General features: G+C 40.5%; 13 protein-coding genes and 1 long non-coding RNA gene across 41 annotated transcripts; 5 read left to right on the top strand and 9 right to left on the bottom strand.

Annotated features, from left to right (window-relative positions):
* Positions 1-9658: 9658 nt before the first annotated feature.
* On the bottom strand, positions 9659-19838 carry zc3h12b (zinc finger CCCH-type containing 12B). Of its 4 annotated transcripts, none has more exons than XM_082548071.1 (7): positions 19470-19838; positions 17952-18041; positions 13872-14669; positions 13592-13731; positions 13230-13464; positions 12858-12964; positions 9659-12768 (listed from the first exon to the last, which is right to left on the bottom strand). In XM_082548071.1, exons 3-7 carry the CDS (start codon positions 14504-14506, stop codon positions 11345-11347), a joined length of 2541 nt encoding a protein of 846 aa, XP_082404197.1. In that variant the 5' UTR covers positions 14507-14669; positions 17952-18041; positions 19470-19838; the 3' UTR covers positions 9659-11344. The 4 variants fall into 4 exon arrangements, with proteins under 4 accessions (XP_082404197.1, XP_082404198.1, XP_082404195.1 ...); XM_082548072.1 differs by lacking the exon at positions 19470-19838 and adding an exon at positions 19416-19453; XM_082548069.1 differs by lacking the exon at positions 17952-18041.
* An 853-nt stretch (positions 19839-20691) lies between these two features.
* On the bottom strand, positions 20692-28600 carry LOC309715680 (APC membrane recruitment protein 1-like). The gene is made up of 2 exons (XM_082548987.1): positions 28049-28600; positions 20692-25447 (listed from the first exon to the last, which is right to left on the bottom strand). The coding sequence occupies exon 2, from the start codon at positions 25340-25342 to the stop codon at positions 22289-22291; it is 3054 nt and encodes a 1017-aa protein (XP_082405113.1). The 5' UTR covers positions 25343-25447; positions 28049-28600; the 3' UTR covers positions 20692-22288.
* Positions 28601-29086: 486 nt separating this feature from the next.
* gab3 (GRB2 associated binding protein 3) lies at positions 29087-48245 on the bottom strand. 2 transcript variants are annotated; one of them, XM_082548992.1, is made up of 11 exons: positions 48165-48245; positions 38025-38252; positions 35046-35346; positions 33265-33421; positions 32720-33165; positions 32492-32541; positions 31496-31748; positions 31141-31231; positions 30844-30928; positions 30197-30307; positions 29087-30008 (listed from the first exon to the last, which is right to left on the bottom strand). In XM_082548992.1, exons 2-11 carry the CDS (start codon positions 38094-38096, stop codon positions 29889-29891), a joined length of 1686 nt encoding a protein of 561 aa, XP_082405118.1. In that variant the 5' UTR covers positions 38097-38252; positions 48165-48245; the 3' UTR covers positions 29087-29888. The 2 variants fall into 2 exon arrangements, with proteins under 2 accessions (XP_082405118.1, XP_082405119.1); XM_082548993.1 differs by having other exon boundaries at positions 29087-30005; positions 48165-48244.
* Positions 48246-57290: 9045 nt separating this feature from the next.
* aifm1 (apoptosis inducing factor mitochondrion associated 1) lies at positions 57291-70814 on the top strand. The gene is made up of 18 exons (XM_082550187.1): positions 57291-57674; positions 58498-58628; positions 60343-60463; positions 60571-60594; positions 61007-61114; positions 61609-61730; positions 61834-61964; positions 63212-63302; positions 63492-63576; positions 63651-63727; positions 63999-64107; positions 64215-64322; positions 64411-64499; positions 64590-64730; positions 65239-65381; positions 69882-70006; positions 70106-70293; positions 70377-70814. The coding sequence occupies exons 1-18, from the start codon at positions 57587-57589 to the stop codon at positions 70446-70448; spliced, it is 1953 nt and encodes a 650-aa protein (XP_082406313.1). The 5' UTR covers positions 57291-57586; the 3' UTR covers positions 70449-70814.
* A 1099-nt stretch (positions 70815-71913) lies between these two features.
* On the top strand, positions 71914-80889 carry LOC309716401 (glycine receptor subunit alpha-2-like). Its single transcript, XM_082550189.1, has 10 exons — positions 71914-72430; positions 72875-73002; positions 73779-73846; positions 76637-76860; positions 77941-78023; positions 78125-78262; positions 78367-78581; positions 79225-79386; positions 79918-80010; positions 80126-80889. The coding sequence occupies exons 1-10, from the start codon at positions 72372-72374 to the stop codon at positions 80387-80389; spliced, it is 1434 nt and encodes a 477-aa protein (XP_082406315.1). The 5' UTR covers positions 71914-72371; the 3' UTR covers positions 80390-80889.
* LOC309716402 lies at positions 73448-86941 on the bottom strand. The gene is made up of 3 exons (XR_014279423.1): positions 85598-86941; positions 78442-78572; positions 73448-73841 (listed from the first exon to the last, which is right to left on the bottom strand). It is a non-coding gene; the product is annotated as an uncharacterized lncRNA (long non-coding RNA).
* nufip2 (nuclear FMR1 interacting protein 2) lies at positions 84905-97083 on the top strand. Its single transcript, XM_082550188.1, has 4 exons — positions 84905-85370; positions 86957-88639; positions 92597-92629; positions 93177-97083. Exons 1-4 carry the CDS (start codon positions 85223-85225, stop codon positions 93227-93229), a joined length of 1917 nt encoding a protein of 638 aa, XP_082406314.1. The 5' UTR covers positions 84905-85222; the 3' UTR covers positions 93230-97083.
* A 21062-nt stretch (positions 97084-118145) lies between these two features.
* LOC309715687 (RNA-binding protein Musashi homolog 2) lies at positions 118146-388884 on the bottom strand. Of its 12 annotated transcripts, none has more exons than XM_082549000.1 (15): positions 388638-388884; positions 388248-388288; positions 387840-387921; positions 387127-387211; positions 377866-377907; positions 304546-304638; positions 232349-232397; positions 182006-182088; positions 169940-170054; positions 160257-160331; positions 137059-137178; positions 127738-127917; positions 123474-123628; positions 120178-120248; positions 118146-118680 (listed from the first exon to the last, which is right to left on the bottom strand). In XM_082549000.1, exons 1-14 carry the CDS (start codon positions 388697-388699, stop codon positions 120207-120209), a joined length of 1224 nt encoding a protein of 407 aa, XP_082405126.1. In that variant the 5' UTR covers positions 388700-388884; the 3' UTR covers positions 118146-118680; positions 120178-120206. The 12 variants fall into 12 exon arrangements, with proteins under 12 accessions (XP_082405126.1, XP_082405125.1, XP_082405128.1 ...); XM_082548999.1 differs by having other exon boundaries at positions 118146-118677; XM_082549002.1 differs by having other exon boundaries at positions 118146-118677; positions 137116-137178.
* Positions 267881-272184, top strand: LOC309715856 (uncharacterized protein). Its single transcript, XM_082549293.1, has 2 exons — positions 267881-269032; positions 271828-272184. The coding sequence occupies exon 1, from the start codon at positions 268051-268053 to the stop codon at positions 268840-268842; it is 792 nt and encodes a 263-aa protein (XP_082405419.1). The 5' UTR covers positions 267881-268050; the 3' UTR covers positions 268843-269032; positions 271828-272184.
* Positions 388885-398107: 9223 nt separating the features above from the next.
* Positions 398108-400195, bottom strand: LOC309715862 (oligodendrocyte-myelin glycoprotein-like; the record flags this gene model as incomplete). The annotated part of the gene is made up of 2 exons (XM_082549299.1): positions 398108-399461; positions 400188-400195. 2 exons carry the CDS (start codon positions 400193-400195, stop codon positions 398108-398110), a joined length of 1362 nt encoding a protein of 453 aa, XP_082405425.1.
* Positions 400196-402060: 1865 nt separating this feature from the next.
* Positions 402061-404840, bottom strand: LOC309716064 (uncharacterized protein). Its single transcript, XM_082549642.1, has 2 exons — positions 404614-404840; positions 402061-403220 (listed from the first exon to the last, which is right to left on the bottom strand). Exon 2 carries the CDS (start codon positions 403210-403212, stop codon positions 402454-402456), a length of 759 nt encoding a protein of 252 aa, XP_082405768.1. The 5' UTR covers positions 403213-403220; positions 404614-404840; the 3' UTR covers positions 402061-402453.
* Positions 404841-409018: 4178 nt separating this feature from the next.
* ksr1a (kinase suppressor of ras 1a) lies at positions 409019-443724 on the bottom strand (the record flags this gene model as incomplete). Of its 8 annotated transcripts, none has more annotated exons than XM_082549836.1 (22): positions 443550-443723; positions 440025-440600; positions 431111-431251; positions 426280-426427; positions 425705-426179; positions 424300-424481; positions 423668-423737; positions 423167-423250; positions 422897-422958; positions 422694-422803; positions 422248-422419; positions 421911-421952; positions 421584-421632; positions 420889-420952; positions 420206-420496; positions 419924-420120; positions 419732-419828; positions 419442-419575; positions 418481-418612; positions 418234-418369; positions 417898-418031; positions 409019-410787 (listed from the first exon to the last, which is right to left on the bottom strand). In XM_082549836.1, exons 2-22 carry the CDS (start codon positions 440232-440234, stop codon positions 410781-410783), a joined length of 2937 nt encoding a protein of 978 aa, XP_082405962.1. In that variant the 5' UTR covers positions 440235-440600; positions 443550-443723. The 8 variants fall into 8 exon arrangements, with proteins under 8 accessions (XP_082405962.1, XP_082405964.1, XP_082405963.1 ...); XM_082549838.1 differs by having other exon boundaries at positions 420889-420949; XM_082549837.1 differs by having other exon boundaries at positions 422248-422416; positions 443550-443722.
* A 3993-nt stretch (positions 443725-447717) lies between these two features.
* On the bottom strand, positions 447718-461475 carry vezf1a (vascular endothelial zinc finger 1a). The gene is made up of 5 exons (XM_082548994.1): positions 461358-461475; positions 455119-455870; positions 451268-451337; positions 451000-451162; positions 447718-450486 (listed from the first exon to the last, which is right to left on the bottom strand). The coding sequence occupies exons 1-5, from the start codon at positions 461388-461390 to the stop codon at positions 450119-450121; spliced, it is 1386 nt and encodes a 461-aa protein (XP_082405120.1). The 5' UTR covers positions 461391-461475; the 3' UTR covers positions 447718-450118.
* Positions 461476-464483: 3008 nt separating this feature from the next.
* LOC309715677 (unconventional myosin-XVIIIa-like) lies at positions 464484-526607 on the top strand. Of its 6 annotated transcripts, XM_082548978.1 has the most exons (46): positions 464521-464593; positions 465761-465809; positions 466282-467383; positions 478403-478486; positions 479089-479115; positions 481574-481633; positions 482394-482481; positions 482913-483019; positions 483098-483274; positions 483404-483614; positions 483737-483879; positions 484492-484592; positions 484771-484834; positions 484961-485105; positions 487776-487946; positions 488808-488898; positions 489185-489377; positions 491118-491204; positions 492950-493088; positions 494163-494322; positions 494414-494600; positions 495160-495385; positions 495478-495587; positions 496599-496664; positions 498160-498288; positions 503052-503195; positions 503358-503447; positions 503618-503737; positions 503861-503978; positions 505201-505328; positions 505483-505637; positions 506274-506397; positions 506537-506737; positions 506854-506964; positions 509233-509337; positions 509504-509650; positions 509853-509966; positions 510928-511044; positions 511453-511536; positions 514729-514866; positions 515309-515494; positions 515580-515719; positions 516303-516347; positions 520632-520754; positions 521362-522751; positions 524687-524797. In XM_082548978.1, exons 3-45 carry the CDS (start codon positions 466409-466411, stop codon positions 522737-522739), a joined length of 7509 nt encoding a protein of 2502 aa, XP_082405104.1. In that variant the 5' UTR covers positions 464521-464593; positions 465761-465809; positions 466282-466408; the 3' UTR covers positions 522740-522751; positions 524687-524797. The 6 variants fall into 6 exon arrangements, with proteins under 6 accessions (XP_082405105.1, XP_082405106.1, XP_082405109.1 ...); XM_082548982.1 differs by lacking the exons at positions 465761-465809; positions 524687-524797 and having other exon boundaries at positions 464485-464593; positions 521362-521399; positions 521501-521541; XM_082548981.1 differs by lacking the exons at positions 465761-465809; positions 521362-522751 and having other exon boundaries at positions 464485-464593; positions 524687-526607.
* The last annotated feature ends 1740 nt before the right edge of the window (positions 526608-528347 follow it).

Here is a 528347-nt window from a genome sequence, read left to right as displayed (position 1 = left end):
CGCCTCTATTGGCTACATTTTAAGCATTTCAAATAATTTCCCAGAAAATCATCATCGTTAATGGCAAAATTGCAGGCTGATATGCTACATCGTTCACAGACTTAACAAATAAAAAGGCTGCTTTTGAATTACTGTTTAATTCAACTGTTGTGGTTGTTTTACTAATGTAGTTTTGTAGAATTGGGTTACTATAGGATAAATAATGCATACGGTGCTGTGCAAAAGTCTTGAACCACCCCCCCATTTTTTAAAAATATTTTGCTTCCAAGGAGTTAGGCTTTCTTGTAATTTTTAACTTGGTCTCGAGGCATAGTGATTAGCAACACAGGGGCACCACAGGGGACTGTCCTCTCCCCCTTCCTCTTCACCCTCTACACCACAGACTTCAGCCACTGCACAGAGACCTGCCATCTTCAGAAGTTTTCTGATGACTCTGCGGTGGTTGGATGCATCAGCAGGGATGATGAGACAGAGTACCGGGCTGTGGTCGACTCCTTTGTCACGTGGTGTGAGCAGAATCATCTGCAGCTCAACGTGGCAAAGACCAAGGAACTGATCGTGGACTTCAGGAAGACCAGGAAACACTTGACCCCTGTTTCAATCCAGGGGGTCAGTGTTGACATTGTGGAGGACTATAAATACCTTGGAGTACACATTGACAATAAACTGGACTGGGCTAAAAACACCACAGCACTTTACAGGAAGGGCCAGAGTCGTCTCTATTTTTTGAGGCGACTGAGGTCCTTCAACATCTGCCAGAAAATGCTGAGGATTTTCTATGAGTCTGTGGTGGCCAGTGCGATCCTCTATGCTGTTGCATGCTGGGGGAGCAGGCTGAGGGTCGCAGATGCCAACAGACTTAATAAACTGATCCGTAAGGCCAGCAATGTTGTGGGGATGGAGCTGGACTCCCTCAAGGTGGTGTCGGAGAGGCGGATGCTGTCCAAGATAAAGACAATGTTGGATAACTCCTCCCACCCACTCTTGGTCAGTCACAGGAGCTCGTTCAGTGAGAGACTGAGATTACCGAAAAGCACCACTGAACGACACAGGAAATCATTCCTGCCTGTGGCCATCTCCCTGTACAACGCATCCACTTAACACACTGTTTGCTGCTACAACTACACATGTTTCTTTTCCAAATATTTATTTATAAGTGACTTATGTATGTATGTATGTATATATATGTATATATTGTACTATTCTTAGTTAGCGTATTGTCTGTCTTGTCTTAATGTTGGTTTAAAATGGAGCACTGTAACAAAAAATAATTTCCCCCAGGGATCAATAAAGTATTCTGATTCTGATTCTGATTCTGATTAGTTCTCCAGGCTTTCTGATGGTCATTCAAAGCCTTTCTTTGGACATTGGCTCCATTTCCATTCATTTTCAGTGCAGTCCTTGTACCTGACCATTTTCAGAGGAATGATTTTTTATTGTCAAGGTACTTAACACCAATCTATAAATTGTTCAAACTCTGTGTTCTCTGGAATTTATCTAGCTCTGTCAGGGGATAAAACTGTAATACTTAGTGACATACTTACAAGTGCAGCATGCAATATGATGAAATGCAAACTCTAAGGCCTCCTCTTTCAGTATGCATCACATAAAGCGCCTAAATCATGAAACTGCACACTGTCTCAGTGCAGTAAACCAACATCGTGAACCTTAAAAGAGGTTTCTACACTGCTTTGTACATGCTCTGGATGAAAGTTCTCAGCCCAGATTGAAAATTTGTGGTCAACAACATCTAGAGGTGGTTGCAGGGTTGCAGGTTTTTTCTCATCCTTCGTCCCCCACCCTCGCCCCCCTCATCTTTGCAAGCCATTAAAGTACAGATTCCCGCTTCAAGATACCTCCTATTTGATTTAAGTCAAGATGTGCTTAACCGTTGTTCGGGCCTATGCTGTAAAAGTAAAAAGTTGCATATGCGTATGGTATGTAGCGATAACAGCATTCAAATTTTACACATGCCATAAAAGGAAAAAGGAAAATATAAATAACTAGACATAGGAATCTTTGAAAAAGGCTGGTGTTTGAATATTCTCAGTGAGAGCGCAGCATGGAGATGTCACTGAGTTTGTATGTTGACTCATCTCTGATGATGGTGGATGACCACCCACAGTCTCACTGAATGAGCTGCATGCTGCTTTCAAATCAGAGGCAAGACGGCTCCAAGACCACACGTGTACAGCTGTCACAATCTAGCAGATGAGAGCAGACTGTTTCTTGGACATGTCCACTCTTCTTGTTGAAAAGTGGTTTTTGAACATTAACATTGTGCAAGGAATGCTCTTTTTGTCATAAACGAACCCTATTGAGTTTCCAATGATCTAAAAGTAAAAAAACAGATTATCATATTCTTGGGCATAAAATACACTGTATTTGTTGCAGCATAGAAATGTTGTCAGAATGAATCCATAACTTTTGTCTGCAACTTGTAGTTTCTTTCATAGCTGATATTAATCCCAAGAAGTCTACCTAAATATCCATTTATCATTTCGTGTACACTCAGCACAGTATCCATCAGCAGACCTGACAGCAGTTGGAAAAGGTCTCACAGGAGCAGTGGAGTAAGTGCTTTATTAGAAGTTAGGAGCCAGAGACAGGAGTTCTCAGACAGACAGATTATAGTATTTGACAGTTTTAATTGAAGAGGCCTTTTAGGTTTCTATAATTGTTTCATATAAAATAATAAAAGTCTGCACTTGTGTCAGTGGCGCATGGCTCTAGCTATTGCACCGCTCCACCAGCAGAGAGTGTGCATGTGCCATGTAACCTGTTGCACATGCACAGCTGCAGTATATAAGCAGAGTGGTTTATAGCATCAGCCTGTGGGATCATTTTACGGAAGTACAAATTGATTTTTTAAAAGATAATCTCAAAGTATATTTAGGCTATAATTACTTTAAAATAAATGGTAAAGGGGAAAAGTAATTTTGACAAATATCTTCCAGTGATGACGTAGGACGGTTTTGCTACTTTCAGAATACATTTTAAATCAACACGTGTTTGCCATAACACATTCAAAACAAATGATGTAACATTACATTCTTCGCCTCAGCTGATGGTTTTGCCTGATTCTAAGTCTATATTAAATGAAATATTATGTATTATAGGTTGCTGAGGAGGTACAGCAGCTCATCTACTAATCGGAGGTTGATGGTTTAATCCCTATCTAGGTACTGAACCTCAAGTTGCTCTCTGATGCATTCATCTATTTGTGAATGTTAGCTATAGAAAAAGCATTTGTGTGAAGCATGAGGCATGTTTTATGAAGCCCTTTTGCGTGCTCGAGTAGAAAAGGGCTATATAAGAACCTGTCCATTTATCATATATAAAGCAGTGTCTACAATCAATCCATCCACCTCTATCCAGTATCCCGTCCTTCTAGAGGGTGAGAATGGGTAATATGTCTGTCTCCACGTTGGTTGAGTGTGGAGTAAGTGCATATGAGAGCATGAGGGTGGGAATGGATGTTTGTATCTGTGTGTGCCTGTATGTCTGTGTCTATATGTCAGGTTGGGTATCAGACGCCACCTCTCTGGGGACATCTCAGGCCCTCCAAGGTTTGGAGGCCTATCTCCCCCCACCACCACTTCCCCTGCCGGTGGCGGACTCCCTCAGACATCGGTGCGTTGGTGGTTCTTTGTGTCTGGGGATGGGCGTCCAGGTACACACCGGCTCACTCCTTGGCGGCCGCTTATTGGGGCCTGGAGCCTGGGGCTCGCTCGGGCCACTTCGGAGGTGGGGTGCCCCCGGCCTCTCAGCCTGGGGCTTGGTCACTCAGTAGTATTTACTGTCATATTCCCATATATCATTGTGATGTTGTTTATTCTATTACTCTTGTTCTCTTCTGCTTGTTTTCTTTCTCAGCAGGTGATCCAGGTGATCGATATATGCATTTTCTTTTTTTCTGCCCATTCTGTTGGTTTTTGTTTTTTGCCCTTCTCCCCCGTCCCTCTTCTCAGCTGTTTCTCTTTCCCTCTTTCTTTCTCCCCTTCTTTCCCCCAGTCAAGTCTGTCCCGTATTCAGCAAGTGAAAATAAAATAAACAATAAAAGGTGAATCAAATGGACCATTACGGCAAGGCTGGATGGTCAATTTGGTAAAGTAAATCCATTGGGCATCTTTCTTTGCCTTTAGACAATAATTCTGATGGCAAAAGAGCCAAACGGGACAGGAAATAAATAAATAACACGGTTGTTTCTATAATCAACCACCTCATTAAAAAGAGATAAAACACAGTTGGAACAGAATTCTGCTTTATTTATGGAGAGAAACACAGTTTGTCATTAAGACTTACATTTTGTTTGAGCCCACAGACCCAAAGAGTCTATTTTCGTATATATTAGTCTATAAAAGCAATGCTTTCTAATCAGTGTGAATTACAATACTGCAGATCATCACAACACAAAAAACTTGTTTTATATTTCCCTTTTTCACATGGCAGACACAACGGTCTATTCAAAGGTGAGACCTACACATACTTCAGAAAGGTGACCACTGCATTTCTCAGTATTAGAAAACAACCAAGTCTGCGATTTAAAATGTTTGTGTGTTTAACCTGAGTATTACACTGTATACTGTATATGTACAGTCCTGTTTATATGCGTGTACCTGTTGTCGTGACATTTCGTACGCCAGCATTCCATATGGTCGCACAAACTGCAAGACATCAAGGGCCGAAAACTATTTGAATCAATAATCATGACAGTTATGAGAAGTGTACACATCAAAAATCACTTTGGTCTTGATTTCAGCCAACAACAGATTCTGATATAATACTGACAATATCCGTGTTAACACATTGAAAACGGTGCTAATCAAATGCAAACTGGCCTCGGATAACAACATTAATAAATTACAATTGGTGAAGAATTCAGTACTGAAAGAATCCACTATTCAACACACCTCTGCTTTGTTAACATAGAGGGTTAGTCATTAAATCAACAGCCAAGCATTCTAAGAAAATTCCAGTTTCAAAAGCATCTTTCAAGACCGATAAAGATCAAACACAAATCAGAGCGAAAACTCGCACTTTATTACAGTCACTAATGATACTGCAGTCTCATTCTTGCCAATGGTGTGGATGGTATGTGGTGACATCAGTTGGCATCCAGACATCAGCCAATGATAGACTGCAGATTTTGTATCGTGCTTTTAACCATTTTTAAACTGCCAGGCTATGCACTGATTTGCGTTTGTTGTCTAGTTACCCTTTGCTTACAGTGTGTGAAAAAGAAAACCTTTGTCTTCGAAAATATAGAATACATTGCATGACAACCCGTGTGCTGAATCACAAGATTTTTTTTTTCTATTTGTTTTTTTTAAACAAAGCCACCCAAGAATAACTTTGGCATATTTTATTCAGCAAAATATATCCAAAAATATTTAAATTCCCATTTAAATAGCATAAAGACATATCAGATCAGATGAAATAGATGCACACGTTTACAACACAAAATTATTTTACTTAAAACAAGTTAAATACCTGTTACATTTACAGATTGCGCTGTAAAAGTGCTGTTAAAGTATTTGCCCCTTCTTGATTTTTTTTTTATATTTGTCACAGGTACATGATCAAACTAGTTTTAATATTACACAAAGATAACCCAAGTAAATACAAAATGCAGTTTTTTAAATGACTATTTAATGTACTAAGCCAAAGGCAGGTTTGGCTAGCTTTTTAAATTGAATAAACAAAATCGTCATTTAAAAACTACATTAAATCACATTTGTTTGATCTGAAATGTTTAAATATGACAAATATCCAAAATCAAAAAAAGAATTAAGAAGAGGGCAAATACTTTTTCACAGCAGTGTACATTTAATGTAATTTTTTATTTATGTTATATATATATATATATATATATATATATATATATATATAAAACACTATGTACAGAGAGGACACGATGCTTACTGCTGTACACAGGGTATCTGTGCACGTTTATGTAGCACATAAATGTCCCTGTAATTTAACTACTGTACCCAGTATAAGAATAAGTACATACCAGTGGGCTACTCCCAGTGACACACAGTGTCACAAACATTATGGCATTGTTTTTTTTTCCCCTTTATTTAAACAAAACTATTTTCATATTATACATTTCATAATTTGTTACATTCAAGGTATAGATACAATTTGTATCAACAAGCAAAAGTCAATTCTAGACATTTGTAACTTAGCTGTTTGCGGCACTTAGAAAGGAAGGGAGAGGATTAAAAACCACCATTATGGTCTGTAACATTTATCCAAAGCAACAACAACAACAACAACAACAAAAAAGAAGAAAGATTGGTACATTGAAAGTATTTAGCAAAAATAATGAGGTTTTTATTTTTATCCTGGAAGTAGTCCATTGCCAAACAAGTTTCCAGATTTAACACAAAACATAACAACAAACCCAGACCATTTGCTTTTTGGTGGATTTATGCTGTGGCCTACATCCTACATTACAGTTACTGAGTACACGCACAATTTAGCTCATGGCCAATGGACTATTCCAGTGTTCATGTTGAATATGGACCTCAATAAGGTTAAATATTTCTAAGTGAAAAAGGCAAATGACTGATCTTAATTTGGTGCTACAATTAGCAATAAAGCCAATTTTTGTTGTTGTTGTTGTTTTATTTAGAGCAGTTTCTTGTAGCATACAGCGCTTCAGTGTTTTTGCAAAGTTTTCCAAAGTTTTTGGAGCATAGATCAATTCAATTATTTCAAAGGGAAAGGATGGCACGCAAACTTTTAGCCAAATGCCAGAAACAACCTTGACAGCAGCCTTGCAATCTGATTGTTTCACATGAAGAAACATTTAGGCAGTTTGTTTCACCTTCTCATGAACAGACAGCTGGCCTAACGTAGCCTCGTCTTTTTTCATGAAAAACAAAGTCAGCAAAGCCCAAAAATAATTTTGGGCAAAACACATTCAACAGTTTTTTTTTCTTTATGTCTACATATTACGGTTCTAGCTAAACATTACAAAGAAATATATATATATGCATCTTTAAAAGCACCACCAAGGAGACAAGGTCAGGCTCACATAATTAGCCTTGTTAAAGAGTAATACCACTCAGTTTAAAAATTCATGAACACGTTCAGAGAATAAATGACAAATAGACAGCTTTGTGATAGTCTGGTGTAGCTTCGTTTTCTAAAATACAAGCTAAACATTAATTTATAGCGTTTTTAATCATTTATTAACATAATGAAGGACACAAACTATAAACTGACACCAAATGTATTTATGTTGTTTGTTGAAACTCAATTGAATCTGTTACAAATGAGCCTTTAACCACTGTGCACTTTAATAGCAGGTCTAGGGGTTACCATTCCTGAACCCTGAAAATAAGTGGCATTTCCCTTTAAACGCGCTAGGAGGATGGTTGTGCTATATGGGCTGGCTTTACATAGTACAACTTCTGCAAGTGTATTGTTTGAAGCAGAATAATACCAGGCCTCACCGCCTAGTATAAGAAGTCAGATACCAAACTTAGTACCCAACATCATCATTTTTAGGCTTGATAAAGGCAGAAATTTTTCAAGGCCTGGTTCAACACTTTCCAATCAACATTACTGTTACAAAAACCACGAGCAAATCAAGAAAACAACTTCGTTGAGTACTTTTTAATATTGCGACATTTGTCTTTGGCTACAGAGACACCCTTATGGAAAACAAATACCTTCTGAAGTTGCACCACATGAATCCAGCCTGTTAGCTCGCTGTTCGAACACTCAAGGTGCATAAAGAGGATATTCACAAAAAGTACAAAGTTTTGCAATGCCATCTTCATGTCTCAACCATAAATAACTAACTTTAAGGTACTACATGTTACATGTAGGAATTTCACAAATATATCTATATATAACTACTAGATCAGAGTACACTTTTGCCAGTAACCGCTGGTTTTGGCAGGAAAGACTTAAAATTAGAAAAGTGAAAGCATCCTGAGAGCAGTGTGCTGCAAGGCACAGCCAAATCTTTCTACAATCCTTAGAGACCAGCTGCACGTATGTGTATTGTACATCTGTATATTAGCAGTCCAGCCTCCTATAAAAAGCCATACAGAAACTTTCATCTCCAACATGCTTTCAAGCATTCACAGAAATGTATTTAATATGTGTTCATTCAATTTTTTGTTATTTAAACCTAATACTTTACAAAATATCAGAATATTTATTTTACTACCAGGCCTAACTATTTAAGCCAGATCCTCAGAGTTATCTGATAAATAACTTCAGTTCAGTCGGTATCAGAATTCCGTGTGCAAACATTTAACTGTGATAGTAAACACTGTTTCCATCTCAAAGAATATACTTCTACAACTTCCAATGTCCCTACTAAAGTCACATCATAGCCAGGAGCAATGAATTCTCAGTTTACCACATTTACATGCACATGAGAGGAAGCTGGAAGTCAGGTAACAGCATAAGATTGGATGACTTATTTAGGTGCACAGGAATATTGACGGAGTAAAAAGTCTCCTTTCTGCAGTTTCAATCAACTTTGCCATATTTTAAGTGCATGTACATTATATAAGAAATTACTTTCTACAAGAAAATATTTCTTACAGGCGCAACTGAACTAAATGTAATGTGAGGAGATGTGCTCTATTATAGGGGAGCATGTTTTACTGCATGCATATTTCCATCTAAAAACCTTCTTAATGTTAGAAATGCACTTGTTCAATTTAATACACTAAACCACTTCATTTAATATTAAAATCCATAGATTTGTTCACCACACACTGGACTAGACTTTGGATATAATAACTTTAGATGCAGTAATCTTGGATTTTTGCTAGATAACTGCCACAGTGATACCACCTTCCCTGGCTTAGGTGTGTCATGGACATTAGCACTTGATGACTTAAAGTGAAGACAACAATTTTCTTTTTTTTATTAATCATAATTAGGTAACTGACTAAAGCTCAAATGATCACACTATCAAGGTGCATGTAAAAGTAGTTAGAAAATAAATTGACTTGCACCTGAAAACAAACTGCTCCAGCGGCAACTTGAACAAGTCCAATAGAACTACTGCGTGAAACAAAGATACTTTGAATACTTCACACTGAAAAGGATTAGCACAACAGATATGACAATTTTATAAAGAGGAAAATCCTGGATGTAGCATCCAATAAAATCAGACAGCTAACTATACAGTACACTATATAAACTATCCAAACACATATGCTCTTTTTATACTATAATCAAATTGATCCTGTGAACTAAAATTATTTTGAATACTGACAATATATAAATTTATAAATTATTTTTTTTGGCATTATTTAGCAGCTTATAAATGACTTTGAAATAATGGCTTTTCTGTGATCATATGTACATGCGCACATATATACAAGTCAAATAATTTTTTTGGCTTGCTTTGTGCACTGTCAAATTCTACCAAAATAGTAGCTTTGTTAAGTGAGGCTGAGAAAATATATCTCTTTAGATACTGAGATAGTGCTTTACATTTGAAATTATGAGGCTTCAATGACAAAGACGTTCACCGAAACCAATTGGACAATGAATAAGTGTGAGGTCACTCAGATATAAGGCCATAAAATGTCATAGTTCATGCTGTGAGGTATATACCTACCTCCCTCTTACTCATCTTCAAAATAAATCCCCCCCCCCAAAACCCCCCCAAACAAACAAACAAACAAACAAAAGAAAACTAATCATAAATATTATTTACAGCAGAGGCAGACTGCATGGTTACTAATAGTTCCACTGCATCAGAAACACTTTAAATGCCTTTCATAACGCATTCAAAGCACCTGAACAGGATCTTCATAAAAATGTGGGAGATAGGACCATGTAATTATTTCCCGTGCTGATATTTACCTAACTCGTTTACTCATTCAATTGTTCACACTGATACGCGCATTCAATATTACAGAAATTAATTACAATTACATTAGGGTTCACTTTAGTCTTAAATTATGATTGTAAGCTGTCTACAAACAGAACCCAGCAATACAATTCTAAATGAAATAAACATGTTCACTTCTGTAAAATACAGTAACTTCTGGAACTGTTTGATGGTTAAAATCAAGTTTAAAGTAATATTTCAAATGTCCAATTAGTATTTTTATGACTTCATCTCAATACAGATACATATTTTAAATACCTCTTGCTAGCGATATCAAATAAAGAAGTAAATGACTGAATTCATTTTATTAAGTCATTTTATTTTAAATCTAAACTACGAATCCTTGAGGCCAAGTCCATAACATGTAACTGTTTCAATTAGATTGATTGTCATTTTAACTGACTTTTTAATTTTTTTTTTATTTGTATTCTTTCACTTATTGTTGCATGTGTGTTGTTGCTGCCTGTGTTTGAGTAATTTCTGTAACTGTGAGACATCTGCTGCTGCCTATCTTGGCCAGGTCTCCCTTGAAAAAGAGGTTTTTAATCTCAATGGGATCTTCCTGGTTAAATAAAGGTTAATAAATAAATAAACTTCCTTAGTTTTGTTACTGTGTTTGCCAACTAATGCTAACTAGCTAGCAAGCTTGTCGATTAGCTCACAAGTGCCAATATCAAGCTGTTGATTTGAAATGAAGAAATAAATGATGGCTTTTAGTGTTTTTTGGTCTTTAAAAGATTGCTCTCTGAATTAATCAGCCAATTTTAATTCCTATAATAAACTGTCTTCTGTGCTTACAACCTACCTAGAATGTTAGCTTGTTAGCTAAGTGGCCTTTGCAGCCTTATAATAAAAGGAAATCTAAAAGTTTACTTTATCTGTGTTGTGTGTTTCACGGAGTTCATTTTTAATGACTTTTACAGCTAACAAGAGCAAAAAATGTTAATTCTGTTAACAGCTTTTTACCTTGAAAGCTGAACACTGATTAAAAGGTGACAGGTGGTGTCATCTGTATATATAAATACATATGAGTTTAGATTTCATTATTTTACTTTATTTCACACATTACTTTATTTATATATTTTACAAAATGGATTGAATATTTCATATTGTTTTCAGCCTCTACAACTTTGTACAACATGTAACATCATTTAAATTCAGTACTGCCAAAGGTTAACGACAATACAGGAATTACCTTTCATGTTAAACTGACACTGCTTCCCTGTTCCTGCTCAGGTAGTATGAATACGTTATGAACCAGATTTCTAATAAGGTGTTGGCTTGTATCAGCTACACCCCACTTCATACAAAAATGTCCTCTATCCTACCAGAAACATTTAAAAACAACTAACTCCTGAGGGCAGACATTGCACATGGAGCAACATTTAACATGTGCCTATCTTTGCAAAGAAATCCTCATTTCTCTTATTAAATCCATTTTGAAGGTTTCATACAATTAACTGTTCAGTGGCATGACCTCAGTTTTGTAACAATGACAGCGGCAAGTTGCTGCGGGTCTGTCAAATGAGGGTTCTTCTCCATTACAGCGTGGACTATGTAGGCAGGAAAGATGTTACAAAGGTTCCTGTATGTTTGATACTGGTGGTCTGGGATAGCATACCGCTCTTGGTGTTCAGCTCCAGATGGGGCCTCCCATGGCGAGTTCCAGATTTGTTCCATTTTGTCTGGCATGCTGCGGACCATCACCCGCTCACAACATGGCATCAAGCTGTTACTCAGTGGATATGAATGATATTCATAGGACTCATTACCACAAGGGAGAGGGTCCCAGCTTGCATGCTGCTCACGGCACAGTGGAGGTCGCCTCTGTCTCATTGGGTTGCTATCATATAGCCTTGAATCCGATATGCTGTCCATACGAGTCATACCTAGCGAGCGTGTGGGTTGTGAGGACAAAGGTGGGAGAACATTCTGAGTTAGGGGATAATCTCCAGGACAGCTGGACCTGGCTCCCACTGCAGCATGCTGGATATGTGGTGCTAGATGAGACCCAGCCTGCTTACGTAGGCCTTGCTTGGGCTCCTCTGGTCCGTAACTCTGTACCCTAGTCAGCGCTTCATGACGAAACCCGTGGGAGAACGCTTGCATCCTAGTCTGTGCGGGAGACTGCTGCTGCCCCTTCATACTCTCCTCTAAGCTACTGTCCACAGAGCTTGGGTACAGGTCCCCATAAGACGAGAACGAGTCACTGTTTGAATGGCTGAGGCAGGATTCAGGGCAGTGGCTGGGGTTTCTCTGATACACATGCTCGTGCTCCATGCTACAGAAACTGTCAACATTATGCATGCTGCTCATGCTCATATTTGAAAAATCACTGTGCAGTGAATAATAGCCATGGTCACTAACTGAGTCATACTTTGGGAACTGTTCACTATATGTTACAGAGGCGCCATGACTATTAGTAACTAAAATAGGAGGGTACTGTACACTAGACATGTGCTCCAGAGAACTGTGAGAAAACTGCAAAGAACCTGGCACTGGGCTGCTGGCTGATCGTGTGTTCAAGGCACCAGCTGCGTGGCTCTTGGCTGGCTGCATTGTGGGCACACTGAGAGCAGACACGAGGGAAGGCACTGAATTTGTCTCAGACTTCCTAATGGCGGACAGTGCCTCTGGAGGTTCGCAGGCCACTGAACGAATGCTCGGGTCAGACTGACGTTTGGGTGCCACGCGTTTGGCCTCAGAGCTGCTGTCCCCCTTTACTGTTGCTGGACCAATCCCACATTTAGCTAAAGCCCCTTCACTCATTGTTTTCACTGCAGACAATTTGGCAAAAGCCCGTAGTTCATCAGCCACGGAGCGCTGTGGCTGGTTGACACGCTCTGGGTGATAGTACTTGCACTTGTGTCCATATGTGCATTTTTTCCCTTGTACAAAGAAACGGAAGATTAAGTTAAGAAAATCAAACACATTGAATACCCAGACAGAATAGCAGTATTTTGAAGAAAGAACCTACCATAAGGGCAAGGTTGTTTTTTGTGCTCTGGAACAACGGGGCGTTTGCGCAGGAAATTTTCTAAGCTTGGTCCATGTCTTCCCAATGGATCATCAGGTGGCATAAACCTAATAGCAAAAATATTTATTATTAAATGCAAAACTGTCTACCACAGAATAGAATTCAAAAACTCCTATTGTCTATTATAGATCACAATATAAAAATGCAACAGTTCATGCAACATATATAGTCTTTATTTTGTTGATTTATTTACATAAAACAACCCCGACACGTTTCTAAAAAGACACTTTATTTGTACAGTCTAAAGTGGTATTCATGAAAGCATTTTACATAGTATAGCTATGCCATAAAATTACAGTAACAGTTTCTTACTTGTCATTGACAAATGAGTACATTAGGAGTCGCTCTTCTATAAATTTCTTCCATTCTGGCTTCTCATTTTGCAAGTCTCTGTAGTTGTCATTTGACACAATAATTCCATCAGAATCATAAGCCAGCTTCACTATGAAGCGATCATCATAGCACACCACTCTCCTGCCTTGAACTCTCCGAGACGGGGTGAAAACCAAGATCTTCTCTTTCTCCAGCTTGCGTAAGATTTCTTGATCTGAAAGAGGAATACTGAGTGAGTTTATGTGCATCAGTTTGGTAACGGTGCAAGTTAAAAGGTGCAAGTTAAAAGGCTGCTCTTTAAATAGCACCAGTGTTATGATGTAAGGTGAATGCACAGTCACCTGCGATGAGGGCATCAGGTCTTGACTGCTCCTTTCTCCAGGCTGGAACAAACACAGTGATGTCTTTGTGTCCTTTCTCCAGAAACCATTCAACAGCAAGCTGGATGCCACGACAAGAGAACACCTCTTTGTTTCCGTGGCTATCAAAACATAACAGTATTAGGTTTAGTTAACTTCATGGAACAGCTGACTATTAAAGGAAAATACTTCAGGACAATAAGTTTATTCTGCACAGAGCACAGACCAGTTCAATGTGAGTCTAAGTCTCTGTGTCCCTCACCTCATTGCCACATTTGAGCCATCGATGACGATAGGCCTGAGGTTATCAAAACTATCCACAGATTCCTCTTCCACTGACACTTCGGGACTAACAGTCTCTTTAACACAGGGGGAGCGTGATATTGACGTGGCTGTACTGCTGCTGCAAGACTGGTTTTCAGGCTCTGCTTTGTTTCCGAGCCGTACTAACTCGGCAAGAACATCGTTAATAAGCGCAGCAGACCCTAACTTGTGGAGCACAGTTTCAACCTGCTCTCCTGAATAGCCCAACTTCAAAGCAAATTCCATCTTAGTCTGGTACTCTCGCTCACTGGCGGGCTTAGCCCCTGGTGCTGCATTGGTCTCATCCTCACGAAAGTCTTGCGCAGTGCTACTCTGGGAAAAACTGGGCCGATCAAGGCATGGGGAGCGACAGAGCTGTCGGTGGGGTTTTGTTACAGCCAGTGGCTCCCTTCTCTTACAGCTATTGCTGTTCACCTGAACCCTCCGATGTTGCTGCTCTTCCGATTCGCTATCTGAGCTGCTTCCATCCTCAGACTCGTCAGTGGCATGCTGCGCCTCGCTTGAGTCAATGTTCTCCTCCCTGCACGGGCGTTTTTCCATTTTGAGCTTCTCCACCATGGACCATGCTGTCATCACGTTTGTCTTGACACCCCAAATTTCCACTCCATGCTTCCTCACCTCCACCACAACCAGCTAATCATGCTAAGGGATGGACTTTTAGCACTGCAGGCTTCTCCTCCAGGCCAAAGGGTTACGGCCTCTACTGTGTGAGCAGGTAAAATCAAATTATGTAATCCTGCAAGAAAGCAACAAAAATAAGGGTCAATATGTCTCTTTCATCAATCATTTTTTTTCCTGAGCACCTAATCTGAAGTTGGACCAAAAAAAGACACTGGGGGAAGATACCAGAATGAATCTAACAACGATATAGTAAGTTTGGCCCCTCCTTTCCTAAAATGGGGGTTTTTGTGTGGCAACTATGGCTGGTCCACATTTGAAGACAAATGTTATTTTATCTTATTTGACGAATATATATATGCATTCCTGTTGTTTGTGACAACTTATAAATAGAAATCATGAGTTGTTAAAAGGGAGTTTTCCTTCCCGCTGTTGCCAAGTGCTTGGTCAAAGAGGGTTGTTTGATTGTTGGGTTTTATCTTTATTATTGTAAGGTCTTTACCTTACACTATAAGTGCCTCAAAGCGACTGTGCTCATATGAAAATGCCCATTTCAGGGCTTTAGAACAGGAGTTTGTAAACCAATGAGTGATGTCAATCTTTAGTACAATCTGTGGTATGGAAACAGAACCACTGGATTGCAAGGCAGATTAGGAGGGTCCCATATCAGAGATTTGCTTTTGGTTCCAGGATGGTCCAGCGTAATACTAACTTAGAAGGTATGGCAGATTTTCAGTTGTAAGTACAGTAGGTGCTCCCAGCTTTCTTTTATACATAATAAAGGTAATGTTGAAAGGTAAAGTAAGTACTTGAGATTATTTAATAGAAAACACTAAGAATACTAAACTCAGAAATATATATCAAATTAGTCTATAATTATGTCTTCTAACAAATTCCAATAAAACCTGGGAAAACGCTTTTGAGCCCCAGTCTTCTGCCCCTACTTGTGGTAGACCAGTAAGTTCTCCACCAGCAAGAAACAATACCATCTGCAGTAAGTGACTGAATTATTCAGGCAAATGAAGCACAATAATCACACATGCTGACTGGTCTGCCTGACACTGCTATATGAGACACTGGATTCCTAATTAGCAAATAACTGCCATGGGTGGGTTTTCCCCTTAATTATGATGCTGGGGGCCACAACTGCAATGTTTTTACTCTTTACCCTTTCAAAGCCTACTAGGAGTAACCGTTGAAGCCCTTTTCTGTCACATTTCAGGCCTGCTTATAGAACAAAATCTGACCACCAATTATGTATCTTAAGCAGTAATTACAAACTACAGCAAAGCACCTGACAAGGTGTTGCATTTATAAACTAAAATTACCAATAAACCTAAACAGATTTGTGTATATTTCTTTGCTTATTTTCATGTAGCATACAGATACAACAATCTCAATTTTTGGACAAACAAAAGCCAAAGATATAAACATTAAAGTGTCACTGATCTCTTGCCTAGTGCAAAGTCCTTCTATTTTTCTGGTTTTAAAATGAAAATCACAACATTCTGGTTAAAAAAACCCCAAAAATATCCCCCCCCCCCCCCCCCCCAAAAAAAAAAAAAACCATACAAATCACACAGGTATTTAAAATAAACACCATATTTTAACTTCATAGCAACATTGAAGCCAGACATACATGGGGTGTAAGTACACGAGTTAACATAACCTAAGAGAAGTGTGGGCTGAACAGTGTAAGCCTGCACCACTAATCCCCTGACAATCAATCTGAATTGAGGAGAATTCCACAGGGAGCAAAGCTGTTTTATGGTAAAGCACTGCGGGGATTTTGGGGTGCTCGGAGTCTAAACCACAACACGCTGCCAACGGCTCAGAGTGCACATTGTTTTTACACATGGATATTGATAATCAAATAAAATCCATGGTAAGCACTCTACTGAACACACACACACACACACACGCACACGCACACACACACTATACTACACTTTCCCCCCAGTCTTGCAGAGACAGTACAGCCAGCTTCGAGCTTCAAGAGGCACAGCCCATGATGTGAGTTGCTTAGCAACACAGCCTTGTCATCAGCTAACTCTTTTTTACCAGTCACGACTAACACAAACACAGCTCATCATCTCTCTTCACGCAGCCAGTAAATGCAGAACACCACAGCTGCGATACAACTCTACATCAAAACTCATGAAGCGGTGATTTAAAAAATTTTAAAACTCACATTTAGACCTTTGTTTGGGGTGAGCATTATAAAAAGAAAAGCCAGTCTTGGCATTGTGAAAATTGACTGAATCATTTGTCTGACTCTAAGCACTGGCTCATGTAATAACACTTCGTCACTGTATTGGCAAAACACTGCACAGGCACCGACATTCATGGGAGCTACTTTGAAGGTCAATCTATGGCTAAACAAGCATACCTTGTGATGTCAGTGTTTTGTGTAGGCTTACTGCATCAATAGAGCCTAGTCTCATTCCTCATCACTACTTGTGTAAGGACAGAGAACAAACCATGGTTTGAATATCTAAGCACGCAGCTGTAAGAAGGACGAAGGAGAGGGCGATGAGGCACTGTTGTGGAACTTCTAGGATTAGTGGCAGACACAGTACAAAAGCTCACACAACCCACTGTCATTTACAACATTTTATGAGCACATGAATACGTGTTTAAAAAGAGCTAGAGCTCTTTCAATCCTTTCCCTTCCACCTCCAGATTCACAGGCTTAGTCTCAGCAAGACCTCCAGACTATCCCTGCACACACACAGGCTCATGCAGATCTGTTTCATAGCAACAAGTGAGGCAGGCCCGTGAAGCCATCTTTCGTGAAGCTGACCCAACATTAGTATCCAGAACAAACCAGGAATAAACTGCAGTACACAGCAAGCTGGTGTTACATTTAATGCTTGTGTTGTTATACATCTTGAAATCAAGGCTGACGCCTTAAACCACCAGCTAAATCACCAGTGTGATAAAGAAAATAAATTTAAAATTGTTACTTTGGTACACTTTTCCATTACTTTACATAGAACTAAGAAAACATTACATCTTTCGATCCTTGTTCTCATATTTTGTGGTTTTGCTAAACACAAAATGTAAATACATAATCAGCACGGCCAGTTTCCAGAACTCTGTGTAAATATACGTCCTACATACTCCTTCAACATACTCCACCACCCCAAAACTGCAATAGGAAGATGCTCTACATCTGTGGCTCACCAATTAAAGTATCAAAAATCAATAGAAGACAAGAAGACAACATGTGCATATTATTTGTACTAGCATAAGGGTGCGTAACAATGATCTGGAACTGTATTGGAAATAACTTCATTTAGATTTTTTTTTTACTTGGATATGATTCAATATAAGAAGGAAATAAAATGTCATCCAGGGAAACCAGTGAAGAAAGATAAAATGTCATTTCCTCACTAACCCTGATCAGTGTTTCAGACATCTGATGTATAGCAGGAAGAATTAATGCTGGTTGGCACTACATTTCCACAAGCTCTAACAGCAGTTTTCACTGCAAAAAAAGAAGAAAAAAAACAACAAAACAAACTTCAATTTAAATTTTAAAATGTTAATTTCTTCATCATATGGCCTAATCATCAACTTTCATCAAGTTTTCAGCAGTTATCTTAGTGGATTCCTGTCACTTACAGTTACAGTTATAATCCATGGCAAGCAGGAAGGAAGGTGTTTCTTCCAAGTATCATCATTATTTATAGATTGCTGTGCTTAAAGACACAAGGGTGTTTCTGCTTCATGCAATCATTAAACAAAACTGAATTATAACAAATTATAGTGATACAAACAAAAGTATAAATCATGAAAATATGTTCAGGTCTTTAAAGCATGATCCCTCTTCCCAGCAAGTTAAATTTTGTATATTATTAACCACTTAAGGTCCAACCAACTTTGGTCTGCTGACAGAATTTTTTCTTAACCTGTTTTTTAAAATGCATTTTTACAATTCAATTCAATTTTATTTATATAGCGCCAAATCAGACTTTTACAGAATTTTACAGACTCCTCTATTTAATCCTGTGTTTCATGAACGCATCCCAACACAAACACACACTAAGCTGGACAGTGACAGCAGACAAAATTACATGTGACGACTGAAGTCCATTTTCAGATTGATCAAGTTTTTGCCTCTACAGGAAACAAACTACATGACTTGTAACTAAGGTTAAAATGGAACATGAATCCTAGTGACCCTCCTGAACTGCTGAATGAACTTTGGTGGGCTGTGTGTGTGCAATGATTCTGCTAACAAGCTGACACGTCAATACAAAAACCTCAAGTGCTTGATATCTTTAGCAACAGCATCATGAGTTCAGAGGGATGAAAGGAAGGTTAAACAACATGTCATTATAAGACAGTTTGTACTTACAACGCATTCTTTACAATAGCGCTGTAACATGACCACTGCACAAGACGTCGTCTTTGAAAGTCAGTTTGATTCAAGAGAACTGCTTTGACACCCTTAGGCCCCGGGCTGTGGTTAGCATACGCTAGCAAGCCAGTCTACTCAGACAACTGGAGTCAACATTTTCGCTACATAAAAACAACAGCTTGACAGGGGTTGTCCTATTCGTCAATGGCTTGAGAACGGCCGAAAACGCCTATTGCAAGCTACAAGTTAACCAACAACCTTGTCAATGAAGCCAGGTCTCTTATTTGGTTAACGGTAGCAACGCTAGGTAACGCGACTGAGCTAACATAAAGCCATCTCAGAGGCATCACAGGGTAATATGCTAACGTGAGTTAGCTTCAGTTGCTGAGCGTGTGCTAACATTTTTGCCGGAATACTATAGTAACTTAAGGTAAAGTTGACGCTCATTTAACATTTCAGATGTAACTAAAACAAAACCAATACGTTACGATGCCTTACATATTCTGCACGTATATCACCGCCATCGCTGAATTCAAACGATGCTCATCTCACCTTGTTGCTGTCATCCTCCTCGCCTGTAACAGTTATGTTTTGCTGCCATTGGCGCTGTCGCAGTTTGGTCAGGGTTGCCAGATAAGGCGAAGGAAACAAGTAACCTTAACTGTGAAAAGCCACCAGGGTCAAAATAGCCAATTTCTTCCTCCTGCTCTCTCAGCATGCGGTTTTATCAAACATTCACGATGCTTTTTTTCCTGGTTGCGTGTAGTGATAGTTTGAGAACTGTCGTTTTTCCAAAGCAAAAACACAAAAGCACACTTGTTTTCGTTGCCTTCTGAAAAACATTCTATGACGAGAAGCTCTTTATTATAAACACCGATCAAGGTGTTATTTCTTATAAGAAGTGCAATGTAGCCCAACTGCCCTGTTTTTGTTGCATTGAGTGACTTACTATTGTCATGTACTTTCAATATATACAGTAGCGTGTCAAGACTCTTAAGTCACCCTTTTCTTTATTTGTTGCTAGGATAATGGAAATTGAGTGTAGAAATGTACTTAAACATGTGCAAACATAATTGGAAATATACAACAGGGCAAATACTGAGTTTGTTCATTTCTAACAAGCTTGAATGTCAATATTTATTTTTCAACACAACCTGAACACTATTAGGCAGTTTTCCTGTAACTTTATAAGTAGTCTTCAGAAATAGTTCTCCAGGCTTTTCGAAAGGAATTCTGTTCTCTGTCAAGATGATCACACACTGCTTTAGTAATTTTGAGGTTCCAGTTTTGGGAAGGCCAATCAATGAGCTATATAGTCGTTTTGTTTTGAATCATCCAGGTACGCTTTTACTGTATTGGAAGTGTGCTTGGGATCATTGTCATGCTAAAAATGAATCTCTTGCCAATTAGTCACTTTCCAGATGGAATTGCAGGTGGATCAAAATCTGACTGTACTTCTCTTTGTTCTTAATTTGACAATACCTCCAACACCACTATTTGAAATGCAGTTCCAATCCACAACACAGCCTCCAGAGTGTTTTACAGATTGCTGTAGATACCCACGGTTGTACCCCTCTTCTGACCAGATGCATCAGTCAGGTTCTATGTCGGGTTCCATGCTGGACGTTTTCCCTACTTCTTAAGGACATGATATTCAGGCACTGTCCATCTGCAGTAGATCATGTTTAAGGCCTACCACTTATTCTTTTGTCCTCCACCTGTTCTGTTTTAAAATCTTGTAAGGAAACATAAGAGTGCAAGAAAACAAGAGGAGTGAAAATGGAAAACGTTTTGGCTTCTTTATTTTTACCTAAGGCAGTGTTTCCATTTCAATAAGTAACAGATTTTCAAGAGAAATTTCCCACTGTAACATGAATTGAATATAACTGTAAAACTATTACAAAAGAAAAACAAAAAAGGAATTTGCAATAATCCGGAATACATGTTACAGTGTACAAATAGCTTAGGATATAAATACAAATTCTCTGACATTTCTTTTAATATTACTGTTAAAAAAAAATCTATGACAATCATCTGACAATTTAACCTCTGACTGAACAAACAGTAATGCACAAGAAACTGATACATGGACAAAATAGCAGTTTATATTAAAAAGAAAAATAAAAAACAAAAACTAGGCCATTTGTTCATTCTGCAAGCTTACAGTAGCACAAATATGGAGTGCAACATTTTAGTAAGAATTCTGCACTTCACAGGTGGTCAAGCTGTTGTAAAATAAGCCAAAAACAAAACAGCACACACACACAAACACAAAAAAAACTAAACAGAAAAAAAGGCCAGATTGGATTGTCAGTCTACAAACATTAAGCTTGTGGCTGATAGTAGCTTTTTCCCTTTAATTTTGTTGCCTCTAACCATTTTTTTAACATATTTAACTTCTTAGCTGTTTCTACACGCACTACTGCAGAACATTTTCACAAACAGGGTATCTGCATGTAAAATGTGCTATACAAATAATGTAGCTTTGCTCTGCAAAGCTATCTACAGTATGTAAAGCAAATAGCAGCTGAAGCATGAACTATGACTGTCTGTACATTTCTAATACCTGCTCATCTTGTTCTGGATCTGGTAAGAATTACCTGCATTTTGAGATTAAGATAAAAATAGAAACAGCTTAATGTGATTCATATATACCCCATGGAGGTGCTTCTCTCTAACACTTCTTTTTGGCCTTTCCTTAAACCAGTATGGCAAAAAAAATAGCATAGAGGGACTAACATAACTCTCATGAGAGCAATAGACTGTGGAAAAGCAAGAAAAGGAAATACAAACATAAGCCGGCATTAAAAGCATAAGCATTCATGTGTTTAGAGGCAACTGGCAAAGTAAGCAGGACTTGGTCAGCCTGGACACCAGGCTAATGAATACCCACTAAAACGAAGTATGACATTATTGTTGAGGCCTGGATGCCGAGGCTACACGTGGGCATGAACATTCTAGTGAAATTCAATAGCTTAATGAGATGATTCGATACAAATGCAAATGAAACAACTACTCCCTTAAATGCCTTTGATGGACTACCATATATGTAACCAGTTTGACATAACCTACTGTTCACTGTGCAAATGCAGAAAATTCAGAAAAATCTGAATAAAGTCAGAAAAATCTGACTTCCAAGCACTGTGCTAATGATGTCACACACTCCCAAACTTCATTCCACTTCCATTCTATCACAGTGTCAACAACCTTTCAATGGAAGCAGTTGTGCAAATAAAAATTGAACCATTCCTCCATTGGTTGACCATAAAAACACTCGCTGGCAAATATACATGTTATAATAACTGTATGACTGAAAAATTGAGAGCCTTCCACTTCAAGGTTGCCTCAGGAAGATTGTTGCAGGCTACAGGTCACACCACATCCCTCGGTGTTCTTGTTTCACTGATGGTGGACATTTCATCCTTAGACACACATGTGCTCAGAGGACTCTCAGTATGAGACATTGCAACCTGGTGACTTTTACCACACTGATTATAGGATTGCAAATTAGTGGCAGTCTGACAAAAAACGTTGTCATCAATATCATCGGCTACGTCCTCCATCATTCCAGAATAAACAAAAGTGCTATGAGGTAAACAGGACTCTAACTGCAAAGGAGGGTGGCACTGTCTATTGTAAAGCTCAGTGTTTGGTGAAAGTAAATCACAGGAGATGCTGTCCGACATATTAGAGCAAAGACGCTGGGATTCACTGCTGGATGTGACAGAGAATATCTTGTGTTTATGTACTTGGGTTTGACTGAGACTCTGCATCTTTTCACTGATTTCCCCATCTGTCAGAGGAAGGCTTAAAGCCATTTCTGACCTCGTTTGCCATGATAAGGCCATAGTGTTGCTGCTGTGTCGAACTTCTGATGCAGACACGACTACATTCTTCTTGTAATATGGTGAGGCATCTCTCTCCAAGTCCTCTTCTGTCTGAGGACAGGAAATGATAGCATCTCTGTTCTCTCTGTACGAGTCAGGCATCTTCAACTCAAGGCTTTCTGTGTCCAGAGACCTACTTCTCCTCTCTAGAGACAATGGGTTAGGCATGGACTGACTGACTCTTGTAAGGCCGAGGTGCCGTGGGAGACTGGCAACCGCCCATGTATTACTGATCATGTTCTGTTCATATAGGTCTAACATCTGATAGTCACATTCAGCAAATGCATCCTTTTGTAGGTAGCTTTCCTCAAATTCCTGATAGGGCGATGAAATGTCCTCCTCCAGTTCCATGTGAATCTGCTCATCATATTCACCTTCATTATGCATATCCACTACATCAAACGTGACTATGGTAGGCAAGGCCTCCACATTTGGAGTGATGGCAGAATTTGTCTCCAAGTCATCCACATTGTCGTGCAAGTTGCTCAACATTTGAGTGTGTTTTGTGAAGTCCACGAGTGCCTGTGAAAAACACACAGTTTGCCCATCGTCCATGTCGTTGTTAGAATCTTCAGACGGAGAAGTGATATTTCGGTACGGTAAAGCCACAGGCTTGTTTTCCTCGAGATGTTCCTCTTTGGGTTCACAAAACGTTTCAAAGTCTGGGTCAGACATGCTTTGGAATGATAAGCTGCTATGCCTTTTCTCAGTGTCAGCATTTATGGATTTGGCTCTTTTTTCGCTGGAAGCAAGCACATCTTCTTTTTGATCATATATATGCAGCTCTATATGATCTACTCTGACTGAAGCTTGGGCTTTTGTGTTCAAGTTACAGTTTTTATTCATAGCGATTTCTGGCCGACAAACCACACTGTGTGCCAACTCCAAGGAGTTACTGCATGTGCTGGGCATCTCCAGAAAATCATGAACTTTATATAATTCTGCACTTATTTGTAATTTGTTCATTTCTGGGACAAAGGCTGAATCTGTAACATCAGCTGGTTGACTTGAATAGTCACCCAGTTTTGAAATGGGAAGTTTGGATTTGCTTTCATAACGTGGGCTCACGAGACTTTCGTCAGGCGCAAAAAGTTCATAAAGGGCATCGCCGCTGTAACTGTCTCTGGGTAGCCTTTCTGTTTGAAATCTGTCCGTTTTTTCTCGTCCTTCCTCTGGCCCTGGTGTAGTTGAATCGTAGTAGCCCTCATCACTATTTGGAACTGACTCCTGATGCTCACTTTGAGGAGTTAATACATCAGCAATTGAGGAGGAGTCCATGCCACCGGCTTGCTGTCCGCTGCTACTATTCAGCAAGTCCATATTGTGGGATGTCGTCAGCTCAGCAGTCACGTCTGTGTGGTCTTGATTGCAACTGTAGCAGACCTCCTTTGAACTATTGTTCCCCCAGAAATCCTGAAGACAAGTTTCATCCAAATCCTCAGGCGAGGCCATTTCTTCGCCGCCTCCCTGATAAGTAAGATAACAAGAAGCCCTCTTTCCTCCATTTCTGCTCCTCTCTCCAGAGACTGTACTCTCTGTGATGCTGTCGTCTTCTTGATCTGCAATGATGTCCCCGCAGCCGGTGAGGGAGTCGAAGCTTTTCAATGACGCGACATCCCCAAAAATCATGTCCAGTTGATCTGTTGAGCCAGCCGGTGTTTCGGACGCCTCCGACATCATCTGAAGTTTCAGACGGGGCTCGCTATGTCCTCTAGCTGGCTCCTCATACTCACTGGAGACTACGGCTATCAAATTCATTTCCTCCAGCTGATCATCACTCACCTGCTCGTCAACCTCTGACTTTGGGCTTTCTTTCTCCAGACTCCTCTCTAACACTGTCTGCACATTGGCCTCATTACGTTCAGGACCAATGGAAATATCACTTGTGACGTCTACAAAATCAGGCACGTTGGGTTCAGATCCCAGGCACTCTGTGACAAACTGGCTGATGTCCCGGACAACAGGCACCTCTTTCTTGCAGTGAGGAGAGGACATTGCAATCACTTCAGTTTTAGCCAATCCATCATTTCTGTGATTTCTGTGATGCTTAAAACTGTGAAAAAGACTCCTCAAACCCTTTTTTTGCCGACCAAGAGTCAGTGATTTCTGCTCAGCAGCAGGATGACTACATTCATTGCTACAACTACTGTGGAGCTCTCCCACAGTGTCCCTCTGGCTGTGGTACTCAAAATCTCCAGCTGAGGCATACCCGCTTCTTAGACCATCATCCTGACTGACTTTGCACAGCCCGTCATGGGTTTTGCTTTTGCTGATTCCTTTCTTAGTGGACCACTTGTTCTGATTTTTGCTCCTTCCTCCAAAAAAGCTTGGTAGAATACAGATACTTTTACGAACTCCAAAAAATGTCAAGGCAGTCCTCCTGAATTTTCCAGATTTTTGAGATTTCACTGTTGCATTCATGGTGTCTGGCTGAAGCTCTCCCACGACGTCATCTGGGTAACATCTTGAAGGCTCTTCGGAGACTGATGGTAAATTCCTGGTATCACTTGGTGGCTCATCAACACTGCGAGAAGCCATGGCTAGCACAGTTACAGGAGCACAAGTTTGATAAAAGGCACAATAGCTGAAGTTTAGAAAGCAGCAGATGGGATGACTGCTGTGAACTCCTCCATCTGATGAGTCCTGTATTGCAAAAATTAAGACAACAATCAATACCCCAACACTGACATTTAAACATTTATCAAGGTTTCTACTGCCTAAAACTGTATGCCTATCCTGATTGCAAATTTTTTTTCTTTCTCTATTTTTTTTTTTTAATTCTTTTACATTTTTGCATTTGCAGTGCATTCCCCTTACCATTTAATTGCAACTAACTCTGTAAACAGTGTTCAGGTAGGACAAAGGGGAGGTGGGTAGGGTTGGGATGTGTGCAAGAGCTGCAGAGAAAACCACATAAAAATGCAATGCATCTATGCCCCAGAGGGCTTTCTTTTTGAGATTGTGAACATTTCCTTCCTCTGAAGCAGACAGTTTGGTAGAGAGCTACAGTGGACCCATTGTATCAATTCAAGTCACTTGGAATCCTCATCACTAAACTGTTCTCTACACACTTTAACTATCAAGGGAACATCCTCCCATCTTCAACCACTGCTGAGCTACATGAAAATGGAAAGAAAATGCACTTCCACTCCCACCAAAAAGTACTAAGTGGAGGGTTAGCAAATAGAGTAAAATAAATCTTAAACACATAGAGCCATGTTGAATTTAACAGTAGCATTTATGGGTTTTATTACAGTACAGGGGCAGTCCTTTACAGTTCAAGGAATGCATTACCTCTTTGCAGTTTGTGATTTTAGTCTTTTACACTTAATTCTGTTTCGTTAATGTTAAATAGCTGTGCTGTTATTTGCTAACTGATTTATTTTTCTCAATTTAATCTTGAGTGCAGGGCAAGCTAGCAAGTTAAGCTCTCCTTGCAACATGGCAAATTGAACCTCCCCCACCCTCATTCAGATGTGGCGTTTGGAACTATTTTGGTTTTCATGTGACGTATGACCCTGAAGGTAAGCGCGTCATGGACAAAAGTAAAACAGTATGTTGGATGTGCCAGGAAATGCTCAATTACATTGGTGGGAACTAGTGTGTTATCGCAGTTAGCTCGTTAACGTGTTGGCCATCCAGCCCCAGGCACGGGGCGATCCGCGGTAGCTCGTTAACTTGCCGTGTTGTGGCGTTAACGTAATTTCAACGAGATTAACGCTGACAGCACTAGTGGGAACGCAACGAATATGACTGCACATTTACTCCGACATCATCCTAGTGCAAAGACAAGTGGAAGCAGACAAAAACAACAAGCACGCATGCTACAAACTTTACCTGAGTCATATAGACAGCCGTTAGCACATGATTCTCCTTATGGGGACCTGATATGTTTAATATGCTGCTGAGAATATAGCCCAGAAGAAGCGTATAGTATAGCTTTTATTTCTCTGTAATAAACTCTCTTTTCCAAAGATGAGTGATTTCTCGATCAGATATATATATATATTTTTTTTATTACTTTGTTGTTTCAGCAACATTAAATTTAAAAACTGTACTTTTGAGTTAAAATATATATTTATAATTTTAATAAATGACAAATTAAAAAGCATGAACATTTTTTTTGTATCGAAAAAATATCGAACCGTGAATTTTGTGTATCGTTGCACCCCTAATATATACATGCATACATACATACATACATACATACATGCACACACGTATATATCACCACAAACATCTCATAGTAACGTGTTAGAGTGGTGATCATTTGGTCTTGTTTGCAGCCACAGGACCTAAACTCTGTTTACCAAAGTATTCTAGAGATTAAGATCTAAAGCTTGGTTGGGGCTGGTCGTGCAAAAAAATTAAATAAATACATTAAAAAAAAAAATCACAAGCAAGGCAATGCATCTACAACTCAAAGACTGTGGAAGAAAAACAAAAAAATATCTACATGTTACAATAGTCCAGTCTAGACCTTAATTTGACTCAAATGCTGTAAAGCTCAAGAGAGTAGCAAAATGAAAGAAGGCAAAAAGAAGAGTGGAACAACATTTCTTGTGTTTCAATGATATGAGACATCGATGAAGTCATACAGAAAACCATTACTTAGTTACTCTTGCTAAAGCTCCCTCTATGTCTCTTACAGACTTCAGGTGCTCAATAAATAAATAAATACACACATATGTATTTATTGTGGCGGGCCTTCGACCAGGGTTGCATTTAAGATGTATCCCACCAAGAAAATTGTTTCTTTCTACTTATGTTAAAAATAACATTTCTGTTTGAGGGGGAAAAAACAACTGATGAATTCAGCCTTCTATTAATTATATATGAACTTTCGTGACTGAAAAAGACAGATATAATTTAAAAGAAAACTGAGCTGAGCTAAAACTATGCCAGCTTACTCTGAGTCAGAGTTGGCGTAAGAAAAAAAGCTAAACGCTACAGATGTGACTTTTCTGCAGCTGTGCGGTTGCCATGCCACAATAAACACTAGCGGCGAACGTTGGATCAAAGACGGCGATTTAACCTTTTTTTTTTTTTTTTTTTTTAAAGAAAGGTTAAAAAACACTTCAAATGGTAGCATTTGCAATGGAAAACGCCAGCGACTACACATAGCCTAAACCTATTTGTAGCTGCTGCAAATATAGACCTTGGCTTCCATATCAACTAAACTAACGACAACGTTAGCCAAGTAACATAATAGTGGTTGGTGAGTCATGAAGTAAACAAACTTACCAGCTAAAGCCACATTCTGCCGTTGTTGGCTCTTCGACCAAGAGACGAAGTTAGCTCTCAGTGCATCGTTTGTGCTAACGCTAAGTTGGCTTGAACTTTGAGAAACAGCAGCCTGCTTGTGGTCGACGGTGGCCCCAGAGTAGCTTTAACCAGACATAGTTTCATTTATTTCCAGGTACCGTTAGCTAGTTGGGGGTGCTCTGCTAGCAGCGTTAACCGCACTCACCAGTGTGTCCTCACCAGTTTGTGATAATATGACTCACTAGTTGCTAGCGGTAGTAACGTTAAACCACACGGCAGCAGCAGTGTACTGGAAATACACGCAGAGCAGCCGACCCGGGATGAGATTACCGTGTCTAGTTTAGCCGCATGCTGCATTAAGGTGTTCGCCCCTTCAAAGAAAACAAACTGCATTTAAATCCTGGATGATGACTTCCTCTCTCGACTTGTTGGGTAATTTTCCCAAATCTCCTTTTCACAAGTCTCTTCGGCGCATATTAGTGACGACACACGTGTGTATCGCAGGGCGTAGTAAAATCGATGAGTAAAATCTACACGTATTTCTCAAATGATATCGTTGCACATTTCATTAAAAATAAATTCCACATTTTTATTTTTGTAATGAAATATACGATAGCAAAGCTGTGATTCGATATTTGCATCTTCAAAATACACATTTGTTTATAATTGTATTTATATTATAATATGTGTCTCTATCTGTAAATCTATATCTAACTTTGCATACAGTTTGGTTATAATGTATTTTTTGAAAGAGCGTGAAAGAGCAGCTGAATTAGAACAGTGGTCTCATTTATCTGCTTGCATGTGGTTAAAACATTCGCTGACTGATGTGTAAAGTGAGGTGATTGGACATATGTTCAGTAAATAAGATGGTTCACCTGTATAACCAAATGTGTTATGGCAATAATGTTTAAAGTTTCAAGTTAGTTTTGGTTCTTTAAGATGTGGGTAATATTCAGGCAGAATCTCAGAATGGATCATTTTCATTCACGTTATATATTGACACAGAGAGAAATCTTAAAAACAACATTTTATCATTAAAAAAATTCTTCAGTAACATCTCTATACATATATTTACAGCATTTTTTTAATACAGTAAAACAATATGATGCCCTTTTGCAAATCAGGTGAAACTTAATGCTACAGAAAAATCACTGAATAGTGCATGATTAGGCAGTATTTACAGTTCAGTTCTATGGAGACTTAACTTAGTTTTAACAGTGCAATTTTGCATATCCTCTATGCAAAAGAAGGTCTTACTGCTTAATTACTATTGTAATTTTATTTCAATACTGTTTCCCAAAGTGCTTATACAATCTTTTTATTCTTCTTTATCTACACACATCCAAGAGTGACCAGATGTCAACAAATTAAAAGTGAGGTATAATTGTTAAGTTAATGCTGAGGGGTAGCATGTGATTTTAATATATGTGGCTTTAAAAATGCAGGTTAAAGGTTTTTTTGGGGTTTTTTTATACATTTGAAGATTTGAAGATAAGATTTTCCTTGTGTCTTATAAATTGATGATAAAGTTTGTTTTTAATTTTTTTTCTGCTCTTACCGTTACATTTTTCATTCCCAGTGACAATTGAGGCTGTTGTTACCTGTCATTGTTAGTCTGTATCTGTTCGATACTCATCTTTGGTTTTCTTGTGAGACTCATGTGTAGGTTGTGAGACATTAGCTTAATATGTGCAGCGTGGGAGGGGGGGTAAAAACTGCTATGGACATAAAATGGTACACCTGGTCACCCCCAATATGTACTCCTTGCTGTTGTTGGCCTTCTTGAAACTGTGTGTTCGTAATTCGTTTCATAGTGTCAGGTCTTCGACTGGCGAACGTCTGTCCACTCCATTTTGGTGTTTTGAAGCGCCTGCGTCTTCTTCTCATCCACCTGCACGTAATCCACTCTGTACTCATCGGACAGGAATGGCTTCTGCTAGACATCGAGAGGGAGAGATAATCAGACAGTGACGTCACATTTTTAACAGTGATACAATTCTGCTTCACCTGCACAAACATTTAAACTATCAATGCTCCACAGGGTACAGTAGAAGTCTTGCTGTGCAGTTGTTGTCATTTGTCAAATAAAAATAAAGATAAAAATAAAGCCAAATAAAAGCATACCTTCAGCACAGGAGAGGGGGTTGCTGAATTGAAATCCAGTGACAAATAGTCAAGATTTGAACTTCTCGCCCTGGGCTGAACTGGCCCATCAAAGAACTGCTGCCTTGATTCCTGTGAGAAAAAACAAATCATAAAGGCTTCGTAAAAACGTCCCTGTTCTCAGGAAAATGTTTCTGACATATTTACAATCCTAAAGGAACATCAGTCAACAGCAGGTAAGCTTCACTAGTGTCTTATTTTCATTAAATATGTCACTAAACAAAAGCAAAGTGACCTCTGTTCATTTTCAGATTGAGTTTAAGAACACGTCGGAAGCTATATGTGTCTAGAGACACTATGGATGACTAATGTGACTTTTTCAAGGCTTTATTCAGGGAAAATAAAATAAATATGCACATTTTCCAGACCATGAACAATTACAAGTAGCTGAGAAGAATATTTTGGAAATTGGTAGTCACTTTCCACTCCCACATTCTTCAGCTATGTGAGTTCTGAGCATATTTTCCCACTCACAAATGGTTCTATAATAAGATAGTGACAGATTGAGTCATTTTTGTAGTCTTCTTTAAGCATTCTCTAAACCATAGATAGAAAAATAATATTTAAAAAATAATTCTACATATGTTTCCACTGAATAGAAATCCTACCATTGCAGAGGAGCTTGTGACTTCATCTCTTAATTTCTCCCCATTCTCAAGTCGTCTTTCAAGAGGTGAAGGGTTCACTGAAAAGCTGTGAAGAAAGGAACGGAAACAGTTATTTACTTTCAAATTAAAAGGAGAAAATACAGAGAATCCTGAGGTTTAAAAAACATCCATAGCCAAATGTATTCTTAAAAAACAAGGCTCAAACCCTAACTGCAATTTTATTAACCCAATCGTGTGCTTGTTCTTGTTTCTTTAACTCAACACAAAAGTTTGTAGACAAAGACACTTTCTGCTCACCATGAGTCGATCAGCGCTCTGCTCAAAGGGAGATGCGTGGGACATTCTGTGATTGTAGAAAGGCCACTCAGATCAAGAGGTGGGGGTCGAGCTGTGGAGCGAGAAAAGGTCAGCGTTATCAGATTGGCTGCAATTCTCTAACACGGCACAGAAAGGCCATGTCGGAGATCAGTGTTTCTGATACAGGTGCTGTATATCTGTCAGACATGTTCGTTGCATAGATCTGTGACTATGAGAGCGCACAAAGCATAATTTTTAATTAAGCTGTACACATTAAAGTTTACAGAAACAAAACATCTAGCCAAAGATGAAACAAACATTTAGTACTTTCCAAACATTCAGGCTGGACTCTCACCTTTCCTTATGCGAGGTTTTAGATGCCGGTGAATCGGAGGTGGTGCAATAGCACTAAGTTGACTCATTAGTGGGCTGAAAGATGCAGACGGTTCAATACTGTAGGTTGTATTGAGGAAGCTTAATGTCCTTGGGCTCATGGGGATGTAACCATCAGACTCCACGGTCGCAAGAGAAGGAGAAGGCGAAGGGGAAGCCATAGGAACATATGACTCATCCTGGTAGTTTTGAAGTTTTGTGCTATTTAAACAAGGCTGCAAAAACATAAAGCATCATATGATCAGGCACGTGCACTACATCAAATATATTATTATATTACAGCTGGAACATTTGTTAATTCCAGACTTGTTACATACTTGGGGCATTTTTCAAACTATTTTCATTACATGTATTTATTAATAGAGAAATGATACTACAGGGGGGAGTTGCCATTAGTTGAATCCTACAGAGGGATTGTCATTTTAGCAAATGTAATCACTGTATTGTTAGAAGAGAAACATGTCATAAATATGAAGCTAACTTAGCTTAGCCAGGTTGGTTTGTTTAGTAACAACTTGTAGTGAGACTACTATACTCGTGCAGCCAATCTAATGGTAGCTGATGTCATTGACTTCATATAGGCAGAAGTGGCTAAAAGTAAACTGATTGTAAAAAACAAACAAACAGATAATAGTGGAAAATTAATTCACAATAATGTGATTTGTAGGTAGCTTTGAATGTGTAATACGGGCCATAACTGTAAGTTGCTGCTGACATACGATGACCGAGATAATTTTTTTCTTAGTAAGCCTGATAACAAATCAGACGCTACATGATTGTGCTAATTTTGACTTGAAAGAAAGACTATGTCACACTCATGCTAACCTGAGTTAACTTAAAGCTTGCTGAGGCTTCCTGTTTATCATATGGACATGAAATAGGTGTAAATTTTCTTATCTAACACTTTCTTGAAAAACAAAAAGTGTGCATAAAAATAAAAGTGTGTCACTGTTCTTACCAAATTAATACTTTGTCTCCTTATCTGCATAAATTTGCTCTCGGCATTTCCTAAAAAACAAACAAATAAACCAAAGAATTATGTCTTTTAACTTCTTTAAAAAACTCTTTTAAAATCAGCTGATATGAGTATGAATCAAAAAGCATCCTGATCATATTTCCACCAGGTTTATGTTTCACTGAGCAAGGATCATCTTCATCAGCTTCTATACTGTGCATTAGGATTTACCCAATTTGAAATGGTCCAGGCTCGACAAAGAGGTCCTCCGGGGGAAAAATCCAGCATTGCTCGAGAAATGGTGCGCACTCATTGCCCTCGTCCTTTGAAGGCCTTCGTCGCTTGCGTACTCTGACAGGTGATTAGGCTTGGGTGGCAGTGGAGGGGGTGTTAGTTTATCACCCGTCGCCTCAAACATCGCGGGAGAATGTGGTTTGTCGAACTGGAAGACACTTGTGGCGCAGTGATGTAGTGGAGAGGAAGACGATGAAGGCAAAGCTATGGAGGTGCATGGAGCGCTGAATGGAGGGTTGCTTAGCCTCCCATGGGGGAAAAGAGATGGACTGGGACTAGTGTGGGAGATTGAGGATAAAGAAGATTCGGTGCAGATGTCCTTGACGGCATCGTCTGATGACTTCTGCTCCAGAGAGATCTCGGAGTTTGAAAAGCTGTTGTGTCTGCAGATAAGGACAAAAAAATGCAAATATCACATTTGTTACACACACCACACAGCTATGATTTCAGCTTGTGGGACATGTTGCACACACTGTACATACCGACTAGTGATCACACTCCCCGTCTCACACTGGGAGAGAAAGAGGTAGTCCGGTGGATAGCTGGAATCTTGTTGGCTTTCTACAGATGCTATATCAGAGCTGTCAGGTGACAGCTGAAGGGAGGTGGGAGTGTGAGGAAAGCTTTCCTCTGAGCTCTCTGTTGACAACAAGAAGAAAGAAACACAGAGAATGTAAGTGAGCAAGTGCAAAGCCAGAAGATGCAATCGTTCCCTGCCTGCACTCACTCTTCATATTCTGCATTTACATATGAAGTGGTATTTATATTGCAAGAAACTTGAAAGCAGATATGTCTTCTGTTTATATATCCCCTCATTCTTTCAGGCAGGTTGGCCCTTGTTCAGAAATTTGTTTCATTCCATTTCACTCAAGGCCCCCCCTCAAGTCAAGGCCGTTCCCGCAGCACTAATCCAAAAGTCTTTGGATGTTCTCATGAAATATTTGCTATTAGATATTTGTGTCCTACTGTGGGCACAGAGCAACCTTTTAAAAGCCTTTGCAAAACTTATGAGTTGCTGCAAAGAGCTCTCGAGATCTAAGGTCTACTGCTGCCGTCCAGAATTCTCAGTAAAAATCTTTGTGCAACAGTAATTGTGCGCCACAACTCACGACTCCATTTTTTGATTTACAAGCTTGTGGCATATCGGCAAAAGTTGTGCCGTTGCTCTATCTCCTTCATGCAGATGACAGCTTTTTAACAGACGCACGCTGAAGTCTCCTCCACAAAAATGACACTTGAAGCAAAGGCCGAATCAGCAGCGTGATGATGGTAAAGTGTCGATGTGTTAGATTCAAAAAATCTAATTACACCCCGAAGCATGGAGGTGATACAAAAGTGCCATGTGCTCATTTGAATGTAATGTTGAGCTGTTCTTATCCCCTCAGATCCAGAAGCGACGTTAGGCTGCGTGACAGGGAGTATGCAGAACTGCAACACTTATGACCGCTGGAAACACACATGCAGACAACAGCCAGGCTCCTGATAAAACGTGAGGTCAGGCTTTATCTAAACTGTGTACACTGCTTCACCAGAACTTTTATTTGAATTTATTTCCATTGCGCGCGTGTGTGTGTAGACAAACTGTAGTCAAAATATTTACATATTTCAAATGATAAAAGGGGAAAAATACAGCAATGTTTCCTTGTTGTTGTTGCTGCTGCTGCTGAAGTGGAAAAAAGTCCAGGTATGAAATGGTGCTAATCACATGTAGTGACACGATTGTGAAAATGTTTCTGAAGTTCAGACTTGTAAGGTCATACAACCAACCTGTGACAACCACAGTATTGTGGTACCCTTGCTGTGTTCCAAAGTTTCTAATTTTGAAGACTTTCAAGCTCATCCAATGCTTTCAAAGCCACCAATCCAACCTTAATGGTACTTCAGAAGTACAATTCACTTAAAATCTAGATCTAAAATCTGCCTTCCTTGGGTATATTTAAAATGGGTTTGTTTTTTTAAATCTTAAAGGGAACAGGGAAATAAATCTTGTACAAACAGCATGGTTGAGAGTAACCTGATTGTAAACCTGAAGAATTTATTGCAGATTTGCAGTTGTTTTTTTTTACAGTTGTCAGTAAGGTGCAGTCTTACACTTGATGCCTCAGTTAGCATGGGAAACGAAAATCATGAAGCTCCAAACAAACAGTTTGTTCTGACCTCATAAAACTCCCCACTTCCTGATAGGTGACACCAATTTGTTTTGGACCAGCAGAGGGAGTCTACACGATTACTTCAGTGCAGCAGCGTCTTTCGACATGTTTACCTGCATCCTCCAGGCTCCCAAACTGGCAAATCTGACTAATGCTGCTGATCCAGCTGTTCATCTCCTCCTCGGTTTTGGCCACCAGGTAGAAAACACGAGATGAGGTTTTTACCACGAAGAGGTGCTTTCCGTGAAAGTCCCTCTTTATCCGCAGTTGCCCTTCCAGCATTTCCACCACGCACTCTTTCAGGTCAATGGTGCGGATTGGCTTTTTGGAGTTATTGCTCTGATAGTATTCCAGCACATCTGGATCACCGCTCATGCGACCTCTTCGAAGCACAAACCAACGTTTCCTCCATGCCTGCAGGTGCAAGAAGTAAAGAAGGTTTAATGGCCTTGCTCTTGAATTTAAATTTCACTCAATATTATGACTCACTTTAAATACAGTGCTTCATAATTCAAACTGTAGCATCAGCCTTTCCCGCCAATTTTGCTAATCACGAGAATTTGATCATGGCCCCGCTAACAGCAACGAGCTAACTAAGTTTCTTTGCCTTTGTTATGGTCAGTAAGCGGAACCTCAACTCAAATTTCCCAGAAGTGCAGAGAAGAGGAAGTTCACTGTATTTAGCAGAAAATGTCTAACAGAATGAAAGAGGTATTTATAAAGAGCCTGGTCACTTCTTTGAGCTGAAAACTAACTGAAAACCTAACACTGAAACTGCACTAAAAGGTATTTATAGCTACTCACAATGAGCACCGCCTAAGCCCTCTATTCCAACCGAGTTTCATCCTAGCCATGGAGCTGTTACAGTTCAATAATAATAATTAATAAGAATCACGTTAAGAATAATAAAGGTGTGTGTGATGTTATCGTTTCACTCTTGGTTTTTGTGGCTTCGTTGTTGTGGCTGAGTCTCTTCTGATTCTCTTCAAGGCTTGAAATTGTGTAACATTTCTTTCTGTGTGTAACAAATGCTCTCCTGCAACAAGTCAGTTGGTGATTTATGTGTTCATTCCAGGAAATGGTTAGACACACACAGACTTATTGCCTAAAAAAACACTACTAAGCTTAAGAGGAAACCGTAACTAGACAGATGGCAATTTTGATCCTGTAGATGTTCTGAAAATGACAAGTTTCGCACTCCTAAAAAGGAGTTGGTTTGTGTACCCAGGTTCATCTAATGGAAGCAGATGGTGAGTGTAGAAGCCAATCAATAGATTCTGTATATTCTGATGAAATCAGGTTTCACCCCCTAATTAAACATGGACCTCCTTGCTTTTCTTTATATTACCGTAGGCTAAGGCCTATAGTTTATCTCCAGATTGTAGATACTGTATGTCTGTTTAACCCCTGGAGGATCTTAGAAAAATGCATACACTATCGGTCTTAGAGCCACAAATCGACCCAAGACCCTCCAGGGGTTAATTTGGAAAAAAAAAAAAAACATCGCAAGTCCGACACTGATCTGAAACTCACAAACAAGCTTGTTTTCTGTGTTTTTAAAGTTTCAACCACATCAGATGCAGCTTCCTTATCTTCTGTCACGTGAGGTTAGTTCGAAACTCTGGTCACATGGGTAACGGTTGGTCAGCAGTGGTGACAAATGAGTAACTTGTCCTTGTTGAGATTATTTGTCGCGATTATTTTGTGACTCCCACAACAGAAAGCCCCAAACCATAATTAATAATTAGTGGTTCTGGCTCTGGCTGTTCTACCAAAGCCAGAACTCAAAGACTGGAGGAGCTAAATGGAATTCAGCCATTTTTAATTACATTCTTTACACCCCTGTATCTGTTTGTGACAGGTCAAAGTGTATTCAGCCAAGAAGTGGCTTAATATGAAGACAAGTGAGATTTATGGTATTTTTTACTTTGTAGTATATCAATATTTTAAGTTTAATTGGTGTTTAGATGATGTCTCCCCACCTTTTCTTTATTTAAAGGAAAACAAGGTGTGAAATCCTGGAATCAGACACTGTGATAGCAGCAATGTGACAAACATCTGATAGCGCTGCATGTGTATATCTGAGTAAACAAAATACAGACTCCTGCTCCACTTCATCACGCACACTGATGGACTGCAAACTGCATTTCCAGAAAGTGGAAACACAATGTTGACAGAGCTCCTTCCAGCGAAGTGTATCTCTAGCAACACAATCAAACCAACACCTTAGTTAACTACCACAGCCCCTTGCTCCTTCAGTCTTGTCGGCATGTTACTTACAAAGATAAATTTGACCCAGATAATTACTAATTTTCATACAGGCAAGACCAGAGCCTGATATTTTGAATAAGGCAAACAGTGAGTGTACCAGTCTATACAACTGTGGATTTGCATGTCATGCTAAAATAAGTTTCTATTTCCCATCCCAACACTGTCAACACACATACACGCATGTAAACCCCCCCTCCCGCACCGCAAAAAACCCAATACACACACACCCTTTCCTTACACCGCTGTTGACAAATGGCCCTCCACCTCCTCTATTCGTACAGAGGAAGTACATACAGCCATCATCGAGCTGGACTATTTCTGCTTGTCGCTTAAGTGTCTGACTGCCCCTGACATTACTTCCCATGTTTCACAACACACAGACGCACAGAGCGCAGAGCAAGTGGCCAGCCTGACACTATCACATGACCCCCCACAACCACAAAACAGTCAAGGCTGGATGCTGTTTATGTAAGCTATTACATATACTCGCTGCAAGGACTCACGTCCAAATGTGTCTGAAGCACATCTGCAGTGAGTGGGGTATTGTTGCTAAAGCACATGACTGCTATAACTACGCCAACACGCAAAAGTAAAGTGACCTGTACCAGAGATGAGGTAGGTGATATAAAGGAGACCGAGACAAGGCAAACATACAAGTCAGTGTATCTCTTAATCTTCATTCTACATCGCAGCATACACACATAAACACACATACACGCACACACACACACACGCATAAACACAAGGCTCAGCACCACAGCCTGGCATTCGTCCTCCTGGCAGAGGACATAGACAAGTGTCCGATGTGTGCTCCTACTCACAAATCTCTTCAGTTTCTTCTCCGGAGGGGATTTAATGAGCCAGCCTTTACAGACCACATCCCCAGCACTCATCTTGGCTGCAGTGTGTCGTCCTCACGGCTGCTCCTGCCGCTGCTGCTGCTGCTGCTGTTGCTGCTGCCGTGAAACTGAGAGTAAAGCATATCCTGTTCTGGTATTCAGCTCAGCCACTCCAAAAAGGAGGAAGTAAAGAAATTGATCACACTGACGCTGAGAGAGAGAGAGAGAGAAAGAGCGCACAGAGAGAGAGAGAGAGAGAGTTATGCATGTACTGGATGTAGCTCTTGGCCTGAGGGGGAGTTAATAAAGAGAAAAACACTGTCAGACAAGATCTGACAGATATGAGGATTTAGGCTCACTGACTGGTGACATACAATATGTCGCCTTGTCACATTCTATTATAAGACCTGCAGTACAAACATCAGTGATTTGTTTTTTGTCTGTTGATTTGTCAGTTTCCTCATGTGGCTGAGGTTTCTGAGCTCCACTGAAATACATAGTGGTTTTCAGTGAACCAATGAAAACACCAAACTCCCGCCCTTATAGGGCTTAACGATATATTAAAAAAAACCTCATTTACATGCGAGCTTCAAGAAAAATCTTGGTGGTGATTACTAGTAGAACGGCTATAACAGCTATTATTTCTCTGTTTGCTTTTCTATCCAGGCCTAGGAAGCTGTTTACATTTAGTTCTGAACAGGTTTTAAATGCAAACCATCTTGGGTCTTAGGTTGCTCATGGTAGGAAAGGTCACGAAAGATAATTCACACACTCGTAAGAGCACTGAAAATTGGGTGTAGCAATGTTTTCAAGCATTTATGAAAGTTGTGCATGTTTGCTATTCAGTTTGCTATAGTTGACAAGACCAATAAAGTTCTAATATTAATAAATAATAACATCTATGAATGTCTAAATAACCTGACACACTCCTTAAAGGTGCTCAGTGGCATGGTGGTAAATTCCAAGTGTCTCAGAGCACATCGAAACAAGATTCTGCTTGCCCATTCCTCTGAACCTAAATGGAATATCAAACTGCATATAGAAAGGGATCTGTTATATAGTCATATCCGTAGTTCTTGTCTTTAATTTTAATGCTGTGATTATTGCTTTAAAAAAAAAACTTTTTATATTCAGGGTGTTGTTGTTGTTGTTGTAAAACATGCAGTTACCGTTTCCTGTTACTTGTGTGGTAATTTCCTTTGGTTCATTACAAAATTCCTCTGAATTCAGGCCATCATTTTCCTTACTGCTTCTTCATAATACTTAAAATACATAGGGGAGACCGGGGATAGTTGTAACGTGGGTCAGTTGTAACACTTCCAATTTCTCCAATCAGGGCTAAGTTTCAAATGATGTGACTCATCCTGTGCATGCCCAACTCAGTTCTGCTATCACATGTGAAAAATCAGCACATTTTGTCAAACACAGACAATTTAACACGAAAAAAAGTAATTTGTATGCCAAAAAGTAAGTTTTTCTACTTTATTTCAATTTCTAATAGCATTATCTGCTTTGCAGTTAAACTCATCAAACTTGAATTATGTTATTTGTATGTCTATGGGGATATATTCTGTGTAGGTCTTTAGTGCTAATGTTTTAGCCGTTGGCTGTAATGTAAGCTAGTTCATGGCTATAGGAGTCTGGGTCAGTTGTAACAGCAACAGTCTGGGTCAGTTGTAACAATAATGCAGATGTTACAACTTACCACACTATTACTTTAACTTATATTAAACAAGTTGGGGCAACAACATCAGCAGAGATTCACTGGTCACATTTGTATATGCGGTTAATGCCATTGGCAACACAATTCCTCCACTGTTTGTGTTCCCACACATACATTATGCAGACCTCTGTGTCAGAGATGGACCAGTAGGAAGCACTGGTAGTGGAAATAAGTCAGGATGGGTGCAAGAAACAGATTTCCTCATCTTTCTGAAGCACTTTGCAAACCACACCAAGGTAAACCCTGAAAAAAATAATGGAATTGCGATGCTGGTGAACAACTACATTTTTTCAGCTTCATTGTTATGTTTAAAATTGGTGCAAGAGCTGTAGGTTATAATGCCCACTGAGCCAATGAGGCCAAACTCAAGGAAGACCAACCAAAATTAATGAAATATTCATTTGCAGAAAATTCCATAATTTGTCTTTTTTGGGGGGTTGGAATATGCTCAAAAGCTAGATTTCTGCATTCTGTCACACACACACAGAGCTACATAAATGGCTCTAAGTGCATTCATGTGTTGAATAAACAAAGATTACATGTTAATGTTTTGTTAGTACCCTTATTTCATTGTGTTACATTTTACCCCAGGATATGTTACAACTAACCCAGACTATGGGGTTAATTGTAACATTTCACTCTTTGTGTTTGAGACCATACCATGCAATGGGTAACTGTGCTGCAGAGAAAATAGTTGCACTATTTAATAGCAGAGACATGTAAATACTTTGCATTACATTTTGAATCCACTACCTTAAAAGAGCTCCAATTTACAGACAGAAATGTCAAAAATGTTACAACTATCCCCGGTCTCCCCTACTTAATATATTGTAAGTGCAAAGTGTCATGGTCCTGGGTCGTTGACCCAGCGTTTTGTGTTTTGTGATTATTTCCCTCTGTTCTAGTTATTCTGTGTCCTCCCCCCTTGTGTCCGGTTCGGGTTCTAGATTTCCTGTTTTGTTCTGAAAGTCTGTGTCTGTTGTCATTGTGTTCAGCTTGTGTCCTCCAGTCATCATGTGTATTCAGATCAGCTGTTCTTCCCTCCTGTGTGCGATTACCCGATTACCTTGTGTGTGTGTGTGTGTGTGTGTGTATATATAGTGGGTGTCGGTCTGTGTTCGTTGTCGGCTCGTCTGTGTTTCTTGGTATCCTGGTCCTTGGTCTGCGTCTCTCTGCGCCGCTCTCCGTTTTGTAAGATTTCAGGTTTGCTCTTTAGTTTCTCCCAGTTTAGGTTTCCGTTTGTAATTACTCGTGCTTCATTGCCTGTTTTTGCCACTACCACCCTGTAAATAAAACGTCACTCGTATCATCAGTTTGCTGCATTTTGGGTCCTCCTTTTCCTCCACACCACACGGCTCCCTCCCCCAGCCGTGACAGTACGAGCCGACCATACATGGACCCAGCGGCATCCGCACCTCCCGAGGAGCTTCGGGAGGAACTAATTGACTCTGTTTCCAGGTTGGTTAACCTATGGCTCGAGCATGAGGGGGAAGAGTGTCTCCGCGCTGTAGAAGCCAGGCTACAGCAGCTCATCTCTGCTCACTCCTGGCTGCTGGACTCTCTTCACCCGCTCGCACAGGACTTCATACTCAACGAACTGCACCTTCACCCACCAGCCGCTACCGCTTCCCAACTCAGCCCGGCGGCGAAGATTTTGCCCGGCCCGCCGGAGGTTTTGCCCGGCCCGCCGGAGGTTTTGCCCGGCCCGCCGGAGGTTTTGCCCGGGAGGAAGCGACGATCGCGCCGTCGGCGCATCACCCCACAGCCGAAGACTAGGACTTTGGAACTGCCAGCTGTGGTGAGTGAAAAGGACCCTTTTTCTGTTTTGGACTGTGTGTCTGTTTATTCCGGGGCTGTGTTTTTTGAGTCGGCTGCCCTGCCGGTAGCTCAGTTAGCTGCCCAGCAGCCACTAGCTCAGTTAGCCACTCAACCGTCACCCCCATTACAGTCACAGCCAGACCTATTAGACACTTGGTTACAATCCATAGCTCAGTCAATAGCTCAGTTGACAAGAGACTCATCCGCCTTATTATCACCTATTCAGCCATCGTTGTCACCAACTCCTCCTGCACAACAAGTTAAGTCCATCCAACCCGGAAAGAACTATTTTTCACCTGTTCATGTCAAGCAGAGAGACACACCACATAATATTGTAATCAGTCCTCAAAAGCTGGCCAGCCCAGAGACTGTGACACACTCCAGGGCCTCCCCAGAGGCTGGGTCCCAGCCCCCGGCCGACTCTGGACCCCTGGAGATTAAGAAGCCAGCTGAGGACTGTATCCGGCTGTCGCTGCCCGAGCTGGGTCAATGCTCTGTGCAGCTGCAGTCTGCCTTGTGTTTTCCAGAGGCCCGTGTGCCTGCTGGTTCTGAACTGTGCCTGCCAGAGGCCCGTGCGCCTGCTGGTTCTGAACTGTGCCTGCCAGAGGCCCGTGCGTCTGCTGGTTCTGAACTGTGCCTGCCAGAGGCCCGTGCGCCTGCTGGTTCTGAACTGTGCCTGCCAGAGGCCCGTGCGTCTGCTGGTTCTGAACTGTGCCTGCCAGAGGCCCGTGCGCCTGCTGGTTCTGACCTGTGTGTTCCAGGGGCCCCGGTGCCCACTGGTCCAGAGACTGTTTTCGCTGGGGGGCCCGAGGAGCCCGTCCAGCCTCCTGCTTCGCCTGCTGGGGGGCCCGAGGAGCCCGCCCAGCCTCCTGCTTCGCCTGCTGGGGGGCCCGAGGAGCCCGCCCAGCCTCCTGCCTCGTCAGCTGGATGGCCCGAGGAGCCCGCCCAGCTTCCTGTCTCGCCAGCTGGATGGCCCGAGGAGCCCGTCCAGCCTCAAGACTCATCGGCTGGAGGTTCAGGAGAACCTAGCCAGCCTCAAGACTCGTCAGCTGGGGGGCCCGAGGAGCCCGTCCAGCCTCAAGACTCGTCAGCTGGGGGGCCCGAGGAGCCCGTCCAGCCTCAAGACTCGTCAGCTGGAGGTTCAGGAGAACCTAGCCAGCCTCCTCCCTCGTCAGCTGGAGGGCCCGAGGAGCCCGTCCAGCTGCCAACTGCAGCCTCATCATCCTCGCCAGCTGCAGCTTCATCCACGCCACGGGCAACAGCAGCTTCTTCCACGCCTGCAGCGCTACAGTCTCCGGCTTCCACGCCGTCGCCTGCTGCAGCCTCATCATCCTCGCCAGCTGCAGCCTCCGAGCCTTCATCCTCGCCCGGTGCAGCATCGTCATCTGCCTCGCCTGGTCCGGCCTCCGCTTCGGCCGCGCCTGGTCCGGCCTCCGCTTTGGCCGCGCCTGGTGCTGCGACGGCCACGCCACCTTCGGGTCCCGAACTGCCGCCTCGACATCGGCGGTCATCTACCAGGCCGCTGGTGGAGCGTCATCGTCAATATGGACGACCTCCTAGACGCCGCCGCTGCCTTCCGCGCGGTCGGCCTCCAGACTTGTGTCATCGTCGCCATTGCTGTCCGCACGGTCGGCCGCCTGAACGGTTTCCTCGTCGCCGCCGTTGCTGTCCGCACGGTCGGCCGCCTGAACGGTTTCCCCGTCGCCGCCGCTGCCGTGTGCACGGTCGGCCCCCTGAACTGCCTCCACTCCGCCACCGCTGCCTTCCGCTCGGTTGGCTTATGGATCTACGTCGCCGACGTGGCCGGCCTCAGAAGATGAACCGTCCTGGACTTCTGAGTTGTCAGCCTCCGGGCCGGCCTCCTGAACTGTGTTTTGTTCTCGTGCTCCAGCATGTGTGTTTTTTGTTTTGGACAATTCTCTCGGTTCGCTGGAGCTTGTGTTGGTCCCTCCGTCCTGGGCCCCCGCCGCCCGCCCTGGGTTGGTCGTCTGTTTTTGTTTTGGGCTGTCTGGAGCCAGCCCTTGGAGGGGGGGTACTGTCATGGTCCTGGGTCGTTGACCCAGCGTTTTGTGATTATTTCCCTCTGTTCTAGTTATTCTGTGTCCTCCCCCCTTGTGTCCGGTTCGGGTTCTAGATTTCCTGTTTTGTTCTGAAAGTCTGTGTCTGTTGTCATTGTGTTCAGCTTGTGTCCTCCAGTCATCATGTGTATTCACATCAGCTGTTCTTCCCTCCTGTGTGCGATTACCCGATTACCGTGTGTGTGTGTGTGTGTGTATATATAGTGGGTGTCGGTCTGTGTTCGTTGTCGGCTCGTCTGTGTTTCTTGGTATCCTGGTCCTTGGTCTGCGTCTCTCTGCTCCGCTCTCCGTTTTGTAAGATTTCAGGTTTGCTCTTTAGTTTCTCCCAGTTTAGGTTTCCGTTTGTAATTACTCGTGCTTCATTGCCTGTTTTTGCCACTACCACCCTGTAAATAAAACGTCATTCGTATCATCAGTTTGCTGCATTTTGGGTCCTCCTTTTCCTCCACACCACACGGCTCCCTCCCCCAGCCGTGACACAAAGTATATTGTCCTTTCTTTTAAAATACTCCATATAGCTCATCACCTTAAATACTTACATCATAATTTGTTTCTTCCTTTCTTAACTGCGTCTCCTTTTTGGTGAGTAATTTTATGTAGGCAAACCTGTATTCAGTAAAATAACATGCTAAATATTAGGAAACTGCAAATTAAGTTGCAGGCTGGCAAGTGCCAGCATATCTTCTAATTTAGTTTTTGTGTATTTGCATATAAATACATAAATGTCATTACACACTAGCTTAGGCTTTAAATTTGTGTGGTAGTGTCACGTACTTCTGCACATAAAAACCGTGAAGAAGAACTGGTAGTGGTGAAAATACTGCTGATAGGCATGGTAGTGTAAAAGTAAGACACATACAGCTGCTGCTGCTGGTGGTAGGAACAGTATATATTCAGAAGGCCTCTATTTTGAATGAAATGCCCTAACTTAAAAGTCATTATCAGTGACTTCATCATATAAATGCCAAACACATCAGATAGAGATGCTTCTGAAGTACAGTTGTGCAACTCACCACGAAATTATCTTTTATCATACTAGGGAAGTTGTTTTTTTTTTTGTTTTGTTTTTTTTTCTTTAAACTTCTCTTGCCAGTAAAAAGAACAACCCACCACGACCTCACCCTTTATCTTTCTTTCTCTAAAAGGAAATACATTAATCCTCATTATCCGACTAAAAGTTACTTCTTATCACAAATTTTGAATATAAATTTTCTAAATCACTATTATGCAGATGATGGCTGACAATAGCATTCCTACAAACACAACATACAGAATAACTGTCTTTTCAGCCACCAGAGGGTGACAAAACAATAAAAAAAATACAGACATTGCTTGTTTGTTTGTTGTTGTTTTTGTTTTTTTTAAAAAAGAAACAACATAGAATAAAATATTACTTTCTGTCAAAATATTAAAGAAAACAAAAATAAAAACCAGCATCTTACCTGTTAAACTACTTAAAATAATACCAATATATAAATATAATATAATATCTGTCTGATCGTTTCCTGATAACATTTACAATAATTGATTACACAGCAGTGGAGAGTAGACTTCATCACAGTAGATGTCTTTCTGAAAGCGCTAAGTTTAAGAATATAATCCACCCACTGTTAGCATCTTCGATGCCCTGTACCAACACAGAGCAGAGCAGCTATCTGAATGCTACTCCAACAGAGGTCGATTATCTTGTTAATAATTTTACCTCCTCACTACATACGACTCTGGATACTGTAGCTCCATTGAAAACTAAGGTCTCTAATCATAAGTACCTGACTCCGTGGTATAATTCTCAAACATGTAGCCTAAAGCAGATGACTCGTAAGCTGGAGAGGAAATGGCGTGTCACAAATTTAGAAGATCATCATTTAGCCTGGAGAAATAGTTTTTTGCTTTATAAGAAAGCCCTCCACAAAAGCCAGAACATCTTACTATTCATCACTGATCGAAGAAAATAAGAACAACCCCAGGTTTCTCTTCAGCACTGTAGCCAGGCTGACAAAAAGTCAGAGCTCTACTGAGCCAACTATCCCTTTAACGTTAACTAGTAATGACTTCATGAAATTCTTCACAATTAAAATTTTAATTATTAGAGAAAAATTACCAATAATCATCCCACAGATGTAATATTATCTACAGCTACTCTTAGTACCATTGATGTTAAGTTAGACTCTTTTTCTCCAATTGATCTTTCTGAGTTAACTTCAATAATTACTTCCTCCAAGCCATCAACGTGTCTTTTAGACCCCATTCCTACAAAACTGCTCAAAGAAGTCCTGCCATTAATTAATGCTTCAATCTTAAATATGATCAACCTATCTCTAATAATCGGCTATGTACCACAGGCCTTCAAGCTGGTTGTAGTTAAACCTTTACTTAAAAAGCCATCTCTAGACCCAGCAGTCTTAGCTAATTATAGGCCAATCTCCAACCTTCCTTTCATATCAAAAATCCTTGAAAGAGTAGTTGTCAAACAGCTAACAGGTCATCGGCAGAGGAATGGCTTATTTGAAGAGTTTCAGTCAGGTTTCAGAGCTCATCACAGCACAGAAACAGCTTTAGTGAAGGTTACAAATGATCTTCTTATGGCCTCTGACAGTGGACTCATCTCTGTGCTTGTCCTGCTTGACCTTAGTGCAGCGTTCGATACTGTTGACCATAATATCCTATTAGCGCAATTAGAGCACGCTGTAGGTATTTCAGGTACTGCGCTGCAGTGGTTTGTATCATAATTTGTGCACGTAAATGGAGAGTCCTCTTCACACACTAAGGTCAATTATGGTGTTCCACAGGGTTCAGTGCTAGGAACAATTCTGTTTACATTATACATGCTTCCCTTAGGCAGTATCATTTGAAGACATAGTATACATTTTCACTGCTATGCAGATGACACCTAACTCTATCTGTCCATGAAGCCAGATAACACACACCAATTAGTTAAACTGCAGGAATGTCTTAAAGACATAAAGACCTGGGCCCGTATCCCTAAAGAATCTTTGTGCAAAAAGTGGCTCCTAGCGGCCAAATTCTAAGAAAATTCTCAGAGTCATGACGTTTTCTTAGAATTTCCCCTAAAAGTGACATGACAATCCCAGTTAATGTAAAAGCTATTCCTCAAGATTCCTAGCGCTTAAAAGGGCTCCTAAGGCGAGATCTGCTAAGAGCAGGGAAGAGGACTTTTAGTGGCTTAGGAGTTCCCCTAAGCAGCTGCACAAAATGGCCAACAGAAGAGGCAGGAGAGATGTCCTGCAAACACTGGATGACAGGGAATTATTGAGATGCTACAGATTGGATCGTGCAGGAATCATGTTTGTGGTGGATCTCCTTAGAGATGCAATTACTTCACCAACTCGACGCCACAACGCTATTACACCGGAGACGAAAGTAATCACAACCCCGAGGTATTTGGCAACCGGGAAAATGCAACAATGCAGCAGTGATGACTTGGGTCTGCAATCACAGACATTGCTAAAAGCTGAGCCGTGTTACCCTCGTTAAGACCACACTGGACTTGTAACGTTGTGATTTCTACTTCATTAAGGACAGCCTCTTGAGATAGGCCATCTTGTTTTCAACGGGGTCCATATGGGAGTGAAAGTACAAAATATGCCAGCTAGGATATTAATATGAGCAAATAAGACACGAATCATTATTTGAACAGGGTGTAATGAGTTTAAGTTTTCACATATTTTAGATTCTAATGGCTATAACCCCTACAGCTTACTATTCATTTTCCAGATATTTTCTTGAATGTGAAATATTATTTACAATTACAGTCAGCATAAGATTAGAGTATATAATATGTTTATTGATTTGAGGGTACATCCTTTGCTCATTATCACCAAAAGCTCATTTCCATCAAACTTGTAGGATCAACCAATCACGGCTTTTGAAATGATGACTCATACCTAGCAACGGGGTCAACCACACCTCCTCACTAAGATAGGATTTTCCATCCATTCCTTGCTCAGAGTTCACTGAAAATGTTCTGGAATCACTTCTAAGCTAAAACTCCTGGCAAGGAATTTTTAGGTTAAGTTAGGAGCTCTCTGAGAGGATTCTCAGAATCTTTAGGGATACGGGCCCTGGAGTCCATCTGTTAAAAATCACATTCGGTTAGAACGAATGGTGATGGTTGGGGATAACTGCAGTGAGGCGGCAGGTTAAAAGAAGGTTTAGGCTCCTGTATGGTAAGAGTAACTGCGTTTTGCTAGTGAGCGGGCTAGCTAACCTTGTAGCCGTAGTGTAGCCCTCAGGCAGTAAACCAAATTTCTGGTTAGTGTCCCTTAAAAATTATTATTATTTATTTTTTATTTAATGCCACAAGACACATTACTGTTGTGTCAAATGAAGAGGAGACGAAGAGAGTTTGACAGTTGACCTGCAGGGTGCTATCAGGAGCTGCAAATGCTAATGCTAATATCGGGGTTTTTACGTGTTAAAGTTGAAATAAATATATTTTCTAAATATATATACATATAGACCTGCAGGGAGCCACATGCTCACCGTCTGATGATGAAATTTACTCAGTCCCTTGCAGGTTCCTTGATGTGGAAAACATAATCCCAGACAAAATAGTGCTTGCCTTAGGGCAATATTATGCAGTTAGACTACTCTTCTTAGGGTATTAATCCTAAATTATGGTCTTTGGGGCTGCTTGTTTCAGGTTTTTAGGTGCTTCCCTACTCCAACACACTTAATTCAAATGATTATCTTCGAATAACTAGTTGTGTTTGAGCAGAGACTGTTAAGAGGATAACCTCTGTTAATGTTCTGAGAGCACTGACTCAGTGGTGGAATGTATATATGTAGTCTAGTTTAGTAGTCTAGTTTTGTTTGGATGCAAATTTATTACACGCATGCACCAAACGTGCTGTGTTTCTGCAGAAAATTTGTCCTCAAAAACTTACTGTGAAAAAAATGAAGTTGACATCAAGTGCTGATGAGCTGGTCCAGATGTTTCTAAACAAGAAAAGAAAGAAACTGAGATTCTGGGTCCATCCAGTTCTCAAAGAAGGCAGCAGCAGAGAGAATTTCATGGTTTGATCCAGGAGTTGAAGCTGTATCACTGACAGCTTCAACTCCTGACATAAGCTTGAGCTTTTGCTGGCAGAGTGGGCAACACATCTGAGGAGGCAGAGAAATCATTGCATAGAGCCAAATGACCCATAGCAGTGTCTAAGGTAAAAATAGTATTATTTTAATGCTGCAGATTTGTCCAGTGAAAATGACTTGTTCCGGATGAATGGCTGCATTAAGAATACATGAGAATATATGCGAATACATGAGTCCAAGACATATTTTTAACACATGAAATTTTTGCACAGATTTTACACTTGCAGTGTGTAAAGGCCTTTACAGTCAGAATTCAAAAGCTGATCAAAAATGATACAGAAATTACTTGAAGGTGATTTGATATTGCTGGGAAGAGGCTGATGTATTTTTTTTTTTGCTCTTTATCAGGGCCCAACATGAAAAACTCAGTTTTAAGATTTGCTTGGTGGTATTTACAGCATATGAGCAAAGGTAGTCCACATGTCATGTACGTGACTTTGTTATATGAGATCTCAACCTGCATAGCACATAGGAACACACATCCACTTTGTTTACTTTCACTGGCAGTCATCCACGAATCCACAGAGCTACAGTTACCTCATTAACTTCACTTTTCCCCTGTATCCACTATTCCAACAGTCTTATGTTTTTCTCTTGTGTCTGCTTATTATGCTTCTATTTTTGTCCAGGACTGTTTTTAATCATCCCAGAGAGAGGAGGTATCAGCATCTCAACAGAGACCAAAACCAGCAACCCCATCTGCTGCTCTGAACCTCTCTAGATAGCGTGCAAAAAGAGCAGCACAGACCATTAAAGTCTGCAGGCCAAAACACCAACCAGTAATCTGGAGGAGAACAAGGTGACAAACTCAGCAAATTCACAGCATCCTACAAAGAGGAGTTGGATAAGCTGAGGATTAAGAACAAAGTTGAAAATCACTGAAAGAGGAGAAAAGCAAAAATACACAAAACAGAGAAGAAACTTGAAAACATAAAGACTTGTTGGAAGTCCAGAGAGTGCTAAAGAAAGAGAAAAGGGCAACGCAGAAGGCAAAAAAAGAAATTCACGATGCAAAGAAGGAATTGTTGGAAGTCCAGAAAGCACTGGAAGAGAAGACAAGGGGACTGCAAAATTAATTGTTATAAAGATAGATGGTAGACACTGAACTGTCACAGAAGGATGGGGAAAGAAGAAGAAGAAGAAGCAGGCGAAAAAGAAGACAAACGAACAGGAGAAGACAGTCAAGAACAAGAGCTGCTTCCAAAAGAAAAAAACATCTACTAGTTACACAAACTTTGAGGAAACTGGTGGTTCAACTCAGGGAGAGCGATAGCTTCCTCTTCCTCTCCCGTTTTTCCACTTTCCCTTTATCTTCTCTACCTTCACCACTCCACCTTTAATCCACTTCCTGTTTCTCCCTCCTTTCATCCTCCTGTCTCCATCGTCCCTCTACCACCTTCTCTCCCCTGGCCCTCCACTTCACCTTCTCTCTACTCTACCTTCATTCTCCCTCTGTCTCTTCTTCTTCATCCTTTCCTTACCTTTCCTTACCTTTGAAATGAAGATTCAAAGGTAAGATATATAATAATCTTCACCATCATCAGTGAATAAAAATCAGTCAATAAATAATCCTGTGTGTGTCTGCTTCTACTCCTGCTGGTATGATCTAAAAAGGAATAAAGCTTTGAAGTCTATCAGTGTTTTTACAAGAATACATTTAAATTTAAAACTCCTCTGTGGCTGTGATTGTCACATGAGCCTGAGATGAAGTGTTTCCTCCCTGTGTTTTCATAGATTTATTTCGATCTGATATTCACTCACTGAGTGCCTCTCCTGTTAGATTACGTGGGCAAAGCTTGTTGGGATTTACACCTAGAATCATTATCTGGGGCTTGAAGAAGAGGATATAAGAAAATGCAACAATAATATTCACACCTAGGACCAGAGTGTTAAGCAGGAGGAGTTTAAAAGAGAACCAGACACTCTGAGCACATGAAGCCAAAGGGAACTTTCAATTCACTATCAAATCTATTGATATCATATTGAAATATATCCTAAATTAAAATGACACAAATAAGGCTATCACAAAGCTTCACAAACAGCTGTGAACTCCTCAAAAAAGTGTCCATCATATTAAACTGATGCAGGAAAATGCATCTGGGACTTTTAAGAGTTTCCTTTTCAGTCAGGTAAGCCAGAGTCAAGTTAGGTTCATTTTCAAAGTGTTCCTGAATTTCCGGGTCCGGGATGGGCGTGAGGTTTTGGGGGCGCTCCGTCTCTGGGCTGGGGCCCGGGCCGGGCCTCGGGGGCTCGGGTCCTGGTTGGTGTGTTGCCGGGGTTGTGGGCGGGTGGGTGCATGGGGGCCCGGCCCTGGAGCAGGGTGCCGCCGGTGCATCGAGCCGCCTGGGGGGCTCTTCAACTGGTGGGGGGGATGGTCACATCTTGCAGGAGCTTTCTTCTCTCAGGAACTCTCTGCAGGAGGGGGAGATACAGGAGAGGTGGAGGAAGATCTCAGCCTGGGCGTTTACCGTCTTATGTAGTCTGGAAGATGTGTGGTTGGTGGGGTGGGTGCAGTTTTCTCTGTGGTGGGGTTGGGTGGACTGTCCAGGGCTCTGTGGAGCCGGGGGGCGCTACTGCACTGGGCCCCGGTCTGATGGGCCTGGGCCCCCCTTCCCTGGCGGGTCGCGGAGGGTGGGAGTGCCTACTGGGGTCAGCGGGGGAGCTGGCCCCAGGGAGGGGTTACCTGCCCCTCCCTTCCTTCCCTCCCCATCTCCAGCTGCCTCCCTCTTCCCGCTCCTCCACAACCACCCACACATGCAGGGCCTTGGAGTGGGGGTATGTCACCAGGGTGCAGAGGAGGCTACCCCCCCCCCCCCCCCCCCCCCCCCCCGTCCCCTTCTGGCTGCCTCTGCCTCAATTTTATCCCACAACTTAGACATTCACATTATTCACACTCTCATTACACATACATATAGGATCTTGGGGGTGGGCACAATCACGGAGTCCAAATCACCATCAGGGTGTATACCTCACCCCTGGCGTCGTTGCCCACCTCTCAATTTTAAATACACTTAGTCATTGAGGGTTAGCAGGAGGGACTATGCGCTTACCTGCTGCTCCTTGGCAGGTAGCTCCATGCCCTCCTGGGTTTTAATTGCACCTTAGAACACATATGCATCAACACTACAATGAGCGGGTGGAGGGAGGTTTGGAGTCTTCTCCCACCCCCATTCTCTGCGGCCTGCTGGAGCGGGAGGGCTAGTAGGAGGAGTTGGCCGTCCGACTGCGGTCTGGGGTGTGGGGCCTCCCTGCTGCTGCGGAGTCGGGGTGGTCTGCCTCTCCCCACCGCAGGGAAAAGGGTAACACCACCTGGGTCTGGGTGCAATTCCCCCCTCCAGGGGCAAGGGTACCTAGACCCGGTTTGTAGAGTACGCTTGGGGAGTGTGATTGTGTGTACAGCGTCTCTTTATGTCTGTCTCCACGTTGGTTGAGTGTGGAGTGAGTGCATATGAGAGCATGAGGGTGGGAATGGATGTTTGTGTCTGTGTGTGCCTGTATGTCTGTGTCTATATGTCAGGTTGGGTATCAGACGCCACCTCTCTGGGGACACCTCAGGCCCTCCAAGGTTTGGAGGCCTATCTCCACCCACCACCACTTCCCCTGCCGGTGGCGGACTCCCTCAGGTGTCGGTGTGTTGGTGGTTCTTTGTGTCTGGGGGTGGGCGTCCGGGTGCACACCGGCTCACTCCTTGGCGGCCGCTTGTCGGGGCCTGGGGCCTGGGGCTCGCTCGGGCCCCTTTGGAGGTGGGGTGCCCCCGGCCTCTCGGCCTAGGGCTCGGTCACTCAGGCGCAGCTGGGGGCCGGCGGAGCTCACGGGCGCGTCACTGCAACTCCCCCTGACTTCTGCTCCGCGGCTGCTGGGCGAGCCCTCATCTGGGACTCTCCTCAGCTCTTACTGGGACAGTGGCGCGGCTGCCCCTCTGTTGGTCTTCCTTGGTCTCTTGTGTTCTGGGGGCCTCTGGATGTCTGGAGTTTTGATCTCCTCCATACCCGCTTCACACCCTGGAGGACGGGGCTGTGGCCCCCCCACACTCCCTAGCAGATCATTACATGGAGAAACCTTTGGAATGCAAGCATGCTGATCCACACAGGTATGCACACATGGGTATTCACAGACGCGGACTAAAGCTTTCTTGGCTGCTGCCTCAAAGCACACTGTGCGCTGTCTATCTTGCGTGCTGCACAATATCGTTTATTACTTAGTAAATACTGATATCTATGACTAGCTAGTTTATTGTGATGGTGCTTTGTTTTCTCTATTATTATGTTGCTCTTTGTTGTTTGCTGTCTCCTCTGTTTGTTTTTGTTTGTTTGTTTTTTTTTTTTTTCTCCATACAGGTGACCCAGGAGTTTTTTTTTTTTTCTCTCTCTTCCCCCCCCTTCTCACCGTCTCTTCTCCCCTTTGGTTTTCTTTCTTTCTCTCCCCCTCTCTCTCTCATTCATTCCCCCTGTCCTATTTATTAAAAAAAAAAAAAAAAAAAAAATGACAAAGGATGAACTGAAGCTCTGCCATCACGTAATGTCGCATACTGCTGTTTCTGATGTCATTTAGAAAAATAAATAAATAAATAAATAAATAAATAAATAATCCTGTGTGTGTCTGCTTCTACTCCTGCTGGTATGATCTAAAAAGGAATAAAGCTTTGAAGTCTATCAGTGTTTTTACAAGAATACATTTAAATTTAAAACTCCTCTGTGGCTGTGATTGTCACATGAGCCTGAGATGAAGTGTTTCCTCCCTGTGTTTTCATAGATTTATTTCGATCTGATATTCACTCACTGAGTGCCTCTCCTGTTAGATTACGTGGGCAAAGCTTGTTGGGATTTACACCTAGAATCATTATCTGGGGCTTGAAGAAGAGGATATAAGAAAATGCAACAATAATATTTACACCTAGGACCAGAGTGTTAAGCAGGAGGAGTTTAAAAGAGAACCAGACACTCTGAGCACATGAAGCCAAAGGGAACTTTCAATTCACTATCAAATCTATTGATATCATATTGAAATATATCCTAAATTAAAATGACACAAATAAGGCTATCACAAAGCTTCACAAACAGCTGTGAACTCCTCAAAAAAGTGTCCATCATATTAAACTGATGCAGGAAAATGCATCTGGGACTTTTAAGAGTTTCCTTTTCAGTCAGGTAAGCCAGAGTCAAGTTAGGTTCATTTTCAAAGTGTTCCTGAATTTAAACAGGTGAAATGACAGAAAAGGGGATCATCTCCTCCTCTAATGAAGTCTCAGAGCAGCTTCTGGGGGTAAGGAAGATCAGGGCTGAAGAGAATCCCACTCAATGTGCACTTCCATGGCATCACCAAATCACAACCTGTGTAAAACTAGCAAAACAACCTAGCTAAACTGGTCATTGTAAGTGGGGAAAATTGCAATCTCAAATCAAAAAACATGCTACACATTAGGAAATTACACTTTATGTTGCAAGCTAAGTTATACCAGCATATCTTTTTTTTTTTTCTTTTTTTTTTTGGCATTTGTGTATTGGTATTTGTGGTAGCAGAGTTATATTTAGAAGGCCTGTAATTTGCGTGAAATGTTCTGACTTTATTATGTTACATACACACACATACATACAAACAAAGCAACTCAGAGGCTTTTTTTTACTAAATGATCTTTTATTATATCAGGGAAGTAGTAACTTCTCCTGCCAGTAAAAAGAGCTACCCACCATTGCTTATTTAGCTTTTCTTCTCAAAAAAAGGAAGTACATTAATCCTCATTATCCAACACAAAGTTATTTCCTTGCCTTATAATTTACCAGCAAGCTTTGAAATGTGCAAATGACAAGTCTTTCAAAATCACCATTATGCAGCTGATGGCTGACTATAGCGTTCCTATAAACAGAATGAATCCCTTTTACTCACCTGGACCCACAACACCAACACCCTGGTAAAGAAGGCCCAGCAGCAGCTGCACTTCCTCCATGTCCTGAGGAAGAACAACCTTGGCCAGAAGCTGCTGCTGGCCGTCCACTGCTCCTCAGCATGCTCTCCTACTGCCTGGGTGTTTGGTACATATGGGCCACAACTGAGAACAGGAAGGCCAGAACCGTAATTAACACTGCCCAGAAATGGAGGCCATTGCCAGATCCTCCTGTCTCAGGAAACCAGGGCTATCACACATCAACCCTTGCACCCCACCCACAACCTGTTTGATCCGCTGCACTCTGGTCAATCAGGTCCCAAACCTCCAGACTCACAAACAGCTTCTTGCCCTGGGCCATTCGGACTGTAAACAAACACTATCTCCTCACACCCACCCCTGCCCCTGCCTACTCACCCACCGATCTGAGTAACAGTCTTTGCTCAGGCCACTCATACACAGACAGTATTCAGACCTCAGTCTTTTTCTTTGCACTACTTCCACATCGCAACTCGTTCTCTAATGTGTACCTTACTCTTGTTTTTGTACATATTTCTCCTGTTTGTTATTCATTCCTGCTGTCTTACTATTTATATGTTATTTTGGCACAGTTGGCGTGGAGCACCCACAATTTCGTTGAACAGTGACAATAAAGGGCTATTCTATTCTATTCAACCACCAGATGGTGGCAACACTACAGGGAGTGCAGAATTATTAGGCAAATGAGTATTTTGTCCACATCATCCTCTTCATGCATGTTGTCTTACTCCAAGCTGTATAGGCTCAAAAGCCTACTACCAATTAAGCATATTAGGTGATGTGCATCTCTGTAATGAGAAGGGGTGTGGTCTAATGACATCAACATCCTATATCAGGTGTGCATAATTATTAGGCAACGTCCTTTCCTTTGGCAAAATGGGTCAAAAGAAGGACTTGACAGGCTCAGAGAAGTCAAAAATAGTGAGATATCTTGCAGAGGGATGCAGCAGTCTCAAAATTGCAAAGCTTCTGAAGCGTGATCATCGAACAATCAAGCGTTTCATTCAAAATAGTCAACAGGGTCGCAAGAAGCGTGTGGAAAAACCAAGGCGCCAAATAACTGCCCATGAACTGAGAAACGTCAAGCGTGCAGCTGCCAAGATGCCACTTGCCACCAGTTTGGCCATATTTCAGAGCTGCAACATCACTGGAGTGCCCAAAAGCACAAGGTGTGCAATACTCAGAGACATGGCCAAGGTAAGAAAGGCTGAAAGACGACCACCACTGAACAAGACACACAAGCTGAAACGTCAAGACTGGGCCGAGAAATATCTCAAGACTGATTTTTCTAAGGTTTTATGGACTGATGAAATGAGAGTGAGTCTTGATGGGCCAGATGGATGGGCCCGTGGCTGGATTGGTAAAGGGCAGAGAGCTCCAGTCCGACTCAGACGCCAGCAAGGTGGAGTACTGGTTTGGGCTGGTATCATCAAAGATGAGCTTGTGGGGCCTTTTCGGGTTGAGGATGGAGTCAAGCTCAACTCCCAGTCCTACTGCCAGTTTCTGGAAGACACCTTCTTCAAGCAGTGGTACAGGAAGAAGTCTGCATCCTTCAAGAAAAACATGATTTTCATGCAGGACAATGCTCCATCACACGCGTCCAAGTACTCCACAGCGTGGCTGGCAAGAAAGGGTATAAAAGAAGAAAAACTAATGACATGGCCACCTTGTTCACCTGATCTGAACCCCATTGAGAACCTGTGGTCCATCATCAAATGTGAGATTTACAAGGAGGGAAAACTGTACACCTCTCTGAACAGTGTCTGGGAGGCTGTGGTTGCTGCTGCACGCAATGTTGATGGTGAACAGATCAAAACACTGACAGAATCTATGGATGGCAGGCTTTTGAGTGTCCTTGCAAAGAAAGGTGGCTATATTGGTCGCTGATTTGTTTTTGTTTTGTTTTTGAATGTCAGAAATGTATATTTGTGAATGTGGAGATGTTATATTGGTTTCACTGGTAAAAAATAAATAATTGAAATGGGTATATATTTGTTTTTTGTTAAGTTGCCTAATAATTATGCACAGTAATAGTCACCTGCACACACAGATATCCCCCTAAAATAGCTAAAACTAAAAACTACTTCCAAAAACATTCAGCTTTGATATTAATGAGTGTTTTGGGTTCATTGAGAACATGGTTGTTGTTCAATAATAAAATTATTCCTCAAAAATACAACTTGCCTAATAATTCTGCACTCCCTGTAGATTATTAGAAATCTAGCCTACCACTCATAAATTATGACAGTAAAAACCCAATAAAGATTTGTTTATATAACTTACAATAAACCTTCATACATGGACTATATTTAAATTCATTAAAGCACATTATTTTAAAAAGATTTTTATTTCTTGAAATTCTTTAAGTCATTAGCTGCGTTAATAATATATAAATAATATTCATTATTATGTTTAAATGTGTTTTGCATGAATACACAACCTCATTTTTTGTTTTCATAACTTTTTTCATAACAGTTTTTTAACAATTTACTGTAGTATTACTTTAAATGACATGCAGGGGGCAGCAGTAGACTCTGACTACAGTTGTTTTAAGAAAGGAACAAGAAGGGGGTTCGCGCAATTACCAAAGAGCCTTGAATGAAAGAGTTCAGTATAGCTGCTACTTGCGATAACAGAGTTGCTGTCATTCATGTCAGGAGCGACGCCATCTTTCTTTTTCTTCTTCTTTTTTAGGGGCGACCAATCTTAGGTGTCTTTACCGTCTTTACAATTACCCATCATTCCCCAGAAACGTATGACCTGTCCCTGGCCTTGGTGTGTGGTGCTGTGCAGCTAGTTGTCAGTGTCTGCAGGCTGTTGGAATTAAATTAAGGGTAAACCGGCTTGTGTTTTTATCCGACAAGTCTGCGAGTAAACCGGGAGCTGAGCCACAATGCTGAAATGTAGGACTGTGTGGAAAAAGCTCGCTCCTTTGGCTAGAACTTCATCAACTCTGTGCCGGCAGAATGTGAGAAAAGCAGGTAAGTATCTAGTTACAGTAACTTGTCTTCCTTTTAGCTGACCTCGGTTTGATCATGCACTGCCTGTAGCATGATAATACACAGCAGCAAAACATGAACCCACAAGGGAGGTAGCCCTGTTAGCTTAGCGCACGTAAATTTCAGTGACCTTTGGATGGTTATTAGAATGCTAACTCAGCTAATTAGCAAACGTTAACGACGCAAGATGGAATTTCAGTAACGACCTAACTTAAACTGCACCTCATTTCATTGATTGAAGCGCCAACGTTAACTGATAACGTCAGCAAGCATGTTTTTCACGTGTCTAGTGCTGGTACAGGTGTTACACCATGTTCAGTGCCCGTTTACGCTTTGTAGCGTATGCAAGGGCCCAGTGTTGGATTTGAATCATGGGGTCTTGCAGTCTCTGATGACCCAGAAATGATAAGCCCAGTCCTGTGCAGTATGTAGATTGCTAGAATGTACATTAATCTTCATAATAATATGTCACGTTATACCTATTACTCTTAGAGTGGAATAACACCTGCAACGCAAGTCAGATAGGTTTGCCATTGTCTCTGTTTTATAGAAAAGTAATTTAAGGCGCTTTCTTAAACCCTAAAGGTGTGATGAGGGCAAGCACAGGAGCATATATTTACTCAGTCCTTTTTCACTGTCAGCATCCACAGATGTATTAAGCGTGTATTAAACGGGTAGCTACTTGGCAATTTCTTTTTATTAGAAGCAGGACTGAACCCTGATTTAGTAACGTTTGTGAACATAATTAAGAGTGCTGTAGCTTTAATCAGTGTTTAATCATGTGTGTGCTGGTTTACTGTTTCAGGTTTGAACAATGGCAGAATACCAACACATGTACCCACAGCTCACATGTCCAGTGGGCTGCCAGGGGGTGGTGGGGATAATCTAAAGTATGCCCTCCTGGTTGGAGCAGCCTCCATTGGTGGCGTGGCATATGTGAGTAAGCTTGGTTTATCATCATAGAGAGAGTGTGCAAATTTATTAATTGGAGCAATGATTTTCCACCCCTTTTCTTGGGCTTTATTTCTGTAAATTGAACATTAAGGGCTGAGCAATATGGACAAAAGAAAAACAAATCTATATTTTTATGCTTAATGCCAATACAAGATATTTAGAAGGCCTGCATATCTCTGTATTTTATATGGTAAATGGACTGATTATTATATAGCGGTTTTCTACTCTCCCGGAACACTCAAACATACAACATACAACATGCCACATTCACCCATTAACATCCATTCACACCCATTCACACAAGCACTTTCTTCTATGCTTTAAGTGCTTTCTAGCTAACATTCACACACACTCATACTCTGATCCATATTCAGATGGATGCATTGGAGAGCAACTTGGGGTTAGTATATTGCCCAAGGTCTTTTGGCATGCAGACTGGGGGAGCCAGGGATCGAACCACCAGCCTTCCACAGGGTGGCTGTAGCTCAGTAGATGACCTGCTCTCCTGAGCTACAGCCACCCCCATATAAAAGCAACATTATTTAATAGGCAGTGTTAAAAGCAGCTGGTTTATGTTCTGTTAAGTAGGGATGGTTCAGTTTCTTTGAAGTGAGCCTGTATGAGGTTCAGATCCACAGTCACCGTGTTACTCGGAGTAAAAACTAAAATCCATGTACTGCTGTAGACACAGTCAACAGCGACGTGGATTTTAGCCACCTGAAAGTACAGCTTTCACTGGAAAAGAAATCAAGTTGTTACTCTCCACCAGATTCCATTAACAAAATTAGTAATTTTACTTCACGCAACACAGGAGTTGTTTGACCACTGCTGCAATGGCTGCTTTGTTAGTTTGTGTTATTCTGAGACTTTGAATTTTTAGTCGATGAGTTTTGATCCCACATAACACATTACAACACTTAAGTCACGCAGTGTGACCTCCAACTTTTGTTTTCTGTAAATAAAAGTTACTGTTTTTGTCAACAGTCTGGTGTTTTTTAAAAGAACATGTTTTTGTAGCGTGTCATCTTAGAAAATCAGACCTTTTGATTGTTTTCACAGATGCATGAAGTTAATGTTTACTTTCAGAGTATGAATTATTAGTTGTTGGCTTTACTTAAGCTTGTTTGAATAGCAGAGCAGTTATATGGATAGATTAAAAAAAAAATCTGTATAACAACCGTGATGGGAGTGATCTGCTGTCACCTCCAGCAGATTCTGACAGCCAGCTGGGCCCTTCCTCTGTGGAGTTTGCGTTTTTTCTACCAGTGTCGGTTCTGTGGGTACTCTGGCTTCCTCCCACAGTCCAAAGACATGCATGTTGGGTTATTTAGTGATTTTTAATTTGGCTGTAGGTGTCGATATGAGTGTATGCGCGTGTGTGTGCAGTTGTCTGTCTCTGTGCTAGCTCTGCGATAGACTGGTGACCTGTTTGGGTTGTAACTCGCCTGATCCCCTCTGTGAGCTGGGATATACTCCACTGCCTCAGCATATCCCAGATTGCGCAAGTAATTAAGAAAATGGTTGAATGGCTATATCACCCAGTCCTAGTTTAAAGGCCTCCACTGCCTGTTTGCTCATGACCGAAAGATAACCGTTGACACCAGATCTGACTGGAAAAATTGGACAGCTTGACAAAATGAAGCAATCATTGAAGTTGTCAGTGACTAAACTTAGTCAATTTATCTGTTTTTTACAGGCGTACCATACTATGAAAGGAGACCAGCAAAGATATCAGGCACGTATCACTGAACTTTCGTCCAGATCACAAAAAGCAGCTGCAAAAGAATCAGTCACACCCATCCAGCCCCAGCCTCCCGGTGAGCAGCTTTTAGGAACTATTGGTTAATAAGACAACTTTCACCTTTACTGTTAACCTCTGAGAAATTTCTGAATTTCACTTTTTGATTTTTTTTTTGTCCTTTAGCTGTAGAAACCACTGAGACAAAAGGTGAGTGATTTCTTTGCCATGTCTGTGTAGTCGGTTACTGATCAAACTCCACTTATGTTAATAACTAATAGGAAGTAAATCTTTGTAACCTTGACACATTTAAACAGATCTCCTCCAGGCCTCTTAAGTGCAGCGCTTAAATGCTGTTCGCAGTGACACCTTTTTAAAGGAATTTGTTTTTAAAGGTGTTAGAAGAGCCTTTTAATCAGCTGACTCCATAGCGCATGGTTTAGCTTTGACTTTATTTTCCATGTAAGTAGCAGATTTTGAGGCTTTAAAGCAAACTGCGTTACAGACTGTACTTGAATTGGAGACTGTTTTAAATCTCTCGCTGAACCACAAACCAGATTGTCTCTTGCTCTATATGCTGAATGTTACTCAAAGTTATTTTTAACTGTGTGTTCGCTCTCAGCCACCACTGAGCCAAAACCTGAAACAGCTCCTTCATCCCAGGAGCCAAGCCCTCCAGCATCAGGCACTGAAGCAGTAGCCACCAGTGAAACAACCGAACTGCCTCCAGGTTGTCTGCATACTTTTTTTTGTCCCCTCTTCATCTACCATGCATGTTAAGCAATATAAAAAATATCTAGAGCATGCAAGGCTTTATATGCTTGGGTATTAGAAATGATGACATCAACTGGCAAAAGCAGGTCAGTGCAAGCAGGCAGGCGGCAAAGCAAATTTCCACGTGTTAAAAATATGTTGTTGGATTTGTTAAATTGAGATGATGTGTTTTACAACAGATTCTTTGCGTGTGTCATACTTTCATCATCTCTCTTTTTTTTGTGCGTACTGTCTATATTGAAAAGCTGAGAATTTTGCAAATGATACCTCATTTGCTGCCATGTAAGTAAGATTAAAAACAGCCCCAGATAAAATAGCCACAAAGATAGCATTCAGAGATGCACTGACGAAACCAGTGAGGGAGTGGAATCGACAGAGTTACTCTGAGCCTCTTTTGTCTTACTTTCACTCTGAATTGTGCTTGCTGTTCCTCTTCCATCTGAAAATCAGCCGTGGGCTTCACACCTGCCTCTCTCAAGCTGCCCTCACATGCCCCCTATCTCCTCATTGGTGGAGGTACTGCCTCTTTTGCTGCTGCTCGGTCTATTCGAGCCAGAGACCCCGGTGCCAAGGTCAGTAAAGCCCCCATGTTCACTTTGAATTCTCTTTGTTACTTGTTTAGTTGTACCTGAATTTGGTAAATATGAGTCTTTTTGTTTGTTTTTTTACTGCCAGGTACTAATTGTGACTGATGAGCCAGACCTTCCATATATGAGACCTCCTCTTTCTAAAGAGCTGTGGTTCTCTGATGATCCCAGTGTGACAGAAACTCTGCGCTTCAAACAATGGAACGGAAAAGAAAGGAGGTGTGTTTGGTCTATTTAACCTTAGTGCTCTCAGTTCTTTTGTCTCAGCATCTGTCTGTCCTTGGCCGTGTCTTGCTACATTATTGAAAAATTCAAGCTTCCTCTGGCACTATTGTGCCTTCTTCAGACTTAAACACAGGGCTTCCATTGTTCTTTAAAAAGGGAAAAAATAAAGCAAAATTAAGTCTTAAAATATCTTGTTTCCTTAAAAATAGGTGTTAATTTTGCAGATTGTATTAGGCAGTTTATGTCTAACATCCAGCGCAGAGAGAATTGAATGTAGGCTGTACCAGTGAAAGAACTTGGTTAACCTCATTCACATTTTACAATGAATTATTTAACCCACAGTAATGAGTTGCTGATATTAGATGGAAATAGATGGATGCATGTATTGCAAATAAATAAGAGAGTTATGATAACGTACAGTAGACCTTTACCAAATGTAACATTGCCGACATATCATCCATCCATTTTATTAGCCACTTGGGGCTGGAGTCTATCCTAGCTGACTTCAGGCGAGAAGCAGGGTTAACCCCAGACAGGTTGCCAGTCTATCACAGCGCTAACACAGAGAACCAGTCAAGGTTTCATTCACACGTACTTCAGACTGAATTCACCAGTGAACCTAACAGGCCTGTATTTGGACTGGGGGGAAGCTGGAGTACCCCGAGAGAACTCACACAGCAGAGAACATGCAAACTCCACACAGACAGGCCCTGCCAAGCTTAGATGTTCAATCCCAGAACCTTCTGGCTGTGAGGCGACATTACTAAGCACTGCACTGTCACCCAAATTTAGCCTAAAGAGACTTCTTTAGGCTCAGTGTGCAGCAAAATGTTTGGAACAGTTATAATGTTATAATAATGTGCTATTGTGCTATTGTATACCAAACTTGTATCCATGGCTTGTTTATAAATGTCTGCTTATAATTTATTATTTCAACATTGCTCGGTCTGAAATGCAGTCATTCTGATCTTTAAAATTTGCAGGAACACTGAGACATCCCTGATGATCTTACTTATAACATTTGGTTGTTACTAACGTCTCTATTTTACTGCTGTTTCCCTTTAATAAATGTTAATACCAAACAAATCTTGCAGTTTCTCTACAAAGAGGTGATAGACTTTTTTTTTTAAACACCTGGTATTGTCGTAAAAAACGGAATGTGTACTCTATAAACATTTCTGAGAAGCTTTTTTCTTTTTCAGTGGTTTAGTCATTTTAATACTTTTGTATTTATTTGCTAGCATCTACTTCCAGCCGTCATCATTCTACATTAACCCAGAAGAGCTGGATAGTGTAGAAAATGGAGGAGTGGCTGTTCTCACTGGGAAAAAGGTAGATTTATGGTTTTCTTTCCTCAGTCTCCATAATTTTATTCAGTATATGAATAAAATTATACTGAATAAAAGTGAAGTATTCAGACCAGAAGTAATTATATTGACCGATTTGCAAGCATTATGTGTTATGATGTCTAAACCTGGAAAGCAGAAGTTATTCATGAGGTATACTTATTTTTTTTTATAGGTGGTTCACATGGATGTGAGAGGAAACAAAGTAAAACTGGACGATGACACTGAGATTTCATATGACAAGTGTTTGATTGCTACAGGTAAACTCCCTTGTTTTATTTCTTGTCTGTTTTTATCACTTAAACCTGGTAGAAGCTAATTTTATCTTTCTCAGGTGGTGTGCCAAGAAATCTCCAAGTCATTGAAAGAGCAGGAGAGGAAGTGATGAGGAGAACCACTTTGTTCCGCAAGGTCAGTGTGTAGCCACAAGGGGGTGGTAGAGATGTTTCACTCTAACCATCTGTGGCTGATAGTATGTATATACAGCTTGTTGGAGTGAGTGTTAAGGCATACCACGAAGGAAATATTAACTATTTTAAAATGAAAATAAAAAAGTTTTGTCTTTTTTGATTTAGATCATTACAAGCATTGAGATTTTCCAGACAGAAGTCTTACTGTGTGTTACATAAAAAAATCTGACTGTTGCTCTAAATTCAGTTTTTGTTTTTTGTTTTTCCCACAGATTGAGGACTTCAGATCTCTGGATAAGGTCTCGAGGAATGTAAAATCCATCACTATCATTGGAGGTGGCTTCTTGGGCAGCGAGCTGGCTTGTGCCCTTGGCAGGAGATGTAAGAACAGATGACGAGCTGAGAAACTAGCAGAGTAGATAAGAACACTGATGTCCAGCATAAGTAACTCTTTTCTTAGTTGTTGTTCTTCCTCTTTCTCTTTTTAGCTACTGAGTCAGATCTGGAGGTGATACAGATGTTCCCTGAGAAGGGTAACATGGGAAAAGTGCTACCCGAGTATCTGAGCAACTGGACAACAGAAAAAGTCAAGAAAGGTCCAACTTTATTTCATATAAGTCTCCAAAGACAAAAAATGTTCTTTATGTGTCTCATTATATTATGATGTCTTGCCTGTTTTCATAGAGGGTGTAAAGATTATTTCAGAAGCTTTGGTGAAGTCTGTGACCTGCAAAGATGACAAATTAGAAATCCATCTAAAGGATGGTAGATTGGTAGGTTCAGATTTCTACACAAACTCTGACAGAATCAGGACATTGAATTTATTTATAAGCTGCTTATTATCTATCGTTTTATTTTTGTAGGTGAAAACTGATCACATTGTTACAGCTGTTGGCCTAGAGCCAAATGTTGACCTTGCTAATTCAGGAGGTCTGGAGGTGGACTCTGACTTTGGTGGCTACCGGGTAAACGCAGAGCTGCAAGCGAGGTCCAATATTTGGGTGGTAAGTTAATGTTCATACGATGTTTTCTGCTAACAAGATCCTGAAGAGCTGTGATTAAAAATCCCTCTTTAAAAGTTCCTGTGCTGTGCTTTGCTGGTTTGCCTATAAAATCCTAGAAAATGCTGAGTACTTTTGTAGAAATTTCAAACCTGTGGGAAAGTCTTAACTTAATTATTATCCCATTGTGCTCATACCTCTAGTTTCACTGATCATTTTGGACACAGGAATAATTGTTATCGCTTGTTTTAACCAAAACCACCACATTTTGACCAACCGATGCACAATGATGATTGTGCGCTTCTTTTTGATTAAAGCGCCCTCTTCAGGCTCAATCAAGTCTTAGTCCTAATATAAAACAGTGTAATTAAAATTGTAGTGTAATGCCAATGTCCTATTTTGAATGTAATGTTGTGTTTTAGGAAAATATTGTCATTTCCTGTTAACATGAAATAAAAACTGCATAATCTAAGCCATACTGCATGTTCCCAATCGATTCTTGTTGATGTAGGCAGGAGATGCTGCGTGTTTCTATGACATCAGACTGGGTCGCAGACGTGTGGAGCACCACGATCACGCTGTTGTGAGTGGTAGACTAGCTGGAGAGAACATGACGGGAGCCAGCAAACCTTACTGGCATCAGTCCATGTTCTGGTAGGTATCATACTTTTTACTACTTCTACTTACTATGGGCTATAAAGTCTTTTTTTTTCTCACCCCTCCCCAAATGAGACCTGTGGATGCAAACCATGAAAACTTCTTTTAAATGGAAATGAAGGAAAGAGTTTGTGAAGGCGAGAACAGTCTTAATTTTTGATTGCACTGAATGCATTTAAATCAGAGAGCATGTGCAGTGGTGCAAGGGACTCCGTTGTAATCCTTTTAGAGGTCAGATCAACATACATGATTCCTTTGAAGTTGAAAACCATTAACCATTAAAATGTCTTTGGGGGACATTAAATCCATCCCGAGAGAGACTTTAAACCCCTGAAGAGTCATCTCTGTTCATCAGAATTCGATAAAAAATAAATAATACCATCTTGCAATAAAATGCTTTATACTTGCCTCACTAACTATGCATGCATATATGTGTGTGTATATATGTGTGCTGATGCACCCCACTGAACTCTCTTACACAGATGAGAAAAAACCAGTGCTTAAATTATAAATCAGGAGGTCTTGATCAAAACAGGGTACTGTTCCAGCAGGTCAAGGGAGACAAGGTCACAGAGCGCATAAGAAACAACATCAACAGTTTCTGGAGCACTTTGGGCAATGGCTCCCTGTTTAAAACTGAAACTGTCACCACAAACAGCATTTTGACAGATTTAGACGTGGTGCTTTTATTATACTTACAGAATATAATGAAGGCAACATTGTCTTCACTTAACTTTTCTCTCCTATGCTTCATTGTCTGTTTTACTGTGACACACGTGGTAAAACAACGAGCAGAAAATCCTTAAACTGAGCTAAAATGAAACGATGAAAGGCACAATGGGGGGAAAAAAAACATTCAGCTTGCCCACGTCATCAGGCAGCTTCCAGTATGTTGCTAATGGTGATGGCATTGATTCCTTTGGTTACCTGTGGACAACAACGATTGTTCACTAAGATCACTGCTGATGTCTCTTCTCCTTGCCATCGTGTAACGCTAAAACCTGTGCCTTTACAGAGGGGCTCACACTTTCTGATTAATCAAGCGCGTTAAGCTTGTTTAGCTTTTTACACGGTGCTTTTGGCAGATTTCTTTGCTAATCAATCACATGGTGTAACATGTGATTGATTCATTTTCATCGGAGGTTGTATTTAAATCATTTTAGAACCTCGTAAGTAAGACTTGTAATTGCTTTATTATTTCCTAATAGGTAAAACTTTCGACTCGATGACTGTGTACTTTTTCTCATGTATGAAAAAGCACACGGACTGGTTAACAAGGTTAAATATTTGACTTAAAGCTTAAAAACAATAAAACTTTATGACCTTGGACATGCATATGTTAGACATTATAAATAAGATCACAGTAGGACTCCAGATATTAAGGGAGTTACCAAAAATGTAAGTACAGTGTGGAATGCAACTCTCAGGACCCAAATGAATGTTGTGAATACATGTTGCTAGCAGCTGGTGAAATGTGACACACTGTTGAAACATGGGTTCACTGCAGTCCAAGAAAAAGTACACAGGAACATTTGTCCAACTACCACAGCTCCATTAACTAGTCCTTCATATTTATATAATTATAAAGTATAGTCAGTAACTTTTGAAAAGTTCATCTGTTTATGCTCAAATGCTGCATGTAAAATATAAAGAGATGTACCAACAGATTCCCTATAAATATCCACGAAGCATAGTTCTGGCCGGCTCTGCAGTTTTGTACAAGCTCTCTGTGCAACCTTTCAATTTGTCAAGGTCAGGTGACTCTGACATCACTTCAGGTCTTAAAACTCATAAGGCAGCAGCGGTGAGGGTTTGTCACTGAAGATTACAGCCCTCAGCAGTGCTTGTGTTTCACATGGGAGCTGTCTGAGGTATATAAGCATACACACAGTGTTCAGGAAGCTGTTTTGACAGTAAAGTTTTAAAAAGCTGGCATTTGTTTCACTTCAGCAGAACTACTTCCAACAGAGATGTGAGGAAAATGTTCTTGGCATAGAAATCCTAGGTGACACTTCTTGGCACAAAATGACTGTCTAGTTTAATTATACAGTGGTGCTCCAAAGTTTGTCTACCCTTTAGTTTTCTACATATATTCTCTAAAACTTGACCAGATTTTAGCACAAATTTTAAAAGTAGATTTTAAAAAAAGGAAAAAGAAAAAGCTGAATTAACAAATCAGACAATGACAATTAATTATTGAGAGAAATTGTCTATTGTAGCATATCTGAGGAGGGAGGGGCGATGTGAACTTTAAGGAACATCGGTTAATGTGAGTGTTAAATTACAGTTAAGCGTTGCCAGACAGTGAGATAGCAGTCAGATGTGAGAGGGCTTCTTCTTTTATATTTGTAAATAATTATTTTCCTTGAATATCTGTGGGAGTGAGGCAATAGCATAAGCATTGCTTAAAGATCACAAGGACAAGTCAGAAGGCTGTTCGAAATGCTTGTATCAGACCAAAATAAAGCTTGGAGGTTTAAACAAGCTTGCTTCTGGAGGAAGGGAAACGCTGCTTTGCACCATAATGCCCATCATGGCTTGGGACTGTGCCAGAACGGCTTTCCATCAGAGCAATGAATTCTGTATTCTTCTGGGAAATTCTGAAGGCAAAGGGTCAGGAGATCTGCCTGTGAACCGAATCTCAGCTGAAAGTGGGTCACGCATCCAAATGACGACACGGAGCACACAAGTTATTGTACCAAGAATAGTTGGAGAGTAATAAAGCTTTGTATGGCTGAGTTACAGTTCTGACCTTAATCCACCAGAAATGATGGAGGAAGGCAGCAGTTCGTGTAAGGAAATCTACCGACATCCCAGAATAGAAGCTGTTCTTTACGGAAGAATGGGCGAAAATTCCTCCAAGCCGATGTCATGGACCAATCAACAATTTTTGTAAACATTTTGTTGCTGTTATTTCTTCACAAGAGAGTCATACCAGATACTGCAGGCAGGCAGGCAGGGCTACACTTTTACACATACTAATATTGAATCATTCCCCCCCCAGACGTGGGAAGTTAAATCCATTTAAGTTAAATACTTGAATACAATTTTCAGGTATCTACTTTAGGTTTCTCCCTACATTTCTAAATGAAAATCTGTAATTTCTACTCTTTACATTTCAAAAGAGACGTGTTACTTTTGGTTTAATGCATTTGGGGGTAAGTTACTATTTTGGTACTGCCAGCGTCCAAACATCAAACTGATTTGAGCCTAAACAGAATCACATGAAAGGCAGTCCTGTTTGTTGATTAATCACCAGAGGATGTTGCATAAAAAGAGATGGCGTGTGCCAAGGTCAGGGGTTGAAAGTGGAACGGTGGCTTTTGTTTTTGCCACAACACCAATGACTGCACATGTCCATGTGTTGCGGTACTTCAGCATCTAGCTAGCCCTGTAGAAGAGGAGCGAGCATAAAGGGAGTGACATTTTTTTAAGTGTCAGGTCATTTCAAATGCAGTTCAACAAAAATCAGTAAAAACACAAACTATTTGTGTGCAGTTTGTCGCACAGTGTGTTGCTAGCTAAAGGTTCAGCTGCTGTATTTCACAGGGAGAGAAAAGAAAGGTCTAACTTCACTCAGGGATGGTGAAAGATAAGAAAGACAGGACAGGAGAGGAAGAAGAGAGGTTAGATTTAAAGGAAAGTACTGCTCAGTAGGTTTTAAGAAGATACTGGGTCTCTACATGTGACAATATGTATTTTCATATTGTGAAACATGCTGAAAATTAAACTGATTTAGACTTGCTGCTAGTTTAAGGACTGGAGTTCTCAGTAGAAATTATATTAGAGTTATGATGATGAGTTATGATTCTTTTCCCCACAAAATTGGCCACTACAGCCAATTTTAGTGTTCCCCCACCTGCTGATTCCCACTTTAACTCATGACTGTACACATATTCCTATTTACAGACAGTCACCCTCTACAATGAAGGCAACAGAAAATAGATGTATATTTTTTTTTTTCCTTCTTTTTCTTCAGATTCAAGCTGAGCACAATTAGAAGAAAATAGACTAAAGGTTTTTATTTCCATCTACTGATATTATTTTATCATTTTGTTAATATAGCACAAGGTTCAATCAGCTTTGCACAAAAATAGAAACATCCTCCAAAGAGCTACCTTTTACTTTCTTACTTTGAGCCTGTACTTTTTTACTTTTACTTGAGTAAAAAAGTCAAACTTTCTTACAGTACTAGAGTATTTTCTAACAGTAATATTTGTACTTCTACTTAAGTACAGAGTGTCTGTACTTTTGCCAACACTGCCCCTCTCACTTCCAAACATGACCTGGTTTAACATTTTGTATTTAATTATGTATTTAATCTACATGCTTGTAGAATCGGATATCAGATCAGTTTTAAACTTGAAATCTTTCAAGCCCCACTTTGAAAACACATGAGACATTTTGTGCAAAGAATTACTAAATGTTATGCATGATTCCTGACTTTGTTCTCAACTACATGTGGTACTGCAGTAAATCACGTGTACCTTCTTACAGGAGTGATCTGGGTCCTGATGTAGGCTACGAGGCTATCGGGATTGTTGACAGCAGCCTACCAACAGTAGGCGTGTTTGCTAAAGCCACTGCCAAGGATACGCCTAAAGCTGCTACAGAAGAGTCAGGTAGGAGCAGTCAACCTTTTCCTTCAAGCAAAGAGAGAAAAAAAAAAAGATTTTTGAGGACAAAGGGTCAGACAGTCTGTGTTCTCAAATCTGCGGCAGGAACTGGGATCCGCTCAGAAAGTGAAACGGAGGACACAGCCACCAGCGCGGTGGCCTCTGTGACACCTGCTCCTGTCGTGGAGAACAAAGACGACTATGGCAAAGGAGTCATCTTCTACCTAAGAGACAAAGTGGTGGTGGGAATTATCCTGTGGAACGTGTTTAACAGAATGCCCGTTGCAAGGAAGGTAAGTGCTGCCGTTTTGCTTTGTGTCATCAAGAGCAAAATATCAGTTCGGTTGTTGTAATTGCTTATTTCTGTTATTCGTAGATCATCAAGGATGGAGAAGAGCATGCAGATCTGAACGAAGTGGCCAAGCTGTTCAACATCCACGAGGATTAAGACTGTGGGGACGACAAACGTGCACGGGAGGGAGTGGGGCTTCATGTGACAGCTGAACTCTGGGACTCATTGCCACATTCTCTAAGACACAACTGGTCACACTTACCAAATGAGGATCAATGTAAATTATGTTGGTGAAATATTTTCATATTTGGAATTTATATCTGTTGCGCTTGTTTTTCCTCCTTTTAGGAGAAGTCTCTGTGTTATCTTTCTGCTGTCACCAAACTCGCGTGATTGCTTATCTGCATTCCCCCCCACCAGGCTGCAAATGTTGCACATGGGTCATCGTTTCCGTCGGTGTGATCAAAGCAGCTTGTTCAGAGGAGAAAAAAAAAAGCTGCAATAAAAGCTATTTTTAAATCACTCATCTCTGTATTTTCAGTTGTGCTTTTAGAAAAATGACACTGACAACCGAGAAGTTTACCTCCATTCGGAGCTTTGATTGTTTTGACGGTAGTTTAAGTCTGCGTGCTTCATCGTAATCTGAACCACTGGAGCATCAATTTGTGCTGCTTGCTACATTTGCTATGGTTATGCATGTGGGCTATAGTGATTTGACCACAGATCAAAAGCACGTATTTATCGTTTCAAATGGGGAAAAGCCAGCCTGTATAAAAAGCACCTGACTACTCCATTTAACAGTGCGTCGGTAATATGATCTGATGAAGTAAATCCAGTTCGCAATCCAGCAAAATATCACTAAAATGAAGCTTGGCCTACTTTTCTTGTCCAGAGGTAAAAATGTGCACGCATACAGAATTTATTTTATTTTTTTCTTTACTCAGGACTTCTTGTTATTAGGAAGGCATTCATGTTTTATATTCCAACACATTTCTTATCCAATTTGACACTGTGGGCTCCAGAGCGGAGTGGAGAATGGCCTTTTCAAGTGTGAGGCAAACACGTGCAGCCGTTACGTCCCATCGCTTTCTCTGACATTAATTTTACATGAGGAAATGGCTGAGCTTGCCCCCTCTCTATGTGGAGGAACAAATATGAGTTTCCGCATTTATATGTGAATTTGTGTGGCAGTTTGTAGATGAAATAATTAGACCAGAAACTTTTAACAGCAGTGCTAAAGATAAATCCCCTCTGGATGTGTTCTGACACAGAGATGTGTTGCATTGGAATTAATAGGAACATTATGCCTTTATCTTATTTCCCTTCTGCATGGAACAACAATCTTGCCAACTTGGCAGTTACCTCTCTGTTCTCCTGCCCAATTTGAGGCCCATTCAGTGCTGATGTTATGTGGTTTTGTAAATTGATGGCAATATAAATAGTTTCACCAAAAATATCTTTGAACAACCTGATTTTAAAAGGAGGTGGAAGGGTCATTTTAATGTAAAGGTTCTCCTCCCTTGTTATTAAAATACAGTTTTCAGGCTTATTTACATGCCTCTTTAAAGTTTTTTAAAATGTGGATTAAGCACCTGCAGAGCTGTGTTCATCCAGAAATTAAAGAGGAAAAAAAAAAGCATAGCTATATGTGTTTAACTTTCATAATTAGATCTGTTTAATAGAAGTGCTTATAAGCAGTACAGTTTGAATCCCAAATATTTGAAAGTGCAGATCTGAGGCTGCGTCGAAGACCATCGTTGGGGGCAACTCTGCCGTAAAAATGCTGCTGTCCCTTTAAAAATTCTTGCAGTAATTCCTTCAGCATGCATATGGCCATAAAAAAGAGATAAAGCTTGAAGTGATCCACACAAACAGGCAGGGGAAGGAGGAAAAAAAAGTTCCCTTGGATTTTGAATTATAGAGCAGCAGCTTCCTGTATTTTACACCTGCAGAGAGGGAGGGAGGCTCATCTGACTCCAGGAGCCAGCGCCTGAAAGTTCTCCGCATCTCCGCATCCTTTTTTTTTTCCTTCCAAATTTTGGCTGTTTTTCTCTCATCTGTTGGGTCCACCAACTCAGAATGCTACTGCACATCCTGTGTCCACTGTGGGCTTCGTTTGTCATTTTTCAACAAGGCAGGTAAGATAGTTTTGAAAGTCTTTCCTTTCAAAAATGCAAGCGCCAGCCTGCACGCTTATTTGAAGGGGCAGTTACTGTACCTTACATGCTCCGATACTTCTTTAACAAAGAAGCTGCCGGCACAGCTTTTTCTCTTTAAGTGGAAAGAAACATGCATTAAATATTTTGTAATCTATAATTAAAAGCAACAGTTCCATTAGGTAAAAATACCCAATTAAATTTGCAAGATTTGAGAAACAGATCTTAAAAAAAAGAAAAAAGTAATTTCATGGATATTGTTCTTTTATTCAGAAAGCCTGCAATTTTATTCACAGCAGGACACCTTTAATCACAAAATGCATGTAATGTCCAAACTTAAATTTTAGCTTCTTAATACAAATTAGGAAGCTAGACATTAAGTTCATATTTATGTCAGTGAATCATCACTGCCCCATCACCCTGTAGGTCTGTGCAATGTAAGGAGCTGAAGTTCCCCAGCAGGGCAGTCAAGCCGCCCTCTCCCTCTGACTTTTTGGACAAACTGATGGGACGCACATCTGGCTATGATGCTCGCATCAGACCAAATTTCAAAGGTAACTGCACTCCCAGATGCAAATACTGCTCTATTTGAAAAGGTGTGAGAAAGAGTGCCGCTCAATTTGCACAACAATCTGTGCAGTGATGTGGCACAAATCCTTCACAGATGGGTCAGAGGCAAGAGATGCTGCAAGCTACGATGTCTCCATGCGAAAGTCTTTCTCCTTTTTTTCCTCCTCGTGTGTTGTTACAGTTTCTGTGTTGTCCCACACCCTAAGGTGATGGTGTCTTTTCACAGACGTCTCTTTCACATCGTTTTTATTTGACAGAAATGTGCGGTCATCCTTGCATGTTACCCCAAAGGCCCTTTCCAGTCCAATCTTGTGAAACTGGCAGAGTCTCTCTCACATAGTTCCTGCACCGCCTCTAGGGTCAAATTTCATATATATTTCATATTTGCTCCACATCCTTGTCGGTGCATTGTGGATAAATCTCTGCTGATTATCTATAAACACACCAATGTAAGTAAAACTGAATCAATAAATAATTGCCTCTTCGGAAATGACTCACTGAAATATTTAAAGTTCCAATGGTCGACAGATGGGCTACGCTAATGGGAGCGTACTGGAAATGACAACACAATTTCAGGCTTGTTATCGTGGATAAATCTTTATCAGGACACGGCATGGCATATTATGAAGGGAAAAAACAGATGTTGTGGTACAGGAATCCCCTGCTCTTCATCAGCTTTAATATTTGATGTGTTCCTTTTAGAAAACATCATCAGTGGTATTTAAGGAAGCAGTGTTACTAAGATGTGTCCTCCCGTCAGGTTCTCCTGTCAACGTGACCTGTAACATCTTCATCAACAGCTTTGGATCCATCACTGAAACAACTATGGTGAGAAAACATCTGTTTTAAATTTATCTGCTCTTTTTCGAAGGTGCCATTGTACAACATACATTTTAATGACTTAAAAAAAAAACGGGTGTGTAACTTCAAATTTCTCGAATCCACATGAGTTCAAGAGTATACATACAGGCTCACATATATACTCACTTAAATCTTTTAAAAAGTGGTGCTGAAGGTTCTAAAACGTGTTATAACTTGACAAGGCCAAGGCCTATTAACTTTTTATTAGTGAAGTTAATAGACAGTTAATTAACAGTGCTCATTAGACTGACCAGTACTCAGAACAATAGAAATGTCCAAGAAACCCAATGAAGATCAGACAAGGAGAACTGTAGATTCTCCTTTTTGAACTTATTTATTTTTATTCATTGAACTGATGATTGTTTGATCATCAGAGGGTGCAGTCCAGGAAAGAAGGGAATGCTCCACAATCAGTGCTTTCATGCTCGAGTGAAATTTGCAGTTCCTCTGATGGACAAGCCAAATGTTTTTATGGTCAGGCAAAGACTGAGTTGTTTGGCCACAATGACAGGAGGAGTAAAGGTGAGGCCTTTAAGTCTGAGAGCGCTGTACCAGCTAAGAAGTATGGTGGTGGTAGCATCATGCTCTGGGGCTGTTTTACCGTCAGTGGTACTGATAGATTGCACAGTGGCTGGATTAACGAAGGAGGAGGACTACCTCTAAATTCTTTAACTTCGCCTCAACTAAACAGACAAAAGTTGGACATAACTTAATGTTCCAATACAACAATCCAAAACATGCATCAAAACTGGTTTTGTAATGAATAACGTAGGATGAAACTTCTGGAATGGCCTTCCCAAAACCCTGAACTACATTTAAATCTGGGTCTGTGACAGACAATTTAAATGAACATTAATAATTCTGCCAATAAGAGGGCTTAAATATTCAAAATTATGCAAATGAAAGCTTGTCATTTGTATGACTGTGACTGAACTCCTTTGGGCTTTACCTCCATTATCTCTTTATTTTTGTCACATATACTGTTACAGTGGTGGATGTTCATAATAAATACAGCCAAAGTTTCTAATATTGACATCGTATGTGCTGATAATCCCAGTGAGGTAAAAGCTAAGGCTTCAGACTGCTCTAAACAGGCGATGGACCGAGGGTCTCCACCAAGGAGCACATAAGACAAATAAGGATTATTTTTGATTTATGATTCATGCAAAGCTACGGTAGTAAAATCCAAGAATATAAATATATAGTTGGAGGTGAGCATAATAGGTCCTCTTTAAAAATGTCACTTTGACTAAAGACTCAAGGAGTGCCTATAAATAGCTGAGCTTTTATGGGAGTGTCTGTAGCTAACATTTGTAGCCACTTTCACTGTAATAATGTTCAATATAAATTTGCATCATTGCCTCTAAGTTAGAAGTCGTAGCTCATATTAATCCCTTATACTCACAGAACATGTGAATAATGTACTGGAAACTATATTCACATCCTTTAATTCAGTCAAAGCAGTTATACTACAGCTTAGAGATACAATAGTACAACTTTAAGGTCCCGTATTCGGTATTTTACTTAGTAAACATGTGCACGAATTAGCATAAAATAAGTCAGTCAGTATCACAATCAATCTGCATAACATTTTGTAATATGATAACTGGCACTAATCTTACTCTGACTGATGACTGAAGCTGCCAGTTAAAGCCAGTACCAAAAACAAATGGAAAACCAATAGCACAGACCAATAGTTCCTGTGTCAAAATTTATAGGGGGGCAATTGTGCTTCTTTCCAGCTCCAACTTAGTAACTTAATTAAGTAAGTCTGCATGACTCAGAGTTGAAAATAATCCTTGTTAATTTACACTGGACCTTGGTGTCAGCCCCTCGGTTTATCTTCGGTCTGAAACAAGCAGTTTTAGCTCCCCTGTGTCAGGTCAGTTTGGTTGCCTCTCGCAAACCAAACAGCAGGCGGGTGGGGTTTCTGTGCTCACTGCCTGAGATGTGAGCCTGGGATGACTTCGTACAGAGCCAAGAGTAGAAAATCTGTCTGAAAACGAGTGTTTAAAACTGCCCGAAGCCCCGGGCTCACTGGTGAGCCAAAAAGCACTGACCTCATTATTTGAAACTCTGGCCGCATTTAATATGAGCATCCACGACTTTAATAGCAGTTGGAGAGCAGAGCTGGTTAAAGCTCATTTATGAGATGCATCAGACACTTTACTGTTTATTCATCTGAAGCTTCTTTTTTTTGTTTGGCTCCTCTCCGACTCTTGGTGGAGGCCAAGTTTCATGATGCCCAAACATACTATCATTAGATTATGACTGTTTAGTTGCTTCACCTTGTAAATGCATAACATAGTGTCAGCAAAGATCTTCTCATGTGTCTTTCTGTCTAAATAAGCAGCCATCCTTAATTTACAAGGCCTCTGGAAAATGTCTGGGGTTGGTCATGTTTGTTGATTTATTCACGTTTAGAGCCTGGAGAATTTGTGCATTTTGTAAAATACTAAAGGAGAGAGACATCAAATTTTAATTGATGAAATTGTAAGTGGAGTTTGCTGTTGTTCAGGTTATGGGAGCACTCAGGCCTGTTTGTCACCATTTGTCCCCTACCCAAACACACACAGACACACAGTCACGCCTGCCTGCTTAGAGGATGGTTCTTCTCTTTACTTTTGCCCTCTCGCTAAAATTAGATGCTTGAACATATGCAGCATACTTGCATGCATATGCAATATGCATATATCCATTTTTTCATCATTTATAAGTTTACACAGTTTTTAATTACGTGTTGCCTCCATAATTTAGGACTATCGGCTCAATGTATTTCTACGGCAGCAGTGGAATGACCCTCGACTAGCATATAAGGAGTACCCTGATGACTCTCTGGACTTGGACCCCTCAATGTTGGACTCCATTTGGAAACCTGACTTATTCTTTGCAAATGAAAAGGGAGCAAACTTTCACGAGGTTACAACAGACAACAAACTGCTGCGGATCTTCCAGAACGGAAATGTCCTCTACAGCATCAGGTGAGCCATTTTATGTGTGTTTATTAAATACGTGGGGTTAAGTTTTAATAGTACTTCAACTATCAAACACATTTCCAAAAATGCTTTGATGGGTAGCTCAGTGAATATAAAGTCTATTGAGAAGTACTGTAAACATCCAAGTGTATGGACTGCTACATATTTGTTTCACTCCAGTTCAGTTCAGTTGTAATTGCACTGTCCAGCATGCACTGTGAGCAAGTTCTTGTTAAGCAGCTACTGCAGGCTAAAGAGGAATCAGGTCAGTAATGTGCTGCTAAAGCGCTGGTAAATCGTAGCATAATGGTAAAGAGTTATAAATAGAAAGAAAAAAAGAAGCATTAGTTCTAGTAATTAAGATAAACAGGAATAAAATCCTTTTTTTTAAGGTTGGTTATATTATTTATGGCCCCACTTGGGGAAAACCACAGTGTCTGTGGACGACATTAAACCAGGATCATTTATGTTCCTCCTTTCTGCAATATTGCTCATTTATGTGAGAGGCTTTGCTTTGTGAGTGCAGGAGGGGAAAAATAGAGAAATAGGTCAGTGAAACGAACAGCATAATACAGCATAATACAACAAAGAACGCTGTGACAGCTAAAGAACATCTGTGTGTTATCTATAAAGCCAACACCTGTACTAAATAACGGAATGCTTTCTAATCTCGGTCTTTATGTTCTGTAACCGGGGTACATCCCTATTTTTTTTTTTTTTTAAACTGATGGTGGTGATGTGTGTGTCTCAGCCGATTTTTATATCAAGCCCACCATAAAGGCTGACATGATGTCTGTCAGCACCTGTCAGTGCTTTCTGCAGCCTGTAAAGGGGGCAGTGAAATAGAAAAATGGAAGGGAGGACAGGTGTCGGAGAGGTTTGAGCTGCTTGATGGTGACCACTGATGTAAGGTGAGTGTTCAAAAAAAAGGTTTGAGTGACACATGAGTAAGAAATAGCCAGTACTGTGGAGTTCACAGGTGGTCGTTAGCCAAGTCCCCCATTCGCCTTTTTGCCTATGGGATAAGGTTCGAGGGTATCACCTTTTCATGTCATAGACTATTATGCTGCTGCTTCTGTTTTCCAGACTGACACTCACGCTTTCCTGTCCCATGGATTTGAAAAACTTCCCCATGGACAGCCAGACGTGCACCATGCAGCTTGAAAGCTGTGAGTTCATCTTCTTAGGCAGGCTAAGAAAACATTACATACAGGTTTTGACATAAAACTACTGCGTACTGCGTACTGTACACTTTCTCTTTCGCCTCTAGTTGGTTACACCATGAATGACCTGATTTTTGAATGGCTGGATGTGGGAGCAGTGCAAGTTGCTGATGATCTAATGCTCCCTCAGTTTGTGCTAAAAGAGGAGAAAGGTCTTGGTTACTGCACCAAGCACTACAACACAGGTACAGGACATATGACAACCCACTGTCCTACATTCTCAGTACACACTGTCCATCACCTTCTAATAAGACTTTCAGTTTGCACCTCTGCCTCCTCCTGTCGTCAGGTAAATTCACCTGCATTGAAGTCAAATTCTACCTAGAGCGCCAAATGGGCTACTACCTGATCCAGATGTACATACCGAGCCTGCTGACTGTCATCCTGTCTTGGGTGTCGTTCTGGATTAACATGGATGCAGCTCCCGCAAGGGTGGGATTGGGAATCACTACTGTGCTCACCATGACAACACAGAGCTCTGGCTCCAGGGCCTCCCTGCCAAAGGTCAGAAGCAAATTTCAGCGAGTTATCTGCTGTTTACTAAAAAGATAAAGTCAGAATGGAAATACAGAGGGGTTGTATGATTCCAAGAAAGTCAAATGAGATAAAATAGATTTAACAAGAGAATTTTTTAGCACCCAAATTTCAGTTTCTAATTGGACTACTCAACCTCACATTCATATTTAGCATCACCAGTCAGCTTAGCATGCATTTCATCGGGCTGTGGGATAATTTAGTTTTAACTTTTTTTCTAAGTGAATGGTATAATCAGTTTAATAAAAAAAATTTTTAATGTATTTAACATAAATATTATAAATGGAAATAATTAAATAATATAAAAATACAATAATATATCATCTTTCTTCACTCAGTCCAAAAGGAACCCCTTGCTGACCACATCCCAATGCTGAAGAACTACCTTAATAATGCACATTAACGCAACTGAGTAATAGTAATATTCCAGTTGTATTTTTAAAAAAGAAATCAGTGGCTTATACTTGATGCAAACTATTTTTGCTATGTTGACAGGTTTTATTAGTATTTTCTTTTGTGTATATGTACTGGAGGCTTCATTCAGCTGAGCTGGTGTTAAACTTCTTTCTGATTCTGATATTAATTGAGACAGTTGATTGTTATGGTTACGCAGGTATCCTATGTCAAAGCCATAGACATCTGGATGGCGGTGTGTCTTCTGTTTGTGTTTGCTGCACTACTGGAGTATGCAGCCGTCAACTTTGTTTCACGCCAGCACAAGGAGTTCTTCAGAATGAAAAAGAAACTCAAAGAGCAGCGGCAGCAGCAGAGAACTGTAAGTGCAGCCCACCCACTCAGGCCCTCAGGCAGCTGTCACCTGCTATTCCCTGTGCCCAGCTCTGCACGAGCTGCTACTCACCTGCATGCTACACTCCAGTCAGGAAAAGCACACAGCACTGACCTGTGATTAATTCAAGCCATCACCTTATTCTACTGCTGGCTGAATGTTCTCAACATCATGGATATCATGAGAAAGGGAAGAATAAGGAAGACAAATTAGGATAAATTACCCTTAAACTAGATGAGGCTCTTCTTTTGGCCAGTTCTTCACAATTTTGAGAAATTTGGCCTTCATTAAGGCAAGTTAAAGCAATGTGACAGCAGCTGAAGAGCTCTTTATACCTTTTATAATATTTATGCCTCAGTACACCTGACATCTGCTTTGATCTGCAGTGCAATACAATGCATGTGGCCTGACATCTATGCAGTAGAGCAAAGTTGTGCCAGTTTTGCAAACTGTTCAGTCAGTGCAGTCTGTTTGACGATTAAATAATTGTGCCGGCTTTCCTCCCACACTCACCCGCAGGGGACCGGTGACAGTAAGGTGAAAGGAAACAACATGTCAGGGAACAATGCTCCTCATGGGAATGCATCCCAGCAGTGCAGTGCCTGTGCCAGGGTATGTACTGTTGCCTTGCTCACCAGCCAATTGCTGGCTCCAAAGAAAGAAAAAACAAACAAACAGTTTAGCTTAGTGATTTGCAGTGAGTCTGTGCTGTGTCTTTGTCTTCCAGGAGGAGGAACTGGCACAGCAGGGTTTTCTGCTCCAGAGTATTGGACTTGCACTGTCCTCTCAGGAAATGGATGCAACACCCATTTTTGCTGATCTACCTCCTGGTTTGGGTTTCTATGAGATACGGAGGCGTTTTGTGGATCGGGCCAAAAGGATTGATACCATCTCCCGAGCTGTTTTTCCCATGAGCTTCCTGATGTTTAACGTCCTTTATTGGGTTACCTATAAAGTTCTGCGACATGAAGACGTCCAAGGAATACTGTGACAGACTGAGGACCATGAACAAGTTGGCTACTTCCTTCACTGAGTCCTCAGTTGAGTCATGCAAGATGTGTTTTGACTGCATGTTCAGTGCCACTGAGCAATTCTGTGACCTGGAAGAGTCCAGCGGTTTCTTTACATTTTGAATAACAAAATGCACTTTTTATTAGCACTTATGCATTTTCACATTAGGTTACTGTGTGCATTTACAGTTCCATCAAGTCAAAGTTCTATAGAGGAAAATCTGTGCGTGCAGTTGCTGTAGCCTCACATGTACTCAGACTGCACCTTTACTTTTTTACTGTGCACGAATTTTACAGTGGGCATTGTGCAAAAACACGTGTCTGCAGTATCATTGAAAACATGTACTTGTTATTCACCGTAACTGTGATTCAAAGGAATCAAGAGTCTGATTGCAGGCTGCAAATATTATGGAATATGAATTTATATGATATTAGGTTTCCTGCTGAAGGAGCTCAATCTGTAATAAAGACTTGAATATCCTGTTTGAGAAATATGTTTGCTTGAAAAATACTTTGATCTCTTTGAATTAGTAATATTCATCTCAACCATCTGAACCTTTAGTTTCATATCTGCATACTGGCCAGATGTTGATATTATTAATATTTTATCAGGAACAAGAGTAATGTTATGTAAATGCAATTAAGGTAAGAAATATAGTATTATTAGAAACTAACAACTTCCAGAGAGCACTGTACTATTCCAAATAGTTTCTATTCATATGGTATTAAACACAGAGAAATAATCATTAACTACAGTGAGGAAATAATGTTTCAGTTTTTCAGAACCTGGCTTATTTGGTTGTCAGAATAGCTTTTTAAGCTGCACACATCTGGTACTGAGTTCTACTGAGGGCTTGCAGAAAGTGTGTTTTACTGGTGTTTAACAAAGCCCACCTAAATTACACAGTAGGAGTACACTCTGTCTCTTCTTATCGAATAATCTCTGGAACACGTTGTTGGTACAGCTAAAATAAATACAGTTCGAAAAGTAGCGCAAAACCTTCACTCTTGACCCCATGGGAGGAGCTAGAGGTGACCATAGCCACATCGGAACAAAGCCTGACCACCCAACACAACCAATGGTGATGCATTAGAGCACTACGCAAACACTACTATTTTACTAGAAGAACATTTTATGTGGGACAATTTCTCAATAGTGTATTTTTACAGTACTCATATAAATGTACATTTTTTCTACACTTAAACAATTCCAGATCTGGTTTACAGTGAATGCAAAGTATAATCTAGACTTAGCATAAAGATCCTCTGCAATCCTAATAAACCTCGACAGTCTCAACCTTGTCATTGTATTAGAAATGGTCTGTTTCTGCCACCGTTTTGCCACCAGGGATCCAGTCCCTCATTTTATTGCTATTGTTAGGGTCCACGTTCCCCTTTAAAAAGGAGGGTCTGCTTAAATCAATAGAAACTTGTTCTGAGCGATCACTTTCATTCTGTGATGACGTATTTCGTTCCTGATGGGAGTGTTGTCTTACAGGATGACAACACATCCATCCACAGGGCACAAACAGTCACTGAAGGGTTTGATGAACATCCACAGTAATGGGAATTGTATGTTATGGTGTTTTGCATTCCCTAATTTTGAACCATCAGGGCTCAACACCAGCCATCATCCAAACACTTAATGAGGGTCTATTATCCCCACTGTACAGTTCTAGAGACTTTGAGAATCAATGCCAAGGCACAGTGAAGCTGTTCTGATGGGACACTGTGCTCCATGTCCCATCGCTGTTGTTTCTCACCGATCTGCAATTTAATGTGAAATTCTAAAGTTATTATAGTGTTACCTTTCACTGTTTAATGACAGATGCAAAAAGTTTGGTTCATTCAGACAACATTCAATTAAGTTGAATGTTTGCTTAATAGAGCTGACATTTTATTTCAAAAACTATCAGATCTATCTCACAAATGCTAAACTGCATTTCATTACATTTGTCTTCCATCTGATGCCCGAGTCAGTCTTCATTATGTTTGCAAATGATAAATAAGCCATGCAATAAATACCTTTTGAGCAATAACTTGTTCAGTACATCACATGAATTTTGTTCTTAAGGTATTGCTAGGTTAACATTTCTAGTCCATCACATGGTTTTAGCTTTTTATAAAATCAAGTTATCACATGAATTATTCATTTTAAAAAGTAGAAAAAGGGCAAACATCAGCACTGAGACTGTGTGAAAATAGTGTGACCTCTTTTTTTCCCCTCCTAAAAAGTGTCAAAGATAAGAGGATCCTTGACACTGTACTGTATTTGTGCGAATCAGCTACCCTCACCATGACGAATCCAGAATCGATGTTCATTTCAGTCGTTTTCTTCTACTATATTATACTCACCCTTGGATAACTACACTTGCATGCGTGAGCTTAGCTCAAACAAGGGACAGCCACCACAATTTCTTGCCTTTGTTTTGAATGAAAATTTGTCTTTCTTTTTTCTTTTTAGAGCTATACATTATTTAGGCCTAGTATTGTGTCCTATGGGGTATTTACCCAAATACTATGCCGAAGTTGAATTTTATTGTATGCACTTTTACATCACTCATGTAATTGTATGAAAAGCTACTTCTTCTACAACACTGTATTTAGTGTTTGTACTCTGGGGTTCACTCTAATTGTTTAAAGCATACAGGTTAATATAAAAAACATATGATGCTATGTTGTTAAAGAATTAGCTAACCAGAAGTATATTAAGTAAAAACAATATACACACTGATTAATAAGTAACTATGACTCAATAATGTGTATTATCACAGAAAAGGCCCGTTTTTACACTGGGTATTTCAAGTACATACTGATGCTACTTGCTAAGTAAGATTTTAAATCCCAAAATTAGATTCAGGGTAAAGGATTTTGCAACACTATGCAAAATACCTAGTAAATACCAAATAATATTCACACTCTTATAGTGTCACTTTTCCTGCTATATTACTTTTTAGGTATGTTGGGGCTCAGCATTGTCACAAGGGCCTGAAAAATAATGCACAAGCCAATGTAACGACTCACGGTTTTACAGTAGAACATTGCACTCTAAGAAGATGATCAATGTTCCTCACTTCCCCAACAAAGCAGTCTCTATGGCTTTGTGATTTTTTTAGCCACAAGAGGGTGTTGTTGGTCCGTTAAAGTCCTGCATAAGCAACGTTGCACTGTGCCGACCCCAGTTTGCACAAAAGTAAAGCACATAAACCTTCCTTTTTACACTGTGTCAGTCAAGAATGAATAATGAATTAGCTTATATGTTACATGCACATATAGTAACAGGGAAGCAAATCGGTTTGCTTAGCAACTTTTATAAGACTTATATATAAAAATGTGTGTGTGTGTGTGTGTGTGTGTGTGTGTATATATATGTTTATATATATACATATATATATAAACTATTGCTGCGTATATATATATATATATACACACGTGTATATATATATATATATATATATATATATATATATACACACGTGTATATATATATATATATATATATATATATATATATATACACACGTGTATATATATATATATATATATACACACACGTGTATATATATATATATATATATATATATACACACGTGTATATATATATATATATATATATATACACACGTGTATATATATATATATATATATATATACACACGTGTATATATATATATATATATATATATACACACGTGTATATATATATATATACACACGTATACACACGTGTATTATATATATATATATATATATATACACACGTGTATATATATATATATATATATATACACACACGTGTATATATATATATATATATATATACACACGTGTATATATATATATATATATATACACACGTGTATATATATATATATATATATATATATATATATATATATATATATACACACGTGTATATATATATATATATGTATATATGTATATATACGTGTATATATATATATATGTATATATGTATATATACGTGTATATATACATATATATGTATATATACGTGTATATACACATATGTGTATATATACATATATATATATGTATATATACGTGTATATATACATATGTATATATACATATATATACACACACACATGTATATGTATATGTGTCTGTATACAAGGGCGATGCCAAATATGGGAAGCACTAAATGCATGTTACTTTTTTTAATGCCTCCTAACCCTAGTATACATTCACTTCGTGCTAAATTGCACCAACTACCCAATTGATATTATATTTTTAGATTATTATTTGTGTGCATACGCAAAGATTATTAGAGTAATGTTGTTGCTTGTTCAGAAAACGGGAACAATGTTCTTTACTGATTAAACACTCACAAGTGCATTGCTAATAAATTTGCAATAAGTATGTTTTTTCCACTTTGGGAGTGGGGTTGGTCTCGCCATCACCAACATGTGTCCACTGGCTTGAGACGTGGCAGCGCCTCCGGTCATGTGATTTTTGTTCGCACACGAACCCCACCCCGGTATCGCCCACCCCGAAAGGTTTTTTTCAATATCGCTCCTTCGTTATTCTACTGTCAGTTATCCGATTAAATACACGCACTGACAGAAAAAAAAAGTGTTGAGAAATATTCCCCTGCATAACTCAGCACAAATAACTAGACATGGATTTGAGTGGTGGCGGTGACCACCCAAAACAGAGCCATTTTTAGACGTTTACTGCTGACGTTTACAGAGGCTTCAAATAGCTTCCGTTTTACTCTGGTAGTGATTGGACTGTCCTGTACTTGAGTGAGCTAACATACTGGTTGAACAAGTCCGACATTCTTCACTTCAATGGAGGAACAGCCCAAAGACCGGGCACAAGACAGGCAATACCATCACCACGGAGACGACAGGCACTCTTTTCAGCAGTCAACTTGTCTAAAAAATGATCAGAGCCACTTCCAGTGCCAGCATCAGGAAACGCAGACGAAGAAAACAGGTTGGGCCATCCGGAAAAGTTAGCTAATGCTTGCTAGCCTTGGTCAGCTAATGTCAGTGAGCCGACTAGCTTTTGCTAACTAATTTGAACTAAATCGCGATTGAGGACTTAGCCTGCTAGCTAGCTATTAGTTCATATTATATATGGTTCCTTGAGATAATTTGGTAAATGTTTCAGCTGTTGAAAAGCTTGGCCCTTTTTGACGGATAGCCGGACGAAGAACTCACCGTTATGTTAGCAAGTTCGCTAGCTGACGTTGCGTGACAGTTGTCGCTGTGGTGGTTTGACACATCGGGGATTGACCTTGTGCGCCGGTTTCGCCAACCATTTTTCTTTTGCAAATGCATCTTAATCATCTCAAGGAACCCCTGCCATGTTGCCATGTGTTCTTAGTGCATTATTTGATAGGAGTGCACGGCAAGTTGTCCTCAACAATAGTCAAATCTGTGTCTTTTTTTGTTCGGCATGCTCATGTCCAGCTTAGGAAAACCGAGCCGGCTCCACTGGAATGTTCTCAGCTGCCATTTCCTGTCAGCCATGTTAGACTATCACTGCTGGCTAATGCTGTAGTTCCACAGCTAGTTAGAAATTGTTGTACAGGCAACCTACTTTGCTGTTCTGGCATGTCTCTGCTGTCATTTTGGCTGCTGTGGTTGTTGCTGATAGGGCACAACAGTTCCTGGGCGTGTTGGTGGAAACCGAGCCGCTGGTTAGTTGACATTAGCTAAAGCTAGCCATCATTGACAGGCCTGTTGCATGTTGTCCAGTCAATGTGAAGCCAGGGAACAATTGGACAATGTCTTGTTTTGTGGCGCAGAGCTGACACTGTAAGCATCGTCCTTACGAGTCTATATGCACGCGTATGATTGCTAGTGAGTAAGAACCGGCCTCTGTGTAAGAGAGGAGAGACTGTATGCAATCCATTGGGTGCTGCGCTCACAGACATTGAGGCAGCACCGTTGTGAATGGAAAGTCCTACGTTGACACAGCAATTCCCATGCGTCTCTGCCGTGCACGGGCCTGTTAATAGTTTATTGCTCCTCTGTGCGTGTACCATAAATGCTGTTGTGAGCGATCCTTGCAACAACTTGTCTCTGATGTCGAATATTCTCTGGGTTGGGGGAAGCTAAGCAAGAGTCCTTTGTTGTTGACAGTTGTGAAGCATATCTAATTTTACATGTAGTGAGCTCTCAGCTCATCTTGGAAGATTGTTAGGAAGTTTAATTTCACACAGCACTATAAGAATAATTATAAACCCAATAAAGAGATCATGGGTGTGGTTTATATGTAATACTAGAAAAACATTTAAACGTTTAATGTGCATCTCTTTTTACTTGGATTTGTTTAGGTTAAGAGTTGCATAGTCACTTTTTTGCTAGTGTTGTCATGCTATTGCTATTGTGATACCATGCGTGCGCACACACACAAAAAAATCTATAAAAGCCTTGTAGTTTCTCCAAGTATGAAACAGATTATTTGACACAGACTTTCAGGAAACGTAGTAGTTGTGGAGGTTTTCTGCCAGGTGAAAGGTGGTGGATGTGTTCCCTAATTTCAGTATGAACTGATTTTGTTTCCCCTTTCAGGCAATAAAAAAGTAAGCATCAGTGACGAGGAGGGAGAGAAGAATCCACATCTGTCTAATGCTGTTGGCATGTCGCATCCATCTAGCATCAATGCTAACAGACACACAATTAATACAAATGCAAAGCCCAAATCGACGCAAAAGCTGTGCACGACTGTTCCAAAAATAAGCATCAAAGGAATGGACCATAAGAAGAATATGGACTTTAAAAATGACAAGGAGAAGGTGCAGGATTTGAGTCATCATGAGGGCCCGCCTTTGGATAAGAAGGACTCCGTATTACTTCAAAATGGCGTCGTAAACTGTGGCTTAATTACAAATGGCTATTCTAGCAAGGACAATGACGGTAGTAGCTCGGAAGGTGGATATACTACTCCGAAGAAACGCAAGACCAGATGTAACAATACAAAGAACACTGATAATGTGATAAGAGAAAAGGAGAGAGACATGCAGCAGGGCCACACTACAGAGGAGCTGGGGGCTTTGAATCTAGAGACAAATGAGAAAGGAATGACCTCGAGACTCGATGGATTTAGAGCCACCCAGAAAGTAGAAACTCAGTCGACAGCCAAACGGGCTGTTGTATCAGAGGCTTCAGTGGGTGAATCTCAGAGGAAAAACTCTGATGGAAAGACAGTTGGCACCTTGGGTAAAAAAACTGAGGAAAGACACAAAGGCAAGCTTTCTTCACCTTCAAAAGAGGACTCATGGACTTTGTTCAAGCCTCCGCCAGTATTTCCTGTGGACAATAGCAGTGCTAAAATTGTTCCCAAGATCAGTTATGCAAGTAAAGTAAAAGAGAACCTCAACAAAGTAGCTCAAGGTGGAGGAGAGGCACTGCCTCCTCCTGTCAGACTGTCACAGGTCCCTATGTCTGCTATGAAAACCATCACCTCAGCTAGTTTTACTAATGGTCCTGTTTCTGGAAATGGAAACAGTTGCCCGTCAGTGGGTACCTTCTTAGCTCCTGCTGCTAGTAGTATTCCATCAGCCCAGTCTATCCTAAGTGGCGACAATGTAGCATCTCCTTTGGAAAGTAACTGTAGCTCCACAACTAGTCCTGTAGATGGAGAGGCATATGAGCTTAGAAAGTGTACTCTTTTAATTTACCCTTTAAATATGCAACCTGTACTCCCTAGCGCTCGTCACCTTGACCCACCAGCGGCTCAGACAAATCAGAAAGCCCTGGGAGATATCTTCCAGAATCAGTGGGGGCTTTCCTTCATTAATGAGCCCAACTTGGGCCCAGAAGGCGGAAATGGGCTGGTGCCCGGAGAGGACAAAACTACTGTGGTCACATCTAATAGCGAGTGTCAAGCTGTTGCAGCCAAGGTTGCCCAGCCTTGCTTTGACATTAGCCCATCATTGTTAGAGCCTGGGCCTTTGGTTCAAGACCCTGAGAAAAGGACTTGTATCCCTTGCATTGTGTCCAATGCTTGTCCTCCTGCTTATGGGATGAGTGAGGAGGAGAACAAGCTGCAGCCATGTGGCAAGGAAAAGACACAAGGTGCAGGAACTGCTGTGTTGGCCCCCAGTAAAGACAACGGTGCTAAGCCTGCGCAGGGTCAGCTAACCACTTTATTATTTGGCTCATCTAAAGAACAGGTTCTCTCTAAAGACATTAGCACGAGGTGTAGCTGGGGGTCCTTTGACGTTAAAGCTGCTGTCACTTATCACACTAAAGGTAAGTTTCACTCTCTGCTCTATCAAAAACATTAACCCAATAACCAGATTTGAATTCTTGTCATGTTTAAAAAAAGTCTATTTTTCTCTTATATTTCTTTAAGGTTTTGCTTACCTTGTTTGATAAAATAGCAGCTGTTTTATAGTTTTTCTACATCATGATGCTTTCTAAATGATCTTGCTATGTGTGTTCAGGTGTTGGACCAAAATTATTTCTGAAATGTTCCTCAAATGCACATCTGGGTGGTGATTCTTTTCTTTTCAAAATAGAAATATGTTTGTGTGGACTTAGCCTAAGATTCTGTTTTGGCACCACCTGTTCTGACTGTTAAAATTAGTGTAGCAGTTAACCTCAGCAAAAGTGCTTCAGCACACAGTCTGAGTAACTGTAGACAGCGTCTGATTTTTGCCTCACAGTTCTACCAAAGAAATGAACTAAGTCAGCCATAGATGACTTAATATGAAATTTGATTTGATTCTTTGCTAAGGTGAAATCGAATATTTGCACCTCACCAACCGAAATATCTTATCTATATTAAAAATGTTATTACCTTCCAAAAATGGCTTTTTGATAGGGCAAATGGTAGTTGTAGAGTAGTTTCGTTGCCTTTGAAAAAGTTACTACAAATACAGGACCAGGTCTGTGAGCACTTGGTCAGTTGCTGTCTTCAAAGTGACTTTGTGTTAAGGCGGTGATAAAACCGCAATAAGGTGGAGTCAGTCTGCTATCCATTTGTGATTGAATAGGGTTAAGTTAACAATGACATGCAGTCGGTTTGATAACATGAAGATTAACTGTGATAAAACGATGCAAAGAGACGTGTAGCAGACTACTGACTTTGACACTATGTTACAATCAGTCTGTCTCTGTTTATAAATTGGATGACAGTTTGTTATAAACCTTTACCAGTACGTCTGAGAGTGATTCCAAGCTGTGATTGTTTGTAGACAAGTTGCCAATCCCCTTGCAGTCAACACAGTCAACTTTTGGGTAAACGGTTAGTCACCACATACAGTGGGGCAAAAAAGTATTTAGTCAGCCACCGATTGTGCAAGTTCCCCCACTTAAAATGATGACAGAGGTCAGTAATTTGCACCAGAGGTACACTTCAACTGTGAGAGACAGAATGTGGAAAAAAAAAATCCATGAATCCACATGGTAGGATTTGTAAAGAATTTATTCGTAAATCAGGGTGGAAAATAAGTATTTGGTCACCTCAAACAAGGAAAATCTCTGGCTCTCACAGACCTGTAACGTCTTCTGTAAGAAGCTTTTCTGTCCCCCACTCGTTACCTGTATGAATGGCACCTGTTTGAACTCATCATCTGTATAAAAGACACCTGTCCACAGCCTCAAACAGTCAGACTCCAAACTCCGCCATGGCCAAGACCAAAGAGCTTTCGAAGGACACCAGGAAAAGTATTGTAGACCTGCACCAGACTGTGAAGAGTGAATCTACAATAGGCAAGCAGCTTGGTGTGAAAAAATCAACTGTGGGAGCAATCATCAGAAAATGGAAGACATACAAGACCACTGATAATCTCCCTCGATCTGGGGCTCCACGCAAGATCTCATCCCGTGGGGTCAAAATGATCATGAGAACGGTGAGCAAAGATCCCAGAACCACACGGGGGGACCTGGTGAATGACCTGCAGAGAGCTGGGACCAAAGTAACAAAGGTCACCATCAGTAACACACTACAACGGCAGGGAATCAAATCCCGCAGTGCCAGACGTGTTCCGCTGCTGAAGCCAGTGCATGTCCAGGCCCGTCTGAAGTTTGCCAGAGAGCACATGGATGATACAGCAGAGGATTGGGAGAATGTCATGTGGTCAGATGAAACCAAAGTAGAACTTTTTGGTATTAACTCAACTCGTCGTGTTTGGAGGAAGAAGAATACTGAGTTGCATCCCAAGAACACCATACCTACTGTGAAGCATGGGGGTGGAAACATCATGCTATGGGGCTGTTTTTCTGCCAAGGGGACAGGACGACTGATCTGTGTTAAGGACAGAATGAATGGGGCCATGTATCGTGAGATTTTGAGCCAAAACCTCCTTCCATCAGTGAGAACTTTGAAGATGAAACGAGGCTGGGTCTTCCAACATGACAATGATCCAAAACACACCGCCCGGGCAACAAAGGAGTGGCTCCGTAAGAAGCATTTGAAAGTCCTGGAGTGGCCTAGCCAGTCTCCAGACCTCAACCCCATAGAAAATCTGTGGCGGGAGTTGAAAGTCCGTGTTGCTCGGCGACAGCCCCAAAACATCACTGCTCTCGAGAAGATCTGCATGGAGGAATGGGCCAAAATACCAGCTACTGTGTGTGCAAACCTGGTAAAGACCTATAGTAAACGTTTGACCTCTGTTATTGCCAACAAAGGTTATGTTACAAAGTATTGAGTTGTATTTTTGTTATTGACCAAATACTTATTTTCCACCCTGATTTACGAATAAATTCTTTACAAATCCTACCATGTGGATTCATGGATTTTTTTTTTTCCCACATTCTGTCTGTCACAGTTGAAGTGTACCTCTGGTGCAAATTACTGACCTCTGTCATCATTTTAGGTGGGGGAACTTGCACAATCGGTGGCTGACTAAATACTTTTTTGCCCCACTGTATGCTTGCAGTTAATTAGGGCTGCCACGATTAGTCGACTAGTCACGATTACGTCGACTATCAAAAATTTAACAGTCGATGCGTCGTTTGAAGCTTTGTAAGATCACAAAAGACTCAGGAATAAGTGGTAGGATTTAAGAGTGTAATAACGGACTGAAACAGAAGATGGCAGCAGTGCATGTACAAGGATGCCAGCTGCCGTTAAACCCCGAAGAAGTAGTAGCTTTGTCCCAGAATTCATAGCGCAGCCCTGCTCAGTTTCCAACAATGGCGGCAGCTAGTTAGTTTTAATATTACTGTTATTATTCTTTCTGGGTCACAAAATAAACGTTTAACATATTTTCAGGTGAGAATGTAGCTGTGTAAACCTCAAATATCTGCTCAGTTTATCAAGACGCCACATATTTTGAAAAGCGCTCCGAAGTCTGTTACCCACTAGCTCGATAGCTAGCCGGGGCAAAGCTCACTAGAGCCGGTGAGAACCCTGGACTCTGGGCAAATAGTTTTCAAACCCACCGCCGTCTTTCGCTACTCAGGTTAAACATGATATATAAGTCACTTAGATAACTTAAAAATGTTATTGTTTGGCTTTTTTTAGTATTCTATTTATTCCTGAGTAAATCAGTTTGGCTGAGATTAAAGTTATAGTTTTTACACAGCTGAATAAACGTCAAGCAGACAACTGATTATCAGAAGTGTGAGATGCTCGAGAATATACTCCGTTTTCCTGTTATATTTTAGATAGCAAGGAGTTTATTAAACTTCACCGAAACAATCTGCAAATGTAATTAAAATTTAATAAACTATCATCTTGCCTTTATTTTTAGTTAGCACATACCATAAACACTTAAAGCTGTAAGCTAATGATAGTTACATAAGAGCAGATGCATGCTGGTGCAATAAGCTGTACGTTTTCATGCTCTGATTAGTCGACTAATCGCAAAAATAATCGGTGACTAGTCGACTATCAAAATAATCGTTTGTGGCAGCCCTACAGTTAATCACCAACAGTAAACAAAATTCAATGTCAGTTGTTGAAATGTACGGGGCTTTTATTTTCCTTTTGCAGTGGTCATTTAAGGGTTCTCGCGATTGCTGTTCGATATGTAAAAGTATAATTTTGTTTAACAGCATCAAGCATGAACCTAAATTCAGATTTTGTCAACTGTGTAAAACACTAACTTGTAAAATGTTTACATATTTGCTTTTTTTTATTTATTTTTTTTGTTGCTGTTGCTTTCTTTTAATTGTTTTTTGTTTGTTTGTTTGTTTGTTTGTTTTTTTTAAAGAATGTTTCATGATGAGCTAATGTGTGTTTTTGTTTCCTTTCATCAGAAATGGAATCCGTTTTCAACTTGCAAAAACAAGGTACAAAGATCCTGTCTTAAATATATGTGTTGGCACTGTTTTCCAAGCAAGGAATGGCTGTGGATTTAGGATTGGATTTAGTTCATTTTACCCATAGTTTTCTATAATGAAAAAAGGAAAAAAAACTTCAAATATTAATTTATTTGAAAGCCACCGTTTGAAACTTGCAGTTAAGGTCCAGAATACACTATGTCTGACAGTAGTAATAATAAGAAAGATGGGGGGTGTTTGTTTTTGTTTTGTTTTTTTTGTACCATTACTAAATGCTTCAGAAAGAAAATAATCGTATTGAATGACAAGATAAGAAAAAATAATGGGATAAAGCACGGCAGTGTTATCACACATTTATGAAATCCTCTGTGCTAGCTGAGACACTGAAATGACCAGCATGGCCACATTCACCTAAGTAAATGCTGAGGCACATTAGGGGTTAAGTCCTTAATGTGCTTCAGAGTAAGGCCATTTAATGCTTTAAGAAATGATGTGTAACATTTTAAAATAAACACAGAATCCTTGATCACCCTAATTCATCTCCTCTCTCCTGTAGATCCAAAAAGGGTAGTAATTTACGGCGAGACCAAGGATGGACCTGATCAGTGAGGTAGATGGCCTACAGTACTTACCTTCTTCTCTTCTGGGTGCTGCAGTTATCTACCTTGGAAATCACAAATCCTGTTGGATAGAAGTGACAACTGTGAAAACATTTGATAGTTTAGCATGACAGATTTTCCATGGTATCTCGGGTGGAATAACGGACTTCTCTGGGGGCATCAAAATGAACACATAAGCTCTGGATGGACGTTAAAAAGGAGCTGATTGGTGCCTCTCCAACATGACGAATGGACACTTTGGGCTGCGATCTTTGTTTGTCTCATGGCTCTTTAGTGATAATGTTTGGGAGTTCATCAAAAGGAAGGTGTTTTGGACTGCACCTCCCTAAGCCTTTATCCTGTTGACCTGTGGCAGCAGTCAGTCTGACTACAGCATGCCTCAGTCATGTTTTCTTTTACACATTCACAAGTTTCATTGTAGATATGTTAGACGTTATACATGCACATCTGTGTGCAAGCTTGAATTCATCATGAATGAAAGGAGAACACTCTGCAAAGCATTCTTTGGGGGGAGGTCTGTGGGGTCCCACTTAACTCTAAGTTAAATGGGAGCTTATAGGTGAGGCCCCATCCAGGAAGGGAGTCTTGTCTTAAATCAGTAAGGGAAATTTAATTGCCCACATTTTCTTTTTGTGTCATTTCGTCTTACCTAACATGAGTGTTATCTGCACTACAGTTTGACCCCAGAGCACAGGTACAAAAGTGCCCAGTTTGAAGGAAAGCCACCCCCTTTGTTTCACTGTTTATTAGGTGTGCTAAAGAGTCAAAAATAAGGTCTCCGTTAAATTCATCCTGAAGCTTTTCATACATTTCAGATTATTAGAAGGTTGTCACCGGCTGTTCTTAAACTGAGGTTCATTATACGTTCTATTAAATGAACTCTGAGTTGGGGAATAAGCTTGGTGACAAACTGTTAGGTAAAATAAAAGGAGGAGGAAAAAAGAGACATTGCTTCCACAAAAGTGTTCTGCATTTTGTGCTTTTTGTTCAGCAGTAAGGCTCAGGATGTCAATACAGATTATTTTGCCTGTATTTGTGTTCAGTTCCTCTTGTTCTACATTTTTACAATGTACTTTCTTGTTTTGTTTTTTCTTTTGACTCAGAATTTGGTCTTTACTTTTCTGCCTTGTACGGCATCGTTTTTCTTGCATGTTTACTGGTGGAAACGCACGAGTTGGAGGTCACTGTTCATCGGCATACAAAGATAACAGTAACAGAACAATTGCAATACTAATCTTAGTTCCCTAAGTAGACACTTTTTCAAACTGTTCAAATGTGAAGATTAGTTAAATGCTATTATGTTTTACTGTGGATAACCTATTATGTTTGCAAACCAGTGTGCAATAACACCGTGTGATCCATACATGCGTGTTGGGAGGGGTTGTGAGGGTTATGTAGAGCTACAACGTCATCAGCCAAGATGCTAGCGTGGCCTGCAGTGCAGTTCAGAATGTTTAAGGGTGTTCAGTTTGTTGCACGACTTCTAAATTCAATGGTGGGATATGTGTATATTTTTTAAAATTATTCTAAAGGCTCATGTTGTAAGATCCAAGTCTAGGCAGCCCAAATCTGCTAGCTGACCAGCTGTGATGTCAATTTTTTATTTTTTTTCCTTCACCATCAGCAAATCAAGATCGGTTTACTCAACAAAGCAACTGTCCAGGTTTTTCTCTAGAAGCTCTGATTTGGCTAATGTGTGGATTATTAGCACTTTATGTAAACTAATTGCTTTTATCTTATGATTAATAGACAAAATCTGTGTGTAGTGACGAGAAATCCTCCTTGAAAGAATGGCTCTGGGCTGTTACTTTTCAGAAAAAAAGCCGCTAAATATACAGAATTATTAAATATAACTCAGGTAGTGTTGATAAAGCCATGACTGTGTTTAATATTGTTTCTTGCCAAACGGCCCCCGTCACGTAAACGTTCTCATTGGAAAGGTTGACTTTAAGTCTGATTTATATAAAGTATCGTATGTTGTGACAACACACCAAAAAGTTAATACTTTGAGAAAAAAGTTGTCATGGCGTGGGAGGTGCTGTCATTAATCGTTTTGGGCTCTAAAATTGTTGTTTCTTTTCCTTTTAAGCACAGTGCTGCACAGGCTCTTTTCCATGTATCCTGGACTGTAACCTTGTAATCTCTGCCGGTTCATTTTCTCCCTTATGTGTTCATAGTGAAGCACCTCTTTGATTTATTAATGCTGAACATCAGCAGTGTTTCTACGGGGGTACACATGAGTTTTCAAGTACACTTCTTTCCACTGTGTCCTGATTAGGCAGCGGCACAGCTCGCGCTCATGCACGGAGAGGGGACGTCATAACTGCCGCCATGTTTTTGTACAAGTTGTCTTGACATTTAACTTCCACATCTAATCGCAGTCGGCTCTCTGGTATTTAAAAAGCTTTGTTTTGGCTTTCATTGTACGCCATTTGATGGATGAGTGTATCAGCAGACGCTGCCCTCTGAACGAGAACGCTCGTGTCAGACGTGGTCAATGAGGAAGCAGGGGTAATTGAGGAGGTATAAGCGCTTATTTTTATGTTGTTCTGTGCTTGTGGAAAATTGACACTTAATCTGGCATCAATTTACAACAAACACCGCAGTTTAATTTCTTGCAATGGCCCATAATCTGTTTGCGGGGGGCAGGGGACACAATCAGGTTACCATATGGTTAATGTTCAGGCTGAAAGGATTATCAGTGCACAGCTATAGGCTTGTAAATGTAAAGCAGGGTGATCAGAATAACTAGTACGTGATCTTACTGTAGTATTATGATGAAAACACTATTTTCTCATGTGTGGGTTTGTTTTGTTTCTTTGGGGGGGGTTGTTTTTGTTTTTTCTGTCTCTTTCCTTTTTAATGCTAGAGTGGTCCTGGTAGAGGGAAATCAGAGATTCTCCTTTGCTCCCACCCTGATGCCCCTCTTTTTCAAGCACTTAATACAGCAACAAGGCTATATTGAATATGCATATATTGAGAGAGAAATAATTATTCAGCATTGTAGCCTGCAAACCAAAAACAGGTTCTTGAAGCAGAGTAGGTGGTTAATCAGTGGTTTGTTTTTTGGGTGGTGGTGGGAGTGAGTGACTGTTGGTGTGGTGAGAACGAAAAGCCTGATCATGTGGAGTTTATATTTCCACCCCCTCAGGATGTGCAATCACCTCAAGGATGCTTCCAGGTTGTGAGTGGCAAGTTTGTTTGTTTGGTGCGCGCATAGCGAGTTCTTCCTATTATATGCAAGTTCCTCGTATATTTCAAAAAAGTCCCTCGTTTCATGTTCAGGTGCCTGTGTTATAAAGAAAAACTTTTACAGCAATTTTGATTGTTTCAAATCTGCTTCCAGCGTATATCTGTGCCATTTTCTTTATTTCTTTTGTTTTGTTTTTTGGAACATTTGCAACGCTGTTCAAGTATTCTTTGGCTGTTCCTAATTGTTCTTCTTTTAAACGATGTGGATGCCACTGAAGGCGAGGAGCGTTTCAGGCGTCCTGTAGGTTGTGTTCACAGGTGCGACCTAAAGCCAAATCACACGGGCACGGGAGACAGATCTCTGCTCGCTGGTGTATACTCCAGTCCGTTGTCGAGTTAATGTCTGAACGTAGCACATAATTAATTTGAAATTATTTAACAAGTTTAATCTTTTAATGTGTTTAAAAAATAAAAATAAAAAAAAGTTTTATTTTTGAGTTATAATTTATCCATAGATGCACAAATAGGATGTGACTAAAATAAATAATTAAGAAAATCTCAATGTCTCATTTTTGATGAGCGCTAGATGTTTAGTTAGTAAGGCTGATGTAGACCTACTACTTTTTTCTTTTTCTTTTTTTTTTCTTTTTTTCTTCCTTTTTTTTTTTTTTTTTTTTTTAAAATCCCAATGTCAAGATATTTGCCCTCAATGGGTTTTGTTTGTTTGTTTTTCTCTCATCCAATTTTATACAAATTTCCTTAATTCTTCAGATAGTTCTGATGGAGTGATGAGCATTGAAAACACTGCATCCAGAGTTCCTCTTGATTATATTTTTATTTGTCGTGTTGTTGATCATGTGAGGTGGGGGGGCGAGGTGATTTGTTTGTTTTTGTTTTTTTTGTTTGTTTTTTTTAAAGTGCAGTTCAACAGCTCTGAATCTGCTTTCGCCAAAGGTACACTACTCAGATATTCAGCTACTGAATGACAAATGCACACAGACAGAGGGCGGTTGATGGAGATGAGAAGTCACTACTGTAGCAGCTGAATGTCACTTTGAGCGCGTTGACTTACGGTGTGGGTGGGGGGGATTCTTAAAACAAATACCGGAAGTGCTGCTTCATCATCCAGTAATCAGTCATCTGTAACGGGAAATGCTGGACTTGGTGTTTGTGCTTGACTTAAAAACTGTCCCTCCTTTAAACTGTCATTGCCTCTTGGAAGTGTTTTAAATTTACATAGGGCTTTTTGTTTTGTTTAATTAAATTTTTTTTATTTCAGTGACACCTGAGAGGTAGTTACAATGGGAGTAAACAAGGGCGACACATGTCCTTTTAAAGGATTCAGTCATAAGAGATGATATGATGTGCCGAATCGTCCTCCTTTTCTTTGTCATCTCAAATGGCTGCTGTTTGTGTTCATGCATTTTTTTTTCTTTTTTTCTGCTCCTCCTCTCATCGATTCTCCATCTCTTGCCCTTCTTAAAACACGAGGCAATGGCATTTCTTTCTCATGTCTTACAGGTTGGCATTTAAGTTTTTAAGTGAGCAGTCTGATTATTTAATTTTCTTTTGTTTTTGAATTTAACAGAAGTGTCACATTAAAATGTTCGTTTTATTTTCAAAGCATGATAATAACCCTCAAATTCCAAACAATGTAATAGTCAATTTACAAAAAAAAAAAAAAAGAGAGAGAGAGAACTCCAGTGTTCACAATTTTAGTTTCCATTAAAATGTCAAATTTTCATGAAAGCAGTGTTTGTGTTTTCTGTTTTGGTTGCACACTGACACAGTGTTTCCTGTGACACATTATCTCAACCTTGTGCACTACAGACACGTTGCAAATCTTAAATCCCATTATCCAATTTAACCCACAGAGAAGCTTCAAGGCTTCTGTTTGATTCTTGTGGGTGTGACCCCTTTTTTTTTTTTTTTTTTTTTTTGTTAAACTATCTTCTGTCCAGTTTTTATGAGCCTATGTGAATTGCAGCCTCATTTTCCTATTCTGATCGGATTGGCAACCAGTGTGGTCCTCTGCTGCCCACGTGCTCTTCTGCATACCTTGGTTGTAACAAATGGTTACTTGAGTTACTGTTGCCTTCCTATCTGATGCGCTGGCCTTTTTCCTCTGACCTCTGATCAACAAAACATTGTTCCACAGAGAACTGCTGCTCACTGGTTAGTTTCTTTTGGGACATTCTCTGTAAACTCTAGAGATCGTTCTGTGGGAAAATCCCTCAAACTTCAGCAGGCCGTCTTGATTGTCTCTGGCCTCTTTCTAAATGGTTGGAGTTGCTGCAGTGTTGGTTGATTAGGTAGTTGTACTAACAAACAGTTGAACAGGTGTACTTACAGAGTGGCTGATGAGTGTATATGGTACTTTACTACATATTGGATGGAGGTGATACATTTTCTGTTTGTAAGAATATTTTCTATCAGTTCTCATTTCTTCATATTTTGCTTGGAAAAACTGAAGTATTGTATAAAAGGCAAGTCCCGCATGCGGCTCTTTAGTCTTTACACTGCGGCTCCGCGTGGTTTGGGAAAATAAATTAGAAGTATTTAGCTGAAGTGTATTTTATTTATGTTAGTTCTTTTTATTTATTTATTTTAACTTGTAGTTCTAAATTGGAAGATTATTGTGATATTTAAATATAAAAATACAATTTTATATATATATATATTTTTTTTTCATCGCTCCCAATAAGCGTCACACTCGCGGACACTGGTATGCTCGCCGAAACGCTGTGCATATATCGAGACTTTCAACCCCAGGTAGGCCAATTAACTTCGGATCCACATTATGTCAGCAGCTGTTCTCCACCGTGAACTATGTTTAAAAACAAACACCGCTCACGCCTCATAGATGACAGCTTACAGTCCTGCGTAAAGATGAAAGTGACTTTGTACAGCCCCGATTTGCAGATGCTGTGCACAGAGGTTCAGGAGCAGAAGTCCCATTGTAAACATATCACTGCAGACCCGACGATGTTTGCATGAACATGCTTTTCAGCATCTCTTTATTGACCACTTTTCATACACGGTTGCTGTAAGCATTCAGCCGGCTATAGCTTTTCAGCTCACAGCCCGACACATACCAACAACAGCATAGATGGCACAGACGTGAAGGTGGCGAGGCGTGATTGCGGGTGCCGCTAGGGTGCGTCCGCCTCCCCTGCAGACCACGTCTTGCCACACACATTAACCAGGTAAAATACATATTTAGGCAGAATTTTGCAAATATCTATTTTTAATTTTTTTAGCAGCATGGTGCTTTTTTCCCCCCTATTATTATAATAATATTTATATTTATATCTATATTTATATTTACCCAGATAGATAGAGTGAGTTAGTTTTATAAGTCATGTCAAGGCTCCAAAACCCCAAAGGCAAAATATCTGGTGTGAGCCGCCACCACACCCGTTTTTGTTTACATGGATCATTTTAGTTCAGCTTTCCTTTTGTTATATTTCTTTAAGAGTTCAAAATGTCTTAATTATATACATAAATTGTAACTTTCTCTGTAGCACTTCATGGATTTCATAAGCAACACACCTTAGTTGTTCACACAAAGCATAAAGGTAAAAAAAACAATATATACAGTGTTATCTTAATTTTAGATGTCAAAAAGTATTTGCGGCTCCCAGTGTTTTCGTTTGCGTGGAAACCAGGTTCAAATGGCTCTTTGGGTGTGAAAGGTTGCTGACCCCTGCTCTAGACTTTTGCGCAGTACTGCAGCTATGATAGACACAAACAGAGCCCCAAAATGTTTTCCTGTATAGTATAATGAGGCCATAAGTTGCCTCACTCTGTCATGTTAGTCAGAACTATTAGCTTGATTACTTGAGGATTAAACTTTACTTTTTATTGTGTCAAAGACTTGCTGCAAATAAACTAGTACAGTACATATTGCAGGTGAAATTAGCTAAACCGCTGCTAAATGCAATAATGCAGTATGGTATAAATTACACTCATATGAACACACATAGGAGCTATTTCAAATGAATTTAAAAGTACAGAGTTATTCACTGGTTCCTCCTGTGTCTTTGTTTTCTTTCACTGGGATGGAAATGGGGTGTCACAAGGTAAAATGAAACCTAAGCCATGTGGACAAATGACACCAATAAATAGGTCCTTGAACAGTACAAAGAAAATATTTGAGAAGTCAGTGCTTTGGAGACGGGAAAATCTTTTTTTTTTTCTTTTAAATTAAAAACAACCCAAAAACAGTTGTGCAACTTTGCAAAGTTATGTGGAACCATCTCTTCAGCTGCCAGCACCAGCTAAAGAAACTGCAAATCAAATGGGAAGTTTTCCAGGACACACAGACATCTGCTCCTCTGCTTCTTCTGACAGCATATGTTAGAAACGCTTCCTCTCACAGTCACTCCCACAGTCGCTCTGTTTAGCAAGGACAGCATTAGTGGAAACCATGTGGTCTTAATGAGCTCAGCTTGATCAAAAGGTCTCTAGGTGCTGCATCATCATCATCAACATCACCAGTGAGCAAGGCTGCCGATTGTTGTTCAAAGACGCCCCCTTGTGGGAGTAGGATTAGCACACACTGAGTCACACAAGCTGAGCTTCACAAGATGAGACGCTTATTTTAATCACCTCTTGATTTTATGAACAGAGGCCATGCACCTCAGCTTTTAGATTTTTTTTTCTTAACTATATTTCTTTATCTGATTTAAATGAACAAAAAATGTAATAAAATTTTAACTTTGACCTTGACTTAGATGTTTCAATACAAATTTCTTAGTTTCTGTTATGACTTCTAGATGCTATAGGACTTTTTCTGCATGAGCATGTAATCTGCTTAGATCCCCTTTGGAAAAAAGTGGGAAAAAAATCAAACAAAGTAGCTTTCCAAACTCTCTGAAAGCCCCTGAAAACCTTTGCACAGTACTGTAGTTTGAAATGTTTGTCTGGTGGAGGGAGTTAAATTTGGAAGTTCTTCGAATGCTGTGATGACCCTGGAAGCTGTTGACACTGCAGGTGGTGTATTTTCACCACAAACACGTGTACACACATTTTTTTTTCTCCCCCTATTCTGTCCATAAAATTGAACCGGTGTTTACTGCCACCCCTTCAATTTCACCTTGATTACTGTGCACTTCGTGAAGGCAACATGGGGCTTGATGGTTAGTGGACTGGTGCTCAGAGAGATTGTCTAGTGGTCTGGAAGGTCACTAAAAGGTTTGATCTTTCTATTAACAATTCGTCTGCGCTGAGGTGTTTGTGAACTAGATGCCGAATGTCTTCTCACCTCAGGACTGCTGCAAAAAGGATGAGCTCAGTGACCCTTTTTCAAAAAAGAAAGAAAGAAAGCAGCTTTGTTTCCACTATTGGTGACTTGAATAAAAGTACAGGAGTATTAGAAACATATTATTGGTAGTATATGGGATATTAAAGGTGCTTTTAAAAAAGCACCTTTAATATTTTTGTCTTTATTTCTATGCCATTGAAGCGATATAAAATAAAGATAAACTGGAGTGAGGTGTACTTTTGTTTAATACCAATTTGTACCACAAGATGGTGCAGTGAGTCAATGTAACCTTGATTTAACCAGGCAAGTCATCAAGAACACGTTCTTGTGAACAATGAGGCCTGATAAAAGAAAAGCCTCTTGAAGATGTTAGAAAAGGGTTCAAAAGCAGCACATATCCTAAAATGTTTCAATACTTTGTTTGCAATAGTAATGCACTGCCTCCTGGTGGTGAAAAGTACAGTTATATTTTCAAGAAGGTAATTGCAAAAAGTACCTTTAAATATCACAAGTATTCTCAGATAATGATTTGTCATATTACAGGCCAGTTTTCTTGTGACCCACGACATGAAGAGATTGGATCTAAAACACATTTGTGTCTTAACGGGGCTTTTTAAAACCCATCTGCTCTGTGGCTGAGAATGTTAAATCTGACTAAATCCATGTGTAATTGTGTATTTATTACCCTCATCTCGGCCTTATATTTGTGAAAAATGGTTCTATAATTTGCAGTTTTATTCCTCAGTTGCTCCTGGTTTGGTTTTGTAAGTTACTACAGCACAAGTGTGATTTATGACATTTCTCAGCTCCATCAGTCAAGGACTGCTTCATAGAGCCATTTTTCTATTGAAAGCCCTCACGCATTTAGACGGGTCCTTACATGCTGCTCATTCTTGATAGGGACAGGAACCAGAGGCAGTGTATCATCTGAGTGCATCTCCCGCTTTCTTGTATGAATATATCAGCACTGACCAGACAGTCCCTGACATTTAGTGATCTGTGATGATCAGCATAAACCTTAAATTATCCAATGTCTGCCTGAAGTGCTTTCAAAAGTTTGCCACTGATCTGATGTACATCATGGTTCAAAGAACAGCTACTGCAGGCCCGGTTCCAGCGATCACCCCGAACCCTCGTAGAGTTTAATTAACATCACCAGTGTGCTCACTGAGAATGTGCAGCAGTGCAGGAAGCTGCAAGTGCTCAAATGATTTGGGAGTAAAGTGCATGGCTCATACTTTCTATAGCACACTCGGGATGAATGTTATTTTTTTTTTGTTTTTTTTAACTCGAACTCTTTCTATGATTTTATTTTACAGTGCTTGAGAGCTGTGTCATACTTGAAAAATATGTGATTAATGGGCACCGCCCTCTAGGGCCACCAGCACATTTTCATTTCCCAAAGCTATATAGAACATTGTAATTCAAAGTAAAGGATAATAAAGCTTTGTGTGCAACAAAGACATGCTCCTCTGGTGCAGAGTTTAAAAGTGTCACCTAGATACATCCCCAGAGCATAGCAAACTCTCTAGGTAGCAAATAAGCTACTTCACTGACATTTTGAACCTGTTGTAAAGAGACCAGGAGCCTACAGCTATGCTAGCGGCTCTGTGAGGCTGTAGCTAGGCACAGTAGGGCTTTGAACTAAATGCTAACATCAGCATGCTAGCAATATTACAAGTCCTAACGGGCTCATATTTAGCAGGTTTACGCCATAGCTAAATATGGTTAAAAGTGTTGGTATGTACAGTGTCAAACCTCCTTTACTCATAGGCAACATAAAGCTAAACTTGATTTTTTAAAATAATTGAAAATACATTATTTAAAAACAAACAAAAAGGTGATATGTCTCTATTTGACAAAAGAAAAAATTACATTCAGTCAGTATATTCATTGTGGTGACGGCACAGTAGTATGCCGTTTACTGTCCTGTCACAGCAACAGGGAAAATGTGCCCTGTAGTTTATAAACTATGGGAATGGACTACATAAATGTTAGTCCCTAATCCCTGTTTCAAAGAAACACAGAAAGAAGCACAGCCTAACACAGTGTGATCCATTACACTGTGCGTGTATGTGTATGTGACCTTCTCTGCAGGGTTGGTAGCCTGGTTATGGTTTGGTGAATATACAAATAACTGATTTAGTTATTCTTGGTTAGGACTGACTGATCACTGAAGAAGGCTCCTGGATGAGAGCTGAAACATCTTCAAGCAGTTCAAACACCTCTCGGTATCTTATGATAAATATCTCTTACGGTTGTTTAGAACATAGAGAAGGGAGTTCCAGACAGCAACAGTTCACAAAGAAAAAATGTATTAGCTGTAGTTTCTGACCTATAAAGAATATGTGGCTCAACTTAGGATTAACTGCAACGCAAGCAAACCAAAGTAAATGAAAACCAAATCAGACTTCCAAGTAGGTGAAGTAATTTCCTTTATTAGATGGGAGGGGCCTTTTATAAGCACCTACAAAGGAGGAAGGGAAAAAAAAGGCTAACAACCAACAGCAACGTAAGGCCCAGGCCCCTCACATTGTCTAAAATAAAAGTAGCTGCCTTTGTAATATTTTAAAGTATCGAGGGAAAAGTTAGTATGAGAGGAAAAAAAAAATGATGGCTAAAATTCCACTATGACTATTTCTTAATACATATGTGTGTATACTGTGCCTGTAATGTAAAAGGGCTCTAAGAGTCAACGTTGAAGAGACTTCATACATGCCTGCCCTTATTATGACTCATTGAAGTGATTATGCAGCAGGCTGTCATCATCCATCACAAAGCCGTCCACAATCAGCAATCTCCGCAATGTACAGCGTGGCCCCCACCCCACCGTACCACCACCTCCCTTCAAGTGTGGCCATTAGTTAACTCTGCATATAATCCCACAAGCCCCTGATCATTCGTTTCCTGTTTACTCACACTGCTCGGCCTCCACTCTTCTTGCCACTTGTACATGAGTGAGAGGAAGCCGGAGTAAGTTACAAAGGACTGGAAATCCATGTATGGAGGCAGAATGTGTGACACAGGTGTCAGATTGAAATCAGACATGAGTCAGTCCAGCTGCACTGACGGAACAAGACAACAGCAGCACGTCCACGTGATCCGAACGACAGGAGCGCCGGCGTAGCCTCAGAAAACTGTGGCAAATGCAAGCTGTCCCGCCGATGATTTCTTTCAGGTCATCTCTAATATTCTCTCAGCAAACTGCCGCATAGTGTTTGCTTCTAGGTGGAATTAAGCTTTGTGTGCCACTGGGCTGGTGTGAAGGGTGGAGGGAGAAAGACGAGGACGGGGAGGTGGGGAGGGGGCTTTTTGTGTGATATGGGCCATTGACTGCTTTTCCATAGCTCAGGAACAATAATGAGATTTTTTTTTTTTTTTCAGAATATCAGTGCCACCATTCAGCGCACTGATTGTGTTTATGAAATTGTGCATACATCTCTCAATGCTGGAGCACAGGATGGGGAAAGCTATTTTCAAAACATTAGCAAATTGTTTTCTGTTATTGTGCAGAGATTGATAAGAGCATGCGTCGACTAAACACACAGACACACATACGGGGGAAGAAAAACATAAAAAGGCAAGAGACTGCTGCGATGGCTCGGATTTACTCTCTAATGTATTACCATGACTTCATACTGCTGTTAAACTGTAACTACAATAAATTCAATCAGTGCTTTGAACCACTGTAGGTGTATTCCTCCTCTGAAAAAGCCATTTGAGGATGCTGCGACTATCCAGTTTATTTATTATCACTTGTGTTACTGTGTTACCTGCTGATGACAAATGTTCCTGATGAGATATGAAAATGACCTTGAGCGTGACCTTGCCTTCAAATCTCTGACATTTCTCCAAAGCAGATATTGAGACAAATTGCTTGAGATTTCACACAAATCAATTTTATCTGATTACAGACCTCTGCACGCCAGCATTAACCAATGAAAATGCGTTTGCTGCTACTCATGCACGGCGGGTTACAGTTCTCATTAGCGCTCGCAGCGGCTTCAGAGGCAGCAAAACTGATTTTTTTTGGGGGGGGGCTTTTTTATTGCATTAAAAATGACATGGACATTCTTTTATCAGGGCAGCGATACTTTGTAGATGTGTTTTTTGATGATACCGTATCACATCTGGAATACACTGTGCTGTGATATGGCTGTTTGTTGACAGTGGCTCTGGACATCAAACACTGTCGTTTTGATGGCAATTTTTCTGACAGCAAATGAGGCTGTTAAACTCTTCTTGTCAATTTCTTATTCTGAGAAGACACCACACAAGGACATGCAAGACGAGTGGGAGTTTCAGTGTAAGCGAATCAAAGTTAAAAGACATCAGAGAATTCAGTATTTTCAGCTGTGGAACCTGGCACCTTCTCAAATATCCAAACTGAGACACAAAAAGAATTTGTTGGTCCCCCCTTTTGCTGATATGATTGCTGATATGATAGCAACAGATCCTTTAAGTCCTGTAAGTTGAGAGGTGGGGCCAACATAGATTAAAGCTGTTTGTCCAGCATATCCCACAGATGCTCGATTGGAATGAGATCTGGGGAATTTGGAGGTCAAGTCAACACCTCAAACTCGTTGTCCTGCTCCTCAAACCATTCCTGAACCACTTGTGCTTTGTAACTGAGAGCCTTATCATGCTGACAGAGGCCACACCCATCAGAGACTACCGTTACCATGAAAGGGTGTGTGTGTTGTACATCAATGCTTAGTTAGGCTGGTACATGTCAAAGCTACTGTCACATGAATGGCATGACCCAACACTTACCTGTAGAACATTACCCAAAACATCACTCTGCCTCCACTGGCTTGTCTTCTTCCTATAGTGCGTCTTGCAGAGGTGGGACCAAGTCATTGTTTTGCAAGTCTCAAGTAAGTCTCAAGTCTTTATCCTCAAGTCTCAAGTCAAGTCTCAAGTAATGTCAGGCAAGTCAGAGTCGAGTCTCAAGTCACTGGTGTAAAAGTCCGAGTCAAGTCACAAGTCTGAAACTTTGAATTTCAAGTCCTTTCGAGTCTTTAAAAAAAACAAACGAAAAAATAATGTTGCAGTTATGCTAAATGTAAATATTAGACCATGTAATTTTTAAATCTGTGTTTTTCTCAACACATGACAAAATAGTGAACTTAGAAAATATACACAAATTGTGAAATTGCACCTCTTTAGAATGCAGCTCAATTAAACCTAGCTCCAAGAATAATTTTCACCGACAGTTCTGAGATAAGCTGCATGTTATTCTTGGATGCGGTTGTAGGACCAGCTTTAAAATCGCATGACAAAAATATCATACACATTAAAAAAAACTGTATCACCAACGTAGCCTGTACAACATTTGCTAGTTAGATGAAGTCAGCTATCTCATCGTAGCATATTTATATGCATATTTATAATCATACGGTTCTTGGAGTGAGTGCATACACTCATGAAGTTTAGTAACTTCAGGTCACTGCAACAAGCCCAGGTACAGTTTACCGACGGATGGGTACAGGACCTTGAAATGCACCGTGTAGAACGAAAGACCATCGTACGTATCATAAGTTTACCAGTCTCACAAATCGTCTTCATAAATACACATTCGTTAACCGTTTATTAATAGGACCTTTGAGCTCAACGGTAATTAATTAGTAGTGGAAATAATTTCTGGTAGCATCACAGAAATGTAGCAGTGACAATAATATTGGATGCTGTAATCGTACTGGGCAATTAGTGATACAAAAAACCTGTTTTATCCTGTGAATAAAAGTATATGTTTTTGTCAATGTACCATAATAACAGAAGCGAAACGCAATATTGTGTCAGGACAATTCACTATTTATGCACAATAAACAAAGGAGCATAGCGCGACAATTTCTGTTCAGCGCCAGACTTGCTTGTAACCTATATCACTAATTATGTTATGAAAATGACGTATTAACTACTAAAAAACACTGACCTTCGTGTAAATGCTTGGAGCAGACTAACCTGTGAGCTGGAGTGTTCTGGGACGTTATATTTGATCTTTGAATGGCTGCAATCCAGTCGCCTCTGTGTTACTTCGGAAACATGAACAATTTCTCTTCAACGACGTGATCCGATAACAACCGATCTCTTTACCCGTCGGCTTCCCGTGGCTGTCATGCGACCGGCTATTGCAGTTAATAATACAACAGCTTCTTGACATTTTTGTGTTTCTTTTTATCGCTGTGTAACTGATTTTAATTGAAAGTCTGCGTGCGCTAGTACCGCTTGCCACGAGTTCCCAGAATCCTTTGCGGTTCTACCCGTGAATGACGTCACATTTTCAATCTCTATATAATATGCATGCTAAATTTTATATTTGGGGTAAAATATCAAGTCTTTTCAAGTAAACCGGTTCAAGTCCAATTCAAGTCCCAAGTCATTGGTGTAAAAGTCCAAGTCAAGTCACAAGTCTTAGAACATTTTTTCAAGTCAAGTCTAAAGTCATAAAATTAATGACTCGAGTCTGACTCGAGTCCAAGTCATGTGACTCGAGTCCACACCTCTGGCGTCTTGGTACCAGGTGTTCCTCAGGTTAGTTACACACATGAACACATCCATCCACGTGATGTAAAAAGAAACATGATTCATCAGATATGACCAGATATGGTTCTGATGCTTATGTGCCCATTTTTGGCACTTTCTTGGGCAGACCAGAGTCAGCATGGTCACCCTGATTGTTCTGCAGCTGTGCAGCCACATATGCAACAATGCACAGATGCACTGTGTATTCTCACACTTTTCTAAAATTTCTGCTATTTGAGCCTCAGTAGCTTGGCTGCTGGATCGTCCGCTCCCCAATGCATCAGTGAGCCTTGGCCACCCATGGCCCTGACACTGGTTCATCACTCTTCCACTTGCCCATTTTTTCTGCTTCTAACACATCAACTGTGACGACATGTTCACATGCCCCCTAATACATCACACCTACTAACAGGTGCCATGATGAAGAGATAATCAGTGTTATTCACTTCACCTGTCAGTGCTCATAATGTTATGCCTGATTGTACACTTTTAAATAAAGATAAGATTGCGCCAATGTACTATGACCAGCCAGCCTATAAGAGATAACTGGCTCATATTGGGTTGGACTCCCACTGGAAGTGGAGTGATCCATACTTTCATGTTTATTTCAGGTTTTGACAGGTTTCAGAGATACCTCACCTTATCTGTAATGAGTGGTTGTTTGAGTTACTGCTACCTTCCTATTAGCTCCAAGCACTCCAGCCATTCTCCTTTCACCTCTAAGATCAACAAGGCATTTTTACACAGAAAACTGGTGCCCACTGGATATATATGTGTACTTGTTGTTGTTATCAGACTTTCTCTGTGTAAAATCTAGAGATAGTTGTTTGGGAAAAATCCCAGTAGATCAGCCCATCTGGCACCAACAACGATTCCACATTCATTGTCACTTAAATCACCTTTCTTCCCCATTCTGATGTTGAGTTTGAACTTCAGCAGGTTGTGCTGACAGCATGCCTAAATGCACCAAGTTGTGATTGGGTGATTAGATAGTATATTTTTCTATCTGAGCATTTTGTAGTACCCAGCTAAAGAACCATTAATCCGTTGGTAATGATCCCATCAACACCAATACCCCCCAACCCCCCCGCCTCCCTTGACACCTACTTTGTATTTTCACTCTGTCCTCCAGTGATAATTGTCACTCTCGCCTGCTTCTACAGTCTGTTGCTCACTAGTTTGCTCTGAGGCAACTATTGATTCGGGAGCATCATCAGATCCATGAAGACAATGATGATGAACAATGAACAGACAGCTGCATCCTCTGTAGTCGGGGGCCAAAACCGATGGCCTTTGTAAGCATGTAATGCTTCATCTGGTGGATAATATGAGAGAAAATAGGGGCACAATATGTGAATTTTCTGAGTCACTTAGCTCATGGTCTACCCTGCTTTTCATGCTGCTGGCTACACACACTCTCTCGAATTACAGACACTATAATGGCTGAAAATAGACTGGCCACAGCATCTTTCCTCACCTGTAAGAATTCAAATGCAAAAGCATACTTTACTGGAGAAAATGATTATATATATTATATATGTATATTCAACGAGGCACATCTATGACAACAGATAACAGAAACAAACTAGACGTAGACAAAACAATGGCATTGTATTAATGAGGTGATATAAATGCTGTCAAAACCTTCACTGGGTAGAACGGTAGTGTGATAATCCTTACCCTCGCAACAAATTGTAACTAGCATAATTTATATTAGAGTAATAATTAACATATGAAAGTAATGAGATTACAGTTATCACATCTGTTGCAATTTTTAAAGCAAAACTATCCTGATTTAGATTGTTCATAATCTATAGTCTAACAGGCTGCCACCTATAAAAACCAAGGCCTAATCTATTGGATTATGCTATTTAATATAATTTTCCTGATGTTATTTAAAACTTTAGAGACTAAATATTCTGTAATGAAAGGTGACGTGAGCTGTGAAACAACAGAGTGAGGATGGGGTCATAATAAAAGTAATTTCCTAAAAGCTCAGTAGAACAATTCAGTACGCTCCCATTTGTTTCTTAAACAACGATCCACGATCCAAGCCCGCACAAGAAAAGCACCTGTGCTCTTGGCTTCAGACGTTTGCCATTCCCAGAAGGTCATTTGGTTAATGCATATTTGAGTTTTCATGGACTCTTAACTAGTTTTTAATCAGCAATTATTAGCGAATTGGAAGGCTGTGCAGGCACATGACTCTCTGCTGGCGGGAGAGTGCCCATCAATGTCACGTCAATTTCCATGCCAAAGGCTACATTAGGCCTGGAGTCTGGGAGGAAACAGCCACCTGAGTGCCTCATCTCCCCATCCACAGCAGTCTTCTCATCAACTATTGACTCTATTACACAGCACTGTCAAAAAAATTTTCCGCTTCAAAAGAGGAGCAACCATTACATGGCTGTGTGGGGAGATAATTTAGTGATGCACATAAAATTAAGTGCATATCCATTGAACATTGCTCATTATTGCACTTGAATTCCTACAATGCCAGGCTCGTGTGAGGATCCTGGATGCTTCCCAACCTTTCATTCCTTTCCCATTTTCAAGGCATAAACACAACTTGATGATTTAGGCTGATGTGATACATAAATAGCTGTCATTTTCATCTATAGCTAACCTACCTGTAATTGGCAATTAAACATTGCCAGCATCTCAGACTAGCTCTTAATTACCGTTAATAAGTGCTGAGGGGCTCTGAGGTGTCCTCGCAGGCTGAGGATGGGGGATGTGAGTCTCCTGCAGCACCACATCACGCCATGAATATGCATGGCGGAAAGGTATTCTTCCGCTCTCTCTCCCTCTGCTTTTCAGGCACACGGAGGTGGAAATGGACCACCTCTTGAACTTCTTCATTACACCTCCACAGCAACCTCAGCATCGCCGCCGTCGTTGCCATGCTGCATCCTCGCAATGGCATTTCCGTGCACTGTGGCTTGTTTTGTGTTTGCCAGGAGCTGTCACATTCAGCCTGTTAGTGCTGGCCCATGGGAAATTTGCACAGTGTGACTGGTATGAGGTGAGGCCATCAAATGAGCCTGTGACATGCTGCTATATGCCCCACATATTTGCTATGATCTGTGTTTGTGTCTGTTTGGATAATGCTAATCACGACCCTTAGCCCCTTTCACATTTACCCTTTTTTTAAAACAGGAGATACATTTTCACAGTATAGAGGCTCATGCTCAAATATCATTTATAGTATTTCTACTTTAAAGCAAAGTTTGATTTCACAGATTATTACAGCTTCCTTTTCTCCGCTGTGAGCTGACATTTAGCTCCCATGACTGCTGATTGTCTTGCCGAGTTCCACTAAAGACCCGAATCCTTGTATTTAAGGGCCGACGAGTGTAGAGCTCTCTGATCATAATGGCACTTTTAATTAGCACTTAATTAAAGGCAGGTGGACTGGAAAGGTCAAGCAGTTAGGCCTCTGAGTTAAAAACACAGTCAACGTGAGCATCGGCTCTTTGACAGATGTGTCTGCTAATTACAGTGACCAGAGTCTGGACAAACTCTGTTCACATCTGCCTGAGGTTAAGCCATTTTTCATATTTACCATCTTTGTCTTCTAAAGTTTCGCCTGTATTAATGTTTGCTTTGATTTCTTCAAATCTAAGAGTCAATTCCTCGGACAGACAGCAAGAAAATCCAGAGCAGTTTCTTTTGTAAGAAAGTGAAACAGCCCACACTGCCAAATTGGATCATCATTGTGCTCATTACACAAACACAAAAATGAATGCAGCGTGATCTAAACTCGCAGTGCCTCGGCTGTGAAAAACAGAGCTGAGCCAAGAGTATTGATCTCAGTCTGAATTTATGGATTGCCGTGTCTAAGTGAGTGATGGAGCTGTCGGACCGTCGGTCTCACCTGACAAGCACCCACATTAAAAATCCTGATCCCTGAATTCCACCGGCGTCATGTTTAACTATCGCCATCTATCACGGTAAACATATACAAAAAAGGTGTTTTAAATCTATTGTCGTGAACTCAATACACTATTGTTATCCTAGTGTGTCTGTGAGTTAGGTTTAGTAAAAAATGTGTGAAAAAATGGAATGATCCAGTCAGAAAGCAGCTGAATTTTTTCTTCATTGTCAGTGTTTCACCTCAGAAAATGACTCGGAATCAGATTTTTGCTTCTGCCATCTGAGGTTAAATTCTCCATCTCGGGAAGAAGCAGAACTAAGCACAGCGTGACAAACGCATCAAAAGGTACTATTGTAAGGCCCTGAAATGGCCTGTCATGCAGCAGCCTGTTTGCTCATCTACTCTATCACATCCCCAGCCGTTTATACACCGAGCCTCGGCTAATGCTGATGCTCTCCATGTGACGCTGATGAAGAATAAGGCACTGGCGAATGTGCTTCCCTGAAAGCACTGCATCTTCTCAGGCGCTGCGAGAGACCACTGAGGGGCAGCAGAATTACACGTCAGTCTTTGTTTGCTCACCATTTTCCCCAAATGCATCTTGGGCTATTAATCCTGCTGACTTATGAGAGACCTCGAAGGATCCCAGGAGCTAACATGCGCAGTGTGTGTGGTCCGGTCAAAATGCGATATGATATTATCCCTTTTTAAAAAAAAAAAAAAAAAAAAACAGAAAATAAACATAATTCTGTGATATAATAGTGATAGTTTTCCACAAATCTGCACTGTGATATTCGGGTTCAGAAAAACACAAATACTACGCAACAGTGGAAAGAAGTCATATAACAATTCAGTTTATTTTATTTATTTTCCAGACAGACACATCGATTTCTGGACCACAGTAGAGGATGGAAACCTTTCACAGACATTTTTTTGTCAATATTATTATTTGAAAATACAAATATAAAATTAGACTTTCCACATTTGATATGTGAGAGACCCCCATCCATTATTATTATCATTATTATTTTAGTATATTTTACAACAGGGCTTGAGCAAGCCATATGATAACCTGAAAGATGCTTTCAGATGTCAGTCAAGTCTGTCTGTCTCTCGCCATAAAAAGTCGGTTAACATAAAAAAAAGGGGCAAGTGTTAGGAATGGGCAGACAGCGGTGGAGAGAGCTCTGCGCTCAGCCTGCGGAGACACGGCAGAGCCTCACATTGCAGGCCGTGCAGTCTGAAGAGCCTCTGGACACCCCTCGTGGCCGTGCGGTCCACTCCAACCTCGACAACACGCCGGGGGAGAACTCGCATGATGGCGAACCAATAATGATGAGTGGACTAAATGAACCTGGGCGTGGCTGTGTGACGAGGATTATTCTGTATACAGCTGAGGTCTCCAGTCTAATATTATTCAGTTCAAATGAGCGTGAATTGCAAGTATATATATTCATCTATATACATATATATTGCAATTATATGTATATATTTGGCGATGAGCATGGCGTGAGATGGCAATGGTTTGGACTGGAGGGGAAGTTCACCCCAAAAACACAGTAGTACAGGCGAACTTGTGCCATTTCCGTCACCTTGAAGAGTTCAGTCCAGATTTGTGAACATGAACTGATCTTTGATATATCGAGCCATAAAAACTTTAAATAGCGTTGTTAGCGAGAGTCACTTTGTGAACTTTGTGTTCACTGTGACGGTATCCAGTATCTCTCAGAGATAAGGGCACACTGTCTGGTTTTTTGCTTTTTCAAAAAACCCATTAGCACCACTATGAGTAAGCCTCTTTTTGGATAAAAATGCTCAAGAACATTCAATGAGCCTTCAAAGTCTGTCTGATTCATTGGAAATGGAGCAGAGCCTGTAAAGCCTGGTGTTCCAGCTTTTAGGAAACGTTTGTTCATATTCAGAAAATGCTTGTGAACCCAGGATGACAGAAATCCCATAAGTGTGTACGGTTTCAGGGTGGGATTCCCCCCCCCACCCCCACCTCGAACTGATGGGGTTGTTTGGCCATTGCCTAGCACTTGCCTCGAGATTCAAGTTTAAATGGATACGGTAGTACACTACAAATGTCAACACCTTCCAGGTTGACTTTTTTTCTTTTTTGATTATTTTTTTTTCTTAAACCAAGTCCCCTCCCCTCTCCCCAAATGGATAAGCTAGTCTACTAAGATGTGTAACATTCATCAGCTGTAAACTGCTGTCAGTTTGAGATAAAATGAAATTACAGCAACAGAGCCATGCTACCTTAAAGTCCAAGCTACAGGATCACAAAACAATAGAAGAGTCAATTTTGATATTGTGTGAGGGAAAACAAGCCATTTCAAGCCTTCTTTCCAGTGAAAAAGGGTTAATTATAGACTAAGAGACAACAGGCACCGCGACAGCACAGTGTAGTGTGTGCTTGCTGCTCTGGTATATGCTGTTTGGAAAAAAACGCCAAGAAAACTGGAACGCGACTGGGTTGCGTTTGAGTTAATTATACAATTAAAATATTTAAATGAACAGGAGGAATTTCTTTATTACTTTGAGAATTAAATTATAACCAAAATGTGTTCAGTTATTGTTCTTCTGCTATTAATACATTTCTTTTTATATTTCAAACAATAAAACTTTTTCCACAAATACTGCATTTTTCTAAAGTGAGTGATCACTCTACCTCGCTAAGATACTGACATATGCGTTAGTTGGCTGCTGCCTAATTTTAATTTTTAAAAAAGAACAATTTTACCTTCAGAAAGTAAAGTAAAGATCATTTACTTTCATCATTTACTTTAAAAAAACCCCAAAACAAAACAAGATAACTTATTAGCATCACTGACAAAGCTGCTGTGTACTCTATGTGCTGTGTGCAGACTGGTTAGGAAGAAAGAGGGCACTAATGTTAACTTATTAACAACAGAGTAATATTAATCGTTAATTTAAAGAGCCAGTAAATTAGCAAACAGAGATTATGCTCAAAAAGGCTCAACTGCACTGGCTGTATTGGGGTCCAAGCAGCGGCTCCAGCAGCAATCCCATTGTTTTAATAACTTTGTTTTTGCTTGTGTAAATCTAAACATGTTAAGTCCAGGCATCCTTTGACAAGGTTGTTAATAATAATCTATTCTAGCTTGGCAATGCATCACAGCTTCAGGTTGCAGGTCCAACTCTGGACAGGAATTTAACTTTCTATTAATCAGACCTGACAAACTCGACACCCCTCAGCACCTGCTGATATTCCTCTAATGGTTCTCTGTTCAGTATTTGCAGTGTTTCTCTGTGTGTGTCAGTAATGCCTCTGTAGTGTCAGAAACACTGTTAACAGATTCAAATAAGATTTTAAAAAAAGTCATTAACAGTTCCCAAATAAATAAGAGCTCAAAAACTGTATCATCTAAAAAGAATGACACCAGAGGAGCCTGGGATATCTGCAAAGTGTACAAACATTAAAAGATAGAAGAGGCTCTTTAAACAGCTCTGTGACTGATGACGTATGTGGTAATAACTCGCATGTCTCTTAAAAAAATATGAAATATCTTAAGTAAAAATTGTTTTTTTTTCCCCGTGATTTCAGCTTGTGTCCCTCTTGAAAAAAAAAGGAAAGAAACAATCAAACACAAAAGTTTTGCATATCTAGCATTAGCATTTAAGGTAGTATGGCACACCCCTTTAAAAACATTCAAGGGTGGGGATCCAAATAATGCCTTGTGTACAATTCCATCTTACAGCAACTATTTCTCTATTGTTCATCCATGAGAGCTTTGGTTAGCTGAAACCATGTGAGAGTGGCAAAACCAAACCAAAAGAAAAAAGAAAAGAAAAAAAACATACAGGGAAAAATTACAATGAACCTCTAACAAAATAACTGTCTGCAAATACCAGAATAACATGATCGTTGAGAGAAAGGTATATCTCGACTGGTCCTAAATCCACTATTCACTACAAGTATTATATTAATGAGTCCTCTATAACATCTACTTTGTAATTACAGGAGATAGAAAAAGAGCGCAAGAGGGAGAGGGATAAATATGAGAGAAAGGAGAGGTAGAGCAAGGGAGAACAACAAAGAGCACTACACTGGTATCAAAGACAGCACTCTGTTTACAAGTTAACTGTGATTTCTTTACACACTAATGAAGTACATGAATGAGCAACAAAATATCGTAGGATCTCTGAGGATGGGGAATGGAAAGAGAGAAAGTAATGGATGCACAGTACATTTTAATAGTATATTACAATTATTAATATATAAACCACAAAGTATCAATAAAACTCTGATTAAACTTGAAATCAGCAAAGAAGCATCTTTTTTTATAGTTTTGTGTTTCTTATTTTCTTTTACATTTGAACATTACAAGTTGTTGTTTTTTTTCTTCTTCTTCTCTTGACTGTTTAAATTATTACTCGATCACACCTCCATATCGTTTACTTTAAAAGTAATCCAGCATAGTTCTTTACCTGGTTGTTTTAAAAGGAAAAGAAATGAGACGAGACGCGGGTAAAAGGAAAACAGCAAACGCATCTGCGGCGGCATCGAATTTCAAAACTTGAACGCATACTGGAGCCTATTATTATTATGATTATTATTAATAAATCATCATCACGAGTAAAACCATCGACCACAAGTACTGTGGAAAACCCGGTGCAGTGGTAGATAGTGAATTATTCAGTGTCATCTTTTGACCCCGTATTAAATATCGTCAGATGAGACATGGGTCTACTCTATAAAGAAATCCAAGTGTACACAGCAACATAACCAGTTACTTCTTCCCACGCTGTGAACTCGCCTCAAAACGCTCAAGTGTTTTGTCAAGTCGAGAACACGCCAGCTCCAAAATCCTTCATGCTATCCCAAAGCACAGGGCAGTTTCCTTTTTCTTTTTTTAAAAAAAGCCAACATATACATGTGCAAATAGAAAAAAATGGCCTGTACTTTACAACTCACAGTGCAATGATTACTTGCTTAATTACCTTTCAGTGTTTTCATTTGTTTTGCCACTAGAATAAATTAAAAAACCTGCCAATGATTCCATAAGAGAACTCAGGAAGGCTGAGGTATGGTATCAAAACGTTTACTTTCCTAATTCACTCAAAAAAAAAAGAAAGAATAAGATCTGAGTCGGACAACGAGCGTTACATAAAGACTCGAGCACAGAGCCCAGATGTTGTGTTCCAAAGGAAAGAAAAAGAACTAATCGGGAACGTGCAGGATGAAACAAACATCAACATTGCAGCTAACAAGTTCCTCTCAAGAGTAGAAAAGTGTCAGGATGCGCAGAGCCTGCTTCAAGTTCTAATCTTCAGATCTAAGTACAGTGTGCTTTGGATTTAATCATCTTTTTTTTTCTTTTAAACTTTCTCTTTGAAATGATACTGATACTGTAACAGTTAGACAAAAAGATACCAATCAGGCTCTTTATTTTTTAAAATTATTATTATTATTATTATTTCTCCAAAACTGTGTTGACTCACCGCTTGTAAATTTTGCTGGTATGACACTTGTAAAATTATTCAGCTTCAGTATTTACAGAGCAAGTGTGTGTGCGCTAGGCGTGTGTGTGTTCGTGTGTTTGTTTCCGTGTGGGGTTGTTATACCGTCTTCCAGCAGAAAAAAAAAAAGTAGAATAATAACTGTTTACAGCTTTGTCTTCTATTCACACGCTATAACATGTTCTTTTGACACACCATCACAAAAATATGCTATTCTCTCACTGAGTTGGTTATATGCAGTGACTGGAATAATATGTACAGCTACATTTCTTTTTCTCAAGTTTGAATTCACAATGTAGTTATATGAAATTTGTTATAGCATATATATATATTTCTAAACAACAAAAACAACACTTATAAAAAAGGACCATAAAAATATTGGAGTCCTCTTTGTATTGCCCAAAAATAGGTAATTATGGTTAACAATGAGACATCACAAGAAATAAAACAGCTACTAAGATTTATTACTTAGATACCTTCTTTAAAATTTCCTTAAAATGTTTTTTTTTCTTCTCCGAGTCTTTCCGCACTGAGCTTTTTTTTCTTGTGTTTTCTTTCTTTTCTTTTTTTTTTTGCAGAAAGACTGAATGAAACATCCCGAGCTTTTTTCCTTTTAGACTCACCGGTACAAAGATGAAGACGTGACTTTGAAGATATTCTTGGCTATGACCGCCGTACTTCAAACGAAAAAAAGCAAAAAAAAAAGCAAAAAAAAAGCAAAAAAAAAAAAAAAGATTTACACAACAATACCAGAAAATAAAATAAAAACGACACAAAATTAAAGGTTCAACTAAAACGACTCTCTCAAAGCTAATCAAAAGAAAAGCTAACAGAGGAAGAAAGTAGGTGAATGAACTCGACGTGAAACATCATACCAAACCAGGTTGTAAAGTTATAGGAGGTTTGGATTATAGTACAGCAGTTGTTATTTTTCTGAGATGATAAACATTTTCTTTTCTTCTTCATATGGTTCCGACTTTCGTTCGTTTTGCCGGGGTGACGCTGTAGTGCTTGAAGTTGGATTAGCATCACCTGCACACAAAGCCAATTAGAAACTTCGTCCTGTCTTTCCTGGGCCACCAGATATACTCTGCTGGGTGATAAAGGAAAAAACACAACAACAAAAAAAGGAAGGAAAAAAAGGAACAACAGCATTAGAAAGCATACATTTAATTAGAGTAAGTCTCGAACATAAATAATACTCGCTGTGACGTATTTTGCAGGCTTGCTGAAGCATGAATAACTGGGATATGATTCTAAGAAACTGCTACAGGTCAAAATTTCCTGCAAGCATAACAGAAGCACCAATTACTGTAAAAACAGCCTGTCCAATAACAAAAAGTCTAGGCTGTCACAAATACCACACTATATACTTAAACGGCTTATTAATTTAGCATTTGTGCATATATACTGACCTGCCACTTTATTAGATATATCTGCTCATACCAGTTACTGGCCAATCACATGCCAGTAGCTGATTGGTTAGATGGAATTAAACCGACAGCAGCAGAAGACCACATTGCCTGCCACTCCTGTCAGATAAGAACAGGAAACTGAGGCTACAGTTTGCACGGGGTCACCAACCTCAAAAGTGGGAAAAAACTGGGACAAAAACAATTTAATTCTGATGGTAGAGCCAGAATGTGGTGGAAACTACATGAAAGCATTGCTCTATTCTGCCTTGTATCAACATTTCAGGCTACTGGTTGTGGTGTGACGGTGATATTTTTTGCCAACTTTGGGCCTATTGGTACCGACTGAGCACTGTTTAAATGCTACAGCCTAGCCTACTGTTACTGATCTGACCTATCCCCTTTGACCACAATATACCCATGCTCGTTATCCTCGTTGACGTACCTAATAAAGTGGCAGGTGTGGTATATCGTGCTGTGGACTCTTGTACTAAGTTTAAAAACGTATACAAAAATACATTTTATGCACATCAAACATCTACAAGTATCTGTAGGGCAGACAAGGTTTTATATATGACATTGTGGCTGTACATATGAGGGACAGTGTTAGCAAAAAGAAGGTCATGTAGTAATAAGCAATTCCCTTCCTCAAAGATTCTTCCTACACCTCGGCTGCTTGTTAGTGAAAGATTTTGCAGTTTCGATTTTAAAAGTTGTGAAAGAATTGTAATGAGAGTCCTGTCCTTGGACAGCCAGAGCTTAGGTCAAAAACACTTTAAACTGTGACATCCCCTCTGGTTGAATAGCAAGACATGTGATTTTTCTACACAGACATGTGACTATTTTAGGATGGAAACATTTCAAAATGTCAAAAAGAAGGAGGAAAGAAAAACTGAAGAACCGGTAGTATGTGTGTGGGTAACCGATATGAAGCTTTCCTTCATAAACAATCACAAAATGATTAAAATTCTCGTAATGTCTGCTAATCTTCTGTCCTTTTTATCAGTTGTATTTATTAGTTTTTGGAGAAAGACCTCAAACAAACCACCTCGCCATACTCACACGTTACTACCAGCTCTGTGTTTCCCCAAAGAGAGGTGAAGGAACAACGATTAATGCGATGAACACATAGTACAGATAGATACTGATAGAAATGCACAGTAAATAAAATGCAATACCTCTGATGAGATGGCAACCGGCCACCTGTTCAATGGTATCCATTTGTAAAAGCTGTCGCAATCAACGGGCCCTAAAAGTGTACAGTTAGTGCTTTTGTCAGTATGCATTTCAAAGAGAGAAAAGTGAGTATCATATCAACTTCTTTTTTTTTTCACAGCTAGCATGAATGTGAATGTTGTGATCATGTTGAGTAGCAGAGCAGGAGAATACTGAAATATCAAACCAACTCTTTTAACACTCTTGCAAAAAGAATAATTGCAACATTACAACAGGAAGAAAAAGCCACGTAATGCTAAAAGATATTAAAAACAGTTAGATATGCTCTGTACAGTAAATGATTCATACTGCATTTAATAATGCAAGCTCTTATAACAATGCAGCACTCAGATTACAGGATCTAAATACAAAATATGTAATAATACACACAATCCCCATTCATGCTAACATACACAAGTGATTTCATCTGAAAGAATGCCGAGAATAGGATCATAAACAGCCTTCAGTAAGATCAGTGTGCTTCTGACTATTGAATGGCTTTTATTACTGAGGCTCACTTATCAGGACACTGTGAGCTTTCCTACTGACAGGTCTGTAAAAAATGATTGGATTCAAACACAACAGTGAAAAGGAGAGAAGCACTTTCAGCAGCGCTTGCTTGTCTTTATCACCTCAATCAGCTAATTGCGCTCTAATTGTCTTGCATAAAAAAACAGTTAAGTTCATTAAAGCTTCTTCGCAGTAGCTGTTTTCGTACTGGCTAAAGGGATTAATAAAATCAGTGGAGCGTGAGACAGAAGGACAAATCGGTGAATCTGAAGTCATCCGTGAGCTCCTGAGATATGACAATCTTATATGCGCTTGGTTCAACAGCGTTCTCGGTAAAGAAGTGAATTATGAAGCGAATTTTAGTTCTGAATCATTTCCTATTTTAATGTTCTGAATAGAGAGATCATCTCGGCTGGAGCAGGAAGTCAGAGGCCTGCTGCATCACCTCTCCTTTATTGATTCGCTGTGATTCTGAAGTGGTGATTTAGTCTAGTAGTATTATGGGCAAAAACTGACTCTCTGTAAGGGAATCGGAAGGCCCGGCTTGAATAATGTTGGTAAAATACACCGCATATTCTTCACCCACCTCTTTCATAAATCAGCTGCACTCTGCTGCTTCAATATTAATCTCATCTCTTCCGAATTTTTTGTATTTTTGTGGTGGGGGGGGGGTTGAAAGACTTGTTCTATTCTCTAACTCAGTAATAAACTATGGCTACAAACTGTTGCAACAAATGGAAAATAATTGTAACAAATGGCCTCATTTCCATCTGTGAACTATCTGCTGGTAAATCTGCCTTGAAAATGAGCCAGCGTGGTGTTTCATAGCAAATATTTTGCTTCCTACACTGAGACCAGCAGATTAAAGCAGATAGCCAGTGGACCTAAAGCAATTAATAATAGGGGCTTTGCTCAGGGAGGAAAAAGGCTTTAAAATGTTTTTTTTCTCTTAAGCTCTGCTTTGCGTGGATATCATAAATCAATTACGCACGGCTGCAAACATCTAAACGAGCTCTTTTACCTGTTTTGTACATTTGTGACATTATCCAATAGCAACAAGGCATTACAGCCGTATAGTGCAAGCGCCACATTCACGACATCTTCGCTAAACCGCCGCACTTAGTTCAACTGATTCAAGCGCACAACGTGATAAATCTCCTGTGGTACTTCTCAGAACATGTGTGATTTCAGAATGCAGCATAAGCCACAGTTGGCCACAAAGGCTTAGATTTTAAAAAAAGAAAAAAGCACCACAAAATACCACAACCAGAGGATCACCTAAATAAATAAAAAGATTAATATCTGTTTACTGTAGCATGAAATTCAAGTTAATGATGTGGACTATAAAGTTTGGAACGAGCGTCTTCACCCTGTAGTCTTTTCGGCGCTCGCTCGCTGTACTAATGGGCTTGTCGTTATTCCATCTCAGTTAAGCCATGCATTAATGAGCTTGTTGCAGAAAGCAGGTGTTATTTTTATAGTTTACACTGTGTCACTCAGTTCAGTCATGTAAAGCAGCACAAACATGCTCCGATGTGAACTGAAATCCTGCTGCACTTTGCTAGGGCCAGAAAATTCACACGGTAAAAAAATTTAATTATTCGGCGAGGTCGAAGGTAGACTAACGTACGAGTAAACAAAGTGCTGATTGGGTCTTCTTTCGTGGCGTTTGAGCCTTTTCCTTTATTGACAGTAAATAAGCTAAGTACATCAGATTTAACTTTGGCTCATTCAGTCTTTGGCTGCTCTCAGAAAACTGTCTTAGGAATGCTAAAAAACAGAGAGGGAGTAGTTTATGATGGGAACTGACTGCTAAGTCTCATTTATTTTGAATGTAGAAATAATCCTTGTTAAGCCATTACATATGTCTTTAGTAAACTAGCTCTTGCTAGGTTTCCACCCTGCATAGACTCAAACTGCTGCAATGTTGGGAAAACACGGGAAATAAGAGGAATGAATCTGAATGGCTAAACTTTCTTCTTAGAGTTCCTTTTAGAAGTAAAGATGTTCCTACTGGCTTTAAGATGATCTCTCCAACACTTATGATAATAGATCGGTTCACAGAGAACACGGAGTTTGAGAGCACAATTTTAATGTCTTTTTCTTCACCTTCAAAGGAAGGTGGGATTATTAGCACTCTGATGGGGAAATCCCTCACAATATTCTCTTTATTACCGTCACCTCTTCTTCCTTTGTAGTCCTAACACTTACGCACTGACTTGGCGACCAGCTGCTAACCGATCAGAGAGAAAAGTTCAACAGCATGTGGCTGAGCAAGCCTAACTGGACAAGGGCACTGGGAGACACAAAAACCTGTGTGGGAGCATCGTCCTAGCAATGGAGTGAACTCCAGCTCTGGGACAGATGGGGTTCTAAAAATAAAAGAAATTTGTTCTGGGCAGGTGATGCAGGATCTGAAGTGAGGTGATTTGTGCAACAGCTAGAGGGGAAAAACATTTGCTTTTGACACAGATAACTTACAGAGCTGCGATGGGCTTTAACACTGATGTACTACATTATTATGGGAGCCCTGAACCTGACAGCAGCAAAAATGCTTCCCTGGATATTTTCTAAGACGACAGCAGTGATTATTTTTAGTCAATTCAGTAAAAGAATAAATGCTACTTTTTATGCAAACACTGAGCTGCTTTACAGAATGTTGCAATTGAAGCCCATTTGCATTTTTTGTAACGTCTAATTTTAGTGCAGAAGAAGAAGCAGGAGGTGCAGTCGGAATTTTAGTACTTACTGTGATGCTGGGGCCAAAGCCAGAGCCAGGCTGAGGGCTAGCAGCACTGATGTAGTTGCCCACAGCTGAATCCTGGCTGCTAGGTCCATATAGGTCAGCCACAGGCCCTGGACTATTAGCGCCGGGGAAACCTCCGGGCCTTGACGGGTTGGCACCTGCATACAAACACAGCGAGGAGCGGAGCAGCTCAGAAACCCCCAACAAAGATCAGTATATCCTTACTCTTGTGACTCAATGGGCAAATTGAAATCAAAAGAACGCATTACTGGATTCATACATTTGTCTTGAAGGGCTTGCTCATATTACAGGTTACTGTATTTGATGCTGCGCGTTCAATTTAATTTGTAATCGACTGAAAAATGGTGCAGGATTTTGGCTTAATTTCATACCAAACAAGCAAAATTAGGGGTGAATCCAGTATGAGATTCTAAATATAATCTACATGCTGCGTGTATTATGCACGGGAATAACATTCACTTTGTATAGTCATGCACAACACAAAACAGGCACGTTGCTAAAAATACTTCCATCATGCTAATAAACTAGTAAGGTTGCAGTGTAAATGTTGACATGCATAATGTGAAGGAGTACTTGTACAGCGACATCGGCTGTAGCTAAGTAGAGGAACAAAGGATTATGAGGATCTGAAATTTTTGGTGAGCATTCTGAGCCCCAGAATTTGAAATACTACCTTCTATTTTCTTATATGATCTACTAAGTATACCCCCCCCCCCCCCCCCCAAAAAAAAAACCCCCAAAACAAAATCATATAATACTTAGCACTTTTCAGCTTTTTAGTCTGCAAGAGTAACTTCCAGCATAAAATAAAATGGGTATGTCAGGCAAGAGAAGGAGGGAAACTGAGGAAATATAAAAGCCTGACCCGAGTTCGTCGGCAGGTCCAAACTTGTAGGGTGGGGGATAAAAAAGAAATACTGTACGTGACTTACCACCTTTTGCCCTGTGAGTAAGAGCAACTCAGTATAATAAAATGCCTTTTGAAAATCCATATGCCTGCTAAAGGCCAATAACACTGGCAATACAAGGAAAAACAGCCGGGGAGAAAGAAAAATGCAGTGATCTCTTAACAGCAATCTCCTTTGCTGTCAGCTTCGCATAACCCTCCATCTCACCCTTATTCACAGACAAACTGTGAAAAAAAACTGTGCAACTGCATTAAAAAGAAAAATCCTCCGACCACAGAAAATGCTCCATCTTGTGTATATATATTAGCTCATGAACCCTGTGATGCCTGAGAGGAGGTCTTTGTAGAGCATGGAAAAAGACACAGTGTGACTGCTGTGGCTCCAACGCGCTGATGGAGACACACACACACACACACACACACACACACACGGTAAACTAACTATCATTGTCACCTTGTTTAACGTATCACCGCTCCATCTATCAAAGCCGCAACAGACAGGTTAGGTTCACTGGAAGCACCTCAAAGCATGCTTCAGATATTTATGTGTGGCACTCTAGGAAAATGAAGCCATCTCACTAAACATATATCTAGTGGAGTTGACACTGCTGTAACTGTAAGGACTTTAAACGGAGAGTTGCTAGTGCGCTTATCTTGCCCACACAGCCCCCAGTAGGCTGGCTTATTATATAATTAAGGATTTTTTTTTCCAGTTGAAATGGCAATCCTCATTTCCTGTAACTGGTGATTTTTATTGGAGTGCAGCTCACCCCTCTCTCAGTGAAAGTAATTTTTTGATGTAGAGGCTGCAGTGGTTTGTGCATTTAGCCAAAAGAACGCCAGACTCCACTGTAATGCATTTTTCTGTTATTATCTGGAATATACATCCTTTTTTCATAAAGACAAAAAAAAAAAAAGATTGGAGAGAAAATGATCAATCTTGTGTTTGTAACAGATACGATCAGTTATTTAAAGAATTCATATCTTTAAATCTAATTTTCTGCCCTTTGAAGGGAGGAAGCTTTTAATCGGTTCTGTTCGTTTGTCTGTCTGCTCGTTAGCAATCTAGCGTCCAAAGTTTTCAAGATATCATTTTCAAATGTTGTGGGACGGTAGATACCAATAACAGCTCAAGCTGGTTCAATTTTAATGAAAATTGGTTTAAGGTTAAGGTCACACTAAATGTAAACTTTTCTTTTTTTTTTTTAAAACCCTTTATATTACCCACAATTTTTTTATGGATCGTCTTCAAATTTTAGAACAGTATACTAGGCCTCAGAGGGCATGAGTACCTAGGTTGGCTAAGCATTTGACCTTGACCTTCATTGTTAGCACCAAGGTCAAAGTTGACCTTGAAATAAAATTTCAAGAAACCATATTGAACAATATATCTCATGAAAAAGCATGGAGAGAGATTTTTATTATTTTTTTATTATCATTTTTTTTTTACGTCCTGCAACGATGCACTTGGTGGGAGTTGCCATCTCCGGATGTTTTTGTATACTTGTGTAATTTATAAGTCAATTACATTTTTGTCAAACATTCTGATTTAATTTTATCTCCTTCAAAACACCCACAATTAAATGTCTCTGAATTTCACATAGGCTCAAGGTTGGCTGCAGATTCCAAGTCTATTCCACAGACAACGCCCACGTGCTACGACGCAATTAAGCTACGCTGACTCACTCAGGATTTGAACGTGCCCTCTCAGGTGAGACAAGCTTCAGCTTCAACAACTCAACGAATATTTCAGGGGCCATGCGTGCAGCAGAGACATATTCATTAGGTGCTGCTAAAGAGCTGAGGCAACATGACTTTTGACCTAAACACCTCTTTACTCTTTACTTAACTGCTCCAAATCGCCTATCAAATACTATAAATCAGCACGTCACTTAGCCTCACAATCGACAGACAAGGGCGATTGATGTGTACTTGCAGCGATGGGAAGAAATCAGCTCTTTCCCTCTCCTATATAGATGTTTATCCCATCAAACAGTCCACGCTGCTTAGCAAATCTATAAGAAGAAAAGTGTTTTCTCAAACAGTTAGTGCTGATGTTGCTGCCTCATGTGTACAAGCATTATCACAAAAGCCTCCAACAATTCCTTTACAACCCCACAAAGTCACATCTCTGTAATTTGTTGTCTTTAAAAGGCTCGTCTTGTGCATTTTTTTGTCTGCTAGCTGTACTAAAGGTTACACAGACAGCCTGTAGTAAATGCCAACATCTGCCGGGGGCAGCTGGCCAACACTTTAACCATTAGGGGGAAAAATCTTGCCCGCACTCATGACCTCAGCCCAAAAAGACTGACAGGACAAATCGCTTTGCTTTCTATATGTATATTTGTCTTTTTTTTTTTTTTAAAACAGTTATACTGTTGGGTGGAAAGACAGCCAGAGTAGTGGTTGATTGGATGATTATAAACTGGGTTCCCATGATCTCATGACGATATTCCACTAAGCAGGAATTTAATGAAAGAAACACTGTCTGTAAAAACACAGTCAAAAGACCGCCATCACCATGACACACATTTGACATAAACACTTTTATTTTAAAAGTCAGCATATATTAAAAATTCCTGTCTGCTCTCAAACAAAAAATATCAGGTTGAAATTCTATTTAATTTATCTGCATAAAGCTCGCAGTTACTGAAATCGCAACATGAACTCCATTTGACTTAGTCTCATCCCTTGCTTTTTAACAGCTATGATTACATAAGAGAGAAGATCAGAAAAAAAGCACAGAAGAAGAAAATGTGCTTGTGTTGCGGAGTAATGGCTGTATTATGCAAAAAAAAAGTTGTCTATTAAGTGTTCAACACTGTACAGCATTTCTACCAATTTCACACACTAATAATACGGCAATCACTCTTACACTAAGAATTCCTAAAGGGCTTGACTGAAAAAAAATGGCACTCACTCCCACACTTGCTCTCTCCTTTGCTGTTCCAAATTAACATAAACCTGAGCTCTGTCAGAGTGGCCAGTGTACTCTCAGACATCATCAGTAGTTATTTGGTTCACATGCAAATGAAGGATTACATTCTGTATATGTCGACCCCCTTATGTGCAAGCAGGGGCTGGAACATAACTTCACAAAGGAACAAAAGATCTACATTAAAAACTGGAGAAAAAAAAAAGGAGGAAGAACATGCAATACTACTTTGTCAGCAAGACATTTTTTAATCATCATTTTTCAAAGGGATTTTTTTTCCTCAACAAAAGTAAGAGAAAATATGTATATGTGTATAAAAAAGATTAGATCATCTGCATGGAAAAATGTCATGAATCAAACTGAAAAGTCCAAAATGTGGATGAGATAGATGCTCAGATACAAACCTGGGTTCTTAAATTGATCCGGGCTGTGTAGGTGCTGTAGGGGGGAGTTGCAGGCGGAGGTGGCATGCTCACTGTGCAGCATCTGAGCCGCTTGGGGCCCCAGGGAGCCATAGTCAGCAAAGGAGCAGGGCCCCCCCCTCTGGTCACTGGGCGCAGAGTAAAACCCATAATCGGGGAGGCCTGGGAGATACAGTATAGGGTGGGGAGGGGGAGGGGAGGGGACTCCATCATTGTGGAAATCAACTTGTTCATTGTCATAGTCAAAGTGTCCAGATTGATAAGCATAGCTCGATGGTGCTTTACACCATTTTAAGGTCACATCCTTATATTTTGTCTGCTTTAGTTGGCCCTCCCTGCCCTCCCTCCCCAGCAGCTCCTGCCATGTGGCCAGACCCCCTGGCATATGGTCCGTGTTTGCTATGTTCAGCTATATTGTATATACACTAACTTGAAAATAATGGACGTATAAAATAATTCCATGAAAGGATATAATTAAAAACTGCTCATTAACTTAATTGAAATGGACCAAAAGCAATAAATACAAAATACACAGTAAGGCCACAGCTTTGCATAACTGACCTGTCCCAGTGTTTGTTTGCAAGCATTAATGAGTGAGCTAAAAAAATAAATTAAAAAAAATCTAAGAATCAGGTCAAAGCAGGTCAATACATTTCTCATTTCAAACCGACAGTTCTTACTTGACGTACCTGGAGGAAGCTTTTGTCATTTAAATGAAAAGAAACACAGAGCGCACTGATCGATAATTAATTTAAACCCCTCGTTTTTTTTTGGACCAATAAAAACTGATAAGCTTTTTATGTGAATGAGATACAGACACGTTCATGTTTATTGATGATAAGAATTCTCAAGTGTACTAAGTACTCTGAGCACGTCTTAGATTGGCCTCTTCGAATTCTTTCTTTGACACAGATGGTGGATTATCAACAGTTTAGAAAATGTCATTCAGCAATAAGTCGTGCTGACATTTATTGCTTGTTCTCTTAATCTGTGGCAAGCTGCTCATATAAAGAGTGCAATTAAAAGAAACTGCTCCTTCTCACACCTCTTTGATAAGAGAGTTAATCTACTCAGGGACTGAGATTGGTGACACCGGCTTTTCCATGCTGGGTTTCCCCTGCTGTGTGTTTGTTTTTTTATTTGGGTCCTGGAGCGAATAGCCATTCAAAGCCACTTCACCTCTACCCATTCAGAGTGAGACAGTCCACTTCTGCCAAATGGAAAGTAAGCACCAGCCATGTTTCTCCCCGCCAATGCTTTTTAGCACTCTGATCTCACCACTTGTGGGCTGTCTGCCCACTCATCAAATTATAGGCTCCAAATAGGGCAGGCTTCCCACGTACGTCACATAAAGCCTGACACATTGAACAAAGCTCAAGAAGCAATCATTCCATTTACTTCACTTAGAAAAATGTCACTGAAAATTGATTGGCCTTGCTAATGAGGAAAAGCTGGATCAATGGAATAATTATAATGGGGAAAAAACATTGACAATAGCACAAACCACGTTATTAGGGATTCATAAGGAATCCATTCCAAATATATCACCAGTTTAAAACGGTGCAAACTCGCCTTGTGAGTGTACAATAAAAAAAAGTCACTTTCATACGATATAAAACCGACAATAAAGGCAGCTGAAAATGAACCATATTGTAATCAGTGTGATCTTGTGAAGTAGCAGCATTAGGAAGGTGTAGATGACATGCACACTCTCGAGTAGATGTAGGTGATTTGCTGGATTTAGGTTGATAATTACTGTTATTATTGTTTAGACAAAACTGACATTAAACTACGGTATTAGGGCTACTGAAGCAAAAATAGTATTAAAAGCAATCAGCTGAAATGGGTGCATCTTTAAACCTGTGGTCAGGGTTGACATGAAAAATAACGAGAAGCCTTTAATTTGAGGTGAGGTTCCAACCCAGTGAGACCCTTTGTGTCTTTCTAAACAACTTTCCTACTTACCCAGAAAACTAAAGTTTTATGTGAACAGAAGACTTTTTTTGCTCACTGGGAAGAAAATTTGTTCAAACGTGACAACTGCAACCACCAGTTGCAGCCAGAGGTCTTAAAATGATGTTGGATGATACTCAAAGAAGCTCACGACAACAATAAATGGAAAACTGCAACACAACAGGCCAAAAAACATACAACAATCAACTGGGTTGAGGATCAGATGCAGATCCATACAGTTTATCATTCATTAAAAAAAGAAGAAGAAAAAACCCAAGCACATGCCAAGGACAATAAACACCAATCTTATGCAATTTAGCCTTTAAAAGTATCAATTACCACAAACTGGGCAGGGCTCGGTTAGAGAAAAATAAGGGAATAAGGCGCTGCAAATACTGGCAAATAAAATCTGAAACATTTAGAGCTCGAGGTTGGTGAGGGAGGCTCAGGTAGGAAACTGGCTTTGTTTGGCACAGGAGCACAACAGAGACACAAACATGCAGGCCCACACTCGCAAAGCCATATATTTTCATCAGTGGCTATCTGATCTGTTATGCAGGACGAGAATGGGCAGAGTGTGCCCACAGCTGCATGAGTATCACCGATCATATCGCTGTGCCTCAGACCGTCCCACTATTAATATTCACACAATCTATCCAGAACAATGGGCCTTTCTTGGACTCCTTTTTTCCACTGGCCACTAATTGGATGTAATTACTCATCTACAAAACAAATGAGCGTGTTGAGGTTGCCTTGGAGACTATATCAGGGGACCCAGCAGTGCGAATCGTTCGCAGGGCTTCATTTATACTGATAATTATCTCCCCTGCCCCCACCCTCCTTCCCTTCTGCCCTCAGTGACCAAAACCGGCTGTGAGGCGATAGAGAGGGGAGTGTCTTGCAGTCATCTGTTACTGACATCATTGGGGTGGCTCTCTTTAAGTGGATAAATGCCCTGTTCTCAGTCCCACTTTGCCAGGTGACTGCCTTTAAGGAGGAATCACAAACCTTGAAAGTAGTCTTCTTTTTTTTCCCACAAGTTGGAAAATAAAAGAACCCCTTAATCAGACTGATGATAAAATATGGCCTCGTGGGTCTTCAGGATGTGAAAAGGTTTACCAGGAGTCTTTGTCGAGTTTGGGATCATTCTCATTTTAAAACCAGAGGAAAACACTTTGTCCACATCTTCTACTGTGCAAGGGTTCGCTAAAAGGCCTCTGTTTGGAATTCTGATCGTCACCAAAATATTGACTTTTCATGTGCAAGAAGCTTTGAATATACATGAACATATCTGTTATTTACGCAGTCAACAAATACCAGGCATCGGGGAATATAAAAATCTATCACCAAGTTCTGCAAATAGAAATTTTCATGCAGCCACTCCTCCCTTTCCCTTGCGGCACCAGCAAGATTCCTCGGTGGCCATCAAACCACATCACTCTGCAGAAGATGTCAATAAACCTGACATGCTGCTTCTCAAATTAGCTTTGAATTTTAGAGCTACCATAATTAGCTTTTTCATTTTCACCAATGTCATTTAAAAATAGCGTGAAAGAAACTAACAGCTCTTTTGCTGTCTAGCCTTGCTTTCACTTTCCATTTGAAATAATCTTTTCTGAATGAATGGCTGAGTAATTAACAGCACTAGACACCCTTTTCAGAGAGCACAGACATTTCATAAATAATACATATTTAATGTCTTGTCATTTTGTGTTCAGAGAAGCTTGGCTAATGAATTTTAACAGATGATTTCTTCTTGCATTTACTCACCCATACTGAGGCCTCTGTTTTCTTTACTTTTCATTTTATGCCTGCTCTTGCCTTTTCTTGCCACTCGTTCCCGTAACGGGCAAACTCAACAGAGATATGGATTTACCTTGGGGAACGACTTGTGGAAAGTGCCAAGCGCCAAGAGAAAGTGTGAGCGCAGAATCACGGGCAAAACAATGTGCAACAGAGAAAGAAATCCGCTTGCAATAATTTGCAGCAGCAAAGCCCAGACAGGCCATGCTAAATGATTTTAATGCAGATTTTAACCTGTGAGGGATCGGGTCTGGTTGGGACTGAGAAAGGGCGCTCGGTTATCGACAGTCGGCGCAGATTATCCCATCGTGAGCAGCCCCAGAGCTGACAGCGCTGGCCTTTTGGCTAAACACATTTTTTTCAAACATGTCTGGTCAGGCTTAAGTGGTCTGAAGAAATCTAAGACTCTCTGTGAGTGAAATCTGAGCGCGATGCTGGCTACGTCTAATGGTCATTTAGACACAGAGGGAAGAATATATGAATAAATCAAAGAGGAACCGACTCTTAGAGCAATGCTTACTCAGAGATTGTACGTTAATGGGTTGCTAAATCTCACATCCATTTATTTCACGTGTTATTGTTAGGGTGGAAAAGACTGCAGATGCTACTTTTGTCTGCTCCCTCGTTCACAAAGGACCATCACAGCAGGGTCGCATGTCTGAGTTTGCAGTTTTACTCCGGATGCCCTTACCAACACAACTCTAAGGGGATTTTTGTCTCTGACTGGAAGTAAACCAGCAACCTTTCATTTGCACATGAACATGTAAACCACTACAGTATGTAGCCACACAGTGTGGAGAAAACTATGCGCTTCTTTTTGCAAAGTAAGCATTCTGCAGTGTTCTGCAATAACCACATAATGCACTATCGTATCGAACACATACTATATTTCTAAGCTGAAGTCACAGAACTGACAGCAAAATACCTTCCTAGCATTAAGTTTTCTTTGAAGAGTGTGTTATGTATGCAGCCCCTGGAGGGCAGAGCGGTGATGTCCCCGAAGGCCTGTGCCTGTAACCTCAGAGCATCTGCTCCCCACAGCTGTGAACCACCGCTTTGTGGTGGAGGTGCAAAGGGACGCTTTGCCCTCCCCGATGTGTCAAATCTTTCCCTGGGCCTTAGACAAAAACCCGAGCAGGATGGGCTTGGCATGCCTGCTCATGTTATTTTGCAGCAAATACATGTAAAGTGCTTCTGGCCTCAGAGCTGAGCTCTGCAGATTAGCATCTGGGACAAATGGACCCATGCTCACTAAGAGCCAGACTGATTAAGCCTCGTGCACATAGCCAGTCCTACTCTCCTCTCAGGCACTGCAGAAGATCACAGAGCTTGTTGGGAGGAAATTGATAATAATCTTAACTTGGAAATGACTGTCACTTTTCCTTTCTTTTAATCGCTGGGAAATAAAAGAGGTGGAAGGAGAAGTGAGATGAGAAAACGTGAGATCAGAACAAAGAAGAGGAGCAGCTAACTGAGGGGAGGAATGGGTTTTAAATGATGTGACGACTATCCTAAATCCCAATAAAACTGGCAGGGCCACCTCTGCAATTTATACTGCAGCACAATTTATTCATAGGGCTGGCCACAGCCACTCTATTTCAGTTTCGAGCACCTGAGTCAAGTCAGACATACTGTACATAGCAAGTACCCAGACCTGTAAATGCAGTTAGATGTGCTTTGTGTACACTGCAGGTAGAGCAGAGATCTGAGACTGACATTTGAGCTTCTCAGAAAGCTCAGAGGGACTCAGGAAAACACTCAACCAGAGTACACTGGGACCTTTGAAGTTCCCTGGACTGTCAGAACCATCTGCATCAGTTGCATTTTCTCAGTTTTCATCTGACAGCGCACAGGAGATTTCACATAAGTCTACTTTAAAATGGAGAAAGAGTACCACAATGAGGAGGAAAGAAGACCTTAAAAAGAATGGCTAAATTACTAACTTTCTCCACGTGTTTTATTTGTTAGATATCCATTTATAATATTCAGAGTGATGTTCTCAGCGTGAATTTCAATGGTCAGGTTGTTGTTGACATGTATGTCTAATTTTTACCATTCAGTTCCCCAATAAACTACCTGTCGGTCTCAATAACTGTGGCAACAATGGCTCTTTTTCTCTATTTACTGGTTTGTTCTTCACATACACAGCAGAGGTTAAAGTGTACGTGTTTAAAATACAGGCAAATAAGTAATTTCCTCAATGTTAGCCTTAATATACAGATGCTCAGCCTTTCCAACTGCTACAATACGACTGCCTTTTAAAACCTCCACTGGCACCCAGTCATAGCTTGATACCAGCCTAAAAATCCAAGTATGGACTGGCACCTTTCCACCTCCAGGCAATGGTAAACTCTGTCAAGTAGCCACATCTCTCTGATCTACCTCTCGCCTGAAGCTAGTTTCTCAAACGTCCCCAAAAACACACATCAAGACTACCCCTCAAGCGTTGTTGCACTTGAGAGGTGCAAGATACTACCTGATGGGGATCAGAGTAGCAAAAAAAACCACCTCTTCAAATGCACACCAAACACCAACCTTTTGCAAAAAAAACCATTTGGAATTACACCAATCACCGCTTTTGCTTTTTATTAGCCTGTCTGAGTAGTAACCGTTAACTCTGTGTTTTATTTTCCCCCCCTGCTGACTGGCAGTTTTTATTGCCTGGAAACAGGCAAGAAAGGTAGTGCAGTAGTGTTAAAATATATAGTGCAAAAAAAATAAGATTAAGCAATAAAACACATGGTAATAGATCAAAGAAAAAGTGGCACAGGCCCACTTAGCTGTGTCTATGGTTTCCTGCAGGAAGCAGGCCACTGCCATCCAAAATACACCTTGTCATCAGCAGTGGTCTGTCGCACAGAGAGAGGTCAGCATGCTGTCATTCTGTCTGCTGAGCACTGGGAGTCGGGCGAAAGTGCCCTCTGTCACTGATGGAAAATGTCTTCCTCATTTTCACAACACTCTCTTTGTGTATCGCTGCCAATCTCCAAACAAGCCTCGACCTACACAAAAAGCTTTCCTGTAGCATTCCACTTATATCTCGTGATTATCAAGTGTGCATTTTTACTTTTATTTAAAGCCTGTGGCATCCGGTTCAGGTGAAATATCATCGCCAATTCTTCTCTCCTCCTGGGTCAAAGTCCACAAGCACATATATAATATGTGGTGCTCTATGGAAACTGTAGGTGGAGTCAAAGCACATGGAATCCACATGTACGTCTGCACTAAACGTGGAGAATTTAGCAAAAATGAAAGCAAGAGCATTGCTATTCCTGGACTGACACCCCGGGCCGAGCGTGCTGCAAATTAAATGTTACGACGGGATGGAGATGCAGCAACGTTCCCAGATGACACAAACAGAGAGGAAGGTCAAGTCTAAACAACCTGTGTCCTCTGTTTGGTTTGTGTCTGCGCAGAGAGGAGAGCACTCCATGTATTATTCCACGCTGCGTGTTAATGGCGTCATCTTGAGGACTTCTAATAAATCATTTGCGACTCAAAGCCACGAGATGGAGAGCTGCTCTCGTTGGATCGTCAAGAGGCATTTGTTAAGTTTTTCTCCCGAGAACAGAGCGGATACTAAATGGCAACAATAAAACAGAATACAGCTGTTTTAGATCTGCTGACATTTTATGAGCTCAGTCAAATTATGCTCATATTCCACATTTTGCTGCTGTTATTATTGTTGTTCCATTTTCTGCTTTTCAGACACATTCTGCCATTTTTCTAAAGAGTTCTCCTTAAACTGTCTCGTGGCTGTTTAAGTACTCTAAAACAGGCCCATGATGTCACTGTTTTTCACTCTGACACCCCTCCCCCTTCGCCCCTGTTCATAATCATTTACTTGTCTCCCTTCCATTTGCAGCTGTCAGAATTAAACTGTACATAATAGCTGCCATCACGTCTCTTGCTTCCTGGCTGCTGCTAACCCCAAATCAACATTCCTGCTTCTTAGTGATGTTCATTGCAATTGTTGGTTAAGTTCTTTGTTTTCAAAATACAAAATCAAATAGCTTGATGTGAGAGAAAGAGCATCTGATTGGCTTCCAGTGTTCCCTCTGTTGATTTGAATTAAGTTCAAATGAGAAGAAGAGCGTGAGCTTGCTTGTCTGCATTCGTGTGTGCGTGCGTGCAGGTAGTGTGCGCCCGTACTGTAGCTGTCAGTGTGCTCATGTGCAATAGTGTGCATTTCACATCACAGCACATGTCATTAAACACCAATTGTCTCCTGACTTTATATCTGTAAGCCACTGCACAAACCAGGCAACATCTGAGTTACAATTAAAACACATTTGCTCCAACAAGCTTCAAATAGTATGTCTGATTAGGAAAGACAGTTTTTCCTCACTGCCTGGAGGCTGTGTGTTCAGTCAGGGGAGCTATTATTGACAGCTATTGAATGATCTACAGTTGTAAGGGTGGGGGAAAAAACAGGATGTCTAAATGAAGCCGACAAGTTGATCAATGCTGTTTAAGACAGAAAGAAACTTGCATCCTGTTTTTTTGGTACAAATCTCTTGGCAGATATTCATCTGCTTGCGAATGGGGTGTGTGCTGTCAGAACGCTTTCCTCGAGTGCGTGTGTACTTAAAGTTGATCTCTACAAGCAGGCAGCTAAAGCACCGACTAATCTTTCCAATTTCCCTATTAAACGTCTGTATTTACAGATATAGAGCAACACAGGATAAGCTGACGTTCGTAAAGAACCGACACAACGGTGATCACAAAGGCACCCGAGGTTCACGGTGCTTTGATGATCAGGTTGTAAGAAAAGTGTCTGGGAGCAAAGATGACTGCCATTACTGTACTCCACTGCTTTCTCCTCATTTATTTCTTTTAAGAGACAATCCACCATTAGACCAAACATTACGTAACTTAGTTTAACCTAAATGACAAATATCTGGACGAGGCAAAGGAAAATGTCCATTCGGGTAGTTTAATACTGAGACAAACTGGAAATTCATTACCTAGCTTCATGGGTTACAATATTCTCAATTTTTGAATCTGAAAATATTTATAGACATACTCTGAGAAGAAGATATTAAGGAAAGACTTTTTTATTTGCCCTAAGCTGCTTTAAGATCAGATTTTCTTGCATGTGTAACCATTTCTTATTAATGCTAAAACCCTGAGAGCTTCGAGTACAGATGTTTTAGACCGCGGATCGCCTCTTCATTAAGGTTTTGCTTCAGAAATTTCCTCCTGGGAAGACTTTTACTGTCTCAAAAGTAAACAGAGCTATGTTATCATACATGAGCGGAATTCATATTAAAATTTGTCGTGCTTTGTCATCAGCCCTTAAAAATCTTCCAGATGAGAGAATTGGAATTAAAGCTGCCGGTTCATGTTTTAGAGGGATCTGGAGCGGCTAGGGCTATGTCTGAAAGGATGTGTATGTAGATATTTTGGATTAAATATGTATGTGAGCCTAAATTCAAAATGTTGCCAAGTGTGTTGGGGGCTGAGGGAACTATGTCTATGGGGAGAAGCAGAGCAGGAGAAGTTGAAGAGAGCAGCAGCCACACAGAACATGGACAGAGCGTTTACCTGGCCCTGTGCTCTGTGGGTACGCCAAGTAGCCGCCTCTTCCACGGGCCCCCCTACCTGAGCCACGCGCTGCCGCTACTGCCGCCGCCGCCACCGGTCCATATGCTGTCGCTGGGAAGCCTGCAGGCACATATACACACACATATACACACGCACATCACTTCGTGCACAGAGATGAGTACCTCCCAAAGCTGCAGGAGAATGTTGATACCAGTGCTGAGCTACAGGATAAAACTATAGCTTTCACAGACAGGGGCTCGTGTTAGGTCGACATCTGTCAGCAGTCTCCTACAGAACACAGAGTGAGATTCAAAACCCCGCAGACCTGCTCGATCCACACACACAGAAACAAAACGATAGCCACGAGCAACTCACGGAATAAAACGAGCTGGGAAAAAATAGAGACACATAGGTCAGCTCTGTCAAATCCAACCTGGCACGTGAGAAGGTTGAGATTTTAAACAAATCACCTAGTAACTCAAATAAACAATCTCCAAATTGTTTCGTATACACAACATTTGATTTCTATGTATTCAAAATGTCATGTTTAGCAATATAATCCACAGACTATATCTTTGGACTCATACAGAAAAATATGCTGATGACGATACATGTAAGAATGAATATATGAAAAATGTATGACTTCAAACTATATAAAGGTACATTTCTGCAAATGTGTAGGACTGTATTCAGCTACAGCACAAACCCGTGTAAGATCTCTGATTACATTAGTGGAAGAATTTGGCTCTGGGGGTGTTTATGTCACATGCTTTGGATGAAAGATTATAGCCACTTCTGAGCTGCATAGACATGGGCATAATGGCCCTACCTCTGGGGACCATCCCTGCATTTTGTTCGGGAGTGCTCCCAATTACAGTGAGTGTCTATGGAATCAGAATAATCCACTGTAATGCAGTCCACATTTTGATTTTTTTTGTCTGGCTATTCAGGTGGAACATATGTAGCAGAGAAAAACATTTCCCACAATCAGACGAAGGCATCTCTTGGATGATTTGTCACTCAGAGATTTCCATCTGTGAGCTTATGTGAAGACTGAAGAAGTCTTTTGTGTTTGTTTATTCTCATGTAAATACTTTACTGATGTAAACATTTATACCCCGACGCTGAGATTCTTTAAGCTCGCCTCTTTAAACCACATCTACAGCATATACTCACTCAGAAATCAGGCAGTTTGTGATACACTAATAAAATCAAAGCTTTAATTCCATGCAAATATAAATCCACTTTTAAAGGGTCTGATTATTCCAACAAATATCAGCCTAATAATCAGACTGTAATTAAGCCAACACAGTATCTGTGAATTGTAATTACATTGTTGGCCTTAATGAACACAGTAGCTAGAGGTGGCTGACAGAGACTAGTCCATGCCCAGGGCTTGGGCTCTCAGCACAGGAATGGCATGTCATTAGTATGGGTGATGAGATTCCTCACTCTGGGCTCAACACCTTCTATGCCTAATCAGCCTCCTAAAATTATCTCCACAGGAAATGCTTTCCTCACTAGCAAAGAAATGATCTCCAAATTCCCTCAATTGGATTTTTTCTTGATTTTTTCCCCCCCTCCTTTAGTTGATATGTGTGCATGTGTGTTTTTTGTGTGTTCTGGCTATATTCTGGAGACTGTGGTTTAGACATTACAAAATGGCACAAGATACCTCAGAGGATTATTTTTTTTGAATGCTGTAGAGGTGAGAGGAGCACCAGCGGGTGACCTATTTTCCGAGCCAGCCTTGTACTGCTATTCCACGAAGAGGGACTCACACAAAAGACTGATGAGACAGAGGGAGGGATGGGGGGGAGGTGAGAGGGCAGGGTCAGATGAGCTGCAGCCAAAGAGAAAAACACATAGCTTTTCATCAGCCGCCCGAGAAGGAGGTAATTCACAACTCTGTCGACACAATATGACCATGAATGTGCGAGTTGGGTGTGAGGTGCCATCATGCTGCGACTGGTAGGCAGGTGAAGAAGAAAAAGAAATGCCACTTTTCCCCCGACTATCTAACAGCTCAGGAGAGAATAACAGACTGAGGTAGCATGGTGAAAGGAGAAAAAGGACACACAAAAGACAACAAAAAAGGCAACTTAAATCCACCCCGCCTACGCTACTGCAGCCGCAGCACACCTGAAAACGACTCCAAGAGCTAATCTCCGCCTCTTTTCACTAAAACACAAATCGACTCTGAAGCTATGCTAATGACGGCCATGCACCCCTGAATTTCCACTTACAACGTCCCTCATGGTTGATGTGCACAACAGTGCACTCTCCACCTCTTTCTCTCTCGCTCCCTTTTTCCTAAGTGGTGAATCTATCTTCCCCTCACTGCCATTGTCATGACACCCCCAATAGACCCACTGGCTTGGAAGTTAGTTGCGGGCAAAGTTGTGGTGAGAGATTAACTTTGCAGGATTAGGTGGGTTAATTAATAGATGGCTGCTGCTCATTGTTTTGTGCTCACGCTGTAAGAAGCCACCCAAGAGAAGCGCTGCAGCATTAAATCAATTTCATGGCCCTTTTATTACTGAGGAGATAAAGCCAATATTTAGCTTTCTATTCTTCACAATTATTGGGCCCCTGCTTTGCCACTTGAGTGGCTGCGCTTGGCTGGGGACAAGGACACATCTGTTTATGAGCTGTGGAGGCCCGGGGGCCTTGGTGTCCGGACTCCAGGGAACTGTCCTCAGCTTTCGCTCCTCACAGAAATTCAGCCTTCCTCGAGAATGCTTCGTCGAGAAGGAAGAAAGATTAGACCTAAAGAAAGATGAGGACTTTCAAAACTGCCAGACGCTGGCTCTTGCTAAACAAAAGGATTGCATGGTCTCAAATATTTATATGTACAACTACAGTTTGTCAAAACTCCTTAGTTATTATTCTCTGTAGTAATGCTAACTTAAAGTCTTACCTGACCATGCAAGTCTTTCCTTTAGAACTTTCACATTAACTTCTAATAATTTCTTCTGCTTGAACTGCCACCATGATATACAGCATGTAAACATATCATTCACTGCATAAAATGAACTTTTGGTTAAAGGAACTCAGTAAACAGAATACCATATCAAATACGTCACATCATTGGATCTATGCTGAAGGTGCAAAACGTGGATCCAGAGCACTATACTTTACTACTTTATGTCTATGAAGTGGCATTTTTCTTGGGTGCACGGCAGCTCCTCTTCTAGCTGCACCTGTATTTTGTGAGTCTCTGTGAAGTTGACTGTACTGAAGTAGGTGGAGAGGCGCAGTAGGGGCAGTGTCATCGGTGATCAAACCGCACAGTGCAATTTTTCTGTCAAGGATTTCTGGGATTTTTGCTTGTTGGAGTCTGGGTCAACAGTTTTGTTTTTTCTATTACAAACTGTCAAAGCCCTTTAACAGTAATATGATATCCAGCAAAGGAGAAAAAAATTAGGAGAAGTGGTTAGTAAAATTAATTCTCGCCACTTCTAAAAACACTGATGTGCCTCTTTTTGCCTGATGTTGCCATGTTTTCAAGCTAACCCTAAGTCAGTTGATTCATGCTGACTCTTAAATATCGATCTATCCAGACAATACTCTTTTTTCGACTTGATCTCGACTTAACCAATGCGCCATTTCTGATACATCTCTGCAGATCTTTTCTGGCACACTGCCTTTCTTGCCACAGACTCACTTTCTGAACCCATTACTCAGAGAACGTCACAATGAAAAGTTGTTGCATTATGCATCAATAAGGTCCTATTTATGTCCTACTAGTCTGACAACAGCTTGACTGATGTTAATGTAATCTGCACTGTTCTTTGGCCCAAAACTGCCAGCAGCAGCTCCCCTGTCATTGACAAAGCAGCTCCATCAGTCACAGAGCACTCTCCTCATTTCTCCTATAAGAAGAGTGTCAACTGACTAATGCACAGGAGGAACCCAGGGACGGAGGATGCTTCTATGGATATAGATCAAATATGCTCAAACTTTAAAATCTTTATGAAACTGAAAACTATTAAAACCAACAACACTATAACTTAATTTTTAAGTGGAAATCTAAAATGCTGTCAATACAATATATAAACATGGTCTCTTTAGAAAGTGTTAGTATTGCTCTGCATCAGTGTTTTCAAGATTTTAACATTAAATTTGGGATTAGACAAGCAGCTAACCAGGATTAGCTCGCTGGCTAGCAGACTTTTCATGCTAAGATGCTTAACACAGTAGCTTGGTTCGACAAAAGGGGCCGGCGAACAAGGCTTTCAGCCTGCCACAGCCGATTTCGGAGGGCAGACAGAAGGAGTAAGACAGATGAACAGCGAAGAGCGCTGATGAGTGAGACAGATGAACCGAGAATACCAGCACACATCAGTAGAAGACAAAGAGAGGAAAGGACAAAGATAATGAGAAATAGAGGGAGACATAAGGCCAGGACTCTGGTGTGCCATTCATTTTCATGGAATTCTGGTTTGAAAAAACCCCCATAAATCTCCTCATTTAGGTAAATACAGAAACAGAGCAATAAAATGACACATTTGATTTTGTTAGTGTTAATAAAGTGAAGGTTTAACAAGAAAAAAAAAATCTCATGCAAATAAAAAAAAAACAATCTTCCTTTTCAAAATATTCACTTATTGATTAATTGCCACTTAAGAAGGCCAAAAATACATTACATTATATACATTAAAATACAATATATGTCTTAACAGTAGTTTTAGTAATGTATGGATTGCATCATTTTAAAATGCAGTAAATTGCCTGGTGTGAACCACCTGTATGCTTTAACTCTCCTTCCGTGCTGCACATCTCTGATAAATTGCTGCATTAATTTTAAGGCCAAAACCAACTTTTACAAACAGGTACGAGAGCGCAGACTATCATTAGCATCACAGTGGATTCCTTTTTCACACATCGGGTTTAAACAAGTAGGAAAACCTTAAATTTATGGAATTCACATAGTAGTATAGACTACCTTTTTGGTAGTGCTTCAATAACCATGAGGTTGATGAGTGATAGCTGATAAGTTACACACCCACACACATTTATCAAGTTAACGCTGGTAGAACACACTTTGTATGGTTGAAAGGTTAAAAAACAGCTTGAAAAAACATTCCCCTCTAAGGTACGAGGCCAGGACTGAAAATGATTTAAAAAGCAGCCAATATTCAAAGAACAACTTTGAAACAACTTCAAAAAGCCTGCAGAGCACTAAAAAAGGAAAAACTAGATGAAAGTATGGCCTTTCGAATCCAAAATATAAAGAAATTATGGGTCGCTTCAAAGTTCAAGGAAATCTTACAAATAAATCAAAATATTAAGTTGCATTAAGGACATGTTCATAATTCAAACAGAGGTGAAGAAGTAACAACCCAGAAAACAAGAGGCTAAATAATTATAAAACAATAATAATATATTAAATAAATAATAAGAATAAATTTAAAAAATAGCTGAAAGCAGCAATTTTCATCTGCACTTTAATCTAAAATTGATCTGCTGTAAAGTTGGGTGAAATTTAGGAGAATATTTCTACATTTGAAGCGTAAATGTAAACCGTTCAACAGATTTGGAGTAAAGAAAGTAGATAAAGAATGTGTGTCTCTGTAATTTTAGGTTGAACTTCCTTTTTGATTGATGCTGATTCTCATCAAAACTAACCTGATTTTGTAATTACCTAAGCAAACAAACAATCACATGTTATGGACACATGGAGGAGAGGTGTAACATGGCCAAAGAAAGCCTGGTGAAGCCTGATCATTTTCTTCTGTGAAACTGGGTATAAGCGTTTTGGTGGCAGATGGGCTCAGAGTGGCCTTCTGGTTATGTTTCTGAATTGCATTTGCATCATTTGAGTGTTGTTGAGTTTTTTTATTTAGTTTATTCAGAATAAATTTGGTTTAGCTGACGCTCAGCGCTGCTTTGCATAGAGGGGTCTACACTGCTCAGTAGTTTGTATGTCTTAAATCAGGGGTGTCAAACTCAAATACACAGTGGGCCAAAATTCAAAACTGGAACAAGGTCGCGGGCTAACATTAATATTTATTGAAAAAAAAAATCTTCCTCCAGATTTAAGAATGAATCTCTCCTTATGGACTCAAACTTTGCTGAAAATCTGAATATGGAACAAACAACGCTTAATACTAAACAATATATATATTAGCTGTATAATACCAGTAGGCCAGCTCTAATAATAATTTGTAATTAGGCTGCGGGCCAAATTTGGCCCGCGGGCCAGAGTTTGACACCTATGTCTTAATAATAAAAAGGATGACTCATGGAAGAGATCTTAGCAAATTCATTGTAAAATAAAGAAAAGGAAATTGTAAATGACCTATAAGAAGTTCACTGTAAGACACTAAGAAGTACAACAGAAGTTGTAGCCGGGCCAGTGAAGCACACGGCTGCCTTGTCATGGGTTGAGGGAGGCATTCTGTCAGAAATGGAAAACTGACTCCACTACACATTTTGCTTCATCAATAACATTTGATAAGATATAGAGAAACATATAGAGACAAATAAACAAAACAAAAAGAAAGAAAATATTTATCAAAGTTACCAAAGAGACAGCCACCTAGCAAGACATCTTTTCATCTCCAGACTGACAAGTGTCCTATTGTTGTCATCCGTCAGTGTGACTTTGTTGTTGTTGAAAGCATCTCTGGGTTGTTGTTATCAAAGGCATAAATCACAGAGCTGGAGAGAGCCAGGTGGCTTTCATATGAACTGCTGCACACATGCTCACGTCTCACCTCTCCTCTGATCAGAGGAGACCTACAGTACACACAGAGAGTTCCCCTCGCTTACAATGCAGAGGCTAGGGTCTGGAAATGAGCCAGAGAGACAGAGAGAAAGAGCATTTACATGCACACAAGTAATTCAATTATAACCAGACTAATGCAATACACATATTATTGCAACTCTCATGTAAACACCTTAACCAGGTTATCTTACTCACATTAAAGTCCTAATCAGAGTAAGCATAACTTGATTAACAGAGCTGGGTTGCATGTCAGTCATTCAAATTAATCTCGCCGTGTTTATGTCTGGTGTCTTTCAATGCTTGGAATCGGTGCATGCGCCACAAAGGACAAAGGAGAACACAGAGCTCCACGACGAAGGTTTCAAACAGAATCGTTACAGGATGAAAGAATTAAACAGGTAAATAATCACTTAGATGATGCTCCATCGAACCCTAAGCCAGATAAGTGGTTAGGAAACTTGATGGGATATTGGATGGATGGAGAAATGGTTACACAGACAGTGACAGAGTTTCTTGCCTTATTGTCTTATAATGCCTTATTCCTCCCATCTGTTATTTCCCTACAGCTATTTCCCTTAGGTCTACAGGCTAGTATCTTAGTATCTAGTAACATTTTCTTGGATCAGCTGATTTGTAACAGATAGTCTAGTGTGAAAGCTTAATAAAATGACATTTTTTCAAATGTCAGTCTGCAAATATTACTGGTACTTTGTTCGCTCTGGCAGAGTACAGTCCCAGCATTTGTTGCCAATTGTTGTCTGTTTATATTTTTCTCTTGATAAGCGGTATATCACAAGTTATGTTGCCTTGGTTGGTTTCAGTCTACCCACCCAGAGTCATTTTGGAAAGTGAAACAGAACTGAGAGGTCCCAGAATAATTCACATTTGCTCATTTGCCTGGCAAAACTAGGCTATAAAAAGCCTACAGCATCAATAAAAGACATATTCTAAAAAAACAAGTTTTCGAAATCAAATATCTCAGCTGAATTTAACGATTCAAAATTCATGTTTACAAACTAAATGCAGGGAAGCGAATCTTGCACCGGTGCCACATAGTATAGCTGCATCCAGCTTTGTTTAGTCTAAACTATTATGGAGCCAGCTCAATAAAACAATATTAAAGTAAGAGGTGACATGTTAAAAATAGCAGTGTGCATCTATAGGCTCAAATCCTTATCGTCAAAAGCAACTGGAGTTACACTCTGGCATAGGATTGACTATAAGTGGATTTTAATCGTGTGATGCATTCATGCACTGTTTAAGTGTTTCAGTCACTATACAAATGCCAGTAATGACAGATCATCAAACAGCTGATATCATAATATAATATAAGCAGTTAGACTTTACTGTGTACTTTTCCTGATGTTCACAAAATGACACATTTTCCAAAGTAGGTGCATGCATTCACAGTGTCTAAAAGATTTAAAGGTATAAAATTGGGAGAACAGTCAGTCAGCCACATAAAAAATAAATGGTTTAAATATTTGAACACATTTTGACAATTTTGTAATTCTGCAATGTGGTGCAGAGATTAGAAATGTTGGATTTGAAGTTTCCTCAGGTCTTGGTGATTCCAAGTTGGCTGCAGATCTTAAATAGATACAGCATTGCGTGGTCAGTATGACCCAGTTTTGAACCTTTTTTTTAAAGGTCAGATTTTGGAAACAGACTGCTCTCTGTAAAGTAAAAACCACAGGGTACAAAATAAGCACCGCCTGTCAAGTGGTACAATGAGGTAATTTATTTTTGAGAGTGCACAGTTATGACAATAAAAGAGAGTGATGACAGGATAGTCCGGTGCCTCCTCCAAAGGGGAAAAATGAGTTGCAACACAGCACTGAATGATATGCTTTAGAGAGGATTTAAAAATGGATATACACAATACCACAGGCATTCAGCATATACATACATATAGCCTGCACTTCTTCACTGCAGACAGCAGCAATACATAGGCTCTACAACACCAAGACTGCCCACATCTCTACAGTACAAGAACAGTCAATTGCTCTGTCATATAGTCACACCTGACTTCATTTATATATCTGCGTATGTGCAGGTCAATATATCTGCGTTTGTGTTTCCCTCTTACTTTCTTTTTTAAACCAAAGGTAATGATTTCTGTAAGTAATGAAACAATTTGGCACACTGATCCTTTGCCAATGATGGCATCTGATGGGGGAAAGAAAGAGTCAATGAGAGAAGAGGAGTGAATCCAGACCTCAGCAAAGCCTGGCTTTACGCTGGTAATTGCACACGTATCTTTTGTCTTTTGACCAAATGATGAGGCCCGAGAGGAGATGCATATGTGTTAAAATTTAATCTGGGTAATCTTTCAGAGGCAAAGCAATAAAAAAACAAAATAAATAAAAATCTCAGATTCTGTTAGTCATAACTAAATCACATGTTCTCTGCCACCTGAAACAAAAACAATCTAAAATAATTTAGAACCCAACATCTTTTAATTCATAACGCACTGAAAAGACAAATCTGCAATCTCAGGAGAGCAGTGGTAAACATATAATGTATCTTTCTGTTGGGAAATTACTGCTCTTCATGAGAAGGTCAGAGGTGAGGAACGGGTGTGCTACAGACTAGCCTACTTGTGCTAGCAGTGTCTAAGTGATTTGCTCAAGGACACTTCAGTAGGGTGGATTCCTGCAGCCAAGGGGGCTCAATCCGAAGCCTTCCAGCTGAAGAGGAGTGTCCGTACCCATGCAGCCGTCTGTCAAAACTGCCCACTATCCACATTGCACACCTACAGCTTTACATATTTAGAAATCATTCATAAATTAAAAGCAGAAGAAACCGATGCAGCTGTACAACGGTGTGTGAGTGATTGTGACATTGCAATGTGATGTTATGCCGTGAGCTCAGGAAGAGCTCAGAGTCTTCTACTTCTAGTCTTTTAGCTCTCAGTGACAAGAGTGCTGTTTCTTTGTAGCTGAAGTGCATGGCAGCATAGCATCAAAGAGGACAAACTAGGCTCTTTATTGAAGTGTAGCCGCACTTTCGACCTCTTCTTTGTACTACTTCCTGTGCTCTTCAGTATAAAGGAAACTGCTCCTATGCTGCACAACTGATATAAACACATTGGGCTTCCACACAAGCCTCAATATAACTCCCAGTCACTCACACACCTGCAGCAGTTAAAGATGAAGCACTGGAGAATGAAACAATAAGGGACAGAAACAATGCATTTCAAAAAACAGAAGAGAAATCTGCCAGGATAGATAAGGCAGAGACATTTAAATCCATTTGGTCGAGGAAATTGTGAAACTGGTTTTCAGAATGAGACAGGGTTTTCGGTTCACAACCTTAATACCAAGGCAGTTTAGGATAGTGACTTAAATAGAGAGAGACAGACAGGAAGGACACAGATGTCTGACCTTGCAGTAGTGCTTATGTAATGGTCTGCTTCAGTGCATTTAACTGCAGTGCTCCTTTCCAACCTAGGATCAGTAAAGGCAACATGTCTCTGCAGTCCAATCTCCTCTGACATCAGTTCTGACACTTAGAGTGTATGAAAAGGTCTTGTGAGCTCCAAGTGAATCAGTTGTTATGGCCCTGCCTGTGTGGTCCCCGTGGAGCCAATCATACTAATTAAACTAGACTACTTAAGCCTCCTCTCATTAGTGTCCAAGTAAACAGCCTTAATTTTTTATGCATTTTAATGCCCATCTCCCAGTTCTGGGGGTGGTACTGAACCGGACAGATGAATGATGAAGGGGGGTAATTTCAGGTTTTCTCAAATGAAAGAGAGTGCACTGCGTGTCATTTTATCATTCAAGTTAAATATGTGTTGGTGGATTTGAACTATGCTTCACCATATCTCGTACAGTCAAACTCGCCTTCTCAGTGATAATTCATTTAAAGGATAAAAGGATAATATGTGATATAATATGTAAACATGATCTTAAACCCGAGCTTTTGCAGACTTATTATATTTTTGGCCAGCTCCATGGTTACACAATCTAGCACTGCTCCAGATACCAGGGGCAAGTAGGGTAAAATGTGGCATGACCCAAAAATAGGGCTGCAACACTTGACTTCACTTGATCACTGCAGAAGCAAACAATGTTTGCAGGGCTGTATGCACTGTTATAAGCATACTATACTTCATGTATACTGCATAAAGTATAGCCATCCATTAGGAAACGAGCAGTACTGAGCCACTGGAGAGCTATTAGCCCAGTCAGCAAGAGGGAACGATGGAAAGATGGAGGAAAAGGTGGAGACAGCTGGGTAGAGTCCTAGCAAGTACCAATGCGCTGGAGCTCTCAAACAGTGGGTGGCATCAAAACAACAGGAAGTAGAAAGAGAGCATGGTCTCAGAGACACACATATTGTACTCCTCAGTTTGCATCCAGGTCTGTGGTCTTTTTCTGTTCTGTTGCTGGTCTCCAGCAGCGTCCGAAGGTGGCATCCATGTACGAGGCAGGACAGCTCGAGTTTCATTTCAAGACCAGCAGCATAACAGCCGAGACATAATGAGCTTTAGCGTTGCCACTCTGCCTGTTACAGCACCTCATCTTCCCCACCGCAGGAACCTAGTCTATGGGTCTCTGTGGCAGACTGTTTGCCTGCTTCAGTGTGTGAGGATGCGTCTGCTATCCTAGGGTGAGTTAAGGCCTGGGCAAATGAGGTGAGGCTTCTTTTCCACTTTCAGGAAATAGCTAGCCTTTCAGCTTTGCCTCTGTGAGAGTGCGGTTGCTGGTTCCGCAGAGACAGATGCCCACATACTCATGGAAACACATGTGTGTGCATGTGACCTATGATCTGTCTGCATGTGAGCATCTGATGTAATCTGTCAGCATCCCTTTATCTACACAGGAAAGTAAAATCACACTGCAAAACAACAATAAACCAAAAAAACAAACCAAAAAACCCCACTGGTCCTCCTCTGTGCTCAGGGCATGCAGGAGGACCACTTGGTAATGTGCTGCTACACCTGATGGATGCATTCGATGGTGTCTACCTCTGACAGCAAAGCACATGTACATGAAACAGAAAGTGGGTAATGGAAAACAAAGCTGATGTGGGAGCAGTCCAGCTTTATGACTCCACACATAGAAGTAGGCAGGGCGTGACATACAGTGCTGTTCACTGACGTCACAGCAGCGCACTAACTGCTGTCATTGGGAATGGAGTCGTGGCCTGTGGAGCTCAGAGAGCCTGTATGTGTGATGGTGTGTGTGTGTGTGTACGTGTGTGTGAATGTGCAGTCAGCACTGTTGTGGAGACAGTGAGTCAGAGAAGCAGACAGAAAACCAGAGAGAGGCCCCTGGTTGTCCCTCCACCTCCCTTGCCCCGATATGCAGCCTCGAAGAGCTTTCAATTGTGTCTGTTGTATGCTTCTGTGTGTGCGTCTGAGAGTTTGAGTGCACAGGAGCAGAATATGTCGTGCATGATCGTTCAAGTGTATGAGATCACAACACTCGTCGCCGGGCCCTATTTTAAGTCCTGCGACTCATGGAGTGCCCCGGCTTACGCAGACCTATTGGGCTAATGATCAGCCTTGGCAATTAAAGCCAATCTGTGAGTCAGTGTGGCATCAGGAGGGCCATCTGCTTCCAGCCCTGTAGCACTCACTCTGGCCTGTGGGACCACTTGCTGGGGTCACAGCTCACCCGGCTTGTAGAGAAATGGTCACAAGATCTGAGGAGCAATCTGCTGTGCAATTCTAGTTCAATAGAATCCTGGTCTACTGATACACTGCTGTGTGTACCGCTGTCTCACGAGTGCAGTAAAAACACAAGCAGTGGGGATCGATCTTGTGGAGGACAATGTTGCATGTACCCATGACACATGTAAGCTCCACATCAGCCTCAGGCTAGTGATTCCTCCCACCTGCTTCAGTATCGTAGCCAAGATGTGTGCAAAAATGGGAATTTAAGATGTATGAAAACTTAAGAGGGCTTTCTGTTCATAATGAGTCTGCAATGTATCCAAATCTTTATTAGCATTCACACACATACGCAAACATTAGCTGCAGCCAGAAAAACAAGAGTTTAACGGCAAAGAAAGTTTGAAAGAAAAAAGTTGTCAATATTGTAAATGGTTGGGATACAAGACAAGGCAATGGTGTCTTCGCTTTACCCACATTGGGCTATTAAACCTTTTGTGTGTTTAGTCTTGGGTGCATTAGTCTGAGATTGTCGTATTCTTTACATTAACAGCTTGTCTTTCACATATAATACACTCTGAATATCACTTACCTGCATGAAAAGCGCTGCAGGAAAAAAAAAGGTTTGACTGATCAATCACACCACAGACCTGACCTTCTCTTATCAGACATCGTCTTGCGTAGCATTTCAAAATATATTCTATATTACTTAAAATTTAGATTTAGAGATGAAACCACAGATACAAGGGGCAAGCACATCTTCCCATTTCTCTCTAAGACCTCATTGATCTGAAGTATACAAAGGATGCAACTACATCACCAAATAGCCCCTTACCTCTTCTGTGCCAGCATATCAGGTGTGCTTCAAAGGTTCACAGCTCTATATATCTTTTCTATCACCCTGCAGCAGACAGTTGCTAAACCCGGGGAAGCTAGCTGGTGATTCAGGCCAATGGCCTGGTGTGCATTTTTTTTTCATAAGCTTGCTTGGCCCTGCTCTAGATTATGGGAGCATTCATCCTTCAGAAGCACCCACTATCATACCAGTTGCAAAGGTCAGCAGTTCTCTTTCCCTATGTGCCACCTGCTGCAGCTGCTGTACCTTTGTATTGTTTTCCTACAGGAAAAGGAAGGTCATAAGTGCAGCCCCCCCCCCCCCCCCCGTTTACGGTTGTATAGAAACACACTAATGTCTCTTTGGGTCCATGAGTTCCTAAAAAATCCGTATCCGATTAAATTGGTTTTGTTTGTCCAATCTATTTCACTACATATGTAGTACAATCCAAGATGAATATATATCTATATATTATATATATATGAGGCCATCTTGAAAGATTTACATATTCAACGTAACAAGAGAAGCTGTGGAACCCAGAAGCACCTGCTGGGCCAAGTACTGTTTCCTTCCGCACAGAAAGAGAAATTTGCTCCATGCTGTTCTACGGCGTTTGAAATGACATTTTCTGTCAGGTATACGATGGAGTTTGCTGTTCTGTCTCAGGCATGGCTGGTTGGTGGAGATGGAGAGGGATGGAGGCTACCGCAGTGCTATCACACATCAGGGATGAGGTCTGACAAAGATGAAGCGTGTGACAATGAAGGAATATGGAAACAAGACATTGTGAAACAGATGGAAAACCGATCCACCAACTGCAGCAAACCAATACCAAAAGCCCACGCAAACCCCAGAGTTGTGAAAAATAGACACAAAATGCAGTACCTTCTTAGAAACAGCCTTTTACGTGTATGAAATACAAACAGATGGCCCTTTAATAGGCTGATTAAAACCACAGTCCCAGAGAACTATTGACAATGACTGATATCCCAGAGCTAAAGACAATAACCACTGTAGCAATGAAGTGAAGTGGGCAACAGTGATTAGGAGTATGGTGGAGCTTGAGGTTGAAAAGAGCTCAAGATATGTTTCTGATGTTCCTGACAAAAAGAAAAGGCTTGTTAAAAATACATAAATAAACAAATCGATAGCAAGGCCAAACACAGATTCCCACTGGTGTGGCTTCTCATCGCTTCAATCCTATGCCATAAGTATACGGCAATAAAGTTTGCATAATCACTCTCACTGCCAGAAGGGGGAGACAAAAGTTCACTACAGTAGGTTTAAGGTAACTGGTAAATAACCCCAAATTACCCACCCCTCTGTCCTCAGTGTACCCTTGCCGCACTTACCCCTGCCCTCTCCCCTCCTTAATTATCCCTTTCCTCTGTTCTTTTAGTACTTAAGAGGCTGACTCACTGGACCTGAATTGCTGTTTGTCTGTCATGACATCTGAAATAGTTGGATGACTGAGTGTTATGCCTTTCACTCACTCAGTCTGATGGGACCCCACTAACATCTTCATCCCTGGTTTTTCGGTGTAGCATAATGACCTCCTAGTAGCGGCCCTAATGGAGCCATAATGGTCATTTATGCCATGGGAGGCTCTGAGGGCACGGCTGTGGAGGCAGCGAGTCGCACAGGAAGATGGTAGAGTGAAGAGAAGCTCCGGGTTAAGTCTCTCCACCTCCGCCTTTTCCCGTCATACACAGCTCCCAAATCTCCGTCTTTGTATGAATACCACATATCTGTGTGTCTGTGTGTGCGTTCAACTCCGCATTCACGTCCATGTAATAAAAGGAACCGATACAAGACTGGTTAACAATAGAAAGTACAATATGAATGTATGAGGGGTGTATCCCTGCTTTTGATGCTCGCTTCTACGGCTTATTCACACGCATAATACACACACACACAATACATTCTCCTTTTTAATTACATTTTTCCTCATGAATGCAGTGTACTACATTCTTAAAACTCTTTATAATTTCTTTTCTATATATGCTTGCACTGCTGGCAGAAACTGTCCTGTACATAAATTACAGAGCATAAGCTTGTGCTTATTGCTAAAAAACATTCTCTTTCTGGCATTTGCATTTTTATTATCCACAGTAAACACAAGGGTCTTTCATCGTTACATCCCGTGTTAGTCTAGAACAATCGACAAGTAAAGAACAGTTCGATGTACTGTAAGGCTGTGATCAAACTGGATAGTCCTTTCAAATTTCTCAATCACGTGAGCTCATCCGAACTAGACACCTGGTTAAAATGCGGCACATCTTGGGATCGTTCCCCAGGGCGCTGCAGGCTGAATAATACAATAGCACATTTATCAGCGAGCTAATGCTAATTAGACTGTTGCATAAAAAGGAGAATAATGTACAGTAGCGTCCCTCATGCCTTGTCAGCTCCCGCTTTGTCTGTTTAGCCATACGGCTGCATTTTGGCTCTTAAATAGGAGAAAATGGCAGTCTATTTTAGAAAACATGAAATATAAACTATCCTACTGCAGGGCCGATTTCCCCAAGTAATCACAATGTGCTTTGTATCATCTAATCAGATAAATTAAAAAAAAAAAAACCAACCAAAAAAAAAAAAAACCAATGGCACAGACACTTGGAGATATCTGAAGAAAGACAAAAACAGCTTCTTTATTTCTCTCCTCGCTCTCAAAACAAGACATACACATTACTTATTTCTATCACAAAACATGATCTCAAAATCAACCAAAGCTTAGTTTGTTTAATCTTTTAAAGCTTTCTGGGGAAAAAAATCAGTGCTGTCCAATTGCACAATCTAGGGAACTGTGCACTCTTTAATATCTTTTGTAGCCCATTTTAAACTCAAAGATCCTTTCCATTTGAGTTTTTTTTGCAGTCTGATGAATGTTAGGTCTGAAGTCTGAACATTTCTGTCCAGCTCAGTGTTTGATTTTCTTCTGCTTTGATTCCTACCCCGGCTGCAGTCCAGGGCGAGCAGAGCAACACTGTACAAGAGTGTTTACAGTGAATGTCACTTTCAAGTTTTCTGTGGTAATGAAAACAGCTGGACTTCTGAGTAATTCACTCACAGTGCAGAGTGAATTACCTTTAAAAGGAATATAACATATAAAGAAAAACATGACATTGAGGCGGTGTGTGGTGAGACTGAATAATACTATTCCGCTGTTCAAACTGGTTTAATGTCAAATTGTAGTAACAATCAGGCATATGCACAATACTCCTACAGCTGCGGCTTCACATGATGCTATGTGTGGGTTCTAAAGCTGAAAATGAACTGAAGCTGCATGACTGACATGTTGACTACTTTGAATCATGCTCATATTGATACCTGCATTCATAGATGCTTACCACCCTGACAGTGAGCTAAAGCTTTCTGAAAGTGTTACCGAAAAAGCTGCCAATGCTGTAACATCCGTATAACAGTGTATTTATTATTGAGTCCATATGATTAGTAACAGTGCAGCAGCTGCTAAAGAGACGGTTCATCTAAAATGCAAATAAACACACTGGTTGTATCTAGTTTCTGAGATCCAGTAAGCTGGAGGGGGATGAGACCAAGTATAATTTCCTAATTACAGCACACACAGTGGATGTGAGGGTAATCCAGTGATTTTGTGTTTATTTACTAGTGGAGTTTAGTATGCTATTAAATTTTCCTTAGGAAGTTACCTTTAGTTCTGCAAATATTAGAACAGGATTGATTAAAGCTTCAGCTAGAAGTAAGGGTGCAATTTTCCATTTCTGGTGACGTGTCCTGAGTATTTGTGGAGGATTCAAAGCAAAGCGAAAAATAAATTTTTTTTGTGTTGTTGTTTTAAAATGTACGCGTTCGCTTCGCTTGAGTTCAATATGGTATTTTCATCAAATGGCCATGTGTGTGAGATGAAAATACCGCAAAGTTTCCCAGTAGGAGCAAGTTGGCCCTTAAAATGGCAGGGAAAAAAATGCACAGCAAAAAGAAAATATGAAGATGTACACAGGACGTTTTTAACAGAGTGGGATAGTTTATATTTTTTTGTTGAACGCAATGGCAAGCCATTCTGCCTTATATGTCAGACGTCATTAGCGCATTTCAAAGCTTCAAATCTTCAGGGCCACTTTCAGCTCACTCCATGCTAACATCGACCAGGAATTTCCAAAAGGGACTGAACTTCGCAAGCACGAGTTGGCCACTTTGAAAAGTCAGGCAGAAAAGCAGATACAGTTTTTCCAAAAATTTACGAAGTGGTCAGAGACCATAACGCTCGCATCCTATCAGCTGGATGAAGCGGGGAGCATGAAGGGGAGTTCGTTAAAAAATGTCTCAGTGACGTTGTTGAAATTTTGTCTCCTGAAAACGACAAATTAAAACACATGGTATCAGACGTCCAACTGTCCCGCCACACTGCTGAACACAGAATATCGGACATTAACACAGCTATTGAATCACAGTTGCACTCTGACCTTCAAGCATGTGAGTATTTTAGTGTCGCAATGGATGAGAGTTGTGATATACAAGACAAGCCTCAAATGGCAATATTTGCACAGTCTGTGTCAAACGATTGTGTGATCAAAGAACTCCTGGATATTGTGCCATTAAAAGACAGAACCCGTGGCATAGATGTGAAAGAAACCACGATGGCTGCATTAGAAAAAGCAAATCTGCCCATAACGAAGTTAACTGCAATAGCCACGGATGGAGCACCAGCCATGATGGGATCTGTGAACGGGCTTGTGGGGCTGTGCAAAGCTGACCGAACTATTCCTGACTTTTGGAATTTCCACTGCATCATCCACATGGAGCAACTCGTGTCTAAACCATTGAATTTAGATAACGTCATGAAGCCTGTGATGGAAATCGTCAGCTATATCCGCACACATGCGCTTAACCACAATCAATTCAAGAATCTCATCGCTGAGCTGGACCAAGGGCTTCCAGGTGACCTGCCGCTGCACTGCACTGTGAGGTGGCTGTCAAAAGGCCAGGTACTCTCTCGCTTCTTTGAGCTTTTGGATGCCGTAAAACTGTTTATGGAAGAGAAGGACAAGGACTATCCCGAGCTCTCGGACCTCAAGTGGATTATGGATCTGGCCTTTTTGGTCGACATGCTGTGTCACTTGGACAGACTGAACCTGACCCTGCAGGGTAAGTTAAAAATGCTGCCTGACCTGGTGCAAAGTGTGTTTGCGTTTGTCAACAAACTGAAGCTGTTCAAGACACATATTCAAAAGGGAGATTTAATGCATTTTCCCACTCTGCTAAAAGCCAGCGGGCAAGTCGCCAGCGCTGCCCTGAGTAAGCAAAGAGCCAGATATGCAACGCTGATTGAAAACTTGCACGAAAGCTTTGTGACCCGGTTCCATGATCTACAATTGAAAAGGCCACAGATTATGTTCCTCGTTGACCCATTTAATGCAGAGACCGGCTGTTTGAAAGTCCCGCTAGTCACAGATGAAGCTGCGGCTGAGTTGGAGATGATCGATCTTTGTGAGGAGGACCAATTGAAACCTGCTTTAAGGGAAGGGACCATTGAGTTCTGGAAAAGTGTGCCAATGGAAAAATACCCCAATGTCAATGGGCTGTGCTTAAGATACTGTCAATTGTTCAAGGCGAGGAATGCCAGAAGTCCCACTAAACAACATGCCGAGGTGTAGCCAAACTAGAGAAAATGCAATACAAACTGAAATGTATTAAGCCTGCTTTAATACATTTAAAGCAGGCTTATTAATACAAGTTGTGTCTCAAAGTTGCAGCCAACATGTTTTAAGAGGTTCAAGTTTTACTGTGAAAGCAAACAGTCTGCATTTCTGATATCTGTCGCACTTTCTGCAGTTTCACTACAGCTCAACAGTGGTTCATTTAAATCTACGACCGTTTTCTCTGGTTGAAGGATAGACAGAAGAATCGGAGTAATCTAGGACTCCTGTGGCTTTAGCCATTACTTTCCCAGTGAGCTCCAGTAACCACTTGTAACCAGTCATTTTTTCCCATTGACCGGAGCTTGACAGGTGGTCACATGTCTGCTAATTGTGATGTAGTTATCAGCTTTTTTCAGTAACCCTTGTTTTCTGCTCTAATTTCTTAGTTTCTGTGTGTAGTCACCTACAACTGCACAAAATTGTGGCGCCTTTGCCTTACAATATAGAGTGCCTTGAGGCGACTGTTGTTGTGATCTGGCGCTATATAAATAAAACTGAATTGAACTGAAAATAGCTCAGCTGACCATCGCCTACCATAATCAGAGATATTATCAGAGATTGCAAAATTCCACACTACACTACAAGACAAGAGAGTAATACTGCAGAAAATTGTTAATGTTATTATCTGATCCTTTATTAACTTGAGTCAATATATTACTACTATAATTCCAGCAATGTAAAAAATGGATTGGCAGAAAAATTAAAAACATTTATGAATTTTTTAAAATCAAACTGCAAGCGTGTAAATTCGAGAGAAAATTCAATGCACACTTTGCACTGCTGTAACTTGCACAGCGTGGACCCAGTCAGGTAAAAAGGCAGCCACCTTTGTGAAGCTGAAAGCAGACCTTAAACTCAGGATAAATATCTAACACAGCCATCTCACTCAGACTCGTCATCTTAAAGTAGGCAAGTTTACATCCAAACAGGAAGTGGTAACATCATATTCTTATGCTGATATGACAGTCTGACATCAATTTGACATAATAAAAGCCCACAATATGAAAGTTAAAAAAAAATTTTCACAGTGGAATCAGACAATGATCAATATCCCAAGTCTTCATTGTCATCATCAGACTGACCCATCCAACAGACAAGCTGGAGAATATAATGCTTCAACATAATAAGCAATTGAGTAGTTGCATTCACTACCATACAGAAATTCTTTTATAAACTGAAAAACCACAACACAGTTTTTTTTTTAGTTGGAATGTGGCCACTTTGTTGCTCCTTACCCTTTTTAATTCTGAGGCAAACATCGCTATCTTCTTGATTGTCACTATGCTCCCCGTATACAGCATTGTCTCCAAAATTAAGTTCATTGTGAAGTTCAATCATAATGTTGAAATTATGCTGCCGCAAGGTAAACAGTGTGTGATTACAGGATTGCAGCAAAAAAAAAAAAAAGGTTATAGTTGTAAAACCAACAAAAAAACATCAGAGAAAGCATATTTACCAAACGCTGCTCACTTTTTTTTATTGGTATAAATGTTTTTGTAAAAGCTAAAAAAAAAAAAGGGGACAAACATGCTTAGAACAAAGATTTATTTTTGGGGACTTCCACAGAGCTGAATGTGTATCTGACACGTGTGACAGAATTTGTGATTTCACACTATAAAAGGAATGTAAATCAGTTTAACAGCATTATGACACTTGGAGCTAATTTTTTTAACCCTCAGATGTTTGATGAACCATAGGTACCCTTTAGCTCTTTTTTATAACCGAAAAATTTTCTGTTTCCATTTGATGTTTCTCATCAAGCTGAATTGTTTGCAGGCTAAATGTATTTTATGCCTCATAAAACATTTGCAAATGCCTTTTTGCATTTTTGATGCTGCAAGATCTGCAATTTTTTCCCTTTTTGCCCTTTTTACAGTCACATTAGTCTGTCAGGAACTCTATTAATCCATCTTGTAGTCTGCAGATGTTCCATGAATTTATCACGCCACTCTCTGTAGTTGTGGCATACATGAGAGCTTTCCTGGGATACACATTCATTATCATATTAAATATAACATTCCAAAAAGTTGATTCTGTTCATCTGGACGTAGCATTTTGAGTTTTGTCACTCATCGAAGGGATTTCTTCAGTCAATTGTCCAACCTTTGGAGTTGAAAACACTACGTCCAGACGAACAGAATCAACTTTTTGGGATTTCCCTACCTGGATGGTTGACATTAAATATAACAATTTATCTCAACTAGACATCATTACTTTTTTCTGTGCCAGAGAAGCATCTGTAGCTCAGCAACTTAATGGGACTTAGAAACAATAAATACCACAGTTTGAGGTTGGAATTTGCCCTTTTGGGGCAGTGCTCTGATACATGCTCATGTTTGACATATACAGTACAATTTGATTTATATCAGCAATCTGTAACAGTAATATGCATATCCTTGTAAGTGCATTAAAGAGTAATGATGCCCATGCTATGATGGAACTATTCTGTAAGCACGTCACGGCTGACAAATATAGACACAGGCATAGTGCATGTGATCAATATCGAATGCACTTTGTGATCAATGTTGGAATTAATTGGGAGTGTCAGTTACTGTTTAACAGCCACGGTGCAGGTGTCTGCTTTGAGTTGAACAGACTGCACTGAGTGCTGTCTGTTCCCCATCTCAGGCTGTGTATATTTCAGCTCTATTTTAGGTTATGTTTTGTACACTTGAACCTTGTTTCAGCTGCAGACTTGTCAGCTTTGATTTGTCTTTTTTTTCCGTTTCAGTCTTATTGAGTTGTTGTACTTAATTCAGTGCTTCTTCACTAATCAATGTTTCATCACTGTTTTTTCTTGACAATTGAACAATTTCCTTACTGCTTCTCTTAACTCTTAACAGTGGACCCCTGAGGTTTACTGAGGGTAAAAAAAAGAAAAAAAGCCTTGAAATGCTGCTCACAATTTATGCCTCTTGGATCTAGACTGCGAGGCCCCAGCACCATTTATTTATAGGAGTGTTTCAGCAAGGCAGTGTACAGTGAGAAAAAAAGCCTTTGATCTTAAATTGAGGATGCTTTCCACATCTTAGTAAGGAAGGACACTAGTCAATATTTGGCCTGAGGTTATTTAATTTGGATAAGACGCTTGATTCATACATTAAAATTTCCAATTACCTGTCAAGAGTTGAACGAGCCCAGAGGAGGTTGTTTTAATCATACAGCTTTATCAAACTCTTTAAATTGAGTTTAACATGGACAGGATCTTACATTCTGCCTCGGGGAAGGTGATATTCCCTAATTTGTTGTAAATAGTAAACATTTTAAAAATCTATGTTTAACTAGAGTTATTTACAAGGAAAAAATAGTCATCATTCCTTTACCGTTCAGTCCCATTTCTCTCATTTTGTTGACCTAGCACACACACGCTAGGATGGTTTTAAGGGTAGTATTTAAGATTCATGTAAGATACACAAAAGCAATTGTTTTAAATGTTGGAGTCATTCAGTTATATGAATTAAATAATATTTTTTGTCTAATCAGTCACTCTTAACGAAGACCTCATTTGTATACTTTTTATATTCACTCACACTAATAAGTAGGTGCTATTCCTTTTTCTTCTGTGGAACAGTGTTGTGGTCAAGTATAAAACTAGCATATATCTGATCTGCAGGTGGTCACAGCTGGACCTCCTGTCTAACCATTTCTGAATCTATTTCACAAAGATATTACAGAGATCTGAGCCGCTGTCAGATATTTCTCATTCCGTCTTATCAGTGGAAGGAATGATGTCTGGCATGGCAAACAAAGTATGTGTAAAGTCCCTAAATAAAGCATGAAATTGACAGGATGCCTGTCTAAGTGAAGCACCACAGAGCCACTGGCCCTTCTTGCAGCAGTCAGGTACAGCTGCTCACCTCCAAACTGCACGCCTGCCATTTGGAGTCCCATTAAAGTGCCCGGCACTCTGAGTCAACACTTTTAATGCAGAAAATGACTTCATTCATTTTCCATTATAAGGACCACATTTTAAAAATCTGCCAACAAAAAGAGATGCTTATTTTTCCGCTTCTCCACAGACGAATTTGCATACATTGGGCCACTGAAGACGAAGAACTTCTCCCATTTTAGACATTTGGTCATGGTGGTGTTCAAGTATGGGATAAAAAGGAGTAAGCAATTTACTTCACTATATGTCAGCTTTCAAAACTTCGTTGAGGAATCCAGACACGAAGCACACTTATAACCCTGGAGATTATTTGGTGACTGACGTGTACACTGACCATCTTTTGTGTATGCGTGTGCAAGTGTGTCTGATTGTGCTGCTTGAGAGAGCAAAACAGAAATCGGCTGCAACGCCAATATTTTACGAAAGCATTAACTTACCAGGGAACTGGTAGCTGTAGCTGGGCGCGAATCCAGTGTATCCGCGACCATACGTTGCCACAATATTAGGGTAACCTTTGAGAGACAGAAAACAGATTAACAAGGGATGATAAATATAAATATTGTATCAATTACATACCATGTGACACCAATAGAGGTTAAAAACAGCACAGACAGTGACATAATTTTGACATTGACTCAACTTTGCCATTGTACATGAACACAATGAATTGGAAATTAAGAAATCAGGAAATAAAGCAGAGGTTTAACAAAATGAATTACTCATTAAGGATTTTTTAAGCAATTTCTTAATTTATAATACTTTTATTCAACCCCTATTTAAATCTACCAAAAACACAGAGTATCATCATTTCAAAGGATCTTGAAAGTATAATTAAAATATAATAAAAATGTCTGAAGACTTAAGGCACTTGAAGGGCTCAACTAATGATTGCAGGATCAATTAAATAAGGGCGTGATATATGAGGCAAGTTGCCATTAAGGGATTTATAAACAAAACTAATGCTTCTAAGATTTTAGTGTTAGCAATGCCCACCCAACCTTTTTCATACAATATGCATATATGATGAATATAGTAACTGTCACTGGTGATGTCTTAGGCTGGAGTGATAAAGTGAATCTATGGAAAACATAACAATAAGCAAAGATGGACAAGAACACAGCAGCAGTTATCTATTTCAAACTGGGCATAGGAATAGTAACTGTTTTTTGATACAAAGACATTTGCCAAAGCTTGCTAAATGTGCGAATGTGGAGTATCTGGATCTGAAACCCAACAGACCTCACCAAATTTGAAATGCTTTGCTAGGCTTTGGGGTGGCTGTAGCTCAGGTGGCAGAGCAGGTCAGCCACTAATCAGAAGGTTGGTGGTTCGATCCCAGGCTGCATCCTGGCTGCATGCCAAATATCCTTGGGCAAGATACTAACCCCGTGTTTGCCTACTGGTGGTGGTCAGAGGGCCCGGTGGCGCCTGTGTCCGGCAGCCTCACCTCTGTCAGTGCGCCCCAGGGCAGCTGTGGCTACAATGTAGCTTGCCATCGTGAATGTGTGTGTGTGAATGGGTGAATGACTGAATGTAGTGTAAAGCGCTTTGGGGTCCTATGGACTAGAAAAGCGCTATACAAATGCAGGCCATTTACCATTTAGGCCTCTACTGCAACTGAGTTAGATTGCTTCCTTTTCTTAAAAGTTTCTGCTAGAGTTTTTTCTTTCTCAAAGAGAAATGTATGCTTAATTTTGGGTTGAAGTCAGGTGACTGACTCAGTCAATAATAACTAATGATTAAATGCAGTGGTGTATAAACACAGAATGAAAAGAGGTGATTGAAGAAGCATCATGGGAAGCCCCCAGCAGTAGTGTGTGATCTGGATTAATGGATACCTGGGTATCATCTGCATAGCAATGAAAAATGCATGCTATGCCTTCTAATCATACTGGCTAAGGGAAGCATGCATAATGTAAACAGAAGTGGTTTCAGCACGAAACCTTGTGGAACTCCATAATAGGGCTACCACAGTTAGTCGACTAGTCACGATTACGTCAACTATGAAAATCGTCGGCGACTAATTTAATAGTCGACGCATCGTTTGAAGCTTTGTAAGATCCCAAAAGACGCAGGAATAAGTAGTAGGATTTAAGAGTGTAATAATGGACTGAAACAGAAGATGGCAGCACTGTATGTACAAGGATGCCAGCTGCCGTTAAACGCCGAAGAAGAAGCAGTGTCCGGTATCGTAGCTGTGTCCAAATTCAGGAACCGCATCCTCCTGTGCCCGCATTTGTAGGCCAATTACATTACAGCGACACGACGAAGACTGTCCAAATTCGAAGACTCCGACAAATGTGGCCTTCATTTCCCCAGATTTGAAGGATGGGTCCGGGTGTATAATTCGTGGCCCAACCTATCCCAGAATTCATAGCACGGCCCAGCGCACCCCTGCTCAGTTTCCAACAATGGCGGCAGCTAGTTAGTTTTAATTTTACTCTTATTATACTTTCTGGGTCACAAAATAAACGTTTAACATATTTTCAGGCGAGAATGTAGCTGTGTAAACTTAAAATATCTGCTCAGTTTATCAAGACACCACATATTTTCAAAAGCACTCCGATGTTTTTGGAGACGTCTGTTACCCACCAGCTCGATAGCTAGTCGGGGTTCAAGGCTCACTAGAGCCGGTGAGAACACCGGACTCCCGGCAAATCGTTTTCAAACCCACTGCCGTCTTTCGCTACTCAGGATAAACATGATATATGAGTCACTTAGATAACTTAAAAATGTTATTGTTTGGCTTTTTTCAGTATTTTATTTGTTCCTGAGTAAATCAGTTTGGCTGAGATTAAAGTTATAGTTTTTACACAGCTGAATAACGTCAAGCAGACAACTGATTATCAGAAGTGTGAGATGCTCAAGAATATACTCCGGTGTCCTGTTATATTTTAGATAGTAAGTAGCAGACGGCTGAGTTTATTAAACTCCACCGAAACAATCTGCAAATTTAATTAAAATTGAATAAATTATCATCTTGTCTTTATTTTTAGTTAGCACATACCTTAAACACTTAAAGCTGTAAGCTAATGATAGTTATATAAGAGCAGAATAATGCTGGTGCAATAAGCTGTACGTTTTACGTCCAATGGATGCATGATCTGATTAGTCGACTAATCGCAAAAATAATTGGTGACTAGTCAACTATCAAAATAATCGTTTGTGGCAGCCCTACTCCATAATTAACCTTAGCATGAGAAGAGGACTCCTCATTTACATGAATAAACTGGAGTCTATTAGATAGATATGATTCAAAGCACTGCAGCACAATGCCTTTGATACCTACAGCATGCTCTTATTTCTTTAATAAAATATTGTGGTCAACAGTGTTGATTGCTGTTTCTTTACTGTGATTAATTCTGTATACTGACTAAACTCTTCAAAAAAAAACAAACCATTGCTTGAGATAAAAGGAAGGTTGAAGATTGGTTTATAATTAGCTAATCTAGCTGGGTCAAGTGACAGATTTTTAAATTTAATGGTTTAGTTACTGCCAACATAAAGGCCTGTGGTAGGCAGCCCATTAACAGAGATATATTATTCACATTTAAGATTGAAACACTAATTAATGGTAGGAATAGTAGGAATGAGGGTTTAATAGACATGTTGATGGTTTGGAAGCAATTATTGAAGTTAACTCAGAGAGATCAATTGTAGAGTTTAAGTAGTACCGAACCATAATAATGGTCTGTGTTTTGAGGATGACTATCTTTTTCTCTGATGATGACAATTTTATTTGTACAGAAATTTGTGAAATCATTAGTTAAAATTACGGGAATGCTTGTCTTAAAAGAGCTCTGACTCCTTGTTAACCCTGAATAAAAATTTTAAAAAGAGACCTGAGGTTGTTTTCTTTTTAAAGAGCAAGAAAATCTTTTTCTCAGGCTAAATGAAGATTTGTGTTTGTGAGTCAAGCACTAGTGATTTGAGGGTTTCTCTTTTCAGAGCCACAATATCCAGGGTTGTACACAATGGGGATGTAATTAATGAGATAATCAGCCTCTGCATTGGAGTTGTGCATGCAATTGAAGACAACAGTGGAGAAATTACATCCTTGAATGCGGTAACAACACTTTCAGAAAGACATCTACTGTATTGACATTTATTCCAGACTGCTCTGTAATCTGTAAATTTAAAAGTTATTAAGAAGTGATCAGACAATAAAGGGTTCTCAGCGAATGCTGATAAGTAGTGTTCTGGTTCTATGTTCTATGTAAGATGTCAGAACATGTTCAGTATGGTTAAAGTGGTGTGTGGGCTCACTTACATTTTGAGAGAAGTCAATTGAGTCTAATAGTAGATTAATTCTAGTGTTGAGGCTGTCATTATCAGCATCTACATCAATGTTAAACTATAATTACTGAGCACTAACTCAAACAAAATGTTGAAGAATTCAGAACCAAGAGATACCAACAAACAAAACTGTTCTTTGTGTTTTCCAGTTTGGTGTAAAAGGCTGAAAGTTAAGGTTTCAAATTTTGTCTGGGTCCTTGGTTGATTAATAAGCTGGCTGGCTTAAACATGGATTTTAAGAATCCATGTTTAACTGTTTTACACTTTGGTACAGTCGAGGATGCTTTATTATTCTTACTTTGTGATTTTCTTTTATGCTTGAATCATTATTTGCCGCTTTTTTTGGTTTGCTTTTTGGTAGTCTGGGAGCAGTCATAGTATCAATGGACATGTGGCTTTGGGGGGGATTAGAAACGTCTACTTTCACAAATTTACAGTTAAACAGTGTATTACCACAAAGACACTCCATGTAATTGCTAACTTAACCCCATTTATTCACCAACTGATATCAGACAGATGGTAGAATTATTCCATCTTTTTGCTGTTTTAACGCCATCTTGGCACATCAAAGACACTTTGAAGATGTGCAAGTGGTTGCTGACCTGATCCCCGTCTTCCAAGCAACCATTATAAAGTCCTATTGACTGCAAGTTAGCTTCACACAGTGACAATAATTTGGGTTGTGCCATGGTCTTGGCCACAGTTTTCCCTGTTGTGACTGTAGCATGAAGAATGAAAAGTGTGCCATTTGTATTGTGAAGTGCCATTCTATTAGTACTACAGGCTTAGAGTCTGAGAAAAATAAACATCTGTACACACCAGATTTCATCCTGGTACTGCTATCAGCACTCCATCAATAAAAACTGAAGATCTGGTTCTACTAGCAGCTGTACGTGCCTTAACATTGTCTCCACTATATTTTACAGATAATTTGTTACACATGGATAATTAGCCCTTCCTTTCATTTTCCATGCTTTTCTCTTCACATCATCCAAGTTAAACCTCGGTTTAAAATTCTTCTATCACATTGATAAGTCTGTTTTATTTTTCAGCCTAATGATGGTCTTTTCACATCCAATGACACCTGTTTGATCTGCATTTTAAGAGTTTTCAGGAACAACTACCAAATGCAAATTCTACACTTAAACTTTCAAAATTTTATCCCCTAATTTGTCATAAGATAAAGGAAAACAGCTTATGTGATATTACTTTTGAGCATTTAAAAAGAGAGGGGATGTGTAAAAAATGTGTTTATTATTTTTTTTAAACCCCTTTAATTAAATCCGAAATTCAATACTCAATTATACCTTGATTGCTTAATTTTCAATACAATGCGGTCATGTAGACAGGCAAAATTTAAAAACAAGTCTTATTGTCCAAATACTAGACTAGACCTAACTATATATTCGAAAATATATTCACACAGGATGGCCTTCAGGATCTTATTCTAATTGTTTTTATTTTGACAAATAAACTATTATGTTACAGTTTTAAAATGAAAGGAACCCCTCATTAAATACATGTCTGAAAAAACTTCTATTATTGTTTAGAAAAATACTTCGTACACTAAGTCTGGTGGCTTGCCATGTGTGTTTGTGCTCTAAGCCCAATTAGAGGTGGCATAAATTTAACAGGACTATTTTTCAGGAATTCTGCCATAGTTTGAGATCTCACTGATTAATTTGGTCTGTAAAATGTTTTTATAGCCAGCAAAAATAATGGCTACAACGATACGACTGAGGCCCTGATTGTAAAAAACAAAAGTGTTTTAGGGGAGCAGACTTGGTGACTGAAGATGGACAATGACACAATTGTACAAAAAATATTTAACACGTTTAAGGTACTCAAAGCAGTTAGTATTGAAATTTTCTTTTTTAAAGCTTCATACATTTTTAGTTTAGCTCTTTATTTGTGCTGGGTATTAAGAGCTGGTCCCAAATTCAGCAAATGGTTGGAAACCAAAGCACTGATATGCTCCCACACAAATACAGCTGCTCTTGGTTCTTAACTATCTAATTTATTTTCACTCTTTATTTAACCTTAAGTTATCTGGCACTTTTATAGCTCAGTGTAATAACACTTTATAGCAGGCTCCTTGAGATGTCGGTGTCTGTTTATGTTCTATATCTCTTCACAGTAACAGAAAGGTTCATGTGTAGTAATATAGCTAATGTACAGTAGTTTGTCAAAATGATATGGTCACACAAGAGGCAGCTGCACATTTGTAAAATTATTCGTTTATTTTGCTAGTTTAAAAAAGTTTTACAACAAAATTAAAACAGAACTTGAATTTAATTGTTATTCGATTACTTGTTATCTGAAGCATTTATCTGAAAAGTTGTATTAATATTGATTTACTGATTGATGATCATACATTTGCATGATGTATCTGCAATACATCAAAACTGGAATTATCAAGAATAATTTTTATACAATTGAAGCATTACCTAAAGCTTAGCTAGGGAATTATAATCTTGATACAAATGGAATATTTTAAAACTGTCATGCATAAATCAAAGTCAGTGGTTTCTGTGGGGGTAGAGACTTGGTTAAAAGCTGTACAGTCCCTGGGTGAATGGCGAGTTGCAATGAGGCCCAAAGTGGACCCAGTGTCATTAAAAAATTTAAAAGTAGCAGATGTATTGTTCATCTGCTGTCATGATTCTTATTACTACCACAGACCCACCAGTTAATTAGCTGGACAGTTTTCAGACAGAAGCAGCTGTGGGCAACATATTGAGAAACGGGGTGCGAGGGAGCAGGCAGCTAGGAAGCGGTATACAGACATAAGAAAATTTGAGATGAGTGCGTGGGGAGGGGGGACGACTGAGAGCTTGAGCACCATCAAAGGTAATATAAACATAATTAACCCCCTAATTATAGTATATGTCTAAGTCTTTATCTGTGTTCCTCAAGCTATTATCATCTACAACCATAAGTCTGGACTAAATTACCTAGCACGATGACGTCCTTAAGGCTAAGAATGAATCAGCCTTGATAACTCTTTCTTTGTTGTGTGTAAGCTACACCTCAGTAACTGACCTCTGAAACCTCTTTCAGGCACGGGTGTCCTCAGATCTCGTTAGCTGTGTACTACCCCGATAAAGTGGCTGCAGTCACAATACCATTCAAATGTCAAGACCGTAATTTAGAAACTGCATTTTTCTAGAGAGTGCTGGATAATTGGTATTACATTAAATACAACTAAGTAAAACATTATTAGAAAGTATGTGTGCACGATCCATATACCATATACATATATGTTTTTATATATATATGTATACATGCACTTGTGTGTATGTGCTTGCAAGGCGTCAAAACATATTTTGCATGCATGCGTCTGAGTGTGGGCAAGCTATGTGTGCGTGTGTGTGAGTGAGGGAGGGAGAATGTGTGTGATGCTCTGTTCTGTATGCCTCAGAGCCTTTGCCAGCTGGAATCAGAAAGGTTGACCTTGGTCATAAATATCTAATCAGTGTTTGCTGTCCATGAAAAAGTTCAATTTATTCCCAACCCAATGGGAAAATGCCTCTCTCAGACCCTCTCCTCTTTTCTAGCAGACAAAAAGAAATGCAACGCTGAGAGGCGGTGAGGGGAACCTTAACCTGGTATGGATGAAGTAGGACAGAGGCTACGCCAGAAAAAAAACAAACAATGCTCATCAGCTGCTGATGAGAAGTCATCACTGGGAAGTTACAGATGGACGGCTTTCACAAAGCCTCTCATTGTTTGTTTGGTCTGAAAAGAACTGTGATACGATACAACGAAAAACCTATCACAGACAGCAAAATATTGGATATTATGTGTTTGATGCTGTCAAACAGAATAAGTGCCAAACTAAAATTGTTGCCTTAGATACCCGAGCTTCTCATACGTCCTTATTTTGACATTTTCTGAAACAGCAAGACCACTTTCCTTGTCTGATGTACCGCATTAAAATTGGGGTTTTTTTACTAAGCAAAGAGTTTTCAGTTATGTGTGTGCACAGTGTGTCAAAGGAGAGAGCCAAATATAAAGTGACACTAGCCTGAGATACATACTAAGTTCATCTCCTATCTCATGAAAGTCTTAGTATGTGCAAACTCACAAATATTTTCAGACAAGACAATGTGGTAGGTGGGGAGAAAGTACGGGGAAGAAGGAGATAACTCACTGTCTCTCCTACTATTTCACTAAATGAAGCCTGCCATTGTGTCTGGCCTTGTGGCGGCCTCTTAGTGCTCTTATTTGCCTTATTAATATGCATGCTAATGTACCTATTTTATGGCTCAACAGTTCTGATTCACTTTAAAATCAATTATCCATCTGGTACATCCATACCTCGCCCAGGCTCAAATGTGTATTAATTTCAGCAAACATACATCGGCGCAACACAATAAAGATAAATGCCTCGATTAGAGGCAGTAAACAAAGGAGCTAGGGATGGCTTTAATGAGATTTGGCACAAAAGGAGCTTACACTTTCTTAAATAATGAGCCTAGGGTCCCTTTTTCCAAATGCAAATTATATAAAGGAATGTTTCGCTGTCCTTGTTCCAATTTCATTTAGATAAGAGTGTCTCCAAACAAGTTGGCTGTTAATATTCTCACATGAGCACATCACTGCCTTTCTGCCTGCCGTCTCCCAATGGAGGGGAAGAGTGCTCTCCTCTTCGCAGACACATTAGTCTGTAATAAGTTCTGAAAAGTTCACTGTGCTTGTTAAATACTTCTAACAGATGAGATGGAACTGGGAGCGACTTAGATAGAGTTGACAGAAGCACTCAGCCAAACGTATCAACACTTTTACCACAAACAACTGTATAATCACCCCCGTGGAAAGGTCAAGGCTGCAATAACCATGACAGTTAAAGCAACTGTATATAGATAAATGGATAGATAGATAACATAGATAATTAGTTTACTGCCCTCTTCTTTGGTAAGAATAGCTTTGGGCCTCAGTGATTGTTCAGTTTTTGAGAAAATGCAAAACAAGCGACAGCGAAATATGAATATCAGCTTTGAGAGCTGCGGGAGACACAAATGCACCTGCACCTGCTGTGAGAGGGAGGGGCTACGTGCAGCGCAAAATGAGTTTCTTACAATCAGTGATATGTCTCTTTTGCTTCTGAAAAAAAAAAATGAAAAAATAAATCTTTAATGTGATTGCAAATCCATTTGGTTACAGACAGACATACAGACACATAGATGGATAGCGGGTGAGTGGGGAGGCAGGGAGGGAGAGAGTGCAATAGTGTTAAATAAAAAGGGCCACAGGCATAGGCTGGATGGTAATGAAGAGGGGTGGGCCAGCAGCTGAGGTCCCTGTAGATGAGATCTCTCTCTGACATGTGTGTCCCCTTCATTACCCATTAAGGGGGGCACAGTGATGAATCCTTAATATGACATTACACCAATTTTCCTCTTCATTTAGCCTGCTAATGTGCTGGTCTGCTCCTATATGCCCAGGGGCTGGCTGTACCACACTCAACCAGAAATAGACCACAGTGGCCACTGGTGGCACACCTTGAAGCAGGCTAATTAGGGGCAGCGCCCACCTAATGGGGCTATCTAGACAAAAGTTTGCATAAGTTGATTTTTTAAGCAGATAGAAATTGGTGACTGAATGGTGTGCACGTCTGGCATTTGGTCTGGATAAAACAAAACATAGTTTTGCCGTAAAAATTGTATGCATCGGCCTTTTTCTTGATTGACCATCACAGGATTGGCAAAATGAGGTAAAAACACCAGAAACAAGTCTTTTGGTTTATCACCAAAAGATCTCATGGAAATATGCCCAAATATTCATGGAGTCCTGTTTAGATATCTGCACAAGTATAACTCACTTAGCATGCCCATCCCCAGCATGAAGGCATCCATGGTGTAGGGCAGACCCCTGGCTCGCCCCCGTGTACCTGGTGGGAACATCACCTCCTTGGGCTGGGCCTTCTTACATTCTACCTATGTAGACAGACAACAAACACACACATACACACACCAAAGCATTAGTCTGTGTTGGTACGCAGCCCGACAGATCTGACAGGGCTGTGTCAGCTCTTTAAGGTGGTTTTCTGTTTGACTTGCACAGTGCTAGATGTTTTCCATAGAGAGAGAAGGGGAAAAAACAGACTGAGCAAATCTGAACACCTCACATTTTAGAGCAAAGTCTCTAAGGAAAACTTACAATCTTCTCCTGCATTAAAGCAAAGGTTATTGCTCCAGTGAGCATGTGCCCAAACCCTCAGGGAAATACAGGCTAAATACTTGAGTTTCCATGAGTTTCTAAAACATAAAGGTAGGAGAAGTTCTGCTCTCCAGACTCCCACAGTGTGGAAGTATGTCCAGACTCTTTCTTTTTTTTAACAAAAGGACTAATCTTCAAACAAGTCCTGTCATTTGACAAATCGTTATTCCTTTGCTATCATTTTTCATTGACCTTAAATGTTTTTGGGTTTTTTTGTTGCAAAAACAGCTTCAAATCCTAAAGCCAAAAAGGGTGTGTTTTGAAACTGAGTAAGGGCTTTGTTTTCCTGTTTGTGTACTGTGCATTTGTGTATTGTTGCTGGGCTGGAGTCCCCAGTGTCCCGCAGTCCAATTCCACCTGCAGCGCTCATCTCTTTCCTGCATTTATTCCTCTCACTTCACTTCTCCCACATACAGGTTTGTTCATTTCCCATCTTGCAAGACTGACATCTCCTCCTCCTACATAACACATATCAAATGAGGGATGTGACAGGGGCAGATGAGAAGAAGGAGGAAGATGAGAGTCCTATTTACCACATATCTATCCTATCTCTATGAATTATAGAGAAGCACAAGCAGCTGACAAGGGTGGCACGGTCTTGTGTCTGTTGGTTGTTCTTTGGTAGGCTGAGTCTGTTCACCATGCTGCACAATCTATTTGCTCCACTGCCTGCTTGGCATCAGCCTGTCCATCTGTTTGTCTGTTTGCCTCCTGGCTCTTGCCTGCTTCTCCCTACTGCCTCCACTTAAACAGGGCTTTCTCGGCTGCTGCGATTCACATGTCATCCTGGCCTGCTGCACAAGACAGGCTACTGCACCAGTCCTGTGCACACCTCAACCAAGGTATAGCCTAGCATCCATACAAATAGGCCTGCGACTCTGACAGGCCAGTGATGCACATTAGTATTCACACACCAGTCATACATCCACAGCGGTAGACACAACATGCTATTTCAAGTTGCCAAACTCAAGGAAAACTTCTGTGCTGAATGCATAGTGTAACAAGCTCTGTACACTGTATCTAGCAGAGAGCGAGACATGTAAAAAAGGGAACACTAATGAAAAAGGTTTCTATCACGGGGGGAAGTTGCTGTGTTGCAGAGCTGTGATTTGTTGCTGTTAGTGGCTCTTTTATTTGAAGCAGACCAACTAAAGTACACAGTTCCCTCAGCCACTTTGTAGCTGTCACAGCTACTCTACCCTTCTTATGTGCCTTGTATGGTTTGACATAGTGCTGAAGAGAGCACAGGCGCTTTTTCCCGTCTGAAAATGACCCGCGGCATGGAAGCAGGAAGCGGGTGGGACAAATGGGCGTGTTAAAATCCCAGCACACTGCTGGGATTTTCAATGTTCACATAGCCGGGTGACAAATACATTCAAGTTCTATCCACACTTTCAAACGCGGCAGCAGCTGATCAGCCTCTTCTAGAAACCCCTGCAACAACTAGCGAGATGGACGCTCAGGTAGTCTGCTGGGAGTAAGACAGAGCCAGGTGTGAGTCATGCCTACATGCTCTCAGATGCGGGTCTTTTGATATTCAGAGTGCGGGTTCCTTGTCATGGATTTAAAACCAGTCAGGGGCCGGGTTCTGTGGTGGTGTGAGTATGTGGGTGTTCACCTGCTTCAGACACACAGGAGGTTGAGAGCAAAGGAGGCAAGAGCTTTTCATAGTCGACTAAATCAAACAGTAAGGAAGAGAAAGGACAGAGAGACAATTCGGAGCCCGGCAACGAAGAACTGCAAAGGTTCAGCAGCCAAGAGAGTAGAGATTCAAATTTCACCATGTGGAAAGACCTTGTGGCACATTCAGAGTATGAAGGGAACACAGGTCCTTATTCTAACGGGGATCATTTTTCAGAATTATAGTTTGTGTAATTTGTCAAGGACTCTTGCATTTATTGAAGGCTGCACAATATTGTGTTGTGAAAAGTCTCCTGATCCACAATTTAAACACTATCAATGAAGGTGTTTGAGCACCATTGCACCCTGTCGAGAAAAGGGACACACCATTAAACTGCCTTGCCTTCCCTGCCAGAAAAGTTATACCATATTTCTCAGAAACGGCACTCACGAGATCTGAAACACACACACACACACACACACACACACACACACACACACACACACACACACACACACACACACACACACACACACACACAGTATAAACGCTAAGTAACTAGTAAAGTGGATTCCTGTCACAAAGTGTTGACAAGGTGTGGTTACTTCAACGTGTGTGCTTTCAACATATACTGAAATGTTTCTGCCTTTCATGCACTGATATACCGCAGACGATAGCTTAGCCTTGAGACTTACATCACTGCATACCCAAGATAAAGTCAGAAGGTAACAAGTACGTCTGTGAAGGCAACACTATAGAGTTGGATGTCTCGAGACCAAGACCGGTCCTGAGACCACTTTTACGTGGTCTTGGTCTTGTCTTGACTTTGGTCTTGGATCCCTCGGTCTTGTCTTGGTCTCGCTGTCTCGGTCTTGCTGTCTCAAATCGACATAGATTTGGAGATTTGGAGTCAACAGTATCCATGACGTACAACGTAACGTTCGATAATGTGTCATGCGCAAAAGCATCAGCTCTAGGAGCCATGCTTAGAGAGTGCTTTGTAGTGAATCAGAAGAGTCGACTCCCATTGAGCGAAAGCTGGCTCCTCACTTGATTTTGTTTCGCTGCACAGCTCTCACACAGTGGCTCAGCTATGCTCCAATTCCTCCATATTGTGGCCAATCACATGCGAGGATATAGGATAATATCATTATGTGAAAAACAGAGGGTGAGAGACACGACTCGCTTACTGACTGTCCTCTCAGTAAGTGAGTGAGACAGTAGACAGCGGTGAGGAGGTCTGTGCAAGTGCATTGCAAAAACACATAAATATGCCTGACACCCGTAAACGAAGCAGCATCTGGCTGCAGTTTAAAGACTTTTTTTGTCTCGGTCTCGTCTCGACTTTGTCTTGGTCTTGTCTTGTCTCAATACCCTCTGGTCTTGGTATTGTCTTTGTCTTAGTTTAGGCGGTCTTGACTACAAGTCTACAACACTGATACTAAAACATTTTGTAACAACATATGGCTTGTGTTTGAAGTTTCAATAACATAAAGAATGAGTTAAACCCTTTTTTTTTTTTGATAAACTGTGCAATAATTAGGCAACTTGTTCTGATGTGATCTAGCCAGTGTTATGCTTCCAGTGGTCTTTTCTGGCTGAACTTGCTTGGGTCACTCGCTACTATTTCCAAGTAGGTCCATGTTTGCCCAGATTTTGCCAAGGTTGAAATCATGTTAACGCTGTGAGCGATACTGCTGTAAAATCGGAATGTTCTGAGATTCATGCAACTTAGCAATGAGTGGAGAAAAAGCTGCTAACTTTGAAGGAAGTATAACTGTCACAAGTCATGGAGTGGAAAATTCCAGTAGCAACTAAGCTAACATTCTACAATGTAAAATGTCATGAGTTATCCTAACAAGAGTAGCATGTCACATGTGTGGCAGAAGTGGCTAGCTAACCACTTTTCTGTTGCTATGAAAGATGTGTAAATCAAAACCTGAAGTTTTTTAAGCCTCCACGTTTTTTCTCCTCCACTTGTCCAGTTTCCTCCAAAATGTATATATTTTTAGAGATATAATTGCTCATCATGCAATGATATAGCAAGTCTTTGGTTAATACCTCTTTAGGAATCATCTTGTTGATGCACCAATGTTATTTTATGTCTGTCAAATTGTGCTATTTTTGGCATTTCATTTCATACAGAAATGGGGAAAAAATTATGTGTTTTTGAGACAGACTGCTAGTAACTATATCTCTAAAGATACAATTTTAAACGTTATTTGCTAAGTTGTCTGTTATGTGTTGATACAGCACTGGTGTATACCTTGCATTAGGTGTTTGTTATACTTGAATGATTCATAGGTAGTAAGTGGCTTACAAAACAAACAAAATTCTCTGAAAATGATCAGGTACAAGGACTAGACTGAAAACTTTTGAAAAATCTGAAGAAAAGCTTTAAAAGGCCTTCAGAAAGCCTGGAAAACTACTATACAAGACCACTTTAAAAATGTGGCTCCTAGGAATAAACTATAAAGAAAGGCTTGGCTCATGATTTTGCACAATACTGCATGTCCTTAACTAGACCACCCTGACTGTAGAGTGTGTTCCTTTTCAGCAGGAGGAGGGACACCTACCTGACTACGTGTATTTTCTTATCCAGTTCTAGTTCTTCTCACACTAATAATTAGTTTAATATTTTAAGGAATGAGAATATCCGTATAACCACATTTACACTTTCCAAGAAGGTTAATTAGGATAACTATGCTTGTTAGGTTCCAGTATACATCAACTGTAGACCTTTAATTTTGCCCAAGCAAGCTGTAAGCTACTTCGTTGGAAGCATAAAAGAATCCAAACCCAGAAACCCCAAAAAGCTGTATAATATAAGGAGACAGATCCCATCCCAGCAGACCATCAGTTTGGAAAGTCTAGCATGGTAAAATAACAACAGATATATGTACTAAATTATATTTTGTTTGGGTCCTTTCCCTGGAAAGAATGCTTGTTAAAAAGTCTATAGGGCTACTTGGGATAATTATTTACTTTATTTCTCTATTTTTCAGGGAGAGTGCAGCTTAACAATGATAAGGAAAAAATTGAAAGGATGTAGTGTACATTAGCCAGACCAATTCTGTCCCTGTAAATTCTTTTCCATTTCTTTTTCTAAACTATCCTTGTTCTGCTGTAAAATTAAGATTTGTTTTCTTTTGGGCAGTATAGTATTCTCTAGCTACTAATAACTAGGCTTGAAGTCGAACTTTTGAGGCGTAGATATGCATCAGAGCCTATTCAAAGATGGACTTGTAGTACATCACAAACACTACTTCTGCCATATGTAGTAATATAGCCCCCAGACAGAGAATAAAGCAAACTGTCCTTGTTTTTTGTTTTTTTTATGTGCAGACCCTATGATACAGATCGGTAAAGCGCTCCAGTTATGACCTTTTCAATGCATCTCCCATACATATTAACCTTGTAGGTATGACGGGAAGGTGTGGGCGGGATGAACTGGCAATGACTGTCCTTCAGGGATGAATGTTGTGGGTGTTAGGTGTGTGTGTGCATGTGGAGGGGGAGGTGTACAGCTGCTATTAGCTTCACTAGTGAATGGATTCCATCAGCAGACTGATAGACTGAAGAATGGAAACAGTGTGATTCATTTACTCCAGCTCCCACTCAGAGCTAAAAAGTCAAAACACATGAACTGAATAGTTATGGAATATCACAGCTCTGCCCATAGTCAGGCTGTCAGGCATGGTGAGTCGGGGAGGGGGGGTAGTTTATATGCATCCTAAGAAACGAAAAAGAATCAGTAGAGATTTTCTAAATATGTAATATGAGTGTTTATTGAGTTTAATGGGCCTTTTGATGGGCAGCAGATAATGGAGTTTTGCTTTTTGAGACAATTACACACACAATTTGACACTTTGATACTCAATTTATAATTTTTTTTTCAAGAAGAGGTCGCTACTGTGTATTTTTAAAACCATTTTCTCTAATATGGGTCCAACTACTAGCATTTCAACGATTTTACCTGGAGCATTTCTCTCATTTAAAACCTCAAGCAAAAGATACACAAAAAACAAAAAACAAACAAAACAAAGGCTATATGTAATGCATTATATAAAGTATATATTTACAACAGAGGCACTTGTATGAATTGTCAGTAGGAAAATTGGGCATCTGAGTGTTGGTACACAGACGTATGATAATGGTAAGAAGTTTTGGATAAAGCAAAACGATGCCTTCAATGGCCTTCAATCTCACATGAGTCATTATGTCTGATGTTATCTCTCTGTCTGGTTATATAAAGGCTAAGGAATATGAGGTCATTCTAAGGACAGGTGCACCCCATGATGCTTACACTGCTTTCTTGTCATACTCCTATATTACAAGATGATATTGTCTCTGTAGACACTGAGAGACATTCAACAGTGAGACCATGATCATCAGGTTAAAGTCAAATGGCTTCCATCACTTCTTCACTCAGCAGATGTGAACATCACTGAGCTTTTATGGGACATCCTGGAGAGCAGAGTGCAAAGTGGATTTCAACCTCCTTCATCCCTCAAAGCTTTCCTTCTTCAGTAAGCGGTAAACATCCAATTACTTACAGTCGAGAACTTGTAAGGCAACCCTCCATGAGGGACTTAAACTACTCCAAAGGGTGGTCCTACTCCCTTATTAAGCACTTCATGTTCAAAGACTGTTAAAGATTTCCACTCTTTAAAAAAATATTTTCCAAGACATTTTCAACAGCCCAAAGACTTAAGTCTCTCTCTGTAAAAATCATTTTCAAAATACTGATAACACGTTTAGCCTTTGGCAATAACCGAGTGTGTCCAGGGGTTATTTATGCAATATAAGATCTACAAGGGTACCATGCACACTTTAAAACCTCATAGCTTCAAACTCAAATCAACACAGCAATCCCTGCAGATTGCCAAATGAAACTAAGAGCACTATGCAGGAAAATACCCAGGACCCTGTACAGGCTGGATAAAAATCACCAGAAATCCAGCTCTTTGACTAAAAGAGGAAACTGGAAAAACAGTAATGTTTACATATTGTCATTTATGGTCCGATCACGATCAAGTAATGATGTGGTTTGATACCTTATTCATCCCCTTTAACCCTCTCAGGCACAAATTAAGTTTTTGTTGCTAATGCATAAAATAATACCTGCAGTGGTACTTCTGAGTAAAAAAACTCATAAAATATGTATGTGGGGTAATCAGGTTGTTAGCTTTTAACTCTTGCAAATCTGCAACGCCTGCCTTGAGAGGGTTAAGAAAACGGAAAGTGGATTTGGAGAATCCTGGCTCCTGCTGTGTTTTTAACTTAATGGGAGTAATTTTATTCATAGAATCATTCCAATCACATTTTCAAATATTCCTAAAGTATGTCATGCTTTCTCCACTACCAACGCTAATTGAAACAATGCTCCATTCCACCACTGAATTAACCTAATAGTGCACCAAACAGAAAAGCCCTAAATCAATATTAACATTTGCTGTGACAACCCTTTGCTTTTGAGTAGCATAAACGCTCCTCCACACACTAACCAGCATTTGTTCAGGACTCCTGGCAGGTTGGTTATTCCAAGAATCTTGGAGAACTCGCCACAGTTCATCTATTGATTTAGACGGCCTCAGTTGCTTCTGTTTTTTCATATAAATCCGGACTGACTCAATGATGTTGAGATGAGCAAATCATCTCGTCACTGAAGATGATTCTTTAGGACACTGTTTTTTTCTTTTTGTGGTCCGTGTCAATATGACCTATGAATCTGAATCTGTATCGTACAATACAATCAGAGATTATGCTGTGTGCTACATAAGGGTCCAAACATTGAAAGTGCATAAAAATCTGGCACAGTATTATACAGCATGCACCAGAGCAGGCAAGTTTATCCAGCTGGCGGCAACTACACATTCATTATTGTAAATCTGGTATAAAGGCTTACAAATGAGTCGAATCTTTTAAGTACTAACTTGAATTATTTTATCCCTGCAGAACATTAAAAAGAGAAAACTGTGAATCAAAGATCAAGATGATTTTGGAGAAAAACAATGCTTTCCGTGCTTTCAATGACAGCAAAGTACCATATGGTGCTGTTGTGAAACACACGTCGTAGCCACAGAAATATACGGGCTGCATTATACATTTTACTACTTCTCTTTCAACATTATGCTTGAGTCAATACACTGTGCAGAGTACATCTGTATCTCTGCGTTAGGAGCTATTGTATAAACGCCTACTTATATTAGTCTTCTCCTTAGCGACTTGGAGAGTCGGAGCTTATTCTCCTCGGCGCAGTAATTGGCTGGTCATGTCAGGAAGACACAGTGAGAAATTGACAGCGAACAGAAAATTTCTCCCTCCTGTTGTGATCATTTGCTACTCATTCGCTGAATATTGAAAATAACACATTAAAGAACATTACATTAAAGCACTTCACTGAAACCAATGTGACTCCATTTTAATGGCACACTGCTCACTCATAAGAGCCAATACTTGATAGGTATTATTATGAATTATCTGTGCATGCATAACAGCAGGGTGGTGTATGTGATTTGTTGGGGGGGTACTCCTGTCTAAGAAAACACAAGTCACAGCCGTTACTTGTTAATAAGGTGCTGTCTCGCCACAATATGATATAGACATTCATATATGGGGAAGGTGTGATAAAGTGTTAAAAAAAGTACCAGAAAACTGTCACGTAATCTCCCCCGTATTGATTTTTTTTTTACTCTGAAAATATTTACTGGTTTTAATACAGGGGTGGGTGCCATGGTAGCTAAATCATGTTTCCACAATCACGTGTGGCCCTGGAGGGGATGATCGATACTTTTATCACAGCCTACATTTGCTAAAGCAGGCTAATGGAGAAGTCAGTGCAGCTGGTGTCACAGGTTATGAGACTTTTGCTAAGCAGCACCCTATTTTTAATTATGTATGAGGCAGAACTCACAGTGAACAGATGAAGCGCTCCTGAGAGAGCGAGGCCTCTGTGGCACATGAACACAGGGTGAGCGACCAAGTCACTTAAAGGTCCGGTCCCTCACATCTGAGTGGACGCTGACCCTGGTACACCGCCAGAGCTCCTGAGAGGACATGCAAGGAGAAGGTGGGCTGCCCTGTACATCCACATCCCTCCCAAGTGGGGTGGAATTTCTGTCTGCATCAATTATTCAAGAACCATCTTAGATAACACTCATGGGGAGGATGGATGAGGTCTATTTCTGTATAGTACTTCATAAGGATGAAGACAGGAGGCATTTTTTATTTTATGTGCTGGTGCTTCAGACACCGGATAACCAGTTTCCTCCTATGAGAAACTAAGGTAAAAAACATTTTGTGTCTTAGAAAAATGCTCAACGCACTCCAAATTCTTTTCTCTTTTGACATCCTTCCTAGATGTCAGCACTTTGTAGAAGATTTATTTCCTGTATCCAAAGGAACTTAATGTGCAGTAGGTACTGCCAACAGGGGCTGTTACAAAGGTGACAAAAGCCTTAGAAAACCAGACCTTACGGTGTCCTTTCCACCCCAAGTGAGAAAAAAAACCCATCTCATCTTGTCTGTTAGGGTTTCTAGGACTCCCAGGTGGAGTGACCAGGCTAGGGATACAGCTTTTGCAGTTATGTAGCACTTGAAACATTTTCTGTGCACGCCCTATTAGGTTCAACATGTCAATGCACAACAGTGTGTCACATGCACTTTTGACCACTCAAACTCCCCATGCATCCCCCGTGGTCGCAAATCTTACACTTTACACAGCACTTCAGCAGCAAAGGTTAAATAAATAACAACATTAGTAACTGTTATTAACTGTGACGTAACAGCGAGTCATTTCCTTACAGTGACTGTTGCATCAGAGAAAGCTTTGATGTTAATGGCAACACAAAAACAGCCTATAATTTCTCATCCATCTCTCTCTAATCCGCTTCCTCAAAAAACTCCTCTCTGTAGTAATAACAATCTTTTCTATTTATATGTATAATTAGAAGATTCTTATTCTTATTTTTCCTATATCATCCCTTTAGGCAAAGATTTGGAATGTGCATGAAAGAGGACACATGCTTTTCATGACAACATTGTTACTATTTTTTGACATCGCACTTATTAACAGTATAGCTTTGAATAATCCTAATAAAACTATTCTCCTGTATGTGAGATTCCATTTCTCTGGACAGAAAGCGTTTTTGCCGATGGAATGTAAATGCCAGAGAATCCCTGGGCTATGAAAGTTGGCACGACAGTAACACTATTTGTGAGTTTGAATCCACTTGAGCAGATGTTTTGAGCAGCTGGGCTAGCTACAGTGGACCGACTGCACATACACCTCATCGCTGACCAAGTATATACCATGTGCTCATTTTCTCACATAAAGCCTGTTAGACTGAGGTGTATCAGGAGATTTTATGTTTCTAATAATATTCGCTGACAGGTATTTGCTTTCGACTGCTATGCACAGCATGTTCCCACATACAAGACAATTGGGTAACGCCTTGTTTTTAAGTATAAGACCTGTGCAGCGGTCGTTCTTTAAAAGTCCTTGTAATTTCTTAATTTATGCAAGCTTACAAGCAAATAATTTACCTGCTTTGAACTTCATATAACTATTTGCTAAGTAATGACAGTTATAAAAGATTGGATTGTTTTGTGTTTTTAAAATCTGAACAGTCCCATCGTGCTCTTTTAAACGTAATTTAAAAACCTTAATTTGTGTGCAACTAATTTAATAACATACTGACACATAATAGTGTATTTTTTTAAAATGCAAGATTAACAAATTTTTTCAGTTAAGGAAATTCAGCCTCGTAATTGGAAACACAATTCAAGATTCATTTATTATCCAATTACAAGTTCTAACAAACAGGCTGTGAGTTTGACTTACATCATGAGAATTTTTAATTAAGGTAAAAAGGTGGAGAGGGGCTCAAACTATGCCAGCCAGGATATTCTCCAGAGCTCAGATTTAGTAACAAACAAAAAGTTGCATCCACTATTTTTGTAACTTAATTTTTTATTTTAAGAGAAGGGTTTAGAAATCTACAACTGTCAGGTGTTACACTTCATACCGTTGCATGATTTTTGTGTGTTCACACGGTGCTGCGTCTACAAATCAAAGGCTCTGAAGCATTTGATTGTGACACGCTACCTTCCATGCACACACAGTTATTTCTGTCACACTCTGGCTTTTTGTGTTTCGGTCCTGAGCGCTGACTGTGATGCAGTGCCGAGACACGCGGGGACATATACGGGGGGTCATGTGTGACCTAGAGTGGTCCCTGGTGAACACGGTTCTACTACACTGGTCCTGTCAGTCACATACCCGGTCAGTCAGTCATTTCCAGGGAAGAACTGTGAAAGAGAGTGAAGAGAAGGAGCACTGCTGAACGGTAGTAAGACGACTATTCCTCCAATCAATTGCCGTCCGCAAACGTGCTTAAATGGCGCAGGATTTCTTAAGACGCCTGCAAGGTGGAACTGGGTGAAGGAGGACCTAATGTCACACTTTCTACACTGAAAACGCTTCCTGCCAATTATCATAAGTTACACGATGACTTAGAAAACTGCTGCTGAACTCTGAGGAGTTCTGGGATGACCATATTACTGGTGTAAATAAAACAAGCATCACTGGCACTCTGTGGAAGGTGTTAATCCCTGACTAATGAACTCGGCCTCTGCCAGTAGCCTCCCCGTTGGATCCCTGGACATCTCTACCTGTGTATGCGTGTGTGTGTGTGTGTGTGTGTGTGTGTGTGTGTGTGTGCGCGCATGGTAGGGGATTCAGAAAGAGAGGGACAGGCTCCACTCTCCCGTCCCTCAGCCTGACAGGCAGAACTCAGCCACACAATTTCACGGTTTGTGGGCAGTACACACCACTGCTTTCACATCCCTGAGACCCAGAGACCCACAGAGTGTCTATATGTGTGTGTGCGTGTGTGTGTGTGTGTGCTAGCCTGTGCATATGAACATGGACACACACATACGCACCCACACCAGCTGTGCTATTAATACTAAGGAAAGAAGAAATCAAATATTAATCCTTCGACGTCCACCTGGAATTGGAAAAAATATAATGCGCAGACTTACCATTTTGTTATTGATTTCATGAAAATGAATTTCACAGACTTTCTCTACGATGTCTTCACTGTCAAATGTTATGAAACCAAATCCTATGTAGAGAGAAACAGAAGAGGGAGGGGGCACAAGAAGAGACCAGGTTAGTGGAGAACCTTCACAAAACTTCAGTAAGTAAAATAAAAAAAAAAAAAGATGGAATATTATCATGAGCCAGATCCAGAAACTATGCAAGCACATCTGTGGAGATTGGTTTGGGCATGGAAAAGAACAAGTGAACAAGACAGACATTGTCCTCTTTAAATCAGGAATATGATGAAATCTGCCACATTATTAAGGGCACTCAAGGACCTCTTCTACAAAAAGAAGATGGAAAAACAGCACAAAGCTCATTTAATGATATTCAGTGAGCTAGGGCCCAGCATCTGAATTTCATTAAATGCATTTTGTGTTCTTTTTATTGAAATCTCACTGTATAACAAGCCCTCATTTTTATGTTAATACGGGCCTTAGAATGAATGTGTCGTTGACAGTGGGATTTTCATGCCATATTTATAGGATAAAAGCTTAACCCCTCTTTAAAAAAAAGAAAAAAAGAGACAGAGAGACAACATGGTTTTAGACTTTTGAACACAAGTGGATTGCAATGCGCTCTTCTGTGTTTTGATGGTGATACACAAAGCAATCTAGCATCTGTATAGCTGGGGTTGAAAGGAAAATATATTCTATTACTTTCTCGAAAGCCAAACAGTTAGTGAATAAAACAGTGTGAGGGACTGACAGGGAGATGAGTTTTTTTTTAAAACAGCAAAAACCTGATGAAATAAAATCGCCACGGACTGAGCCTAAACAGCCGTTGCTATAAACAACACGCCGTCCAGCCGACACACTCCGCAGACTGCGCCATCCGTCTACTATTGTATATGTTAACCGTCTACCTAATGTGAGACGAAAGCTAAACACAAATGTGAAACAACAGTTGTTACACGCACGAACATGAAGACAAATCCATGCCTTCAGGCATCAGCTCAGTCATCATCCACTTCACAGGACAAATCTCAAGGTCAAGGACTCGAGGGGAAGCTATTCGGAGCCTAGTTTCCCGCACATCTGCACATATTCGCCTAACAACACATACGACACCACGGGGTATACAAACGAGAGATTTGTCAACCATCAAAGAATTGCTGTATTTATTATACTGAGGTAGTTTATCCTTTTAATATATCTTGCTGTATTGGGCCTTTGCTGGCTATGCTGCAAATCGATGAGCAGCACCACTTTCTGGCAGTATTGGATTTGCAGGATTTTTGAATCAATATGATTAAACACCTTTATTTGTCAGGTATTTAAACCAAAGGAAAAAGCAATTCCCATTTGGTTAGTTTCAGGTAGATCATAATATTTTACCTTGTACTTTATCCATATCACCCATTCCTAAGCAGGCTGATTTGCAAATATTTAGTAGCTTAAGTGTCTTAATATTCACATCTTTGCAGGAACATGACTGAAAATGAAGTATATTATAGTACATTAGCATCCTAAGCTGCTTATTGCTTATTACTTCATCAGATCATCCTGTAAAATAATGATTTCTTTGTGCAGAATTGTTTCTGCTACTTACTACAGCAGACAGCCTACCACAAACAGTGACATCTATAGTTCTGTCATAAAGTCTTTATCTCTCACTCACGTTTTTCTCTTCTGCTCCTCCTTCACTTCCTCCTACTACGTAAATAACAAAAGATTCTCCTAAAGCTTCTCTTTTGATACAAGCAAGAACATATCAAAACAGTCTTGTCAAAAGAGGGTTGGAAACCCAACGTGCGAGCTGATTAAATACGGACAACATCAGATCTAATGAGATCTTAAGAGACACAATGTGAATATCCACTGAGATGTCTCTAAACTGAGTTGTAGCGGGAGCGTATGTGAGAGGGTGGGGGAGGCAGGGGACAGGTGATGACGACGGGCAGGAACGCAGGGAGGGGGGGTGGGGGAGAAGCACCTTCTACTCCTGCTCACCCCACCTTCATGGCGGGCACAAGGAGCACTTTTGACAACCAACAAATCAACCGCCAGGAGTAATTTGTCATGGAGGTCTGTAGGTAGAGGGAGTGGAGTCTAGGGGAACAAAGATGGAAAGAAAAAGGGAAAAAGGTGGAGATGAAAGTAGAGAGGGGGTGGGCAGAAAGACAGAAAAAGTGACAAGGAAAGAGGTTAACACACATGGCCCCTGTCGCCACACTCCTTCCTGCTGCTACAGGCAGCTCCTCCATCAACTGACAGGACATTTTCCACTGCACTATTATATCCACTGGGGTCAGGGCCAAGCCCACCACCACAGATACTACCAGCAGGGTCCTTCCACCCATGACTGGATCTGTTTAAACGGAAAAAAGGGGGGGAAAAGACATTTGGCTGTAGTGAAAACTACCGCTGGAACACACCGTAGCATTCACAATATCACAATTCACAACAAACATCCACATTTTTCTCGCTCGTCGGCTCAGCACACACCTCCTTTATCAGTCCCCTGTGTACTTTCTGAACCTCTGTCCCCTGCCATTGCATTGCAGCTCTTTGCTCTACTATCCTATTTTACAGACCTTACAGACAATTACAGGCCACAAAATAGCAGTAACAGAAATATTCCTTTCTCCCATCCTCCTTCGGTGGGGTGTCAGCAGAGCCAGATTGTCCTCATATATCCTGGCCATTCTTCCTCCAACTATCCACACGTAGCAGGAGGCTGACCCCTACAAAACTATTAAAGCCTGTCAGCACTGACAGACACAAGCAGAGACGTGTCACATCGAAGAACCTTCCCACAGCTTAAACAATACCCTGTAAATAGAAACAAGTGGATGTCTTATAGTAAGGCTGATAATAGGTGTTATGCGGCCACTGGCTGAGGCCTCTTGGCTGCACTTCCTCACACTTATTAGCCAGAACTGGGCTTGGCCTCGTTTCGCCGCTCCACAGAACCAGCGGGGCGCCTACTTTCACAACCATTTACCAACTTCATCATACTCAGTCTTTATTTCACACTCAGTGCAGGTTTCTCTGCTTCTGTTGCTCTGATGCTTTTCACACACCCTAACCCAACCAGCCCCACCAAGCCTGGGAAAACTTGTAAAATCATGGAGAACTCTTGGCTTTAACTTCTTTGACTTTTAAATGCTTCTTTGTAACTGCTGAAACTAATACACCTATAAACACAAATCTTACAAATTGGAAATACCAAACTTAAATAAATGAAAATAAATAAATGTTAAATGTAGCATTTGCAGTAGTAGTGAAGGTACTATTACAATTTTACTTTACCCTATTGTGTAAAAGATTTGTGAGCACATAAACATGCAAGGAGAAGACATAAGGGTAACATTAATTTACAGCTGCTATGTATAGCAGCCATAGCCCATGTCCCCGATGACTCATAAAAATGCATAGCACATATGTATCATAAGGTATATACCTCATTACACCTTTCTAGGTCAATATTAAGCACAAATGAACCAAAAGACATAAAGGTTCTTAACAAAGACGTGTGTAGGGCTCTTCCTTGCTGACAGCTGAACTTTTAACTACGGCTGATCATTTTACACGTTTCAATATGTCTAACCACTTAGCAAACAATTAAAGCTTATAAACGTGCACTTCCAATGCTTTCACAGTAGGGGCTGTAATATTGCTGCTGATGCATGTAATGAGAGGAGCATGCTGCTAAGCAGCTCTGACTGCTGACCCTGTCACCACAAGGGTAAGAAGCCTGGAGGATGTGTTGTTCATAGCTTCTGGGATGCAGCACAAATGGAACATACAGGCACAAATAGAGAAGACAAAAGCACCTATGTGCATACACATGTAGACACACACAAACACGCATAATTGTACCCAAAACTAAATTGCTCCACCAAGCTTAAAGGACAGAAAAGGTATGTTTTATCTTGTCTCATATTATCTATACTTTACCACTGAACTAGTAGCCCTAATTATACTTGATGGGACCTTCACCTGTCCATCCCAGAGTAAACCTACAGAAAGCTCCAGCACTGTCTGCTTATATGGTGTATCCTCCAAGCCCAATCTTCTTGTAATGCAGAGAAGCAGACAGAGGCAGTCCGAACACCCACGGCACAGTTAGAGTCCTTTGATCAGTATTTCCGTCTGCTATTACCAGAGATCCAGAGCCCCGGGCATTAATCCCCTGTTTAATACAGTTAACACCATGAACTCTATAACAGCACAGCGCACATATAGCTGAGAAGAGAGAATAGAGAATGAACAAATTTGAGAAAATATTGTGAATAGGAAGAGATATTTTTCTTTTAAAAACTCCTGAAACATTAGAGAGGGAAAAAAGCACACATCTATGAATGTTTACTGATCAGTGCACTGCTGCTGAAAAGGATCTCACAGTCTAAGTAGACTCAACATTTAATCCATTATGTACTTAGATGGCCATGTTTACATCATATCCCTGCAGATTTCCACCTATAAGTGTTGTCTTTTTACACCCATAGTAAACACATCTTCAATTTTAGCAACAAGATTTGACAACTATCTGTAGTAAATAAAATATGTTTTTCTTATTGGTTAATAGACAAAAACACAAAGACAAACAGAAAGACAAACACCAAGAGTTATTACAGGTCCCTTAGGCATACCCGGATTCCCTAGTCACAAGTCAAGACACTAGCTGATAAAAATCCAAAACAAATAAATATGACTGCTTTGATGCCTATGAGTCTGTGGGGAACTGAAGACGCTCGATGTAAAATTAATCCCAGAAGTGCACCATAGAGTGAGCCACGAGCACTGTTTCAGACAACACTCAGAAGATGAGACTGATAAGAAGTTTTTGGTTTAGCTGTGAGATTGCAACATGAATTCATCATAGTACATTTTTTCATGGCTTTAATCTTTGTTGCATAGTACTGTGTGCACATTTGTACTGGTCATTGTGATGAAAAAAGGATTTTAAGAAAATATTTTCTTGGGCAACAGACAGAAATACACATTGTAAATAAGTACTAACTTTGCATTTTATTATTACTTTTTCTATGTATTATTTATTTGATTGTTTTTACAGAGTAATAATGGACTTAGTTACTTAATAAATAGCCTTGTTATGTAAAAAATGCCATAAAATGTGCAGTTTCTAATGTGCACTGCATAAGTTTAATATGGTGGGAAGTTTCATTTGACAGCTGATTAAAAATAAGAAAAAAAGTAAAGAAAATATGTCAATTACAATGAAATGCTTTGTGTAGGTGTGTAAATGCACTAGCCCCTGTGAGATTTCACCAATGCAAATCTCTCTTTGGACCCGGTCTGCACAGTGTGCAGTGTGTCAGCCCTCCGTCTGAGCAAAAAAGTAAAGGTGATGATTACCGTACTGTACGTGTAGGTGGCTGTATGAGAGAGCATCAGGTGGTAGGGAGAACTAGCTTAAAATTGAGCCACAATTATCACACGTGGTGTTTTACATTGTTAGCAAAAGTTCTCAGGTTTTAAAACGCTGGAACTTCTTAGTTTGTTCGACATTTAAAAGGACATCTACTGATTGCTGAGAAATGTCATGAAGGAGCTTTCAACAGCAGAATGAAATAAAGCAAGAGGCCAGAAAACAATTAGATAAAAGCAATGCGACTATAAATTGGTGTAATTAGAGCGGGCGACCGTGGCTCAGGGGGTTGGGAAGCGTATCTGTAACCGGAAGGTCGCCGGTTCGATCCCTGGGCTCTCTGTCCTGGTCGTTGTGTCCTTGGGCAAGACACTTTACCCTACCGCCTACTGGTGTTGGCCAGAGGGGCCGATGGCGCGAAATGGCAGCCTCGCTTCTGTCAGTCTGCCCCAGGGCAGCTGTGGCTACAACCGTAGCTTGCCTCCACCAGTGTATGAATGCGAGAGTGAATGAATAGTGGCATTGAAAAGCGCTATATAAATCCAATCCATTATTATTATTCAATATGATTGTGGTTTTCTTCACGCTTGGCCTTTATCATTTTATGGTGCTCAGATGACTTTGCGCCACCACTTGTTTGGATTGTTTTTATATTCTGGTCTGATCAATTACATTTCTCCATTAATCTTGACTCCTGAAAACTGCAGATAGAAAATAGGACTCATAACATTGATAAACAGGTCATGGAACGAAAAAATAAATAAATGAAGAAATAAATGCTAGCTTTTCATCAAATTAACAAAATAATCCTATACCACAGTAGACACACCACCCTAGGGATGTGACAGCATAATTTATACCTAAAAAAAAAACAGAATAAGTGACTAGCGAATGGATGGATGGATCTAGGGTATGCCTTTAATAAATGTTTACAGTGACAATATGCCTGCTTCCTCTGCATTTTCTGCAGAGCAACTGGGCTCAGCATGCATGCTGAGGGAACTAGTTTGTTTGTGCCTCTATGTAGGTCAGCTTTCTGAGTTGGCCATCAATTTCTACTGTCCTACTTAAAGAGACACTCCATCGCCATACAAACAAATACACAAACATGAGCACACACAACATTTGTAACACTTGAATTACATACGAGGATCATAGCCTGCACTTCTGCTATGTCATCGATTTTATTTGCACTTTAGTCACAGAAAGACATCCCGACAAATATCCTTAATTGTTACTGTAACACATATCAACTCAAATCTGTGTTGTTAGTAAATGCTTACTTGTAGCTTGGTTATGGTGGTAATGGCCATCTCAACAGAAACACACAAAGTGTGCACCGGTAAAATGAATACAGTGCTCATCATCTCTTCTAACACGCTCTACCTCCAGAAAGACCCTCATTAGTGCCAAACAATATACCTATAAGTATGAGTTTCTCTCTTCCTATATGATCACAAAGCTGCTCTAACAATAACTGAATGGAAGCAATTATCTGCTGAGAAGGTGACTAACTTCCCCTTTACTCACCAGCACCAAGACAGCAGGCTAAGAGCAGCACTCTACAAAGAGCTAAAAGGAGAAAAGAAGAAGAGTATTCAAAGACAACTACAAAAATAAATAAAAATGCATCTAATAAATAGTAAAGTGAAATTTTAATTACTTTAATCTGCAAACTACTGGAGGTATAGAGGAGTGTGAATAAAGATTTCACAGAAATAAAGAGAAGGGTTTACTTATACATGTCTCCACAAGGCAAATCACAGTGTGAAGTAACCGATACAACAGTGACACGTTTACCCAAAGGTGAGCTGCCAGAGATCTGAACTTGTTCACAAGTGTTTATCTGAGTCATTAGATGGAGAAAAATCACCCTGCACTTCGGACTTGACAAAGACCTTCGGTCCATTTGTATCACAGCCTTAGAGCAGGATTTCACCAGAGGGCTCAGCAACCTTCTACAAATGTGCCAAAGTCTTTTTGTGCAAACACGTGAGAAATAATTATCTGCAGGGCCAAGTTCAGGCTTTTCAAGAGCATAATTGTCATTATATGACATTAGATGTGCAGCATTCTTTTTCTTATTACTGTTCTTCACATGGGAACAAATATGCAAGGATCAAAAGTGAGGTGATTTAAGTCAAATGAAATAATCAGGTAATGTAATCCGTTAGTTAATGAAAGGCTGAATAGCTGGCGAACCCATCTTTATTGAACTAAGTGAGTAATCACTCAATGTATTAATGTAATCTCTTGATTTTAGTAAGACTCGTAGTTTTCTTGCAACCTCAAACAGCTACTTGGTAGTAGGGCTGGGCGATAAAATACAAAAGATCATCAACAGAGAAATGAGTTACGATAAATATAAAGTCGATAGAACTCATTCCATCCAAGGTTTACACAGACAACACAAAAGAACAAGAATAGTGCTGCACTGAACCAATCATCTGGCTGGAACAGAAGCAGAGCCACGTCAGGCTTGGTTTGACGCACACAGTGTAGGATGAGCAGCTGGTAGCAGCACATGTGCTCATGTTTGGGCTACTGCAGCCGTGCACACCAGTACATTGAGAGTGCGAAAAAGATAAGAGAAAAATCTAAAACTGTTAATAAAAGCTCAGGAAACAGTGTTGCTGAACAGTACGTCCCAACAGACACAGCACAAGGCTTAAAGAGGAGGTCGCTGTTGTAAAAAGGGTCAAGGGAATCTGGTAGCGTGGAGATATGGCCCTACTTAGCAGCTGCTTATGAGAATCGCACAATATTGAGGAGAAAATTTGGATGACTCGTCTCTACAAAACTAATAATCATTGATGCTTGACTGAAAGGTCATGCCACAAAATTATTATTGTGATGTGTTTAATGGGTAAAGTCAGGACTCTAATGCTTTTAACATCCAAAGTAGTCTTTCCTAACTTTAGGGCATGGACTGCTACACTGACATTCATTGTAGAATTTATTGATGCAATCTTAACTTCACTGTTTTTGAATATACTGTACAGGCCCTGACCATGCTGATTCCTCCACCATGCTTTAAGCTGGGGTTAAAATGTTGGCGTTAGTGTAAATGTGAGACAAACAGTTACAATGTGAATTGTAGTGTAAAGTGCTTTGAAAGATCTGCAAAATTAGTAAAGTGTTTTATAAATTGCACACAAACAGTGTCTCAGAAATCTCTAGGACTATGCACGTGGGCCTTTGGAAACCTGAGACATAAACAAACATTTTAGCAGGTTACAGTTATTTCTGCAGGTGTTTTGCTGTTGCTTATCACCTCTCAGGATTGCATGTTGTTCTCTCGGTGTGATCTTTCGAGTGTGCTCATTTCTAAGTAAAGAAGCAACACTCCTGAATTCCCTCCGTTTTTTTAGACACATCTAAAGAAAAGCATCTGTAGCATTAGGATCCTGTGAAAGTTGTTATCAATGAAATGGTTCATGTTTCACACCATCCAGCCTCTGAAAAATATTAATATGGTAATATATTGTTTTGCTTGCTCTTGCGGTGCATTGCTCATACACTGACGCATAGCTTCAATATAATTTTTTAAAGTCAACTCCTCTCAACAAATTCCACAAACAAGAGTCACTGGTTTGCTCATCTGTTTGGTGATAATCAAATGAATAGCGGTAAAGGATGAAATTTACATATAAAATGAATCCATGTTTAATAAAGACAGGAGAATGTGTATCTGTTTGTTTTATTGTTGGTCCACAAATGTAACAAAGCAGGAGATCATAGTAGATTTTGTGAAAAAGAAATGTGAGTACATAGTAAGTAGATTCATTGGCACCAAGTACCTTAAATCCTTTTACGTTTTGTCATTAGCTCTACTATTGGCCAAGAGCAATTTATCAGTACATACTCAAATTCATATATAGTTATTGACCAAATAGGGAATCGAGATAAAAATCATTTGCACATGTGTCCTAGCACTCTGCAGTGGTGATTATGGTACTAAAGTAGAGCTCTGTGTAGTTTTGTAAGCTTGTGATAAAATGGTTATGCATTCCATGTAACCCAGAAATGTCGAATAACAGTACCTGAGATTTAGATTCTGACAGTTGGGCTAGACTGTAGAAACACATGTTAGTAATGGAGAGCATAACACACAGCGTAACTATTTTTGCAGATGCAATTAGGTCATGAGATACTGGGGCTGGTTCCCAAAAAGCTCAGTCCATTTACAAAAACTACTCTCTGGATCTCTCTTTTACAACTTTTTTCTCTCGTCATTTATAATACTCACAACAAAAGGTTCTCTTGAAAGTGGGTGCGTGGATGAAAACTGGGTTAGCTGCAACAAGTAGTTTCACCCTCCAGCACAGACTCGTCATCCAACATTAATGAAGCAAATGAACAAAAAGGTTACACACGAGTTATTTCAAAGAGACCATAATTGGAACGAATCGACAATGTAAAAAGTATCTGCGAATAATTTCACCACAACAAAATTTTAAAGAAACCCATGGAAAACAAAACATATATTTTTAAAAAGACCACGGCCAAATAAGATCCAACGTCAAGACAGAACAGAATTACAACTGCACCTAATACAGTGTAAAGTCAGATGCACCATTAATTGACAGGCAGCTTTAACATACCTGGAATATTCTTTTGATATTTTACTTCTCTAATCCAAAAAAAATTATGGTATACAGTCAGACAACAGGGGTTATCATCTCAGCAAGTCAACCAAATTTTCCAAAATCTAGCTATACTGATTTAGAACTTGTGGTGTTAGTGCCTAATCACCAGAGAGATACAGGTTTTTCACCAGCAGTGTTGGGGAGTAACGGAATACATGTACCGCCGTTACGTATTTAGAATACAAAATATGAGTAACTGTATTCCGTTACAGTTACCGTTTAAAAAGGTGGTATTCAGAATACAGTTACTTTGTTGAAATAAATGGATTACACTGCGGTACTTTCCTGTTTCATTTTGTCGCGGGTCAGGACTGTTTGGGTTTTGTTTGACAGCTACGTTCTGTTGTTCCAGGCGGCAGCGTTACGGTTGCCATGGTTACAGGGCGACGCTCTCTCTCTCTCTGCGACTGTGTGTTTCCTGGGTGAGAGAGCGCCTTTTCGTTGTTGTGCTAAGCTAACAGGCAGAATGCTACAAGCATAGCTCTAAAGAATGTAGCATCATGGGCAGCGTAGTCCGTGTTGCAGGGAGAATGCACTGCCATACACGTTATGTGTCTGTGAGCGCGAGGAGGGAGAAAAAGGCGAGTGGAAAGGTACGAGTTGCCGTCGAGGAAAAACGGGAGCTGGAAGCATGTAAATATAATAATAACCACTTCAGCCAAGAAGAGTGCCTGACGAGCCCAGTTGTAAGTAAGCTATTAAGACTCGACTGTACACCGTGTTCGTGTTTTCCTCCGAAAACAATAAGTTCCGTTGGAGCAGCCTTTCAACGCCTCTCTCTGTCTCTCGCAAGAAAAATTGACCCACACAACAAAGTAAAGCTATTTTTCGGCTATGAGCCGACAGGGACCCCGCCGTATTAGTCAGAGGTCCCTTTACTACAGTTCGGAGTCGCGGACCTTCAGTAATAGTAATAAATCACACAGCAATAGTACATTCACGTTGTTGTAAAAAGCACGATAATATATTAAGTAATCCAAAGTATTCAGAATACGTTACTCTCATTGAGTAACGTAACGGAATACGTTACAGAATACATTTTGGGGCATGTATTCTGTATTCTGTAACGGAATACATTTCAAAAGTAACCTTCCCAACACTGTTCACCAGTGAGGTGTTATTGCAGAACCAGCTCACATGATTATCATGGAGCATCATCATCAGAAGTTGAGTTAATTTCTTTGTACAGAAAGTGTTTTTTTTTTTTTACAGCAACCCATTCATACACAACTTTTCTCTATACCTTAGTGCTTCACCTAACATTCACACACATAAACTGGGGGTAATTTGCATGATTATGATCAGATTAGGACAACATTGATCAGTCAGTGTCAAACGAAAACTCTTTCGTCTTGGACAGTTTCTCGAAATGGATGAAAACCGATGCTGGAACTGGAACCTCTCCTGACAGTTTAAGTATGTCGTTGATGATAGTCCCCTGACGTCTGTGAAGCTGACCAGTGTAAATAAGACACTGGTCAATTTTTGTGTGTGTGTGTGTCTTCAAAACACAACTTTAATTGATAAAAATGGAGGAATGATGAAGGTAGGCGGAACTACCTTCAAGTGAGCTCGTATCATACAAACAGCTTCAGTGGCCACTTCCATTGTCTGTTTCTGTCTATTCAGGAAACAGCTAGCTAGCTTCCTGATGAATCATTCAGGTCTCTCAGTCATGAAAAAGTACGATTTCTACCTCTATAATCACCTAATCTGACACAGTGACAAACAAACAAGATAAAAAATATTTTGCAGCCTGGGCCTGGAAACCCTGCACATGACAATCTGTGGGAGTCTACAAAAGATGGTGTAATTTTTCAAGAAGACAGTTTTCAGTTTTCAAATCAATAGTCCATGGTTTTATATACATTAGTTATTTACTGATAACCTACTGCAGTGCAGCCGTGATGTGCTGCACATTTTAGCCAGGGTTAAATCTTGCTCTGGCAGTTGGCGACTAGTAAAGGCATCCAGCCTACAATATATTCTGGTACACCTATATGGGGTGAGATTTTTTTCTTTCCTGCGCAAAGGACAATATCCTCTTGTCATCTTTAGTCTTGCCACAATAAAATTTGACAGTGTTTCTAAAAAAACAAAAAAAAGAGTTACTGTGAATCGATGAAGTGACCTCTATCTGTAATAAGGTGATGCAAACATTTTTGCTCTCTTCTGGAGTAATCAATTTCTGTTAAAATCCATAGTATAAATACACATATCCCCAGGCAAAGAGCAAAGGAGAGACAGTGACCGAAAGAAAGAAACAGACATAAGCGCTGGAAAAGTGTCTGTGCTCCTCTGCTTGAGTTACTGTTATCCCTCTATCTCTTCATGATGCCACTGTAGTTGCCTGAAGACATCTTTTACTTGTGTGGGCTAAACAGCAGCACAGCTCATTTTCTGAATACACACAATTTAAGTAGCAACAACGAGGAGGGTAAGGTTAGGTAAAACATTACTGAGGGTAGGGCAGAAGGCTACCAACATGAGTGGTTAGAATATGACTTCTAAAACTGTGCAAAACCAACCTGGGCATAATTGCTCACACTGATAGAATTTCTTTAGTGCGAATGGAGCATGGGTGTAATGAGATACGAAGGTTGGAACCACAAGGGGATTCTTCATTCAAGAATGTCAGACTCTTTTGTGCCAAGCAATAGGCCGAGTTTAATAGATGTCTCAATTTCTATTACATACAGTAACAACCAATGCGGCGAGGAGGCGGTGGGAGGTTAGGGCAGAAGTCTTTCCAAAAGGCTCTGAGGACCATGATGAATTTCTTTTGAGGTGTGAAGCAATGTGCGACATGAAATGAATGGAACTTTTTGTGTTGTCTGACCTATTGATATAGATATAAATTTCATTAAACCTAATTAGCATTTGTCATTCCTGAAGAAAGTGAAAAACGTGGGGTGGGGTGGGGTGGGGTGATAAGCAGCTCGTGAACGCAGAGAGATGGAAAAGTGGATCGCTCAGAAGCCTGTTCATGGGAAATTGTTTTTCGCTCAGAACAGGAAAGCTGGCAGGAAGCTGTCGATGCAGACACCTCCCAGGAGCTTCTACAGAAGATTCACCGAAGGGACTAAAACCTTTTAATCAAAATAATACTCTGCAAATAACAAGCCTTTAAAAACACAAGGAGGATACAAAGTAACAAGTGATGGAAGTGAATTAGGCCTCTCTCATTGCCCGTATGGCCAGATTGTTATTAATATTAAAGCATAGGGTATATTTAAAGGCGTGACACAGTGGCAGTTTATCTGAAATGAAGAACACTGATGATGCCACTTTGCAGAGTCCCATTACCATTTAGCAGAGATTGCTTTCACTGAGTGAGCCAAATGCTTAGAGGCGGAACTGCCACTTGTGTTTACTTTACAGATGCTGTTATGGTCTTACCGTGAAGAGCACCGTCCTCACAAAAAACCCTTTTCCCCATCCCTGCACGTACACCCCCTTGCCAGCCCACATGCAGCAAATCGTGACATCATGGAATCCTCCAGCAATGCGTGATGATGCCATTCTGATACTATTGACCCTTGTAATCAAGACTTCGCTGCTTCACGAACACTCCTCTTTCATCAAACATCGTTCTCTCTATCTCTCTGTGTCACACACACGCATACACTCACATACTGGCAGAAAAATTAGAGCTATGAGGTGCCCAAAGTGTAGCAGCGCAGTTCAATTGCAGACAGAATCTGTTCTCAACATCCAGGCTTCGTTTAATTGCTTACTTGCACTATAATTGGGTATATAATCAAACGATAAACTGAACACAGCACAGCGTCTTCATAACTTCGGAATATCCTTTCATCAGTGGCTTTGGGCAGTGATTAGCATAGATGAGAAAGCTCAACGGACGGCCGTAACTGCTGCTTATTTACGTCTTTGTTGGAGTTATTCACCTCATTGATTTGTGTTAGTCTTTCATGTTAGGTCTTCCAAAGAAACACCTGAGGAAGGGTAGAAAAAGGTCACGATCTCAAATTAGCGCAGATGAAAAAGGCTGACCATAACAAGTCATAACAAATACAGGCTCTCAGAGCTCTAGGAGGCTGTGGACTTGCTCTAACTGCAGTTGAGTAGGGGCCCTGCTCAGTGCTCAGATGTGATTTACGAACTGGACCACCCAAACTCCAGCTGCTTTGATTCAGCTCTGTTGCTGATCTTGCTGCACACATCTCAGTACAGACTTGGTTGCTCCTTGGCTTCACTTCTGTCATCACTGATGCTATACTACTAAACCACCACATCTCAACAGCACATGGCATAAATGAACTGAGAGAAAATATTTAAGATGCTAATTAACTGGGCAATGGTGCAGACCTTGGTCACTGCAGTCTTGTGTCATTAGAAGAAAACATACTCTGAAAACACCGAAAGCACACATCAGCATTGTTTCAACATTAAGCAGCTCTGCCAGATCTGTGTCCAACCAAAGTGCTTTCAAGTACCTACAGGGCTTTTGATAATGCACGAATGTAAAGACACTTACAGCTTCTAATGGAGTTTTAGATCTCTAGTAGTGATGTGAAGGTGTTCTTTTGAAAGCGGGTTGCCATTTCCTTTATCTCATGCAGGTGCGTGAGGTGTGCACACGGGTGACATAAAACAGATCCCTGACAATGGTGTCACGGCAACAAAGAAGAGCACTAAAAGCTAGTAATCACAGATGTGAACAATGCCGGGTATTAGAACACATCTGACATATTTGTTTGGCCTATGAAGAAAAAAAGAATACTTTGCTGTGTATTACCAGAGTAAATATGACTTTCGATGTTTGCATCTCATGATGATTGCAGTTTGCAAAAGACATAATTGTTTGTACTTAAAGTTATTTGTCAGTCACTGCAATGGGAGATGTCAGACATGCAGACTTAAATGCAAAGCGATGTTTTTCACCAAAAATGTGGTCCGCGTCTATCGTAAGCGTTAGATTCGACACTTAGTCACTTTAAACCTTGGTCAGCAACATACATGTGACTATAAGCTGTATTCTGGCCTACACTTGGAACTGAAAAGACTTTGCTTTTCTGTTTAGTTTCCCTCTCCCCCTCTCTGAATTTTCCTTTTAACTCTGCCTCTTTACAGAAGGGGAGCTCATTTCAATCTCAAAGCTGACATCTGTGGATGCAATGCAAGCTCTAAATGAGTGGATTTAATCCTGTGCAACAAGGATAGAGCACAGGAAGTATACACACAAGAAGCTGGGAGAGAGAAGAGGAGCAAGCTGAAAAAGAAAAGAGAGAGAGAGAAGAGTGAAAGAGCAACACAAAAAAAGAGAGAAAGGATTCTGTGACCTCCGTTCATATCTTTTCCATCTGCAGCAGCCTCACTGTTAGCTCATCCAGGAGAGAAGAGGACAGAAGAAGGAAGAGACAGAGCAGCTTAACAGATAGGCATTAGGCATGTTTATTCATGCAGTGAAGCAGCTGAACTATTGGAGAGGGCTTCAAAGCAGAGGATGGCTCCACGTCCTGCATGGCCTTCTCCTCTGGCTAGGTTTTCTGTATCTGGCCTTTGAGTAAGGGGCTGATCAATCCCCCAGCAGGCTGCCAGGCACTGGACCCCCCATTACCAAGAGGCTGCTCTTTGAACAAACCCTGCCAGGGGTCACTCTCCCTACGCTTCATCATCTTAAAGGTCAGACACAACAAATGGCATGGAAGACAGTTCTGTCCCTGGCTATAAACCCATAACTGACCACTAACAGTGTCTGCAGTGTCAGGACAGCAGGCAAACTGGGCTGTCACTTTCACAGTTGAGTGGAAAATGTGTCTTTTGTGTCCCTAAGATTGCGTACACTTTCGGGAAATTACCAAAAGTTGAGCAAATACAAATCGGCACGCAAGATCTTCAACTCGTGCAAATATTCCCAAGAGGGCGCAACAAGATCACCATAATAATCAGATAAAAGCTGGCATTAAAATAATGTCTGAGTCTCATATTACTGCTCGGGGTGAACAAACAAATGCAGGCATGTGGGAAACAAGAAAAGTGAGGAAACCAAACCCCTTGTGGTAAAGGATAATTAAAATGGCAGCACTGTGTACATTTCGGAAGCAGCACTATAACATACGTCTTTAACTTTTTTTGTTTAAATTTCACTCACGTTCTCAGTGTTTATGTACTTACTGACATTTTTCTTTGTATCAAGTTGTTATGAAATAAATGTCCATTACAAAATGCAGTGGCTTCAGATGAATGATTACCTATAAACACTAAACCAAAAAACTAAACAAGTGCAATTGTTTTTCCCCCGTAGCCATCTTAGTCTTCCCTAGGCAGCTGAAATAGTGGATGGTGGAAAAATGGAGTAACTGTGAAAATTCTGCTTGGCAAAAGAGAAGGAGCAGCCTTGTCAGAGATGCAAACAAAACAGTAGTCACCTCAAGGTGCTTTATATTGTAAGGTAAAGATCCTACAATAATACCCCCAATAATCAGATGACGTCCTATGAGCAAGTGCTTGGTGATAGAGGGAAGGAAAAACTCCCTTTAAACAGGAAGAAACATCCGTCAAAACCAGGCTCAGGGAGGGGCAGCCATCTGCCACGACTGGTGGGTAGGTGAGGGGAGGGAGACAAGACAAAAAACAAGTCTTATAGTGCTGTAGTGGGATCAAGTCTTTGCACCTGCTTCACAATAAAAGCCTTCTATGGAAGGGACATGTAAGGGATAATACACACTGACATACTGGAACTCTTCTAACTCAGCAAAGACAGCAGATCAGACAAGCAGGCTTTTTTTCTTTAAAAAAAAGAAAGAAAAAAAAGTGAAATGTCCCCTTATAAAGCTCAGGAAATTACAAATAAAGGCTTGTCTCCTCTAATAATAGCCTGCCCTCTCTGCGGTTGAGCTAAATCAGCCAACAATTTAACATTTATGATACATAATTAAGGCAGGGCCACTCTCTGTTTTCTCGTTGTGGTGCATCATGGCTTTTTATTGTTGCTTTAAGCCTAACATGAAATATTGCATAAAATGTATTTGGGCCAATTTTTCTCCTCTGTCCACGAACGCTACGTAGTAGGCTTTTAGACACTTTCTTTTGTAGAGGAAATTGAGTGGAATTAAAATGAGAAGTGGCAGATGCAAATCTTGTAATGTTATTATTTATGCCACCCCATTCCTGCTCGAAAAAAAGAAAAAGGAACAAACAACAAAAAACAAATCAATCAGCCTTCACTGCATCTTCTCTTTATCAATCAATAGAGAGGAAAAAAAGGTATTTATGCTTTTAAAAGGAATTCTGGTGTAGGCATTTGGAATTCTTGTACCAATTTTAAATCAAGGCAAACCCCCCCCCACTACTATTAGGCTTATTATTAATAGGATTGAATGCCATTGGGGGCTAGGATAAGCGCAAAGACAGAATTGCATATGCAGGGGATAATGACAAAATACTGAAAATTACTGACATTAAAAAAGAATTTCCTACAGGCACACACGTGAACCACTAAACCACTTTAAAAACATTTCGAAAAGCACATAATGAAACCAAGCCAAGCTGCAGCTACAGAAGTAAATTTACTTCAGTCGTGATCTGGACTTGCACCTGCACCTTTTCAGAGAAGCCTGTTTGCTTAAAATGACAGCTTTTTTAATTTGATGACATGATTGTGCACACCTGAGCTCTGCCACTCATGAGCAGAGATCAGGTGTGCGCTGAACAGTTTGCATACTTAAAGCACAAAGCAAACTGCTGAATTAAGATGTAAGTATCTGTGCAAGCAAATGTTGAACTATGCTAGATTGATTTGATGAGATCACCAAAACCCCACAAACCAACACCAATTCACCCAAACAGAAAGGGAGATGTCACACAATGCAAAAACAACACGCCTAACACTGTAAAAATCCCCTCATCCTGTGATAATACCTCTGGGCACAGATATGGGACATCTGCAGGGGAAGGGGCTGTTCCAATATGACTGTGAACACTCAGTTGTATTTCGATCTGTGTACTTTGGACATCAGGTCAACTGGGTCGCACGCATCAAAGTGATAGCACATGTCACCAGGAAACAGGTTTTTCTGGATCGGTGTAATTCACTGGTGTGGCCACAATAACAGGGAGTCTAATCACCCAAAAAAAAACAAAAAAAAAAAAAACAAAACTTAAAATATCTCTTTTTGTACCATGTGGTGTTCAGGGACGTGCATACACATTTGTTGTAAGTTATTCTGGCTGATTACATCTCTGATTAGCCTGAAGTTAGGTGGAGCTATGCAGAGAATAATGCATGGTCACGAAACAGCGGTTACAAGAATCACAAATGTATTAAGCTGCAGTAACAGGTGCAACAAAACTAACTGAATAATCAGTGAGACGCCGAGCAATACGTACTCACACACAGTCCTCAGAAGAGGTTTAATCTAGCAAAATAATTCACAGCTGACATTTTGTCTTGTCACAGCAGGACAATCACAAGGAGCAGCGAATAATTAACAATGGCCTCGGCTCCACTGAAGCACATGCGTGCCAGGATCTTGGACCTGAAAACCCTTAAAGGGAATGCAGCCATTATTACATTCTTATTTTTCTTCCATGTGTGCCTTTACTGCTTTGAGATGATGAACCAAATAAACTAGCAGCTGCTTTTTGAGAATGGCAGGGCTGATATCAGTGTACTGTGGCGCAATTGATTTCCCATTGTGAAATGAAAAATGAATAGTGGGGGAAAGTTCTTAAAGGATTTTAATAGCATGCCACCATTTACTTAATAGTAGGTAGACAGAGCCCTTAATGCTGCTGGGCACCTTGCTTTGTTACTCATTTGGCCACAGGATTAGTCTACTGTTCGCACATTAGCCAGTGCAGTGTTACACAGGATGTGTGATCATTTTGAGTCAGTTTGTGATGGAGTTGGAGAATGTTCGTACTACAAAGAAAAACAACTTCTACAGTCAATAGTAAACTGATTTCTACAATTTTCCTGTGTTTTCTCCCATTTCTAAACCACAGATATTCTGGGTTGTGGAAACTAAAACCCAGAGAATATATGTGGGGGGAGGCAGTGGCAAAAAGGTCCACCATCATTTTACATCATAAAAAGACACACTTCATATAGTGTAAAATACAATAAAATCCTTGGCTGCCAAGGATGAAAATCTGTTGGCAGTGGACCGCAGTGTACTGTCGAGCCATCTAGAGATGTGTGGTGTTTATCTGGATTGGGTATTCTGTCTGTCTGGCTTCCCTGATAAACCTATGATGCCAGGATATTCGCCTCTGGCTCCCTTGTCCGAATAGGCCTCTAAAACTGAGTTTTCTAGCTGCTGCTGGACAGCATGACATGAGAAATTCTGTAGCAATTTTTTTTTTAAATGTCTGAAGCCATCCCTGGAATATCAAAATCAATACATTAGTCTTTTTAAATCAGTAAGAAGATCAGTAGATTAGATGACATCTTGTGAACAAGTAAGAAAGATTTGCAAAAATAGTTTTTGCCTAAAGGAAATGTACTCTTTTTTTTTTCTTTAGTTAAATATATTTTGATCTAATAATGAGTAAAATAACCACATAGAACTTAAGTGGATGGATGAATCATACTTTAGAGCTATGAGTTAAATTCAAAATCAGTTCCATTTAAAAATCCAGATTGCTCTTTCCCCAGCAAAGATGGCATCTGATGACCTTTCCTGTACCCTTAATGACAAGCTTTGACAACTCAATATATATATATCAACAAATACATGGTTTCCCGTTTTTCCAAGGGTAGCTGTATAAGCACGATCTGATATCCTCGTGTTGGTGTTGTTCCCAGATCATCATACTAAATGTTGTTCCAGGATCAACATTGCAAGTGACCAATCAGAATGTTGTGACGTCATACTTTTGCTACTTCGGGAAAAACCGGCGTAAAACAAAAAACTGCACTTAAGCTGCGAGAAACCGCCTCTGTCCGCCGATCAACGGACCCTGACCCTAACCCTAACCGTAACCCTTTAATAAACAGTAAGCAGAATTGATATTGTCCTTGCAACATTGGAATTTCATAAATGCACGAATGGCTTGGCGCGCAAAAGAATAACGTCACAACAATGTGATTGGTCACTTGCAATGTTGAACCTGGAACAAAATTTTCATGATGGTCTGGGAACAACACCAACACGAGGATATCAGATCATCCAGCTGTATGACCAGAGGCCATGCTCACTAACTTGTGGTAGATACCCAGTCGTTTTGTAATAGGCCTGAACAGAAACCACTCAGTTCAGATAAGAACTTCAAGGGTTGCTCCTAACAGACTTTCGAGGGGTAAAGAGTTAACGCTTATTTGCGCACCACAGTTTGTCCTGAAAAGCCAGCAGGGATCCAATCACATAGTCACTTTCTTGCTGCATGGGATCAGCCAAACTATATATATAGTATACAATCACACTAAGGTATAGTCTATAGTTAGACATTATTTATTCCTGAAGGTAGATTAACAGCTTTTCAAGATGGATTCATTATTTATAGCAGCGAGATGCACAGACTTCCTGTGGAAATACAACTTGCTTTTTCAAAACTAGGGCCTAAGCTAGCCAATTTGTATTATTTTTATTTACACGTGTAACAATGCAAGCAGAGAGAGCCCACTCAAAACACTGACCGAATAGCTAACATTAGCAGGAGCTGCACTAACTTGTCTAATTATATGCACATAATTTATGCTTTCCTCTCTAACTCTTTGAGCAAAAAGGCTACTCACTCACACTGCTCCAAATGTTATACACAGCTATGTACAGCTCCATACATACACCAGAATTATACTGTTATATATATATATAAAATTTTCCCCCAACATCACACATTTTAATGTATTCTCACACATATTTTCACACATTTAGATATGCTGATAAACAGATACAATACTTATGACCCTATTCTGTTTCCATATGTGAGGAGTCTGGGATTTCACATTAACACAAGTAAGATGGAAACTAAAATAATTATGGCGGGATGGCGGTGGCATGTGTTGGTGTTTCTGAGTTTTCTGTGGGAGTGTGTGCCTGTGAAATGGGCATAGATACAAGTGAACGAGACATCTCAAGATATGTAATATGACATAATGTCTCCCCTGCTCGAACCCCCAGCTGCTCGCCCACATGCCACAGATCCTGCACCATGTCTAAACAGATGCTCTATCAATAATGCTTGCTCCAGTGCCACACACCTCCCTGGTGGCCAAATTGGGAAGAGTAGAGTGGATAGGAGGGAGAGAGAGAGAGAGAGGGAGGGAATGAGTAAATGAGTCAGTTTTTGGAGGGAGGACAAGAAGGAAGGAGAATAGGCAAGAACCCAGAAGCTAGAGTGACTACGGGGAGATGGATTCGCTACGCCAGAAGAAGCCAAAGGACCAGTGAACCTGAGGATGAAGTGTTCTCCTTCTCCCATCTGCTGCAATGGAAAGCGGGGGAAAGAAAAGTCTATGCCATTTTTGGCTATTTGTCATCCATTGTGAGCCATGATTAGTTTTTATTTCATCAATTTAACTTAAACCCAGTTTAAGAGAAAAATATGGCTTTTGTAGCCAGCTTAGCATCTTCCTATTCTTGACTTTGGAACAGAAACCTGTTGGAGTGCTTTGAATCATCGTCCTATTGTGGAAACTAAACTGTTTCCTTTGAAATTTCAAGACTGACTGCGTGGCACCTGTAAGACTTGCTGATATTTAGTGAAAACTGAACCAATTAATCTTCCCTTACAGGAATAAAATGTTCCCAGATGTTTATCACTTAGCGGTTTTCATCAAATGCTGCAAATTAAGGATATATTTTGATTCCTGTGGCCAAAGGCCAAAGTACAGGGTGGGCCGTTTATATGGATACACTGTAATAAAATGGGAATGGTTGGTGATATTAAAGTCCTGTTTGTGGCACATTAGTATATGTGAGGGGGAAAACTCCTCAAGATGGGTGCTGTTTGTTCACAGCCATTGACATGTCGAAGAGTTTAACACGTGAGGAGCGGATCGAAATTGTGTTGATATCTGGTGAACGCAGTAACCGGGTCATTGCAGCAGATTTCAATGCAGGTCACCCTACGAGACCACCCATCTCCCATGCTACAGTTAGCAAACTGCTTGCTAAGTTTCGTAAAACTGGTTCAGTCTTGGATTTGCCAAAATGTGGACGCAAGAAAACTGTCACTAATAAAGAAACATCAGTGGCTGTCCTAGCTTCATTCAGCAAGAGCCCACAGCGTAGCACTCGCCGCATGTCACTGGAGTGGCATTAGTCGAACATCCCTTCGGCGGATATTAGCTACTCACAAATGGCACCCTTACAAACTCCAGCTACTGCAGCATCTCAACGAGGATGACCCAGATCGGCGCACAGAATTTGCAGAATGGGCAAAACAAAAATTGGAACAGGACCCTCAGTTCATGCAGAAGATTTTGTTCAGTGATGAGGCAAACTTTTATGTGAATGGTAAAGTTAACAAACAAAACCACCGCTATTGGTCTGACACTAACCCACATTGGATGGATCCCTCCAAGACTGTTGGAACAACAAAAGTGATGGTTTGGTGTGGTATATGGGGTACAACGATAGTGGGTCCATTCTTCATCAATGGAAACCTCAAGGCCACTGGATATTTGAAATTGCTACATGATGATGTGTTTCCCTCTTTATGCACTGAAGCTGGCACGTTCCCTGAGTTTTTCCAGCAAGATGGTGCACCACCACATTATGGGTGCCAGGTCCGAGCATTCCTAGATTAACAGTTTCCTGGAAAGTGGATTGGTCGTCGTGGGCCAGTTGAATGGCCCCCAAGGTCTCCCGATCTGACCCCCTTAGACTTTTATCTTTGGGGTCACCTGAAGGCAATTGTCCATGGTGTGAAGATACGAGATGTGCAGCACCTGAAACTACGGATTCTGGATGCCTGTGCTGGCATTTCTCCTGCGGTGTTGCTATCAGTGTGTGAAGAGTGGGAGAAGAGGGTTGCATTGACAATCCAACACAATGGGCAGCACATTGAACACATTTTATAAGTGGTCAGAAACTTGTAAATAAATCATGAAAGAATAAAGTTACGTTGACACCAAGCACGCCATTGTTTTCCTTGTGACATTACCAATAAGTTTGATGTGTCACATGGTCCTCTTCCTATTGAAAAAACAAAAGTTGTATCCAAGATGGCCGACTTCTAAATGGCCACCATGGTCACCACCCATCTTGAGGAGTTTGCCCCCTCACATATACTAATGTGCCACAAACAGGACTTTAATATCACCAACCATTCCCATTTTATTACAGTGTATCCATATAAATGGCCCACCCATATCATAATCTCTGCTTAAGCTTCACAGACTTCTGTAGATCACATTTTAAAGTTTCCTTCAGGTGACTGACAAATGTGCATCAACACTGCTCAGTGGGACAGTGCACCACCACTACTGAGCCCACTAAACATTCCTTTGCAGTTGTATGAAGGTAGTGCTTTTTGCTTCTACCCTGCAGTTTTATCTTAAATGTATCTTGGTCTTCACTTACTCATTTCTCCCTTTACTGCCAGCTGTAAATGGCATTCAAATGAGTAAGAGTTTCATGGATCCTGAAAACCGAAATGAAAACTTCATGTGTTTATGCAAAACCAAAAAAACTAACCGAAGAAAAAAACAAAACAAAACCCATCAAGCAACATTTTTAGTGCTTTGATACCTCCTTTGAACAAGCTGCAGAAGAAAAGAGAGAATAAACTAGTGAAAGACTGCAATCAGCTTTTCATCAATAAAATGATTAATTTCTTTTCGCTTGCAAGAGGAACTATTCAAGTTCATGAAATAAAACAGCATCGAGAGGAAAACAAACAAAAAATAGGCAATGAAATCTACCAACAAACATGCATAACACAAGAGTAATATCACAAAAGCAGATGGAGTGGCAGAGGAACAATGGCAATTTTTTTTGCACATGTGAAAAATGCATTTTCAGATTTACAAGAACTTTTGGGGCTGTGAGAGCAGCTTGTAGCTATGAAATATTGCACAGCCATTTTAAACATTTCAGCATAACCATCAGACATATCTATTTGTGTGTATGTGTGTGTTTGGGACACCAAAACTGTCCCACATTAGGTGTACGTACGTATTAGTTCTTGCATGAGCAACAAAACACATCTTTCTGCATCACCCCTGTTGTCATCATCCATCATAATCTAGCCCTGCCTTCCACTGGCTGTCAAAACTGCTCTGGACAATTCACTTAGATGGTGTCAGCTGAACTGTAATATTTTACCAGCCACTATAATGAGGACTGGCCTCCAGACTCACGGAAACAAACACATGGCTCCCTCCTAACGCCTTGGATGTTGTATCCATGACTTTGCCACAGTCATTCCAATTTTCCTGTTGCTGGAGGCAATACTACTATCCTTGTATGGCCAGCCTTTGCCAGCTGGGAACCCAACCTGTCGGGCCATGCAATATTCCATTTATCTCCGCTGCTACTGTGAGCTTTCCTAAGTAAAGAGCAAACCTCTTGTATTAATGCCTAGCTTTCTTTCAATAGACATTTTGTGCAATGTAAGCCATTTTTGCTCAACAAATGAAAAACCTCTTATTCAGTGATCTAAACAGCCCTGTCAATTTCTGTCAACTGACACATAAGCACTGCTTCGCTTAAGAATATTAACCAAAATCACTTCAAACTGAATAAGATTAGAATTTCTTTACATTAAATGTACAACACTGCTTAATCCACTTTTGCAGATAAGTTCTTTCATATCAGTGCATGTGGGAGCGCTACTCTGTGTTTGTCAGCAAGTCTGCGTGTCCTCAGTAAGTGCCACATCAACAATATTAACTTGGAGGACAAAGGAGGGCACAGAAACACACCGAGCCACGTGTCAAGACAGCAACAGAAAATAGATGGAGTAGCAACACACACTATTTTAATTATCCCCTTGTCTAACCTGCCCTCCAATTACAAATAAGGATGTATAATAATCCATCTATCGATGCATGAAAGACAGGACAACAACACAGAGGCATGAGCAGGATAAGAAGTGGCTTGAAAAATGTACTAAAAGGAGGCTCAAATGGAGGTTAAGCTATGTTAAATAAGTGTTATATTTCTGTTCAAACTCCATGCACCATCATTCTTACTACTTAGATGTGTACCATATATATTAGTTGAGAGGCAGGGTTTATTGCCATTAGAGACTTCAAGATGAAATACATGATTACATTTATGATAGTGCAGTTAAACGATAAAGACACTGCAGTGCACGCTGTATTCCACTGAGAGATAGGCGTAATGAATATGCTCTGGCTAATTTATGCTGGCTAATTTGTCTACATTTGTTAAATCTTTTTAAGATTGATTTTCTCAGCAGACACAAACTCAGCTCATCATTAAGTAAACAGCAGTGAGAAAGTTTTTTTTGGGGGGGGGATTTATTTAATTTTTATTGGCTTTTTACAATTTTATTGGACACTTACAGCAGGGAAGGGGTAAAGGGGAACAACAGCTACCTAGGAATTGAGCCGTGGACTTACTGCTCAGTTCATTTGTGCCTATGTGGCATATGCAACTTTCATATCAGGTTGTCCCAGGTGAGAAAGTTTGATATTATATTTCAGTACTTTATATTCAACGTTCCCTCTCATATAGGTGGTCATTTTAGTCAGTCGTTATGTGTAAGAATTAACAGGCTGTGCTGCAGACACCTGCCATTTGTCTTCCTTCTGCAAGCGAGAACTTCACTATAACCCGAGTACCGGATGATCTCATGCTTTATTAGAAGTGCCACAATGAAATATGCCCATATTTGGTAACGACAAGGAAAGTGAAGAGCCAATTTTTACCCTGCACACATACCCTGTGTGTTTGTCACCACACATCCAAATTAAAACATGCTTTTTGTTCAGGGGTCTTGGATTGTATTCTTTCCACATGTTAGGCTACTCATCTGCACCAATCCTATTGCTTTTACATTCAGCCACTTCAGCCATGACAGCGGCTTTCAAAGTGTGGCATAAATCATTCTCTTAGTACAAAAAAGTGAGTGATTGAGAGCTAAATAAACTCCAGAGGCACAAGAGAGAACTGTAGACAAAATGCATGCATCTGACTGCCATAGTCCTCCTGGGTTGAAAGATGGATTCATGCCTCCACGTGTCATCCGTAGAGCTACGTGAGGCATGTTCACGTGCCCACTTCAATGAACTGAAGTTGTTCTGTGCAGCTATCATCGCCGCTCTCAATATTTCTTTTTATTAATTTAGGTCAGTTTCTCTTCATATTGTGCTCACAAGTAGGGATCTGCACTGATATTGACCTTGATCACTTATTGGCCATGACATTACTGATCCACAGTGGTTAGAGTTGTCCTGTAAGTGCTACAATAATTGGGACACAGTAGGATCTCAACACAAATTTTAGTACCAGAGTCCTTGGACTCATGTTACCTTACTTGAAAGCAGTTCCAGTAAATGTGGCATAAAGCAAGCTGGTTTTGGATCTGTACTCAGCCTCAAAGTTGTGCTGAATCTGCATGAGAGAAAGCCTTGGACTACTCTCCCTACTCTCAACCTTTCCTTCATTGAATCTACCCTCTTGAACACCACATTTACATCCTTGTGTAGTCAGGCTACAGAAATGATCAACTGCAAAGAAAAAAGTGATCATATTCAGTCACTGTATCTTGATTATTTATTCACTTCTTCTGTGAGCTGATTACCCCGTTGACACAAACCCACATTGGAATACAAAGAAATACTGTAAGTGATGATTGTTTTGGGCAAAAGAGGATAGTGCAGGTCCTTGCAGGCAGTAAAGCAGGCTGCATGGCAGCCCTGACTCCCAAGGCAAGTTAATAAGATGGAGCAGTCCCTTGGGGCAGCAGCCGGTGAGCATTATCACTTTGAAAGCAGCTAGAAAAACTGACACGTACTAGGAAAGAACTTCCCAAAAAGAAGCTATTAATTACCCCTCTCACTAGCCACTGCTGCAGAAAAAGTTAATTTGACAATTTGGAAGACAGGGATTGTTTCAAAATAACGGATTTTCACTCCCACTTGGTTCAACGAATCTCTCGCAATTATTATGTATTGTTCTGCTCTATTCAGACATACTTCCCAATTTGCATTTTTTATACTCTTATTTCCCGCCATCCTTCACACACACGTATGACAATGTAACCTTTTCAAGTGCTGAACCTCAAGGAGGTGTGAGGCAAGACGGCACACAGCAGCACATGTGAACTGCCCAAAACCGCTCCTACAGCCATGTGGCGTGATGAATAAATCATGCTGCATAAAACCAAGGGGAAGAGAAGTTCTTCTCCTGAGGGCCCGCATTTGCGTAGCGCAGCTCGACTCAAACAAGTATCTCCCCACCATCTAAATGAGAAACACATGGCTGCGCTAAAGTCAATAAGAGCAAAACTGTCACCTTACTGAAGAAACATTGATCATTACACAATTTGTTCCCTTTTATTACAGCCATTGTAATTAAAAATAATTGAGTAGCGGGGTGGGCAGGTGTTCCCATCAACAATTTTTTTCACCAATTAGCACACAATAATATTGCTCTGGATATTGCAGATGATATTATTAGCATTTTGATGGAACACAAGTGCCTGCATGCCTGCTCGCCAGAGAACTGTTCTCAAGTGGAATCTTAGCTCTGAGATCCACCAGGGACGAGTCACTTCTGGTTCGACAAAAATGGGCTTAGAGACAGAGAGGAGGCGTTATAAGAATGTGCTCCACAAAACGTTCCATGGAAGCAGGTTTAAGGCGCAAAGATTTTAAAACTCCAAAGGTCCAAAGCAAAATTCTGGATCCCTTATCGTGATTCTTTTGCTACCACGTCTCCACGTCTCCTCTCTGATCTGTGGCTTTAAAAAAGTGAGGCAGACCCAACAGTTTCAAAAGGTCCGGTCTGTAGAGCCTTTAAAAAAAGTCATCTACCAAAAGCTGAAATAACAAAGAAAAAACAGATTCCCACAAAGTGTTCTGTTTGTGTTTAAAAGAAAAAAAAAAGATACTGGTCAGGCATGCATAAGTAAATTTGGTCCACACAAATCTGACAAATGTATTTTAACATCAGCGATAAGACCTGTGTGTTCTCATATAACCAGCTTGTCTGTTGTCAGTGGCCTAACAAATTGGTTCTCTGACCACTTGGGAGCATGTGCGTGCCGGTTTACCCTGCACAGAAGAATCAGAATCAAATTTGAAGCATTGAATTTCTGTGATACATCTTACCAATTTTCTCTGAACCATCCGAGCTAAAGCTCAGTGTCTGTCTGTGACAGGGATTATCTCACAAACAGCAGAGTGGGGTTTTTGTTTTTTTTCCTCCTCTGCTTGTTGCCTATGCAAAGTGCACAAATGCTAATTTACCAGACTGACCACTGGTATTTTTGTGACAACACAAAACAAAGCAAAAGAAACAAAACCTTGATTACCGCTTTACCTAACAATATAGAACTAGCTTTCAGGTGGTAAAAATTGCAGAATTTAACAGAGGAAGAATACTTTTTTAAAAATTACATATTAAATCGTTTCTCATATAGTGATTTATAAGAAAAACACAAGAGCCACTGTGCAGCACTTCCTGGCCTGGCCAGCTGGCTCTAAGTTGCTTTCCCTCACTGAAATATGCTTCAAAACAATATCTCCAGTTACAAGTCTGCCATATTGGCTAACTTCTTAGATTGATCGGTAATCTAAGAATATGCTGCTAAATATGCTGGACTAAACGTATGCATCCTGCCTCACAATTACCTCAACAAGCATGCTGCACGCCCTGAAAGCAGTTCTCACAGTTTCCCAAAAAAAAGAAAGAAAAAAAAGAAAAACAGAGTTTCATCATTCAAAACACGTCTCTCTGCAAAAAGATCTGTCAGTCCTCCAAAGTAACGCCTAGAGCATTTTTAATTATGATACAGGAAGACGTTTCACTGAGATCATCAACATAATGTGACACGGGATCATTTGGGTTAAATTTTTTATAGCGGTGCTCCCAGAAACAATTAGGAATTTTGTTAAAAAGAAAGAATTTATGTGTGGGTCATTACTGGGAACACATTTATTTTAATTCAAACACAAAATCGGCTAAAATAAGATAAAAAAAGAATAAGTAGGGAGCTAAAGCAGTCCTCTATAAGACTGTCAGCGTTTATTTATTAAATATAAAAAACTAAACTGTGCTATGGATCCTGTGCTATAGGTCAAAGAGACTGGGGAAAACTTCAAGTTTCAACAAGTTGAATGAATATAACTTTTAAGAGACATTTGAGATGCTGGCTCCATTATCTTTGATGTAAAGCGTGAACATGATTGGCAAAGCCTCCAGCATAATGTATGTTAATGTATTCTTTCTGAGCCCACACTGGGTCCAAGTGCACCGCAGGTGTGCTCGTCGCACCTGGCCACGAAAATACCAAAGCATGCTCGGCACGCCCCTGGCACTCATTGCAGGGGCACCTGACTGCGAAGTGCTCCGTGCCGCTGGCTTCCCAAAGACACGGTCCTTACTCTACTTCACTGATTTGTCCTCTACTGTGTCATCATTAACACTAGAATTTGGCAGAAATACTGTGCAATCACCTCAAATTTGTGATAGCATTACATTCTAGAGTTATAATGAATTATTTGTGTGTGGAGAGAGGGAAAGGAGAAGTAGCGAGAGAAAGTGAGCGGGGGAGTGTCGGAGACAAAGACGGAGAGACATACATAGAGAAGGAGACAGAGAGATCAGAGAGCTGGAGACAGAAGAACAGCCAACGATAAATGAATCCCCAAGAGAAAAGGAGGGACACGGAGAAATTACAGAACAAAAGGAGAAGACAGAAATGACATTTCTTAAGGGACTGCTGTGTGGCATTTGTAGGAAGAAAAATGAAATGTGAGGACCAGAGAGAGATGGAAGGCGGGAGAGGGCATGGGGAGAATGGAATGAGTAAGAGCAAGAAACAAAAGGAAAGTGTGTGAGAGGTAAGACTAATTTATGAGAAATGAGGCAGGAGTCGGTGAGGCTGCTTGCTTCTGTCTGATGGATTGGGTGGGGGTGGAGGTGGAGGTGGGGGAGGTGGGACTAGGTTTCGTAGGCTGTTGGACACAGAAGAACCTGTGATATGGATCCTTTGAAGCGGCATTTCAAAAAAAGAAAGAAGAGAAAAGTGAACTCTCCAGAAATAGTAGATGAATATAAAATAAAAAACATCAGTTCTCTTCGGAGGAGAATCTCCCTGGCAGGTAGGCAGAGCAGAGAGAAGCAAAGGTGAGAAAGAGAATGAGCGGGAAACAAAGAAGGAGAAGCACAAGGGAATGAGCAGAAGAAAAAAATGTGTGAAGTGACAGAGGCGAGAACGAGTAAGCTGGAGTAAGATGATGGAGATAAAGTGAGATAAGAGACAGCTGCCTTTGATGCAACTGCTCTTCAACAGTGGCGGCTCGGAAGAAGGTATGTATGCGCGGGTGTACGCGTGAATATGCACATGCGTGCACGTGCGTGTACACTATGAGGTGTCAGGCGATTGAGCCAACTCGTGTCAAATGCCTCACCAACTCCTACTTAAAACATCTAACATCTTCCCAAACATCTGAATACATCAAATTAACATAAATTCACAATGCAGCTCTGTCTGTTTAAAAATTGTATTCATGCACAGCCAAAGCATATTCTCAGTTACATTTTGAGGAAAATCTGTTTCCTTTCCAACAAAACCAATCAATCCCAGTGTGGCACACATTTATTCTGGATGGATGGATACATATTTTACTCATAGTACCTATGTTTAAGTTCGTCACTTTTGAACATATGTTTTAACAAAGGGGAAAAAATGAGTCTTGGTGTCTCAACTCTTCTCATACACAATTAGTTAGTTCAAAAGGAGTGAAATAGAAGTGGATTGCAAACCAAGTGGCAGCATCTGAGGTTGAAAACCACACTTCCTGGAGTGGCCAGTTGAGGCCGGCTCCAAACCCCATAGTTTCCCATGTTAAAATGAACCACATTTAAAAGCATTTTTTAAAAGCCTGACATATAAAGTTTTCAGACTGTGAATTGCTTCCCACTTTTAACAGCTATATATCTGGTGAATTATGCCAAGGTGTTTTGATTTTGTTAAGACTTTTGACAAAAAATGACAATGGGTGAGAAGCACAGTACTCGAAACAATCTATCAACCTTACTAGTTAGTTACCACTAATTAATAGGTATGTGTGATGACAGTTTAACTGTAAAATGAAACAGGTGCTTTGTAACATTGATCTATATAAGGTTATAAACAGAATGCAACCAGTTGGCAACCGGTAGAGTCCAGTCCCCTATTGCAAAGAGATGCAGTGCAAATTGTACACAGCAAAATGTCCAGTGTTAAATTAACACTAGAGAGTGTCTATGGGTCCACACCTCTGAGTGTTAAATACAACACTGTTGAGTGTTAAATTAACACTTTTGACAGTGTTATATGTTTAAAAGTAACCTAGTCAATTTTGAAGATTAACAAAGACTAACACTGAGCAGTGCTGATTTTCTAACACTGGAATATTTCTAACATTTTGAGTTATTTTCCAGTGTTAGAAAATCAGCACTGCTCAGTGTTAGTCTTTGTTAATCTTCAAAATTGACTAGGTTACTTTTAAACATATAACACTGTCAAAAGTGTTAATTTAACACTCAACAGTGTTGTATTTAACACTCAGAGGTGTGGACCCATATAGACACTCTCCAGTGTTAATTTAACACTGGACATTTTGCTGTGTACTCATTAGCACAAACTCATTTAGATTGATAGCAATGTTTTGGCAACCTGTCTTTGTTCATAAATTAGATTGCAACTGTTTGCAAACCTTTGTTACCAATCTATCTCAGAGTGATTGCAGTCAGTTGCATTCAGTACTTAGAGAGTTGACAAATAAATCGGTGCCATCACTGAGAAACCACAGATTTTTTTTCTAGTCACACGGAGGTTACTGTTATAGTTTTACTCTTGTGTGAGGGACTCTTTAGCCATGTAGCTTGCTAAACATTAGCATCAGCATTAGCTGATAAATGACACTCCATCATGTCATGCAAATATAGTAATTACTGGTGCCTGAACATCAAAACGATGGTGCACAAAACACTACTGCATAAACTTAAAGATGCAGAAACCATCTTTACATATATATCATGCAAAATTTCAGAGAAGACTAAAATGCTGACATATAAACTCAAAAAACTAGAGATGAGCTTTATTCTGAAAAACAAGAAAGTGGGTACATTTAAAACATCAGAAGAACGAATAAAAGCAGGAAGTAAAAACACAGTAAGAGATATGAGAAAACTAACCTTCAAAGTATAACAGGAAGTTTACTTTGGCACACATACATACAGATGGAAACACAGAAGACAAGTAGACATGGGGGCTCTGCAAACCCCAAGAAGTAAATCAAACTCATATATCAACATATAATAACGTATATCAAGGATCGTGATGTTACAGCAGTCTTTTATATAGAGTCAGCGTTGCAAACATATTTTTGATATGGCACAAACAAATGCAATCAGGCAGAAAATATGCTTACCACAAGAATTTCAGGTATGAAATATATGCGCTCCACTTATAATGCTTTACGCACGCCTAGATATCTATCAAACTGTAAAGTGTATTGTGTTGATGTGGCGATTTACATGTATACACATACTTTAGTCACAGCAGGTACACAGCGAATGTACAGTATGTCAGTGGGCTGAATTGCTTGACACGTCAGAGTATTTCATAAAGTTCATAAAACATGAAAGGCAGGATTGATGATGAGGGTGGTGCTCGTTTGTAGTACTGAACAACTGATTCCCACATGATCCAGTTACACAAACAGAGCGAAAAACAAGCACAGACACAAAAGCAGACAGTAAAGCTGTCTTTACAGCTATCGAGAAACACTCAGGGCCTACAAGATATTTAAGGCTCTCCTCGAGACAGAATCCCTCCCAGAGCACGCTGACAGAGGAGCACAGCGAACCTCCTTTTTCAAACACTGTCTTCATTCGCCCTACTCTTACAGCATACTTGTACTGTATCAAAGCCAGGACACACGCTGCTGTGTGAAGTGCCATCAGCATACACAGCGACGCACAACTTCTCCTCCTTGCACACGCTTGCGTTCTCTTTGTGTCTCTCTATCTGTCTCGCACATGCACACACCTTTGAGAGAACAGAGTGGGGAGCAGACAGGGGCTGGCAGCGGCGATGAAAGACAGTGATGAAGGTGAGGCGGTAAAACACAGCGTAGACGTCATCTATCTACTGATAGAGAGAACACATCACACGGATACACTCCCTTTTAAGTTCAGTCTCTTTCAGCATCAGCCCAATATAGATCAAGCCCGAAAGGCGCACATTTACACCGCCATGTGATGTGTACATGAACGAACATGTAAACAAACACAGAAAAGCTTTTCCCCTTCATATCTCTCGAAATATGAAAAAGGCAACTGGGAGAAAGACTTCTTAATCCCTTCATCAGATGCGGAAGAGCTAACAGGTCAAAGGTCATGCAGCAGTGACTTTTACCAAAAAGCCAAAGAGTAAAAAATAAATAATCCGCAGAACCACAAATTCACATTTAGTTCAAATGATTGTGGGCTGTGCGATGTGAGGTGTTGCATTTGCCTGCATGTGCATAAATGAGTGTGTAGTGGACAATGTCACATAAAGAGTGTGTGGGCCTGCTCTCTGTGGGACTATACAGCAGGGCAAGGCACATAATACAGAGAATGGGCAGCCACCCATTTTACAAGGCATTGCAGCACTTACACACTACCTTGCAAAAAAAAGAAAAAAGAACACACACACACACAGCTCACCTACACAGAGGCGCACAGTTAAACACACAAAGACAGACTTGGAACCTGTCAAGTGCGAACAAACTGATGACAAGACGGCGACAGATGGATTCACTGAGGAGAGACGAGCTACGCATTCAACTCAATTAGCAACGTGCTGCTGCATGACGCCGATGGGATATGGAATCTTACCATGACTGGCAACCTGTCAATCGAGCAACAGAGCCACAAAACAAGCATCATGCAAGACGCGATGAATTGAATTAAATAAACCAATAAATAAATTAATCAATCTATGAATAAATGGTTTAAACCCATCGAGTGGCGGCTCTGCATCAAAAAGCAGGGCGTAATGTGACCGAGGAGCCTAAATATCCCCCTGACGTGCACACACACAAAGAAGAAACTGGCAGCGGAGAACGAAGAGGAGGAAGAGAAGAAGGAGGAGGAGGATGCAGCGGGGAGAGACAGAAAAGACAGGAGAGAGAGAGAAAGAAAGAACAATGGCTGCCTCCCCCTCTTTTCCCTCTTGCTCCGTCTCTCTACCTGTGTGAACATTTGCAAGCGCTGTTCATACATTATTCTGCCATGGTACCTAATGAGCCAGGCATCTCCACCCTGACACTTACGCTTGACTAGGCAACCCTTATAACAGGGTGGAGGCACACACACACACTTACACTATCGCACACACAGATGCGCAACACCATTGCGGGTCATCGCAGCAGCTGCGTGATGCGGGATGATAAATACATCTCTCATCACTTTAGTCGTGTAAAGGATCTCGCCATTATCCAAAGGCGTCTTTATCGTCTGCCACAAGTAATGGTCATAAAATGGCTTAAGTGTGTTTCTGTGTCATTTTCGGGCCTGTCAACCCCCCAGCTCTCGCAAACACACGGAGCAGCGTGAAGGCTGCTGATTAATATGGGGACAGACGCCATGTGCTCCTTCTGATTTGTTTGTTATTAAAGATGCTTCATTGTTCATGACGGCAGACAAAATTGCTCTTTTTGCTGCATTTTACTGCTCTGCAAAGAAAAGAAGAGGGAAAAAAAAGCAGGAGCACATCGGCGAGTCTATCTTGTCTGGCAAAACAAAAAAAAATTTTTCAAAACGAGTCAGTGGCAGGATGTATCCCGCAGTGCTATGATTGTCTTGGCTGCCTCTGTAAAAAAGCGTTTCCACTTCAAAAAAAAGAAAAAAAAAAAGACTCCTACAACTGTTTAAGTGGTAAACCAGCAGGGCTGTGGGAGGCCAATCAGCAGCGTGGAGGGCCAACGTGGTAAAAAAGTTGGTCAAATACACATTAGACGTCACAACAGCATGCAAGTGAAGGTGTGGGGAGCCGGGCTTTGAAATGGGGGATGGCTGGCATGTTTGTTAAACACTTAAAATGACATAAGACACTCAGTTTGACCCTGAAAGCGCAAAAAGGATGAGAAGAAAATGGGGGAAAAATGCAACAAAGAAACAAGAGATTGTTCCGTTTTCCTTTTTCATCTCTTTAATCTAAGATTAGATGCCTGGACTGGAGGTGATGTAATCTAATTCAGCTCGCAATCTCTTCTGTGAGAAGTGATTGCTGTGGCTCAGCAGCTGATTGTGATTTTCAATGTGGGTTGGTGTATTCTGACCACCATCACACTTGAGAGGGACAACTAAAGGAGGAAAAAAAAACTACAAAGAAGTTGTGATGAGATGTGATTGGAAGTTTTCTGGTGCCCTTTTGTGATGGAATTTGATAGCTTATATTGAAGATATGGAGAAAAAATAGGGCTGATAAGTGATTTTTTTTTACTGTTTGTTTGACAGTGAGATACCAGCAAATTCCTTTAAATAGTGTGTCTCTAGTCTCTAGTAAGTTAATATCCTATCTGTTTAAAATAACCCTTCCTTATTTAATAAACATAAACTGCCAGCTAATTGTCTGGTGAAATAAAAGGAAATTACTCTTTTAGTTTCATGTAATTTCTAATTTCAAGCGAACACCTCATCATCATCATCATCATCACTTAAATTGTTTGCAGAAAAATTGTTCAAAATAAGTTACTACACACAACTTCTAAGGACTGCCAGTGTTTCTGCAGTGCGTCTGTAGGTGTGACTGCTTCCAAAACCATGCCCATGTGATCAGCATGTTTTTAAAATTCCTGCAAAGACTTGAAGCGACATATTTTACTAACACTGCATAGCAGACACTTAGTTAATTCCCTCAAGTGGTGCGCTCAGCTGTAAGATGCCTGGGTAGGCACCAATCAGGCTGTAAATACAGGGGGACAATGCAGAGGGAGGCTACCACTTCCCTAGTCTGTCTCTGTAACAGTCTCATGAACATCAAGAGTATTCCTGCATTTCTGTGCACGTCTCTTTCTTTTTTAAACATCTTGATTTTGGTACTTTGTAACAGCTGCATATTATCCAGATTCAAGTGAACAAGTTTGTGTAAATTGTACTTGTATTCCTGTGTGTCTGTGAATGCCTTACATTTTATGTCTTTGAGTGAGTGTATGTGTGGGTGTGTGTGCATTTGTGTGTGAGGGGATGTAAACTCAGTATTCCAGGTCACGGTGGCTGCAATCTCACAGGAGGTTTAACCTTGGTAAATCCACTATTAGGTGTTCAGAGAATGATGATGTGAGCAGTAGATCCTCCCTGATGGTTTCACTTTCTAAGAGCATCCAGCAGGTCACAAATAGAGAAGCTGAGGGGGTATTACAAGGTCAAAGGTTGGCTAACTCTCAATATGATGACAATTCCAAGCTGGCATTTTCATTTCCTGAAGAGACTGATTCCCCATAGCAGCTGAGACCGAATATGTTTGCTTATTTTTTTTGTTCATATAAGTTCTTCTCGGCTTTTAACACAGAGAATTTATATCACACATGCTGCAGTGGAGTCACTGTGTGCACACTGAACTCTCCTGTAGATGCACAGGGGTGAACAAATAAATAAATAAATACATGTTTTCACAATAGGTTAATTGATTAATCCAAATTGCCCATAGGGGGAATTCTGGGAGTGAATGTGAGCGCGGATGGTTGTCTGTCTCTGTGTGTTTGCCCTGTGACAGACTGGCGACCTGTCCAGGGTGTACACCCCGCCTCTCGCCCTGCAACATTTGGGATAGGCTCCAGCGCCCCCCGCGACCCTGAAAAGGATAAGCAGAAGCGAATGGATGGATGGATGTTTTCACAATCTATACAGCTTTAAAATACATGCAAAAAACCAGAGCATGCCTCTCAATCATAAATGTGTTGTTCTACACTTTTTTCCCCGCCAACGCTTTTATTTTGCCCTTCAAATGTCTTCAGAGGTGCGGCCGCGCAGCTAACCAGTGGGAGTAGCTGATGTTTTAATGGCACATGGTTTGTCTCCTGGTGGTGAGATAAACATGGGGAAGAGATTAAAACCCCAGGCTTTCTCTCACAATCTCCTGCCTTCATCCTTCTTCCTCTTGCAGCGGCCATGCAGGGCCAGCAGTGCGGACTTTAACTTAAAACCAAACCCATCGGGTCTGTGAAGCACTGTGAAGCCTAAAACACATAAATGACTACAGTGAAATGGGTAGAAGGGTGGATGTTAGCAATAATCAACAAAAAACAAACACGTAACAGCAAGAGAAAGATTCTCTACCATTTAATCACCAGTCTCTTAGGTACGTCATATTGTGCTTGTTGCGAATTACTGGCAGAAATATACACAACAACTGTGCGACTGTACTGTGATTCTCGGTGCTCATTTCAAGGTGAGTGTGTTGGGTCTCTGATGTCAGGATGTGGATCACAACAAAGAGCTTTAAGAGGAAGCAGCGGGGCCAGAGGCCAGGCTCCATACTTTATACTGCTCCTCCCTAGTGAGACACAGGTTGGTCATAAAGCCGGCTCGCCTAGGAGCTGATGAGCTGGAGCAGTTATTAAGAGTGGCTAAACACATCATTTCCTTTGTCACTGTGATTAGGCCAAGGCGAGGGGCCCTCCGGTGGAGGTAGACCCAGAGTGTATGATTAGCTCTGCCATTTAAATGACATTCACACTAATCGCTAATATCAGGTCTGTCAAGGTGAGAGAATGCAACAAGGAATCTGTCTGCTCATGTTGGAAGGCTGAAGCAATGCAGGAGAAAAAAAATAAAGTGCAGGAATATCTGACTCCACTTGATGTGAGCTCAGTGTCAATCAGTGAAATCAGGCACAGCTGCTGATTGCTCTGCTCTGCATCTGAGCCGCTATACAGTTGTCACGGCACAGAGGAGCTGCGATTTGTAAACACCACGACATCTGTGGAGGCAGCCATGAGCTAGCTGTTTAAAAGGAGGGGAGAACGCCGGCCATTCCAAACACCTGACCCTTGTTAACTGGGAAGACAGTTATTTTAGTTGCGTCCAAATAGGTTTTATTGTATCAAAAAAAGAAAGAAAGAAAAGAAAAGAAGAAAAAAATGAGCATTGGACAACTTGTTTGCAAAGCAATTTAATAAGAAATTAAAGAACTGGTTAACTCTCCTTTGTTGGCAGAAATGAATGTCTGAATTATTCGCAGAAGCGCCATCTTTAAAACTTAAATGACCCCGCTCCCTCTCTTGCCTGAACAAAAGAAGGCATTATCAGCCCTCACTCTCAGCAGTGCTAGATCCATTTGGTAAACAGCCTGTGTCATACAGTAGTAATCAGAGGGTATTTTTGAGGGATTTGCAGGCTGGCCAGGAGGTATCCGCTGGAGTGATCTCTAATTGCTAGAAGCAGAGGCCTAGACTGCCTGGCGCTCTTTTGAAGCCATCGGCAGCAGCTTCCAGCCTGAGGAGCCAGCAGGGGGAGGCTTCCCACTGAGCCGCTGAGCTACTCTCCTTTTTCTTTATTTACTTCTCTCTTTCGCCCTCACCGTGCCTTTATTCTACTTTTCCTGCTTTTCTTGTCCTCGGTCCCCCTTTCTTTCCACCCTCTTCTTCTCCTTTCCATTTCTTCTCTAACTGTAGTTGTTCCCTTTCCCCACTCCCCTTTCCCCCTCCTCTCCCACTCAGTCAATGAGCCAGCAATCACTTTGCAGACAGACATCCTCTGCTCAGTCGGCCATGTTCAATCCCTAGCACCGGTGGCTGATGAGGCATTGTGGTGACGTCAAGCACTGGGGCTTTTCAGTGAGCTACAGTTAACCTGTGGAGGCGCAGCTCTGCTTCCCAGGTTACAGGACTCTAACTGGCAGGCTTTGTATAAAATAATTAATGTAATGTGCCAAAGAGATGAAAGATAATGAGGCCAATTATTTTTTTCTTCTCACCAAGTGAGGTGGGAGAGGCAAATTTATGTCAAATTGTTGGTGTATAATGACACCTAATACCACTCAAGCTTTTGTTATATATGAGCTTCTGTATCCTGGGGCAAAGACTTTTGCTCTACAAAGCGCAGGTTTGAAACTGCGCCAAGCAGACACACAAAAAAGCCCGACACAACCACTAAATAATAATACGATGCTTCGAATGTTGGACCGTCTTGGGCATTCTCTCTATATTGTTTATGCGGGAGCTGCAAAACTCACATATAAAAAGTACAAAGACACACAAATTGAAAAAAAAGAAGAAGAAAAAAAAGGTGCACGCTGTCATCCACACACAGTCTCACTGAGACACAACCAGTTTTTTGTTTGTTTGGAAGGCAGCTCGCTCAGTGTGACATTGACTCCTCAGTGCCAATTCCACACTGGGAGCTACACTTGCTAGCTTTGCTGCCAATCCAGGTAAAGAGATTACAGACACACACAATGCAGCCTTCTGTTCGTCTGCCAAGAAGAAAACCAGCCCTTTAAGCCCATAGAAAAAGGGGGCTATACATAAATTCACACAGCATTGGCCCTTTCCACATACAAACACCAAGAATCCCCTTCTTCTCCAGGAACATGGCTTCTAATATGCGCCTCGCTCACTGTGGCTCTCTCATACAAAGCAGCCTTGTGACTAAAACAATCCAGCCTCCCATTTCTTTATCCTGGTCCCCAAGACTGTTGCACATTACTATTACTTGCATCATACAAATAAAGAAGGAATTTGGCTTACAATCAGTCACACAGTCATTATAAAGCTACACTAATGGGTGCTGTCTGGTTCCAAACTATTGTAAAACAATATGAAAGAAAGTTACACTAGGATTTCATCATCTTTCTTAGTGATGTAATTAAAAAGGTGAGGGAGAATGCATGTATCGCCCAAAATAGATATGGTGTCACCTGCGAATATTTTAACTCAGAGGTATTATCTAAAGATTTGCAGGAGAACAAAAACTTGACGATAGCTGCTTGGCTGACGCTGCTTTTTTAGCAGTTGAGATGTTGCACACAGGAAACAAACTCACTGTGACCCAATTAATGAACTACTTAGAATTGTAAGAGTCTAATTGGGGACCAAGCAGCGAAGCCTCAAAGGCATCTAGTACTTCTTCCTTTTTCAATGCATCTTCTTCATCAATCATATTCTTTACCTTTCAGCTCCCAGAATTACAAGGTAAAAAGTCTGAAATTTGGAATACCAATTAGAGACAGCTGTATGTTCTTTTTAATCAATTTATGACTTCTAGGCTGGACTATTGTAATTTATTACCATCAGGCTATCCCAAAAACTTCCTGAAAAACCCTGAGTTGAGTCCAAAATTTTGCAGCCAGCTGCTAACAGGAACTAGAAAGCGAGAGCACATTTCTCCCTTATTGGTTTCTCCTTCTTGAATAATCAGGCCCCATTTTATCTTAAAGACCTTATAGTGCCTGATCAGCCTGCAGTCACAGAGCACTTCTCTCTCAAAACTTACTTGTGTTTCCTAGGGCATTTAAAAGTAAAATGGGACACAGAGCCTTCAGCTTTCAGGCCCTTCTTCTGTGGAACCAGCTCCCAGATTGGATTTGGGAGACAGAAACTTTTAGTATTTTTAAGATTAGGCTTAAAACATTTTGCTAAAGTGACCCTAAACCCTCTCATAGTTACACTGCAATAGGCCTAGCCTGCTGGGGGGATTTCCATGATGCACTGTTTGTACACTGTTTTCACTCACTATGTGTTTACTTTTAAGTTAGCATTTAAGTTTGACACCAAGTGCTTGCTCATAGGTGGTTGTCTTATTGTTGGGCTATGCTGGGGTCATTATGACTCAATATAAAATAACTGAAGTAATCACAGGACCAGCCAGCCCAGAGCTCCATTGTCTCTAGGTAAGCATTGGGGCAATTTAGTTATGCCTGAAATGCCTCACCTAGGAGTTGTCAAGGAGGCATCATGGTCAGATAATGGTGCCACTTCAGGTGGCTCCTTTCAGTGAAGTGTCTCCATTCTAAGTCCCTCCCAAATTACTAAAGCTCAGCTACATAGGAAACTAATTTCCACTGCTTGTATCTTATTCTTTCAGTCACTACCCAGAGCTGATAACCATGGGTGAGCGTCGAAACATAGATCAACCTGTAAATTGACAGCTTTAGACTACTTTGATCCTCAGGGTTCTTTTCACTATAACTGATCGGTACGGTACAGCATATTCAATCTGTCTGTCTGTCAGTGGCTTGCTCCACTCTCTCCTCACTTGCAAACAAGACCCCAAGATATTTAAACCTCCACTTGGAGCAGTAACTGACCTGGAGCGGGCACTCCATCCTTTTCTGGCTGAGAACCATTGGCTAAGACTTTGAGGTGCTAATTTTCATTCGCACTCAGCTGCAAAGCACCCCAGTGCAAGCTCTCAGTCACTGCCTGATGAAGGCCAACAAAACCACATATCTGCAAAAAGCAGAGTCAAGATCCTGAGTCCAGTGAATCAGACACCATCCACCCCTTTGCTGTACCTAGAAATTCTGTTCATAAAAAACGAAGACCAGAATCTTTGACAAAAGGCAGCCCTGGTGGAGACCAACACCCACCTGGGACAAGTCTGACTTTTTGTTGACAATATGAACTAAGCTTTTACCAAGGTTATACAGGGACTGGAAACAACTGAAACCAAATGAATCAAAGTACACAAATGTGCCCCATTCTATGCTCAGGGCATTCTGGCATATGACAGGAGGAGCAAACAGTTGCTACCTTCCTCTACATGTTTCGGGACTAAAGACAATACCTTACTCAAGTAGATTTTCCAGACAACAACTGGACAGACACATCAGCAGATGGAATTTTTCCCACTCCCAGGATGGTCACTGTTGCTTGGATTAGCATTTGAAATGTAGCAGTATGTGTGGCATGACCAGGACCATTATTTAGGCAGAACCACAGTGAAACACTGTCTGATTATTTACAAAAATAGAAGACTAGCACAAACACTGCCGATCGTCTTACAAATTACAGATGCATTTTCTATCCTTTGCTCCCATATGCTCGCTTATTTGGAAGATTCATCAAGAACCGTTAGTAAACCAACTATGGACATCCTACTACAGTAAAATCTGCTTGGTGTGAGGTTGCTGCAAGGAGTGAAGCACTCTGCAATTAGGTTTAGAAAAGTGCTCCAAAAATAAACATTCAAATTTTTGAGGTGAAGTTAACTCAGTTTGCTTTAGTTACATCCTCATTTTTTAAGCACCGCTGCATTTCCAGTCTTTAGGATTATCATTAATTAATTTTACGTCTGTAACAGACTCTGAAAGCTTTAATAAAGACAGAGGTTAAAGTGGATTATCTCTTCAGCAGCACGAAAAAATATGAGTGAACAAGAGGGCAAAGAACCATGTCAACGTGACAACCATTTCGTTTTACTTTTATGACTTGTGGTCTGTTTTATTTTATTTTATTTTATTTTATTTTATTTTCAGTTCTATACTAGTAATGAATTCAGTTTTTTCCCCATCATGTTTTCCACATTTATAGAGCCTACAGGAAATAAGATGGTATATGATCTAAAACAAACTTTTGTAACATCATAGCATAATCACAGCAACATCCACCATTGCATAGTTAAATAGCTTACTGCAAATGGATTAAGATGTTCTGAGTGCAGCTGCTGCCTTTTTAGGCTTCTTAAATCCTTCCTAACATCCTAGTGACCTTTGAGGTCAATCAAAACATTTAGCAATTTTTTTCTTTAACTATGTGACCTCAGTTACTCGCTCAAGACTGTATACTGTATATAATCAATAGACGTAACCACCGTGAAGGTTTGTGAAGCCCCATTTTAAGGCCTCAACATTAGAATCATTGCCATCCTTGTTTCTTGGAGCCATAACTTACCATTTTTGGACAAGAGGGTTGCTAAGTTATTAGCTAATGCTAGCAAGCTTGGTTAGCACCTATCCAGCCATAGACTGCAGACTGACTCTTGGATGAGTTGACATACTTGACACATCATACATATTATTTGCCAGATAATTACAGTAAACAATCTCCAAAAGAGGTAAAAACTACAAACATAATCAAAAGCTCCAGTTCATTGATTGGATGTGGAGCCTAGCAGACAGTTGCCTGACACAACTGTATGAGTCAGCAGCCTGTGTTCTGTCAGTAAATGCAGCCACATCCCTAACTTTGAGCCTTAATAAAGTTTTATGGGTGAGTTATTGGACAGTTGCTATAAAGGGGGAAGTTAGCTTTAGTACCAGACTGTAAAAATTCTTATCTGTGCTGCAAAGCAGTTTTTTTTAAAACATGGGCATTTATGGGCGCTGTTTTACTTTTGAAGACAAATACAGGTGGCCACATAAGACTTTCTTTTCACTCGTTTCTTGTTTCTGTGGTTCGGGCACTCCTGCAGCAAGAACAGGTCAAAGTTGAGGTTGTGTTTACAATATACATTTAACTCTGGAAGCATAAAGCAGATTTTTAAAGACTACACTCCATCTGATTCCTTTCATAAAGTCAAGTCCAAAGCTAACCCTAAGTTGCCACTTGATTATGACCTTGCTTGGAAGCACAAATGATTGCTAGTAGGTGCCAAAGAAAAGCAAAAGCATCACAGATCAAGGCTGACACAAGTTACCTCCCCCATGCCAACCTAATAGACGAGACTGCCATTCTGGATTTAACTGAAACTTTGAACACATTCAGGTAGCAAATGATTCCAGTCATGACCAAAATTGGTGGAAGTGATCTTCTTTCAGAGCCTCACAGAACTTACTACACCTCCTCTCCTTCATACCTGCTTCACGCCCTGGGGGACGGGGCTATGGCTCCCCACACTCCCTAGCACATCGTTAAATTCAAATTCAAATTCAAATTTTATTTGTCACGTACACAGTCATACACAGTACGATATGTAGTGAAATGCTTGGACAACTGCTCGTGACCTAAAGAAAACAAAAAAGGAAAAGGCTATGAATAAGATAGGAAATAAATATGAAAAATTAAAAAGGGTAAATTTAACTAAGAAGGAATAAAATATAAATTAAGGTTAAAAATGAAATAACTGTACAACACAAATTAGAATGAAGGGTAAATTTAACTGGGAAGGAATAAGATAAAATATATAAATTAAAGTTGAAAATAAAATAACTGTACAACAAAATACACAATATAGAACTATATAAGAATGTATGAAGAAATCTAAATATAAATAAATATATACACAATAACAGCAGCTGTACAAGTATTAACCGGAAATGAAGAATATAGTGACCAGTGTTGTGCAAAAAAACAATGTGTGCAAAAACAATGTCCAGAAAGTCCAGTGTGTGTGTAAGAACTGTATGTGTGGGTCAGTACTGTGTGGTGGTGTGATTGAGAGACCGTATCGCCTGCGGGAAGAAGCTCCTCCTCAGTCTCTCTGTGTTGGTCTTCAGGGAGCGGAATCGCTTTCCTGACCTCAACAGAGAGAACAGTCTGTTGTTGGGATGGCTGAGGTCCTTCACGATCTTCCTGGCCTTGGTCCGGCACCGCCTGCTGTAGATTGAGTGCAGGTCAGGGAGCTCGGAGCGGATGGTGCGCTCAGCTGACCGCACAACCCTCTGTAGAGCTCGTCTGTCCTGCATGGTGCTGTTCCCGAACCAGGTTAAGATGTTTCCCGCCAGGATGCTCTCTATGGTGCACGAGTAAAAGTTCCTGAGCACCTTGGAGGGCAGTTGGAATTCTCTCAAGCGTCTGAGGTGGTAGAGACGCTGTCGGGCCTTTTTCACCACGGTGTTGATGTGACAGGACCATGACAGGTCCTGCGTGATGTGAACTCCGAGGTATTTGAAGCTGTCCACTCTCTCCACTGGGAACTCGTTGATGACGGGGGTCTGGTAGTTCCTCTCCTGCTTAGTGCTGAAGTCCACTATCAGCTCCTTTGTCTTACTGACGTTTAGAAGGAGGTTGTTCCTCTGGCACCAGTTCTCCAGATTCCTAATCTCCTTCAGGTAGGCCGTCTCGTTGTTATCAGAGATCAGGCCCACCACGACGGTGTCGTCAGCAAACTTGATGATGGTGGTGGAGCTGGTAGTGGCCACACAGTCATATGTGTACAAAGAGTACAGCAGGGGGCTCAGAACACACCCCTGGGGGGCTCCAGTGCTGAGAGTGGTGGAGGCTGAGACATGTCCGCCCATCCTTACTGCCTGTGGTCTGCCAGTTAGGAAGTTGGAGATCCACTGACACATAGATGAGCTGAGTCCCAGATGCTCCAGCTTGGTGGTGAGTGTGGAGGGAATTATGGTATTAAATGCAGAGCTGTAGTCTATGAAGAGCATTTTAACATAATTCCCCCTTCTAGTGTCCAAGTGAGTGAGTGATGTGTGGAGGAGATGAGAGATGGCATCGTCTGTGGAACGATTTGGACGGTAAGCGAACTGTAGTGGGTCCAGTGTGTCTGGTAGTGAAGAAATGATGAAGTCTCTGACCAGGCGTTCAAAGCACTTCATCACTACTGAGGTGAGGGCTACAGGGCGATAGTCATTGAGAGAAGCAGGGTGGGGTTTCTTCGGGACAGGAACAATGATGGACTCTTTGAAGCATGTGGGGATCACCGACTGAGATAAAGAGATGTTGAATATCTCAGTGAACACAGGAGCTAGCTGGTATGCGCAGTCTCTTAGGATACGACCTGGGATGCCGTCTGGTCCTGCTGCTTTCCTGGTGTTCACTCTTTTGAAGGCTCTCCTTACTTCATGCTCGGAGATGACGAGCACGTTTCCGGTGCTGGCAGTATCTTCCTGTCTGCAGCCGTTAGCGCCGCTAACACTAGCATTGTTGGAGACCTTAGCTGCAGCCTCGAAGCGAGCATAGAAAGTGTTCAGCTCGTCTGCCAGAGTCACGGCCGCGTTCGTCATACCGGTTGTTGGTGCTTTATAGTCCGTTGTTGTCCTTAGTCCCCGCCACAGGCTCCTAGAGTCACTCTGTTGGAGTTGTGACTCTAGTTTCCTCCCGTAGCGCTGCTTCGCCTCTTTCACCGCCCTCCGCACATTACATGGAGAAACCTTTTGAATACAAGCGTGCTGATCCACACAGGTGTGCACACAGGTGTACACACGGGTGTTCACAGACACAAACTACACCTTTCTTGGCTGCTACCTCAAAGCACATTGCGCGCTGTCGATCTTGCGTGCTGCACAATAACATTTCATTAATAACATTTAAGTATCTACTGTTATTTACTGTTAGCTAGTTTATTATGATGGTGTTGTGTTTATTATGTTGCTCTTTTTTTGTTTGTTTTCTCTTCTGTTTTTTCTTCTCTCGACAGGTGATCCAGGTATTTTTTTTTCTTCCTCCCTTTCTCACTATCTCTTCTCCCCTCTGTTTTTCTTTCTCACCCTCTCTTTCTTTTATTCTTTCTTTCTCACTGTTCTATCCCACAGTCATGTCTGTCCCATCTGTAACAACAGAAAATAAAATAAAATAAATACATAATAATAATAAAGGTCAATCAAATGGACCAATATGGCAAGGCCATGATGAGCCACTTGGTAAAGTAAATCCGCTAGGCCTTCAGACAATAAATCTGATGGCTAAAGATCCAAACGCGACAGGCAAAAAACAAACAAACAAACAAACAAAAAAAACCAACTTACTATACTGGTTTAAATTTTCAAACAGTTTGTTTGTTGCAGCCAATAGAAATTGGAGCGAAGCAGCCAAACAGAAAGTGAGATGATATCTCAGCTACTGTATTGACACCAAGCTTGATGTTTAGATTTGGTAATTCTTCTTCAGGTCATCAAAAAAACAAAAAACAAAAACAAACAAACAACAAAAAACCCCCATGCTTCGCCATGGGAAGCAGCAATAATTAAAAATGCACTTTTCCTATTGGTGCTTGCAGCCAAGCTTTTATCGTGACCAGATCAAGTTGCCATGGAGACTGTGCCGTGCTGGACTGCTTGATCTGTCATCATCATCATCATCATTATCATAATCATCATCCGTGAAACTTGCAAGTATATTTTAGCATCGGAATTGCATTGCTCTAATTTCTGTTGTGCGTGTGGTTCTTGTTTTGATTTGTGTGTAGTAAGAGTGATGCTGGGAAGCTGCTCGTGAATAATATCTATGCTAAATATTTTCACCTTGTACAAGGTACCTTTTGAATTATACGTGGGGTACAATGAGAGTGCTACTGTGGTGGAGAAGCAGGGCTAATTACGGTGTGGTAGAGTAGCACTTAATAAGGGACGCTTACGAGTAACAAGACAAAGAATTCATTTATCATCTACTGTAACTTGTAACTCACAAATTAAACCCCAATGCTTTGGCGGATAATGATATTTGCCACTCTTTCATCATGCTCTCAATCCCATCCCTTTTACAGATGCCATTTTTCTGCACCCCTGTAACACTCTTCATGGCACTGCCAATTGTGTTTGACAGTGAAAATCACATTTGAGATCATAGATCATATGTCAGCCAGTGGGACGGGAGGAGGTAAAGGGATGACAGAACGATTTTTGACTCAGGGCTATACCAAAAGCTTTTATTTCCCACCCATATAGCTTGTCTTGTCATCCAATTTTGGCATGTGAAGGCATGTTGAGGGGGCTGGAAATGATGACTGGTATGTGTAGTCTGTGACTGCTGTGCTCATGGCCCTGTCCCCAGTCTGTGTTTTGGAGCAAAGGCACTGTTTGCTGGACCTCCTGCACAACCGAATAAACCACCCATAAACAAGAAAAGTTAAAAATATCTTGTGAAATAATGCCCTGAAATTCTCCTCTCTGTCACAAAATGAATGTCAGGAGAAAAAAAAGGGGAAGGTTGTAGGGAGGCGGAGCAGGAGTCGGTGAGGGTGGGGTGGTGGTGGTGGTGGGGGGGGGGGACACTGCAGTAGAACATGGAACAATAGGCGCCCTCTGGCATCAACCTCTGGACAGCCCAAGCCGCTCAGCAAAGACACTGAACTCACCCACAATGAACTGCTGCAGCGGGAAGGGAGGCTTTAGAGAGTTCAATTTCCAACACAATTGGCTGTATTCTACTCCTTTAAATGCCAAGGAGATGGTGTGCAGCGTGTGCCTTTGTGAGGAGCTTTGCTTACAGCGAGTGTCCTCTAACAGGAGAGACAGAAGGAGAAAGACTAGAGATGGCGAAGACAGGCCAGAATGGGAGATGGTTTGGGGACAGAAATAGTGTGACTGGATAGAAGAAAAGGAAAAACGAATAAGACTGAATGACCGGGAGAGATAGAGAGTAAAAAGGAAAAAAAAAAGAAAAGGTAGAAACGAGAAGGGTAGAGAATGTCTCCTCTGGTTGTCGTTTCGCCAGGCTCGCAGGACCGTCTGAAGGACAATGCTGCTACTAGTGAAGTGTGACGTTTGTCCTCTATCCAATTCACCACAGCCCCAAAGAAAACACTCACAATCAAGTGTCGATCATGCATCTCAAACACAATAAGCTCTTCCAAAAAAAACAAAAAAAACATCACATTATACAGCAATATACAGCACTGACCTTAGGTAAGAAATGTTTAGGGAGAAAAACAAAAAAGCTACAGAAATGACATTCAAATGAGGCCATCTGAACCTTTGCTGTTGCGCAGCAGTAAAAGAGCACCTTTAAAAGGTTTTAAGTAGTAAAAATAGCATTTTTCTTTTTACAGTATAACCTCCCAATGTTCAAGTAAATATAGCAAATAAAAATATGACCAGTCACATTAATGGCTCTGGTGAATAACTTCTTAGAGGTTTGTAATATTCTGCGCCATTCATCTGAAAGACCTGTTGTGCTTTTTTTGTTTTTTTTCCCTCAAGATGAAAAAAAGCAAATATCTACCGTGTCAAATTCCCACTGGAACAAATAATCAAAACGCTACTTAGACAAAACAGCAACCGCAGGAAGAACTGCACCTGACGCCTGTCTCCGTGTCACACTCAATATAAATATGCCCGCTGTCATCAGAAAAATTGCCAAGGAGGCTGTTTCTCCATCACTGTCTTCATTTGAAGGGCATTTTGCTGCCCAAAGGCAAACGCCTAACACACTCTCCAAGCATGGCGCCCAGCCCCTTTCACAGAGGGCTGGCGGTGCAGCAGACAGGAGAGAGAAGAGCAAGAAATAAGAGAGAGTGTGAGAAAAGCCTTCGTCTCAAAGCAGACCTCACACTGGGTTCTGTCACTACAGATCAAAATCCCCTCAAAGCCATAGATCACTTCCACTATAGTTCACATGTTTCACACTTAGAAACTGTTTACCAGACTCAAAAGAGTTTGCCTCCACAGCACTCACACACGGATATAGCTTAAAAACCAAAGACAGAGCTCACTCGCAAAACAATAACTGCTTTCGATCCCAGAACACTGCACTTAAACATTTATACACTTTGAGGGGACGACTTCTTCGCTGCAAACAAATATTTACATCTATATGCTCAGCCCAGCTGAGTGAGAGGGTTGTGATGCCAGCTCTGCCTACAAGTGAGCTGACTGGCGTGACAAACACAGCAGTGTCTGCTCCTTTTTCTTGTGGAAATACCTGTCAGCGCCTGTCGACTGCTCACGCACACAATGATACATACAGGCATAAACAGCCAGGGACAGTCTGTCTCCTAAAAAGTTCCTTTAGCGTACCTGTGTGAGGCAGCAATACCAACCATCGCACAGTTTTGAGGATAAGTGACAGGCCTATATACGTGTCTGCCGGTGGTTAAGTCGGGGCCTAAAAGAGTGTCGCTTGGCTTAAATACGCCGACGCCGCATTGTGGTGCAGGGAGGAAACCTGTCTTTGGAAAGTCCTTCTGCTTGAGAGAGAAATGTCCCCCCTCATCTCAGATAAGGAGCTGATGAGATAAAGCGATAAAGTCAGTGCTTCTCCTGGGTCTTATCTGATGCTGTTATCTGACTGCACAGCACCCACCATCTCGCAATCTTTACACCCTTTAAGCACCTCTCTGAAACACTCACACCAGCATCATCGCAGACACACACACACTCTCCATCTAACGCTCAAACATTCTAAACACCGTACCAGCTTATTGATTACTTTGACACGCTCCCATTGTTGAACAGATGGCACACCTAATATCATGTGAAATGGAACTGTTCTGTGTTATCTCATGGGGAAAGGACATAAAATGACTATTTTCTCACCTTTCGGAAAGTCAGAGGGGGAAAAAAACATCAGGAAAGGGGGAACAGAAGCTGTGCACTTACCTCTATGTCTGTTAGTAGTCTTATCAAACATAAGCATGGCATCATCAACCTGGAAGACATAAGAGGAGTGCCGACATTAGCTTTTCGGCAAGTACCTCGCATCACCTTCTCCCTATTGAATCGCAGCTCGTCTACTCGCAGTAATTGCTCTTAGAATATTTATTTTCGCTCCTTTACACTGATTTCTTCCCCAGCACTCCTCTCCCACATAATAAATCAGAGTTCACGCTGTGTTGTCGGGTTACCACTTCCGTGTCCATCTATAGATTAGAATTTCAGCGATAAAGAAATCCATGCAATCACAGTGGCGTTACGTGTTTTCTGGATTAGATGTGGCAAATATGTGAAGAGCAGCAATGGGAGAAAAATTAACAAAAACTACCAGAAGAAAAAAGAAAGAAAGAAGAAGAAGAAAAACAGTGTTGACAATATGTTTATTTTGATGAACACTGATGTCCAGTCTTGTGGAGAGGGACAGATAGACACATTATACTAAGCGGGTGTGAGACAAATGTGATCCTTCCTCATCTCAGAGCCCCAGCAGCAGCAGCAGCAGCAGCATCCACCATAATATCATCCTTCATCATGTCCAATAAAGCCACACACAGACAGGCAGAATTTTTTTTCACACATCCCCGAAAAACAGATCTCTAGACACACTCTTCTTTCTATAATGCTGATGAAATGCTTAAAAAACAGACTGAGGCATGCTCATTTAGCCTGTGATGTTGTCTAAGAAAAAAAAGAAGAAAAGAAAAAAAAGATGGAGGAGTAGAGAGCAGCAGCAGCAGCAGCAGCAGCAGACAGAAACAAAAAGAGGGAGCACTCTGCACCATTCACTCCCTGGTTATGGTCTATAGGTAAGTGTAACTGTACTGAGGAGGCTTAATAGTGTGCAAGTGTGCATCTGTGCTTTTCACGGGAGGGTTACAAAGCTTCGGGAGGAGATGGGAAGAGACAAGAATAGGGGGTCTCACTCAAACCGAACTGTCTGATTGGATAAAGAGAAGTGCCTGGCAGCCAGGCAGACTAGCGCTGGCACGCTGTTCGTGCCACCCTCTTGCCACACATTTGGCACACAAGACGTTGGCACAGCTTGTAGGGCCAAGTTACTCACTGTATGGCTCACAGGCACTTGATTTGCTCCTCCCTAAATTATTTCCAAATTGTCAAATTTAGCAAGCAATACTGATGTGAATCCTCAAGTAACTTATACACACACCCAGTGCCTGAGCACCTGAATTGCTGTTTGCCAGACTACCTGAAAAGGAAGGCAGGCAGAGCCTGCAGGTAAATGTTGCGGAAAGGTAGGGCTTATTAAATCCTACAGAGTTGCATCACTTCTGCAAATTAGTGATAAACAACAGCTGTGACAGAACAAAACAATGGATGTTACGTGTGGTTAAGTTAAGCCAGAGTCATTGCAAGAGAGAGACATGGCAAGTGAAGAATCTTGAATTAAAACGTGGAACTTGTGCAAGGGGTGATATTGTTTAAAATGGCAGGCAGGCATTTCACACTCCCTTTCTAAAATAATAATCGCTTGCTCAAGTCTTTACAAAGAGGACAAAAGTTAGACAGGCAGTCTATCTTAAGTACTGTCAGGAAATGCTCAAGTGTGGGTATAAATTCAGCAGAGCTGCTGGTACTTGAGCTGGCACTTTTATACAATCACTAACAAAGTTATTATTTTCCCTGGACTATTTCTCTTTGTCAACACAAAAGGGTAAAAAATAATAATAATGAAGTTTGCAGTGTCTCTGAAAAATGTGCTATCTGATGACTGTGTGGCGGGAAAATATTACAGGGGGAGTACAAATAAACAGCTGCCGGGCAACATCACCTGCAGCAACAGTTTTCTAAACAGACATTTAAAATGTCACCAAACCTAACGTCTGTCTCATTCCAGCCGATCTAATCAAAATCACATTAAAGTGAGAGGAAACTGGGAAACTGCAACCCATAAGTGCTAATGGCTGCAGTCCACTGGCTATGTTTAAAGAACCCAAAGAAACTTGTAGACTGTTTAGTGTCTACACCGTACTGAAAACAAGAGGTGAGAAAACTCCAATTTGGTCCATTTCTGTAGCTGGAATTCAGCTTGTAGCACCAGAAAGAGTTTCTAATGCCTAAGCATTTGACAGCGTGAAAGCTGCATTGCAGAGCAAAGATGGAATGGCATGTTTACCAACTATGGTAAACGTTTAATTTGACAAGCGTGGCTGACAGCCTGTGATCATTTACATGGGAGACAGAAATTTATAGCATTTGACTTCTGTCATCTAATGTCAGTGATACTGGAAGAGCCAACAGAGTCACTAGTCCATGCATCAGTAGAAGTGCAAACAAAAATGGCATATTTATTTGACACTTAAAGAAATACAGGCACATAGAAACATGGCACATAGAACTTCCCAAAACATTAAATAGAATAGCATTGTATTTTAAAGCAAAATAACACAACATAAATTAACATTAAGACCCTACAGACCCTACAATATCAGAGAGTTCAAACATATGCATACAGTGTGAATGACATTACATCCACATGACCAAAAACTTGGCGACAGTAGGGAGGAAGAACTTTCTCCTAATAGGAAAAGACCTCTGGTGGACTCAATTTAAGGGAGTTTCATCCATCTGGCTTGACCAGTTGGTGAAAAGGGTTACACTACATAGGAAAAACTACTAGGGCACTTACAGATTATACCTATAGAAGCCGCTCAGCAATGGAAACCTATGCCACGTATTTGTGCTGATGTTAATGGCAGCTGTGGTGTGGAACTCTGCAGTTATTGAGCCAGCAGTGCATGGGCGAAATATATACAGTATGTGCCTCAGATCTGTAATTTTTATTCAGCTGTTGATCATGGAATCTTGGTAGTATCACGCTTTAATTCAGCAAGCTTTTTAGAATAACCCATTCTTTCACAAATGTTTGTAAAGACATGGCTAGGTGCATGATATTATATACCTGTGACAATGAGACAGAAAACACTAAAAACACATAGACAAAGTCACTCCATACTTTGTCCATGTGGTGTAAGAAAAGACAGAGTAGAGGAGAACAGAAAGAGCACCAACAACAGTCATGGCAAACAAATAACTTGGTTTACAGATGAAGACAAATTATTAGTCCCTTTGAAATTTAAATTTTTAATCAAAGTTTTCCCAGCTGCTTTTTTAACAGAGAAACAAATTTTCCTCATAGCATTTCTAAAAATATTGTCTTTAGAGAGCATGATTTTTTTCTATTTGCAAACAACAACAGAATTATTTCAGAAAAGAAAAATTACCAGGGTCAATATTATTAGCCCCCTGAAAAACTGACCTTTTTTGAGCCATAGAAACAAACCACTGGTCTATAATGATTTGCTTTAGCTGTGTAATGGTCAAAGCTTGTAAAATCAAGTTAAAACTGAGGCTTCTCTTCCAATTTATACACAGAACAAAAACCTTTGTTCTGTATTTGATTTGAGCTGTCACTTGAGAAAGAATAATGCCAAAAACGAAATAAATTAGTTTAGACTTGAGAAAATTAATTGTTGATGGTCACAAACCAGGAGATGGACATACAAAATTATCACAGCGTTTCTAACTGTCAAGAACTGGAGCGAGAAGTATCTTCAAGAAATTCAAAGAGAGCCACACAGTACAGAACAAGCCTGGCAGAGATTAGCAAGTGAAAGATTTCAAAAAGTTTGGAAAGAAAACTACTGAGAGATGTGTCTAAACACCCCAGAACAAGACACTAGTAAATGACTTAGCCAAGTCAGGAACAGTAGTCTCAAGAAGACAATCACTAGAACCCTGCACAGGGATGGGCTGTGAGGTTAGAGAGTAAGAAAAACTCAGCTTCTGCAGAAGAGACGCCTTCAAGCCATACTGAAGTATGCTAAGGACAACCTGGAGAAGGATTATACATACTGGAAGCACATCCTCCAGTAAGATAAGATGAAACTACCCATATGGAAAAGATATATATAAATCTTATAAAGTTTGTATCTGTCTTGTATGAAACTTGTATGAAAAGCATACAAGAGTGAAAACACATATAAGATCCCTTGAAAAATTATATAATGAAACTTGTATGTTTTGGATACTTACTAAAAAAATATACGAAAGTAATGAGAAAGTGGCCACTTTCATGAGTAAATCATGTAAGCCTTATATGATTTATATATGATTTACTCATGAAAGTGGCCACTTTCATGAGTAAATCATATATGGTTTTACTATTTCTTTTCCATATGGGTAGAGCTGTTTGGCCAGAGAGACCCAGTAAAACACAGGGTGGGAGTATTATGTTGTGTGGATGCTTCTGCGTGCGTCTGGAGCTCGTCAAGCACGAAGGAACCACGAAGAAAGAAGATTTCAAAAGAAAATCTCAAGCAGTCAGCAGCAAAACTGAGTCTTGGTCGTCACTTTGTCTTCCAACGCAACAATGACCCAAAACATATGCCACTTTTAGTGAAGAAATACTTCCAGAATACCAAAGTGAATGTTACAGACTGGCCTGTGCAAAGCCCTGACTTGAATCCCACTGAAAATCAATGGGCTGACTGAAGACCAAGATCCATACCAGAGGACCATCAAATCTGGGAGAGATTGAGAGACTCATCAGAAGAAGAATGGGCTGGGAGATGTGTGCGAGACTTGTTGTAAACCACAACAAATGCCTACAGGCTGTTATCCAGCAAAGGATACACAACTGACTGTTAGCATCAGAGAGCTAATAATGCTGATGTTGGTCATTTTGGTGCTTATGGAATAATTGATTTTCTGTGTCCAAGATCAAACTGGGATGTTTGGAGAAGCTGTGTTAAAAGTTCTTTGCTCTGTTTAAGAACTTGGGAAATAGTTAAAAAAAAAAAAAAAAAAAAAAGCAGAAGAAGAAGAAGAAGAAGGAGGAAGGAAAAGACAAAGAAAAAAAGAAAACAAAACTCACCTGTAAGTCTGGATGAGTTATTACAGTTTTGCATTATTTAATTAGTTTTCATTTAATACGTTTTTGTTTTCAGTGTCATTTCAAATTCCAAAGTAGTTTTAGTTGTTTCCGTTTAGTTTTTATTGTTACAAAATGTTTCATTTTAGTTTTTATTACGCTGACTGTATAATTTGGAGAGTTTATGTCAAACATCCAGAAATAAAAATGCAAATACAGTGCTTTTTGAAGACAGCCTAAGCATAGTCATGTAGACATCTCAATAAATAGACCAACATTAAAACTTAAAGAGACATCTTGCACTTTTTAATTTGAGTTATCTTTTTATCGGTAGACAGTGGAATTTCAGTTAGCTCTCATGTTTTTAAGTTCAGTTTTTTTCTTCCCCCATTAACTATTTTTTCCACACATAGTTTTTGGTTTTTTGTGTCATTTTAGTTAACTCTAACAATCTCGGCTACAATAAGGTGAATAACATACGTCTTTCCTCTTGCTGTCTTGAGCACTGCGGGGGGTTGTGTTGTCATGTGGTGCTGTATAAACAAGTGGCCCGCAGTTTCATCAGCCATCAGCCACCACGAGCCCTTCATGCAGTTTGACATTCAGATATCTGCACTCTAATATTGATAGTATTGCCACCATAAAGCCATTTACAACCTGAGAGCAGAAAGACTGCTACTTTGTAAAATGAAGTGAGGTCTATTAAAGGAAGTGTATTACATAAATGTGTGAACTGTGTTGTTGTGACATTATTAGAGAAGGACCATCCTGTCAGCGAGACCCATCCAACAAAGAACACAGATTCACAGTGAAGCACTGATGGGCACTTTAACAAAGAATGTGCACATCATGTGAGGGTCACACTCCAGCAGGTCATACTATACACCCTCCCCCCCCTCTCTCTCTCTCTCTCTCTCTCTCTATGCCACTTGCAGAGTCTATAGAACCATCTCCCGTGCTTCAGGGCTTTTCAATGTAGTTATTCAAGCAGAACACAACTGTGTGCCTCCATCTGATAGAAGGTTAAGGACCTCTTCACTGCTCACAAAAAAAAGCCCGCCACACAGAGGTGAGGCCAGGCTCACCTCAGGGAAGAAATCTTTCTCTGTCCTCCTCCTCCTTCTCTTTCACTCTTCCTTTTCTCCTGGCACAGTGAAAAGAAAGGTTCAAAGGATAATGGCTGTCTTATCACTATGTAAAAAGGGAATGGGAACTCCAGCGAAGTGCCTGGCCTTTTGTGACAATGAAGAAAAGAGCAAAAGTCTATTTCACTGTGGTATATGCACTGGAACAGTCCATGACCGCTTAAGAAGAGGCTGCTGGAAGGCAGTCAGCGGGCGAGAGGCCGGGCAGCTCTTTAACTGAACCTGCAGCAAACACATCTGAACCAAATAACCTCTAACAAAGGGCCAGCAGAAGTGTATGTCAAGTGTTGGCTTACTAGCAATACACAGAAAGAAGGTAGTGATTTCATACTAGAGCCCTTTCCTCTTTCTGAATCCCATTGTGCAAGCTCTTACACTGTTGCTATTACAAATTGTTCATAAGTCATGTGAAAGAACTTCTGCCTGGGCTTTAAAGGCATTGACCAACAGATTGCACATTAATTGGTGCACTGGGAGCTTTTACGCATTCACTGTGTTGTCAAACAACTAATCAATGCAAATGCTAGAAGACTAGCATCCTCCTCTGAGTTCTGGAGAACCAGAGGAAATATTTGGTGTCCTTTACAGGTTGTGTGCTTTGATTGATTAGTAGTGTTTACGCAGTATTTAATGCACCTCTGAAGGTTTTATCTACAGCATGCCTTTTGGTTGAAGTTAAAAGACTTTTTTGCTCCAAGTTCTGTCTGTGAAACTATTTTTTTTCTCTATTGTCGTGACCACTGAAGGTAAGTCATCTTTGGAGTAACATGACGGTAAAGCTCTATATCACTCTGCTTCAATAAGCCGTGAAAAAGAGACCTTTTCTGACATATAGCACAAGGTTCAAACTCACACCAAGTACAACCTCTTTGTCTGTGTCAATCCATATGTTTGAACAAGCACAGAAAAATACATGCTAATTCTAGAAAAAAAAGAAAAATGTGGTTGAATGATGAATTATGTATCAAAGGACAAACACATCAATAAAGGCTAATGTGCTCTGTTTTTGGACAGGAAAACAGCAGAGGTGCCAGGTGACAGGGGGAGATTTAAGAGCTCTGGAAATGAATTATGACAGCTATTTAGATAGGTGTCAAATGCACATTTACATTCAGCTCATGGCTGAAGGCTAGAGGAGCTTTCCTGCAATTTGGGGGTGACACTGATATAGATCATATCTGATGCCAAAGGAACGAAGGCCTGAGCCACAGATAGTGACCTGAGAGTAGGCTGTGCCTATCCTTTTGTTGTGTCTGTCTTTGTACTGGCACCTGGTGCGGCTTTGTGCTGGCTGCACTGGGATACACAGTGGTTTCTTTTCTTGCTTTTATTACACTTGCTGTGAACTTCATTTTTATCTGAGTGGAAAGAATTGAGCTGTGTGTAGTTATTAGGCTATTTTGGTGTCAGTTTTGGTGTCAAGGATTACTGGGATTTGTGCTCACGCTGCCAACACCAAAGCACCGACTGGGCTATTTGCATCAGTTTACCAGGTGATGCTCAAAATCATTTGTGGCCAATTCAGCATGAAAAAAATCCTGCTACAAATGCCTCGATTACAAAAAAAATATCACAGTGCCAATTTTCTATTGGCACAACTCAAAGCAATAAATACAGATCATGTGAACAGGTTTGGCCCTCAATATACCCTACAGTAAAAGCGCTTTTCATAAGTAGAACCCTGGTTTAAGCTGTCTTGCTGGCAAGCATCCATTTTTCTCAAGTGTTTCTGACTAAAGGGCCGACTCCCTCCTATTTCAAGGGACAGCTGCTTGTAGCCGAACCTGCAGCACAGCCTTGCAGCCGGGTGGGTAAAGGGGGCAAAAAAGAAATCCCTCCATCGATCAGTGATGTATCACATCATTATTATCATTACCACTGTGACAGATAAGGTCATGGTCGAGGAGAAAAACTCAGCTCGCGCTGCCCCTTCATCAACACTCCCCTCGCAGTAGTGCATCTAATATTCTATTACAATGATGGCAATTAACAGAGAAATGATAGCGACCAGTGACAATAGACAAATTTGTGACAACCCTTTCAATTGTTCTTTTGTAGAGGAAATCTATATCATTGTCTGGGAACGTTGAGCTGCAGTGTGCTGCATCCACGCTTGAGCGCTTTTACAAGTGGTAGTTTAACGAGGAGCAGAGGGCAAAATTTTAGCTCCCCATAAGCTCTTGCAATTACACAAGGTGGCAAAAGGGACAGCGTTCTTAAGCGTGAGCCGAGATGGACGAGCTATTCTTTCAGCGTCCAACGAGCCAGGGGCCAGGCCAGCTATGTTTAATCTGGAACGCAACCTTTTTCTTTCCCAAAAGGAATATTCCTTATTATAATGGATGAGTGGCAACCCTCCACAGAAGTGATAAAAATGCACGGCTAGAGTGCAAACTTAACACACACATCACACACATACAGATAGAAAAAGCACAGCGATGTCGGGGTGAAGAGAAGCTTATCTGCTGTCTGCTCTGTCTACCATATTTCTCTCTCTTTTTTCTTTTAAGTAAATATGTCTGTTTCATAGTTTCCCCCAGCAAAACTTTATTCCTTAACTCTTTTGAAAATAAATAAATAAAAATTTAAGAAATGCCAATTTGCACAGATTTAAAGGGACAAATACTTTGTTACTGGACAGAAAACACAAGGTGCTGCAAGGCTGCCCTAGAAGTGTAACATATTAATCAGAATCAATCACGTTTGATTGGCAAATACAAGTCTTACCTGTTACACTATATTCTGTATAATACACAGTGTGACGCAACCACAGAGCTCCACAAAGGAAACTAGCTGGCAGTATACACGCTTCATCTATTATTTTTATATCCACTGCTGAAAAACAGAAGCAACAGACGGATTTGTGTTTTTCAGCATTTATTCCACAGAAATTCTTGTGTATGTAATTATTAATGATATACACCACTGGCGCATTGTCACTGCTTATTCCACTAACTTTCCCTCTTGTTGACATTAACAAAATGGCTTGAGAGAAACAGTTGAGGAGGACAATTCCTCAAATCTGTCAGGATTACATATTTATGAGGTCCCCTGCTCAGCATCCAAGGAGGTCGCTATGGTGATACAAACTGATGTATATTCGAACAATGAACTTTGCTTTGTGTGTCGAGAATGCCTTAGAGCATTGTTGAAATGGTTAGAACAGATCCTACCACGGAGCTCTGAGCAGCTTTCAGATCAGCAAATACACAATTAAAAAGACAGTCATGCTGAGGCCACTCTAATCAATGTACTGTTACAAAGAAATGTAATAAAAGGATGATGGAGTGATGCCTTCAGGAGGCTGCTGTATTGTTAGAGCAGACTGTAGCACTGTTGTGCCACAAAAATATTTTATTAGCACAACTCCACACATCTAGGCTCCCACAGAAAAAAACGATGGAGGTAACAATGAGTCATACTCTGACACCCTGTTCTTGTAATTGAACCAAATTTCTATACAAAACAATGTTTTATTCTTAAGTAATCCCAATTATGCACTACAGAAACATAACACTGTCACCCAGGGAGTCTTGTTTACCTACAATTAAGGAACATTCTTTCAACGTCCACCCTCCAAACCAACCATCTGTGATACTGAGCAGATTGTATTATATGGAAAATAGCCTCAACATTTCATGAAGGATAAAAGTCAGCTTTCAGACTGGTCTTAAAAGCTGTGTGTTTCTCATTTAAAACAGCCACTGTGACCCCATTACACAGAAGGAAACCTCAGGTTCTTCCTTCCTGTGTCAACTAAAGTTCGGTATATTGCTCGGTCTGGCCCTCTGTTTGGCCTCACAGAGGCATGTCCACACACTTGAGCTCAGTATGCTTGAGGAAGTAGGACTTGGTCTCGTCCATCAATCCGCCTGTCTTCCTTTGCCAAGCTGCAGGGAACTACCCATTATGGAGTCATTTTATTAATAGGGCCCCTTTCCTCTCCGCCACACTCTTGCAGAGTGCCTCCTCATTCTGTCAGAATGGAGTATGCCTGCAAGCCACCTCCATGAAACTGCTGCACCAGGGCCCTCCCTCTTTCTCCCATGTGAAAGCTCAGGCTGGGAAATATTATGCTTTCAAGCTAAAATAGTATTTGGAGAGGTGAGCAATCCCTAAGCCCTACAGCAAACAGTTTAACATTGAGGACTTATTTAAAATGATGTCCTTCCTCCTAGAAAGCCAATCAGATTCCTCTTTTAGCAGACACACACATGGACAAAGGCACAAACAAACACACAAAACAAGTTTGACATTCTGCACCCCCCTTTTCCCCCCTCCTTCTTGTAAATATATAGCTCGGAGCACCTTTGACCAGAGGGTGTGGAAAGGTCAGAGGATGCAGTATAGTTTAGGGAGGATGAGTGAAAACACATTGCAAAAAGGTTAAAGACATGGCCGGGGAGAGGTTTGTTTAACTGGACTTAATATGAGGAGATTGCAGAAGATGAAAAGGATTGAAGTGGCATTAGGGTACACAACTTCTATTAAATGCATTTGAATACATAATAAGTTCATTCACTTCAAAAACTTTTCCCATATTCCATTTGCCGTCTTGTTGCTGATATTTCATTTCATTATTTACTATATTTTGGAATTCAAATATTCAGCCAACGTCCCTTTTACTGTCCCTCTTAAAGTTTTTGCTGTTGCTCTCTCGGTTTTCATTGCAGAAGCAGTAAAGGTGTGCAGACAGTTTATGCCAACATAAAAGCAGCTACCAATGATTAAACCTTTTTTCAGCACCTTTCTTAGAAGCCCCATTCCCATTCATTTTCAAACATAAAGAGCCTGTTTTAAAACTCTATTATAAATGCCACCTACGCAGATCCAGTTGCTTAAATCAGGCTCACTGTGTTGCTAAAAGAGTATTTCGAACCATTCCAACTTTTAGCACTAGTCAGAATTAGCATGCAGGTAATATGCCAGTGACATGCCTCAGTGACTGACAGAAAAACTGTCTGAGAAACTTTTCACCTTGCTTGCTGATAAGATCTTTATCTAATTGTCTGCATAGTGCAAACTAGAAGGAATACGAATAAAACTGGTATCAATATTTCATAACTGGGCTAAACTGCAGTGAGGCAGCAAAACCTCTGTTTCTTAAAGCTTTATTCTAAATGTAACTGCAGCATACTTAACAACATTTACTAATATTGAGTATAGGCCTGTTAGACTTTAACTCAGAGTCAATTAAATTTAGTTTCAGTTCAGTTTTATTTATACAGAGCCAAGTCACAACAACAAAACAGCTAGCTTAAAACTACCACAGATAAATCTTATGTTTTGTTTACTTGGACTTTTACAGTGTAGGGCCAGAAAAGCTCCAGTACTATTCATTTGTAAAGATGACCACATATATTCGCCTGTCAGGTCAACCATTCCTACCGCTTAAATGAGCCACCACTGACAGCCTGGGTTGTTGTGGAGAAACAGCGGTTGGTGCGATCTGGCGTGTAATGCAGACTCAGGAGAGGTTTGTTCACATGTTGGTGCCCTACCCTACAACATTCTGATGCTGATTGGTGTATCTGAGCACAGCAACTATCTGGCATTTAAGTTAAACTCAAAGATGTTCAAAGGATGGCTATAGGCCAAAGAACTGCAGTGCTGCTTTTGCCCTCAAGGTCGGGATGTCCCAGTAGCTCTGATGTCATGTGAAAGCTATGGATTGCAGCATAACTAAGTGTAACCCACCTAAAATCTGCCTCATGAAAATGAACTGCTGTTCCCCAAGAATGTCAGTAGGTGGCACTATGAGATTGTTTAGTGCTTGTGAACTTGAGTTGAGAACTATAGAGAAGGAGAATAGCGCTAAGGCTACGTATGCTGGTCGGAGCTACTCACAGAGTTTTTCCTTAACCTTTTTCTTGAACAAGGATTGTGTGTGAAGACACAAATTGGATTTTACTTTTCCGCTTGTTGGGAAACGCGGACACTTTTTGTTGATGCTGATGTACCTCTGTTTTTGTGTTTTTTGTTCATTTCCGGTGAGTTGACTAACTGCGCTAGCATAGCAAGCTAATCGTTAGCTCAGTATAATGTAAATTTCATGTGTTCCTTTTAAGTGCTGTATTATCTTTTTATTTCTTCACTTGTGAATGTTTTAAGCCAATCGGAAATATTTCTTTGGAAGCTAGTAGGTAAGTTTTATTTATTGTAATGAGATGATAAATATGAGCAGTCTTTGGCTAAATAGTACTGCGACCACGTTTTGCACTTTCCTCGTGCATCAGTAATGTACATTCTCTCAATTCATTGGATTGATGTGACTGCTGTTCACAAAATATGAGATTTGAGTTAAATTTGTATGATGTGGAAATTGTTTTAAGGTTCTTTGATTAATTTTATTATTGATTGCATTAAGTCGTTATATACAAAGAGTGAGAGACATTTGGTCACTAGTGTTGATTAAGTTGTTATATGATATTCATGTAAAATATGTTCACTGCCCTGTGCAGGTTGGTTTTTTTGTTGGAGTCTAAAGTTGCGAGCCAGGATTCCGGATCCCCAGCTGCGATGCAGGAAAGATTTCCAGCCTACTTAGAAGTGACAACTGCGTTACTTCTTGACAGATAAGCTTATGAGATCTCAGAACAATACTCTACCCGGGTAGTACTACTAACATTAACACTATACACACACACTCACACACCTGAACTGAAAAGACTGAAAAGAACTCTGAACACTGAACTCTGAACTCTAAAACTGAATACACAGACTGACAAATATGGACAATTGGAACTGTTGTGAACTGTTGAATGACTGTTTTTGGTTTTGTTTTGAATAAATGTTGACTGTTCTTTTAGCTGTGTGTCATTCGCTCCTTAGTTGATTCCTAGAGGCCATAAGCCTAAGATCCTAACTTTCTCTACATTCAGTAGTGGTAAAGTATCGTGTGTTACATAAGCGAAGGTACCGGATCACCTGATTCAGCCTTAACTATATACTTAGTCAAAAAGGAAGGTTTTTTAAGGTCTAATCTTAAAAGTAAAAGAGAGGTTTTCAGTCTCCCGAATCCAAACTGGGAGTTGGTTTCACAGAAAAGGGGCCTGAAAGCTGAAGGATCTGCCTTCCATTCTACTTTTAAATACCAGAGGAACCATTAGTAAGCCAGTAGTCTGAGAGTCAAGTGCTCTATTGCGGTAATATGGTACTATTAGGTCTTTAAGATAAAATGGGGCTTGATTATACAAGAATATCAGGCCTAGTTACGAGGCCTGCTATTTTTTTTAATACACACTATTACACTAATAAGTTACTTGCAAGATAGGGTCTTACGTACAGTTTTGATAGGCATATTATTGAAATAAGGTATCTCTTCACCACTGATATGGAGTTGTGAAATGCCGGCTTAACTGAGCTCTTTTCTCCAGTGGAGAAATGACTAGATAGAAATTAACCTAGTCTGAATGAGTGCTTGTCCTTCTCTGTGATAGTGTCTGCTCTTCTTCACATGTGAATCTAAGAGGTGGCCTTGAATGGGAGAGGTCGCTTTTAGTTCACTTTGTTGTGTTTGAGTATACTCAGGAAAGCAAAAGGCTTCCACTGTAGCCCTGTGACTGCTTCAGCTTAACTAAAAGACACAGCCAGAAGTGCCTCACATAATAAGCCATTTACTAATTGTGTTAATAACCAGCCGGAAAATAAAATCTCAACAATGGACTATTTTGTGTCCATGAATTAGTGAAAGTGCTCAATGACTGTTCATGAGTCCGATCCATAAATCTCTTTTAGGAGACAAGGTGTGTATTATGTACTTTGATATTAATAGGTGAACAAGAGGGATAAAATGAACTGCTAGGCTCAAGTGAATAGCATTAATTTCACTCACAATGGCCACCACCCCTAATACCTGCAGTGTTTTACTTAGATTAGGGTTACGCTTTTTTTTTCTTTTTTATAAGACCATTTCAATAATTTGACATTCCTCCCCAGAATGGGGGAGAATGAGCGTCGATAAAAACTTTTTTTCCCCTCCTCCTTTTCATGCAAAACACTTTCATCTGTCATTTCATGATAGCCCGTCTCTCTTTGTCAGCATAAATACGGAAGCCCCTATTTGAATATGGTTACACATCCCTCTATTTATTAAAGCTTGGATTAACATGACAGGAAGTTTTGTCTGGGGGCTCTTTAAGATGGCTCAGAGAGGCAATCTGGTGACAGTAATAGGATCCAGCTAATATACTTGACTGATGCTCCTTTCCCAGTGTTATAAAGCAGAACAATGGGAGTGGGGTTCTGGGAGTGAATACATTGTGTTTTGAAACTGTGTGTGTAAGTGAGTGTGTGTGTGTCTGGGGGGACGAGGGTGCGCTAATCAGGCAGAATACCATCACTTAGCAAATATAAGGGCTGAAGAAATAAAAATACTAAAGGTCACAGAGCAATTCCATCAGGATAAGTATGCTACAATTAAATGAATAGACAAAGGCTCTGACATTAGTGGGAGCTATAATAATGTTTTACTCCAGTGTCTGGGAGTTTGTAGAGATTTGTTAAAGGTTGGCTTTAGAAAATAAACAGAAAATCATTTGATTCCTGCTCTTCGTCCGCTGGAGAAACACTCGAGTTGCTATTCTTTCCTCTTTGATGTCAGGTGTTGGGGGAATCCTCGCGTGCAGGCATTTGTTCTTTTTCTTTATTGAACATAGTACTATTGTATTTGTTTGACTTAAAATCCACAAGAAGCCTTTAAAACTGAGGCATAAAAATAAATCTGCAACAAGGTAATCAAGTATCGCGATAAGTGAGCAGCAGCAATGACCGCTTTTTTCAAAAGTGTGAACATTTCTCTGCTTTCCCTTCAAATGTCACAGCATAACCTTGGGGGCTCTGAACTGTAAATTTAAGTGTTGTTGTTTATATTCTTGTAGAGCAAGTGATAAATTTGCTAATTAAGAAAGTAATTGGCACATTATTCGCTAATGAAAATTATTAATCATCATTAGGAGAATGCAGGTTTGTATTTCTGTTTGAGAAAGAGGTGGAAAAGCCATTGTTTGCTTTCAGTTAATCCTGAAGAATATTCAGAATGCATCAAACATTAATCCCTGTATCCTAAACTGAACTGTGAGCCGAGTGCGTCATACGCCCCTGCTGTTTACCTTGTTGTTGTTATTTTCACTTGTGCTTTTTATTTTTCTAAACTCTGAGTTGTTTTGTTGTTTGTTGATTCCAAGTTGTGATAGATATTGCTGTCAATATTACTCCGAGAGCCACTTGTTTACAGACTCCATATGTCAGGGAAGCTATGGACGGACCAGATACGCGTCCATGAGAGTGTATTTGTGTGCATGCGCTCAGCCTAGATAGGTTAGCGGATCAAGAACACATCTGTTTTAGAGATAGAGGGGAATCTGTGTTTCTCCCCCAAACCTCTCAATACTAATTAACGATCCACTGATAGTGGCCAAATGCCAGCTGTCATTAGCGGCCGATGCGGCACAAGTACACAGATGCAGATGTGCACGCCCTCAAACCCAGATGTGTGGCGGTCACCCACCACCAGACCACCGTAGGTCTGTGGATAAGATACATTAACCCTCCAACTCCTCACGCTGCTTCCCATATACCTCAACAAGCGGTAACATGGAAAAACGATATTAATCTCAACATGCAGCTATATGTCTGGTCTGTACTGCATGAGAGCTGGTAGTGAGCTGTGCCTGTTAAACAGACAGCACTTACACTGTATTCTTAAAGACGTGAATGACAACCTCAATTCTCGAGTAGCTGTGGACCTTTGACTTCTTCACTGATAGTGCCATTTGCGTGCTCTCAACCAGTGTGCTCGGTAAAAGCATCTGACAGCTATCTTTGATTTTATTTAGCAACGATTTCAGCTATGCCTGTATCTAAAAGGATGTGCCACCCACTCCCTTGTCTCTTGCGTGGTTTCTCTCCGCCTGGATCTGTCACTCTGTGCCTCGGTGACAGGGTCAGATAGAGAGAGCAAAGCAGCGAGAGGTGTGACACTGTGAGCAGATGAGGGTCTACCCGTATGGAGGCCCCCAGCATGACACCCATCACGGCTACCCGGACAGCCGCCAGTTGGTCCGAATAATGCCGCCCACGCTGGCTTTGGCAGGAAGTCCAGAAGCCACCGGACCACCAGGCAGCCCTGCTTTTTCTTTCATAATCAAACGGAGCCATCATTAACGTCGATATTTGCACCAGAAGAAAACATTCAAAGACTATTCAAATCGTACTAGAAAATTTGGTGATGTGATATTTTGCTACGATTTGTAACCTTCTAGCATTTACTAAATATTTAATGGGTATGTGTACCTACAATGATAACAGACAGAAAAAACACCCCCCCATCCCTCTTTAAAATTTTCCTTGAAAAACCAGAGCAGCCTCGCCTCGTCTCGTCTCGTCTCTCTTCCCCTCTCCCAGTGCAGCCTGCCTGCCGCCATCTCATGACAGCATCTCTCCATCTCTCACAGCCCTCTGATCTCTGTGTCAACAGGCGACACCAGCAGCTCGCACTAACTCAGCGCGCATCAGCCCATCTGCAAGGCAAAAAACGCCCCCTATCTACACGTGCATTTAACGTATGACGATGGATACGATTAATGGCGGAGTTAGCATATACCGTAAGTGCGTGGCAATGTCTTTACAGCAGACAAGGTACCACTTGAAAAGATGCCTTGCTTTGCAATAAAGACAGCTCGTGAACCTTTTCTGCAGATTCTCCACGAGGCTGGGAATTTGCAAGCAGCAGGTAGGAGATCAAAGCTGCTGCTGACATTCTTGGCAAACACAGATTTATTCAACTCATCGAGAATTGTCGCAATGTTTTCTCAGCGGCCTCTTATCTCGATGTGTACCTTTACTGATGGGGGTTTATTAGTTATCAGTGGGCTAGGTGGGAGGCTGCACGGTTGTCCAGCTCAGGTCCAAACTCATACAGAGGATGTGATGACAGGATCCGAATCACTCTGTGGTTACTCAGTGGAATTCAAATGCCAATCCCCCTGCCCAGCGCCATCTCCTCTCCCTCTCTCTCGCTCTCTCTTTCATTTGTCATCTCGCCCTCTCTCTTCCCTCCCCTCTCCCCCAGTGTTTGTCAGGGTTGGTGATTAGCTGTCACCCTCTGCAGAAGCAGATAACACCCCACACAGCCCGTTTCCCCTCTGGGAGCATGCACACACGTAAAACAGGGAAACACACAAATACACAAGTGCGCGCACATGCATGCAAACTAAAGGCACTTAAAAACTCTGTCAAATGCAGTCAAAATTGTGATGAGTGTATCACAGTTTTGCATGCATTTACTTCAGGCATTCTCATCTATATAAGCTCCATGGTAACTATGGCTATCGTTCAGATTTTATCATGTTAATCGGTTCCAGTTCTTATTAACTCTGGCTCCAGTTCTTTTATTCTCTACACATTTAGGCTGCCACAAACTGTTATTTGTCACAATCTTTAAAAACATCTCCTATTTTGCCATACACGTGTTAAATGTTGCATCTTTTCATGCTGCTTTACACGGGCTGGAAATACCTGATTTTCAGACATGTGGATCGGCGTTTTTATCCCATCAGATCCAATTTTTCTTATCCTGAATGAATGATTTTTGGCAGCACTTTATATTAATCTACTCTTATTCACCATTAACTAGTTGCTTATTACCATGCATATCAGGAGCTTTTTATATTAATTAGTGATTACAAAACACATATTATTGCCTTCATTTACAACTAATATGCCATTAACTTTAAGAGTTTTCCCACAATAACTTCCTAATTTTTGACTAATAACTGTCAAAGTGCATGTGATGTAAATAATGAGGACCTCAGTGAGGAATGGGGAACATAATCTGTGTTAGATTTGGAGTTATTTGCACATCAAAACTTTTAGTATTTTATTACAAAAGAAAACATTTATTATGGAGAACTGTTATTCTTGCAGCACTGCTTTCCTATAAACCTTATAGTGAGCAACGTACACATGCCTAATATTGTGTTGGTCTCCCTTTTTCCTGCCACAACAGCCCTGAACTGTCGAGGTATGGACTCCACTAGACTCCTGAAGGTGTGCTGTGGTATCTGCACCAAGATATTAGCAGCAGATCCTTTAAGTCCTGTAACTTACGAGGTGGGGCCAACATGGATCGGACTTGTTTGTCCTGCACATCCCACACATGCTTGATTTGGAGGTCAAATCAACACCTCAAACTCATTGTTGTTGCACTCCTCAAACCATTCCTAAACCATTTTTGTGGCAGGCCACATTACACTCCTGAAAGCCATCGGGGAATACCGTTACCATGAAAGGTGAACATGGTCTGCAGCAATGCTTAAGTTGGTGGTACATGTCAAAGTAACATTTATATGAATCACAGGACACCAAGGTTTCGCAGCAGAACATTACCAAAAGCATCTACGTGCCTCTGGGGGCTAAATTTCTTCCCATAGTGCATCCTGGTGCCAGGTGTTTTCCCAGGTAAGTGACCCACACGAACACGTCCATCCACGTGATGTAAAACAAAATAAGTTACTGAGACACCTTTTTCCATTGTTCTGGTTCTGATGATCATATGCCCATTGTTGGTGCTTTCAGCAGTAGACAGGGGTCAGAATGGGTACCCCGACTGGTCAGCAGCTATGCAGCCAGATATCCAACAAATTGTGATGCACTGTGTATTCTGACCTTTCTATCAGAACCAGCATCAACTTTTTTCTGTGGCGGCTCATTTGTTGGGCTGGACCACACGGGCCAGCCTTCGCTCCCCATGTACATCACTGAGCCTTGGCCGCCTATGACCCTGTCACTGGTTCACTACTGTTCCTCCCATGGACCAGAGATAATCAGTCTTCTTCACTTCACCTGTCAGTGGTCACAGAGTTATGCCTGATTGGTGTAAATGATCCACACCTATACATTGCAGCTGCTGGTTTTTTTTAGCCAGAAAAAGGACAGGCAGGGAACTGAAACAGCTCTATCAACTAGGGCACAACACATATATTTAGATTGTAATTAATGTACAACAACTGCTGGGGGCGGTTGCTGCTCTGGAGATACAAAGGGTTTGTCCACCAATCAGAGGGTCAGTGGATTGATGCCTGGCTCCAGTTTGCATGTTGAATCCTCGGGCAAGATTCTAAGGGTTGCTCTGAACCCCTTCATTGGAGTGTGTGTGTGTGTGTGTGTGTGTGTGTGTGTGTGTGTGTGTGTGTGTGTGTGTGTGTGTGTGTGAGACAGTTAGAAAGTGCTTAAAGGCACCAATTAAATCCCTGCACGAATATGTGTGTGGATGTGTTAATGTGGCTTGTAGTAAAAGACGTTTTGAATTCTTAGAGTAAAAAAGGACTTTGTGTGTAACAGATCATTTACCATTAACAGCTTTATTTACTTACAATCAGTAAACACTAATTAGGAGATTTCTGAATCTATTTTCTGAGTTAGAACTGCTTATTCTGAATTAGGTATTAATAAGTAAGTTTGAATAAACATCTGAATGTAAGTACTTGTGTCACCTGTCCACATCAGTATATACACTGACCACATACACTGTTAAATGTGTGTAAACTTGGGCGATCGTGGCTCAAGAGTTGGGAGTTCGCCTTGTAATCGGAAGGTTGCCGGTTCGAGCCCCGGCTTGGACAGTCTCGGTCGTTGTGTCCTTGGGCAAGACACTTCACCCGTTGCCTACTGGTGGTGGTCAGAGGGCCCGGTGGCGCCAGTGTCCGGCAGCCTCGCCTCTATCAGTGCGCCCCAGGGTGGCTGTGGCTACAATGTAGCTTGCCATCACCAGTGTGTGAATGGGTGGATGACTGGATATGTAAAGCGCTTTGGGGTCCTTAGGGACTAGTAAAGCGCTATATAAATACAGGCCATTTAAACTAATGTTAGAATTCACTTTAGGCCACCATTTACTCATGTTGATGCATGGACAGTGGACAACCCAAATCTTTTTTAAATGATAAGTTATGATGAGTATATTAAAAAAAAAAAAATCCGTTTTTATAATTGTTGGAAAGGTTTCAGCTGAGAAAAAGTTTTCAACCGTGGAGGTATATAACACAAGGGAGTAATAATATTACATTTAAAGCAAGCGCCCAAAGTAACTGTGCCATCGAGCAAAACCAAAAAACTACAACATTTCCCCCTCAGTCTATCCACCATCTTTTCATTACACCCTGATCTACTTGTGTCAGAATGTACTTTGACTAAAAGTTGAAAGTGGCTCATTAGCAGAAGTCGTGAATCCATCAACTTCCTGCACACTGACAGATCTCTCTTCAACTCTATTTTCACAACTCCAGCTGTAGGGATGCAAACAAGCAGGTTGTGTTATACAGCAGCAGTGGAAAGGCTGTCTTCTGCCTTAATGTTAGAAGCCACACATCAAGCTTCCAGCCTAAATTGTCCACGACTCTAACTGCAACCCACAGAGTCGAATTTGGAAAATTCAATTCAGGATGATGCAATGGCATGTATATTTAATCATCTCTGCCCCTCACTTATATACATCTTCGTTTTACAAACAAGTTAATGATTCCTTAAAAATTTCAGCAGGACACACAAGAAGTGCCCAAATCAACCAATCAATAAATAACTAAAGATGTGCTGAGTCTGAACAACCCCTATGCATCTAGTATTTGCAAACACACAGAGCTCAGATGACTAAGGGTTGCTATTTTGGAACCAAACATGGAGAGCCAGACAGTATTCCTCCAGTGTTACTCCGGGTAACATGTGCCCTTTCCATCAGGCGACAGGTGGAGCATTAGTTGCATGGGTGCACGCACGGATCACGTGGTAACCTTACTGTTTACACATATGTATTTTGACACACATATTCTGGATTAGCATTGTTGTCAGCAACAGTATGACACATATTTTAAATTTAACAAAAATGGAACAATGTGTATTTAAGTGAAATTCAAAATTTAAAGAAAAAAAGAAACACCACTAGTCCAGTTTTCCATTGTTGCCTCTGGAAAGGACACAGAAGACATGCGTTTTCAATAAAGATGTGTGCAAGCAACAGCCCTCAGTAGGTTCTAAAGACCAACCAATGTCTGAAAAGAACCCGCTCTGATCCACACTGACTTTTCAAGGACTGCTTTGGGCCTGAGGTCTGTCGTAATTTCAAACGGGCTCCTGTGCTGCCTGGCTAAGCTGTTGCTGTGGAGCTTCAAGCTGATGCGAACGCAACCAGAAGCCACATCCATTCAAAGCCTCCTTTGTGACACCTCTACTGAACACAGCAGTATGCTTTTTATTATTTAATAGGAAACAGAAGGACTCTGATTTAACACCAAAGCAAATATAACCCTGGCACGCAGAATAATTCAACATTGGGTGTATTATGTTTCGTTTGATCAAGAGGCTGGGCAGCAGGGCTCGAGCTTTCCAGTCCCATCTCACAAACAATATGACAGGCTCAACTTCAAATTAATATAGCAGGATAGGATCACCTGGCCTTCTCCTCTCCGCCTATCATCTCAGCTGTCACGGTACAAAGACGGATTGAAATGTAGCTGATAACTATACTACGACATGGCTTTATCTGCTGCCCCTAAGCAGCTTTACTCAAAGGAAAGCTCAAACAATGTCGGCTAATCATAACATTTTAAGAGTCAATGTGCCATCTCGAAATTGTCGAGAACGGGAGGTGTTTTCATAGGAGATGTCAAACCTGTTATGGAGCATAATAGAAACGTAGGGTAGCAGAGGAGCAAAGGGGCCGAAGCGGTGATGAAACAGAGAGAGCAAGAGAGGCAGAGAGAGCACCAAGACAAATACGGCCCGGGAAAGACGTATGAGATCATGGCCCCTGCTTCTGTGTACATATGGTGAAACGTGCTGGAGCAGAGAAAGACCAACACATTGAGATAAGCTCCTTTGCTCAGGCTTCCTTTTAAGGGTGATTTGGCAGCTTGGCCTCATGTCTGTTGGCAGGCGGCAATGGCCGCCCCAAATCATCCACTGATCGCCGAATTACAACGTGCCTTCTTTTAAAATTTCCATTTAACGCCATTGGATAACTTGCCGAGGTGCTCGTAACACACTACCGCAACAGGAGCACACAACTTGACGTTCAGCTTACCGGCTTTACAGCAGAGAATTCAGGCTTTATAGGCCTGAATCTCAGGTCAAATACATTTAGCAATAGTCCTTATGTTTTTTTTCTATTAAAGTTATATTTGTATTGTGTTTTATGATTAGTCAGTAATCTGTCTGTTCTCTCAGTTTGTTCCATTTTGGGCCTCTGAGCACTGCGTTTTCTCAGCACATTCAGGAAGTGATGCATTAACCATATTCGGTAACTACGTCAATGAAATTACTTTACAGTCAGCAGACTATATTTATAGTAGATGCACTGTATGGCAGAAGCAGCTCCACAGGGGTGTCTTCATTGGTGTGCCAGAGCAATATCACACGTAGTTTCAGTGCCAGTTTTTTTTTTTTTCTTTTTAAAGTGAGACGGCCGTTTCGTTGATCCCATTTCACTTTAAGTGAATTTTTAAAATGCGATTAGACAAATGTGATGAACGTGCTCTCCGTCCATCACACCTTCGTGGTAACTTCTCATCAAAAGCCGGCCGAGGGCACCCGCCATCGATGCCCCCACCTAAACAATATGTAAGTAAGGAATACAGACTCCGCTGACAGGAATGAAGTGTGACTGTGACCAGACAGGAAAATAATCTACGTAATCCAGATCGAAGCCTTAAAGGCTTTTATAGATCGACAGCATAGATTTTCTCTCTGTCTCCATTTCTACCTGGGCTTAGGTTTAATTCAACTCAATTAAATCAACCCATGAGCCCGGGAGTTCGCAGAGAAAGCAATCATTCATCTTTGTGGTGAGCCACTTCATCGGGGGGCCCCGAAAAGCGACCCCTACTCTGCTCTTTCTCCACAGACGCCATTAGGGCACTCAATATAATTTCAGCCATGCCAGCTCTGTTATAATTACAGCAGTTGACATCTAACAAACAGCTCTTTATGGATGTCCTGGCCTCAATATTACTTTAACAAATCTGATCATTTTCTTTGTGGTTTGCTGTTATGTGTGCACTTTTCCATTTCCAGCAATCAATTAGGTGGCCGGGTAGCTTGTGCATTAAAAACAAGAAAAAAAACAAAAAAAAAAAACAAGAAAAAAGAGTTAACATGCTTATCTTTCAATGTGCAGTGTGGAATTGGAGGGAAAAAAAGTTATCCGTGATACAGAAACACACCCTGAGGTAAATTTGTTATCTACACTGCACACCACAGCTTTAATGTAAGACAATCAACACGACAATCAACAGCTATAAGGGATTGTCCTTGAGTGACTGCCACAGAAACCTCCCCCCCACCCCATCGTGACTGAGCTGTCACACAGCTGCTTACATGCACGCCCATTCGACAGATACATATTTCATGAGCTATGGTAAACACACTGCTCTCGCCAATGCCAATCTAGCATTGAATAATACATTCGCAGCAGATCGACTAATGAATTGAGAGCTTGCCCGAGTAAAAAGAAGAAAGCAAATAACTAATACTCAAAGTGGAAATAGAATTAATGAGCGGTTGTGAATACTCAAACACTCTGTCGTGGATGCGCCTCTAAAAGCAAGGCCATTTCGCTCCCGCGCCTAACCTTTGTCTCTGGTCAAAGTTCTATATTAATGAATGCAGGAGAGGTTTCATAGTCTTCTCTATGAATGTGCATTTCACAGATGTGTAAATGATGCGACGTGAGACGCTGCGAGTGAAGCTTTGATCTGCTATTCGGCAAGCCAGGTTCTACAACAAAAGGCGAGGAAATCCTGAGCTCAGACAAGGCCTGTGTAATCTAGTAGAACCTCTCTCTATGTCTGATCCTCCTCTGCTCTGCTGGCCGTCTCAGCAATCAATCCAGCTGCCTAAACTCAGATCTGCCCCATTGGTAAGAACATGGAACCTCCTACTCCTAGCCATATGGGGTGACCTAGAATATATACATTTAAAAGCCTTTGCAACTGTACACGTGAAAGAAAATTAGTCCCATTTTCCAAAGGTGCAGTAGGGCCATTTCTGACTTTGCATACCATAAAAATATTATGGTTATTATTGTTAACACTGGGACTTAAAAAGGCAATTATGTAAATTAAGTGTCAAAACTACAGGGAGAAAAAAATCAATAGCACAAACTTTGTGTTCATGCTGTAATTCAATTATTTTTTCCTGACTAAACTTGACACGTACCTGTAGGCTGTTTAATCCAGCAAACTACACGGGAATGAAAATGAACTGGATCCTGAAGTAGAACTACTTTTTGCAAGGAACAACACAGAGTCAGAGGTAAGGGGGAAAAATGATACTCGACACTGTGTCAAATCCTGAGCAGGATCAATAGTCTTTTGAGTTGTGGAATCAGCACCCAACTGGGATTGCTTGCTACTTGTTCTCAGCATGGAGCCCACTGATGTCTATGCACCTCTAAGGGGATCCCCAGGCAGTTGCCTACAACTTACAACATTGAAAGAATCTGAATTGTTTTCTGATGTTTCCTTTTCTTCTCTAATATTGCTTGTGAAAAGTGTTTTTCACGTTCTTTTCTTATATATAGTTATACATAATATTTATTGCCCTTTATTTGATAAAATACCATAGCAGGGAAAGTGAGGATGTGGACCTGGGTCCAGATTCAAACCACAGATATTGTACCTTAATGTCAAGAAACTAGCATCGCCAATAAATTCCAGTTTCTAATATAATGTAACAGAGTAGCTTTATAGTAGCTAAATACAAAACCCTTTCCTTCAGGGAACTGCCCTGCATTTTTTTAATGGCTTGCATTAAATACTAAGAGAATGACGTTAGACGTTGTACTTAGGTTTGAGGATTGGCTTTGAAAACAGCCGTGATATATAATGAAGTCGGAACACTTACACACTCAAGAGCTTCTCTGCACTGCTCTGCCTACCCCACAAACCGGCTGTTTTCACAGAAGCATGAAAGGTGGCCAGAGTTTTGCTGCAAATGCATCAAACCAAACCTAACCACTGTGTCAGATCTTCCACACCAGAGTGGGTAAAAGGGCACTGAGAAAAAAATCCAGGAAATGAACAATTTCATAGGGGAACACCCATCCTCATCAAGACTGCTGTGACCCTAAGCAAAGGGCATATACAGTAGAGGGGAGAAGTGGAGGCTGCTTGTCTATCAGCTACACAAACACCTTCATTAAGGTGGGAGGAAAGGGAAGCCTAGAGGTGTACTGTGGTCTGTGTCTGGGTAAAGCTAGGCCAGTTTAGACAAAAGAGCAGGAGCCGTGGCCGGCGAGCAGACCGGCCAACAGCACGGCAAGTCTCCGTGGGTGTCTGACGAAATTAATTAGGAGAGTAAAAGGAAAATGTCTGTCAGATCACAGATCACGTCGTGAAAAATATCTCCCCCTGCTGTGATCTATTGATTGCCATTAAATGTTCCAGCTGCCACCCCATAAAATATTAATATTTAAAATCTGACAGCTATAAAGTGAATTTCAGCTTTTTTTTCCCCCTACCTAAATAACAGCTGTCTGAAAGAACATCATTAAGCACAGGAATCCAACGCACTTCCAGCGAAGAGAAAGGAAACACCACGTTTCTCCTCATAGCCGCGCTCTCACCACGTCTCTCTGTCTCTCTCTCTCTCTCTCGAGCCTCCTTCATTTTAACTCACGTTGCACCAGAGGCTGCAACAGCTAATTCTATCACTCCAGTTTAAGTGGACAGACTCTCATCCCGATGGGCTCGAGGGAGGAAAGGAAGGGTGGACCATTCATTAGTCACTAAAGATATAGGAGTATTTAAACAACTTTAGCGTAATGTCACAGCTTAATGCCTGGTTGGCAAAATTCACCAACAGGCTCGATGCGAACATGTTCCGGTTCTGCACGTGAGCCGACAGGATGGCGCACCGCTGGCCCAGTCGGGCTGCAGGGCCCTGCTGTTAACATTACAATGTGTAGTGGAGCGGAATAAAGCGGAGCAGGGTTTCATCTCACCGTACTGGTGCGGTTTTTCCCAGCATGTTGTGGTCAATGTGATGATAACACACACAAGGCAATCAATATAAGTTCAAAAATGCCCTGCAATTAGAGCTATGGGGTATTAGTGTTTTCATAACACTCCTATTATATATTCATATTCTCTATCAGGGTTGGTAATCACTTGTCTCAAACAGTTTAATTACAGCTTGGCAATGACTACTTAACGTGATTAGATGTTATACCTTATTGTTGCGTGTGGCATATTACATCAATTATATTAAAGAGTTATTATTTTCATGAGGGCGCGGTGCTTGCGTATGATACAGGATGCAGTGAAGGCTGAGTGACAGGGACTTCTTAAAGACTTAATTTTACAAATAAAGTAATCAATATAAGCTACTGCACATCACGTCTCACCACACAGTGAGCAGTAAGGTCTTTTGCATAATTGCAATAAAAAAGTGTATTGGCCTGACTGATTGAATTCAGTCTTGGTAATTGCAGCATAAACAATGTAGTTGACTGTCACAGCAACTGTGCCACTAGGCTGTCAACAATCCAGATATTTTTCTGGTGTCTACTAGCATATCATGCAGATCCACAGCCTGCCGTGTAATGAGTATAATTACATGGTGCGCATGTGTTACCTGTGGAGCACACACACACACACACACACACCCTCTCCCACACACATGTGGAACACTATTTTCCATTCCTATGACCTGTCACTCAAAATCAACCCTGATGGAAAAAAAGATTCCCAGCTATTCCATGGCGCCACAGTAAAAATGTTCATCTCTTCCTCATCTCACAATAAAAAAAAACAAAGAGCCTGCATCATCTAATAGCCAGCGAGATCCCTGTTGATGCTGCTGTCCATCAATATGACCACCCATTCTCTCAACCCAACCCCCACCATTTGATCGACATTAACTCTGCAGCTGCCCACCAAGCGCCTCCCTGCATTCTCAATCTTTCTTTCTCACCCCAGTTACTCTTCCTCTCTACCAGGAGATGCACCACATGCTTCCAGGCAAAGTCAATGTCTGCCTCTAGTCTCCCTCGTGCTGTCCGTATCCAGTACGCTGCTCCTGTTCCTCACTGTAGTGTCTTGCACACATCTAAGACATATCCGACTTGTAAATAGAGTGGAGCTTAAATGACAACAGCACTGCTTTTGTAGGGATTTAGGGAGGGAAGGAAAAAAAAGGAGCTGATTTGTGCAAAAGACTGCTGGCGAAGATAAAATGTTAGGCTTTGGATCTAAATTCCACATGAATGCCTTTCCCTTTAGTGTGCATTATGATGGCAATGGACCATATCATAGTATTTGTTTTGCTTTAGAGCTGTCCTCTGTGATTTATGTTCCCCGAGTGCAAATATTTCATGTCACTATACAAGCAATGTTTCTGTCATAGAAAACGTAGGGGGTATTCGGGGGCTGAATACGAGAGATTTGTGTACATGTGGCCCGTGCGTGTGTGTGTTTGTGTGTGTGGGCCAGTGGCAAGGCACATGTGGCAGTGCCAGTGTGTGACCGCAGGCCCCCTGGCTGGGGAGCAGCGCCTGGAAAGGTTACCCAGCAGAGTGGCTTTTGTATGGTAATGTGACCTCCAGCTCCCCAAGGAGTCCCAACACCTGCCCAGCACCCCCACCAACCTCACATCCTCAACATGGTAACTGTTTTCCCTCCATCTGACTCCTGCTCTGCTCTTGCTTTGTAGTGCAATTATTGTGAATATCTGCATCACGATTGTATCACATAAATACAACAGTTATAGGTCTGCGTTCAGTTTAACACCCACTCCAACTTTAATATTAGCTGAGTAGTTACCGTCATCTTTAGGCATAGGCTGAGGAACAACTCTGTAGCAATATGCATGCAGACAGGCTGACACCCCCCTAGACCTACAGACAACTGGCTGAGCATAGAGAGAGGGGCTCTAAAGCAATTATAGCAAATTAAATGAATGCCCCCAAGTTAAATAGTGTTAATAGTGTTCAGGGAGACAAATTTGAGATGCAACGCACAGTGTGATGGCAAGATCCACTTGGATTGCTGAGTAGCAAACGGTAGCATTAATTATATTCAAACCCTTTTAACAGAGAATCAATTCATGGCATGCTGTGACAGGTTGTTCGCTTTGGAAATGGACTGAAAAGCTTTAAGCATCAAACTAATTTTTGGTGACACCAAAGTTAGCTCGCGTTATGTAGTAGCGAAGAAAGCGAGAGATGAAGAAGTGGTACCTGTGAATTGTTTCGTCCTGGATAGAATGAAAAAACAATGAAAGAACTACCAACTAGTGACACTTTCACGGAGCTGCTCCATGACTCAAGATGACAAGTGATGAAAATGTAGAATAACATATGCTGTCAGGCATGAGAAGATGAAAAGATTTCATTCCCAACAGTTTCTCAGAGATGTGCTGATGTAAAAAAAAGAAGAAGAAGAAGAAGAAGAAGAAGAAAAAGAGGGGGGAGGAGTATTGACTGAAAAACTGTGGTGATAATAGTGCTTTTTCTCAATGCAGTATTTTAACCCAAACTCGGACAGGCATTCAGGATATTGACGATGCGCTGCACACTAAAACACACCCACTGTGGTTCGTGTCCTCTCTCTAACACCAGCTGATCCTAACAAAAGTCCTCTCTATCCTTCTGTTTAAGGTCTCAACATTTGTGTGAGGTGTCCAACTACCAATCTCTGCGCCTGAGGCGGCCCACCTACTGAACTCACTTCGCCATCCCTCTTCCCTGCCAACCCACCCCTCTCATTCCACTCGCATTGATCTTTTATAAGCGTTACGTTTTTACTGGCTGTGGTTTTCCCCCTTATTAAATGCACATTTCGGCATTGTCGTTAAATACGACGCGAAGCCACACACTGTATATATGTGTCATGCAATAACGCGTTCCCCTGCTACACTTTTGTCTATTTATTTATCCATTTAAAAAACTTAATTATGAATGAATGTCACGTTGAATAATTCATGTGTACCCCGGTGCTGCGAATAAATGGCGAGTACACCTTTGCTTCCTCCCCTTCAGTGTTCCTTCAACCCTTTTAGTAGCACCAAGCACTACTGTAGGTTATTGGTCTTTCTTCCCCTCTGGGGGGTTCTTACGCACTTAGTTCTTATTAAAATCCCTCTGGCATATGAACACACACCCCCAATGACACATGCACGCTCAAACACACACCTACATACACATACAGATATACACACACACACACATACGGACCAAGGACCGTCTGCTGGTACAAACCATTTATTAAAGCTCCTGTGAAGGTCCTGGCAGTCAGCCAGAGGGAGACATGACTTTGGATCCCATTCATGTCCACATCAGCAGAGTAAAATGTTTCTAGGTGTTGATCCATGACAGCCATTATTGCTGCAATCCAGTTTTATCACTGTCAAATTCCACAAAAGAGAAAATAAGCCCTTTTTCTGCACTTTAACAGATTGTCAATACAGTTCAACCAATCCAAACAGCTGCTGAGGGAGTTTATTTACTTTTGAAGATCTGTTTTGAATAGGGAGGGGAGGGAATCCACCCCCGTGTCATTTTCTCTCGCTACAGGTCCACAGACACTCAGAAATGGTTTAATATTAAGGAAAAAATGTAAGCTTTTAAAAGATCCAGAGCACAGTACGCAATGATTCGTTACTCAACAATCTTTGCAGGGATATACATAACATTTGCTGCAAATCTGTGTTAATTCTGACAGACATTTCTGATTTAGTTATAAAACAATATAAAATGTAAAAGACTGTTGTGTCTTTAACCAGTGAGAGTTCCTCCTTAGTATAAAGGTAATGTGATGCTACTTATTCACATGCTATTTTTGCATGGCAACAATACAAAACCTATGAAGACGTCAACACTGGGGAAAAAAAACACTAGTAGCAATGTCGTAATCAAAGACCATGGAATTCTATTGAAATTTTCGCAATCTGGCTCAACACCAGAAAAAAATAACCAAAACAACAGACTTGCAGAAAATGTTATATAATTATGGAGACAAGTCAAAATCAGAAATGGTTGCATGTATTTTTATCTGATAAAGTTAAAACGTCACGTATTTTTTGGACTATAAGGCGCACTTAAAATCCTTTAATTTTCTCAAAAATCGACAGTGCACCTTAATTCTGGTTGTGCTTACTGACCTTGAACCGATTTTATGTGGTACAGGGTACTTCAAAATCTGTCAAAAATGTTTCAGTCCGACTTTGGTAAGCGACGAAGCCCGACCGCTTCAAGGTCCAAGGTTCTTTATTTGTCACATGCATAGTTATACAAGTATAACACACAGTGAAATGTAGCCTGACAGGCTCCTCGACATGTGGAAAAAATGGGGGGGGGGGGGGGGTAGAGGAAGAACATTATATATATATATATATATTTATATTTATATATATATATATATATATATATATATATTTATATTTATATATATATATATATATATATATATATATATATATATATATATATATTTATATTTATATTTATATTTATTAGGGGTGCAACGATATTCGTATCGATATTGAACCGTTCGATACAGTGCTTTCGGTTCGGTACGCATATGTATCGAACAATACAAAATTTGTAATTTATTTTATCAACTTTCCTTCTGACGATGCTGTCTGTGTTGAGCGCTCAGTGAATCTGCGTTCGACTACTCCGCCTAGGGTCGTCAGTGCAGCCTAGGCGGAGTAGTCGAACGCAGATTCACTGAGCGCTCAACACAGACAGCATAGTCAGAAGGAAGAGCGCAGGGCAAGCTAGCAAGACAGAAGTTAAGCTCTCCTTGTAACATGGACCTCCCCCACCCTCATTCAGATCTGGTGTTTGGAATTATTTTGGTTTTCATGTGACGTATGACCCTGAAGGTAAGCGAGTCATGGACTAAAGTAAAACAGTATGTTGGATGTGCCATGCAATGCTCAATTACATGGGTGGGAACTAGTGTGTTAGCGCAGTTAGCTCGTTAACGTGTTGGCTGTCTAGCCCCATGCACGGGGCGATCGGCGGTAGCTCGTTAACGGAGATTTGCCGTGTTGTGGCGTTAAGGTCATTTCAACGAGATTAACCTGAAAGCACTAGTGGGAACACAACGAATATGACTGCACATTTACATCATCCTAGTGCAAAGACAAGTGGAAGCAGAAAAAAAACAAGCAAGCATGCTACTAACTTTAGCCGAGTCATTTAGACAGCTGTTTAATATGCTGCTGAGAATATAGCCCAGAAGAAGCGTATAGTATAGCTTTTATTTTGGAAAGAGACATTTCTCTGTAATAAACTCTCTTTTCCAAAGATGAGTGATTCCTCAATCAGATACAGGGCTCGCAATATCGCTAGCCCAACGTCCCGGGGCTAGCGATTTTTTCAGTCGGGCTACCAAAATCTATCTCTGCCCTGCCCGTCGGGCTATTGTAGGAAGGAAAAATATATGTCAATGCTTTTGCAGTCTTTCGGAAATGTAGCTGGGTAATTATGTCATTGGCATCGGTGAGCCACTGTCAATATGTGACATATTGAAATCGCGTTTGAATTTGCGCTTGTTTTTTTGCTTTCACTTTGCAATCGCGCGAACTGTATAGAGAGCGACAGCACTGATCTGTGAGTGATGATAATTTGCGCACCAATTCCTCTGACATCGTCTTATTAATTGTTAGCTTACTATGCAAACATGACAAGTGAAATCTCCCGCAGCTTAAACATGTGAGAGGTTGATCGCGCAGAGAATCGCTGAGCTTATGCGTGTGCGTGTGTAAAAGCAGCAGGATTTATATTTGACTACGATGACCTGGATGACTGAGAACCTTCACAGAGAGATATATATTTTAGTTCTGCTGAGCCAAATAAGACAGGTCAGGGTGAAGAAGTGACAGCCAAAGAAAAGCTTACCACAAAACGGAGAAGTTATGACAAATCAGACTATAAGGCAAAAAGAAAGTGCAGCTTTATGGTTTCATGGACAAAAGAATTTCTGTGGCTGCAATATGACGAGCTAAATAACCAGGGCTGCACATAAGTGGTCCGCAGGTGCGCATTCGCTGTCAAAATAAAAAACACGCACAAGGGTTAGGGTTAAATTTAAAAACTGTACTTTTGAGTTAAAATATATATTTATAATTTTAATAAATGACAAATTAAAAAGGCATGAACATTTTTTTTGTATCGAAAAAATATCGAACCGTGACACCAAAGTATCGAACCGAACCGAACCGTGAATTTTGTGTATCGTTGCACCCCTAATATATATATAGTATATTCATTGGGTGAATGTGCAGTAGTAGCAGCAAGCAGGTGAATTCTGTACATTAATATGAATAGACATCTGACTATTTTACAGGATAGACATATATAAACATATTTAAAATTAAAGGAATTTGGAATGTACATTGTGCCTTGGTTTAGAGTGTCTGGAAGAGAGTCCTGTCTCAGTCAATTATAGATGATTTGAGAGGGCGGGTGTGTGTGTTTAGGGCCCGGATGGCTTGGGGATAGAAGCTCCTCTTGAGTCTCTCTGTCCTTGCCCGGATGATGCGGAACCTTCTACCAGATTGCAGAAGTTGGAACAGTTTGTTGCCAGGATGGGACGGGTCCTTCAGTATCTGCGCTGCTCTAGTCCGGCATCTCCTGGTGCAGGTGTCCTGAAGCGGGGGGAGAGCTTGATGGATTGTCTAGCATTACAGCTACCATAGTTAGAAGCCTCGTGGAGTAATATGTACTGAACAGCTAAGTAACAGCAAAGAGACTGACTCGGACAATGACGAGGGGATCCGGGCATGCTCGATGCCGAAATTGCCCAACTGTTAAACCCAGACACTGAAGATGAAAAATTTGATGGATTTGAAGAGGAATGAACTGAAAAGGTGAGTGTATTGTTCTGCATTTTATGTGTTACAACTGAACAGTGTTGAGAGTTATCGTGAATGTTTTGAATAAAGTTTGCCTTATCTGACTGTTTTGTTTCCCTTAATGCGCCTTATAATCCGTGTGCACCTTATAGTCCAAAAAATACGGTACTGGATAATGATGTAAGTACGTGACATTTACTTTTTAATATAAATCCATCACACTTGCTTTTCTTTGGTAAGGTAAAACATTTGATTTGATTATCTGTACCTCTTTCCAACAATAGAACACTTTACTTTCAGAGTTGCTTAACTAAGTCGTTTAACACACTGCAATTTAGAGGAAATTAAGTTGAATAAGTTATTTTATTATTAAAGTAATATTTTTCATTGAGGAAATTTGGATTTTTGCTTGTATATGCTGTCAATTACAGTTGCAACACAATTTTATACCCCAATGGAGTAATTAAAAACACATATCCTAATTTTTGCCTCTTACGGGGTATTTTTTTCTTCTTTATTAATAGCATCGCAATATATTTTGTAAGATTGTCTTGTGTGAAGATTTTGTTGTGATACCTTTGTTATCACGGGCAACACATTGTGATACTATAGTATTGTGATTTATGCTGTGATTCCTAATTGTAAGGCAACCTTACAACCTATTTCATTAGTGTCAGCTGAGGTGTCTAAACCAGTATTAAAAAGGAATATGGCTCACCTTATCTGAAACACACAAAACACCAGACACCACCGTGTTTCAGGAATTACTTGTTGCATCTGCCACCAGCTCTCTCTCTCTTGCACACATGCCAGCATTCAGAAAAACACACACACCAAAAGAAAGCAATGGCAAATCTCCACGCATAAACATTCTTAATAATAAGAAAATGTTTAACCCAAAGAAGTCCACAGCTCATACAGCCAGTCCCATCAACTACCTCCACTCTGCACTCTGAAAAGATACAACCTTGCTCTGTGCTCACATGCCATGCAGAAAAAGTGCAAAGTGGTCTGAAGTTTGCTGTGTCATCAACATACATTATTACCGCGGGTGACATCAGGTAATACCATCAATTTATTCTTTATTCACTGACAGCCATATATCGTATTTAATTTAAAATTGCAGAGAGGAAGCGATTGTGCAGGGTTGAAGTAATCATATGGAGCATGAAACTATACTGTCCTAATTTACAGCTTCTTCATCACCTCTATTCAGTACAGAGGGAATGATCTACAACGAGGTGGTCTGTTTCAGCGGTCAGAGGAGGTCTAATGCATTTGGTAGGGGCTGATAACAGTGCTTCACTTTCACACCGAGCACTCAGAGGGAATTACAGGGCTGTAGAGAGGAGAATGTCTGAGTGCTTTAGTTAAAACCAGGGGTAAATGCTATCTCGTGCTTACATACTCCCTGATCCATGCACACTGAGGCTACCTGATCGTTTCAGAGCTTGGTCCATTTACATTTTCGCTCGACACGGCCACTCGTACTGTATATTCTGCTTTACAAAAATCGATTGCAGAGCCAAAGGCCTCTCCTTTTCAGCAGAGCACTGGTCTCCAGCCAAGCCTTACCTGGATTGAGAGATATGAGGATGAAAGGATTGGGTGCACTGAGACCATAGCCGTGGGGGAGAGATTTTAGTGCGGGGTTGAACATGTTCACTTAACGCTTAACAGAAGATGGGTATGGAACCTCTCTGAGGAGAGGTAAGGCAGCAAATAATGCGAGAGTATCTATTAGTACTTTGGTAACTGTTGCCTGAATCTGAGGGCCTCTATGAACCCTTCAACGACTAATCCATCAGTTGGACATAAGGGGCCTGCCGCACAGATCTTACAGCCTTCTTTCTCACTCTCTTGCTGTATTGCTAAGCCAAGTCTGATTTCTCCTCATTAGGAGCGGCGTTCTTTAAACATGCCTACCCAGCAAGTCCAACACTAAACCCACAAAGGTCTGACCAGTTGCCCTGTCACTTTCTCGCCCAGTAACTACTTTCGCAAGAGAAGACAGAAACTGAGCCAGCGCTTCCCTCTGTCAGTGTGGCACAGTCTCAGCCAGCGTTATTCATCACCCTCACAGTGAAGGCTAAATATGAACACACATATGAATATATGAATAACTGAACGAGTGGTTATTGTTATTCACCTGCACGCACTCTGCCGAGCCTGCAAAGTCTTTTGTTTGGAGCCTGTAGTTCTGCTGAGCATGGGCTTTCTGACAGAACGTCTGAAGTGGGGCAGAGGGGAGTGGGAACACAGGTGTTACTGAGTGGCTCTTTTACTGAGAAAGAATGACCTGTGTCTGCAAATGCCCCCTCTGTCTGTCTTCGGAGCTTTCTGCAATGCCCCTGTGCCCTCGTTCTTCGGTGGCTACCACGCTGGCATGAAGACCTGCCATTTGCCCAGATGGTGGACAGCAGGGGTCCCCCCCACACTTCCTATATCAGTGAAGTGCTGCCCCCGAGAGTGTCTGAGATGCAGCTTTAGCCCATATGCCCAAATGAAAAAATTACTAAAGCATAAAGATGGTCATCTGTGCATCCAAAAAAACAACTTATGTAGACAGACAAATAAAGATATCTTGTGGCGGACCACCAGGTGGCTCCACTCACACACAAGTTGAAGGGAAGTGTGGGGGTGGAGATTTTGGCGCTGACTATATGTGAAGTTCTGTCAGTTAATAAAGTTGTTGGAGTGAGACACTGAGACCTCTCCTGTCGTTGTTACATACCTCCACATTGGTGACCCCTGTAGTGAACATGCTAAGGCTCGACGACGAAGCCAGCTCTGGCCTGGAAGCATCGGCGGCCGCCGGACCTTCACCTCCGCCGATGGCTGCGTTTGCTGTGGCGCTTAAATTGCCGGATTTTTGGCTTCACGATCCTCCTTCATGGTTCATGCACGTAGAAGCTCAGTTTGCTCTTCGTGGAGTTTCAGCCGACGACACTAAATACCACCATGTGGTGGCCTCACTTGACCCGCTGTCAACCCGCCGTGTGATGACTCTCCTCCGGGATCCCCCAGCCCAGGGCAAGTACGCCGCCCTCAAGGGGCTGCTGCTGCGGCGTTACTCCCTCTCTGATGCTGAGCGGGCCGAGAAACTCCTTTCCATCGCGGGCCTGGGCGACGGCACCGCCCTCGAGCTCATGGAGAGCATGCTGTCCTTGCTGGGCGCGGAGGACGGAGGATTTCTCTTCACCCACCTCTTTCTTCGACAGCTGCCGGCTCCAGTGCGCGCTGGCCTTGCCAACTCCCCGCTATTGGCCACGAAGGATTACCGCTCCCTTGCGGAAGAGGCGGATCGCATCCTCCTGGCTACCAGGACTTTCGGCGTCCAGACGGTTATTCAGGACCCACCAGCGTTTTCCCCCTCCCCCTCACCGATGCTCCACGGGCCCTCCGACTCGTCCACTGTGGCCGGAATCGCTGCACGGCGGCACCGCGGAAAGGGGCTTTGTTTTTATCACCAGCGTTTTGGAGCGAAGGCACGGCGCTGCCTCCCGCCTTGCAGTTTCCAGACCCAGGGAAACGGGCATGTCAGCGCTCTGTAGCAGCCGCGACCGCTGGCAACAAGGAAAGGCTGCTTTTCTTAGAGGACTCACGCTCGGGGAGGCGTTTCCTGGTGGACTCCGGCTCACAGAAGAGCCTTCTTCCCCCGGCTGGCTCGGACAGGCTAGCTGAGGGTTGCGGGCCATTGCTAACAGCGGCTAATGGCTCTCCCATCAAAACCTTCGGTGAAAGGTTGGTGACTGTTTGCTTTCACGACCGTGACTTTCAGTGGAACTTTGTTGTTGCTGCTAGCTCTGTGCCTATAATAGGCGCTGATTTTCTTTGTGCTCACGGACTACTGGTTGATGTGGCTAACAGACGTTTAATTGATGCTGTGTCCTTTTCCTCATTACCCTGTTTGACTCGGGGTGCTCAGCCCGTGGTGCATGCTAACTCAGTAGATTCGGGTGACGTTTTTCAGTGTTTGCTTTCTGAGTTTCCCTCACTCACTGTCCCCACTTTCTCGAGCACGGTGACGAAGCATGGGGTAGAGCATTACATAACTACAGTGTTCGCCCGTGCGCGCCGCCTCGACCCCGCCAAACTGGCTGTCGCTAGGGAAGAATTTGCCACCATGGAGCGTCTGGGCATCGTGCAGCGTTCGAACAGTGCCTGGGCTTCTCCGTTACACATGGTGCCTAAATCTGATGGTCGGTGGCGACCTTGTGGGGATTTCCGCCGTCTTAATAATGTCACGGAGAACGATCGTTATCCCATTCCCCACATCCAAGATTTTTCCGCCCATCTTGCGGGGACCTCGGTTTTTTCTAAGATCGATTTGGTACGGGGATATCACCAGGTTCCCGTCCCCAAAACCGCTGTAATTACACCTTTCGGCCTTTTCGAGTTTCTGCGCATGCCGTTTGGCCTGAAAGGTGCCGCCCAAACCTTCCAGCGGTTGATGGACTCGGTCTTGCGCGGGCTGCCCTTTGTTTTTGTATATCTTGATGATATACTGGTGGCCAGCAGCTCGAAGGAGCAGCACATGTTCCATCTGCGTCAGGTTTTTCAGCGTTTGGCGGAGCATGGACTGATTATTAATCCGTCTAAATGCCAGTTTGGGTTGCCCGTTCTCGATTTCCTTGGGCACCGTGTTTCCGCCGAGGGCGCGGTTCCGTTGCCTGACAAAGTCCGAGCTGTTTCGGAATTTCCGCGTCCCACGACTGTTAAGGCACTGCAGGAATTTTTGGGGATGGTGAATTTTTACAACCGTTTTCTCCCCAGAGTGGCACATCTGCTGAAGCCCCTTTATGGGGCGTTAAAGGGTAAAAAAGCTAATGACCCCGTTGACTGGTTTCCGGACAGCATCCAAGCGTTTTCTGATGCTAAGTCAGCGTTAGCTAATGCTGCCCTTCTGGCCCACCCATCCCCCTCAGCGCCGATTGCGTTGACCACTGATGCGTCGGACATAGCGGTGGGTGCGGTGCTGGAACAGCGAATCTCGGGTGTCTGGCAACCGCTCGCCTTTTTCAGCCGTACGCTACGTGACAGCGAACGCAATTACAGCGTTTTTGACAGGGAGCTACTGGCGCTCCACCTGGCGTCTCGTCATTTCCGGTTTTTTCTCGAGGGTCGTCACTTTACCGCATACGTGGACCACAAACCCTTGACGTTTGCCATGTCCAAGGTTTCCGATCCATGGAGTGCACGCCAGCAGCGCCAGTTGGCAGCCATTTCTGAGTTTACCACGGACATTCGGCACGTGGCTGGTAAATCCAATCATGTGGCTGACTGTTTGTCCCGTGCGCTGGTTTCTCCCGTCTTTCTCGGCATAGACTACTCCGCCATGGCTGCCGATCAGAGCGGTGACCCTGACATCCTCGCGCTTAAATCCACCCAGACGGGCCTCATACTGGAGGACAGACCCGTGCAGGACGGTGGTCCCCTCCTCGTCTGTGACGTTTCCACCGGCCGCCCTCGCCCTGTGGTTCCCGCTTCCTGGCGTCGTCAAGTTTTTGACTCGGTACATGCTCTCTCTCTGTTAAACTGGTCAGCTCTAAATTTGTTTGGCCAGGCCTTCGCAAATCTGTTAAGGAATGGGCGTCGGCGTGCATTCCCTGCCAGCGCGCGAAGGTTCATAAACACACCAAGGCGCCCCTGGAGCCGTTCTTCATACCCGGCAAACGTTTCGATCATGTGCATGTCGATCTGGTGGGTCCCTTGCCGCAGTCACAAGGTTTTACGCACCTTTTGACTGTTGTTGACCGGACCACCAGGTGGCCGGAGGCGGTCCCCCTGGCGTCCACTACCGCAGCAGTGGTGGCCAAGGCGTTTTTGTCGACCTGGGTCTCGCGTTTCGGCCCACCCGCGGACATTACGTCAGACAGAGGCCCCCAGTTCATTTCCGAGCTTTGGTCGGCCATGGCTGATGGACTGGGGGCTAAAGTCCACCGCACAACCGCATACAACCCGCAGGCTAATGGGATGTGTGAACGGTTCCACCGGTCGCTGAAGGCTGCCTTTCGCGCCTCCTTAAAGGATTGCAATTGGGTTGACCGCCTCCCGTGGGTTTTGCTTGGGCTGCGCTCTGCGGTTAAGGAGGATCTCGGCGCTTCCCCAGCTGAGCTAGTGTTTGGTCAGCCCCTCCGCGTGCCTGGAGAATTCTTGCCTGAAAATCCTCCTCCCTGCTTCGATCCATCGGTGCTCTCTCTCACCCCGCTTTTGCACTCGCTTCGGGTTCCTGGTCCGGTGCACCATTGCGTGCCTGACACCTTTGTTCCAAAGACTTTAGAGACTGCTAAGTTTGTTTTTGTCAGGCACGATGCCCACAGGACACCGCTGCGGCCGCTGTATGACGGCCCGTTCAGGGTTATTGAACCGGGCCAGAAACGTTTTGTTTTGGATTTTGGGGGTCGAAGGGAGACTGTGTGTGTTGACAGACTTAAACCAGCACATGTTCTTCTGGACAGTGATGTAGTGCCGGCCCAGGCCCCTCGCCGTGGCCGACCTCCTGCGCTGGGGTTGACAGTCTCTGGTTTTCCCCCCAGGACTACCCCCGGACCACCAACGTTTGAGCCTCCTCCTGCCTTTCCTGCTCGCCTTCACCAGCCTCGTTCACAGGATGGACCTTCCTCTGCCTGTTCTCTCCCTCCCAGGTTCAGTCGTGCGGGTCGTTTGCTTAGACCCAGGGTCCTGGACTGAATGGAGACCTGACTGTGTGTTCAAGGGGGGGTATGTGTGGCGGACCACCAGGTGGCTCCACTCACACACAAGTTGAAGGGAAGTGTGGGGGTGGAGATTTTGGCGCTGACTATATGTGAAGTTCTGTCAGTTAATAAAGTTGTTGGAGTGAGACACTGAGACCTCTCCTGTCGTTGTTACATACCTCCACAATCTCAACTTTTTTCCTTAGCCTCGTCTTTTATTATTTCATCTAAAAACAGATAATATTATATATAAGCTTATAAATATATGTTCTGAAGCTGGCATGATAACACAAGAATGAAAAGATTATAAGCAATGTGTTAATAATGGTATTGATTAGAGCACCACACCGCAAGCCTAGAGACTGGTTGACAACCATCCAGCAATTGCCAGTCGCTAAGGAAAAATGAGTATTCCCCGACCATTTGTGAGTGTCTGCTGGAGGTGCTGGCAGTCTCATTGATTTCTAAAGCCCCAATCACTCATGCCCACAAACCATTCGGTGACTCCAGACAACCACTTAGTAGGGAAAATTGCATTTTACGCAAATGGTTGGCAAAGAGGTTTTTGGTTCAGCACCCCCTTTGCAACCGATTTCACTCGGTGAAAACCAGCAACCTCCGACAACCACTCACCAAGGGAAGCTACTGAAGCAAGTAATCGTGTTATTCTGGCACTACAAGAATTCTCTGCTTTGACTGATGAGTCAAATCATTCTTTACAAGGCCCCCTCTCCTTCACCCAGATGTTTCCATACTGTTAATTTTCAGTCTGTAACACCTATCTGTTTTGGAAAAGCATCTAACAGATTAGTTAGATTTAGATTTAGACGCTAAATGAAGAAGTAGATGTAAAAACTGATAAAAGGGTATTTTGATTTATATTTTGATCTGTTTTATGAGCCTGTATCTGTTCTTTTGTCGGTAGTTTAGCACACTTCTTTACCTAGCACAGTCCTAATGATACAATGGTATTTATGGAAAATGCAAGAGAAACTCAGTCTTGCTCTCTGTGTTAAATAAACAGAATAAAACTATATGAGAATAAACCTAAATGTTTTTATTGTACTGATTATAATTAATAAAAAACAAATCTAAGAAACAACTTGCTGTTTGCATGAATTTTTATATCTGGAGTGAGCACACCACATACCATTTATCAGCCTTCCATTTCACTTCCTTTTATAAGTACTGAGCTCGCAGTGTTGTCTATTGAGTATCGAGTCTATTGAGTGGGATGAAAAGCTGAAAAAGTGGCTTTGTGCCTACTGCTACACATCAGGCTCTTCAAGTTCATAATGTCATACTGACACCAGGAGACAGGCAGTGCCAGGGGTGATGCCCAGGAGTGAAGGGAAGGTCAGCGAAGCTTCACAACAGAACTGGTGCTGATGCCACAGCATGTATGGCTCAAGTGCTTGGCAGTGCATCTTAACAACAAAATGTGACATTTTTAGAAGCTGTCAAATTGCAGTCTAAAAAGCGGTCTTGACTGGGGACCAGGCCAGAGCACCGCTGCAGGGCTTTCAATCTGTCCGTAATGGGAAAGATGGAAGAAGATAAGATTCCAATTCAGCCATTTCTGCACGGCCCAATGTGATCACACTGCAATCCGACAGGGCATTTGGAGAGTTGAGAGAATTCTTAAAAAGACAGAATATCTTCAAGTATGGCTTGATACTCACACAAATCCCATCACTGCTCCTAATTGTCCAGCTCACTGAAAGTAAGTGATATAATCTGGAAGTATTACCCACTCTGTCCTCAGTCACAAATGCAGCCCATGAGTCTGCATGAGGAATATTACGATGTAATGACAAAAAAAAAGGAAACACCCAGACTTTATTTGACTTCTGTTTTTACTTTCTTTCTTTTTTTTTAATTTTTTATACAACAAACTCAATTGCATAAAGCACATAAGTCAAAACACATTTTGATGACTGGAAGCTACATCTTATATAACCAAAGTTTTGCGTCATAAACTATCCTGTTTGCAAACCATCATCTCACTCACTGGTACTGGTTTGAACCCTTTTTGTATTCAAAAGTATCTGAATAATTTATGGCCTAGATTTAACAAGGTGCTGGATTCTGATCCATATTGACATGATAGAGCTGCACAGTTGCTGCTGATTTGCCTGCTATACATACATGATGAGAATCACCTGTTCCACCACATCCACAGTGTGCTCTATTGGACTGAAATATGGAGACTGTGGAGGTCATTTGAGTACAGTGAACACTTTTAACTTTGCTGGAAGCAGCCTTCAGAGGATTGGTACACTGTGGTTATGATGGTTAGCAACAATACTCAAGTAGGTACTAAGTGGCCCAACATGTGCCAAGAAATTATCCTCCACACCATGTCATGACCAGCACCAATCCGATCCACTGATACGAGACGGCATGGCTCCATGCTTTCATGTTGTTTACACCAGGCTCTGATCCTACCATCTGAATGTTGCAGTAGAAATAAAAACTCATCAGATCGAGCAGTATTATCTTAGTGTCCAACCCTGGTGAGCAGTCAGAATCGTAGCCTCAGTTTCCTTTTCTTAGCTTACAGGAGGCGCACCCAGTGAGGTCTTGTGCTTCTGTAGCCCATCTGCTTCAAGGTTCAACATGTACTTCCATTCAGAGATGCTTTTCTTCTACCTTTGTTGTAAGGAGCGGTTATTTAAGTTACTTCTTCTTAGCTCAAAGCAGCCTGGTCAATGTCCTCTGACCTCTGGCATCAACAATGCATTTTTGTCTTTCTTACAATTTTTTCAGACCAGTCTCTGTAAACTCTAGAGCTGGTTGTCGAGTAGTGAAGCTGTTTCTAAAATACAAGAAAAACCAAGCCAAGTACAAAGCTTTTCTTCCCCTTTCTTTCTGAGACTCGGTTTAAACTTCAGTATGTAGCCTTGACCATGGAGTTGCACTTGCATTAACAATCAGCTGAACAGGTGTATCTAATAAAATGTCTTGTGAGTGTATGTGGAGAGTTGGATAGCTTCTATGGAACCATGGTGTATTCACATGATTATAATCACATTAATGTTGTTTTTAGTAACGGCCATACCTGTGGAGAAATAATTCAATTGCACAACTAAATGTAGCTCAATTTAAAACAGACAATTATTTATCCATTAAGACCACTGGGCATTACAGCGCTAATCCTATGAACACAAGCAAAGCTCTGAAAGCAAAGCAGGGCTTAACCAGCACAGCCTGATATCCTGTGTGGCGACACTGTCACGGCCACACGTGTAAGATGTAAATTTATATTCTGGCTCCCAACAGAGATGTACACAGATAAACACATGTGTCAAAGATGATATAGTGTGCAAATCATATTAAACTAAGTTTCAGTTACATTATGCAGACGCAGGAATTTGGCATGACTTCAAAAACTACTCCTGAACAAGAAAAACAAAAACAAAAAAACAAAAAAAATGCAGAGATAAGAGAGCTTTTTCAAAATTGCAATTAGCCACTCAAAGAAATAGCAATTGCATATATTTTCCGTCTTTGAACAATTGCTACCAAAAAAATGAAAAAAATAAAAAGAGAAACAATCAAACAAACTTTGCAATGGCATTCTGCCAAACCACACCAACAGGGTATCATGCCTCCCAACTGTCCATGCACAAACACTGTCAAAACCCCCATCAACTATTTCTAATTAATCTTCGGGATTCTTTTTGTCACCCTGCCTTGTATAAATGGGCAGCAGAATGCGCCTCAAATACAAAGGGGGGAAAAAAAGGAGAGGATGGGAGAAAAAGATTTCTTGTTTTTGTTGAGCGAATCTAAATTCACACATTTCCAACAAAAAGCTCACGAGTTGCTGAAACAATACCTTCTTATCTCTAGGAATTGGGAGAAATTTCCGCTCCGTCGCTCTTTTATTTCGGTCTATATGCAACCTGTAGCAGCTGAGAACACAGCCTGCAAAGCCTCTTTGTGCTGCAAGGAGATACTGCTACTCGCTGCTGCCGCTGTTACTGCCGGAATCACCTCTTTACCTTTACCCATCACGTCTGGTCTACTAATATCAACAAACTATTGTTTCATCACTCATTGTGTCATGGCTGTAGTGCCGGTGTTAGCTTTAGCTGCCAGTTCTTGTTGATTTAGCAGCGTAAGAAAGACCTAGTTCACCCAGCAGTGGAGCACATAAAGGAAAAAAACAAAACAAAACAAAAAATCTAATGAGTATTTAAGAAAAAGATGCAAGAAAGAAAGAAAGGGAGAAACAGTCACAAGAAGAGGAACAGAGAGGAGAGGATAGACAGCTATTTGTATGTGGCAGAAGTCTTTTGTTGACAGTCAGCATCAAAGGATTTGTTTCCATGTCCTCTCAGCCCCTGTCAAATTGTCATCAAACCTTCCTGAAATTCAAAGAAGCCTTCCACACACTTGCTGTAACATCAACTCTTTCTCTTTGTCTCTCTCTCAATAACACAGACACACATGCACATTTCATCTTGAAAGAAACAAACAGATAAAAAGTCTCCTCTTCAGGGGCTCTCCAAAGACATACCACTGAACAAAGTGAACTACATTCAGTCTAACAGATGTTACACTCATAGCTAATGCTATGGGAAAAGAAAGAGCCAAGGACCTGGAAGACAGGGAAAAAAAAATGATGAGATGATTCCAAGTGATCCTATTATGGAGCTATTTAGTCGTGACCATCTGATATGTGGTTCCAAAACATAAGCTGGGACCATGATATCCAAGCTGCTACTTACAGTATGTAGCTCACAGACTAATTTTTCCTCTAACAACTGCTCCAAGAGTGGTTAAGTAATGACAAGAAGGCAGTTTGAAATATGAGCTCAAAGAAGGAAATGCGTGTTCCTCTAATCTTTTTGAGATAGGGATGGAAAAGCCTGCTCAATGTTGCATTTGGCTGCTTTGTGTTTTGAGTGAAGGATCAGACTAGGAATTCTGACAGAAGGAATATGCTGCCTTTTGAAGTGAAGAGCATTTCTGAACAAAAACATCAACAAGCTTAAACTTTATCTGGAAACAGATTTGTGTCTGAAAGGTTGCACACCCCTAAATTGGCGAATTGCTATGGAACAACTTTGTGCACCTTCGTCAACAGATCCAAAAGCACAGCTCGTGGGACAGAAGCTGGAATCCACCTGGTGGGTTATACACTGATGTATAGTCTAAAAGTAGAAAGTTATTGAGAGGTGTGAGGTAAAAGTGTGAGACCCCATTTTTGCCACTCATTGGTTAGAGTGGAGTGGAGACAACATACAAACTCTGGAAAGGACACAATTGATAATTTGATGGCCAGAGGTGCAAAGCACACCTGTGGTGCAGCAGCAGGTGTTTGAGTAATATCAAGGCTAACTTGACTTTTTGACAAGAAAAACCATACATGCATCTTTTCAGGACGATCGTGTGCAACGTCAACGATAACAGTGCTCAATAAATGCAGATGTGCTTAAGGTAGCTTCTGCACAATAACTGCATTCTTTGAATAAAGGTCTTTCCGCCTTTTATTTTATTCTACAAACCAGCACTTTAGCAACCCGCTCTTTCCCCCAGTCCTACTGCTATCAAATTTCATCACAATTACAACAATTGACTCTGCCCTGTAACCTTTACCACATTATTCTGGAGAGTGTCGGCTGCAGCATTTGCCTGTTTCAATTTTAAAAAAATGCAATATCTTCATAAAAAAACTGTTTAGAACAAAAAAAACTAACTGCCTCAAGTGCTACTTTGTGAAAAACCATTGGAAGTAATAAAATGCAAGAAGCTGCTGCACCCCTGGTACCTCTGTGTTTTGAATCGAAATATAAAGGGAAAAGTAGATGTCCTGAAGAGACTAGGGTTATTTGGAAGTGTACTAAATGGACCATCCCATTTTCAACCACTTGCAGGTGGCAATCGGGCTTTTATTATGAATGTGCAATTTGAAAGTGCCAATGAGGTTGCTAATATATGTTCGCAGTCACTAAGCAGATACAATGCTTATCTTCCAAGCATGCTTGCTCAGTGGGGTAAAGTAGCATGTTAACATTTACACAGTGTGAAAAGTGAAAAGTTGGAAGCAATTCATCTGAGTGAGCACAAATATGTAGAATGGTCAGTACTGCTATTAATAAAGCTTTGTCACTACCTAGCCTTAAAACAAATATTCAATTCAATTCAATTTTATTTATATAGTGACAAATCACAATGACAGTTGCCTCAGGGTGGCTGTCATTGTAAGGTAAATGACAGACCCTAAAATAATACAGAGAAAATCTAAACAATCAAACATCTCCCTATGAGCAAGCACTTGGCAAGAGTGGGAAGGAAAAACTCCCCTTTAACAGAAAGAAAGGCTAAGAAAGGAAGGGAGACAGGACAAAAGACACAATGTGGAAGAGAGCCAATAACCTGCTATGTTATCTACATACAGACACAGACAGCAGCTTACAATAAATCAAAAGAAACAAATTTGAATGTAATGATATATTCAATCAACCTTAAAGCAGCTAAAATGCCAGCTTAATATGTTACTGAAAAGGAAATAGCAGTGATGCATTCTGAGTCTCAACTCAGCACGTGTTTGCTGTGTCTCATCCTTCAGCAAAGACATTCAGTACACAGAAACCATAAAAGGGCCTATTTACCTTTACCCATCACAGAGCTCATAGTTAGTGTAGGCTGCTATTCCTGCTAAAATGCTAAAAATGACCCTTTGATATATGAATGTGGCATTTGGTGTTTGTGCACATTTGCGCAAATCTAATTACAATGGATGTCATTCTAACATTTGCATTCAAAGGCCTGGATCACTTGACCAATAAGAAGGTGTAAAAGGATTGAGAAGGAGCTGTTTGTGAGGTCATCAAATATGATACTCTAGCTCAAGGCAACTGCACTGACTCTTTCAAGTGAAGACGGAGAGGAGACAACATACAGCGGCGCCTGTCTTGCAGTCGGGCAATATTTGACAGCCTTCGCTTAGTCTCTCTTCTTCCCTCACACCCTCGTACACAAGCAATATACAATGGAAGCTGTTGCAATCCCACACAGACGCAAACATCAATGTGTGCGTTCACTGTCAGCTGGTTTCAGAAGTGAAATTATTCCAACTCTCAGGGGTCCTGTTAAGCTCTTACAAAGCCTCAGTGCGTACAGCAGGTAGATTGATTGTGACTTATTAACTGTGAGTGAGCCTAACAGAGTGCATTAAAACAAAAGGAAATGTGATATCCCCAACCATCAAGTGCTTGTTAGAGCTTTAATCAAAGCCCTTCCAAATCTGCATATGGAGTCCTGGTCATGAATTCCAAATGGCATCTTTAAAAACAAGAAGAGCCCACACCACAGAGTCTTGTTACTCAAGAGGACCCTGAAGATATTTTATAAAGATCTTGCTTGGAAATGCTAGAAAAAGAAAATGCTCTGGCTTTCATTGTCATACTAATCACATTTCTTGAAGGAAGGCAGCACACGAGCTCGCTCGGTTTCTTAACTCTTCCGAAATGAGCCTGACGATCATCATTATCGCAAACAAAAAATACCTATACCTAATTTGTAACTCTCACAATACGGCACCTGACCTCAATCTGATCCGGGACAAATGGTGTTTTTGACCGTTTGGTGTTAAATAGCAGGCTGGCAGTCAGCGCTGAGCAGCAGTATTGATGGTAGCACCTCTATTTTAGCTGTGTGAATATGACTGAGAAGTGTAAATCACAGCTATCATATCATCTGCTCTATTCAGGCACAAAGGAGTGTGGTGGGAGATGACCGTTCCACATGCTGGCCCCAGTGGGAAGCAGAATGACAGAAGACAGAAGTGACAATGAACAGGGCAGGTAATTTTTGAAACCCTGCAGAATGAAAATTTAACTCACGCTGCACATTTAATAGCGTAACGTTATTATGAGAATTTCTTGCTTTCAGAGTTGTCTCTTTTATTTGGGCGTTTGGCAAGTTTTAAAGGAAAGTGCTGTATTGCCTACACTGAGTGTAAGAACAACCAGTTCTTTACACGACAGATAGACACAGTTGCAGGCAAGCAAAAGCCACAAGGTTAAATCGCCATGACTCTCTGGCCACAATCATCCTCCAGGGCATAGCAAACAGTGAGCGCCTAAGAGTCCTACAACCCAAAGCCTGGCTTAATTAATTAAAAAAAACATACTGTTATGAAGACTGGAGGCCAATCAATTGGATCAAGGTCCCTAGCTGTCCTACGAGTTAAGCAATTACTGACTGGCTTTTACAACTTTCGACTCACCCCCCCCCCCCTCGAGTATATCTGACTTATTTCACGCCTTTGCTTACTGAATGTTTGCTCAGTGTCACATTCAAACAACAGCATGTCACAGTAGGTGTGTTTTATGGTGGCATGGTGGACTGCAAACTGCATATCATAGATTAACAACAAGAAGTTCCTGAGATATTGCGACAGATTATGGGTGCAAATTAGAAATAAATAAATAGCAGAAAAGGGAACTGTTTCCAGGGAGCACTCCAAGTAATCAGAAGTTTCTTACTCATGCGGCGAATATTAAAAACAAACAAAAAGGAAATGTACATCGTACAGCGGCACTACTTATGGATCCTCATGTTTGCTAATGCCATAAGTATGTGTTTGCGTTTTCTATACTTGCAGCATCTTTCTGTATTTGCTTTGATTGTTAATGCCTTTTTACTGCTGTTGTTCTCAAATTGGTTAAGACGTTTGCTTACTTTGCTTCCTCCCCTCCATCTGCAAGTGTTTTCTCAAGTTGCAGTTTACTGAGCTCCCAGGGTCACTCTAATTATCTTTGCTGGCATAAATACATCTTTTTTTTTTATTTTGTTGATTGCAGCGGCTGCATCGTTATTTTAAATACATATAAAAATATTTCCAGTATTTATTTTTCTGGGTGGTAAACTACAGGAGAGTGTTCACAGCAAGGTCTGTGAGCAGCTGAGGCACTCTTTCAGGTGTGTGATGCTGCTGATGAATTTTTTAAATGTAATTTTTCAGGGCTGTGAGCACCACAAACGAAATTCCATTTACCTACATTGTACTCAGGTGGAAGCACACATATATATACATACACACACACACACACACACACACACATACATATATATATATATATATATATATATATATATATATATATATATATATATATATATATATATATATATATATATATATATATATATATATACATACACATACATACATACATATATACATACACATATTAGGGGTGCAACGATACTCATATCGATATTGAACCGTTCGATACAGTGCTTTCGGTTCGGTACGCATATGTATCGAACAATACAAAATTTTTAATTTATTTTATCAACTTTCCTTCTGACGATGCTGTCTGTGTTGAGCGCTCAGTGAATCTGCGTTCGACTACTCCGCCTAGGCTGCACTGTCAAGCGCAGATCCACTGAGCGCTCAACACAGACGTCAGAAGGAAGAGCGCAGGGCAAGCTAGCGAGACAGAAGTTAAGCTCTCCTTGCAACATGGCAAATTGAACCTCCCCCACCCTAATTCAGATCTGGCGTTTGGAATTATTTTGGTTTTCATGTGACGTATGACCCTGAAGGTAAGCACGTCATGGACTAAAGTAAAACAGTATGTTGGATGTGCCACGCAATGCTCAACTACATGGGTGGGAACTAGTGTGTTAGCGCAGTTAGCTCGTTAACGTGTTGGGCGTCTAGTCCCATGCACAGGGCGATCAGGGGTAGCTCGTTAACGGAGATTTGCCGTGTTGTGGCGTTAACGTCATTTCAACTAGATTAACGCTGACAGCACTAGTGGGAACACAACGAATATGACTGCACGTTTACGCCGACATCATCCTAGTGCAAAGACAAGTGGAAGCAGACAAAAACAACAAGCATGCTACAAACTTTACCCGAGTCATTTAGACAGCCGTTAGCACATGATTCTCCTTATGGGGACCTGATATGTTTAATCAGACAAGGTGGAGACGGAGGTGTCGTTTGGTCTTGCTTCCCGTGAGCTAGCCAGGGAGCACAGCCGTTTATTGACATCTGCAGAAGAACACTGCCGCTAGCTAACTGCTCAGCGCAGCAACCGCCGCACAGCAGCAACAACAACAACACACAGGGCGCCCTCTGACCCCGGAAGGACACACCGTCGCAGCGAGAGGGCGTCACCCGTCACTATGGCAACATAAACAAAACATAACTGTACAAACAGAACCCCGAACAGCCCTGACCCGCTACAATATGCTGCTGAGAATATAGCCCAGAAGAAGCGTATAGTATAGCTTTTATTTTGGAAAGAGCCATTTCTCTGTAATAAACTCTCTTTTTCAAAGATGAGTGATTCCTCAATCAGATACAGGGCTTGCAAAATCGCTAGCCCGACGTCCCGGGGCTAGCGATTTTTCCAGTCGGGCTACCAAAATCTATCTCTGCCCTGCCCGTCGGCCTATCGTAGGAAGGAAAAATATATGTCAATGCTTTTGCATTCTTTCAGAAATGTAGCTGGGTAATTCATTGGCATCGGTGAGCCACTGTCAATATGTGACATATTGAAATCGCGTTTGAATTTGCGCCTGTTTTTTGCTTTCACTTTGCAATCACGCGAACTGTGTATAGAGAGCGACAGCACTGATTGGTGAGTGATGATAATTTGCGCACCAATTCCTCTGACATCGTCTTATCAATCGTTAGCTTACTACGCAAACATGACAAGTGAAATCTCCCGCAGCAAGCTTAAACATGTGAGAGGTTCATCGCGCAGAGAATCGCTGACCGTTATGTGTGTGTGTGTGTGTGTGTGTGTGTGTGTGTGTGTGTGTGTGTGTGTGTGTGTGTGTGTGTGTGTGTGTAAAAGCAGCAGGATATATATTTTAGTTCTGCTGAGCCAAATAAGACAGGTCAGGGTGAAGAAGTGACAGCCAAAGAAAAGCTTACCGCAAAATGGAAAAGTTATGACAAATCAGACTATAAGGCAAAAAGAAAGTGCAGCTTTATGGTTTCATGGACAAAAGAATTTCTGTGGCTGCAATATGACAAGCTATATAACCGGTTCTGCACATAAGTGGTCCGCAGGTGCGCATTCGCTGTCAAAATAAAAAACACGCACAAGGGTTAGGGTTAAATTTAAAAACTGTACTTTTGAGTTAAAATATATATTTATAATTTTAATAAATGACAAATTAAAAATGCATGAACATTTTTTTGTATCGAAAAAATATCGAACCGTGACACCAAAGTATCGAACCGAACCGTGAATTTTGTGTATCGTTGCACCCCTAATATATATATATATATATATATATATATATATATATATATATGTGTGTGTGTGTGTGTGTGTGTGTGTGTGTGTGTGTGTGTGTATATATATACACACACACACACACACACACACACATATATATATACACACACACATATATATATACACACACACACACACATATATATATATACACACACATATACATATATATGTATATGTGTGTGTATATATATATATATATATATATATATATACATATATACACACACATATACATATATATGTATATGTGTGTGTATATATATATATATATATATATATATATATATACATATATACACACACATATACATATATATGTATATGTGTGTGTATATATATATATATATATATATATATATATATGTATTTAAATATATTAGGGGTGCACAAAATTCACGGTTCGAAAAATTTTTCATGCCTTTTTAATTTGTCATTCATTAAAATTATAAATATATATTTTAACTCAAAAGTACAGTTTTTAAATTTAATGTTGCTGAAACAGCAAAATAATAAATCTATCTGATCAAGAAATCACTCATCTTTGGAAAAGAGAGTTTATTACAGAGAAATGGCTCTTCCCAAAATAAAAGCTATACACTTCTTCTGGGCTATATTCTCAGCAGCATATTAAACATATCAGGTCCCCATAAGGAGAATCATGTGCTAACGGCTGTCTTACCATCAGGGTCATGCTTCACACGAAAGCCAAGATAGTTCCAGACGCCAGATCTGAATGAGGGTGGGGGAGGTTCAGTTTCGGGTAGCGTTGAGGCAGTAGCCATGCTGCAACGAGCTTAGCTTCTGTCTTGCTAGCTTGCACTGCGCTCAGTGGATCTGCGCTCAACAGTGCAGCCTAGGCGGAGCACTCAACACAAAATTTTGAATTGTTCAATACATATGCGTACCGAACCAATGATTGTGGACGGGGTTGGGTTTTTTTGACCAGACATCTTAATTCGGTTTGATTTCAGTCATGTGGGCTTGTGAAAGCAAAAAACTTAAATTTCTCTGTCTACAAATTACAATTTTACTTTGGTCAATATCAAACGTTCTAGCTCAATAACACAATGCTGATAATCCAAACAGCTGTGTGTATTTTAAGCTGCTGTCGCACAGGTAAAATTAAAGCATGTAAAAGAGTAGATAGAAAAGGTTGATAATCTCTTGAGCAAACACAAGAAAGGAGAAAAATAACAGGAGCAAGCACAGCTTTTCACAACAAAGTTAATCAGGCTTGCCTGAAAACAACTGAAGCTTCAGTGGATGTCTAATTGGATTAAACCAAAACAGAGGATGTGTTTTGTGTGCTGCTGTGGTGATGGCTTGACCTCTAATGGCAGTCCCTTTTTCTAATTTCTTAAGATCCCCAATCAGACTAAGACTAATGACTTCTGGCATATCTGACACAAGGCGGCTAGACAGTTTTCTAGAGAGTGACTTTTAAGTTAAAACTGAGGGGGAATTGGTCAAGGTCATTCCGAAAGACGGAGCAGCTCCAGCCGCGTTAAACTCACACAAATCACAGACTGTCTGCTCCCTCCTCTGGGGGACATTTAACCCACTCCTACAAATGACCTTTGCAGGCCACAAGTGCTGCCACTTCAGGGGTATATGTGGCAACGTACCTGCCAGGACAGCTGATGACACATTTCAAACAGAACATGCAAGCAGCTTGGCGCTTTTGAGGAGAGTTAAAAGTAGAGAAGAGGGAAAAAGGCTTACAGCTCCCTCAGGCTGCTGCTAATCTCATCCATACTGCTGCACAGGCCTTTCTGACTGTAACATAGCATATTGTTTCAGGTCTACTAAGCTATTATCAACTCTTACACTCTATTACAGAAAGCAAACACTGGGGAAACTACATAGTCACTGTGCTGTCAAATACTAAACACACTACACACATTATTGGTGAGAGGAATTTACTGAATTCATGTAAAGCTCGGTCGCAAAAATTCAAAACTGCCAAAAACCAGACACGGTGGGGGAAAAAACGATACCTCCAAAGAAGAAGGGCGACCCCTTCCTGTGCCACTTACACTAGGAACAGGAATGCCTTCTGTTTTGAGTGCCAACTGTAGTGCACTATCAGGCCAATCATTGAATTTTGGAAAATGCTGTGGTAAAATGCACAATGTTCTTATGCTGCATGAAATTAACTGAGCAAATGGACAGAGAACAATCTATAGCATGGCTATGATTATCCTCTTCAGACTTACTTTGCCTCTCCTTTCAGCGTTTCTACAAACACATAGCTGTCAAACCGTCTGAGCCGACACGACCTTGGTAGAAATGCCTCTGTATTTACTGTAAGAGTGTTTCAGAATCAATTAAGTGTTTGAGCGAGTGTATGTGTGTTTGTTGGTCACTTTTTAAGCAATGCCTATCATCTGAGAAGCTGTGAGCCATCAATGACTAATGTGTCAGGCTGTCACAGTCAAGGACCTACCATATGGCGCCGCCCCCCCCCCCCCCCCCCCCCATTCTCTAGCCCCCCCATCCCAATTTAAACTAATGGGTGGGCTGGGAGAAACAGCACAGCTGGGAGAAACAACACAGATAAGTAACCACACTTACTAAGCTTAAGACAAAGCGGCTGCAACGGCATGCAAACCTGAAGCAGGTTAATTAAAAACTGTCCATCTCGGATGTACACAATCATTATATTGTTAACGTTCATCACACAAAAAATTCATGCCTCTTCTTTCAAATCAGCACTGCAGAAATACTGTCTCCCCCTTCTGGCAGTCAGAGTAATTACCAAAGCCTGCACTGTACTGACAGAACACATCAAATGTCCCTAGAAGTGATGTGTTATCATTTAAAACTCAAAATCTGTGTTGAGAATCTAACGCCAGCCACTAATGCAAAGATTTCAAGCTGATAGCTGTCCTTTAAAAAGATGTTGGAAAAAGAACACAAATCAGGTTCAAGTTCTCAGATTAGCCGTATTATTGTTCCTGCAGTCATGTTCTGTTTGATGTGATGTGTTTTCATGCCTGAGGACAGTGTTAAGTTTAGCTAGCACCAGGCCACCATGAATGAGGCTGCTTCGTTGATTGGAGACCTCCAGCCAGTGTTCTCTCTTAGAGTGTGATAACCCAACGTTCCTGGGACAATCTGCTGCAATAAGGCTGGGTAAATAAGGTTTTTGAGCCATTAAATGAACTACTACAACAGACTCTAGGATTACTAATGCACTGATAGTTCGGATTGATCAAAAGTCTTGATGATTAACTGGTTATCGATGAATCACTGACACAGCCAGAATGCAGTCTAAGTTAGAGCATAGCATGAGCTAAGCAATGTGCTCTGCCAATTACAGCAGGCTCAGACTGTTGAAGGTGGCCCAAAGGCAAAGCAGAGCTGCGGCCACCTCTCCCAGGAAGGCGTCCAATTACCACCCAACAGTGCAGTGTCTGTTTGACTCATGAAAACACATGACACACATGAGAGACCTCATAGATTTACCTGTCTTTCTGGCACAGTCTCACATCCCACCCTGTGCTTTTCTGTTTTGTTTTTTTTAGTATTTTTCAATCATCTCTGTTGTGCCTCACCTCTTCAATTTCTTTCTTCTTGACAAAAGACTATTCGAAAGATAATGACCAAGAGAAATTGAGGTAAAGGAGAGCGTTTTCCAGTGCTCCCTTTCAACTACGCATCCTCTTTATAGGAGAGTCAGAAGCGGCTGATGTGACCTAACCTTGCCGCCACATGGTGACTACTGTGCCAGCCCTACCTGCATTCCTGCTGATGAGACGCAGGCCATGACAGTCCTTCAGCGTCTCTCCCTAGTAGGAGGCACTCCACTGATTTTATTTTCGTTTTCCCCACTTAAATCTCCCCAAAGTCACTTTCAAAGTCTGTATTTCATAATCTGCCAGTAAGGAGACGTGTCACAGGTCAAGCTGGCCAAGTAGAAATAAAGCTGTGAATGATTACGCTATAGTCATACTAAGGAAAACAGTAGTTGGAAACAACAATAAACTTCTGATCATTTGCCGTTAGTGGTCTGAGACGAGGATCATGTCTGTAACCCCTGTCAGTCAGGTGCTAAAGTGAATTTAGCTATAACGTCACAGATTTGAAACAGAAAGTCCACCACAAATATTGAGGTAGTTGGCGCAGGACTGTGATTTTAACTGGAAAATGACAGGTGCTTAATAAATTTGCTTTTATATAGGAATAAAAGCAGAATACAAACAGTTTTTAACCAGTTGAGTAAAGTGCCTGATTGCAGAGATATGAATTTTAAATTGTAGATGAATTGCACTCATCAGTGCAGACTGTCTGTGTTTAAAAATTAGACTGCAATTTTTTGCACTTCTCCAATCTGTCTGAGAGTGATTGCTGTCAGTCTGAGTCAAATTGCAATTGTTTGAAGACAGGCTGCCTCCCAATAGGCGACCTGTGCAATCACCTTGCCACTGAAAGTGGTCGCCAAGAGGTTGAGAGTGTTGTATAGTCGACCGCCATTGGCCACCAAAACTACTTTGCTGAAAGCAGGAAAAAAAAAATCAATGCAAACCATCAATTTTTCCTAGACACAAAGAGGTAGCTGCCCTGTTTTTACTCTACTGTGACTGAGCTGTTAGCTAATATCTATCTTTAAAAATACGTCGACCAGGTTTGAACTAAGAAAGTTTTAACTCTGTCTGACTAATAATGGATAATTAATTAGCAATCGTTTAAAGTAGATCGGTGAAACAGAAATGATTTTTAAAATAAAGATTTTACAATAATACATTGGCACTGTAATTATGTGATTGCAGTAGGGCTGCCACGATTAGTCGATTAGTCACGATTATGTCAACTATCAAAATCGTTGAAGGCTAATTTAATAGTCGATGCGTCGTTTGACGATCCTGAAAGATGCAGGCATAAGTAGGTTTTAAGAGTGTAATAACGGACTGAAACAGAAGATGGCAGCAATGCATCTACGAGGATGCCAGCTGCCGTTAAACCCCGAAGAAGAAGAAGCACCCTCTGGTATCGTAGCTATGTCCAAATTCAAGGGCCGCATCCTTCAGAGGCCGCATTTATAGGCCAATTACGTTACAGTGATGCGACGAAGGCTGTCCAAATTCAAAGACTCCTTCAACTGCGTTCTCTTTTTCCCCAGATTTGAAGGATGGGTCTGGTGTAAAACCTTCGTGGCCCAACCTATCCCAGGATTCATAGCGTGGCTCAGCCAATTCCCGTTTCCAACAATGGTGGCAGCTACTCAGTTTTAATATTACACTTATTTCTCTTTCTGGGTCACAAAATACACTTTTAACATATTTCCAGGCGAGAATGTAGCTGTGTAAATTTCAAATATCTGCTCGGTTTATCAAGATATCAGATATTTGCAAAAGTGCACCGACGTACTCCGACATTTTCGGAGATGTCTGTTAGTCACCAGCTCGATAGCAAGCCGGGAGCTCGAGGGTCACTAGAGCCGCCGAGAACGGCAAACTCCCGGCACATCATTTTCAGATCACCGCGGTCTTTCGCTACTCAGGTTAAATGTAACATATAAATCACTTAGATAACCTAAAAATTTTATTATTTGGCTTTTTTTTTTGTGTTTTATTTGTTCGTGAGTAAATCAGTTTGGCTGAGATTAAAGTTATTAGATTAGATTCGATAAAATAAAACTTTATTAATCCCCCGGGTGGGTTCCTCCTTTGTTTTCACACAGCTGAATAAACGTCAAACAGAAAACTGATTAAACAGAAGTGTGAGATGGTCGAGAATTTACACCAGATTACATCTGATTAGTTGACTATTAAAATAATCGTTTGTGGCAGCCCTAGATTGCAGTCTATACAGATAATATAAAACCATGGAAATGCATTATCAATAAAAATAACAACACTAATAACAGCAGTAATGTTTAAGAATTTCAAGTTATGCTTTTAATCCAAAACATACCGCACATACATCTACAGACACAAAGACAAAACGTTATTTTCGAACAGTATTTGCACGGAGCTGCCTTGCTCTGTTCTGTGATGCATACAACGCCACATTTTCAGCACCAGATAAGGCACATCACATTCTACACAACATATTAGCCGTGATGGTGGATGCCGTGTCCAACAGATTCACTAAGACTTCCATTTGCCAATGGAACCATCAACCCTTTTCCAGTGACACAGCCTTGGCCCCATTCGAACCTTTCAGTCGCAAGTGTGTCAGCCATGCAAAATGGAGAACAGATGTGGTATATGGGCAGAGTAATATAGTCTTACACTGCCTCCACTGCACCTGATGATATGGAGCCAATAGGGGCATTTGTCAAATGCAATCAGGTGTGATGGAGGGGAGAGATAGGGGGAGGACAGAGAAAGAAGGAGGGAGTGGGGGACTGAACAGCTTGAGCCCTGTCAAAGTCTCTTCAGAGCATCAGCTGTGGGGACACTAAGACCAAAAAACAAAGCTACCCCTGAAAAGAGTGAGCTCTGCTCCGAAAGGAGAGTGTCGCTTACAAGAAACCCTAATCACACCGGAGAGAAAATCTAAATCTACTCACAGCACTCTTTATTTCCATGAGGATATTTAAATTTGGATCATTTACAGAGCATGCTACACTCAAAAAACACAAAATTTCCAAAATGCCATAAGGTCATATCTTAATAAAAGGGAAGAGACACACGCTGTTCATTTCTCTGTGAACTGTGGCGCTATCTCGTTTCTGCTGCTCGTTTCTGAGCCTATAAAAAGGTCCACAAGGTCAGAATAAAGGCCAGTCTAGTCCCTCGAGCAGGGCACTTGAATGGAAAGTCTGAATCTGATTTACACTTTGGCCACATGTGCAAGCTGCCAATGCCTGGGCAACCAGCCAGACAAGAGAGGAAAAGTAGAGGAGTGTGTCAGTGATGATGAAGGTAGGAATAAATGCAGATACTGACACAGTATTACAAATACAAACTAGCAGTAAAAAAAGGCTAAATGAGAATGAGAACACAGGGCATTTGAAGATATTAATAATGAACATGATTGTTAGCAATCAGATCTAAATCAACTACTTTGTGTGAGAGCTTTTGTCTGACATGGGTAACCAAATCAGCCTTAACTCGCTGGAAGACGTGAACCACGTCTGCGACGTGTCACAATCTGAAACTCCATTTATACTGACAACTTCATCTCCTTTATGTAAATGGACGATTGCATCTTTTTTGTATCTGTTTTATCCTCAAACCAGATGGCAATGTGGCAATTTAGTTAAATGATTTCCAATTAAAAGAGAAACGCTATTGCAATACAAATGTCTTTTCTCCACATTTAACCAATATACAGACATAATTCTGATGTATGTGCCACATTGCTAATTCAAATCTGTTGCGACATGAGACAACTTCCATGCTGTGTAAATGCCATTCACTTTCCGAAGCGCATCATGTGCTTATCGACATTCTTTTTAGAGAAATGATTGCCAAAAAGAAGAAAGAAAATTGCCAAAGATGGAAGAAAAAAGTCACAAAGATAACAAAGGTGCTAATTACCATAGAGGCAAAAAATAAACCCAAAGAAACTGGATGTTCATTTTGCAAACATTGCTTAAATTATATAAGACACATGTTAAGTAAGATGTTGGTCTCTATCGCTAAATTCCCCTTCGTGACCACTGTAGAAAGGTCATTTATTTTTGTAACTCACCCACATAAACCGTATTAGGGTTTAAACTTACACATCATGAGGGTGTGACTTCATCTTACTAGAACTCTAAAATGTTTCTGTGTTGTTGGTCTGGGTTATTTCAAAAGGGAGTTATCTGATAATAATATAGCTTGCTGTGAAGTTCAAGAAGTACATCATTCAGATTGGCTTAGAGAAATATTTGGTAAATGGCCTGTATTTGTATAGCGCTTTACTTAGTCCCTATGGACCCCAAAGCGCTTTACACTACATTCAGTCATGCACACATTCACACACTGGTGATGGCAAGCTACATTGTAGCCACAGGTGCCCTGGGGCTGGGACACACTGACAGAGGCAAGACTGCCGGACACTGGCGCCACTGGGCCCTCTGACCACCACCAGTAGGCAACGGGTGGAGCGTCTTGCCCAAGGACACAACGACCGAGACTGTCGGAGCCGTGACTCGAACCGGCAACCTTCCAAATACAAGACGAACTGCCAACTCTTTGAGCCACGATCACCCTGCTGATTTATATTGCTAAGTATAAATCAGCAGTGATCTACATCTGATTGATACCCGCATATAGTCTGTGGATGCACACTGCTAACCAAGCTTGTGCTAGCTTAACTCCAGTTTTCAATAGATAACCTCTCAACATCAGAGTGGATACATCTATCTGTTATATGCAGTCTATGCATACCAGTGAGTCTCACAGCAAAAATGTCCGTACACACACACACACACACACACACACACACACACACACACACGTATAAGACAAAACAGATCAGACAACAACATAAAGAAGCGATGTGGTTTTGGTGATAGCACAGTGATTCAGTGTTTATTGGAACCACCATAGCACAACAGAAAATACACTGTAATCAAAAAATTTACTGACGAGACCTGAAAGGAACAAACTAAAGATCACATACATTAAGTGAACAAAGGCTGTAAAAAAAGAAGCATGTTTCTCCCCAAAGAATAAAGGAGTATCTGTCATTATTTGTTAGCAACGAGCCTGACTCCCATGGGTTTAAAGCTTTTATGTGGAAATTAATATGTTTGTGGACCAACATAGCAATTCCACATTGGTAAATAAATGGGATAAAAGCACATCCAGTCCAATGCATATCAAGACTAACACAGTCACTTTGCAAACCAGATGGCTAACTTTTATTTCAAGAAATAAATTAACTCAAAAGTTGTGTCTTTTCTAATGAGCTTGCTTTGTGCTTTTTCATGTGCAATTTCATTTTCCTATTAAGATGTACAATAGTTTGAGCATGTCACTTCTACCCACATATCAGCTCTGCTTTAAACAGTCTAAAGCAAGCACGGCACAAGCTGATGGCAAAATGTCAATTGCTTCCCGAGTCTGATTTGTCTAGAAACAACACACTTAATTTGAATGAATTAAAATATCAAAATACTTGAAGTGTGTGCCAACTTGAAGGGGACACCTTCTGTTTTCCTGGTTTGCTCTGCTCAGAAAGTCAAAAACAAACCAATCAACATGAAGGACACTGAAAGCCTGATGTATATTTCTCGGTAACTTGTACAGTTTGAAACATGGCAAAATTGTATATCACTATGTGACAACCAAACATCGGTGCTGGAGAATTTTATTTAGAAACAGCTATAATGTCAGAGCAGCTCTAGTTTTTTGATAGCCCAAGGCTATTTTTGTCAATGAAAGCAAAATTTTTTTATACACAATTATCCTCCTATTCAATGCAGTGAGTTGGCAGCTGGATGACTTGCTGGCAGATGATTTAATGCAATCAACTCGACACTTGAGCACAATAACGCCTGTCCTTTTAGTCTTCCCCTCATATCACATTCACATGAAGTTCTAATCAAATCAAATAAAAGCTGTTTCACATGTAATTCTGCCTCTTCTACCCACCCACTCATACTATGACAGAGTTTGCATGCTAAGAGTTCCTTTTAAATTAAACTTTTTTTTATTTTTTATTTCTTTAGGAAATGTTGTCCTCTCTGGTACCACTAAATATTTAAAAAAGGAACTAAAAAGAGGTCTGCACACAAACCCATAAAAATGTTAAGTGACACTAATTTGGTCAAACCAATTCACTGAATTTAATGAAATACAATTTCTGCTGGGACAATATTCACACCAGTTGGTCTGTGTTTCAGTGGGAAGGAGCATTAACATATTCCCGTGTATCATGAAAACATCCAACACAGTTTGCTTCGCCCAAAATTCTGGAGGGAGGGGGGGGGGGGGAGAAGCTGTGATTTAACTGAACAGAATCACATATGCAAAGCAGTTAGCGATTCCAGCGGAAATGGGGCTGTATATTCAGTCGTGTTGTGACACACACCTTTCTCTGTCTACATAATTTTATTTTAGTGGGTAACTCATCTTTAAAAAGGGATGACTGCTCCTTGGTGGCTTTTACAATGTGTGTTCAGCTGGAAGAGACTGATGCTGGGCTGGCAGTAGGCTTATCAAAAACAAGTTGAGGCAACCCTCCAGGAGGCAAGACGGAGAGAAGGATAAAATCTATGCTTCTGCTCAACTAACCATCAAACCTAATTACCTGTGGACAGGACTTATGGGCCACATGTTGGGTTCAAAGTTTCCTGATCTGGAAGTGACTTGGAAGAGGCTTTAGTGTGTGTGTTGTGTGTGTGAGTCTGTGTGTGTGTGTGTGTGTGTGTGTGTGGGGGGGGGGGGGGGGAGCGAGGGTGGTCAATGTGTCCGTGACCAAAAGATTAAGCTGAAAGACAAGACTCGGTGCCAGATCTTGGCTCTATGCCATTAGTTCAATCAAGCAGACTTATTTAGCTTTTAGACAATTCGACCAGAACCCTGAGATACCACTTCAGAAAATAAGCTAAAGATTATTCATAGCATGGCAGCTAAGATAGGGATCTGTCACTCTCGAGCATCGTATACACGTCCGCTTGCTCAATACATTATTCATTTCTAAGGGGGTAAGCACACTGTTTAGGAAACACACAGACACAAACACAAAAAGGTGTAGAAATAACAGTAAATCAAACATAGAGGTCAGCAGAGCCAAGGAAAATGGATGAAAGCATAATGACTGCCATGTAGACACATAGACCTGGACACTTGTGTGGTGCTACCAGCATTTATGAAAAGGCTGCCTTAGAAATCCGCCTAAAAATAAAACAAAACTACAACATGCGTCACTGTTAGTCCAACCTTACCGTGACCCCATAACCCAAACTAAGTGCTTTTTAACAACTAGAAAAATGTCTCAAGTAATTACTGATCACCTAAATGCACCACCGAGAATCACTGACAAGTGCTACTGACAATATATTACATTTACCTTTGCACTCATCTTTACAAGTTCTGCATGATTTTATATTCTGCCAGCTTCTTGTATGTCATCTATACTTTTTTTAAATGGAAAATGCAAAACAAGAAAGATGCTTTTAACCGTTTGTGACATGATGTACCTTATCTTAATCTCCATCATTATCTGTGTCTTTCCCCATCTCTCAGTATCACAGAAATACATACAGTGGTTATTTACACAAAACTGGCTTAACAGCTCCACCATCTACCACTGATTAAAACTGATCTGCTGGTACAAGGTGTGACAGAAAGAAAAATCCACTGCTCTGTAAATTTCTTATTTTCATGTGCATCTCTCTTGTGGGGGATTCAGAGTCGAAAGAAATATAGGACCAAGATTCTTGTTATTTCATGGTGATTTTCTTTTCTGGCTAGCGGTGTTTACCATGCATACTGTAGGTGAGGTCCTTGGTAAAGATGCAAAAGACTAAAAGTTAGCTCCAGTTTAGGGTCTTTGGCATTTCAGATGAGGACTTTTATCCACATTCTGAAGACCACTGATCCCAATTTTGACACCACTGGACAGAGTCAGGCTAGCTGTTTCCCCCCTGTTTATAGTCTTCCTGCTAATCTAATCTAAGCTTGTGGCTGGAGCCTTATATTGAATGGAGAGACATCAATTTTCTTATCTAGCTCCCCACTAGAAAGCAGATGAGTGTGTTTCCCAAAATGCTGAATGATTTCTTCAAGGAGATTTTAGTTCACCTTAAAAGCAGCAGACAAGTGACTGTCAAATCTTTGTTTAATCACTTTCCCCAAGCACCAGGTAGATCCATGAAAGCGATGGTGGACGTTGCTGACTTTCACAGTTGCCTCAAGAAAGAATGAGCTTTTGTTAATGTCAGAGGGGGATATATACTGACTTCAATCATCACAAAAAGGCTTTAGAAATAAACAGCAAGCTAGCTATTACTTTACCTGTACGTTGCCCATTCAAGACATGCTGGTGGCTGTTTAAACAGCTGATAATTAGAGCAGGAAAGAAAACTCCCGCCTAACGTACTGCTATCCAGTGTGGCAGACAAATCTTGATATTTGTTATTTTAAAAGTGTGTTCTGCCTGATTCAAAACACTAAGAAATTGCAAACTGTATCAAATTCTTCTGCTTGCTTAGAAATTTCATATCTAAAATCCATTTCATGCAGGTTTTACAGCAGTAGCTCAATTTCAATTCTAAAAGGACATTGCATGTATTACTGACACGAATTATGTGACCCTATAATCTGATACAGACTAAAACATAAAGTAAAATAAATTAAATGTTTAAATTTATGACATTTAATCCTAGGCATCAACGTTTTAGCCACTGTTAATCTCTCTAGCTTTTTCTAGCCATTCGTTAGCTCTAACTATTCAAACATATACTTGGACGAGTTGACTTGCTGTAACTCAAACCAACAATGTCAGGCACATAATCAGGGGTCCATTTATATCTGAGTGAATTTCTTTGCAATGCTTGAATGTGTGTGCGTCTTTTTTAGTGTAACATGTAGTAGATGAGTCATTTCACATCAAGTGTGCTGCTGCTATGAACAAATTAAATGTTCTTAAAATGCATCACACACAATTTATAGATTTTTCAGTAGTTACAGTTTAACTTACAATGAGTTTATGCATATAGATAAATTCTAAAGGGGACCTGTTATGCTCTTTCCGAGCCCTGTATTTTTTTCTTTAACTCTACTAGTGCCTCTTTGCCTTTGACTGTGTAGAATAATAATTGTCTGAAGCTGAATTTTTATGAGATTTTTTTCCCCGCTTAATATGAGCATCCACCATTATAGGAGTACATTTAACAGTAAAGTACAGTATATATCTTTTGAAATAGTTTGTGTCCCTGAATTGTCTATCCTCCCCTGTTTCTTACTGAAATTCTTCTGAATAGGTCCCCTTGTTGGTCCTCACATGACTTGCTTTAAGTTGTATATTTATTTGGGGGGAAAACATCTGTATGTCACTCTTTCATCACCTTTTTTTCAATGTTTCACAATGATTCACAGATAGGTTAGAGCAGGGGTGCAAAACATAAGGCCCAGGGGCCAGGATTGTGCCGCCAAAGACTCCAATCTAGCCCACTGGATGGCTTTGTAAAATGTAATGGATAGGATAAATTATGAATGTCTAACTGTATTTTTATAAGGGTTACAGCTTTTCACTACTCATAAAGACCTCCCCCATTGCCATTCATACTCCTGTCTTCCTTCTCTCACTCCAACCGGTCGCAGCAGATGGCCCCGCCCCTCTCTGAGTCTGGTTCTGCCGGAGGTTTCTTCCTGTTAAAAGGGAGTTTTTCCTTCCCGCTGTTGCCAAAGTGCTTGCTCATAGGGAGTCATATGATTGTTGGGTTTTTCTCTGTATGTATTATTGTAGGGTCTACCTTACAGTATAAGTGCCTTGAGGCGACTGTTGTTGTGATTTGGTGCTGTATAAATAAAACTGAATTGAAAATACACTAAAACATGAGCAATGAAATGAGAAAGAGGTCCCATTTTTCACCTTCCACTTTGCATTTCTGTCACGTCTGGCACTGAGCTAACAGAAATCTTTCTATCATTTTATTTTTATTTCTTACAATTGAAACCGAATGAGTCTGGCAGACCTCTTTTATTAACTACACTGGCATTTCTTTATTACGTAAACCAAAAAAGAACAAAACTGAAATTTATTGTTGAAATTGCACTTGTTTTTCTTATATTAAAATGTATAAGAGTTTAAATGTGTAGTTAAAATGATTTACTCTGACAGAAAAGGTAATTTCACTGGTTCAGCTCACTCAAGGGCCGTATGTGACCACGTAAAATTTCGAGTTTGACATTTCTGTGTTAGAGCATAACATGTCCAGCTTGTTAGCTTTACAGTATAAACTCACACATTTTGAAATTTTGTTTATATGCCTGATACACATGTTCAAAATCCTTCCTCAACACGAATGATGGTTATTAACAGATTAACAGTCTGACAACTAATGAATGCCTTGCCACACTGATTTGCTTATTCACCGTAGTGTGTTAAAAACATTGGTAAACTAGCACAGAACTGTGAGATATATTCACATATCTCAGAGCATAAGTCTTAGTGCCTTTTGTGATACACCGACCACTTGTGTAGAAACATGAGGCAATAATGGTTATGCTAACAACATGTTAACACTGTCACTTTTTAACAAAACATATTCACTACAGAAAATGAACAAACTCTCAAAAATATATGAGAACAAAGAATACAACAGAATCAGAGAAGAGCTGCATAAGAGAAAGCATATTAGAAAGAAAATGACAACTTCTGCAATTAGATCTTTTGCTGAAACTACAGTTTTCATTGCAATTACCCTCTTTTGTTTGGCCTACTTACTCTGCTTCAACTAAATATTTTTCCAATCAGTCTTGTCACTACCAATGTAGCTTCAAAATGAAACCTAACAAGCAATTTCTAATAACTTTATTTAATGGTTCACATTTCTCCTTAAGTCTACATAATCTAACACTTTTAGAAGAACTGGGGATACTCAGACACACATACACATGCAGGAATGAGCTGTAAGTGTTTTAGATAAGTGAAACCTTTGAGACTTACTTAGCCCTTCACATCAAACCACAGCACATTGTGTACATTTTCATGTAAGAACATTTATCTGGTGATTTCAAGAAGGCAGTGTGTAGGAGGCACTCATAACATGAGCTGGAGCTGCCTGTGGACCTGGTCACACACAGCAGTAGGTGGCTAAAGAAGGAAAAGCAAAGGGCCACTTGAAGTCAACACTTATACTGAATTCACATACTATATGAAAGACATATATACTGTCAGTGTTGTGGAAAGGAAGTTACAGCCAACTCTCACCGCAATGCAGTATTCTTTCCACACTTTTGTCTCGTCTTAATTTTCAAAGTATATCACAGAAATATTATTCAACATGATTTTGAAGCTTTTGTTCTTTTACTACTGTTTGGCTACTGATGGCTGTTTTATTCTGTTTGTCATATACTTGTAAAATATGACTGGCTGTTTAGGCAGTGGCTCATTTGGGATAAATCCATGCAGAGGACAGCACAAATGATCTGTACAGCTCTGAGTATCACTTTATATGTTGGTAAGAAATGTGCATTGTCATCATTTGAGCTGTACTGTGTCAACAGCTTGTTTCGCAGGTGTTGCTGAGTCATGCTCTATAAAAAATGTCAGACGAGGGCAAACCTTTTTTTTTTTTTAAAGGGATTTAAACCCTGTCTATCCATCTACCTATATATCTATAGAACACACACATAGCATATACCGAAGCATATTTCATAGGCATCTGGGAAATAAAGCTCATTTTGAGTCTCAGAAGTGCTCTCCCACATAAGATTCCCTGAGGACTAGACCACAGTTTGCAAAGCCGAGGTGTCCACCTCCACACCAGTCTGATGGTGAGACCGCTGCAAATTACTCATGACACTTCCTCTGATGACATTTTTAAAACCGCTTCCTCTGGTGAATGGCATCTCTGCCTCCTTCCAACCATCTATCCACCACCACCATCAACACTCCACCTAAACACACACAATAATTCCCCGGTCTACTCATGTCACAAGAGAGATTGCTGCCTCCTGCCTTCACCTGATTGACCCCCTTTGAGCAGGTGCTGGATCTGATCCAATCACAGTCAATCTTTTTTTAAACATTTCATTCTTTAAGCAGAACAGGGGCTCAAAATTCCATCATTCAATGACCCGATCAGTCGCCGATAACACAATCAAGCCAATCCCGGCTTATCCCCGGGGAAGCCATTTCAGGAGGGACAGCTGGGAGATGAGGCTACAGACCTACAGAAAGGTGTCAATCTCCCTTGATCCACAGCTCTTTTTCGTGAGCCGCCTATACTGCACAGCATCTAGTTGTTAAAGACCACTTGATATTGTGCTATTACTTAGTGCTCTGAATTCTATTTAATCCTCTGTTAAAGGTCTGCAGCAATCTGCAGTAAAGACATATGCATTAACACATACACACGTTCACTCTCTTACACAAAGACATACACTCAAGAAACGCTCTCAGACCTGCAATAGATCTCAATTTTTTTACGGCCATTTAAAAGCTACTCTATTGAAAATGTTGCTGGGCCACTGGGCAAATAAAGGTCGAGGGGGATATGAAATAGTTTGTCTTACGGGCCCCTTCCCCCCGTGTGTCCCTGCAGTACCGCGGCCATATCCACATTCATAGCCAATTCATTTATATTGCACTGCCCTTCTCATTGCTAGTCTCAGTCACTAACTACAAGTGACTGCAATGAGATTGAAGCTTCTGGCTAAATCTCCATTGCAAGGCACAAGCTCCATCATTGCTGCTCTGATCACTCCTTATAATCACTGGAACCAGACTATATCCTCGGCTGATTGGGGGAGTCACTGCAGAGAGGAAACAATCACAGAATGTCAGCAGATGATGGACACCGAGACGATGGAGTAGTGGTGGTCACTGTGAGCTACCATGTAAATGGCATGCAAATGTGCACCTGCACCAGCCGAGGAAGTGGAATGAAGAACTGTGGCCTTTTGATTAGGTTCCTTTCCCTCGCATGAAGTGTACTTTTCTGCAATGATCATCCATGTCTGCCATTTCAGCCAATGAACATGTTGAACATGTGAACAAGCCCAAAGTGCAATTAATGCGCATGCTAACGGTTTCTATTTTAAGCTTAGTGGATGGGTTGTTGAAAGAGCCTAAGTGCCATCGTAGGTTAAATTTAATCTAAAATCAAACAGATAAGACAGGAGTGATGAGATCAATTATTATTTGTGATTTGCAATCTCTGAGCACTGATTGAAATGGGCTCTGCGAGAACAGCATGCCACAGTACTCTATATTCTATAATGATCATTGTCATCAGGGCTGCTTTTTTCTCTGAATACCTGAAAACCTTGAATGTCTTTAAGGACCCTGGGCAGGTATGCAAAATTAATTCATACGGTCTTTACAGGCGGTCACAGAGTTATTTTTTTGCCATTTACAAAATCTAAGGGCACGCAAAATGTCAGCCGTGGTATTAGATTACCAGAGCCACAGAACAAATTTCATGCACTAACCAAGGAATCTTTTTCCGATGCCTGCATTTTAATTCTGCCTCTTATCTGCTTCCATTCAGTGAAAGTATAAGAGAAGTATGCAGCTAGTTCCCTAGCCAAGGGTGAAACAGCACATAGCGGCTCTCGGCTGGGAGAAGGCGCTCTGACAGTGATCTTTCCATCAGTTCACTCATCCTTCCAGTGTCCTCCAACACAAGCCATCACTCTAGCAGTCACATCTCTCATCTGCTATTTGTTTCTTCTTTTTTTTCCACTGTAAGACCACTGCTGTATTTTATAACTCAGTGATAAACTATGTGTCTACCTTTATTGCTCCTGAGCCCAGTGGCACTGAATTGGTTAAGCGCCTCCTTCTCTTGCTGCCACTGAGCTCCACCTCCAGGATCTGGCTCTAGACCAGTGGAGCAAGAGACCTAGGACCGCCTAAACATAAAGGGATGATTGTGGCAGCCCAGTGACATGGAAGCAAGTAGTTCTGATGAAACTGACCGTCAGCTTCAGGTCTGCAGGAACTGAGTCAGTGAGCTGTAGTTGTTTCAGCTCAGCCAAATAAAGGCACTATGAGACGCACTCAAAGCCGATTACAATAAACCAATGAGGAAGCATTAGCCAACACAGCTAACTAGGACTTTAACTGCAGGGAGAGCTCGTCTGAGGCCAGGGCAGGCCTCGGGTTGCACACCGCATGCAAATTTCTGAGGTGTCAACAAACGTACTCTCATCTTTAATCAAGTGCCTACGTCAGCGACATTTTGGTGACATCGGCGTACTATTAGAGTTTGGAAAATGATAATGACATACTTGCTTAAGTCCAAAACAAAATTTTGAAATATGAAAACTTTATTATTTCAGTTCTTTTGAATCTAGACAGCAACCCAACAGATATAGTTTAAAGGAAAACGTTACCAATTTATGCACGCACATTTCTTTTAGTTAAGTACTTAACTAAATATATGGTGTCTGAGCATGCCACACGATGGGCTTTGTGAAGCTACTGCCTATCAACTGCATGGTCACAACACATTTATTTATCTTGTCGATCTTGCTGGCAGAAAACAGGCAAACCTGATCTGCTGGCTTCTTTGAGGGCTCACATTAAAGCTAGTGTAGAGACCGAGATGTTGCTCATGCGGTCTAAATCGCAGTGGAGAATGTTAGCTTGACAGGTGGTGCAGTACAGTGATTAGGACTAAGGCTTTAATGAATTTCCAATCATCAAATTAACTTCTTGCAGTAATCTTATTAATGATAGATCCATCTACACAGCATTTGGTGGGAAATAGCTCAAACCTTGGTCGCTGTGACACCACTGTGCAGGGCAGAAACAAAAGCAGTCTGCAGAGGGTTGTTGTTGTTGTGCAAACTACAGACAAAAGCAAAGGCAGCTTTGACGAGTTAAATGAATTAAGAATGCTTACAAGTGACTGTGCATATTGCAAACCTAGCAATATGAGATTAAAAAAAATGGGAAAAATGTCAACAAGAAAGGTCTAAATATGAGGGGAAATGACCCAAAGTGCTATATGTAAAGGCTAACAGTCTTTTCTTAAAGTCTGCACAGTAGCACATAGTGCACAAACAGCACAATGATTAATTTGACTTTATTGCAAGACAGAAATAGCAGCAGCAGCCTCCAGTTAAGAGTCCTTGAATATAAAGGGAGGCCAGGCAGTACTGATAAGATTGTCTCATCTGGCTTGCAGGGGTAAAGTGCATTGTGCAGCCTGGGAAAAAAGAAAAAAAATGGAAGGCAGGATGTGGCTACTATTAGGCAGGTAATGGGATCCATCTGAGATGCATTAGAATCAGTCAAACACAACCACACTTCAGTTCCATTCAAATGACTGTCACAATCACTTCAAATGCACACCTCCAGCATGTACTGTAGGTGACAAAAAAGTGTCTCTGGCTGTGGAGCAGCTCCTCTGAAGTTGTGCCAGGCTCAGGCACTTTCCTAATAGTGACGGCTGGGAGAGTGGCAGTGAGACTGATGTGCATGAGAGCTGTCAGCCTCTGCCCATAACAAATGCCACATCTCCACCGTGACAGAATGGAGACAGAAGGGAGGGACTGAGGTGGGAGGGAGAGGAGGTGTGGAGGTTACAGACAAAACCTGTGACCCAATTGTGGCCACACCAGCTGTTTCTCCTTCACTGCCTCCCAACCACCGCCTTCTCTGCAGACCACATCCTGCTAATTGGCGACATAGCATATATATATATATATATATATATATATATATATATATATATAGACAGAGGAGTTGCTAAATAATATCAGTGAAATGGCCTGTTCCCAGTGAGAAAGAACATTCGCTGGTGCCTTAAGCTGAAGTTCTCTGATGATTGATAAGTGTTTCAAAACAGACTTCCCAGAAATATAAATGACTAGCTGCCCTGCCACCATGCTGGCTAATGTCCCCCTTGACATGCACATAGGCTGACAGACAGAAAGACGGACTGATGGCTGACTGACAGACTGACACACATACTGCCACCAAGATTCTATGAAGGGGAAACTGAATTAATTGGTTTTTCCTTCTGTGGATAAGTCTTTAGAGTGGTGTGTATGTGGCGATAATGGTAGGTTGCACTGACAGGCAGGTTATTTAATAAATCCTGGGGTGTGTAAGGCTGAAAGAAAGGACACACACAAAACAGAGAGAACCACTTTCTTTTTTTTGCTCTGTATCTTGTCTGCCATAGCCCCAAGTATCAACCTCTGATGCTCTTTTTTTTGTGCCGAAGGCACTCAAACGCGCTCGTACGCACACATATGTACGTGCACACGTATACGCACACGCAGCCCTAATCACGCACCCACATAAATACACTTAATCGCTGACACACTCACGCATGGCAAGAGCAGTACTGCTAACACATCCAAGCATGCACAAGTAGGCTATAAAAGCACACACAGAAACATGCACAAGATCTCGCTCAATCAGTCTGATTTGTTTGTTTCCTCCTAAGCATTTGAGGATTCCTCAAGGAGGGAAAAAACTTTGTATAATCAAGTCAATTATGTCATTCAATCAAGTCGAAAATCATTTCGAGCCCTTTCTCACATCCATTGATTGCAAAGTCGTGCTGAATATTTGCTTGCTGCGTTCTATTGTGCAAATAAGCCATCTTTATTTGGAATGGCAGGCCAGGCCACGGTGAGGTCTTCGATGCCACTTCCAACTGAAAAAAAGGGAGCAAAACAAAGTCCTTCACCTTGCTCACTGTCAGTCAAGAAACTAACAGTGGGCTTCATAGGGGAGAGCTGGTTGCATATTGTCTCTGAACAAGAAAAAAAATGCAGTTTCTATTAATTTCTAAGGCCTCTTTTGTCTCCGTCAGTACCGCGGTACATTATGTGCCCATGAAAAATCCATCCTCACTAAAATTGTTTAAACTCAAGGTCAAGTGCTGATGTTACAGGGACTGTATCAGCTGAAGGTGACCTTGACTGATGTGGATTATGACATGAGGGAAATGGATCTCTGCTCAGTGTGGGGAAATTATCTGTGAAATGCTGCCACTGTATCAAAGACTGTTTGTGTGTGTGTGTGTGTGTGTGTGTGTGTGTGTGTGTGTGTGTGTGTGTGTGTGTGTGTGTGCACGCGCATCTTTTAGAGTCAGCATGTGAGAGCGCTATATATACGTCCTTGTATAGATTGGTGTGCATATATGCCTCACTCATGGGTGGGGGGATTTGCGTGTGAGAACAGCACGAAGCAGCAGCATAAAGAAACAGACAGCTAAATACAAGGCTGTGCCAATGCCGTCACAATAGCCCGTTGAAACTTTATTTCCAATCCTGAGTTGTATTGGATTCTTATGTTATGCTATCACAGATAAAAAGAAAACATTATTTGTTTTTGTTCGGAGGTTTTTTTCCCTCTTTGTAGGGTGGTTTGGTCATGGCAGCTGGTTGTCACTGCTTGTTTGCTCTGTACGTAAAATACATGTTGCTGACCAGCCATGGTGCACTGCGTGAAGCTACTATATCTTCAGATGTTTGCCTGTCGAAACACATATTCATTTGTTCAACTGTAAAGATAAAGGGAAAAACCTGCCCTGCTGATTCCTCTTAAGGCTCAACGTTTGAGATAGCTATAAAGACTGAGATGCTGGTCAAGAGGTCAAAGTTACACCAACATTTAATGGGAATTGAGAAGCGTTAAAGTGCGGGCTATTGTGACAACACCACGCGCGATGATAAGAAAAAACAAGTCTTACCTTCCCAAACTGTTCAAAATACTGCTTCACGTCTTCCACTACTGTATTGGCTGACAAGCCACCCACAAATATTTTCTTTGTTCTTGTGACCATCTGGAAGGAAAAAGGGCGACAGGAGATGATTAGTGACAAAGCTTCAAATGCTTTGTGCAACACCTTTAATGAGACTTCATACACAGTAAGTGAGCAGCACCTGGGTTGGAGGATGTAACAGAGCAAAGACAGTGTGATGCTAAACAGGAATACATGCATTCACACAACGATTAAAAAAAGTAGCACCAGTAAGATCACAAACACTTGAGCTTTTAGAAGGAAAAACAAAAATATTTTAGTCATGCGCCTTTTCTGCACAATTGACGGACGCGCAAATCAAATCAGATTGTGAGAGAATTAAAAATTTCATCCATTTCATCCTTAAAAGTTTGTTTATCTTACCAAAAATAAATAAATAAATAATTTATGGACTTTCCAAAAAAAAAAAAAAAGAAAAACAATTAATGAGAGCTAGGAGATGGAATCAGAGTGCATTAAAGCCTCATTTAGCTTCAAACAGCGAGAATATTAAGGATTATTACCCACAGTATCAAAAAGGGCACAAACATCTGCTGCCGACTACATGCTAAATTTAGGAAGACAATTTAAGAGGGAATCACGGCAACAATTCAACATCAGCATGAGTGTAAAATCTTTTTTTTTTTTCACGCACACAAGGCTGCACCAATTAAAAATTAGCTGGTAAACTAAATGAAGTGATATTTATGTAGCAATATTTCTCAACACACCAAGTGTTTTCATAAACTCACAACCCCTTAACATCTAACAAATTAAACCGTATTAAAGGGTCTGTGTTATTTGTATTTTCTCTTTTAAGTGCAGGATATGATGTTATTATGATTAATGCTTTGGCCTCATCTGACTCTGCAATGAGAGGCTGCCTCTAACACTGTAGGGAGAAGGACTTTCACCTCAGACTGTTTCAGTGGTGATCACATTGCAGCTTATTATCTGATCCAGTCCTCGCTAGTAGCTCTACCTTTTAATGGTACAAAGAGAATGCTAAACGTATTTTTATTATGATCATGAAAATTCGCAATTATGCTGGTTATGGCATTAGTGAGGTCAATTAATCATCAACTTTGGAAACATCACTTGTTAATCTATCTATTGCCAAATGCGGTAGCACAGTGTTGATCGAGCTCTATGGCCCACTGCTGAGAGTAATGCAATATTTATCAATGCCCGGTATTATCACCCATGTCTGTGGTAACTTTCCCGGAAGAAAAAAAGGAAAAAAAAGAAGCTGTATTTAGTTGCTGCTAATGCGATCAGAACATTTCCTTCTGCTGCAGCTTCACATTAAAAGCATCTACAGTAAGTGGCGAAACACAAATGGCCTTTTTTATGAAGTAGTCACCGCAAATGTAGTGTCTATCAGTGAGTGTTGCACTAAAGGCTATCATTCATCAAATATGCATCGACAAAACAAGACAGTGGTCATTTTCAGCATCTTCCCGCAGTTTGAAATACGGCAGGCGCTAATGGAACAAAGAAGGAGCAGCCACAGTGAGCTGCAGGCACCAGGCTGCACATCCTCAACTACTGACAGAGATAAGCCACGTTCCCTTTCGCTGTGCCCTACTATGTCCACAGTTATGCTACGTAAGACATAGTTTATGGGAAAAAATACATGTGTTGCTTGACTTGAAATTACAAGGGTTTTGTATGATGCCTCCTACTTTCTGAAACCAGTATAATTAAACCATGTTGGTCAGGAGTCACATCTAATTATACTCACTGGCCACTTTATTAGGTATAACCGCTAATTGCTCATTATTGCAACTATTTCATCAGCTAATCACATGGCAGCAGCTCAGTGAATTTAGCCATGTAGACAAGATCATTATGACCTGTTTACTTCAAACTGAGCATCAGAATGGGCAAGAAAGGTGATTTAAATGTCTTTGAATGTGGCATGGTTGTTGGTGCCAGATAGGAAACAACCAGACTTTATAGAGAATGGGTAAAAAAAAAAACAGAGACTAGCAAGTGATCAGTAGTTCAGAAAAGAATTGCCAGACTGCTTCAAGCTAATAGGAAGGCAACAGTAACTCAAGTAACCCCTAGTTACAACCGAGGTATGCAGAAGAGCATCTCTGATCACACAGCCTGTGAAATGGGCTACAGCAACAGAAGACCACACTGGGTGCCACTCCTGTCAGCTAATAAAAGGAAACGGAGGCTACAGTTCCCACCGTTCCCCAACAGTGCACAGCAGAAAACTGGAAAAAATGTTGTCTGATCTGATGAGTCTCGATTTCTGCTGTGATACTAAGATGGCAGGATCACAATTTGGCTAACAACTAAACAAGATGAAAACATCCCAACTTGTATCAAAGGGTCAGGCTACTGGTGGTATAAAGGTGTGGGGGATATTTACTTGGCACATTTTGGGCCCCTTAGTGTAAACTGATCATGGTTTAAACCCCAAAACCTGCTGCTTATCATGTCCATTCTTGTAAGACTTGGCTTAGTTTGCTCATATTCAGCTGATTTTCATCTCGAACTGGTTACCTGAACCTGACAGTGAGTTCACTGTACTCAAATGGCTTTCACAGTCACCCGATCTCAATCTAATAGAGCACTTTCAGGATATAATAGAACAGGAGATTTGCGTCATAGATGTGGAGCTGACAAATCTGTATTGCGTGACGCTATCATATACACAAACTAACCACGCCTTTACAATGTGTACTCCACACACAGTTTGGGCTTCTAGTGAGGGGCAAAAGTCCCCAACAGAACACAAGACAAAAATAGAGAGTCATTCGGAAATAGAATTTGCCAATAATACAATTGTAAATCAATTATCTTGTTAGGAATCCAAAGTCCGAGCTAAAAATATTTATAAACTGCCCTACATTACCTATGTGAAGAGGAAGAATGACGAGCTAGTGGAATGAAAGTCTGACCTAATTTTGGAACAAATAGGGACACATTGAGAAGAAAAGTTGAGCCCTTGACCCCAGAGTGAAAGGATCCAGTGGCTCTGGTTTGGAGGAAAGGATCACTGCAATTAAATACAAACTATCCATCCATCCTCTTTTCTGTCCCAAGGCAATAAAGAGTTTTTCTGTTTTGACATGTATGATGATGTTGGAAATCCTGCCGTGAAATTGCAGTACCTTCTTCTGCTTCTTCACCCAAACAACAGTCAGTGTTTTTCCTTATTCTTGAACATAGGGCATAGATTTTTGAACAGGTGCTGTCAACCACCACGATCAAAACCCAAAATGAAGGAATATGTTTTGGAAAAACTGTGCTCAAGCCCTCCAGTAGAGCTCCAGAGATTGGAGAATCAATACCAAAGCACACTGAAGCTGTTCTCTTTGTATATGCTGGCCCAACACCTTACTAAGACATGGTAGGTTTTTACTTTAACTTATGATGCATCTTATAAGGTCAGCTTGTTTTTCTTGTACCAGTTTGGCCTGTGCAAACAGAGAAAGAACAAGATTACTGTACTTTGAAGAAGACCACATTAACCCAAACAAAATATTTACTGTCTCTGTCTACAGATTGAAAACGCGCTGATACGATGTGGTATATAATGATTTTGATGCACCGCTCTGTAATCTAACTGGCAAAACAAACAAATTTAAAAAAAAAAAAGAGGCAGAAAACGCAGTGGAGAAAGTCACGGCTCTGATCTCTCTCGGCTCGCCTAAATCAAACAGAAATAAATGATGGGGGCTGGATAAACATACTCTGGAGATGCCCGGCAAACAATCAAGAAAGCTGAAAGAGTCTACCTTGATCAAAATGCTGACCGAAACACTTTCCATCTATGAAAGAGGCTTAACACTGAGAAAAAAAGAAGTGACATTCAACTAGAGCTGAAGAACCATCTGTCAAGTGCTTTCCAGGTGCACACAGTCTCACAGGCACATAGCCTGCACATATGCACACAGCCTCCCACACATGGGTCCTCTCCTACAGTTAGTTTCTTTTTCATGAATTTTGCGCAAGTGATTTTTAAAAAAAATATTGTTTTATCATACAACTCAATTAATCCAACTACAAAACAAAAAAAGGGAAAAGAAATGAAGTCATTTCCCAGTTTTAACTCTAATTTAAAGGTGAAGAAGGGAAAAGAGCTCAGCGCACAGCATCTTCTTTAGGCCTGGGGATGCCGCCAAGATGAACAAATAACCAGAAAAAAAGTAACCACAAGAGGCCGGGGCTGACACTGCACGCTCAACCAGTAAAAATGTAATCAGCGATGTTTTATTACACTGACAAGAGCAACGAGTCTCACTCAGCGCTTCATCAACTTCATGAGAATGTGCAATGGGCCACAGGTTTAAATATGCAAACACAGCTTGTGTAGTAATTAGTGATGGCACACAGGTGTCTAAATACTCTTGACCATCAATATTGCTGCAGATATCAGCCTGAACAATTCATAGAAAAACAAACAAATCAGTAAATCCAGTGTTTGACATGCTATAAAGCGAAATCTGAGTTCATCTGTGTGAGTTAAATCATCGTAAGTCAAGCTTTCCAAGATGGTATCTCTGTTAGTCCTTAGGTTAAATTGCTATTAGAAGGTTCGCGTGGTAAAGAGGTAGTACCAGCCAAATTATGCATACTAACATGCAGTGTCACCTAATGTCAACGTGGCAATGATAATCTCAAAGCACACCTGAGGATGAGAGAGTACAGCTTAGACTGAAGAAAGCCGAGTCAAGTCTAGCATTACAAAGCCGAGCCTGACAAGCTGAGTCTGAGATGTCACCAGATCAGAGTAAAGGTAAAGATGCCACTCTTTTCTGGTGGGTTTTCCCTCGTGGTGATGAGAATATAAGAGTTGTTTTCTTTCCCTGCTTTCATTTAATACTTCTATTTGCTGCTCTGTAAAAACCTTTACAGGCTCTCAGTGAAGCTTGATGATGTTTCTTATTCACTGATTTGCAGCCCTTGACTACTGGCGGACATGCAAAGTATCAACTGACTAAATTAGGGTTATTCACTGGCCAAAACCCAGCAGCTGCATCATCTTCTGAACCCCTCCTCCTCCCAACATCATGCCTCGGGCCTCAGGGGTTATCAGCCTTGGACGCTGCCGCAGGCAACCCCCAGCCAGACAGCTGCTGATAAACTGGCTGTGCAAGCATTTATCAACATCACTCACTTTTATCATTGCCAATCTAGGTATAAAAAAACTAAAAACTAAAAATAAACAAGCCAATGTTCATGTCTGCTTGCCTCTCCACATCAGCTGTTTGTCCTGCTTTCCTTCTGGGCCACCCATTCCCCTGCTCATATTTCAGCCTCACTCCATCAGGCAGGAACTGGTCAAGTTTTCAGCCCTGTCTTCATACTCTGACATGTGTGCCCAATAGCTGATAGGATTGCTTGAGCCCTGGCACAACACAATTACTTTCTTTATTTCTCTCTCCATGGTGACAACAGGCATTAAGCCTCATAGCGCCAGAGCGGCAAAGTGAGTGAACTTATTGGAATCAACTGCGTTAGCTTATTTGTCTTTAAACATACACAGATCATAATGTAAGATGAAATTATATTGATTTCTTTTCCTTATCACACCAACTATCATATTAATTATACATTTGAAATGTAGGAAAGATATAAGTGACATAAGTGAACACAGCAGGGACGGAGCTGTACATCATAGTACTTTTAATGTTTGCAACCATTTTCAACGATATGCAAAGGGTTACAAGTGATCTCAATGTGTTTAGATAAAAGGTCTATAAATGGAGACGACTGTGTACTGTGGCTACTCTCCTGAGATGTGCGCCTCCAGCTAAAATCCCTCCAAAAGCACACCACAGAATCCCAGTGTAACATCCCTTAGCGCGTGAAGGGCACCTAGAAGCTCCATAATGCTACTGAAATGAAGAGCATGCAGCACTACGTGAAAAGGCCACTACACACCAATATGAAGACCGCATCTAAACAGTGAACTTCCACAACAATACAATACAGAGCTACTGGGCTGTCTCTTTGTATACACCTTGCTTGCCATCATTTTAGGGGGAAATTAATTAGATTGATGAATGTATCTTACATTTAGGTTATCATATCAGGTTTGCTGAAAGAAGGACGAAAACTATCCTTCATCACGTTTGCACTAATAAGTGCACCCATGAGCTGCAATCGCAAATAAAACCGTGTTCGATGTCGTCAGACATATCATTACTGTACATTTCCTTAAAATATTGTCATATAATTGAGGCTATATCTGCTTTCCCTACTAGCCTCATATATTTTGTATGTGCATATGTGTAATTTTGATGAATGAATCAGTTACCAGCATGTGTTATCTGACAATAGAGCTTGATAGATCCGCTACACGCCAATGTATTAGTATCAGCATTCATAACAGCCAATAAATGAAAAATAATGAAGAGATGGGAGAAACACCCTTCAACAATTTTCCACATCATTTGTCCACCAGAGGGCACTCTACAGCTTCCTTGTTGGCAAAAAGTGCTTGGAACCTAAACAGCAAACAGATGATTTGAGCAGTCGGACCATAATCCACGACTCATTGTGACAAGACCAGAGTTTATTTTTAAACTGCATTGTCATATTATCTGAATAAGGACTCAATAATAACTGAATATAATAAATGTTGGAGAAATGTGTTTGTGTTTTGTGTCGATATATCCGATATGCCAGATTTTTAAATACCGAAATATCATTATTTTATTGGTCTTAAAAAGATACTATATCTGATCGAATATAATTTACTGGTATTTATTAGTAAAAATAAATAATTGCAATGAAACCAAGATGAATAAATTGAAAAATTTAAGTGTGAGTAAGTCACCAATTTAATTTGTACTTCTTGTTTCATTCCACAGTCCTTCTACAGTCTGCATTGTCTACTGACATTTAGAAGTTTCTGCTGGATTCTATCTAAATCTACCTCCTCACTCCTCAGAAATACAGACAGATGAAGTGAAAATGCCATTAACTGAGTTGATGACAACACATTATGTTACCTTAAGTGCAACAAAGCCTTCACACCAAGTATTACACTGAACATTTTGAGGGTTAGAGCAAGAGAAGAGGGAATTGTTATCGCCTGAGCTTTTGGGACATTGCCGTGTTTTGCAGTTAAGACAAGAATTAACGTAAACATACCAAAAAAAAAAAAAAAAGAGTGTTGACATTGTTGATGTGAAATTGCCTAACTGATGAGTCTTTGCTTCTTCCATGCTTTTATAGCTGTTCCACTAGCAACTGGAGCACCAACGCTGACATGTGGCATAGTAAACAAGGAACAACACAGAATTGGGATTGTTGCAATCACAGTTCACAGTTGGGGTTTAACAGCACGTCTATTCATCTTGCACTGTTCAGTACAAGATGTCTGGTTTGCTAAAATATGTCCTCGGGTCAGCCTACCCTGCAATCCCGAAGTGTCAGAAGCCTTAGCAACATGCAGCATTTGAGCTCTTTAATTAGCCCAATTCTAATTTTAAAAGTAAAAGACTCATCTCTTCTTTTGTTTGTTTGTTTTCTTCTTCTGTACTGACACATAGTAAACCATAACTCCAAAGTCAACGCTCGCAACGAACAGTAAATTTTGTATCTCATCACGCTGATCGTCCTGTTGAGAAGTTTTCCTGCCATACTTGAGATACAAGGAGCAAACGTTAACGATTGTCTTGTTCTAGGATTTATCTTTTTAAAGCACAAAATGCATTTCTCGTTTCATAACAATTTACATAACTGCTGTTATTTTTCTAAAATATGTAGCAGGAGCATTAACATCGAGTCGATTGGATGAAATGACTTTGAAATTGCATCTAATTTGACACAGATCGTTTTACATGTTAACGAAGGAATTTTCTTAACTAAATCACAAACTATGCAATAACAGTCACGAAGAAACTGAAAATTCCCTGCGCTGCATTTAAAGCCATTTAAGTTCTGATCATTCCGGTCTGCCTGCAGTATTTTAAAAAGTCTTTTTCAACAACATTCAGTTCAAGCTGACACTTTTAAAAAATGGACCACACTTCAACCCAGTTTTCCTTTAACCCAATTTTTCAAACATTCAGTTATTTTCGCACATCCCTAAGAGACAGTAAGGAGAGTTATCAGCATGAATCAGAAAGTTCGTGTGTGCCTCTGCTTCGATGTGTTTCTAATTTCTTGAGTGTGCGAGGCTGTGCATGCGAAGGGCTACAACAATTACTGCCCTAGTGCATTTATCATGGTAATAGAAGGCGTGCCACAGATGAGAGGGAGACCAAAGGGGAAAAAAAGTAAAAAGCTTCTGGTGCACTCTTATCAACACCTGTTAGCAGTTTTAAACAAAGACAGACGGAACCAAATGACTAACCATATACCTCTAAGAACAGCATGACCTTTTCTGTGAGGTCATCAAGAAAAAAAATGGCAGAAGCTATCTCACTGTGCCTTCACTTTAGTAATGAGGACTAGCCCTGGACTATTTTAATATTTTTACAAGTTAGAAAGAGACTGGGGGGGGGGGTCACATAATGGAATCTCGATTTTAATAAAAAGCACAACTCAAATTGACAATATCAATCTTTTTTCAGAACTTTGCATTTAGATTGGCCCTCCAGTTAATCATATTTTTTTGGATATCAAACGGAGCATTTAAAATAGCAATCCTTCAACTGTAAATCACTGGAACACAACGTTTCATTGTCCAGGGTACTTCAATACATAAAAAAAAAGACTGTCATTGTCAATCCACATTTTATTTTTTATTTTTTTTAAAAGCCGTTTTATTCACATGTAGTTTTCCAAAAGCACTTAAAACTGTTTTGTGTACTGCACTCTATGTATTTTTACTGTTATAACTTTAGTCTGAAGCCCAAAAAGCCTGAATTGATGCCAGTGTAGATGGAACATAACACAAACTTATGCTAAAGGCCAAGTGTATTACAAAAACCAATAGAATAATATTGGAATTGCATAATACAATATCAAATTCCATTCATCAGTTTGACAAAAGGGAGATTTATTTAGAATTAATATCTCTCCATCACAAGAGAAGAACTGGACAAACCTCCATGTCAACAAGAGAAGCCAAGCCAAGCCAATATACTAATGCATGATGCATCAACCACAGCCAAAAGCACCAAAACCAACCGGGTGTCTGAAAGAGGAATCCCCCAGCAAGTAAAACCCAAGAAGGTGTATTTGAAATAGCACTGGGACACCAGGCACACGTGTTGCTGCCACACTCAATTATTCTGCAAGGAGACCAACCCAACAAAAAGGGACGTGGAAGTGGGCTGCAGAGGGTCTGGCAATCCTCAGTCCTCAATTGGACCCGCAGTGAATGCAACAGTACTTGACATTAAATTGAATGTTTATGTTTAATAAATTCTGAATTTGTGCAAAGTTCTCTTAATCACTTTTGTATGATACTCAATTAAAGGTTTTAGGAAAGCTAACTAGAAGTGATACATGCCATTCATAATCACCATTTTCCACTTGGAAACAAATATATTTTTTAATGTTTAAATTAAGAAATGAATTTACTTTTCTTTGCTGGAGGATAGGACTTGGCCACAGAGACGCACAAACACAAACACACAGTATAGGCAATAAAAACAAAGACAGTTTCCTCTCCTTAAACATGTTCTCTGACTCAAAAAAAAAAAAAAAGACAGAAAAAGCAACTTGGAACATATCTTTTAAGCCATACCGCACAAAGTCACTCAAGACCAGACTGTTTCACTGTGAAGACATATAATGACATTCTTTGTATCCACAGTAAGTGTAAACAATGTATCTCATTGCAAATCCTTTATAACATTTGGCTCCTGGTTTAAGTGTGCACTATAAAAGCAGGGGCTGCTACTGCTGCTGCGAGTGTCAAGGAAACCTGAATAGATAAGCCTGTAGCTAATATTGTAGTATCCAACATTATTGTTATTTGTGGAAAATTTAAGACTGCTACCTGTGGCAGCAAACACAATTCAAAGAGCCTTTGTGCTGCACCTACAAAAAAGCTATTAGTGTTTTGAACACGCACGCAAAACAAAGAATGCAATGGCAACGAGTGAACGTTATTAACTCTCCAAGTAGGATATGAGAGAAGATTAATATAGTGTGAAACAATATAAAAGTAGAGGAGAAGAAGGCAGAAAAAAAGTGCAACGTATTTATGCAAATCTTGACAATCCGGCTCTGATGTTTTAAGCATGTTGTCTTAAATTCTATTCAGAGAGGCGTGGCAATGACAGATGGCGACAAAGACAGGTAATATATTTACTGGAAAAATTGTAAGCTGATAACATTTATGGTGAGAAGAAGGGAGGAAAATAGTGTTTATTCGCACATTATTGATGGATGTCCTTGCCTTTTTTTCTAGCATGAAAATCGCCCCGTCTTTCAGCGCTTTAAAGCTCGAAAAAGGTTATTTAAAACTCTGCCATACTTTGAGTGCTGTTTTCATACTTTTTAATTCATAAAACACTCTAAAAACATATATCTAATGGATTAATTACCACATAAACCTATGTCAGTATTTGTGGGAATATTTACTGACTCGGTCACAGTTTAGAATGAGTGCAAAATTTGGCTTCCCTGCAGTTTATTTATTTACCAGGGTTTTTTAACTATGAGCACAGCTGCACTTTGCATTAAGTGCCATGAAGTCTAGTGTCTGATTGTTGTGATGCGTGTGGTGCATGTCTGGACAATTTTAGAGATTAGTATCCTTCTGCTGCACTTTGAATACTGATTGTAGAGATGGTGCGTTTGGGACTGCAAGCAACAGTCAAATGTGCAAATCTTAACAAAAACATCAGTGATTGAATAAGTTGGGAAAAATCCGTGTGGAAGATGTAGGGTCTAACTTGGAACTTAAACGGGACTGAAGCTGCTATGAGCTATTAACACCCCCCCCCCCCCCCCCGCCCCCCCCATCTATGTTAAAGAAGAGGACACAGAAAGGTAATATAAATAAACGAGAGCTCCAGTGAAATAACTTCATAATACATTTTTTAATGTGCATGTCTTTGTGTGTCTCTGTTGCTCATTGTTCCAATCCTAACTGTCCACTATGCGTGCAATAAAAACACCGCTGCAGATTTTACACTTGCTTTTCCCAGACGTAAAATTTCAGACTCAATTTCCTCTGCCACCGTGGTCAGTCTGCAGTGATGAATCAGGGGCAGCACCTATTTGCATAAATTTCCATTCTGTCCTCCCATATGTTGGTCCTCTGAGTAGAACTCCTTAAAACAGTTTTACAAGAAACTTGACATGCTGGCATCTTTTGTTGTTGTTGTTTTTCTTTTTAATTCAAAAAACTTGTTGTAGTATACTTATTTTGTCATGTTATCAAATCCACACCCTCTTTTGAAAGAGACTCCCTCATTGCTGCTAAAACACCCAATTCAAACAGTCTCTCTCAGTACACATAGTAAAGCCCTGACAATAATTCATTTATTGCTATATAATCCTTGGAAAGCAATCACTCTTTGCTTTATATGTGCATTTAACATATTTCTTTTTGTATTAATCTTATTTTATAATCTGTATAATCTTATTTCTAAATGTTATAACGTTGCTGATTGATATTTCTGGTAATTCTACACATTTTTGTGTAAAAAAAAAAGTGTAAAATAAAAGTCACCGATTTAAAATCTCGACAGCCTTCAAGATATGCACAAAACAAATTTCCCTAACATATCATTATGCATCATTATGCTACTTATCATTATTTTTTACTTTTGTTTAGCTAGTTATTCTGTGTCCCTTCCGAAAACAACTTACGCAGTGTCAACGCGTAATCGACAACCGTCTCTTTACTTCCTAAATTTTCCTTTAGTGGCCGTTACAAATTGTGGAAGATCAGCATTTATCTAATATTGGCCTGTCGATAAATCGGTCAGACTTCAATTTAAATGTGCTTTAATGTTTGCCAATGAAGGTGACTGAAGATGAGGGAGTTATCTTGGCTGGTGTGACTATTGGAGCAACAACAACCATTCACTCACAAGGCAAGCTATCCAAGCTTTGATTAGCAGTTAGCAAGCACTGGGAAGCAACAGAATGCAATTCAGTTTATCAACATATAACAACGCTCCATTGACTGAGAAGCGAGAAAGGTGAAGCCTCAAACTCGTGAGTCCTTTATCCTGTTACCTGCTTAAAAATGCAAGTAATAAATACTATATTTACTAATACATATATATATATATATATGACAACAGCACAAAATACAAAAACATGATTTGTTGCAAACAAAGAAAGCTATCAGAGACAAACTGGTAGCTAATTTGCAGCTGTCAATTTGGTAAATTATTCTAAACTTAGCTACTAGCTGCTAGCTCTCTGGCAGCGGTAGCTGCAGGCAGCCAACAAGAGACTGAGGGAGGAAAATGATGGAGGAGAGAGCCAATGCCTGTGTTCGTAATTTAGACTGACTGATTTTATCAGGAATATTATGTTTACTATATAATAATGTGTTTATTTTATGTTTATATATCAATAAATAACAATAATAAATTTATTTTAAATGTGTTAATTTTAGATAAATGAATCCTGTCTTCTGGTCAGGTGGAAAACAGCATGCAAAGATTTGTGAGTTGGACCTTCAGCCTTGGGCTGACACAACAGGAAGGTACATTCATGTGATGACATAATCATGTGTTCAACTCAACGTCAGCTACAGAATTGTGGCTTAGACAGCAGTTCTTCCCTGTAAGAATATTTCAAATGTAACAACTAGCGATTTGCAAGTATACTCTACAAAAAATATCGAAATGTCCTCATACCTGAATACCTGACCCAGAACACCTTTAAAAAACCAAATTAAATTCACATAACCAATCTAATCTCTAAACAATACCCAGTTCTTTCTCTTAACTCTGATGATTGCTTTTAGCTTATACTCCAAATTTGTCGTTGGTTGGCATCAGTCACCGCCCACTCCTCTTCAACACACACAAACACACGACGCATGCACACCATTCTCCAAGCCAGGTCGCAGGCAGGTCGCTGAGATCACACATCCAGCTATGATTACAAGGTGTAAGCCTTTATCATGGCCCTAACCTCTCACATATACAGGCTCGCAAACAGCTGTAAACACAGAGCCCCAGACGGGGAGGAAACAGACACGGGATTTCGATGTCATTTCTCATACCTAAAAATAATGGGACAGATAGAAAAAAAGCCATCGCACTTTGTTGTATAAGACACAATTCTTGTCATTCTAGCAAGACAGCAAGATATAATTACTGGCATTCAGATCCTGACTGTGGCCTCGTTCATAAGCAACCAGAAAGCACCAGAGAGCATCTGTCAATGCGATGTAGTATGATCAAAGGCCTAGACGTTGTGCAGGCACGATGCACACGCGCACGCACTCACACAAACACACACACACACAGAAACATACACACGCAGGGAAAACATGGCCAGTCCAGGTAAACACTGCCTCTGTTCATTTGCATCACTAGAGCTGACTCACAAAGAGAAAACACAGCCAATAAACAACAAACAACAGCACAATCACTTTTGCTTTAGAGGGCATTCTGCACAGGATAGAAAACAGAAGGAGAGCACCAGATAGTAATGCGGGATTAGAACATCAGCGAGAGAAACAGGGAAAGCCGAGCGATTAGCAGCAGTGCCGTCTTTGTCCCAGCTGTAAGTTCAGGGTGAGGGGGCGCAGCTCGGTCCACTTCCACTCCCCTATACAGCCTCTTAAAAAGTGGCCCAATCTCAGATCTAGTGTGCATAAATAGATCTGTAATTGCTTATTACAATACAATTAGGGCAAAGGAGATGAGAGAAGGAAAGATGCTTAGTGCAAATGTGGAGTGACAGGCCAGAGCGCCCAGTCCCAGGATTACAGTAGCCATTTGCACATGGGCAGAAAATGAGAGCAATAAGAGGGAGACAAAGACGAAGAATGAGAGAGAGAGACAGGAAGAAGGAGTTGGGGGGGAGGGGAAGGGCTGTCAAGCACAGGGCAGAAGCTAATGACAACTCTGGCTTCAACTTGCACAGACGTCTTTGAAGCCCGGCTCTGATCAGAGCTGTGATTGCCACCGCTGCAGGGCCACCACTCCTATATTAACCTACACTAACAGCTATTCAGTGAAAGTCACAGGCCCTTTCAAAACCTGACTTCAGCTAGAGCCGGCCATCTGTGGAATGGCCCTGTGAGATGGCCAAGATGTGAGTAAGGGACACGCATGTAAGGGACAATGTTTGCATATGGCCTTGCTATAACAGTGACAGTCAAGCTGAACATGGGGCCGGTTAGAGCTGATTAGCTGCACTTCCCTCCTCAACCCACTACAGTTATGAAGATTGATAGAAGCAGCTTAGAGCTGATTATAGGGCCCTGGAGATGCATGGGCCCATACCCAAACAGCACATTCACACTGCATTCACAATGAGCACAGCATGCGATCGCTAGGCACAGGCCAGGCATTAAGCAAACATTATAGCAATAAGAGGCAAATAAGAGAAATGGACAATGCCAGAAGTGCTCTTAAGAGCTTTTCAGAAATATGAATATTATGCTAATTAGATGCTTGCTTTTGGCCAAATCTGGGACATTTGAGCAAGCACGTTATGGACATTTAACAAATTTCCTAGACGATATATTGCAAACATGACTGGATATCAAAAACTCACTCTGGGGTTATGAGGCACAGCTTGCCTTTCTGGAGCTTTGGAAGTCATTTAACATGAAGAGAGATGGAATAAATCTCGTTCCAAGATGATCCATTCACATTTTGAAATACAAAAATACTCTAAAACACATACTTTAAAATAGTAGGTCATACGAAACGGGCTCTGTTGTACTATATGCACTGAACACATTTCAGCACTTTTCTAAATATGGATGCAAATACGTGTTTCAAATTATCTATACAAAGGTTTAAAGCACAAGCTTTAGCTGACCTTGAAGATATATACATTGCGAGAGGTTCAACTGAGTGTAAACATTGAGGAGGTAACACTGATAACAATGCCACTATATATATGTGATTACTGTGTTATTATAGATAGACAGATAATGATGTGAACTCAATGAACTCCTCCAGCTGACCTTTTAAACCCAAACCAGCAGTTGTCAAGCAAGGGATAACTCAGTAACATAATTCGAATCTTCATTCGGGCAGGAGGCAGAGTCAGGAGCCTGCAGTTGCTTTTAACTGTTATTTACACTACGGTGCCTCCAAATCTACTCTGGGTCTCTGCTGCCCCCTCCCTGTCCCTGAACATGCACCAGTATGAGGGACCTCAAACTTTACAGTTTTGCCTTCTACTGCGTGATTACAACAAGCCAAGTCAAGTGTTTTTTGTTTCACTTGTATAGTTTAGCCTCACACACACAGGAAGAAAGCAAAGAATTTGAGAGAAACCTCAGAAAGGGAAACTACTGGATTATATGCTCTCTCTCACTCGCGGATGTTGGTGCTTCAGCCTAGCTGTTGTGGATCTGAGTCTTCATCCTGCAGGAGAATCAGTTACTGAGCTACTCTCTCATTCCTGTGTGTTCATGTTGTTCTTTTTTCCCTATGTGTGTTTCTTTCCTTCTACTGTGGGTGTGAATGGCGGGCTTATGTTTTGCCTTTTGGTCATTTGTTTTGTTTGTCTTCTTGCCATGCTTTATCCTGGAGAGAAAGTGATGTAGCTTAGCTCCTGTGTGTTTTTCTAGATAACTAGAAGTGATCATCCAAGATCATATTCTTCATATAGATTTTTTTCATGCTTATCCCAAATATGATAAAATCACGAGTTTAATATGTTGCTTTCTGTTCATGTGCCATTTACTGGATGTACCTCAAGCAACTTATGGAAAGATGTCTCATTCAGAAGTTTATTTGGCTTTGTGAGGGTCTTAGAACAGAGAATGTCACATGTGATGAAGACTGCATAGCCCCTCAAGGCATATTTGTGATTGTGCCCCTTTTGCTGGTCCTTTTTAAAAAATGTCTTTTTACATCGTTTAGTTTACATCGTGAAGATATGAATGCGAAATGAACTATCATGTTCATAAAGCAACATTCGCCTTTGAACCAGAGGCTACAGACAAGACACCGAGTGGCTGTGGTTGTGTATCAGAACCAAAACGTGTTTTTCCTATAGTAAATCATCTCCCCCACTTCAGCTGCTTTGAGTGGCACCCTTTTCAGAAGGTTGATGTTCTCTTGCGTGAACCCGACATTGATACCAAATGTTAATTTTTAAAACAAGTCCCCCGCTCCCCTCTCCCCCCTAGTCATGACAGTAAGCACTAGAGGGGAAAACAAATGGGATTTTAACTTCCAATTACAATAATGTGTTTTTTGTGGGGGTTTTTGGTAACAGGCCCTCTGCGCACCTTACCTTCCCACCCACAACAACCCACCCAGCCCCCTGGCTCTCTCCATCTCTCTCATTCACACATGGTGGGAAAACAATGTAGCTAATCATTGTGGAACCTCCATCTCTTGAAATGTGGCCATGTGAGTGATACGATAGCAGAAGCAGGGAGAGACGAAGAGGAGGAGGAGAAGGTCGATCATAAATGGAGGAATATACTCTAAAACTGCAGCTTCTTATATGTCACATCAACTCAACTCAGAACAGTACTCAGTTTAGTTTGATTCGAGATTTTTTTTTTCACAGAAGCTAAATATATTTCACAGGTTTCTTGTGTTCAACTAGATAGACACTGCAAGTTCAGAGGTCACAACCACTGTAAAAGAGAAGACATTGCATATTTGTGTTGCATATTTTGTTACAAAGAAGTAATCCAGGGAAAAACTGACAATTCTCACTGAGCAGTCTATCCCTGAACACTTAATGCAATTAATATTCAAGCTGAAAAGATTAGCTATCCAGTAGTCAGTAAAAATTAAATCAGTGACTGTATGGATTAGTGATTACTCATTTGTGTCACTTTTGTCCACTGGTTCTCACGTCTCACGTTTGAGTGCTCTTTCTGCTTTTCTCTGTTTTATATCCTAATAAACTGATTGATTGACTTTGTTTTTTGGGGGGGCAGAATAAGCAATCAGTCACCTCTGCCTCTAATTATGAGGGGGCATTTTTTTCCAAGCCCCCTATCATTTTACAGACAAAAGGAGAAATCATTAATTAAAAATAAAAGTGGCAGATTAATCAATGGTGAAAATAAATGTTTAACCGCAGCTTTAATTAAATATATAATCATGGAAACGGTTTAAGCGGTCTTTTATTTACACTGGCAATAACAGCACCACATAAATATGAATTCAGCCGCATACTAGAAAAACTGACAGCAAGTTTGTTTAATCATGTAAGTACCGCAAATGCAGCGTCATAGAGACACAATTCAGTGTGTTACAAAGTTAATCATGAGGGTCACTGCAGTTGCACAAAAAGCAACTGTAAGTGTGCATCATTTGGCCTCAGTACCAAGGTCATCGGGCAGTCAGTGTCTTCAGAAATATGAATTCAACTTGCTGTTGGCAGTATCTTGGCTGTTAGACATTTAAGCCTTTTGCTGTTCACCTCCCGGACAAGAATGTCAGTTTTCCCATGAGAGGAAGCCAGTAAGGACTCTCTTCCCTATTAAAAAGTCAGCACACCATGCAGTGTTCAGCTCTCTGTGTCATTCGAAATGCTGTGAGCTGCTGCTGCTGCTGCTGAGGTGACTTTAGTCTGTCACACTTTATGGAAGACTAGATTTGTGTATTATCTCACTTTTATTAGGTATTTGTTTATATCAAACTATGTAATATGAGCATGATTTACTTTAAAACAAATATCAACATAATTCACACTTAAACAATCTCAAGGTCTTAATAGACTAATACAGGGCTTAAACATCTTTTTCACACACTAACAGAGAATTGCTAAATCTAAACAGATCTAAGCATCAAAGTCAATATAGATATTTGATTTAAATCTGTAAATAATGCTAATTATGCCTGAACATGTATAGAATATACTTCAACTCAAACACAAAGAGTTATGTATAAACAACCTATTTTTTTCTATAAATAATAACAGCACATTTTTATAAAGAAACAATTAATCATTCATGGAATCATTCATCAAGAATGATCAATGTTTTGAGATGTCAAGCCCACTAATGGGCACCCAGCATTAAAAAAAAATGAACAACAACAAGTAATACTTAATAAGAATGTTGCAACTGAGGCCATAAGATTATCTGGAATGTGTTAATGTGTTAAGCCAGAGTTCGAGGGAGATAAATTAATACCCCATCCCCCCTTTGGGGGAGTTTTTGTTTATTTTTGTTTCATTGCTTTGCAACCAGAGGATTCGTCCCCTGCTGACCATTACAAGAAAGGCACTTGTACATTTTGTAGCACTTGAATATGGTCTTCTTTTTTAGACCTGGAAGCTAAAGCTTTATATAAAGACATAGCCATCTTTGCGTGCAGTCTATGTCCCTAATCCAAGTTTACCAAATCATTTTTTAATGTGATAATTAGAAAAACTATATACTCTAAGTATTTTTGCCCTGAGAAAAGAAGGATATTCCTTCTTGGACAATGCAAACTGGCACTGGTACCATTGCACAACTAAGCAAAATGAGAAGTCCATCTCTGGACTCTCTGGCAACTTTTTAAAAGACTGCCCATAAAACAGGAGTCTTAGCAGTTCACTTGAAGAGAAGACTTCATGATGTTGGATACATAGAAATATCCATATATGAGACTAACCAATAAAAAGATGGACAAAAGATCACAGACACTGGACCAGGGATTGTTATGGACACACAAAACTAACTTTGAGGTGTCCGAGTGGCTTAGATAGATTGTTGCCATCTATCAAGCATAGTGGGTGAAAAGTGATGAATTAGTAGTGGAAAAGCTGTGTGCATGATAAAAGGAAAATTTTAATTTCATCAACGAGTAACAAGAACCACCGCAGTTACGGCATCTCGCAGTTATGGCTTATGGTAAGAACTACCGATCAAACCACTCTAACTTGTGAAAGGAGCATCATAAAGCAACACACACACACAAACACACACACTGTATCTCTTTGTTGGGGTCTGTCAATGCATTTTGACACAGGGTTTTAGGCACCCCAGACAATGGCTGTGGTCCACTTAATTGATGTAATTAATGTTCATCATGGTGAGTGTTTGTTCAACGACTTCTAAACCCCTAGCCTCTCGGCTCCTCTCAGGAAGGGAATTGGGTGAGCATGAAGCACTTCAGTTTTTTTGTCATGCTTCACAGGAACCCAGAAATGAGTGGAATAATTCCCAGCTCTTAAGCATGCTCAGAAGAGCTCAGTAGCACAGCTCAACCAACTCATTCTCCATGGCGTGGATATAGCTCCTAGGCAATCCTGACCAGCCAGCACCAAGTTACGTAGACGCACATCCACTGAGCCCACAATACACAATCATTTAGTAGCAGGTGATGCATGGCAGAGCAAGCACAATGATCCCGACTATGTGTCCTGTAAAAGGCTACTTTTTACATGGTTTTGCACTGTGCCTGTCTCTGAGTACTGATGCTGCAATCCTTTGTACTGTCCTTGATGCTGCTAGTGAGCGCTGATAGGAGGTGACTGGAGCAAAGCAGAAGAGATATAAAAAAGCTGGGAGGAAGAGAAGGGAGTAAAATCTTTGTGTGGTGGAAGATATTTTGTTCTATCATCTCTGGAATTATATAAACTGCTTGTGGCTAGTGGAGGCCTCAGCTGCGGTGAAAATGGGCCCCAACTGCCTCACTCCCTAACAATCTACTTCACATTTCCAAATCTTCCATCTCTGCCCCTAAGCACTGGCAGAAGCAAACAAAAACCTCCTGCTCTCCACTCTTTGTCTGTATTTCATTTCCTCTGAGGAAGAGGACTCTCTTAAAATATTCAGCCACTTTAAAATGGCACGTCACACTGACCAGGCTATTTTCTTTGATGAGCTCTAGTCCTAATCCTTCAATGGCAGCCTACAGAATAGTTATTGGTTGAAGAATCTGTGGAGAAAAGAGTTCCAAGCAGCTCTTCCACACCAGGCGTATAAACTGTGCTGTGTGACACTGGTCAAATGGATTTCTCCATGCAGTCCACACACACACACTTCAGAAATACTGCTGGGCCACAATCTCAGCCCCAAGCCTCAGCTCAGCCCACCTGCCCCGCCTACAGAGTAATTCACTCTCCAGCTAAACCTAGGTAGCCTGGCCTGACCCCCACAGTTCTGGCTGCAGGTTGCTGCTGACCTCCAGCAAGGTGCCAATGAAACATGTCCATTGAGTGGTGAGCAGAACAAACTACCTCAGCTGACTCCTACTGACAGCTCAGTATTTTAAAGACCAACACAGGTTCACAGTTGCACAGCCGGGCCACCTAGCCTCTGGCCTGAACTTTGCACTGTGGCAAAGGTGTGCACTGTGAGGGTAAGTGGGGTTAATTCTGATACTTCAAGGGTTTTGAGTGTGTTAAAATACTGATCATTTCTGATGGACTGGATGCTGAATAACAGAGGAAAAAAAATATTTTGCATTAACAATATTTTAGTTGGAGTACACTTGTAAGAAAAAGATAAAACCTGATCTCTGGTTGTCTGTTGAATTAAAGTACAGTATACCCCAACTCATGCTGTCACTCTCCACCTTATATAGCTTTATTCACTTGTTTGTGGTTTTACAGGACTTGGCACTCTATTGGTGTTCAGAGTAAGAATAAAAAACTAATTAGCTATAAAATAAGCATATAGGCATTAGAGTAGTCATAAGCATAACCCAAACATCAACATAATTCAATGTGGTATACAAAAAAAACTGCAATAGCTTCTTGTCTTGAATACAAAGGTGCACAAGTTCACTTTTTACAGCTGGCAGGTATTATTACTAGGGACAAGTACTTGTGCCAGCACTGCAGATATATCCAGAAGGCGTTTTCTGGTGTTGGTGCGCTGTGGCAAAATGCCATTTGGAAGTTGACAGTTAGGTTCAAGCACTTAACATTACTTGATTAGGTTAAGAAAAAGTACCAAGGGGGTTAAAATCTACCCCTTGCCAACATTAACCCTGCATATTAAAAAATGGCGCTTTCTCGCTGCATAAAAATGTGAGGATAAGATGTCTTTTATAAGCATTCCTCCGTAGTATGAGTTCTCACGACACCAATACTCAGGGTACAAAAAAACCAACAACAACAAAAAAAAAACACCACTGTATTTGATACCACAGCAATGAGAATGAAATGTGGGGACAAAAAGTGAAGAATGGCTGGGGAAGTTGTTTTAAAGTGGGTTCTCATGTTTTTAGTACATTTTGTGTGCACATACACATTTTATGAAAAAGACAAGGTGAAACAAAGAGCAGAGGATAACAGAGAAACTAGTTTATCCATTAATGAGTGGAGACTCTCACACTAAGCTGAAATGAAACAAGTAGTCGACAGGGTTGCAATGGGAGGTTTTCGGATGGCTGTAATCTGTGTGTGTCCTTATGGGAGTGCTCTTTGCTTTTCTCAAAATACATTAGTCGGATCTACTTGACTTTGTGAGAACCCACATAAGTGTAGCGTATGGATGCACTGATATTTGGATCATATACTGGTCAAATCCTGACTGAAAAAGCTGGACCAGATATTCAGTGGCTAAACCATTCAATTCAGTTACCTGTTGTTTCAGATTTCACTGTGGCTCCACCAGCAGCTTTTATGTATATGTTTGCAATACTTATTAATTTAACTGCAGATTTCAGTTAAATCTTTTGACTCTTTCAGTTAAAAGAATTCAAACAGCTGAAGAGCTCAGAGGACATTGCTTTCACTCTCACTGTCATTACGTTTGGTGTGGCCTTTGTTGAATGCTTTTGGAAGCAGTAAAATTAAGTGTGCAAAGAAAGAGAGAAGTAAAGGAGAAGCTACTGTGACTGTAAATGGCAGGTTGATGACTTGACTTGAAATGACACCAGTGCAAATTAATCTGCAGGGAAAAAAAATACTTTAATTTTATTTGTTTTTGCCTTATTGCCATTTATTGTTGTACTAATAAATGCCAATTCAAAAGTGTATGCTCTCTGATGCATTTATTTACTACATTTTATTTTATGACGTTAGAAAAAATCAGTGTTTAAGTTGAACCTGACGTTGCGTTCGATACATATGCGTACCGAACCGAAAGCACTGTATCGAACGGTTCAATATCGATACGAATATCGTTGCACCCCTAATAATATATATATATATATATATATATATATATATATATATATATATATATATATATATATATGTGTGTGTGTGTGTGTGTGTGTGTGTGTGTGTGTGTGTGCTATTAAGATAAAATGCAGACACGTCAAATGTCACTAAAAGGAAACGCTCAAAGTCTGGGAAAGACCACAGTGAAATTTGGGCCGAGTTATAAAAAGAACATCCCAGAAAGAGGCACTGCAATTATAAGCTGAATTTTACAAGATAAACAAGCTCAGGCTATGAATATTACAAAAAAGAAGGAAAAGAGCATTTTGGTGCTTGCACCAACAAGACAAATTTTCTCCTCTTGAGTGTTTCGGTTGTTAAAATGATAGCAGGTACGGTGCATTTTTTTCCCCCCACAGAGCTACGATCTAGTTATATTTAAACAAATGAGAATAAAGCCCCGATTTTACAGGGTCATAAAAGCTTATTAAAGCATTACCACATCCTCCTCCTGTTCTTTCGCTTTCCCTACCTTTACTTCTCCGTTTCAGTGAAAAAAATGAGCCTTTTTTGTCCTGCAAATATTTTGACCTTTATAAAATGGAGCCAGTGCAACAGCAATACTTCCAAAGATTCAACTATTCATATTTCTGAATACACTGCTTCTTTGTCACCCCTTTTCTCCCCTCTGTCTGTGCTCTCTCAGCTGTGCAGCGTAACGTCATTTACATAAATGCACGTGACTGAACAAAACACAGTAAGAGGAGGACCGGGGCAGACTAATAACGGTCCAGCCTGAATTTGACAGCTCGCTCTCGATCAGGTGAAACCGTGGCAGTAGTGTAGTGTCTGACTAGGCTGGTACACACAAAACAGCAACACTGACATCAACAATTCATAGCGTGAGAAACAGGAGGTGCGGGAAGAGTGTGTCAGATTAGAGTCCATTGCATGAGTCTCACGCTCACTGCGGGAGATTTGGCCTAGGGCCATGTTCCAGATTTGGGGGAGTTCCAGGTGTTACTCAGCACAGTTATCCAGCTTATCAATCCTTCTTCATGAGTCAGGCTGTGCTCTTGCTTTCCTCACAGCGGGCAAAATACATTCAAATACAACCAATGTTTTAAAAAAACAAAAACAAAAATAGCTGAACGGCTGAAAATGGAAACTCGCTGATAAATATGGGGCTGTATGTAGGATGGAAAACATCATTTCCACATGCTATACTTCAGAGAGGTTATACTTTTCCCTCTTCTAACTAATGCAAACTGTGGGTTAATGTTTCGTAATTATGTATCTGTAATTATGTATCTGATGTTTGCAAAAAGAAGTAAAAGGAAAAAAAGACACTTGGAATTCTGCTTATTGCTGCTAAAGAAAGAAAAAAAGTTGGAAAGAAGAGCGGTTAATATCTTTAAAAGAAACCTTATGTCACTTAAACTGCCTCTTTTACAGCATTTCATATCCAGAGGGCTCTGTTTAATGAATTTAATTTCCTCGTGCATAAGAAAAGTGATAAAAACTTCATTGAAGATTATAACATTAATTTCAAGTAACAGCAGCAGGATATATATGCTACTGCTAACCCCTTCACTCTGAAATTAAAATTGCTGTGTACAGTATTTTTTGTTGTTGTTGTTGTTGTTACACTTTTACAGCATGTTGCACAAGAGAAACTGCCTGTGTAGGAGCTGTTTTGCCAATAAAAAGTTACACGACAAGAATTAATAAAGAAAAGAGCTCTTGTTGCCAGAGAATATTCATAAAGACTTTTTAAAATATTACCTCAGTTTAAGAAAATGCCAAGATGTAGTATTCACTAAAAACTTTAGTATTTAGTCTCACAAACGGGGAAACTGTTAAAATGTTAGCATGTGGTGTAGCTAGTGTAGTGGCTAATGTTACATTAACTTATTCCCACAAACCAGAGCTATTTAATGCACTGTATAGTATTGGAATACACAGGCAAAATAAGAAATTGTGAAAGACCAGTCTGAAACCAAAAAACAACAAGTGGGTGTGGGTTACTGTTGTTTACTTGTTGCCTTTTAATCTTCACAGCAAGCAAAACTTAGCTGGCTGCTTACCAGCCCGTTTGATTTACATCGCTCCTACTCTCTGTGGTCAGATATAACACATCTTGATAGAGTCATAGCAGAACTCCAACAACACTTTCCACGTTCTTTATTCAAATAGAAAGAGTGTGAAATGATGATATAAAATTTGGGCCATTTACTATATTTTCTATCATTTTTCAGGCCTTTGCTCTGTGGTACTAAAATACAGATTTTTAGATTGCAACAACACATGACATTTTTGCTGTAACTATTCTATTGTACTGAAACTTGAAGATGACATAATGCTTCATTCACGTCTATGCCGGCTGGCCTGTGTGAACTGGTGCTGAAGCACTGCTCCTATTGGCTGCTCCTCTTTGTCACTCAAGCACTCTTCCTGAAAGAGGCGGGAGCAACAGCAGCCAATTTGGATTTAAAGCTACAAACACCATAAACAGCCAATCAAAAAAAAATCTGGGGTATATGGAAAAGGTATGATAAATGATCTGAGAGGTACGCTGAACTAAAACATAAAATAGACATTCAGGGGGAAATGTTGAACTTCCATTAATTTGTTAAAAAAGGAAACAATATCTTCTTTAATGTGTATAATGTAGAAATGGCTAAAAATCCTGAATGTAATACAACAGCATGTCTAAAACCATAACATGCTGTTAAAGCCATTTTTTAAATGTAGTTGAGCTTTGAGCCTGTGCCATTTCTATTCACAAGGCTGAGTCTTGAGACTGGTACATAATAATTACAGGAGAGTTAAAAGCTTTACAAATTCGAGGTAGCATATGTGAAAGATCTGGTAGGCTTCCAATATATCCCCCCCTTGTTGCAAGCCATGTGCCAAACCGTTGTGCACTAATACAACACATCATCCATGTGTATGATACAAACATAAACAGTCCCACACAACAGTCATTTCTTGTCTGTCTATGCAGTAGCCAACCGTAGGCAGCAGAAAGCTGCAGAAAACAGGCTTAGACACACAGTTCTACATGAAAACCCTTCTTTTCCATGAGCTGATCCTTCTTTGTTCTGCATAAATGCCAATTACATAATTCTCTCTGGCATGCAAATCAGATTAGATGAGGCCATGGCAGATCACCTATACTGCTCGGTCTAGTCCTGCCTCCAAATCCACAATAGAAGAACATTTTGGGGCTTGTCATTTCTATGTCATTTTAACAACTGAATTCACCTTTTATTTTGGATGCAAGTGACTAAATACAATTTTAATGCAAAAAAATATATATCATTAAATGATTAATAATTATAATCATTTATATTCAATGGTATTGCAGAATGATATACTTGGCATATACATAATATCATTTTGTGGGGGGAAAAAGCAACATGAATACTAAGGTTATTAAATATTAGAGATATCTAGGAGTATACATGACATGCTATGTTAGGAGGATATTTGTTTGCTGCGATGCTGACACTGAGCAGTCTGGGAAAAGGAACCAATGCAAATTATCAAATCAAAGGAAAGTGACACATTGCTGTTGGCTGTAGGAATCCGTCCTAAAATGCTGAAGAAGTGCACGGTGGAGTCAAGAAAAGCACAAAAGGACTCTCACTATATTTTCTCTAAATGCCTGTGTGCAAGGGCGCATGTGTATACTTCTGTGTGTTTCAGCCCAGGGAACTAAAGAGCAGAACAAACCAGAAGTTGCCTGACAGCACAAGACCTACCCAAAGTGAACTCTGAGGATGCAGGGACAGCTGGTGGAGGAGAGAGAAAAAAGATGCAGGAGTGGAAAGATGACGCGAGAAAAGAAAATAGTGTTCTGACTGCAAAACATGACTCATGATTTTGGGAAAAGGCTGAACCAGAAGTCTCCAGCATGGGTTACGCTTGAATAAACCTATGCACAAAACAAAATACAGCTTCTTCTCAGAACACAAAATTCAGCATCATGCGAATATGTTATCTGTATTGAGGATATAATACACGGATACATCTTTTACATATAATATACCTTATATAATGACACACACTACAGTTAGGCTGCAGGCACAACTTTGTGGCTCTGAGTGCACAGGCCACGCAGCAATATATGTATGTTACATTTTGCATTAAGAGATGCAATCCCAGCCCCGCATTCCTCCAGGCTCTCTATTGTTAATGGTATTAGAAAGCACAGAAGACCAGTAACATTAACTTGTTATTCAACTTCCATCTTAGCACATAAGAATACTAAAAATAAACTGTGGAGAGAGAAAAACAACCCAAATCAGTTCACTGTTGTAGATACAGAGAAAAAAAAATGTTTTCTTAATGCTGCAATCCATCATAATTTACATCATCTTTATACTTAAACTACCAAATACCATTTGCATCTAAAATATATTTCCTTAAGATGATTTGATTTTGCAGTTGGAGCACACAAGCATGCTTAGGTTGTCTACCATTAGTTGAAAAAATACCCCTATTCTCTGAGCGTGCCAAATGTGTATATCAAAGCAAGAATAACTGTCACATCAAATTTAATGTTCAATTTGGATATCATTGAACTAGTAGTTGTCAATAATCTGTTATCCGCATATCAGTAAGGCACTGACAAAAAGCAAGAATTGCACAGCCCTTTCTCCACTGGCTACCGAAAATGACCCAGAAACCCAAAATAGTGACAATTTATAGCAGCCAGTGAGCACATTTGTGTGGTTCACATAAGGTAAGCACAGGCAGTAGCCAGCAGACATACAACCCAAAAATAAATAAATAAAGCACTGCACAATAATAGGGTTGATGTCTGCACCCCCCCCCCACCCCGTGCAAAGCTATCAAACAGAGCACAGGATCCCTGCTGTAGGCCTAGCCTCTGGGTCACAGGGACAGATACAGAAAGATACAGATCTATGACCTGCAGTATTTGGGCCTAATTGATGCCGCTCTAGCATGCAAGGAAGATCAACATAACAGACATCAGCCATGTGTGACAAGCTTTATCAGTTTTCCTTGGTTTTGAGGCTAGGAGAGGCTACACAGAAAAATATTGTCAACAATCGTTTATCATGCACAGCTCATTTATACCCCTTTTTGTCATTTCTTTGTTTAACAGTGTATGAAATCATTGTGGAGTTTTTTTCCTCCTGCTTGTGGAGCGAGAGGAAGGCGGAGCATGTCAAAATGACAGTACAAGAATGTGCTACCAAATCCTGCTTGAATAGCAAAATCCCAGCAGTGTGACTTAGAAATGTCTGCTCGGAATACCCCCACAGATCGGCGATGAAATGTGTTAAAATTGGCAAGAAACATCTGAAACACAGATGTCTAGCGGATGTTTCCCATAACACTTCCTCCTCCTCTGACATGGCGAGCTGTCTCTCTTCTATTCATATGCTAATGCTTAATCAGGCTGCCCAATCCAGAAGCATTTCCAACCACTTTTTTTTCCCTCCCTTTTTTTTATTTTTTCCAAGCAATCAATTTACCTTGGAGAGAGATAAAAGCTTAAAGAGTCACATAAGAGGCGAGCTGGAGCAAATGGTGATATGAACTGAAAAAAGAGGGAAAAAAAGACAGGAAAAGAGGCAGTTGGGGAATAGCTGGATAATGTAGGTATAAACACACAAGTCTGTGCCTAGGAAGGCTCGACCGAAGCTCATTCTCATCTAAGCTGAGTTTCCCCCCCACTGCAGGAGGGACTTCCAACACCTTCAGCTGCAATATAAATGTTAATAGAGTTCAGGGAAAGAAAACGAGGCGTAAACAAACAAATGTGGTATTCCATGCTTTGGGGCAGCAGGAGGGCCCTGCCATTGAGCAGTATGTCTGCACACATTTGTATGTGTGTGCTCGCGTGTGCATGTGCCGCCAGAATGGAGAAGGAGGAGGAGAATGAAGATGGGGCTTCTCGCGTACTCGGTATGAGCTAGTCTGTAGTGGACCTCCAGCAGTGGACCCCCCCTCCCGCAACCCTTCCAAAAAAGCACCAGTGTCATAAGACGGGCAGATGATTTTCCACAGCTCCCAATTCAAAGCCACCAGAAACGACGCGCATAGTCCAAATGCTAAAACAAATGTAGGTTGTGTCTCTAAATCTTGTTCTTTCCACAATATCACAGCGTATCAAAGATACAGCATGTTCTCTGCTCTAACTTTCTGAGGTTCAACAGTCATTGTACAGTACACAAAAGCAGGACAGTAAAGAGAGAGAGAGAGAGAGAGAGAGAGAGAGAGAGAGAGAGAGCGAGAGATGAAGGGTTGGTGGGTGGTAAACACTCACATCCTCATTCAAAGCACACAGGCAGCCGCAACTCTCCGTCCTGACTTGTTCAAAGGGTTGGCAACCTTCAGACCAATTAGACATCACAGGGCAGCCTGCACAGCACCCAGCTTTCATATAAACGGCTCTCCATGAATTTTTAATCAGCTATAATTTAAGGATTTAAATAAAGATCAAATTCTTCCGGCTGCACTGAGAAGATGTGTCTGCCTGTGCGCGTGTGTGCGTCCGTGTGTGCGTGTCTGCATTTTTAAGCAATCAAACGGAAGTGAGTCTGCATGAATGTGTTCATCTGTTTCACTCACTGTCTCACCCCCCATCCTTAATGTTTTCTCTCTTTTCTTTTTTCTCTTCTCTCCCACTCCCTCTTCCCAATCCCACCTGCCAGTGTTATGAGCAGAAGCCCGGCAGGTTGTCTAACCCACAGCAGAAAATTTCCTGACTGACTGGTTGACTGGTTGGCTGGCTGAGTGGCAGCATGTGAAGAGCAGGAGACAGATCTGCAGGGAATCACTGACAGATGTAATTAATGAGGTCATACTTGGAGTTGGCAGTCCCCTTCATATCCAATTCCTGACGATCACAACTGAACACACCTGCCGGTTTAACAGCAAGGAAAAAAACATACAATAACCCCTGCACTACACAAAGAGAAAGATGGATGTTAGGGCAACAGAGGCTTGGGCAGTAATTTGGTCCCTTCTGAACATCAAGTAAGACTTTAGATGGCACAAATCACAAAATGGTGAAAATATAGCAGCACAATATGTGATATGGTGTGAAGTGCTTAATTTAATGTTTCTGTTAGCAGATTTCCCCCCTCCCCCACGATAGGCAAGGCAAGGCAAGGCAAGGCAAGTTTATTTGTATAGCACAATTCAACAACAAGGTGATTCAAAGTGCTTTACAGAGACATTAGAAACAAGAACAAATAAAAAGCATGATTTAAAATTGATTAAAACAAGCAAATAAACTAACTAACTAATTAACAAACAAACAAACAAACAAACAAACAAAACAGTATATAAAATCAAAACAGATAAAATCAGAACAGTAGATAAAATCAGTAGTTAAATGTAAGTTTTGAAATTTAAGCTTAAAGTGTGGATTTGGTGCTTTATTCAAATGCAGCTGAGAACAGGTGAGTCTTCAACCTGGATTTAAATAAACTGAGTGTTTCAGCTGATCTGAGGCTTTCTGGGAGTTTGTTCCAGATATAAGGAGCATAAAAGCTGAATGCAGCTTCTCCGTGTCTGGTTCTGACTCTGGGAACTGATAAAAGACCGGATCCAGATGACCTGAGGGATCTGGATGGTTCATACTGGGTCAGGAGGTCATTGATGTATTTTGGTCCTAAACCATTCAGAGCTTTATAGGCCAGCATCAGAACTTTAAAGTCTATCCTCTGACGGACAGGCAGCCAGTGTAAGGACCTCAGAGCTGGACTGATGTGGTCCACTTTTTTGGTCTTAGTGAGGACTCGAGCAGCAGAGTTCTGAATGAACTGTAGTTGTCTGACTGATTTTTTAGGTAGACCTGTAAAGATGCTGTTACAGTAATCAAGCCTACTAAAGATGAATGCATGGACTAGTTTTTCCAGGTCCTGTTGAGACATCAGATCTTTTATCCTTGATATATTCTTGAGGTGATAGTAAGCTGACTTTGTTATTGTCTTAATGTGTTTTTCTAAGTTTAGGTCTGCATCCATCACTACACCCAAATTTCTCGCCTGGTTTGTGGTTTTTAGATGTATAGATTGAAGTTCTCTGGTGACCTGTAATTGTTTTTCTTTGGCGCCAAAGACTATTACCTCAGTTTTGTTTTTGTTTAGCTGGAGAAAATTGTGGCACAACCAGTCATTGATTTCCTCAATGCATTTACCAAGAGCCTGTACAGGGCCTCGGTCTCCTGGTGACATTGTGATATATATTTGTGTGTCATCTGCATAGCTGTGATAGTTTATTTTGTTGTTGTTTATAATCTGTGCCAGTGGGAGCATGTAGATGTTAAACAGAAGGGGTCCCAAGATGGAACCTTGGGGAACTCCACATGTGATACTTGTCTGCTCAGATGTGAAGTTACCTATTGATACAAAGTATTTCCTGTTTTCTACGTATGTTTTGAACCAGTTTAGTACAGTTCCTGAAAGACCTGTCCAGTTCTCCAGTCGTTTGAGTAATATGTTGTGGTCAACTGTATCAAATGCTGCACTGAGATCCAGTAAAACTAGGACTGACATTTTTCCACTGTCTGTATTCAGACATATGTCATTAAACACTTTGGTCAGAGCGGTTTCAGTGCTGTGGTTCTGTCTAAAACCTGACTGGAAGGCATCGTAGCAATTATTCTGTTTTAAGAAGTAACTGAGCTGTTGAGAAACTGCTTTTTCAATGATCTTACTTAAAAACGGGAGATTTGAGATCGGCCTGTAGTTGTTCATTTGTGTCTTGTCAAGATTGTCCTTTTTCAGTATAGGTTTGATTACAGCAGTTACAACAGTTTGATTACGATATATAAAAAACATTAAAAAGGAAAATAGTTTTTACTATTTTAACCTCCAAAATGTAACTTAAGCTTTTATTAAGCTCAAATCTAGAAATTGGTACAGTGAGTTTCTCCGTTTCTGATTTTTATAAATCTCGTCTTTTTCCTATATGTTATTTGCTTTAGGAGAATCTTCATTTCTCAGGAGGACCAGGGCCATTTGTGAAAAGTACAGTGCGTAAAGTAATATGCTGCCAATTATTTCTCATTTTGGAGTCTCTTTATTTTGAAAATCACCTTACATGGTTGTCTGCACTTCAGTGTTTCTTTGCACAGTGTGTACACTCACATGGTGCTTTATTGCAATCTAATGCAATCCAAGACAACACTGCTGTCATAAACTCTACCTTTACAAAGCTTCTACATTTTCTGTTTTTGTTGACATTGCCAGAAAGGTAATAACTCTCCTTCAAGTTTATTATCCAGGTGGTGCACTGTGCTGCATTATATTTAAAAAGTCACCCAAATAGTTTGTCCATCACATTAAGCTGCGTTCTGAGAGGTGGATTATTAAACGTTATGAATCTAATGAAAATGTGTCAAGGTAAATAGTGCTGAACAAATATTATTTGGAGTTATACCCAAATATTTATTGTATTTACAAATATGTTTAATACCTAGCTCTTCCGTTTTCAATTTTTGGATATTCATTTTATTTTAATTAGTGAAAATATATTCAATTCAGTTCAGTTCTATTTTAAATAGCACCAATTCACAATAACAGTCACTTCAAGGTGCTTTATATTCTAAGGGAAAGACTCTACAAAAGAGTAAAAACCTTAACAATCTGAGCATTCCCAGCAGCACTTGGTGACTATGGGAACGAAGAACTCCCTTTTAACAGGAAGCATAACAGAATGAGGTTCAGCCATTTGCTGTGACTGGTTGGAGGTGAGCGGAAAAGGGGGAAAAAAATGAGAGCACAGAGTTAAGGTTAAAATAAAATTATGGGAGAGAAAGCACTAAATTTAATGACATCCAGTCTCAAATCAGCACATTTTTACAACATTTTATGCTAACCCATCTCCCAAATTCCATAAAAATATTATGGCCATGATGTTAAGGTCCACACTGATATTTATATGAAATGACCCAGTAGAGGCTTCTAATGCACAGGGAGTGAAAAGAGGCTAGTGCAGAAGAACTGCTCAGTGCATGATGGGAAGTCCCCTCCAGCAACCTTGATTCAGATCCAGGGCAGCTTGAGCCAGCTCTAACTATAAGCATTTATTAAAAAGGAAAGTTTTAAGCTGGATCTTAAAAGTAGAGAGTGTCTGTCTCCCAAATCCTGAAATATATCATGTCTCAGCATTACCTTTTCTGCTGTGGTGGTCATCATGCTTCAGCTTGTACTGGCATATGGTGCCAAAAAAAAAAAAAGGAAAAACAAAAAAGCATTCGGTACAGCTTTAGTAATAACCACTAGGGGTAAGCAATAACCACAAACAGCGGCAATATGAAAACAAAAACCAGAAATGACTGCACAGTACTAAAAGTACATTGCTGTAAATGAAAATGTATAATTCAAATTATGTGTAGCTATTATATGGGAAGCATTATTACTATAACATTATTTGTATTGTAATATTTCACAATTTAAAAAACATATGACATGACTGTCACTACTACTAATATATTTTGCCAAATGAGGCTGCTAGCACATATCACAGCACTAAGTCAACACACATACACAGCACTAGCTGTAAAGTTAATTATGCTGAATGTCGATGAGTATTTCTCCATAGACCATATTATACGATCTCCTGGCCTGGTTTCTAACTTCATGGTGGAGAGTATTTATTACCTGTAAACAAGCAGGAAAACAGGCCTTGTCACGTCTCACTGGTGCTCCCTCGCTCATCACTAATATGTGAAAATATGTATTCAGGTCAAAGATTTCAGGCCTTCCCTTGAGACCCTGTCAGTCTTCAGTCTTCCTTAGTGAAAACACGCAAGCAAACACATGTACTAAAGGGCCCGCATTACCTTTCAAGTACTGTATACTCAAAGGAGAACACAGGCTTAGGTGAACATACAGTACATGACACATACAGTATGGTCATGGTTTGCATGAGTGTACGTATGGAGTGTGTGTGTGTGTGTGTGTGTGTGTGTGTGTGTGTGTGTGTGTGTGTGTGTGTGTGTGTGTGTGTTTACATGTACATTTTTATTTTATTTTCTCCTTTGTAACTATGTGAGCCTGACCATCCAATAGAGCTTCAATGGAACACTTACTAACCCTGAAAACAAAGGAGAGCCTTGGCGATGCTTTTGTTATCCATCACCCCTTCAGTCTTGCATAAATAACTCTTAATAAATAGCATCATCATGTCAGAGAGCTTTCAGCTGCATGGCCTCCCCTGAAGCTCCAACCTATTTTTTTTTTTCTTCGCTCTGCACTTTTATCCTAACTTGTTTTGCATTTTTGCCTTGCTTAGCATTAAGGGATACACAATATTTTCAAACCAGGGTTCTGGTGACTCTTCAAGGATGCACGATGCACTTTGCTTGGATGGTTTCTGTGTAATCAGAGGATGGACAGCTTTAGAGAGTGCAATATACTGATAGATTTGATCTATAGTGAGGTATTATTAGTATGTTTAAGGCGATCTACATCCTCATTTAGGATGGCAAAACTGTTCATTCACTGGTCTGAATGAGTGAAATGAGTGGAAAGCATGACAAAAATGTAGTAGTTCAAAGCAACGTTTACTACAAATGCTTAAATTCCTATATATATAAAAATTTAGCCCAACACTTCAATTTCCAATTTGGCAGCTGGGGGTGTTCCTAAATGTTTCTTCTTCTTTTTTTTTTTTATCTTCCCTCTTTCCTCCCACAGTTTCCCCCCTTTCTGTCTTTTTGATGATGAAACACTCACAAGGCACAGTAGCACATTTCAAGTGTTATCATTGTTTTAACGAAGCTTTGACGAGGCATTCATGTTTCCTGCTTTTCTACTTTCCTTTTTCACGGTCTACCTCAAAGAGAAGTGTCATGTTTTATCTGACCATCTCACACGGAGCCTACAGAGCCTGTCTCTTTTATCTGACCACCTCTGTCTAGCTCTCTTTTTCTCTGTCCTTTTTTGCAACCAAACACACACACACACACACACACACACACACACAATCATGCAATACAAAAAAGAAGAAAAAATCCTCCCAAATCAGCTCCATCTCTTAAAAGTACATTCCATAAAGCTAAGCTGCATTCTGAATTACTTGATGGAAAATGATAGAATTTATTTTCTGAAATATAGCAATATTATGTAGAGTGAGCAACAAAGTCAGAGAAAGGGTTTCTGGGGCAACTTTTTTCCATGTATGGGACTGTTTTGTTTGTTTCACTTTATTTATGTTGTCTCTAGTCTCTCTTTGGACAAATTCAAGCACTAAGACTACTTGCTTAGTAGAGTGTACTCATATTCGAATATATAATGACTTTTCTTTCACAAAGTTGCGTTCTAAACTTCTGTTACCAAGAGAGAAGCTGCAGAGTGCCCTCTGGTGGACACACTGTGCCATATCAACGCTCATAACACATTAGAAGGGTGTTTCTCCCACCTGTTCTTTACTTTTTGAATTTTCATTATTAGACGTTATAAATATTGACATTGATAAACTGGCAAATAGTTAATGTTAATTGATATTACCGGTTGGGCTCAATGGGTTAGATTTATGAAACTATGCTAATAATACAAATAGCAAATTATTTTGTGTCTGTAAATGAATAGCAGCAGGAAGAAAATAAAGAAAAGAAAACGGAGAAGAAAATAAAGGGAAGTGCTCAAAAACGTATTTCTGCAGTATCATAAGCAGACATAATAAAGATATGCTTCCACTGAATCGAAAGCAGTTTAGTTGTAGAGGAATTTTATAGAGACAGGACTAACCAAATAGCCAAATGAGAACTTCTCATCACCTTTAGTAAAATCAGTCAAAAGCTCAGGTACCTTTCTAGGAAAAGGCGGCCAAAAGCTTTAAAAAGGAGTAAAGAAATAAATCAGCACTTAGAGTAGATGAGATCCAATGACACCAGAAAGGTCTATACAACCGGTTTAAATAATGACATGTGGTTGAAGTAGCAGAGACAACCTCATCTTCACCTGAACAAGCACTCTGCTCCTTGCCTTCAGGCTTTCCCCGTTCTAATTCTACCCTTATATAGAGCTATTTCTTTCACTGAGAAAGGCACTAGTTAAGCCCTCGACTATAGCCAAGTTATTTATAGACAGAGAGGTTCCACAACAGATATCTACTGTCCAAAATAGGGAAAAGAAGAATGATAACTGGTCATGTAAACCTAAAGTAGCAGAATACTGTTATACCTAAACCTACTTGTTCAAAAGACCTCTTAATGTTGCAAAGTAGACAATGAGACTATATTAAGTGATCGGCAATGGGGGTTTTAAAGTCAGATGAATCCCGCAGGGTCTAGTAGAGTTAGAGGCTGTTAAGGATTCTGTCCATTGGTCTGTGATGAATGATGTGGTACCAGGCGTACTTTAGCAATGATAGCTTATAGCTCCATTAGCCTGTAACTACAGAGAAAGGGTCAGAAAAAACGGTGAACTTCCTGGCAACATACAGAGCATGGGCTGACTACAGTGGCCAGAAAGATTCATTAATCTAAGATGATGAGTCTTGGTAGGTGTAATTAGGTCTCCTGACACAGAGAGCCTCACAAGAGTTGTGTTTAATCCCTTTATAGCCAAAAAGAAAAAGAAAAAAAAGAAAAATCTTCCCCGATGTGCTAGCAGTAGTTAGCTTTGAAATAAATAGAGCAATGAAGCTGTTTTATCATTGTTTACAAGCATATCTCTGTATTTTCCTTAGTTGCTGCACTGGGTCTGTGGGAGTTAATCATTCATAGGTAGAGGGTGGCTTTAAGACACAAATGCAACTCTTGCTGGCACCAGAGCTACCAGCATCACCCACACTTTCTATATATAACTCTTTTTCCATGGCTGGGCCATTTGTGGAGTAGAGTTCACAAGGGCACTTGCCTGGGGATATGTCTACAATAACATTGTTAGGTAGACCTAAGGAAACATTGCAGGAAACTCTCTTTCATAAAATAACTGTTATCAATGCTAAATATGCTTCAGGGGCTACATAATTAAAGGGAGTGGAAATATTTATTTATTTATTAACACAAATATACGTACATAGGGATACAGTCACAAATGACCTTGAATACTGTGGGTATGTGGTGGTTATTATTATAAATCTTATTACTACTAATAATCCTGGTATGAGAGTTGAAAAAGTGTGGATCCTCTTTTGTATGGATGACTGATGAGAGAGCATCAATAAATATGAAACCTGACATTTACATGAAAGCTGTGCTCACAGCCCTCCTAATATCCACTGCCACCCGTGCCCCGGGAAGCACAACAAGCCATATCCGAGTGCAACCACTGGGGGCCCATTCCTTAAAGAATAATTAACAAGGCCATTTAAAAAAAAAACAACATACAACCCACTCACTCAATTAACACAACCCATTTTTGCACTTTCCTCTCCATTGTGTCCGAGAATAGCCCAGTCGAATTGGCACAATTAAGCTGTGCTGGTGATGGCTGCATCATGGTGGGCCTCTTTCCCTTAGCACCCACTCTGTTTGTTAGTGGCTTTTCAGAAAAAGATTTAACAGCTTCAGAGATCACCTATCAGATGTGTGACTTTCTGGGACCCAGATGAGATGTAATTACTGTCTGCTTTTTTTGTTACAGGACAAGACAGTCTGGAAACATCTGTTTAACAAATGAAACTTAGAACAGCAAAGACTGACACACACACATAAGAAAGCAGCTCTTATGCAAATATGTGTTTGAAACAGAGAAAGAAAGAACAAGCTAGTTTTGGCTGCCTCTACTTCTCTTGATGCTGGGTAACTTATAAGCTTTAAGTCAATGTTTACAGCCAAAAACAAAACTTAAAGAAAAAATAATCTACAAATCCTGTGCAGAGTAATACTATGTTGCCTGCCCTGTACATCATTAAACACTGCGTCAGGAATGAATGGCAATGCATTCACTGTAATGAATCTACTACTACAAAAAAAATAATGCTGCCCCAGTATTCTGTAAAATGCAAACACAATGTCCTAAAAATAACTCTTATCTTGCAGCAGTCATTATCATTGGGAACACTTCAGAAAACAGCAGCCCTAGCTGTGTGTAAATAAACATTGAAAAGCGGAGGAAGAGGAAAAAGATAACATACAGCGGGAATTCTATCAAGAGGCAGGGTGGGATGACTCATGAAAATAGGTGACTTTGAATTTATTTGGAGAAGGACAATAAGGAGCTTTGAAGCACTGAGAATACACAGAGGCAGCTGATGGAGCGTACTAGGGAGGCTGCACGTTACGACAGCTATGTAGCACATACTGTGCACGGGCTGTGGTACTCACTCTTCTGGAAATACATGTAGGGCATGGCTTCATCAACCCCCTGGAGGGATGCAGCCATTACATTAACACAGCTCACCTAGCGGGCAGAGGGACAGGCCAGTGTCTTTGTTGCGGTGCAAGTTCATCCTTGTCCTAAGTCAATACCCTTCGTTCACTGGCCATTTGTCTTTCTGAAATCACTGGATACTTTCCTCCTTGGATCACACCATCGGATAAAATGAAGCAAAAGTAATCGCTGTGACTTTTTAAAAAACTGTGGGGTGTAATTAAACACACTTCAAAGGATACACACTTGAATTTCAAACTGCTCATTAATGGCTCTCTTATATAGATGCTCAAAAGAAAGCAGGAATATGATCGCTGCGTGATCTGATTATCAGTTGAGGTGTTGTAATGGAGGTATTTCAGAACATATAGCTCCTAAGGAGGAGAAACGTGTAGTTTATATGCAGCACCAATACAGAGGCCACTGTACATGAGACACTTTATGAGGTTGCATCTACAACCAGCGAGTTTTCAACCATGCCTGAATCACATCTTTATTGAGTGTCCTCCCTGATCTCTAACTACATATGTACACATGTACAACTAGGGCTTGGGTATTAATCAAAAAATGTTTTCCAGTTCTAATTTAGGCTTACAATGGCTATGAAAATAGGAAAATGGAGCTCTGCACTGATGCTCTACATTTGTCTCAGGTTATAAATGCTGTGAATCCCTTTAATTTAACGGGGTGCATCTCTACCTAGATATCCCAGCCTCACTCTGCACAAGGATGAGGCATGTTTAGTTCACATGGAGCAATGAGTCCACTCAACTTTTTTTTTTGTGCTTAGGGGTAATGACAAAAAATGCTCAGCAAACACAGTGTAAAAGGTCAGTTCTTCCCTCCCTGGTGTGGTTACCAAATTCAACTTGTTTCACAATACTTTATGTACTGCAGTTATCTCTTCAGTCTTTTGGGCCTACATAAACTTGGATTACTACACCATGCTGGAAGAACAGATATAGCTGCATATTTTTACCCATTCTATAAAAGGGGCAGGATAAATTAGGGATGTATTGCATTGGTTCCTTTTGCAACAGTGGGAACCTAATATTGATATGTTCGTTAAAACACGCAGCCACTCGGAACAAACCAGAGTCACTGTGTCAAGGCAAAACAACCAGGAGTCAACTAACCTTTGGTCAAGAAGAAGGAAGTCACAAAAGGGAAAATGGGAGATAACACCGACGATGCATGTTGTCTTACTCCAAGCCGTATAGGCTCGAAAGCCTACTACCAATTAAGCATATTAGGTGATGTGCATCTCTGTAATGAGAAGGGGTGTGGTCTAATGACATCAACTCCCTATATCAGGTGTGCATAATTGTTAGGCAACTTCCTTTCCTTTGGCAAAATGGGTCAAAAGAAGGACTTGACAGGCTCAGAAAAGTCAAAAATAGTGAGATATCTTGCAGAGGGATGCAGCAGTCTCAAAATTGCAAAGCTTCTGAAGCGTGATCATCGAACAATCAAGCGTTTCATTCAAAATAGTCAACAGGGTCGCAAGAAGCGTGTGGAAAAACCAAGGTGCAAAATAACTGCCCATGAACTGAGAAAAGTCAAGCGTGCAGCTGCCAAGATGCCACTTGCCACCAGTTTGGCCATATTTCAGAGCTGCAACATCACTGGAGTGCCCAAAAGCACAAGGTGTGCAATACTCAGAGACATGGCCAAGGTAAGAAAGGCTGAAAGACGACCACCACTGAACAAGACACACAAGCTGAAACGTCAAGACTGGGCCGAGAAATATCTCAAGACTGGTTTTTCTAAGGTTTTATGGACTGATGAAATGAGAGTGAGTCTTGATGGGCCAGATGGATGGGCCCGTGGCTGGATTGGTAAAGGGCAGAGAGCTCCAGTCCGACTCAGACGCCAGCAAGGTGGAGGTGGAGTACTGGTTTGGGCTGGTATCATCAAAGATGAGCTTGTGGGGCCTTTTCGGGTTGAGGATGGAGTCAAGCTCAACTCCCAGTCCTACTGCCAGTTTCTGGAAGACACCTTCTTCAAGCAGTGGTACAGGAAGAAGTCTGCATCCTTCAAGAAAAACATGATTTTCATGCAGGACAATGCTCCATCACACGCGTCCAAGTACTCCACAGCGTGGCTGGCAAGAAAGGGTATAAAAGAAGAAAAACTAATGACATGGCCTCCTTGTTCACCTGATCTGAACCCCATTGAGAACCTGTGGTCCATCATCAAATGTGAGATTTACAAGGAGGGAAAACAGTACACCTCTCTGAACAGTGTCTGGGAGGCTGTGGTTGCTGCTGCACGCAATGTTGATGGTGAACAGATCAAAACACTGACAGGATCCATGGATGGCAGGCTTTTGAGTGTCCTTGCAAAGAAAGGTGGCTACATTGGTCGCTGATTTGTTTTTGTTTTGTTTTTGAATGTCAGAAATGTATATTTGTGAATGTGGAGATGTTATATTGGCTTCACTGGTAAAAATAAATAATTGAAATGGGTATATATTTGTTTTTTGTTAAGTTGCCTAATAATTATGCACAGTAATAGTCACCTGCACACACAGATATCCCCCTAAAATAGCTAAAACTAAAAACAAACTAAAAACTACTTCCAAAAACATTCAGCTTTGATATTAATGAGTTTTTTGGGTTCATTGAGAACATGGTTGTTGTTCAATAATAAAATTATTCCTCAAAAATACAACTTGCCTAATAATTCTGCACTCCCTGTATATCACACCTACCGCCAATAAGGAGAACCATGAAAATTATTGCTGGCTTCTCTTAACCCCAATCTACAGTTAAGCGTTATACCAGTGCAGGCTTTCTGGAATATGTTGAGCGTCTTAAAAGTGAGAAGATTTCAATTTGTGAACAAGTGCGTTTTATGTACACACAACGGCACACGCATATGCAGGTGCATACAATCATGTGTGAACGCATTCCCATGTGTGAGAATTGAAGCAGATTCTCAAATTTAACAGTACGATTAGCACTAGTGTTAGGACTATTCCAGCCAGGGTCAGCAGTGAGCGATCATGAGAAGGCCAGAAAGGGAACTCTAGACCACGGGTTCAAATAACAAACTCACACCGCAGGTGGTGTTCAGCTGCAGAGCACCCCTAGGCTCTCTTCGGCATGCATTAGGACATCTGTCATGTGAATGAATCAACTAATGAAATGAGACTGCAGCACAGAGAAGATCAGGCTGAGATAGCAGGTCGTGACATTTTTTTATATCAGAGACAAGTTGAAGCACAGGAGATGAGTTGAAATATCAAACAACATATCCATAAAGATCTACAGGTCACAAAATTATTATTGCAAGGCTTGTGTTGTCTGTGTCAATAAAAAAGAAGTTTTGTGCAGCGGTGCGACAAACCGAGCCATAAAAAATCTGTTCTCATTGTGGTATTACTGGGTATCATATCGTCATCAGATGCAACTTAGATGCTCACATTTTATTTCTTTGGACCATAGGGAGAAACAGGTGTTCAACAATGGGAGCTCAACAAATCAAACTTGATAATTATAGCCTTTTAATAATGTTCCTGATGGTTCGTAAGTGGTGAAGAGCCTGCTTTAGAGTAATTGCTTCATTACTAAACGTACTGAAATGACTAAATGTTGTTTTGAAACTTTAAAAATAAAAAATGGAATTTCACAAACACGGGCCTTTATTGATATAGTCAAAGAAATCTGGGCAAACTTAACATTTATCACTGCAAATAAAAAGAGAGCGAACAACAACTTCTAAACAAGTACAAGGCAATTTTATTATCCCTTCAGGGAAATTCTGCCCACCATGTGTGATAAAAGCAGGACACTGTCGATAATACAACAAAAAAGCAATTTATAGTCACACTCATTCACATTCAAACACTGCATGCTCTGAGTACATGCTGCATTTTGACATGCAAATAATGCTGTTTGATATTTGAAATGTATTTAAAGTGTTTAAAAACCCTGATAATATAAAATGTCAACTCACAAAAGGATACATACAGAACAAAGAACATTAAAATAGAATTATAGCTGTAAACTAACCCACAGAGAACAATCGACGATCTACAGCAGCAATGCCAAACTCCTTTTACATCACGGGCCACATACAGCCCTCTTTGATCTTAAGTGTGCTGGACCAATGTAAACAAGTTTAATCCCTCAGTTACTTAATATAATAATATATAATAATATATATAATAATATTCATATAAAAATATAATAAAAAGAAGTACAATTACAACAGTGAATCTATGTTTTTCTAAATGTTGCTGTTGTAAATAAAAGAAATCTGTTAGCACTATTTTTTAATTGCAATAAATAAATGTGTAAAATTACAGAAAAAAATCTGCTAGCCCACTGGCCAGACTGTCCTGTAATTATAAAATGCAATATTATGGTTAATTCACAGAAAATGTCTTGTTTGTTTACTATGCAAAAAACAGCAACTTTTCTATCATTCAGTTGCTTATCATTGGTAGGAAAAGCTGTAACCTAAAATACAGTTAAAAATCTAAAAATCTGTATGCCCTCCTCCACATTTTCCAAAGCCATCCAAAGGCCGGACTGATGTCTTTGCCGGGCCGATTCCAACCCCTGTGTCTTGTGCTTGACACCCCTGATCCACATTTAGTTAACTACACAACACAGCATCGCAACTAATACCCACATGTGCTGGGCTAAGTGAATTCAGCGCTTGTGGGGACAGTTTCTGGAGTTAATTACTGAGAGTTTTTATGTCAGATGTAAATGATCGGATACAGATTGAAAATCGGTAAAATGGCCTTATAAGTGCTGTTGAGACATTCATTTGCTTCCTCGTTTGTCTTCCACATTATGGTGTTAAACAAGGTTGGAAGAAAAAAATCAATATGGCGTTATATTACAATATTACAATATTTCCTCTTACCTAATGTTACTGATGCACTTGCACCAAGTGTCAATATTTTTATCATGCCAGGAGTGCTGTAAATGGATTTTCTCACATCGAGCCTTCTATTTTAGGCTAACTGCATCACTACCTCATGTCTCTTCCTCGTGGTGCTGATCAGACTGACGAGTGGAGGACTGAGATGGAACCTAAAATAACCTAAAACTTGTTTTTCCACAACTCTGTGAGTTCCAGTAACAACAAAACTTGCCTTAGAAGCGGCTTCAAAGGTCTCAGTGCTTTCTGTTGTAGAGAAAGAACACTCTAAAAGCACTTAAATTTTCTTACAAACAAAACTTTAAGCCAGGATTTGAGGCCTTGTTGTGCCATACTGATTAAATTTCCAAGCTCAGATTTAGGATTTGCTGGCTCAGCGGATCTGAGGGTCAGTGCCAAAAGCTGGCATTTCTTATCTCGTAGTCCCTTCCCTCACTGTTATGTTGCAGACTACTCTCAGCCTGCAAGTCTGAAAATGTAATTTTTTGACCATTATCTACAGTTAATCTCTAATGTGTATACAATAGAGAAAAAGGAAATCTACTAAGGTCTGTCATATTGTGTGAAAGGCTTTTCATTTTCTAAGTCTATTAAATCCAATAACCCAATAAATAAATAATAAATAAATAAAATAGCAATTTCCTGGAGAAACAGCTGTGGGTTTATATTAAAAGAAAACTGATATAATCTTGACAGGCAAATTTCCTCTCCAATAAGCCAAGCACATTCAAAGTGAGGCATTTCCATGCAAAAACAAGTTGCAAATTTATTAAGCATTCTAAAGACTAAGTCTCCCGCTTCCTTAAAATTGGCTGGATCAACACTCCATCTTGACGTCTGTCAGCTGTGAGGTAATTCACTAGTTGCTATTCATATGTGTATAAAGCAATATTTGGTCTTAATCTCAAAATACATTTTAGATCAGGAGGTTTTGATGTGCATTACAGGTGGGCTTTATTAGCAGAACAAGGATTGTCACGGTAATAAAAAGAATCAAATCGGCCCCATTATCCAGCTCTTGGACCTTATATTATAGCAATCATATCGAATTCTGCAATTTGCCTGCCTGATTACAGTAGCTGCAATTTGCATGTATATTTCCCAACAATTGAATAGTGTGCATTGTGTAAACTAACTATAAGTATATTGTGCACAAAACTCTGGGTTTGCCCTACACGTTGTGTGCTCATGTAACTTAGAAGAAACACTCCAAGTGAGCTAATAATTTCGTTTCTGTTTATATTCAAACAATGTGAAGAGCTGCAGCCAGACAAACTGGCTCAGTAAACAAAGACAACAGCACATTTTCTCATTACCAGGATGCGTGAGGGAGGCCAAGCCATAGAAATTAGCGAGCAAAACTGCAAGGAAAGCAAACTAACCAGGTCATCTACAATGTTTGGCACCCACTGATTTTAATTTCAATATTACCGTACAAACAAGGAGAGAGGAGTGGATTATGCGATAAACACGCATTTCATCGTCCCCACTAGCCACAGAAAGCGGTGTATGCGTTACTGACAGACCAGCTTACCTTGGAAAATAATTCTTTACTCTGTTCTAGGTAAAGCATTAGCACAGTTAGGAAAATAAATCCATACCCTATTGTATGCCAATTGTTAGAGGCATGGCTGTATACCGCATGAGGGGCAAGGCCTTGAGAAAGGAAAAACGTAATCCCCATTGTCACACCTGCTTATCCTCACACACCCTCGAGGGGAAACCCACAAACCTTTACCTAGATGTTGTCAATACAGGCTCTAAACCATGCTGACACACTCACTGCTTTTCTCCAGCTTTCATTTACTAATTGCAACAACTTCCTAAAATAAACGGATGATCATCAGCAAGAAAACACGGTTACTCTTCGTGTTCATAACATTCTGTATGTCGGCCCGACTGATCAACCGAGGTAACGCGGTCTATTTCCACATTGCGCTACGGCTAATATCCTGCCAAGAGTCGCGCCACAGTAGTGTTGTATATACAGCAAGACTATACCTGCCTGAGATTAACTGCCAGGCACTGCACAAGGAATATGAGGATAATATGCACTCATCTAAGATCATGCTCAGAGCAAGGAACGGGATTCTGCTTCTCACCCCTTACTGTTTCAATATTTCCTCATAGACAGCAGCAAATAAGCTTCTTTGTCTCAGTTTCCATCACGGTGGGAAGATTTTTTTTTTTTTTTTTTAATAGCCAAGCTGAGTGGAAGAGAGAACGTAGCAACTTTCACATAATAATTGATTTAACTTTACGAGAAAACTGAGTAGCAGCCTCTGGTAGTGGCTGGTTTCATTTTTCAAACCAACTCATATGTTTAATCTTATGTATATCAAAGGGATAAATCTCGCTTCTGAGAGTTTACTTCATATCACAGAATAACTGAGAATGGGCTTCGGCTTGTTGAGACATGAGAGAAGTCCAAATGGAAAGTTAAAAGTAGCCAGTGATGAAGCCTTGTTGTGCAGTAATGCGCTTAATTTGAACAATATGGCAACATTTTCAAAATCTCAGCCTCTGCTTTTTCCAGTGTGTCATTAAGTTTACCTTTGAACACATGTCAAAGTGTTTGAGAGGAGCCAGTTTAAAGTCATATCAGATCTTCTTAGATAAGCCAAGCTGACATTTATCCCCATCACAGATCACACTATAAACTACAGCTGAGTGAAAGTGCGGTGTGCAGAGCACAGTGCTATTACAGAGGCAGACACCCAGCGCATCATTTATCCTGCCCATAAATCAGCCCTCTGCTCTACTGCACTACCTTCTCCTCTTGTCCCAGCAGATCTCACTGACGTATCATTATATCTCATATACCTCCACTAAAATAACCTCTACTGAGCCTAAGAGCTTAGGATGTGTGAAAAGGAGAGCCCGTGCCTTCTCTGTGTCTGCTCGGATGATGCTTTGCATTAGAGCGTCAATTAGGCCTGTGATCTATGCTTGTTTTACTGCCTACTATTTTGTCTCTGTCTTATGGCTGGGGTGAGTAATGTTTGGCTTTGTGTAATGCACCATCTCTTCATAGCAAGTCTAATCTTGTCTCCGTGATATATATTACTGCAGGTGAGCATCTGCAAAATGAGGAGATACTGTAATAATAAGAATAATTGAAGAGGTGAGCTCACACTGGGCCCTGCATCGAGCTCCAGATTTTCTTTGCTTCTTAACTTGTGTGGCATTCAATCCCTAAATCTCAAATACATGCCCTTACAATAAACTTACATTCCTGCTCCTTAGATATCAGAAGTGAGGAACAGGCACCTCTTCAATTTCTTGGGTACTACAAATCAGTGGCTAAAGCACCCAAAACTAAATATATGCATAAAGAAGTATGTTTCTAAGTCGGCAATACTTCACTGACCAAAATTGACCAGGAGACTTGGTTTAAAGTGCTACTTTTAAAATAGTACTTGAAAGCAGGTATTATTCAGGTTTTTCTTTCTTTACTTTGATTTCAGCCCAGTGTTAATTTTCTTCCGAGCCTTACCGAAAAGGCTGAACATGTGTATTTACATCGCAGCAAGCAGTCGCCTATATCTGAGCTATTGCCACTTTAACCTGTTGCAAAAATCCACAACTAATGACATTTTTCTACTGAGTTGAACCTGAAAACCCTCACACATAAAAAAGCAACAACAAAATAAAAGAGGCTCTTACTGGAATTCTTTTTTTGTGGTTTCACAGCAGCCAACCTTTTTAACTCTCTCTATATAAGGATTGATTTCACATTTACTCAATGCGTGGTGCTATTGAATTTTAAATTCAGCTCCACTTGATCAAAGTTACAAATAAAACGTGGTGTTTTACATGCATTTCTGAGATGTGTGACAGTTTTCTTTGATTTCTCATCATGTGCCACGTTTGACTTTGAATGACCAAGGAACTGGAAAGCAAGGTCAAAGACACACTGAAGTGGATAAAAAGAAGCAAGAACAGCAGCTCCAAGTTAACCCGTGGAGCTGCTGTTCTATGTAAAGATTGGAGGTGCTACGCACTGGGCAAGCAGGGGGGCTGGGCAATGCCTGGGTCTCCTATCAGCAGGGGCTAAATCAAGGCTCTGTGGGGAAAGACGGCAAAGCAGAGCAGCATACTCAGGCCTGTCTAGAGGAGACACACTGTGTACCCCTTCACTTAGCCAGCACTCAACTTCTGATTCAAGTGACAATGCCACAAAAAGAGAGGCAGAGCACGAGCGAAAGAGAAGTGTGATGAAGCAGTATAGAAGGTAAGAGGCTGTCAGCGCTAGAGTGAAAGAAAGAGAAAACAGCCATTTTCAGTGAAGGGGAGAAGAAAATACAGCAGGGCCAATTTATTTTCTAAACTGTGAAAGCTAAAAGAAAGAAAATAGACAACTAACAGTTGCAAATGAGAAAAAAGTTTGAGAAAAGTCCACAGTTTTAACATCAATTCAGCATTAGAAGGAACACTTTTTTTATTTTGACTCCGGTCCACCTATTCGCTTTTTCTCCCCTTGACTGCCCATGCCTCCCCCATTATTTCTTCACTCTCCCTTGCTCTGTGTCTCTTTCCGTCTCCACTTTGAAGAGCAGCGGTGTGTTTGTTTGAGAGCCTCTTGCATCACACCTGTTTGTTTAAGCTGCAAATGACGCTAGAGAAAAAGCCTGCCCGTCTCTGTAGACTGCCCGGATATAGCCCGTGGTTGCCAACAACCCCATACACTTTTCTTCATTCTCACGTCCCTGCTCTGTCATTTTCTCTCTCTCGTGCTCTCTAACAGGGGAAATACACAATGCTGTAATAATTCCTACAAACAGAGCACATCACTAAATACTCCCAGAGTACCTCGGCTTAGTCCCTCGGCTAACAAGAGGTTAAAAAACACTCCGACTTGTTTAACCTTGACTTATCAAGCCAATAATACAAGCAACCCACCGTGAAAAACTAAAGCCATCAGTTTTAAGCAGTCTATTGCCATCTATAAAAAGCTAGCCTCTGGACCATTAATGCATAGCAATAATCAGCTGTGAATAATTTTTACTTAGAACCACTTGGAATCGCCCGCACCCCAGTCTTAGCCAGCACCTTCAGATCCATAACTACATACAATATGATAAGCAACTGAGACGTGGAATTTATTTACCACAGCATTATCAGAGAAAATGCCAAGCACTTTTGATTTTACACTCACAATGGGTTACGGATCAAAGCCCTGCTATCAGCACTCAACATTATCCTCTCAAACGGACCTGAGAAGAAGCACTCCATAACCTCGGCTGCGCACAGAATTTTTTTTCAGACACAACAGATGAAATTCACCTTGCTTTGGCGTTCATACACACACAGGGACACACACACAAGCTACAACACTTGAATACAAAAAGGGCAAAGGCCCTTTTTTATTTGCCATGTCCAGGCAAAAGGGAAGATGAAAGGACATAAATCCACTTTCAAGGTTAATATTCCTGCTTGTTTTGGCTCCCTAACGAACCACCTTTTTATTGACCTTGGACCTTAAAGTAAATAGTAAGCCAATGCAAGTATATAATAGAGCAACAACCACTAAAATTATGCGGGGTGGCATTCTGGTGCCAGTTTGACATAAAACACAACCTCAAGGGGCGTTAAGCTAGCGTGCTCCTAGTGCCCGTCCCAGGCCCAGATAACCCAAAGAGTTGTGTCAGGAAGAGCACCTGGGATAAAACTGTGCCAAATCGAACATGTGGACCCATCTGCTGTGGCAGCCCCTTGAGAAATCAGGGAACAGTTGAAAATCACCAGATTTTCGACACCCAAAGAACCAGATTATATACTTAACTACATACTACAACTAAGAACCACCCAATAGAAACGTGGCCTAGTCTCACTGGAATAATCACACTGAGATTAGCTATGCCACAAACATAGCTAACTCGACGGCCAAATTTACCATTGGCTCCAGTTAGTGCATTGATCAAGATGGAGAATACTCTCAGAAAAAGTGGTCAGAGCAGTCTTGTTAATCGGTTCACACCCTGTGTGACACTGCAGCAGATCTGGGGACCGATGCATTAAAGTCTGGGCAGATCTTGACTTTTCCCTCACAATAGGTTACGGATCAATTTTTGCAAACAAAGACAGAAACAATATCCACACGGTGGACATGGGCACAAATACGCAGCCTTCATTCACACTCCCACAATTACACCTAAACAAATATAGAAAACCTCTAACATTGAGAGGCTCAGCGATATCTCAATCACGGTTATCAAACATCAATCATCAATCATTTAGAGCTTGAACCTTGAACCTTGAGCTTGCGTTGAATCAGACTTGACAAAGTGTTTGGCAATTCAGGATCAAATGATTTGATCATTACAGCAAATTAACGGCTCCAATGTAAATTAAAAGACTGAAAGTTTGTAATTATTTGTGAGTTCTGAATTTCACTACTCGCTTATAGGATTTCAAATTAGACATTATGTAGACTTTCCACTTGCGGAGTAAATCCTTAAAGGCTAGCTCTCACACAGGCGAGCAAATTCTGAGGTCAAGATTTGCTTTAAGTGTTATAGCTCTGTTCTTGGACGGTGAGTCAAAATTTAATATAATATAAAACATTTAATATAAAAACATTATATACCACTAAATAATCTTTCATCGTATGCAACTGCCATTAGAGTATATGGATGTATGTGTTTACAGTAGGTAAAGGTTTGGCAAATCGGAAATTTCATGACAGTCTTTTTACTTTCTTTCTTTTTTGTCTTATTTTTTTTTCTTACATTTTTCTGTCTCTCTGTTTCTAACATAATTTTATTTGCCGTGCTCACCCCTCAGCTCTGTGTCTACCAAACATAAGTGGATTTTAAGCAAGATGTGTGCCCCTTGGGTTCTCAGTTTCTTCACTGCTTAATTCAGGTATTTTTTTTTATTTTCACGGCAGTGTAGTTAGCATTGTTGCCTTACAAAAAGAGAGTCCTGGGGACACCGAACACCTGGGGTCTTTCTGTGTGGAGTTTGCATGTTCTCCCGGTGTCTGCGTGGATTCTCTCCAGGTACTCTGGCCAAAGACATGCATGGGGTTAGGCTAACTGGAAATTCTAAATTGACTACAGGTGTGAATGTGAATGTGAATGGTTGTCTGTCTCTCTGTGGTAGCCCTGCTACAGATGGGTGACTTGTCAGGGGTATACCCCAGGCTCCAACACACCCACCAACCCAAAATTATACAGTTGTAAGAAACAGATGGGTGAATATTTTGTTACTTTACTTACACACACATACACATACACAGTGAAATTTTCATCCTGCGGTAACCTGAACTTACTACACAGCAGTAAATGCAAATCTTCACTTAACGAAAGCTTAAATTAAGATTTGTTTTTCCAGCAAGTGTTGACAGTGTATGTGCACCTTTCTAAAGGATGTGGTAGCTCATGGCAAACATATTTGCTCTGTTCACATTAATATTCAGCTACAACATTTGCTCTTATACCGCTAGTCAGCACAAGTGTAAATAACATTTGCAGCTTAAACATTTGTAACATGTAACTGTTCCCATGCTGCTTGACATTTAGCCGCTAGGCACACCGAAACATTAAAACAGCACATCATAAGATCCACAGATGGGTGACAAAGGAATAACCCGAATAAGCGAGTGGGGAACACAACCGACCCAGATGCTTTCACACAGGTGTGCGGCATGGTACAATTAAGCAATTAACAACCAATCACACTCTGTGGCATGTATAAAAACGCTGAGCAAGACCCAGTTTGTTTGCAAGTTTGTTACCAAGCTTGCAAGAGGAAATGAGCCAGGTTTGGGCGTGGACATCAGACGCTTCAGTCACAAGGCGGCTAAACCTGCTAGTGTTTCAGCAGTGACAAAAGTACGCCTGTTTTTAGATGTACTGGAACGACATCTTTAAATAGGTCAGAAATTGACAGGGAACACTTGATGACCATGATGCTAGTGCATTAGTGCAGTATGGAAGGAATAACAGAAGAGCAACTTTTCCTTGGGTGACTGAGAATGGCAGCGCAAGATGTGATCTGACTCTGTTAGCAAAAATAGTCTGTCGACAATTACACAGACAGCGATGTTATAGTAGGGTTTCAGTGCCTAAACCTCTTATTACAAAGATGAATGCGCATTTGAGAGTTCAGTGGTGCAAAAAAAACATAGATGTGGGAGAAAAAAAAGCGATACAGTCAGATGAGTCACCCTCCCCATATTCTCAACAAAACGTTAAATGTGTGTATGGTGTATGTCAAGTAAACTGTACTTTCAGGCCACTGTTTGATCCCTGCAGTGAGGACTTCCAGTGTCTCTCTTTTACATCTTTGCTGGCATGGTTTATGTCCAGGGACCAAAGATGCTCTCAGACACCACCTTTATCCTGTGATGAAGCTACAAACAAAGACCCTATCTAAGGGGTCACTACATATGCTACTACCTTCACAGTCACCAAATCTCAACACAGCTGAACATCTTGATGGATTACTAGACTTTAATCTTAAAATTAGAGTCAATTTAAAATGAAATGGTTGTCTTTAACGTTTTCTTCACGAGATGAAAGCCTACAACAGACACACAAACCTGACCTCTATCATTACTATCACTACTTGCATGTGTCTACATAAGGCAATCAAAAACTACACTTTTCAGCTCCTCTCTCCATCATTCTACTCCTTACGTGTAGAATTCCAGATGTTAGCAATCTGCATTTTTCTAAAGGACCATTCAGATGGCATAATCTATATTGCTAAATTCAGTTATTATAAACACAGACACTACTGTCCTCAGCTCAAAAGAATCAAGCACTGTGTGTGCCTTTGAGTCGTACATGTTTCAGTTGCTCTATTCTTGTTACCACATCAGGCATAAGATAGAAAGACAGGTAGTCGACCCCGACTCTGACCACCAACTGCCATCCACAGACACCCCACGCCCTCAACAACCCCATCCACCTCATCATCAAAGCTGTGAATAAAAAAAAAGAGAACAAAATTGCCCGTCTTCCTCTTCCTTTTTTCCCCCACTCTCTTCATATTACAAGACTCTCCCTCCATCTACGAGTCTGAGAGGATACCAGCGACCAAAGGGTCAGTAACATGGCAACCAAGTCAAAAGGCTTCCATGCCTGTTACTCAGCAGGGTGCTGGCATTTACTTCTCCCATCCGCCCCCCTGTTTCATCCTTGAGGCCCCAAGCCCCACCCAAGAGCCTAAAAGAAACCCACTGTCCTTGCTTTCTCAGCTGCCTCCCTCTTCCTGAGTTAAGAAAACAATATTCTACAAACAAGAAAAAGAGAACTTCCTGTCCTTTTGTCTGTTGGGCAGGCCAAAAGGTGCTGTTTATTGCACTCCACTGCATGATGCTTGCCTCTACACACACGGACTCTTTTTGATGGAGGGAAAAAAAAGCGTAAAACCCTGTGTTTTCCTTCTATGCAGATAAAAAAACCCATTGCTTTTCCTTCTCATTTTCTCAGACAAAGAAGTGAAAATATATGTCTAGGCATGTAGTTTAGATTTAGGTCATGGAGGTTGTTTCAATCTCTGTGAATTTCCATAAGACCTTTTTTTTTTTTGCACAAACAGTCAAAGCAGAATACACCGTGTCAGAGCCAGTCTTCGACCAGCTGCTTGTTTCTTCACAGCATGTGGGCAAGATTTCCTCCAAGGTTTTAAATGGGTCACATTCTGGCTGAAGATGTCAGAAGTTATGCTTGCGCAAGTGGATAATCCTGAATACTTTGTTCAATATTGTAATTATGATTTTATCTCATTTCCAGGAAACAAAATTGGTGCATCACACTTTTGCACCTGTAGGTATTGTGCTTTGTATCGCCACATTTGCAGAGCACTAAAGGCCCTAGTCGCTACTCCTTTATTGTAATTTATATTTGAAATTTTTAAATCATACCAAAAGCACACCACTGAGCCACATTTTTGCACCGGTTCTACTTTCTCTTTATTGTGATGAATGTGGGCACTGTTGTGCATTTTGAGTCACTCTCTTGTACACTGTCCTGCTGCAGTAATATTTACAAGAAAGACCAAAAATAGGTTGAATTAGGCTGAAAATTGTTCCCAACAAATGCAATTCAATTCTGTCTGACAAGCATTTGCACAAAAAGAAAAACAACAACAACAACAACAAAGCCCAGCAGTTACTAACAGCTAACATCTTGAAAAAAATAATTTAACCTACATACAACACGAGTGACCCAGTTTATTAAATTTAAAGTTCCACTGAGAACTACTAAAACTCTGCTGAAAGTAACAGGTCTTTTCAGTTTCTGGTAAGTCGAGTGTCAATTTTTCCAAATAAAATGGTTCATAACTGACTGCATTTTGTACTACGTTCAGTGCGACTAGATCAGGATGTTCAATCCAGACGAAACATAAAGCATCAAACAAAAGAAAGGTCTGCAGACTCCTTGCATGTAGACAACGTCCAGCTGAACATGGTTCAATTTATCAACCTATCAAAGTTCAGATTAACTGAGACTGTGGATTATGCAAGTGTGTCACTAAGGACATTTTCTGAATAATGAAATAAATGGACTAAGAATGTGAATCATAATGACTTTGTAAAGCTCATTAGATCCCTATAATGCTATATGAAGCTGCATTTGACACAAAGACTACTGCTGCTACATAATGGTGCAAACTCTTGCAATTACTCAGCTAAATCAACCTCCCTTCCCACATAACAAATCCCAATTTAACCAAGAGATTTAAAACCAAATTACTACAAAATGAAAGATAATCATGTTGATTCACTTTAAGGAACCACAACAACAGTTTTAAATTAAGACTTGGAAAAAAAAAAGTACCAAGAGTTTTATAGTTCATCTTTTTTGCATTGTGTGCATATGAGTGGACTTTAAAATACAACATCTCAGCATCAATGGAGTGCATGATTATTAAGCAAGGAAATACTAGACTGTGCTACGTGATTATCTGCGTTTAATTAGTGCGACACAGGATGGCGAGAATGCAAATCAAAGACAACAACATCTTGACGCCATTAAAGAGAAACTTGGGTTTGCTTCACTACAATCATGTATCCATTCTGAATTTGCATATTCAATGTAATCAATGATGATGCATCAAAGGCAGTATTAACACACCTGTTGAAGTAAGGCAGTGCAGCAACATACAGAAATCCAGAGGAAATATCATTTCACATTCATTCCCAATGTCCTACTCTGCATTATTACTACTGAGGATTCCAGAGTGGCACGATCTAATACGTATCTTCAGAAAAGGCGCGATGTTGTGCTTATAATCTTGCTAAAGGAGGTGATACTTCACCATCTTGTGCAGTTCTCAGTGACAGAGAGAAGGACTTGCCCAGAGTGAAGGAGCTAGTGGCAAGCTCATCGATCAAAGACTGGGAAATGTCAGACGGCAAGTACAAGGCAGAGTTTTTATGCAACCCTCATGTCTGCTAAAGGTATACCTCACAGGCAGTTACAATGAATAACAATGTGTTCTTTGTTTCCTCCACAATTAAAACACATTTAGAGAACAAGTCCAGCCAAAAAGATCAATATTAATAGGAGTCTGGCACTCACATATACCACCTACTTCATATTGCTACAATGCCTTTAAAAATGGCTTCGCATTTTAATTTTAGCATAGAACTCAAAATTTAAAGCACAATCTTGCTTCTTTTGAATGCTACACATTTTATTTTACATGATTTTTGCAAGCTTTCCTGTAATTATCAGTTGGATAATCTGTATATGTAACCAGTTTAATTAGCACCATCATGAAAGAATGGAAAATGCCATTACATGGTATATAATTCATAAACGTGTATTATTATTTTTTTGCATCTCAAAGCTTGTTTGTGTAATTTTCAGAATTATTTCCACATACGTTGTCTTCCTGCTTGGCTTTGGAATACTGTGCTTCATTTAACTGAATTTTGCCACAAACCACAGCTCTGCACCACAGAAAGTCAATCTAAGATTGATCTAATGTAGGCAAATCATATAGCAACAGCAGGGGAACGGTAGCCAGACACTATAACCGCAGTTTATCTATCTATCTATATATATATATATATACACACACACACATATACACACACATATACACACACACACACACACACACACACACACACACACACACACACACACACACACACACATACATATATATATAGATATATATATGTATCCTGATGACAGAGAATAGAATGTCAAAGGATTAAAAATATGATCCAGTTATACCCATCAACGAACGATAATAAGCAAAATTACATTGTAATCAGCCAAGATACAATTCACTGTTCGGCTAATGTGCTTTTGTGAGAAAAAGAGCTATCTAGTTATCTAGTCTTATTCTCAGGGACTGACACTGTTTACCTAAAGACACCTGAAATGTTCCATAATCTGCAAGATAATTGCACTATGAATGAAAAATGGCAAACTAATTATTCTTTCCCCTTCTGAAGAATGTACAGTATAGTGTAATGGAGGTCCTCTGCAGGATACCACTTTTAGTGCACAGGCTGGGGGGGGTATTCCACTCTTCATATTCAATATAAACAAGAGGCAAAGACATGCTACAGAGAAAAGGATAAAGGAAAAGTATTACTGGGAACAGGGAGATAAGAAAGTTATAAAGGCACTGAGAAAGACTGAGTGTGGAGGGGAAGAGACTGAGAGAGAAAGAGACAGTGAAGCGGGTCTTCTGTCCAAGCCATTACCTTGCTTCTTGAAACACTACAGTGAGAAATGTGGGTATTGTTCAGTGGATCGATCCATCTGTATGCTGCATAGAAGGCAAATAAAGTATATTCTAATTACAAACTATTTTGCCGGAGCTTTACAAAACAAACTAGTACACCTACAGGAAGGAATTTTCTGCCACTGCTAAATTCTGTATTTTGCAAGCAACTCACTATTCACAGCGTTCCCCACATGAGCAATTTTAATAAACACAATTCAGAGACTGTTACCAAAAGCAGATTAACACACATTAGCAGTATTTGTGTACTACTAATATAATTTTTCTTGCCCTGAGAAGTTCAGCTCTACAGTTTAATACTATGATCCTTGCTAAATATGCAAGGATCTGACACAAGATCTAGCTGCTGAATCCTTTTCTGACGTCTACGATTCTTTAGTCAAGTGTGGGCAATCTTAACAAATCTAATAAATACTGTTAGCTTTGCTGCTCACAACTTTCTCTCACATCACGTCTCCTCCCTTGTTCTATTCCTGTATAAAAGATTTTTCACAGATTTTTAAACATGCTGACATTTGTTACTAAAATGTCTGGCCTGTTCCTTTGGTTGTATAACATGCTCCATCCTGTCTTGTGGTATCTTTTAATAACTCGTGCCTTTTTCTTTGGCTACAGTACAGTTACGAAATTCCGATTACCACCTTTTTTTGGCCTCTATGGCTATGCTTTATTGCTTTTATTTGCTAATGTCTTAGCCAGTGGCTAAGCAGGTTTCCTCACTAAAATTAGATGAGCCGAGCTTCTAAGCTGAAACCACTCTGGGAGGAACACACATAATTTCTTTCCTGTTGGTGCCACGCTGTAATCAAACGATCGCAGGTCTAACAAAGAAATTGAGGATATAAGGGATGCGTAATGAAGGCCAAACTCAATGACAGCACGTTTGCAGCTGTAATTTTATATGGCAAAGTATTCTATTAGAATCTCAACAAGCCTTAATTGTATAAAGCACAACCCCACTAAGCCGAATGATGTCATCTGCACATGCTGTCGGTTTAAATGTGGCCTTCCGAGACGAGCGTGCAGCCAGTGACATTTAATTGGAGGACAGAAAAAGTTATGGAAGCCTCGGAGAGATGAAAGGGAAAAGGGAATTTCTGGGATGACTTCACGTTTGTCAAAGAGATAAATAAAAGATGATAAACATGGATTAGAGGGGCCATTTTGTCTGTAGGCCTCTCTCTTTTAGTCCTGGTGACTTTGAGAAATATGTCTCTAAATTTAGCACCAGCTTTATCAAGCTGAGGCAATCCAGGGAAAAGAAGGACTTGGGAATAGAGAGCGCAAAAGAAAGAGACAAGGTTGAAAGGTATCTAAAAGACAGGTTCAGCAGACAAAAAGATTGAGGGTAGTTGAGGGGGATGCATTGTCTGTGAGATCCTGTCCATCACTTGCCACCTTCAGAATGAAAATACATCTTCACTAATATCCCCCACTCTCTCTCTCTCTCAAACACACACACACACAACCACAGGAGGAGAAAGATGTGAATTTCAATTAAGCAGGTAAGGAAATTAAACTAGTAATACAGGTAAAAAGTCATCCAAGCAGATAAAAGCTCTAATACTGCAAAGAGGGTAGAGAGACGAGGCACACGGACAGAAAGACAAACTTATTCACACCCAAATATGCCGCACGTAACACGAAGCCAGAATGAAGGTCAGAAGAGTTCAAATGTAAAACTACGCCTCTACTTTCATTTGAAACATCAGTACTGTCTGTCTAATAACTGTCCACTCCACTGTGGAGCAAAACAGGAGCCTCATTAAGTGGCACAAACATAATTACCAATAACATTAATGAATTCTTTGCCACTATTTCCCTGTAATGCATTCATAGATGCTAGTGTTTGCTGGCGTTTTTATCAACAGTGGAGGCCCTGTCTACTTTATGCATATTAAGTGCTTCAGATAGCGCGGCTTGCCAAATCTCTGTATTCTTTAAAAACTTTAAAAGTAGCCACCCCAGCTAGAAAATGATTCTGAATGCAGCCACGGTATTACTTACTTCTTGGGTGAACTGGCATTAGGCATGAACTGTTTATTCAGTGGAAGGTTAAGGTCAAAAGAGAGGAAGCTACCGGAAAAGATGTCATGTTTGTTTAATTTGAAAATGGAGGTCAATGCAATTTGGTTTACTGACAGCATGCTGCCATCAAATGCTAACTACGGGTTGACTTTTGGTAAGAGAGCACTGCACCAAGTGCAAAGTCATTCAACTGCACTGCTTCATATCCTGCGTTTGTTCTTCATTGTTGTCTTCCATGTCAGTTTGTGAAATAGTCACAAAAAAGAAATCTCTTATTTTGTGTTCATGAATTATGGGGTTTTTTTGAGTTATTGAGCACTAAACTGGAACTAATGCATTTTAATAGGACATATATTCCATGTCAGGAGCATGGATTACATTTTAAACCAAACCACAATATTGTTGTAAAGCTGCTCGAGTAGTGTTTATTGTCTAAGGATTTAATGTGCAATATATTTGCAATTAACAATGTCTTTAAAAGTGATGCATGAAAAACTATGACAGGTAGGATTCAGACCTGAGTTGCTGGAACGACAGCAGTAGCGGTTTTTGATACGGGCGACACGGGCGGTTGCCCGGGGCAGCATCACGGGCATCATGCTGCCCCGATCTCATGCCAACGCATATTGGGAATGGCATAGGCACCGATCGGTTTTCTATCGCCCATTTGCTGGGAATAAAGGCGCCCTCCGTTTGCGAGGTGTGCCTGCTGCTTGCGGCACAGGGAGGAGAGGAAGGAGAAGGCGGAGCGGCGGGGGATTCTCCGGCTGGCTGAAGCAGCATCTAATAACCAACTCGCAAAATAAAACAAAATAAAATTAAACCGACAAACACGAAAACACAGACTTATAATTTGCACCAATGTTTTTTTCGAAATTCTATAAAGTGAGCGTGAGAGTCCTCGGTGCGCCTGCTCGCTGCTGAAGTCAAAGTAAACTTTATTGTCATCTCTGCTACATACAGTCCAGTATATAGAGAGACGAGACGACGAGGCTCCAGTTACAGCAGTGCAAGTAAACAAATAATATATAAAAAGAAGAGTAAGAAAATAAATATACACTTTAGGACCAGGGGTAAAGAGATCAATAACAATTTAAAATTTATAATTTACAGTTTGATTTGATTTAAAGTCTCACACACATAACCCGTCGAAAGGGGAGGGGGGCCGGTTGCTTCCAAATAGAGCACATTTCATTCATAATATTGTAAATCCAAGCCCATTATGTATTCCTGATTTGAATCCTGGGTTGTGTGAAATCCCAGAAATGCACCCTAGACAAAGTGAATCTGTGAACTAAGGTGTTGGTCTATTAGGTTATGTTGTGGCAATCCTCCAGTTGGGGGATGGGTGTTTATACTGGAGTGCAAAATTAAAACCAATGGAAGATGGACAAGAAAAGTTGAAAGCCATCAGGTCCTCAGTTTAGAAAAAAGAGAAAAGAAGAGGGGGAGAAACGAGCAAAAGATACAGGTAAGCAGATGTGTCATTGGATAATGGCAGGTCATCCTGAAACAATCAGAATCAGAATACTTTATTAACCCCTAAGGAAATTATGTGGGTTACAGTTGCTCCAAGAAGAAATGGTAAAAATAGCAGATGGTAACAGACTAAACTCCAAACAATACATAATGTTACAGATTTTAATATTAATTAGTCATTGTCAGTTGTTGATTTGTCCTGTTCTCATTGTATGACGAATTATGATGGCTGTTTGGTAGCCGTTTGCAACCCATGCATACTCTCTCGCTCTTCATATGTGTGTGTGTGTGTTTCTCTGGTGAAATTCAGTATGGTTCCGACAACAGTTTTATGTTAATGTACAAGTTTTAATATGTTTTGTGTGTGTGTGTGGGGGGGGGGGGGGGGCACCAGCGGTAGTGTTCGCCCAGGGCGCCAAACAGGCTAGGACTGAACGACAGCTTAATCTTCCACCGCCCCTCAAACATCCAAATGTGGAAATTTTCTTGCTTTTTAATCATAATGTTGAAAAATTCACACCAACACAAAAAAAGTTGAAAATCTGTGCCTGGAAAGACTCATCGATAGATTGTAGGTGGTGAATATAATAAATTCAGCCCTTCCTATCTGCTCCCTTATTTCCCCAAAATTGTCCTTGTTAAGATACAAGCTTTACATAGAACGCACATTAAAATGAAAGCACATAATGGCAGCAATTTAAACATCTGAAAATCTGGTCTATCTGAGTATCTGGACTCAGGCCGTGACTGCTGTGCCACATTATATTAGCAAAAATCACCTGGTGTCACAATAAGAGTTTAATGTCTCAAATTTCTTTGTGCACATGTGGCGCATGCTGGCATGCATGTGCCGGCATATTCAATATTCATTCAGAAGATGAAGTCCAAATGAATACTTAACACCCCGTCAATTGAGATTCATCGGATGTTCGTGTTTATTCATTTACCAGTATACACATCTGCTCAGTATTACATGGGAGATTAACTAGTTCCATGTGAAGGATTTATCTGAATGGAGAGTCATCATACACCTGTATTCCCTAATGACATAGGTAAGGGCTTCCCCTTACTAAATTAGTCAACTAAGTGGTTATTACAGACTTATTCTAGTGAGGTATTTTTATTCACTCATTTTCTATTTTCTATGCTGTCTGTTCCTTACTTAAAAACTGCAGAAGAAGGAAAATGATTTTGTTTCAGAAATACCTGCCTGTTTGTGTGTAATAAAATACTTAATTTTACAGACTATTAGCAATTTACTTGAGTGCATGTATGGATTATTATGTTGTAAATGACTGTATTCATTTGACAAAAGTTAATGAAGAAAGAAGGTGAAAATAATTTGGAGCAATATAAATGCAAAGCGAACAGAAGGTCAAAGTTGGCCTAATTAAAAGTGCTATAAAATTGGCTAGTGCAATAAAATGCCGCATGTAGCTATCAATTAGAAATCACAAAATGGTCTTAGGCGGTAGCAGCAAGGAAATGAATCTGTCAACACTTTTCATTATTGTATGATAACACGGGAGAAAATTAAGTCACAAAATAACTGTTACAAGCCAAAGTTGAACTGCTTGTGATTATTTCACATTCTCGACTAGCAGGAGAGGGGAAAGGAGGGGAGAGGAGGGTTTTCTGTGTTTTTTCACCCTATTCGCTGGGATGTTTTTGCATTTCCCAACTGTGTGTCACAGGGGATCTTCTTTTAATGAATCAAGGTGAAAGCACAGGCAGTGGTCCAAATTCATGGCATTGCTTTACCACATGTAGAGCATGTAGGTGCAAGAAGACTTTTTTTTTCCTTTGGTAATTTTGCATCCAAAGATGCTGGCACAGCAGCGGCACACCTGCAGCGCAGCCGCAAAAAAAAAAAAAAAGGTTGGATTAGAAGGAATAAATTACCAGTTGATGTGGTAGAAGCCAGTGTCAATCACAGTCAATTAAATTAGGTCCCCTCATTTCTTTTAAAAGCAACAAGCTCCACACCATGTGGTTAAAGCAGTTTTACTTTAAAAGGAAGTCCAAACTGGCAGCCCCACGAAACCCTCTGAACGGAGGCAAACAGTGTGTGTGAGGTGCATAGCTGTGAGCAGCAAATATTAGAAATTGAAAAAGTGCTGGCAAGACATATGATATCCAATTTACCATTGAATTAATTCACTGGAAATACTGAAATCTCACAATTGGCACAATAAATCAAATTTGTGAACAGCCAAGCATGGCGCTGACATTACCTCTGAATATTTTCTGAGAATGGATAATGTGCAGTAATTACTTTAGTTAAGCAATGGTTTCAATTACATAGAGAACATTTAAGTCCCACCTGAAACGGTATTTAATCCTTTCTTTTGTTAAAAAAAACACTTGACTAGTATTTATGATCGGTGGAGCAACTGATACAGTCAGACTGAAAGAAACCAAGTTGCACGACAAGGTCACTAACTCAGAAAGACTGATTAATGTGTGGAGGTGATGGTTTGTTACTGTTTAGAACTATGTAAAGATAATTAGCGCTGTCTCACATGGACTACAAAGACCATCGAGCTGCAGAATTACTTATATTGTTAGGTGGTGGTGGTGGGGGGGGATTCATAACCTGCTGTCTATAATAACCACTGTTATTTTATTAATTCAACATGCACTTACTCCTTTATATTTTACAACTGCAGGACAAAGCAGCTCACAATTTATACACAAAAAAAATCGTACAGCAGAATGTTGGGTCTGTGTTTCCACAAGCCCCGCTAATTCTAGAGACTTATTCATCATGAAGAAAACAAGACAGTCGATCGATCGATTATTTGCGCAAGGGAGGCCTCGTCTGTGTCCACCACGAAAATGACCCCCAGATCTGACCTCCTCCTGCTATCTTTTATTGAGAGACAGTTCACACAAAACACGTCAGAACAAAGCCACGCCCCTTGGTTCTAAGGCAAAGCATTGTATGTATATGTGTGAATTTCTGTAAGTGTGTGTGTGTGTGTGTGTGTGTGTGTGTGTGTGTGTGTGTGTGTGCGCGTCAGACCTCCTGCTGACCAAAGGGTCGTAAACACAGGAAGCTTACATCAAAAGCACAAGGATGTGTCTGTGATAAAAGACTACAGCCCCCCACCGAGAACCTCGAGAATCTGGAGGGAAGGACAGTGGAATTTCTTTCATCATAGTTAAAACAATGTACAAATGGTGAACATAAAAATGACAAACATTTAACAATTCACTCTAACACAGAAGAAAAAAAAAGATGCTTTCTGTTACAAGGTCTATTTTGTTATTTGCAGACAGAGCACTCAAATGCTGTCTAATAAAGTCACATTTTTTGACTTCTAAGTCACAGAAGTGCATAAGGTGCACTTGGAAATGAAATCACTCTGGAGACCATTTCATTAAGCATGAAAAAGAATTGAGTTTGACTCAGTTCTGGATGCAAAAATCTGCATTTGAACACTGTTCATCCATATGAAATATTGCCTATAAGTAAAATACCCCAAACAATCACATCATACACAAAATTATCGTTTTTAATATTCTGCCACTTTTCCCCTCAATTTTTCAAGCACCATGTGATCATTATGCACTGAGTCTGTGCACTCACACTGTGTCTGATGCATGCCTCACTTTTGTGCAAGCTCACTGTTGGGTCTGTGTTTCCACAAGCCCCACTAGTTTAGAAACTTATTCTCGTTAACGACAAAAACAAGACGAACATCTTTTACTTGCTAGCAAGGGAGGCGAGGTGTCTCAGAAAGCACCCTGAATCCTACCGCAGACTGACCCCGATGACGGCCTCCTCTTGCTGCCTTTTATTGACATGACAGTTACAATACACAATACAACACAAGCACCTCCCACCGTAAACCCCCCCAATGGTTCTAAGACAAGGCACTATGTGTGTGTATGTGTAAGCATCTGTATGCATGTGCAAGAACGTGTGTGTGTGTGTGTGTGTGTGTGTGTGTGTGTGTGTGTGTGTGTCTCTCTCTCTCTGTATGCATGTGTCTCTGTTTGCATGACTTCCTGCTCACCAAAAGGATCATAAAAGCAGGAAATAACATCACAAGAAACAGATCTTCCAGATAGAATGTATCTGCAATAAAAGCCTCTCCAGCCAGTGGTCAGAGACAAAGGAATGTCTTGATCCTATAGATTGAGCTAAGACCTTACAAATTTAAGAAACACAAAGACAACATTCAACAATTAGACTTAACACTCACTGTTTTACACACATACTGACACATGCACTGTATCCTACTCATATTACATATTGCTCATTTTGAGACTATACACAAATATAAGCATTTTTCCCCTCCTTCTGGCGCCAGATTGTGTTTACATCTGAATTCTTTTCCGACTTAAATTAAATGCAAAATCTAATCTCTAGGACAGGCACATAAACAGACAAATACAAATTATGGTGAGCCCACATGAAAACACAACACAAATTTATCCAGATGATAAAATATGATGTGGCTGACACTGCCTCCAATGAAAAATTATTGGCATGAGCCAACATGTCAGCAGTATAATCGTGAATGATGTGCGGAAGAGAAAGGTCACAGCTGAGGACCGAGGCATTATGTAGAGGAACAGCTAAGCTCTTTAGCACCCTGACTTAGATGCAGTAATTCAGTATTGAAGGCTTGGTGTGTAACACATGCGTACCGTATATTTTTTAGGTACACAATATGACACATTGCAGCAGCAGCTGTCATCGTATAAAAATAAAAAATAAGCATACGACTTAAGCTCAGTGCAGAAAGTCACAGATTTTTTTTCCCCATTTAGGTTGAAAAATTATGCATTATTATGAATCTGAGAACAGACAACTCCATATAATCTAGCATAGCAGCGCAGCCTCTGCTATTATACATCTTCCCTTGTTTTACCACAACCATATGAACATATCCAGATTTTCCAAGAATACCATTAAGATTTTATGTTACGTGGGACCATTGAGAAGCATATTTGTGCCATAAAACTGAATAATAATAATTTTAAAAGACAAATGTAAACTTACATTTTTGCCTTAAAATTAAGTAATGTCAGTTTCCAAGGGGAAGGCAGTGCTCAGTGCTACAGTCACGACACAGAAAACAGTGGTTTCGACCAACATTATTTCAGCTGTGTGCAATTAGTTGCTTTGAGGGCTGTGACTACTTGCAACCAGTTGAGTCAAGTCCCCTATTTTAGAGAGACATGTCACAGACAAGCTGTGTTCATCAGACTGACTGCAATGTGTTGGTCAACTGTTTGCATTTATAAATGAAACATAAATCTGTCTGTCTAAGGCAGACAACGACTGTAGGAGATATAAACATATAAACTGTCTTGCAATCTAAAGTGGTAGTGAGGGTGTTCAAACTCTGAGGAAACAGCTGGTTGCTGCAACTACTACATACCAAAGTAAAAAGGTTCTATTATTTAAGCTAAATGCATTTTATATAACCTCAATTTAGAAGATTTTATAGTAAACTTAACTTAAGCTATCGTTAACACAGAAAAGTCTACTGTAATCAGTCTAGTTTTTTTTTTTTTTTTTTTAGAAAGCACTCATATTTGTGGATTTATAATGTGTTGAGAGGCAGAGACCTCAGTTTCTATCACATAGGCCACACAGGAACACTGGTTTTATTAACACTTGCACAACAACCATGAACATCTACACTCTTCATTAATCGCAACAGGACTCTCGGTCATTATTCTTGGCCACACAAACACTGAAAACCACAAAACACATCCACAACACTCAAAGCCTAGACATAACTGAAATAATGATCACACCACTAGTAAGTTAAAGTTAAAACATCAGCAGTCCCATGGGCATACTGCACAATATTGCATATTCATGTACAGAAGCACAAAATAGTACAAAAGAACTACTAAACACAACTGCACTTGTGAATCCAGGAAAACTCAGGCTAAGTAGGAACATTTAGTGTAAATTCAGTTAAATACACTAGCTTATATAAAACATGCATGCTTTATAAAGGACACTTGCTTTAGAACTTAGCTACAATGCATTATGCTCCTAATCTTGAAACACTTATATCCTGTTAACCTTTTTTATCTTATATCAGCACCATCTGTTTAAATGAAAAAGTAATTCACTCAAAATTTTAGCATTTTAATTAAACAACAAAGCTTTCAGTGGTTTCAGCTAATTACATAATATGTATACATTAGAGTGATAACAGATACACAGCAGTCACCTTCAACTAAAGACATTTTGCGGTGTAAAACAAAGAAAGCACAGCCGATGAGAGTGACAAGCAAAATAATAGCGCAGGTTCTCGAAATGTATAATTACAGCAAAGAATGTATTTTCATTAGTGGCTTGTTATTTGTTGTCTCATGTTTGGTTATTTTTTGAATGTTACTCAACTGACTGCATGAGAGCAGTGACAAAACAAATTATTACACTGAGAAAGGCCTTTATGTACTTATGAGTTACCTCTGTCGTGTGATCAAAGCTTGAGGAAAATGTTGTTAAATATATGCCGTGCAGCCTCCTCAACCCCTAAGCTTAGATCCAGAAATGTGTCGCAAACAAGCAGTTCAACCAGAAAAGGGCAACAAAAATCTATTGACCATCACTACTAATCACACCACCCACAATAGCACAGCTAATAACCTGACAGAGCTGTCTAGCTCAAAGAATATCAGTCTTAATCTGAAAGGTTGGTGCCCTGAAAAAAATAAATAAATAAAAAAATCAGGACAGCACATAAAAACTGAACTGTCAAACAACGTCAAAGTGAGAAAGAGCTATCTGGCGGACAAAATTCCAATATCTTACACTAGAATGACAACTGGATCCAATCATGGCAGAACACTTCAGTGAGCTGGTCAGGCATCCTTCCAGTCCGACAGACACATCCAACTCAAAATGATCACACTTAAGCTTCACTTTTATAATTACGAATCAACTGTGGATGTAGTGCGGCTGCTGAATGTTTAAAACCTTACTCCTGGAAATGAGTCACGAATAAAGCTTTAAAAAAAAAAAGAAGAAGAAAAAAACAAGACAGATTTACAAAACACAACATGTTCTGTCAGGTTTTTTTTAAATAAAATAAAAAAATAATAATAATATAAATAAATAAGGACCAGTTAAATTCAACCTCAAAACTCCAGCTAAGTCGTCTTAAAGCAATATCACACGTATAGCCTTGATGTGTACTTATTAATACAAAATAATCATATACTCAGAGATCCTCCTAAAATTTCTCCCCATTCTTCCAGTAAGAAATGCTGCTATTATAAATAGCCATAGGTCTATTTGTAATAACTTCACACATCTTGACACCCCAGAGCCTCTCTTGCTGTGGGTGCCATATGTCACTCTTTGTTGTACCGATCCCAGACAGCATGTACAAAAGCAGAACCACAGGTGTAAATTTATTGAGAAGCAATGAGAAATCAAAATTGGATGGCAAGGTAACGCGCCTGACAACACAATAGAACTCATCATCCTGATTAAGCTGGCCGTCCCTTTTTAATTATTCCCCATGTTTCATTCGAACGCGATCTCAAAGAGGTCACAGTTAAAAAATTAGAAATGCCTTCTAAAGCCCCTCCCCGATGTAATGCCTTGGATGTGTAGAGACTTGAGAGGATGGAAAAAAAAGATGTTATTGTTAAACCTTTTTTTTTTCTTTTTAATTTACAAGACCTGCCGCATTATTGTAGAGCGCTAATATCCAAGAGTGCTACAGCTGAAGAGGCCCCAAGGTCAGTGATGCTGCTGCGTTGTGCTGACCAAAGCCACTTAGATTCCTGGTGACATCGTGATCAGAAACAACTGCAAAAGCAAATCCTAATAACTAGCTGCGGTCGATTGTTTTGTAACTACAGCAACACACAAAAAAAACATCGGACAACACTAAAGTCGTTTACCATGCATATTTCAGGAAATGCATTGTTCCTTTCTAAGTACTTAAAGGCTATTTTCCAGGGAGCGAACAAAAGGTCTCCAGATGTTCTAAAATGTTTTTCCAGTAATCACAGTTTACCTTATTTCTGATCCTTTTTATTAGATTTATAAGCCCGAGAACACAGGTATAACACCGACCTGTGATGTATCTGCTCTGGTCTACCTAGTACATGTTGAACTTGTGTGTGCTTGTGTTTGTATTTCTCGTGGTACGTGTGTGTGTGTGTGTGTGTGTGTGCGCGCGCGTGTGTGTGCACAGAGGCTTTGATAAGAGGTCTTGAGAGGTATAGTGGAGGACCATGCCCTCCTCTCCTCTGCACGCCTCTCCTCTCTATCCTGGCTAGCAAGCTGTCCTCATTACTGTCAGTCAGCATCAGGTTTAGCAGTGCCAGGCTCCTGCACAGCCCTCTGTCCTCTCTGCCCTGCCAGCACTAGCCTGCCTGACGGCTGCCATTGGTAAGCATTGTAAGAGCCCCTCAATCCCCTAGAAAACCTAATTACTCTCCACCCGCAACCAAGGAGACCACAGCAGGAAAAAAAAGTGAAGCAGAGGAAAGAAGAATCGCACGCACGTACCCTCCATTTATAAGCGCAATAGCAATTATTCAAACAAAAGAAAATGCGTATTCGAATTATATTTGCAGTAAAATAAATAATAATAATAATAATAATTACACTAGCATTCACATTTACAAATCATTTATATTTCAGTTGAAGTATAAATATTGGTGGAAGGCATAAAGAAAGGAACACAGGATACATTTAGAAAGTGTGAAACATTAAAAGAGAAAAAAAAATGCACGAATCAAACTGAGCATTGCTTTGACTACCCGTTAACTGGGTCACTCAGTTGGTGATTGTGTCTGACCACCAAACAAACAGTCATTCATATGACTCTGCTCTGGCCCCATTTTCATCTGGAGCAGTTCCACCGAGGCCACTGAAAGCAAAGGAGCTGACAGGTCAGGGATTTAAACCCATCTCCAGCTTCAGCACAGCAGCCATTACCACAGGGGGAAAAAACAACTCCTTGTGTCAACCTCCATCTGAGGAGGGGCTTATTCATGTTGGCTGCACATCTGCTTTTTTCAGGGGGTGACACAAGAGTGACAGCGAAGAATTCCCATCAAGTTGCTTGTCACTTTCCTGTCGTCTTGGTCAAAGTTGTCTTTGCTTACTATCGGACTGTCTTTTGGTCTCAGTGAGGAGCATTTAGTGTCAGTTGTAAAGCCTGATTTCAAAAGTGCATTTATTTCAAGAGATAAAGAAAATATTATTTTTCTTTCAGCTGGACATCTTGGTCACTCACTGGGATAAAACCTGTGCCACAAGCCTTGAAATGCAATGTCAGGTTTGGATAATAGCCTGCACAACACAACATTCGCTCTCTTTCTTCTACTCTGTGTGCTATCTGCACAGCAGAAATTGCTTGAAAAAGAAGAAGTCTAATAGGAAATAATGTTCTTTAACACTGAAAATATTTGGGAGGGCTCACAGTCATAAAGTGACGCTCACCAAAGATAATGATCCGGCATTCTGTTGCACGAATTACATTATAGACTTTTGTCCTTGAATATTCTTTCGGACTCGTGCAGCTGTGCAGATCTGAGTTGGAACGGGGAAGCTGGTGCTTTTAATAAATTCACAGGGACATTCAAAGGGGCTGGCAGCTACGGAGGTTTCATTTTCCCAGCAGTGAGCTGTGTCATTTAAAATAAGGATCATTTTGACAAGGGGAATATCATAATGCTAAATCTAGATCAAATAACTGAGCAAGGTGTAAGACTAGATTTACAAGGCCTTGTAATCCTGAAAGACTAAGACAGAAACGGGCACAGAAAGGGAAGGATGTAGCAGTGAGGAAGAATGATAGATTGAGAGATAAAATATTAAAAGAAAACAAGCAAAGGAGACAGTTTTGTTTTCAAATGTGGATATCAAACTACCTGTTTCCAATACAGTGTGTGTACATGTGGTCACAGCACAAATGGCCTGGGGAAGGGAATGCAGCTTTGTTAGTTGACTTCATTAAAACTTGAGTCTTGAAATTTCTAGAACCTCAACACACCTGGGAGGTTTTTTCTTCTGCAAGCAGCCACACAGAGCGCAAACAGTCCCTAAGAGAGATGTGTGGAACGCAGACAAGTGGAGGAGGTTGGTGCACTGGTCAATTTACCATTCACAGAAGAAAAAAAGAAAGAAAGAGGAAAGAAAAGAGGCAAAGGAAAAAAGGGAACGTGACGTGAAAAGACAGACAGGGAGACAAAGAAGGAGGCAAAGAGAAAGGGGGGAAACTCCAGCTGTCAGAGACAGGCCAGCACTGACAGAGGGCCGTCAACAGGGAAGCCACAGTCACAGCTGCCACAATCTAAAGTAAAATTCAGGACAGTGGTTTAATGGTGGATCTGTGTGATGCCCCTAAATGATCTCAACCAGTTTACTACCACAGTTACCTATCTTGCGTGCTGATAAAGCAAGCGGTTTGCAAATCTTGAGTTTCAGTAAAGAAAACTGCAGCGGCAAGCAAAACAAGCATCTCTCAAAGTATTGTCACAGTTGCTTTTTTTGCAGTACACATTTCTTTTTTCATGCACAAAGATTCAACATCCTATAGACTCCCAGAGACGCACCGACTACCTGTTCTCAATGGCTTACATGGCAAATCCCTTTATGAGGTACAAGGGAAGGGTTACGCCCATTGCTCTGTAAATGGATGTTGCTCTTTCCTTTCATTTCCATAACAAGCCATCAGAACTCATCTCCCACTGAAGTGGCCACAGTCCCACTGGCAATTAAAATCATGCTGGGACATGCCATGGTTGTGTGTGACTCCACTGTGGGAAACAAAAGCACCAGCAGCAGCGGTAATGACGCCAACAGTTGAGTGGTAAATCTCGAGCAATGTCGGCAGAAGCCGTCTCTTTGATTTCTCCAGGAAACCCGGAGCGGGCCTCGTTTACACGTTTCAGTTTGAGCGTTACTGCAAAATATCAAACGAGAAGATCGCATGGAACAGCATCAACTCATCTCTGTCTTCTTTACTGCCTTCTATATGCAGTGGCAGTACTGAAAAGGTGGGTGGGTTGTTGATAGTTTCTCTTTATTTTTCAGAGAATTTTCAATTTCTAAACAAGCCTGAAATTTAGTTGGGGAAAAATAGCAAATCTGAACGGCAGATTTAAAACTTTAGGGGTTTGCAATAGACTTTAAAAATCTATCAAGCATCTACACTGATAACGAGACGATTATGTAATACTATCTGTCTGATTAAACCCAAAAGGTTATTAATCAGTCCCATTTTACCTTCCCATTATTGTTGTTATTAATTAGAGCAGGATGTTTCTCCACAAAAAAAGAAAACCTCCGTTTCTTACACTTATCACATCTGCTAACTAATTTCAAGATGGAAATGTAGGCAAATATTTTTACAGTTTTACAGAAAACTATAGTAAGTGGTGATGAATACATTTGGTATTCGCATCCCTTGTTCAAAAGTAACCTCATTGCAATGCATCTAAAGTACGTAAAGGTGATAATAAAATCATTTCTGTCAAAAGGGGGCAGGGATAGCTCAGTAGGTAGAGTGTTGGCCCCATGATCGGAAGGTCGGTGGTTCAAACCCACCGAACGGCTACCCTGCGGTACCCCTGAGCAAGGTACTGTCCCTACACACTGCTCCCCGGGCGCCCAATGGCTCCCCACTGCTTCACTGATTGAATGGGTTAAATGCAGAGAGGAATTTCCCCAAGGGGATCAATAAAGTATACATAAAAAGGGAAACTACACGTTGAGAATTTGCAGAGAAATCGTGGCATTCTAAGGCTACTTTTAGCAGCCTATCTAACAAAGCCATGGCTATCCCCAGCCAGGCTAAGAGGAGACGAGGCATAAATGAATGTGCATAAAGCACTTTGCATCACATCATCATTGTTTAATCCTTTCATTCTCATCTGTCAATCATCCTCAGATGCAACCTAATCCCTGAATATTTGTGGACCGGTCTATATTGATACCTTTGACATGACTTGTAAGCACAGCTTCTATTTATAATACAAAATGTTCTTTTTAAGTCATGAGATAAGCTTTAGTTGGGTGACATTATTCATTTGTAATGTGGGTGCCAGTTTGCATTTCTTTAGCCTGTTTTCTTTGATTGACAGGACCTGTGGTTATCTCCCCTCTGTGCCCTTTACCAATATTCTGGTGCAGATAGTCACAAAACCCCCCTAAGATTACTCAAATCATACATATACATGATTCTCGAACGCTGGGTGGAAATCAGAAGGAAACAGTGCTCTGTGACTTACTCGTCATATCTGCAAAAAACTGACTCGTACAAACAAAAACAAAAAAGTCAACTGTCTTATTATGACAGCAACTTACATTTCATACAATGCTGACATTAGAAACACAAAGGTTTCACGTTTGTTCTTAAACGGGACAAATGAAGGCAAACTGATTTGTCGTACATGCTACGTCAGATATGAATCAAAATAAGGGCGTGTCCACTTTCAGGTACCCCAATAATCGTCTGTCGCTTTTCTCACTGTCTCTTGACACTTGGAACTGTCCGTGTTTGGGGGCAGTGTCAGTTATGCCTGCTGATACAAGATGTTTTTCCTGTGATCCTGTCATCCCAGTGCTAACACCTTCAGTTGTTTACAGTGAAATGTCCTCTGTGTTCACCTTCACCTCCTGCCTGTTTTCAGCATTACTCTACGTGATGTACATACTGTATAGAGTTACTATGCCGCAGCGTTCGGCAGCACGAGGTCATTGGCAGGGTTCACCTGTGAGGTGATTGCTAGCCGTGAGAAAATTAACGCTGATTGGTCTCGTCACGATTTGCTCCCCGAAGCTCGTGCCGCCGAGGCAACTGCCAAGACGAGCCTCCTTAAACAAATCCCTATTCCCAGGCAGGCACACAGCGGAGTTGGGGAAAAGGGACAAAAGAAAGTATCCGCCACAGAGAGAACTTTCTAAATGGGAAGTTCTAAATTAGACTTCTTTTAAAGGTCTTTTAAAGTACAAACCCATGCAATGTTAATCTATCTGGCTTAATCCCATTGCTTTAAGATCCTTTATAATCCACATTCAATACAGCCATTTCTCTCCTCTAACAAGCTTGCCCTATAGCCATTTTATAAATCATTGGTACAAGGTTTGTGTAGTGCCACAAATTCTGTTATGGTGTCATTACTTCACTGAGTTATGAATCACGCAAGGTAGAATGACAAATATGTTTAAGACCTGTAGAACTGCTCAAAATATTGTATTTCTGTGTGAGTCATGGCAAAAAAAAAGTGGTATAATGCTCTTTTAAAAAAGATCAGCAATAACCACGACAGCAGTGGAGTTTCTGGTTCACTTAAAAACTGGAAGCATCATCAAACATCTGAGCTGTTTTACTGCACCTTGGACATTTATGAGCAGGGCTTACAGCAGACGAAGTTAAAGTGATATACTTGCCACACAAGAAAACAGAGAAACACTGGTAGTTTTTCAGCCATATGCCGATATCCTTAAGTCACCATGTGCTGTGGCTTTGAAAGTCTGCACTGCCAATTCCTTATTTGAAACCTAACCAAGTCTTTAACAATGCCTCTCTCTGATCCGGTGGAAAGGAGAAAATCTATTATCGATTTCCACCTGGTTTAGGTGGAAAAAGCCCTGATAGCGATGCTGAATAGCGCTACAGTGTGCTGTGCTATAGCCTCCACAGTAAAATCTGGGGGATGGTGTGAGAGGGCATGTCAACAAAGCCTTTGACTGTATGCCACAACACCATCTGCACATGCTGAATTTTTAATTGTCAATAGAACTGCTCAAGAACAGTAATCAAGAAGACAAAAGATAATGCGCATCATGAAGAGCCTGTACCACAGTTCCTGCGTGATTGGAGTTGGGCTTATTTTTTAAAATCACCCATTGTTTCAGTGCTAATTGTGAGAAATTCTACACGCATGCAACACAACAAAGATATTTCTTAATCACTTGTGATATTCAATCCCATTCAACTCCAGACCAACTCAACAGACTTCGAATTCAACCAGTAAATGCAATTCATCACTGTCACTGAAAAGTCACCAATCATCTCTCGCAAATTCAGTCAGGGTAATACAGGCCTGTTCACTCCAAAATATAATTCACCGTTCTGCATAATGTGCACCTTCAAAACCACATGAAAGGAAGGTCTTGATTCCACTTTCAAATAATCAGATTTCCTCCTTTCACCCAAATGTAAACGTTTCAACCAACAGCCTGCATTCTCTGCAGATATATTAGAGCCCGTCTCCTGTCAGTCATGACCCTGTCAAGTCAAGAGGCAAGTTGCCAAAGCAAGATGGTTTCACCACTTAGACTCTGATGCTTTAAACAGACAATAAAGCTTGATTTAATACTGCTGCAGACTAAAATCAGAAACCTCTGCTACAGGATTGTCATAATAAGACAGAGTTCATTTCAAAACATTTGCCACTGCAAACAGCTGTGATGAGGGATGAAATAAGCAAATCAGGATAAAAACAATGGAAAAATATTATATGGATAGAAAACAGTGGGGTAACACAGAAAATAACATAACCTTAATCATGCTGAAAATTTCCTTTAAGTCTCATGTTTTCAACTTTAATTGCTTTGGTGAAACAGCGCAGACAAGGTGAGAACAATGGGTGCAGACTATTTTTTTTTATCTCTTCGTATCTGCTGTGTGAGCACACAAAATTAGGTAAGCTAGTGACATGAGACATAATCATTTTCTTTGAGCGGGGATAGTGACCAATTTATTCTTACCTTAGGCTGGGCGCGACGGGGAAAGGCAACCTTAGGATCAATCTGAAATGAGAAAAGAATAGCAAAATTGTTGTTAAAGGATAGGCTGGTATATCTTCGGGGTGAAAAGCACCGAACAGGTGTCCACAAAGGACCCCGGGGTGAAACCGCCACACTGCCGCATTTTGACTCCTTTAGACTCATTGAGAATGTAATTACTAGTACTTCAGTGGCGGTTGTACTATAATGGGTATTTATTATATGGCTATGATGTTGGATTATTTATTTATTTATTTATTTTTAAACAGGAACCCGCAGAGAATATTTTGATCTATGAATGCGTAAATCAAGAGGAAGAACAAACCTTTCTTTTTCAAATTGCTTGAATATCTCATCAATGGCTGAGAACTTGTGAACAATGATAATAATTCATCATTTTTAAGATTTACAGAAGCTTCATAATTAACATGTACTCTTCAAACCTAGAGTCGCCTTTAAGAGCTGACAAAGTTATCACAATTACAAATTAAAGTCAATATGAATAGAACAGCAAAACAGTAAAAATAACACAGAACGAAGCCATTTCTGTAAAACGGTGGTACCGCTACATTACTGTGCCTAATCTTTGACACAGTCGGGTTAAGGATAGGGTGACGTTTCACTAAAGGGCAGACTAGGTCATGGCTCTGGGTAGCTGACAGACTACAGAGATTGGTAAGAGAACAGTGTGCCACGGTTTCCCCCTGCTATGAAAAACTGCCACACACTGAAAATGAAGGACGCCGTCCCTTCTTTGTCCTCCAGAGATCCTGAGGTCTTCGTCTTTGTCATGTTTATATCACAGCAGCTTCGCGGCAGCTTTAATCTCCATCTACGTTAAGGAGCTACTACCGGAAGTTGAAAACAATGTATAGGGAAGTGCCTGCTATGAAAGAATCATAGCCATAGAATCGATGTTGTTCAGCTAAACTACTGGCAAAGAGCACATTGATATATTTTTTAAATAAGGTTAAATCGTAGATGTATAATCTCAGTGACCAGTTCATTTGTAAACTGCAGTAAAAGAACCTGATTACTCAGTATATTAATCCCTACTGCAAAACAGCTTATCGTTTAAATTTACTGTTGGCCTATCAGCTAGCCTGGTTCCTTATAAATGATACAGGTGCACAGTTTAGTCCAGCAACTGGCTTTGTTTCCCGTCATGATTGTCACTAGGCAGACCAAAGCATTTAAAGAGAGCTGGCCAATATCACCGGCCTCATTACTCACTGTGGCAAATTATCTACAATTGATGGAGCTCAATGACACATTCTAGGCACAACACTCAGTGCACTGAGCAATGTACCATAGGAAACCACATATTAATTGCTGTAAATTACCATTTTTGTTTTTTAGGCCTAAATACTGGTGCTCCCAAATTAGCTGTTGATGCTGTATAGCAAAAACAAAGAAAGAACCTCCAGTGTTAAAATAAAGTTGGCGTGGAGACCAGCCACACCAATGTTCCGCTGGTCGTGGTCGCAGCAGAGGCCCGCTTTTATTTTAGGCAGGAATTGCTGATTGAATATGACAGGAAGAAAATGAGAGTCTGGGGCCGGTGACGCCTCCAGATATTGCCAAATAACTGGGAGGATGCGTCAGATCAGCCTGTTTCTCCATCTTGTGCTTGTTATCTCATTAGCTACATCTTCCTCATTAATTTCTCTGGTATAAAGGTATGTGGTGGGGGGGTCTCATCAACCTTGCACTTACAGTGAAGAGGAACTGTCTGAAACAGCAATGTCATCCTAAACTCTCATCGCCTGGATGCAAATTTGAATTTGAGGGGGGGAAAAAGAAAGAAAGAAAAAGAAAATCATGAAACTCTTCATGTTGTTCCATATTGTGCTACGTGTCACACTGACATATTTACAATTACTATATCAATTCTATGCATTCCTACTCTCTCTGCACAGATGGATTTATTTAAGAAAACGATATCTCATCACGCTGAGGAAAACAATGGAAAGAAAACACGAGATGAAAATTCACCATCTGCACGGATCAATTAAGCCATTGAAACTGACTACATTTTAATCTGTTTGAAGGAAAACCATGATGTGCAATGTCACTGTCATCTTCTCTGTCAGTCTCACTTATTACTGTTATCTTTCTAAATCGGGTCAAAATGAGAAATGAATTCAATAACACCTGGGCACGGTAACTCTGCTTGTAATGAATTTCATTTAAAGATTTGTCTTAGCACTTAGCCCCAGGCATAACCAATTCAAACTCAATTATTTTGTGCACCCTATTTTACCAAAGACAACACATTATGCTCTGAATACCAAAGTCCTACACTTGGTAATGTATCTTACTTTTTAAGCTTATGCAAAATATATCAAACCTCATTTTACCACACCACATAAACTAATTGTTTTTATGTCCTGCTGAGAATTTCTATTCACTATGAAGCATTTGGTCTTGAACGTGCGCATGAGAACACTTTAACACAGCATGGAAAAATCTCATGTAGTCTGTTTAAAATTATATATATATTTAAATGATTACATGCAGAGAAAAACGTTACTGCATATTGCTTAAATCTCACTCAGAGCAACGCAACCAAATTGGGCAATGAGGCCTTATTAACAAATCCTTCTGTGAAATGTAGCAGTACCTTTTTAGGTCACAAATTATGACGAATAACTCCTCTGAGGAATTTAGAACTACAAGAAGAGGAGACAAGGCAATTGTTTCCCTTTGCTTTACATATTAAAGCTTTAGGTTTTCATGTAGGAAGCGTCTTCATACCTATTGGGCAGGAGTTACCCTTTGCACTGAATGCAGCTGTATCAGAGATTATAGTGTCTCAGTTTCACCTGATACTTCCTTCCTGAAACATATTTTTTTCTTATGTAACACGCATACCATCAGGCTTGGGTTGAGTGAACTTAATGTAAGAAGTGCACCTGTTTCAGTAATTTGACTCTAGTCTGTTCTAAACTTGCATGTTTTTTTAAGCAGTAAAAAGATAAATGAATAATAGCTATTTATTAGTTTGTTTTTGCCTATGTTCTTGTTTGAGAAATGACTTTCCTTTATGATTTGTAGACAAATCTCTCTTACTGTGTCATTGCTTTCATCTTAATTTTACGACAGCTGGATGCAACAAAAATATTCGTACATTCTTTTGATTCTTGAAAGGAATTCTGGGAACAAATCATGAGATGGTAGATAAAATACGTCGAGGGTATGCAAAGAGTGTCGCTGTTGGGTAGAGGGCCAGAGCTCTGACTCAGCTCTAGCTATTTGGCTATCATACAGTAGCAACAGAACAACAACAACAACAACAACAACAAAAAACAACACTTCATTAACCCCCCTCTGAGAAATTTCTTTACTATGGAAAAATCACAAGCAATCTGACTTGGAGCTGAACGAACAATCTGCTTTAAACAGTCGAATGGTCCGGGAGATATGACTACAATATTGTATTGTAATTGAAAACATGACTGTAACTGAAGGTGTAATGTGTTCAAATGTAAACTGTAATCAAAATGCAACCGTGAAAAACAACAATAATGTGCTCACCTATTTAGCAAAATCCAAATTTCTTTTTTTTTTGTATATCGAACCAGAACAAATGTACATGCGTGTCAAATATCATTCAATTCTTTCTGAGACAAAGACAATGTATTTTTTTGTTCCGGGCTTTTATTATTGCCAACAACTGTTATCTTTAGCTGTATGTAGGATGCACAGTATGAGGTACTTTTTTTTTTGCACTGATTCAATTACAGCAGCAGTACCTGTTATGTACAATTGACTGGCAAGCACTAATGTGATGTCATTTTCCATGGACCCTGCAATCAGAGTATATGTGCCTTTAGCAATGTGGGTGTCTCAGATGAATCGTAACCATCTAACCAGTGTGCACACTCGAGTTCACGAGAACCAAGAGGCTACAGTGTCGTGCTAAAGATGCACTACTGGTGACGTACCTCACGTAGCAGTAATCTCCAGTGAAACATCTTTTGAGTATGTGCTCACCTTAGAGACCTGGCATCACCCTCACAGGACCCTTTCTTCAAATTACGTTTAGATACACCTTTGTAATATGATGCAACATGATCTCACGAAGAGCAAAAGTGGATTTCCTCAAGACATCATACAAGCAGATACGTCAATGTAATAAATGAGAACAGACCAGAAGGAATCCCCCCCACCAACCCTGCCCCATCATCTTTTTATCTTCCGCAGCCGTTTACTTAAGGGTCTCCGAGGGCTGCTTCTGCATGCGACTGTGGGAGATCAGGGCAGAGAAACAGCACATATCTTAAGTTCACATCTTACAAAAGGATTTCATATATTAATGCAGCTCCTGGGTAAACTCTCTTCCTCTCTCTTAAGACATATCTACGCTAGCATGATGATGTGGTGTTTAAGCTAAAAGGAAAAGCCTTATCAAAGCTTGCAGCTTCTCTCAATAAGTGTGTGAGCAGGTCCACAGGTGTGCGTGTGTGATAGCAATAGAATAGACAAGAAATTACAACATAAATGTTTCATATCTGTGCTGTCAATCTCTGCTGACTTTCGCCGTGGAATAACACCACGAAAAGGCAGTTTGTTATGATCCTCAAATCAGTAATGAGAATTTTACCGTCATGCTCAACAAGCAAATTGGCTATATATTTTTTTTTAATATATTTTTTTTACCTCTTAGAAATATGCAACAGCGTTACGAACATTAGCCACGTTTGCTGGTAGTAGCATAAAAATAACACTACCGCTTTGACAAACCTCTGATGACCTGTAGGAGCGGACAGGAGACAGAAACAGATACAGAAAGAACTAATAACGCCTTCAGCCATAATTAACCGCGGAAGATGGAGCACCTGCTATACTTAAACAAGAGCGAGTCAGTTTAGCTCACTGATTTGACTTTACTTCCTAACCCTATCTGATGAATGAAGCTCAGATTTGTCTGGAACAGCTGCTCTTCCCTGTCCTTTCTCCTCATTTGCTCTTGGGCTGTTTTTTGTTTTTTTTGGCTTCTCCTAAACCTCAAGCATAGGTTGACCTAAGGGTGACTTTATAAAGGCTGGATTTACCCAAGACAAAAAAAATTAAAAATAGATTCCGGGGGTGGGGGGGTGACTACATATATCATTGGGTTTTACTGGTTGAAGTGAATTAAGCTCAGAAACCCCAAACATGGTATCACACCATCAAATCTTACATTAAAAAAAATAAACCCATATATGCCTTTGTAACAACTTCACATAAGAATAAAAGATTTATATCGCTCAAATCAATATACTGTTATGTCTGAGATAAAAATTGATGATGTCCTTCTTCATACAGGCCTGACTTGAAACATCTTCAGCAACAGATGCTCTGAGTTGTACATTTATAAACTGAACAAAGCATCATGAAAAATGGTAAATATGTTCTGAATTACCAGCATGTGTGTTTTGAAGCCCCCAGGCTTTGCTTCCCCATATGTCTCATTCACATTCATTCTAGGCTAGAGTGTTTTCATAACCGGACAAAAAGTAGAGCACACAGTCAAAAGAAAACATTAATACCAAATAAAGAAGCATATGAAACCAGCGTTGGTGTGCCTGTCTTCTTTAAGTTGGGAGTAAAACTGATTCTATAGCACTCCTGATCTCAACACTAGGGAAATTTTATGTTTAAATCCAAGTGGGGTTTGCAGTTGATCTAAAAGTACATCAGACTAAATAAAATACCATCTGCGTTTGTGTTTGTGACACTGATGTAATACTGAAAAAATATTAGATTTAAAATAACAGAGCTAAAAACATCCATATGATTTTGGCTTTACACTTTCACTACACAGCTAATACGACCTAACTTCCTGTCATTGCACCTTCAGCCATTCTGACTTTTTTCCAAGGTTACCGAGGACAGACAAACCACTAAGGATTCGTTCAGGCACTGCAAACGAGGGAGACCTGTATCAACCCAACATCTGCAAACACATCAAGACCATCCATATTTGCTGGACCGGTTCATTTTTCCCCCATTGCCACTGAGCAACTTTCTCAGAGATATGATAGATCCTAATGCAATGCGATCTTGATAGTGTGAATGTTAAGATATACAACAGCACCGCAGATACAGCGCAGTGACTAATGGTGAGAAAGACGATACAGACAGCCGCCTTAGGTTTGTAATCTTCTACTGCACACTGACGGGTAAACAACAGCACGTTAGCAGCTGGGAAATATAAATGTCTGCATGCATTTGAGTCAGCAGAATCGTTGGTTTGTCAATTATGCCGTCAAACACTCAGCCAGTGATAAAAATGTCCAGCAAGAAAACACAAACAAAACAACAATCTGCTACACTTTATTTTACTAAAGCTATTGATTACCTCCATTATTACAGGATTTTCAGTATCATCCATATTTTCAGATTTATGGGTGCGATGAAAAACTACAACGCCACCAGCAACAAGAGGCGAGTATGCAAAACAAAACTGGCTTCTTTTTTTTTTAATATAGTCGGGGTCCCTAAATGATTATCTTATGCTCTTACAGCCCGGCGGATTAAGAGTTAAGACATCGACCATGCAATCACAAAACTGCCTGATCGAGTCTGGCCAGGTCTATCGCCTCATTTCCTGTCAGCTGTCTATTGTATACTATCTAACAATCAAGGGGGAAAAAAACATCACCAAAATTACTAAAATAATTCACTTCCAAAGCATAATGATTTCACACAGGCCACTATTCAGGCTTAATGATGATTCAATGTCAGACTTTAAAATGTCACCATTCAGTTCTCGTGCATTTCAAATCTCAATTATAAGTGTGCCAAATGTGATCTAAAGCCTACAATACGTGTGACATAATACCACTGTTTGTGTGCATATCTGTAGCCAAAGAACAAAGTGTATCCATAACTTGCTATACAGACATGCAACAGATAACAAGATTTAGTGTTGCTGCACGACAGTTATTATACTTTAGCAGAGCAAGAGAAAATACTATTTAACTCAATTATTATACATAAGAGGTCCCACATTGTTTTAATAATGGGATTAAATTCTGCCTACAAATAGTCTAAATATTACAATCTAAAAAAAAAAAGAAAAGAAAAAAAAAAAGAACCAACCGATTTTTCTTGTGGGCAAAAAAAGGAGCTTTTTTGCAATCAAGAAATCAGCTGTAACACAAGTGGTTTGAGACTGCAATTTTAACAGGTCATTAATGTAATCCCATGAATATTGTAACATATGTTAGCGGTATTAAAAATACACAAGAAATTAAACTGTTTCCTGCTGGCACTGCTCTCAAAGTGCCTTTGGGCAAGGCAATTAAAGCAACAACTGCTCTATTTATCAGACATCAGTAATAGACTGCTGCAGCACAGGCCAACTCTCAGGTGTAAGCATATATATTTACGTGCTCTCCTCCGTTATTCATACCCCCCATGACCTTTGCTGTAAATATATATGCTGTCAAGCTGTCACAAAGCTGCTCATTCAAAATGTCAGACTTGAAGTTATCAAACTGCTCTAGATTCTGCATCAAAGTATGTTTATATCTCCAACCCTTCAAGCAGCCCCCGTAAAGTGCTTCTAAGTATTCCCCTCTGAAGAGGTTCTGCAAGTTTTGCAATGTCATCGGCCTGACTTAACGGTCATTTTAATGCTAAAAAACCTTGCCCTTGCTCTATAGTTGCTACGTCACAACATAACCCCACCGAGTGTCCTTGTCTCCCTCATTTGCATAACACAGTAACAGAGCTGATAGCAGTGAAGACATAACATATAAACACTAAGCACGAGGTGAATGAGAGATTACCGGAAACTTAAAAAAAAAAAAAGCATAACACAAAATATCTAATAGGCTGAAGAAAAAAAAAAAAAATCACACGCACTAAAAAATTTTAAGTACAAGTGTGTGTTATGTGCCTTTTTTGATGAAGGCAAATTGCTTATTTTTAGACTAACAGAAAAATGAACCCCCCCCATAAACCCTTCTGAAGAATCAAACCTCCACCGATGAGCTGAAAACTGTCCAAAAAAGCTCCCCAAAAATAATGACAATAATAATGATTATAAAAAGAATATTCAAAATAATAATAATAATAGCAATAATATGAGCAGCCACATTATTACAAACCTCGCAGCTTAGAAAAAATTGGAAGGAATATAAAGTAAGGTCTGCCACCCAACAAACAGCAGGTTTCTCAGCTCTGTGCCAATCACACTCAAGCTCAGGAATGAGCAGTGAATTCTTACATTTACATTACTTGCCTTATCCTACGCAGACTTGTAGATTGCACATTATTATACACTGCTACCTGAAGTATAATCTATTTATCTTCCAAAATCCTTAAAAAAATATTTCCTCCCAGTGTAAAGTTGGCTTCAGCCGAGGGAGCGCGCACAGTACATTTCCTCGATATGCACCATTCCATTACTGTAACTATTGCTGGCATATCTGGATTCGATAAAATATAATTGCAGCTGAACCATATCTAATCCAGCGCATCGTATAATCTTTAATTATTCCTCTGGTGACGAATTTCAACAAATTTCAGAATGCTTGGCAGTCATTAAACCTAAGTGCATGAGTGTATGTATATGTGCACTGGATTAATGACCTTACTTAAGTAAATCAGACAACTCTTTAAAAACTACACATGCACTCTTAAAGTATTTGACACGATACTCCTGACTGATTGTTACCTCACTAATGCATTTATGTATTCTGATTATCATACATTACAGTAATTAGTTTGAATATACTGGCAGCTTAAAAATGTATTAATTTATATTTAATTTGTTTAATCTCTAATATAGGGCTCAAACCTTTCAGACTCAAAGTATCTGCTAATCGGGCACGATATGATACAATATCTGCTGGATCAAACAGCAGCAAGGCAGCAGTCCTGAGACAGCACGCCCTTGTGTGTCCACATGAGATATAGGCACACTGCCACATGTGGCTGCAGCAAAGAAGGGGGCGTGTCTGGCCCCATTCAGCCAGAGAAGTAAAAGTGAACACATGTAATATTCACCCCAGAGTTGTGTTTTATTTTATTGCCAGGCTCTCTGTGGAAGAGACCAGCACACATTTAGCCACTGTGCGTGACCTTGATCGACACAGCCTGTCAACCTAAGAAGTGTCCCCCCCCCCCCTCGCCTACCGCACCACCCACAAGGCCCTACTTAGGCAGTAAAAAGTCTCAGTTGGCAGAGCAGCGTAAACACAAAACGTGAAATGAACTCTGGTGTAAGAACAAATGAAATCAACTCACCGTCTTTGAGTCTAATTCGTGGTGTTGTTGAGCTAAGACTTTATCTACACTGGCAGCATCTGTAAATGTTACAAACCCAAATCCTCTGCAAAACAAAGACACAGAGAGGACAAGAACATACGTGTTAATAATAATTTAACATTGCATACATATTAAAAAATTACACCCCCACCCCTTGCAAATATAAATTTAACATGCAACTTGCAAATAATAAACCTGCATTAACAGTGTGAACAACAATCCCTATGAGCCACAACAACATTTCTCTGCAAATATACATTTCTAATCCAGATTACGACCAGTCCTGTGGCAGATTTTGGGAAAAGCAAAAACACAAAAAACAAAAACAAAACTGAGGACAGTGCTCATCATTATTTGCTACGTTACAATATGAGGCGACTAGACACACACAGCAAAAAAAAAAAAACTGTGGTGCAGTCACAAAGTCAATGTCAAATTGCATTCGGCCGCAGCTTTACAGCAGTGAGCATTTAAGCTTATCTGGCTTGCTGTGAAACCACACGCAGGCGCGCGCGCACGGGGACACACACACACGTACACACACAGACATACGCGCGCGAGAACACGAACACATGGGCGCGCGGGCACACAAAACACACATACACGCTGGATTAAACACTGAGCACGGTCAAAGTAAAGCGATATCGCTATGTGCACTGGAAAGGGAAAAGTAAGAAAAGCCCTGTATTTACCTTGAACGTTTTGTCGTGGGGTCTCTCATCACCATACATTCTCTTATTTCTCCGAATTTACTAAAATAGTCTCTAAGGCTGTCTGTGAATAGAGAGAAGAAGAAAAAAAATATGTCGGGTCATTTTGACAGAAACATATGGACATGCTGTTGTCACTGTATTTCAAAAATACCCCGCGATGCGCATAGGGGTCGAATAGAGGACTTCAGATGGACGGAGATCAAAAATAACATCGTGCGCACACACTACTGAGATATCCCATACAGTACACTACTGCACAGTGCACATTCGCACATACACCGCCGCCAGCAGCTACAGCGAGCACTCAGTCACAGCGACAGAGGGGGGAAAAAGAAAAAAAACAACAAGAAATGCTGGTTACGGTGTAAAAGAGAATAACAGTCTCACCTGGTGAGGTTTGCCAGCTGAGGCCACCGATAAACATTTTACTGTAAGGGGAAAACACAACAGAAGTGAGTCCAGATGTCAGTTCGGCCATTTTGACGACTAACTACTTCTAAAAGCGACCTTAAAGGATAAAGGAAGACTATGAAAACACATTCGCGCTTAGTAATTACACTCTGGCTACATAAAAGGGGCAGGCCACTCTTTGCTACGGAGCGGAGGTCTTTTAAAACTGCATCTGGAAACAGACCCGTGCCCGGTTTAAGTGCGTACTGTTGGGAGGGGGGTGCGGGAGGGGGGACGAATCCAGCACGGCAGTCGAAGTCCTCTCCAAGATGTTGTAACATGAAAAAAAATCGTACCTAAGGATTAAATTTAGAAATATATCCTTACCCCGGGTCATGTTGTGAATCATTTAGGCTTCCGGATGTGGCTTGACTCCCGTCTCCTTCCATATCTATTCCAAACTATAGGCTGGGACTACAGTAACAGTGACAGACACGCACAGATACGGCAGGAGATATGCAAAGCCCCGCTATGAGAATATTACTGAGCCGGGAATGAAAGCGTCACACGTGGGATCAGCTCAGCCCCCTGCTCCCTCCTCCCTCTCTCAGCATGCTCTACCTTGGCCCACAGGGGGCGGAGCCTGGCTCTGTCACCTAACCAATCCAATTGACGTCAATTCAGGCAATCTGCAAACCAATCCTCCGATTTGTCATTTAATTAAGCAATAAGCCACTAGAGGTGAAAGTGGCTTATTGCTCTTCTACGCCAGTGGACACATAGCATGAGAAATGTTATTTTTAATTAATACTGTTTACAAATTGTTTTACCACTGAAAGGTAAGGCTTGCAAAAGCAAAAGCGACATGCAGACATTATTTTTTTGTTCTTATTAATTACAACCGTTTGTTATTCTTCCGCCGTGTAATCTAGTGCGCTAGAAAGACGTAAAAAAGTGGGACAGTCACTATTTTAATAATAAAACATAACATATGGTCGCGACTTTTAAGTGTCTACTGAGAAATAAGCAGGGTTTAATTCGACAGGGAGCAGCAAAGAGTGTGGTCTAAGTGTAAAATAAGTATTGTGCAGGTGCACGGGGGCATCATTTTTTTCGAAGTGAAGAATATTTGAGCGCCAATAACTGAATAATATAAGTATAATAAATGTTACCGGTGGCCAGATTCGTCTTTGCAAGATGATTTGTTATACATTATTACTACTAAGATGTCAATATAGTTATTTTTAGTTGATGCATTAAAATTATTGACGTCTTTGCAAATGGACCCTTCAGACATGATCCATGCAATCCTGTTGTACAAGCAAACAAGCAAGGTTGTGCTCACATGTTATAATGTTTTTAAAAAATGCTCAAACGAGGCTCAGAATAGGCAAAAAAATCTGAATTTAAAACGTGTTTCCAGGAGGGCTTAAAGAAAGTTATTTAAACATGTTCCAGAGGCTCTTCCTCTTCTCTGAGGAAGAGCCTCTGTAGCTGATGGTGGGGTCTCACCTTCAACTACTACATTCATTACTACAGCCAACAAAGAAATTTTCCCATGGAGATCAATAAAGGCTTGTATCCTTACATACAGTGATGCAATTATAGATCCATCCACGTAGATAACCTCTAATGAGCTGCTAGCCCTGCTCTCTGTGCAGTGTATGTGGAGATAAGCTTGCTCTGCCCCCTCATGACCTTGAAGAAGGTGATGACAAAGCAGGCTAAGAAATTAAGAATAAATGAGTGCAAAAGACATTTTTAAGATATTTTAAGATATGGGCCTATGCATTAATTGCGCAACGTGCTATCAATAGAACACAATAAAAAATACATGTCCAATCTGTTTCAGTTATATATTATACATTTGTCTGATTGCTGTTCAGAGATGTCAAGCTGACAATATTAAATGACCGCAGTTTTCATTGATATGAGCCAAGAAGATGCCTCATACTCTCTGGGAAATGACTAGCTATCCTATTTTATTATTCACAGTCAGTGACTTTTTTTTTTTGAATAGGCCTGTCTTTGCTGAGTGTTCAGGGTTCTACCAGAGGGAATTTCTTATCTGGCCAGGCAGCATGTTTTTGAAACAATGACTTAGATAAAACCCAAATAACAACACTTTTGTCAGTTGAACAGCTATAAGTCTGTCATTAGTTAGGGGACTCTCCACATTGCAGCTGTCTGTATCTCCAAAACAAAGGTACGAAAGCAAATGCCAGTAATTCCTTGTAGTATGCGAGTGTCAAAGAAAATGGAAATATGACACCTTGTGTGAAAGACTATTACTTATTATGCCTTATTTGCACCATTGTTTTTGTCCCATGCCATTTGCTGATGCATTTATGATTGCTTTACCGTTGTCATATGCGCAGCGGTCTCCTGAAAGACGTGCCTGAAACGTGAGTGCAAGAAAATCGCATCCACCCAGCAGCTGAACAGAGGAAAAGTTAGCGGAGGGTGGGTGGTTGGGTTATAAATTGATGTGGAATATGAGCTCGGAGGAACAACGGGCTTAAAAGCCCCATCACAAGGTGTGCAAAAATCACAGTGGATTTAACACATGAAGAGCAACTTCTGTTTCATGCTCAAACAAAAACACTGGAGGCCCGGGCTTCACGGTGCAGTTGTGAATTATTCTGTTTTGTGAACAACAGCATTATTGCCTTTCCATCCGCGGTTGTTACGGCATGAAGAGAGGCGAGTTAAATGTGACAGAAAAGGGTACGGCGGGTGTGCTGTTTCGCAACGTCTCATCGATCCATTGCCGACCAGATTTGGCGCCAAAGCAACCTGTAAGCAGACGAGCCGAAATCCTTTGGATCTCCGTGGGGTAACGCTCACAGGGGGTTTCTGTGTCCAGATCTTTTTTTAACACTCAGTGAAGGAAAAGCACATATAGATTGTTTTAAATTGAACAGTGTTCTCCTTTAATCGGAGCAGCCAGCACCGCCTGATGAAAGCGCCTAAAATGTTTGTAGCTCTTTAAGCAACTTGACAGCAGTGCTTTTGGAGCAGCTGAGTGTTTAGTCGTGGGTGAGGAAGAAAGAGAGGGGTTATATCCTGCAACAAAGTGGCCTACGTGTGAACAAATTTCCTTGAAAATGATGCCGAGCAGTGGTTCCATTACTTGGGCGCTCACGTTATGACAAATAGAAAGGAAAACGGGAAAAAAAGAAGAAGGTTGAAGCAGTTGAAGACGCTTTGATTAACGCAGGGACAAATTCTTTTAAGATATATTTGCATCCTGCATGCTTTGAGCTCATCGTCATTTGCTGGAGCTTCAAGGGCAATTCAAGATTTCTTCAATCCTGCATTTGCATTGGTGTAACTGTTCAGTTCTGAAAGATGAACAGCTTCTCAATAGAGAGCAAATTCAGCATGCAAAGGGAGGAAAAAAAAGAAAGAAGAAGCTTGTAACTAACCGAGCCTCTGCATAAAGAGTGGAGGATTTGGGGATTGAGAAAGAAGTAAACTTGATAGTGTGTGAAAGAGCTGAGGGGGGAAAAGAAAGTGAGAGAAGCAACAGACTCACTGACAGTGTTATGAGATGCTGTTTTGAGAAGAGGCAGCCTGTTTCCTGTTGCAGTAATCACTTTACACCCTCAGAAGCTTCACTTGACCTTGGAGAAATTGTTCTTCCATCATGTGTAACCCCTTTCTCCACCAAGATATCTATGTAAAAAAATTCTTTCAGATTTCAAAGAGGCTTTTTTTTTGCCACAAACACCAGGAACGACATCTAATACGGATGTATTGAAATTGAAACTGTAAGTCTGTGGGGCAATTTTTTTTTTTTACATGTGAGGTTCACCACATGTTATTTAGCCTGCATGTTTTGCGAATAAAAATCAAAAGACAAATCAAAGCACTTTCTGTCTAACAGGAATTTCTTAGGGAAACTATCCAGACACATCCTAAATGTGTTTAATATTATCCTTTGGATCTGGTGAATGATTTCATATTGATCACTGTGGATTGGGTGCTTTTCTCCAGAGGGCCTATTACAGTGGAATTCAGAATCCCGAGGAAAGCTGTGGAGAAGGCTGCAGATGTGAACAAATTGTCTCCCTCTAGTGTCCTCTCCTCTGTGCTTCTTCTTCTTTGCTCGGCTTAAGTACCTCTCAGGCAGCAGGGAGAGGGCCAGACTGAAACATGCATAATTGACAGTCCTATTTCAGGAATTAGCCACCCACCAAACTCTAAACTACCTCTTTCATCTTGCCGGGAATAATTTGGCATCTTCTGAAGGTCCATTTCAGCTGGCTAGGATTAACCAGTGGTCCACTGATTGATTTAATGAGTAAAATTTCTGTTCTCCACATTGATTTGTATGTCTCTTCAAAGGTGGTTTGTGTGTAAACCCTGTCAACTGATCACGATTTGTGAGGATTACCGGGCTTGTGTCTCTTTGTTAGCACACAGAGAAAGTGTTAGAAGTCAGATCAGTAGGAAGGATGTTCTGGTGATGAGTGATTTCTCTCCCCCATTATGCCTTCTGTAACCACACAGATGAGTTAATTAAGCTGTGCCAGAGGCTACGCACTAGCATTCCAGGTAGATGGGCCACAGCGATATTCAGAGACATTGCATATAAAAAAAAAAGAACCTGTAATATTTACTTTGAAGTCTTTATGCATATAAGGCTGCCCTAATGCTAATTTGGCTGGCAAATTCTCAAAAAATACCCGCTTAGCACCTGCAGAACCTCAAAAGTCCACTGATTATTCCCTTGGAGGTTACAAAAACTGTTCTAACTGTGTGTGAACAGAAGATCCTCCAGTGCGTTTTCCCCCCAGAATCACCTCCATTAAAAGTGAGCTCCACGAAAGACAATTTGCATTTTTCTGACCCTAATAGCCCACCCTTTTGCAACTGGGTCTCTTTTTAGGCCGATCAGATTCCAACACAAGAGGATGATGACGACGTCATTTACCTGCTCCACTGGGCTGGGAGATAAGCTCATGCCCCTGCTGCTCCCTGGAATGTTCTGGCTGCTGTTTGTAGAGAGAGAGCTGTGTCTTACAGATGATGACAAATGGCATAAAAGCACCACAAGGAGCAATCCTATTACCTGTACAGTCAGCAGTAGGAAGAGAGGTGTGTGTGTTGGCCTTTTGGAGAAGAGATGGACCATCCCTGATTTCTCAGAAACCCATTGTGAAGCTGTTAACTTATGCTTTACTCAGCTGGAACCTGTTTTAAATCAAAGTTAATATTTCTAAATCTGTATGAGATATTTTTAACGGCATTTTCCTTTGCTAACGGACAACACGGGAAGCCTGTGGATGACTGGACTGATGGACTTCACCCATGTTTATCCACTTGTACTTTGTTTATGTGTGCCTAAAACATTTTTAGAAACCTCACAGAGCCTGAGAATGGTAACCAAGCCTCTCTGGCTAAGTGTTGCTCTCTGTCCTTCTGGCTCACTCTCCGTTTATTTAACCAGCCTTTTCACTCCTGTTTCCTTTTCGCATTCTTTCTTCTCTAACTGGCTGCCACCATATATTCTCTCAGTTGCTAACCACTTCCTATTCTGCAACCACTGACCTTAACACTGACCTTGCCTTGTCTGTGCCACTGAGATGAGAGAGAGAGATACCATATCCTTTGCTTCCCCCTCACTATGCTGCGAGGTTGAATTTTGCCTGTCTCATCAGTCTTCCGGCTGCTGGAGTACGCCTTGTTATTTCTTCCAGATTCCTACACATTTCGCTTTTCAGCTGATCAGACTGGAAAACATTGCTCTTGGCTCAAAGACATGCTGGGCCTTGGCATACACAGTAGACCCAAGCCGTCAATACAGATTAGCTTTATCAGATAAACTTTATCTGCTGCGTTTGAGCGTCCTTTGGTTGGGTACCAGCCTAATTCTGGGCTACGATTGATACCGCGACTCTAAGGAGATCAAAATTGGCAGCCATTGTTTTTGCCATAAGCAGCCTGCTGCTGGCTTTTCAAGGTGGATGATTCTGTGCATCACTGGTAACAAGCCTGTTTTTCTCTTTGTATTATTTGGTGATTAAACATGGCATTCTGGGTGGAACTTAGAGGTTAAAAGAGAACACTCCAAACAGTCTCCATTTCTGACCGATTCAAAAACTTGCTTGCACATAAAGCTCCCAGTTAAGCTCCAAATTCTGTCATGGTAGTCTATCTATCTATCTATCTATCTATCTATCTATCTATCTATCTATCTATCTATCTATCTATCTATCTATCTATCTATCTATCTATCTATCTATCTATCTATCTATCTATCTATCTATCTATCTATCTATCTATCTATCTATCTATCTATCTATCTATCTATCTATCTATCTATCTATCTATCTATCTATCTATCTATCTATCTATCTGTGTGTGTGTGTGTGTGTGTGTGTGTGTGTGTGTGTGTGTGTATTCTTTCTTTCTAAAGGTCCCTGAGAGCAGTCTTTGCCACTTGCAGGCCAGTGAAGGACACAATCCTTCTAAGAATAGTCTCTAACTACGTTTTGGCATAAACATTCATATATGTCGCTTCACCACAAGAGGGCGCTAAGAGCACATGACAATAAGAGCTCATGTCACTTTGACCTGATGCATAATGATAGTTCTGTTGATTGCAAGTTTCCTATTTTATGTGCGTGTGTGCTTGTGTGTGTGTGTGTTTCTTTTCTATAAGCAGTGTGTCTAAAAATCAAATAAACAGCAAGAAATCACCACCACCTACTCCGTGCCTGTGTGACCTCACTTACTTAAAGCACAGACTGTATTCATTTTTCAGTCTGGACTGGGAACAGCTAAAAGGCCCAGCTGCTTTCTCTGAGATTTTTTCTCCTTGAATCTCAGAAAAAGGTGGTTCAGTAACAAGCTAAATAAAAGAAACTCTTAGCTATGTTGGCTTTGTAACTTTCTATAACACAAGAAAATAGAGTTTTCCAGCAACAAAGACAAATGAAGTCAAAACTGTTTTTGTGCACTCACAGTGACTGCTTGCTATGTGATGTATTTCTAAAGCCTTTCTGTGAGGCCCTGTCTGAACCCATTCATATACATATAAAGCTGATATAAACTAATTGTATGGGAACACAAGAGGGCAGTACAATAAAGCACGCTGTGGAGTGAAGTCTCTGAGTGTGGCTGAAAGAAAGAAGCGAGCTCACTCAAAACAAGCCTGGGTGGTGAGATGAAGAGGGGAGGCAGGGCAGCAGTAAATGATGCTAGCCTTCTACACCTTGTCAGTTATTAGGAGAAGGCAGAGGAGAAATCTGACATTACTTTGTGAAGTCTACAGAGAAAATAATTGGCTAGAGCAGGCCAGCACACTGGCAGCTAAAGTACCTGGAAGGGATGTTTTAAAGTCCCACAGCTAAAGGGAGCCAGAAAGATAAAAAAAAAAAAGAAGAAGAAGAAAAAAAGAAGACATATAAACTCAAAATCAAAAATTCAGCTCACACTACATCCACACTATGGATTTTTGTGTTACAGCTTTATAAAGCAGGGCTGCAGTGTAACATGAGTTAATATTTCACACGGGCACAAGTGAAAATAAACTGAAGACAAGAATGGAAAAGAGAACTCTTTCTGAACCTCGAATCATGCTCTCTGATAATCAGCCCACAAACCACCAGCTTCCTTCTATATTTGGTTTTAAGCGGTAAATGCAATCATTTGTTTCTGAGCTCTTATGTATATATATATAAGTCTTATATATATATAAGGCTGGGGTCATCAATTGAAATGTGTGAAGCCTCCAAAAATAGGTTTATGTAACAATCAATACATGTATGCATAAAATGTATCTTTTTTTTTTTCTTTTCTTTTTTTTTTTTACAAAAAAGCATTTTTTTATTCCCCGATTGCTTATGCCACAAAAACTTTTGGGGACCAGGACGATGACATTTGTAAATGTTATTACTGGTCACAAACTCTTACTTTGAAACTAACAATATAACATTTTTAATCTTTGTGGCATAAGACTTAACAAACAGTAACATAAACTGCATTACATAGTGTTATATAGGCTAGTTTTGGCTGAGCCACATCAAATATCTCTTCTTAGTATTGTATGTGGATTTTTCTGTGACATTAAAAAAGGATTCACACAAGAGAATACAGACTATTTGCCTTTACTTCACCTTGTTTTTAGAAGGTAAGCTGTTCAGGTTCTTGGCCTCTCATTGCATCAGGTGTTTATCATTGACTGTGCTGGTGGAAACACAACACCATATTGTCACCTGTTCACGAGGCTCGCGCCTTCGTTTGCCACTCACCGCCAGAGAGGAGCTCTTCTTTGTCTGACCCAGATGTTCCCATATGTGAGATTGTCCTCACTTGTCTTGCACCCATTGATAAAGGTCATACGAATCACCTGAACCTCTGGGATAGTGTCTGTTCTACGATATATTTTCTTTTTCAGTTTACCCCCTTTTTTCCAAGTAAAGGAAGAAAAGCGATTGGACAGTACCCAGCAGAAAACACTCTGTGTGTGTTCTGATTCGTGATTAACTGTGAGACAAGGCAAGTACACTTAAAAACAAGAGAATAAAATCCAGCCACTGGAGATGCAGCGTGGCCGCTCACTTCCTTCATTTGCCTATTATAGAGCAAGTGTGTAGAAACAAGCCAAGATTAAGCTCAGCATTAATTTGCCGTTTGTTTGGCCTCTCCCCCTAACACTTAATCACTGAACACTTTAAATTAGAACAACTGTCTTCCAGGGTAGGATAAAGCAAAGAAAAGAAGAGGAGGTGGTGAGTGGTGAAATGAAAACAATTATCAGAAGGTGTAAATAGCCAACATTTTATTTAACATTACAGAAAACACTTTGAAGCAGCACCCAGCAATAAACTAATTCCTGACATTAGTTCTTCTCCAGTTTATCAAAAGCAGATTTCTGTGGTGCTTTTCTCCCTCTGTTGGCAGCTTTAAGGTCTAGATGCAAAAGCGTTACTAAAATTGTAAAAGAAAAAACCCAAAAAAACCTGCAGGCTGCTACATCATTGGCGTTTAATGCAGTCGAGATTTGAATATCACGAAAGTGTCTGCGCTTTAATGCTCTGCGGCAAGACACAAGTAAGTTAGCATTCCTGCGACGTTCAGTCAGCATGCAGATAATTTTCACGAGCGTCACTGAATCATGAAGGACACTTAAGTCTGAGATGTGATCAAAATGCAGAAGCAGCGCCAAGCATTTGGACTTTGTTAAACTGTAGTGACGCAACAATGTCCATTTGTCTGCCCTCTGCTCCAAAGAGTCTCTGTTCTCTCCTGTTATGTGCGTGTCCCCGACATTTCGATCACACATCCTGACCCCTGTATGAAACGAGCAGGCCAGACATCAAGGACAGCTACAGTGAGAGCGGAAACAGTTAACAGGATGAAATGTTGCACAAAGTCAAAGCAAAAATACACATCTAGAGTGAAACTGGGGAAACAAATAGGGAAACAATAAAAAAATGTTAAAAAAATAAAACATTTAAAACTCTAAATTGGGGACATTAGTGTGTACTGAAGTGCACCTTGGACAGCCTGGAAATAGACTGTTGCTGCCCATGAAGCACCAGGCACTCAGTTACATAACAGACTGGTACCTGGATGTATAGTGCCATCATGTGCTCTGCTAGATTCATTACAATCTTAAAAAGACATTCAAAGCAGGGCTTGTAAAAATGTTAGAAAAGTTGTTTGTTTTTGCACATGTAATTCTAAAAGTGTCAGTACACCCAGCTCAAGCCTGTCATTGAAATTAAAGCTGTAAAGCTGGTAATATATATATGCAAGGTTTGCAGCGCAGCAGCAGTATTCAGTTTTGTGTCTGTTCTACTTGTTTGTGCTATAAACTGGTGTTGGGCCTTTTCATTCGTCTTTCAATGGACTTGAATCAGAATGAGAGACAGGAGCGCTGAGCTATGAAGGAATAAATCCCAGGAACAGGAAACAAGAGCAGGGCTACTGTTAGGGATACCACCTGGAAAGGATGGATTCTGCCTCCTCACACTTCTGGTGCGAAGTGTGGTTGTCTTCTTTGTTTGGATGGACAGACTATCTGTGGTAAAAAATTGATCTGTGGCAGATGTCGTGTTATCTTCATCGGTCATTTCTGTAAGGAGACTTGTGTCTGTGGTTGAGGTTTGCTTTGTTGCAGAGACATGAAGAGAATCAGAGCTAACACTTGCAGACATGTGATCAATAGTTAGGTGTGTGCCTGTGGTTTTGTACTTCAGGGTGGCCATGCTGATGCTGGGTGTGGCTGTGAAAGTGTGGTGTTTTGTGTCCCATGTCTCTCTTGGGGCAACAGGAGTGTTCAGCGAGGTAGAAACAGACAGATACCACCAGCCGGTGACACTAGCTTTGGGGGTCATAGAGGTCAGATCCTTGGCGCTGGCAGCCAATGGGGGTAAGTTGTAGGAGGCATAATGCCACCCTCCCGTCCTGCCAGGGCGCACCCCTCCACAGACGGGCTGAGTGTGGCATGGGCATCCCAGGACACGTGCGGGGGTACGCTGAGTCCAGGAGAGCAAGTAACTGATGTCGGCGTAAAGGTGGCAAGCCCAAGGATTGTTTCCCAAAGCAATGACTTTGAGCGATGTCATTTTGTCCAAGACTCCAAGAGGCATTGCAGAGAAGCGGTTAGCATGCAGGTAGAAGTAAGTTAGTCTGGGGAGCCGATCTAAAGATCCGGGAAGTACTTTTACTAGCCAGTTGTGGGACAGGTCAAGAATCTCCAGGCGTACGGGTAGGTTGGTGGGCAAAGTCCAGAAGTGATTGTGGCTGAGGTTGAGCGTGCACAAACTGCTCAGCGTGTTGTTGATAAAGGTGGCTCTCTCCATTTTGTTGTCGGAGAGGTCAAGCAGCTGCAGGTTCCACTGGTAAACCGTGTCATTCTTGTCCAACAACTGAATGCGGTTGGAGGAGGCATAAATCCGCCAGAGGGAACGAGGTAGGTTTGCGGGCAGTCGGCTCAGCCGATTGTGAGACAAATCTAGAACGCGGAGATGGGTGTAAGCGGTAAGTTGGTCATCCAGGCTGTGGAATCGATTGTGGGACAGGTTAAGGGAGCGCAGGTTGTACTGTAAGTTGTTGGGCAGACTTCTTAGACCCCTCGAGGAGCAGTCTACCTCCCTGTGGCTGCGACTGCAGGAGCACACGGAGGGACACACAGCCAGAATTCGCAACCCAAGCCATAACACGAGCACGAGCTCCAGAAGAGAAAGCTTCCACCTACAAGAAAGACAGCAAACCAGTGTTATTTGTACACAGCATCATTTTCAGAAGGCACACTGAAAGCGAGGCCTGCAGGGTGTGAAAATAGTGAACAAAGGATACAAACATTTGCTGCCTGCAGGAGAAGCATTTCAAACTATACAGGCTGGTTCTTTCTCACTTTCTCTCCACAAACATACACACATCTCTCACACATGTGCACAGACAGGTAGCTTAATGTTTCCTGTGCATCACTACATTGTTTGCAGGTACACACATTAACGTCACATACCAAACTGACTCCCCCAATTATGCAGCCATGTCTTTAGAGATTCTGTAGCAGTATCCTTTATATGCAACATTAGGAAAGTGCTTAATTGTGTCCTTTTGTAGAACTGATAAGCGCTTGATCTGAACTCAAGGAGGATATTTCTAATCTATTGAAGAAAATCATCCATCACAAAAGGATGAGAAATCCCTGCTGTCATTTTCCCTGGCATCAGTTTGCGTGTTCAGTCATCAGCGCTTGTCAGTAAAGTCACTCCCATGCTCTCAGAGGAGGAGAACTAGCTCAGTAGATGGGTTTTTATTAATGACTCCACAGAGAGCTCATGCATCAGCCGGTCCGAAGGCAGGCGAAGACACAGTCGCGAGCTGCTTGCTGTTGAAACTGCAGTATCTTTGAGCCGAGGGTGTGGCAGAACGTGTGAGTAAAAAGAGTGATTAAATTTGTTCAGAACTCACCGTCTCATTTTATCATTCCACTCACTTTTCTCTGCTCCTTCTCGCTGTCCAGCCCCCTCTTTCCCCTGTCCTTTTCTGCTTTTGATCCCAGGACCAGCTGGTGTTCTGCTGAAGGTGTTTTTTTTCACCCTTTTCCGCTCATAGAATTGACCTCTGCCTACTCGACCATTTTTTTTTTTTGTATCTTTTTTTCTCAGGCTGCCTTCACTTCTTTGCAGTTTGGTCCTTGGCTGCTCCTTGAAAAGCTGAGAGTTTACTACCGGCTCTTATGGATCTTTTGGGGTTGGCGTGATCACACACTGCAAGCTCTGGATTTACTCTGTGCAGTGGAAGTAAAAGGGGAGGGCTGGGGTGCTTGTGAGTGGGTAAGGTGGGGGTTGAGGGGGTGCATTAGGATGGAGGTAAGGAGAAATGTAGCGGATAATGAAGGGATCTCTGCATAAAAAGGACTACAAAGGAAACCACTTGGTCCCTTCCAAACCTGGCAGCTCTCAAGATTTCCCTCTGCATTTTAAAACGACAGCTGCTGCTGTGCTCGGATTTCAGCCCTGTTTGTATTTAAATAGGATCGACTGTTATCAGTTATCTCACATAATCTACACCCCCTCTTAAAGCCTCCTTTTGCAAATGTAATGATGTGCTTCAATTGGGTCTTATTTTCCTCGTAAATGTTGGAGGCTGCCACAAAAGAGCACCATGATTTATTGCAGAGCACTCTCCCTCTGCTGCAGCTTCCTACCTGTCATCAGCAATACAGGCAACTCTCCGTTCTGCACTGCATTGCTGTATTGCTACCACAAAATTAGACTTGGTCCAAAGAGACAGTTAATCAGTGTTTCAACTTTTCAAGTGCGACAAATTTGACAAAAATTATCTTTGCACAAAGACAGCTCACATTTCTGACTGCAGAACCCTGGCAGCAGTTAATTGAAATCTTCTTTTTTAAAACTATTGTCTCAGCTCAGTGGTCACCTTAACCAAAAACACATTTCAGCAAAGTGCTTGTTACTTCCTCCCCACCTTTTCTTTTCTGTACTTTCTTTTCTGGGTTTAGCAGCTTGCTGAGATGAGGTTAAGTTACATGTATCCTGTAACTGGCCCTTACAAGAAGCTTCACGATCACTCCACAGCTGTCTACCACCACCCTTAGCGTGCTATAAAACTGCTTTCAGCTCGTGCAGTGTTGCCAAATACTGCAGCAGTAGCAGGAAAGAAAAAAAAAGAACACCCAATAACCCAAATTTGACTTTGTATACCTGCTGCACCATACAGGCAGTAAAGAGTTGCTGAAATTATTTACTCATTATTTCATTAATGTACATGCATCACCTAGAGCCATGCTTTTATTTCTCTCTTTTACTTTTTATCTCTTCTACTTTTGCATTCAGTGCCAGTGGTATAAATGCACTACCCAGCTCAGCAGAGAACAAACTATTCAGAACTGCTAAAGAAAGGTGCACATTCATCATGACGTCACCTGCAAGTGGATAAACAAAGTTCTGCACATGACAGCGGAAACAACCCCGTATTGGTTTTTTGGAAAAGTTTTCTGCGTGTGTGTGTGTGTGTGTGTGTGTGTCTGTGCTTCTATGTATGTCTTTTGTCAGCTCTGGCTGAGGTGAAAGAGAGCATTCTTTTAGAGTTGAGTGGCACTGCCTGGAGGACGCACGTTCTCTGCTTGCTAATCAAGCAGACCGCTTACACACACACACACACGAATGCCAGCTCGTTACACAGCTGAAGGGCCAGTGATGACTCTGAATGATGGATCTCTGTTGTGCTGGTTGCGTGATTGTCAAATTAGAGTAAGAGAGGAAAAACACAAACACACAAGGTGAGCTGGGGGGAAAGAAACAAAAAGCTTATTCTAATGTTAAAATATTTTAATTTTCACACACAAGAATTGGAAGCAACATCACTCTATTGTTTTCCCAGTAATAAAATGGTTGACAAGCTTAGAATACACACAGCTGGTTGATTATCAAATTGAAATCTGTCTGGAGAAAAAAACTACAGTTAAAGGATTTAAAGCCAAAGTGAAATAAGGGCAGCTATACACAAAACTCCACATCACATCCTTTGGCAAAGAAAACAAAATGTTCATATATTAAGCTTCTTATATAAGAAGAGTGATGTAGGCTGTATAAGAACACAAATAGGGGGAATTATTTCATGAGCTACTCATAGTACGAAACACACAGTGTAAGATCCATAAAACCCGAGTATTTAGAAGTGGTGGGAATCTTAGGAATGAGATAGGAATCTTCTATTTCTTTTCTGCATCACCTTCCTCTTTGCCCTCAGAGGAGGCTGCTTCCACAGCTTGGCTGAGCTGGGCTTCGGTGGCCGCCTGTGGGTTGGGGGAGGGTGAATCTTCAGCTGCAGTTACAGGTGTAGCTGAAGCCTCCTCGCTGTTGGCTGCATCTCCCACCGCCTTCTCCTCTGGTGTTTTCTCATCCTCCTTTACCTTCTCACTGTCTTCCTTGATGGTGCCGTTATTTGTCTCCCCTTGTGCTGGAGTTACCTCAGCCATTAACATGGTGGTCTCTTTGGCTGCTCTCTCAGAGTCAGGCTTGCTTTTGGCCTTATTCTCAGTCCCCATCCAGTACTCGTTGTTGCTGACAGGTTCGCCATCGGTTCTCAGACGTCTCTTCAACTTGCACACCTTGCACAGCAGTATCAGTGTCAATATCATAAAAAGAACGCAGTTTAATAACAGTACGCCAGACAGTATGTACAGATTACGGCATTCAGCTTTGAATTTTTGAAAAACACTATGGGTGGTTGTTGGTGTCTTCACAGTGGTGGTGGTGGTGGTGGTGGTGGTGATGCTGGTAGTGGAGGCAGAGCTGATGGCAGGCTGAGATACACTTTCAGCCTTGCTTCTGGAACCAGGGGAGGTTGCTGTTGAGAAACGATACGTGGATTGATTGCCATTAGATCCAAGGGTGGGTTGAGTCATTCTGTTAGCATCACTTTGCCCTGGGATAAACAGCAATACACCCAGGATGAGCAGGCCGTTCATGTTTGTATCTGTGAAGACATGGCAAAGCATTAAAATCCATCTATTGCAGTAATGTCAGAACAGGAACAGGAAAGAGACTAGTACAATTACAAGGGACATATGCTGTCCTTTGCATTTTCTAATATTCTATACATAGACTCCAGAACATTTTAGATGTAATTATTACAGTTTTTATTCCTCTAATACATCCTAGTGTATATGACAGCTCCTGTTTTAAAAACTAATCACAGAGCATTGTTGTTTCTCAAGCTGTTCAGGACCATATAGAATAATTTGTCCCATCTTCATCAGCTTTATTGGCTTTATGGCTCTTTATGTAAATGTTGATGCTAACTATTTCAGAGTACTTCTCCTTTAGCTGTCAGCTGCGGTATCATAGTTTCTGTAATTTCTCAGTGTGTTTGATTTCCAAAAATACCCCCCCCCCCCCCCCCCAAAAAAAAAAAAAAACCCAAACAAACAAAAAACAAAAAAATAAATTAAAGGTACAAAAGCACACTAATAATAACGATTATTACTAATAATTACCTCTTGTTTTTTTTGCATTTAATAGAAGTCAGTGACAGTGTCATTGTGAGTCTACTGGAGATTTCTTTTTAAATTCCAAAGTGTGGGTCCCAATCAGTTGCATAGAGTATTAGTGAGCTGTATTAAAATGGAAGGGATCGTTGTCGTATACTTTTGTCAGGCGCCCTGACCATCCCAGCCTTACCCCAACACCTATAATGAGTTCTGTAGTGATCTATGTAAATACAGCTTTCATAAATCAACTACAAATTCATAGTTTTGAACTTCATTAAACTCAAACTTCATCACTTCATCCTTACATCTGTGGAGTTGGACAATTTTTTTAAAAAGTGTGCATAATCCTGTTTAATATACACAATCGTATTTATACTGGTGGTACGCACCATTAACACTGGCTAACACTTCAAGATGAAAACTAACACTTTAGATTTGATTTAATCAAATACGACATCCCATTCTGTTTTGTTATAAAAACTAAAGCTGAAAAAAATCACTTTTTTGAAAACTGTTCATTAGGTAATGAGTACATTTTTTAACTATAGGGTTGGATACTCTTAGGTACTCAAAAAGAGTATGTGAATTTGTGAATCTTTGGAAAATTATTAATTACATGTTTACATATTTAAAAAAAATTTTTAAACATGTATTTTTTTCTGTATTTCAGTGTCAATTTATATTTGCGAAAACACAATTTTCCTTTTATGCTCCCAACATTAAACGGCTATCAAACCCTCAAACAGTCCATATATGTGTCCAAGGTCCACGTAGGTGGGAAGCTTGCTGCCATGCAACCTACCAAGAGCTTCTTCTAACTGAGATCTGCACTCGATTTATAATCAAGCTGCGCATTTAAAGATAAAGTTTGCGACTTACATTGATGATGATCTTGATATAGTTCCAAGAAGACTACAGCTCTGTGTGAATACTATAATCACGTATTCAGTATGCTGCAGGTGAAGAGATGTGAATGATGTGGAAAGCTGCTGGGAGATTTGACAGTAATCTAAATCAACGGCACACTCGTCTTTCTGACTCATTCTTACTTCTCCATTTAGGCTATATTAAGAAAAGGAAGTGGTTTTGGTGCTCTGTTCTGTGTTGCTGTTGATCACGCAGACATCTGTTGGGTGGCATACTATAAAAAGAGGGAGGCGTAAATAATCAGTAAAACCCATTGTTGTCCTACCTAGGACTACATAATCATCAATACAATTTGCAAAGCAGCGACACCAGTCGAGCTGCAAACTGTGCTATTTTTTTACACAATTATTTTGAGCAATTCTATTGTTCTTAAAGGCCTTTCACAGAAACTGACGTGCCAGAGATTCATTTTTTTTTTAAACCTAAAGCAATAATAATCATGCCTATATCTGTCGTCTTCAATTTCACCTACATATTTTTGTCTGAGCTCTCTCCGACCGCTCACAGAGCACTTTTAATTATAGGCATTGGTAAATGTCATACAACAAACAGCATACAACCTTTCTGACACTTGGTTACCACACACCACATGCAGCGGAAAAGGACAACAGAACAAGCACTTATAGATGACATAAAACATTTATGAAAAACATTATTCCGCATCAGTTCACCAACAGCAAAAAAGAAAAAAAGAAAAAAAAAGAAATTTGCATTAAAAATCGAGTTATTTTATCAACTTCCCCTTTTATTTTCCTCTCTTACTGTATGCTGAGTTTCCCATGTGATTTCTGGCTATTTAGGCAGTCTGCACCTGCACTCATAACTTTCAGCTTTAGAGGGGAATGTTTAATTTGGTAAGATGTTGCAGATAAACTGGATGTTTTCTGCAGGCGGTGAAGTAGACACAGAAAAGTTTGGACCCCCTGCTGCTTAACCTGCTGTGCTGCAGACAATTTAATTATCACGAGCATGAAAACAACACCAGACAGTAAAAACTGGTAATTAAAAAAATGACAAAAGCAAAATTAAAGGTATTAAAGGCAACATCACAACCTGTCATGCTGCTATAATCTACCATCTATAGTCCTTTATTTGCTTGGTCCTCAGACTGGCGGTGGCCAAATATTCTGACAAAGAGTATTAATTCTCTTTGAGCCCTAAAAGCTGACTTAATCTAATAAACATGAGAAGGATGATAAGGCTAAATATGTATGAGGGGAACTGAGAACAAAAGGAAAGAGGATGACTTCATCTCAAAAACCCCTCACCTTTCACTGAATGACGGAAAGTCCCCATTTGTTAGTAAGATCATGGTGTGTTTGTTGTAGATGTTTTGCGTGCGTCCAGCTGCCCCACTTTCTTTCCCCTTTTTTTTCTCTTTCAGTACCTTCACTTCTATAAATAACCAGCTTGCTGGCTGTGTTGGTGGACAGCTTCATTAAGGAGAGTCCCAAGGTCATCAATTGATGGTTGACAGTTGTAGTGGTGCACTCAGCAAATGTTAGAATGACCACGAGAAAGCTCTCTCACTATCTCTGTTGTGTTCTCACCTTACCCTCTGTTTCAAAACCAAATTGTGGCTATGTGTGTGTGAAGGCTTTTTGTGTGATTTCTGGGTTTGATTTGAACATGCCTGGCATAACACATACCACTGGTTGCACATGTAATGCTGGTACATTTTCAGCTTGCTAATTTGGTAACAAAATCAAACAAATGACTAATTGTCATTCTGTAGCTGACCTTGCAGTAATGGAAACAGTTTTCCCTCACTAAACGCTGGTCATGTGACCCAGTACCAGTTGGAGTCAAAGAGCTTTTTAGCTGCAGTAGAATATACAAGGTCCTCTCTTTGCCATTGATGCCAGTATACAGAAATCAATTCACCATTCTTCTTTTTTCTTCAGATAAAACATTTCAAAGACCAAACGCAAGCACAAGTGCTCATTATCAAGGCACCTTCCGAGGCTTCGTAAACTTGACTGAAGGTCACAGAAAAGCTTCCTAACCAAAATAGGGAAACTGGAATTGCTTCCTTTTATTTATATACCTCCAGCTACAACCATTCAAGCTCTTGTGTTTACCGACTCATAGTGAGCCTTTCGATTATTGTCACTGTTTCAGAGTGAGACCAAATGCAAAACCTGGCCACCCTCTCTCATCTGCTACCAAGGTATGAAATTGAAAACTAATAAATGAGTGTTTGCAGAATATTATGATCACACAGTGAAGTTAACCTTTGAGCTTATGTGCTCATTAATGTCACTGCCCCACATTTTTTAAACCTATTAGACATTTGTATGAAATGAATTCTCAACTCGTAGCCAAAAATTTGTCTTTTTGCAGTTTATTCTTAACATGTCAAATTTGTACAAACTGAGGAAGTTAGCTTAAAATTTAAGACACACTGTTTACATGTTTCCCATCAAGTTACTACATATTTGAAAAAAGTTAATGTAAAATGTGCAAAACCATTAAAAAAGAAGCAGTGCCTCATCATGTCTTTACCATAAAAGGAAAGATGGCAAACACTTTCTTTTGGGTCGTTATGCCACCTAGAGGAAAAATGGGATTGTGCTCAGCCTGCTCTTGGCTTGCATCTATAATGTTCACCTATAATAACCATGGAAGTTTATTTTTGATTAGATAATATCTATAATTTATTATAGGTTTGGATTTGTTTTCTCTGTTTTGGACATTAATTTTATGACTGCCACTCGACGCTCTCCTAGCGAACTCAGAGAAATTAAAACACAAAAAAGAAAACTGGAACAGTAATGTTGTCTCAAACAAAGAATGGAAAAAATATTTCAATATTTCTTTAAAAAATAAACTGGTCCAGTCAGGAAAATGGGGACAGAGAGAGGGGAAGACATGCAGCAACAAAGAGTCGTGGGTAGCACTCGAACTCAAGCCTACTGCTCTCCGGCCACCAGGCATATGTTTGCCTGCTCACTCACTGAGCTAAACCAGCTTCCCAAAGTGTTTATGGAGTGTTGTAATAAAGGAGAGATGTTCAAAAGTATACACATAAAATATGCATAAAAGTCCAAGTATGCATACATTTTTAAACTACAGCAGTTCAAAGTTATCAGCATTTTATTAGTTTGTATTTGTACTATATCCAAATTATTTTTATTTGCATTTTTATACTGAAACCCAAATAATTTAGATACTAAGACTGTACTTTATAATGCTTGCAGCTTGTGTTAAAAGATTTCAAACATTGACATAAACAAATCACATTTAAAATTGAAACTTGCTTTGATTTAGCATATTCATGTAATTTAAACTGAATGTGCTGAAGCTTGGAAAGTGCAAAGAAGAAGAAGAAGAAGAAGAAGAAGAAGAAGAACTCTAGATCATATGTTTTATCTTTCTACAGTTTTCTATCTCTTTCACATTTCTACTGAAAGTAGCATGTTTGTTGGTGCCAGATGGGCTGATCTGAGTATTTCAGAACCTGCTGATCTACTGGGAATTTCCCCACACAACAGTCTCCAGGGTTTACAGAGAATGGGCCAATGAAGAGAAAACATCCAGCAAGCTGCAGTTCTCTGGCCAAAAATGTGCAGTGGTGTTTCTACAGTCTGTTGGGGCCAAAGATAAAAATTCAGTGGTGGTCCTTCCAACCAGCACTGATCACCACGTTACAAAAAAAATCTGACATCACAAAAACAAATGAACAAACAGAAACATGGCGACTTAATGCACAGCTAGCCAAGTTAATGCCAAATGTCAAACAAAAGAATGAATTTAATGGTAGCAGAAGTTACGTTATTCAGGCTTCTTTCTCGCACAGTTAAGGTTAAACTAGCAGTGTTTAGTAAGTTAATATTATATTTAATCCACTCACTCCGGTCTTGCTTTCCCCCCTCCTTATTGTCGTTGCTGCGATTCCAAATCTGCCAGCCCTCTGGGACCAAGCAATTGGCTGCCTTCTGAATATGTGATTAACAACATGAAAGCATCCATCTCACCTTGTATCAACTGTTCATGATGCTGGTGATGGTGTAACGATGTGGAGAATGTTTTCCTGGCACTCTCTGGTTTCCATGTGAGCATGATTTAAACACCACAGCCTTCCTGAGTATTGTTCCTGAGCATGTCCACCCCTTAATGAGCACCGTGTCACAAAGCTTAAATCATTTCAAACTAGTTTCTTAAACAAAGTGATTTCATTTTGACCAGATGGCCTCCACATTCATCAGACGTCAGTGCAACAGCGCACCTTTGGGATGTGGTCAGTTGATGCCATCGTGTTGATATGATGCATAGTGTCCAGTTATTTTGAATACCTGTGCTGGAAAACACATTTTACCAACTTACCATCAGCTGCAAAATAACCGTATCAGCTGTATTTACATGACAAGCCTCACTTTATTGTTTTCCATGGATGAAAACACAAACTGCGTGTACAGAATGGTAATCACATGCAATACAAAAATATGAATTTTTACAACAACATAAAAAAAAAGAAAACAAAAACACGGATTGGCCAATACTTAAAAAACAAAACAAAACATTGTACAGCTTTTGTACAGCATTCTGTACATGAAAAAAATATAAATATATATACACATCTGTAATAGCCAGAGCAGTACCAGTTCAAAAATGTTGTCATGTGTTTTACATATAAAATGTTTGTAGAAATATTAGAAGAATTGTCTTAATTTGCTGTACATTAAATAATGTATATACAGTACATTACATACCATTGGATTTGCAACACAACATTTACTGTAGTCTTTCACAAATACCACCCCCCCCCCCCCCCCAAAAAAAATCAAAAAAATCAAAAAAAAATCAAACAGAACAAAAACAACCCTACATGTTCCAACACAGTACACTCACTCAGTCAACACACAACCACAAGCACACCAGCTGAAGCCAGCAATCACAAACAGTATACACAAGCACGCACAAGAGGTACTGTTTAAGGAAGGTATAGGACACTTTTTGCACCAGATTCCTGATTTCACCTTCCCTCTTTTCTTTCTTTCTTTTTTTTGTTGCACAGAAAATGCGATCACTCAGCTCTTCGAAGCAACTTCCTTTTAAGGTGCACTTCACACTTCAGCAGATGAGCATTGCTAAGAAAAAGTCTGCAGAAAGAAATAGACTGTAGTTTTCTATTTTCGTGTAGATAGTCTTTGTTTTCTGTTTGCACTTTTTGTCTTCCACTTCAGCTCGTTTAGCATACGCAAGTCTTTATCAGTGCCCCCTTTTGGAACGCATCAAATAAACAGTGAATTCACCAGACCAAAAATGACAAATAAGCTAACACAAGGGAAAAATAAACACTGCAAAAGAAACCATACGCAAAACAAAAGAAGCAAAAAAAGAAGAGTCTATGATTTTTTTTTTCCATTTTGACAAAGTGCATATTGGATTTATACTTCTCAGGACATGCCATCCTACAATCCTTAAAAAAATTAAAAAAATAATAATAAAAAAAAACTGAGAAGGAGGAGGCAGGTGGTTTAAGATCATCACTCAAGCAGCATGTCAAAGTTGTGTCAAACACCCTCCACCACCACCACCCAGGGAGTGAAGAGATAAATGAAGCAGGGTGTTTGGTATTAAGGTCCATTTTTTGTCCAGCAGTGTGTATTTGCGTGCGTGCGTGTTTGTGTTTTAGATAGAAAGAGAGCCATGTGGTCAGTACCACCCCAGGCAAGAACAACCACATCACAGCAGCACAGAGAAGTTGAGCAGGGCCGAGGATAGGGCAGCCATCAGCAGGCACAGACCACAGCACACCAGTCAGTCTCAGCACAGACACCACAAGCCAGTTAGTCAGAAGCCTCAGAGTCTCGACTGACATTACAGGAGAAGACCAGAAGGAAGTCAAAGAGCTAATTTTTTTTGTTTGTTTTGTTTTTAGAGGAATGAAGGGATTTAGGGTGATGGGCGACAACGGTTGTCCGTCACACCTCAGTCCAACGATCCTCTCTTCCGAACAAGGAAATAACATGGAAGATCGGACTGTGGATTAGTGGAAGTGGCGCCTGTTTCAGACAGAGGCAATGCTTTGATCAATCCTGTAAGAGTTAAGGATTCAGGAGCATGCAAGGCAGACCCAGGCTTTGTTTTGCATTGCTTTTGTTTCAGAGTGACGGCTACAACCTAGATTAGACAAGAGAAAAAGAAAAAGACAAAAAAGCAAAAGAAAACAGACATTAGACGGTTAGTGAAAAGTTAACAGGCTTACATTGGAGAATGCAAGATATCGCACGCACTGATTAGTTAGAGGACATCCATGAGATTTAAAAGGTTTAAAGCATGTTTAATGTGATTTAGAAGTCATTTGAAAGTCAGCTGTGCAAAGCTACCATTTAAGAAACAAGAGTGAAGCCCAGTGACTGCTGGCAGCAGTCTTGAAGCAAATGTAAGAAAAGTGTGTGAAAAAGCAAACCATACAGTATTGTGCAAAAGTCTTCACCCACATATAAGCAAAATGTGGGTGTTTTCATTCATTCATTCATTTATATATATATATATATATATATATATATATATATATATATATATATATATATATATATATATATATATATATATATATATTAGGGGTGCAACGATATTCGTATCGATATTGAACCGTTCGATACAGTGCTTTCGGTTCGGTACGCATATGTATCGAACAATACAATTTTTTTCAATTTTTTTTTTTTTTTTTTTGTGTCCCGTTTGGATCTATAGCCATCAGAATTGTTGTCTTGAGGCCAAGAAAGATGCCAAGAGGATTTATTTTAAGTGGATCATCATATTGGTCCATTTGATTGACCTTTATTATAATTATGAATTTATTTTATTTTCAGTTGCAAACGGGACAGACATGACTGTGGGATAGGACAGGGGGAAAGAATGAAAGAAAGAGGGGGAGAGAAAGAAAGAAAACCAAAGGGGAGAAAAAAAAAAAAGAACAATACAAAATTTGTAATTTATTTTATCAACTTTCCTTCTGACGATGCTGTCTGTGTTGAGCGCTCAGTGAATCTGCATTTGACTACTCCGCCTAGGCTCGAGAGTGCAGCCTAGGCGGAGTAGTCGAACGCAGATTCACTGAGCACTCAACACAGACAGCATGGTCAGAAGGAAGAGCGCAGGGCAAGCTAGCGAGACAGAAGTGGACCTCCCCACCCTCATTCAGATCTGGCGTTTGGAATTATTTTGGTTTTCATGTGACGTATGACCCTGAAGGTAAGCGAGTCATGGACTAAAGTAAAACAGTATGTTGGATGTGCCATGCAATGCTCAATTACATGGGTGGGAGCTAGTGTGTTAGCGCAGTTAGCTCGTTAACGTGTTGGCCGTCTAGCCCCTCTGTATAGGGTAGCTCGTTAACGGAGATTTGCCGTGTTGTGGCGTTAAGGTTATTTCAACGAGATTAACCTGAAAGCACTAGTGGGAACACAACGAATATGACTGCACATTTACACCGACATCATCCTAGTGCAAAGACAAAAACAACAAGCATGCATGCTACAAACTTTAGCCGAGTCATTTAGACAGCTGTTAGCACAGGATTCTCCTTATGGAGACCTGATATGTTTAATATGCTGCTGAGAATATAGCCCAGAAGAAGCGGATAGTATAGCTTTTATTTTGGAAAGAGACATTTCTCTGTAATAAACTCTCTTTTCCAAAGATGAGTGATTCCTCAATCAGATACAGGGCTCGCAATATCGCTAGCCCGACGTCCCGGGGCTATCTCTGCCCTGCCTGTCGGGCTATTGTAGGAAGGAAAAATATATGTCAATGCTTTTGCATTCTTTCAGAAATGTAGCTGGGTAATTATGTCATTGGGTGAGCCACTGTCAATATGTGACATATTGAAATTGTGTTTGAATTTGCGCTTGTTTTTTTGCTTTCACTTTGCAATCGCGCGAACTGTGTATAGAGAGCGACAGCACTGATCTGTGAGTGATGATAATTTGCGCACCAATTCCTCTGACATCGTCTTATTAATTGTTAGCTTACTATGCAAACATGACAAGTGAAATCTCCCGCAGCTTAAACATGTGAGAGGTTGATCGCGCAGAGAATCGCTGAGCTTATGTGAGTGCGGCAGGATATATATTTCACTACGATGACCTGGATGACTGAGAACCTTCACAGACAGATATATATTTTAGTTCTGCTGAGCCAAATAAGACAGGTCAGGGTGAAGAAGTGAGAGCCAAAGAAAAGCTTACCACAAAACGGAGAAGTTATGACAAATCAGACTATAAGGCAAAAAGAAAGTGCAGCTTTATGGTTTCATGGACAAAAGAATTTCTGTGGCTGCAATATGACGAGCTAAAAAACAACACGCACAAGGGTTAGGGTTAAATTTAAAAACTGTACTTTTGTGTTAAAATATATATTTATAATTTTAATAAATGACAAATTAAAAAGGCATGAACATTTTTTTTTGTATCGAAAAAATATCGAACCGTGACACCAAAGTATCGAACCGAACCGAGAATTTTGTGTATCGTTGCACCCCTAATATATATATATATATATATATATATATATATATATATATATATATATATATACATATATACACACACACACACGGATATTGAACCGTTTGATACGGTGCTTTCGGTTCGGTACGCATATGTATCGAACAATACAAAATTTTTACATTTATTTTATCAACTTTCCTTCTGACGATGCTGTCTGTGTTGAGCGCTCAGTGGATCTGTGCTCGACAGTGCAGCCTAGGCGGAGTAGTCGAACGCAGATTCAGAGAAATGGCTCTTTCCAAAATAAAAGCTATACTATACGCTTCTTCTGGAGTATACTCTCAGCAGCATATTAAACATATCAGGTCCCCATAAGGAGAATCATGTGCTAACGGCTGTCTAAATGACTCGGGTAAAGTTTGTAGCATGCGTGCTGTTGTTTTTGTCTGCTTCCACTTTGCACTAGGATGATGTCGGAGTAAATGTGCTGTCATTCGTTGTGTTCCCACTAGTGCTGTCAGCGTTAATCTCGTTGAAATGACGTTAACGCCACAACACGGCAAATCTCCGTTAACGAGCTACTGCGGATCGCCCCGTGCGTGCGGCTGGACGGCGTCAACACGTTAACAAGCTAACTGCGCTAACGCACTAGTTCCCTCTAATGTAATTGAGCATTGCGTGGCACATCCGACATAGTGTTTTACTTTTGTCCATGACGCGCTTACCTTCAGGGTTATACTTCACATGAAGACCAAAATAGTTCCAAACGCCAGATCTGAATTAGGGTGGGGGAGGTTCAATTTGCCATGTTGCAACTAGCTTTGCTTCTGTCTCGCTAGCTTGCCCTGCGATCAGTGGATCTGCGCTTGACAGTGCAGCCTAGGCAGAGTAGTCGAACGCAGAACCACTGAGCGCTCAACACAGACAGCATTGTCAGAAGAAAAGTTGATAAAATAAATTAAAAATTTTGTATTGTTCGATACATATGCATACCGAACCGAAAGCACTGTATTGAATGGTTCAATATCGATACGAGTATCGCTGCACCCCTAATATATATATGAAAACAGGGCGTTGTTGGAATGCTACTACGCAAGTAACCCTGGCGGAAGGGGTTACATGAATAGGATGAGGGACCTATGGATTCTTCGATACCCAACATCCACAATGACGGTGAAACAACTAGTAGCTCAGTGTTCCAACATTCGAAAGAAGGGACTGCTCTCACAGCTAGAGATTGACGAGGTACAACATAAATGCTACGGCAAGGGGGAGCCAGGACGCCAGGTCAGGGGGGAGATATCATCACCCCCACCCGAGATTGGGTACCAAGCCCCAAGTGCGATAGGAGAAGGATCGTTGAGTGCAAGAGGAACTGACCTGAAAGATAGGATCATGGCCAAGCTTGAAACCTGGACCTCCCGTAGCCGGTTACCAAGATTACGTGAAGTACCCTCAGAAGGTCTCCTAGATGATGTTAATGCAGCACTACGGATGATACCTACAGCCACGATTACCGACACTAACAAGCTGATCTACAATACGGCAGCAGTGATCAGTGAGATGCTTGGCTACAAGTTGAACAGCCACAAGGGGCAGTACCCTCCATGGAGAAGAAGGCTAGAGGCTAAGATCAAGGCAGCACGGAGGGAGGTTAGCCAACTATCGGAGTTGCAGAAAGGCGCGATGAGGAAGGTGCCTAAGAAGTACAGGAAGCTGTCCATACCTGAGGCCTTGGAAACTGCCAAGCAACGGCTCACAGCCTTGGCCAGCCGCTTGAGGAGGTACACCAGAGAGATAGAAGGCAAGAGAATAAACCAGCTGTTCTCCACGGAACCAGCCAAGGTGTACTCTCAGTGGCAGGGGAACAATATGAGAACAGGCTGGAGGCAGAACAATACTGGAAGAGCATATGGGAGAAGGACGCAACCTATAACGGCAATGCTCAGTGGCTAGTGGATCTGAGGGCAGACCACAGCGACCTCCCCAAACAGGGTCCATTAACCATCACAGTGGCAGATATCCAAGAAACGGTCTCCAGTATGAAGAGTTGGACAGCACCAGGCCCTGACATGGTTCACTCCTACTGGCTGAAGAAGCTGACTGCACTCCACGAGAGCCTGGGAGCACAAATGAACCAGCTGCTAGTTCACGAGAGACACCTGGAATGGCTAAGCGAAGGCCGGACGGTCCTGATCCTAAAGGACCCCCAGAAGGGACCGGTCCCCACCAACTACTGACCAATAACCTGCCTCAGCACCACGTGGAAGCTCCTGTCAGGCATCATAGCGGCTAAGATGAACAGGCACATGGGTCAACACATGAGCGGGGCACAGAAAGGGATGGGCAAGAATACCAGAGGCGCAAAACACCAGCTACTGGCAGACCAAGCAGTCAGCCGAGACTGCAGGACCAGACTGACCAACCTGTGCGCTGCCTGGATTGATTACAAGAAGGCCTATGACTCAATGCCCCACAACTGGATCCTGGAATGCCTAGAACTATATAAGATCAACAGGACCCTGGGAGCATTCATCAGGGGATGTGGCGGACAACACTGGAGGCCAACCTCAAGCCTATAGCACAAGTCACCATCAAGTGCGGGATCTACCAAGGAGATGCTCTGTCCCCACTGCTGTTCTGCATAGGCCTGAACCCCTTGCAGAGGGTCAGGCAAGTCCTGAGGAGTCAGCTGAACGGTAAGAACAAGATCCGGGCTATCAACACCTATGCCCTGCCCGTGATCAGGTACCCTGCTGGGGTAATAGGCTGGCCAAATGAGGAGATAGAAGCCACTGACATCAAGACAAGAAAGCTCCTTACCATGCATGGAGGGTTTCACCCCAAGTCCAGCACCCTGAGTCTGTACGCTAAGCGGAAGGAAGGGGGCCGGGGACTGGCGAGTGTCAGCACCACAATCCAGGATGAGACAAGGAACATCCACGAATACATCACGAAGATGGCCCCAACTGACAGTGTGCTCAGTGAATACCTCAGGCAGCAGAAACCCAAGAAAGTGGAGAAAGGCGAGGAACCATCATGGAAGGACAGGCCCCTGCACGGTATGTACCACCGGCAGATAGAGAAGGTGGCCGATATCCAGAAATCCTACCAGTGGCTGGACAAAGCTGGACTGAAAGACAGCACGGAAGCACTAATCATGGCAGCACAGGAACAAGCACTAAGCACAAGATCCATTGAGGCTGGAGTCTATCACACCAGGCAAGACCCCAGGTGCAGGCTGTGTAAAGATGCTCCAGAGACAATCCAGCACATAACAGCAGGGTGCAAGATGCTAGCAGGCAAGGCATACATGGAACACCATAACCAAGTGGCCGGCATAGTGTACAGAAACATCTGTGCCGAGTATAACCTGGAAGTCCCGAGGTCAAAATGGCAGATGCCCCCAAGGGTAATGGAGAATGACCAAGCTAAGAGCCTGTGGGACTTCCAGATACAGACGGACAAAATGGTGGTGGCTAACCAACCGGACATAGTGGTGGTAGACAAACATGAGAAGACGGCCGTAGTGATCGATGTAGCGGTTCCGAATGACAGCAACATCAGGAAGAAGGAACACGGGCTCAGAGAAGAGCTCGAGAAGATGTGGAGGGTGAAGGTGACGGTGGTCCCAGTGGTAATCGGAGCACTAGGTGCAGTGACTCCCAAGCTAGGCGAGTGGCTCTGGAATATTTGGTATAACTATTCCTGAAGTAGTCTTCAGGCTTCATGAAGGACATTTGGAGCACTTCTTTGGATGCTGGCTGCTTTTTGTTCTGTATTCTATCAAGGTGATCACACACTGCTTCAATAATGACTTAATATTATTATAATGACCACTTATTCTTTTGTCCTCTACTTGCCTAGTTACTCAAAATTTTTAATGGACACACTGCACACCATGCTGAGATATGTAAAGTTTTTAGTGACGGTCTTTGGGAATCACCTTGTTGGTGCAAAAATACAATTTTATGTCTGTCAAACTCATAAACTCTCATCTGTATTTTTTTGCTTTCTTTCAATCTTCAACTAAAGAAATGGTAAGAGATTTTAGATTTTTGCAACAGGCTGCTAAGCAAAGTGCCTAAAGCCACATTTTAAAATTGGTTCCTTACTTTCTTCTGAAAATGATCAGTTTCATACACGGGACTAATGAGTGAAAATTAAAGGAAAACTCTGAAAGACCTTCAAAAAGCCAGGAAAACTATTATGACTCCTTGAAAGCAAAATATAAAGAAGTGAGGAGTGGCTGAACACTTCTGGACAATACTGCATAAAATATAGGAAACAGTGGAGACGTGAGGCTATAACAAAGTTAATGCTAGTGCCAGGAAAAGAGGCATATGTGGTTGCATGAAGTAGTTAAGGTGGTCTATGTAAGAATGAAAAGACTAAAGCAAAGAGTCGATTAGATGTTTTACGTCCAAATATCTACATGCATTCAGCTGAGTTTTAATTTGATATCTATGCATTACCCAGTTACACTCTAGCTATAGTCTGTTGGTCACAAATGTAACAAAGTTCTGTATGACAGACTTATTTTTGCCAAAAATGTCTCATTTCAATAAACAGTGCTGTGCAAGGAATTCAAGTTCAGAAGTCATGTTTCCAGCTATAAATTACAAATTTCACATTTCATCTGAGCCCAGTACTAAGGCTGAACCCAGCTCTGATCTGATATTCTACTCTCAATAAACAAATAAGAAAAAGGAAAGAAAGGTTTTTGTGTTCACAGGTCCAGTGTCTTCACACCATCCTTCATTTCTGGGATACCTACTCTGCAGACTTCCAGAAATGTCCAGGGTGGGACAGTCTGCGGTTGAGTTTGGGTAGCTTCTCCAGCATGTCAGCCAGCTGCGTAAAGGTCGGCCTTTCTCTCAAGTCGTACGCCCAGCAGGCAGAAAGGATTTCCTGAAACAAGAAACCACTTCGTTTCAATGTGACTGGCAAACCATTGACCCGCACTCACCGCACTGTGAACTACAATCGATTGACCTAAAAACTACTGCAACATCTTGATATCGTTGCATCAGCATGGGTATTTTCCACTCTTACACAAGCAGAACAAACATCTACATTTCTGAATGACTGACACACTCATGGTCCAACTCACAGTGACCTCCTTTCCCAGGCTGATTTCTGCCAAAATCTTCTTTATGCCCTCTCCGCTCCCCACCTGCCAGATGGTAGCTTCCACAGGCTGGTTAGTGATTGGCCAGTCCCTAGCTTGAAGCTCATACCAAATTGTGCTTGAAGTGGGGAAAAGGAAGAGCATTTTGTTTGAAATTCAAATGGTGGACTTCCTTTTTAGTCAGTGAAAGTTATGACAGAACTCAACCAGATGTGCATGAAGAACTTACCCAAAGGCGTACACATCTGCTGCGGTGGAAAAAGGAAGGCGGTCCTCATTGTTACCTGGGCTCATTCTGCACACAATCTCTGGTGCGAGATAACAAATCCAGCCATGTGGAAGTTTGAGTTTATTTTCACGCCTGGAAAAACAAAAACAAAAATGCAGTTTTCAGTAACACTTTAAATGGAGGGGAAAAGATGTATTAAGAGGACAAAATGCATTCACTAAATAAAGTCCCTTACTCCTGTTAGCTACTAATGAACCATACACAAAAGGAGGCAAAAAATTAGTAAGATGTGCGCTCAAAATGTGCTTCAGAAATCAAGAGTGTCCAGATAATGATTGCAATTTGTGTAAATCATCATTCTGTACATTCGATAATCTTTAATCCTACAACTGTTTACAACTTGCATAGTTCCCATTTCTGTATAGCTGTATATCCCAGATTCTGTAAAGTTATTTATTTCATATTCTGTATACTTTTTCATATTTATATCCTGTTCATATCCTGTACATAGCTTGTACTCACTACAGCCTGTACATACTTATAGTTATAGAATATTCACAACATACTTCATACCGTGTACATTATAACATACCATAATAGACCCATTTCTGTAATATACTCACATATCTATATTATTGCTAATATATATTGTAATATATCTATATCACTAAAGCACTTCTGGATGGATGCAAACTGCATTTCGTTGCCCTGTACCTGTGCATGTGCAATGACAATAAAGTTGAATTCTATTCTAATTCTATTCTATTCAATTTTACAATCAGGAGAGTTCCCTCTTTTTACTGGCTGACAAGGGAGATGCCTACAGAAGTAGCACTGCAGACCTCAGCTTATCACAGATCAGTGGGCGTCCCCGGGTAATAGAGTGGTTTTAGCACTGCTTTAGTTAAGGTCATAGTTTTAAGGTCTCTTTGGGGTGTGGAGCGGTGGACATGTTTCTTACCTTCCCTCCTGAACAACTCCAGAGATCCCAAACAGGCCAAAGTCTGCGATCACAACCTTATTGGTGTCATGAAAAACGTTCTTTGACTTCAAGTCTTTGTGAACAATGCCTTTGGCATGCAGATAGCCCATTCCCTGTCCAGGCCAACGGTGTTCAGACAAAGGAAAACACAGTAATAGAAAATTATATCTTTGACTACACAGTTCTGCTATGTTTAGTACGTAACATGATTTTTCCCCCCTAAGATGTCACGTTTCTCACAAATTAACACACAAAAAAGAAACAAATACCTTTACAATCTCCTGAGCAATTTGTCTTGTCTTGTTAATATCCAGAGTGTTTTTAGTGTCTCGAACTACTGAGTAGAGTGTCCTCCCTTTACAAAAACTGCAGGAGTTAGAGGAAAATCATTCTATTAAAGCAAACACATGCATCCGGTTTAGAATAGTTTTTGAGGTAACCTGTGATATTTTTGTTCTCACCTGGTGATAATGGCCAGGTGGGGTGGAGCCATGCAGGCTCCCATAAAGAGGACCACATTCTCATGCCTGGTCTGTCTGTAGTTCATCACCTCCTTTTTAAAGAGCTTCAGGTGGTCCTGATTGTTCCCATCGATCTCAAGAAGCCGGATGGCCACCTCGCCGTGCCACCGGCCCTTGTGCACTTTTCCCCAGCGGCCCTGGATAAACAAAACACAAACTGTCTGATTTTTTATTTTTTTCGAGTATGCAACACACTAGGAATTCGTTGGGTAGATTCCTCACCTTTCCTATGAGCTCCCCAAGGTCCAGCTGCTCAAAGGGGATGTCCCACTCTTGCAGGTAAACGCTGGTCTGACTGGCCTTGCGGGAGATGGGGCCCTTCCACTGGTTTCCCCGAGAGTTGGGCAGATCATCCAGCTCGTCGCACTCGCCGTCGGAGCCCATGTGCATCCTGATCTCCCCTCTGTCGTCCTCATCTTCTCCTCCATCCACATTGTCCTCATCATCCTCCTCATCGTCGTCCTCCTCCCCTTCGTGATCTTCATCTTCGACCTCGACCTCCTCATCCCCTTCCTGCAATAGTGTGGCGATGGTTTTTGTAAAAGTTGATTTAAAAAAAAAAATCTACCAAATATAAATTTAAAACTGCCGATGAACATTTTGTAAGCCAGTGTTGCCACCTGAGCAGGTTCTAATCAACAGATGTCACAGGGACTTTTAGTCACATTTGGATGTTTTAATTAAATCTCAATCTTCAGTCACCTGAGCTAATTTCATACCCCAGTTGACAATTGTCCAACCTTTTAGGAAATCAAAGTATGAGTGTCTAAAAACTGAAAACAAAATTAAACAAAACCAATTTCTGAAGGTGTGACACTGAACAGCTTCACTGTACAGACTAATAAGCAAAGAGCCAGGAAACAGTACAACAAAAGAATATTTGTAGACTGCATCTCCAGCATTACCTCTTCATCGTCATCTTCTACCAGCTCATCATGTACGTCATCTGATGATTGCTCTATCTCACTGCTGTGACACAGAACACTGATATCAGAGGGGTTCAAAGCAAGACAAAAAAAATAAATAAAAGGCTGTTTCCGAAAGAGTGACACTGCACAAAATGCAAGTTATGCCAGAGTACAATGATCTGCAGATAGTTTAAGCTCTATATTTCATTTTAAATAGTACAAAGACATCATGACAAATGGTGAAGGTGAGATTCCGATAAAAGCACCAAATGTTTTCCGTGGATGACAGATCTATACTGCAGGCAGGCCAGTTTTAATGATTTCTTTGAACTGTTCTGTTTCCAGAGTGGAATGATTGTACAGCATACTTCTTTAAAGCCTTTAAAAAAAACAAGAATTGGGTGCATAAGTTTGAATTTACTTTGGATCATCTTTAATTGAAGTGTCATTGACAAACTTTGAAGTTTCAAAGCAAAATAAAGTTTCTCACGTTCAACATTTTACATTTATTTAAAGGTTTTGCTGTGTTATTCAATTAAACATGTGGTTTACATAATTTGCAGATCATCACATTCTGCTGTTATTTACATTTTAGAGCATTCTGCCATTTTTAAGAAACAGGGTTGTAAATAACCAAAACCACTGTGTAGTCACTAAAACTTGGATTAAAGCTTGAGACAAAAAAGTCTTACACTCTGTCCTGAAGAACATCTGAGTGGAAATTTGCAGGACTGGAAACATCTGCAAGGAAAATGACACCAGTTAGGGATGACCAATGGGAGCAAAAGTTACAGAGCCAGCACCACACATGAACATGACTGCTCATGCAATTTCCTACTACTTCCAGCAGATGGCATCAGAATGCTGCCACACAGTCAAACACAGCTAATCTAACTACTATAACCCTTAAAAGCAAACATGCAGGAGACAGAAAACTGTAAAGAAGCCATGGTGTGGAGGGAGAGGGGGATGAAGGAATCTTAACAATGTAGTATTACACTTTTGGACCATCAACTCACCTGGGAAGATAAATTGCTGTCTATGCTGAAAGTAACAGGCAGCTTTTTCAAAGAAAAAGAGAATTGGAAGAGTGATAAGCAAGGCAAGGGACACAAGGGTTTTTGGTTAGAGAAGCTTTGAATTAAGAGATCTTCTTAAAAACTCCTTTTAGTGTTAATATTGTGTATTTGGGGAAAAAGGATAAGTAGTTGTGGGAGCGCCACACTCCTGAACCGGAAAAGATTCATCGTCAAATGCATTGAGGAAAAATCAGAACAATGTCAGCATGCATGTTTCAGTATATACTCTACATGTGTATCTGTGCATCTGTGTTTGTGATTTTGTACCCAAGCTTACCCGGGAAATTAAATCGGCTGTCTCGATGACCTTTGGGTGAAGGGTTGGGCGGTGGTGTGGCACTGGGGGGGTTGCTCTGCTGGAAGGGTGCTGGGGAGGAAGGTGTGGATGAAGTGGTGGAGGATGGGTTGCTGCTGGAGTCCAGCTGGTTCAGTACTGGTGGATGATCCTGCTGGGACCGGGATGGAAGGTTACAACACTAAGCATGATTGCTATTTATTAGCCATGTTGCATTGCCTTCAAGATTCCTTCAACAAGCTCTATGCTTTATTTTCCTGTCAGTGCACACTTTAATAGTCAGGTGTGATTTCAGATACATTATCTTTACAATGGTTAGCATGGACAGATGATGGAGATAATGGAGGTATATGTATTGGCATAATAGTTCAAGGTAATTAAAAAGGGACTACACACACGGCAGTTCTCTGAAAGTTCTTTTAATTTACCTTTTTCGTAATAGCCTTTGGTAGTGTGCCAAACTGCGGTGCTTCCTGCGGCCGGTCCACTGGGTTGTTTATATCAGAGGGAACTGACTCGGTCCTCCGAATTTTGGCAACTGTGGGAGAAAACCAATCATGTCACAAACAGGCATGAATGCCAAATAGATTTAGCCCATCAGCTGCACAGCGTGGGATGAAAGAAAACTTACTTGGTAGAAAGGAGATTCTGCAGGATGGAGCTTCCTTTGTACATTTGTTGTGGCACTTTAATCTGCATTAGCAAAAAAAAACCCAAAAAAACATAGGCAGCATATGAGAGGCTTAGCGGTAATTCGTAATTAGCACCAACATGCCTTACACCCAGATCAAGATTTAGCCAAGACATCAGATTCCCACCTTCCTAAAACACATGTGCCTTCTAACGGACCTTTTTTTTTCACCACTTTTTTGGGTTGTGTTTGTGACAGTAATTAACTCACCGACAGTGTTTGCACTTAACTCCAAACATCATGTTTTTCTGGCACACTTGACATGTCTGGGACAACCAGGATTTAGTGGAAAACCTAAAAAACAAAACATAAAAGCTTCTTACGGACCCGCTCTGTATTAGATCGCTGTAAAGTTTAATTTATAAATGGTCTGGACTTGTATAGCGCTTTACTAGTCCCAAAGGACCCCAAAGCGCTTTAGACATCCAGTCATCCACCCATTCACACACTGGTGATGGCAAGCTACATTGTAGCCACAGCCACCCTGGGGCGCACTGACAGAGGCGAGGCTGCCATACACTGGCGCCACCGGGCCCACTGACCACCACCAGTAGGCAACAGGTGAAGTGTCTTGCCCAAGGACACAACGAACGAGACTGTCCAAGCCGAGGCTCGAACCGGCAACCTTCCGATTACAGGACGAACTCCCAACTCTTGAGCCATTATTGCATTAACAGCAAATCTATCTTTTCTAGGCATTGAAAGGTCTACCTGTGCGTGACTGCAAGCCCTATATCCCTCCTTATTGCTTGTGGGGAGCTGCGATGCACTGCTACATTATCTAGAAAGAGACAGAAAGAATGCAAATGATGAGTAATGATTACAAGGATGGCTGACTGAGGTGATGTTAAGTTAAAGCCTTTATTTACATTCAAGCACAAAAACACACACAAGATCATTATAGCAATGTTGCAGAACCAAAGACTTTTACATCGTGTCAGTAAAGTGGACCTATCATGTCTTTACTCCTGTTTTTCTGTGGATTCCAATTTTAATATTGCCAAAATTTCAAATAGTGATGTCAGTGCATCTGTAGTAGCAGTTCCTATGAGCCAAAAGCTCAGATTTCAGACTGCATTTTTTACTCTTATATCTCATTTAGTGGTTGTGTTCTTAATGTGGTCATTTGCAACACACAGTCTTAAGCTTTGAGTACACCTGTTCTTTAGATCTGTTCAGACAAACAAAGTAAAGCTGTCTTTAAGAGAATGAACTGACAAGTTGCACCAAGGCCCCGTATACAAGAACTATTTTGATCTACGAAGCTGGAAATTAGCACAATAAGTCCACTTTAAGCAGGTATATTCAGCAAAATTAAAAGTGCATGCATGCAGCTGACTCACTCTTAATTGTGCTGTGCTCCTCCAGCAGTGTGGGAGTTCCAGGAAGGGTGTAAGGTGCTGTGTTGGCAGCTGGGGTGGCACCGGGTGTCCTTGCAGACACGGCGGAGTAGCGAGAAGGCGAATCCTCACATCCGTTACCGTTGACTTGCATGTTCAGGAACAACTTGTTCTTTTTAACACACCTGGAAACGCACAGAAAGAAGAGTGAATCAGCAGGTGCTGTATACTGAACTGCTTGCTTACTATACTGCACAGGACAGATTATGTAAGGGCCTGGGAGAGGCACGTTGGAGAACCTTAATTGCATTGGCACACGAAGGGCAGGGTGACATCCTTAACACCCAGAGTGAACTCACAAGGAGTGAAGGGCTAAGCGGTGCCAGGTCTGTGGTTTATACGCACATGCACACAAACACGTGAGTAGCCACAAAAATTTGCAAAAAGACTATCAGTCTAGTACTGCGACTTGCGACCTCCTTACATAAAGTAACACTTTTGTAATATACTGCACAACATATGCAGAGTGAGAATAAACCTCCAAAAGCATATAGTGTCCTATGTTAGCCATTTTTTCCATTTTTTTTTTTAAATAAAGTTTTCCACAAACCGATATTATGGATAAACATGTGATTGCATTGTGCTTGGGCAGCCAGTCCTAGTACAGAGGTTAAAAAAACATTAGATATTAAGAGAGAGAGGGATAGAGAGAAACTGTGTGTTTCTTGCCACCTCTGAGCATTAGAACTAGGAAATACTTCCTGTTTTGACATGACTCATAATCTCTGGGAATCTGCGTGGGGATTAGCTCCACTCATACAGCGAGAGCAAAGGAGCAACAGGCAGTATGTGAACGGATGTGAAAGAGGAAGGGGAAGAGGGAGAGAGAGCGAATGAGGACATATCTAAGGAAAACTGCTTCTGTCCCGACAGAGCGCAAGGCGAAATTAAGAGTGAGACATCGGGCAGGACCGGGGCATTTTATCAAGTCCTTTATAAAATGTCAAACAACAAGTGCTCTTTCAGTTGATAGTAATAACAAACTGGAAAAAAAAACAAACATCCCTTGTGAGACGGCTTGTCAGCTGGCCAACGCCGTTTGCTGGCCAGCACAAATCAGAATTTTGTCCTTTTCCTTTCTGTGAAGCAGCAGAAACTAAACACTTCCTGCAAAAACAAGCTGAGATTCAAATTTCAGTGAAATAAAAGATACCCCCCCCCCAAAAAAGCAAACAGAAAACCCCCAAAACACATACACACTCCCCACAACAGAAGCAATCTGTCACAATTACAGTGCCATCTGAGGATTCCCCACTTAGTTCCAGTCTGACCTACTTATAAAAAGCTGCAAATGAGGTGAATTCTTGAGCAGTTTCTTCAAACCACCCATTAACAGCTTAGCACCTACTTGTTGGTGGGAGGGTCCTCGATGCGGTTGCCCAGCTGAGACTCGTGGCTTTTGCTGCGCGTCAGTGTGATGTTGGGAAGCAGGTGCAGTACCTTGCGGGATGGCGGGGGAGGGGTGCAGGGAGGCTTCAACCGGTGACGCCTCTTTGAAGGAGGCGTTATAGGTGGGGTGGAAATGTGCCCATGGAGGCGGGCTGCGCGGGCGAAGGACATAGGGAATGGATCTGTGAGAGGGCTGTCGCTATGTGCGTCTGGCGTGGGCGCCGCTGACACAGAGCCTGAGCGAGGGTGGGGGAAGGTTGCGCAGGGAGTGGATGGGGTGGACTGGATGGTGGATGGGCGGGCTAGAGGCGAGGGGCTGTGTGTGCGGAGTGGGGTCCCCAGGTTGGTTAGCTGGTCCGCTGTCAGCAGAGAGCCGCTGTCCCTCCTGGTGGGCTCAGACAGCCAGAGACTGCTGTCATCTCTTAGTTCGCCTCCTGGAAGAGACATGAAACAGACCAAAAATAAATAAATAAAAAGACTAATAGAAAATCCGTGGGAAATATACTCTAGGAACATCAAAGTGTAAACCCATACCTGATTCAGTAGCACTCTTTAGACAAGAGAGGGCAGCACCGAGTCTGCCACATTCTTCTGAGCTGGACCCAAGTCTTCGCATCGTGTCTCTCACCTGAGCTCCTGTCATCTGCAGTAAGGTATCCAGCGACAGCTTTGCCTCCACAGCCTTCAGAGGAGCAAAACAAAAGCCCATGACAGGAGCTCTAATCTATTACAACGTGAAGCAGTATGTTAGTGACAAGCTTTGTACAACAAAAGAGAGCAAAATAGCCCAAAAGAACTATGCTTATATGGCATTCATAAAAAATATTTTTTGTTCCGAGTGTACCCTCAATCAGCCACAACAACACTGTTTGTAGTGAGGCTGAAACTGAGCGTTAAAAAGGGCAAAATGTTGCAGTGCTCAGCAGGTTATTCAACATCTGACTCGGGACAGTTCCTGGAAATCACTGTTAATCCTGTTTGTTTGGGGTATTCCAAACACTACTTTGTCTGCTTATCTGATTTTTCATTAGCTGCGTAGAGCAGAAGCTGAACACCAAGATCAAACCTGAGCTGGGGTTTGACAAAAAACATGGCTTAATATTTTCTGTCTATGTGAAACCTCTTATACAAGTGTAATGACTGTACAATGGTGAAGGTAACTTTGACAACAGTAAAACAGGAAGTAAACAGTGATGCAGTAAGATGCAGAGTTAATACACACACCACACTGAGAACTGGGAAACACTAGTGGGCCGCAAAGTAAGAAAACAGAAGCACATGCTTTATAATCTTTTTCCCCAATGGCTGAACGGATAAAGACACAAATTCATATAGGCTTGGATACTCTATGTGGACACAATTGTGAATTGTAAATAATATGAAGTATTGGGTGTCATAAATAAAGAAAAAAAAATCCAAATGGAGGATTAGCAGTGTGTTAAAGTTAACAGTGCTCACATTAGTTTTGATTGACATTAGCTGACCAGTATTTAATTAAGCATTAAGTCTGTATCTTTATTAATACTGAAAAGTTATCAGTTTTGAAATTAAAACAAAGAACGCTTAATCATGACTGCTTTACAAATTGAAATTAAACCCTAAATGTAATCCACTCAGCAGCTGCGATATTTCTAGCATTTGTTTCAGAGTGGAAATTATTGTAGCACTTTATAATAGGCAAATTGTAAATAGTTTGCGATACTTTTTTGACTGACTATTATATTGTATTACGCGTTATATCACAGCTGATACCAGACAATATCAGCATTGTCAACATTTACATTCTCATGACACTGGGGCATATAAAAATTTATGTAAATGATGAAGGCCTAGTCACTGGTCAATGTTCAGAGCAGCAAATACTGCGGTTTATACAGAGCCATGGGCCTCTCAGAGACGCACAACATGTCCTTTAGTGTTAGTCCACTGATGCACGTGTCACAGCCACAGTGACAACTCTTTAAAACAAGTATTATAAACATTTAGCTTTATAGATAAACCATGCAAATAGCTTTTTTAAATGCACTACGCTGTATCATTTACAAAGCTCTGGAGGCATCACGCTGAACTTTACAAAAAGCCACAAAGCATTTGTTAAACAAATAGTTGTTGTGTTATTTTAAATTCAAAAAAATACAAAAAAATAAAGTTGATAAAATTTCAAAATAAAGTCACATTGCACACGTTTAGCTTCACTTTTAGGTTAATGGTAACAAACCATTAAACACGGATTTATTAATTATGAAATTAATTTTGTTATACATCTACTCTGCTTTGCTTTCCCAATTCTACACATCTAAACCAGCGCCACATGTTTAACCCTTTCATGCATGAATTATGACAACCTCAATCATGATTTTTTTCTTAAGTATTTTTATTCGTCTTTACGCATGAAAAGATGAATAAAAATCCTTAAGAAAAAAATCCTGACAGAGGTTGTCATAATTCATGCATGAAAGGGTTAAATAACAATGATTACAATGAAACACGTCATACATCTATAGTAATTAAACGACCAGTGGGTGGCCGGTTATGGAGTGACACAGCAGTGTCCAATGTAGTGGTTTATGTGCTATTAAACCATCAACACTGACACAAATACAAGGAAACAGCCTCTGAATAGCTGTCCACTGTAGTGACCACTATGTATGAAAGGGTTAAGACTCGTCTCTGTGTGGCTTTCCTTTTTAGCCCGCTGTCTAGTTCCTCTCTAATGTTTTGGGTCATCTTGCTAACCACCCAGGCTGTCTTCCTTTTTTACTTCCCATTTTTGAAAATTTATTATTTCAGCAGACAGTAAAACTCAACAATAAGGCATCACAGGGTGTCGTAAACCAGACTGTTCCACTTTGGTTGATACTCAAACCCCATTTGGATGATTATTCCATTTCTTGACTATTGAAACTTTTTTTAATGCATTTATTTTATCTGAACTTGTAGCATTACAGTGAATCACCGAGGCTGCTCGCTCAAGTCAATCTCCTCAAATTTCAATAAAAACTGAAAAAAGTGGAGGCGTTCTTTATGACCTCCAGTGTACTACCAACTCCCACTTATTTAAGCATTTAGCACTGCAGTTTTCCTTTCATATTCCTCTGTTTCCAGCCTTTTATGTGCTTTAAAAAAAATGTAGTCTGCAAGATTGGAGATGTACAAACCTGGAAGGGCGGGGCTTTCTTTTTACAGCCGAGTTACTGAAGCGGCGAAATAAAACAACAGTGCAATCAACAACTGATGGATGACAGAAGGAAATAGGGCCAAATCCAGTGAGTTTAGGATGTTTCTTCTGACTGGGGAAGTACGCAATCACTTATCAGTCAGGTTAAACCCTTGCTCTCAGGGGCAAACACTGATCATAAAACTAGGGCAACCTCCCACACTAGTGTGTACACTAGAACCAAAACATAGCACACGCACACACTAAACCACACACATGTAAGGGGTGAGTGATGTGATATTTAAAGTTGCTGTCGGCCCTCTACTCTCATTCTATTTCCTCACTCAGAACATAGTTACAGCAAAGCCTGCATACGTGACCGTTTCACTGGGGCCTCCTATACATGCAGTATTATGTCGGCTCTGTTTTAATTAATATGGGCCCTTCACAGGTTAGAATCCCCAGTAGGAATTCTCTGTATTAAGTCATCTACATAATTCAGCTACAAATAAAACTGGACTGTCCATCACATAATCTAGCCATCATAGTATAAAGTGAGGAGATGCGCTGTAGACTTCTCAGTCTAATAATATTTGGTCTAAATAGGTCATCAAAATGCCGCTACAGTCCTTCGTCCTTTGGGACGTCCCCGCCGGTCTACAAGACATACAAATGAGCACTTTCTATTTCATCAGAAAACCTCATCGTGTCTCGTGCAAAGCTAAATTCTTTTGAAAGGAAGTGAGGTTTAAGAGTGAATGGACTAAACAGTAAACAGAGCACAAATAATCAGATACGGAACAAGGCCGCAACACAAAGCACATACAAGGCCGGCACATATTAAAGAATAACGAGTGCAGAAGAGTTTTAAAAATAAAGCAGGTTACCGTCAGGTCACAAAACAAAGACAAATGGACTGGAACGACAAAAACACATAAGAGCTGACATGGATTAAAACAGTTTACAGCAGGACACGACAGGACAGGACAGGACAGGACAGGGGGAGAGAAAGGAGAGACAATTTTGACAACCCAATAAGAAAAATGATAAATCCAGGCGTTAAAACAAACAAACAAACAGCTGACAGCCACTAAACAATAGCGGAGCTTAAAAACAACACTGAAACAAAAATGATAAGTTAACCAGCTGGTAGCTTCTGCAATGGAAGACTGCACACGGCAATGCTCTAAAGTTTCATCATGATCAGAAGTGACAGCAAATAGCGAGTTCTGAAATTGCATTAATAAGGGAGGCTTTCTGCAGGAAATCTCTCTGCTCAAGACTCCCCACTGCTACACGAGGAGGTCAGAGGTCAGTGTCAGCCGCAGATTAGCAGGCTGGAGTCACAGTTCAGGAGCGGGACACTTGAGCGGTGCTGAACAACACATATTAAACATTTTACTGCACTACATGGTTCTCACACCCAAGGTCAGTTCTTTATTTTCTGGGTCATTGTCTTTTTGGGAGACCGACAGAAAGTGAAACAGACCTTACCCTGGTTCCACCACAGCCCAAGTGATCCAGCACCTAAATAAATGCTAATTGTGTATGTTTAGGCAAGGAACAGGTCATTATCTTATTTTAAAAGAATCTACTGAAAAACAAGACTTTAATATACCTGGGGTTTTTTTTTAATGTACATGTAACCATCAACAATGCTAGAGCAATGAAAAAGAAAAGGCACAGAGTGGATCAGTTAAAGAACTATAATAAAGATAAGTACACTTTGTACACTTGTATAAAAAGGGCCTTCTCTTCCCTCTTACAAACATGGCATGGAGCTATAAATAGCAGCAGAAGGCTGAGAATGAGATTTTTGAAGCATTCAAGACTTTCTCCGAGCACAGACCAAGCATGTCTCTTCCAGTTTCGCTTTTTTTGCTTTGCTAGTTTTGTGAGCCTTGTTTCAGTAACAAAAAATAAAATTTGACAGTAGAAACAGTTATCTGAAATGAATCAGCTCAAGTTTAGATTTTGGCGCTGCCGTTCTCAGGACGTCAAAAATGAAGCAGCTTCTCTTTTTGAAAGGCACTTTGACGGCCGCTGGTTAATTCCTCATGCACATGTGAATGTTGACTGAGTGCACATCACAGACTGCATATAAAAGACTTTTATACGCAGTCTTTGATGTGCTTATAGAACAGCTGTAAACGGGAGACAAACGCCAGTCACTCCGGCCAGAGTACTGGCGCCCAGACGATGACCTACCTCAATGAGCTCTGGTCGCAGGTTGATGGTGCGTAACCAGTCTCGCAAGTGTGGATAGCTGTCTAGGGCCTCGGGCCTCTCTGTCTCTGGCACTTTCTGCTTGCACTGGAGCTGTTTACAGATGTATTTCATCAGCTTCACCTGCAGGGAGCAATAGAGAACATAGCAGAGAAAGGAGGGGCAGGTTAGCGGGGGAGACTGGGAGTCTGCTACGAGCTACATGAGAAAGAGCAGGCATTCACTGTGAAGGGTATCTGTCACACCTGTGTTGGCAGGGTTTTATTGTTGCAGAGGTACCACCTTTAAAGCAGAAACAGACCGAAAACTGCTGTTTTCACACGAGTGACATGACACTGACCTGACACCAGATGAGCCTCTGTTACGATAAAGTCAGACACGTGAATATCTCCACACCCTCGCTTACTGTTTATTCCCCCTCTACTGAGCTCAGTGTACCTGCAGTGACAGCTCCAATGTTTCCCTGTGCCCTCAAAGAGACAAGCTAATTAGATATAAACTGCTATTATTATCCAGAGGAACAATGACCTGGTCATCTAATGAGAGCATCAGCAGTGCTGCCAAAGCAAATGTGTCTGTTTGCAGCTGAGAAGCATCAAAGTTCAGAGTGATGGAAAGAAAGTGCCCATGTGACTAGTTTCGTCCCACGGGCATTTTCCTTCAAACTTTCTTATTTTCTCTGAGCTTCTACAAATCTTTTACCCTCCACTTCATGACAGAGCCAAGGAGCCATCATTTTCTTTCCAGGTTTAACACATTGTGCACAATGTGTCCACGATGTGATGCCTCTATGAGGCCAATTCTTCTCTCCTTTACATGTCATTTTTCTAATTTTTTTCAAAGTTAATTTTTTTCTTTATTTTTAATAGAGCTAGGAGCTTTCATCATAGCATTTCTAAACATACTACATTTCTTTAGAAACCATGAATTATTTCTATTTGCACTACAGAATTATTACAGAGAAAGCGAAAATGACCATGATATTATTAGCCCTCTGAAAAACGGACCTTTTAACTGAGCCATAGCACAAAGCACTGCTGTGCAACGGTGTGCTTTAACTTTGTAATGCCCAGAGTTTGTAAAATCAATTCCCAAGTTAAAAACTGAGACACTAATCAGTTTAGATTTGAGAAAAAAGGTAGATGGACAAACAAAGTTACCACAGAGCAATACCATCAAGATATTCAAACACAGTACAGGACAAGTCTGACAGAGAAAGAAAACTAATGAGAGATGTGTTTAAAGACACCAGAACACCTGCTAAGACACTAGTGAATGACTTAGCCAAGTACGGAATTGCAATCTCAAAGAAGACAATCACTGGAACCCTGCACAGAAATGTACTGTGAGGTGACAAACCAAGAGACACCTTCAAGCCAGACTGAAATATGCAAAGGACAACCTGGAGAAAGATTATATGTACTGGAAATGTGTCCTTTTGTCAGATGAGACAAAACTAGAGCTCTTGGGCTGCAGAAATGCTGCTTATGTTTGGAGAAAGAAATAAGAGGTGTATAACCCAAAGAACACCACTGTAAGCTGTACACCTTTATGTGTACAATATAAAACTATTGTCCAGTATATTGAGATGAGCTGTAACTCTGTCAGGTTCTAAATAAAGTATTCCTTTCAACAAGATGCACAGACACCTACTTCTCCTCAGTTTTTTTTAATTAGCAGGCTGGGTGCAACCTTTGTTGTAGTGTCTCATGACATCAGACCCAACATCAGTTAACATCCCATCAGTTAATATTGCTTTACCTTGTTTTTGTAGAGGAATAAATGATCGGCCTATCAATGCAAATGATTCCACTGGAGTCTGCACAAATAAAATGTAAAGCTGTAACAATTTAATCTGATGCCTTCCAAAAAACCCACGTTGAGCGCAGTGGTCCTGTGAGTAAGTATAACAATGCTCGCCGTGGTATTGGTTTGCAACGGCCTGCATTGTGCAGCTCAGCGTGACTGTATAGAGTGTCCTTATCTCACCGTCTATCTGTAAGAATCCATTACAGCAGGCAGCACCTTGAGATGAGCTGAACGGCACCAGCTACCTTTCGACCCACCGCGCACCTCTCGAGTGCCTGGGCAACAGCGACGAGCGTGTGTCTTTCTCTGCTCATTGAGCTTCCTCTACTCACCGACCAGACAGAAACTCGTACAGCATACCGCGCTTCTCTCGGAAAGTGTGGCCTTGGGATGTAAAAAGGCTTCTTCACAGCAGCCAACAAAAGCCTCTCCACTGGAGGCCAGAGAGATGAAAGATGATAGAAAGAAGTTAAATTCTCAACGTGTTGACCCTGACTGAAGCTTTTTAGCTCTGCGAGCAGTCGTCAATCATCAGCTGCAGTGAGAGCATTATAAAATAATAAAACTGAATGTAATCCAATGAAAAAGAAATATTACCAGCACACAAGAAAGCACCTTGTCATAAAAGCTTCTTTGGCTAAATCGAATGTGCCTAAATACAAACGTTTAGGTCTTACATGCCAAAGAGTGCAAGCAAGCTTTACTAAAAAAGGACAAAAACAGAGCAGCATTTCTGACTTGAACATGCATTCAGCTGCCAGAGGTTGGCCTTAGAGGCCAGTAAGTAAGACCAGCTCCCTCTCTGGGAGGAGTGAAAAGACAGGAACATATTTTGCTGGAAACCTTTTTACATATGGACATGTATGCAAATGTACTGGCGTGCACACACACACACACACACACAGACCCATGTATACGAAGTAGATGGGAGATAGAAGCAGGACTGCACAAAGTGAACCTGTGATAAATGTGACATCCAATCCATTATAAACTCAGAATAACAGAGCCTGTAGTCCTTTTGGTTTTTTAGATCAGGCCTAGCATGGCATTTGCTCAGTGTGGCTAATGAGCTAGCCTCCTGCTTTACCTCCCTATACACCAGTGCAGCCCTGTGACGTCAGGTTACCTAGCAACCCCTCTTCTGAGTCGTCAGCAACATTTCAGTGGGATTTTCCCAAACATGTGAAACACAGAGCTCAGGCAACATACATATCACCATATAAACATCCCAATGTGTAGGAGCAAAAACACGACCAACATTTCTTTTATATTGTTCCTCCCACAGAGAGCAGTCTCTTTACCCATTATCATCTAAATGGGTAAGGTAGACAGGAGGACACAAGCACGAAACCCCCTCACCGATATCAGTACTGTGCATAAGAAGAGCACAGGCACGCACACGTCAACAAAATAATGGCAGGCTGGCCTGGTGGATATTATTTTTGGTGCAAAGGGGAGAAAGCAGTGTTTGACGTGTGGCCCGGAGGGGGAAGGAGGAGGAGGGGGGGAAATGGCGTCAGAGCCCACCTGTCAGCAGAGCTAAACAACACCATGGCAACAGCCTAATGCTGCGAGGGGATGAGTGACAGCCGGTTTGTTGGGCACCGAGGAAAGGAGAAGGGAGTCCGAGCACAGGCCAGCCTGACACAGCAGACTCGGGGAGCACATCCCACCGCTTCAGTTGTTTTGTTTTCTCAAGGCTCCTGCTGACACAGCCACTTCGGTGCACCTGCCAAGGCTATAAGCGTGGCCCTATCACAGAACTGAGCAACAATGCTCTATCCCCGGAAATGTTATTCGCAGATGAAGGTCAGCTCTCCCGCCCAGAAATCTGCACTCACGTCTTGTCGTCAGAACAGGCTCGCTGAATAAGAACACGCCTTATGTCATATATCATTAGCCATGTGGCCCCTCTGGACTAGGTAAGAAAAACCCAAAGAGGAGATACCGATATAAGTTTTGGTGGAGATTGAACAGAAAGTAGAGAGCACTTAAAGTCAAAGCACCTCTTAAAACTGTGTCCCAGAGATTTGCTTCATCATATCTGTATGCTACATTGTCACCATTGGCCAAAACAGGAAAAAAAAAAATCTAATCTTGACATATTTATGCAGGGGCCAGGTCACAGAGGGGAGGTGGGGGTGTGTCTGTCGGGTATAAACAGTTGACAGTCCAAGACAATGGCCTATAAATTGCCCCTCCTCCATCATTGTTAGCACCCATGCAAGTCGATGCTGGGTGGGAGTGGTAGGTCCAGGGGTACGTGTCTGTCTGAGCCTCAGACAGACCAAACAAGGCACGTCTAAGAGGAGAACATGTGGCAAGTTTAGCCAGTTAAAATGTAAGGTTTACAAGCTGCTGTGAGGCATTGCACTTTTAAACATTTTAAAAGGTCTATTTTTAGACAATTACAACCAGGTATGATTTACAGCTAGACAAAGCAAATCCCTTCTTCCCAGAAAAGAAAAAAGTACAGCAGGCCTCAAAATTACAGGATGCAATCCTCAACTCACCCCCAGTCGGTTTAAGAATAGATCAACATCTGCCTACACTGTTCAACAGTATGTACTTCTATCTTATTGGTTACAACAAAAACAACAACAACAAACAGAGAAAGGGTCAGGGCTGATATAGTCACTACAGTTGTGTTTCCTCCTTTATACCCCCCCAACAGCAAACACACACACAGCAGTTGTCATGTCATGAGAAGCAGCACAGCGGATTGGCTTTGATTCTCCCCTCCCCTTTCCTCCCTGCTCTCCCTTCTCGAACGGGCTCTTTGCGCGTCATTTGATTTTCTTATTTAACAACCAACCCTGAAAATGCGTAGGAAGAAAGATGTCTAAATATAGACGCAGCCACAACAGCTCGCACCACGAGCGCGCAGCAAACTCTCTCCAACACTGTGAGGAGACAAAACAGAGTGACGCTTTGCTGTTTGCATTACATAGAGAGGTGATGAAAAAGAAAGGTAAGGGCACAGGCTGCTTTTATGGAAAGACTTACAGCATCAATGTATATATCTATATCTCTCTCATATATATATATATATATATATATATATATATATATATATATACACACACACACACACACACACACACACATACACCTCAGAACACACCATTTAAGGCCAGCGTGCACGAGCAAAGCACTTGATATTAGGGTGCATTTGTTTTCCAAGTTGAGATTCTGTTGGGATTACGGCTCAGGAACAAACAAGGTGCTAAAAGGCAGAGCAAGTGGATGCGTGGATGCAATAAAGCAAGAGTCAAGCATACATGAAGAGCTACAGTAAATGTAACAGAAGCACCACGAGAGGCAGACAGAGCCTAAGCCTGAGTGGGATTAACGTGTGAAAAGTGAAGTACCAGTTAGCACTCCATTTGAGAGGCCAGTATCATTATCCTCTCACTGGCAAGGCAGAAACCCCCCCCCCCACAAACACACACACACAGTTCAAGTGGAATAATAAAGCTCTCTCAATGAGAGAATAAAGTGAGTTCAAGCTGCTCTTGATTGCACTCCAGTGCAATATGGGAAAGATAACCCTTTCGCACCACAAGCGTGACAACTACTCTGACCTCACACAGACTGCTCAAATTCAACACACAAATTAAAAGTACTCGCAGCTCCAGCAGGAACGATATCCATGCCTCGCTGCAGAACAGACCTCCTCTGATATGACGGTTGCATGGTGGAGTGCTTGCTGGAACTTTAGAACCATGGCATGCCGCTGCAACCACTGCACGCCCCACCTCATCAGACACATCTCGCGCACGCCTGGAAAAGCAACACCTCTCACACAATACTTCTTAAGAGTCATTTGAAATCTACGACCAATGCACTAATCCACTTACTTCTAAGAGACGGGGAACGTAGTAAGAAGAATCTAACAGAGGGCCCAAGTGAGAAGTGAAACTACACAATGAAGGCAAGAGGTGGTTTCAAAAGAGCGTGCCAGTAAAGCTGTGGGAAGTAAGACCGCTGATCGGCAGAGGATCCCTAATGCCCTCCTCAGCCTGAAAGACATCTAACCCTAGCGGCGTTTCTGGCACGATACATTATCATGATTGAAACATTATCATGCCCGTCTGATAACCCTACTAAACCAATCCTTCATGTTACAAATGGATGCTTTCTGAAGAACACACCCAGAGAACAGCAAATAGGACTTCCAAATGTCTTCTTCAGTTTGTCTTGAGTTTTTCGGAGACAGAAAACTATCTATATCAGCAGACCGCAACTGTATTCTCCCCTCCTGCCAAAGATCTCTGCTTATCTTTAAGATTTCATCACATCAGTCTTTTTTTTCCCCAATTCTTGTTACTACCCCATTTGTTTTACTGTGTAGGAAGCATCCAGTTTAAGAAAAGCATGACAAAATCACTCCAAAGTCTGCTAACTCTCTAAAAACGGTCTACAAAATTAGAAAATAAGGACAAATAAAGCAACTGCAACATTTGAACAGCCTTAAAATCTTGTGCTAGAGGATCCATTTAGGCTGGCTTGGCATAGCAAACACAAACACAGTCATTGCATGGCAAAGAATTACACAAAGGAACCCAAGAGGTGACTGCACGTTTCCACTAGAGCTGTGATCTAAGATATTACGAGTCACGTGTTCTCAGACAAGTCGATTGTTGTCAGATTTTTTTATCTTTATGCTGCCACTTGCAGTAACAACGCAGCGTGTATGAACAGCTGCACCGTGAGCTCACTGCCAACTAGTCGCTGAAGCAGTTTAAACAATCAAAAGTACAGCTATAATCAGTGGAAATAAGAAAAAATACAATGACACACACACACACGTACAGCTGAGGCATAAAATCAGATAATGAAACGCAGACTGATGCACTTTTTATCTCCCCTTCAGGACTCGTTTGATTTCTGATTCTGATCCTACAGCAGGAAAGGATCCTGAAAGCTTGCGAGGTCTATAAAGCAGCAAACTTTGACTTGAAGTAACCACATCCACTGCTTCCACTTCTGACTTTCAGAGACAGCCCCTAATAACGGTCTCATAGGCACAGGAAAGAGACCCAGGAGCCTTCAAGAAACATGTGAGAGCGGCACGGCCTGTCCATTGTCATATAGAACAATGCTGGTGCAAAATGTGTCCACATGACAGCATTTCTCAGGAAGTACTCTGCCAGATCACATCCTGTTCCAGAGACAAGGTATGCATGACCACAGATGAAGAGGGGGTGAAAATGTGGAGCAGGATTCGCTTTGTACTCTTTGTTTTGAACCCGTTTATCTAGCTCAGCTCAGGCCCATATTTGATCATATACACACACACACACACACACACACACACACACACACACACACACACACATATATATGGTTTTGGGTTTCGGCTGGGACCAAACAGAAAGGCTACAAATATCCAAACTGATTTGCTTTGTTTGCTTTGGTTTCATTCAGTTGAAGAATTTGAATGTTCTTTTAAGACCAGGCTTCTTTACTCGAGCCTGTAAAAATTTGTTCCTGCACAGAATAGCTGCCAACTCGCACCTGATGCCTGTCAGCCAGCGAGGGAGCAACCAAATTATTTTATAGAGATTCATACAGTATTCTCAAACTGGATAAAAAGCTGCAGCTGAGTCCATAAAACAGCTCAGTCATCTCTCCTTTGCCTTTGGGTAAATTATTACCCCCCCAGGCCTTGCTGGTGATATTTGTATTTGTGATTCTAAGAGGTTACGGACACAGTGTAACCTGTCGTTTAAGGGGCTTCTTCCTTCATTAGCAGCAATTCTGGACCGCGCTAAGTATTTCTAAAAAGTAGCTCATTATATCACTGTGAGGCTGAATAGAAAGCAATACTTTTTTTTAATGTAGGGCAACAGCCCAGTTGTTCACGGGGTGTTTGGTTATAAAGAGATAAAAGAGACATGGATAATTGATAGCCTCTAGCCAATCAGGAGTGAGTATTCCTTTTAGCTAAGGTACAAGGCTTTAAATAAACCATGAACCAGAAAACCCCCATCATCTATTATGTCTCCAGGATGTCACTGTGACATTTGAAGGCTTTGAACTTGTAATATTCAACTGTTTTCCACATCTTCAAGCCTCATCAAAATATACTGTCTGTATCAGCCATTTATATGCCACAGCACCCCCCCCCCCTCTTCCCATCACCCTCCTCAGCAACATCCAGGCCTGAGATTTTTTTAAAAAAACAAAAAACAACTGGCCCTTTTGTTGAAACGACTGCAGAAGAGAGCTATATGTATAACCCTGTTTCGCATGTATCAGTTATCATTATGTGGTAAACCGAAAAAACGCACTCCCCCGTCCCTCATTTGAATTTTCCTGAAACATGCGAAGTGAGAGCAATATAGCGTGCGTCCTGTGCTGACGCCTGCACGCCACCAGGCATGACTTCTCCACCGTGCCGCCTGCTATAGTAGGGTATGTTGCTCCAAAAGAGCAACGCGCAAAGCAATGTCAAGTCATCCCCGCACGACGTAGGTGAATCGGCATCCAGATGCAGGAGAGCAGCAGCAGCAGCACACCAGCCTTTGCCTGCTGGATGAGGTTGGGGAGGGGGGGTAACCACATGGATCGCGTCGTACATTTGTATTTGTCTCACAGGCCCCACTGTATGGAGGCAAAACCAAGTGCAGAGCGCCATACACGAACATATACATATATCTATATAAATAAAAGCCGTGAGTGTCTATTGAATGTGTGCCATGAGGCCAGGCTCAATACAGCTGCACGGCACGGTGCTGGGAACTATCCAAGGAGCTCCGGGCAAATAAAGAATATTCTAGAGGGATAGTAAAACCCAACGGGACAAAGCAAAACTTCATTATGAGCTCCTTTTATTGTTTTTTTTTTATGTTTATTTTTGAGTCACCTCTACACAGCGAGCCAGCAGTAGCCCGTAAAGCGACAAAATGTGCTCGGCTCACTGACACTGATAGGGCGCCTCAGCCAATATTCAGCCTGGGAGGCGGACATAGCGCTGGGGCTTCATGACTCCGCAATTTGGCTATACTGCTTTCTATCTCCGGACGGGGCTTATGCACGGAGCCCGTGCTCGGGAGGAGGAGGAGAGGGGGAAGCTCATTACCTCTAAAGTTCGTATTTCCTGCTGTGTGAGGTCGTTGGTGGCGGCGCATTTGGTGCGTAGCCCCTGTAAGCTGGAGATGGAGATATCAATCATATTCTGGATCAGTTCGCACTGATGTAGCGCGGCCATCGCTGCGCCACCGCCGCTATCCCTCTCCGGCTGCTCATCACTCTCGACCATCTTTCCGCCTTTAGCAGACACACTATCCATTCCTCGGCATTGGGCACGGCTGGAAGGGCTGGAGTCAAAGTGTTAAGCTAAAAAAATGTAAAATAAAAATAAATCAAACATATGCAGCAGTCCGGCGACGCAGCGACCTATTGTGGAAGTTAGCTGACAGCAATTGTCCCCAGCTCCGAATCTGGAAAAAAAAAAAAAAAGAAAAGAAAAGAAATGGAAGCCCTGTGTGCAAACAAAAATGTTGACAGAGATGAAAATAAGGTGCTCGACGGTGACCCGGGTCCAAAGTCCAGTGAGGCTCGACTGAGAGGATACTCAAAGCTTCCACCGACACAGCTCTGACAGAGGCTTCCACCGTCTGTCAGCTGTTGGGAACATCATGGAGCGCGGTGCAATCTGGGAAATGAAGTCATATGGGTTACACCAACGTGCACTCCTCTGTCGTTCGTTAGTTGCTCACGCAAGAAAGCGAATGAAGAAAATGAAGGTTTTGAGAAGTATTAAAGTAACTTGTCTTCATCCGGGTGTCCTCCTATTTATTTTAATTTATTTTTTGTTGTATTGCAAGCTAGGAAAAGCGTATTAATAATACAATTAACGACGGCTTAATTGCATTAAACAGTTTTGATATACTGCAGGCTGATCCACTGTCACGTGCTTACTGGCACTTATCAGGGTTTTTGTTGTTTTAAATGTCCGTGCTTCTCCTATTGTGACCATTTTTCAGCTGGGAGAAGATTAGTATGCAGGGTCACAAGTAGAGAAGCCTAAATCCAGGGGCGATTCTAGGATGAAACATTTAGGGGGGGCTCAGCCTCCAATCATAATGTAATGCATACAGTACACGTGTCTGTGTAAAGGCCGTTAGGCTCAACAATGTTCTCCAGAATTTTTCAAAGTAAGTTAAAGAACTATTTGTAGAAAAGTGAGTGAGAGGAGAAATGTGCTGTTTCAGTCTCTTAACCACATAAAGACAGTCCATCTTACTTACGCAACTACTTATCTCTTACTTCTACTTAAAAACCTCAGTGTGACTGCACTGTAACATCACCACATCAACAACTGTGGACATTTAAATCTGTGTTAACTGTAACCTGTACCCACTCCAACAGATATCCATTGGTATCCATTCAGTAATACCAAAAAATATTACTTTACTGAATGAATATTACTTTACTACTGTGATTTTTTTAGTGCAATTTAGGGATGCTAAGTACCCCCCCCCCCCCCCCCCCCCCAAATAGGCCTAAAATCACCAATATACCTAGATAAATAAAGATTATGTAAATGACTTTGTATAGGTCCTACCTTGTAACAGGAATGATCTTTGTGTTTCAAAATGACTTGACACCATTCATGATAGATATGTTTGACAGATTATAGGCCAGCAGGTCATTTTAGCAAATAGTGGAAATCGCTTTTTGGCAGCAAAGTAGATAATAAAGCAACTGCAAAATAATGCAAAATATACTGCTGTGGTGCTACGAGGACGTCCAGGCCTCAGCATACTCCCACTTTTTCTATTCTGATTGCAGATCTGTACAGAGAGGCAGGGCAATTCTAGAGTAGCTTTGGACACCAAGAATAATCACCACCTTTCACCTCACTTGCAGCTCCATACACTGTCATTATACTGTGCGGAGCAAAGCTGATGCACCAGAAGAACTATTTGGATAGGAAATTTAGCAATATGATTACAAGAGTGCCGACTAGTATATCCCCACATTCTTTGTATTTACATTTATTTAAAGACTGTGAATCAGTGCTGAATCCTCAGCTCATCAGATCAAGCTCACAGACTGTAGGCGACATCATAACTGCATAGTGAAATATACAAGGTGTACTTTAAGTGAGCTTTACACCCAGAGAATAAAGGATATGTGCATATTTAGTACACTTTTATATGCATATTTGGCACAAAAGAGACTAAAAAGTGATTTTATTGTCATCCTCACAGAGCATCGAAAGCCATAGGATGCATGGAGGCAGAAATGAAGGAATAACAATTTGTTACTGCAAAGTCGAAGCCGAGGTAGGTCGTCTGTCCTCATATCAGGACAGTGCATATTATATCTGTGGGGGTGGGATGAATTTGCAGGTTTCCACAACCGTTAAGTAGCAGTACACATGGCTTATTGCTGCAATGAGGGTGTGATGTTCCTTCCTTTAATATACCCTGATTATACAATGGAACGTGAGTCACTTCTCATGTAGCCCTGTGTTCCTTCTCCTCCATCTGTCTGTCTCTTCTCCTCTTCTGATTTGCAGGGAAAATGTAACTGTGTCTTACACTGGCCAAAAAAAAAAAAAAAAAAAAAAAATTTACACCAGTCCAAATATCAGCCGCACATGGTAGCACATAGAAATCAGACAGTGCAGAAGTGAAAAACCAAGTAGAGGGATTAGAAACCTCACTCTAGCTGTTTTGGTACACCACTGAGTCAGCCTCAAATCACTAGAAGCTATTAAAGTCAAAATGAACAACTTTAGTTCGGCTTAAAATAATCTGTAACCCGGCTGTATTAAAATGTTATGTTTATTAATGCACATACAGTATAAGCAAGTTCTTTAAATTTAGAATCATGGGTTGAGAAAGGTGACGCTGATAAGTAGTCTCTTTATGTTTGAAGTTTAATCAATATTTACTCACAAACAACACGTCAAGTTGGACAGACCTAAATCTCGACTGAAACACAAAAGAGACTTACTAGGAAATCCGACAAGCTTAGATTGCTATATGAAATATTAAAATGTAAGTCGATTAAACTAAGCAGCTTGTTGAATTGCTTTATCTTTTCAAGGCGACACTGTAACTTTCTCACAAATATATTAGAAGTACATGTAGGAGCCTTGCTGTAATGGAATGAAACAGACACAAAGTCTCACTCTCGAGTTATTGTTGTTGTTGGTCCACCACTTTGTGAATTCAGCCTTGCTGTATTAACAGCACAGATTTGATGATGAAATGCCAGCAGGACACCACGCCAATTTCAGCTCCTCTCTGCCTTCAAAATCAAGTTACAAAGCAGTAACAGAGGGATCATTGTAATAAGGGCTTTACAAAGAAAACAATACTAGTATGCTAAAAGTTTCTCTACTCGAGGACATGCTCTAGTAATCAAACACACCGAGCAAAATGGAAAAGATGGTTATTCTGTGTTTCGAAATATAACGACAGCTATTTTTGGATCCTGTGTCTTTGTAGGGGACATAACTATTAAACTCACATATGACAAAAAGGTGAATTTTGAGCAGTTTTTATTTTTTTACCTCATGTGCGCTCTTTCTCGTGAAACATGTACCGTATTGATAAGGACAACAAAAAAAAGAAAAAATCAGTCTCACCATTTGTTCTTCCTCCCCATTTTCTGTTTTTGCTGCAGTTTTTTCCCCCAAGATTTTGTTTCCATTTTAAATGATACTTGAAAATAACTGGCCATTGACCTCAGAAATATGATTGTACATCATGTAAGAAATCCCACAAGTATCTGAGTGGAGCATAAGCACAACGGTCAGCTCGCTTGACACAACTCAGAGAGCTGAGGACGACATGATCCTTTCCCAGCCTCATGGTCTCTTAAGCCCTTTAAACTGTTGTACTATTGGACAGCCAAGGCACAACACGCGGCACGGAGCTCCCGGCTTTAGATTAAATTAGACCATAGACAATCTAATTCCATCTGCTTTGCTAGCCAGGATTCCCAGCAGGCATCCCTTCAGGTCTTCAGAGGGTGAGCCCCAAAAACAGCATTTAAGACCCGTGACCTCTGACCTGGAAAGCCTGCCCACGAGGCCTGCAGCATAGCTAACAAGACACTTGTCTCATTGCACTGTTTGGATACTTATCCCAGGTGCACATAGCTTTGTAAACCCTTAAGTATTTTCTATAATTCTGCACAATCGCGATTTTTACATCAGTGAGACAAAACATCACAAGTCAGGCTATTTATTTAGCCCAGTAGTAATTATCCAATCATAAATGTTTTCATTAGATAACAGTTTCTGGATTACAGGCAGGAGAGTTCACCTGAACTCCTTCACCATGAGGTCTTTTTGTTGTTGTGTCCCGCAGAGTGTGGTGTGTATTGTCTTGTTGAAATAAGTAAGTTCTTCCCTGAATGGCAGCATATGTGGCTCCCAAACCTGTATATATTGTTCACAGGATTAATGGGACCTTCACAGATTTACAAATTACTCATACCATGTGCGCAGATACCATCACAGATGCTGGCTATTGAGCCAGATGGTCTCTCTCTTTATCCATGAATGCAACTTCTGTGATTTAAAAAAAAAGATTTCAGTTTTAGTGTAACTTGAAGGATCAATTCAGTATGAGTTTTTCTTCTTTAATGACACTTCTGTAGATGATAAAATCATTAAGCGTCCATAGAATTTTAAATTGTTGGCCTATGTGCCCACAAAGCCTTCACAACTTGATGACCCACTCCACAGCTTTACTTTAGAAAAGCTCTGGGAGTTCCTCTGTTATTTCGCCCAGTCCTGTTAATATTTAGCATAATTAGTTGTGAGATGTTCCACTGGTGGGAAACTCATTCTTAAGAATTTTGTAACTTTGCAGTCTTTTGTTAGTTACAGCAAGCAGGTTTTAAATAATTTGATCATCACTGATTGCTGTTTTTACTGGTATTTTTTACACAACTTCCCAGTGGAAACCTTTTAGTTTTTAGCTCTTATTTATCCAGAAATACAGTCTTCTGTGTGCTTCCTACTTTCACTACTTTAGTTATAAATACTGCATTCGAAATTTTGGGTCAGTTAAAAAAAAGGTGACAGTCATAAATCTGCTTTGGTGCTCTGAAAAATGCTTTGCTTTTGCTTTTGCTGATTTTTTTTTTTAACTAACTATACATACCAACATTTTACATTAGCTAAGAGGTGAATTTCAGTTGCTCCATTTTATTTTGAAAGAATCAGTGAGGATTATTCCAATTCAGGACCATTTTTAAGAACTAATTTTACAGTTCTTAAATATGTCCATCAACAGCATTTCGATTAATTGTGAGTCATAGAAAAGCATGTTTTACAGTGCCAGAAAAACACACTCAAATGGTATGATGCACTTAGGTAACTAACTAAAATAACAAAGAACAAATGTATAGGAAATGCCTTCACTTTTAGTCCCTTATAAATGAAATTTAAACTAATACTGAAAATAATAAAAGTAAACTGAACACTTAAAAAAAATGGAAACTAAAATAAGAAAACTCACCCTGCGAACTAATTAAAACAAAACTAAATGTAAGAAAAATGTGCAAAATAAAATAAAGCAAAACAAAAATCAGCTACTATCACTCTGGCTGTCAGTTTGGTAAATAAATGTAATTTTAAAACAATACTTTCAAATACAGACCTATGTACACACTGTTTGATGTGACTGCATGAATCACAACGTGAATAAAGAAGTAAGACAGCAGTGAACTGCAGCTGATTTCTCCACTCCACACAGTGGCCAACACCACCATCTGCTGGACATCTGTTAAAAAGAGTGTTAAAGAACTTCCATTGGATAAAGTCAAGGAAATTAGATCTCATGAAAGGATATGCATACTCATAAGCAGTCATTATCAATAACATTAAAAGTCTGTGTTTCACACACACTAGCAGTGGACATTAAACACTTGAACAGAGCATGTGTTGGGCTGATGGCTTTCATGGTTGATTAGCAGCACCTGCTCCAACCAGCCTCTCGGTTTGTTTCCTGCTTGGTAATCATGCTGGTGGAACAGTTTACCCAATTCAGTCATTTCAGATAGCAATGCAAAGAATACATTATCTAAGAATGAAACATGATTTTGTGTGTGTGTGTGTGTGTGTGTGCGTCCAACATGTGAAGGCCAGTCTGTTTCAGAAAGAGCTGTTCTAACAGTCAAAACCGTTCTTACAGCACATCAAAGTGAGAACACATAATAAGTTACCAACAGTAAGCATAAGTACAGTACCACAGCTGGTCTGGTTTGAATTTTGTTGGCTGTGACACAGTTGAGTTATTATCCAGTCTGACCTTGTATGGAGTCATCCTTCAACTTTTTTTTTCTTTTTAGATAAACTATTATTTTAAAAATATTCAAAATTGTATTTCACTTAAAGTATATAGAGTTCCAGTGGCTTGCAAATGTTAATATATGTTACACAAAAGGTTTATACAAATCTACATTCTTGCTGAATTCAGAAACCTTTCTTATTTTGTGAAATATTAGATTTAAACTCTTTCAAACATGTATTTGAATGCAACTGTGAGAAACATTTAGAACGGATAAACAACTTTGTCATTGTGTTCACAGCTACTGTGTGTATGCTAATCAAATCTAGGGAAACTAGCTGAGGTTATAAAGCTCAGGCCCACATTTTCTTATATGCTGCTAGGAAAATGGGGAATAGGTTTACTAAAACATGAGCAAATATATGTGGAAAACAGAGTTTGTACAATCTCAAGCTCGAATGTCTATATTTAATACAGCTCTTCTGTTGTAATGGCCTACCTCTGCCCCATTTCCCTTCTTTAAATGCTGATGAAGCGCTAATGAGTGAATGAGCCACTCTTCCACTGAAGCCATTTCTGATGAGGCTTCAGTGAACAGTAGATGGATCAACTTAAGGGACAGATGAATCCTTAATCTCTATTTTTCCTATTTCTTAACAATGGGACCTTCAGGTACTGTTCATCTGCAGTTTTTAAATGATTTTATTTATTAAGGGAAAAAACTACCCAAACCTACCTGGCACTAGATAACAAAGTAACTGTCCCCTAAACCGAAAGTTGTTGTGCCACCTTTGGCAGCAAAAACTGCAATTAGATGTTTGTCATGGAGGAATTCTGCCCCCCTCTTATTTGCTGAGTTCTTTTAATTCAGAGACCGTGCGTTTGTTGGTATGATGTTCTTTTAATTTTTAATTAAATGCTGTGTTAGTTTGACCCCACGTGTAACGGGAGGCAATCCAAAAAGTTACATTTTTGTCTAGTTGCCTCAGAATATTTTCTCAACAGACTCTGACCATCAAGATGTTCTGACCTTAACTGAGACAAGTGAGGCCTGCAGTTCAGACGCTGCTCTGGGTTCTTTTCTGATTTCCTGGATGAGTCTGCGATGTGCTCTTGGGAGTAATTTTGGTAGGCTGCCGACTACTGGGAACGTTCACCACTGTTCCAGGGACAATGAATCTCCCCAAAGGTTTGTCCCAAAGGTTTAGGAACGAGTTTGTGGCCTTTTCCAGGCTAATACATGTCAATGTTTTTGTTTCTGTTTTAGTTCATGGCATGTTCTGTTTTTTTGTTGTCGTTTTTGTTAGATTCTTTCACCTAATGTTCTTTGTCCAACGGGTTTCTATTTAAGTGATTTCTTGATTCAACAGGTCTAGCAATAATTAGTCCTGGGTTTGGCGAGTGAAAAGGAAAGGATAATCAGCAGCACGGAGGGTTATAAGTTTCATTAAGATCCTGATATGTTTGTAGTTACAGTGCTGTATTAACTTTGAACTATACTTAATACATAAACACATTTGATAGTTTTCTTTTATTTAGACAACCCAAATAAAAGGCACATAACATTGCGCATGTTTATGTAATAATCTGACAAACGTACATTTAAAAAAAAAATGTAGGAATGTTTGACCTTTCTGCTAGTCAGAAAGCCTAGTGTCTCATATATACAAAATTATCAATGTTAATGTTCTAATACAAAAAATTTATAAAAAAGGTTATCTTTCACATCTATTGTAACTACCTTATCCTTGGAACTAAAATAGTTTTGTACAAAGATATACATTCAACTGCTTTCACAAGTGTCCTGGAATTTCCAATTAACCATTTTCCTTAAAAATAAAGAGATGTTCAATTCCACCAGAAATATTCAGTTTATCACATCATTATTGTTTCAAATTTGGCAAACAGGCTATTATAGTGTATCTACGTAAATATAACAAAAATAAAAAAAACAAAAACGCTAGACTAATATTTTGTTTAAAACAAAACTTGGGGAAAAAAAAAAAAGAAAAAAAAAAAAAAAAAAAAGACAAACATGCATATTGCATTTTTCAGTATAAACTCTGTCAACTCAGATGAGCTGAAACACTGCTGAAATACCATGGCATTCACTAAAAACAAACAAAAAAAAAAAAAAAAAGAAAAAAAAAAAAAAGAAGGTCAACAGCTACAGTGTTCGGGGTCATGCATTGTCAGTCTCGCCTGTTGTTTCAGTGGACACAAACTTGCATTTGATTAAACAGTTCCCAGCCACATACTGTACCTATGCAGACTGAGACTTTAAAGGAAATTTAAAAAAGGTAAACAGCATGTATTCCATTGTACAGTCATTTATCATTTTAAATGGACGGCTATTAAAAACAAAACAAAAAGTCTTGGACAACTTCTTCCTCACTGAAGTCAAACCCCACGATGCCAAATCTTTTAGGGAATCCAAAAAGTTACATGGAGAGGAATCATGACACGTGGTAGATATCAGTATAAAAAGAACCGCGTTCATGAGTAATGGGGCTTTTCTATACGTTTCCTGAGCGAAGCATCCTTAGCATATGGTTGGGGATGAAACAGAAAAAAAAGAAAGAAAGAAAAAAAGTAAAAGTGTGCAGAAGAGTCAGCAAAAAGTATGCTGCTTTAAAAATAAAAATAAGGTGACACTTAAAATCAGACCTTGATTAATGAAACATTCAGTTTGAAAATCATTACTGACATCCATTGTGTAATCAAAATCACCAACACTTTGAGGGTTGGATTCGAAATTTTAGAAGTTAAAAATTGTTCAAGTGTTCCCTCGGTTTTTTGTTTTTATTTGTTTTTTGAGCAGTACGTTTAGTCACCACCATGGTGACGGGTAACAGCCTGAAAAAGCTTCACTGCAAGGCTTTCCACAATCAGCCACTAGATGGTGCTCAAGTGCTTGCGGTTGCTGCAAAAAACACTGAGACGCCACTTTGATCTTCAATAATACTGCTGTTCACCTGTATGCAGGATATTCTTTCAGTGCAAGATTCGTTCCATTCTGAATTCATGAAGAAAACCAAAAAAAAATTAACACTACAAATAGGAAAATAAAAACAGAACTTTGTGTGTCCATACATACAAAAACAAATAGAAATATTTCATAGTCAAGAGGACAGTGTCTTGATATCCACTTGCTAAAAGCAAAAATTAAAATGCTGACGTGGAAAATACATTACTATGTCAACTGTACAAGTTAGTCAGTGTACCTCAAGAGCATACCTATTATCTGAGAATACAAAAGAAATGCTATAGCAATGTGAAAAAATATTCTTCCATGCAAGTGGAAGCTGCTGTCCCTTTTACTAGACTCATTTCCTATAACATTAAATAGTGATTAGCAGGCTATAGTTAAAAAACAAAAAAAAACAAAAACCAATATACAAAGTAACACCCAGAGACTTTGGGAGAGAACTTGTAAAACATCAAATACAGCAATTTATAGTTATTGCTTCAGTTCATTTCCCATCTCCCTTTTACAAAAAGCACTGATGTGTTTTCCTAAGGAGTCCTCGAGGATGAGGAATCCTCTCATTTGTCATAATACAAATCACAGTTTCATCGTTCTAACTGACTACACTAAGTCTTACGGCTGTCCTGATTTCAAGATAAATCCTACTCAAATTCTACTCTTATTCTGCGTCCCATGCCAGTCACTTAACCTCGGTTGGGACACAGCTGGGACTTGGTGAGCTCCTACTGGCCGCACAGCTCGTGTAAATATTCACTTCAGAGCTCGGAGAAGTGAGCGCTGTTCTAGGTGAGAAAGAGCCGAGCCCGAGGTTCAGCTGTGAGGACAGGAGTCTCTTGTTTCACTTCATTTTCCCTTTCTTCTTGGCCAGTTCACCTTGCTCCCTCCTTTTTATCTTTTATTTTAATTTTTTTTTTTTTACATTTTTTACCAAGGTGGGGATGAAGGCAAGACTTGGGAGAGAAAAGGCATGCTATCCACTGGCCTCATGGCGATGTTGAGCGGCCCGGCTATATTCATAGGCATCGGGGTTGTGATCGCGACAGGGTGGGCGATATTCATAGGCGCGGTTGCCGGGATGTTCACGGAGGCGATGTTGACGGGCCCAGTGATGGTGACAGGGTGCTGGAGGCTGACTGGAGATGTGATGTTGACCGTGTTGGTGCTAATGTTCATTTGTGCGGCGATGGTGACGGGGTTGTTGTTGTTCGCATTGCCCCGATTCATCGCTGAAGTGATGGGGGCAGAGATGGTCACAGGCGTGGCTGAAGCAGAATTGCAGACTTCGTTACCGTCTGGAGAAACCCAAGAACAAGCATTTTACTTAGCTTTGCAGCATTTAGCAAAAACAAAAACAAAATAAACACCATTATCTTGTACTTTGCACAAATATTACAGCAATAGCGAGGATCAGCACTGGTCAGTGGTGCTCAACATGTACAGGTTGACAGCTTTTATGACAACTGCAGCGGTATGGTGACCAACAAAATGAGTCTTGCTAATACATAAAGAGACTGGCATTTAATACTTTTTTTTTTAAAGTCCGCACTCTTGAAAAAAAAAAAAAAGAGAAGAGCATGAAACTTTAGGACAACACCTTAGATGGTTTGAGCTAGTTTCAAAAACCACATTTTTCTAAAAATGCTCTCCACTCGAAGCTCTGGCAAACTCACAGCCTGTACGATATTACTGCCTTTATCCCTTATTGCTTACAGTAATGCGAAGGCAATATGCAGGGATTGGTTTCCATCGTTTTTAAATGCACGGCCCTATGGTGCTGCTGTACTTGCTCCCAGTGTGTGACGAACCTTTGTTACAGGAGTTAAAGTTGGTCTGCCCGTGAGTCTTCAGATGACTGGTGATGTAGGCTGCGCTGAGCATCTTTCCGCAGATACTACAGGTGACTTTGCCTTCATGTCTAATCATGTGGGAACGGAGTCTGTCTTTGGTGGCGAAAGCAGAGGTACAGGCCTGGTGTCGCACAGCAGATGGGGTAAAAGGTCAGTGCAGTGAAATCACGATATTAAAAATGATTTAAAAAAACAAAACAAGCTGCAAAGTAGCCATTTTTCTCACCGTTACTTGACATTTAAACGGTCTTTCTGAGGAATGCACATGCTTCACATGGCAGCTCAAGTGGTCTGGCCTAGATAAAAATGACAACAAAAACATGGTTAAAATTTAAAGACGATACATTTGAGTTCCATTAGATATAGATGAGACAATTTGTACTTCATTGTGTGGAGATTTATTTATAATATGGTTTCTGTAACCCAACAAAAAGCTACCAGTTGTAGGGCTGGTATAACGTCTGCTAACACTTTTAAAAGACTTCACCAAATTCATTTGACATTTATTTTGCTTGCGATTTAACCAAACCTATATGTTGTTACAATACATACAACAAGTGTTAATAATTTACTAAAGGCGCATCATGGACGTGCACAAGCATAAAGTGAAAAGCCTAACATGCATTACAAGTGCAGAAGTGTACGGATGTGCTCTGTTTACTTAGATAATGAGGGGATGGGCACAAAAAAATCCCGAAAAATTCAGTCAATGGTAGTTAATTCTCCATGATCAATCGTGCGTAAATGTGTTTGACCTACTTTTGAACACACACACACAATGAAAAGAAAGGACATTTTTGACATGATATTTGAATAAACTGACAGTTTGATTATTATTGCTGTGCTTAGTTCCTAACATCCTTGTTATTACACATATATGAAAATGAAATGAATATGAAGTTCCAGGAATTTTCTTGATACTTCTTAACACAAGTCCTAATCTGAATTTGCATCTCTCTCTGAGGATTAGAAGACCACGTATGGCACAACTGTTGTTCAACAAACAACAATAATCCATGGCTGTGCTGACTTGTGTTTCTGATAAGAACATGTACCTGTGCCAAAATATGATGTGTATATTTATAGGTATTAAAAACTGCCTTTAAGGGAAAACTATTATAACTGAGCATATAGAGAAGATCTATATTGCTCCTTTTGTTATAGAACTTTAAGCGGGGATTTGAGAACACTTAATATCTACTTACACCATGACTGTACTGATATACCTTGTCTATTACACAATAAAAAAAAACAAACAAAAAAAACCCACTGAAAACTGATTAAGAAATTGCTGAAACTTGCCTTCTGTATTCCAAGTGTTCAAGCTTAAACTAAAGCTTCATAATGTGTTTTTATGTCAAACTAGCTATAAAAACAAACAAACATACATATAATTTGCAAAGTTCACAGGAAAACTGCTTGAGATTTACAGCGAAAGGCCAACATTCACAAACGTCTTCGTGGCACTGATCCTCCTCTGTCAGCATGTCAGTTCTAGTGAAGCTGTGAGCTGAATCATGTTAGAAGTGCCATAATGGAGTGAGCAAGGGCTACTGCTTTGGCAGCTGCTTCCAAACCGGAAAGTTTCATGCTGCTGGAGTCCCTTCTTTTTTTCTTCTTTTTTTAAAAATAAAATCAGAGGAGTCAAGTAGGATCTTCTCATGGGTGCCATGAACCGGAATAAAGATTTTTTTCTTTTCCCCTTGCCCCACTGATGAGGAGAGCAGACTCCAGACAGTGCCTGTCTACAGATCCGGCTGAGTGGCAGTGACTCAGTGCCCTGTTACTCAGTCCTCATTCTCACTTTCCAGTATGCTGATGAATCGCTGCTCGACGTCACCAAGTTGGAGGCATGCCTGAGATTGCCCTACACAGCACAGTGCTAATGTTACCGCTTGGCCAGGGTACACTGCTGATGTTTTTGTTGAAGCTGTGTATTGCGGCACACAACTTGCTGTTTTTTTGTTTTTAATGTTATCACGACTCTCTGCTAAGTCAATACTGATTTATGTACACATCAGGTTTAACAAACACTTGGCTTTTAACAAAATTTTAAATGTATGTCACTATTAAACCTTCTTAAAGTCATTACTTCATGTTAAAAGTGTTGACCTAAACATTACCGCATGGTTCAGTGAATTCCCAGGGGAAAGAGTCTGTGACATGCTGGCGGGAACTGCAAAGTGACAAGTGACGCCTCCCCCTCCTTTGGTACTTCACTGGTGCTCTTCCATGTGCGACTTTTTAAACATGTGGTTGAAATGGTGTGGGGGGTCATTACAAGTACAAGTTTAAACTGCTAACCCCAGCAATAAACATAAAAAAAAAAAAAAAAAAAAGGCCACGTTGGAGCAACACGGACACTAGATTGACATAATTATTTGCTCTATATCAAATCACAGTGCGGCTGACTATTCCAAACACCATGACGTGAATAATTCACTTACAAATGTACAAGCTGTTGGGTAGCAGTTCAGTGTACCTTGGGTAAAGCATCAAATATGTAGAATCTAGCATTTGCATTCAAAACTAACTGCATGCATGAAAGATGGTAAAATTTAATACTTCAATCTATTACGCATGATTTTTTTTTCCTTTGCAGCAGCCATTTGTGGACTGCCAAGGACACACTCATAAAAGACTGGTTGTTAGAATGTATTTATCATTATTTATTTATTGAAATTCTGCATAGACAAGTCAGGACTTTTCCCTATGACCCCCGAATGCAATCACCAGAGGGTGAAATTACTTTTTGTCTCCCCTCCCATAAGAATAAATTAGCTCTCAGATGCACATTTCCTGTTTATAGTAGCCTTGTTAGTTGTTGATTAAAAGCACAGGAATAGAACAGAAGGGTTGTAAAAACAGCGCCATTTTTTCATCAGTTTACTATTTTCTTGTGCCACTCTGTATTATCAGTGTGGCTGACATTCTCACTGCCTACCAAACCCCTTGAAGGACTGATCACATGTACACACGAGGAGTGCTACTAGCTTCTTAGTGCACTCAGTTTCACAATTCCACAGACAACCTAAGTAAACTCATCCCAAACAAACTAGTGGCTAGTGCAACAACAAGGAGGGATTCCCAGTTACCCTGGAGAACACTTTGTCAGGTTTGTGGACAGGCCGATTAGCTTAGCTGGAGAACTCCAGTAAATAAAACCTAAAGCACTTCATTTCTTGCTCCATATTTGAGGGCTGTTCTTCGTCTAAAGTTGTCAATAAACTGACAGCTCCTGCTTTAGGAGACCAGCTGTAGTAAAAAAAACAATCAACCAAAAAAACCCAAGCAGCAAACTACTAAGTTGGCATTCTTCACATCTTCATATGGACATTTTCCATATGAAAGGCAAGACTTCACTTTGGTTTTGAACCAACAAACACTTCTTGTTGTTATCTCACACACTTTCATCACAGCAGAAATGCTCTTGCAGCTGCCAGTAGTTGATTATTGTAAGCTAATGGGTCCAAGCTACTGTGGTTTTATCTGCAAGTAAGCTTGAAGCCTGACAAAATGGATGCTTGTGGGAAACCAGCTGCCACAACAAGGTAAGGTTGTTTCAAACATCTTCGAGACCTCGGTGGCCATAACATGTTTTTAGGACTTCTTGTTCTTCTTATCAGTGCAAATTATTTTTTGTTTGGGGTTTTTATCTCAAAATGACATTTAGACCATCTATTATCTGCATGGTGGTACTGTATAATAAAGAATGTTATGCCATTATCTAACAGAGACTAAAACTTCATCCAGCACCTCATGAACTAAATGATTGTAATTTAAAACAGTAATCTTATCTCCCTATGGAATTCCTGTGTCAGTCTGAATCCCTATGACAGACCTGTTTGGCAGGATATTGGAAAAACAAATTCACATTGGAGATGCTCAATGTGGAAAATTCATTTTTAACTAGAGACATACTGAACAATTTAGGTGTAGAATTAACAAATACAGACAGGTGAGTAACTGAAGGGAAAAACTGACAGCAGCATTATCAGTCAATCTAGTGGAGTTGAACTATTGATGACTGTTGTACTAGTTTCCTTACAGATCAAAGGACAAAAACGTGATCCTTACCTGGAAAAGCCTTTTCCACACACAGAACATACGTAGGGCTTGTGGACACCCCCATCGTGAGAGCGAACATGGTAGGTCATGCGGTCCTTCCTTTTAAAGCGTTGCTGGCAGATGGGACACTCAAAAGGCTTCTCATCTGAATGGGACAGCTTGTGACGATTCAGGTGGTATACGTCGCGAAAGGCTTTGCCGCACATCTCACATCCATGGTTCTTCTTGACAGGTTTGGCAGGTTTCTTCGGGACATTTTGCTGCGGCACATTGCCCATTGCAGGTGATGTCATGATACTTGTGCCTGAGGAAACAGAGGTTGTTGCTGTGGAGAGGATGCCAGCTACTGTGGAGATGTAGGAAGAGTTGCCGTTGTTTTCTCGTGGCATGGTGCCGATCATGGGGACCATGGTGGGGGCTGTTTGGGCTGTCTTCTTTGGACGTGAAACCATCTTGATACCAGTGTGGCTGGACTCATGACGTCGCAGGTGGTAACTGTCGCGAAAGGCCTTGTTACAGTAGCCGCAGACAAAAGGGGTTTTGCCTTTGTGTTCTTTCTTTATCACAGGCACTGGAAGCCGCTGACCACCTCCGCTGGCGACATTGTCTTTGAGAAGCTCAGCAGCATTGGCAGGTGGCTTCTGGTCTATTTGGATAGGCAGGATAGGCTTCTGGTCAACTTGCTCAGCTCCTGCATTGAGAAGTGGTAGCAGGCTGTTCTGGGCCACCTGGTGCTGGTGGTGGAGGGCTTCATTGGCCTGCTGATGAATCAAACACAGAGGGTTTTTGGTTAAATGAAGACGAATACTATACTTCTACTTATAAAACAAAAGTAACAAGGTACTAAAGATAATACTAAAGATTTAATAATAATAATAATAATAATGATGATAACAACTGCGAGAGAAAAATAAAGTCGCCATAATCTAAAGAAAAAAAAAACAAAAAACAAACTTAATGACCAAGAAACAAAAAGCGTTGAAGCCAGGTGTTCCCTCACTGGAAACTGACAACTCAATAAACACAATATGTGTTAGTAATCTGTTACAGAATACAAAGCTGTGCTGGATGAAAAAGGATAGCATCGTGACGGTGCTCACATTCATCATGTGACTGCAAAACAGGCATACCAAATAAGAGCCGTAGCAGAGCGCAGTTTAACTACCAAGAAGGCTCCTAAAGAGCAGGCCATCATCTCAGGTACCCAGCTGATTTGGGATAACCATACTTCTGCTCTATTGTGTAAGTAAAGGAGTTAAACGACAGGAAAATAAAGGGCAACAGACTAAATAAAACTTTACATCGGGAATAACTGCTTTGAGATTTTTTTGCACCCCCCCTGGGGATCTGCAAGTACAAACCAATGCCAGCTACTGCCGCAGCACAAATGGGATGAAATGGCTGGTTGTAATTACCAATAGCAACAAGATGCTAAGCTGGGGTTTCACTCATTAAGTAATCAAATTTCCTGACTAAATGGATCAGACACAATTTGAGTTTTGTACCATTGCTGTGACCAGCTAAAATCATCCATGACTGTTTGGGCGTACTTGGGGCAGAATGGAGATAGTGGAAGCTGTATGAAATCCGGCTGCCTTATTTTCTTTAAAAAATAAATAAATAAACAAAAAAAATGACATCACAATAAATATCAATGGAGTTTAATTCAATTAGTTCAGTTAAAAAAAAAAAAAAATCTATCACACTTCTCATAACAATTCATTCTTTTTCATATATCCAAATATGAAAAAAAAGAAAAGAAACACAGTTAACACCGTTTTTTCAGCGACTGGACACACTCAGGACTACTCTGTCGATGTTGTCAACCACCAGCGAGAAAAGCAAGCTGAAATACTTGACCTTTCTCTTTGAGGTTCAATCATCCATCGAAGAAGGCTAGCCAAGAAAAAAGTTGCAAAAGAGAAGACGGGACAGAAAAGAAAAATGAACCTCACAATGTCCTCCTTATGTCATCTAGCCTATTGTGAAAGACACAAATCTGAGCAGTGATGCACTCGGGCCTCAGCAGGGGATCTTTGTATGCTCATCTTCATTGATTTGGCTCATCTATTCATGGGACGGGGACATTGTTTATCCACACACTACTCAGCGAAACTAGCCGTCATTCCTACATATGCAATGGGACCTGGGAACTCGAGGAGAATGCCACCCATCCATTTGTCTGAGCACCTGCTTACACTTGCCACCTTCCAGGATTAGTCATCATCATGCCAATGCTAACCCGTCCGCTGGCACAACAGGGGTGGGGAGAGCTTTATGTTTGGGTTGGAGGGGGGAGGTGGGGTACTAGCAGTGAACCCCCCTTTGTGAAGCTTGTGAACAGCAGACGTAGCCAGTGTAGACAGCCTGGCCCTCTATGCAGAGGTGCAGGGCCTGTAAGCTGCTGTGCCTTCATGCAGCTCTGACCATTTTGACACAAATGCGCTCTGACAAGTGGGGCTGCTCCCTCATAAATAACATCAAAATGGAGGGAGTGTCCTGATGGCTCCATGGGCCACTGTAGGCTTGAATTGCGCTCACGGTCTGAGTTAGATTATGCGCTGTCTTTCTTTAGTCTTTTGTGCCACACTCTACAGCTGCTTGCCGAAATCTCAATTTTTCCATCACAGGCAAAAACTGATGACAGGGATGAAAAGAGGGGCAGAGAAAGAAACAAAACTTCTAATTACATAATTTGTTTTTCGAGTACATCTAATTTTTGAGGAGTTTTTTTTCTAGGTCCTTCTTTCAAGTTCTGAATTTTTTTGGCTGCCGTCTAGTTTGCTTAGTGGGCAAACTTCTGAAATGTTGTCAATCCCCTAATTTTTTTTTTTAATGATCCCAAAAAGTTGTACTTCAGGGATTCATTTGGTTAAGGCGTATTTTTTCGTACAGATATTTGAGTTCTACTAAGCGTGAACAAACCTTTAAGGACATTCAACAGAGGCTAGTCTTCTAAACATCCAGAATGGGTGGCATTTAACACCCCTATAGCTAATAGGTGTGCTGTATTACAATGAGCAATCGCTGTGACATTGAGACAAATCACATGTCAAAATAAATAGATACATTTAAAAAAAACACCATAAAAATGTACCCAAAAAACTATGAAACGCTTAAACATCTACAAAAATAGCCAAGCAGATATACCCTGCATTTCTGATGTAACCCATTTTATAGACCTGTGCTTTTCATTTCAGTCAAAATGACCAGAATTATATTGTACCGTAAAAACATGAACCTTCCATATGAGCAGAAAAACACATGGAACTGATTCTCGACAGCACCAACAAGCCTCAATATTTTCCTTTCTTTTTTAAACAAAGGTAATAATAAGTAATATATGTAACATATTTACCTTTGTTAAAAAAGAAAAAGAAAAAAAGAAGTAATATACGTAACATAATAACAAGGGGGGGGGGGGGGGGGCAGCGACAAGCAAAATACTGTGCACGTTGGAGGAGAGAGAAAAAAAATAAAAAAATAGAATACATAATAGTTACTACCAAGTCTAAAGCTCTAGCAAGAGCATCCAAAACATGTTTTATATAAACAGTGATTGTGCAATTTCAAAAGGGGTTGTTTGTTATGAAGGTCCAGTTTTAAGCAGAACAAAGACTTGGAGTTAGTGATACTTGATAACATCCCTCACTAACACCATGCTTATGCACACTCTTTCAGTGTCATGTAAGTTGGGTATTATTTCAAGTCAATGTGAGTACTGAAAAATTTAATATTTTCAGTACAGTCTATTCATCTGATGAGCTTCATTTAGTTACTGAGATTTGCCATCTGAATGTTTTGGTAAAATAGGGCAAAACAGAAACAAAGAATCTTTTACACAATTTCCACTTACCATAAAGCATTCGTTTTCACTGTGGGTTTCTGAGTGGCTATTGCAGTTTCTGGAGAAAGCCAAAACTGATTTTCGTGCACACATGGATTGCGTTATAACTTTTCTCACTTACCTAAAAGGGTTATTAGTGTAACACTTCACACATCCATGTTCAGAGTGCTGAAAACAACATGATTCACCAATTTTCCTGAATGTAGCCTCACAAACACTGCCCCCCCCCTCCCCTCTTTTGAACATGTTTTCCCCACATTGTGCATTTACCTGACAGGAGGATATGCAGCAGGTAATATTTAAGCTGGTTTACGCAACAACACTGGTCATTTAAAACACCTGACAAAGCTTTTCAGAAAATATCACCAATTTTCATGTAAACTTCTTGTTTACAAAAAACAAACTATAATGTGTTGAAAAACAATGAAGTTAAAAAAAAATGCTTCAAAGTGTTCCAGGAGCCTGAATTTAAAGGCACACTGATTTACATGAAACTGACACAGTAACAGTGTGAGGTACATAATACACGCAGGGCCTCTGGCTAGACGCCAGATACTGCATGACAAATGACATTGTCTGTCTGCCTTTTCAATTATGAAGAAATAGTACACAAAGATGTGAATGAACGACCACTCCGACAGCAGAGCAAATTATCAGAAACTCAGGAAAAAAACAAAGTGTCCAAAAAGCAGTGAAAAGAACACAACTTAAGATGGATTTCTTTAAACTATTTGCCAAAGTGAGCTATTCAGATTCTTTGCAGCCATTGATGTCCTTACACCAAGCAGTGAAAGCTTAATCAGAGCATTAATGATCAGTTTTTTCCACACTTTAGAAGACTTTTAAAAAGAGAAGTGGCTCTTTAGCATGAAAACTATAAATTGTGCACTTCTATTCACATATCCTGTTTTTTCCCCCGTTGTCATTGACATATTTATTTATTACACAAAATATATTACTATTAGACAAAGGGTGCAGCACCAACTACTGCAGCAGGTTAAACTCTAGACCTTCATCTGATCATTAAAGCCTGGAATAAAATAAAGTTGTGAACATTACATATGCAGATTTGAAGGGTTTACTGAAAAGTAATTTTTGGGAATGATCCTGAAGTTACTGGGAAGTTCCTCCCACGAGGAGAACTTTGCAACACCCACTAAAGTGTTGAGTCAAAGGTAAAAATTAATTTTAAGCACTGGAAATACACAAGAGACCGCAGAATAGTGGTAAACCTGGAAAAATGGTGCGTATTGGGAATGGAAACTAAAAATATATATATTTATATTGCATTGGGGTTACACAAAAACGGACTCAACTGTAAAACATGAAATCTTTATCCTTACAAAACTCATTTGCTCCATGTTCCGAGCTCATTTCTTGTAGCCTAGGTAAGGCCATGCGATTGAGAAGCTCACAAATACGAGTGAACAATAGCCTTCATTCTTAGCACATATTGAAATTCACTAAACCGTGACAGATATCACTCTAAACCGCAGCACTCGCTTTCCTTCCCAGCACGCATTTATTCATTTCGTAACGCCGTTGCTAATTTCAAATGCGCCTCTTCGCTGCTAGTGTTAGCTGATGTTGTGTGCATAGTTTGAATTCCTTTCCACCACGGTCACCAGAATAAATAGCTTAGTTAATAAGCAGAGAATCTGCACAGCGCTGGTCGTCAAGTCTTGTAACGTTAGTTTTGCAAGCTCATTATGGCAGCCTCGCCCACATTAAGCTAAATTAGCAAGCGAGTGTAATTAAGGTAGCCCGAACATCGTTAGCTACTTGGCTAGTTAGTGTCGAACCGGCTGGAGCAGGCGGAAAGTTCACTTGAGACTTGAGAACCGCCGTTAGTAAATCTCAGCAGCTAAAAACCTCTGTGTACACTTAACCAGAGATTTGCCAAATCTACAATGCGTGTTCTGTTATCCACGCTACACTGAAACATGTCGCAGCGTTACATCTCATTATCCCACGGCGCCTGATCAAAGCCTTCAGTCAAAGGGGGAAAAAACAGGTCTGTCTCGATTGTAACGGTGCAGTGGCGTCTCCTGCTTCACTCCAAGTGATCCCGCATGTTTGGCTCCGGCTAGGCAAACAAACTTAAAAAAACAAGGAATCACAAACGCTGTCGAAGTATTAAACGCAAATACCCAAATATCGTCGGGGTAAGAAAACATGCCGCTTTTCAAACAATGCTTGGAGAGATTAGATTTTTTGTTCTAGCGTCATTCCCAAGCCTCACAGCTGGAAGCCTGGATTCATATACCATTGTTTTGCTTGGTTACTTGTTCTTGACATTAATCGTTTAAAAACTGGATTTACCACTAAGATATGAAGCCGTTTGCAATTCTACGGTTGTTTTACCGACTATTCCGGTTTCCCTCCAAAAGAGACAACTTACTTGAAAAAGAAACGTACTCCAGCTCGGCTCCATTTCCACACTTACTAATTCTGTAGGAAACCTAGTAGAAGCCTACAACAAAGCAACCAAACATGGCAGCTAAACAACTTCCGGTGACCTCAAGGGCTGAACCACTTTGCGCAGGATTTGGCGGGGTTCATTAAATTTCGTATTTTGAAATGAATTCGTACGCATAACTCGTGAAATATGAATTAATCACTAACAAGAATAGCAACTTACGATGTATGTTGAATTCAAATTCACAAGAGATTGTATGAATTGTTCCCGTGTTATTACGATAGTAATCTGGTGGCGTTGGATTTTTAAAACTCCCCCTGGATGGTTTTTGCTGATGCTGTGAGGGGAATTTGTTATATTAGATTGTCGCATGTGGCTGGGAAATGATTGCGTTTCAGTAACGTTTCGTCCTTTTTAAAAGGGAAAAAAAAAGATGCTAGCGTGTTGTTCTGCATTACAAATAGTTGGGCGGTCGTCTTTCCCACTGTGCCAAGTGGTTCATTTTAGAGAAGTAATTTGAGTGCGAGTTTATTTTCATTCATGTAATAGGGATGAATGAAAAGGCAGAGCCATAATATCCTAAATTTACTTTTTACGTCATGTACACTTGGGTTAAAAGTGATTCTAGTTCCATCTTTCATCATTACCTGCAGAATTTGGCTATTAGTATTTACCACAACCTCGAGGTAATGATGCAAGCCTCAGATATGCTTCTGAATAGATAAAGTCCTGTAGATGCTGTTTTTTTTTTTTTTGCGTGAGATAACTTGTACATTAAACAAAAACAACATTTTTATATAAGCTCTTGGAAAATGAAAATTGTCACTTTCTAAAAAAAGGGCTTTCATCCTTTATTTACAATTCACACACACACATACACACGCACGCGCACAATGCAGTGCAATCCTTAACTGTCATCCAAATGTCAATTGTCATTCACCATCCAACTGTATAAGGAATGGTAATATGTTAGGGACTCAGTGGTAACTGACAGGGAATGAGTCATAGTTTCCTTGTATTATCCTGGTGGTGTGAGTCAGATAGGTTTCATTCCTTAATCTTAGTCAGGTGATAAGAAAAAGTTGATATGACATTTTTCTTTGGAAATGAATAATTCATTAACATTCTCCACTGAAGCTGACCAAGAAGTCCTCATAGATAGAGACAGACAGTATAGGTGAAAAATATATCGTAAACCATACATTACTAAAAAAAAAGGTACAGAGACTCTGCAAGACCAGTAGGTGATGCTACAAAACCTTAATAAGCAACAGGAGGTCTTACTACTTCAACAATTCCATGTTCCCTGTTAGATTTATAATTTCATTGTTAATACAAGTTAAATAATATTCAGACTGACTGGTAATGTTCAAAAGTTCAAAAAGTATTGTAGTTCATTCTTAAAACCTTTCTAATGAACATTGGGAAAATAATAACTGGACACTGTGGGGATTTTTCACTTTTCATTTTGAGATTTTGGAAGAAATGTATTACAAAAAATTGGCAACCTGTTCAGGGTGTGCCCTGTCTCTCACCCTATGATCACAGGGACAGACTCTAAAACCCTCGTGATGCTGAATTGGGCAGTGGAAGGTGGATGGATGGATGGATGGAAGAGCAAAGTAATAATGTCTTCCAGAGAATGGCTTGTTCTTAAGGTTAACGTGGATACAGATCTGTGCATGAATCAGTATTGTACACACTCCTTCTAGTGCATTCTTTAAACTCTGCTTATCACTGAATGACTGTTCAATGAAGGAGCCCCATTGTAATCTATTCTCAGTTTTTTCCAACTGTATATTGAAAGTTTTGAATCTCATACAGTCCAATCAATGTTTTAGTTGGAGGTATTCATATCTCCCTAATCCAGCTCCAATGAAGAAAAAGTGTCCAACAATGAACTTCAGCTGAAAACAAAACTTTATGTTGACTGTCAGTCCAAGCTGCTTCAGTGTAAATTTATATCTCGACATCAACTCGCAGTAGAGGTACGTGCCCCAGGCCAGGAGCACTACTATCAGAAGCCAAGTACTGGGCATCTCATTTGAGACACGGGGGCACTCCATGGATAAATTCAGACAAACCAGAATTTGCCAAAATGTAAATGCATATTTTCATCAAAATAGTAAGAGTAATAAAAAAAATGGAAAGGAAATCAAGTTTGGCATGTTGTAAATGTCTAAAATGATTTTTTCTAAAATGAATGGATCAGTGTGAGTAAACTATTAAGGTAATACATTTTAGATTGTGGTTCTCTCCTCAGAATTGCAGCTTCCTATGTGTAATGAGCTTTAACAAGCAAAACATATGGGATTATCTGGAGTTCATTATGTATGTGTATATTGAAACTGCTGGGAGAAGGAAGAAATGATGCAAATGAGGTGAAACATTTTATGCAATTGATCTTGCAAATTGAGTTCTAACATATGCTGTAATCAACTCATCATTGTTGTAGGAGGAATTATCCTAAAGAATTCCATATAAATAGGTAAATAATGTTTAAAATAACCATTCACCACAACTCAGATTCTGTTTGGGTTTAAAGTCTGTATGTCAGTGACTGTAACTCCAATGTTACTGGACTGTAACTCATTAGCTGCAAAACACTTTATGTGTTATCCAATGTGAAATCAACATGTTAACAATATAAGTTTTTCTCTACGAAAAACTGGGCAGCTTGGAACTAAATATCTGTGCTTACATCCTTTGTATGGTTAAAATAAAGACCAGGAGGGGTCACTGCTGTCCAGTGTAGTCTTCCGGAGCTTTCATGTGCTGTTGGATTTATTAAAATTTAGAGCGTTAGCCTACATTTTGGACATCTAAATCGTCCTACTATCATTGAGGACTAATCCCCCCCATGTTTCCAATTTAGACCATTAAGAGAGAGGTTGTTTTTCAGCTTTCCCTCTTTATAATATATATTTTAAAGTGTAATGAGGAGACTACTTAAGTTTATTAAAACTATTGAGCTGTTTGGGGGAAAATGAATTAATCATCTGATGTACGACACCATTTTCCAAGTTTTTTGTGTTTATTTCTTTACGAGGATAGCTGCTTCCCCGCAGGTCGCTTATGTCAAAGTAATCAGAAGTCGGAGCTTACTGCAAGCATTTGAAAGCATCACAAAAGCATTTGTCGCACCTGCTGACAATTCATTGGAAAATGCCGAAAACCTGTAGTAAGACTACAACGCTGTCATGTTTAGGCAATTACAGGTAGGAATTGTCATATGTTACAGTGTTACTTAATTTGTATCGTTTATCGTGAGTGACATTAGTACACTCTTTATCACTGCTAAAGAATGAGGGCAAAGCAGCTTAAAGGGAGAGCATTATGGCCAAGCTCAGGACTAGCCGTGTCGACAACCTATGCGTAGTGTTTAAAGTTCAAGAAAACGAAAAACTAATAACAACAGACCAAACTGCGCTTTCCAGTAATAAAATACGACGAAAATGCATACCTAAATGTTAACTGTAAGATAAACTGAGTTGCTTTCGGACATTTCATAGCTTTCTTCTAAGAGCATGTGATTTAGCTTGGATTAGGTTTGAATTTACAGTTTACTGTTCAGCATGGCTTCTCGTTATACATATGGAGCTTAGTGGAGGCTCCCATGCACATAGCTTCAGTTTTCAATCATTTAGTGATGATGCTGAGTATCTGAGAGCAGGAAAGCTACGCTCTTTAAAACACTGTATGTTATTATGTAGGATAGATTGAGGTGTGTCAAAGATAAGTTTTAGATAAGATCACATTCCTTATCTAGGGTGCATGTTTCGTTTGTTGATACTACAGCGGGGGATACCAGTTCCTATACACACCCAAATATATACAGGCTACTTTTCTATTGAACTGAATTAGATAATAGATTGATACTGAAATAAAAATAGTGATACTGCTCTGCAGTTTGATAACGTTTTTTTAAATGATTTTAACCCCAAGGTGTAGAAAGGACTTCAAATCCAAGTTTTAAATGTGGATTATGTTTTTCTCAAGAAGGTCAGAGGTCATGTGAAATGTAAATAAAAACAGAATGACATGATTTGCAAACCATGTGAACTTTGTAACTCTGTAACTGAAAATGGTACAAAGATAATACATGAGTTGTTAAAATTGAGATGTTTTATTTTCATATTTTTTTTTTTTTTTAATTTTATTAAATCTAGTGGTCTTTAATTTGATGCCAGCAACATAATTCAACAAGTCAGGTCAGGACCACAGCAGTTCCTATTTATCTGTGGTTTCTGCAATGGTTTAGGAACTGAGAAGGTCAGACCAGCTTTAATATCTTTTTTGATATGACTTCAGCTGTACAACAGTATAAATCTTCCTTTTCATTGTATAATGTGTTAAATATTTTCAGTGGTGTTGTTTTTGGATAGGTGTGGAGTGCAGCCAGTCCAGTTTAGCAGCTAAACTCTTACCACAGAGGTATGCTGTTGTAATGTCTGCAGAATTGGGCTTGTCATTGTCTTGTTGAAATAAAGAAAGACTTCCCTGACACTTACAGCTGTACGTACATCCATCCATTGAGTCGTCCACTGTGGGGTTGTTAATGTATTGCAGAACTAATACAGAGCCAGACAGCCATTCACAGACACACCTACAGCTAAAACTCTACAGAGAAAGTGTGGATTTGAACCCAGGAACTTCTTGCTCTTAGGCACAAACCACAGCACCACCAGACTTTCAGCCTTTCTGTATATGCCTTTCTACCATTCAGCATTATCTGTGCTTTCACAGATGTGCTAGTCATGTGTATGTCATAGTACTTATGATTAATTACTGACTGAATCTTTTTGCCAATTACTTAGTTAAACTCTGACAAACACAAGGTTCTTGCACTCTGTTATGCTTTCATCAAAGCTAGTCTGTGTTCACCTCTTGTTTCTTTTTTCTACAGATATCACTAAGAGAGATCCAAACCCAGAGTTGATGTTTTCAGCTGCTGTCAACAGCCTCTTTTCTAATAATTTAAGGTTCTCATGATAAATTAATCAGTTGCTCAATAACTACAGAATAGTTTAATCATGTTTCACTTAATGAAAAAAGACAAGGACAAGGAAAAGGATTTGAGCAAGAAGGAAAGGGATTTGAGCAAGAAGGAAAAGAAAGACAAAAGAGAAAAGAAAGAACGTATGTCTCAGTCTGAGTTAAAGAGTCTAGAAGAGATGAGCATACGTAGAGGCTTATTCCCACTTACTCGAGGAAACTCCAAGAAGGAATCTAGGAGCAAGTTGGAGATTTCTAGCCCTATCCCAATTAAGGTGGCCAGTAACACGGAACTCTACCTGACAGACGTTGATGCTGAGCATCATCACAACACTGTGGGGCAAATAAGTGCAAGCACCTCTGAAGATGTAAAGGGAATTGAGCTGTTAAGTAATCGCAGCTCTGTGAAGGAGAGGGCAGCTAAATTTGGGGAACTGGCCAAGGTGAATACAGTGGTGGGCCAGAGGAAAGTAGCTACCTTAACTCAGGTGACCCCAAAGGACAATGCTTTGGATGCTTCAGAGCTTTCTGGCCATAACTGGACTACACCATCTACAAAGTTACACCCGAGGTCAAAGGGCACCATCACAGTTCAGATTCCTGATATTGTGGAGAAGACCTTTCCTGGTGCAGACCTACAGTTGCCTGCACTTGTCTCTCCACCAGTACCAGATCCAAGAGAACTTGAGGTACAGCGACGCAGCACTGGGGACTTTGGCTTTTCTTTGCGAAGAACCACCATGGTAGAGAGGCAGTCTGATGGTGGGGTGTGCCGGCGTGTTGTACACTTTGCCGAACCAGGGGTTGGGACTAAGGATCGGGCTCTGGGCCTGGTGCCAGGAGACAAGCTTGTAGAAATCAATGGGATTAATGTGGAGAACAAAAACAGAGACGAGATTGTGGAGATGATTCGTCAGTCTGGAGATTCAGTACGACTAAAAGTCCAGCCAATTCTCGAGCTGAGTGAGCTGAACCGCAGTTGGTTGAGGACCACTGAAGACCTAAGCAAAGATGTAAGTAGTACTCTTGACTTGGTCTGTTGTGTGAATATTATTTTGCTTTTTAAAAAACTCTACCCTTGATGCTAATCTATTTCTGTGTCATCACATTATTCTTAATACCAGAACCTGTTTTTGTGGCTTGTTTGCTTTTAATGTTGGATTATCTGAGATTTTTACATTTTTGAAATCATTGTGTTTACTTGAATTCCACTGAGAAACACAGTGGATCTGTTCTGTAAATACACATGTACTTGGGGTGAATCTTTTTAAAATTACTACAAAAGACCCTTTTTCTGTTATTTTGTATTAAGTATGTACTTTTGCACTGACCTTTAATAGACTAAAAACGGATGCATTATGGGTGGAGTTGTAATGACATTGGTAATGTGATTTTGTACTCGCATGTATGGGGGAGTGTCTCAGTGTGTGTTTTGAAAGAGAGAATATGTTCTGGTGTACATATAATCCCCCTCCCACCCCCCCCAGTCCTTTTGACACCAAACAATGGGACGCTGAAGGAAACAACGGCCCGAATGCCGCCACAACACATGGCCATATGGTCTTGTAAGACTTGGCTGCCTGCCTATTCAGTTCTTTTCATCCAGATAATCGTGTGCAACAAGTGAAGGAGCATAGAGTTAAACTCTTTATTAGCTGGTGCAACAAACACCTGAATACAAGCATTTTGTTGTTGTTGTTGTTTTTCATAATACAGTTTATACAGTTGGTAAGATAAACTTTGGTTGGGGATGGCAGTATGTGCTGCTTATGAAGGCACATTAGTGATGTTTGGAGCTGTAATGGAAATACTGGAATATGTTTAAATTAAAAGGTCAAAGCATACCCTTTTCACTTTTGGATGTAGTTTTCTTTAAATACAACTTTCATTTTTTAAAATTTAATTGTAATTTTGCTCATTTCTAACTAATGATGTTTTTGAAAAAAAAAAAGTAATATTCAAAAGGAGTTGGTGTTGGTGATAATGATGATGATAAAATAACAGTAGTAGGACATGTAGTATTAATTTTAAGACCATAGATTTCCCAAGACAGCTTCATTAGATGGTACACCTGGTCAGAAGTTTGTTAATAAAGTATGAACAAATTCGGGTACAAAAATATTGATAAATTCCTGATTTGTGCATGAAACTCATACATACAGTTTACACACAGTGCATATACTTATGCACTGTGTGTCTCTTAGTGAATAAGACCCAGTTTCTCCATTCTGTTAGAATACATCAGCTAGAACTATTTAAATGAATGTGTACACAGCCCAGTTGCTTCCCTGAAATAAGTGACTGTCTACTTTGTCCTACATTCAAGCAATCTTGACGATCAAAAAGACAGGCCTTTTGAAAAAGCACAAAATGTGCATGTGAGGCTGACCTAGAACCAGCAGCACTATTTTTAGGTGGTTATAATAAGCTCTGGATTCTCGATCTAGAGCTCTGCAATACAGTACGAGACCATATGATGCACCGACATACAGTAATTTTGTTTATTGGCTTAATTTTTTTTAATATATTTTTAAAATATACTTATTCACTGTCTTTTCATTAGTCTATTAAAAGTTTACTACTACTGGAGATGGTTTGTTTTGTTTAGCTTAGCATAAAACATGGAATGGGGAAGCAGCTCCCCCAGGGTTTTTTTTTTCTTTTTCTTTTGTTTAAAGAGAGAGGTAAAAATATCAGTCATCACCACTAAATCTCTCAAATGAAGACATTATATCTATGCCTTTATGTAATGATGCTTTAGAAAGGATAAGTTGTGTTTTTAAAGAGCGTTATTTCTTGGCAAGGAGCATTGACTTTGTCAAATCTTGTCATCATTGTCAAGTTGCCAAGCAACCACTGACAATCTTTGTGACTGCTGTGAGAATACAAGAATAATAAGCCTGTTACTGAACAAAAACTGGCTAGGATTGGCATCGACTAAACACCTGCTCTCTCACAGTTTGCTGCCTGTTGTTTTTTTTTTTCTTTGTCATTATTGTGTCGTGTCTAAATACTGTATTGTCAGAGGGTTTGCTCGAAGGCTACGTATGTCCTTCACCTTTTACAAACAGTTCTATGCAGCTGTCATTAAAACAAATATAATCTACAGCAATTCAAATGAACTTGGATTAAATGAATACCATGTCAAAGTGTTTCATATTTGGTATTCAAATAGTCAGTGGAAGATCCCTATCAACAAACAGCACTAACCCCTGCACCAAACTTAAATTGCCTTCATCTATGCACCACTGAGCATGTTAACCCTTTAAGCATTGGGTAAAAGCCAAAAAAACACGACCCTTTCCCCCCCCCTCACAGTAATTTCTTCGTTATAGACACTGAGTTTCTGTGTGCTTGAATAATATGACTGACCTGACTCATAGTCCTCTTCCTGCTGTATATGAGTGCGTGCCTCTGAGTGATATAATGATACTTGCAAGAAATTTTAAAAGGAATTAGCCACCAGATTTCTCAGATTTCTTAAGTGAAATATGTCAAGATTTATGCAACTCCTTTAAAATAATTTAAACCTGAATTATGCACTGAGTTTTTGCTTCTCCTACATTTTTACATAGTCTGCTTTAAAAATTATGTCCAGCCCTGTTTACTTAACCGACTTAAAATCTGGGTCATCTCTTCTAATTTTGACAGTAAAGAATGATGTCCCATAATTTATTTCTACTTTAAGCTTGCAAAGACACAGATACTGATGAAAAATCTCAAGCAATTACTGAATTTCTTTTTCAGGATAAACAATGTGGAGAATTGAATTTATAAACATCAACCCTCTCAATGAATATGAAACACAATATAACAATTCTTGCTATGTTATATGTCTGTCATAGTTAAAATAATCTGTATAGTTCTAAAAATGTGGTAGTCTGATTCATGCTACAGCTTAATAATATGATTCAAACAGCTTTGATAGTGTGGAGGCATAACTGGGTCAGAATCAGTAGTGTCTATGACATATATAGAGTCCTTAATCTTTAGTCTGCAGCAACTGTGTGTAGACAAACAGTCGACACTTTGCTGTGTCCCAGTAACAGACTCTGGGGATTAGCAGTCTGCTCTAGATAGATGAGCCAGGCTGTGTGTTTTACTGGATCTTGCTAAGTGCTAATGCAAACTTCTGAGCTCACCATGAGATAAAGTGCTATGTAACTATTTATAGCGTTTTGGACATTAAACATAATTTAATTAATTACTTCTAAAGGCAAAAAAAAAAGATTTTAGTTTTAATGATTGTGAATGAACTAAATGAAAAGCCAGATGATAGCTGGTTATTGGAAGGTATGTGCCATAATTGGCCTACCTTACCAAACCAGTTTCTACATTTACATATTTTCCATTTAACAATACTTCCGGATTGTAGTGAGATGCCTTACCTTTCAGCTTTGAGTTATCTGACTGGCTTTACCTGTAGTCATACAAAAACAAACAAGAGTGTTTGTTGGTTATGTCCTTAAGCATTTGAACATATTGGACATAGTCCTGTATTTTCAGAGGCTAGAAACTCATTTAACAAGCAATTTTAAGTACAACTTGTTTTTAAACCTTGGATGGAAGTCCTTTGCAGTCAATGAAATTATGCTTTTTCCTGCCTTGAGGTGCTTGACTAAGCTCTGACTTCAGCAACCTCAAGTTTCTGTTTGAGTCTTTGTGCCGTAAAGTTTGTCTTCAGTAACCGAAAATGATTCTCTGCTGGACTGGATTGTGATCATGTGACTGACTTGGGCAGACTGGCTTGAACCTTTTTTTTTCATTTTAGTTTTTCATCTTGAGAAACCCTTGGGTTTCTTTTGCAGTAAACATAGCATAACCCTCTATCACCATCTTTTTCAAAACTGTGCAGACTCTTTAAGTTTTTTTCTTCTTTTTTTAGAAGTTTAATCTGGTCTTCCTATTTTTTTTTTGTGTAACCGGTCGCTTGCACCTTGCTATAAATGTCATTACATTTATCTCTTGAGTTATTATAGAGTTGAAAATAGTGCATCTCTAAAAGAACACTCCTTGAGAATGTTCCTGACTTGGGTAGTTGATGTGAAGTTCTTTTTCTTAATCAAGAAAATAAGTGTGTCTTGAATTTTCAGCCTTTTGATGGCCTTCCTCACTTGCATCGATTTCCTAGACTGAAAGTTCCGGTGAACAGGAACCAAATGCAAGCTGAACACTTTGAAACTCTTATGTGCTTGATTTAATAATGAAAAAACAGGCTTCACGTTTCCATGAAACTTTAAGTTAATTGTCCAACTACTTTTATACTGTAAAAAATGAAAGACTGTTTATAAAACTCTGTAACTGTTACCTCAGTATTTATTTATTTTTGTTAAACTCTGAATTAAAGTTGAAAGTCTTCTTTCACACCTGTCTTGCTTGGTCTACAGTCTACTGTGTAAAGACTCAAAATAGCAAAAAATTGTTTGGTTGTCTTGTGACTTATGGACGTAACTGTATTGATCAGTCGCAACATTGAAATCACCTCTTTGGGAGCATGGTCTTTTGAGGGTGTCCTGTGAGTTCTGGCAGCATAACCTTGGGATCCTGTGTGTTGTGGGCATATTCTGATGCATGCAGCAGTCATTTGGTAAGAATGCCTTGTGCTCTGCCATGTTCCTGAGCAGTTTTTATGGTGTGTATTATCTGCTTTAGAAGGCAGCTGCCACTGGGGAGTGCTGTTGCCATAGGAGAAGAAATGAGTACAGGTTAGGTGGTGGGGCTGAAGATGAGTTCAGGGTGATTTGGATGAAGGATAGAAGTAGAAGGCAAGGTCTACAAGATGGTGGTGACAATTGCTGTGACAGTGACACTAACAAAAAGACTAGAAGCAAAGCCGAAAATGCTAAGATTTCTGTTGGGAGTGACCAGGATGACTCAAGTTGAGTGGTTTGGAGACAAAGTTAGAGGGGCAATGTTGAGATGGTTTGGACATTCACAGAAGTTTAGTGGATATATTCAATGAACTGACGCTGAATATGAGCTGCCAGGCAGCAGGGAAACCACAGAGGAGATTCAGAGAGTGTAGTGAGGAAGGACAAGCAGAGGGTTGGTGTGACTGAAGAGGATTCTAGGGATGGGGTAAGATGAAGGCAGATGATCTTCTATGACAGCCTAAAGAAGATGATTCATTCAATTTAGTTCCACTTGACATTTTCCTCTGTGCTCTTGCTTTCAGTGTCTTTGTGCAGCTTCTTGTCATCACTGAAACAGAATGACAGCTTTAATGACAACTCTACATTGTTGATGTATATGGTCCCATCTGTCTTACGTTGTGTGAAACTAACATTCAAATACTAATATGTCCTTGGGTATGATGCAAACAAACTATAAACACACTATAAAACAATACTGGTCAGTGTATGTCTCTCATATTAAAACCCTTAAAACTTTGATATACTCTTTGCTTTAGGTCAACATGTCTGCAATCACTGGATAGTGTTATACCTTAGCGTTTACAGTACAACATATTGAAACTCGGTTAGTGTATGTAAGAGATTAGTTTATTGTTTTAAAGCTCCCTCTTGTGGTGGAAAATGTGAAGAACACTTTTTTGTAGCAAATGTGAAATACATTTTGGGGTCACTAGATAAAATGTTCCACAAAAGTGTACTTTTATATTATTTATTTCATATTTGTCATTTATGTATTCCTTCTGGAGGTTTGTACAGAATTAGCTGTATATAGATTTGGAGCCTGCAATGCGTCCTGTCATAGAACCCTCCAACGCATAGTGAGAGCTGCAGAGAGGATCATTGGTGTCTCTCTCCCCTCCCTCCAGGACATTTACAGCACCCGTCTCACTAAAAAAGCCCTTTGCATAGCGGCTGATCCCACACACCCAATGCAAAGCTTCTTCAAGCTGCTGCCGTCGGGGAGGAGACTGCGGAGTCTCCAGGCCAGGACCAGCAGGCTGAAGGACAGCTTCATCCATCAGGCTGTCAGGAAGCTTAACTCCCTCCCGATTCTGCCCCCTCTCCCCTCTCTCCTCCACGGTCTCACTGAACTCTGTCACACACACACAAACACACACACTCTCTGACTCACTCACTGGCCTGCACCAGTTACCAGTCACTTTGTGGAGCATTGGACTGCCATTACCTCATAAGACTTTGTTGTTACACTTTCTCTTACCGTACACTACTAAATCTCCATTTGCACTATTTGCCTATTTGCACTACTCTGCCTGGTTTACACTCAATGTCACTTACCCATTATATTGTATATTGTATAGCTTTCTTGTTATATGTAAAATTGTATTTATTTAAATTTTTACTTTTTAATTATTTTACTTGCATTTTTTAAATCACTTTTATATTTAAATATATTTAAATGTTCATTTGCTATTTATCTAGGGATTGAAGAGTAACGCAATTTCTATTCTCCGTATGTCCTGTACATGTGGAAGAATCGACAAATAAAGTTGACTTTGACTTTGGAAAAAAAAAAAAAAAAAAAAAAAAAAAAAAGATGTAGGTAGTAGGCATTTGTTGGATTACTTAATCTATGTGTTTGTGCTATCTCTTATAGTTTTGGATTTCCTTAAAATAGGTGGGTTATGTGTGTGTATGTGAGGGGGGTTATAAAAGATAACAGTTGGTAAAGCGCCTGAAGAGGGATACTGTTTTTCTGACTCCCAGCAGGACAAGAGGCTGACAGGGAGAAGTGGCAGTGGCAATTGATGTGATGAACACATTCTATTTATAACCACTGTTCAGCAGCTGCCACTCTCTTCGGTCTCCTCTTACATTACCCCCTCCACTCCTCAGGCCACAGCTTAACTGTGCTGTGCTCACTGTGACCCCGCCCTCGAGGTTGCCCACCCTCTTTCTCAGGGCTAGTGAGTGTGCTCTTACAAGACCCAGGTTTTACTCTGCCTTGGCCCTGGCTGCACTGCTTCAGTGACAGAGTGAAGATTGGAAGGTTAACCAGACCCAGAGAAAAGGTAATGGGCTCATGTCTCTGGCGGACTGTGTGTGTGGCAAGTAGTGTGATCAGCTCAGAGTGTACATGCTCTGCTTAGCAGTTCTATTAGGGGTCTGATGGCATCTCAGAATGGCCTCCTTTGCTGTTGAAACTATTTATAGGAGTGGACTGATGAAATCAGGGACAGAGATAGTGAAACATGTTGCTGTGGAACTCATTTTGGTATGTCACCTTTTAATGAGTTAAATAAATTATAGTTTAGTTAAGAAAAAGTTGACTTGCTTTCTTTCTAGTTTCTAGTTCTAGTATGGCCATTTCTGCAAAAGAAGCAGATTCCCAATATTTTTATAATTTTTGTGTGGTGATTGAGGGAATGGTTAGTTGTTGTTTTTTGTGTGTGTCATTGCTATTATAACAGAATGTGAATGAGTCCCACATATGACGCAGCTCCAGATGAATAAGTTTGTTTTGTGTGCCTTGTGTACTTGGTCAGATTCTTGTTCATGTGTTTTGCAGTTGGAAGAAAGCTAACCTTTCATTCATTATGAATGTTCATGTGCTCTATCTTCAGTGCTGCATAGTCTGTCTACCCTGTTGCTGAATGACCTGTTGTGTGCAGTTCAGTGTCCCACTGCTCATCTTCAGGTTCCCATTCTCGGCCGTCTTGAGCTGTCTCCACTGCACCCCCCCCCCCCCCCCCCCCCCCCACACACACACACACACACACACATCACCACCATTCCATCCATTTATTCTTCACCTCATCCAGTTAAATCCATGACTTCTGACCTATCACCATGGCGTATAAATCACGCTTCTCTTTCTGGGAGCAAAAGGAAAGTCCCTTTTTGCTTTTTCTTTTTATCTTATTATTCAGTGATTTTGTGGAATATTTATGTTAAGAGAGTAACCATGATCTGAATGTGTGGTTTGATTTGTTTTCTTCCTTCCTCTTGTGTAGGTTAAGGTTGAGAACAAGCCAGATGTAAGTGTTTTTCAGCTGCATGTGTTTGAGTGATGGTGATACAAACCATTTTTGTGTAGTAAAAGAAGAGTGGCTACTATTGTCCTGTAAGAGATACAGTTCTTAGTAAAATAATCAGGCATAGTGGATGGGCACCTACTCTATCATAATTGAACCATGGGCAGCAGCTCTTTATTTAACCAATATCCAGTGCAATAGCATTAGTAAAGTATTAATTGAATATGATTTCTGAAAGGTAAAAAATAATCAGCTTCATTTGGTTCCATATTTTTGGGCCCATCCAAGTTCTTCTTTTCAGTGACTTGGTGCACCCTCAGGTGTTACCGGCCCCACAGAACCACTGCGGATGAATCCACTTTGATTATATACAGTCCCACCTGGCTTATATTGTGTAAAACTAACATTAGAATACTAATTTGTAACCTTGCCCATGAGTCTCTGGACACGTTTCTTTTCCCTTTATCCAGCTGTAGACTCAATTCAAGAAAAAATAAAAAAATAAAAACCTGGCTTGCCCATACACTGTAATTATGAGATTTAATGAAAATGAGTAATTGAGTTGGCTTGATTGATTCTAACCTTAGTGAGCAGTTTAAATAATCCTTTTCAAAATAATTCTCTGTGAAATTTTAAATCCAGTCTGATGTAGATAAGGGTCAACCTCAGGGAATTCCTGAAATTGGTCTGGACACAGGAAGTGGTCCACAGTCAAGCGCATCACCAGCTGAAGAAGCCAATAACAACACTGGTATGGGAGGTCCAGACACACCTGGGGAGGAGAAGAGTTCTAGTGGTAAAAAGGTGGTGAAAGTTGTCAGAAGAGTTGTCAGACGAGTGGTTCCTGCTGGAACAGAAGAGCGCAACCAGCACGCAGTTTCTGCATCTGCTACAGACGCTGCGATCAGGAAAACAGGAGCTGCTGGGGTGGAAAAGGATGATATATCAGTGGGCCTAACAAGCCTGATGGGAAGAGGCAGAACCAAGGAACATCGGCCTCGCACCCGCACCCAGGACCGCAAGGAAGACACTGTGACGCAGGAAGAGGAGAACGAAAAGGTGGAGGAGGTTGAAGAAAAGACTGCTATGACAAAAACAGAGGAAGTTTCATCTGTGCCTACTACTGCAGCCCTTAACACTCCACCAATAAAGTCTAATCCCCTCACCCCTCCACTTGGGTTCATCCCTCCACCCAAACCTGATCCTTTGGCCCCACCTCCTGGTTTCATCCCAGTCCCTAAGCAGAACGTGTTGACTCCACCACCAGGTTTCATCCCCACCAGAAAATCAAGCCCACTGCCCACAAAACAGAATCCCCTTATAAGACCTCCTGGTTTCATTCCTGTCCCCAAGGCAGATCCCTTGGCCCCTCCTGGTGGTTTCATCCCAAAACCTCGTCCACTTGCTGTAACGAAACCAGAGGTACTGAGTGAAAAGTGCATGTTTGCTACTTAGCCACTAGGTGGAGCACAACTTAAGTCGTCACTGCTAATTCATCCAATTTTCTCATAAATGAGCTCAATGAACATCTTATAGATTGTTTTTTGGTTATGCATTCATCAAACTTGAGCTAATCTTTGTTATAAACAAAATTAGTTAAAGTATAATACATTCCCACAAATAACTTTATATAATTGTTGCCTTGAATAAGTGGAGGGAAGTGGTGCACATATGGAAACTAATCATCAGATTTATCAGTGGGTATAAGGGTGTGCTCATGACCTGCACTGTAGTTGTCTGATGAGTTGGAGCACTGAGCTAAATCTCATTACTGTGACTTTCAGCAGACGGAGTTGAAACTGTGCTCTCTCTGCTGTGCACCACTGTGAGAGAGGATGTTTAGTAATGTTTTTAAAGATGGGAACAAGAATAAAGATAAAAAAAAAAATGTTGTTCAGGTTAGCATTAATTGTCTTGTAACAGTCTGTCAGAGAAGAGTGTCTTTGTTTCTACAGAACAAATAATTGGTTATGTAAACATTTAAATCTGCTAAAAAGAAAAGAAAATTGCTTTAAGGATGTACCTTTTTGTATCCCAAGTTCCATTTTATACTTCAAAGTTATGTTTTTGTCCTGTTATTTAGTCTCTGGCATTCTGTCTGTCAGCCTACCATCTGAAAATTTCATCAGCAGATGTCTGTGAAATCTGGTGAACAGTTGGGTATTTGGCCATAGAGTGAGGGATTGGATTTCAGAGAGATGCACCTGGTGTTTTTGTTGAGGGATATAGTGTTTTTAACTGCTCTAGGGAGAGACTCGGCTTTTAATGTCAGGAACAAGATGTTAGCTGATCTTAGAAATTTATGTGTGACAAACCATTAGTGTAGGTTTGTTTTGTCTAGTGATTTTTATATTTCTGCTCTCACTAGAGCTATGACTGTACAACAGAAAGGTGTTTTTATGTTGCTGACAATGGCAGACCTCAGCCATTAGCAACAACTAAATTATACCTGGGGTTTGACAACTTTAGTAATTTGTTTAATTCCAGTTTTTAGCAGCTTCCTGTAGAGGGGAAATTGAAACCAGACTGTCAAAGCCTTACTTTGACTTTCTCCTGTGTATATATTAGAAAAAAAGAACAAGCAATATTTGATTGGAATTTAAAATAATTTTTGATTCACAACTTCAAGTATAGCAGCAGCTATGGAACAGAAGTAGAGAAACTGAGCTTTTTGCAGTTACAGAACAATGGCATAGAACTTTTGATGGGTTAATTTCAGATGCAACTTTGAGATTTTTGGGGAGTGGCGCCTGAAAATTAGGTTGGGATTTTGATTATTTCATTACTTTGAAGAAATTTGCATTCGATCGTTGCTGAAACCACCATCGACAATTCAATGCCTAAAACCATTCATCTTTACCACAGTGTTTAATGATCCAATTTTCTTGAACAGCTTTTTTGCCCTTACCCATTTCCTCACTGAATTAGTTGGAAAATTGTAATTAGTTTGAACAAGCGTCTCTTGAAGTTGGCTCTAGTTTTCTAATTAAAATCTAGTTTAAAGTTAAAAGGAAATACCTCGAGCTTTAACTTAATTGTCATCATCATCATGTTATCATGTTAATTCCATCTGTGTGTGTGCATGTTTGTCTGTGTGTTTGTGGTTATTTACACATGTTGTGCAAAGGTGCAGGAAACATCTTTCCCCCCTGTGGTCTCCAATGGTAAACCTCCCCCTGTTGTCCTACCCCAGTCTGCAAAAAATGAACAGGTGTGTGCTAAGTTTGCTCCTAAGGTTGACATAAAACTATGGTTTTCCTACATTCAGGAGCATAATACTTTTTTTTTGTTGGTTTTTTTTTTTTTTTTTGCATGCAGTGGTTCTGCAGTGGAATAACTCTTTTTTTGCCCTAAGCTTAACCCAAGGCCTGACAAATGGCCTTCCCGAAATGATTTCCCTAAAATTCCAGAGGCCATCATTGGGCTGTCCCAAGCAGCCGTACTCTTCTACACCTCTGATATTGCTCAGCTTAAGCTCGGTGTTTCTGGCTCTTTGCCAGCTCATTTGTATTAATTCTGTAGCATTAATTGCATTATTATCTGGTCCAGAGAAGGACTGAGCTTGTGTAAGCCTCGTTTCAGTCTCAGTCATATAATGACAATGTACTCTGACATTGATTATTTTAGCAGTGCTGGATTATATGGCAATGAGTTACTTGTTTTCAACGTTTAGAACATGGAAATGAGCTTATTTTACCCCTTCTCATTGCTCTGCTCTTTTGTTGTCTTAATCCATATCTTTTGTCTCTATGCTTTTCTGTGGGTCACTGGATCCTGACTTGCTGCTGACCATTTTGCTGTTTACATGGCTAGCATACCAAATGCTACAAATCTTCTCAGGTACAGCTTGCTGTGCTGTGGGCTCGACACACTCCTTCAGCTGTAGAGTGCTTGAGTCTAAGCTTGTTCTCCTCTACTGACCCTTCTCTAGCATATATATATATATACAGTGGGGCAAAAAAGTATTTAGTCAGCCACCGATTGTGCAAGTTCCCCCACTTAAAATGATGACAGAGGTCAGTAATTTGCACCAGAGGTACACTTCAACTGTGAGAGACAGAATGTGAAAAAAAAATCCATGAATCCACATGGTAGGATTTGTAAAGAATTTATTTGTAAATCAGGGTGGAAAATAAGTATTTGGTCACCTCAAACAAGGAAAATCTCTGGCTCTCACAGACCTGTAACGTCTTCTGTAAGAAGCTTTTCTGTCCCCCACTCGTTACCTGTATGAATGGCACCTGTTTGAACTCATCATCTGTATAAAAGACACCTGTCCACAGCCTCAAACAGTCAGACTCCAAACTCCGCCATGGCCAAGACCAAAGAGCTTTCGAAGGACACCAGGAAAAGTATTGTAGACCTGCACCAGACTGGGAAGAGTGAATCTACAATAGGCAAGCAGCTTGGTGTGAAAAAATCAACTGTGGGAGCAATCATCAGAAAATGGAAGACATACAAGACCACTGATAATCTCCCTCGATCTGGGGCTCCACGCAAGATCTCATCCCGTGGGGTCAAAATGATCATGAGAACGGTGAGCAAAGATCCCAGAACCACACGGGGGGACCTGGTGAATGACCTGCAGAGAGCTGGGACCAAAGTAACAAAGGTCACCATCAGTAACACACTACAACGGCAGGGAATCAAATCCCGCAGTGCCAGACGTGTTCCGCTGCTGAAGCCAGTGCATGTCCAGGCCCGTCTGAAGTTTGCCAGAGAGCACATGGATGATACAGCAGAGGATTGGGAGAATGTCATGTGGTCAGATGAAACCAAAGTAGAACTTTTTGGTATAAACTCAACTCGTCGTGTTTGGAGGAAGAAGAATACTGAGTTGCATCCCAAGAACACCATACCTACTGTGAAGCATGGGGGTGGAAACATCATGCTATGGGGCTGTTTTTCTGCCAAGGGGACAGGACGACTGATCCGTGTTAAGGACAGAATGAATGGGGCCATGTATCGTGAGATTTTGAGCCAAAACCTCCTTCCATCAGTGAGAACTTTGAAGATGAAACGAGGCTGGGTCTTCCAACATGACAATGATCCAAAACACACCGCCCGGGCAGCAAAGGAGTGGCTCTGTAAGAAGCATTTGAAAGTCCTGGAGTGGCCTAGCCAGTCTCCAGACCTCAACCCCATAGAAAATCTGTGGCGGGAGTTGAAAGTCCGTGTTGCTCGGCGACAGCCCCAAAACATCACTGCTCTCGAGAAGATCTGCATGGAGGAATGGGCCAAAATATCAGCTACTGTGTGTGCAAACCTGGTAAAGACCTATAGTAAACGTTTGACCTCTGTTATTGCCAACAAAGGTTATGTTACAAAGTATTGAGTTGTATTTTTGTTATTGACCAAATACCTATTTTCCACCCTGATTTACGAATAAATTCTTTACAAATCCTACCATGTGGATTCATGGATTTTTTTTTTTCACATTCTGTCTCTCACAGTTGAAGTGTACCTCTGGTGCAAATTACTGACCTCTGTCATCATTTTAGGTGGGGGAACTTGCACAATCGGTGGCTGACTAAATACTTTTTTGCCCCACTGTGTGTGTGTGTGTGTGTGTGTATGTATATATATATATATATATATATATATATATATATATATATACACAAACTAAATTTTTTTGTGCCTGCCTACTTGTCTTTAAAATCATTGATGCAGAGGCCTGGAGTGTACTACTGCGGCATAAAAACTTCTCAAGATCTCAAGATTTATTTTTACCACTGCTCCATTTCATTTACAGTGGACTCGGTGTGTCATGCTGCTCTGTAATGGTGTTGTTGCTTTTGCGCTATACAAATACATGTACATACTGAAGCTATATTGTCATAATTCGTCAGTTAACAGCTTTTAACACTTCTTATTAGGTGCATGTCAGTGACATGGAAAGCTAAATTACTAACATTAACATTTCTGATATACATACCTTACTGTGCATAACTGTGACTGTTAATAAGAGGGCATGAGTTTTATGCTCTCTCCACAAACCCACACGTGTGGTTAAATGCATCCTGCTAATCAGTGCATTATTTTTGTTACAGTATTTCTTATAGTAATACAATCATTATTAAGGACTTTATGGTAAATGTGTTGGTGAATCACTTATTTGGGTGGTGTTGCACTGTTGTTGGCCTTGCTGCAGTGTTCGTGTTATACTTTTTACACATTCTGACCTATTGTTTTACTTTTCTCCACAACTCTGCATTTTTATTGTTTCTTCATGCGGTTGTGTCAGTTGAATCTCTATAGGTGTTGAAATAACTTACTGATTTCTTCCCTTGTCCAGTCCAAACTTGTTGAGGATCCCGTGGCCATCCTTCAGGCAGCACACTCAGCTGCAACTAAGGTCTGATAATGGCTACAGCTGGTTGTAATTCTGGTTGCATCCCGAAGTGTTTCAAGTGGAATGTCCTTTTTTGTGTTATTTGTGTGGGACAAACTAGTCGTGAGTGTCACAGAAAGCCTAGTGAATGACATTCAGCACCCATAAAGCTCAAATTAACCTTCCCTATAGACTTACTCAATGTAGTTAAATCTGAGTAAAGGAATAGAAGTACCCTACTCAGTCAGTACTCATTAGTTAATAAAATTAGTTGCATTTCAAGGAAGAAACTACTATTTGGTGCATATTCACTGTTTGTACCTATTTTATTACCTCCAAACACTTGACTTGATTTAACTTGTTTGGCTTTATGCTGTATGTGTGTCTCTGTTCAGTTCAAGCAGGTCGTGCATTTTTTTCCCATATGTGATTGGTTTGGACTTGGTTGTGATAAATCCCTCCTGCATTTTAACCTTCCACCTTAAATGTCTTTATAGTGAGCATATTAACTGCACCTCTGAGTTAATCACTGTGTGAGCTCTGAAAGGTTCATAAAAGGAGAGTCATGGGAAGTCTAGTTCTTCTGTGGAGGGCTGCTTTTGTAAATGACATAAATATAGGAGGTGTGAAATGAAAACATACTTTTCTCAAATCCATATAGCCCTCCACTCAGTGAACTGAAATCCTTTTGAAAGTCCATTATGCAGCTGTATGATTTATTAATCAGTGATCCAATAGAAATTGGTTATACAGGTTTTCATATACTGATTTTCACCTCTAACAGGTAAAGACTGAGGAGCAGCTGACAGCAGAGAAAACCTGGTATAACACTGAGAAAGTATGGCTTGTCCACAAGGATGGATTTTCCTTGGGTTAGTAAAATGTCTGTATTTAAATAAATTATGCATTATAGTGCATTTAGATGGAGTTTATTGTGGGTTTTTTACCCTTTATTTATAACTATATTAAAACAAACGTACTTTTTTTCTGCTTTTCCTGGTATGGTCTGTTTCTGGTTGACCTTTTATTACATAACTGTAAATGTGGGTGTGTGAAGCATTGGAAATGCTTTTGAAATTTTGATGTTATCAGGCTGCTCATTTTACCTCAGGCTGCATGTGATTAAACCAACCATGTTTTCAAAACTTACATTTCAAAACTTACTTACATTTTATTAAATCTCTGACACTATTGAAAGAGATACAGTTGCCACATAGTATTATGCAAAATGAAATGAAACTTTTGCACTCAGGTTGAAATGATGTGTCATAAGTAGTTAACTCCACACTTTGTGGTGGTGCAGCAACTCTCCTGAAGATGGAGACAGGCAGTCTGCCAGAGGGGAAGGTGAAAATCCGCCTGGAGAGTGATGGATCTTTATTGGATGTGGATGAAGACGATGTAGAGAAGGTATTTAATCATCTCATCATTTGTGAACCTCATTAATTACAGATGACACTTGTGAGCTCTTCTGACTTTGAACTCTAGGCAAACCCTCCAGCGTTTGACCGAGTGGAGGACTTGGCCTCTCTGCAGTATCTGAACGAGTCGAGTGTGATGCACTCTCTGCGGCAGCGGTATGGCAGCAACCTGGTGCACACCCACGCTGGGCCCAACATGGTGGTCATTAACCCCATTAGTGCCCCTTCAATGTATTCGGAGAAGGTAGGCTCTAGCCAGTACATGTGACACATCTCTTGTGGGAGAGTATAAATGAGAGTGTAGTGAGGAGAAAATGCATTTCCAATGGTAGTAATCCATGTAAAAACACTATAATTTTGCTTTTCTTTCCAGGTGATGCAAATGTTCAAGGGCTGCAGAAGAGATGACACTGCTCCTCACATTTATGGATTAGCACAGGCTGCCTACAGGAACCTGCTGACTACTCGCCAGGATCAGTCCATTGTATTGCTGGGCAAGAGTGGAAGTGGCAAGACCACTAACTGTCAACACATCATCCAGTATCTGGTTACAGTCGCAGGAAGCACCAACAGAACATTCTCCAGTAGGTTGGAAAGGATGTCCTCTGAATTAAAATAAATAAATAAATAAATAAAATTTAGCTAATATTATGATTGATGTTGTTGAGTCCCCCTCCCCAATAACAGCGTATGATCTTTATTGTAGCGGAAAAATGGCAGGCAGTCTACACTGTTTTGGAGGCTTTTGGGAATGCTTCTACGTGCATGAATGGCAATGCTAGTCGCTTCACCCACATTGTTTCCTTGGACTTTGACCAGGCGGGCCTGGTGACCTCAGCCTCTATCCAGGTACAGATAAGCACATTTATTAATTAACTCACTTGGACTCAACTGTTGAATTTATTCCTAATGAATAACTGATTTTCATTCCAAATCAAATTCAAATTCAAATTTTATTTGTCACGTACACAGTCATACACAGTACGATATGTAGTGAAATGCTTGGACAACTGCTCGTGACCTAAGGAAAACAAAAAAGGAAAAGGCTATGAATAAGATAGGAAATAAATATGAAAAATTAAAAAGGGTAAATTTAACTAGGAAAGAATAAAATATAAATTAAGGTTAAAAATGAAATAACTGTACAACACAAATTAGAATGAAGGGTAAATTTAACTGGGAGAATAAGATAAAATATATAAATTAAAGTTGAAAATAAAATAACTGTACAACAAAATACACAATATAGAACTATATAAGAATGTATGAAGAAATATAAATAAATATATACACAATAACAGCAGCGTGATTTAAGTAATGAAGTGAAAACAATGTCCAGAATGTCCAGACATAAAGTGGTGTATATTTTCACCAAACTCAGTCTTTGTTATTATGCTCACCTGCTCATAATATTGTATTTCTGCCATCCTTTCAATATTGTGTTCTGCCCTGGTCTTTCAGACAATGCTTTTGGAGAAGATGAGAGTGACAAGAAGACCAGATGGAGAGTCCACTTTTAATGTTTTTTACTATCTAATGGCTGGAGTAGATAGCTCTCTGAGGTAGGGATTAATACACTCATGTCAATTACTACCTAAATCCACTACAGTACTGCATTGGTTTTTACATAGATATATTGTAGTTCTCTATAATGCTGCCTTTTCTTCCTATTTTCCCTTTGATCCTAAATGTGTTCACTAATGTCTTGTAAGTTATTTATTTTTTAAATTTCTTCATTAGAACTGAGCTGCACCTTAACCACTTTGCTGAAAGCAGTGCCTTTGGAATCATGCCACAGACTAAGGTAAATGCATCCTGATACTAGAAGTTTGGCTTGTTTTGTCCAACCAGGAATGGAAGGGGAAAAGTTTACTTAAAGATTTACCCACCCAAAAAAGAAGCTCAAGTTATGTTTGTGTGAATCTGCCAGGCAGAGGATAAACAGCGGGCCTCTCAGCAGTTTTTCAAACTGCAAGCAGCCATGAAGGTTCTGGGGATCAGCGGTGATGAGCAGAGGGCCCTCTGGCTCATCCTTGGGGCCATTTACCACCTTGGGGCTGCGGGAACCACCAAGGGTAAGATTGCTTGAATGCACTCCTGCACAACTGCATCACCTATTGGAGATGACGTTTGTTCTGCTGTTATAGAACAGGCTCCAGTGACAAAGCAAAATGCTGTTTTTGATTTGTGCACACAATGAAAAATAATTATGGTGAAATTACCTTTGTTAGCCCAAATAGTTTTTGTAACACTTTGTAATTTGACAGATATCAAGCTGGCATTATCTCACTGTTGGCAACATGTGCTGTGTGATGCAATCACATGTAATCACAATGACTGAATAATACATTTATTTATACGTTAAAAGTACACAGTGCACAGCTGCTCCAATGATCAATAGCTGAACATTTAAATCTAGGCCATTGCAGAAAATGTTATACTTTAGATCTTAGCACATTTGCGTAGAGTGGGGGGTGGGTGGTGGTGGTGGTGGGCTGGAATCATTCAAGACTTTGTGGTACAGAATTATTGCTGCCTTTATAGTATGTGGCTGCCAGTGAAGTAATACATTGTATTTTTTATTTAATCTGAACCCCTGTCGGATTTACCTTTATCATTCCTTACTGCATGAACATATTAAATAAACAGAGCACTGTTTGTGGTTGAGTAACTGAAACTAATGACAAACGTCTTGAATCTAATTGCTTGGAAACACCGTTGCTGCTCACGGAGAGAAAAACCTTGATCTAATTCTTGACAAACATTTATTTTGTCATAAAGATGCATTACAGGACTAATGGGAACAGCAGTTCTCACGAACACAAGAACTTGCTTCTGTCTAAAGCTGTTCGAATGATGAAACCTAATGTAACAGATTGTTTTCCTTTAGAGTAATAGAACGGCCCTTTTGTCAGGATTTGACTAACTTTTTAAAATTAGATAGCTGACATTTGTAAAAGCTGTAGCTGCCACAAAGATTTTTATTTTAGGTGAGTTAATCATCACATCCTTTTTTTGTCATTATAAAAGGCCACTGGAAGGATAGAAAGGATAGAATTAACCATTTAAGTCCTTTCAAAACACAGATTTAAGTGTTTATTTATATTTAGCATTGACTTTTTGGTTGATGAAATTTGTTTTGTTTTAATTTTAACTGAGGTTAAGTGGGCATATTTACACAGATGAGCAAATGAAAAACTGTCCATTTAAGGATTTAATTGCTGTTGTAGTGCAAATAAATTAATTACCGAATAGCAGGATAATATACAACAGAGAAACCACAAAAAAATGTGATAACAGTGGCAATAGTGCTGAATTTTGTGCTTTTTGATACGTTTGCTCACTCTTCAGTGCCTGTCTGTAATTGCCAGTTACTTATGAGAATAGCTTGCCAAATAATTTGCAGTGATCCCCTCCAGCTGGCTCCCAATATTTCTGATGGCAGAATAAAGCAGGGAATAGTTAAAAAAAAATCAATAAATACTGTCTGTTATTGGGAATAAAAATTCTGAACAACTTTCTGCTTGGCAATACATTTGATTGGTGTCTTCGTTTTCAAAATGAATTCTTATGAAGAAGCAATGTCAGGGGTAGGAATAGGAAGTCATTGAGAGGCCTGTCTATGGGAATATTTATTAATGATAATAGTCTACAGTCTAGACCCTTTTGTACCAAGGGCCTAGTTTGCATTTTGGTTATCAAAAGGAGTAATAAACAGATTATGAAATAAATCCATTGGCAGTGTAACTTTATCCTGGTACACAAGAGGGCAGCAGTGATCTCCAAAACCTAGTTAAGGGACCACCTGAAATGAACTTAGTTTTCTCTGTATATTGTGTAGTGAACACTTACATCGAATAAGTATAGATAGGAGACTTAGCATACTCTTTCTGTGTACTTAAGAAGAAATATTGTACATATGTAATTTTCTTTTATTATCTTTAAAAGCTGTACAGCCATCTGCTGTTTGATTCTGCAATGTTCATTCATGTTGGTAAACCCACTTTGCTCTTTTTGATGTTTTAGTGGAATTTAAGTAATTGTGCTGCCTGGTATCTATCAAAGTAAATATTTAAATGCCTTTGCTTGTCTTCATAACTAGCCTTATCAATAAGAGAAGTATACAAGGCTTCTGCAGTACTGATGAGACAGATAGAGCCCACTACTTTGTCTGAAATCCCACAGTTTCTCTCTTAAGTCTTAGAAGATACCACTTCATGGTGGATTAAAACTGAAGCTGGCACTCATATCTTTATGTTAGCATCACTCAGCCGCTAGATTGACGGAAAGTTAGTTTTCCCAACAGCAGTCTTTATGTAAATAAATAAATTATGTCCCCTAATGATAAATTTCGCTTTCATTCTCAATAAGATAAAAGGGGCAATTATAATTTCAATTTAATAGACATTTTTTCAGTATTAAACAATTGAAATAAGGTTTTTACTTTATAGATGCTTGTGTGTGTGTGTGTGTGTGTGTGTGTGTGTGTGTGTGTGTGTGTGTGTGTGTGTGTGTGTGTGTGTGTGTGTGTGTGTGTGTGTGTGTCCATCTCCACAGTAGTTAAATGTATTCAGACTACCACCCTTTTGAACATGCTTTTAGTGCATGTTTTTATCAGTTGTGTCAGTGTCAGTTCGACCAGACACATAATCCTACCCTGTCACAGACAGTATTGTCACAAAGTCACCATGTGCCTGCAATAGTTGGCAGAAGGGCTAATGGAGGTTTTCATGCACGTGTCTCAGCTGGCAGGAAACAATTTGCACGTCATGAGTGGGCTCAGAAGGCAGCCTACCTGCTGGGCTGCACCCTGGAGGAGCTCTCCTCTTCCATCTTCAAGCACCAGGCCAAGGGCACCCTGCCCAGAGCCAGCACTATTCGCCAGGCTTCTGACGAAAATGGCACGGCAGATGCAGGTACTCCACGCCACATTTACCACCATATTCTTTACTCTTTATTCCTCACAGTACCCCCCTTTCTCCCTACCTTTTCTTTTTTGTCACTCTCATTCTATTTACACTTGCACACACATATGTTGCTGCTCATCACTCAAAGGGAAAATGCAAGGGAGAGAAAAAGTAAAGCTTATCTTGGTAATGAATACCACAGCTTTACAATGGCTATTGACAGATAGGTGCGCATACTATGTTGGGACAAGCAATTTTGGATCCACTCTTCATTCATTGTCCCTGAAATCATAATTGCCTCACATTGATTTTTCACACGTGTTGGTTCATCAAGACTGCAGTACATTCTGAAGGGCATGACGACTCAGTTAAAGGTCTTTCACAGTAGGGATGGACAGAAATGACCTTTGTTTCTCCTTCCCTGCATCTCCCCTCATTCATGAGCATATAGTCATTGACGTGTGTGCACACATGAATATATCGCCTATGCAACAATAAACTCACTTATGTGATGGTGTAATGAATTATGAAAGCTTAACAGGTGGCCATTGCCTCTAGGCACAGACATGAGTATTCAGTTTGATTTGACCGTTTCCAAAACACCTGATCCCTAAATGACACTGCTTCAGAAAGACACTTTTGTAGGTATTTTCAATACCTTCTAACTCAGAAAATAATGTGTTTGAATACCATGGAAATGTAGTTCCTTTTTAAATCAAATGCTTTGACTATAGTTTCAGTAAAGCTTTTACAGTTCAACATGTTGACATTCCTCCTTCCTATTCAACTGGTTCTTGTGTTATTTGCTGATGGAGATATTGTGAATTAGCTATTGAGGATTTGTTCTGACTCTGTGCGTTTTTATATCAGCATTCAAAGCAACAGCAATGGAGTGTTTAGAAGCCATGGCATCCGGGCTTTACTCTGAACTCTTCACTACCGTCATTTCTCTAATAAACCGGTTAGTATTTCTTCTCTGGTGTGTTACTGACAGTACATTACATTTGTAATGAAGATGTCATGATTGTGCTGAACCGGTATGCAACAGAAAAATGTAGATGCCTCATGTCACTTTTAGTAACCATCATTTGTGTTTAAACAAGAATGTTTGAATGGTTTCAGAGTATTAGAGCCAGTTTTATTTCAGTTAGGGATATAGTGGCATGAGATGAGGTTATATCAAGAGGTTGTCAAATATGGCACTGCTAATGTTATGTGTGTGTATGTATTTACCATGTTTGCTTAAGGGCTCTGAAATCCAGCCAGCACTCCCTGTGTTCTCTGATCATTGTGGACACACCAGGCTTTCAAAACCCAAGGCTGGCTAAGCGTGAATGTGGTGCAACCTTTGAAGACCTGTGCCACAACTACACTCAAGAGCGTCTGCAGACCCTCTTCTACCAGCGTACTTTTGTTCAGGAGCTGGAGCGATACAAAGAGGTAATGCCATGTAAAGTATTATGCACCGTGCATACAAACAGCCTCATTCTCATTGTTTCTGCCTTCCTCCTACCCTTTCTCTCCCCTTGTCTGGTCCTTTCTCTCAGATATATCAACTCCAATAGAGTATGTGTACACACATCAGATACACTATCTGTTCTACCTGTCACAAGCTGTGACAAGTCAAAGTAGTTCATGTGTTAGACCTTCTCATTAGTGATGCCAGTCTTCACCGCTTCTGCCAAGATCAAAGTAAAGTCACTCACAGCTGCCTGTGGGAGAAACGCCCAGCTGCACAGCAGTGCTGTTGTTCCCTAAAGATCTATTCTACTTCTGTCCTCTTTAACGTTCTGTCTAGCAGGACTGGACCATCATAACTATGGGTGTAGTCATCCCATAGGATTTAGTGTTTTTGAGGACAAATAGAAAGTTTTCTTTCATTACTTACAGTTATGTCTCAATTCATTGCAACAATGTTTTTATTAAAAACTCACCTGATATCACACTGGAGTTACCCAGACATCCTGATTATATTGCTTCAGATACATTGCTTCTGAAAAAGGATCCTGGGATTTCCCACCCACATCCTTTGCATGGCAGAAATGGAGTTGGAATGAGATGAAATATTGCATAAATGCGTGTAGTGTAATTCTCTCTTGTCAGTACATCTTGAAAACATAAGAACCTGTGAAAGTGTCATTGTAAACTGGGTCAAACTCATTTAAAACGGCACACAGTCTTAACAATCACAGTGACAGGCAGGCGGGTTAAATTGTGATACACACAACCGGCACACACAGTATGCCTTTATATTTTTGAATAAATTGCTGTTGGGCGCTCTAGCTTTCTGGCTAGTATTTTTTTTTTCTGTTTTTTGCGTTCCTCTGTACATGGACTCTCCGCAGCAGAGAACAAAAATCAGTGGGGAGACTTCACATACACAGTCAGCTTGAACACTGGCATCTGTCGTGGCCACATTATTAGCATGCCAGCATTTTCTCCCCTTTCTGGAGCATGATCCACTCTGTTACCATGCACTGTTACTTTATCTCTTAATCTTTATAGCTATAGCTTTATCGCAGATAATTTTTATCATGTGCCACATTAATCTAGAAATGACTAATGGAGCTGCAACCAAAATGGTCAAATCTTTATGGCTTAATAACAATGTATTTGTTCTTTTTTTTTTTTTTTTTTTTTTTTTAAACCAAGTTAAAATAGTTGTAGTTAACCTATAAAATGCTATTACATTTTGGAGCTGTGGTAAAATATAAAGACTTGAGACTGTGACAGCTGTTATATGCTAAAAAGCAAGGTACACTCTAGACAGGTTGCTAGTCATTGACATGGCTAACACATAGAAACGGATAATTAGACATTCTCAGAACCAGGCCTATGGGCAATTTACAATCACCAGTGCACCTAAGATGCATGTCTTTGGACTGTGGGAGGACACCAGAGTATTCAGAGAGAACCCACACAGGAAACCCCCAGCTGGATGGTAGGTCTTGAACCTACTCGCTGTGAGGCAGCAGTTCTAACCACTGTACCATTGCCTCTCTAAAAATCTTCTGCTCTCTGTCGCTTTCTCATTTATCCTGTTAATAGTTCAAAACTAAAAAATATATATTTTGCTAACTTATTGGTCTATGACAGTGGGTTTCAAATGGCCTAGCATTCAAAATCCTATTTTTTGACATCATAGGTCATTAGTTTGTCAATCTCTTTGCTGTCCTCCAGGAAAACATAGAACTTTCCTTAGACGACACAGAAACCAGCACGTCTCTGTCTGTGGCAGTGGTAGACCAAGCTTCGAGTCAAGCACTGGTACGCTTGTTTTATTGTCTTTCTTCATTTTATTGTCACACATCTAACTTGCATAATTTCTCATTTCCCTTGGTTTTAGTACCATAAAATGTTTGATTTTCATATCTCACAGTACAATAATATTGAATGGGTTGCATTGTTGTATTTTGTCATGTTTCTCAGGTCTTTGTCTGAATTTCTACGAACATTATTGCTAAGGATTGTCTTATTGCATTGGAGTCACACTGGGTTAAATATGTACACTTGGGTTTTAAGGGGTATTTATTATTTTCTTCTTTTTTTTTGGGTTGTATGGAAGCCCCAAACGCAATTTCATTGTTCTTGACAATGACAATAAATAAATAAATACTAAATACTAAATACTAATGTTAATCCCTGGGTACAATATATTGTTTTTTTAATTAAGAAAAAAATTGAATAATGTCTCTAAGCATCAGAAGACTTCTCTCTATGTTAGACTTGTATGGCAGAGACTAGAAAGAGAGGGTGGGAGCAAGAAAAGAAAGGTTAGAGAATTGACTTCAAGAAAGAAAATCAATGTTTGGCCTTTCCAGCCTATGATCTGCACCATGGAAACAGAAATGGCCGAGTTTAGAGAGTCCATAGATCACTTTGCTGTAATTCCGATGTGTTTGGTTTGAGTGCTTTACTTTTTAAAGGGTCCCCACTCTAATGGGAATGTCATCAAAAGCAGTGAACTGTAGTACATCACACTAAAAACCGAAGGGTAAAAATAACACAGATTCTTCAAAGTCATTTCTAAAGTCAGCTATAAAGATCTATGCTGTTTAGAGTGCAAAGACACTTTGATCAAAGTTTTTTTTTTTCCCTCACAGATATTTTTTTTTCCTGTTGTAGCTCAGACATCTGTTATCACAAACAGCCTTAATGCTTGATTCATTGCAAGCCTCATAGTTGTCACATGTCTTCTCCAAACTGATAACCTGTTTTGTATTTGTAGTCAGCGTAGTGTGCACTGCTGATAAAGATGTCTCCAGTGCAACTTCTGATGGCTGCTAAAGCATTTTTTGGTTTTGTGGATTTGCTTCTTAAGCCACAGTTCCCAGGGTGGATTTAGACAGTAGCTACCTTTCTCATGAGCTTGAACAACAAGATGGTTATGCTCAATGTCTCTGACTTAAAAGTGAACGCTTCAGTGTGTTATGTATTATGGTGACATATATTTGGCATACCCTTATTCAACAATGACATGCTAATTGTGTAACTAATTGCATTATTTAAATTTTTCTCCCTTTATACTTTCCACATTTTCCCTATTTTAATTGTGTGGAATAAGTTAAAACTGTTATGACGGTATTATTGCAGTAAACTGCTAAAAGTATGCTCACATCACAAATGCTATTGAAACTTAAATTTCCGCTGCTAACAATATCTCCATGTCTGTGATACACTGCTCAGACTGGGAAAACAGAGGGCAAAGTATTTTCGCTGACATTTAGAATGGTTTATATGTAAGCAAACGCTCACTACAGAGGCCAGCACCAGGCATTTGAAGGATATTTTTTATAATTAATACTTATTGCTTTGTCATTATTGTTTGTAGGAGGTGGATAATAATATCTTAAATATATTGTGACTCATCAATATATTCCATTAAACACTAACATGAACTAGATGTTTATTACTCATGTTTGACATTCCTTTTGTAAAATCTTTTGCATAGAGGGTCATAAAGGTAAAACAGAATAGTGTGTGTGTGTGTGTGTGTGTGTGGGGGGGGACAGGTACGGACAGTGCGAACAGATGAGGCCCGGGGTCTGTTGTGGTTGATGGAGGAGGAGGCACTGCAGCCTGGGGGTTCAGAGGAAACACTGTTGGGACGCCTGTTTAGCTACTATGGACCTGCTGAGGGCGAGAGTAAAGGCAAGGGGAAGATGCACACACAGACACACATGCATAAGGTCGCACTAATACAAATAGTGATCTTCTCAGAAATGAACAGAAAATCCTTGTATTTTCATTTTCAAAAAGAATAAAAAAAAATAAAAACAAAGATGTTCATTAACATTATATATTGTATGGGTATATATAAACTCCCCTTTTGTTTTATAGTACGCTGTATTGTCTCAGTTTAAATGAGCTCATTAAAGCTATACTATAATATGGAATTTCCAAATCACAATATCTCGTTTAATTTGACCAGTTGCTGTTGTTCTGCAGAGCAGTCACAGATATCCGATTCATATGTTTCTTAGCAATTCTCTAACAATAAGAACTGAAGCTTTTAAAAAGTTCCCTAATAGAGCTAGAAAATGGTACGCAAATTGTCATTTTAGTACTCCAAAACAACAGCTGGTGGATTCTCATTAAAGCTACTTTTGGCTGCTCCCTTATTCACAAGGGGTCGCCACAGTGGGTAGCTCCACAGCTTCGATTTGGCAGATTTATTTATTTCTTTTTTTTACGCCCGTTGCCCTTCCTGACGCAGCCCCAAAGGGATTTGTCTCCTCCTAGCATCAAATAAGGGAGCTTTCATTTGCTAGGCGAATGTGTAAACCACTACACTATGGAGCCACTCAGCTTCAGAATTCTCATTAAAACTCTTCATATAGGTCAGATTTGAGCTCCTCTGTTTCGTCTATCAGCTCTCTGATGACCTAGTACATCATGCTTGTGGCAGACAGTTATATCGTCTATGAAAGTGGAGTATGGTTGGATCTAAATGTCTCACACTAAAACTACACGGATAAAGTGGCCCATTAAACAATAAGGTTTACTAGGAACAGACTGTTCATCATGATGTTTTTATCAGTAAAATCTATGCAGGTTTGTGACAGGCGGCACATACCAGACTAATTAGGATGTGATGAATTTACTTGCTTTGTTAAACTCATGCAGACAGTAAACCCCTTTCTGAAGTCTTGAATATGATTTTTCTCATTATCTCGCTGTATATGTATCTAATAGATTTTACACTGGATCCCCCATTTACTTTAGGTCACACTTTCCTGTTGAAAAGTGAAAAAGATCATAATTTCCTGCTGGGCCACAGCCATGGGACAGACTGGGTGGAGTATGATGCACGAGGGTGGCTCAGCTATGCCAAGCAGAATCCCGCCTCTACCAATGCTGCGTCCCTCCTACAGGACTCGCAGAAGTAAGTATCCACCATGCAGGAGTTGTTGTTCCTTAGTGTTGCAGACTTGAATTATAAAACATCACACTCTGAATTACGGCATCTCTTACAGAAAGATCATCGGCTCATTGCTCATGAACCGCACAGGTGGAACCACAGTTTTGTCCGGGTCTGTTGCTGGCCTTGAAGGTGTTTCCCAGCTGTCTTTGCGCCGGGCTACTAGCATGAGGAAATCCTTCGTCACAGGAGTAGCTGCCATCAAGAAGAAGTCTTTGTGCATTCAGATAAAACTTCAAGTGGTGAGAGCATAGGGTGTGATGGCTACTTGGGGATGTGGGGCACCACAAGGCACAACAAAACATGCTGTTGTAAATATGAGAAGTTTTAAATTTGTTTTTGACTCTACCTGAAGTCTTATAAATGAAGTAGAGCCGGTTGTTTAGCGACAACAGAGAAAACGACATTAAGCCATTAAGAAGTTTTGTTTTAGTGGCTGCATAGTGTAGCGGTTTACACATTTGCCAAACAAGAATCCTGTTTCAGTCCCTTGAAGAGACATTACTTTGGTGTTGCATTAGAAAGAGCATCTAGTGTTTTATGTTTTATTTATTATTTTAAAAAAATGAACATGTGGAGCTACCTGGTGTGGTGAACCCTTGTGAATATAGGAGCAGCTCAAAACAGCTGCTATTACTACTACTAATGCTGTTATCAGTACCACTACTTTTAAGAAGAACATATTTCTCAACAAGAGAGTCAAAAACTAAAAACCTTAACTTGTGCTTTATTAGAAGACGCTGCATTAACTCTTGACCTGTTCCCACCAGGCTGCTTATAATCCTGCTCTGTCCTTTTCAGGATGCGCTTCTTGACATGTTGCGGAGGTCCAGGATTCAGTTTGTTCACTGCATATTGCCCAAGGCGGATGCCCTCAAGGCGCTGAGTGGATCTCTGTTCAAAGGAGTGGAATGTGAGACTCAAGGGGAGAGTGGAGATCCTAGCTTAATGCAGCTAGATGTAGCCTTGCTCCGTGCTCAGATACGTGGATCTAAGCTGCTTGATGCTTTAAGAATCTACAGACAAGGTGAGGTAAAGCAAACATACCCCCTTGTCCATGTGTATTAAAAAAAAAAAAAGCCTGTCAGATTAAATCTTATTCAATACCGGTTTTCACAGGTTACCCTGATCACATGGTGTTCTCTGAGTTCCGACGGCGCTTTGATGTGCTGGCACCGCATCTCACCAAGAAGCACGGAAGAAATTATATAGTGAAGGACGAGAAGAGAGTAAGTCAGTCACTGAGAGAGGGAGTAAAATGTACAGCTGTGCCGCTAGCCAAGCACAGTGAAGATTGATGATGTGAGGAGGCAGCTTCATGACCTGATCTCAACAGCCTGATGTCAGCAGCCTACTGACAGAGACATAAAGCTTCATCAGGGCTAATAGTAAAGACCTAATCAGCTTAACTTCATCACTATAATGCCTGTGAAAGAAGCTGATCAATATCAGGGCTTAGAAAGTGCTTTACTGCAAACAAAAATAAAAATGCCTATTTTTCTAAATGCCATGGTTATTACACTGTGACAGTACTGCTTTTGTTGGTTTTAATTTAAATTTATAAAAAATGTGGATGGCTTGAGCTTCATTATAAAGACCTATGAAAGAAACATGAGTTGAAGAGTAGTAGAGAAAAATACAGAAGTTTCTTTCTGCAGAGAAATAAGAAAGCAAGGTAGAGAATGTGGGTAGGGGTGAATATAACTCCTTTCCCCTGTGTCAGTGTGTTGGAGCTGAGTTTCTGTGGAAACACTGGCAAACAAAAGCCCCTCAGTATTCGTGGCAAACCTCTCTTGGTGTAATCTAGATGTGGTCTTTCAAAGTGGAGTCTCAAGTAGAGAGAAGAGGCTCAGACAACAATAGACGGACAGTATACACAGGCTGAACAGGGAGAGGGGGGGCTCCAGTGTTTGGGTTGGTGTAACTCTACATGGGATGTGTGTGTTTAGAGCTGCAACTAGGTCAAGAAAAACAGGGGATCATGATGAATAGACTAGGTGCAGGTGGATCTTAGGGGGCAAGTTGTAATTGGTTTGTTGTATTTTTTCTTTTGCATCCCAACTTGGTTTTAAAACAAAATCCAGAGTGAGAGAAGAGGAGAAAAAGTGCACTGTAGTTATTAAACATGACAGATAAGGGGGAACTGTAGACCGCTCTATTGTTGTGGTGTCAGTAGCACCACTGGATCCACCTTTTGAAAGGCTGAATGTGTGTTTGTGTGCATGTATGCATTTACTCAGGCTGTAGAGGAGCTTCTGGAGTCCTTGGATTTGGAGAAGAGCAGTTACCACATGGGTCTGAGCAGGGTGAGTAATGCCCACACATCACAAACAAATGAACAGCTTTAAAAATGTATTGAATAAACATTTGCTATGAATTGCTCTGCGTCTGTTTTGAAATTCTCACCACAGAGCAGTAGTACACAACTCTTTTTTTTTATGACACTTGCTGTCTGGGGATGTGTGTCTTTCAGTACACCTGTTCCTCTTTGAGGCTTGTTTGCCATCCTTTATTGGAGACCTGCCAAGCCTTGTCCCTTCTTCAAGTTATTTAGCCAGTGGATACCCAAGAGTCATGTCTCTACCTTGCCCATATATATTACCATATTTACTATGTTTTTTTCAGGTTATTGGAGCAAATTTCTCCTCTTAATGCATTCTGTTTTTCACCACAACCTTAGTATGATTTGCACAGTAAACATTGCTTCAAAATGCACATTAAATCCTATCAGCTGGAAAGCGGCCATCAGTCAAAATGAAATCAAACAGTAAAGTACAAAAGAGGGGGACTTATGCTCCAAGATACTGTACGGTGTGCATGGCCCTTTTATAAAACACATGACAAAAGAATGGTTTGGAGGCGGCTTCACATGGTGCCACACTTTGGAGTGTGAAATGGGCTCAGAAGTAGACATGCACAGTTGGCCATTCACAAAGCATTCCAGTGGTGTCTTGGCAACCTGTCTCACTTGCATGCCAATTACACCAAACCAACTAAAAGCAGTGAATGAGAAGCTCTTGACTGGACAAAATCTGCCATTAGAGATAGCCACATGCCTGAAAGGAACATAGCTGCATAAAGCTACTACATGATGCCTGCATGCAATTTTGAAAATAAAAATAAAAGAATAACAGATTATTTTTTGCCTTGAGAGTTTTAATTAATATTCATTGATACCATTGAATGTATCTTTCTTTGCTACTGCTTTATAGATTTGCTTGCTAAAACAGTTTGATGATTCCCAGCTCTTGCTTTGTTAACATATTATATATGGATTTTGGAATTTAAGGAGCATGGACACTTTGTAGAGCGACCTTAGTTTGAGAAAGTGTGTGTTTGTGTGTGTGTGTGTGTGTGTGTGTGTGTGTGTGTGCGCGCGGTCATCCTGTCCATTTTAATAGCTTCCTGCCATCATATCTGGAATGTATCATGGTACCAAATCCTTCATGGGTATAAACAGGCTATGACATAATGTGCTTTTCTTTGTCTGTTTACCTCTTTTTTTTTTTTTACCTTTGCCCTAGATTAGAAATGGACAAGGCTGATTGTTCGAGATAACTTAATCACCCGGGTTCTCACTTAGATAAGACTCACTTGACTGTGGATTAAACTGTTTCTTATTGATTAGTTGCTTCAGTGCATTAATTTACCTTTTAACTCCCCTCTGTTTTAACTGTGCTGCTGGGCTTGACATTAAAGCAGGGCCTCTAAATCTCATAATATCAAAAATAACCATAAAATTGTCTGAACTGTTTTACGCTTTGCTAATAAGCATCTGTGTATGATTGTTTCTTGTTATAGCTGTTCTTCAGAGCTGGAACCTTGGCTAAGCTGGAGGAACAGAGGGATGAGCAGACCAAGTGCAATCTAACCCTCTTCCAAGCTGCCTGTAGAGGTTACCTGGCACGGCAAGCCTTCAAGAAGAGAAAGGTATGCGGGATTCTATACTGAAATGAAACGAGCAGTCCAAATGTTGTCGTAATCTTAACTGAAGCCTAAATACAACTGTGACAGGTTTTTGTCAACAAAGTTTGAAGGGGAGAAACTTGAATGAATTCACTTTAATTGGAAAAAACAATGTAATTGCAACACACTGTCTATTGTTTTATTTTTAGTTTTTGCACAGCTGAGCAAAATGAAGTAGGTCAAGTAGGTGAAGGATATGCACTTCAGAATTGAGAGCCAATTTTAGATCTAGTTTGTTCTGTTCTTGGGGTAGATATAACCAGCCCTGCTGTAAATCTTCAGCTAATTGCAAATAGGTTCTCTGAATCTATTGGCTGTACCCCATCCCTCGTTGTAATCCATCCAATCAGCTTTCCCAAGGCGATATTTGATTGTGACATTTCCATTTCTGTGACATTTTATCAGTCCACTCCCCTGAATTGTAGCCTTATCAAACATGCTGCTGACTCTCATACCCATCCATTCCATCCATCTTCCATTTTTCTACCAGGACCTGTGTGAGTCTATCTCTCTGGACCTCATGTGTCCTCTTGTGATGTATAGAGCCCTGCAGTACTTTTCTCCCTCTATGATTACGTTGTACTATTTAAGTGAATGTGCCACTTCAGCTGGGCTGTGATGAACCAGCAGAAATGGAATTACATTACTTATCTCTCCATCCACTATGACATACTGTTAGGAAGCACGCATGTTGTTTAGTTGTAATATGATGCCAGTCAAACATTGTCAATTGTTACATTGTCAATGTTGTAATGAGGTAAATCAAATTGACCTTTAAAATATCTGGACTTTCAGATATCATATTTTGGTACCTTTCTTTTTAAATCAAATACTTAAATGTATGTTGGTCTAAAATTGGAACCCCAATACATTTTCTCTATCAAGTTCAGAAGTGATTATTTACACAGCAAAGCAGGGTAAGTGCCTGTTGCTTTACAATGGCTAGAAATTGAAGAAAATCAACACCAAGGATCCTTTCAAAATTGCTAGGCAACTGTGCAATTACAAAATCCATTAGCAAAGAAAATTTTTTTCCTCTGCCCTCGTTAGCCCCCTCCCTCCTGCACATGTATCTATAATAGAAAGATGAGACTTTATTTCATCTCAATTGTATTTATCTCAAACTCAACTTAGGTTGGCAAGGTAACATGAAATATGCAGTTATGACGCACCCCTCATCGAGTCAGGGTTGCAGAGGTTTATTTAAGCTGTGGACATTTTAATGCACATTACTTTCATATCCACAAACCAATTCATTTTGATTCAGTTCAAAAGAACTTGAGTTATTCCCAATGAAAGCAGACCACACAGCTAGCAGCATCCTAGGTAGAGATTAAGGACTAAAAAAACCAGAGAGTAACTGCTAGCCTGAGTCTAAGGGTAACAAAACTCTTTGGAGCCTTTTGTAAGGGCCCTCTACCGCCAAGGTGGTCATATAGCTTCTCTAAAACCATACAAGGCTAAATATTTCCTTCTGTTTCTAGTCCTTGAGTTAAGCTAAGCTAACTGGCTTATTACTCTATTCTAAACTTGCATTAAAAAATTCCACACTTGAAATGATAAATGAATGGACGTCATGTAGTTATTGAATTTCTTTTTTTTTTCAAACACTTCAAAACTAGTCATAAAATACCAAAGCTTTTAATAATATTAGGTCAGTTTCTGTACTCAGCAGTGAGAGATATAAAACTGTGCTTGGTAGAGAAATTACAAGCAAGATGCTGTTCTGAAAGTGGCTTTGCAGCCCCTTGCTACCCCTTTTCTGCCTTTTTCTAACCAACAATTTATTCCCATACAGCTGTTGCATGCATGGTAAATACAGTCTCTCCTTGCAATAATTATCTGAAGGGCATCTTTTCCCCTGATTATCATTCTGTTTATATTATTCCTGATTCAATTAGTCAACACCAGACTTGGGGAGGATGCAGGGATGTGTCGAATATTGAGTAATTTCCATCTCTCTTTCTCTTACTGTGAAGATTTGCAGAGTGTGTTGTTGTCGAGTCTTAGAATAATCACTGTATAATAACATCGACTGGCACCCTTGCTGTTTCCCTGATATCCCTCTGCGAAAACAGATCTGGTCTTCATTGCCTCTTACACTGTTTGAAGTATCCAGTCTTAGCATGTACAGTAGATGGTAATTTGCCTCTGGAATAGTGCAAGTGAGTTCTGGTGAAGCTCTCAGACAGCTACTGGTTGATGTATATGGATGTGACAGGAAGTCACAAGTTGCCTTGATTGATATTCTCTGGCACGTTAACCTTGTGAAGCTGTGCCAAGCCCATGTGACATTAAATGACAAAACCACAATTTTTCCTCTTTTTTTTTTTTTTTCTTTCCCCTTTCAACTGTCTCCTCAAGGGGACAACCTGACATTTTAAAAGTCTGTTATTTTGCCTCAGCAGGCACTTGCCATATTGGGAGCTTTGTCCTTCAGGTACCCTACAAATGTAGTTTTTAGAATTATTTGCATGGAATCAGCACACAGCTGAGCTCAGGCGGGGGATTCTACAGAATATCTTTTTCATTTGAAACATGCATTCCCATGGTTCTGAATCAAAGCGCAGATGATACCTTTATAGTTGCAGTTGTAAAGGTATCAGTATGCAGTGCATTGCTATAAGATATGTCTTTGGTTTAGCTTAGGGTTAAAAATGAATAATGTACAAAGTGTAGAAAGAGCCAGAATGATAAAGCTTATAGCTTATGTTTGTTTATAATGAAGAAATCCTCAGAAACCGATGTTGCTTCATTCCATCCATCCATCCATCTTCATCCGCTTTATCCGGGGCCGGGTCGCGGGGGCAGCAGCCTAAGCAAAGAGGCCCAGACCTCCCTCTCCCCAGCCACCTCCTCCAGCTTATCTGGGGGAATACCAAGGCGTTCCCAGGCCAGCCAAGAGATATAATCTCTCCAGCGTGTCCTGGGTCTGCCCCGGGGCCTCCTCCCGGTGGGACATGCCTGGAACACCTCACCCAGGAGGCACCCAGGGGACATCCTTGTCAGATGCCCGAACCACCTCAGCTGGCTCCTTTCGATGTGGAGCAGCAGCTACTCTACTCTGAGCCCCTCCCGGATGGCCGAACTTCTCACCCTATCTCTAAGGGAGAGGCCAGCCACCCTTCGGAGGAAGCTCATTTCTGCCGCTTGTATCCGCGATCTCGTTCTTTCGGTCACTACCCACAGCTCGTGGCCATAGGTGAGGGTAGGGACGTAGATCGACCGGTAAATTGAGAGCTTCGCTTTTACACTCAGCTCCCTCTTCACCACGACGGACCGGTGCAGCGTCTGCATCACTGCAGCTGCAGCCCCAATCCGTCTGTCGATCTCCGGCTCCCTTCTCCCATCACTCGCGAACAAGACCCCGAGATACTTGAACTCCTCCACTTGGGGCAGGAACTCATCCCCGACCCGGAGTGGGCACTCCACCCTTTTCCGGCTGAGAACCATGGCCTCAGATTTGGAGGTGCTGATCCTCATTCCCGCTGCTTCACACTCGGCTGCGAACCGTTCCAGTGCGAGCTGGAGGCCCTCACCCGATGAAGCCAACAGAACCACATCATCTGCAAAAATCAGAGATGAGATTCTGAGGCCACCAAAGCGAAAGCCCTCTGCCACTTGGCTGCGCCTAGAAATCCTGTCCATAAAAATTATGAACAGAACCGGAGACAAAGGGCAGCCCTGGCGGAGCCCTGTTGCTTCATTTATTTACTAAATGGCAACTTTATGCTCAGACTTTGCTGCAGGTATCTAATATCTAATACATATACAGTAAGTCTTACATGTATACAGACAATCAAACCCGAAATACATGTATAGAATATTTGGAAAAGAATGTAGTGGGTTTTTTTTCTTTTTGTTTATTAACCTTGGTTCAAATTTTTCATTCACTTCACACTGTCTTACAGTTGTCACACCTTGTTAATGTGATATGAATACCAAAATATTTATCCACAGTGCTCATGTTGTATAATCTTTTGTTTGTTTCCTATTCATTATAGACTAGATATGACAAGTGAGACCTGTTTAATTCTTCTGTCAGAGATTTGCAGCATTTTGCTCCATGTTAAGGCTTTCACTGTGTGACAAATCCTAATTGGTCATAGAGAGTACCTTCAGGGCAAAATGTACCTGATACTGAGAATTGTGTTGCTCTAATTGGGTTTGCCCATAATCTGCTGCTGCTAGAGAGCCTCATGCATAAGCAGCATGGAAATCGTGTAATACTTGGAATTAGCTGCCAAAATGTTTGATTTAATTAATCAAAAATTAGCTTCCAGCCTTGGAACACACTCGGCGGAAACTCTCTAGTGGAGGTTGGCAAGTCCCGGGATATCTGCTTGCCCATACATATGCAATATAGCAGAAGAATGTAGTTATTTTCAAATATTGTTCATCAATGGTGCGGATGATATGGTAACGGTAGAGTTTGGAAAGTATTTATTCCAGTGATTATATAAAAGCAGCATTTAGTCTGGATACTGCCTCCATGTGGTACCTGTGCAAACAATTTGTCTGCATTCAAGCTATTGGTGCTGCATATTACATGCATTGTTGCTGGTTCTAAGGTCATAATAGGGGATCTTTTACAGATACATTTGGAAGTAATTACATCACTTTTATGCCATTGACATTCAATATGAGTTTGTATTTTGTTGTGCAAATAACTGCCTGCACTCTCACAGATTTCTCTTTGGTGACTGACTCTCCATATGTGTGTTTAGATTCAGGATTTAGCCATCCGTTGTATTCAAAAAAACATCAAGAAGAACCGTGGAGTGAAGGACTGGCCATGGTGGAGGCTCTTTACCACAGTGCAGCCCCTCATTAAAGTGCAGCTCACAGAGGACCAGATGCGGAGCAAAGATGTGAGCAAACCTCACCCAACCTGTTGAATCTTTAAGGATTTAATATATTTTTAAATGCATTCCGTGTCTGCACTATTCTACATACTGTCATCACTGTTGACATTGACCTCCAACATAACATAACATGTATCTGATATAAAACAGCTATATTCTGTATTCCAGGAGGAGATTCAGCAGCAGAAATTGAAGCTTGAGAGAGTGGAGAAGGAACGAAATGAGCTGAGACTCAATACAGATCGATTGGAGAGCAGGGTGGGTCCCCCTGCCTATGGTAGTGCATTCTGGATAGTTTTTGGAGATTTATGGTGCAGTTGCACTCTTTATTTTATTTAAAGATTTGATTACCTACTTGCACAGGAACTGTGGCCAGTAGTTTGCAACTTTGCATAACACCCCGTGTGCGTCTGCCTGTTTGTGATCAGATCGCAGACTTGCTGGCAGAGCTCGCTGATGAGAGAAGCACAAGTGAGTCAGCATCCCAATTGCTGGAGGCTGAGACTTCTGAGAGACTGCGCTTGGAGAAAGATATGAAGGATCTACAGGCAAATAAACATGAAATATATATATATGAAAGATGCACACTTAAAATTTATAGTAATTCTGAAGTTCAGTTTATTATGACTGACATGCTCTGTGTGATTATTGACTGAATTTGTGCATTCCAGGCAAAGTTTGATGCCATGAAGAAACAGTTAGAATCGCAGGAGATGGAGGTGATGGAAGCACGACTCATGAAAACATCAGAGCTAAATGGGGAGATGGACATTGATGATGAAGATGCTGGTTAGTAGAGCAAGACACTGATATCTAACATTTGGTCGTGACACCAGAGATTGCTACATGCAAGATCGAATTTGAAGATAATTCGGAGAAACTTTTCTCTGTTTTTTTGAATAACATAGTCTCGGTCATCAGTGTTTTTTAAGCATTTGTTTTAAATTCCCTAATTAATTGCACCCTGCGACACTTTCAGCAGCTTACCTAAGCCTGCCTAATGGGCATGTCAGCTCAGGTCAGAAGCATAATTTACTGAACCACTCAGACCAGCATTATGTGCACAGTTTGAAAAATCTCCCTTATACTAATTGTAGCTGCAGGAATGAATGGCTTTGTTCAGCTGTTTCAGCAGGAGACATGGCAGTAAGACTTGGTCACATCCTGCATAATACTGTTAAGTATATTTTCCAAGTTTAGGATTAACCGCTAGGAGATTAGGATGTCCGCTCCCAGGCATACAACTAATTCTTGTTTCTGATTGGTCTCCCCCTGCTGGGAAAGAGAGCGCCTGCTGAGAGCATATTGTCCATGGGTCTTTTTTTTTTTTTTTTTATATCTGTGTTCCCACCTCCTTCAACCCACCTCAGCAGACAAGCCATTACAGAGCATATCAGAATTCTTAGATGAATGAGAAAGTAATCGGTGGGATCAGAGCTGGTGGCCCTGCAAGTTGTCATTATGCTATATATATGCTAATGAGCAGCACTGATGGAGGAGCCTGTGTTGGTATGTGAAGGAGAAGTGGACAGCCTCTAAAATGATAAGGCTTGGAAATGAACCTGAACCCAAATGTCTGTCTGGCTGCTGTTATAGTTCTGATAGCCTATGACAGCTCCAGAATTAAGGTTGCCTAAGAACTGTGGAAAGTGCCACTTAGACATGTCCTCCTCTAACTACTGTTGTGGTGTGCTCTGAATTCCTATCTCAGGTTTATTCAAGATAAGAGCTAAAACACAAAGCCTTCTTTGTAGTTTCCTGTTGAATACCTTGACCTTGTAAGTTCAGCATCTGATTAAGCAAAAGTTTTATTTCCAGAAAGATTATTTTATTTCAGTCTTTGAATGTGAAAATCATCGCAGCCAGTGCAGTGCACTCCATAATCCCACGCATCCATCATGTCTGTGGTTTTTACGCCTCTTCCTCTGTGTACCTGGCTGGACCTGCATTAAAGTCAGGAAATGCTCAAATGTCACACAGACATTTTCTGAATTGCATGTCTTTCCTCTAGGAGGAGAGTGGCGGATAAAATACAATCGAGCCGTTCGTGAAATGGACTTTGCCAAAAAGAAACTTCAGCAGGAGTTTGATGACAAGCTGGAGACGGAACAGCAGAGCAAAAGACATGTAGAGAGAAAGGCAAGAGCAAATTACAACTTGAAATAATAATAAAAAAAAAAACTAAATTAATTTGTCTCACACTTATAACATTTTAATTGTGGAAATGTAATAGTAATACTAGGTGTTGCACTTTCATTAAAGAATTGTGTGTGTGTGTGTGTGTGTGCTGCAGCTGGCTGATTTGCAGACGGATAATGAGGATTTGCAGCGCTCTGTGCAGCAGCTGAAGAAAAAGTGCCAGAAACTGACTGCCGAGCTGCAGGACACCAAGCTTCATCTGGAGGGCCTGCAAAGTCGCAACCATGATCTGGAGAAGAAGCAGAGGAAGTCAGTTCAACTGCCTGTCCAGTTCTCTTGCATAAACACACATTGCAGAGAGCATATAGCTCTTTTCTCCTCGGATTAAGCAGCACTGGTCTACTCGCCTAATGCTAAAGTTTTCTTTAATTTGAACAGTGACTGAGATGTTCTGTAATCTGTGGAATTGCATTAGCTGAGAAAATGACTCAAGACTTTAAGCACTTGAGAAGCTATCACTGTGGCAGAATGTGATCTCTCCCCTGTGGCTAATTGAAGATGCTCTGTGGGTGAAATTATTTTCGGCTGCGCTTCAGAGAGAAAAACAGAGAATTACAACAAGCTGACAGCATGAAACACTTAGCTGTTAAGTTCACTAACCATAAGTGTTTCTGCCCTAGACAATTGAAGAAAACATTTTGCACATTATTACAACCCAATGGTAAATTGATGGCTATTAGAGGGGGACAGAAGTGGAGGCTAAAATAGAACCGATGATAGCCTGGCGCCTCCCGTATAACAAAGTCAAATTCTCTGAGTAACATACTGTGCACAGAAATGAATGATGCAGAGATCTATTTCTGAGAGATCTTTCTTTAAGCTGATTTGTTAGTTTAGAGTTTAAAATATTTTTTTTGTGTGTGTGTGTGTGTGTGTGTTTTCCAGATTTGACCTGGAGCAGAACCAGGCTCAGGCTGAGGTACAGAGGGAAAGGAGCCAGAGGGAGAAGCTGGCTCGAGAGAAAGACATAATGACTGGTGAGATGTTTAACCTCCGCCAGCAGCTGCAGGTAGGCTTCTCTCCACTACATACTCCACATGTACTCTAATGCCCTCTCTTGGGGACAACATGTCTGATGTTTCTGCTCTCTGTATGATATAACTAGGCTGGTCCAGATGTATGTTTTACAGCATGCCTTCTGCCTGCAGGACAAGGACACTGAATTGTGTGGCATGAATGTAAAGGTGCAACAACTGGAGGCAGAGCTACAGGATTTGTCCTCCCAAGAGTCAAAGGATGAGGCCTCACTTGCCAAGGTCAAGAAGCAGCTTCGTGACCTCGAGGCCAAGGTGAAAGACCAGGAGGAGGAGCTGGATGAACAGGCTGGAAACATCCAAATGCTGGAGCAGGTACAAAGGGGTGCAAATATGGTTCAGCTAGGAGTTCTTCTTGCTAATTGTTGCATATGTATCTCTCTCTCTAATACATGTTTGTCTCACATGTCATTTATATGTTATGTCTTCAGACTAAGCTGCGGCTTGAGATGGAGATGGAGAGGCAGCGGCAGACCCACTCTAAAGAGATTGAGAGTAAAGATGAAGACGTAGAGGAGATCAGGAGATCTTGCAGTAAGAAGGTAGCCACTAATCATTCTTGCACTTTCTGCAGTTTTTTTTCTTATTTATGGCCTTTTTTTGTTGACTAACATTTACTCAGGGCTGTTTACTGCAGTACTCAGTAACACACTTTTTTCATGCTTGATTGAAAGCACAAAAAATAAGGGAATTTATGTTGATGATTTCTTTGTTGTAACAATGCTTCTGAGCAATAAATCTTATACTGTTGGAAAGCCTGTTTATTTCCCCTGAAATGGTGTCACAGTTGTAAGGAAAATGCATCTGTGGGTTTAGCACCTCAGTTGAGTATGTAGGTTGTGCCCATGAAAGACTTGCCAAATCTTTTCTGCCAGTGCCAAAGTGTTTATTCTGCTATTGACTCTTGTTTGGTGTCATTTATTGAAGTCTATGATTGAAGTCTGAAAAAACAACCTATTGGCAATTAAAAAATGTTTTCATTTAGCAAAAAGGGAACTGGTACTATGTAGAAAAGCCATACACAGCCTGGCATCTCCTGCTCATGCTGGTCACCAGCTTGGTCACACACTGCTGTGGGATGGCATCCTATTTTTCAACCAGCATTTGTTGCAAGTCAGCCAGTGTGGTTGTGTTGGTCACTCTGGCACAAACAGCATGTCCAAGCTGATCCCACAAATGTTCAGTGGAGTTGAGGTCAGCACTGCAGACAGACCATTCCATCCTCTACACTCCCCAAATACTGTAGGTCAGGGGTGTCAAACTCAAATACACAGTGGGCCAAAATTCAAAACTGGAACAAAGTCGCGGGCTAACGCTAATATTTATTGAAAAAAAAATCTTCCTCTAGATATAAGAATGAATCTTTTCTTATGGACTCAAACAAGTTTTGCTGAAAAACTGAATATGGAACAAGCAAAGCTTAATACTAAACAATATATATATTAACTGTATAATACCAGTAGGCCAGCTCTAATAGTAATTTGGTATGGCTTCGCGGGCCAAATGTAATTAGGCTGCGGGCCAAATTTGGCCCGCGGGCCAGAGTTTGACACCTATGCTGTAGGTAGTCTCTGATAAACCTCGCTCTCTGTTTCTCTGTGAGGAAGATGCTCCACCACACTATCACACTGCCTCCATCAAAAGCTGTTACCCTATCGGTGCAGCAATCAGAATAGTTTTCTCCACATCTTCTCTGCAATTTGAATCTATGATAGGTCCAGATTTTGCCTACGGCAGTCTATCTTTGAACATAATGTTCTTCCACATTTTCAGGTGCCAGTGCAAATGTTGCAGACACCAGTGCAAAGGGGCCTGACCATGAAGGGCAGTCATGGCAGGCCTCCTAGCAGCCCTATTAGATGGAAGTGTGAAGTCTTTTCTGGACTACCTGGGTAGAGAGCTATTAGCAAGTTTTTATTTTTATTTTTTATGGGCACAACCTACCTACTCAACTCTGCTGCTCAACCTACAAATGAATTTTCCTTACAAATGTTGCACCATTAAAGGGGAAATAAACAGGCTTCCCAAAGATATGAGATTTGTTACTAAAATGATTGTTACAACAAAGAAATAATTGAATAATTAAAATTTCTATTTACATAGCCCAGTTTATGAAGTTCCTGAATTCATTACTTTAATTTCACTTCATCTAGGTACACATGCTGTATTGCTTTATGCCTCCCTACGAGTTATAGCTGTGGGCAGGGATTTTTGGATGTCCATCCATCTGTCCCACAATTTGTGGACACTTTCTGCTGTATGCCTTCAGGGAATTTTTTTGAAACTTTGTATACATTTTGAATTGGTTCAGTTTTGGTCAAATGTCACAGTGACTGATGTGTCTTAATTTGGAGGCAGAAATAATTATAGGATTTATTTGTTGCTATAGGTTTGAGAATTTTATAGAACTATCTAATATGAAAAAACAAATTGGCTTTTGATCTTAATGGTTTAGACTTGGTGTCCGTCAAATTGAAGTGAGTCTGGATAGTCATGGATGTAAACTGCAATGGCTTCTTACAGTTGCAAGGCAGTCATTGCAACTGCAAATGTAATGTATTCTTTAAACTGTTATTTTATTCCATGTGTCTTATTAAGTAGAAAGAAGTTAAATGGATTTCTATATTTAAAATTTTTTAATTTGACATAATGAAGCATCATGTGTGATTAATCTTAAGGCTACCAGGTCTGCTTTTGGGGGATCTATTTGTCTTTGAGAGCAGCCGTGTCTAGCAGGACGGTCGATGGTATGTAATGTCTGACTTTATCATGGATCCAGCATTTGTGCATCTTGACACTGTGTTCTACAGCTGAAACAGATGGAGGTACAGCTGGAGGAGGAGTATGAAGACAAGCAAAAAGTGTTGCGAGAGAGACGAGAGCTGGAATCCAAACTGCTGAATGCTCAGGACCAGGTACTGTCATTACTCTGAACATATCCGTGTAGTCAAGTCTGTGCAATTTAGTGTCTGCCACTTGTTTTGATTGGAAAGAAAATGCTTTTGAGTCTCAAGGGTTGCTATAGGTTTTCAAGGAGGAAAGTAACGATGCTGGGCTATAAAGGAGTGGTTTGTCATTCAGGTGAGCCAGAGGGATGTGGAGACAGAGAAGAGGCTCAGGAAAGACCTGAAGAGAACCAAAGTCCTTCTGGCTGATGCACAGATTATGCTGGACCACCTGAAGAGTAATGCCCCCAGCAAGAGGGAGATCACTCAGCTCAAAAATCAAGTACATCCCTTTGAACATTTTGGCATCTGCCTGCGCCCAACATAGCACGGATGTGTAATATACTTAATGATACAACAACAGAAAGCATGCTTTGAAATGTGTATTATGCACAAATCAACACAAATGAAAAAATCCCAGATTCTGGAGCTCAGTTCCACTAACGTTTGTCCCAACACCTCTTCTTCCTCCTGTTTTCTCACAGCTTGAGGAGTCAGAGTTTACTTGTGCAGCATCAGTGAAGGCTCGAAAGAGTATGGAGCTGGAAATAGAGGACTTGCATATCCAAATGGAGGATATGGTCAAAGCGAAGATGTCGGTAAGTTTTGACATCTGTTAACAATGTATCCTGAGGGTGCAACATATGTCGTCAAGTGGAACCGCACAAATTGTGTTCCAATTACCCACTTGACTAAGCTTGAATGCCAATATGTTCTGCATATGTTTCTATTGCTGTATGTTTTTGCATCTGTCGATATTGTGCACGATATCACACATTCATAGATAATGAAATGTACTTACCTTTTTTCATGTTCACTTTTGATGAGAGGGAAATAATTTGCATAAATGTTTCTATACCCTTCTTTTGATGAGCAAATTAAACCAAAAACAACAAACAATGTTTAATTAACTGAGGGCTGGTGCCTGTCAAATTTTCTCTCTTCAAAATACAGCAGGGCTCGAACATTAATATGCATACATCATCAGCCCATGGTGGAATATTAAAATAATAAATGCCCTTTGGCATATGTCGGATTTCAACATTTTGCTCTAATGGATAAATAAGCTTTGTTGAATGTGGTTTTTTTTTGCTTGCTCATTAATGGGTGTCTCATGAGAGTACTGCCTACATTTTAGACTCATGGACTGAGGATGTTTGTCTCTCTCGGGATGACACACAGAGTGCTATGTGCCCGTGCTTTGCTTGTTAATTGCTGCATTTATGGCAAGGGAAGGTCTTGTAAATGTCTGAGATTAGAGAATGCATATTGAAGGCCTGAGCCTCCCCCTGATCACAGAGGATGAACTCTAAATGGGACATCACCAGTATGCTGCACTGGCTGCACTTTTCCCTGCCTAAATGAGCCAATTGATTATCTCCAATTGGTCTTATCTTCCAGCCAGAACCCTGTCCAGATTGTGTTTCATTGCTATTAGATGAGATTCCCAGACTGCCACGGCCAGGCCAACTAATGACCATTTATCATATTCAATAGCTCATGAATAAATCCTGCCATTCTAAACTAAAGTGTGTGTTTCTCGCTCTGTTTGTGCCTTAGTTGGAGGAGCAGCTCAGCCGTCTGCAACGAGAGAAGAATGACCTGCAGTCACGCATGGAGGAGGATCAGGAGGACATGAATGACCTGATGAAGAAACACAAGGCTGCCGTAGCTCAGGTAGTCCTGCCTAAAACTTTAAACATCTGTTTGAATGCCAAGAAAAATGGAGTGTATTGCCTTCCGTTCAGCTCGAGAACTTTGTCAAGTATCTACTGTTAAGAACTTGGCTGTTCTTCAATACTGTTGCATTTGGTTGTATATTTTGTATTAGTGTAGTTGCACTTATTTTTGAAACATTAACATTATTTTCTCCAGTAGTGTCTTTGAAATTTGGAGGATATTCTCAGCTAAACATGGGGATATAATCTGTTGTACAGCAGACTACATGACCAAATATTTGACTTGGATATAATCTTGGACATTTGCATTGACAGTAATATAACAGATAACTGAGGCATACATGAACACCAACACACCTGACTCTCTGACTTTTTTTCTCTGTGCATGCATGCATGTGCATACTAGTCTGCCAGGGACTTAAGCCAGATCAGTGACCTGCAGGCCCAGCTGGAAGAAGCCACAAAGGAGAAGCAGGAGATCCAGGAAAAGGTAAAAAGAAGTATTCAAAAGCAATACAGCTCCCTGCCAGGAACCTGCCTGCTGCCTCAACACTTCTTTCTGATTAGGCTTTAGCTTTTCACTGTGTTCTCTGATTATTTTGACCAAAAATGCTCCTTTTATGTGGTAGCGTGCTTTCTTCCAGCCATTGCAATTTACATGTAAATAGTAGAAATCAGAGAAAAAGTGTCAAGGAGCAAATTTTCCCCCTCAGAATTCTTACAGTATTTAAAGGAAGGGTGGAGTACATAAACTTAACAGCCGATTAAGATGGAATAACTATTTAGGTGAAGAAGTAATTTTAGTCCTTTCAACAATCATCCCTGAACTTCAGCCAACCAGCTTTGGTCTAAATGGTTTTTTTCATTTGTAGTTCTGTTGTTATATCATTTTAAAGAAGAATATCAGGTTAATAAAGATGGCAATTGGAAGCAAGTAAGAAAATAGTGTTTTCGATATCAGCTATTGGTATGAAAAAAATGTAATAGCTGGAGATAATAGCAAAACCTTGTTACTGTGCAAGGCCAGTTTATTTTATGCATGATGTATATGGTTACTCCAATCAAGTGAAAAACCCTGAAGATTCCTTTTTGCTCTGACACAGACACACACACAGCGGATGCTTGCAGCAGAGTCATGTTTGAAATGTCAACCCATGGCGTTGTAGAAACAGATGGCCCTGTGCCAGTCATTTCTGGCTTTTGTGTCACCCCAAGCACCAACAGCTAGCTAGTGTACCTACATGAACATTCAATAAAAATAAGTGTCACTGGTTAGGACTGCAGGCAAGCTAGTTGAATACTAAGAATTTTAGTCTGGCTTTGTCTTTCCCGAGTAAGCAATGCGTTCCCTAAAAACACGTGATCTGAAGTTTGGAACATACGTTGCTCCAAAACCTGTATCTTTATACTTTTCAGTATTAATGATGCCTTCACAGATGTGCAAGTTAGCTAGTGCAATGTGCTCTAATGTATCTGCCAGCCATCACAAATGCAGGCTTTTGAACTCTGTACTGATAGAAAGCCAAATGATACATCTTCTCTTTAGAACAGAAAACAAAGAAATCATAAAGAATTTCAATCCATCTTCAGTGATCTCTGGCTCAAAGAAGACCCAGCTGTGTTTAAATTTTGTGTTTTGTTTTTTTTGGTTTTTTTTCTTAGCGTGGTAGAATTTTACAGCAACTGTGTTCACTCACAGTGCCGAAGTATTCCCGAGCCCTTGTAGAGGTTTTCACTGAAGAATCTGAACGCATCTGTCCCCTGGTCGTAGATGTCTTTGGATTCTGTGATGTTATGTATTTTAGATCACAAATGAAAGATAATTTTTAAATTCTTGAACTTTTGATGAAAGAGCCCTCATCTTTTACTTCTGGAAAAGTCAGAAGATGCTCTTTTTGTGTCTCATTACAGATTTCTTTGCTGAATTTATAGTGAAAATCTTTTCAAGTTTTTGTTTAGCATTACACAAGTTGCCCATTTTTTTTCAACATTATGTTTATTAAAGTTTTACATATATGCATATATAAAGTACATAAGTTGCCCATTTTGTGTAATATAGTGTTTGTGTTTATAGTTTTTGGTTTTGGAAAAGCACAATTAATCTCCAGGAAAATGTTTTTTTACGACTCTGTGGCTGGGGAACTGAAATCCTATATCCATCTTTGGGTATAGTTTATTGAACTGTTGGACTTGGCATTATTTGAACTTGCTGTTTGGGCTTTATGTCTATAGTTTTCATTCTAGTTGCCAGAAATTGAATAAAGACTGTTGACTTTAGTGTTCACCTAAATCTTTCTCTAGCAGGTCAAAGTGTTCACTTATTTAGAGAAATCCCAAAAATGAATCGGCAAGTGCTAATGTTTACATGGCAATCATCAGCAAATTGCCATTGTGAGTATGCTAGTCTGCAGATTTTAGCACATATATCAAAGCCTTCCAAATGTGACAGATGGTGTGGCTAATGGTGTGGTTGCAAATTCCAATTCTTGTTTTCACACTGCACTTGCTAAGTCACAAACAGATCTGAATTATACAACTGTAATAAACCATAGTGTCCTTGCCTGATTTACCCTATTTCTGAGCTGATTGGTCAAATTACTGCATTTTGTGCTTGAGGTGTCTGCTAATGGTTGAGGTCTGGCATAAATGTGGATTCATGTGATACAAAGATTAATGCTTCTGATTCAGGCCTATGTTGATAAGTGCTTTTATCATGTTGTACTGATGGAATACTATTTGTTCAGAAGGCAACCTCTGTGTTCGATATGTCATGTATTAATGCATGCCTATTTCCTTTTTTGATGCATTTATTTACAAAATGAATTTCGTCTGGTAGATTAAATGTGAATTTAGCTTTAGCATGGCAAAGTTTAGCATAAGTGTGAATGCACGTTATACGACCACAGCTTGGTGTTACTAGACTGTATTTTATGGCTGCATGGTGAACTAAACAAAATTGTGTGCTATAATCCCAGAATCAAAACACAGAAATAATAGCACACTGTTAGTTTTGGGTCACTCAAGGCCCACCCATCAGAATATTTTTGGCGATACCCAAGTAGCACAGCAGGGCTGTAAGGCATTGTTAAAACCTGTCAGAGTAAGCAGTGATAGCTATCTAAAGCATCTGACCTTGAAGTGGTTATCTTATCCCCAGTAGGAGAAAAATCTGGATTCTTTAGTAATATCAAAGGAGAACTCCAAATCCTCCTTGTCTCTGATGCAAAGTCCCTTATTAGGTGCCATGCTGGCTTTTGGACCAGTTTTGTTGTGATGTGTCTTTCTTCCTTTTATCAGTCATGAGAAAACCATTCAGATGGAACAAAAAAAAAAAACGTGCTTTGCATGAAGCAAAAGCTTTTCTAAAGGTTTGTGAAATTACTGTGGCTTGCTGTTACTCAGTTTCAACAACAAGCTCTTCTTTTAACTATTTGTTGTACATTTGGGGCTTATCTAGAGCTTATTATTCACGCTGTATACCAAATATTTATATTTAGAGACTTGGATTACATTTATACAAAACTGCAATTTGGTTTTAATACATGCACACATCAGCACTTCATTTTAATTTTCACAGATCTCACTTAAGAGGGGGCGCAAAAACCAGAGGTCAAGAAGGTGTACAGTGGAAATTGCTCTTCAAGAGTGTTTATTTGTGTAAATATGTGTGTCTGTCCTCCAGCTCCATTCGCTACAGAACCAGTTAGAGTTCCAAGAACAATCCATGGTGGAGAAGTCACTTGTGAGCCGCCAGGAGGCTAAAATCCGTGAGATAGAGACCAAACTGGAATATGAGAAAACGCAGGTTAAGCGGTTGGAGGTAAGATGATGTGGACAAATGTGAAAGCCATGCATTGCCAACCTGTTAATTGGATTCTGACACTTAATTTCCTAGTAATTTTAAGACAAAGGCCTTAAAAAGAAAGTTATAGTGCCGCTTGCTTTGCTCTGTACTGTCTTTCTAGATAACAAAAGTGTCCATCATAGAATGAATTTAATTAGGTTCTTATAAAGACAGTCAGTTGATGGTCACCTTCCCTGTTATTCACCTTAAAAATGAATTAAAATGAATTTGGACAAAGGGCAACTCATAGCACTGTTCACATTTCCATTTTGTTATTATTAATGGCATAACTGACAGTGGCCAGCTGCAGGCAGCTGAGAAATGACTTAAAACAGTACAAAGAAGATAATTTAGCTTGAGTGTTGTTCACTTGTCTGTACTATATGTGCCCTTAACATGTTCGTCACCTGCTTCCCAGAGTCTGGTGGGTCGTCTGAAGGAGAATCTTGAGAAGTTGACGGAGGAGAGAAATCAGCACATCACTGCAGAAAACAGGGAGAAAGACCAGAATAAACGCACGCAGAGGCAGCTAAGGGACATGAAAGAAGAAATGGCAGAGCTGTCCAAGAAGGAGGCTGAGGCAAGCCGCAAGAAACATGAGCTGGTAAGGCCATGGGTGATTTGTGACCTTATGGTACTCACTGGTGTTTACACTGGAGGAGCTAACCATGCTCCAATCCATTCACCAGGAAATGGACATCGAGAGCTTAGAGGCAGCAAATCAGAGCTTACAAGTGGACCTTAAGTTAGCCTTCAAGAGGATAGGGGATCTGCAGGCTGCCATTGAGGATGAGATGGAGAGTGATGACAACGACGACCTAATTAACAGGTGAAGTGCAGATTTATTCTTTGTTTCATTAGATGCCACACTGCAATGTAGCTAGCTGCCTTAGGTACCACAGGGCATTCTCTTTGTATGTTGGAAGAAAGTTACCAAATGAGATGTGCTAGCTTTTTCACCAGGCTGTCAATCATAACATGTTCTTTCTCCTATGTCTTCCTGCTTCAATTTCTAACCTCTTTTGAACAAAGTCATACTACAGTCTGTGAGTTCCCCAAATACTTCTCAAATGGTTTAATTCTGCTCCATGCTTTTGATCTTTTGTCTCTTTGTTGTTTTTTCTGGTTTGGTTACACGTTTCCTCTTTGCAGTTGAGAGGGTTATGCTGGCTCTGAGCCCTCAGATGTAAACCTAACTGCAATATTACAGACCTCTAAAAAGAAGACAGTGCACTCACCAGCTCTGTTTGAGCAGAGGGCATAGGTTGTTTTACTGCTTTACAGTACACAGTTATTTTATATGTGCTTAAATTGCTCTTATGTTCTGTCCTCCTCTTGCAGAGTTTCAGAAAAAATGTATCTCACGTTCTCTGTTTTCTTTTTCCTTTTGGTGTCTTCCACACTTCTGGCAGTTTGCAAGACATGGTGACAAAATATCAGAAAAGAAAGAACAAAACGTGAGAATGGAAAATGCTTCCTTTTGTTTCTGTCATTATGGTTGTTTTCAAGTTTGTTTTGTTTTTCTTCGGCACCCATTTTAACCACAAGGGAGAATAATGCAGTATACCTTATCCTTTCATTCTTTTTGTTCACGGTAACACTGTGAGACGAAGTAATTTTAAATAGAATAGAAAGCAGTGTCTGTGTTATACGTCTCTGATAAAAGCTATGCTTAAAGGATGGCCCCGGTGTTTCATTTTATTTCGTGCCAAGTGTCTGGCGGTGTCCGTACACAGTCCGCCTCATTAGAGATTTCAAGGCTTGTTTGTTTGATGTTAGATGAAATGTAAACTAGAATGAAAAATGGAGTATAAGGCTAAATGTTGAAGTTTTTCCTCCTTTAAACCGTTCTCACTGCTTTTGAAAATATGAACCAAAAGAAAAACCATTTTTTTAAGAAACGTGGTAATGCTGCATCATTCTCTCTATGAATAATTTTGCGTCAAACATCGTCCTCATTCACCGCTCACCACTTTGTTAAAATCAAGAGTTTGCATTTTTGCACTGACTTTTCTTTAATTGTCTTTTTGTTCTTCTAAAGCTTTTCCAAAGCACATGCAGCACATCTCAGTGAATGCAGCACTGTGATGCATCAATGCAAAATTATAAATGTAATATTCATTTACTGCACTTTGCATGATAAGAGACTAGGGGTGAATGATATCACCTGTGTAATGATATGTGATGAAAATTTCCAATAATGGCTTGAACTGACAATACAGAAAGAAAAGTAGTGAGTGCTCCAGCAATGCTCGGTTAAATCAGTTGTTGGGTCACATACATCATTTTTGTCTTAAATGATGTAACAAGTTTGTTGTTTCCACTTTTAGCTGGAAGATGCATATTTTGCAAAGCACCATGCTTTGTTAGAGGTCGTTGAAGTAGCTCCATTTTAGGTACTAAATCGGCATAGGATGCTCTCATGCGGCTTTTGCTCTCAGACATGTCTGGGTTTGTTGTTGCATGCACTGGGGAAGGTAGATACATGGTGTTGCTGTAGCAATGATATTGATCATGCATAATCAGGCAGCTCTATAGGAGATATGTGTAGTAATATGAAACAATTACAATTCTGTGGTTGCCTGAATGTATCTTCAGTCATCTGCTTTTTTTCTGTGACAGTTTGGTGAAGATATTTTCAGTGTTTAATCTTATGGGAGTAATTTACATGTGCTCTGGAAAACCTTAAGCATGATTGTGTGAGTACTGCTTGTGAGTGTATGTCCTGTCTGCATATACAGCAAGTGGTGTGAACAACACAGTCCACTACTTGAATGTTTTGACTCAAAGCTGAGCTTTTGATTTCCTTGTATTCAAACATTCTACTAATCCAATCTTATTTTACAGTACTGTGAAACATTTAACTGAAAATATAAAAGTTCATCTTGTCTCTCGTGTTAAATGTGGTTATTTATTTTTACTCAACCCTCTTTTCTTTCATTTTCAATGTAGTAAAAGGATTTTGGCATGCTGAATAATTAACTGTCAATGCCAGCATAATCTTCTGTTTATGGCAAATATCCATAGCTTTCTACATTAACCTTTGATTGCTTTTTCAAAGGAATATGCTATTGTGCCTTTATTAATCACTTTGTCTTTCAATTTTTCATCAAACAGTCCATGTGTATCCGTGCTTTGCCTTTCTTTTTGTGCAACTCGAGGCAAAGAGCAACGATTTGCCATGTTTACTTAATTACATTTTCCCTCCTTCGACATCATTGCATTAACAGCATGGATGAACAGTAATGGAGGTGGTGATTTTCTCCTAATTATGAAGTGGATTTTCCAGATGAATTACATTACTATTGAATATTTTGTACTTAATATTTCAAAGCAGAGGTTGCAATTCTTGGATTAATGTGATTGTAGTGTCATTTACATTTCTGATTGCAGCACAATACTTTGCAAGGCAAGAAAAATTACCTTTTTTGTCACCAGGTGATAATTATCCTTGAAGTTCAAGTTAATTACATCAGAGTGCAATGTGTCCACGGTTTGACGTAATTAGCTCTTGTACAATAAAGACCATAAATGTATGGTTTAATGTTTCTGTTATTTAGCACTTACACGATAGCACCAAACCATACATGATTTGATGCTGACTGTAAGTATTTGCGACAAAGATTTACAACCAGTGTAGACCAATTGTCAGAAGCGATTAATGTTCACGTCTGAAGTCTTGGGGCTTGTTTGTATCTGTGGGCCTCAGGACTGGTTAGCTAGTGTGAGGCCAAGGACAAATTGTTTGTGACACCATTTGCACAGCACTCAATTGCAAGCCACCTTTTATTTTGCACGCCTGTGTGTTAGACTGAGGGTAGGAGATGGAGATAATTTTGCTGTGGGCTGGTTTCAGTATTTTGGTGTGTAATATATCATGTTAAAAAGTCACAGCATCAGGGAGATGACAAATGGGTAACATGTGTAATCAACACGCCGGTATTAACGAAGCTATTATCTCTCTCTTTTTTTTTTTCTGGTGGGCTTTTATCAGTTGTATTTACTATGCGAAAGAGAGTAGAGGGAGTGTGAAATGAAGGGCTGGCTTATTATAGCTTGACTTGGACTCACAATTTTCACCTTTTGCCTCAGAAGGCACTACTCAGACTCTGCAATGGGCAGGGTTTGTGTAGTAAAATTATAACCAGACCACTTAATCTCGCTGGGATCATCATTACCTGAAAATTGGCCCCTGAGTTAAGATATAAATGCTCTTAGAAAGCCTGAATAGCACTTAAAGAACCTAATGCTCCTGGCACTCTGCGCTCACTCCCTGACGATGCCCTGCTTTCACGCAGACCACCACAAAGAATGGAAGAAAGAACACAATTTGTTCTGAGAGGAGAAAAAATGAATGTGTGACGCAGAGATTGGTGACAAAGGAGACACTACTCTCTTCAGTGGGAGACCTATGTAAATGCACATATGGTATCTAGAGCTATTATGGAGGCTGGAGCTGTCTAGCTGTCATCTCACACCTCTTGGAATACTGTGTTTGCACCTTATAAGCAGTTTGCCACATTTTCCAGTGCTCAGAAAGAAAAGCTAGTCCACAGAGACAGATCTGTTACCTACATTGCTGTTTGTTATTTTTAATGGTGCTCAGCTTGATATAGACACAAGATGAACTATATATCTACAATTGTGATATGTGAAGCAATTATTTTAGATGGATGAAACGTGATTGTTGCAACGGTATCTTAGGTAAGGCGCTATGTAAGACGAAAAAAGATAAAGAGGAACTGCAAATTGGATCTCTCTATAATGAACCTTAATTTGTGTATTTAATATAGAGGATGTTGTCTTGAACGTAAGAAGTGTCTCTTAAGAATGTAATTTTCTGCTCTGCTCAGAAACACAAGTCAAACATACTTTATGCCTTCATAGCATATGTGTGTCTTTGCAATTTCAAAAGTGTGAAATGTGAAAATTTATTTTCACACATCATGCAGCCTAAGAAGGCAGTATATCTCGCACTGAAGGGAGGGAAGGGAAAAAAAGAGAAGAGGATTTTTCACTTAATGTAATTTGACCCCAGTGTCAGTATTGACTTAGAGGTTATGCCACTTTGCTCACCTCCTTGTGTCACTTTAACCTCCTAGGACAATGGGATGCATAACACAGAATATTCACCAAAAAAAGAAAAAAAAATCAACTGGGATCTGCTTAGCTCTTTCATCCAGATCTGTAGGTCTCTGTTTATTGATTGCCATGTCAAGCATAGGGCCATGGGGCTGTCTCAAGGCTCCACTCCAATAACAATCACCAGGGACGACAGGTGACAAGTCACACAGATGCTAGCAGCTTGGAACCAGCCAAACAAGTTAATTATACTTCCAGGAGCTTCATCTGCATACCGCCTTTTCACTAATGCATTTGCAGCACATTTGTCTCTTGTACGGACACCAAACTGTTGCATGGCGTCATACTAACCCCTATTTTTATATGAGAGAGAAATAACTGTAACCTGCTAACAGAAAGTTTTTAATATGTGAAATCAAACACCTTTTTTTTTCTTGGCTGTGTAATTTATGTAATCTGACACTATATAAAATACTTGATGTATTTCTGGAATTTAACATTAAACAGCCAAGTGACGATCAAAAGAACACATCCCTACATTTCTTCTTTGTGTGGAAGATTGTTCTACTTAAAGAAGAAAAATTTTAAGATGAGTATTTTTGCTGTTGGAAAGCCCTGGATGCTCTATATCAACTCTAGCTGATTTGGTTTCTTCACAGTGGAGAGGAGATGGACACAGATTCAGAAGTGGAGGACCGTGTGGACGGAGTCAAGTCTTGGCTCTCCAAGAACAAAGGCTCCTCCAAGACCATGTCACAAGAGGGAAGTCTGAAGAGCACCAGGTTAGTGAAAGCTTTCCATGCTTTTTGTCAGATGACCGTATAATTCCCCATTATAACAGTGATGAAACTACCCACATCGCCAGCCTTAAAAAGGCTCACGATTACCTGGGGCAGTTTGCAACAGAAGGATGAGTATTTCATGTGATTAGGTGTCATCTCTCTCTCCCGGTAATCTGTCTAATGACAGGAGGCAGGATGGGGAAGCGGCTGCTGTCAAATTTATTGAAGTGGCCTGTGGCCAGTTGGCACGCCTGCAAAATGACGCCTCTACCACAGTTAGATAGATCTTCTCACTGGTTGATTGCCTCACTTTCTACAGTGTACACTGTGCATAACAGCAATAGCCAGAGGTACTGAATGTGTTCCCTGACTCTTGAATGGTTTCAAGGACAAAATGAAAATGACAGATTTATTCTATAACAAATTGACATCAGTGTGTCAAAGTATGAAAATGTAACCTTTCAGTTACCACATATAAGCTGTCATAGTTGTCATACATCAGCTGTGAATATTTCACGAAATTAAAATTGAGAGTTCCGGCTTTAAATACGCAGTATTTTTCTTCTTGTGTTCTCCTGGTTGTCATTTTTCTTATGCGACTCTTTAGATATTCAGCAAATGCAGATGCCAAAGAGATGAAAGAAGGTAAGGAGAAGATTAATGACAAAGATGGGAAAGAGGTAGAGCCGAGCAGATCGGTGTCTGTCCTGAGCTCTCTGAGCTACCGGAAACGCTCCAATCTGAAGGACTCCATAGGAGGTACAGGCGATGACAGCTCCCTGTTCAACACTCTCAAAGAACAGCCTGACACACTAGACCATGCCTCCATTCGAAAATCTAAATCAAAGTCTGGAGACCTTCAGGAAGATTGGAAGAAGAGTCGGTCACAGGAAGACTTAGAAGACAAAGGTTCTGTCATCTCTTTAGCCTATTCTGAAGCCACCAGCAGAGCCAGGAAGGGTTTGGAGTCCCGCTGGACTTCACGCAGCAGCCCTGAGTTTGATAAAGAGTCCATGGTATCCTCTGTGGGTCCCAGCAGGATGTCCACCCGGAGAGCAATGATGGACATGGATGATGACAATAAGTCAACTATCAGCAGTGTGAGCCGATCCAGCCCTCGATCGCTCCATCGCAGCACATCTTGGAAAGATGAGAGACGCAACAGCTCTCGCTTGTCCGTTGCCCGCAGCTGTGGCCTGAGTGAGTTTGGCCTACACGTAGATGACGATGATGACGGCCAGAGTGTTGCTTTTAGCAGAGGGGGAGCCTCGCCTTACAGTCCCCGCTCACGCAGTCGCAGCCTTTCTACATCAGCTCAAACACGCTCATCAGACAACAATCCGCTTGACACGTCAGACATTAAATTAGTCACCCATCGAAACTACTTGGACCCTGACCTAGAGGCTGCAATTAATGAGGTGCTGAGCTTCAAACCTATTAAGTTCAAACGCAGCAAACTTGATGAGTCTAGTGATGAGGACAAGGATGAAAAGATGAAACAAGTGAGTGAGGACAGTAGGAAGAAGGTTGAAAGTGAAGGGCTGGGCTGCAGCACTTCTAACCCGCTTCGTTCTTCATTAGGCTCTACTCTGGAGCACAGTAACAGGCCAACAAGCACCAGCAGCTCTCGTAGTTGTCTAGATAAAAAAGGTAAAGTTTCATCATCTGAGAGCTCCTCATCGTCAGATGACCATCACAGCAGAAAGAGCTCAAAGTTGAAAAAGGGCAAGAAGAAATCCAAGAAGAGCTCTAAGAAAAAAAGCGAATCAGAAGACTCTTCTTCCTCTTCAGAGTCTTCGTCCTCCAACTCAGCCATCTCCTACCGCAGCTCCAGTAGTATTAAAAAGTGCCCTAAACAAGAATCTGATGACGACGAGAAGGAACTTCCAGGTCATGGAAAATCTAGTAAGAAGGAAACAAAGAAGAAGCAGAAGAAAATGGACAGCTTGGTGATGAAGTACCTGTACAGGCATGACAGTGACTGATACTGAACGAAGGTGATACTTGGTGTGGTGATAACCCCGAGCCTGCCATAAAGTTTGGTCGTCTGACTTAAAATACTAACGTTTGCTATGTGTGACAGTTTCTTTGTTTTTAGTTTGGTTTTTATTCATCATTTTGACTAAATGGTCCGTGTGAAGAACAAATGCAGATTTGTACTACTACCAGTGTTCTTGACAAACATGACACAGGCCTATTGATGCCTACCACCGTTTTTCCTTTGCTTGTACTGACATTTGTCTTAATTTAAGCTTCACATTTTTCCATACACTGTAGTGATGCCTCTGGTTTGCATTACACAAACTCCTTGAGTTTTAGTTTTAAATTCCATTAGAAACAACAGTTTATATTTAGGTTTAAAGTAATCCATCACTGCAATTCATCAGATTATTTTTAGCTTTTATTTGTCCCGCTCCAAGGCATCACAGGCAGCACACTGAAATATTTGTCCTGAAATAGTAGTGATATAAAGCAGTGTTACATTCCTGTGTGTTTTTTATTTAAAAAAAAAAAGCATCTCTGCAAATCTGAGTGTTTTTCCTAATGGTGTTTGAGATGGTGTTTTGCACGCATAGTATTAAGAGAAGAGTGTCTGCCTGTGACTGTTCCTCTAGCACAAACTGATAAACAGATGCTGGCAATAACGGGGAAAAAATGTAATTACACCTATTTTTCTTTTTGCATGTTAACTGTGAAGAGTTCAGGTGTGACGTGACTGTTGATATTATTTGATGTAAACATGTGTAATATATTCTAAAATTAGCTCTGCCTCAAAAGCTATCTATTTTGAGTTCCTGATAGCATCTCTTGTTCTTGTCATACCTATGCCAGCGAACTAATAAAGGCCAGTTTTCTGTATGTGTTAACAATTTAGCCTTAAAACACAGCTCTCTGTGTGCTGTTGCTCTTGCTGTTGCAAAATGGTCAAATATTCATTTCACACTTCATTAAAGTAAACCTACTTGAAAGTAATTATTAGGACATTTTGATTTTAATTTGTATTGCTTGTTTTGATACATCTTGCTGCTCTGGAAGCTAGTTACACAGGTGGCTTAAAGCAATCTGGTTATATATTAGTTTTCATGGATATAGCTAGAAGGTAATCAAATTATAAATATGTTAATTTGCAAGCACCCCTTTTATCAAATTTTTAAAAAGTATTTTTTAAATGTTAGTGTCCTTGGCTTATGTACTGACACAGTTCATGGATGAAATGCAGCATTTTGTATGTTGAACATGCAGTGCAGTGTACTTCAAGCAGATGTCTAATACTCAAGGACACTCATGTGTGTTTAATCAGAAAGATACTATTTTAGTGTTAAAGAGCCTGTTTCAGTGGTTTTTCCTTGTTCTCATTAAATTGTATCTTAATGGAAGTATTCATATACTGGAATCTCTGCAGTAAGCTAAGCTGCTATCAAACTAGTGCAATGAGTGATTCTGATGTAATGAGTTGTCATGACAATGGATTCTAAGAATGGCTCCAGGTAAATAACCTTTTTAATGAGTAGAGGCAGAAGCAAGGCACAAGCTCACTGAATGCTGTGTTGGTTCTGATTTAATCTCTTCTACATTTAACCTACTAACAGCACATATTTACTAATATTTGAACATGGTGCCATTACAATACTTCTGCATGTAATTTTTAAGCATTTAGCTCAATAAGAAATTTCTTTTAATGATTCATAAAGTTTTTTTTATTGGTGTCCACAGAGCTAGAATCTCTGTGACGCAAAAAGAGGGAAACCATGCTAACATAGTGCATGCATGTCTTGCTCATTTAAGAGTTTATTGACTGGAAAGAGTCAGCCAAGAGTTTTGTATCTTAAAAGCTGTTTTTTTTTCTTTTCTTTTTTTGCGTTTGCTTTTTTTTATGGGGCTATAAAAGAAATCGTGTTCTAATGTGTCTGTATGTGTATTGACCCCTACAGCCCTCCTGTACACCGGAGAGATGCGAGTCTGCCCAGATCAGATGAAGAGGATGAGGTGGACAGAGATGGGGGGCAGGCGCCGAGGCAGATCAACTGCGAGGGCTCGCTGGCAGAGAGCTCGTCATAATCCACAGCCTGTCAACCTTGGTTTTTCAGTGACACCAATCGCACAACAGGGACACAGTTCTTTTCTGCTAACTTTATTACTCTTTCCCAGCCAACAAGAACAGAAATGAGGCACACAAAGAATGCTTTTTGTTGAGTAGGTTAGCTTGGGCATTTCATTATCCTCATTGTGGCACACCTAATAACATCATAAAATTATTTTGCTTAAATTATGCTTCTTTTAAGTATTATTTGAAAGAATATTAAAATGAAGGACTATCAGAAGAACCTTTGTGCTGCTGCTTTATTTATAAGAGCTGCTTTTCAGGCATATTTAAGCACCCCTCTGCACTTTTCTGACTTTACAGATAGCTCTGCCAAGAGGATTTAGATAAGCCTGCTTTGGTTTTGGACTTCTTCAAGAAGGTCTGACCAACTATTAAGATTATTCTTATCTTTTCCATTAATGTAGACTACTGCAGTGGGAGGAATTAACCTCTTTTTAATTAATTATCTCACTGCCCGTTTACATATGGCTCTTGTTGCAACTTGAGATATTCATAATTTTAAGAATGTGAGGTTAGCTAATTATTGCTGACAGGAAAAAAAAACAGACAAAACTAAAACCAAGCTGTTAGGGTTTTAAAGATGACCTATGTTGGAAATTCTGAGAAATGGAGTTAAGTTAAGATTTCAATGTGCATTGATAGTTTAAATGGATATCTACTATGTTGAATCAAATGCTTTAGATGCAACTTAGATAAAATTGAATAAAGCTACAAGTATTTTATTGAGATGAAGTTTGCTGTATTTTTGTGCTACTTGAAGTTCAAAGGGAATGCATTTTTTTGTTGCTAATATAGCTTCTTTAAATAATATCCCACAGGAGATTATTCCAGTTTTTGGATATATAATAAAATGAAGTCTGTTCTGATCTCTCCGTTGCTGATTTTACTACTTTAAAAGTGTACGATGAAGATGATCTTTAGAGCATTTTGGGCAAATTGGCTTAAGCAAATAATTCCATACCTTTTTGCTATTTCAGGGTGCCAAATATGACATGGATTATATTCTTATAAATAGTTAATGTTTGCATATGAGAAAAGTTTGGGTTGGGAATGTAAAAGCAGCCCTTAAAATCATATTCCTTTCTTTTATATTGAGGCTCTTTCTCAAAGCTGTCATTTTGAATGTAATTTAAAGGATCATTAGAGCCATATGTTAAAATATCAGCAGCAGGATTTGAAAGATTCTTCCTTGTGTTGGGCTTTTTTCATTCAAAGTACTGCCAAAATACCTTTAATTAAAACCACTCTGCTCATAAAATGTAATACTTGTATGTAATTTCAGATGCACAGAGGTATGAATTGATTTCTTATTGGCATTTTTTTTCTTTTCAGGCACATATGAAAATAACTGAATACTTCTTTATTTAACCTTGATAATGATATCCTTAGTGTGATGTAATGGATTTTAATGTATGGGCTTTCTGCTCATGCGAAGAAAAGCTTGAAGTGTCTGTCTTACTATTAGCATATTATTTTCTCAGTTTTCTTTTCTATGCTTCAGACATGAATATTAATGTGGAACACAGGAAACTTTGATGTCAGTTTTTCAGAATAGACTTGTTAAATGAAGAAGAAGAAGAAAAAAACCTCCAAGTTGGAGTAACTGACTTTACCAGATAATACTTCAAAACTTTGCACTTCATCGTATCTTTTTAAAAGGCTTGTCTATTTTCATTATTGAACAGATTGCCACATGTTATATGCGTGATCTCAGAGGGATTTTTTTTTTTTGGCAAATAAATTCTGCTGTTTACAAAAATCTGTGTTGGCTCACTGTAATTGCATAGAGGTATAATTTGGATTCACATTAGTTTGAAATTCACCACTATCAGAAAACAGTTTGAGAAATGGTTACAAAGCAAGGAGGACAGGTTTAGTTTAAGAAAAAAAAAATCTGATGTCTGATTAATTTTAGCTCATCTGCTGCATGGAAGTGTCTCATCATACCCATCCAGTTTTCCCAGGAGAGCACAGAGGAAACAAGCAATTCATAGAAATGATTAATTCCGAGTAGATGGGGAGGCAGACTGAATGTTGCTCACACTTAATTTGACTGCTGCACATCTACACAGTTCAAAACCAAGCCTTGGGCAAATTCAGGAAGATCAAAAACCTGAGTGCAAGCATAGTCTTCCTTCCACATCAATCTTTATTCTACATAGGCAAAGCTTACCTAGATTCAAAGGGATTGATGGGTTTTAGATTACCACCTTGGTTGACATTCACACACAGTGTGTTTTTGCTTTAAAGAATCCCCCTATTTATCCAACCAATCTGTAATCCTCGCTCCTATACACAACCTGTTCTGCTGCATCACTCTGTGCCAGGGAGCTTTTGCTGTAATTTCACTTCACTTGCGTGCACCCTCCGGATGGCTGCATGTTTCTGCTTAAAGGCTTTCCATTGAGTGACAGATTAAATTCTGCTCCCGATTTTACTTATTTTGGCTCTAACACTGTTTCACAAGCCACTGGAGCAGGAAGTCATTAGCTCAACAAAGCCAAGCAAGTCTGTGTTTACGGTGCCACCCTCCCTGTTATTTAAACAGAGCGGTTAGACCACAGACATTTGCTGCGCTGGAAGTCTAAAGCTGCACCTCCATGGACAACAGTGCCCCATACAATTATATAGCATGCCAGGCTTTTCATTTAGCTTATTAAGTAGAACATCTGAATATTTGTGTTTTCTAGTAACCTTTAAGCATCGCCTTGGATGAATTTCTCTCAAAAATATTCACGGTACCTTCTTGCCTTCCCCAGCAAGATTATGTGCCAGCATGGACAAAGATGCACCTTTTCAAAATGACAAAGCTCATGGAGAGCAGCCAGACACGGTCACAACCGACTCTTAAATAACACTGTGTGCCAGCATCGGCATAAGCAGCTGTGTTCTCAGAGCGTCTTCACATTTTGACCTTGGTTGGAGGCCATCCTGCCAGGCTGTAAGATATGTGGGGGTGCAGTTAGACGGGAGAACATATTTATCAGGCATCATCCTCAACTATTAGTGCTTCCAGTTTCCTGCTGTATGCCTGCTGTCAATAAAGCACTGATTGGAGGCACTGGGACATTGCCTGCAGGGACCAGGTGAGGAGGCTGCATTCATTTGCAATTCTAAGATGAAAAGAAGCAGCAGAGTGTGCTGCTTGGGCGCCTCTCTTTGTTTGCACATATCATTTCCACTCTAATGAACACGGCGCAGTAGTGGGGCCTCAAGGCTCAAAGGTAGGTGCAAACATTGTTTACATTTTGCATAGGTCTTCTGTGGGCCTGGGGGACCATTAAAGGATTTTTTCTTCCTGTGTGGGACTTACCAAAAAAAAAAAAAAAAAAGGCAATGGGGAATCTGTGATTTATTTTGTTTCATGCCCCTCTAATACCTAAGCACGGTTTAAACCCCCCAAACAAATTGTGGGAATCCTTGGAGTGTTAAAAAAAATGTCGCAGCGTCTACCACCAATTTCAATGTCGGATTTCTCCCTCTCTATC

The sequence above is a fragment of the Aulonocara stuartgranti genome (genome assembly GCF_965226115.1).
Source record: "Aulonocara stuartgranti genome assembly, chromosome: 10".
Lineage (NCBI taxonomy): Eukaryota > Metazoa > Chordata > Actinopteri > Cichliformes > Cichlidae > Aulonocara > Aulonocara stuartgranti.
Note: the sequence above shows the minus strand (reverse complement) of the source record. Positions and strands in the feature narration are given on the sequence as shown.

Bases quoted from the DNA above. Each gene is read 5' to 3' on its own strand.
- zc3h12b (XM_082548071.1), bottom strand. From the start codon at position 14,506: ATGACAGCATGGTCCATGGTGGAGAAGCTCAAAATGGAAAAACGCCCG. The intron at 13,732-13,871 runs GTGAGGGACACA...ATGTTTTGATAG, and splicing joins GGCTCAAATGTGGCAATGAG to CCACGGAAACAAAGAGGTGT. The intron at 13,465-13,591 runs GTGACTGTGCAT...TTCCTCTTTCAG, and splicing joins ACCTGATGCCCTCATCGCAG to ATCAAGAAATCTTACGCAAG.
- LOC309715680 (XM_082548987.1), bottom strand. From the start codon at position 25,342: ATGGCTTCTCGCAGTGTTGATGAGCCACCAAGTGATACCAGGAATTTA.
- gab3 (XM_082548992.1), bottom strand. From the start codon at position 38,096: ATGAGTGCTGGGGATGTGGTCTGTAAAGGCTGGCTCATTAAATCCCCT. The intron at 33,422-35,045 runs GTAAACATGTCG...TGTTGTCAACAG, and splicing joins TGGGAGCCTGGAGGATGCAG to AGAGCTCAGAGGAAAGCTTT. The intron at 30,929-31,140 runs GTGAGCAGAAAG...CTTTCTTCACAG, and splicing joins AGAGCGCTGATCGACTCATG to CTTTTCAGTGAACCCTTCAC.
- aifm1 (XM_082550187.1), top strand. From the start codon at position 57,587: ATGCTGAAATGTAGGACTGTGTGGAAAAAGCTCGCTCCTTTGGCTAGA. The intron at 63,728-63,998 runs GTCAGTGTGTAG...TTTTTCCCACAG, and splicing joins GAACCACTTTGTTCCGCAAG to ATTGAGGACTTCAGATCTCT. The intron at 64,500-64,589 runs GTAGGTTCAGAT...TTATTTTTGTAG, and splicing joins ATCTAAAGGATGGTAGATTG to GTGAAAACTGATCACATTGT.
- LOC309716401 (XM_082550189.1), top strand. From the start codon at position 72,372: ATGCTACTGCACATCCTGTGTCCACTGTGGGCTTCGTTTGTCATTTTT. The intron at 72,431-72,874 runs GTAAGATAGTTT...ATCACCCTGTAG, and splicing joins GTCATTTTTCAACAAGGCAG to GTCTGTGCAATGTAAGGAGC. The intron at 76,861-77,940 runs GTGAGCCATTTT...TCTGTTTTCCAG, and splicing joins AATGTCCTCTACAGCATCAG to ACTGACACTCACGCTTTCCT.
- nufip2 (XM_082550188.1), top strand. From the start codon at position 85,223: ATGGAGGAACAGCCCAAAGACCGGGCACAAGACAGGCAATACCATCAC. The intron at 85,371-86,956 runs GTTGGGCCATCC...TTCCCCTTTCAG, and splicing joins AACGCAGACGAAGAAAACAG to GCAATAAAAAAGTAAGCATC. The intron at 88,640-92,596 runs GTAAGTTTCACT...TCCTTTCATCAG, and splicing joins TGTCACTTATCACACTAAAG to AAATGGAATCCGTTTTCAAC.
- LOC309715856 (XM_082549293.1), top strand. From the start codon at position 268,051: ATGCTAAGGCTCGACGACGAAGCCAGCTCTGGCCTGGAAGCATCGGCG.
- LOC309715687 (XM_082548995.1), bottom strand. From the start codon at position 388,699: ATGGAAGGAGACGGGAGTCAAGCCACATCCGGAAGCCTAAATGATTCA. The intron at 304,639-377,865 runs GTAAGAATAAAT...TTTTCCTTCCAG, and splicing joins CCCGTCGCGCCCAGCCTAAG to ATGGTCACAAGAACAAAGAA. The intron at 160,332-169,939 runs GTGAGTTATACT...TGTCTCTCAAAG, and splicing joins GCTGGGGATGGGCATGCTAA to GTTACCCTAATATTGTGGCA.
- LOC309716064 (XM_082549642.1), bottom strand. From the start codon at position 403,212: ATGAACGGCCTGCTCATCCTGGGTGTATTGCTGTTTATCCCAGGGCAA.
- vezf1a (XM_082548994.1), bottom strand. From the start codon at position 461,390: ATGGAGCCGAGCTGGAGTACGTTTCTTTTTCAA. The intron at 451,338-455,118 runs GTAAGGATCACG...ATTTTTATCTAG, and splicing joins TGTGGAAAAGGCTTTTCCAG to GCCAGACCACTTGAGCTGCC. The intron at 451,163-451,267 runs GTGAGAAAAATG...GTGCGACACCAG, and splicing joins CGTTTAAATGTCAAGTAACG to GCCTGTACCTCTGCTTTCGC.
- LOC309715677 (XM_082548978.1), top strand. From the start codon at position 466,409: ATGTTTCACTTAATGAAAAAAGACAAGGACAAGGAAAAGGATTTGAGC. The intron at 484,593-484,770 runs GTAGGGATTAAT...TTTCTTCATTAG, and splicing joins GGAGTAGATAGCTCTCTGAG to AACTGAGCTGCACCTTAACC. The intron at 509,967-510,927 runs GTAAGTTTTGAC...TTTGTGCCTTAG, and splicing joins TGGTCAAAGCGAAGATGTCG to TTGGAGGAGCAGCTCAGCCG.